This window comes from Globicephala melas, chromosome 8, assembly GCF_963455315.2.
Source record: "Globicephala melas chromosome 8, mGloMel1.2, whole genome shotgun sequence".
NCBI lineage: Eukaryota > Metazoa > Chordata > Mammalia > Artiodactyla > Delphinidae > Globicephala > Globicephala melas.
In genome coordinates this window covers 13,482,011-13,966,659 of record NC_083321.1, presented here as the reverse complement: position 1 = coordinate 13,966,659, position 484,649 = coordinate 13,482,011, and the positions used below count along the sequence as shown (strand labels likewise).

The 484,649-nt window shown below is 46.8% G+C and overlaps 9 protein-coding genes, 2 long non-coding RNA genes and 2 other non-coding genes across 45 annotated transcripts; 7 read left to right on the top strand and 6 right to left on the bottom strand.

The window, feature by feature from the left end:
- Window positions 1-26,978: 26,978 nt before the first annotated feature.
- LOC132597667 (uncharacterized) lies at window positions 26,979-127,232 on the bottom strand. Its single transcript, XR_009564857.1, has 4 exons — window positions 127,120-127,232; window positions 125,679-125,736; window positions 62,364-62,479; window positions 26,979-28,001 (listed from the first exon to the last, which is right to left on the bottom strand). It is a non-coding gene; the product is annotated as an uncharacterized lncRNA (long non-coding RNA).
- LOC132597666 (uncharacterized) lies at window positions 82,290-88,654 on the top strand. 2 transcript variants are annotated; one of them, XR_009564856.1, is made up of 3 exons: window positions 82,290-83,293; window positions 84,443-84,563; window positions 86,588-88,654. It is a non-coding gene; the product is annotated as an uncharacterized lncRNA (long non-coding RNA). The 2 variants fall into 2 exon arrangements; XR_009564855.1 differs by lacking the exon at window positions 86,588-88,654 and having other exon boundaries at window positions 84,443-85,676.
- CREB3L1 (cAMP responsive element binding protein 3 like 1) lies at window positions 114,662-149,685 on the top strand. Its single transcript, XM_030864582.3, has 12 exons — window positions 114,662-115,204; window positions 133,948-134,176; window positions 137,246-137,430; window positions 139,713-139,791; window positions 141,593-141,750; window positions 142,383-142,532; window positions 142,687-142,745; window positions 142,936-143,004; window positions 144,996-145,095; window positions 146,023-146,149; window positions 148,499-148,766; window positions 148,951-149,685. Exons 1-12 carry the CDS (start codon window positions 115,103-115,105, stop codon window positions 148,985-148,987), a joined length of 1,563 nt encoding a protein of 520 aa, XP_030720442.1. The 5' UTR covers window positions 114,662-115,102; the 3' UTR covers window positions 148,988-149,685.
- A 6,852-nt stretch (window positions 149,686-156,537) lies between these two features.
- DGKZ (diacylglycerol kinase zeta) lies at window positions 156,538-198,932 on the top strand. 7 transcript variants are annotated; one of them, XM_060303271.1, is made up of 31 exons: window positions 156,538-157,198; window positions 186,995-187,103; window positions 187,398-187,493; window positions 187,816-187,890; window positions 189,099-189,155; window positions 189,555-189,623; window positions 190,489-190,560; window positions 190,668-190,784; window positions 190,884-190,955; window positions 191,229-191,324; window positions 191,617-191,699; window positions 191,803-191,863; window positions 191,970-192,083; window positions 192,173-192,313; window positions 192,764-192,842; window positions 193,036-193,091; window positions 193,255-193,317; window positions 193,418-193,491; window positions 193,580-193,691; window positions 193,990-194,189; window positions 194,341-194,441; window positions 194,547-194,626; window positions 194,717-194,786; window positions 194,923-194,963; window positions 195,507-195,646; window positions 196,502-196,533; window positions 196,799-196,842; window positions 197,314-197,434; window positions 197,511-197,544; window positions 197,783-197,882; window positions 198,130-198,932. In XM_060303271.1, exons 1-31 carry the CDS (start codon window positions 156,981-156,983, stop codon window positions 198,244-198,246), a joined length of 2,844 nt encoding a protein of 947 aa, XP_060159254.1. In that variant the 5' UTR covers window positions 156,538-156,980; the 3' UTR covers window positions 198,247-198,932. The 7 variants fall into 7 exon arrangements, with proteins under 7 accessions (XP_060159254.1, XP_060159253.1, XP_030720431.1 ...); XM_060303270.2 differs by having other exon boundaries at window positions 187,813-187,890; XM_030864571.2 differs by lacking the exon at window positions 156,538-157,198 and adding an exon at window positions 166,371-166,561 and having other exon boundaries at window positions 187,813-187,890.
- A 144-nt stretch (window positions 198,933-199,076) lies between these two features.
- On the top strand, window positions 199,077-202,326 carry MDK (midkine). 3 transcript variants are annotated; one of them, XM_060303272.2, is made up of 6 exons: window positions 199,077-200,019; window positions 200,574-200,650; window positions 200,799-200,966; window positions 201,082-201,243; window positions 201,598-201,663; window positions 201,935-202,326. In XM_060303272.2, exons 2-6 carry the CDS (start codon window positions 200,575-200,577, stop codon window positions 201,958-201,960), a joined length of 498 nt encoding a protein of 165 aa, XP_060159255.1. In that variant the 5' UTR covers window positions 199,077-200,019; window position 200,574; the 3' UTR covers window positions 201,961-202,326. The 3 variants fall into 3 exon arrangements, with proteins under 3 accessions (XP_060159255.1, XP_030720439.1, XP_030720441.1); XM_030864579.3 differs by lacking the exon at window positions 199,077-200,019 and adding an exon at window positions 200,195-200,285; XM_030864581.3 differs by lacking the exons at window positions 199,077-200,019; window positions 201,598-201,663 and adding an exon at window positions 200,195-200,285 and having other exon boundaries at window positions 201,935-202,322.
- CHRM4 (cholinergic receptor muscarinic 4) lies at window positions 202,283-210,113 on the bottom strand. The gene is made up of 2 exons (XM_030864578.2): window positions 210,002-210,113; window positions 202,283-205,050 (listed from the first exon to the last, which is right to left on the bottom strand). The coding sequence occupies exon 2, from the start codon at window positions 205,019-205,021 to the stop codon at window positions 203,585-203,587; it is 1,437 nt and encodes a 478-aa protein (XP_030720438.1). The 5' UTR covers window positions 205,022-205,050; window positions 210,002-210,113; the 3' UTR covers window positions 202,283-203,584.
- A 3,593-nt stretch (window positions 210,114-213,706) lies between these two features.
- Window positions 213,707-389,250, bottom strand: AMBRA1 (autophagy and beclin 1 regulator 1). 10 transcript variants are annotated; one of them, XM_030864561.2, is made up of 19 exons: window positions 389,048-389,250; window positions 359,578-359,831; window positions 359,141-359,199; window positions 358,087-358,270; window positions 357,279-357,451; window positions 356,232-356,298; window positions 355,534-355,680; window positions 354,227-355,263; window positions 329,148-329,234; window positions 324,681-324,860; window positions 313,064-313,144; window positions 312,333-312,433; window positions 258,438-258,548; window positions 245,718-245,906; window positions 244,710-244,864; window positions 231,146-231,285; window positions 224,167-224,259; window positions 222,693-222,886; window positions 213,707-215,277 (listed from the first exon to the last, which is right to left on the bottom strand). In XM_030864561.2, the coding sequence occupies exons 2-19, from the start codon at window positions 359,710-359,712 to the stop codon at window positions 214,793-214,795; spliced, it is 3,618 nt and encodes a 1,205-aa protein (XP_030720421.1). In that variant the 5' UTR covers window positions 359,713-359,831; window positions 389,048-389,250; the 3' UTR covers window positions 213,707-214,792. The 10 variants fall into 10 exon arrangements, with proteins under 10 accessions (XP_030720421.1, XP_060159246.1, XP_060159244.1 ...); XM_060303263.1 differs by adding an exon at window positions 388,839-389,047 and having other exon boundaries at window positions 354,227-355,680; window positions 389,148-389,237; XM_060303261.1 differs by adding an exon at window positions 388,852-389,047 and having other exon boundaries at window positions 354,227-355,680; window positions 389,148-389,237.
- LOC115857705 (U6 spliceosomal RNA) lies at window positions 277,676-277,782 on the top strand. The gene has a single exon (XR_004041352.1). It is a non-coding gene; the product is annotated as a U6 spliceosomal RNA (small nuclear RNA).
- A 7,400-nt stretch (window positions 389,251-396,650) lies between the features above and the next one.
- HARBI1 (harbinger transposase derived 1) lies at window positions 396,651-405,336 on the bottom strand. Its single transcript, XM_030864546.3, has 3 exons — window positions 405,215-405,336; window positions 403,288-404,106; window positions 396,651-398,111 (listed from the first exon to the last, which is right to left on the bottom strand). Exons 2-3 carry the CDS (start codon window positions 403,955-403,957, stop codon window positions 397,732-397,734), a joined length of 1,050 nt encoding a protein of 349 aa, XP_030720406.1. The 5' UTR covers window positions 403,958-404,106; window positions 405,215-405,336; the 3' UTR covers window positions 396,651-397,731.
- A 49-nt stretch (window positions 405,337-405,385) lies between these two features.
- Window positions 405,386-452,054, top strand: ATG13 (autophagy related 13). Of its 12 annotated transcripts, none has more exons than XM_060303253.2 (19): window positions 405,583-405,966; window positions 406,327-406,439; window positions 426,586-426,667; window positions 427,635-427,715; window positions 428,106-428,225; window positions 432,578-432,624; window positions 434,128-434,268; window positions 437,533-437,573; window positions 438,516-438,612; window positions 438,916-439,014; window positions 439,821-439,914; window positions 442,627-442,725; window positions 443,479-443,589; window positions 443,993-444,132; window positions 445,916-446,030; window positions 446,580-446,657; window positions 446,867-446,941; window positions 447,699-447,827; window positions 449,649-452,054. In XM_060303253.2, exons 3-19 carry the CDS (start codon window positions 426,599-426,601, stop codon window positions 449,724-449,726), a joined length of 1,614 nt encoding a protein of 537 aa, XP_060159236.1. In that variant the 5' UTR covers window positions 405,583-405,966; window positions 406,327-406,439; window positions 426,586-426,598; the 3' UTR covers window positions 449,727-452,054. The 12 variants fall into 12 exon arrangements, with proteins under 12 accessions (XP_060159234.1, XP_030720399.1, XP_030720396.1 ...); XM_060303252.2 differs by having other exon boundaries at window positions 405,585-405,966; window positions 443,506-443,589; window positions 446,825-446,941; XM_060303248.2 differs by having other exon boundaries at window positions 405,586-405,755; window positions 446,825-446,941.
- Window positions 429,174-429,246, bottom strand: TRNAG-CCC (transfer RNA glycine (anticodon CCC)). Its single transcript has one exon. It is a non-coding gene; the product is annotated as a tRNA-Gly (tRNA).
- A 4,208-nt stretch (window positions 452,055-456,262) lies between the features above and the next one.
- Window positions 456,263-474,641, bottom strand: ARHGAP1 (Rho GTPase activating protein 1). 4 transcript variants are annotated; one of them, XM_060303256.2, is made up of 14 exons: window positions 474,568-474,597; window positions 473,532-473,608; window positions 470,477-470,658; window positions 470,159-470,254; window positions 463,373-463,460; window positions 459,186-459,317; window positions 458,723-458,809; window positions 458,424-458,522; window positions 457,948-458,055; window positions 457,792-457,868; window positions 457,541-457,618; window positions 457,030-457,158; window positions 456,743-456,846; window positions 456,263-456,597 (listed from the first exon to the last, which is right to left on the bottom strand). In XM_060303256.2, exons 3-14 carry the CDS (start codon window positions 470,607-470,609, stop codon window positions 456,427-456,429), a joined length of 1,302 nt encoding a protein of 433 aa, XP_060159239.1. In that variant the 5' UTR covers window positions 470,610-470,658; window positions 473,532-473,608; window positions 474,568-474,597; the 3' UTR covers window positions 456,263-456,426. The 4 variants fall into 4 exon arrangements, with proteins under 4 accessions (XP_060159239.1, XP_060159238.1, XP_060159240.1 ...); XM_060303255.2 differs by lacking the exon at window positions 474,568-474,597 and adding an exon at window positions 474,211-474,333; XM_060303257.1 differs by lacking the exon at window positions 473,532-473,608 and having other exon boundaries at window positions 474,568-474,641.
- ZNF408 (zinc finger protein 408) lies at window positions 474,251-479,736 on the top strand. The gene is made up of 5 exons (XM_030864527.3): window positions 474,251-474,766; window positions 475,071-475,348; window positions 476,558-476,619; window positions 476,842-477,101; window positions 478,166-479,736. Exons 1-5 carry the CDS (start codon window positions 474,718-474,720, stop codon window positions 479,683-479,685), a joined length of 2,169 nt encoding a protein of 722 aa, XP_030720387.1. The 5' UTR covers window positions 474,251-474,717; the 3' UTR covers window positions 479,686-479,736.
- Window positions 479,737-484,649: the final 4,913 nt, after the last annotated feature.

Genomic DNA, 484,649 nt, shown 5'->3' with positions numbered 1-484,649 from the left:
TAATGACCCGGCCCCCCAAACAACTACTGGAACAGCTTTCTCATCCAGTCCCCCCCACCCGCCACCTGTCCTTCACACTGTCCTTTTTTCTACTCCAGGCTGAAAACTAACCCCATTGTCTCTTAAAAGGTCACTCTAAAGAAGATTTGAACACTGCCTGAAAACCTGAGGGTCCTGCCTCTTCACTGAGGCAGGGAGGTAACTATTGGAGTTTTTTTTCCAATTCTTACTGGGCTGGAATAAATGAAAACCTGGCTTGTACCAACAAAATACTTAAATAAGGAGAGGAGACATATCAGTGTGATTTTTAAAGAATTATGACAGAAAATCCCCAGTGACTAGCAGAAGTTGAATGTATGTTCTTTCTCCCCTCTGTCTCAATGGTTTCTGATCTTTTAAAAATCTCTTTAACTGTCTTGTGTGTGCTTTTGTGGTGAGCTGAAATCATCATTGGAAATGGGTCAGATATAACTGGTAACTAAATAAATACTGGTGGATAAGCAGTCAACCCTCTCGAGAGTATTCTTTTTTATTTATTTATTTTATTTTGGGCTGCGTTGGGTCTTATTTGTGGCACTCAGGCTTCTCGTTTCAGCGCGAGGGCTTCTCTCTCATTGTGGTGCATGGGCCCAGCAGTGGCTGCACACCAGCTCCAGAGTGTGTGGGCTCTGTAGTTGCGGCACGCAGGCTCCCTAATTGCGGCTCACAGGCTTAGCTGCCCCGCGGCATGTGGGACCTTAGTTCACCAACCAGGGATCAAACCCACGTCCCCTGCATTGGAAGGCAGATTCTTAACCACCGGACCACCAGGGAAGTCCCTCGAGAGTACTTTTCAATTTCCCTACTTTGTCATAATCACCAAGGTCAATTTAATCCTAAGCAACTTCAGGTGTATGTGTTTAGTAGCACTGACTAGACCAGGGCTCTTCAACGTCGCGCTATTGACATTTGGGGCCAGATAAGGTTTTGTCGTGGGGGCTTTGTAGGATATTTAGCAGTGTCCCTGGTCTCTACCCACTAGATGCCAATAGCACCCTCCCCTCACGGTTGTGACAACCAAAAATATCTTCAGACATTGCCACAAGTCCCTTAGGTGTGTATGGGGCAGGGAGGAGGGTAAAATTGCACCAGGTGGGGGATGGGAAGGTAGGGGATGGGGGATTTCAGGTGGTCAGGGTTGATCACCACTAAACAGATAGACGGATAAACGGATAGATGTAGGTGTGTATTTGCATATGTGTGACTCTGCCCTCCACATGTGTGACGCTGCAGATCCCAATTCCTTTTCCAAAAAGTAACGGAGGTGGATCAGGGGGCCTAGGCTGGATCTGTTGGTAAAAACTAAAATGGTTTCAATTAGAGCTGTAGAAATGTCTGCGCTAAAGCTGCTGAGCTGCTAAAAGTATCACAGGGAGATCCTCCAAGACTGGGGATGTGGAAAGAACTTTATCATCTTGTTATTTGTGCCTTTAGTTTATCTATTATCAACATAAATAAATTGTATTGTGGGCCTTGAGCAAGGATGTTATCTAGTGGAAGGCATTCCCAGATTTGGAGTGTGAAAACCTGAGCTTGGGTCTGGGCTCTGCAAATGTCTAGCTAATCACTTTATCTCTCTGGGCCTATTTCCTTGTCCAAAATGGGTAAAACAATAATACTTAATCCACTGGGTTGTTGTGAAGGTCCAAGCTGTTCATGAGAAGTAGCAGGGCTTATTCTTGAGGAATTAGGAACATTGAAATCATACAGTCCTGGGTTGACCTTGGGTAGATGATACACTATTGTAAGCCACAGTTTCCTTGTGTGCAAGATATAGAAATAATCATATGACTTCATAGAGTTGTCACAGAGGTTAAATAAGTTACAGGTGCTGGATAAATATTATTATTGGTCTTTGGTGAACTGCATCACATTGCACAAATACATATCATTTTATTGTTATTTCTTTTCTGTGAACACTGAAACCTGAAAATCTGAAGAACTAATTAATACATCTATACAAGTGAAACCCTATTATAAATATGTTACAACCCAAATTCCAAACAAGTGAAAGCAGCATTAAATTGTAGTGTGCAACCTTTCATTTTCCAAGTTAAATCAGTTAGGGCACAAGTTTGTTGCAATGATGTAAGGGTCTCCTCCCCTTATTGAAATAATGTTCTAATAAGTTTTCTACAGCCTCTGTATCACATAAAACACATGGGGTCAAGCACAGCATACCCAGCTAGCACAATGTACGTTCATCCTGAATATTGAAATCTGACTACGTGCTGCTGCAAAATTCACCTTCCCCAAAAGCATTGGCAAATTGCGTTGCAGTCCTAAAATGGGGATGCAGGGAGGTATCTGAGGGTATCTTTTATATAAACTGTTTAATTAAAGTATAACATTCATACAGAGAAGCGTACAAATCGCATCAGGAATTTTCACAAAACGAACACACCTATGTAATCACTGAGTGTTTTTAAAGGTCTGAGAATTCTGTCATAAACATGTGTTTTATCATTAGGGGTGTAAAGAAAAAGGTTATCATGAATTTGGAAGAAAGCAGTGGAGATTTCCCAGAGGAGATAGCAACTGCCTTTGCTGTCCAAATGTGATTTTGAATTATCACGTGGCAGTTTTGCAAAATGATCAGTTGGATCAGATGGCCAAAGCCATATCACCATTTACCACTTGCTATATGATTCTGGACAATTAACTTCAAGTTCCTCAGTCTTCTCATCTGTTAAATGGGGATAAGAATAGAATTGTTATTAGGATTAAATGAAATAACGCTGGTAAAGGTTTGGATGAGTTCTGGCATATAAACTCTCAATAAATGTAAATTATTATCTATTTAGGATGATGCCCCTTGGGACAATAGGAAAGAAGTTACAGAGATCTCAAGAATTCTTTTAGAAAAAAAGGGAAATTTTGCACAGAAGGGGAGTTGGATCAAAATAGCTAAGGGGTGCTATCACTGAGCCCCAGGACCAGCAGGGAGGGTTGGTCTGTGGGAAAGCCTGCAGAATTAAGCCTGAGACAAAGCAGAGTACCTGGAGTTGGCAGGCAGGGTGCTGAACCAAGGAGCTGTAAAGATAGTGCGGTTCTGAACAGAAAGCCACAGGGGTGTGCCTGGCATCCAAACAGGACATGACCTGATTTTTCAGAAACCAGAGTAAGGTCTAGGAGTGATTGTTTGTTTGATGTGGGCCTATAGAGAGGAACGAGAGAAGAAGCAGCCACAGGAATCATAATCCCAGGGGTCAGATCCTTGAAAGCCCTGTCCACTGAAGGAAGGGGACTCATTTAGGGCTTTATCCACGGCTAGGAGACTGGAGCAACTTAGAGTTTAGGAATGACCTCAAATGTATCTGGCCTGGCATTCCTTCACACTGAAATACGATGGAAGGATGCACTTGAATCGACCTGGATCCTGAATAGAGAAAGATATACTACTAAAGAAGAAAAGAAAGGAGGCAGTCTGAGTCTCAGAACCCAGACATGGCAGAGAAATCTGCCCCTCTGAATGACGGCAACAAGGAGTTACCCCAAATCCAGCCAGCAGCCTGATTTGTCACAGCTGGACCTTAGAGTGTCCTTATTTCTTCTTCATTATCTCAATCTTGCAAATGGCTTATCATCTCTCTAAGGGTCTTTGAAAGGAGGCAATTTGGTTTCTTTTTCCTTGATTGGTTGTAGGAGATGCATCAGAGTATAAGATTCAGCAGGACAATTTTGGTGAATAAATGTGACCCACTGTGCTCATTTTGAGGAAACATCTGTCACTGATGGATAAAGAGTATGAAATACCCAAGTCAGGGATGGCAAATCTGTGGCCTGTGGGTTACCAGAGGTCTGAACTTGGCCTCAGAATCCTTCTCAACACAGTGCATCAGCCATTACCAACTATTTGGAGCTTGCTCAAGATAGAAATCCATTTTGTCATAGCAGGACTTACCCCTCATCCCTTGTTATAATTAATGCACCCATCCTAACCACTTCTCCCAAAGCCCAACACATAGGGTATCAGATATGTAATTTGCTTGGCTTCAACCTTGCATATTTAAATTAAGCCCTTGATAGGTAACAATTGCCTATTTAGGGATCTGTTCTCATATTTCTGAGTTTATAACTGATTTATGACCTATAAATAGTCACATCAACCTAATTGCTGAATAATTTATATACTGAGGTCATGATCTCTGGATGAACCTGATACCCATTAGTGTTAAACTCAACATCTGTGTGCATCCGAGCTAGACACACAGAGAACCATACCCCAAAGTGGTGGCAGTGGAAAAGCAGAAGACCTAGACCTTATTCTCTCCTTTTACGTCCAGCCAATGTACTTTCCTTTTAGTTTCATCCCTAAAATGGGATAGTATTTCCCCACGGGTGGCAATGCTAAGAAAACTATTCAAATAATAAATGTTTTTAAGGCTCGCAGAACTCAAAAACTTTGGACTCAAAGCATTATGTCTATAGATGTCTATTGATGAAAGCTTTATTACTCCCCCAGGGCTAAACAGAGGTGGAACATTTGTGTTTTACACTTTGTTGCATGAATAAGCCAAATCTCTTCCACACTATGATGTTGATGAGATGGGAGAGAGGTTGTTCCCAGCTTTGAGGTACAGTCCTCTGTTGTTCCCATCTGTAAAATGGACACGCCATACTGCTCATGTTCCTCTCTTTGCCTGCAGAGAACTGATGAGATAGAAATTGCAAAAGACTGAGTTTACTGAAAACTAGTGCTGTAAATGAAAGACAGAGGAATTCATTAAATTTTAATTTTAATTTAAAATAACACTACTTCTACCATCCCAGCATCTGGGTGGGTGAATGAAACTAGAGGTAGTAGTGGGTTAGCAACTTTGGGCTAAGAATTTCACTGGTGGATAGGGAGATAACACAGAGAAGTAGGGACCAGAAACAGCAATATATGCTCCTAACTCATTGAGAGTGAGAATTAAAAAACAAGAAGCATTTTCCAATAGCCACTTGGGGACTTTTGACTCCACGAAGGTACAGGGGTTATGAGTCTCAGAGCCACAAACACTTTAATACTACTTCCTCAATTAGCATAAGCACAAACTTGTTTTTCCAAGTACATTGTGTTGTTGCTGTTCATCTAACAGAAAAGAAAAACTCATTCCAATTCCAATCTGGATGAAGACTACATTTCCTATGATAAACATCAGTGGGCTGATGGGAACAGACTCATTCCATGCTGAAATGCTCGAACCTAAGCTTTGTGACTAACTTTGCCTAAAGACAGCTCATTTCATCCTGGAGCATCCTCGCCTCAGCAGCCTAGGCAAAACCAAAAAGATCACAGAGCAAAACCAACTGAGAGTATGACAACATTAATGTGGAGATTTTATGTTCATCTGTTATGGGGACCTAAGTCAATTTACAAAAATGTTGTTTTAAGGGAAAATGATTTGGCCTGAGTAATTGTGAATAACAAGAAAAAGTAAACAAACAAACAAGATATGGTAGTGGATAATACACGTGGGCCCTGCTTCCAATCTAATTTTAGATCTAAATTTTTTTTTTCTTTTTTTTTGCGGTATGTGGGCCTCTCACTGTTGTGGCCTCTCCCGTTGCGGAGCACAGGCTCCGGACGCACAGGCTCAGAGGCCATGGCTCACGGGCCCAGCCGCTCCGTGGCATGTGGGATCTTCCCGGACCGGGGCACGAACCCATGTCGCTCGCATCGGCAGGCGGACTCTCAACCACTGCGCCACCAGGGAAGCCCAGATCTAATCTTTAAAATTAAAGTTTCTCATTTTTCATTTTACCAAACTTAAATTTCAGAGATATTTTATCCTCATTGCTGATTGGATTTCAATTGGAAATAGCTCCCAAAATTTTAAATCTGAATTTCTCTGCCTTCTCAGGTACATTTAGCTGTTTGACACATCGAAGTGTCTTAAATTTCTGTGAACTTGGAATCTAAGTCCTAGTTCTGCTATTTGCTAGCTGTACATTGAAAAAGCCGCTGGCTTAACAGATTTCTGTTTTTTCATCTTCAACACAAAAATATCTGTATCTTATCACACCAGGATAGTTTGGGGATTTAAAACAGGGATCCCTAAAATTTTCTCTTTTTTTTTAATTTTTGTTTATTTATTTACTTATTTATTTTTGACTGCATTGGGTCTTCATTGCTGAGCGCCCAGCTTTCTCTAGTTGCGGTGAGCGGGGGCTACTCTTCATTGCGGTGCGCGGGCTTCTCATTGCAGTGGCTTCTCTTGTTACGGAGCATGGGCTCTAGGCGCGTGGGCTTCAGTAGTTGTGGCTCGCGGGCTCTAGAGCACAAGCTCAGTAGTTGTGGTACACAGGCTTAGTTGCTCCGCAGCATGTGGGATCTTCCCGGACCAGGGCTCGAACCTGTGTCCCCTGCATTGGCAGGTGGATTCTTATCCACTGCGCCACCAGGGAAGCCCCCCTAAATTTTTCTTGATGAGTTTTTTTTTTTCCCTCTGTGAAGACTTACTGTTAATCATTAACAGTAAAAATAACAGCTGCCATTTACTAAGCATTCTGGGCCAGATGTTTTGTACATACTTAAAATTTTATAGGTAAGAAAATTGAGGTAGAGAGGGGTTAAGTAAATTGCCTAAAATTACATAAATAGTAAATGGCAAAACTGGGATTCCTGCCCATGGCTACTTAGATTCAGGTTCTGCTTTCTAATGGGAATTCCCACGAGCCAGGAGGAAGGAGATACAGGGTACTGCTAGACTAAGAAATAAATCAGGCAAGGCTTTAAAAAGAATGAATGAATTCTGAGACAAGGATCTCTGAAGAAGAGCAACTCACCTACTCTTTGGCAAAAAGAGATGTAAGTAAGTCTCTATCCCAAGTAGGAAGACATATGGTATAATAGGAAATGTGGAGTTTGGAGTCAGAACGGCCTAAGTGAGAATCTTGGTTATTATTTAGCTGAACGGCCTTGGGAAGGTTATTTATCCACTCTCAGCCTCATTTTTCTCATCTGTGAAATAGGCATAATACTACTTGCAGAGTTGTTTTGGTGGTTAGAAATAATCCATGTAAAGTGTCTTGCACATGGTAGGCATACAATATACAACAGGCAAAATGTCATATCCTTTCATAAGTACCTTGGCAGCGTTTCCCAAATTGTGTTGTTGTTCATAGGCATTAGGTAATAAAACGAGAAAAGATCAAAGAAATTTTAAGTGAAAGGACAGTTTGGCAATCAAGTAAACCCAGGAAATGCTGTTAAGCAAAGTTACACTGTTTCCTTAGTGCAGGACTTCTCAGAGCCTTTAAATTGCAAAGACCCAATAAGAATCTCCAAGAGGAAGTATTTTCCCAATTTATTTGATTATATAGCCCAGTTGTTTATTAAGCATCTTACAGGACTGATGTTCCTGTGAACACGTTAGGAAGCGCTGGTCTGGCGAGTTTTGGAAGAAAAAGCTGAGTTGCTCAGGTCCGGTCATTATGACGCATTCACTATTCTGCAGTACCTCCAGAGCCATATCTCTTCTCCATTTATTTCTCCCTGAAATAGGACTTCTCCTTTTTACAAATGTCACAGAATGACGCTCTAAAGAGTGATTTCCAGCATCCATTCAAGTGAAAAGTTCAGCTCCCAACAGGACCAGGCAACGTCCACAAAGCAAACCAAGGCAGGCCATGGGGCCAAGGTGTTATTGGGCCTTTCAGGATGGAGGGACATGGCTTCTTCTTTCTGCCTGCCAGAAAAACTTTAAAAGTGCAGGTTAAAAAAAAAAAAAAAAAAGTACAGGTTACTCCAAAGACCACCAGAAGGCACTGGCATGGGGAAAAAGAGAACCCATGCCACCTACCCAGAGAGTAAAAGGCCAGCCTATCCAGAGTGGCCCTGTTTAGGCATCTGTCCATGCACTAGTCAAAGGCCAACCAGCCCAAGGAGGGGGAAAGACTTAAATAGAGGATCAGTTTTTTATTTTCACGTAAAAAGCACTTGCCCTCGGGTTATAAATGTTATTGCATTTGTGTAGCACTTTACTGCTGCCCTCAGCTGGCAAGCATCACAGGATACCAGTGGCAGTACTTTTATAACCTTTGATCAATAGCTTATTTCTATCGCCTTCAGTCCCAGCTGCCAATCCATTCTGTATAATGTGGGAGGCAGACTTCGCCACTCTCCAGCTGGACATGTTATGAATGTAAACTGTGAGAGTAACATATGTATGTGCATTGAGTGGGGGACATGGGATTTTTGAACAAGAACTGACAAAAATGGGCCCCTTGTTCTAGGGGACTACCACAAAACTAGGAGTTTTCTCTCTAGTGAGTGCTTCTCTCTCTCCCTCTCTCTCTCTCTCTCTGAAATCGCAAGTTTGGTAGTCTTTGGTGGGTCTAGAGAAATGAGACATGATTCTTTTTGTGAGTGTTTTCATCTCATGTATATTTGAGGGTGGTGGTGAAAAGTCATATGGAAAGATGTAAACGTTCCAAGAGAGGGCCACGACTGTCTGGTTCATCACCCCTGTATTCCCAGCCCCTAGTCAGAGCCTAGCACAGAGTAGGTGCTCAGGAAATATTTGTTGACTAAATGAATGAATTCCAGTTTGCAATGGGAGGGCAGGAGGTGAGTCCTGGAACGTTCTCCTGGGGCTGCCTGAGCAAAGAGCAAAGGACAAAGGCTTTCTGTGGCCAGCAGCACCGGGGACCACAAACAGCTACTGCGGGTCTGTTTTATTTAAGGCTCACTGCTAGGCACCATGGGAACCACAGAGAAATAAGGGTAACCAGTTTCTACTGCTCTATTTTCCCACAGAACCAAGTCAACCCCTTAGAGGACATATACCCTGCCTCACCTTCTTCACCCCACTTCGGAAACCAGTTTTAGGACCAAGCCACTCTAGGAGAGGTCTTCAAGCAGGGCCCCAAGGCTCCCCAACATTTTTCACCACTAGGAAAATGACTCCAGCTCACAGTAAGGCAGCCAAGCCTGCCCTTGTCTGAACCTGTGCCCTTGAGACTCAGCCAAACCTCTCCCAGCTTGGTGGAGGGATGTTGAGGTGACATTCTTCTCCCTGCCACTCAGTATCTTTTAAACAATCCTCCTCCACCTTGGGAGAATATGCATGAACTCACTGCCGACTAGGGCCACGGAAGCTGAAAATTCCCTTTCTCCCTGGGAGGCGAATTCATCGCAAGTGAAAAATAAGAATCTGGGATGTGGGCAAGTTGTTCTGAAGTTCTTTTGATTGCCCGTGATAGAAAGATATCCACCGTCAGGCGGAGTTAGTGAATGAGGGACCTCGTTGGAAGGATGAGTGTCTCAGGGGGCTAGATCAGTGGGCTTCAGAAGGACCTGGACTCGAGCCCTGGCAAGGGTTGGGAAGCTGGAGCAGCGGCTCCCCACGTCTGCCTGCTGCCAGCTGCACTTGGGTTTCCTCCTGTGCATGGAGTTCACAGCCTCGGGGGCATGTGGCGGGAGGGGAGCGGGAGGTTGACGCAGGCGTTTTTGGCTCCGGACCACACTGCCTGTAGTGCACCATGAATTAATATTTTTAATAAATCCTGTAACTATCTTGTGAACAGATCATTTTTGTGGCACTATATTTTTTGGTGTTAAAAGGATTAATTTGTTTCATATAGACATTAGAAATATACCATCATTTTTGTAACCTTGTTTCTTTATTTCTTAATGTACCAGGAGCCTCAGGAAATAGAATTGAGCTCTAAGGCCTCAACTAAGAGTTGTGTTCTGCTCTGTGTAGCCATCCCAAGTGGCCAGCCAGGCCCAGGCCAGCTCTCAGGCCCAGTTCTGAATGTCTAGGAGAGGCTGCTCTGCTCCACTTGGGCCAGAGGGTCACCCTGGCACAGTCCACTGTGATACTGCCAGGGCCCCTTAAGGAGGCAGAAGAAAAGGGATCCTTATGGGCTGGACGGAGACACTCCACAATGTGTCAGTGTCCACTATCCTCTTCCTGGGCTCACCCTGTGCAGATCCCAGGATGTTGGACGTCTCCAGCTGGGAGACAAAAAACCAAAAAATTTAAATAAATGTCAGGGGTTGTATTTAAAGCCATCAAATCAACTCATCTTGAAGGCGTCTCAGGATCCTAGCTGTCCTCCAAGAGGGCTTGGTCCAAGTTAGTCTTGGTTTGTCCATCCCGCCTCCCCCTCCCACCTTCCTCCTTTCTTTCTTTTGTTTTTTAAGAGTAACAACTATCTTTTAAAAATATTTTTAAACAGGGAAGTATCACCAATAAAATAAAAATCATTCAATCCCACCTCCCCCCCGCACCGGCCCCCGACACCCCTCCCAAGAGATAACTACTGTTAACATTTTGGTGTACAACTTTCCAGGTAATTTTCAATAAAATTAGCTCCACTCTTAAAATAACCCTACTTGGGCTTCCCTGGTGGCGCAGTGGTTGAGAATCTGCCTGCCAATGCAGGGGACACGGGTTCGAGCCCTGGTCTGGGAGGATCCCACATGCCGCAGAGCAACTGGGCCCGTGAGCCACAACTACTGAGCCCACGCGTCTGGAGCCTGTGCTCTGCAACGGGAGGGGCCACGACAGTGAGAGGCCCGCGCACCACGATGAAGAGTGGCCCCTGCTCGCCGCAACTGGAGAAAGCCCTCGCACAGAAACAAGACCCAACACAGCCAAAAATAAATAAATAAATTTTAAAAATAAAAATAAATAAAATAAAATAACCGTACTATAACATTGACTTGTATTCCATTTTTAAACTTAGCAATATATCATATGTTTCTTTTCATATCATTGCAAATTATTCTGGAAACATTTTATTTCCTAAACTGGAATCAATTTTGTTTCTTCTGATGTATAAAATATTCAACCAATACAGAGAAATAAATTCCCTCAGATTCCCACTTCCTAAAGATAATCACTATTCTTAAAAAAGAAATCCTTCAAGTTTTTATTTATATGTATGTATATACATATGTATAAACATACATTTACATAAACAGAATCATAACACATAGTGTTTTGTAACCTGCTTTTTCCTACTTATCACTAGATCATGAATATCTTTCCATGTTAACACATATAATGCATCATCCTTCTTAATGGCTACATAGAATTCCATTCCATTCAATGAATGCTCATAATTTATTTAACTAATCACCTATTGTTGGAAACATTTGAATTATTTCCATTTTTTTCTATTCTAAGGCATACTGCACTAAATATCACTGTATATATATCTTTGTCACAAGTCTGATTATTCCCTTAAAAAAATTCCTAAAAGGAAAATTGCTGAGAAAAGTAGGATACATCTTTTAAAATTTGATTCATATTAATAAATGGCTCTGTAGAAAATTGTACCAATTTACATTTCTCCAACAAGTAAGAGATAAGATGATTCTCCACACCATCTCCAGCATTAACCATTATCACTCTTTTTTTTTTTTTTTTTTTTTGCGGTACGCGGGCCTCTCACCGCCGTGGCCTCTCCCGTTGCGGAGCACAGGCTCTGGATGCGCAGGCTCAGCGGCCATGGCTCACGGGCCCAGCCGCTCCACGGCATGTGGGATCTTCCCAGACCGGGGCACGAACCCGCGTCCCCTGCATCAGTAGGCGGACTCTCAACCACTGTGCCACCAGGGAAGCCCCCGTTATCACTCTTTTTATCTTTGCCAGTATGATGGCCAAAAATGATATTTTATTGTGATTTCAATCTGTAAGGCTTTGATTATTGGTGAGGTTGAGTGTATTTTTATATCTTTGTCAGTTGAATTTAATTTACAAATTATCTGTTTATGCTTTTTGCCCATTTTATTTTCTTAAAGTATTCTCTTTTTTTCTTTCTGGTGAGTAGAGGTTCTTTTATTAAGTAGTCACCTTTATTAAGGCTATTAACCTTGACATCAATGTTGAAATTGTTTTCTCAGTTCATTGTGTCTTGTGCCATAGGATGTTTTTATCTTTATATGTTTATATCCGTCCTAGGGAACAGAAAAGTCAAGTAACAGCAGTTTAAACCATTTAAAATATTAACTATTTAATTAACCTGAAATCCAGAGGTAGGTTGTCCCAGAATTGGTTTGATGGTTCAGAGATGTCATCAGTCCCTGTACATCTTTCAAATTTGCCATCTATAATGTGTGGACAGTGTCTCCCCTTGTAAAGTGAGATGGCTACTACACTCCAAATACTACATCCTCACGTGCCAATTAGGAAGGAAGAGGATAAGGACCATTTTTTTTTCATCTCTCAGGTCTGTCTTCTCATCGGGAAGGAAAATCTTTCCCAGTGGTCCCCAGCAGATTTTTATTTACATCTCATTGGTAACCAGTGGTGTCTGCCAAAATAGTCAAACCTGTCAATCATTTCCTCCATGACTCGTGGTTTAGCGCCATATTACCAAAGGCTCTGCTCACCCCACAGATTCTTTTAAAATGTGCTCCAGTATTATCTTCTTGAACTTTCAAGGTTTTTGTTTGTTTAATTTTCTTAATATCCACATCTTTAAATTCTCTGGAGTTTATTTTGGGGTGTGGTTTGACATAACTTTTATTTTTTCCCCTAAGGATATTCAGTGATACCAATAACTTTTATTAAATAGTAAATACTTTCCCCACCACATTGAAATACCATCTTTGTTATATATGAAATTCCCCTATATTCATGGGCCTATCTCCATTATCTGTCTTTTCCTGCACTGGTACCACCATGTTTTTAATCACTATAGTTTTATAGGTCATTTTTATATCAGTTAGAACAAATTATCCTTTTTTCATTATTTCCTTGGCTATTCTCCACATGTTTATTCTTCTAAACAAACTTTAGAATTAGTTTAACTAGTCCCCTCCCCCTTCCAACAAATGTTCTCTCTTGGCACTTTGGGATTACATTAAAACTACAGATTAATTTTAGAAGACTTCACACCTTTGCTAATGTTTAGTCTTTCCTTTCAGGATCATGGAGTGTGCCTCTCCATTTTTCAAGCCTTCTTTCATGTCCTTTAGCAAGGTTTTATAGTTTCTTTATAAACACCCATTTTCATTAAGTTTATTTGCATTTTATTTTTTATGCCAATTTTGAACAGGATCTTTTATGCCAACAGGAAAGCTAAGGAAGGACCATTCTTGCATTCCTTAAATAAACCCTATTTAGTTATGATTATTTTTAAATATTGCTTGATTCCATTTGCTAATATTTTATTTAGCATTTACTCCCAAGAGAGGTTGGGCTATAATATTTTTACCCCTTGAAGGATTTTTATAATAACGTTTGCAACGTTTAAAAATGAATTAGGGAACTTGTAGTTCTTACTTGACTTTAGAACTGCTTTATCCAATACAGTGGCTACTAGCCATGTGGGCAACCGAGTACTTGCAATGTGCTTACTCCAAATGAGGACCTAAATTTCTAATTGAATTTAAATTAACGTACATTTAAAGTTAAAACTGATCCTCAATTCAGTTACTGGAAATTGTTTAAGTATGTTTGGAATAATGTGGGTATGTGACTCTACTTTTCAACTGTAAGTTTCATGAAACCTAAATCTTCAGAGATCAGTATTTCTGATGAAAATTTAGCATCTGAATTGAGATGTGCTGTAAGTATAAAATACACACTAGAGTTCAAAGACGGTGTGAAAAAATAATTTAAAATATCCCATTAATAATTTTTATATGTTGAAATGATAATATCTTTGATATATTGGATTAAATAAAATATATTATTAAAATTAATTTTACCTGTTTCTTTTTACTTTTTTATGTGGTTACTAGAAAATTTTTGAGTATATATGAGGCTCATGTTATATTTCTATCAGTCACCACTGCTCTAAATTTTTAAATAATAGCAATTATCTGATCCTTTATAGTTGATAGAACTACACTTTTTGTTTTAATTGAACTGCAGTTGATTTATTAGGACTACACTTTTTTTTATATCTACATGTCCTATCAGATGGATGAACTAAATGTGTTTAACCCATCTGTTATTGTTGAATATTTAAGTTATTGCTTCCTTTCTCTCTTTTTTCTTCCTTTCTTTCAACAATTATAAACAACTTTGTGTTTAACAAGTTGGTGGCTGTATTTTTATGTAGGGGAATGACATGATCGGATTTGCTTTCTGAAAATCACTTTGGTTATATTGTAGAGAATAGGCTGGCCAAGACCAAGCATGGATTCAGCCAGTTAGGAAGCCACTGCACAAGTTCTGGGGAGGTGGGGCATGTGGAGAAGGAAAGAAATGGACACTCTCCAGAGATATTCAGGACAAAGAGCCAATAGGACTTGGGATGAACTGAATACTGGGATCATGGCAAGGAAACCATCAAGAATGAGTCCTTCGGTTCTTGTTAGGCAACCAGAAGTTGGTGAGATAGTCACTGAGTTGGGAATCCTAAAGAAGGTCTCGTTTGGGTGAATAAGCTCTTGAGTTCATGTTAGGAATGGTGAGTTTAACATGTACTTGAGGCATCCAAGTAGAGATGTGGAATACTGTAGATAGATCTAGAGCAACGGGAGAGGAGAGGATGGACATCAAATCTGAGAGTCATTGGTGTATAGATGAAGTTCGAAGGCAGAAATGGCCTGAATGAGATTGTCTGGGGAGAGAATGTCAATTAAGAGATCTGCGTGTTTGGGGGAACAGGAGAGAGGTGACTAAGACCAAACCTTGAGGAACATCAATATTTAAAGCCAGGTGGAGAAGGAGAAGTCAGAGATGGAGACTGAAAGAGTATGACCAGAGGTATAGAGGCAAAGCCAGGGCAGTGTGGTGTGGCTTGTCACAGAAGCCAGGGAAAGGGAGTATTTTAAGGAGAGAGTATCAACAATTGCTGAGAGATTAAGTTAAGATTTTAAAAGTACCTATTGCTCAATCTCACTACTAATCAGAAAATATAAATTAAAACAATAAGATATCACTGTTCAACCACCAGATGGTTAAGATTTTCAAGATTAATAATATTCAGTGTGGGCAAAGATGGGGAAGGGTTACTCTCACATCTTGTTGGTAGAAATGTAATGGTACCAACTTTGGGGGTTGTTTTGACAGCATCTATAAAAATATAAACTGCATACACTCTTTAACCCAGCAATTTCTCTTCTATGTATCTATACTCGGGAAATGCTCACTCATATACAAGAGGTTGTGATTACAATACTGTTCACTGCAGCATTGTTTGTAAAACTGAAAAACTGCTAATAACAGAAATGTCATTTGGTAGAAAGAAAACAATGGCATATATTATTGAATACTGGGCAGCAGGGTAAAAGAATAATGTAAATTTATAGACGCTTAAATAGAAAGCCCCCCAAGACAGGTTGAAGTGAAAAAGTAAGTTGTAGAACAATAGATAGAGTAAACTCTTATTGGTATACATTTATAAACCTGTATACTTGCGTATTTAGATTTATATGGGTATAAATACATAGACATATGTCTGGAAGAATATCTAGCAAACTGTTAACAACGATTAACCTAAAAAGTGGTTTAGCGTTAGTAAGGGTCAGTAAAGGAAGGATCAGTAAAGGAAGGCTCGCTTTTACGCTGTATACTTTGGAATGGTTTGCATTTTTCAAACAAAAATTTATTGGTGAATTGTTTAAGTTTTTATGTTTTAATGCCCACGAAATTCAGGAACATGGGGATTATTGGTGGTGAGTTTAGCCATGTTGTCTCAGGGATAAATGATGAGAGTGAAAGCCAGATTGGAAAGGTTTTCCTCTTTACTTCTGTGCTCTTATTCTATTACCCCCATTAGATCTATGACAGCAGAGCCAGGCTCTGGAGGGGTGGCAGAAAAAATATGAGCTCAGTGATAGAAGCCTCAGATGGAAATTCTGGCACCAATATGTACTAGCGGAGCCTTTTCTTATGTTTGTTGATTGGAGTATTCACTGGGTTTTATGAGGATTACATGAGATGATATTATATCACAAACAACATTCAGGTGGTCAATTATATTATTACTACACTAATCCTGGCGTCCCAAAACTCATTTACTGTCCTGCACCTTGACCTCTTCAAGTCTTATCCCAAACAGCCAAGGCTTGCCCAGGACCTGAGTTCATGTCAGCGAGGCCTCATCTCACCAGCCTGCCCCAGCCAACTGGTAGTGACACCTTGGGGAGCTGTGTTGAGAAGGATGCTTAAGGCCAGCAAGCAAGTGCATCACAATCCTCAGCAGTGTCTGAAATGGATGCAGGAAGGGGGAGTCACACACACACACACACACACACACACACACACACACACACACGCCTCTTGTTTACACAAGGCAGTGAAACAGGCAGAGGCTGCTCTCCACCACCTTTTCCAGGAATTTGGCCCCTTTCTCTTTCTTTCCACTTTTCAGCCATTCTTACTATCAATTGGTTCTATGTAATCTTTTCCGAGGTTTAGCTTCCCTTTAAAAAGGTCCCCCGGGGATATCTGTGTTCATGAAGGGCTTCTTGAAAACAGAAAACCCTTCAAAATCCCCCCAAGTGAATCTTTAACGGTGAACCACTAGCGCAGTGAAAGGTAGTCATTGAAATAATTTTGAGCCCAGAGTTTTATCCCTAACTTTGAAATCACACCTCAAAGGTAGCCTCCTTTTCTGCTCCTTCTAAAGTCAAAAGGACACTCGAGCAGTGTAATGACCCCTATGACAGCATCCTCCCAGCCAGCCTGGTCTGGACCCAGGGCCTGCCTGGGTCCCAGGGCAAGTGTGACCTGAACGTGGTGTGGGAAAGCCCCATGGATGTCAGCTCTCACCTCTGAGACCACCGGCTTCTCACTTTGTTTCTCGCAAACTCCCATCTCTTCCCTACAGGCACTTAACAAACAAGACGATGTATGGGACATAAAAGGGCTTGTGTGCGCGTTTAATGATGATGACAGTGATGACAGCTTTTATGGGGGCTGCCTGGGACCAGGGCACAGCACCTGTGCAGGAACTTGAGCCTTTTCCCTCTTTCACATAAAATAGTCCTTCTTCACACACCCTTCTTTCAAAGATTTCTTAATCTTAAAAATGACTTTCCTAGAAGGATGTCCTTTCATTTTGTCTCTATTGTTAGATTTTTAAAATAACGATTATATGTTATTTTAAAGAAGATTTTTTCCATGGGGGTGGGGGTGGGGTGGGAGGAACAGACACTCTAATAGCTGTCTCTGCCTTCATCCTTTACAGCTGAGTTATTTCCGACTCGCTTGAGTTTACTGGATGACAGCTACATATAGTTTAAAAGTATTTGTCCTCTTATCCGTAGCATTTGGTATGATTAATCTATTGGCATAAAATACAAACAACTTTACCTACATTGTTTGAAAGACGCTAGAGTGAGGAGGTATGAAGAGCCCAGAAAACAAGCCCAAAAGCTGGATAAGAATGGCATTTTGGGCTTCCCTGGTGGCGCAGTGGTTGAGAGTCCGCCTGCCGATGCAGGCGACACGGGTTCGTGCCCCGGTCCGGGAAGATCCCACATGCCGCGGAGCGGCTGGGCCCGTGAGCCATGGCCGCTGAGCCTGCGCATCCGGAGCCTGTGCTCCGCAACGGGAGAGGCCACAACAGTGAGAGGCCCGCGTACTGCCAAAAAAAACAAAAACAAAAAAGAATGGCATTTTGAGTTTGTTTGGAAATGAAGCTATCTCATTCTATTTGTCCTAAATTGCCTTTTCCTTTGTTTATTGTTGGGTTTTTTTTTTTTTTTTTTTTACCATCTCTTAGTTTTCTATTGCTACGTGACAAATTATCACAAATTTAGTGGCTTGGACAACATCAGTTTATGATCTCAAAGTTTCCGTGGCTGCGCATGGCTTAGCGGAGTCCTCTGCTCAGGGTCTCCGGGGCTATAGTGCAGGTGGTGGCCAGGGCTGGGGTCTCACCTGAAGCTCAGGGTCCTCCTCCAAGCTGTGTGCTTGTTGGTAGAATTCACTTCCTCGCAGCTTGCTTCTTCAAGACCAGCAGGACCTTCTCTGATCTCAGGGAAGGTCTATGTCCTCTTTTAAAGCGTTCACCTGCTTAGGTCAGTCCCACACAGGATACTCTCCCGTTTGATTAACTCAAAGTCAACTGATTAGGAATTTGAATTACATCTGCAAAAACCTCCTCACCTCTGCCATATATGTAACCTATCAAAGGAGTGGCAGCCGACATATTTACACACCCACCCACACTCCAGGGGAAGGGATTATACAAAGGTCATTGGAGGTCATTTTAGGATTCTGACTATGACATCCTATTTTTACACTGAGCTATCATAGACAAATGAGAAAAATACAAGTAAGCAAAAAGAAAGATAAGTTAAACAATTGGAAATGCTACCACCTAGAGATAACCTCTCTTAGCTTGTTGACTTAGCCCCCTACACGTTTCCCATGTGAATGTATTTGTAAAATGAGATCGTGGCATACGTACTGTTCCATTACTGACTTTTTCTCACCCTAACAATGTTTTGAAACTCTCTTTCTATAGCCACACACAAATATCTATTGCATCCACTCCAAAGGATGTAGTACACTCCATTTTATGAAGCTCCTATAATTTATTTAAGCAGTCCACAATTTGAGGGGGAGATTAAATAAACTTTTCATATTTAAACAGTTTTAGATTTACAGAAAAGTTGTGAACTTAGTACAGAGAGACATATACCTCACACCCAACGAAATAACAGTCTCCCCTATTATCAACATCTTACGTTAATATGGTACATTTGTTAAAATTAATGAATGTACATTGATACATCATTATTAACTAAAATCCATATTTTATTCAAATTTCCTTGCTTTATCTAATGTCCTTTTTCTGTTCCAGGATCCCACACAGGACCCCACACAGGACCCCACACAGGACCCCACACAGGACCCCACACAGGATCCCACACAGGACCCCACACAGGATCCCACACAGGACCCCACACAGGACCCCACACAGGATCCCACACAGGATCCCACACAGGACCCCACACAGGATCTCACACAGGACCCCACACAGGACCCCACACAGGATCCCACACAGGATCCCACACAGGACCCCACACAGGATCCCACACAGGACCCCACACAGGATCCCACATTACATTTCGTTGTCATGGCTATTTAGGCTCCTCTTGACTGTGACAGTTTCTCAGACTTTCTTTATTATTGATGACCTTGACAGTCTCGAGAAATACTAGCCAGGTCTTTTGTAGAATGCTTCTCAATTGGGATATTTGTCGATGTTTTCCTCATGATTAGACAGGGGCTATGTTTTGGGGAAGAAGGCCACAGAGGTAACTGCTATTTTCAGCACATCCCATCAAGGGTGCATACCATCAACATGACTTATCACCAGTGATGCTGACCTTGATCACCTGGGTGCTGTACTGTTTGTCATGTTTCTCCTCTGTCAAGTTACTCCCTTTCCCCCCCTTTTCCACACTGTACTTTTTGGAAAAAAGTCACTATGTGAAGCCCACACTCTGGAGTGAGGAGTTAATCCCCCTCTTTGTGGGCAGGGTATCTACATAAATTGTTTGAAATTCTTCTGCATGGGAGATATGTCTCTTCTCCTTCACTTTTCATTTTTTCAATCATCAATATCAGTATGGACTCATGGGTACTTATTTTATACTTTGGGTTATAATCCAATATTACTTTGTTTGTTCCTCAAATTGTTCCACTTTCAGCCATTGGGAGCTCTTTCATTTGGCTCCTGCATTTCTTTGACATTCATCATTGTGGGTTTAGTCTTTGTTTCTCTGAGCACTTCCTTACTTTCTGGCACTACAAGATGCTACAGGTTTATCTTGTATTAATATTTTTCTTGCCCCACTCCAAGAATCAGCAGTCTACTATTTTTTGACGCTTGGATCACTTCCAGTTTTTTGGTTTGGGGTTTTATTTTTTGTATTTCTAAACAAGACTGCAATGAACATCCTTGAGAATATATAAATAGGTATATTTATCTGATATTTCGTTTGAGTTATAAAAGGGCAGAAGCTGGAACTTAGACAAGACCGGTGAAAGGATTTAGACCAAACCTTCCTCTGCGTAGCCACTTTGAAAAATAGTTTTACAGTTTCTATAAAATTAAATATACACTTTCCATATCACTGACAATTCCAGTCCTAGATATTTACCCAAGAGAAATAAAAACATGTCCACCAAAACACTAATACTAAATAGTCGTAGCAGCTTTATTTGTAAAAGCCAAAAACAGGGACAGTCTAAATGTCCATCAACAGGTGAATGTATAAACAAATTGAGGTCTATCCAGACAATGGGATACAACTCAGCAATGAAAATAAATAAACCATTGCTCTGTATAACAACATTTTCCAGAAATATCATAAAAATATGTTGAGTGAAAGAAGACACAAAAGAGTACCTTCAATATGATTCCATCTGTATGGAATTCTAGAACAGGTAAAACTATAGGAACAGAAAACAAACCAGTGCCTGGGATGGGGGAGACTGACTGAAAAGGACTCAAGGGAACTTTTGGGGGTGATGGGAATGTTCTATGTACTAGTGGTTACACAAGTTTATACAGTTTTAAGGCACCTAAAATGGGTGCATTTTTTGGTATGTAAATCATACTTTGATAAAGTTGATTAAAAGAAAACAACAACAAAACTGAGCCCAGATTGCAGAAAAAGAACCCAGAGGAGAGGGCAGTAGGCAAGGAGGCCTTCTCAGGGAAGGGGGTAGGGCCTCTTCTGTCTCTCTCACCCACCCTTCGTCACCGAGAGATGCTCATCCTGATTCTTTTTTTAAAAAAATAAATTTATTTATTTTATTTGTTTATTTTTGGCTGTGTTGGGTCTTCGTTGCAACTAGCGGGTTTTCTCTAGTTGCGGTGAGCGGGTCCTACTCTTCATTGCGGTGCGCGGGCTCCTCATTGTGGTGACTTCTCTTGTTGTGGAGCACAGGCTGTAGGCGCACAGGCTTCAGCAGTTGTGGCTTGCGGGCTCTAGAGCGCAGACTCAGTAGTTGTGGCGCGCACGGGCTTAGCTGCTCCACAGCATGTAGGATCTTCCCAGATCAGGGCTTGAACCCGTGTCCCCTGCCTTGGCAGGTGGATTCTTAACCACTGTGCCACCAAGGAAGCCCTCATTCTGATTCTGAAATGTGCCTCTCTCCACTCCTCAAGGATCCCTCATGCTGAATCAGGGCCTGGGCTTGGAGAGGACGCAGGTTGTAGACACATAGAGTGGACCCACCGTACCCAGCAGCCCTGAGGCTGGAGGTGCTTTGTGACACGTCTGTTTGTTGGGGTGCAGGGAAAGGGCTAGAACACACTGGGGCTTAGGCAACTTTGCTGCAAGACACTCCCAAACAGAACTTGATGAAAGTGGGGCTGCCTCAGTGCCTGTGCAAATGGGCAGAGTTCTGCAGGCCTAAAATTGCCTCACCAATGGGTGAGCCCCGAGTCACCCAGCAGCAGTGTGATACCTCTAAGAGGAGGCAGCATTTGGGGCCAGGGAGGACAGCAGGCGCAGTGACACAACAGGAGACCACGGTTTGTGGACTCTGGTCTCAAGGGACATGCCTGGGTGTCCCCCTCCACTCACTGACAGAGGTGGTGAGTGATGACCAGGGCCAGGACTTATGGAAACTTCAAGGGGAACTTTAGCTGTGTGGAAGAGTGAGACATTTGTGAAAGACTAGATCTGCTGTCAGTCAAGCAGAGTTTGAGATCTGAGGGATTTATGTAACGTAAGCTCATTCATTCCTTCGTGAACCTTTGTTGAGGGCCTTCAATGAGTCAGATGCTGATTTAGTCACTGGGGATAAAGCAGGGGCAAAGCAGAAAAGTCCCTGCTATCATGGGACTCACCTTCTCTGACAGTTACATCCTGTCATTTCAGCTGGAGGGAGTGCTTTGAAGAAGACAAGGAAGGGTGAAGGCGGGGGGAGCCACCTCAGGTTGGATGGGCAGGGCCCCTCTGAGGAGGGAACACTTAAGCATAGTCCTTTGGACCAGTGGGCTGGAGAAGCCTGGAACATACTAGTTACCAGATAAATTCTTAGCAGGGCAATTTCTGGGTCAAAGAGCATAAACATTCTAAGGCTTAAGTTCTTCTCCAGAAAGTTTCCTAGGTTGCCTTTTTAAAGAAAGGGGGAAACACTATGTGTTTTAGGAGTGCTTCAGAGTTTTTTAAATGTGTGTGTGTGTGTTTGTGTGTATGTGTGTGCGATGTCTCCTTTTCCAAATGCCACCCCAGAAGGGATGGTTCAAGTCAGTTCAAGTCTGTCAGACCTAAGATCTTAGGAGCTAAACATCCTAGTAGTTGAAATGGCAGCCAGAAAGGCCTCCATGTGTATCTCAGCTCTAGCACTGACCAGCTCTGGTGTGACTTGGGACAACTTTTGCCGAAAGTTGTGTAAGCCTCAGTTTTCTCATCTGTAAAATGGGCCTTCTAATAATGCTTAGCTCCAAGGGTTATGTGAGGGTCAGACAAGACAACATAAATGAGGTGCTCTGCGGAGTACCCAGCACACAGTAGGTGTTCGTGATTCTTTCTCTGCAAGGGCTCCAGTGCAGTCTCCTAGCCCAGGGCGCTATGCTCCCACAGGACATAGACAGGGTGTAGGCCTGCTCTGTGCCTGCTTCCAGACACCAGATCAATTGTTGTCCACTAAGATTCCCTATCTGGCCAATGTTCCCCACCCAGGTATGAGTTAACCTGACTTTAAAAGATCCTAGATGATGAGCGTGTTTGTGTGTATCTGTGTATTGTGTGATTTTTTTTCTCCTAGGAAGGAACAAGGATTTTTCCACACTCCCCTAAGCGAAACCAGATGAGCAGAGTTAGCTCAAACTTCTCAAAAACAATTCACCTCTGCACTTAGACCAGATATGGAATGTTTCAACCCCAAAGTATACTTGTTGGTGTGTGTGTCTGGAAAACCACAAGTGATTTCAGAAGAGGGTCAGAGTGAAATCATCATGAGCCCAAACACCCTTCAGCTACAGACGGACGTGGCAAGTTTTGATTGTTTGCTTGTGTCTTAAAAAACAAACAAAAAAAACAAACAAAAAACTCAAATGCAAATACAGCCGTTATTTTACCTGTAACTCAGACATGAAACGTTCTGCCTCTGCTCTCTTCACATACTTTATATTGTGCACATCAGCTTCTCACATTTGCTCTCTAATCGTCCACCAGGTCCCCGGACTCAGCAATCACACCTCAGCAGTTCTTTAAACTTAACACGGAAAAACACGCTGCTGCTCCGTCATCCTCCGCCTACCCCCTCCCCACCTCAGGGCAAGGTGTCCACAGCAAGGATGGGCGCATCTGGAAAGCCCTTCTCAGTTGTCAGTGAGGGCAAGAGTTCCCAAATGCTGATCTGTGAACCAAGCTTCCACCCACCCCTAGTGAGATAAGATAAATAAGAACAATGCAGAGAGGTTTTCGTAAGCTAAATGTATTCCATTTTTAATTCTTAAACAATGTCCTCTTTATTTTTTGTTTTCAAATATTCTTTTATGAAATTTAGTGACAAGAGATGGAGATCAGTTGTGTTGTGTTTTTTTATACTGTTCTTTCTTGGCAAAAGAAAAAGTTGGCCAACTTCATGCTCATCAAAATGTATTTTGAGATTTTCCTAGTCTACAAACCCCTGAAGTCTGGGAATCACCTGGAGAAGGAACCAAGTGCGTGGACAGAAAGAAAATGCATATAAACTGAGTACCTGCCCCATGCTGTGCTCATGAGTCATTTCTTCTCATCCTTACAGTAACACTGGGGAGCGAGTGATAGTATTTCCATTTGATGGATCAGGAAAGCAAGGCTTCTAGCGGTTAAGGGACTTGCCCAAGGTCACTCAGCTAGGAAGGGGGAGAGGGAAGGCTGGGATTTGAGCCCAGGCTGCATGAAACTAGATCCGGAGTCCCCTCCTCCACCTCATGTCTATTCCAGAATTCCCAACACAATCGGAGATTCAGAAAAGCATCTAAAATTGAAGTAGGTGTAGGGCCTTATTCAGAAGCAACAGTGAGTAAATACATTCACAGATCAGGAACAACCCTTCCACCCACAAATGAGAGAGAGAGAAAGGGAGAGGGAGGTGAACTATGCTATTCCATGGTGGATGCACTTTCAATAAACACAGTGGGTGAAATTATGAAAGTGTTAAGTGCTGAACAATCAGCAACAAGCTGATTCATAACGCGAAGGGGCAGGGGCGGGTCCTGAGCACATTAACTGCCCTCTTCAGACGCTGAGAACAGGAACTGGACACGGAAGCAGCTGCCCCATTACCAGACAAATGTAGAGAAAGTGACAGTTCAGGGAAAAACAAGAGTGATTAAGGGATGGAAGAATCCATGAGTAAAGATGAAGAAATAATTATGCACAGCTTGGCTAACTCATAAATCAAGGACATTCATTCCATCTACAAACACCAGCAAGGTGAAAAGAATCAAAGAAAGATGGGCTATTTAATGTCCATTTAAAAGTGAAACAATGGCTAGAATTGAGAAAGAGCTAGAAGCTGAAAGTCAGGGACACGTGGACTCACTGTGAAAAATCACCTCGGTGGGGGGGTAGGAGAGGGAAGCAGCCAGAACCCCAGGGGGGTTGAGACACCAAGGAGATTGGACAAAGCATCAGATAAGGCACAGTAGGGAGTAGCGCCCCTCTGGGCTGAGACGTGACCTCAGTCTTTTCCCTGCCTTCCTCTTACGGCTTCCACACCTCTCTCCCCCTCCTCCCCTTCACCTCAGGAAGACAGGATGGCAATTTGAGGAGGGAACTGGTGTCAACAAATATCGCAAGGTGTCATAACAGCAGCCCACCACTCGGTTTGATTTGGGACCATGGCAGAGGAGCATTAATTATCCCCCAAGAAACCAGCCCCACAGCAGAACGACCCTGAGGGCAGAGAAGCCCCTCAAGGCCTCTCCCCTGGAGCCTGCAGGGATCGGGTGACCAGGTTTATTTACCCAGAACCAGCTGTCGCAGGATTTACTGCCAGCACACGAGGGGTTCCCCAACACTGCAGACAGAGGAAGGTGACATTTGGGCAGAGTTTGGGCTTCGTCAGCCGCTGGAATCACCTTCTGCCTGAAAGTGCCTTAGCCAGAGAAAGATGGAAGACCAGGGATTCGGTCTCCTTTCCACTGTGATAAAACCATTTGGCCCAACCTGTGAAGAATGAGTTTTTGTCCCGAAACGCCTCACTGAGGAAAAGGGGGCAGGCAGGACAGGAAGCCAAAGGGTCAAATGTGGGTTTGGGAAGAGGCTAGTACTTAAGAGATGTGGAGGGAGCAGGTGAAGGGTGGTGCCTTCTTGAGAACGCACTGAACACCAAGGAAAAAACAAAAAGCAGTGGAGAGATGGAAGAACAGAGAAACCTAGTCGAGGTTGTATTATAAGCCCTCTGGGACCTAATGCCCCCGTTTCTTACATTGTCATGCATATTATTGGCCCTCCACAAAGGTTTGTCATCAACAGTGCAATTAAATAAACATAAGAACAATGCAAAGAATGGAAAGACACAGTGGGCAATGGGACACGGGGGCAAGCTAGGAGCTAAATAAGGCCCATGGCATAAATTACAAGCTTACTGAGGGCAGGGGAATCTGTCTACAAATTCTGCAGTATTTTCTCCTCCACAGAGCTCCAAGCGTTTAAGGGATAAATGACACCAGTTACAAAGTCAAGCGTTTTAAAATAGTGACAACCCCCAAGAGGTGAATTTCAGTCCTTTTTCAATTTCTCTCCTCCGTCTCTTAGTGATTTTTTTTCCCTCATAAAACGAGCACTCCAAGTTTTTAGTCTGCTATGCTTCTCAGAACAGCCTGTTGGCTCTGAATAAGCTAAAGAGAAGTAATATAATAACCCTGGTTTGGAACATCAGGTCCAGCCATCGATTATGTGGCCAAGTGGCCCGGCTAGAGAGTGCTGGACCCTGGGCTCTCCATCTCGGGAGCCATCTTTTCGTGCTTACATCCATTCACCAAACCAGGAGCCAGCAAGCATCAGTGGTGGGCAAGCCACGGTGCTGGCCTTTGGGGAAGAAACCAAAATACACAGGACACTAGAAATGCAGGTCATCGAGGACAGGAAAGGTGTACTATTCATTTTATTTTTTTTGTCCCTCAGTATCTACCACTGGGAAGAAGGACACTGCAAGCCACCATGAGTCATTTACTACTTAGTATAGATGAAGGCTCAGAATGACGTTAGTGTAAGGGTTTTTGAGAGATAGAGACAGAGACAGAGAGAAAGAGAGAGAGAGAAAAATGGAGAGAGGAGGAGGGCATGGGTCCATAGAATGAGGGAGCACAAGCCAGAGTGAGGAGGGGAGGGCCAGACTGGGAAGACTAGAGGAAGCAAGACAAGTCATATAACTGCGTTAATTAATTAAACACACACAAGACAAAACTCCCTTACAAGTCACCTTACTGGAATCAAAGATAAAAGATACAAGCCCAGACCCTTGGGGTGTGATTGTGTGCGTGTGATCACACAGGATACAGAAAAATGTGAACAAACATCTATAAAACAATGTGACAATTGTTACAATAAAGTTAAAGAAAGGGATAATGGATGAAATTTTAAAATGAACTGTGGATTCGAAGATGTATTTGTATCCACGATAAATATCCTGATTGTGACGACTGTACTGTAACCCCTGTAAGAGAATATCCTGATCTTAGGAAATATACACTGAAGTATTTCAGGGTTTAAAAGAAAGTGGGTTTTGTTGTTGTCGTTGTTTTTTCCAATAGGCACGTGATACAACATCTGAAGAGCACACAGGATGAAAGAATGACTCCAGGGGGAGAGGAAGGGAAGGAGGAGAGTAGGGAGGGGCTTCACTGAGGATTTGACCTTTGAGTACAAGGGAAAAGACAGAGGAGTTCATTTGGAGAAGAGGGGTTGGAGAGAGGGCAGGCTAGGAAAAGGTCATGGGCAAAGGTGTGGCATGAAAGCACGGAGGACATGCCCTCCTGGAAACCTTAAAGAGCGAAGCCTACCTAGAGTTTCCAATCTGTGAGAAAGGATGTGGACAACACAGATAGACAAGACTCTTTGGGTCAGTGAAGGGCAGGCTCTGCAGTTGGAAAGTCAAAAGCAATTCCTCAGTAGACACAATTCTCATCTACAAAATAACCACTGTCTGTCTTGTGAGACAGAGCCTATGCCTGTAATGAGTGCAAAAAAGCTCGACTATTTTGAAAAAAAAAAAAAAATTAAATCAGGGTCACCTCAGCCAGGAAGCACTCAGAATTGGGTTGGGTAAACTCAGTTTCCCAAACATTTATGAGCAACTTCTGTGTGCACACACTGTGCTGGACCCTGGGGATACAAAGACGGAAAACACATGGTCCCCGCCTTCAAAGTAGATCACAGGCTGGTAATCAAGAAGAGCTTCTTAGACAAAGTGAGTTTTGAGTAGGAGAGCAGGGATGTGGATTGACAATCAGCCAGACCGCCAAGGGTTTGGCTTCTTCAGGCCTGCCACTGACCTCCAGCGGGGGTGTTTGGTCTCTACTGTGGCTGGTACCCAGGCATCAATGCATTGATGCTAGGAGAGAAAGCCAGAATGGAAAGGCTATTTAGGAGCCAGCAGTGGTAGGAAGGGCCTTCTAAATTGGAGATAATTGACCTGTGCTTAGCTACAGTGACAAATCTGTTGGAGGAATATAAAGAAATTAAATTAGTCAAGAAAATTAGAGGCCAATCTCATTTCTTCACCTAGATGCAAAAATCCTAGAAATTGAATTCAGCAGCGTATAAAAAAGATAATGTATTGTGGTCAAGTTAGGTTGATCCTAGGAATATACAAGAGTGATTTAACATTAGAAAAGCTATTAATATAATTCACCATATTAATGGATAAAGGAGAAAAACCATATGGTTATCAAAACAAGTGTAGCAAAAAATATTTGCTAAAATTTACCACCAATTCATAATGAAACGTCCTACCTGATAAAGAGCTTTTATCAAATAATTACAGCAAACATCATTCTTCAAGGTGAAAGATTTGAAGCATTGCTTTAAAATCAGGAACAAGACAAAAATGTCCACATCAACTCTTCTTTCCAGCATTGTACTTGAAGTCCTATCCAGTGCAATAATAAAAAAGAAATAAAATGTATAAGTTTTGGAAAGGAAGAAATAAGACTGATATCTTTATAGATAATATAATTGCTTATTTAGAAAACACAACAGACTAGAAATTGCTGGAATTAATTTTTAAAAATTTAACAAGGTGGGTGAATAAGATAAATTGATTGCATTTCTACCCTCCACCAATAAACAGAAAGCTTAATTTTAAAAGATGTCAGTTATTATAGCAACCAAAATTAAGGTACTTAGGAATAAACATGATGTAAGGTGTGGAAGACCTTTAAAAGAAAAAAATTTACTTTATTGAAAGACATTACATAAGACAAGTAAATGGAGAGATGAGCCACATTCATGGATAAAAAGTCATAATATGAAAATAACATCAACACTCTTCAAATTGATCTATAGAGTCAACTCAACTCAAGTCCTTATCTCAAGAGGGCTTTTTAAGTAATTTGACAAACTAATTCTAAAATTTATATGGAAGGGAAGAGTCCTAAAAGAAGCCAAGACATTCCTGGAAAAAAGAATAAGGTGGGCTTCCCTGGTGGTGCAGTGGTTGAGGGTCTGCCTGCCAATGCAGGGGACACGGGTTTGAGCCCTGGTCTGGGAGGATCCCACATGCCGCGGAGCAATTGGGCCCATGAGCCACAGCTGCTGAGCCTATGCGCCTGGAGCTTGTGCTTTGCAACAAGAGAGGCTGCAACAGTGGAGGGCCCACACACCGCGATGAAGAGTGGCCCCCGCTTGCCGCAACTAGAGAAAGTCCTCGTACAGAAACGAAGACCCAACACAGCCAAAAATAAATAAATAAATAAATAATAAAACAGTTCTTTAAAAAAAAAAGAATAAGATGTAAGGACTTTCTCTACTATATATAAAACATACTACAAAGCCCTAGTAAGTAATATAGTGTGATATACGTACAGGGACAGATAAATTGACCAATGGAATTGAATAGAATGCCCCAAAGCAGAACTACACGTATATGGAATCCAGATTTATGACAGAGATGGCACAGCAGACCACCAGAGAAAGGAGAGATTATCCAGTATATGGTACACAATTTGTAATTTACATGGGGGAAAAAAAGATGGATTCCTATCTCACACCATATCCAAAAGTAAATTCTGCGTGAATTAAAAGCAAAATGTAGGGACTTCCCTGGTGGTCCAAGACTCCACGCTCCCAGTGCGGGGGGCCTGGGTTTGATACCTGGTCAGGGAACTAGATCCCATAGGCATGCTGCAACTAAGAGTTCACATGCCGCAGCTAAGAAGTCCACAGGCTGCAACTAAAACAAAAGATCCTGCGTGCCGCAACTAAGACCCAGCACACAAAATAAATAAATAAATTTTTAAAAAGTCTTTAAAAAAGAGCAAAATGTACAAGGCAACACTTTAAAATTTTTAGAAGAAAATATAGAACAATTTATCATATCAGGAGAGAGAAGGATTTCTTATACAAGGTACAAAATGTACCAACCACAAAATAAAAGATTGATATATTAGACTATATTAAAAATAAGAATGTCTTTCATCAAACTGTATCTTATAGAAAGTGAGAAGGCAAGCCACAAAGTGGGAGAAGATATCTGTAATGCATATAACTGACAAATGAATAGATAAGAAAATTTTCCTATAGCTGTCTGCACGTTCATTTCCTGGTCTCCTTCAGAACCTTGCTCAAATGTCATGTTTTTCATAAAACCTTCCCTGTCCCCTGTTTAAAAAATTGCAAGCTCACCACCACTCCCTGCCTATTGCCCTTTCCTGCCTTATTTTTAGCTATAACATTTATCATTACCATACATACTATACATGTAACTAAATGATTTGATTGCCTTCCACCCCTCTCCTCAGTAGACTATAAACTCCTAAATGAGACAAGGAATTTTGATCTATTTCGTTCACTGCCTTATTCCCAGCATATAGAAGAGTGCCTGGCACATAGCAGGTACTCAATGAATATTTGTTGACTAAAACTCCTACCAATCAATAATAATAATACCAACAACTCAATAGAAAAAAAAATGAGCAAAAGACTTAAACAGGAATTTCAATAAGAAAAAACACAACTTGTCAATAAACATATAAAAAGATGCTCGAATTTCTTAATAATCAGGGAAATGCAAATTAAGACCAAAATGAGATAGTATTTTATACTTACCAGATTGGAAAACATTAAGAATTCTGACAATACTAAGCGCATTGGCAAGGATGAGGCACACAGGAAACTCTTAATACACCTGCTGGTGGGAGTGGAAATTATTTCCCTCTTTAGAAAACACTTTGAGATTATCTTGTACAGGTGAGCATGTGTGTAGCCTGTATGTCAATTTATCTGTTCTTAGGTTTATACTCTGAAACATTGCCACTCAAAGTACAGTCCACAGACTTGTGCCAGTATGTGAAGGAACGATCTGATACAAGCCAGCCACCTTGAGACAAGTACAGAAATTGACAGTAAGGATTAAGAAAATTTGATAGCAACTTGACACTGCCATTCTATATTTATTTTTTAGACTTTTTTATCATGGTAAAATATACATAACATAAAATTTGACCATTTTAATCATTTTTAAGGGTACAGTTCAGTGGCATTAAAAGTACATTCACACTGTTGTGCAACCATCACCACCATCCATATCTAGAACTTTTTTTTTCATCTTTCCAAACTGAAATTCCACACCCACTAAACAATAAATCTGTATTCCTCCTGCACCCCCAACTCCTGGCAACCATTTTTTCTGGCTCTATGAATTTGACTACTCTCGGTATCTCATACGAGTGGAATATCATACAGTATTTGTCCTTTTGTGACTGCCCTATTTCTCTTTAGCATAACGTCCTCAAGTTTCACCCACATTGTAGCATGTGTCAGAAATGCTTTCCTTTTTAAGGCTGAATAATATTCCATTGAATCTATGTACCACCTTCTGTTTATCATTCATCCATTGATGGACACCTGGGTTACTTCTGCCCTTTGTCTATTGTGAATAATTGCCCTACTATATTTATTGAAATATAATTTATGCCTGTTGAATATAACAATTAAAACTGGGCTTTCTGTTTGTATGTCTTTGAATTTTTAATAATCTCATTTTCCAAGTAATTCGTTTTTATGGTATTTTACAAAAATAATCTGTGACAGATTGGAAATTTTTCTAAATCTACCCACAGATAGTTCAAGGAGCACAACCCTGGAGCAAGGGTTTCCAAACTTTTCTAACACCCATGAAAAGAAAAACTCCACATGACAGCCCAGGACACATAAACATAACTGAAACAAAAGTTTCACAAAACAATACTTAACCATTTCCACAGGAAATGCACTACGGTAGTTATTGCTCTGTTTTATATTTTTTTTTTTGCGGTTCGCGGGCCTCTCACTGCCGCGGCCCCTCCCGTTGCGGAGCACAGGCTCGGGACGCGCAGGCTCAACGGCCATGGCTCACGGGCCCAGCCACTCCGCGGCATGTGGGATCTTCCCGGACCGGGGCACGAACCCGCGTCCCCTGCATCGGCAGGCGGACTCTCAACCACTGCGCCACCACGGAAGCCCCATATTTTTTTTAAAATCCTGGTTGAATCTATTAAATTGATTTCACAGGCCACTACAAATCATGAATCCCAGTAGGAAAGCCAGTGCTCTTGAGAAATTCTTGCACATGTGTGTCAGGAGCCATGTAAGAGAATATTCCCAGTAGCATTTATTCGTGTAAAAAAAATAAATAAATAAATAAGGAAAACAACCCAAACATCCATCAATAGGAAGCTAAATGAATAAATTGTGATATATTCACCTAATACAATATTACTGGGGCTCAATCAATGTTTATTGAATGAATTAATAAACAGCTGTGAAAATGAAGTACAGCCACATGGAGCAGTTTGGCTGAATCTTAGAAATACAATGTGGAGTGGACAAAGCAAGTCACAGTTGATTCTATACTGAACAAAACTATTTTTAAAAAGCTAAATAAGGGCTTCCCTGGTGGCGCAGTGGTTGAGAATCTGCCTGCCAATGCAGGGGACATGGGTTCGAGCCCTGGTCTGGGAAGATCCCACATGCCGCAGAGCAACTGGGCCCGTGAGGCACAATTACGGAGCCTGCGCGTCTGGAGCCTGTGCTCCGCAACAACAGAGGCCACGATAGTGAGAGGCCTGCGCACCGCGATGAAGAGTGGCCCCCGCTTGCCACAACTAGAGAAAGCCCATGCACAGAAACGAAGACCCAACACAGTCATAAATAAATAAATAAATACATTTAAAAAAAAAAAAAGGGAGCAAAAGTAAACACTATATTGTTTAGGGATCCATGCATGTGATAGGACTACCCTAAAAATCAAAGGAACAACAAACACAAAATTCAGGACAGAAGTTACCTCTGGGGAGTAGGGAGAGGGTTGGATCAGGGAGTTCACAGTAGCTTAACAGAATTGGAAATGTTATTAAGTCGGGTGGTTTACAAATGTTCATTATTATGCTTTGTACTTAGATATACATTGTATATATTCTTTTATCTATCAAATGTTTTTTAAAAGATAGAAATGAAGTTGATGAAATTGGAGGACAGAGAATTCTAGCCACATTGCGCAAGCCATTGATATTTAAAAATATCAGTAAAATAGGGCCCCCTGATCTTCTTCCAAGAGTGTGAAAAAAATAGCTGATAAGCTTTTTTTCAGACTGAAAAGAAGGGTATCCAGACAAGGTGTTGAATTGGCTATCATTTCCCATTATAGAATAACTGCTCCAGTTTCCTTACATCCATCCACCAAACTCCCACCCCCTAACTGTTTCCAACAACCATGGAATGTTCTTCTGCATCCCTGACTGTTGGTTGCTCTTAGAATTCTGGGTTAGGGGTCTTGGGGAGGCAATAGAAGAAGACTACAGCCCCTCAAGGGTAGGGGCCAAGCTTTATTCATCTTCATGTTTATAATTTTCAGCCCAGTGCCTGTGCAGAATAAGTACTGGATAGTTCTTTCCTGTACAACTGAATGAGGCACCGAATGAAAGAATAAATGACTATTGCAATTAAGCTAAGGATGCTATACCATTTCTGTCACTGCTGATAACATGAGATTATTTCAGCCTGCTCTGACTCATGATCTAACCTGAGACATGGTAATGGGCGTGGCTTCCCCAAAGGTATTTATGAATTAAAGATCTGAGGGAGAAGGTAAGATGAGGTCCCAGGATAAAAGTGGGGAAGCAGTCGCCTTTAAAATAAAAATGAGAAATCTTGGGAATTTTTAAAGCCCAGTTGGGCATATTGGTAAGCTAGTGATTATCTTTTTTATCCCCACTTTAATTTTTATCGTGGTTAATCCCAGAGTGTCATGAGCAGAGTACAGTGGTTAACATAACGGCATTGTCTGGGTTTGAATCCAGATTCCTCCACTTCCTGGGGAAGCTTGGGCAAATTACTTAACCTCCCTGTACCTCAGTTTTATCATCTGTAAATGGAGATAATAATAGCACCGACACAGAATTGTAATGACAAAAAATGATTCAGTGAGTATATAGTCATAAAGAGAACAGCGCCTAGCACACAGCAAGCACGCTATCAGTGTTGTTAAATAAAATCTTCACCTAGATCGACAAATACACTCGTGTGCCCACGTGCCTCCTGTACTCTTAGGGTTAGTTGCCGTGTGGGTACTCAGACTTTTACTGTGACAAAACAATTTCTGTGGCCTTTTCCGTGGAAAGCCCTTGAGAGGTTTCATCTTTATGGACCTTTGCTATAGGACCCTTTGCTTAATTAGCATCCTTGAAGTCCTGTTGTTGGTACCTTCTAAGATTGTCTTTAATATATACATAGATTCCTGACATGCTGCCTTCATAATGCCTGTCCCACCATTCTTTCTTTTCCCTTCTCTCTCTCTTTCTCTCTGCTTCCTCTGCCCTCTTGGACTGTTGGCAACAGCCTCGTAACAGATTTCCATTCCTCTAGTCTTTGTTTCTGCCAGTTCATCCTTGGCCCCAGGGACACATTAAATCTTCCTCAAACAACCGTTTGCACACATCATTCTCACCCACCCCCTCTGCTCAGAACCCTCCACTCCTTTGCCACCGTGTACAAATTCCTTAGCTTGACTATCAAGACCTCTAGTGCGAATTTAGCCTTGCTCTCCCACTTTATCTTTCTCTATCTGCCTTTACAAACTTTTTTTTTTAGGCAACCAAATTAGCCTATTAGTTGCTCTATACCGGTCATGCCTATACCCACCCAGGCAACACCATTTCTTCCACTCCCAAGCCTGGAATGCTCTTCTCGTGACTTCAGAGCCTGGGGAAGACACTCTAAGAGGTAAGAGAAGGGCATCAAAATGGAGATGGGGGAATATCAAAAGCAAATTTTATGTTTCTAACTTGTTCCCTGACTTGGCTGTGATCCCAGGAATGGGAGAAGGATTCTCTCCCTCTTCCTCCTTCAAAAAAGGCACAGAGCATGGAGGTTAAGGGCATGGGCTCTGGCTCTGTTGTTTCCTGGCTGTGCCTCAGTTTTGCTCATCTGTAAAAGGAAGCTAGAAACAGCACCCTCTGGAGTGGATGTGGTGATGAGCCACACAGGTCCCCCTTCAAGGCTGAGATCCGTATTCTCCCAGCTGTGAGAGTGTTGGCTGCCAACTGCTCGCACGGAGTCCCTTCCAGGAATTGCCCTTAATCAAAGGGAGCTGCACCACCCAAGATGATGCCCTCTCTGGGGCAGCCTGCAACCAGTGAGGGGTCAACAGTGGGTACAGAAGCCTGGCCTCTTTGCCTTAACTGGACACCTCTAAAGGGCCATTCCAGCTTCTAATCTCCCCATAAAGTTCACTGAGGCCTCTGTTGTGACTGCACCAGAGCCCAGCTTCTCTCTCTGCCCAATCCAGCTTCCTTTCCTTCCCCTCACAGGTGTTGTTCCCAAAACTACTCCTCAATAGACTACACGCATGCAAATATCTGCTTCAGAGTCTGTTTCCCAGGAAACCTGACCTACAATGGTTGGTCTAAGAAAACAGTCCCAAAAATGAGACTTTGGAAGAGGATCACTTGCTGCCTGACTGGCTCTGAGGACCTCATGACTAATGGTAGGTCAACAGTGAGAGCACCGGGCATGTGGTTAGGGTGCAACTGCTAAAATTTTCAGTGGTGATGACCTGGGATGGGACACAGTTGGACATTAATGCACTGGCGGTGCAGCTTATCAAGTGTTTGAGAGCTTCTGGTAAAAACTATTTGTAAAGACTGTAGAATGAGATGGCTGTTGCTGGGGGTTAGGGGAGGGGCAGTGGATTGATTCACTGAAGAAAGACAACGAAAGGCCCAGAATGATTAATCACCAATATAAGGCAAAGTGTAAAAGCTTGAGGGCAGCCTATATAAGGTAGCATAGAAAGAGACTCTTAGCTCCTGTACCAGAGGGCAGAGGATCAGGCCCAGAACTTAATTATAAGAAGATTGAATTCTCAACACTAGAAGAGCTGATTGGAAAGATCTGGGGATCTGATTGGAAAGAATGGGACCCTGAGACTCTCATGAGGCTGAAAACCAAGATATTGGTCAGGGTTGCAGTCATCTTGAGGTTCAACTAAGACTGGAGCACCTGCTTCCAAGATCACTCTCATGGCTTTGGCAGGCCCTAGAAGATCCTTTTCTAAGCTCATTCCTGCAGTTGCAGGTAGGCCTTGGGACCTTGCCATGTATCCTGAGTGTCCTTACAACACAGCAGCTGGTGATCGGAGACAGAGACAGAGAGAGAACCAGAGGGTCTCCCGAGACAGAACCTACAGCCTCTTTGGAGGCTAATCTTGGAAGGGCCATCCCATCATATCTGCCGTTTTCTATGCGTTAGAAGCAAGCCACAGGGTCTGCTCCATGCACCAGTAGAGAAGAGTACACAAGGGAGTGAGTGCTGGGGGCGGGGATCATTTGGGGACCATCTTTGAGTCTGCTTCCCACAACCTAGCAGGCCTTTTCAGGTGCTAGAGACGACATGTTCTACACTTGAGGACATTGCTCTGACCCATTTACTTAGTGACAAGGAAGACTGTCAGCTTTCAGTGGGGCCCAGAGCACGAAAGGGCTCTGCAGCAGGTGCAGGCTGTGGTGCAATTGCCTCCATGGTATTCAAGGCATCTATGGCGGGACGAGACACTGTGTGGAGTTTGTGGCAAAAGCCCCAAGAAGAATCCCAACTTAGCCCCCTGGGGCTCCGGAAGAAGCCCACGCCATCTGTCACAATGGTTTTTGCCCATTCAAAAACCAGCAACCACTGTTCTGTTGAGCCCTGGGAGACGCAGAGCATCTGATTAAGGGACATTAAGTGATCTTGCATCCAGAGCTGCCCATCACAAGATGGGTTCTGTCAGATCCACTTAGTCATACAGTCACATGGGCTCAGAGCTCTCCGTCATCAGATGCAAGTGGTATATCCAGACACTATGTCCACAGCAGAGGAGGTGTGTGGTGGGTATCAGAACCAGTGGAGAAGCAGCAAGTGGGGAGAGGGCACCTGGGAGAAAAGTCTCTGTTCTCTGTATGTTGAGGGTGGCAGCAATGAATCTCCCTTTCATCTACCAGCACCACTCCCCATTCCATCATAATTGTCTAATAACTTTGACATTCATCTAAAATATGAGAATTGGGGTCTGAGAGTGACACTGAAGCCCAGCTTTCACAAAACTTGCTTAGCAAAGCAAAAGGTGTTTCCCAAGTTGGATCTCATTCTTCCTGCTTGGACAACCCCTGCAGCTGTGTAAAGACACCCTGAGTCTCCTTGTTCTCTCCTTCTCCAGTCCTTGAGGGGTGTCCCAAAGCCCCATTCCACCCACATCCTCCTCAACCTGACCCTTCATTTTCTTAAGAGCCTTACCAGGTCCCACATCTATCCAGGTTGTGAGGTCCCAAGAAACAAGGCAGCAGGCCGGCACACACTGACCCACTGACCCAGAAGAGCACCACAGTCCACTCACTCACCCCAGCTCATCTTGACAGAAAAGGGCTCCAGTCTTGCTGAAGGAGGCTAGCTTTCCCATGATTCTTCCTTACTCCAGGCAGGAGTCTTTGGTTGCAAGCAACAGAAACAAACTTTGGCTAACTTAAGCAAGGGGATGTATTGGGAGGGTGGGGCCAGTTCACAGAATCAAGAGACAGCTGAGAATGAGGCTGAAAGAGTTGGGAACAATGACAGCCACGACATCCTGGAATAGGAGCTAATCAACCATCTTGTTGGGGCTGCTTCTTGCACAATGTTACGCTGTCCTTCTGTTATTTTGGTTAAGATCCCAAGTCCTTGAATCTGATTGGCTTGGCTTGAGTAAAATGCCCTCTCCTTTGCCACCTTGATTGACAACGCAACTGAGACTGGAGCAGAAGCAACTGCCCAAAACAGAAATTGGGGCTCTTATCAAAAGAAGGGCGCAGGGCTTCCCTGGTGGCGCAGTGGTTGAGAGTCCGCGTGCCAATGCGGGGGACACGGGTTCGTGCCCCGGTCCGGGAAGATCCCACGTGCTGTGGAGCGGCTAGGCCTGTGAGCCATGGCCGCTGAGCCTGCGCGTCCGGAGCCTGTGCTCCGCAGTGGGACAGGCCACAACAGTGAGAGGCCCGCGTACCGCAAAAAAAAGGAAAAGAAGGGAGCAGAATGTTGGGCAACCAAAAACTATGTGCATTCAAAACACCCCCAGTCTCTCCCCACTTGCACAATTTACTTGTCTACCAAGATTCCGAGTGCTGTGTATGAAAAGTTGGCAGAACCGTAAACTAAACCTCATGATAGGCAGGATTGAAATCAGTGGAAGGAAGCTCAGTTTCAGGAGAATTTGGGCTTTTTGGATCAGAAGACCATATTCTAGTCCCAGCACTGCTACTAATTGTGACCTCTGTTTCTTAATCTAAGCAATGGGGTAGGCAGTGATCTATCCAGCAGGTCATTATAAGCATCAAAATAGTGCGGCTTCCCTGGTGGCACGGCACAATGGTTAAGAATCCGCCTGCCAATCCAGGAGACATGGGTTTGAGCCCTGGTCCGGGAAGGTCCCACATGCCACAGAGCAACTAAGCCTGTGCGCCACAGCTACTGAATCCCGCATGCCCTACAGCCCATGCTCTGCAACAAGAGAAGCCAACACAATAAGATGCACATGCACCACAACAAAGAGTAGCCCCGACTCGCTGCAACTAGAGAAAGCTGGCACGCAGCAACGAAGACCCAACGCAGCCAAAAATAAATACATAAATAAATTTATTTTAAAAAAATGATAGCGTGCTTGAAGGCACTTCGAAGGCTGTTAAACATGCAAACTTGAGGGACTGTTATTGGTCGTTTGGGTTTTTCTAATTTACTTTGCAGATCACGTCATATTGACTACTTAACCTGAGATTGCATTTGGCCAGAAGCAGTGCAGTTCTGACCTTAGCTGGCAGACAGGCTGCAGTGAAGCGAGAGGAAGGAGAGAGCTCTGCAGGTAATGCAGTGGGCAGTCTTATTTCAGCCTATTTTGCAATGCAATGATCTTGAGGAAATATCAGGATGCAGTTCATAGAGAGTTCTTACTAACTCAGAAAAATCAACTCCAGCGAGAGTCAAGAAATAGAAAACTGCTAGAGTGTAGGAAATAGCCATTTGCAAGAACACATCAGATATTCAATATTCAACACAGTGGCAATGTAGCATATGCGTTCAGAACACGAGATTTGAGTCATGAAGACCTGAGTTTGAACTCTAGTCCCATCCCTTGCCTCATCTATGTGAGTACAGTAATAATCCATTAAACAAATATTTATTGAGGACTTATTATATGCCAGGCATTATTTTAGGCACTGATGATATAATGGTGAACAATATAGATGACAAACCCCTGCTGCCCTCGTGGCCTTTCCTTTCCAGTGGGAGAAGAAAGTAAATAAAGAACCAAAAAAGGTAAAATATATGGTATATCAGGTAGTAATAAATGCTATGGAAAAAATAAAGCAGAGAAGGAAGCCATTGGGGTGACTGGGGAAGAGTTACTATAATCTATAGCGTGATTAGGTGACAACCCAGTGGTGACACTTGATGTGATGGTGACATCTGAACCAAGAGTTGAGAGAAGCAAAGGACTGTGCTAGGCAGGTGTCTGGGGGAAGATTATTCCAAGCAGAGGGAACACCAAGTGCAAAGGTCTGGTGGTGAGAGCACACATGGAAAGTTCAAGGAACAACAGGCAGCCAGGATGGCTGGAGGAGACCTTATAGCTGCAGAGAAGATGGAGATTAGGGCAGAGTGTTGAAGACAGGGCAGATGCCTAGGACTGGTAGGTACAGTACTTTGGCTTTTACTCTGAAGGAGATGGGGAGCCACTGAAGGGTTTTGAACAGGAAAGTAACGTATTCTAATGTACATTTTAAAGTCTCATTTGAGCTGCTATGCTTAAGTGAGGGCAGAAGAGGGACACCAGTTAGGAGGCTATAGCAAAAATCCAGGTGAGACTTCTAGTTTCTGGTCCAGCTGTAAGGAGCTTGGGAGTTATCGCTTTGTCCTAACAACAAGTAAAAGGCTGAAAAACTGAAAAAACAGTTTAGATTCATCAGAGAAGTGAGGTCTCAAGGCAAACTGCTGCCCCCACAAATGTGGACAGCCTCCCCAGGCCAATACATAGAATCACCACTTAGAGCAGAGACCACGAGCAGAAACATCTGTGGGAAGCAGTGCCCGGGCAGGAAAACCTGAACTGCAATTGACAAACTTCCTGAGGCTCAGTGTGCACAAGTCTGAGAGTTAAAAACTCCAGAAGGGCTTCCCTGGTGGTGCAGTGGTTAAGAATCTGCCTGCCAATGCAGGGGACACGGGTTTGAGCCCTGGTCCGGGAAGATCCCACATGCCACGGAGCAAATAAGCCCGTGCACCACAACTACTGAAGCCGGCGCACCTAGAGCCTGTGCTCCGCAACAAGAGAAGCCACTGCGATGAGAGGTCTGTGCACCGCAACAAAGAGGAACCTCCGCTCGCCGCAACTGGAGAAAGCCCGCACGCAGCAACGAAGCCCCAACGCAGCCAAAAATAAAAATAAATAAAATAAATTTATGAAAAAAGAAAGGAAAAAAAAACAAACTCCAGAAGACCCAGTCTGGAGAGGTGCCCGCACTTCTGTGAGTTTTACCTCCAGGGACTCAACCGTGTTCTCATGGTGAATATTGGAGAAAAACCCCTCCAGCTTCTGGCTTGGGTAAAAGAAAAGGAACCATTCTGAAATACACCAGAGCATTCCGTTCTTCTTAACAAGGCTTGCCCTCAAGAGAAACTATTTTACAAGAGTCTAAACTATTGGGCAGTTTCCAGAGCATAATCCTCATGGAGAAAGGGAGATACCCAGCTCCAGCCCTCTCTCCTCATCCTCTCCCATCTAAGCTGGGGGTGGGGTGTGGGGGGAGAGGCTGAGAAGCACTTGTGAAATTCACAGTCCAGGGGCACAGACTCACTGTAAGACTGCAACCTCATCAAGGGACTACAGAATGCTTTCTTCCCCCAATACCTTACCCTACATTACTAAAGGCCTATTTACTGCAGTTCCTTTTACCCAGTATAGCATGTCCTCCTAATAAGAAAAAATTATAAGGCATATCAAAAGGCAAAACAACACTTGTCTTGAAGAGTCAGAACACACATCAAAACCAGACTCAGAGATGGCAGAGATGATGGAATTATCACACTGGGAATTCAAGACAACTATGATTAATATGCTATGGATTCTAATGGATGAAGTAGACAGTATGCAAGAACAGATGGGTAATGTAAACAGAGAGATGGGAGTTATAAGAATGAATCAAGGGACTTCCCCGGTGGTGCAGTGGTTTAGAATCTGCCTGCCAGTGCAGGGGACATGGATTCGATCCCTGGTCCAGGAAGATCTCACATGCCACAGAGCAACTAAGCCCATGTGCCACAGCTACTGAGCCCACATACCACAACTACTGAAGCCCACAAGCCTAGAGCCCATGCTCCCCAACAAGAGGAGCCACCTCAATGAGAAGCCCACGCACAGCAAAGAGTAGCCCCATCTCACCACAACTAGAGAAAGCCCACGCACAGCAATAAACACCTAATGCAGCCAAAAATAAATAAATAAATAAAAAGAATGACTCAAAAAGAAATGCCAGAGATCAAAAACACAGTAACAGAAATGAAGAATGCCATTGATGGGCTCATTAATAGACTGCACATGGCTGAGGAAAGAGTCACTGAGCCTGTGGCTATCTCAATAGAAACTTCCAAAATTGAAAAGTAAAGAGATAAAAGACTGAGAAAAAAAAAAAACAGAACAGAATACCCAAGAATACCAAGAACTGTGGGACAACTACAAACGGTATAACATACACTTAATGGGAATACCAGAAGGAGAAAAAAAGAGAGAAGAAACAGAAAAAATATCTGAAGCAAAAATGACCGAGAAATTCCCCGAATTAATGTCAGACACCAAACCACAGATCCAAGAAGTTCAGAGGACACCAAGCAGGATAAATGTGCCCCACCTCCAAAAAAAAACTATGCCTAGACATATATTCAAAATGCAGAAAATCAAAGATAAAGGAAAAAATCTTAAAAGAAGCCAGAAGAAAAAATTACCTTATCATAGAGGAGCAAAGATAAGAAATACATCTGACTTCTCTTAAGAAACCATACAAGTAAGTAGAGAGCAGGGTGAAATATTTAAAGGGCTGGGAGAAAAAAACCACCAACACCGAATTCTGTCCCCTGTGAAATTAGCCTTCAAAAGTAAAGAAGAAATAAAGACTTTCTCACACAAACAAAAAATGAGGGAGTTTGTTGCTAGCAGACTTGCCTTGAAAGAAATGCTAAAAGTTCTTTAGAAAGAAGGAAAATTATATAGGTCAAAAACTTTCATTTATATAAAGAAAGGAAGAGCAATGGAGAAGGAAGAAGTGAAGGTATAATAAAAACTTTTACTTTTATTATTCTTAATTGAGCTAACAGAGAACTGTTCAAAATAATAATAGTAACCATGTATTCAATATGTGTGTGTGTCTGTGTGTGTGTGCACATGCTTACTTATAAGTGAAAGGAATGACAGCAATGATACAAGGGACAGGAAGGAGGAAATAGGATTATTTTGTTATTATAAGGTACTTGCACTACCAATGAAGTAGTATAGTGTTATTTGAAAGTGGAATTGGATGAGCTGTAAATATATATTGCAAACTCTGGTGTAATGACTAAAAAGAATAAAAAAGGAATCATAACTGATATGTTAAGAAAGGAGAGAAAGTGGAATCACATAAAATGCTCAGTTAAAACCACAAAAAGAAGAAAAGGAGTAGAAGATAAAAACGGGAATAAAGAACAAGGGCAATGCATAGCAAACGGTAACAAATATGGTAGCTATTAATCCGACTATACCAATAATCACTTTAGAATTTAAACATCAGTGGTCTAAATAAACCAATTAAAGAACAGAGATTGTCAGAGTGGATCAAAAAAACAAGAGCCAACTCCAGGTTGTCTACAAGAAACCTACTTTAAATAGAAAGACAAACATAGAGTAAAGTAAATGGATGGAGCAAGATATACCATGTTAACACTAATCAAAAGAAAGCAGGAGTAGCTGTATTAATTCAGACAGAAAAGACTTCAGAGCAAGGAAAGTTATCAGAGATAAAGAGGAGTATTACATAATGATAAAGAGGTCAATTCTCCAGGAAGACATATCAATCCTTAATGTATAGGCTCCTAACAACAGAGTGTCAAAACATGAGAAGCAGAAAGTGACAGAACTGCAAGGAGAAAAAGATGAACCCACTATTGCAGTTGGAGACTCCAACACCCCTCTATCAGAAAGAAACAGATCCAGCAGGTAGAGAATCAGTAAGGACACAGTTGAATTCAATAGGACCACCAATCAACCAGATATAATTTATGTCTACAGACTGCTTCACCCAACAACAGCAGAATGCATATTCTTCTCAAGTCCACATGGAACATTCACCAAGATGGACCACATTCTGGGCCATAAAACACACATTAAATTTAAAAGAATAGAAATCATGCAATGTCTGCTCTTAGACCACAACAGAATTAAACTAGAAATCAATAACAGAAAGATAACTGGACAAGCCCCAAATACTTGGAGATTAAACAACACACTTCTAAATAACACAAAGTCAAAGGAGAAATTTCAAGAAAAAATTTTAAATATTTTACTAAATGAAAATGAAAACACAACTTATTAGAATGTGTGGGATACAGCAAAAGCAGTCATTAGAAGGAAACTGATAGCATTGAATGTGTATATTACAAAAAGAAAAATCTAAAAGTCAGTCATCTGAACATTCACCTTAGGAAACTAGAAAGAGAAGAGAAATTAAATCCAAAGTAAGCAGAAGAAAAAAAAAACTATAAAAATTAGAGCAGAAATCAATGCAATTGAAATAGGTAATCAATAGAAAAAAAACCCAACAAAACCAAAAGTTGGTTCTTTGAAAAGATACATAAAATTGATAAGCCTTTACTGGGCTAAGTAAAAAAGAAAGAGGACATAAATTACTAATGTCAGAAATGAAAGAGGGCTTCCCTGGTGGCACAGTGGTTAAGAATCTGCCTGCCAAGGCAGGGGACACAGGTTCGATCCCTGGTCCAGGAAGATCCCACATGCTACAGAGCAACTAAGCCCATGCTCCACAACTACTGAGCCTGTGCTCTAGAGCCCACGAGCCACAACTACTGAGCCTGCATGCCACAACTACTGAAGCCTGCGTGCCTAGAGCCCGTGCTCCACAACAAGAGAAGCTACTGCAATGAGAAGCCCATGCACCGCAACAAAGAGTAGCCCCCTCTCGCTGCAACTAGAGAAAGCCCGTGTGCAGTAACAAAGAGCCAACGCAGCGAAAGATAAAAAATAATTAATTAATTTTTTTAAAAAAGTAAAGAAAGAGACAACATTACTACAGATCCCATGGACATTAAGAGAATAATCAAGGAATAGCATGAATGACTCTATGCCCACAAATTTGATAACCTAGATGAAATGACCCAGTTATTTAAAAGACACAGTCTGCCAAAAGTCATACAAGGAGAAATAGACGATCTGAATAGGCCTATGTAAATTAGAGAAATTGAATCAATAATTAATAATCCTCCAAAACAGAAAGCACTAGGCCCAGATGGGTTCACTGGTGAATTCTACTAAAAATTTAAGGAAGAAATTATACTAATTCTGTACAGTCTCTTTCAGAGTATAGAAGCAGAGGGAGTACTTCCTAACTCATTCTTTGAGGCTAGCATTACCAGTACCCTAATATCAAAACCAGACAAAGACATTATAAGAAAACTACAGACCAGTATCTCTCACGAACATAGGTGCAAAAATCCTCAACAAAATATTAGCAAAGCTAATCCAACAATGTATAGAAAGAATTATACACCATGACCAAATGGGATTCACCCCAAGTTTGGGAGGCTGGTTCAACATTTGAAAATCAATTAATGTAATCCATCACATCAAGCCAAAGAAGAAAAATCACATAACCATACCAACAGATGAGGAAAAAGCATTTGACACAATGAAACACTCATTCATGATAAAACTCTCAGCAAACTAGAAATAGAGGGGAATTTCCCCAATTTGGTAAAGAACATCTGCAAAAAATTACAGTTAATATTATACATAAACGGTAAGAAACTGGAAGCTTTCCCACTAAGATCAGGAACAAGGCAAGGATACCCCTTCTCACCATTCCTTCTCAACATCATCTTGGAAGTCCTAACTAATGCAATAAGACAAGAAAAGGAAATAAAAGGTACACAGATTGGGAAGGAAGAAATAAAACTCTCTTTGTTCATATATGACATGATTGTCTATAAAGAGAATTGGAAAGATTCAACCAAAAAACTCCTGGAACTAATAAGGGATTATAGCAAGTTTGCAGGATACAAGGTTAATATACAAAAGTCAATCACTTTCCAATATACTAGCAATGAACAAGCAGAATTTCAAATTAAAAATACAATACCATTGGGACTTCCCTGGTGGCACAGTGGTTAAGAATCCACCTGCCAATGCAGGGGACATGGGTTCGAGCCCTGGTCCGGGAAGATCCCACATGCCACGGAGCAACTAAGCCCGTGCGCCACAACTACTGAGCCTGCGCTCTAGAGCCCATGAGCCACAACTACTGAGCCCACGTGTCACACCTACTGAAGCCAGCATGCCTAGAGCCATGCTCCACAACAAGAGAAGCCACCACAATGAGAAGCCCGCGCACTGCAACAAAAAGTAGCCCCTGCTCACCGCAACTAGAGAAAGCCCGTGTGCGGCAACGAAGACCCAACGCAGCCAAAAATAAATAAATAAGAAAAGAAATGCAAATTAAAACAATAATAAGATTCCACTGCACATCTATTAGAATGGCCAAAACCCAGAATACTGACAACAGCAAATGCTGCTGAGGATGTGGAGCAACTGGAACTCCCATTCATTGCTGGTGGGAATGCAAAATGGTTCAGCCACTCTGGAAGACAGTTTGACAGTTTCTTAAAAAGCTAAACATACTCTTAACATATGGTCCAACAGTCATGGTCCTTGGTATTTACCCAAAGGAGTTGAAAACATTCACACAAAAGCCTGCATACAGGTGTTTAGAGCAGCTTTATCCAAAATTGCCAAAACTTGGAAACAACCAAGATGCTCTTCAGTAGGTGAGTGGATGAACTGTGATACATTCAGACAATGGAATATTATTTAGCACTAAAAAGAAATGATCTATGAAGCCATGAAAAGACATGGAGGAACTTTAAGTGCATATTACTAAGTGAGAGAAGCCAATTTGAAAAGGCTACATACTGTATGAATCCAACTATATGACATTCTGGAAAAGGCAAAACTATGGAGAAAACAAAATGATCAGTGACTGCCAGGAGTTGGAGGAGGAAGGGATGAATAGGCAGAGCACAGAGGATTTTTTTTAGGGCAGTGAAATTATTCTGTATGATATTTTAATGGCATACATGTCATTATACATTTGTCAAAATCCACAGAACATACACCACCAAGAGTGAACTCTAATATAGACTATGGATTTGGGGTGATAATGATGTATCAGTGTAGGTTCACTGATTGTCACAAATGTACCTGTCTGGTGAGGGATGTTAATAATGTGGGAGGCTGGGGCAGGCAGAGGGTATAGGGGACACCTCTGAACCTTCCACTCAATTTTGCTGTGAATGTAAAAATGCTCTAAAAAATCAAGTCTATTTTTTTTTTTAATTCAGGTAAGAATCAAGGGTGGTTTGGCAAAAGTAGTAGCTGTGGAGGTACGGAGAAGCAGTTGGATTATGGATTTATCTTGAAAGAAGAGCCAACAGAATTGCCAGTGGATCGGTTGTGGAGTATGAGGGCAAGTGAAGATTCAGCCTATAGCCTAGACAAGACGACATATGACAATGACTTCACACAGTGCCAAGCACATATTAAATATTTAGCAAATACCAAAATCCCATAAAATTTCAGAAGAGATGATGGTCCTCAGCAAGGTAATATCTTAGTTAGATAATTTGTGGAGGTGGGGTTCGGGACACACAAGGAAATTGAAAGAAGAGGATGGCTAAGCTCTAGTCAACTCTAATAACTCCTCTTTTATATATAAGCAATATTTTTTTTGTCGTCAGTAGCTCAGTTCTGGAAATAGGAGATAATAGAGTAGGAACAGAGAAAAACAAGAATGATTCACCCCAGGACCAGTACATAGTAATAACTCCAAAATAAATAAGTAACAGGGACATAATGTACATTACAGCACAGAAAACATAGTCAATAATATTGTAATAACTTTGTATGGTGCGAATCTATAAAAATATCAAATCACTATGTTGTACACCTGAAACTAATATAATATTGTAAGACAACTACACTTCAGTTTAAAAAAAGAAAGAAAAATAATGCCAGCCTTTAAAAAATGATAATAACTCCAGAGGTAACACTTATTAGTAATCACAGTGGCAATATTAGCTAGACAGGTGGAATGTTAGTTTTTGAAGGCCTGTGCTAAGCCACCCTCTTCATTGCAGTGCTTTTAGCATGAGGTAAATGAGGAGTCATTTGTGTTAAGGTGTGGAAAAAAAAAGCAAAAGGATTAGTTCTTTAAACACTGATTGTCAATTCCCAAAGGATACACTCTACTTTAGTTGGAACATTCCTATCATTTGTTGAGCCCTTACTATACATTAGGCACATGTATTTCTCTAGTGTTGAAATCAGCCTAGCTGATTTCAAGGTAGATATTATTGTGTCCATTTTACAGATGGGAAAAGTAAGGCTCATATAAGGGGATCACTAGCTAAAGAGCCGTGAACCTGGGTTCAAACCCAAGCCTATGCATCTCCAAAGCTCATGCACATACCACACTGCCTCACTTTTGTTTTGTTAACAATAACCAACCTTTACTGAGCACTTACCTCAGGCCAGGCCCTGGTGTTTTACAATTATTAATATGAACTACTATTATCCCCATTTTACAGATGGAGAAACTGAGGCCTAGAGAAGTTAAGAAGCTTACTGTAGACATTTCAGCTGGTAAGTCAGGACCCAGGCACTGTAGTTCTAGATTGTAGGGTCCATACTCTTATGGTTTTTTTGTTTGTTTTTTGTTTTGTTTTGTTTTGTTTTGCAGTACGCGGGCCTCTCACTGTTGTGGCCTCTCCCGTTGCGGAGCACAGGCTCCGGACGCGCAGGCTCAGCGGCCATGGCTCACGGGCCCAGCCGCTCCGCGGCACGTGGGATCTTCCCGGACCGGGGCACGAACCCGTGTCCCCTGCATTGGCAGGCGGACTCTCAACCACTGCGCCACCAGGGAAGCCCCTACTCTTACGGTTTTTTTTTAAAGTGCTTTTAAGAAATATAATAGTAATGTATACTCATGGTAACAATTTTAGAAAATTCAACAAAAAAATGAAAAAATCACCTATAATCCTACCATTCTGAGATAACCATGGTTATCATTTGGGTGGATAACATTTTAATCTTTTTCCTACACACACACAAACATTTTTTTAAAAAAATAAGATCATATTATATTTCTTTTAATCTATCCTTCATTTATTCACTTAATAATATGTTGTCGACATCTTTCTGTTTTAAATGTTTTCTACAATGGGGCTTTTTTTACTCTCTCGGGTCATGCACCTATTTAAGAATCCATAAGAATTCTCCCTTTCACCCAAAATGTGCACACACACACACACACACACACACACACAATTTTGCATATAATTTCAGACTCCCTGAACCATGGATCCTGGAACCTCCAGTTCTACAATATTATTTCTTTTTTTTTATTGAAGTATAGTTGATTTATAATGTCGTGTTAATTTCTGCTGTACAGCAAAATGACTCAGTTATACATATATATATATGTATACATTCTTTTTAATATTCTTTTCCATTATGGTTTATCCCAGGATACCACATTATTTCTAATGCCTGAACAATATTCCATGATGGACGGATGCCTTATAAGTTACTAAACCAACCTAAGTCAGTCCCCCATGACTGGACATTTAGATTATTTCCAATTTTCCACTATTCTAAACAATATTGCAATGTCTGTTCCTATGGATAAATCTTTGAGTATAGCCCTAGTTATTGCCTTGGGATCAATTCCAAGAGTACGATCACTTTTAAGGCTTTTGATAGTACTTCCAAATTGCCCTCCAGAAAGGTTGTATCTATTTACACTCCCGCCAGCAGCTTCTAAGAGGACCCATTTTCCCCACATCATTGCTCACATCTGGTCTTATAAAACACTATATTCTGTACCTTTTTAACCCTGGCTCAGAACTTTTCTTTCTCCTCTTGCTGTCTTGAAAGCAGCAATTTCTGGCTCAAGGAACTGGAAACAGCAGTCTTTGGGGAAGACTCCAGGTTGGGAATTGCTGTCTTTCCCTGCTTCAACAAAACCACAAAGGCTGTGGTTTCCTAGATTTAGCAGAAGACCCTTCTTTTCTTTGATAGAAAAAGCGTCACTGGGTGAGAAGAAACAAACAGGCTAACCTTTTTTTTAAAAAAATCTTGGTTGATTTTTAAACATTTATATTATGAAATGTTTGTCCCCAAGGGAACCAGGAGGGCTCCTTTTAGTAGATCTTAAAATTCATAGACAAGTAATTCTCCTTCTCTCCCACTTTAGACAGCCAAATCTGGCTTCTGATGTATAAAATTTACTAGAAAAAAAAACAAAAAAAACTTAAGTTTGGCTCAAGAACTCCACAAGAATGGTTATAATGAGAAATCTCTTGCATATAGTAGGCACTCAATAAATATTTGTTGAATCGCACCAGAAGACTGAGACACGCACCCTGGAGTAATAGGGAATTTCGTGTACGTGTTTAACTACTAAAGCTTTCATTAACTGTGGCAGTGTTAAATACAGCCGGTACTAATGAGGGGGAGTGGTGACCTGAATACACCAAAACAGAGGGAAATCCCAGATCAACTCTATTTAGTCTTGAAATACAGTCCATCATTTTTTTTTTTCCTCTAACAAATGTACCTTTCCAATTCTGTTTGGCTCAGGCGAATATTACAATAAACTTATCCTCCATTAGCCCACAGAGAGACCATGCTGGGACAGGCAGTCGTCAGGCTAGATTTAAGTACTGCAAAAAAATTTTCACATATTAGATGATATAAAGGAATTATTGTTAATTGTTTTAACTATGATATCAATATTATTTTAGCTATGGAGGGATATGTTCCTTTTTTAAAAAAGATGCACCCTGGAATTGACAAATAAATAAGTTACCAAAGACCATCTGCAAAAGGGATAATAAAGATTTGACTATATTATAACAATAACTACTGTTTACTGGAAGTTTTTTGTGGAAGCCAGTTCACTTACATTAACTTGAATCCTTATAATAAACCTCTGCAAGGCAGGTATCATTATCCCCATTTTACAGGTGAATAAACTGAGGCTCAGAAGCAGTAGTGGCTATCCAAAGTTTCTGCCCTGATTCTGCTTCAGGGAACTCCCCTCCCTCACTGATGAAACTGACAGCCAATGTACCCTGCCCTCCTGCCCAGAGGTACGGGACACAGGGCTCTGCTGTAATTCTCGGTCTGCATGGAGTAATGCTCAGGCCAGCGCTGCTGGACACTCTGAAGAGGTCAGCCATTGGCCCTTTCTGAGGTCAGGGGCTGGGGCTTTTCTGTCCATTCTGTGACCCTTCCCTGCTCATGGCAGCCCGAGTTGGTTTCTATCGTACACAACTAAAGGATGATGACTATCAGAGAAATGTTATCTGACTCGCCCCAGACTGCCCAGCTAGGAAGTGGCAAAGCAAGGATTTGAGCCCAGGGCTGTCTGATGTCAAAGCCTCATGCCACTTCTCAAATGGCATGCATAAGGGGTCAAGTTCATGTGCCTTCCAAGTCCCAACTTTCACTTTCCCTGCCATCTTCTGCTCCCCTGTAAAATTCTTACACACTTACTTCCAGGTCTCTCTACCTACAGGGTGTGGGAATACATCACTGCACTAATGTAACTACACCTCCACATGGGGAACCCAGTGTTTAATTCAGTGATTAATCCATATTCCCCTAGACTAAAAAGCTGTTACTGGTACTCACAGCACTCTTTGTAACTAGAACAGCACTGAAGGGGAGGCATGAATGGGTTGTCTGGTCCAAGCTCCTGCCTCAAAGAAATGCTGCCTAAAATCAACAGCATTCAGTCACGTGACAGGAGTCACTTTTGCCATCACAATTATCACAAGTCAACCTTAAGTAGCACCATGTGCTATTCTAATACAGAATGTGCAAGCCCTGAAAAGACAGCCTAGAAGAGAGTGCCTCAGGGCCTGAGGGTAGTGGGAAGACTGCAGCCTCTGCAGTCAGAGATTCGCATCTTGTACCAGGTGTGTGACCTTGGACTTACCTTCCCTGAGCCTCAGTTTCCTCATCTATAAAATGGGGATAATAATAATAGTGCCAGCCTCACAGGTTCTTGAGATGCTGTATCAGATGACAAAGTTAAACTGCCTGATACACTGTAGGAGCCAACAATGTCAGTGCTTCCCTTCCTAAAGAATTTAGGACAGTTGATCTCTTATTCCTATTTTTAAAGATCTCCAAGGAAGGAGAAACCATAGCATCCCTTGGTAGCTAGTGTCTGTGTTTCACAACCCACTTAGATGATGTGTGAATATAGCACAGAGGCCCACATCCAAGGAGGCTGGCGGAGGCTGGGAGGCATGCCAAGCAGCCTGCTGGACCGTTACCATCCTATCCCTTCCCCCTACCATTGCCTCCTAAATATATATATTAGCTTAGCCATCCTTCATAGGCAGACCTCCTTTTGGAAACCTCTCTGATAATCCCCTGGTTTGAAATGTTTTTGGTCTTCTAACTGCTATAACACCTGATGGCTGTAAATTCTTCAGGCATTTACCAAAAACAGGCTGGTACTATAACTAACTAATTCCTTCATTGGTTAATTCAATAAATATATTGAATGCCTTCTACACTGCCAGACAGTGTCCTAGGCACTGGGCACACAGAAATAAACAAAACAAATGTGGTCCCTGCTTTCGTGAAGCTCACATTCTAGAAGAAGGCAGGGGGACAGAAAATAAATGTAGAGTGTATCAGTTGATCAAAAGTGCAATGGAGGGAATTCCCTGGCTGTCCAGTGGTTAGGACTCTGCGCTTCCACTGCAGGGGGTACATGGTTCGATCCCTGGCGGGGGAACTAAGATCCCGCATGCCACATGGTGTGCCAAAAAGAAAAAAAAAAAAGTGCAGTGGAGAAAATTAGAACAGAGTTGGGGTGTAGCTATTCTAAACAGGAGGAATGCCAACACCTGAGACCTGCCTGCCTCACACCAGCTCCCTCTCATTCCCTGTGCCCCATGCAGCCTTTCTCTCAGCTTGTCCAATTCACCACATTCCTTCCAGCCCCAGGACCTTTGCACGATCCTTTTGTCTGGAACACTTGTCTCTCCTTACCTCCTCCTAGTTAACTCCCTGTTCTTGATGAAGTGACTCACTGGAAGGAAGTGAGGGGACTACTTATATGTTCTTGGCTTCTCTGGGAAACTAGAAGCTCCTGGAGAGTAAGAGGAGGCAGTGGAGAGCAGTGGTTAGAGAGACACTTCTGGAGTCGGGCTAACCTGCTTCAAATCCGGGCCACCCACCACACCCTAGTTGTGTGACAAGTTCCTAACTTCCCCAAGTCTCAGTCTCTTCTGGAAAATTGCAAAAGAACAATATTTATCTCATAGGAATATTGTGGAGATTCAGTGACAGCATGAACATACAATGTTGGGCACCAAAGGCAGATTTACCCTGAAGCTAATGGAACTTCAGGAGCTCCCCTCAGCAATGCGTTTACGTGGTCACCTGCTTCTGTAAAATATGTTAACAACCATCAGTTAAGACTGCTGTCTCTTCCCACTTTGACTCCCTTCTGTCATACTTCTCTTCCTGTCAAATGGCCCCGGAGAGGACACAGTCCTTTTGTCTTCACAGTTTCGATGGAGAACTCAACCACTGCGCCCCAAGAGGACAGGAGATTGCCCTTCCCGGAAAGTGACTGGGTTCACCATCTGAGGATCCCTCCAGAGAGCTAAGGGCTCTGGGCAGGTGTCCCCCACACCTGGAGGAGGAGGAGGCTTTGGGGAGCAGGACAACACACCTCCCAAGGGATCTCCAGCTCCAAGGCTCTGTACTCAGAGCTCAGGGCACTCTGGGATCTTCCTGAGTCATCACTGAGAGCCAGCCCCAGGGTCAGGCAGTTCTTATATTTAAGCTGAAAAGCTCTTGAAATCTACAACCAGCTTGGGAATGAGTTGTTTCCTCCTCCTAAGGGTTGAAAACAGCTCATGACCATCTTCCAAAGGAAAACCTTCTCCCTACTTAAAAGCAGTTATAAAATCACGTCTCAGCCTTTTATTTACTAGTGAAATGATGCCAATTACTAATACCAAAGGGAATGAATGTGACTCATTGATGTTCTCAGTTCTGACAGCTGATTGCCATAAATTCCCGGGTCCCTAGAGTTCACTCCACCTTCTCCTTTCTGACTGGTCTCCACAGTCATCACCCAGAAAGTTACCCTTTCTTCTTGCTTTTCTCCAGGAGACTTCTGGAAGGACCCCTTAACGCCCACTGGTCTATTTACAAGATCTCACTAAGTCCCTTTGCCCATCTCCTGGCCAAACTGAGAAAAGGACTTGATTTCAGTGTCCTTGTATGCATTTGTGCATGTACAGGCACGTTTATGTCTAGTATCTATTAAACAGATAATCTTTGTTCATCCTCATCTGCCCCCGGTACTACACACTGTCCACTCCTGCCTTCCCCAGGGCTGTCTCCCAGTCATAAATTCGGTGGGTTCATCATCATTCAAAGTACACAACAGCGGGCTTCCCTGGTGGTGCAGTGGTTGGGAGTCCGCCTGCCGATGCAGGGCACGCGGGTTCGTGCCCCGGTCCGGGAGGATCCCACGCGCTACGAAGCGGCTGGGCCCGTGAGCCATGGCCGCTGAGCCTGCACGTCCGGAGTCTGTGCTCCGCGGCGGGAGGGGCCGCGGCGGTGAGAGACCCACGCACCGCAAAAAACAAACAAACAAACAAAGTACACAACAGCAACAGACAGGAGCATATTAGCCTGGGATACCTCACTGAAGGGACATTCTGCTCAGAAGGAAATGACCCCCTCGATCCCTTGACTCCCAAGAGGCTCAGGCCTCATCCTTCCCTCTGCTTTCCTGCCCATCCCTAAAATGAGAGGAAGACTTTAGACTCACGGGAACACTTGCTTTTTTTGAGGGGAGGAGGGAGAATAAATTTGGTTGACTTTGAAAATTGTCATAATGTACTGAACTCGTGGCCCAACAATGTTAGGACACATGTCACTCTAAAAGTGTGATCGTGCTTTGGTGAGGACGGGGCTGGCTGGGGGGAATTACCACTTACAGTAATAATTTATTACCACTTACAGTAATAATATTCTCCTAGCTTTCTGAAACAGTCTCAATGGCTGGGCATATCTTTTCTTAATTGAGGCAGTTTGTTAAATGTGGAATTCAATGTGATTGGAATGTATAGCTTTCTGGATACTCTAAAAAAAGAAGGTGAGGGGGGGAGTCCTTTGTCAGACCATGTGCCCTGATTTGGGATTCAGAAAACATGATCCCTGTAACAGGAGAACTCTGTATCCTCAAGTCCGGGAGCTTTTATTGATGGATTCAAGAAGCTGAGGCTAGGGTAGAGGACGTGAAAATACTTTGAAAAAGACCTTTTACGATACAGATGCAAGCGTTTATCATCATCATCATATCATCATTATTAGCAATAATAAGTGGATCGGGGGATCTTTTCAAATGCAAATCTAATCACATTGTGCCTTTCATCCAAGGCCTCCCACTGCTCTTAGGACAGAAGCCAGAGCAGTATCACAGCCCTCCAGGCCCTGCATGGCCTTGTCTCCTGCCCGCCGCACACCCGCTCCCTCTCATTCCCTGTGCCCCCAAGCAGGCCTTCTCTCAGCTTAAATTCACCACACTCCTTCCAGCTCCGGGACCTTTGCATACTCCTTCTATCTAGAACTTTTGTCCCTCCCTCCCTCACCTGATTAACCCTCTCTTGTTGTCCCAATATCAGTGTAAGCACACTTTCTCAAAGAAGCTTTGTCCACCTCTCCTGACTGGGTGAATCCTTCCCTCCTACAATCTCATAGAATCGTGTAAAGCCATCCATATGTTCATTAATTCATACTTATTGAGTGACTACTATGTGTCAGATGGTATTCTGTAGGCTGGAAATGTAGTGGCGAACAAAAGAAGGCCCTGGGTTGCTTCCATTCTAACAGAAGAAGAGACAATGATCAAATAAACACATACATGTGTAATAGAATGCTAGGCAGTGATCAGTGCTATGAGGAAAATTAAGCTGGGTTAGGATTGGTGTGGCATCAGGGGTAGGGGTAATGGTTTCCAAAAGGGTAGCAGAGAAAGCCTTTTTGAGCAGATGACATTTAAACAGAGACCCCAGTGAAATGAGGGAGCAAACCATGCAAAGGTGTGTGGAAAGACGACTCCAGACAGAAGGAACAGCAAGTGCAAAGGCCCTGGGGCAGGAATGAACTTGGTAAGCCCAAAGAACAGCAGAAGGCCAGGGTGGCTAGGGTTGAGACAGCAAATTGGGAAAGTACTAAATGAGGCTGGAGGGCATGCAGACAAGTCTTTTGAGGAATTTTGCTCAAAACGAGGAGCAGAGAAATAGGGAAGGAGCCAGGGGAGCACATGAGCTCTGTGGAGGGTGTTTCCGGTTTGTTTTTTATTTGTGTTAAGATGGGAAGTATTACAGCATATTTGTATGCTGAAAGGAAGGCTCCAGGAGCTAGGGCAACAATGGCGATTCATGAGAGAGGAGATAATTGCAGCCAGTCCTTGAGCAGGTGAGGAAGAATGTGGTCCAGGGCCCAGGTGGAGAGCTTGGCATTACACAGGCACAGGGATGATCTGTAATTTGCAACAGAAGAGAGGACAGAGCAAACATGTATGGATGCTGGAGGTTGGTAAGTTTGTGGTGGGGAATGAGCATTCTGATGGCCTGTTTTCCCCATGAATAGGAAGATGCCAGCAAGAGAAGGGCAGTGAAGCTGGAGAAAAGAGGAGAAGGGACAAAGAGGCATCTTGGAGAGTGGCAGAGTGACTGGGCACTGCAACAGGATCGCTGGGCAGTGCGGAGGCAGTCCACTGATTTGCAGACTTAAATGTAAAATGAAACCTGTCCTGGCTGTTGCGGGTGTTTTCTCCAGCCACGTTCCTGTGCTCTGTTGGGTTTAACCAGGGCGGGGGTTTTGGCAGGTGGAAACAGCAGAGCAAGGATGTTATGGAGCAACCATAATACTAGGCCATGGAGTCCAGGCTGGGTGAGGAGGAAAGGGAGGGCCTGGGTCAGGGCTGCTAAGGACAGTGAAAAAAGTGGTCGAGGCATTGAAGAGCTCAGCAGGATCAGAGAATCGTGGGAATGGGAGTCCCAGGATAACTGAGCTGGGGTGATGTGTGGTGATGATCTGACTACAGTTAGAACGGAAACTCCAGAAGGACTGTGGTTGTGGCCAGGTCTGTGTTTGACTCCGTGGCTGAGGTAGACGACGGGGATCGTGGCACTGAGGCATCAAGAAACAAGAGGCAGGGCTTCCCTGGTGGTGCAGGGGTTGAGAGTCCGCCTGCCGATGCAGGGGACACGGGTTCGTGTCCCGGTCCGGGAAGATCCCACATGCCGCGGAGCGGCTGGGCCCGTGAGCCATGGCCGCTGAGCCTGCACGTCCGGAGCCTGTGCTCCGCAATGGGAGAGGCCACAACAGTGAGAGGCCTGCATACCGCAAAAAAAAAAAGAAAAGAAACGAGAGGCAGGGGGATGCATGGTCGTCTATGTGGATCTTACAGTCACCGTGGACAATGGCAGGAGGAGAGGTGCAGAGGAAGTCAGGGAGCCAGGTGGCCAAACTGTCAATAACCACACGAGCAGGAGGTAGGTAGAGAGAACAAGACATGGTCTCATGACAGGGGCTCATATTTTTCACGTTTATATGATTATTCGATTGATGTCGATTTCACCCTCTACATTGTACTTTCCATTAAGGGGAGGGGTCATGTCTATTTGTGTCCACCATGTTATCTTCAGCTTCTAGCTCAATGCCTGGCACATAATAGGTACTCAGTAAAAACTTCTAGAATAAATGAACAAATACTGTTCTCTGGGATTGGAGAAAGAGAGGATGGGAGGCATTGATCCAATATAATTTGTTCTTTTCTCTTCCCATTGAAGTCTTCACTGCAGTCCTAATTTTCAGAAATTTCAGTCAATGGTCACTCAACATTTATGAAATCCCTGTTAGGTGCCAGGTGCTGTGCTACGTGCTTCAGAGAAAAAGAAGACGTGATTGCAGCTCTTGGATAGGTTAAAGTATATCCTTCTAGGCAGACTCATGAATAAATAACCTTGATACAATGTGGATAGAGTAATGACAGAGGTCTGAGCAAAATGCTCCAAGAGCCCTGAATCTGACTGCCAGGGGAAGAGGGGACGGCTGTGGGTTCAGATAACATCAAGAGAATGAAGATGGTCAGCAAACAAGACAAATGGAAGTCAGGTGAAGGACCAGTTTTTCCAAAGGTATCAGAGATGGGAAAGGAAAAGCTTGGCAAATTGAGAAGTCTGATGAAGCTAGAAATTAAGCTAAAAATGTCACCTGACCTTTATATTTATGGTCAATTGGTTTGCAGTGAGCGTGCTATAATAATTCAATGGGAAAAGAATAGTCTTTCTAACGAATGGTGCTGGGACAACTGAATATCCACATGGAAAAGGATGTAGTTGGACTCCCACCTCCCACCACATACAAAAAGTAATTCAAATTGGATCAAACACCTAAATGTAAGTGTTAAAACTATGAAACTCTCAGAAGAAAACCTAGGTGTAAATCTTCATGACCTTGGACCGGGCCAGGAAGTCTAAAATCCTAAATAAGAAATTAGCTATGTCACCAAAAGCACAAAACAAAAGAAAAAATAGATAAATTGGACTTCATCAAATTTAAACTTTTATGCTTCAAAGGAAACCATCAAGAAAGTAAACAAACAACCCACAAAATGGGAGAAAGTATTTGCAAATTATATGTCTGATAAGGAACTAGTGTCTAGAATATACAAAGAATATTTACTACTCAATGAGAAGACAAATGACCTAATTTTTAAATGGGCAAAAGATTTAAATAGATATTTCTCCAAAGAATATATACTAACAGGATAGAAAGCCCGGAGATAACAGGATAGAAAGCCCAGAGATAAACCCACACACATATGGTCACCTTATCTTTGATAAAGGAGGCAGGAATGTACAGTGGAGAAAGGACAGCCTCTTCAATAAGTGGTGCTGGGAAAACTGGACAGCTACATGTAAAAGTATGAGATTAGAACACTCCCTAACACCATACACAAAAATAAACTCAAAATGGATTAAAGACGTAAATGTAAGGCCAGAAACTATCAAACTCTTAGAGGAAAACATAGGCAGAACACTCTATGACATAAATCACAGCAAGATCCTTTTTGACCCACCTCCCAGAGAAATGGAAATAAAAACAAAAATAAACAAATGGGACCTAATGAAACTTCAAAGCTTTTGCACAGCAAAGGAAACCATAAACAAGACCAAAAGACAACCCTCAGAATGGGAGAAAATATTTGCAAATGAAGCAACTGACAAAGGATTAATCTCCAAAATTTACAAGCAGCTCATGCAGCTCAATAACAAAAAAACAAACAACCCAATCCAGAAATGGGCAGAAGACCTAAACAGACATTTTTCCAAAGAAGATATACAGACTGCCAACAAACACATGAAAGAATGCTCAACATCATTAATCATTAGAGAAATGCAAATCAAAACTACAATGAGATATCATCTCACACCGGTCGGAATGGCCATCATCAAAAAATCTAGAAACAATAAATGCTGGAGAGGGTATGGAGAAAAGGGAACACTCTTGCACTGCTGGTGGGAATGTGAATTGATACAGCCACTATGGAGAACAGTATGGAGGTTCCTTAAAAAACTACAAATAGAACTACCATATGACCCAGCAATCCCACTACTGGGCATATACCCTGAGAAAACCATAATTTAAAAAGAGTCATGTACCAAAATGTTCATTGCAGCTCTATTTACAATAGCCAGGAGATGGAAACAACCTAACTGTCCATCATCAGATGAATGGATAAAGAAGATGTGGCACATATATACAATGGAATATTAGTCAGCTATAAAAAGAAATGAAATTGAGTTATTTGTAGTGAGGTGGATGGACCTAGAGTCTGTCATACAGAGTGAAGTAAGTCAGAAGGAGAAAAACAAACACCATATGCTAACACATATATATGGAATTTAAGGAAAAAAAAAAAAGGTCATGAAGAACCTAGGGGTAAGACGGGAATAAAGACACAGACTTACTAGAGAATGGACTTGAGGATATGGGGAGGGGGAAGGGTAAGCTGTGACAAAGTGAGAGAGTGGCATGGACATGTATACACTACCAAACATAAAATAGATAGCTAGTGGGAAGCAGCCGCATAGCACAGGGAGATCAGCTCAGTGCTTTGTGACCACCTAGAGGGGTGGGATAGGGAGGGTGGGAGGGAGGGAGACACAAGAGGGAAGAGATATGGGAACATATATATATGTATAACTGATTCACTTTGTTATAAAGCAGAAACTAACACACCATTGTAAAGCAATTATACTCCAATAAAGATGTTAAAAAAAAAAAGAATATATACTAATGGCCAGTAAGCACATGAAAAGATGCCCAACATCATTAGTCATTAAACAAATAAATGCAAATCAAAACACAATGATGGGGGCTTCCCTGGTGGCGCAGTGGTTGAGAGTCCGCCTGCCGATGCAGGGGACACGGGTTCGTGCCCCAGTCCGGGAAGATCCCACATGCCGCGAAGCAGCGGGGCCTGTGAGCCATGGCCGATAAGCCTGCACGTCCGGAGCCTGTGGTCCACAACGGGAGAGACCACACCAGTGAGAGGCCCGCGTACCGCCAAAAAAAAAAAAAAAAAACCACGATGGGACTTCGCTGGTGGTGCAGTGGTTAAGACTCTGCACTCCCAGTGCAGGTGGCCTAGGTTCGATCCCTGGTCAGGGAACTAGATCCCACATGCATGCTGCAACTAAGAGTTCTCATGCCACAACTAAGGAGCCCGCCTGCTGCAACTAAGACCCAGTGCAACCAAATTAATTAATTTATTTATTAAAAAAACCCCACAATGAGTTGCCACCTTATACCCACTAGAATGGCTATAATAAAAAAGACAGACGTTAACAAGTGTTGGCGAGGATGTGGAGAAATTGAAACCCTCATACATTGCCGGTAGGAATGTAAAACGGTGTAGGTGTTTTGGAAAACAGTCCCTCAAAAAGTTAAACATTGAGTTACCATATGACCTGGCAATTCCATTCCTATATGAGAAAGAGAACTGAAAACCTATGTCCACACCAAAACTTGTACATGAGTGTTCAAAGCAGCATGAATCACAACAGCCAAAAAGTGAAAACAACTCAAACGCCCATCAATTGATAAATGTATAGACAAAATGTGGTACAGCCATACAACGGATACTCTTTGGCAGCAAGAAGGAACGAAGCACTTATATAAGCCACAACATGGATGAATCCCGAAACATTATGCTAAGTGAGAGAACCAGACACAGAAGGCCACATAGTGTATGATTCTATTTGTACGAAATGCCCAGAATAAATGGGGTGATGAAATACCCCAGAATTAGCTAGTAGTGATGGCTGCACAACTTTGTGAATGTAGGAAAAACCACTGAGTTGTAGGTACAGAGAGGGTAGATTTTATGGTGTGAATTACAGCTCAAGTTTTAAAAATGTCATGTGGTGTCCCTGTAGCATGAAGGCCACGCTAAGGGGTGTGAATTAAATCCTGTGGGCAATGAAGAGTTCCTTAATATTGTGTGTGTGTGTGTGTGTATGTACCTATGCACACAAATGTTCATTCTTTTTCCACTACAGTTGGAAAATCAGGAAGGTGAAATCAACAAAAAAATCCCACATGGTGCTGTCACCTAGAAGCAATTGGGATGAAAGTTTGTTGTATTTCATTATTGCTCTTATTCGTGTTTGTATCAAGATTATGTTTTATGTACCATTTGGTATGCTGCTTTTTTTGTCAGTTACCATAAACTTATTCTAAGCATTACTTAAAAATAAATTTCTTATCTAATTATAATAGTTGTTTATGGTAGAAAGTTTGGAAAATATAGAAAATTATAAAGAAGAAAATTAAAGTCATCCATAATCCCACCAGTTAGAAGTAATCATTACTAATATTTTAGTGTATCTTATTTTGTCTTATTTTTCTATGAGTAAATGTCTTTTTTTGTGTGTGTGGCCCTGCTGTGTGGCATGCAGGATCCCAGTTCCCTGACCAGGGATCAAGCCCACGCCCCCTGCAGTGGAAGCATGGCATCTTAAACACTGGACCACCAGGGAAGTCCTCTATGAGTAAATGTCATTTTTAATGGCTGTATAATAGGCCATCCAGTATCATAGATTACTTCCATTGTAATATAGTTAGGTTATTTCCCATTTTTCTTTATACAAATAATGATGTAACAAATATCTTTGTGCATGAAACTTTTTCATAGCTGGGGTTATTTCCTTAGCTTCTCAGAAATGGAATCACTGGGTCAAAGACAAGATATTTAAGCTCTTATATTGTATTCTTATACAGCATTCTAAAATGATTCGACAAATTGCATTTCTATTAGCAATAAATGAGAGTGCCTGTTTCACAGCATCCTCATCAGTACTGAGGATTACACTTTAAAAAATTCTCCTTGCTGTTTTTATTTGTATTCTAGTAGAGGTTTCATCAGAAAGAAAGTAGCGTACTCAGGTTTGTGTTTTAGATGATAAAGAGGCTGGGCTGAAGAGAGGTGAGAGAGTGCAGACCAATGAGGAAAATATTGCACTAGCGAAAAAAAGAAACAACACAGCCAGGCAGTGAAGGTGGGTGGGTTTAGAAGACTTTTAAGATTAGAAAGACATTTCTAAGAAAGGATGGGTTGGATTTGTGACTGGTGTGAAACTGGCAGGAAAGAAGCAAGAAGTGTCAAGTTTGACTCCAAAGTGGAGGCTGAATGGAGGGCGATAGTATTAGGCAAGACAGGGAAAAGGGAAGGAGCAGGTTTAGAAGGAAAAACAAAGCTTCCTGTTTGCAACACGTTACTTGCAGTGCCTTCCAGGGTTCCAGGTGGAGATGTCAACACACCCGTTAACAACATGAGTCTGGAGCTTGGAGGAGAGAACGACACTGGGATAAAAGCTGGGGAATGTATGTAAGTGGTAATGCGTGAGATCACTGGAGGATGAAGAATAAATTCTAAGGAAAACCAACATTTGCAAGGCAGAAGAGGAGTGAGTGAAGGAGAAAGGCCCGCTTAGGGGCCAGTTGGGGAACCAACAGACGCTGGTGCCAAATACCAGGGGGCTCAAGGGGGAGAATGGCCAACAATGTCAAATGCCTCCAGTGCTACAAGGGTCGGAGAATGAAGACTCCCGCAGAGGGTCTTAGAGAGGAGAGGCTGAGGAGGAGGTCCAAGGCAGAGACCCGATCAGGGGCTGCAGAGTTATCTTGCAGGCAGTTTGGGGGTGTCGGGAAGGTGTGAGAGAGGGCTCTAGCCTCAATGGGAAGTCATTCTCCTCAAGTTTTCCTCTCTCCTTCCACGGCGGCGAGAGCTAGTCCGTGATCCCACTCTTGACTGCTCACCTGAGGGTACACATGTGATGCAACCGAGGCTGAGGACAAAGCCCGGAGGCCGGCTCTCGGTCCAGCTCTGCTGTCATCTCCGCAGCTGACTTGTGCTCAACCCTTGATCTCCTCACCTGCAACATGAAGGAGTGGGTGAGTAAAAGGGTGCCTGAAGCAGGCCTCCACTCAGTGTTGGTCCCCACCCACGGATTCACAGGACTGCAGTGAAATGATTTATGAATTGCCAAAGTGCAGGAATAAGTGGCCTAGATATTTTGTAGGGCTCTCACCTCTAAAATCCTAAAATCCCAGCTCTCTGAAGATAGTCCTAAGAAGGACACTCTAAAGAAGGAAATATAATGGTGCAGCTCAGTCAGGGTTGGATGGAACAGGCATCACTGTTCCACCCCCTCCCCCTCCCCCAAGCACAAGTGCTTTGATTTGGGGTCTTTGCCCCATGATGCCGCGTTCCCGGCCTCTCTTTATCCCACAGTCTTCTGTGTGTTCTGCGGGTCACGGCCCCCAGCACTGCTGTGTCTGCCCGGCGGCCAGGCTCGATGCCAGGCTCATACACACAGTAGATGAATTCCCATCTTATCCGTGAGGAAACTAACCCATTCCCATCCTTAAACTCCTCGAGGACGGAGATGTGTATCCCCAATATCTAACAAAAGTCCTGGTGGGTGCTCAGGGAATGTGTGAGATTTGTTATTTTCCTAACACTGCTTGGCTAATATGCGGCAGAAACTAAATTTGAACCCATAATCCTTTCACTCAACCCATTACTCTCTCTCCCCACGGTCACTACAGAATTGTGGGACATCCATCACCAATAGGGATTTGCAAGCAGGACAACCTCCAGGCCTCACACTCAGGGAGCAGTGCAAGCATGAGCCAGGTCCTACCTCTGGCCATGATTTTCTTCTGTTCACACTGGCTGTTGATGAAGGGGTAAATCTGAACTGTCTATACATGGGATACAGTCTTTAAACTTCATCTTTATTTTTCTCAATATCATGATCGCTCCTAGTTTAAGAAGTCAAATTGTACTAAATACACTTTTAACAAAAAACAGCTCCTTTTAGTCCCAGAGGAAACCACCGTCACTCTTCTGCACATTGCTTTCTGGTATTAACCTTCATATGTCTAAAGAACAAGCATAGAGGCTATGTCTCGACTTGTGTGTTTCTCCGTCATCCCTTGGCCAGCACGATGAGTGAGGTCTTCTAAAGCATGACCTGTTCCCCTCTTCTGCTCAATGTAGTTACAACTCTTGCTTAAGTTAACACCTAATGTTTGCTTTATTATGATATTTATTCACTTGAACTAGCGTACCAAGATATGCTTCTATTCTTGGACAAATTTTTGTTTACCCTGAAGTTAGTAATTAGCTCTTTTTTTTTTCTTTCTCATTTGCTTAGTATTCTGGATATCTAACAATGACTTTTCTTACACCTTCTACCAGCCTTTTAACGTTTCCAGACACCAAGCAGTCAGGTCACCTCCCGCTTCTCTTTGTTCTCGCAGACCTCCCTCCTGGAACCTTCAGTTTTTCTCCTTCCCTTTGGACTGGTTGCTTCCATTTCCCATCATCCCGCAAGCTTCCTTTGCCACTGTCCTGATATGGACCCCCTGAACCCTATGTCACCCTCTTTCTTGGTTTATTCCAAGAAAGGTAAGCCTGCATGTCTAAAATGTCTTTACTTCCCCTTGACACTTAATTGATCATTGAACTCAATACAGAATTATAGGCTGGAATCACTTTTCCTCAGGATTTTGATACGTTGCTCTATTCTCTTCTAGCTTCTGATTTTGTTGTTTGTTTGTTTTTTACGCAGGCCTCTCACTATTGTGGCCTCTTCCGTTGCGGAGCACAGGCTCCGGACACGCGGCCTCAGCGGCCATGGCTCATGGGCCCAGCCGCTCCGCGGCATGTGGGAACTTCCCGGACCGGGGCACGAACCCGTGTCCCCTGCATCGGCAGGCAGACTCTCAACCACTGCGCCACCAGGGAAGCCCGTTTCTGATGTTTTTATTGAGCCGTTTGAGGCCATTCTGATTTGCTGATCCTTTGTAAAAGCCCACTTTTTTGGGTCTCTCGGGAAGCTTTTAGGATCTTTTCTTTACCTCTGAGGTTCTGAAATTTCACCGAGATGTGCTCTAGTGGAGTCTTCTGCCCATTGTGTTTGGCACCTAGCGGACCCTGCCAAACTGGAAATGTATGTCTTTCGGTTCTGGGGAGATTTTTTCATATTACTTATTTCTGTTCTTTCTTTCTGAAATTAGGCAGAATGAGGAGGTGGAGAGTAATGGGAGATACTGTTTTGGACAGAGTGGCCAGGGGAAGTCTCTCTGATGAACTGACATTTGAGCAGAAATTGGGATGAGTGTCTTCTCGTCTATCGGGGGAAAACTACTATACTTTATTTTGTTCCTTGCATTGTCTCTTTTTCTTTTCAGTTTCTTTTGTCCACCTTTTTTAGTCTCTCTCTCCTGTCGGGAGGCTTTCCTCACATGTCTGGTGATCTTTGGCCGAGCGGTCACATTGAGAAGGAGACACTAAAAGCTGATGGGCAGCTGCCAGTGTGACTTGGCTTGTCAATGGTGGCAGTCACTGTTAGGTGACCAGGAGGCACATTGACTTTTTCATTGGGGAGCTCCTTCCTCTGGGATTGCTTAGTCTTTCCAGAGAAGAGTCTTCCGGTCTCCTGCCTGGAGGTGGTGAAGGAGGGTGGAAGTGTCAGGGGAAGGCAAAGTCACCAATCAGTCATCCAGGCTTTCACTTAATTCCCCTCACTCCACCTTCAGTGATTCCGTGGAATTCCTGGGCCTTTCTGGGATTCTGCAGGGCAAGCTTTTTGTATTCTCGTGAGCATCTCCTGCTGCAGGCTCTGCAATATCTGCTCCTTCTCTCCCTCTCCTGTCCACTGCTGTCCCCCTTTGCCCTTGCCCTTCGTCCCTATCACTTCGATGGGATTTTAAAACAGCATGCATGTAAACACGCTTTCAACCTACTATGTTTAACCAGGACAGATGGATACTCTATGAAACAAATTCTAGCAAAGAGATCACACTAAGAATAATTTTTTAAAGAAAACCTTTGCAGGGGATCCCTCCCATAGCGAGACCACTGTACTTGACAGTCATGGACTTTTCTGGGTGAAGTGACTTCAGACATTATCTATTCTCACCACCTCATTTTACAGATATAGAAAACGAAACCCAGGCAAAGTCTTGCCCAAAATCACAGCAGAGAGATGTAAGGAGTCCCTGTATTTTCCACTTATAATCCAATGCCTTTCCCACTGCCATTCAGCCTTCCCAGAAAAGCCCCTCAGGCAGTGGAAAGATTTTCCTCCTGATGTGGTTTCCAAAGCAAATGCCTTTTTGCCTCCTGGGCCATTCTGACCCTGATCAGTCCCATCTGGAGAAGAACCGTGACAATGAACTAGACATTGTTTCTCAGCAAGACCAGGAGGCTTCCTGGCATTTAAACAGAGATCATTTCTTAAAGGACAGAGTCAAGATAACAAATCCACCTTAAAATAAACCTCAAGTCAGACCACCAATTAACACCTAAATGTATTTAAGTGGAAATAAGTTTAATTGTCCTAATTAATTTTTCACCAATTTTCACATGTCACATTTTACACTGGCTTGGCAAGGAAAGTAATTGGATCCCTTTATAACCATTTTCCACTTCCTGATTTGCTAAGTAGTTCAATGCTGTTGTCTACAGAAAATATGCATCACTCCAAACTGGTCACACTGCAACTTTATGACGTTCATAACGTATTGGGGGAGGGGTGGGGGGAGTAGCTGCAAAGATGAAAACGACAAGATACTGTATCCAGCGGAAAAGGTGCCCTTGGTAGGCAGCTTCTAACATGGTTCCCAATGATCCCTTCCTCGTGGCTTTCACACCCTTGTGAAGTCCCCTCCCCTAGAGTGTAGACTGACCTAGTGACTCACTTCTAAGGAGTAAAATATGCCAGAACTGATGCAATGTCACTTCTGAGATTAGGTTATAAAGAATTCCATCTTAGTTGCTTTTCCTCACTTTTCCTCTTCTTCTCCTTCTCCTCTCTCTCTCTCTCTCTCTCTCTCATCCCTCAATCTGGATAAAGCTATGTCATGAGCATCCCTATAGAGAAGACCTGAGGCCTCCTGCCAAAAGCCACATGAGTGAGCTTGGAAATGGAACCTCCAGCCCCCGTCAAGCTTTCAGACCTTGAGGTCCCAGCCAACAGCTTGAGAGCAACCTCATGAGAGACCCTGAGCCAGACCACCAGCTAAGCCACTCCCAGGTTCCAGACTGTCAGCAATTGTGTGAGATAAATATTTACTATTTTAAGCTGCTAAGTTTGGAGATAATTTATTTTACAGTAATAGTGGGGGAGCTACGTATGAGTTCTGACTTTTCTACTTCCTTGCAGAAGCTTCTTGTGTTTGTCCCTTAACTTCTCTTAATTATGCCTGTTTCCTCATCAGTAAAAGGGGGATAAAGACCTTACCTACTGCACAGAGTTGCGGTGGAGTTCAGGGACAAGGAAACTAATTTTAAATGATCGTGAGGCATTAGGCATTTTTATCTAGGCTATCTCATTTAATTTCTTCCAAATGGAAAAAAACACATGTGAAACATAACCAGTAAATTAGAACACCATGCTAGTATTATTAGAGCCAATTCATTTTATGAGTTATTAAAACATTGTTTTTAGCAAACATCAATCTTGGATCAACCTTAAGTAAACCATATGCCTTTTAGAACTGATGGGTTTTAATTAGTTTCTTAATTAACATGTGAGAAGTTTGTAAACCTGTTAGTTTTGCTATCAAAACCAGAAGAACAAGCTGTATATATTTCCCATGGGAGGTGCTCTTCAGGGCCAAGGCTAAAGCCCATGGGCCCCTCGAGTTAATATGGCCCAAGCACAGCGCTCTTCCACAACCCCCTTCTCCTGCTCGCCAACCTGGAAACCAAGTCATCCACCCAGAATCCTCCCCTTCCACTCCTCACCCCATGTCTTGTCACCAGATCCTGCAATTCTAATTCAGAAACATTCTTCCCTTCCACCCGCATGCCACTGTTTTAATTCAGGTAAATCTCATCCACATTTAATCATTAATATTATTATAATATTATATACAATTATAACATACATTAATATAGTGTTCTTTAATTATACTATTATAATAAATATTAATAAATCATATTTATTGACAGTGCATTATGTTTCAGAAATTGGGCTCTGCGCTGGTGATCAGACTTACAAAGGCCCACCCCCGCTCTCCCCTCCCCTGTCTTCCTGGAGCTAACAGGCGGCTTCATTCAGCTTTGCAAGGGCTAAACTAGATTAAAGGTTAAGAGTAGGCTGCCTCAGTTTAAATCTTAGCTTTTCCACTTACTGTGTGCCCTTAGACAAGTTACTTAACCTCTCTGCGCTTCAGTTTTCTCACCTGGAAAACAAGGATAACAATAGCAAGAATTAAGAGAATTAAAATATTTGAAATGCTTAGAACAGAGCCTGGCAATCAAAAAATGTTAACTATTGTTATTTTTGGTCCATGTCGTATTTTCTCCAACACCAGCTCCCTGAAGGCCAAACCGTCCTCTGTCGAGCAGTCTGGCTCTTCTTCCTAAGGAACCGTTTAACCATGCCATTCCCTAGCAAACATCGGGAATATGGGCCTTAGCATGGCCCACCTCTTCGGCTTACCCTCCACTTCTCCCCAACCCCAGCCCCAGCTCCCACACTCCTGCTCCGCTGAATGTCTCACCATCCCCAAAACACACACTCAGCCTAACTTTGCGTCTTTGTGCCAAGATATAAGGGAGAGACGACAGCTTAGTCAAGCAGCGGCAAAACACAGCACCCAAGATGGCGACTGGACGCTCCCACTTCTCTTTCAAGCTCTGTTAGGAAAAGACCAAAGCGGGTTGGAACTTAAGTACTTCTTTATGTCAGGGGGTAGCACAGGCCTTAAAATGGCCAGGGATTACCTTCTTTCGGAGCACAGGACTGCCTCTGCTATCATCAGAGAAAAGAAGAGAAAGGAAGAAAGGGGGCTTCCCTGGTGGCGCAGTGGTTGCGAGTCCGCCTGCCGATGCAGGGGACACGGGTTCGTGCCCCCTTCTGGGAGGATCCCACATGCCGCGGAGCGGCTGGGCCCGTGAGCAATGGCGGCTGAGCCTGCGCTCCGCAGCGGGAGAGGTCACAACAGTGAGAGGCCCGTGTACCGCAAAAAAAAAAAAAAAGCTTGGATTTTAGAGTAAGTGAGACCTGTGTCTAAATCCTGGCTCTACCTCTAGCTAAACAAGTCCAGTACCCTTAGTTTCTTTGTCTGGAAAGTAAGAATCATAACAGTACCTTTGCAGTGTTGATGTGAGGGTTAAATGAGAAAACGTGAAAGTAGCCAGCACATCCCAGGCTCTAGATTAAATGCTACTTGCCCTTTTTCTCCTGTCCTGTTCTCTGTGTCTGTGAAGGTCTCCCTGCTTCCCCTACCCTGTGTTCCTGGTGAACTCCCACTCAATCAAGTCTCAGCTCAGTGTGACCCTCCCAGAGAAGCCTTTCCTGGCTTCCTCAGGCAGAGCTCGTGGCTCCTGCCACTGTCTCCTGCCGAACTGGAAACTCCTTCACAGCAGGAATCACTACCTCTAAACACCTTTGGATCCTCAGAGCCTGGCATCATGCAAAAAATAAATGTCAGGGGCTTCCCTGGTGGCGCAGTGGTTGGGAGTCCGCCTGCCAATGAAGGGGACGCGGGTTCGTGCCCCGGTCCGGGAGGATCCCGCGTGCCGCGGAGCGGCTGGCCCGTGAGCCATGGCCGCTGAGCCTGCGCGTCTGGAGCCTGTGCTCCGCAACGGGAGAGGCCACGGCAGTGAGAGGCCCGCGTACCGCAAAAAAAAAAAAAAGTGTCAGGTAGTGTTTTATGATTTCCTTGTGAAAATGAAGAATTCTTAGGTGCTTTAAAATATTTTCATTACAGTACCATTTGTAATAGAGAAAACTGGGAAGTAGCATTCATGTCTAATAATTAGAGGTTAAGTAAATTATGGTTCCTCCTTAAAATGTGGTGGTATGCTGCCATTATAATCATCTTGTAGAAATGTGCTGTTGACATTGAAAAAAAAAATGTTCTCAATATATACTGTGAGGGAAAGAAGCAGTTTTCAAAACAGTACTATGTACAGAATGATCCCGTTTTGTGATAAAAATATAAATGTTTATGTATGCATAAAAAAGGTCTGGAAGGACCCAGTGGTTGTCTCTGGGTGGGTGGAATTTGCATGTTTCTTTTCCTTCCTTATGCTTGTATGTATTTTGTGATTTTTCTATAATGAGCATAAATTACTTTTGTAGTAAGAAAAAAAAAATTTTTAACTACCAAAAATTGTTTTTCTGATTGTAATGCATTTTCATTGTAGAAAATTTGGAAAGTCTGAAAACTATAAAAAAGAAAAGCTAATTATGCACGTTTTTCTACCGAGAGTCTGTTAACATTCTAGTATATTTCTTTCTAGTCTTTTTTTTTAATGCATGTATGAATTTTTTTAACTTGAGATCTAACTGATGTATAGTTTAATATCCTGCAATTTTTTATTACATTGTGAACATTTTCAAAAAATTATTACAAATTCTAAATATCAGATGTCTTACAAAAGGTTAGAATAATCAGCTATCCTAGGGAAAAAAATAGGAGAACTAAAGAGAGGGTTAATGGCCTCCCATGTACAGCATAACGCATTTTAAAGACTTTCCCAGGCCCTAGAGAGGCCTTGTATTGTATAAAATACCTAAAATATTACATATTAATAATTTTACCTGTAAAATTTTTGAAAGGGTTTTTAATACTTTTGCTACTGAATTTGGCTAAACATACTCATTTAATTTACAACTGGTGAACAACTCACTTAATTTACAATTGGCAATAATTTCTCAGTAACTATCATGCATATTGGGGAACTCTTACAAAGTGAGTAAAATCCAGCCTATAAATTGTTTTCAAATATAAAGAAACACTAAATTTTAACAATTAATGACGTGAACACAATGTTACATTTTGTAGATTTTTAATTAAACACTTCTTGATTTTACAGTTTCCTTTTCCTATTTTGGTGCCAATAACTTTTTTCAGATCTCAAACTTTTCCCCAGGCCCTTGAAAAGTCCCTACGCCTTGGGCTCTGTGTCCACCCTGACTCACAGAGGAAAACATCCTGCTTGAGACCCTTTGGCTGCTGGGCAGTCATGGCAGACAGATATCGGAAACTTCCAGCAAGGGTAGAAGTCACTGCAAAGGCCAGCAATGGGAGAGGCCAATCTATGCAGCAGAGTCGTTTTTTCTGTGCCGACCTTCAAATACAAAGTGGGAAGGTTTGGACAGGGGATTCCTGCATAGTAAGTTTTTGTTTCTCAGGAACAGCAGGGAAATTGGGGAGAAGGAGGGGGGCGAGGAGGAAGAGGTAGAAAAGGAAGAACAGGGAGGAGAGAGAAGGAAGGAAAGAGGGAGAGCAGGGAAGAAGGCAGGTTACCATTCATTAATTGCTTGGTTACTGGTCTGCACTGAGCTGAGCGCTCTACATACTGCATTTCATTCGATACTCATAACAACCCTGGGAGATAGCAACTCTTGTCACTCTCATTTTACAGTTAAGTCTCCTGAGGCTCAGAGAGGTTAAGTCATTGGCCCAAGGTCACACAGCTAGAAAGTGACAGAGCTGGTGTTCCAAGACTGTTCAACTCCATAGCCTGTACATTAACCCCTATACCACTTGGCCTCCCCAAACACACCTGCCCTATCTGGCCCTCCTCCTAGTTCCAGAAGGACAGAAATTAAAGCTAGAAGAGCCACATGAGATCAGCTCACCCTTCCCGTCTCTACCCTTACCAGAGCACTGCTCACAAGGAAAGTCTTGTTCCCTCACTCTGCTGAGCCAAGTCCTCCCCGAGGGGCACCGTGCCTGGCCCAGAAAATGTGCTCAGGACATGTTGGCTGAATTAATGAATTAAATAAATCTCTCATTTTGCTGAGAAGGAAGTCCAGAGAAGGAAATGTGGGGACCACACAACAGGGGTAATTTGCCTGCAGTCATCCAACAAGATAGTGATAACAGATTTGGGATTAGAATCGCTGCCAGTGCTCCTTGCACTGCTTTACCTGAATTTGTGTGGGGTTTTCCACTTTATATGATCTCATTTCATTCTCACAGCAACTATGTGATTACTATCATATGTCATCAGATCTAAGATCATCAATAGGACACACCACTATTTTATGTAACAATAAGAAAATTAAAAAAAAAAAACAGCACTGCTAAGTATCCTTGAGAGATACCATCAACTGTAAGGTGCATCCCTAGAATGTGAAAAATGTGTGATGTTATCCACATTTTATAGATGTGGAAACGGAGGCTCAGCGGCATAAAGTGGCATGTCATGGTCACACAGCTATTAAGGGTCAGACGTGTATGATTCAAACTAGTCCTGGGCTCTCTCTACAATTGTACCTCAAGGCACAATGATTTGATGGTTGGTGTTTTGTTTTGTTTTGGTTTGGTTTGGTTTGTTTCTGCCATTTAAATGAGAATCTTACTTAGCTGGTGACACAGATACCTCCCCACCAGATTATAAGAGCCGTTTTTCCAGCGCCTAGCACCGTGGCTGGGCCAGAGCCAGCCCTCAAAACTTATCTAAGAGGTGGAGCGGGGGTCACACTATAAGGCACCTCAGAAGTCCGGAAAACACAGGCCTGAGTTAGAAGTCCACAAACTGCTGCCATTCCTGTGCTGCCGACACCAGGTGAGGTAAAAGCCAGGTGCAGAGTGGGAGTAGGGGCTGCGGAAGAAGGCCCTTTACTTAGAATGAGTCCTGAGGTGGACAGACCTGGTCAGAGTCCCAGCTTTACCAGCCACCAGCTATGGGACCTTGGGCAAGTTATTTAATCTCTCTGAGTCTCTGTTTCCTTGTCGATAAAATGGGAATAATGCCATATTACCTATGTTGTGGGATGGTGTGAAAATTAAATGAGAAAATACACATAAAGAGTTTAGCACAGGGTCTGGCACGTGCCAAACACTCAACTGATCACAGCAAAAGCCATGTACACGAAGGAATGTCTGTCTTACATCATCTCAAACAAAACCGAGTTGGCTGGTCATTGGGAGATTTCATTGGGAACCCTCAGCCTCAGACTGGCCATATAAACAGGCAGCCTTGCAGTGGAAGATCTCCCACCAGTTTTTTAAAGATCAAATACCCAAAATAAGAAATGAGAGTTGGGAAACCACTACAGATACCAAACTAATTAATAAAATCATAAGCATTTACCTTGGTCAACCTAAGCCAAAATGTTGAAAGCCCTGAGTTGAATAGATAATTTTCTAGGAAATAGAAAATATTACAACTAATTTAGAAGAGTTTTAAAATGTATACTACAAAAAACCTGAAACGTACTAAATACCACAGAATAAATTGAGGATGTCTTCAAAGAACGATACCCCAAAAAAGTGTCAAGTCCAGACGGTTTCATGGGTGAATTCTACCTGCTATTTAAATTGTTCCAGAGCAAAGAGAAAGCAAGAAAACTTCCAAATTCTTCTTATGAAAGCTAGCATAACACTGTGAAACCTGACAGGGAGAACACAGTAAAAGAAAGACTCAGAAAGAGACACTGACAGCTGCCTCTCTGCAAAGTCTGTACCTAGAAGCATTTCCTGTAGGGTCAGGAGCAAAGTAAAGATTTCCACTAACACCATCATTATTAACACTGTTCTAGAAGTGCTGGCCCATACAGTTAGAAAACAGAGAGAAGTAAGAAATATAAAAACAGGAAAGGAGAAAGCAAAATTATCATTATTTTTAGATGATATGACTGTATATCTAGAAAACATAACTCGGGCATTATCAATAAAATCATTCAATGACAATAAAATAAGATGACTGGTTATATGACTGATATACAAAAGTGAGTAGCTTTCTTACATGCAATCAGCAACCAGTTAGAAAATATAAGAAAAGATTCCATTCATATGAGCAACAGCAAAAAACACAACTATTTAAAATGTGCTAAATCTATAAGAAGAATGCTTTAGAATGCTACTGTAGGACTTAATAGTCTGAATAAATGTAAAGACATATCCTGTTTTTGAATAGGAAGATGCACTGTTGTAAAGATGTCAGTTCTCACAAATCATTCATATTTACAATGATTCCAATTTTTAAAACATACTGAAAGAGTTGCTTTTGGAACAACATGAGCTGATTCTAAAGTTCACATGAAAAAAAATAAGCATGCAAGAATAGGCCAGGGGGGCAGGAGGGGTGGGAAGTGAGGATAGACTCTTTGCCAAACATTAAAACATAATGTAGTTTTTTAGATATGACACTAAAACGACAAACAACAAAAGGGAAAGATAGATACATTGGACCTCATCAAAATTAAAAACTTTTGTGCTTCAAAGGACACCATTAAGAAAATAAAAATACAACTCACAGAATGGGAGAAAATATTTGCAAATCATATGTCTGATAAGAGACAGAATATATAAAGAGCTCTTACAACTCAATAAAAAAGATAAATAACCAAATTTTTTAATGGGCAAAGAATTTAAATAGAAATGTATCTAAACAAGATATACAATGTTTAATAGGCACAGGAAAAGTTGTCCTACACTATTAGTCATTAGGGAAATGCAGATCAAAACCACAATCAGATACCACTTCACACTCACAAGGATAGCTAAGATCAAAAAGACAAACATTAACAAGTGTTGGTGAGGATGTGGAGAAATTGGAACCCACATACAGTGCTGTTAAGAATGTAAAATAATGTAGCCACTCTGGAAAACATTCTGGCAGTTCTTCACAATGTTAAACATAGAGTTACCATGTGACCCAGCAATTCCACTCCTCTATATATGCCCAAGAGAATTGAAAACATATATCTACACAAAAACTTGTACACAAATGTTCATAGCAGCCTTATTTATAAGAGCCAAAAGTGGAAACAATCCAAATGTACATCAATTGATGAATGGATAAATAGAATGTGGTAGAGCCATACAATGGAATATTATATGCCAATAAAAAAGAAATGAAGGAGACTTCCCTGGCGGTCCAGTGGTTGGGACTTTGCCTTCCAATACAGGGGGTGAGGGTTTGATCCCTCATCAGGGAGCTAGGACCCCGCATGCCTCTTGGCCAAAAAATCAAAAACATAAAGCAGGTTTCCCTGGTGGCGCAGTGGTTGAGAGTCCACCTGCCAATGCAGGGGACACGGGTTCGTGCCCCGGTCTGGGAGGATCCCACATGCCGCGGAACAGCTGGGCCTGTGCGCCATGGCCGCTGAGCCTGCGCATCCGGAACCTGTGCTCCGCAATGGGAGAGGCCACAAGAGTGAGAGGCCCGCCTATTGCAAAAAAAAAAAAAAAACAGAAGCAATATCGTAGCAAGTTCAATAAAGACTTTGAAAATGGTCCACATCAAAAAAAAAAAAAAAAGGAATGAAGTACTGATACATGCCTCAACATGAATGAACCTTGAAAACATTATGCTAAGTGCAAGAAGTCAATCATAAAATGCCACATACCAGATAATTCTATTTATATGAAATGTCCAGAATAGACAAATCCATAGAAACCAAAAGAAGATTAGTGATTGCCAGGAGCTAGGGGCAGGAAGGAGTAGAGAGTGACTGCTAATGAGTACAAGGTTTCATTGTGGGGGGATGAAAATGTTGTGAGATTAGAGAGCAGTGTTGGCTACACAACTCGGTGAATATACTAAAAACACTGAATGGTATAACTAAAGGGGTGAATTATATCCCAGTAAATCTGTAATTAAAAAAATAGTGGAAGGGGCTTCCCTGGTGGCGCAGGGGTTAAGAATCCGCCTGCCAATGCAGGGGACACAGGTTCAAGCCCTAGTCTGGGAAGACCCCACATGCCGCGGAGCAATTAAGCCCGTGTGCCACAACTACTGAGCCTGCGCCCTAGAGCCTTTGACCCACAACTACTGAAGCCCGCGTGCCACAACTACTGAAGCCCGTGTGCCTAGAGCCCGTGCTCTGCAACAAGAGAAGCCACCGCAGTGAGAAACCCTCTCACCGCAACAAAGCGGCCCCCACTCGCCGCAACTAGAGAAAGCCTGCACACAGCAACAAAGACCCAACGCAGCCAAAAATAAATTTTAAAAATAAAATTAATTAATTTTAAAAATAGTGGAAAACTTTGATAAGCAAAACAGCTCAAAAGACTAGAAAAGATACAATTACCCACTAGAATTTAGTATATAATCAAGGTGGCATTTCCAATAAGAGGAAAGATGGATTCTTCTGAAAATGATACTGGAACAACATTCCTTGATGGGTTAACAATGCGGGGAGGAGGCCTGCGGGGAGGACAGCACTTGGAACCTTACCTTGCTCCTTTCAACTAAGTATACCCAGATGTATCCAAGACTTAAATGTAAAAATTAAAACCATAAAAACATGAGAATTAATCAGGAGAATTTTTTAAAATTTCAAAGTGGGAAAGTCAAGACACAAACCGCAAAGGCCTCAAAAGAAAACAAAAGGTATAAATTTGCTTTATAGGGCTTCCCTGGTGGCGCAGTGGTTGAGAGTCCGCCTGACGATGCAGGGGACGCGGGTTTGTGCCCCGGTCCGGGAAGATACCACATGCCGCGGAGCGGCTGGGCCCGTGAGCCATGGCCGCTGAGCCTGCGCGTCCGGAGCCTGTGCTCTGCAACGGGAGAGGCCACAACAGTGAGAGGCCCGCGTACCGCAAAAAAAAAACAAAAAACAAAATTTGCTTTATAAATATTTTAAATTTCAACATGGAAAAAATCAAAAGACATAATAAACTGGACAAAATATTTATAAAAATATAAAACAAATTTCCAATTTCCTTGTTATATAAAAATATTGTATGTATCACTCACTTAAAAAAAAAAGCAAGCCACTAGAAGAATAAACATGAGCAGACCACTGCCAAAAATTAAAATATAAATATAAAAAGATGTCAAATTTCACTCTTCATTAAAGAAATGTACATTAAAACAATGACTAGATACCACTGTCATCTATCAGGTTAGCCAAGATGAAGAAGTTTGCTAAAATACTGCCTATTCAAAGGTGTGAAAAAATTGGCACAGTTGAAAAACTTATGTCCACACAAAAACCTGCACATGGATGTTTATAGCAGCTTTATTCAAACCTGCCAGATGTTGGAAGCAACCAAGATGTCCTTCACTAGGTGATGGCTATACAAAATGTGGTACCTGCATACAGTGGACAGTTATTTAGCGATTAAAAAAAAAAAAGAGCTATCAATCCACAAAAAGACATGAAGGGATCTTAAATGTACATGGCTAGGTGAGAGAAGCCACTCTGAAAAGGTTACATATTATATGATTCAAACTATATGACATTCTGGAAAAGGCAAAACTATGGAGACAATAAAAATATCAGTCTTTGCTAGGAGTTTGGGGTGGGAAAGAGTGAGGGATGAATAAGCGGAACAGAGAGGATTTTTAGGGCTGTGAAACTATCGTGTATGACACTATAATTGTGGGTACATGTCATTATACATTTGTCAAAACCCATAGAACGTAGCATGCCAAGAGTGAATCCTAGTGTAAACTAGGAATTTCAGGTAATAATAATGTATCAACTTCGGTTCATCTAATTGTAACAAAGTACCACAGTAATATAGCATGTATATAAGAGGGGGAACTATGGGAAGGAGGTATATGAGAACTGTACTTTCTGATCAATTTTTCTGTAAACCTAAAACTGCTCTAAAATAAAAAAGGCCACTAATTTTTTTAATCGCACTGGTACATTAGTGGTAGGTGTGCAAATTGGTACAATCCCTTTAGAGTAGAATTTGACAATACCTTCCAAAAATTTTTAAATGCATGCCCTTTCACACAGACACTGCTTCTCAGACTTGATCTCACAGGTAGGAAGTGACATTTATACAAGGACATTCATTAGTTCTGTTTGTAATAGTAAAAGACAGGCAATAACTTTGTGGTAAGCAGAATAATGCCCCCCAAATGTCCACATCATAATCCCCAGAACCTGTGAATATGCATGGCAAAGGGGAATTAAAGTTGCAGATGGAATTAAGATTGCTAAACAGCTGACCTCAAAATAGGGAGATTATCCTGGATTATCCGGGTGGGCTCAATGCAATCATAAGAGTCCTTGAAAGTGAAAGAGGGAAGCATAAAAGGACAGTCAGAATAATGGGACTTGAGAAAAACTCTACCAGTGGTTGATGGCTTTGAAGATGAAGGAAGGGGACACAGCCAAGGAATGCAGGTCTAGAAGTGTCTAGACACGTCTGGAAGCTAGAATGGACAAGGAAACAGATTCTCACCTAGAGTCTCCAAAGGGAAGGAAATCCTGCCAACACTTTGATATTAGCCCAGCAAGACTCATTTCAGACTTCTGACGTACAAAACTGTAAGATAATAGATTCGTGCTGTTGTTAAGCCACTAAATTGGTGGTAATAAATAAATAAAACTAACACAGGCTAAATGTCTATCTGTAGAGGACTGGCTGAATAAATGAAGTGTAATACTATGTAGCCTTAAAAAGAATGAGGTAGCCCTATATATACTGATAGTGAATTAGTTTCGAGATACATTGTTTAGGACTTCTCTGGTGGTCCAGTGGTTAAGACTCCTCATTTCCAATGCAGGGGACACGGGTTCAATCCCCGGTCAGGGAAGTTCCACGTAGTAGTGCGGGCAAAAAAAATACATTGCTTAGTTAAAAAAAACAAAAGGCAAAGTTCAAAATCCAGGTAGATCCTTATATGCACATAGACTATCTCTGGAAAGATACACCAGAACCTGATAATATTTATTGCCACCAGGGGAGGAGAAATGGGCAGTAAGAGGTTGAAATAAGGGAATTCCCTGGCGGTCCAGTGGCTAGGACTCTGTGCTTCCACTGCAGGGGGCATGGGTTTCATCCCTCGTCAGGGAACTAAGATCCTGCAAGCTGAGCAGCCAAAAAAAAAAAAAAAAAGGAAAAGAAAAGAAAAGAAAAAAAAAGAGGTTTCAATGAGACACTCACTTTTCACCGAATCCTCTTTTGTGATGTTGTAGTTTTTGTTCTCTGGTTGTTTGTTTGTTTAAATCATGTGAAAGTATTAGCTTAAGAATAAAGTGGGGAAAACTTTTTTAAGAAAAGTGGGAGAACTCTGCTCAGTCATAAATGAGTTTGTAGTGTTTTCATCTTTCTCATGAGCAGTGATTGAATCCCTTCCACAAGTGGCGCACTGTCACCTGCCTTTTCTTGTTTAATCTCCCTAACAACCCTGACAAGTTGGTGTATTATTATCCCTACCCCTAGTTGGGGTGCTGAGGCTCAGAGACCAAATTGCACGGCTGGTAAGTTTGCAGCTGGATTTTAAAGCCTGCTCTTCTGGCTCCAGGGCTGTCTCCTCAAACCACCGCACAGTTGTCGCTGGTTCTAACAGCCGCGGTAGGGGCCAGCTCAGCCCTCGGGTGCTACCACGCAGAGCTGTCAGACAAGGATCTCAGCCGTCTCCGTTGTTTTCTTTCAGGTCCCTTTCCCAGATCTCTGAGTTGAGGAGAAGGTCAGCCTCCAGAGGGGCCCTGCCTACGCTGCTTTCTGGGTTCAGTCCACCTTCTCCTGTTACATCTCTCAGCAAAGTTCCTCTGAGCCTTCTGGGGAGAGGCCGCTGCCCACGGTCACCGTGGCTCTAATTGTTCTCGCTGGTGGGCTCACGTTGCAGTGGGCCCAGTGCAGTCACCTGCTTTCCTCATGTGGCGATGAAACCCTAGAGATGACGCGCCTCCGAGTAGCACTACATCTTGATCAAATAAGGCTGCCCTGAGATTTCTCATTCCTGCGAGCCTGGGGCAGGAGATGAAGGGGGTTTCCCCGTGTCTGTCCACAACTTACAACTCTGGACCAGCAATCTGCCTTCCCGGGCCTCACTTTCTGGTAAAATGGAGATCAGATTCCCGAGCTGCTTGGACAGATGTTGCTGGGCCATTTACCTCTTGGGAGCACTGTTTAAATACAGCCAAACTGCCTTTCATGTTGAGGATCTCAAAGCATTTTAAAATGAGTAATTAATGAAGTTCAACCTCCAGAAAAAGCAAGAATTATTATCTTCATTTTATAAATAGATCAAAGGTCACACAATCAATGGCAGATGTAGGAAACAGATGTAAGAATTCTGCTTTTGTCCCTGGCTGCAACCACTAAATCCCACTTCTGGTATCACTGACAGACCTTTTTTCTGCTCTCTGACTTCTGTCCAAAGATGTGGAATTGGCCTTTATATGTTTCCACTTAAAGGTTTGAATTCTATGTATGGTTCATATGCCTTTGATATGTCTGGAATTTATAAAAGAAAGGGAGAAGAATGATATTTGATGCTTTTCAGAGATCGTGTTGGGACTGAGCCTTATATAGTGGGTCAAATGCCAATAAAGGGAGGGGAAAAAAAACGCTCACCAGATCTTCAGGAAGTTCAGTTTTATTCTCTCTCTGAAAGAACTCTGCTGTTAAAATTAAATAGAGTGTATCTTTAGTCACCAAAATGATTGTTCTGGGGATAATGAAAAGTCACCACTTATTGAGCGCTAACTGTGTGCTAAGCACTGCTCTACTTCCTCGAATACATTGTATTGTGTGATTCTCACAAACAGCTGAGGTTTTCATATTCCTTCATTTTATAGATAATATAACTGGGCTTAGGGATAGAAGATGGGTTAAGGAGAAAGGAAAGAAGAGAAAGAGAAAACTCAAAGGAAATTAAGCAAAACTGACTGGATATGTATTCTGTGCCAGAGGTGTTATGTTGTGATAGATACAAAGATGGAGACACAAAAAATGAATAAAATAGCTCCAGATTCCTGCTCTCAAGGAGTTTACAGCCTTGTGGGTCACTGAGGATGAGGGATGAAGTGATAAGCATGTAAAAAGACAAATAATGTCAATACACCTCAGTACAGAAATATTTACTATTAAGTCCCGGTATGTGTTCGATACTACATGCCTTGTGGAGGTTGGTCCCTCTTCTCATAGAGCTTATAGTCTAGTGGGAAAGTCAGCCATTAATCAATCACACAGATTTAAAACTGCGCTTGAGTGGAGTAGGAGATACCAGATGGGCTACAGCCTGACAAAGAATTAGTACCCAGAATATATAAAGGCCTCCTACACATAATAAGAGATAATCCAATAGAAGCACTGTCAAATAAACCAAGAGGCAATTTTAAAAAGATGAAAGGCAAATAACCAGTAAACACATGAAAGTATGCTCAGTCTCTCTTGTAAACAGGGAATTGCAAATTAAAACACTGGAATACCATTTCACACCCACCAGCTTGGCAAAAGTTTTAAAGCCTGACATTACCAAGTGTTGTTGAGGAAGCCAAGCACGGGAACTCATATATTGCTATCGAAGTGTAAACTGGTACAACCGCTTTGAAAAACTGTTCAGCCGTGCCCAGTAAAGCTGCCAATTTACACGACCTGAGGCCAGCGATTCCACACCCAAGAATCTTCCTGGGTGGCTAACTTTCACACAAAGGGATGGGTATAAAAAATATTCATTGTAGCATTGTTTCTAATGAAAAAAAAATTGAAAATAAGCTGAATGTTCTCCAGAAGGAGATGGGTAAAGTGTGTTGAACTCATCCAATGGGACCCGAATCAGCAGTGAAAATGTATGATCTAGAACTACATGTGTGGCTACATTTCATAGTCATAATGCTGAGTGAAAAAAACTAGTTACACAATGATATATCCAGTAAATGCCATTTCTTCAAAGTTTACAAACATGCCAAACAATTCTATGAAGTGTTTATAGGCACAAACATATGTAGTAAAAAAATACAAAAGCATAAATGAGAACGATAAACCCCAAATGCAAGAGATCAGGTACCTTAGGGGAGGGACTAAGAAATGAGTTCAGAGGACTCTACCTAGATCTGTGAAGTTTTATGTCCTTAAAAAAAGATTTGAAGAAACTACGGCAAATGTTAAGCTTTGGCAAGGAGGGGGGGTGCCAGGGAAGGGGTACAGAATAAACAGGTGTTAAGAATATTATTCTCTGTAGGTGTTTTTGTATGCTTTGATCCATCAAAGGAGAATTCAACTGAATTGGGGGTGGGTGGGGGAGGGTCAGGGGAGGAAGTCTGAGGAAATGATGCTTACTTAGGATGAGAGCCAAAAGTTGAGTAGCTGAGAAAGGGCAGAAAGGTACAGACAGAGAGAACAGGCTGTACCAAGCCACTGGCATGGGAAGGTGAACACAGAGGCTGAGAACTGAGACCCCCACTGTGGCCAGAGCCAGGGAGGAAGAGGCTGGAGTTGTGGGTGAAGGTGGGGGGCAGTGTACAGACCAGGCAGGGCCTCAGAGGCCATCCTGAAAGATCAGGCCTTTATGCCAAATACAACTAAAGCAGCAGGGATAGAAAGTTTGGGGGTCCAGAGACACTTCACTCAGCCAGATAGCAGAACAGGGAAGGCAGTCTTGAAGACGTGACTCACATCTTGAGCTTTGGGGAATGAGTAAGAGGAAGCCAGCTGGGGCAGGAGGGGGAGTGGGGAGTAAATTCCCTCGATAGGGCCCAACAGCAGTAAAGGTACGGAAGACCTTGAATAGTGTGGTCCCAGCATGATGCAACACCCAGGGCTAGCTCTGAAAGGTATCAGATAGAAAATGGCAGAGGAGGGTGTCCATGAAGACAGAGAGGGCTTGGGGTCCCAGGCTGGGCAGCCTTAAGCAGGGAAAGGCATGGCCAGGCATGACTGCAGGTAATCGCTCTGGCGGTGTGTGGAGGATGGATTTGAAGGAGGCGGGAGCGCAGCAGGGAGATCCTTGAGGGGAATATGTTAATAGCCAATGGGAGACGGCCCCCTAAACCAGGCTGGCTGGAATCAGAATGAAGAAATGGAGAGTGCCTGGAGAGGTGTTTAGAGGGGCGAGGCGTCTAGGATGATGGTCCTGCCATCACTGAGATGGACCAGACGCGGCGAGTTGGAGATGCGTGCACGGCAAGCCAAGTGGAACTGTCCGGCCAGGCCAGCGAAGAGATGGGCGCGCCGAGGGCTGCAGATGGAGCCTGGAGTGGGAGGCGCCTCCTGTGGGTGGTTAATAACCACTCACAGCAAATGAGTTGGTCCAGAAGGAAGGTGGAGGAAGAAACTGAGCGTGTCGCTGGGGACGAGAAGGAATAAGATTGGGGCGGGTGTGGGGAAGAGAGGACAGGAGGGGAAAGACCACGCAGACACTAAGCGGCTGCCAGGAGGTCAGCCCCGCGCGGGGCTGGGTGGGCTCGGGGCGCGGGGGCTGCAGGCGGAGCCCCGGCGCGCCCAGTGCCCGCAGGCGCGGGAGAGCCAACCCTGGCCAGGGCCTTCCCGCAGCTCCTCGGGCTGCCTCGGCCGCAGCCGCCGGGGGCAGCAGGGCACTCGCGCGGCCGGGCCACCACGGCCATCCCAGTCACCCCAGGCTCCCGCCTGTCCAGGCCGCGCCTCCCCCCCGCCCGCGGACCTGGCGACGTCACTGCGGCTCTGACGCGCGCTAATGGAGGCACGGGCGGAGGCGGCGTGGCGCAGGCACCCTCCCGGGAGGTCCCGGTCCTTGCAGCCCGTGGCCGCGTTCTTGGCCCTCCTCCAGGGAAACCTCGATTTTCCAAACTCGGGAAGGCCGGCTGTCCTTCGGCTACTGATTAGGACGCGAGCGCCTGGTAAAAGATTTTAACAATGCCCGGAAAGAAATAGCCGGACCCAGGAAAGACTAATAGCCGCCAGCTAGAGTTCTGCTCGTGTGCTCAGCGGTCTTAAGAACAATAATAACGACAACCACAATAGCCACCATTTATTGAGCGCTTACTCTGTGCCAGGCACTGTGTTCAGCGCTTTGCAGGCAACAACCCTCGGAGGTAAGTACCTTTATTATCCCTATTTTGAAGGGAACCGGGGCACAGAGAGGTTAAGTAACTTGCCCCAGGCACACAGCTAGCTGAAGTCAGTGCCAGAATTCCAACCCAGGCTGTCTGATCCCACGTAATCGTCATGTCAACCCACTAAAGTCGGGATCATTTTCTCCATCTTAAAGATGAGGAAATTAAGGCTCATGGAAATTTAAGTACCTTGCCCAAGGTCACCTAGCTGGAAAATGGATGAGGCAGAAAGCGAACCCAGGGCTCCTCTCTGTCCGCAGAACCCGTGGTCTTGGCCAAAGGCGATCCGACAGCCCAGCAGGCTTTGGCCCCGGGTCCCAGAGGCGCAGCCTCTGCGGGTTTTGGGTGGGTTCCCGCGGCCTCCGATCCCGGATGAATTGGATGTTTCCGAGCATCGTCTCTGCTCAGCCCACAGGCGTCAGATAGGGACGCTTCTCCCGAAATCCGGTCGGGGACCGGGCCACGAGGTCCTCTGAAGGGATGGAGCGGGGGCGGAGGCAGCGAGAGGGATCCCGGGTCCCACCTGCAGAACTGCCGGGCGGGCGGCTTGCCCCGCGCAGCCGGCAGAGGGCGCTGCCGCACGCGCCTCGGGTCCCACGGTTACCAGACCCCGGGGTGGGCGGGCCTCGGCCTGCAGGAGCTAGACTCAGAACCCCAAAGCGGGTAGCTGGCACCCCATATGGCCCCTCGCCTTAGCCCTGGGCCTGCTTTTCCTGACCACTCTTCCCCATCTTCTGTGCTCCTACCACCCAACCATCGGCCTTCAATGTTTCCCCTGTCCCTGCACTGCTGGTTTGGTCACCTCTTGAGAGGCAAGAACACTGATCCCATCCCATTAAAAGGCCCAGGTGTTTACAAGTCAACTCAGCCTTGTCTCCCCTTCTGATAGACCCTTTGGTGATGCAAAAATTGATAAAAATCATCCATGGAAACAGATGACTAACTTTCTTTCCTTCTCCAAAATAGGAGAGGATTGGTTAAGGAAGGAGTGAAGAGATAAAAGGATCTCTTTTTAATAATAGCTACAGTGTATTAAGCGCTTGTTTTGTGCTGAGTCTTCTCTGTGTCTTGACTCCTTAATCCTCATTACAGCCCTGAGAGGTGTGCATCGTTATTCTCATTTGACAGGTGAGGTCACAAGACTGGTAAGTAGCGATGCTGGGAATCTACCAGGAGTATCTGACTTTAAAGTGATGTTCCCATCACCCATCACGCAGAATGTACAAGGTGATACAGCTGAACAAAAGAGGTAAGATACAAACCATGCAAAAACAAACCAAAATCTATTCTAAGACGGCTCAAAAATACATGTGTAGCAAAGGCTTCAATAGCTTTCTGAGACCCAGTCTGAGACTCAATTGTCTAAAATAGGAAAACAAATCCTCAAGGTGCAATCAGAGGAGAATAGGAATGAGGCGTTCGCTTTCCCTTGGAAGAGCATCTGGAGAGGCCCACTCACTTTCTATGTCTGGGCTCTGAGGAAATAAAGGTGGTTCTAGGAAAATCTGAAAAGTATGAGAGGGAAAAAAAAAATCCCTTCTGTGGTTTTTACTTTAACCAAGACTCATTTTGCTATTTGTGTTTTATTTTTAAACTAATGTGGCTCTCTCCACCCTTTAAATTGGCACATAAATAGCAAAAACAGAAGGAAGGCCAGCTACAAACTTCAAATGTGGTGGGTTTCTCAGGGAGGAGGTACCTGACTTGAAGTGAAAATGAGGATTAAATGAGGTGCCTTAAACATTTCAAAGACAGACTTTCCACAAGGAATTTAGATCATAAGCCTTTAGAACAGAAGGTTTGTCTGGGTTTAGGCTGGGTATAGTGTTGAGAATTTATGAGTGCCCCCAGAATGTGGAAAACGAATCACATTTTTAGTGTCTGTCTCCATCATCTAGTCCTCTGGGCCACCACTTTGCTTATGGCTTTAAAGGATGGCTTCTGGGGGATTTTCCTGTCCTCTGGATCTCAGTCACACACCCTCCCTCAGACCCCTTACTTTTCCAGAAGTTTGCTCCGGGAATTCTGTCGAGGTGAAGCAATGATTGATGATGTCACTAGGCTTGGTTGAAGAGATTGACTGGCCAGCTCTGGAATCACTAACTGGAGGTTTTCCAAACTGGGAAACCAAAGCAGAAGGAACTTCTTGAGACTTGTCACTTAACAGTTGTGACTCTCTCCCCCTACGTCTTTGAACTACAAGGATTCCCCTCTTACCCAACACCAGAGAGTCCTGAACATCCCAGGCTGCTTCTTGCAAAATTCTTAGACCTCTTTGACCTTTCCTCTCTCTGCTGCTTCCCTCATTCTTTCAGTGCATTCATTCTACAAACATGTATTGAGGGCCCACGATGTGTAGATCCTAGCAGTACAGCAGAGAACCTAACATGAGCTCAGAAGGTTACTTTCTCCCATTCCCACCTAGCTTCTGACCTCCTGGCTCCAACTTCTATGCCTGGAGAGGCCCCATAATAGTAAATGACTTGCTTCTCCAGGTGAGGACTGTTGCTTAGACATATCTGACATTCTGTCAACTTCTGGCAGCTCCCTGAGACCACACTCTGTGACCACAGACGCCACTATGGTGACACCTATTTGGTTGAAGGTTTGGGTCCTGATATAACTTCAGAAGCAGGGCTCAGAAATGCTCCAGCTCCAGCACTAGCCCATGCTCCTTCCTTTTCTAGTAGTCACTCCTTCTGTTTATAAGATCACTATTGACCAAAATAGCTCAGGCCATATTTATGAAGCATCTACTCTGGTGAAAAATCCCATAGTGCCATAATACCCCACTGTCCAAGGGAAAATGTTGGCTTAAACAAACAACAGTGACTATCTGGCAAAAGGATGTGTGGGATAATGCTTATGAGTCTTTTCGGTCATTTTTCTATTGAATCTTGGGACTGAGTGATTCATAATAATGAGGGCAAGGAAGAACACTAGGCCTGTTTTAGCTTTCAGGATTATTCAAATGGAATAGATTTCCACCATCAACACCCTAGCAAAGACAGAATGCATAAGGTAAATTGCCGGGTTTTGTCTTTTTGGAAAATCCATTAATACTGAATGTTCTTGGTTTTAAACCATTCCCCCACTCCCCCCCCCCAAAAAAAAAATGAGAGAGAGGACTGAACTGTAGGATTCAGATTACATCCTTGGAAATCCCTTTAGAAAGTAGATTCTAAATCAGTACTCATTCTTCTTGAACATCCCACCCCCAAGACTGGCCCACCCCTTCTAGATACAGTATTATTTTCTCTCCCCTTGAGGAAGGAGTGGCTCAGAGACCAGAAGACTGAGGGAGAGTAAGGAAGACTTTTCCATTACCTGAGTTGCAGAGCTGTTTGGGTCTAGAGAACCTGTATATGTGTGCTGTGTCTGCACGGAGTTCATGACTGTGCATCCTCTGGCTAATGTCCAAAGTCTTCATAACATGGGGACTGAGATGTACCAAAAGAAGGCCTATCTGTGAAGGAGGACATGTGTCCACCCACCAAGAAGTTTTTGATGGTCAGTGTCTGCGTGTTCAGCTGCTGGATGAAGAGATTTGGAAACCACTAAACATTCCTACTGGGATCTTTCCAAGTCCTTTTGGGAATCGGCAACAGCGCTTATCCGTGGAAATTAGTTTTGCACTTTCACAGAGTGAGAAATTCCTCGGGGGCATTCTTGTTCTTGGGAAGAGGAATCAAACCCTGCTCACTCCTTCAGGGCCCTGGCTCTTAGTAAAGCACAGCGAATCCCAGTTCGGTTGGTCCAGCCTGAGGCCTTGGGGTGGGAGCAGATGCAGCAGCTGAAGTACAGCGAATTTCACCTGTGGCTAAGTCCCTACCCCCCCCCCCCCGACTGGCGCAAGCGTGAGACTTCAGTGGATCGTGTTACCAGCGTGTAAACACCTTGAGTGGCCGCCAACGCTCCCAAGCGACCACAGAAGATCTCAAACCTTTCCTATCTTCCTAGAAACCCTGGCGGCCCGGCCGGCTGCTTGCTGTCTGATGCAACAGTTTGCAACGCTGTTCTGGGAGCCGAGCCGGCCGCGGGGCGCTGGGCGTCCTGCCGATGCGCCTGCGCGGGCTGCGGCCCGTCCTGCCGGGAGGGGGAGAAGCTTTTCACCAGATGTGCTGGGGGCGGGGCGGGCAGGGAGACCTTTGGCAGCTCGCGCCGGCGATCTGAGCTTAATTAAACTTCTCCCGAGGCATTGGCTGACTGATTGACCCAGTGATCCAAAAAAATCAGAGAGGCCCGAATCGCCCTAAACGCGACAGGAGAGCGAAGTTGGGGAGTTGGCTTTCGGTTTCCAGAGCTCGGCCTCTCTTCCCCGAGCCCCCCAAGTCCGCAATGCTTTCGGGGTTCCAAAGCTCACTAGGGCGTCAGGTCTCGCTTGCTTGGGCCCTTCTACTGAATTCTCAAAGAGGGAAGAAGAGTGGTTACAGAGGAGAAAAGAGGCAAAGTTTTGATAGCATCTAGATCAGTATCTTTCCTCCTTCATTTCTCCACCCATGTGCCTTAGAAGGTTTTATAAGCAAAAAGGAACATGGCATCACGGATTTTTTTCCAAATTTTTGAGCCATTTAGGTATTGCCTGCATGATTTTCTTCCATACTCACATTCCTCCTATATTATATATTTTAAGTTGACTTTTATTTTATTAACTTTCCTTATTTTTAAAATTAACTTTAAATCGATTCCCTTTTTCTACATAGCCTTGCCTGAAGCAACATTAGTGAAACCACAGCTCTGATGTGCTAGTCATATATTTTAATACACTTGAAAATAAACTCATAACTAGTCAAATTAAAAAAGTATGTGTTAGCTAAAATGTGTCTTGTCTACTACATTTGAAGAAAAACTCCAGAGGTAATAACAATAGCTAACATATGCTGAGTGGTTGCCAATGTCCCAGGCACTGTTCTAAGATTCTAAGTCCTTAGGACACCTTAGAAGGTGGGTGTTGTTTACATTTTACAGAGGAGAAAAGTGAGCCACAGAGAGGTTAGGGAACTTGCTTAAGGTCACAGAGCCAGGATGCAAACTCTACTAGCCTCGCTCTAGACCTATACTGCTGGCCTAAAAAGAGGCTAAGTTACTGCCGAGATCCCCCAGGTGGTTAGCACACTCCAGATTTGAACCCAAGTCTGACTGACTGCAGAACTGAGCTTTTAACTAACGTGTGGGACTCTTTTGCCTATATTCCCAAATCTCACCTCACACAGCCTTCTCTCTGTCCGCTTCCTTTGGAATCCAAAATGCGCTTCCAGGTCTTTCTCTCCTTATTCCCCCGCCCCCTGGGTGGGACAAAGTTTCTCTTTTCTAGTGTTTTCTTCTCTTCTCTGAATTAAAGTAACCCATAAATCTCTAATTTCCCTGGGAATCCCTACTTTGAAGGTCCTGTCTTCTCTCCTCCACTGACCATGGAACTGCTTATAAATTCCACCTATCGGCGTTGAAACTACATTTCCCAGACTGCCTTGCTCGCCTGGAAAGAGAACAAAAATCCTGTGTCAAACCATGTGGCTCCTGTTTGGGGGTCGGAAAATCTGGTCACTAGCTAGGACAAAGATTGGTATGCCCGTAGACTAATCCATCTGGCCCCAGGCAGACATGAATTTCCCAGGCCTCAACGACTGGGGGTAGGGGTGAGTTATTTCAGCAAACAAAACCCTCAATTAGGGGTTTAAATGAAGACTTGGCATAAGACTTCTAAAAGATGGCTGACCCCTGCCCCGTAAATATATTTTTTTTTCTGCAGCAGCCCTTGCCGCCACTCCTTCCCTCTCTTCCCTTCCTTTTCCTTCCCCTTCTTCCAGACTCTTCTCTTAATTGTACCATCCTGCCACTCCCTTGTCCCCATCCCACCCCCAAGCCCACACCCACTCTTTAACTGTTTAGTATAAAATCCAGCCCACCAGACTGAGGTTTTCTTCGACCCAAATGTTATTTTCAGAAGGAGCCATTGAGGTCGGGGTGTAATTGCAGCGTTGGGCCTCTGCAAGCCAAGCTGAAAATAATCAGCGAGGCAGATGGGGTGGGAAGAGTGTGCGGTGGCCACTTCCACCAAAGAGCAAGAGAAACCCAGTGGGGTGAGTCAGAGAGAGGCGAGTGCCAGGCTGGGCCTCCTGGGCTTACAGCCGGGAGTTGAGTTAAGGAGAAACTGCCCAAGGTGTTGGGCCTTTGACTGAGACCCATCCAAGGTGGTTCCTGGCTGCACATCACAAGTCCATATTTCTTGTGACAGCTACTAAGCTTCTCTTGCTCTTCCTCAGTTGGGCCATAGAAGCCAGTACTCCAAATGGGCGCTTGGCCATCCAGTTGGCTCACCCATCTCTAGAGCAGGGTTTCTCAACTTGGGCACTACTGGCATGTCGGCTTGGATACTCCTTTTGTTGTGGGGAGCTATCTTGTGCGTTGTGTAGGATGTTTAGCAACATCCCTGGCCTCTACCCACTGGACGCAGTAGCACACACATACACACTTATACAAGTCAGGACTACCCGAAATGCCTCCAGACACGCCAAATGTCTTTGTCTGAGAGAATCACCCCTGGTTGAAAACCACTGGTCTAGAGTGATCCAGGCCTATTAAAGGGTCATGTCACCTGTCCCCACGGTGGCCTCATTGCTTTGCATTACATCTGAATGAGCCCTGATAGAAACTACTGGCCAATTCCTAGTTCCATTGACAACTGTTGAATACCTCAAACCCAGCACAAGTGCCCAGGCACTGGACAAGGTGTTGAGGATGAAGCCACAAGCAAGACAGATGTGGTCCCTCATGGAAGTGACGGAGTGATTAAACAAGCCTGAGTTAGAGGCTTGTAGAGAAAAGCCCTGGGGTACTACAGGAAAATCGAAGAGGGCTTCTCACCTAAGTTGGAGGAGGTTGTCAAGAAAGGCTCTTAGAGGAAATGAGGAATTAGCCAGCTGGAGATTTGAGGGTGACGCAGTGTTCCATGGAGTAGGCACAGAGTGTTCAGAAGCGCTGAGCTAAGAGAGAACGTCATACATTCAAGGGACCCAGAGAAGTCTGTCATGGACCAGGCTGAGGACAGTGGGTAGTTGTTTTCTCCTCTCACCCCCAAAACTTGCTTTCCTTGTACTCCTTCTCCAGATTTCTAGCACAAGCAAATAAACTTAGGATCATATTTAACTCCCCCCTCTTCCTTGGCATTGCTCAACCCCCCTCAGTCACCCGGTTACCAAGTTCTGTCAGTTCTGCCACCAAAATCTCTCTGCAGACTATCTCCTTGTCTCCTTTCCCACCACCACAGCCCTGATGCAGGCTCTCTTCATTACTCAGCCGAATTTGTGAAATAGCTTCCTAACGAGTCATCCTCCAGTCTCTACCTCAGAGAAAGACACAGATCTGCCCATGTCTCTGCTGGCTTAGAAACCCTGCATGGCTTCCAGAGGCTTGTCAGACGGGCTTCTGCCTCCCCCACCCCCACCCCCACCCCCGGCTCTCAGGTGCCCTTTGTTAACTGCTTCCAAGATCACTCCCGCCCTCCCACTCCCTAGCCACACCAGACCACTAGCCACACCCTGTAGGCCTTCACGCCTCTGTGATTTTGCTGTTCTCTTTATCTGAAAGGCTCTTTCCCAACCAAAATCATTTGGGGGAATTCCCACATATCCTTTAAGACCCAGACAAAATGAACTCATGATATCCTTTATCCCTTCTTAGAAGCCTTCTCTAAATTCTTCCCTCTGTTTTCACTGGGATTTATATATTGCTGCTAGTTTACCATTTGTTATGTTGACCCATAGTGACGTATTTAAATCTGTCCCTCTCCTAGAGTCAGAGGGCCTCAAAGGCAGGCAATGCAGTGGACCCTGCTGGTTGATTACCCAAGACCCATTCACCCCACTTCCAGCTTCCTAAGGAGTATACAAGGCACAGTGTATTATTTAGCAGACAAGCTAAGTTGCCGTAACAAACAGACCCAGAGTACAGAGGCTGAAGCAAGCCCATATGCCTCAAGGGAAGCTGACCCCTTGCCCAGCTCCAGGGGTGGGCCCACCACCCTTCTCAAGAATTGGTTCGGGAACCTGGGCCTGAACTAATCAGTGTGTGGTAGAGACTTCTCTGGTTCCCTAATATCCGCTCTCCCCTTCTTTAGTAACATTACTCCCAGTTTGGGGCCAAGCGGATAGCTGCCTGGTAAGGACTGCATTTCCCAGCCTCCCTGCAGCTTGATGTAGCCACAAGTCTAAGTTCTCACCAAAGGACTGTGAGCAGACACGATTGTACCACTTCTAAGCTATTGTACCACTTCGCAAAGAATGTGCATGTGCTCCCTTGTCCTTCCCCTGCCCTTCCTCCCCTTTCTGAGAGGTAATAGAAATTGGAACAGTCTCCCTGGACCTAGAGAGGGAAGGCACATTTGGAGGATGGTGGAGCCCACCTATCAGTCTTGGATGGCTTTTTTTCCTAACTCTTCTATGATATGAAAGAGACATAAACTTCTGTTTTGCTTACACTTCTGTTTGGAGTCTTTTAGGCCTGTGACCTAAGGGCCAGTGAGATACAAGGAAAGGTTTAATAGGGGTTTCAGGGAAAGATCTCTCTTGTTTTTATGAGGGAACATCGTGGAGCAACCTTCTCTCTTTCTCTTCCTCTGCACATTGCTGGGCCTGGAACTATCGCAGTGCTCTTGCTACCAGCCTAATACATGGGCTACAAACAAGGAGGGCAGAGCTGAGAGAACTGCAGGGAAATGGAGTCAGAGTTTCTGGACTAAACAACTCTGAGGTCCACTGTCTTGTCTGCTTGGGTCGTCATAACAAAACACTACAGACTGGTGGGCTTAAACAATAGAAATTTACTTTCTCATCGTTCTAGAGGGCTAAAAGTCCAGGGTTGGTTTCTGGTGAGGCCTCTGTTCATGGCTTGCAGACAGCCACCTTGTCATTGTGTCCTCACATGGCCTCCTTCCTGTGTGCTTGCAGAGAGAGAGAGCAGTCTGTTATCTCTTCCTCTTCTTATAAAGACACCAGTCCCATCGGATTAGGGTTCCATCCTATGACCTCTTTTAACCTTAATTATCCCTGTCCCCAGATATAGTCCCATTGAGGTTAAGGCTTCGACATATGAGTTTGGGAGGAGGTCACAATTCAGTCCATGACACCCATTCTACCTCTGGGCTTCCAGTTTTGTGAGCCAATAAATGTCCTTTTGTTGAAACCAGCTCACATTACTTTTCTGCCACTTCTAACCTTACGTTGTTTCACTCCTCTTGGGCCTAGCACAGAAGAGGTCTATAAATATTGGTGGAATAAATGCCCAGTCACTATTTTTCTTCTCTTAACCTGAAATGACAACATCACAGATAAACTATAAACATTTGTCTTTCTCTCTGCCGCAGCCTAAACACGTAAAGCAGTAGCATGGACCTCATCTCTAGAAAATTCTTCACAGACCCAGCTATAAAATCAGAAAGTTGAATTAAACACACTCTAGCCTACCTTCCAGCAGAAACATCCCAAGTCCCCTCCAGCTGTAATGTCCCATGGCTCTGCCCGAGGCTCTCTGTGTCATTCTGTGTCCACACTGAGGACCTTTCTAGCACTAACAATGTACAGTCTACCAAGAGGGCCCTCTGGGCTCCTGCCCCCACCCTCTTACGGTCTAGGGTTCTGTTTGATGCCTTCTCGAGCTCTGGAGTCCCAAGATTCTGTAACACTACGCTGAACACAAGGAAGTTTTTGAGTGGCTACTAGACCTCTTGCCCCACAGCACAGAAGAGAAAGCCCAGAGGAGGGCCTGGACTGTCACAGCCTTGTCCTTCCAGAAAAAATCAGAGGCTGACTCTGCTGAGAAGCAGGCAGGTAGGGGCCTCACAGTGCTCAGACATACGTACAGTAGATCCTGCAGCAAGGACACTCGAGTTCCTTGTGCCCATCGCTCAGCCATCCAGACTGCCATCAGTGGTGCCCAAAACAGGGCACGTGCCAGTTCCAGGCAACACACTTTCTTCTTTCAGCCATGAGAACTCCACTCGTACAGACCGGGGAAAGGGCAGCCTCATTACTCAGCCAACTGGAATGTGGGAAAATTAGACCTCCGGGAAAATGACCAGTGAATGGACCCTGGTCAGCCAGGACCTTGAAGGTCCAGAGGTGCTTCAGCAGCAACTCCAATCCTTTCTTCCCACGCCTTTTGAAGTTACCATCTATAGGACACTCACCATGTGCTGAGCACATATATTAGCTCATTTTCTCTTCACAAGGGCTCTGTAGGATGCATCATTGCTAGCCCCATTTTATAGATAAGTGAATTAAGGCTTAGAGAGGTGAAATGGCTTGCTTGGAGTGACAGAGCGGGATTTGACCTCAGGTTCTTAACCAGATGCTTGCTGGGAGACCTTTGTAATTTGACGGCATCTTCTCTGGTTTTATAACTTAGGCGGGCCTGGGGGAAAGGCATGGTGAGACCCCAGACCTGTGAGGTCAGTGCCAATGGGGAAGAAGTTAAGACCAGAGAGAAACACAGTCACTGGAGTGAAGGAGAAGACTGGCAAAGACCAGCAGGCAGTCAGAGTCAAGTACAAAGAGTGTGGCCAGCTCCGTCAGTTAGGGTCTACTGGACCCAACCAGGGTGGTCAGGATCTCCCTGGGCAGAGCGGTGATGTCTTAGTCTGTTCGAGCCGCTATCACAAAATACCGTAAACTGGGTGGCTAATAAAAAACAGGAGTTTATTTCTTTCCGTTCTGGAAGCCGGACATCCCAGATCAGGGTGCCAGCATGGTCGGATTCAGGTGAGAGCCCTCTTCCAGAAGGGGCCAGGGAGCTCTGTGGGGTCTCTCCTAAGAACGCTAATCCCTTTCATGAGGCTCCGTCCTCATGAGCAACTCCCAAAAGCCCCACTCCTAAAACCATCACAGCGGGCATAGGATTTCGACATATGAACTTGGAGGAGACACAAACATTCAGACCATAGCAGACAGGAAACTCCCAAGCATGAGGGTGGGCAGAAGCTCCATCCTACAGCCAGGCCTCTAGGGCCCCTTGGGTGCCAGTTAAGGTGACCATGAACAGAATGGAGCGGCCTCCAGCAGGACCTCACGGACCCCAGACCAAGAGCCCTGGCAACTGGCAGGTCTGATTCTACAGGATGTCTTCCTGCCCAGCAAGATCCATTCTGCCCCTCATGTTCTCCCAGCCTCAATACGATCTCAGCTGGGCCACTTCCTCCCCGTGTGGCCAAGTCACCTAATCCCTCTGGACCTCAGTGCCCTCCTCCATATTTTGCGGGAAATAGAGTACCCCCTCTTGGGTTGTCATGACAACGAAATAACGCCTAGTGCCATGCCTGGCACAGAGCCAGTGGTCAGTGACTGGGAGTAGCAGTCATAACTCTTGTTAATAATAATAATAACCTGGGCAGCAATAGAGGAATTGGTGACCTGTCTGTGAGGGTCTTCAGAGAGCAGGGGCAGAAGAGATAAGGTGGGGCCCTGTTTGGAGCAGTCAAGCCGGAAAGCAGCAGCATCTGGGGTTCTGCATCCAGGGGCCACCTGCTGGTCTCCCCCCTTGGAGGACTGGCACCCATTTCCCTGACACCTCAGACTCAGTCACAATTCTTCCTCCAGCTGGTCCTCGGACACTCCAGCTGCCACGGTCCTAGCAGGGGAATATTCAATGCCTGAGAAGGGGATGGAGGTTTTGTCCCTCCCCTGCCGCTTCCAGGTAAAGGCCGGATGCCAACAAAGGGCTGGGGGGTGGGAGAGGCGGAGGACGATGCAAGCATCAGGTGCCTCCACTGGGTGTTTGCTATATGCCAGGCTCTGTGTGAAACACATAGACACTTCCTGTGTCCTCTCGGGTTTAATCCTCCAGCCACTAGAAGAGGAGGTATGTGTCTGTTGTCATCATCATCATCAACAGAAACATCCCCATTTGATAAAGGCATTGAGCCTCAGAGAGGTTAAGGAACTGCCAAGATCCCATAGCCAGAATTCAGCAGAGCCAACATTTCGACCAACTCCACCTGATAGAAGACTTCAGCCTCCCAAGGAGGAGTTAATGTGTCTCTCTCGGCCCATGGCTCTGGCATCAAGAGGGCACTGGTCCTGGCATTTGAGTCAAGGAAGTAGGCGGCCCACTGGGAAATGGATCGCTCACAGAGCTCATCCATGACTCAGCCTGGGCCTCCAGGCCTGTTGCACCTTCGTGATGTTTGCCAGATGTTGCAGGCTTGAAAATGGTGGTCCACCAGGAGGTGGCTACTGCTGCCTGGCGGGGGGTGACCCCATACACACAGACGCGTGTGGACACACCGGCCTGACCCCCACCTTGGCCCAGGAGAGGACAGTGAAGGGATGTTCGTTTGGCAGGTGAGTGGGCAGGGCTGGGTGGCTCCACTCTCATCCCCCTCCCAGTTCTGGGGAGATGCTCTGATGTTTTCCTGCAGAGCTGGCTATGGGCCTGGAGGCTTTTACTCTCCGTAAAGTCAAGAAGAAAGGACACTGGGAAACTCCTTCTCCAAAATCCGTTCAGACTCGACCAGCCTCTCTGAGCCTCCGAGCCAGACGGTGGCTGATGCCCTTGTGGACTCACACTGAGTAAGGACAGGCTGCCTCAGAAACCTCATCTCCAGATCCCACCACCTCCTGGAAATCAACCTCCCAATGACCCCAAGCCTTGCTCCAGGCTCTGAGTCATGCAGAATGGCTCCCTCCTAACAGCCCCATGCCTGGTGTGGCTGCAGGAGCATGAGCCTTGGGGTCATCTGAGTCTCAGTCCAGACTGATAGGAGCTGTGAGAGCTGGGGCAAGTGACCCAACACTTCTGAGCCTCAGTTTCCTCTTCTATAACATGGAGGTAATAACTATACCCACAGAAGGTCTAGTAAATGGGAGCGCCCCTGCCTCTTCCCTTTATTCCTCCTCCTCCTGGACCTCCTTACCTCCACTGACCACATAAGCACCTAGCTGCAGGCCCTCATTTCCCAGCATCCTCCCAGCCTCTGAGCTTCTCAGGAGACAGCGGTTTTGCCACCCTTTGCTTGTGGCCTGCTGTGGGCCAGCTCCCCCTGAGAGCAAAGGCCTCAGAGCTGGGCGACTGGGGCCGCACCCTCTTTGTAAACACTAGCTGGGCACCAACTGACCTCAGGAGGGAAGTGCTCGGCTGGGACCCTCCTCCTTCGGCCCTGCCTGCCACTGTATGTTCCAGGGGAAGCGCCAGGCCAATCTGGCACCCTTGTACCCAGGCCGCCTCTGTCCTGGAAATAGGCATTTGGAGCCAAACCCTTGGTTGAAGGTGGAAGGAAGTTAACAGGCCTGAGTGCTTCCCTCCTGCCCTCCCTCAGCCCCACCCTGGCAGTCCCAAACAGAGCAAGTTGTCTCTAATTTAAGTGTTTTTAATGATCATGACAGACATACATAAAGAGGACTTTACTGTTCCTTTTTGTTTCTTAAAAATAAAGACAGGAATGAAGTATAACAAAATATTAATCATTTTAACTCTGGGCAGTGAGGATGTGCGTGTGTTATTGCTCTTTGTAACATTCTTTTCTGGATTGTTTAAATTTCTCTAAATAAATAAGATTCATACAGGTTTATTGGAAAAAAATTCAAAAATGCCAAACAGTGTAAAGAGAAAAATAAGAATCACCAAAATCTCTACTTTGGAATCAGACCATTATATATTGGCTTATCTTCTCCTGGTCTTTTTTCTAGCATGTATTTGTATCTTTTTTTTTTAACTGAGATATAATTGGCACATAACATTGTATTCATTTAGGTTCACTTTATTCTTTTTACAAAAAAAAAAACTCTAGAATTATACTGTTTAATAACGTTTTTCCCTCAACACTATATTTTGAACAGTTTCCCATGCCCTTGAATATTAATATTTACTTAATATTAGTACACTTCTTTTCAGTCTTTTTTCCATGTAATCATGAATAAGGTATATTTTTTAGGATTTGGACCCATATGGATCATACATTGGGTCATTTATACCTTTTATTATTTTTCCTTATCCTAAAAGTACTACTTCTGTTGTAGATCGGTACAAAATACAGATAAGCAAACAAAAGTACATGTGAAATGCTTGTAGCTTCACCATCCTGAAATAACCTCTGCTGACATTTTAGTTTTTAACCTTCCTGTCCACTTTTCTACGTACATATGTAAATATATGTAAACACACATTTGAAAATAAAATTGGAATCATACAATTCATATTATTTTGAACCTGCATATTTTGTTTACTTAACAACATACCTTATATTGATTGTAATTGTTTCAGCTACAAATGACAGAAAACCCAAATTTACAGTGGCTTAAACATGTTCATTTCTCTCTCTAGTAAATGACATCCAAAGGGAAGGAGCCCAGGCTGGTACAGAAGCTCTGTGACCATTAGGGACCTAGGTAGGCTTCTTCTAACTGGGGGTCCCCATCCTCAACAGGTGTCCCCCCACTCGGGACCCAAGACGGCTGCACCGGGAGGAAGAAGCAAAGAAGGAGTTGCCTCTCCTCAGAGGACACTCCCTGGAATTCACATGCATCACTTCTGCTTATACCCCACCCACCAGAACTCAGCCCCACGGCCCCTGGGAAATAGGATCTTTTCTAAGTAGGGGTTCTATGACTACAGCAGAAGGGGAGAGTGGGTGCTGGGGGAGCACTGGCCTCTCTGCCACATTTCACAAACATCTTTCCAGTGCATATAGCTTTGTATTCTGTATTTTTCTCTTATGTTTTTGGTGAACACTTTACCACATCATTAAATATTCTTCAAAATTCTTCATTTTTAATGGCTGCTTAATAGTCCCTAATATGCGTATAGCATTGCTTATAGATCCAGTGCCTTGTTACTTGATACTTGGGTGTTTGGCTCTGATAAATAAGCCTCTTCTACGGTTAAAACTTGTCGGAGGAAGAGCTCCCAAGCTTTCCTCTGTACCCTGTGGGTACCCACCCAAGACATTTGGCTGGGGCGTTAGGGTAGTATCTGCCTTAAAAGCTGACTTATGGGCCTGAGTTTGTTTCTACCCCCAAAAATGGAGCTTTTTGGCAACAGCTGTATCCCGCTGTTCCCACTGCAAGGGAAGTCACCGGAGTGGGCAGAGCCAAGTGGGCAGCTCTGCTCAGGGTGGGGGTGCGGGCATGGGGGATGGGTGGGAGTAGGGAGTGAGTAGGACGAAACCAGTGGACTCTCAGAGCCAAGGGAGGACCTGGCCCTGACGAGGCTTGGGGGGTCTCAATGGGGCCTGTTTCATTTTTCATTCAAGTCCAACAAATGCTTTCCGAGCTTCTACTCAGGGCCGTGCCCTGCGCAGGCCCTGGGGATGTCTCAGAGAACACGAGGTCCCTGCTCTCCAGGAACTTAGTCTACTTTAAATTCTCCAGTGTTAGAGTTCAACATGGAGAGTTGCCTAAAACACAGAATCCTAGGGCCCACACCCCAAAATCTGATGCAATAGATGTTGGTGGGCCTAGAATCTGCATTTCTTTCAGTCTCCCCAGTTGACCCTGATGAGGGTGACCAGGAACCATTTTGGGGGAAAAATGTCAATCAAGGCTCTTGGAGAAAAGCTCTTATACCAGGCGAACCTGGAGCCTCTCTCTGCTCAGTATGTAGTTTGTGCCTTGACTAAGCCTCAGGAGATAATAAAATAATGAGGGTGACTGCCAGACACAACTGAACCCAAACCCTAGTTCTATCCTTTGGTAGCTGAGTGACCTCAGACAAATTCTTTAACCTCTCTAAGCTTCAGTTTTCCCATCTGTAAAATGGGGATAATCATAGCACTTCCCATGGGAAAATAAACATTAGTGCTTAGCAGTGTCTGACACTCAACCAATTCTGGATATTATTATTTAACTAATTTAAATTAATTTATTAATTAAAATTGCCTCTAGAGAAGTAATTACAGCAAGGGAGACAAGGTATATAAAGCTTCTTATACGCTGCCTGACTCATGGTGGAGGTGCTCAATAAACGGTTATTATTATTATTAACATCCTCACATTCATTTTAATTCTAGGTTTTATCATCTCTGCAGCTGTACCCACCACACAATTTTGTCCTCCCAACAGAAATCATGGACAAAGCCATGGATTCATGGCTTTAAAATGTGGACTTCATGTCTGCCCCTAGTGCCCCAGCATGAAAGAGACTTTTTCAGGTCCTTCTGGAAGGATGTCCAAGAGGCAGATAGGTAAGCACGAGTGGGAACCTCAGGTCCCTACTTTCAACTGCCTGCTTTTGGGGAAGCCCAGGCCTAGAGCTGGGCCATTCACCCAGCCCCAAGGGTCAGGACTGTGGAAGCCCAGGGCTGCTGTGAGGTAAGAAGGAAGAGGCAGGTTGCTATTGATGACTTCCTTTTCAAGTGCTCATGGATGACGTGGTTACCATGGTGATGCTGGTGACTGAGCACCAGAGCCTCCCTTGAGTTGTGAGTCAGGTTCAGCTTTATTTATTAAAAAGGAAAAGCAGCACCCTGACCTGTGAAGGACAAAGCAAAGCTCTACACGGAGGCCAAAGGGTTCCCCACTGGGGGTGAATCGGCAGCCCTGCTCAGGGTCCACCAGCCTCCTGACATCAGCTGACCCAGCCGGCTGCAAGGCCTGGAAAAGGCCACAGAGGTAAATGAGGAGGCCAGCATCTCAAACTGTGGCCCAGGAGGGGAAGCACAAACAGAACCCACACTGCCACTAGGGAGCAGATGCCATCTTCCCAGCTCTGAACAAAAAGCCAGACTCTTTCAGGGGACTCTGCCCCACTCTGGTATGGAGTCCACAGGGCCCAAGGAAATGGGTCTCCAAGTGAAGACCAGGACCTGGTCCAGAGACGACCAGTGTTGGCTCACCCACCCACCAGTGTGCACACACTAGTAGTGCTCTCTGTGAGGGGCAGGGTCCTGGAAGGACAGGGGAGGCCGCAAAAATTTCCTCCCACGGCCTGAACTGGGAGGTGGGGCTCCTTTTCCCAGAACTCCTGCAGGAAAAGAGGTAAAGGCAGTGATGACTCCAGCTGCAACAGAGACGCCTGGTGGAGCGCCCGGCCTCGTGTCAGCATGCCATGGGGAGGTCCATGGTAAGAGCACCAGAGACACACTGGAATTTTCCTGAGCTTGGACACTGTCCCAGAATCCCAGACCTATAGCGGCAGGGTTCTTCAAACCTGCTCGTTTGTTTGGGTTCACTGCTGATCCCATTGACCGATGTCCTGGTGGTCCCACCTGCTACCCAGCTCTGGACTCCAAGCCCTTGTCTCCACCCACTGCCCTCATCAGTGAGCAGAATGTTGGGGGCTGAAGTCAGGGTGGATGGATTTAAGTCTTCTTCTGCCCCTTATTAGCCTTGTGACTGAGCCTCTGTGCCAACAGCTATAATACACAGGTGATAATCATAATAACATGTAATCCCAGGGTAGCTATGAGGATGAAATGCAATAATATTTGCAAACGTTTATCACAGCGCATGGCTGGCACACTGTAAACACTGGAGAACCGTTAGCCATTGTTGACTTTGTGCGAGACCTTATCACATCCGCCTGGATAACAGCAGCAGCCTCATAATTCCACTTGCTGATCCTACCTAGTCTTGCTGGCCTCCAACCTGTTGTCCACACCACAGCAGAGTGGTTTATGGAAAATGCAATCCTGGTCATGCCATTTTCCTCTGTAAAATCTGCCGGTGGCTCCCATTTGCCTTCAGAACGGCTCTTAGCATCCTTTAGGGGGCCTACAAGGCCCTGCAGGAAATAGCACTGGGCTACCCTCTCCAATCCTACCCCCTCACCATGCCTTCACTGCCTTGAAAAGTTTTAGCCATTCCCAACTGTTAGCAGTGCCCCAAAGGTGCCAGGCTCTGCCATACCTTCAGGATTTTGGCATGCTATTCCCTTTGCCCAGAATGCCCTTTTCTCTTTTTGTTTATCTAACAAACACCTACTCATCCTTCAAGACCCACATTAAGAACCCTCTATAGTGTGAAATGTTCCTGTCCTTCCCTCAATGCAGAGCGGACCACTCCCTCCTCTGAGCCACTCTGGTTCTCTCCATAAAGACATTTATCACTTTACATTGCAATCGTTGCAGTTTCTGCCTGTGACACCTTTCAGCTTCTTGAGGGCAGCACTGATTCTAATTAGTGTCTGTTTCCCTAGAACGTACCATGGTACCGTAACAGTCACAAGAGATGACGGACTGAATGAAGACAAAAACCCCGTTTGTAGAAGAGGAAACTGAGGCCCACCTAGGAGCAGTGACATTGCTAAAGTAGAGTCCAGAAGCCCTGTAACTCCAGGCCCTTCTGATGGCAGGGACTATGGACCATTCATTCCTCCATCCATCACTTATGAAGCACCCATCATACACCAGACACTGTGTTGCTTCCTCGGGTACAAAGAACAAGGTGCAGTCCTGGCCATCAGGAGCCCACAGGCAGGTGGGATAGAATGACAGGTGTACAGACAATCCTTCCACTGTGAGTTGGGACAGAGGCTATAGAAGGAGCTATGGGAATTCCAGGGGCCCCAATATGGATGAGGGGGAGAGAAGCCCCTGTTTCTACGTCTTCCACTCCCTCTCCCCAAAGTCTGGAGGTCAAGTTCCCATAGACCACCAGGCCAAGGCAGCAACCCTCTAGGTGCTGTCACCACAGGTAAACAGACATACACACAGGCTCACACGTACCGAAGGCAGGTGACACGGGCATGCCTTGCCCCATGGGGCAGGACAGCCACGAGGACACATTTGTGCCCCTAAGCAGTGATGTCAAGAGCTGTCCTGGGGGTGAGGAGAGATGAAATCAGACAGCAGAGCGTTTCCTGACACTTCCCACCGCACAAAGTCCTTCCGGATATCAGGTCTCACTGGCCCCCCACCAGGTGGGGTCCTACAGGCAAGGCAGATGTTGTTTTCTCCCCCATTTCCAGATGGATAAACTGAGACTCAGAGAGATCTCAATGACTTGCCCGACCTCACTGCCTGGCCAGTGGAAGTGCCAGAACCGATCCCCAAGCCTTTGCTGGACCTTCAGTCTGTGCCAGGCCCTCTGCTGGGCAAGGGGACACAGAGGCCAGTGGGACACAGTCCCTGTCCCTTGTGGAAGACAGCAGCATAGCTGCCATCCTCAAGTCAGACCGCACCTGTGTTTAAATCTCCATTTCCAGCCATGTGAGCGGAGCCGGTTGTCAGCCTCCGCCACTTACGTTCTGAGTCCGTCTCATGCTCAACCCCTCCAATCGCTCCCATCACACACAGAATAAGCTCCAAACTCCTCAGCAGACCCCGCAAGGCCAGCTCCTGCCCTCTTACCCAGCTCGCTTCCTCTCACTGTCCACCCCTCATCCTACGGGCCTCCTGGCTGTGCCTGGAGCAAAACAAGATCCCTCCAACCTCTGACCTTTGCCCCTTCTCTTCCTTAGTCACGTGACTAACTCCTTCCCTCCCCTCAGGTCTCTGTTTCCTCACAGAAGAGGACGCCACTGAGTCCAAAACGATGGCCCTGACTCGAGACGATACTTTTATTCGAGGCCGTATCTTTACACTATAGAACGTGATACTACGTGTATTTGACCATTTGTTGATGGCCTGTCTCCCCTTCAGTACAGATGGGTAGGAAAGTGCCCACTTTGTTCACTGCTACTTTCTCAGCACCTAGAGCAGTGCCTGGCACATAGTAGGAGCTCAGTAAATCTTTATGAACATGAATGAATCAATAACCCTCAGTTTCCTCCCCTTTGAAATGATACCCATGGCACACAGTTATAAGGACTGAATGGTGTTATAAATGGAAGACGCTCAGCCTCGTGTCTGGTGCTAGGTTGGCACGCAAGAACGCTGCTGCTGCTGTCGTTATTGTGCTCACAGCCTTGTGGGGGAGACAGGTACAAAAATAAATTACACAATGTGCTAACAAAACTCTTACTTCGGAGCCCTCTCCTCCACTTTGGGGCAGCAGCCCCTCCATCTGCCTGAAGGTCAAGGCCCAGAGCTCTCGCCCTGGCTGCTGAGGTCACCCTGGGGGGTCTGTCTGGCCCTGATGGCTGGGAGACCTCTGGGCCCCGCCTGGGCTGGGGGCAGTGGGCAGAGTCCAGACTGGCCCTCAGAAACCCTTGATTTCTCCCCTGGGAGCAGGCCCCACATCAAAGCCGATCTCACAGGGGCGAGGCCTCGAGATAAATGGAAGATTAAAGAAGGCGAGGTCTCCACAGGCCACAGGGAGAGGCGGCCGGCTACTGACCACAGAGAGGAGGCCCTGACACAGCCCTGGTGGCAGCCATCGTGGGGGGCAAAGGCAAGAAGGGAGCCCAGGCCTGGGCAAGTAGAGTTGGGGAGGGGTACCTTAGCCCGAGCCTGGCCCCCCACTATTTCCCTTTGGCCTGTCCCTCCAATGCATGCCTACTTCTTAACCCTTTCCCAGCCAGACAGCAGCAGCGATATACAGAGGAACCCCTGGGTCTCTCTTCAAGAGAGTTTGTTTGGTCATTGAGTTCAGTCATTGGGGTTTGCTCCCTCCAGCGAGCGAGCCTGTAATGAGGACCTCCGGGCCCTGGTCTCCCTCCCTAGGGAAGGTCTGTAATTAGTGCAGGAGGCGAGGCTGGGGAAGCTCAGACAATGTCATTTGAACCAGGATGAGACAGGGCTCAATTGCTAGTCTGTATTTTTTTCCCCCCGGTGCCATTTCATATACAAAACTCTGGCAAGCTTAACCCTTTCTTGACTGGCCTCTGATGCTGGGGCTGGCTTACCATCTTTTCCCGTGCTTAATGGGCCATCCCTACCTCCCCGACATACACAGCCCAATTCAGGTGAGCCATGGTTTCCAACTTCCCTAACATCCAAGCCACCTGACGATCAATCATCCAACAAGCCTTCACTGAGCGTCACCGGATACTAAGCACCAAGGGGAGGGGACCCAGAGGAAAGTCTCCCATTATACCATCAAAGAGATTACAATCCTTTGAGCAGTGGAGGCACGGACACCCCCAAACAGGTGGCAAGAAATGCACGACAGAGACATCCCTGGTGGTCCAGTGGCTAAGACTCTGCACTCCCAATGCAGGGGGCCTGGGTTTGATCCCTGGTCAGGGAACTAGATCCCACATGCCGCAACTAAGAGTTCACATGCCATAACTAAAGATCCCACATGCCGCAACTAAGATCCCACGTGCCACAACTAAGACCCAGGGAGTGCAAATAAATAAATACTTTTAAAAAAGAAGAAAAAGTAAAAAGAAATGCATGACAGGTTAGAATCAGGCGGTGAGGATCAGCGCAGGCCAGGGAAGGAGGCCACGTGGAGGCAGAGCCGACAGGATGAGCTCAGGGAAGACTGGTGTGTGGTAAGCACTCTGTAAATATGTACTGAGGGAGCCATCTTCCTGGAGCAGAGCATTTCTGCAATCAGAGTCTGAGGGCTGAACCCACAGGGAGAGGGGAGGCAGGCAGAGCCTCGGCAGCCCCAGGTGGACACAGGTGACAGGTGTCAGAGTCTACTGGGATAGGCAGAGGCTATTGCTTCTTCCCACAGGCTCCTGAAGCACTCATTCTGAACCCCTGAACTACAGTTCATCTCACACTGGACCACCACCTGTCTGATTACCCCACCGAACTTCCAGCAACCTGAGAACTTTGTCTATTCACCTCTGGTTTCAGGTGCCTAAGCACTGAGCCTGGCACTCAAGAGATACTCAATGAATGCTCCTTGAATCAATGGCTGGGCTTGGATGAGAGGGTGGAGATGTGGGCAAGAATCCACCTCCACAGCCTTTCCCAGAGGGGAGGCCAATTTTGGCCCCACTGCTGCTGCAAATCACATCACAATCTCCCTAACATATAAAGAGCTTCTAGAAATCAATAAGATAAGACCAACCACCAATTTTTTAAAAGTCAGAGAATGAAAAGCGTCTACAGAAAAGGAAACATAAATTGTTCGAGGACATCTAAAGAGACTCTCAACCTCACTAATGATAAGAGAAATGCAAACGAAGCCACTCAGAAGTTTGATAATATCCACTGTTTGAGAGACTGTAGAGAAACCAACAGCTTCATATACTGCTGGTGAGGGGGTAAGTCGATATGAAATATTTGACAATATCTGTCAACATTACATATGCACATTCTCTTTGACCCAGCAATACCACTTCCGAGATTTTATCCTACATATATACAGTGCCTGAACAAGGCTATCATTATAGCATTATTTGTTAACAGTAAAAAACTGGAAACAACCTAAATGTTCATCAGTTGGGGACAGGTAAATAAATTATGGTACAGTCACACAATTGGTAGCTACGCACCTACTTAAAAAAAAAAAAGAATGAGGAAGTTCTCTATGTACTAATGTGGAAGATTTCCAAAACAGATAAAATGGTGTGGGGGGGAGATGTAGAACAGTGTATTTAATGTAAATTTATTTATTTTATTTTTGGCTGCGTTGGGTCTTCGTTGCTGTGCACAGGTTTTCTCTAGTTGTGGTGAGCAGGGCTACTTTTCATTGTGGTGTGTGGGTTTCTCATTGCGGTGGCTTCTCTTGTTGCGGAGCACGGGCTCTAGGCGCGTGGGCTTCCGTAGTTGTGGCTCGCGGGCTCTAGAGCGCAGGCTCAGTAGTTGTGGTGCACGGGCTTAGTTGCTCCTCGGCATGTGGGATCTTCCGGGACCAGGGCTCAAACCCGTGTCTCCTGCACTGGCAGGTGGATTCTTAACCACTGCACCATCGGGGAAATCCCTAGAACAGTGTATTTAATATGCTCCTTTTTGGTTAAATAAAAAAGAGAGAAAAGATGTATATACATATGAATACACATACACACACACACACACACACACACACATACCCCACTGAAGGATGCCCAAGAAAGTAATAAAATTAATCATATGCTGGTTGAAGTGTGGGAACTTAGTGGTTAGGACATAGGATGTAGGGATGAGAGGATTAATTTTCATTATTTTATATATATATATATATATTTTTGCAGTACGCGGGCCTCTCACTGTTGTGGCCTCTCCCGTTGCGGAGCACAGGCTCCGGACGCGCAGGCTCAGCGGCCATGGCTCACGGGCCCAGCCGCTCCGCGGCATGTGGGATCCTCCCGGACCGGGGCACGAACCCATGTCCCCTGCATCGGCATGCAGACTCCCAACCACTGCGCCACCAGGGAAGCCCCATTATATATATATATTTTTTGAGTCATGTGATGCATTATCTATTCAGCAAATTTAAAAAGACAAAACAAAACCCAAAACCCTCTCCCTAGGTATTGGGGGTTCCAGGTTTCTTCCCAAGTTGCTGAGTAGACAGGATTTCACTTCAGCTGGCTGACCCTCCATCACTGTCCCTCCCCAGTGCCTGCCAGGTTTTCCTGAGGCCTTGGGTCCCCATAAATGGTGACTCTCATCCCAACTCGTACCTTAAGAACACAGACTATGAAGTCAGACCAAGTCACTGTGTGACGTTGGGCAAGTGTCTTCACCTCTCTGAGCCTCAGGAAAACAGAGTAATCATGTTATCTATCTCCAAGCCTTGTGGTAAGGCTTAAATGAGAAAATGCAGAGGAAGGGCTTAGATAGATCCTGGGACATGATAAATAGTACTGTATAAATGTACCAGACTCACTGTTCATATTCTTTGTCCATATTTTTATTGGATTGTTGGCCTTTGTCTCATTGATTTATAGGAGCTCTTTATAGATTCAGAAGATTGAGATGTGCACTGCAAACTGGCGGAGCACTGAAGGGCAACGGGTCCACAACAAATGGCAGTTTGTGAAAACCATTATTTCTATGATTATTTCTCCTCCAGGCCATGCAGGCTGTGTCTGAAGGCATCCCACACAGGAGACCTCAGGGCTTATCTGGAAATGAGTCTTTACTCATTGGCTCTGTGTCACTGTCAGTGTGACGGTGTCCCCTGGGTTGACCGACATTGTCATTCTCCGCTACGGCTTTCAGAATAACCACACCCCTTTCCCCTAGATTAGGCTCATCCTTTGTGCCTTCCCCAGGGGTCCCCAGGTTTGTGCAGCACATGCGTGATCCCCTGTAAGGAATGAATTCACTAACAGGTAAGTATAAGGCCTCCCTGGGGAATCCCAAAGTCATCATCCAGGGGCTCCCCACGGGAGACAGACTCTAGGTGGGCAGGTCTGAAGGGATATAGCGAGGAACAGAGGTGCGGAATATGCAGCACTGGAGCTCCTTGCCCTGATCCTTGGACCCTTGGTGCTTGCTTGCCATAGAGCTGAGAAAAAATGTGGCTCCCCTGGGCCCAAATCCATTCCTTTCCTCCGGGGAATTGGTCCGCCCTTCAGTTCTGGAGGCTCCAGAAACGTTCCTCAGAGCATCTGGAATATATATTCACTTTAACTGGTGATTGCCAAGACCAGCTCTCCTGGTTTTCTGTTTGTTCTGCTTAGCTATGGGGCCTAGGACTGGTCCTTGAAGACTGGGGATGCCCAGGACCCCCAGTGCCCCCTCTTTGTGCATGACCTGGGATGGGAATCCCCACCTGGACCTGCTCTTCAAGAAGCGGAGACTGGGGCTTCCTTGGTGGCGCAGTGGTTAAGAATCCACCTGCCAATGCAGGGGACGCAGGTTCGAGCCCTGGTCCGGGAAGATCCCACATGCCATGGAGCAACTAAGCCCGTGCACCACAGCTGCTGAGCCTGTGCTCTAGAGCCCGCAAGCCACAACTACTGAGCGCACGTGCCACATCTACTGAAGCCCACGCACCTAGAGCCCGTGCTCTGCAACAAGAGAAGCCACGACAATGAGAAGCCCGCGCACAGCAATGACGAGTAGTCCCCCTCACCACAACTAGAGAAAGCCCGCATGCGGCAACGAAGACTCAATGCAGCCAAAAATAAAAATAAATAAATTTATTAAAAAAAAGAAGCAGAGACTGGATGAGGGCCAGTGAGAGTTAAAGGCTCCTCGCAACTCCTGAAAGCCTCCTGCTTGCTGTGCATCTTGTCCACTCCTAGAGTCTGGCACAGTGAAAATACTGTCAAACTGATCCAAGCTCAAATTCCCAACTCTCTTGCTTAATACCTGTGTGACCTTGGACAAATAACATAACCTCTCTGAGCCTCACCTTCTTTCTTTTTATGGTTAATTGTTTTTTTTTTTTTTTAATGTTTATTTATTTATTTGGCTGTGCCGGGTCTTAGCTGCAGCATGAGGGATCTAGTTCCCTGACCGAGGATGGAACCTGGGCCCCCTGCCTTGGGAGCGTGGAGTCTGAGGCACTGGACCACCAGGGAAGTCCCCTCACCTTCTTCACCTATAAAAGTAAAAATATTTTTGTATTTATACCTGTCTCACTTCAGGGTGTATTAAAGTTTCTTGAGAAACCCTACAGACAATGGAATTAAATGGCTATTAATAGAGGGAAAAGAATATGGAGAAGGGGGATTAAAAAGCTAAGATGAAGCCAGGGATGCAGTTAGTTTGTGAAATGCACCCCCATGAGACCCTGTTGCAAGAGGTGGGCCCCAGCAAACTCATCTCTGAGCTTCCTGACAGCCCAAGTAAAGAAGGAAAGGCAGTGAGCTATAAAATCCAGAGTGTCCATTAGATAGAAAATAGATAGAAAATAGATAGAAATTCCACCTCTGGGAATTCCCTGGCGGTCCAGTGGTTAAGGCTCCATGCTTCCACTGCAGGGGGCACAGGTTCGATCCCTGGTGGGGGAACTAAGATCCTGCATGCTGCCCGGCACAGGCAAAAAAAAAATAGACCCACCTCTCGGAAGCAGCCAGCGTTTCTGGGCCCTGAAGTCAAAGAAAAAGTTCTCACCTGGGCCTTCCAAAAAAGGGCAAGTGGGGAGGGGAGGGTGTGTGCAGCAAGGGTGATACTATCTCCTAGGCCTTTCTGTGTTTGAAATAAAATAAAATGCCTGACGGTGACCCTCAGAGTGGGCTGCTATGGTAGGTGCTTCAAATGCGCCCACTTCCTTTTTCCTACTCAGTCCTCCATCTTCTCCCAGGTAAGAGTATCTGTGAGATCTCTCATGCACTCGAGCAGTCAGCTATTTAATCATTCAGCAAACACTTACTGAACACCTACTATGTGCCGGGCTCCGGATCAGGCAAACATCCGAATCACCCTAAACCTAGCTAGTATCTTCCCCGCTGTCCCCAGATTCTTAGTCTCAGAAGCCCTCTCCCTCCCCCTGCCACCCACCCTTTTGGGTCTCAGGGCTCTGCCTCCTCCCAAGTGTGCCCGTAAACCCCAGGGCACCCCGCTCCTGTGGCTTCCCCCTCATTCCCTACATAGCTTCAGGCTGTTCCCTCCGACCACCACATTCATGGAGCTCAGCCACGTGCAAAAGCACAATTAATATTCCACTCAGTCTCCCCCAGCCCAGCTGCCTATTGGAAGAAGATGGAAACCAGATTTGCAGCCGCACGCTCTGGCATGGATGTGCACAGGGGGGTGGGCCTGCTCTTCGGTGTGAACCGGCACTCTCTCCTCCAGAGGATTGCACATGTGCACGGATGGCAGGAGCCCCACATGTAGGTCCACACCTCCAGACACGGGATCATCCACCCAGCGGCATGTGTGCGCACAGTCACACCACCACAGGCTGCACACTCAGTTCCTGGCCAAATCGATGCCCAGAGAACACATGGGCTCCTCACACACAAGGCCTATATTTGCTTTCTGGGCAGAGGGAGACAGAATCATAGCGGTTCAGAGCTGGTAGGATGGAATTTCAGAGACTATGCTATCCAAAACCCTCCTTTGACTGGGAAGAATCTGAGGCCCTGGCTTAACCTGGGTGGCGATCAGTCCCCGCTGAAGTGAACCGTGCCTGGTTGCATTTTAGCAAAGCCTTTGATTTAAACGCCTGATGCTGCCTCTCCGCTTCCTGGTGACGGGCCGTTCAGCCTCACCAGCCTTGGAGGTTGGGGAAACTGAGGCTACGGGGTAGGGTGGGGGTAGATCTACAGTGCAGTAGATCACAGGCAGAGTCAAGCCTCTGACTTTCCATGCCCCTGCCCTTCCCACAGTTCCAGCTCTGCAGCCCTAAGTGAAGCAGGATTGGCAGGGGAGTGTCCCCGACAACATGGGGGCTCACTGAGGCAAGAGGAAAGACTAGCCTTATTGACTTTCCTCCCTTGACTGTAGACTCAGAGAGCAAGGGAGATGGAGGACATAGTATGCCTGAGTGTATGTCTTAGGGGTTGGAGCCAGCAGCCTGGGTTATAGAGGCATCTAGAAGCAGAGTTGGTGCAGGTGATTCGAGGTGGAAGAAAGAAGGGTGAGATCAGAGCAGGGCCGAGAGCAAAGCAGGAAGCGGGTGGAGCTGTTCCCCAGGCAGCAGGCAGACCGAGGGCCAAGGGGTGGGCCTGCCTCCAGTCCAAAGATGGGACAGTAGAGCAGAAATTCAGGGAAAGAGAAGCTAAAATAATTACCAGGAAAAGGAGCTGGAAGGGAAACAAGTGTTTTTTTAGTCCTTAAGGAACTTCAGTCTTCAGAGAATTTGGAGAGGGAAAAAAATCTATCTTTAAGGCCCTTCTCCAAGGCAGAGTGGCTGGTGATTCACTCGCTGCTGAGGAAGGCCCTGGAAGGCCCTCCCCTCAGCGCCTGCCTCTCCCTAGTGAGCAAACCCAGTTCATCTGGGGTGAGTGGAAAGGGCCCTGGGTGAGGAGCCTGGAGGCCCGGATTTCAGTCCTATCTCTGTCTCATTGAAGCTGGCTGACCTGAGGAAAGCCTCTCATGGCTCGAGGCCTCGGTTTCCTGCAAAATAAAGGAGTGGTAAGTCATATAAACGCTCTGAGGCTCGGTTTTCTCCTCTGCAGACCGGGGATGATAATAATATCATGTTTCATCGAATCTAAGATGTCATCGATTGTCCGATACACCATTTTTTTTGTACTGTACGCTAAGAAGGAAGAAACACTGTCCATTCAAGTATAACATACTACCGATTAGAAGACACATTCTGATTTCAGAGGTGTAAGTGTGCATCTCAGAATCAGTGAGTATGATATTTATCTCACAAGCTTGTTCCAAGCGTTAAACGAGGTAATATAAGTCAAGTATTTAGTGCCTGGCACAAAGCAAGTTCTCAATAAATGTCAGGTATTTTTATGGTTCCGGGGGGAGCGAGGAAGGAACCACAGGCCAAGGGGATGGAGAAGAGTGAGAGCTTGGGGCCTGAGGCCCACTCCCGCCCTCTTGGCAGGGTGCAACCCCAGGGACTCCACTTCTAGCCCTGTGGGGGGTACAGGGAGAGCAGCCATGAGGCCCATTTTAGGGAGCCACAAGAGAACAAAGGGCCCCCTTCTGTGCCCCGGAAGTCAGCCTAATCTCCAGGATGAATATGTTTTCATTTCTCAGAAGTTCCTGTTAGAGTGTGCCAAAGCATTTTTTCCTTTACAATCCAGGCAAACAAGGCAGGTTTACTTTGGGCGACCTTCTCACCACCACCCAGAGCCTGCCTGCCAAGTGTAAACACCCAGCCTTGCACCCTCCTGGAGGCTCCAGGATGGAAGCCTGGAAAATCGGAGCTCCAGGCTTCCTAAAGAGGCAGGTCCTTCACCTTACCTCCCCCTATTCCCTGCGCCTCTCTCTCCACCTGACCTCCAGTGTCTGGGACAGGCAGGAAGCTTACCTCTGTCCCTTCCCTCCTGTGCGTTGCTGTGTGGGTTGGAGCATCTTTATGCGTTATGCTTCACAGCTGGAGCCACTGCTGAGAGCACCAACCAGACTTTCCTGAGGCCACAACCAGAGGGGCTACGGTCTGTGAGCTTTTCTTGACCTGGAGTATTTCGGGGTGTTTGCAGCACCAATCTGGGCCTCCTTCCCCCGCCCCTTCAGATGTAGAGAAGGGGCCTGAGGCATCTGGGCCTCAAGCTCAGGACTGGCCTGGGGGAAGTAGACCCTCCCTGTTGGGTCAGAACCCAGACTGCAGACCCGGTGAGCTGTCTACTTTCCTCTGCTGGAAAATCTTTAAGAGATATAGATACCGAAGGGATGACTGCTACAGAAGGCTTCAGGTGGGCCCTCTAATCTGAACAGGCACAATTCTTTTCACTACTTGAATAGAATCAGTGAGACCATAGCGACTGTGTATAGGGCATTGGGGTTTCACATTCATCCTCTCTCTCCCATGTCACTGCCTGCCCCTCCCAGTCTTTCTCTTGCTTTCTCCTCTACTTGCTGTTCCCTCTATCTGGAATGCTTTTCCCTCCATTTTTGCCCCATAAACGACTCCAGTTCTCAGATCACACATCACTTCTTTAGAGAGGGCTTCCTTACCTACTCAATCATATCACACTATTTTATTTCCTTCATAGTCCTATTACTATTTGAAATTATCTTCGTAACATTTTTTTTTTTTTTTTTTTTTTTGCCCATTCTTTCCTCATTCACTCTAGAACTTAAGTACTTAATCACGACTGTATCCCCAGGGCCTGGTCTAGGGACTGTTCACAGGTGCTCAATAATACTTGTAGAATGTGTGAACAAACCCCCTGCCATCCTTCTCTACTGTACGTGCCAGGCTCCACACTGCCCATTCCTCTTCTCTCCTCTCCCTGTCCCTTCCCCCCCAGGATTTCTCTTGGGACCTCCTGCCTCTCAGACTCCACAGGAGGTGCTGGAACCAGAGTGTCTCCCCAGGATTATTTTCAATGGTTTCCTGGGGTGTTCACCTGGGTAAGAATCAGGAAAGAGAGGACACGCTAATCTTATTTATCTAAAACTGTATAATCTTCCCCAGTCACTTAAGTGGTGCTTATGTCTCTAATTACAGAGCAGGCTGGGAGGAACACAGGCACAATTTCCAGCCAACCTCAGGCAGAGGGGCACTTTTGTTCCTTCTGGGGACCTGCAGGGACTCCAGCTCGGGAGCCAGGACTCCAGACACCTGCAGTCGCAAGCTCACCCACCATGGACTGACTTGTCTGCCCAGCCAGAGATGGCAACCCCCCACGCCCACAAAGGATCAGCTACATTCTCAGTATCTGACTGCTCCCCAGTTGGCCAGAGGTGACACACTTGGGGAAAACTCCCATGGTCTCAGCACCCTAATTCTACCTGGCACTGTTTAGAGAGTGAACTGATTTCTTTTTGGCCCTGCCTAACTTCTCAGAGTTACATTGCTGGTGAACTGGTCCCCAGAGCATGGGCTGTATTCCCAGCTTCTCAAGAGCAAACTCTCCGGGAGGCCCAGGAGCTAATAGTCATATGACAATGTGGAGGGTCAGAACGTCATTCTCCAGAACTATGTCAACTGGATCAGGAGATGGGGGAAAGCCACATGCCTGCCCGCCCGCCCCAGGCAAACAGCTGCTATCTCAGCCTAGCTGTGTGCCCTTTCCCCACCTTGGCACTGAGAGAGCAATTTGGGTGACATCCCTGGCTTAACTGCGATGACATCTCTGCTTCTTAAAGGCTTTTGGTTCCTGAGCTAATTAAAAGCTCCAGACAGGGAGGACACACTTAATCCTATTAATGACTTCTGGGCAGGAACAATGTGCCCAGCCCGCGGAGGGAGTGACTTTCTGACCACTTGCATTTGTTCAGGTGCCTGGTGATTGTTTATCAGCCCTTTCAAGAGATTAAGCTGTACTCTGGAGCGGGCCACTTAGGTAATGGATCCAGGGGGCCTGGGAGTGTCCTGTGACCAGGGAGCATGCAGCCAGCCTACATCTTGGCTCACGCAGAGCCCATGACTACTGTTCTCCAACTTCTTGCTCTTCAGAAACACTAGGGGTACTCGATGATTGATGAGAAGAGGGGTCCTTACCTCATCTCTCCTGTCCCCCCCAGCACTTTCACACACAGGAAAGCTGGATACAGTCCTCGCCCTGAGGGATCTCAGAGTCCAGTGGGTTTATAGACACATGAGCAAACAATAACAATACTGTATTAGACTCAGCACATGGAGGTAAGCACACCATGCCCTGTGGGTGTATAGTGATGGTAACTGCTTCAGCCTGGGGGTCAGGGAAGGCTTCCTGGAGGAGGAGACCTGAAAATCTTCCCATTGAAAGGAGATTTGTTGAGGGGCCCAAGAGATGGAATTCCCTGACTTTGGATTTGGTTCAGGCCCTAGCATAAGCCTGGAAGAATAGAAATAACTCAGCTCCCTCGTGAGCTTATGGGAGTGTGGTTGGCAAAGCCTTAAGATGCTGAGGTTCAAGGAACACAGTTATTGGCTCTAGGACAATTTTGCTTCAAGCCCCTATCTTTTCAGAGAAAAAAGATTGGCAAGACTAGCTCGCAGCTGTCTCTTTAAAAGAGGAGGGACGATTCCTCAGGCCGCTCCTTCTCCTCATTAATATGAAATTATCGTGAATATTGATATGGAGGAGTGGCGCCTCAGCCAGCTGGGCTAACCAGCCAAGGGGTTCCCGGTTTCACAGAGAGGAAAAGTGACAGAAGCCGTGCAGAGGGAGACGCAGAGAGAGCGGAGCGCCCGGCAGTCACCCAATCTCGGGGGAGCGCTCAGCTCCCCCGCCCCCGGCTCCCACCCAGTCCGGGGGGCTCCTCAAGCCCTCAGCCCCACTCCCGGGCTCCCCATGGAAGCCAGCTGTGCCCCCGGAGGAGCGGGAGGAGGAGGAGTCGGCTAAATGCCCGCGGTGCGCCCGGGGCCCCTGAGCCCAGCCAGCTCTGCGCCGCTGCCCTAAGGCCTCCGCGCCCCCCGCGCCCCCTACCCGGGGCCGCGCAGCCTCTGCCCGCCCCTCCCCCGGGGCTCTGCCCGGGACCTGCCCCCCGCCCGCTTGCCAGCGCTCGGGCCGGAGCTCTGGGCCGGGCGCGCCGCCGCCCTGGAGTGAGGGAAGCCCAGCCGAAGGGGGTCTCCGGAGCCTGCCGCGATGGACGCCGTCTTGGAGCCCTTCCCGGCCGACAGGCTGTTCCCCGGATCCAGCTTCCTGGACTTGGGGGATCTGAACGAGTCTGATTTCCTCAACAATGCGGTAAGATGAAGAGTCTGTGTTTTCCTTCCACCACTCCTTACTCCTTTTCGCGGTGCACCTGGGGCCCCCTGAAGGACTGGACTACACAGCACTGGGCAGAAGTGGGGGAGGGGGCTCGGTGCAGGGTCCCCTTGAGAGACACGTGCTTAGAGCTCTGAGATTTGGTGACTAGATCCCTCGACACCTCCCTAGACCCCGAACCTGGAGCCTCTGAGCTTGCGCCCGTGCACGGTCCTCCTGGAGGCTCCGTCCATGGATACATTGGCCTCGGCCTTCTAGGGGAGGGGAAAGTCGAGGCGTCGGGCCATCGGATCCACTGATACGACCTCAAGAAACAGCAATTCTGCCCCCCCCCAAGTCTTCTAATCGTCCTCCACCCACCCTGGGGTTCCGGGACCAGACTGGGCGCAAATTGGCGGCGCCCTTTCCTGCGCCCCCTTTAAGACCTCGGTGGCTCTGCGTCTGGTTCTCCGCTGGGGGGCGCACAGGGGAGTGTTCGAGGGCCAGAGACCAGACGCCCCTTGGGGGGCCAGAGGCCGACCCGGGTTTTGAGCCAGACCCGGAAATATGGGGTGCTGCCCTGGCCTCCCCAGGAAGTCAGGCCAGAGATCCCCCAGGGAGGGACCTCAACTGGTCAGGGCAGCACGGGGTGATCGCTCAGAAGGAGGGAGGTCTTTCTCTAGGTCTGTTTCTCTGTCCCTTATGTCTCCCTGACTGTCTCTCTCTCCCTGTGGCTTCGTGACTGTCTCTGTCTCCGGGCTTGTCCTTCTCTTTCTCTTCCCCTCCCTCCCTAAGGAAACGTGGCTTCTTTCTTCTTCCCTCCCTCCCTCAGGCTCAGCCCTAAGGCCCTGGGGGGTGGGGGGATGGGCTCGGTAATGGGAGAAAATCTTTGGGTTCAGAAGGGCCTGCCGGGTTGAAATGTGGGCTGCTTGGGGGATCTGGGGGGATTCCCCCACCCCATGCAGTGACCTGCCAGTCTCTCCCTCTTCCCCTCCTCCCCCCCCCAGCACACACACACACACACACACACACACACACACACACCCAGTGATCATCTCAAGGGTCTCTATTTGCTGGCCTCTAACTCCTGGGACTAAGATAAACCTGGCAGACAAGAGCCAAGTGCACTGAGACTTAAAGGACTGGGCATCTTGGACTTCCACCTAAACTGTTCCAGGCTGCTGGTGGGGAACAAGTTCAGGGACAGGAACCTGAGTCAGGGAGGCATGGGGTGAGAGGTCTCCCGGTCCTCCATTAGGCGGTAGATCCAGGTCACCCTGCTCTCTAGGAAGGCCCCTGGTTCCAGTCAGAGAGAGCACACTTCTGCAGACAAGCCGAGGGGAAGGGGGGAGAGGGCTTGAACCAGCAGTGGGGAGACCTGGGTTCTAGTCCTGCCTCTGCTTCTGCCTCTCCCTGTGAGCCTGGGCCATGCAACCAGCTTTCCTCCCTGGTCCTGTTTCCGTGTCTGTAAAATGGGAAGAGGTTGGATCATTCTTTCTAAGGATGGTCTGGCACAGATCCTAGGAATGAAGTAGCAGGGATCTGGGGTTCCATATGCCCCTCCTGGAGTTGGTAACAGGTACTGGTCAGAGGGAGGGAGTTTGCTGCAGCGCGTACCTTTATGGGCAGAGCCCCCCTGTGAGGTTCCCTCAGCCCTCAGCAGCTCTGAGTTGGACTTTCTTCTGAATGAACTCTGCCGCCTACAGCCTCTTCCTGCTGCTCCATTCAGCCTTGCATCCCCAGCTGCTCATCTGGGCCTTGGTCCAGCACAGGAAAGGAGGCATGATCATGATCAGACAGTGGTATCCAGTACTGGGCCTGGGGAGGGAAAGCCCTGCTGGGAAAGCTCCTTATCTCAGGCCTAAGCAAGGCCAGGTGAGGCAGGGGGAGAGGAAAGAATTTCTAAGAGGAAAGAAAACTCCTGGGCTGGGAATCAGGAAATTTGGTTCTAGCTGTGCTTCTGCCACCAGCCAGCTGGGCAGTTCAAACAAGTGACTTTTATTCCTGTGGGCCTTGGATTCCTCATCTGAAAAATGGAGATACAGAAGTTTCCCCATAGTGTTATTATAGAGATTTAGTGAGAAAATTAATTAAAGATTAATGCAGGACGATGCCTGCCAGGTAAGTTTCCATAGTTAACATGCTCTGGAGACTAGATGGGGTAGTAGTAAAGAATACTCTGGTAGGAGTTGCTTTGTGACCCTGAGCAGGTCACCTTCCTTCTCTGGCGCCTCCATCGTTTAGATGTCTAAGGTCCCTCCCAGCTGGGACCCCATACCAACCCCATCCCCAACTCCCTCTTCATCCTGCATGAGGACAGGAAAGTGTTTCCAGGGTTAAAGATGGAAAGGGGTGAAGTTTGTGTGCTTCTCAGTCTGGAAAATGGAGGGTAGGTTATTCACTATCCTTCTTAAAAATCCAGATAAAAGCCATAAAGTCACGGTGGAAACCGTGTGTGCTCTATTACTCTGTACAAAAGGCAAAAATCAAAAAGGATGCTTACCCTGAACACAACTGTGTAAGAAATATGCAGTCGCTTGGACAGAGACAGGAGAATGAGTTGCATACTTTGCATAAGCCATGTGTGCTTAGAGGTGGCCAGGGGTGCTGTATTTTTCCTTCTGTGAGAATACCTTCATCCTATTGCAATCTTGTCTATGTGATTCTCAGAGACATCCCTCGGAAGGAGCTGCCCTTCCTGCCAGATGAGGGTGCTTCTCCTCCCATCCCCTCCCCACTCTCCCACAGTTCCTGACGTGGCCTCCCTAGAGCCGTCTTCCCTTGGACCCTGTGACCCCTCAGCCCCTGGGCAGGTATGAGAGAGGGCCTGGCGCTCAGAGAACTGGGATAGAGGACCAGAGGGAGAACAGGTCATGTCTCCAGAGAGAGACACTAGGTCCGTCCTCCGGCTCAGGGGAAAGGATGACTCTGGTTTCTTTAGAGGGAAATGGCTTTGGATCCCAGAGAAGCCCCATCTGGGAGGGTGTGGGGAGGAGGAGAAGGAGGAAGAGGAGTTCTGTTGTCTCAGAGGGGCACAGCAGGAAGCTGCAAGGATGTTTGCCCAGCACACTCATTCACCTCCCAGCAGCTGGTGAGGCCAGGTGTGGGAATGACAAGGACCGGGGGCCAGCCCAGGGGAAGGGGGGTGGTGAGGGCTAAACCTGATCACTGCTCCCCAGGCCCCCAGCCTGGCTTCTCCTGAGCTGAGTAGGGAAGCAGAGAACCACTACCATTACTATTTCCACCACCCCAGCCTTTGGGGGATTTAGGGAGATTAGAGAAGTATGTGCATTTGGGTGTTCCTATGTCTGTGTGTGGGCCTTTAACAGCCCTTAAAAGGGGAGGGGTGCGAGCGCATGTGCCTGTGTTTCTCTTTAAATTCTCACCAACAGGAAAGAGGACCCAAGGGCCAAGGCACTCTGGTCTCCAGGTAGAATCCACTACAAAAGAACTAATAGAGAAAAACTAATGGAGGAGCCCAAATCTCAGCGCTCCCCTTCAGGAAAGGAGATCGCCCCGGACACCTCCTTCTCCTCTAAAACACTGTTTATTTTGGGCAGCCTTTTATTTTGGTTTTGCTCCCCCCACTAGGATGTGAGCTCCTTGAGGGCAGGCGTTTAACTGTCTTGTTCACTGCTGAGTGCCCAGTACAGTGCTTGGCACAGAGGAGGCTTCAACCAACCATTGCTGAATGAATCCTTTTTCCCTAACCCTCAGGCCAGCCCCACATTTTTTAAGGAAGAGGAAAAAGGATGCTCTCTACTCCCAGCCATCAGGGTACTGCGGCCCACACTGTCTCTGAAATTCAGGAAGGTTTCCAATGAGTTATCATTGCCTTGAGTCATCCCTACCCTTGGCACAGACCCCCACAACCCCTGGTGTAGGATAGTCTACAGCTGACAGATGCACAGCAGATTTTGAGCTTGTGGCTTAGGCTTCACCCTGAGCACCAGTTGGCTCTAGGGCTTCCATCTTCCCCAGTTTCCCCTTGTCCAGTTTGCAGGGACTCCTGGATCCACACTCACCCAGCTTAAAACTAAGTCTTTTCTAGTCCTGCCGCGGGGCCTTTGCACATGCTATCCCTGACATCTAGAATGCTTTCCAGTTCTCTCCATCTCATCTTACTCAGTTCAAAGGAAGCCTCGTTAGAGAAGCCTCCCCAACCACCTCAAGTGGGACCCCTTATTGTTTTGTTTCAGTCCGTTGTTGTTGTAGTTGTTGTTGTTTTGGCCGTGCCGCACAGCATGTGGGATCTCAGTTCCCTGACCAGGGATTAAATCCTATGCCCTCTGCAGTGGAAGCACGGAGCCTTAACCACTGGACCGCCAGGGAAGTCCCTGTTTCAGTCCTTTGATTTCTTCGTAGCTCGTATCTCAATTTGCTGTTATTTTATCAGCTTATTATCCACTTCCTCTGTGAGAAAGCAAGTTCCCTAAGAACAGAGGCCATGTCAGTTGTGTTCATTGCCATAAACCTAGCACAGTACTGTGGCACAAAATAGGCGTTTAGTATAGTAAAACTCAACCATAAAACAATAAGCTGAGTCCAAAATTTTCAATCATACAAAATGTGGAGTTATGTTATTGTAGAATCAATGAAAAGTGGTATTTTTCAGTTGGTCTGTACTATCACAAAAAGCACAAAAGTAAAGATTGTGAAACCTTAGTGCATATGCAGCAAACCAAGCTGAGAAAGTTCCAGAGGAGCACGAGGCAGTCACTTCTTTACCAGCCCCACAAAGATAAGAGCTTTTCCCACCTTTATTTGAGATGGGTCCCAGACATAGGACAGAAGCCAAGTTTTGGTCACATTGTAGTGTACTTTGCTCTATTTCAAGGGTCTACTGTATTTGTAGAGAAAATGATTTCAGACTCCCTTATAGGCAGTCCCTGTAAGGGAAGGGGAGACTGTTTTTAAGAAGACAGGCCTGAGTGTTCAAGAAGTGTACTGATAATTCCAGAAGGGGCCCTGGATTCTCAGGTTCTGGCCTAGCCAGCCCTGAGGGTGATGCGGACTGGGTCCCACAAAAATGCTGCCTGTGTCCCCATCTGCTGTGAAGTCCCTCCGGCTTACCTGGACCAGCTGGGAATTCACTTGGTTATTTTTCAATACATACATCCATCCTTTAACAACTGGGAACTAAAGGAGCGCCAGTGTTGGTCACTGTTAAGAATGACCTCCAGCCACTCACAGCCAAATGAGAGAGACAGAGAGGGAAGCAGACAGAGCAGCACCGCGGGGTGCCATGATGCAGCAGAGCATGATGGGAGCCCAAAGAGGAGCCTCCAGCCGGGCTGGAGATCATGGAAGGTTCTCAGAGGAGGTGACCTCCCCACCCTCCCTCTCCAATATCACCATCCCTATAGGCAAAGGAGTTATTGGAAGGTATTTCGGCAGGGAGGACTGGGGCCGTGTCCCTTTTACTGAGCCTGTTATATAAGCATCACTGGCCCCTGTGCAGATGAGAAAACTGACACTTACAGAGGAGGGGACATCTAAATGCTGTTCTCGGGACAGGGTCCCATGGAGTCAAGGAAGAGAAATCACCATCTTCTCTCCCGCTCTTGTTCTGGTTTGGACTTTGCCCTCCAGGGCAGGAACGTTTGGGATCTCAGATATGAGAGGGGCTCCGCCGTCACGCTCACTCACTCCCATCCTTAGGGCACCATGGATGCCTAGAGCTTTAAGGGCAGAGCCAGCACGTTGCCTGGCCTGTCAGAGGAGAGACCACACATCCCATCCCCTGCCCTCTCCTCATCCTCACTCTAGGATGCCACTCCCCGGCCCACCTGGGAACTTGGACCTTTGCTCTCTGCAGTTTCCAGGACTCCCCAGGAGGGTCTGTTTCTGTCTGGCCTGGCCACTGTGCCAGGACAGGGGAGGACGAAGGCCAGCCCCGCTTTGTGTCTTCCCTTCCCCATACAATGTGCCTCCTGCAAGTCCTGGTACCAAAGCCCTCTCAGAGCATCCCTCTGTGGGACCTGGCTTGCTCTTGAACCTCCCTCAAGAAACCAGCTCCAGATGCTGGAGAACAGGCTGTTCTTCTGGAAGTCTCAGCGCTCCAGGGGGCAGGATGGAGGAAGAAGATTTGGGTGGAGTTAAGTCAAGACCATGAGCATTGCTCTGGCTGGAACACGAAGTAACCCGCTTCAGCAGGCAGAGCAAATGGTAGAACTGGGGAGCAGGACTGGGCAGAAGGTAGGCATGAGGATGTCTGGTTCTGGGGAAGCTGGGAGGGGCAAGAAACAGCCCAGAACTCTGACCATCAGAGAAAATAGATCAAGGGTGATTTCCTTGGAATGTCAAAATCCTGATCCTTATGAACTGGACATACCACTGGACATGGACATATGTCCATGGACATATCATGAGCGAGGCCAACTTGACAGCTGGAGGAATATTGGGCTTCTCTGCTGCCAGGCTGAAGGTGCCTCTTCTCCCAACTCTCCCGGGACAGAGCCCTCACTGCAGCTTCCTTGGCCCTTGGCCCAGGAGCCATTTCACCCATCACAGAGAGGCTGACACATCTGGGCTGGGCTGTGTGGTCTGACAGAACAGCTGGACAGCAGCAGCTGTCCCCCTCTTCTTCTTCCAAAAGAATAACAAAAATGAAAGCAGCAGTGGAGTAAGGCAGGCTCTTCAGGCCCTCATGGAGAGCCAGGAGGCAGTTTGAAAGCAGCAACTGAGGGGACTTGCTGGGGAGGCAGACAGGCCCAAGCCTTTTCCCATGTGTTCCCTGCTGCCTAGAATGTTCTCACCTCTCCTCACCTCAGCTCCCTAACTCTCTGTGTGACCTTGGGCAAATCACTTCCCCTTGGTTTCCTCATTGCTGAACTAGACTGAGAGTTCTTTGAGGGCAGGGAGTGTCAGGCAATTGTTTTTATCTATTCACTAGTTATAGCTATAGTGACTGGGTGCTCAGGAAATGTTTATTTATTGAATAGATGGAAGGAAGGAATGAGAAGCGGTGATGGATGGATGAACGAGTGGGTGGATGGGTAATGGGAGAAAGGACACTCCCACACTTCAGCTTTGATGGTACTTTTCTTTTTTTAGGTGGATTTTATTTATCAAGTAGCGACTCTTAACCTAAATCCTACATCTACCTTTCACTCTATCATGATGGCCTTTTCTTTTTTCTTTTTTTTTAATTTTTATTGTAGTTGATTTACAATGTTGTGCTAGTTTCAGGTGTACAACAAAGTGAATCAGTCATATATATATATATATCTCCATTCTTTTTCAGATTCTTTTCCCATATAGGTTATTACAGAATATTGAGTAGAGTTCCCGGTGCTATACAGTATGTCCTTGTTAGTTATCTGTTTTATATATAGTAGTGTGTATATGTTAATCCCAATCTCCTAATTATGGTGGCCTTTTCTATTATGAAATATATCATGCACATAAGAGAATATATATAATGCATGTATATGAATTACAAAGTGTAATAAAATGGATACCTGGGTACTCACTACCCAGCTAAAGAAATCGACCCAGCTCTCAATATCCTGGGCTCTCAAAGTTGCATGAGCTTGGGGAAAAGTTGAGCTGTAGACTCTAAATCCATTCCACTCTGGGCAGATTCTGAACAGAAATTCTCCTGAGACCTGGTGTCTATTCCCAGACCCCACCTTACCAGACAGCAAGTCCACAGGTCAGAAGGCAGATACCCCAACAAGCGCTGGGGAGCCAAGCCATACCTGAGGTGGTGTGGGGTGACCATTAGTGGTTGGTTTTAGCCCTGCCCAGACCTGGGAGCAAATCCTGGCTCTCATCATTTGTCATCTGTGTGAGCTTGGACAGGTGCCTTAACCTCTCTGAGCTTATTTTCCTCATCCATTAAGTAAGGATGACTGTAGCACACAGGGTTCTTACAAGGACTCAGACAACTCTTGCAAAGAGCCTAGCACAGTGCATGGCACACAGCAAGCCCTCTATAACAGTTGTTGCTGCTGTTTTCATTCTGATTGTTGCTGTCGCTGCCCAAAAGGACAGTCCTCAGCATTGGACTGCCCTTGGAGGAATGTCCCATCTTCATCCCTTTGTTGACCCCTAACCATAGGGATTTTATTTGCCTACCTGTTGGACCTCTCTGGAGCTGAAAGGCTGTTTTCTTTGGGTAAAGGCAAAAGACCCCAGGCCTCTTCTCAGGGCTATGTCTTTCTGGGCATCAGGAGAGGGATGGCCAGGGATGAGCAAATCTGGGGCCCCATGTGAGGACCCAGTGCCTGGAATGGGGGACCATATTTTGTATCTGGCCCTAGGTGCTGGGATGGGACAGCAGGAAATCGATCATTATTCCTTCAACATCCAGTGTTGTCATGTGTGCTTAAGAGCACAAGCTCTGCAATCAGAGCTTGGGTTCAAATCCTGGCTCAGCCACTTGCTAACTGAATAAACTGGGTAAGCTACTTAACTTCTCTGTGCCTCAGTTTCCTTAACCATTCAATGGCAGTACTAATAGTACCTACCTGATCTTCTGAAACTTAAGTCAGGTACTGCATGGAAGGAACTAGAACAGTGCCTGGCATATAAATATTAGCTATTATTGTTATTAGGTATACTGTATGCCAGTCCCTGTGTGAAGCCCTGCAGAGGGTTCAAGGATGAAATCCATCCTATATCCTACCCTCAAGGTGGTTAAAGTTTAGAAGGAGAGATGGGTCCCATTGTGGATAATTAGAGTTCAAGGCATCATATTAACCAGTGGCTGATGAATGCTACAGTGGTATAAGATGGAGAGGACTCCTCCAGCTGGGTGATCAAGGAAGGCTTCCTGGCGGAAACAGCACTGAGTTGGGCCTTAAAGGCTGATAGGAGTTAGAATGAGGAGATAAAAGGCAAAGGCCTTCCAGGCACAGGGAATGGTACCAGGAAAGGCCCTGCAGCCATGGAGCTTACAGCAGGTTTAAGGAACTGGGAGCAGTCATCCAATGAGGCTGGAGGGAAAGGAAAGATGAGGGGTTCCAGCTATAGTGGAAAGTTGAGATCAATTTGTGACAAACCTTGAATGCTGTGCTTAGGAGCTGAGAGTTTTTTCAGCAGGCAGAAGGGAGCCAGTGATAGTTCTCAATGATAGTTCTGAGCTGGACAGGGCAGTGGTCCCAGCTCCCCTGAACCGTGTCAGTGCTAGGAGGTCTAGAGTCCATTAGGGCATCCCAGCTGTCAGCCTGTCTGGATGATCACGGCCTCTCCCCCAAGACAGCATTGTGGGCTCCTCTCTGTGCCCGGAGCAGGCCGAGGCAGCAACTGACCCCAGGTCCCTTCTCTCCTCTGATTTCTACCCCCTGCCCTGATGTCACTCTCACACTGGCCAGGAGCACCAGTTCCCTTCTGGCTCTCTCATCCCCAGCACTTGGGGCCAGGCTGGCCTGGGGAGGCCCAAGGCAACTCCACCCTTGCGGAGACACAAGCTGTCCCTCTTTGGGGCTGAGAGCTCCAGTCTGAACCATGTCGTGCCTCCTGGCCCAACCCCAAGACCCTAATGGGGTTCCCTCACACTCTCAGGACCCTCCAGTATCAGGCAAAGCACGTCCCCATTGATCCCAGGGGCCTAGAAGGATCTGAGCCCTCCTTCTGAGCCCAACCCAGCTTGGCACCTCCTCTCCTTGGCCCTCCCACCCATCAACTGGGACAAGATACCCAAAGCCCCTTTCATCATCCTCCCGGAGAAGAGGCCCAACCCTGCCCTCTACCACCCCAAAGCCTTCACCCCTTTCTCTCCCAGGGCTGCAAACCAGTTCCACATTTGCGATCTGGCAGGCACTATCTGCTCAGAACTTTCCCCTCCCAGTTAGCTCAGGCTTCCATCTCCCCGCCCCCGCACCCTTCATAGTCAGACCAGGGGGTCTGCAGAAGGGGAAGGGCTCTTGCCTCTGGTGACCCCTTCAGAGGTCTGAGAGGCAGCTGGACTGTGGCAAGGAACCAGAGGGACAGTGGACACGAGGCTCTCCCAGGGAGAGATGAAAGAGGAAGGGTAGGAGGCGGGGCAGAGGCAGAACTTGAGCAAGCATATGAGGGGATGAGGGCTTGGGGGTGGTGAGGGAAGGAGTGAGGTGGTTCCCAGCTCAGCACATTCCTGAGACATCTGGACGTGCTGGAAGGGCCCCAGCTGGCCTGCATGGCTGTGGCTCCAGCTTCTCTGCTCTGTGATGTCAGGACCCAGCATTTCCCCCTCCTCTCATAGTCCCGCTGGCCTGGGGTCCACCTTGGGGCTGAGGTGGACCCTCAGCCTGGGGTCTCCTCCCTGGACCTCTCACCTCCAGTAAGCAAGAAGCCCCTAGGGCAGTGGAGGAAATGCCTGAGTCAGAGGAGGGCCCGGGCCTGATGCAGGAGGCAGCCATGGAAGACCCAGGGGTTTGCCCATGCGACTGACTCAAGGAGATTCCTCCTTTGGGCTGGTGCCTGCCCCCTCCCTTCTCCTTGGAAGGGAGATGGAGACAGAGGAAAGACTCTGGGAATGGCTGCTTACCTTGAGCTGTGTGATCCTGGGCAAGTCCATTCCTTCCCTTGGCTCTCAGTTTTCCTCTCTGTAATAATAATGATAATAATAATAATAATAATAGCTACATTTGAAAAGAGGCTTCTATGTGTCTTGCATTGCACAAAGCACTTTACAAATGTTGTCTCATTTAACCCTCACAGCAACCTCACAGGTGGCGTAGATATAAGTTCCCCTATTTCATAGCTGAGACAGAGGCTCAGAAAGGTTAAGTAACTTGCCCAAGCCTACACAGTAGGCAGCAGAGCCAGGATTAGAACTGGATCTGTCTGCCTCGCTTGCTTATAACCATTGAACTACATTGCTTCTACAAGTAAACGGGGATGGACCTAATGATGCCAGAATTCCTTTCAGCTCTAAAATTGTAATGATTTCTTTTGGCTATCGTGGGGCTCTTCAAGAAGGGCAGGGGCAGGCATTAGTCACACACTGGGTGGGGGAAGGAGGGCAGAGTCAGATGGCTTTGAAGCATCAGATCGGTCAGGAATCTTTGGAGGTCCCCTCCTTGGAGCCCCAGGGAAGTCCAAACCCCAGGGGCTGGAGTCACAGCCTGATCCCCAGCCGAGCCCAGGGGTCCCACACCTTCCCTGAAGGAAGGGAGTAAATAAGGAGAGAGAATGCAACTTCTTCCAAAAATAAAACCTGAGGACAACTCAGACAGGCCCGGGACCGCTGAGGAAGCCAGAGGCCGAATGCTGAGTGCACAGAGGAGAGGGAAGAGGCCAAGGGAATTCCAGCCAGAGCCTGGTGGCAGGCTCCAGCCCAAGAGGGCCTTCCAGCTGGCCAGGGGCCGGAAGAGCAGCTCGGCCGGTTGGCCACTGGGCTTCGTTTATCCTCTGGGACCTGGCCTAACCCTGGGGACAGTTCCTCCAGAGCTGAGTTGGGGGCTGTGGTCCCCAGGTACCTGGTCCGGCTGGGGCTTAAGAGCAAAAAGGCCTTGGGAAAGAACAACCCAGAGAATGGGTGCAACGGGCCCCACCAGGGAGGAGCCGAGGGAAGGCGTCCAGGCGTATGGAAACTGCCTGGGGCAGAAGCAGGCTGGCAGCAGAGCGGAACTCAGGGCAGTCACTCCTGGAGGCTCAGCTGCAGAAGGAAAGGCCTCAGTCCATTTGCTCACTGGCACATTCCTTCATTCGCCCACTCAGTCACTCAGCAAAGAGCTGAGCACCTACCATGTGCTGGGACCAGTGCTAGGCTTTGGAGACACAGATGAGAATTGGACACAGCGAGACACAGAGGTGACATGGCTGGATCATTTCAAGCTATACTAAGGAAGTTGGAAACTAGCCTAAGGACAGAGGAAGTCATTAGTGGATAGTGAGCAGGGGAGTCACATGGTCATATTTATGTTAGAAGATCCCAAGGTGGAGAATGTTCTGGAGACAGATCAGAGTTCAAGCCTTGCACCTACCTTCATAAATGGGTGGTCACACCACTAGTCAGGAAGCCCTTTGGGAGCAGGAACTGGGCTTTGTTCATCTCTGTATCCACAGGGTTGGGCACACAGTAGGTCCTCAGTAAACACTGAACAAATGCACGAGTGATGAATAAGTGGATGGGACTAGATGCCCTTATTCTCCAGAGGCCCCCAGCGCCAGCCCTGGCACTTAGTCTCCAGTGTCCTGATCTGTCCCACAGGGATCCTCCGGCTACTGCCTATGGACCAACATCTCCAGCAGCCAGACCCTGGGCTGCGGTGCCCTCAGTGGTGCCAGTCACAGCTAATCCCAGCCCTGGGTGGCGGCACTAGCGGCCATCGCTTCCTTCTGCCCAGACAGTACCTGGCACCCACCCCAAGGCTGCGCCACAGCACATGGGCCGCCCGGTCAGAAGATGCCAGGGGCTGGCTGGGAACTTGTAGGCCAGCTCTTCACTTTCCTGAGGGACCTGTGGTCTGGCCAGGGAAGGGCTACCACAGTGTCAGGAGGGGGAACTGGAGAGCCAGACTAACAGGGCTGGGGGCTGCAGAGACCGTGGACCCTGCTCTGCACAGCGGCAGCCTGTGGCGGGCACCAGCCTGCCCTTTCCTCTCCCACTTCTTTTCTCCAGCACACAGGCACGGAAGAGCTCAGTTCCCATGGTACCTCTTCCTCCAGTCCCAGCCCTCACCGTCCCAGCCCCAGGCAAGCCCGGGACTCCCAACGCTCCCTCGCTGGGGGTCACATGACTCAGGCATGTGGCTTGGCACAGTCAGCATTCAGCGCTGTGGTGTTGTGAGATGTTGTGTGTGTTTGTGTGAGAGTGTGCATGCCCACGTCTGTGACCGTGACTGTCTCGGGTAACTGCACGTATGTGTGTGTATGTGCGCACATGGGAGTCTGTGTCTGTCTGATCACATCTGAGGAGTGTTTCCTTGTTGGGTCTGTGTCAGTGCCTGCCAGTGTCAGCCTATGTGAGCCCAGAGAGTGTGTATGTGCATTAGTATCTGTGCCAGGCTGTATAGGGAACAGTCTGAATGTGTCTAAATGTGGGGATCTTATGTTGTGTGGTGTCAGGAAGATGGTGTTTCCCTGTGTAAGAACGAACCTCACAGCCCACGTCTGTGTAGCATGTGCGCACATGCACGCGCGCGCACACACACACACAGGGAAGCGTTTCTGCTTATTTGGACTCGGGCTCTGTGGTGAAGAGTTTGGTAGGGGGAAAATATGAAACCTCAGCAGCCGCCTTCCCCGGGCCTGTGGGGAATGGGGGATGAGAGTGAGGTTGGAGGCTGGAACAATGTGCTTCCCTTCACCCCTGTGCCCTGCCAGGAAGGCTCAGGGAGGGGCTGGCTCCAGGGATGAGGAAAACTGGCTCTGTCCCTTCACAGTCCCCAGAGATGCCAGAGCAGAGGAAAAGAGGCCACTTTCTGACGACTAGTCCACTCCACCCTATGCCTGCCACCCCTGCCTCAGTAGGAACACAGACTCTGTTGGGGAACGGATGGGGCAACAGGCCTAGAGAGGAGACACCACCTGCCCCTGCCCAGGTCTCACAGCACAGATGGATCTTGAACAGGGGCCTCCTGAGTCTGAGTCTAGGGCCTTTTTTCCTTCCTAGGACAGCCTTCCAGTCTAGCTCTGGGAAGATGCCTGGATCTCCCCTTATCCCCAAATGACTGGATGGTGATGCTTCAGGACTAGGAGGACCACTGGGTACCCAGGGGCCCACCTCCCTTCCCCAAGCCCCTCCCTGCTCTCTCTTGACCCTACCCCCCACCCCTCACCGCCACACACAGGGCACAACAGTGACTCAGACTGGTTGCCCTTCAGCTAGAAATGGGGGCAATTTTCTAGTGACCACGAGGCAAGTAACCGTCCCGGAATGTATGGGTCAGTGGAGGGGGGGGGCTAACCGGCGGGGGAGGGGAAGGGGAAATGTGAGAGGACTCTCCTCCCATCGCTCCCCAGAGCTCACTCTCTCGGAAGGAATGTCCGGGCTCGGCATTCCCCCCACTCCTTATCCCACAGCTCAGCCTGGACCCACTCCGGCCTCCTCCCTCCTTCCCCCAAACACAGACTGAATCAGCCTGGATTGGGGGAGGGGGAGAAGCCCGGGATGCGGGTGCAGGCGCCGAGGGGTAGGGACCAGAGAGAAAGGGGCGCTCTCAGGCTGCGGCAGGTGGGGAAACCTCTTTCCCACACACACCCTCAGGTGACAGCCGCGTCCCCAGAGCTTTTCCTTCTCTCTGCATCGACCCCCAGGGAGGAATTAGAGGAGGGGAACTGAGAGGAGCCTCAGACGGCGCTATTACCGCCCTGGAGTGTCCCACCTCCCCCTACCTGGGACAGAGACTCCCGTTGCCCCATCAATGCGCCCAAGGTAGGATTATTCGAGGAGGGAAGGAAGTCGCTGAGCTGGAAGAGCCGCGAAGGAATTTAAGAATTGGGGCCTGGCCTCCCCTCTGTCTTCACTTCCTCGGGCTCCCGGTGCAGGGTCGAGGCCACGCAGCTGATAAGGGTCTTAGGGCACCACAGAACTGCCAGGCGCACCTGAAAGCTTAAAGGGGCCATTTCTGCCTCTGCCTCAGGTGCAGAAAGGGACACAAGACAAACACACTCTAACCTTAACGCAGCTCGCGCTTTCGGCGGAGGCCGCGAGCCCTCCCCCGCGCGAGCAGTGCCCTCGTCCCGCCCCCTCCCCGCGGCTCCAGCGGCGGGTGTCTCGCAGCCTCCTCCCATTGGCCACGACCTCCGCAGATCCGACCAACCCAGCATGCTGGGTTGCGGCGCGGGGCGGCCCCCCGCGCGCCGGCGTTAGCCTCTCTTGGGCCACGCGGGGCCGACTGGAGACTCTCCTTTAAACTTAAAGGGTCGGCGACTGAGACCCGGCTCCGGGAGGAGATGCTGCGGAGGGGGAGGGGTGCGCGGGGCTGAGAGCCCGAGAGCTCGGGACCTGTCCTCCAAGAGAGGGGAGCCGGCGCCGGCTGCGCGTGGCAGCCGGGAAGGAGCTTACATTGGCAAGACTGTTGGAAAAAGTCTTCAACAAGGAGGGAAACAAATCATAATATTTCCTTCTCTGGCTTCCCACCCCAGTTGCTTGGAAAGGCAACCCCGGTAGAACGCTCACCCCCAGTAGAACCCTATCCCCCTCAGAACGTTGACTCGCTGCCCCAATCGTTTTCCATCAGGTAGTCTGAAACCTGAACTTTTTGTGTGTGAACTGGAGAAAGAGCTGGGTGTGGTTTTGGGGGGGTAGGAGAAGGGACAAGGGGCCTTGCTCAAGCTGAGGAGGCCTGAGATCTCCAGAGGGGGCTTTCCAGGGCTGGGGGGAGGGTGGGTACAGAGGAAGAAGAGAGGACAGGAAGGAGAAGTTGCTCCACATTCCTGTGCAGCCCCAGAGCTGCGGATAACCTCTCCCTCAGCATCACCAATTCACTGTGTGACCCTGGTAGGTCCCTCTCTGGACTTCAGTTTCCTCATTAGCAAGTGGGGAGAGGGGGCGTGGACCATGGGCTTTCTCAGGTCCCTTCTGCCTCTAAATTGATGGTATAAACCAGCCATAACTGGGCTGCTCTGAGGGGCCAGACACCAGATAGAAATAGGGCTCAAAGCTCTCTAAAGGGAGGCCCTCTGGCACGCTCGCATGAGCAGGAGGTGGGCCTGGGGATGATGGGACATCCCACCGTTGCCCCCAGAGGTCCACCCAGCACACAGGGAAGCCCTGAGCAAGGAGGACTGGGTTCTCTGAGTGTCCCCCACCCCCAATCCGCCTGCCCCTTGGCCGCCCTCCCCTTCCACTTGGCTCCCACCCTCTGGAAGCTCTGTCCTGCTGGGCCTTTGCTGCTGTCTCCAGCAGGTGGGGTGGGACTGCTCACAAAGCAGGGACCAACTGATCTCCCTCAGCAGGTGCCTGCAGGCACCCCAAAAGGGGTCTCCGAGACGGACCTGGCTCATCTGCCTGGAATCTTTTAGGGACCCTGGCCCAGACTGGAGGAAGCTTCTCTCCTCTCCCAGGCCCGGGGAAAGGGCTTGGCAAACCCTTATCGCCTGAGAAGCAGCTGCCGCAGAAATACCTTAGCAGCTGACTCACTAGGCTCTTCACAACCCCCTCCCACTGGGCCTCACACCAGGCCTTTCAGAGACCCTGAGAGAGAGAGAGAGAGAGACAGAGACAGAGACAGAGACAGAGGGAGAGAGAGGGCGCCCCCAGGTGGACTGACCCAGACTCTGCTGAGGGTGTAGCTAGGACAGTCCAGACTGTGGCCGGCTAGGTGGCTGGGGGACATTGCACACTGTAAATGGCCTTTGGCTGAGATCACAGTCTTGGAGACTTGTTCAGCCTCTGACTTCCTGGTACTGCCTCACCCCAGGCACTGATGGGACGAATGACATACTGATGGCGTTGCCCTCTGGGGTACAAGGCGCTGTCCCTCCACCAATAGCTGTTGAGTGTCTATCCTGGGCCAGGGGATGGGACCCAGCAGGTAAACAAGTCCAGACCCTACTACCTCAGGGAGTTCACAGTCTGACAGGCAGGCAATTCCCGATGAGGGGAACGTCTGCTGCCATTGGGGGAGGACTGGGGTGTGACTGTGGTTGTGGATGCTTCCCTGCTTTCCTTGGCTCCCTGAGCCTCGGTTTCCCTACCTGTCAAATATAGATACGCAACTTCCTTGTCTCCTTGGGTAATTGTAAGGATTAGATAAGACAATGTGTATGAAAGCACTTCAGAAAGTTAAAACCACAAGAAAAGTGTAGGATAGGGATGGTAAGTTCTGACAAGCCGGGGAGAGAATACTTAAGACGATGGGTTTCTGAACTCATTTTATCATGGATTCTCTGATCCATGCTTTGTTTGGGGGGAGGACCAAGCCACCTCCCTGCATTGGCTCCAGGCTCCATTCACCTCAGGCCCAGAGTTAGGCTTTTGATAATAACAATGGCTAACAGTTATTGAGCACTCACCGCATTCTAGGCCCTGTTCTCAGTGTTACATGTGTTTGCTGTACAGATACATACGTATGTTATTTGTATACATGTGTTATATGTATTTCCTCATTTTATCCTCATAATCCTATGAGGGTAGCATTAAGCACCTAACAAATATTTGATCCTCATCACAACACTGTGAGGTAGGAACTATTATTTCCCCCTTACAGATGAGGAAACTGAGACCCAGAGAAGTGAAGTAAACTTAGCAAGCAGTGAACTAGGAGTCAAAAGCAAGCTTATCTGCAGAGCTTGGGCTCATCCCCTGCCCCCCACACACAGATGCTCATGTGGCTCTGAATCTTATTCTCAGACAGAGGGCTTTTCTGCTCATCCCTTCCAGACTAGGACAGGCTCCAAGTATTCCAGGCCAGAAAGCCAACAACTCCGGACTCCAGAAGTCAGTCCTTACCCACTCTCCAGGTGGGACCCCAGGGCCAGAAGCAAAGCCCCAGCAAATTCATTCAGTCAGTAAAAAATGAATGAACAGGGAGCTCCCCTGGCAGTTCAGTGGTTAAGACTCTGTACTTCCATTGCAGGGGGCGCAGGTTCAATCCCTGGTCAGGGAACTAAGATCCTACATACTGTGTGGCGCAGCCAGCAAAAAAAAAAAGAATGAACAACATTTCCTTACATATTTATAATTCTTTAGAGAGAAAAAACAAGCACCTCCTATGTGCCAGCCACTGGATGCTTTACTAATAAGAGGTTTGTTGAGTAGCTACTATGTACCAGGGACTATTCTAAGTGCTTGACATGCATTAACTTGTTTAATCTTCACAATAACCCTAGCAGATAGGAACTATTATCATCCCCACCGTACAAAGGAGGAAATGAAACATAGAGACATTAATCAACTTTCCCAGGATCGTGGAGACCAATATTTTTCAGACTATTTTGTTTCTGAGAAATATATTTGACATCCTTCCCAAGAACACACACACACACACACACACACACACACACACACACACACAAAAAACTGAGATTAAAAAAATCTACCAAGTATTTAACTTCCCTATGTGCACTCTGATATTTTTCTACTCTATTTTGTTCTGTTTTCTTTTTTCTTAAATTCTGGTCATGACCTACTAAATTGATTTCACAACCCATTAATGAGTCACCACCCACAGTTTGAACGGCACTGAGTCATAGCTAGAAGCATCAGGGCCAGGATTCAAATCCAAATGATATGGCTCTGGAGCCTAATCTCTTGGTATAAAGAATGGCTGGGAAAAGGGAGACACTGGAGGCATGTGGACAAATGGGGACTGTACTAATGAGGGGGGCAGAGTCCTCAATAATCTCACCACCTTGCATTCCAGCAAAAGAGAATACAAAAGTCACTGATATTGCCTTTGGAATGCAAACTTGCTGGCATAGATACACTTAATCTTTAGTACTTAGTCCTCCCGTGAAGGAAGTAGGGTGGACTGAGAAACAGACTTGGGCAATCTAAGTGATTTGACCAAGGTCACAGAGCCAGCACTAAAGCCCTGTGTCCTATCACCTGGATTCTTTCACACCATCCAGGACTCACCCTTGAGGATACTGACAGAGAGGCTAGAGACGGTGGTGGAGGTGGTGGTGGCAGTAATGTGATGATGGGGTGACAGTAGTGATAGAAATGATAATAGTTGGTATGATGATGTGGGCTGGGGAGAAGTTGGTGTTGGTGGTGGTGGTATTAATGATGGAGGGAAGAGTAATGGGGAGGTTGTGGGGACAGTGGTGGTGGTGGCAGGGCTGGTGGCACCACCAGAGCAGCATCTGCGCCCCCTTTCCAGTGTGAGCTGACTCCCTCCTCTCCCCTCCCCCTTTGCTAGCACTTCCCTGAGCACCTGGACCACTTTGCAGAGAACATGGAGGACTTCTCCAACGACCTGTTCAGCAGTTTCTTTGATGACCCCGTGCTGGACGAGAAGAGCCCTCTACTGGACATGGAACTGGACTCCCCCACGCCGGGCATCCAGGCCGAGCACAGCTACTCCCTGAGCGGTGACTCGGCACCTCAGAGCCCCATTGTGCCCATCAAGATGGAGGATACCACCCAAGGTAAGAAGGGGTGGCGGGGCCCAGGGTACCAGACCCGAGAGGGACACCAGACCCAGAGGAGGGACACCAGACCCAGAGGAAGGACACCAGACCCGAGGAGCCCCCCGCCTTTTTGTTCTTCCGCAAGTCAGACCCAGAAGGGCATTTCTCAAGAGGGTCTTTGGCTGACTTAGGTCAGTGATGTGCAAAGGGTGGGTCCCAGACCAGGGGCAGCACCTGGGAACTTGTTAGAAATGCAGATTTTCAGGTCCCACCCAGACCTGCTGGATCAGAAACCCTGTGGGGAGGATCCAGCCTTCCAGGTGATTCTGATGCATGCTTAGGTCTGGGAACCAGCCTTAGAGGGAACAGCTGGGGGGGAGGGGAAGATTAAACAATAAATGTGGACAAGTCACCCAGACTCTAGAAACTTACCACCTCCTCACACTGTGATGTCCTCTGAGATGTTACCTGGGCGAAACACCTGCACCCTATTTTTTTTTTTTTTTTTTTTTTTTTTGCCACATCACACGGATCTCAGGATCTCAGTTCCCCGACCAGGGATCGAACCCGGGCCCCGGCAGTGAAAGCCCGGAATCCTAACCACTAGGCCACCAGGGAACTCCCCTGCACCCTACTTTTATTGCCAAAGGTAGGGTTCTCTAAAGCTCTCCTCTCCCCCACCTCCCTCCCTTTTAAGCAAAGTGCCCTTTGAGTTTTTCCTATCAGGTGATCAACATTTGAGAACTCCAGACTGTGCCCCACCTAGAAATGGTCTCTTTGGGCTCCATCATATTTGGACATATGTCTTAGCCTTGATAAGCCTCAGTTTCTTCATCTACAAATGGGAATAACAATAAACATTTCTATAGCACTCTCCAGTTCACAAAGTACCTTCGTGTTATTATCTCATTTGTCTCTCACAACTCACAGGTGAGGTCAGAATCACTTTTATCATACTCCCCATTTGTCTGATAAGGAAAATGAGACTTTGGGAAAGCTGAGTTATTTAGGTTACGCACACAGAAAATGCAGAGCAGGGACTTGGGAGCAAGCAGGCCCCCTGATTCTAAACATCACACCCATGCCACCCACCACACTTGCCGGCATTAAGGGGCGCTAAAGGATACTGGCTTTGGTGTGCATCCCGGCGCCTCAACCGGCTGCTGTGTGATCTTTAACAAGTTGCTTAACCTCTCTGGACCTCGGTTTCCTCAATTACAAAATGACGACACTAGGTATCTTGAGAATTCTGGCCAGGATTAAAAATATATATATGAAAAGTACCCAGCTCAGTCAGTGCCCAGCACATTTCATATGTGTGTGTGTGTGTGTGTGTGTATGTGTGTATATGTATATATATATATATATATATATATAATTAGCGACTATTTCCTTATGTATATAAAAGTCCTATTAAAACTATCGTGTCTAGAACCATGAACAGGGCTCTTATTCCTCTTTCCCTTTGGAGGACAATGGTCTTGAGTGAGTACTTTAATCTTCTCAACTATTAAATGGGCAGAAGAGCAGTGCCCGCTGCCAGGGTTGGTGGGAGAAATACACAAATTCATATGCAGCAGGAGCTTAGAATTAGACTCAGTGCAAGAAGTGTGAGCTGCCTCTGAGGATCTTTGCGATTCCCCAGGGGCAGAGACGGGACTTTGTACCCGGCCCCCATCCAGCCGCTTGAGGGCAGGGACACCTTCTGGGGCTTTAAGTGGCTCCAGGGCTCGTGGCTGTGGAGGTCTCAACTTCCCTGTGTGCCCTGGCCTCAGCCCAGCCTCTGGAGGTCACCTCGATGGGGTGTCAGGCCCCAGCCTGGGGAAGGGTAGCATGTGGGGTGGACAGCCTCCCAGCCCGGCAATTCTTCACCACCCCAAGTCTATTTTTAGAGCAGTTTGTCTGTGGGTCCTTTGCAGGGGGCAGCTTCCCGGAGGCCAGCGGGCTGGCCCTGTAATTTGGGAAGATTGTGGGTGTTCTTGGAGCCCAGGGGCAGCCTGCAGCCCAGAACTGAGGCCCTCAGCCTCCCAGCAGGGTGGGGCCTAGCCTCTGAGGTGGGATCAGGCAGCTGCTGACCCCTCTCCCCACCCACAGTGGGTTCCAAAGGCTAGAGTCCCCTCTAGCCCACCCATGCTGGCTCCTCAGACCTCTGCCTCACCAGAGCCAGGTGCTGGGGCCAACAGGGGCAGGGCTGCACCCATCAGGAAAAGACGGGATGCCCAGCAGCCCTGTGACCCAGGTGAGGCCAGGAGGCCCACGAGGTGGAAACTGCCCTGGGAAACCTGAGCATCAGCCCTCACTCCCCACATGCCCCCCCAGGCACCAGGTCCTGTGGATTCTTCCTTCTAAATGTATCTCCAGTATGTTCCTTCCTCTCCATCCCCACTGCCACTGCCTTAGCATGTGCATCACCTTCTCTCGCTGGACAATTTCAACAGCCTCCTGCGGGTCTCCCTGCCTCCCTCTGCCGGGCCAGTCTGCACACACAGGCAGAATGATCTTTTTTAACATTACAAATCTGAGCATGCTTAAAACTCTTCAGTGCCTCCCCGTTACCTTTAGGACAAAGTCGCAGCTCCAAGGCCATGCCATCCCCGCTGGCCTCTCTGACCCCATCTTCTCCTTCCTTTTGCGTTCTAACTGCACTAAACTGCTCGTGACTCTCACCAGATGCCCAGCACCTAGCACGGTGCTCAGCAGATGTTTACTGAATAACAATAATTGTATTCACAATAGCTGCCATTTATTGAACATTTACTTCTTGTCCGGTACTTTTATAGATGAGGAAGCTAAGGCTCAGAGACGTTAAGCAACTTACCTAAAGTCACACAGCCAGTCAGGAGGGGTCTGTTGTCCAAGCCCACTCTGTAAACTGCTGAATGAAGAAGATGCCCCCACCTCTTCTGACCCCAGCCCACTCCGCCCTCCTACCTCACAAGCGCCGCCCCCTGCCCTTTTCCGCCTGCCTCCCGGTATACCCTAGCATCTCTCCACAGTCCTGTCCAGAGCAGCTCCAAGAGGCCAGGAGAGGGGCTGAGCCCTCTGCTCTAGGAGTCCCCTGAGCCTGGGTCCTGCCCCCTTCCCTAGATATGGAACACGGAGCGTGGGTGCTGGGACACAAACTGTGCTCGGTCATGGTGAAGCAGGAGCAGAGCCCGGAGCTGCCCATGGACCCTCTGGCTGCCTCCTCAGCCATGGCTGCCGCTGCCGCCATGGCCACCACCCCGCTGCTGGGCCTCAGCCCCCTGACCAGGCTGCCCATCCCCCACCAGGTGAGCCTGGGGACTGTTAGTAGGGGCTGAGGGAGGGAGGAGGGATGATGGGTCTCTGTGGGAAGAGCAATCCGAAGCCCTGTGCACACAGGGTCTCTGTGAACAGGGAGCAATGTGACCCTCAGGGCTGAGAGTCGGAACTCCCAGACCAGACCCCTGCCCATCCCTTGAGCCATCCCTTCACCATCCTAGAACAGGCTCAAACCACAGCACCCTCGGAATAAGCTGTGGCCCTCACTGTGTGCCGAAGAAAAATGACAGGGACCCAGGCAGGGCTGGGCATCAGGGGCCCAGTCCAGGGTCTCAGGGAAGGAGACAGCCCAGGCCACTTAATTTTCTCAAAGTGTCTGGATTTTTAAAAAGGAAGAAACACCTAAATGGAAATATAAAAATTATGCCATATTTCAATTGTTTATATTCACGAAATGAGTATTTTTAACCCACACCCTCATGCCAGCCCTCACCGCCGTGAACGTATAGATAAGAGCAGTTGGCTGTAAATCCAAAGTTGACATCCCAGACCCCTGGCTCCTGGGAGATGCCCTGCCTGGGTCCCAGCTCTGCTCTCACTTGTGCTCTGGGCATGTTGCCTTCCCTGTTTTTTCCTCAGCTTCCTTCTCTGTAAAATGGGAGCATGAACTACTGCTAAGGGGGTCCTACCCCTGAGTCTACAGCATGAGGGTTACCTTGAAATCCCTAGAGTCAAGGTTTGGCTGGCACTGCCCCCTGCTGGCCACGCAGCTCACCTGATCAAAATGTACGGGACCAAAAGTGAGAAAGGTCAGCCCCTCCTACTCCACCAGGGACCTGAGGATTCAGGGCTGGCTGCAAACGGGGAGGATCTTTGCGGACCACCTCTAGGACTGGCTCTGCGACTCCTCAGCCCTCGCCATAGCAGGAAGGGAAGGCATGACGGCAGCGGCAGCCAGGGTCTTGGAAGCTGTGCGCATGCCTCAGAGAAGGAAACTGAGGTGGAAGGGGTTAAGCAGCTTGCCCCACATTGCACAGTCAGAAGCAATGGAGCTGCATTCCAAACTCAGCCGCCAGACCCCAGAGCCCACACTTCCCACTCTAGTGAGGCCGAGACCCCCTAGTGGAAGGCACAGGAACCAGGAGTTGGTATGACAATGATGAGCGTGGGACCCACATGAGAGCTGTCACCCTACTGCATCGCAGTCCCTTCATCTGTCACTGGAGGCCTGAGCTGGGATATAGACCAGGGAATCTCCAAGGTCCCTGCCAGCCTTAACCTCCTGGGATTCTTACTCACCTGCCTAAATTCGGGATTCTGGGTCCCACCCACGATATCATGACCTCTCTGCTGGCTGCAGACCTGGAGGGGAGAGATGGCCCTGAAATCCAACACCCAACACAGCGCCTTCTCAAAGAGAACACCCCTTGTATGTGTGTTGGTCCTCGTGTGTAGGAAGCCATGCCTGTTGATGTCCTTTCTGGAACAGCAAGTTGGGATGGCATAAAGAAATAGGAATGCATGTTTATTTAAAGCATTAATCTAATTCTATCAGTCCCGTGCTTAAAAACCCATTAGGGGCTCCTCATTGTTTCAAACTTCTTTGTCTGGATTCTACTCACCCCCTCCCCACACCCTCCCCCTAGATCTTCTGGTCTTGTTTCTCACCACTCCACCTCTGACACACACCCCTGCACTCTGGACACCCTTAATACTTGCAGTTTCCAGATCTAAGCTGTGCTCTGTCTGGCCTCCGTGCCTTTGCAGATGCTTTTCCCTCTTCTTGGAATGCCTCTCCCCTCATCTACACACTGCCCCATCCTTTATCTGGAACACTCCTATTTATACATCAGGACTCAAACTTCAGCTGCTCAGGGAGCTTTCCCTGGGCCCCCAGCCAGTTAATGCCTCCTTCGTCTGTGCTGTTGTTACCGCTCATTGAACAACTACAACCTGCCAGACATTACCTCCCGTCCTCATGGCAACCCACATGGGCTCACAGTCAGTGTAGGGTCAGCCTCCACCAGAAAGATGGCCCTGGCCTCAGAGGCCACAGGAGGCCCTCCTTTCTCTGAGCTTAGAGGCTGAACGATGCTACTTGGCCACCATTCTCTTTTCTTAGGTCTACTTGACTTCTCTAAGCACGAGAACTTGCCTCTGCTCCTCTGGAATGTGCCTGGAACCCTGGGCCCAGATACTTCCTTAATGCTGCAGGGCAGACCCCCAGGCCCAGGGAGAGAGGGAGGTTGGATGGCATGGTGGGGATGGGCCCCCGGGGCAGCTGACGGAGCTGGACCTGTCTCTTCCTCAGGCCCCGGGAGAGATGACTCAGCTGCCAGTGATCAAAGCAGAGCCTCAGGAGGTAAACCAGTTCCTCAAAGTGACACCAGGTAAGTGTGTCCAGAGAGGGACTCTTCCTCTCCAGTCTTGGGCAGACCGCATTCTTTACTCCCTTGGTCTGGCCCACCCATCTCCCTCGACACCTCCCACCTCTCCCCAGAATATTCTCTCCTCCCCACCCTGCCCATTCTCCATCCCTCCAGTCCCCTTCTTACACAATCTACAGCTGTCATCACTACTATCAACACCTTCTCACCCCCCCATCGTTCATTCATTGAAGTCCACTCTATAGCCATCAGTCCATCCATCCATCTACTTATTTATCCATCTATCTGTCCATCCATCCATCTATCCGTTTATCCATCCATCCAACTAGAGTTCACTGGACATCTCCTAGTCCCAGGAGCTGGGGAAGCAGAGAGAGAAGGCAGTCCCTGTACCCAAGTAGATCACACAGTAGTGTGAGCCACAGACAAACCACCAATTATACAGCAGTGTATGGATTAAAGATGGCGGATCCCCAGGAGCCTTGAAAGCACATCCCCAGACCTGACAGGGGAGAAGAGAACAGAGGAAGCTTCTTGGGTTGACCAGAAAGAGAAAGGGCTAACTGAATCTTTCCAACCCCACCTCATTAATTCATCAAACATTGATTAAGCATCTACTGTGCTTATTCAGGCCCTGGACTAAGTACCACAAGGTTTAGAAAGATGAATAAGGCCCAAGTTTCACCCTCAATTTGGTCCCAGCCTCCGAGAGAAGATACGGAATTAACAGGAGGTAGAAAGGGACCAGTGTGAAAACACCTTACATTGCAGAGTGCCCTTCAATTCATAAAGCGTGTTCCCATACATTAGCCCATTGCATCCTCCTGGCTCCGTGCAAGGAGTCCTTTCAGCCCCATTCAGCAGGGAAGCGAGGCTGGGAGAGGTTAAGTAAACATAACTATAGGTCACACAGTTGTGGCCACAGTCAAGACTCGAACTCAGGTCTCTCTGAGTCCAAGTTCAGTGGTCTTTACAGTCTGGCATCCATAAGAGACAAATGAGAGCCAAAGAAGGGAGAGGCGACTCCTGCAGGAGGCAGTCATGGGTCGAGCCCGGAAGGATGCCGTGCTTCCTCCTGCCAGCCTCAGCCCGGCTCTGCGGTGCAGTCAGCTCCAGGTTCCCGCACCTGGACTTAAACCTGGGCATTCTGTGCTGGCCTGGGAGCTCTCCCTGCAGCAAGGCTCTTGGTCCTCTTGGCTCCGCCCAGGCCTCTTCCTGACCACCTGCAGGGCGTCAATCTTCCTGATGCTGTGGCCTCAGAGAGGCAGCACAGAAGGCATGCTGGGGAGAGCAGTGCTCCTGGTGGGTCTGCTGAAAGCCCAGTGCCTGCTGTCCTGTTACCCTGAGGTTGAAAATGGACACCCTGGGGTTTTGCAGTGGAAAGAAAGGGACAGAGGCTGCGGCTTGCCCAGCCTAATCCCCATGGGTCTTGCTATGGGCAGATTCCAGTCACCTCCTGGGGTTGCCAAGTTGGAGGCTCAAAGATCCTGAGCCCTGTGAAGTCAGGGGTAGGGGAGGGACCCCAAGAATCCAGCCTCTGTGATATCCCCACCAAGAACCAGGCTTAAAGGAGCCAGGCTTCTGCGGAGTCAGAGATGGGGTGGCACCCAGGTATTGTCTTCTGGGACATCAGCTCGTCTTTCTGACATGGCAGAGGGGCTTCCGATGTTATAGCGGTCAAGGCCCCAGCAGCCAGTCCCACAGTTATTCCGGGCTGGCTTAGGCCCGTGCTATGCTGAACTCTGATTGTGCGACCAGAGCTGGGGTGCCACCCTGCTAACCTGGCTTCTCCTGCTCTCCCCAGAGGACCTGGTGCAGATGCCTCCGACGCCCCCCAGCAGCCATGGCAGCGACAGTGACGGCTCCCAGAGTCCCCGCTCTCTGCCCCCCTCCAGCCCCATCCGGCCCATGGCCCGCTCCTCCACAGCCATCTCCACCTCCCCGCTCCTCACTGCCCCTCACGTAAGCAGCTGGGGGGTGGATTGACCCTAGAGTCAAGGAATTGAGTGCCTGATCCCCACCCCCATCAGAATTCAGAGAGGTGCCTGCCCGGCAGATGGGAGTGACAGTCTTTTAATCGTGCCTTGGGGTAAATAGGAAACAGGTAGAGAGTCCAAGAGGCCTGCCGAACCCACGCTATTGCAGAGCCAGGACTAGAACTTGACATTCCTCACCTTCAGGGGGATGGCCCAGGCTGCCCCCAAAGGGCACTGTTTGGAGAACAATGTTCAGGAGGCCCAGAATCCACTGGGATGGGTGTGGAACCTCCCAAGAGGTGGTGGGTGTCTGAGGTGGGTGCTGTTTAGGGGGCCCTGGACAAGTAAGCTTTGAAGCTGTGGGTTCCAGGGTGGGATCTCGGGACCACCCCACCCCCAGCAATATACGGAGGGCCAAACATGCCAGGCTCCCAGCAACGTCCTGAGCACTTGATACATGTTATTGGATTTAATTCAGATCTGCCCCTTTTTCAGATGAGGAGACCAAGGCTCAGTGAGTTGAGTGCCTTGCCCAGGTCACGCGAAGAGTGAATGGCAGAGCTGGAATTTGAATGCAGGGCTGTCTGGTTCCTAACTATCGTGTCCCCCTTCCCACAGAAATTACAGGGGACGTCAGGGCCACTGCTCCTGACGGAGGAGGAAAAGCGCACCCTGATTGCTGAGGGCTACCCCATCCCCACGAAACTCCCCCTCACCAAAGCTGAGGAGAAGGCCTTAAAGAGGGTCCGGAGGAAAATCAAGAACAAGGTAAAGCGTGAGCCAGGCCCTGCCCCTGCCCTGGGGCTTCCCTGGTTCGGGGGGGAGGGCTCTGCTCCCCTGGTGATGCCAGCCCTGAAGTTGGGGAGCCCCAGGAAGCGGATATGTGCTGTGGTAACTCCCACTTGGGGGCTTCCCCCTCTAGATCTCGGCCCAGGAGAGCCGCCGTAAGAAGAAGGAGTACGTGGAGTGTCTAGAAAAGAAGTAAGAGGTCTTGGGCAGGTGGGTGGCTTGGGTGGCCTGGGCCCCACTCCCCAGCCTGGGCTGCTCGCCCCAGCCCTCTCTCACAGGGGCGGGGGTGGGCACGGGGACTAGGATGCTGGTGGGCAGGGCTAAGGGGGCAGCAGTGAGTCTGGGGGCTGCCCCCGAGCCTGTGCCTGCTTGGCCCCCGCAGGGTGGAGACCTTTACATCCGAGAACAACGAACTGTGGAAGAAGGTGGAGACCCTGGAGAATGCCAACAGGTGGGTGGTTCCACCTGCGTCCCCCGGCCCCTGCCCTCCTGCAGCCAGTGCCTGGCTATGGCATAGCTCTGGGAGGAGGAGAGAGGAGAGGTCACTGAGTGCAGAACCCCAGAAACAGGGACTCTGCAGCCTGGGACCCTCAGTTTCCCATCTAGATACCAGACAGGGCTGGTAAGGTGCTTAAAAGTGATGATACAGACCAGCACAGCAGCAGCCCCCGGGAACTTGTTAGAAATGCTTATTCTCAGGCCTCATGCCAGGCCTATTGAATAGGAACTCCAGGGGGAGGGTTCAATGGTCTGTGTTTTAATAAACCCTCCAGGTAATTCTGATGCACCCTAAAGTTAGAACCTACCAGTGTACATGCTTGCCACCCAAAGCGAGTTTCTCAGACCAGCAGCATTAACATCACGTGGGGGCTTGTTAGAAATGCAGAATTTCAGGGGACATCCCTGGCGGTCCAGTGGTTAAGATTTCGCCTCCCAATGTAGGGAGTGTGGGTTCGATCTCCGTTCGAGGAGCTAAGATCCCACATGCCTCGCGGCCAAAAAACCAAAACATAAAACAGAAGCAATATTGTAACAAATTCAATAAAGACTTTAAAAATGGTCCACGTCAAAAAAACCTTTAAAAAAAAAAAAAGAAAGAAATGCAGAATCTCGGGACTCTCCCCAGACTTACTGAATCAGAATCTGCATTTCAACAATATCCTTGGGTGGTTCACGTGCACAATTAAGCTTGAGAAACATTAGTGTGGAACCCGCACAGGGCCTGGCATGCAGTAGCCACGGAAAGTCACAACTCTGGGTGCCATTTTTGTGACCCTGGAAAAACTGTTACATACACCTCTCTGGGCCCCAGTTTCTCTGTCTAAATGGAGATGATAGAAGCAGTATCTCCCAGGATTCATGTGACGATGCGATGAGACCTAGCAAGTAAAGGGCCGGCACTGTCCTTGGCATTTGAGAATGTTCCATTCATGTTAGCTTTTCTTCTTCGTTTTTTCTTGTTATTATTCTGAATTCTTGATAGTGACCAGCCATGAGCCCACAGTAGGTTTGTGAGAGTAATAAGTGTTTGCTGGGAGTAATTAAAATAACAGGCAACAGCTAGTATGTAGCAGGTGCTCAACAGAAGGCTTTTTCCTTCTTTCCTTCCTTCTCCCCCAGCTTCTCCAGCGGGATCCAGCCACTCCCCTGAATGACCTGGAGAATGCCCCCCTGACTCAGGGATGGGGGGCGGGAGCCCTCACCCCTCACCCCCTTCCTCTGGCCCAGATTCCTCCCTAGTCCCAAATAGGCCGAGGCCCTTGGAGCTGTTTCGCCACCTGCTGTACATTCTGGGAACTGCAACCCCACCGACGGGCTGGGTGGAGGAAAGAGAGAATTAAACATTTGTTCACCAAGGGTGGGCTGGGCACCCTCTGTGGGTACCCAGAGGATTCGTCGCCGGGAGGGACCCAGTCCTTGCCCTCAGGGAGCCCATAGTTAGTGAAGGAGGCTGACATAGACATTCATAAATAAACGAAGTGTTACAGGTGCCGTGATAAAAGCAAAAACAGCAACAAAATTAACAAAACTGATAGCTACCATTTCCTGGACACTTGCTCCTCACCATATACCAGGCAGCTGCCAGATGTGTCCTTCGTATCAGCTCAAGGTGCCGTGGATACAAAGGAGGGAGGGTCAATTTAGCTGTGGCTGGTGCAGGGTAAGAAAAAGAAAGGGGCCTCAGCTGAGGTGGTCCAGGCTCGCCTCCAACCCCCCCTTTGGCCAGGAGCGTGTCGTGGGGCACCCCTGAGCCTCCATAGGGTGACCCAGCCACACCACAGAGGAGCCACGTGGGAGGTGACCTTTTCTGTCTTGACTGAAACGGGCACCTGGCGTGGAAGCCATGTCTGGAGGCTGCCCAGCTCCTCCCCAGGAGAGCTCCCTGAGGTAGAGATGCCTGCTGGGTCAGAACCTGCCGGGTGACCGCTGTGCCCTCCTCAGGACCCTGCTCCAGCAGCTGCAGAAACTCCAGACTCTGGTCACCAACAAGATCTCCAGGCCTTACAAGATGGCTGCCACCCAGACTGGGACCTGCCTCATGGTAGGTGCTGTTCCCTCACCACAGGGCCACAGGAGGACAGGTCTTCCCCAGGCTGGCTTTCTACGGGTGGGGGGCGGGCAGAGCTTCAAGGGCCTGGCCATATTGTGGGCGGTGTCACCAGAGTAAACCATCCTAGTACCTGGTGCACTGGCTCCAGCAGACCCCAGCCTCTTTCCCCAAGTCCATGGAACCTTCCAGTACATGACCTTCCCTGACCAGTTCTAACACGGTGCGGATATGTAGTGACTCACGTGAACTCAGCTAGAGGATGGCAGGGCGAGTCCCGTGAGGAGGCAGCTTCTGCAGGCCCAGTGGAGTGGAGTGATGGGCCTGGGGGGATGAGGGGAAGTATGGACCTGGTTCTTTCTGGAATGGAGGGTGGGTGCCTAGGCTGTGGCTCAGGCCTCTGTTAGCCCCTCTTCCACATTTCCTGGAGCTGTACAGCCTGTTGCCTCCTGGCTAATCACTCCCCAGGCCCTCCGAGATCCTCAAGCTCTCAGGTGGCAAAGCCCCAGTAGAGGCAGGGGTTAGTTTGGGCTCCGTGACTCTTAACCTCCTCCTGCTGGCCCACCTTCCTGGGAATCCTGCTGGGAATCTGGTGTGAAGATACGTTCCCCTCCCTTGCCCCAATCTCAGCCTCCTCCCACACCTACCCCTTCCTTCCCTTCCTGATTCCTCCACCCCATAGGTGATAACCACATTGGCCAATTCCCCCTCTTTTCTAGCCCTGCCTGGGGTGGCCCCCCTACAATGGGCTGATATGTCCCGACAGCCTCTACCTTCTCCTCCACCATGTGCAGGAGGTTGTTGGCTCTGGCAGCAGCTTTCCTGGAAAAATATTGAGCCTTTTGCCCCCACTGGCTCGGGGGCAGGGGGAGGATTGGGGTGGCCAGGGTTGCAGCCCCTCCGCTCTCTCTCCACTACCAGGTGGCAGCCTTGTGCTTTGTCCTGGTGCTGGGCTCCCTCGTGCCCTGCCTCCCTGAGTTCTCCTCCGGCTCCCAGACTGTGAAGGAAGACCCCATGGCCACTGACAGCGTCTACACTGCCAGTCAGAGTGAGTGCTCTGAGCCAGGCTGCCTTCCCCCCACCCCAGCCCCAACTTCAGAGCAGAAGCCAGACACAAGAGAGGAGCCAGGTTTGGGGCTGGTGCCGTCTCATTCTACCTCCTCATTTTGCAGATGGGGAAACTGAGGCCCCCAAAGGGTCTATGATGTGTTCAATGTTAGTTATAGAATTAGGACTACAGTGAAGAGCCCCTGATTCCCAGCCCACCCAGGAGTGGCTTGCGGGGGTAGGTTTAGGGACTAACAGGAATGTTTCCACCCTAGCCCCCATGTATTATGGTGCCAGTTGGTAGGGACATCTGCTAAGCACCATCAGTATTTTACAACTGGGATAGGAAATCAGTTTCAGCTCCAGGGACATTTTCCGTAAGATGGTGGTGGCTGCCTGAAGCACTGTGTTAAGAAGGACTCTGAGGCGCCACTCAGGATCAACAGGAAGGAGTGCCAGGATCCACTGGTAATGTCTGTCATGGGCAGAGGCGGGGTAGTGGTAGTGTGAGCTCAGATAGCTACCATCCCACAGGGGACTGTGAGGATTGTTAAGAGCATAGAGCTTCAGAGTCAGTCATATCTGCCACTCACTAACTGCGTGACCTCAGGCATGTGTGAAAATGGGAGTTACAAGTTCCACACTTCCTGAGCACATTTGCTGTGAAGACTAAATGACATGGTGCACAAAGGCCGTTAGCACAGTGCCTGGTACACAGCAGGCACTTACTAAATGAACACAATCGCTTCCTTTCTGATGAGCTCACAAGAGGAGAGAAAAGATACAACACACAGTGGCAAGGGGAGAACTGGTATAGGGTGCAGCAAAGAATAGTATGGGTTTCCAGAAGCAGAGGATACTTCAGACAGACCTGTGGAAGAACTTCCAGACAGTCCCTCATCATTTACCAGGAGCGAATTATCCAGCAGGGCAGGAGGAGGAAGAGGAAACAGATGGGAGGTCAGAGAGAGAGGAGCTGGGGAGGGGTGAGTTTCAAGAAGGAGGGATACTTCAGGGAGAATGAGCTAAGCCTGCAGGGCCTTGAGGGGAGGAAGCTGCGTGGGGAGGGTTAGGGGAAGAGGAAGCAGAGGCGGGGAGTGAAAACCACTCCCTGGACCAGAGCAGCCTGAGAAGGAGAGAACAGGACAGTTAGTTACTAAGGGAGGTGGGTGGCAGGGAAGTAAGGTCTTGAGAGCCACGTGTCCATTTTCCCAAGGCCTGAGGGGCCTACGTGTGTTGGGCGGTACAGGGAACCTTGGAGAGGAAGGAATGGAAATGGGGCGGCGGGGGGTGGGGGGCCTGGGGTTAGGGGGAGAGGGAGGGAGTGTTGATGGTCAGGGCTTCCCTGGTGGTGCAGTGGTTGAGAGTCCGCCTGCCGATGCAGGGGACACAGGTTCGTGCCCCGTTCCAGGAAGATCCCACATGCTGCAGAGCGGCTGGGCCCGTGAGCCATGGCCTGTGAGCCTGCGCCTCCGGAGCCTGTGCTCCGCAACGGGAGAGGCCACAACAGTGAAAGTCCCGCGTACCTCAAAAAAACCCTCCGAGTGAGCGCAGTGCGTTTCAGGCCCAGTGTCCGCAGGGCGAAGAGGAGATGACCTCTGGAGCAGGCTGGCTTACAGAGCTGGTGCACCGCACAGCTCCAGGGGCTCCGCTCACATAGACTGTGAGATCCGGGCCCTGAGAGTGAGAAGGGCGGTGGTGGGTCCTGGAGTCAGGCACACCTGGGTTTGCATCTCACCTTCAGTGCAGACTAGCCTGGGACAGCGTGCCTGCCAACCTGGAGCCTCAATTACCTGTTCTGTGAAATGGAGCTAAAAATATCTCATTCCAAGAGTTTCTGTTAATGATTTGATATAGGTTAAAGGATGCCTGCCATGCCTGGCACACGATAGATATCCAAAAATTGTGTTTTCTTTTTTTTTCATTTCCCTGAAGGGCAGACTAGGGCCTAGAACGGGAAAAAGATTAATTCAAGGTCTCACAGAAAGTGAGTGGTACAGTAGGATCAGAACCCAGGTCTCAGATGCCCCAGCCCAGTACCCTCTGCTTAGGAAGATCTAACTTTCTCTGAGTGCAGTTTCAATCACTCTATTATCTCATTTAAACCTCACATCAACAGGAGGTTAGCCCCCGTATTCCTATTTTACAGATGAGCAAACTGAGGCTCAGAAAGGTGAAAGCAAAGGCATGACTTGCCTGCAGTCACACAGCTCAGAATTGCTAGAGCTGGGATTCAGATCCAGGCCCGTAAGATTCCAGGGCCCAGGTCCTTAAACACCAGGCCCTGAATGTGGCCTGGATGGGCAGGGAGCCCCTTGGCACCGTGGCTCACCATGAGCTCCTTCTCCAGTGCCCTCCCGAAGCCTCCTGTTCTATGATGAGGGGCCAGGCTCGTGGGAGGATGGCCGCAGCGCCCTGCTGCCCGTGGAGCCCCCGGATGGCTGGGAGATCAAGCCCGGGGGGCCGGCAGAGCAGCGACCCCAGGACCACCTGCAGCATGACCACCTGGACAGCACCCACGAGACCAGCAAGTACCTGAGTGAGGCCTGGCCCAAGGACGTCGGTGGAAACAGCACCAGTCCTGACTTCTCCCACCCTAAGGAGTGGTTCCACGAGAGGTGGGTGGGTGACCCCTTCCCTTCCTGGGGTCCCAGGCTCCCCCTGCCCTCTGCCTGCCTCTGGTCCCCATGTCCTCAGCCACACCCTCCCAAGGCCCCGTCCCTCCCGTGTCCAGACAGCTTGCAGAGGGGCGAGAGGGTCGTCCCTGGACAAAGTCACCCTTGACTTCTCTTCTCTCTCTAGGGATCTGGGCCCCAACACCACCATCAAACTCTCCTAGGCCGTGCCAAGACCAAGGACACAGGACGTACCCTCTGGCACTCAGAAGAGGGGTTGTCTTACTCACTAACCCGGATGCGGCTAGTACCCCTGCCCCCTGGGGTCCGTCTTCCCCCCAGCCCACCTTTGCCCCAGATGTTGACTGGGGCCTCTCCTCTCCCCGCACATTTGGACTGTCCTCTTAGGCCAACCACTCTGTTCTCACCACCACTCCACAGCCATCCGTCCTTCTCAGATAAACCACTCACTGGGTTACCTTTCTCATAACGACCAACAGGACCACTGCCTCCCTGCCCCAGCCCCGCCCCACACACACACACACACACACACACACACACACACACACACATGTCAACAGACCGACACACACCCCACCCCTCCCCCCACTGTACAGAGACCAAGAACAGAAATTGTTTGTAAATAATGAACCTTATTTTTTATTATTGCCAATCCCTAAGATATTGTATTTTACAAGTCTCCCTCCGACCTGCACCCCTCCCTTGTTTTATATTTTATGAAGTTAGTGCGGGCTTTGCTGCTCCCTGGCCCAGGAAAGAGGGTCCCCCCCACCCCTCACCTGGCCTCCCCCTGCCACTGCCCAAGCGCTGGGCCTTTTTAATTGCCAAACTGCTTCACCCAACAGCTCAGCACATGCTTTAAGAAGGCATAAGTAAAAAAAAAAAAAAGATGCAGCATCAATTCCTGACTTTGTGCCTTTCTTCATCGTTGGGCTGGGGGCGGGGGGGTGGGACTGAAGGATGAAGGAGTAAGAAGGGTAAGTTTATTTTATATTCTGACCGGAGGTGATTGGGGGTGAGGGGTTTGAGAAAGCGTTTGCGTTGAGTTCCCTCTTCCAGCCAGGCAAGAGTTCAGACTAGATGGTCAAAGAATTCTGCAGCAATTCCCCCACCCCAAGGCTCCTCCAAGTACCTACGATTGCGGAGTATGGAAGCAGAAAGGCATATAAGCCACCAAGATGGCCTTTAGGGGGTGGTGACTGCGATAACGAACACCTAGGGTGGCCAGGCACTGCACCAGGCACTGTACACGCCATACTCAGGTTGGTCCTCCTAAGACCTGCCAATTTCTTGGTTCTTGTATCCTTTGCTTCGGCTGGATTAAAAGCACAGACTTCAGAGTAAGAACAGCTGTGTTTGGCTACTGGAGCTGCCACTTGCTAGCTATGTGCGGTGGGCAGAATTCCAGTATGACTCCAAGGTTCCTGCCCCCTGGCACACACACCCTGTTTCATCCCTTCCCCTAAGGTCTGGAGGGGACCTGTGAATGTGAGGGGATGTCACTCCCGTAATTAGGTGACCTTTCATGGAAAAAGTAAAGGGATTTTGCAGGTGTAAGTAAGGTCCCAAATCAGTTGATTCTGAGTTAATTAAAAAGGAGGTTATCCTGGGTGGGCCTGACCTAATCAGGCGAGAGCCATTAAAAGAGGGACTGAGCCCTTCCTGAAAAGACAGTCTCCTGCTGGCCTTGAAGAAGCAAACAGCCATATTGCTGTGAACCACATGGAGAGGGTGGCCTCTAGGCGCTGAAGGCCTCACGCTATGGTGGCAGGTCATCGGATTCTGCCAACAACCTGAGCAGCTTGGAAGAGGGCCTCAGCTCCAGATGAGACCCCAGCCCAGCCAACACCTGGACTGCCACCTGGTGAGAGCCTGAGCACAGGACCCAGCTGAGCTGTACCCAGATCTGAGCCATGGACACTGAAATCATACATGTGTTGTTTTAAGCCACGTTTGTAGTAATTCCTTATGCCGTGTAGGAAGCTAAGACACTACATAACCTGAACCTCTCTGAGCCTCCACTTCTCCGTTTATAAAAAGAGGATATAACTAAGATTCAGTACATGAGGCTGTTGTAGGGATTCAATGAGGTAAATCATATAAGGTGTTGAGAACAGGGCCCAACGTACACTGGCTCTGAGAAAGATCAGCTGTGCATTCAGAGGCAGTGTCAATACAGTGAGCTAAGAGCCAAGCTAAGGGTGCTATTACAAGCACAGAGGAGGGTGCCTCACCCAGACAAGCAGTAAGGGCTTCCTGGAAGAGGTGACATGAAGGACTGTTGAAAGTAGGCAGGAGAGAGAAAGGGGCATTCCAGAAAGAAACAGCCTGGGCTAAGGCCTCAAAGGTGGGAGAGAGAGCAGGAAAACTTCAAGAAAACCTCAAATAGTTCAGAACAGCCAGAAAGTAAAGGGCAAGGATGCTGAGAACTGAGGCTGGATAGTGATCAGGGCCCAGATCCAGAAGGGCCTTGAATGCCTTGCTCTGGCATTTGGACTTTATCATGCAGGCATGATACTTTCATACTCGGAAGAAGGGGCCTGGTGGTGGGATGGCGCCTGGGCCAGCCGCCCACCAGAGGAAAAGATGGACAAGACCAGACAGAACTATGGAGCCGCAGAATTGGCCTTCAAGGGACTTCCCTGGCAGTCCAGTGGTTAAGACTTTGCCTTCCAATGCAGGGGGTGCGGGTTCGATCCCTGGTTGGGGAGCTAGGATCCCACATGCCTTGCGGCCAAAAAAACAAAACATAAAACAGAGACATTATTGTAACAAATTCAATAAACACTTTAAAAATGGTCCACATCAAAAAATAATCTTTAAAAAATAAAAAGAATTGGCCTTCAAGCCCCATCCTCTATCCTCCTCCCACAGCCTCATCTTGACCACTTGATGGGGACCTCATTGCCTGCTGCGGGGCATCAGTTTTAACTGCTAGAACACACAGGCCTTTGCAGCAAGGCCATTAAAGTCTGGGCTCTGGGCCAAATCTATGATTATTATTAAAAATAACTTTTAGCACACCCCCTTTCCTGACTGATTCATCCATTCTCTCTATTAGTCATTCAACAAACTGCCTTCAAAGGTCCCCCAGGCTTGTGGAGGAGGCTGGGGAGTAAACCAGTCATCAGAGTCAGTGTGATGGAGGGGTGTACAGGATGCTAAGGAGATGCAGAAGAATGTCATGTAATTCAGATTCTGTGGGTCAGGGAGGGCAACTTGGACTGAGTCTTAAAGGATGGGTAGGAGTTGGCGAGGTACAGAAGGGGTCAGGGTGTTTGGGGTGGAGAGAATGTCAGGTGCAGACACAGAGCCATGAAAAGCAGGGCCAGGACCCGGTTGAGGCAAGGGGGGTGATTAGCCTGCAAAATTTAAGGAGGCGCTTGTATAGCCCTGAGAGTGAGTACCTCCTTAAATTTGGCACCCTAGGAGCCCCAACTTGCTTCACCCTCATCCCGGCCCTGATAGAAAGTAGGGCCCTTGCAGGGATCTAAAGAAAGAACATTTTATCCTGAAGGTGATAGAGAGCCGCTGAATATTGTTAAGCCAGAGATAATCAGATTTGCCTGTCCTGGGGCTCTGCAGCGGGTATAGTGAAGATGAGACAGATTCTGGAGATAATTAGAAGGAATGATCAACAGGCTTTGACATCAAATTGGCTGTGGAGTGCAAGAGGGAGGGTGGAGCCCGGCATGACATTTAGATGTCTGACTTGGAGGCCACGGTGGTGGTGGATGAGACCTTTCGCTGAGACAGGGAATGCAGGAGGAAGAGCAGGTTTGGAGAGAAGAAGAATTCGTTTTATCGTATCTTGCATTTGAGCTGCCTGTAGAATGTTCACATTAGCATGCAAGTCTAGGGCTTGCCAGAAAAGGATCCCAGGCAGATGAGAAAATTATCAGCATCCAAGTGGTATGTTAAAGTCTTGGGTCTGGAGGCTTCCCTGGTGGTGCAGTGGTTGAGAGTCCACCTGCCGATGCAGGGGACACGGGTTCGTGCCCCGGTCCGGGAGGATCCCACATGCCGCAGAGCAGCTAAGCCCATGTGCCACAACTACTGAGCCTGCTCTCTAGAGCCTATGAGCCACAACTACTGAAGCCCGGGTGCCACAAATACTAAGCCCATGTGCCGCAACTACTGAAGCCCGCATGCCTAGAGCTCGTGCAACAAGAAAAGCCACCGCAATGATAAGCCCATGCACCACAACGAAGCGTAGCCCCTACTCGCCACAACTAGAGAAAGCCGGCACGCAGCAACGAAAATCCAACACAGCCCAAAATTAAAAATTTTAAAAAACCAAATATTTACGGAGTATCCCTTATGTACATGGCACCATGCTGACCTTGGAGCACAAACAAGACCCAGCTCCTGATAGCAAAGGGCTTGAAATCTAGCATCTTCCCATTATTGAGTTGTGACCATCCGCCAAGCATTGGACTGAGAACTTTACATGTCCAATTAGGAATCAAAATAATCCTAAAGGGTGAGTATTTTTATAGATGAACAACGTGGGGTTCAGAGAGGTGAAATGACTTGACCAAGGTCATACATCTAGTAAGTGGCAAAGTGGGTACTTGAAGACAGGTCTGTTTGGCTTCAGAGCTTATGTTGCCCCTCCAGCTCTCCAGCTCTCATCCCAGCACAGCTTCCTCCCTCCTTCCCCACAGCCGAGCTTCTTATCCTTGCACAAAATCCAAGCACAGTGGGGCGTCCTGGAGCCCAGGGTTTGGCAAGTTGGTCAAAGCATGGTCATCTGCGGTCACCACCCTATGCCTGTCCATCCCAGGCAGTCTTCCCCACCTATGTTAGGAGGCAGGGTTAATCCCCTCGCACAAGCCACCTGTTGACATCCCGCCTCCTCAGCGCTAAGGGGGCACATCCCCAGTACGGCCCCAGTGATGGAGCTGCAGCTCCGCCCTCTGCTGTCAGCCCTGGCAGCTGGCCTTGCTGCAAACACGTGTGATGGCTTTCACGGGGCTAGTCATCCTGCTCAGGTTGCCACAACAAACCCTTTGTTACACCTGGAAACCAAAGCTCTAGCAGCAGGGAGAGCAGCTGTGGGCGATGCCTGGAGCTGGGATGGGCCAGGGCCAGGCTCCAATTCCAGAGGGTGGACCACCCCAGAAGCCATCTGGCCAAATGGGGCACATCCGCCATTTTGATGTGGGTAACAGGTGCCCCTTGGGGCATTGGGATGGAGGAGACAGGCTGGGAATTCACCTCCAAAGGAGCTCGAGTCTCTCTGTCATCAGAGTGACAGTTAAGAGCATGGGTCTGACGTCCATGCTGCACTTTTGTATGCGACCTTTGCAAATTACCGGACCTCTCGAAGCCTCAGCATCCTCAACTGAAGAATAGTACCCACCCTCCTAAAGCTGCTGTGAGGGGTAAATGAAAGCTTGTACATGAAGGCCTTAGCACAAGTTATGCAGTAAACACTCAAAAGGCATTAGCTATTGTTTTCTGAGCGCAGAGACGATGGCTGCAGTCGTTCCATGGAGAGAGTTGCAGCTGGGAGAGGCTGCAGAAGGTGGTCAAGCGGGTCGGGGTGGGAGCGAGGGGGGCTTTCATTTTTCCCTTGGATTCTTGGGAAGAGGGCAGAGCCACAGCTAAAAAATAATGCAGTCAGCAACTGGTCCTAAGTGGGGAAGGTGTGAGGACAGAGTGGGAAGCTTCACTTTAAAAAGGACTGAGCGGGGAGAGCTTCGAAGGAAAGAGCTGAACAAGAAACCAACCGGCAACCCAGCAGCTAAGCAGCTGTGAGGGAATGTCAAATCCAGCTAGAACTACCATAATTCTTGGTATAGGAGGCCTGGGTGTTTGGAAAATTAGCAATCCTAAAGGCAATCTCAGGGGGGAAGATGTGGGGAAGGAGGAACTCCCAAGTGCCCCAGCCCACCCTCTTCAGCAACAGGGCTTCTTTAGAACTTGGCTTTAGGGAGGAAGCTCCCCTGTGGCCAAGCTGTTTAATGCAATTCCATTTATACCATTCATCCAAGATGGGATTGCTGGACCAGGAGAGAGGGGGGAGGCAGAGCTGGGGCATCTGCCTTTTGGGAGTTTACAGATGAGGGAAACGGGCAAATGTGAGGCTGTTACTGTGTGGCAGGCAGCACGAGGGAGTGGAAAAAGGCATGAGTTCTGGGGCCAAAAGACCTAGATTTAAATCCTGGCTCACCACTCACTCACCTCACCTGAGCTATCTTGAGCAAATAAAGCACTTGAATGACATCTCAGGGTCCTCATCTGTAACATGGAGGAAGTGATAATACCTACCACCCAGGCTTGTGGTAAGAATCAAATGAGATGTTAATTATTGTTAGAGGGTGAGGGGGAATGCCCAGAGAGGGGCCCAGGAAATAGTTATGGGGCTGAAGGAGGGAGACAGCATCTGTAGTGGAGTGCCAGGAAGGGTTCATGGGAGATGTGGCACCTGAGAATGGCCTTGATGGATAGACAGGATTTCAGAGAAGGGGACATATTCCAGGCAATGGGAACAACGTGAGCAAAAGCACAGAGCAGGACAGCCACTGTAGGGCTGGCGAGAGTTGGAGGAGCCTTGAGCAGTACAGCTCTCCCCGCTCTGTAATCCATTCTCTACCTCTGAGAATCTGGTCCTTCCCACCTTCCTGGGCTCACAGTCAGTGGGAAAAGATAAGACAGACTAGACTAGACACTGGGTGCAGAGGGCAATGGGATCTGGGAGGAAGAAGAGTGCCTTTCAGCTGGAGCCATCCAGGGAGACTTCCTGGAAGAGGAGGCATTTTAGTGGATCCTCAGAATTTGAAGTACAGCAACAGAAGGAGATTTCAGATGAACAATGCTGTACAGCCCTGATGCCAATTCCCAGAATAAGGAACATAGATGAGTGGAAGGAAATGGATGGAATTGGAGGATAGGATGTGGGAAGATCAAGACAGGCCTCGAATGCCAGGCTGAAGTATAGGCAAGGGGGAACCACTAAATACTACAGAGGAAGAGTAAATGCTGCGGTCAAAGGTTGACTTCAGAAAGATGAGTCTGGGGTAGTAGATAGGAGGCATTAGACCTGAGAAGCTAACCACGGTCCCACCATCATCCAGATGTAAGGCTCAGGTGAAGAACACCCCAATGACAAGAGGATATGATGCAAGGAGGAACCATGGGATTTCCAGGGAGAAGAAGACCCCAAGGAGACCTCTAGTCTTTCTTTCCGGAGTTGGGTCCCCCCCTCTCCCGACCCAGGAGGCTGATTCAAACTTCTGGGAGACTCTGGCCCAGGAGCCTCAGGGGGGCAGGTCACAAGAGGCAGCTGGGCCTTGAGGAGGCTGCCAGGCTCCAGGGTCCGGAAGCTCTCCATCCCACACCCACCCCGAGCTGGGTCCCTTTCCCGGATGGGTTGAGAAGAGCTCTAGGCCTAGAGGCAGTGTTACCGGCAATCGGGTCCATCCCCACATTCCAGGCGTCCGAGAGTATGTTCTCCTTCCTGTGCCCCTTCCCCAAATCGAATTGGGTCTGTAAAGTCCCGTGGCGCCGACGGGGTTAAAGCCAGCTCGTGTCACCGCCCCCGCCACCCCACCTGCCCGCCGCAGCGGCGAATGCCGAAGCCGGAAAGCGCGGGACAAGGTGGGTATATCACAGCCGCTGAGTGACGGGCGGGGCGGTGATTGGCCGCTGCCAAGCTGCAGGGTACAGGGGAGGGGGCGCAGGGGTGGGCTTTGGCGGGCGCCCAGGGCTGGGTTCGTGCCCGCCGCCGGCTGGGCCGGGCTCGCTCCTCCAGTGCCCGAGCCGGGCTGGCTGGGCCGGGCGGCGCCCTCCGCACCGGACCCCGCGGGCTGGCGGGTGTCTCTCAGGTGACACTCCGGTGCGCGTCAGCGGCGGTGGCTGCAGGCGCGCGCTCATCGCCCGGGCTCTGGCTCCGCTCAGGCTCCGGCTCCAGCCGTCCGGGGGCCGCCCCAGCGCTCACCACGCAGCACCCCGACACCCACCAAGACCCCCTCCCGAGGGGCCCGGGAAGATCCCCGCCGGCCTTTCCGAGGCGCAGCGTCCAGCAGCTGCCGCTCCCGTCGTCTGAGCCCCGGCGTCGGGAGGGGCGTGCGGGACCCGGCGCTTCCCTCCCTCTCCGCCTCGCGTTCCCGGGCCCAGGAGGAAGGGAGACTGAACTTGAGCAGGGAACCCCGAAGGCCGCAGGAGCCGCGGGAAGAGGGCGTCCTGAGGATGGCCGAGGGGCCGGGCGGCGGAGGGCCCCGCGGGGACGGGGCTGGCGGAGGCTGCCGCGCAGCCGAGGAGGAGGTGGTGCGGCGACGCTGCCGGCGGGGGGCGGAGGCCGAGGTCTCGCAGCAGCAGTGGCTCGAGGCGCCCCGGGGCATGGCCGCTGGACCCCCGGTGGAGGAGCGGTTCCGCCAGATGCACCTACGAAAGCAGGTGTCTTACAGGTAAGAATGCGGGCAGAGGGGAGCCCAGCGCTTGGGACCACTCCCCTTTTCAGTCAGCAGTCATTGAGCGCCTGCGGCTTGCCTGACACTGCTCTAGGCCCTGGGGATTCAGAAATGACTACCAAGGGGTCTCTGCCTTCTGTGTCCAAGGGGGAGCTTCTGGGACCCTTTCTCTAATGAACAGTGAAAGCCCTGTTCATTCAACGTGAAATTACTGATGCCCGCTGTGTGCCAGGTACGGTACTGGGCGCTGAGGGGAAAAATAACCAAGACATGATCCTACGAACCTCTATCTGCAGGGGAGAGCCAGGAGATGCTCCTGGCTCTTCTTCTAGGGGAAAGAGGGACCCCCTACTCATTCAATAGGCCTTACTTGAGCTTTCCTGTAGGCTGACCCTGTGCTAGGCACTGGCCTGTGGAAGTGACCGAAATGATGCTCGCTGCCACCATGGCTGAGACCCTGCTGCCTAGAGAAGGGGAAGGAATCCCCTCCTGGACCCCTCTGCCCAAGCAGACCTTCACCGGCATCCCAGTGGCAGACTGAAACTTGCACTCCCACCCGAATCTTCTTAAACGTCTTCTGCCTGTGAAAGATTCCCAGCCTCCCAGGTCCCACCACCTATGCCCAGAGGAATCAGCTGGAGCGGGCCCCAGAGACCACTTTTATGATTTGGGATGGGGTGGGGGAGGACTGCCCCTCAGTAAGGGTGCCTACGTTACACAGAGGAGGGATCTGAGGAGGGCGGTGGAGGCAGGACAGGGGCGGCCCTCGCCATCCTCTTCCTCTCCCAGACCACAGCCTCAACCAGGACCTGCTGCCCCTCTAAAGCCCCTGGCCCAGAGGGACCTTTGAAGGGTCCAGCAGGGACAACGACGTGTCTGCAGTCCTTGAAACCATCGGCCTGTTTAGAGAGGACAAATTTCCTGTTTACAACCCGAGGACTTGGGATGTGTCTGAGGCTGCCCTGCTACGTGGGGCTTCTGGGAGGGTGTTTCATAAAACTGACCCAGTCCTGGGAGCTTGAAGGACCCCACTATTTTTAATGGCTATGAGACCATCGGGCCTCCATCACTTGGGGGAAGATGAGAGAGAACAGGAGGGGACTTTTCCACCATCATGAAGTGAGTTGCTCGGAATAAACGGGCAGGAAGTTACGTCCCCATGGGCCCTACCTTCACTGTCTGGGGCCTATTAGGAATCGGGAGTACACTGAGCTACGTTACTGAGTTCTTCTAGAACACCGTGCTGAGAGAAGGGCGTCGTCCGTCCCCTAGCTGCAGAGGGAAGGGCCCCTGAAAGTCCCCTGGGGGAGGAGAGAGTACAAAGAGACTGATGGGTGATGGGGCATAGAATAAAAGAAATATTAGTCTGGGAGTCGGGAGGCCTGGCTTGTATTCTCACTCTGCCAGTGACTTGTGTGTCCTTGAGCTAGACAATCTCTCTTTCTCTCTGGGCCTCAGGTCTTCACCTATGACATAAGAGTGTGACCCAAGGTCAGGAACAAAGAGCATCTGGAGCTGAAAAGGAAGTCAGAGTGCCAGAGTGGGGTAGAGGCTTAGAGGGATGGGGGCAGAGAATAAGCAAAAGGCTGAGATAGAAGATGCTGTGTGCACACACTCACACACACGCACACTCAGAGGTAGCCACGAGGGCTGGAGTTCCCCCAGGGTGGTTCCTGAATGGAGGCCCCTCCACAGCCCAAACTTGAGGCCTCTAGTCACTAAGGATGCAGGGTCACCAAGCTGTGGCTCCTCTCTGACTGTGAAAAGATCAGGAGGCCTCCGGGTCACCTGTGTGAGGGCTGCAGAAGAAGCACCAGGGCGGGTGCCAGCTGTCACCCCTGGACAGATCAAGTGAGGCACCTTGCGGTTAGGCCAGAAGCTCCATCTTAGGACCAGAGCAGGACAGAGCGTCAGGTCAAGAAGAGCACCCTGGGTAGAGGGGAGAGGAAGCCCTGGGAAAGAGACAGAGCCCTGGGCTGCCCAGGGGACCCCAGTGGAATGACTCAGCCCTCCCCTGTGGCTGCCATCCTAAACAGCCTTGTGACCAATGCTGCTCTTCCTCATACAGGCCGCTGGGGGCTGGCAAGAGCCAGGCCCACGGTGGCCCTTCCCACATCCTCTGCCTGCCACAGTTCCACGCAGCTCTGGCTTGCAACTAGACCTCCCACCCCGCTGTGAGGAGTTGCTAAGAAAAGCAGTTGAAAGCCATTCACAGACAGAAAAGGCTTTTAGACAGAAATGCGGGGGCCAAAAATCCGAGGGCGAGGGGTGGCAGCAGAAGCAGGATTGAGGCCTGGCTGCCTCTGACATAAGTGAGGATGGGGATTTTCAGCAGCACAGTAGGAGCTTTTAGGGACGTGGAGGTTTCTGGGAAATAGGTTCCCTTTACCCCCACAGCTCTGGTGTGGGCTGGAAGCAGCCCTGGCAGCTGTTTTAGGGGGATGGAGAGATGGCAGTTCTCTGCCAGTGGAAACTCTCGGGGAGAGGGAAGTGGGAGGACATCTTGTGTCTGCATCTGGGCCTGAGGAAAACTCCCAGACACTCAAGGAAGTCCTAAATGCTCAGGGTTGGGCTCAAGGGACCATTGGAGGGTGGCCTCCAGCCTGGGAGAAGCCAGGGGTACAAGGGACACTGGATTTGGTCTGAAAGGAGCAGTCAGAAGATGCAGAACTTGAACCTCTGGAGATAAGCCCAGTGGTTCCCAAATCAGATCAGCTGAGCATCTCTTTTAAAATCATTTCTAAAGCCCTTCCTGGAGATCCTGTTACAGAGAGTCTGGGATTGGGCCTGGGCATGCCAACTTTTAAAAACCTCCCCAGGTAATTTTGACAGTCAAGTAGGTTCAGAAACCACTGACTTCACCTGCGGAGAAGCTGGAGGAGAGAGAGCAAGGGTAAAGTGTGAGCTGGATCACTGGGGTGTGGCTGGTAGGGGGCTTCCCAGTCCTGGGTGCTTTTGTGGCCCTAGAAAGACCTTGAAGGAGGGTCAGCACCTCTGTCTGCAGCTCTGACCCTGGGCCAGACACTGTATGAGATGGAAGCATGAGATAACATTCTTCTCTCAACAAAAGTATGATTCCATCCAGGGCCAGACAGTAAATATTTCCAGCTTCGCAGGTCACATGGTCTCTGTCACTTTGCTCTGCCGTCACAGTGTGCAAAAGCCTCCACAGACAATATGGAAACCAATGAGCGTGACTGGACTCCAGTAAAACTTTATTTATAGACACTGAACTTTAAATTTCATATCATTTCTACTGTCACAAATATTCTTTTGCTCTTTTCCAACCATTTAAAATTGTAAAGACCATTCTTAGCTCACAGCCATGCAAAATCAGGCAGCAGACCAGATGTAGCCCTTGGCCATAGTTTGCCAACCCCCGATCCAGCAGATGGGACGGGACAAACACATGGGAAAGACAGCTGATGGTGGGCATTAGGAATTAACACGGGCATTGGGCAAAGTGGCACATGCATTGCACTGAGAGAGGCAGTGCAATGCACATGCATGCAGTCTTCAGGGTCAGAGAAACCTGGGTTCGAATTCCAGCTCTGCCCCTTGCTAGCTGGGTAAATCACTTTCACCTCTGACCCCATTTCCTCTATGGAAAATGGGAACAATAATACCTGTACAAGAGGGTGGCTGGCAAGATGAAAGAAGATAAGAGATGTAAAGTTCCTGACTTGTAGCGTGGGTGAGACACAAGTTAGATCTTCTGCCCTCTATAGCTGGACCTTCTTGTGGGTTGGGGCCGGGGAGAGGTTCAGGAAGGCCCCTGAACGAGGTTCACCCTGAGTGATGGATGGCTGATGAGACCTGGGAGTGGCAGAGTTTAACAAAGGGTAAGAGCAAGGGCTGAGCCTCTGTGCACGTCCCAGGCTGCAATCCTCCCCCTGCCCCCTCCACCCCCACGGAGGGGCTGCGGGGAAGCGACTGGGGGTGCCAGCTGGCAGGGGAGGGTGCCCCCTGCTGTGGGCATGGGACTGTGGGTACCAAGCTCCTCGAGGGAGGGGCACCTGATCCAACTCTCCCTGCTGCTATTTACCAGAAGCTAAAAATAACCAAAGAGTGACAGGGAGATGGGGCCGATTTGTAATTTAAATAGCAACGGGATAAAGCAAAGAGCTGCAAGAGATCACATTCTGTCCTGAATTTAAAATGCAAAAACCGGGGGCAGAGAGAGGAGCTGGAGCTGGAGGAGGGGGCCCGCTGCCAGAGGAAGCAGGAAGCCGGGGGTCTATCGTTCTCCTTCCTTTGGGAAGGGCGCAGGCCCAGGCCCGGCCCGGAACTCCTTCCTCCCCTCAGGGACCCAAGATTCTTTCTGACTCGTGAGTCAAAGGCCAGGAAGGCTGTGCCTAGAGGTGGGGCCAGGCTTACGTGAAGGCGGGCGTTGTAGGGTTGGGATTCCAGAAGGAGGGTCTTATCTGAGCCTATTTTAGCCCAGGACGCTTGAGACAGGCCCCCTCAGCATCTCATGCCCCGCACCTCCCGCACCAGGGGACATAAGTCCCTTGGGCCTTTTGGAGGGGAGCTGGGAGGACCAGTTCCAGCAGAGGCACTTGAACAGGTTCTTCTCTGCTGTGCTGCTAAAAAGACATCAGGAAGCCTGGGCTGGAGTCTCATCTTTGCTTCAGTTGGTGCCATTTCAGAGCAGGGCATACAGAGAAGCCCCCAAGGATCCAGGTCCCAAGGACAAGGGTTAGCACAGGCTAAGGAAGACCTGTCTTTTTTTTTTTTTTTTTTTGCGGTACGCGGGCCTCTCACTGTCGTGGCCTCTCCTGTCGCGGAGCACAGGCTCCGGACGCGCAGGCTCAGCGGCCACGGCTCACGGGCCCAGCCGCTCCGCGGCACGTGGGATCCTCCCGGACCGGGGCACGAACCCGCACCCCCCGCACCGGCAGGCGGACTCTCAACCACTGCGCCACCAGGGAAGCCCAAGACCTGTCTTTAAGGATGCACAAAGTGGGTAGGGAAGGCACCGAGAACACAGCTGGTTTCTGCTGGGCCCCACGGTGCTTAACCAGTGTTCTTGGCCTACAGGTGTTTGGGGAAGGAAGACTCATCTGGACTCACAGAATAGGGGGGGATTTGAGGATCACTCGGCAGCATCTTACAGATGAGGAACTGAGCCTCAGAGAAGTTAAGCAATTTGCTAAGACCGCAGTCAGTAACTGGTAGAGCCAGGATCCAGACTCAGTTCAGCTTCACTCCAAACCCGTTGTCAGGCTTTCAAGGGCCTGGACATTCATCCTTAAGGCTCTCTTCTTTTGGCTCTGTACTAAGTGCACATATCCCTGGGAGGGGTAATAGCAAAGGGGTGTGAGGGCTGGAAGGTGGTTCTGCAATCAGGGCTTGTGAGCCAACAGATGGGACGGGAGGCTTGAAGGACAGGAGACCTGCGGATCTTGCCCTGGGAGCTTGGTGCTGCAGTCCAGGCCCGAAGCAGCAGGAAGCTCCTCAGGGCAGATCTAGCTGATCTCGAGCAAGGGGACAGACACCCAAGTTCCTCTGCCCTCCAGCCTGGGGACCTGGAAGGTGCCACAGGCAGTTTCCAAGAGCGATCATGGTTTGAGGGACCACGCTTCACTGCAGAGCTGCCTGTGCTCTACCCACAGCTCTCTTGCCCCAGTGGGAAAGGGTCCCCAGCCCCTCCTCCAGATTTCCTCCCACACGTGACTTTAATGAGGCTACCCAGAAGGAGCCTAATCAAATTTCCATCTGTCACTAGCCAGCAGCACCTGCAACCCAGCTCAGGTACATCTGTCTCCTCTGTGGGGGTAGAGGCCCAGAACCTGGGCAGGGGCCAAGGTCAGCAGGTGCTTTTCGGCTCTAGGTTGCTCCCAAGGGCCCCCAGCAGGTACCTGGATCACAGGCTTAGTTGCTGGGAAGGAACATGGGCTCCCAAAGTCCCTCATGTCTCACCACAGCCACTCATGCGAACGGGAAGCCAGCCCCCCTCCCTCTGCTCTGCTTGCTGGACAGCTATATTCAGCTCATTTCGACTTTCATATGAAGTTACTAAGCACGTACTGTGCACCCGCACAGAGCTAGGAGCTACACTGGGTTCAAGACTCTTGTAAGGAGACAAGACTCATACGCATAAAAGGTCACATAATAGAGGAATATTTGGGGGGAACAAAGGGGAGTGTCAGAGACACATCAGTGGGATGGGAGTGCTGGCTCTGGAGCAGCATTCGACACTTAGTAGGTATTGATATTTATAAAATATTTGTCATATGAATGAATGAGTGAGTGAAAACCTGGAGATCAGGGAAGGAGATTCAAATGAAACTGTCAGAGCTAGACAAGATCTTAGAAATCATCTGATCCAACTCAGAGATGTTAAGTGATTTGCCCAGCATCACACAGCAAGGGCTGGGGTTTGAACCAACTCTTTCCACCTTCCCACTTTTGCTCTTTGGGCTGGGGTTTTGAAAGATGGAGATTTTGATTGGCCAATCTTTATGGGCAGACAGGGCAAGGAGAGCAGCATAAGCAGAATGAAATGGCAGGGGTGAGGGCAGCATGTTAAAAGAAGTGTGAAGAAAGAGGGAAGAAATGTTTATTGAGTACTTACTGTGAGGCAGGCACCAGCATGGTGTGAGCTGAGAGAAAATCTCTGCAGGGAAAGCTTGGACGAAGAGGCAAAAAAGAAAGGAACCAGAACACGAGGAGTCTTGAAGGTCAGGCCAAGGAGGTTGGCTTGGCTGGCTGTGAGAGCAGTGGCTGTCCAGATCGTGGGTTAAGTGTTTGGTGCCCTGGTACATTTCTTTTCCCCAGCTCCCACTTGCTCATCCAGGCCACAGAAAGTAGAACACCTCACCCTCTGGGGCCTCAAAAAAGCCCAGAATAATTTTCTTACCCAGATTCCTCTTCCTGTGTGTATCTGGGTGGATTCTGAGGGGTCCCCAGCTCCCCAGTGCTGGCACACGTTGTCCTAGGAACTGCCGAGGGCATCCTCCCCAGCCCTGTGCACCTGTCCCTTCCAGCCTTGTCCTCCCCACCCCACCTGCAAAGTACTGACAGCTTCAGTGAGTACAAGCCCAGGGGGACTGTGGTCCCACAGCTAGGACTGCTCTGCCTCTCAGAGCCTCCAGCCTGCCCAGCTTCCCCTCCAGGCGTCACATTTCCTGCTCCCTGCTACTCCAGGGCTGCCAGAAGCCTCAGACTGAAAACAAGCCCAGCCCCATTTCCTCTGTTTAACTGTTCAAGCTACTTGCAAAATCCCTAGGAGAGGAGGACAGGGCCCTGCAACAGCCTCCTTCTAGAATAGACCTTGGCCTGGCTGGCAGAGTCTCTGCTGGGCCACAGCACACAGGACCTGCCTTGAGGCAGGGTGATGGGCTGGAGGGAGAGCCACTGGGAAAGGGGCTGCCAAGCTTCAGCGGCATCACCTGGCTATGTCCCCAATCCTAGAGGGGCAATAGGATGTCTCGTTTACGGGCACAGACTCTGGGGTGAAATTCTTATTTCTACCATTTACAGGCTGGGTAACCTTGGACAAATGAGCTTAGCCACTCTGTGCCTCAGTTTCTCCATCTGTAAAAGGAGGAAAATAACAAGATCTATGTCATAGGATTGTCACAAGAATTCAAAGGTTTCTGGCACAGAAATGTCCAAGGAATATTAGCTATTTTTATTATTACCAAGTATTAATTAGTCATGACATAGCATGATTTATTAAGCAAATAGTTATTGAGAAATATTATGTTCCAGTCATAAGGGACACAAAGGTGATTACAGCACCAGATGGAGGTTTCTAAGGGCTGGGATGGCATCGTGTACATTCCTGTGTCTGCAGGTTCTGTAGCGTAAACGTTTATTGAACTGAACTGAATTGAACTGACACCCTTTCTGTCCTCGAGAAATTTACAATCTTTCTGGAGTAACAAACACATACAGAACTAAAGAACTAATTATAGAGCAGCATGACTAAAGAGTGCTTAAGGAAGGTATGATTTCCATCCCAGAACCAACCCTGATAATAAAGAGCGAGCGTACGCCTTACTATTTATTTACCAAATCCTCACGATGGCCTCAAAGTCCACCCAGTGTGGCCTTTTTGCTATTCTTTCGACACATCAAGTACATTCCTACTCAAAGGGCCTTTGCTCTTACTGTTCCTTCCACCTGGACTGCTGTTCTCCCAGACTGTCACATAATTTGCTCTCTCAATTCATTCGGGTCTGTTGTCACATGTCACCTCAGGAGGCCTTCCCCAGTCCCCCTAACCTAAGTAACATCGCTGTCATCATCCTCCTCCCCCTTCGCCTTGGCTTTATTTTTCTCTATAGCTCATCTCATCTCATTACCGGACATTATTTCATATATTATTTGTTTAGAATAGAATCTAAGCAACATAATGTTAGAGCGCTGGTTCCTTGCACACTGCTATCTAGTCTGATACAGTGCCTGATGCACAGATAGAAGGCACTCAATAAATATTTATTGAATGAATTCATTTGTAGACCCTTTCGCCTCTCATTTAATCCTCCTAAAACTCCACAAGCTCAGTTATTACTGTTGCCCCCTTCCATGTTACAGATGAGAAAACTGAGGCTCAGAAAGGCTCCCTGACACGCATATTCACCCGTTTATCTGTTTGTAGCCTACCTTACTCCGAAAAGGATTTCAGGTGACCTGGAGAGGTAAACCTCTCTGACCTGATCCAGGGTGCACAGCTGGTAAGTGGCAGAAACAGGACGTGCGCCCACATCTTCTAGCTCCATTCTGGTTACTCTCTCCACTCCGCCACTGTCCGTGTGTTAGACGGTGTGGTGCTCACAGAGCTGAGAGGAGAGAGAGCTGTGTGTGGGCTGGGCACGGTCCCAGTGCACCCAGAGGTTGTGAGGGAGCAGGAGACCTCAGCAGGACCAAGAGGTGAAGATCGGAGCAGTTAGGTGGAGAGGAAGGTCAGACTGGGGCCCAGGTTCAGATTCCAGCCTGGGCAGGCCTGCTGGCTGCCTGACAGCCTCTGACTTGGTGCTGTCTCCTGGCTGCTGGGCTGGGCTTGTCCTCACCTGCTTCTTGCCCTCCGGGGCAGCTCCTCTTCCCAGCCAGCCTCCTGCCCTGGCCAGCGGAAGGCGCCTACGAGGCCTATGGTCCTCGACGGGGCAGCCGGCCGGCCTCTCGCAGGGCCCCCTGGTCAGGAAGTGCCGAAAGAGGAAGAGAGTCGCCGGGCAGGATGAGCACACTGGGGGCCGGCCACAGTACCGGGGGAGGCTGCGATGAGGCTGCGGCTCTGGGCCCCGCGGAGGCTCTGGAGACAGAAGAAGGAGAGCGGCCCGGCGCACTGAGGCAGATGTGGCGCTACCGCTCCTGGGACGTGCCACAGATCCCAGCTGAGGCCCCCCAGTCACAGTAGGTACTTGGGTGGCCGGAGAATGAGCACAGGGACCTCTGGCCCTCAGTCCCTCCATGAGTCTTTTATCTGGGGTTGGGGGAGTGACAGAAGTGGGGTTACGCCCCTCCCTGTGTCCAGTGGCTCTGCAGAGGTGCAGAAAAGGGCAAAGGGGTTCTTGGCAGGGTGAGAAGGGCTCTGTTGTTTGAATTGCTGGGGCAATGTGGTGGGGCCTGAGCTTGCAGAAGGCTAGGAGTCGAGGGAGCTAACCGCGGGGGGGTCTGGGCAGAAAAGTCCCCACAGGAGTGTGGCATTGGGTGCCTTGTGCAGACTCAGTGGGGTCTTCAGTAGCCTCTGGTCTCCTCCCTCAGAGCTTGGTGTCAGAAGCATTGGGAAACTTTCCCAAAGGGACCCACGCACCCCAGGAGGACCGTGTCCGGCCCACTTGCAGATTTCACTACCACCCTGGCACCTGCAGCTGCTGGGAGGGCTGGTGCCCCATTCCCCTGGTCTCCAGGCCTAGAGGAAACTTGAAGGAAGCTGGGAGAAGGTTCTGAGCTTCTAGATGCTGGCTATTTTTTTAAAACGGCAGGCTTGCCCACATGTCACAGCTCCCAGCACTGGCTATGTGTGGCAGGCTGAGGCTGGAAAAGGGGCTGCCAGAACCCCAGAGAGGGTGAAAGTGAAGTGACACAGGATGTGGCTTTGCAGAGAGGAGTGCTAACAGAAACAGCAGGCAGCTGATATGGGCATCAGGGTGGCCAGGTTTGGAGGGAGAAGACCCATACTCTCCAGCTTCCTGGCCTCCTTTTGTCAGCCCTGCAGGGGCTATCAGAGGCTGCCCCCAAGCTGCTGATTCTCAAGCACGTGTACTGGCTGTGCCGCCACAGGCGACTGCTCTGGTTCCACTTGCCGTCCTCATCTCTTGAGGGGGACAACCTTTGCTTCCCATGGGGGTGTGTTTGTGTGTGGCTGCAAGGTATATTTCTGGGTGGGTGAGGTATATGTAAGAGGGATGTGGCAACATGTAACCGTTGTCCTGGGTTATATTTGGGTATAGGAGAAAGACGTATATGTTCACTGAGGGCATGGATGTTGGGGAATGAGAGTGTGGTCCTTGCTTTTGTGTATGTATTTATGAGTATGTAAGAGGTGTGCAGGTGATTCCTGTAGTGTAAGAGATTTACAGGTTCCGTTGGATATTGTGTTGGGAAAGTGCTACGTGTTAGGAGTGTGAAAGGATTAGAAACAGCTTTGGATTTAGAAAGATGAATTTGAATGAGAAACGTGTTGTTAGTGTGTGTGAGGGTCACTAAGTGACTTTGGTCCTGGTATACATTTCTGAGTGTGAGAGGCTGGTGTGGGAAGTGTTAGTTTGTGTAATGAGTGAGCATAATTGTGTGAGAAGCGTGTCTGTTCTGTGCGTATGGGGAGCACTGTGTGACTTTTGTTCCCGAGGGCGTGATTTGGGAGAGCAAAGAGGGTAGGAGTGGAGATTGTATGAGTGGCTGTGACGGGCACAGGGTGTGCGAGAGAGGTGTCTATTCCTTGTAGATGTGGGAGGGGAGGTGGTGATAGCCACCCTCGCGAGTGTTCACTTGTGAGTATGTAGGTTGTTTGGTGCGGGGAGACGGGGCTAAGAGGGAGAAAAAAAGGTTGCGTGTGCCTGGGTGCGCGCGGGTCGGCTGTGTCCGGCTGGAGATTCTATTCTGATCCCGGAGGCGGACCAGCTGGGGTTGTGGGCGGCGCTCGGTTGCCCCGCCCCCTCTCGACCCCCCGCCCCCTCTGGCGGCCCAGGCGGGTTGCAGCTCGGTCGGCGGCCGGCAGAGGGCGCGGCGGGCCGGTGCCACCGCGTAGCCGAGGGGGCGTGCTCGGCGGCGGGCAGGCAGCGGCCCGGCCAGCTATGCGGGGTCCTGCGGCCGCAGCTGGCGGCATTTCCTGGAGCGGCGACTGCGGCTGCTTCCCCAGCACCTGGGCGTGGAGCGCGGGGGCGCGCGGCGCGGGCCGGGCGGAGCGAGCGCGCGCCGTGGCCGCGGCGGGCGGCGAGGAGCCGGCTTGCTAAGCCCCGGCCGCCGGCCCGGCATGGGCGTCTTCCGCGGGCCCGCCGCCGGCCGGGGCTAGGGCCGGATGGAGCCGCGGGACGGCAGCCCCGAGGCCCGGAGCAGCGACTCCGAGTCGGCCTCCGCCTCGTCCAGCGGCTGCGAGCGCGACGCCGGTCCCGAGCCGGACAAGGCGCCCCGGCGTCTCAGCAAGCGGCGTTTCCCAGGACTGCGTCTCTTCGGGCACAGGTGAGCGCGGCGGCGGCGGCGGGAGGCATCCCTCGGCCACCTGGTACTGACACCGAGCGGGGTGTTCCCGGGCACCTGCGATCCGGGTTGTCTTGGCGTTGGCTCTGCGTGGGGGTCATCCCCCAGCATCCGGGCACTGGCACCGAGTGGGGGTCATTCCCTGGCACCGGCAGCTTAGCGCGCCTTCTCTGTGGTACCGAGGCAGGGGCGGCTTCCAACTCTCCAGCAGGGAGACAGAATTACCTAAACCCCTAGCACCAGCAAGTAGGTCCCCCATGACTGGTCACGATCCCCTTCTTGGCACTGATGGAACAGGGCCCCCTCTGAGCCTCCTGGCCCCAGGGAGGTGGGCGGTCACGTCGCCACTCTGGTCCTCGGTGTGGCCGGGTTGCCTACCACCACTGCGTGACATCCGCAGAACATGGCCTCGTTGATACTACTGTTAACGACCCATGCCTGTCCCGGAGCACTGGTCACAGACCTAATCGCTCAGCATTTTCAGCTTCTCCTTGGAGTTGGGGGTTCCTGGCCACCTGTTTTACAATGCTCTTAATTAGCAGGGAGACCTCAACCTCTGCTCTGCTAGGCAGTAGGCATATCTCCCCCTACCCGCGTCTAGCCCTGCTGGGAAAGGGATCGGGTGCTGACTCTTCAAGCTCTATCTTGGCCTCTCCCCCAGCACGCCAAATGTCACCATATTGTGCCTGTGACGGGGCTTTGACCAGGACTCTGGTGAGGAACTGTGGGGAGGGTGTGGAAAGATTGAGTGTAGGCAACCCGTGGCATGTGTGCTGGTGTTGGCTGGGAGCCGCTTCCTGCCAGTGCAGCTCTGGTGGAAGGTGAGGGGAGATGGAGCCCCATGAGGACTCCACCTGGCTCCCTGGACTTCTCCCTGACTTACCCTGTCCTTCTACAGTGGCCACGGAGCTTGCAGCCTGTCAGCTCAGGACCCCAGAGCCAACTCAGACTGGACTCTGACCGCTTGGAGTCTGCCCAGGGCCTCCCTCTCACTTTTCTTCAGTTGTCCAGGCTTCATGGCAATTGGCCCCCCGAGCTTTGCCCTGTCCTTTCCCAGGGTTGACCTCACCCACCAATAACAGGGGTCGTTTTTTTCTGTACAAGTTGGCATCCCTGTAATGCTGACCTGTGCCCCCTGCCTGCCCTACCCTAAGCAGGGCCCTGCTCTTTGTGCCTGCACTGTGTTGCCACGCACAAAGATCTGGATCCTCACACTGGCAGATGGAGCTCTGTAGGCCCTTGTGAAACTAGGCAGGCTTCAATGCCACATAAAACGGGGCAGGGAACAAAGCTTCTCGTACCTCTGTTTTGTCACCCACAGCCCTGCCTGCCGGAGCAGTTTACACCCAGCTCTGCAGGATGTAGCCTCCAGTGTTCACAGGCTTGTGAGGGGGAGGGAGGGGCTCCGCCAGAGGCTTCCTGTCCCTGCCCACAGGGTACCAAGTGTCGGGCTCTTCTGACCTCTGGCTGTTGCCCCTTGTGAAGGGCACAGGTTTGTGTGTGTAGCAGTGAACCTCAGACACATTCAGGAGGAAGGATAAGAAGTAAGAGAACAGCAAGTACCTTTACATAATTCTCTAAAATAATCAGGACAGATGTTATTTCTCCATTTTTATAGACGAGAAGAACACAGGCTCAAAGAGATGAGTAGTTTGCCCAGAGTCACGTAGCAGGTAAGAGGCAGAGATAGAGTTTGAACTCTAGTCTGATTCCAAAACCCACATCCTTTTCTCTATACCAGGTTCCCAAACAGAACATCACAGTGACCTCGGGTGCTTTAGGAACTACAGATTCCTAGATCTTACCCTTGGCATGTCTGACTCATCAGGTCTGGAGATGGGGCTGGGCTTTTTTTTTTTTTTTTAATTTATTTTTGGCTGCGTTGGGTCTTCGTTGCTGCACACAGGCTTTCTCTAGTTGCAGCGAGCCGGAGCTCTTCTTTGCAGTGCGCGGGCTTCTCATTGCGGTGGCTTCTCTTGTTGAGGAGCACGGGCTCTAGGCACGCGGGCTTCAGTAGTTGTGGCTCGCCGGCTCTAGAGCTCAGGCTCAGTAGTTGTGGCGCACGGGCTTAGTTGCTCCACAGCATGTGGGATCTTCCCTGACCAGGGCTCCAACCCATGTCCCCTGCATTGGCAGGCAGATTCTTAACCGCTGCGCCACCTAGGAAGCCCCTTTTATTTTTTTAAATTATTTTATTTGTTTATTTTATTTTTGGCTGCGTTGGGTCTTCGTTGCTGTGCATGGGCTTTCTCTAGTTACGCCGAGCGGGGGCTCCTCTTCGTTGCAGTGCACAGGCTTCTCATTGCGGTGGCTTTTCTTGTGGCAGAGCATAGGCTCTAGGTGCGCAGGCCTCAGTAGCTTTGGCTCTCAGGCTCAGTAGTTGTGGCCCGCGGGCTCTAGAGCACAGGCTCAGTAGTTGTGGCGCACGGGCTTAGTTGCTCCGCGGCATGTGGGATCTTCCCGGACCAGGGCTCAAACCCATGTTCCCTGCACTGGCAAGCAGATTCTTAACCACTGCGCCACCAGGGAAGTCCCAGGGCTGGGCATTTTATAAAGCTTCCCAAGTGTTTCTAAGGTGCTACCAAGTTTGAGAACCACAGTATTACATTCACTCTGGGGATGGTAAGTGATCTGACAGGATGCCTTAATGAGAAGAAAATCAAACAGCACCTCCGGGAGTGTGTAAGGAGTCTCCCCTGCATAGTTGCATTGTGCTGGGGCATTGGGGCACACAGAAATGAATGTATTTGGAAAACCCAGTAGAGTCAGGGAGAGGGCAGTGGACTAAAGACTTCCCCCTGACAAGCCTGGGCGTTTGGAGAATCAGATGTCCACGGGGCTGATCTGCCTCCCCTTGCTTTGACTGGAGGCTGGGGGGACAGATATTTGGAATAGTGCACCGCCTTGGCACCATCCCTTTAATGCTGTTTACTTGGTCCTGCCACCTTTGCGAGTTGCCAGTCTCAAAACTCCCCAGTGCCCCAGCTGAACCTAGCCCTCCGTCTTTCCCCAGGCTCCAAGCTCATTCTCAGTCCGGCTCTTGCTGCTCACTGGGCATCCACCCTCTGAATTTACCCCTTCCTGCTCCCCTCCCCCACCCAGCCATACACACTTCAGGCCTTGGGGCTGAGGGACCTGCAAGGCAAACAGACAGTAGCTGGAAGGGAGGATAACAAATAGATTGGTCATGGCTGCGGAAGCTGTATTGAGACTTCTGCATTCAGATCTTGGCTCAGTGGTAGAGTTCTAGAATCGACTAGCACTCTCTGCTGTGGGCTTGGGAGGTGTAGTGATGGTACATGGGCCGCATGTTTGCCATTCCTGGTCTGGTCTGGTAGAACGGTCTGTGAATGGCAGCCTCTTTGGCATCTTCCTTAAAGAGGCTTTTTCTTAAAGCCCACTGCAGCCTCCCACATCTGGTTCACCCTCTGGACTCTGGGGAGCAGTTTGCCGTCTCCCCTTTTTTATTTAGCCCAGTAAGGCACACGGCTGAGCCATGCTCCTCCCCAGCTCCATTCCACCTCGCCTGTCCTTGCTGGGGAAACGTCAGCCGCTCCCACATGAGGAGGTGTAGGTTCTGCCCTCCCCAGGGCATCTGGGTTTCCTCTGTCCTTACCGTTCAGATTCTATTGGCCTTGAGGGGTGGTCAGTCAGAAGTGGGAGGGAAGTTGACTCTGCCTCCTCCTGCTCTTCCAGGGCCCACCTGGAGAGGACCCCCTCACCCTCTGGCCCTGTCCATCACGCAGCTTGTGGATTAACTGGCTTTGCACCCCAGCGGCATCAGAAATTACCAGCACTTCACACATCTAGACAGAAGGCACCTCAGCCTGCAGAGCCCCTGGGAGCCTAAGCGTTGGCTCTGCCACCCCTGCCCTTCATTAGTGCTTAAAGTCATTCATTCCTAGAGGGCAGAAAACGCACCTGTGGGACAAGTTTGAGACAGTAGGTCCCATTTAGAGGTGATGCCACGCGGGGCCAGGTGTCCTGAAGTCCAGGATGGCAGAGCGTCCCCGCCGGGCAGCCTGAGCAGAAGCAGTGCCGGTTTGGGTTGATTTTGCAATGATCCGGAAGGGACGTGTTGAGGGATGCCCCACGTTCGGAGGCAAGAATCTGGGCTGTGGTGCCGGGATGTCTGGGGGCAAAAGGTGCCTCTTTGAGTGGTTTGTCTTGCTCAGGCTAATTCTGGGAGCTGCCCAGGTGGCCAAGGGAGGCAGGTGTAAGCCAGAGTCCCTGGGTTCCCGCAGGTTTGGGAAGAAAAAGGGGCCTCGGTGACTGAGACGTGCATCGGCTCACCTCGCTCTGCCTGTTCCCCACGCGACATGGTGTGCCAGCGTGGAGCCGGCCAGGCCGGGACCTGGGTTGGGAGCCCGCGGTCTTCCCTCTGCTGCCACACACCCGCCAGCGGCTCTGGCTTACAGGCCAGGGGAGGGGGCGGGCAGCTCGTCATTTTTTCTCCGTGCTGTCCTCCGAAAAGGTCAAGTCTCAGGATGTGGAGCCGCCCGGGACTCTCACTTGGCAAAAGAGAGCACGAGAGTGGGTGTCCTCCCAGGCAAGGATGGAGGAAGGACTGAGTGACCCTGGGAGAGGGAGAAACAGGCCTGCCTCTGCCGCTTCCTAGAGCCCTCTCCAGAATTCACCAGTCGCCCCCCGAGCAGAGGGGGAGCCGAGTGGGCATGCTGGCCCCGAGGCTTGGCCTGTGCTGGTCCCTAGGAGAAGCAGAGGTTGGATCCCTGTCCCCAGACAAAGGCGAGAGAGTTTCCAGGTCCAGGAGCTGACTGGAAACTTGACCTGCAGTGTCGCTAGAGCGACACAAGGGGGCGACAGCTGCCACAGTGGGGCCGTGAGAGGGGAGAGTCCCTTTGCTGCCGTCCGTCCACTTGTACCACAGGCCTGCTGTGAGTGGACCCGCACAGACCCCCGCTGCTGAGCTACCTGATACTCTGGGTGCGGCAGAAGGCAGGCTGGGCGTGAGCTTCCGCATCACCTGGCCCGACCCCTCCCCCTCTCTGAAGATTGAGGTCCAGTGCATTGACCTGGACTGGGCTGAGGTCTCACAGCTAACTAGGGGTTATCTGGGACTTCAGTGCCAGTCCCCTAACTTCAGCAGCGTGTCAGTTTGTACCACATCACAGGATCCCAAAGGCTTCCCTGCTTTCGGAGAAATCCTCATCCGGCACCTTCCGACCTGCCCTCCGCCTCCCCTCCCCGCTGCCACCACCTGAGTAATTCTCTAGGTCGGCATGGGGGGCGGGGCAGCGTGGGCGGGAGGGGGCAAGCCCTGCCCCTGCATCCAGGCTCACCGTCTCCCCTCACTCCTGGGCGAGATTAGCAGGGTGCACCTCTGGGTGATGCTAGGCACTCGTTTCTTGCCCCCCTGAACTGCTTCCCCTGTGCTTCACGTGTGGGAGCCCCTGATGCCCTTAGGATATCATCCTCACATGGGGCTGCTGTGTGGCTTCTCAGCACCGGGCCTGCCGGGCACTCCAGTCACAGGTGGGAGTCTTGGAAGGCAGTTTCAGGTGGAAGAGGGCAGGCCAGAGCAGTGACCAGGTGCCCTTGAGGAGCTATCATTCTGCCGTCTCTCCTCATCTGCCCCCTTCCTCAGCTGAGACGCCAGAGGCATGGTTAGGTGGTGCAGAGCAGGTTTGATGAGACCGAGGGCTCTGTGGCCCAGGTAGAGGAGGGAGAGGCCGAGGAGGTGAGCACTCCCACCTGCCGCCCCTCTTACACTCATCTGGATGCAGGGGATGTGCCAGCTCATCTCTCTCTGGCCATTAACGGTGGCCAGAAGCTTGTCAATCCATCAATTTCATGTAATCCTCTGAACAATCTTGTAGTTGATTTTATTCCCATTTTACAGATGAGACACCAAGGCTCAGCGAGGTCAGGGGCCTGGCCCAGGATCATGCAGCTTACGCTGGAGCCCAAACCCAAGTATCTTTTCATAACGCCAGGCTGCCCTACTTACTATCACTCCTTTCTTCTATTCTTCTATTTTCCCATCACCAAACTGGTAGAGCCTAAGAAGGGGTTTAAGTGCTTGAACCCCTTGAAATTGAGAGATCTTTATCTTGTGTGGGAGTAGAGTGAGGCCCTTGAAATGATCTGTGCCCCAACCCCAAGGGAGAACTGCCACCAGGATCCTAGCCCCAGGGGGAGCAAGGCTGAGCGGGGTGGGGTGGGGAGACCCTTGGGTAGGGAGACTCGGGTTGTAAGGAGGATGTCATGTGGCTCCCTGGCTGGATCTGGAGTGGAGGAGCAAGTCTGGGACCTTTCATCTTGCTTTCAAAGTGCAGGGAGCAGACGACTCAAGGGACGTGTTCACAGGAGCTCCAGATATCACCGTGGAGTCAGTGGGGGGCCTGTGGCCTGGGGGGAGGTGTTAAGGAGGAGAACACAGTGCACGGGGCGCACGGGGCCTCACGGTGAGAGGTCTGAAGAGAGAGGGAGGGCCCCCGAGCTCTCTCCCTCCACTGTAGAGACCTCCTCGCCGCTTGCACCTGGCCTAGCGCCAGTTCAGAGCTCCCACATAGAGGCCTCTCCCCTGCCAGGGCTGAACCAAAATAGCTGTCTAGGAGCCTGGGCCGCGCCGCCCACGCCGCAGCATCTCGCGGGTTAACAGCTTGCCTGTCTCTCCGCCCCCCTTCCCCAGCTAGCTGACATTTTACTGGGGCGGGGGTGGTTGTGAAAGGGGGCCCCAGCCCACGCAGACACCCCACTGACGCAACCTGTCAGCCACTCGCCCTCCTCTGAAAGGCATCCTTTCGGGTGAGACCTTCCTTCCGGCTCCACAGATATGGGGTTCCTACCAGGAGACAGTGTAAGGAATACTTGGGGCTCCAAGGGGTAAGGGGGAATGCTGCTCCTGGCAGATGCCACTGCTGAAATCCACCCATGGAAGACCCAGGGCCACCCCCCGGAAGCTGTTCTCCCTCTGGGGGCCTTTTTTTTTTTAATACTTAAAAATCTTTTGAAAAGCATTAAGTATTTGCCCTGAGGCAAGTATACAGAATAACGTTAACACCTACCACTTAGCTTGGTCAGATCTTACCATTATGTCATATTTGCCTTAGACAGAGATGGAAGCCTCCTTGTCTCCCTCCCCAGGAGAAACGACAGTCCTGATTTGGGTGTTTACATTCTCGTGCCTGTTTTAAGATTTTTTTTTCCTGTGTATGTATGCATCCACAGTAACACATAGTACTGTTTTGTATGGCTTTGCCCTTGAGTTAAATGGTGTATTGTACGTATTCTGAATTTAGGTTTTTCCCTCCATGTTGTTTCAGAGATTTAACTGTCTTGAAACACGAGCAGTAGTGTGAAGCCATTTTAACTGCCATACACCATTCCTTTTTGTAACTGTTGACGGACATTTAGGTTGTTGGTAGTTTTTTTGCCATTGCAAGTAATCCTTCAGAGACTGCGCTGGGACACGGCTCCTCGTGGGTTCTGTCCACCAGTGCTTGGTTACAGAGCAGTGTATCTTCAGCTTAGATAGTTGTAGCCAAGTTGTGCACTAAAGTGGTTGTCCTAATTTTTAGGCCTCTGGAGTTATTTTTCTGTCTTTAAAGTTTTGGTAAACTGAGGAATGGGTTACCATGAACACTTTCTCTTTCAAGCCCGCAATACCCCATGAGGAAGACAAGGTGGTATTATCCCCATTAATCCGATGAGGAAATTGAGGCCCAGCCAGGGTAAGAGACTCAGCTTGAGGTTGCGTATCCGGTCAGAGGCAGGACACCTCTGGACCTTTGAGTCCAAATCCTCGGAAAGCACCTTTGACCCCTGTGACCTCTCAGGAAGATTGGAGGCACATTTTCTGTCTTCGAGGCAGGAAAAAAAAAAAAAAAAAAACCCTGTGTGGAGTGCATGAAGCCTGGGAGGCCGAGTGGGGCCCTGGGGGCTGACAGCTGATTCTAAGAAGATCTTCTAGTAGATGGAGGAGGGAGCAACTTGGTCAGAAGAGTCAGAGGGGGAGTTAAATTTTGAATGAGGGATAAGGGGGAATGCTGCTCCTGGCAGATGGGGAATGGGAGCCTGCTGCAGACACAGGAGAAGGCAGCAAGAGGGACCAGTCACAAGAGAAGAGGGACGTGGGGGCCAGCAGGGGCTTCGTAACGCTCCCAGCAAGGTGTTGCGAGACTCAGAGGGAGACATATCGGCATTCCCATCAGGGATGGATTTCACTATGTGCCTCTGAGACACAGGAGCTCAGCCCACACGAGCAACTTGTCCACCCAAGGCTGGCAGGAAGGCCTCCAGAACTGGCCAGCCACTGGGTCACTGCGCTGGCCCACAGCCCTTTGCTCTCAGCGTGATCCTTGAGGCTGAGCCTGGACCATTCACCTTTCCCTCCATTCACTCTTCAAACCACATCCAGCACTTCTAGACCCTGGGGATGCAATTATGAGTAACACATGATCCCAGGGGCGCACGGTCTGGTGGGGGATACCAAGCTGCAAACCAGCACTGATGGCCCAGAACAACCAAGAGAGGGCCTGAGCGTGGGAGCAGCTAGTGCCCGGGAGAGGAGGCTGGGGAGAACTTTCCGGCAGAGCCGATATCTGAGCCAGCTCTGAAAATATGAGAGGAAAAAGATGAAGGAGCAGAAGAAGAGAATGGTGTTCCAGGCAGAGAGACGGTCAGGTGCCACGCACACAGGCAGGAAGAGACCCCTGTGCGTTGCTTGACAGACGCATCTAGAGGTAGAGTGAGGGATTGAGAGCACAGACCCGGAGCAGACTCCTAGGTTGGAATCCCAGCTCTGCCACTTACTAGCTGCGTGATCACAGGCAAGTTGTTTAATCTCTCTGTGCCTCGGTTTTCTGATGTATAAATTGGGGATAATACTACTATTACATTTTATGAATAAAAAAAGTTAGTATTTGTAAAACACTTAGGACGGTGTCTGGCACAGAGTGAGTTATGTATTTGTCAAGTAAAATGTAAAAAGTATGAAAGCGAGATGGGAGAGGAGGCCGAGAAGCCTGTTGACTGCCAGGCCCAGGTCTCTGCATTCTGTTCCCTGACAGTAGAGAGCCATTGAAGGATACGTGGACACTTTAGGATGAATTCTGGTGGCAGTAGGAGGATGGTTCGGAGGGGAGGCTCTAAAGGCATGAGCCATCATTAATTCCACAGACATTTCTCCAAGGCCTACCAGGAGCCAGACCCTGAGACAGGGACTCAGGATACAAGGAGAGAGAGACTGGGGATGTTTCAGCAAGGAGCTCAGAGCTGGGGTCCTGGCCTGCCCCCCACCCCACGGCATCTGAGGCAACCGCTCCTCTCCCCTCCTTGCCCACATCTTCACCTGTGACTTCATGTCACCAAACCCTGTTGCCGGGTTTCATAAGGAAAGCCTTGGAGAACGTGGAGTGGGCAGTGGCACCAGCCCGGAAAGGAGCCTCAGCTGTCACTCTCTGGGTCCTCTGGAGAGGAGGCTGCTGCCATCCCCCTGTGCCCAGCAAAGAGAAGTAGCCTGGGCCTTGTGGTCAGCCCTTGGGTGGGGTACCCGAGGTGGAGGAAGCCCTTCTTCTCCCCTTACGGCTCTGGTCCCTCCCCGACGGAATTCCCTGTTCCTTCCTCCTCAGCCCATCAGCAGTAAACACTGGACTCACTGCCAGGCAACGTGCTGAGCTGCCCAGATGCACTAGATCTGGCCCCTGGCCCCCCAGGAACTTGTCTGGTGGGTGGGAGGAACGAGGCATATGGATTGGAGAGAATCAGGACTTCCAGGGGTCCCATGGCAGAGGAGCCAGATGGGTGGTGTGGAGTCATCAGTGGGAGTGAGGTACTCTTGGCTGGGGCAGCTGTGAGCAGGTGGGATTTTGATACGAGGTGAGGAAGGAGGCCGGTATTCCAGGCAGAAGGTATGCCATGTGCAAGGACACAGCAGTGAGCTTGGGCTCAGCCAGATTAGGGGGCAGAGAATAAGTTGCCTTGGTTAGCACCAAGGGTTGTATCAAGGCATAGGAAGTTGAGTTAGTGCCACATTGCAGAAGCCACGTTTGCTAGGCTAGAGGATTTAGAATTTATTCTGAATCAGTGGTTCCCAAAGTATGGTCCTGGGGTTGCCCTTGACCCTTTCAGGGGATGGTTGAGGTCAAAACTGTTTTCGTAATAATACTTTCAGAGCTGCCCTAGTTTGTGTCCTTCTAACTGTGTTGATATTTGTACTCATTGTATAAAAGCAACTGTGGGTAAAACTACTGGAGCCTCGGCACCGACAAAGGCAGTGGCCCCAACATAGACTTGTAGCCATTGTATTCTTCACACTCACAACAAGAAAAATGCAGTAAATATATTAATCTTCTAAAGCCTAAATCCTTGAGTACACTTTTTTAAAAGTTCTGTGTGAAGAAATGTGAAATATACATACAGTACTTTTGCTGCAAACCGAACTATGATGGCTGTCTTGAAAAAGCACTTTTGTGACTGAGTTGCGAGCCCTACTCGTCACTTTTTTCTTTTTTTTAAGGAACACCATTTAAACTTGAAAGAACACCTGACGACAGACAGAACTCCTCAGATTTGGATATTTAGCAGACGTTTTCTCAAAAATGAATGAAGTGAGCTTGTCACTTCAAAAACAGTATCAGTATTTGTTGCTATTGATAAAATGTGTTGCTATTGATAAAATTTGAGTGAAAATTACAATTTTGGAAACTTTGTTCCAGTGTGTGGAGATCTGCCTAACTCAGTAAACCAGTATTTTCCAATGACCTATGCTTGATGTTTCAAAATTCAGAATGCAAGACAGACCAGTGAAAAGTTCAGATTCCACGTGGCCACTAACCTTTAAGAAACTACCACTTGTCATATTTGGGTGTAGTAGCAGAGAAGAACACCCAGAATTGCGTGAAAAGGCTATTAAAATGCTCCTTCCTTCTCTAACTGCCAGTGGGACGCAGAATTTTCTTCATGTACTTCAACCGAAACAACATATCACAACAGATTGACTGCAGAGGCAGATGTTAAAATCTAGCTGTCTTCTATTAAGCGAGACATGAGAAATTTGCAAAAATTAAAACATGCCACCCTTCTCACTACTTTTCTGTTTTAGAAGATACAGTTTATTTTTCATAAAAGTATGTTATTTATATTAACAGTTACTGGGTTTATTGTTTTTCAACAAATGAATAAATAGTATTTTAAATATTTCTCAGCTTTAGTTTCTAATATGGTCAGTCTTAATAGCTATAACCCCCATAAACAAAACCGTTTGGGGAGCTTCAATAATTTTTAAGAGTGTAAGGGGGTCCTGGGACCAGGATGTTTGAGAGCTGCCACTCTAGATCCTAGGGGCTAGGAGTGTTAACGGAGGGGTGGCGTTCTAGGCAGGATGGGTGTGACATGGGCTGGCTGGCTTCTGGATCTGACAGGCCCCCTTGGCAGGGCTGGGAAACCCAGGATCAGGAGGCTCCGCTCAGCCACTTGTGAGCTGTGGGCAGTCACGGGCCTCCGTGAGCCTCAGCTGCCCTGGGGGTTCAGCTGGGAGCAAAATGCCCCTTGCACAGGGGAGTTACAAGCCTCCTGTCCGGCAGTGCTTGTGGAAAAGTGCTCAGTAAGTCGTGAAACACGCCACAGATGCTTATTTTTGCGGTTATTTTGTCTGAAGCCGGTGCTTAGCTGTCTCAGCTGCTTTCCTCAGATCCCGGAATACCTGTCCAGTGGGTGCGAGAGGGTGTAGGGTGACCTGCCTCTTCTCCCCCCAACCCTCCCGGAGCTGAGGCAGGGGCTGAGCTGTACCGGGGGCCGCGTGGAGGGGAGGCTACTGAGCTGTTGCTCAGCCGGCCTCTGGGGACTTTGGGAAGAGAAGCCAGGAGGCGAGGCTCGTGCGCGAGTGTGTGCCCGCCCACTGCCTCCTGCTTGCACTGCTGGGAGAGGAAGTGCAGTCACTTACCGATCGGGTTATTTTCATAACGGCCGTCTCAGGCGTGGGGGAGGAGGGTGGCGAGGGGGAGGGGCAGGGGAGCAGCCACAGCAGCTCACTCCCCAAACTAGGACTTGCTCAGCCGGAGGCCGGCCCGGAGCTGGAGCGGGAGCCGGGGCTCGCCTGCCCCCCCCCCCCAGGACCCCAGCCCGCTGGCCCACCTCCTGCCTGCCGCCCTGCCTTCCAGATCAGGTCAAAGGGGCTTGCCTCAACCCTTCCTTGCCTTCTGCTTCCTCCCTCCTGGATCTGTCTGGGTGGGCCTGGGGAGGGGTGGATCAGGGCGGGCCCGGGCACCACCATCCCCAGTCGAGGCTCCTGAAGCTGATGGAAAGGGACCGGCAAAGCGTAGGCCAACCGAGCTCCTGTCTGAGCTCCTGTCCCCGAGCCAGGGCAGGACCCTGTTGAGGTAAACATGACTGGCCTGGTCGCCTCCTTTGCCATGCAGCCCTGGCCCACCTCTCCCCGCCGTGCATTCTGGTTTGGTTTGGTTTGGTTTGGGCAGGATCCTTTTAGTGAACAGAGACCTAGGAACCCTGCCTCACCAGCCCCAGGCAGGCCCCCTTTCCAACCGTCCCCGTCTCCTCCCCTCCGACCTCAGCCTCAGGGCCGTGGGAGCAAAGCAGCCAGAGGTGGCTTCTGAGCAGCAAGACCCTGGGGAAGCAGCTCCAGGCCCCGACGCTGGGGCTGCTGGAAATGGGGCCACACGGCACCCTTCCCAGCCTGCACCGGGAAGAGGGGCGTGAGGGGCCCGTCCGCAGCGTGGAACGGGCACTCTGACTGAATCCCACAGGGCGGCCTGTGTGAGCACCTCTGGAAGCAGAGGGGTCCCCGGGGGCCAGGCCTGGTGCCAGGGGCAGAGGGCGTTCATCACAGCAGGAGCAGACACCCAGGCGGCTCTGGCTGCCAGGCTCTGTTCCTCAGGGGGTGGGGGTGGCCATCCTGGGAGCTCCAGCTTCCCCTTCCGGGTTCCCACCCCCACCGTGGGCAGAGACAGACCCCAGGAGGTGACACTATCCACACGCCCTGGTGTCTGCTATAGGCGTAGGCCCTGCCCTGCCCCTCCTCTCTGCCAGCCGCAGTCAGGTACTTTCTACTGTTATCTCATCCGAACCTCCCTTATGTCAAACCTCCTAAACTAGGTCGTTTCATCCCCATTTTTCAGATAAGAAAATTGAGACTCAGAAAGGTTAGTTGGTCAGCCCAGGAAAGCAATGGCAGATATAGGATGCCAAGGCTCATGGGCTTTTCCACTTGAAGCTAACATAGAGTGTGGGACAGTCTGGCTGGGAGGCCAAGAGTCCTGTGCTTCCTAGCCAGTCGCCGATGAAGCTGAGGCACTCGTGTCCGCTCACCCCCGGCAGCTGCCTTAGCTTGGCCACCTGCAGCCCCACTCGGTGCTGTTCACCGGGGTGCATGGCCAGCCACCACTGTGCGTGTCTCCCTGTAGCATCCTTTGTCCTCCCCAGGCTCCCAGCAGCCAGTTGACGGGGCCCGTGAGTCCTTTCCCACTCTGTTCCCTTCGGGTGTGACAGGATTACCCCAGGTCCCCCACTGGGAGGCTGAGGGGCAGCCATTCGTGCTCTGCTGTTGGTGTTAGAGCCCTGTGGGGCGTCCTCCGGTGACCTTTACACGTACCATGTGGTATGTGGAAGGTGACAGAGCGTGAGGTGACAAGAAGCTGCCACTCGGAGCTGTGCTGTGGGGAGAAGCTCCACGCCCAAGCAGGGGAAAGGCTGGGACAGGCCTGAGACCAGGCTGGGCTTCTGAGCAGACCCAGGAAAAAGCCTCAGCAGAGATAGGAAGTCAGGAGTCAGGCCACTGCTGACCAGAGGACAGAGGTTTCTATGGAGACGGGAGGAACAGGAAGCATGGGGCCTGGGGGGAGCGCAGAGGAGTGGGTGCCTTAGAGGAGAGCTTGTCATAAGGCGTCAGGTCAGCCAGCTGACTGCCTCCTTGGACCAACAAGGAGACTGAGGCCCGTGAGGGAGGGGCTTTGCACGTGGCCACACAAGGCCAGGCTGGCCTAGCCTGCCCCACCCCGCTCGCAATGACTGCACCGTCAGGCCCCTGAGGAGACCCCGGGGCAGTGTGTGGGCTCGAACGCGGTAGGGGAGCACCTGTAAGTCGCCCCCGTGTCATGAGGCGGATGTGCGGGCAACCTCGTCCTGCCGGCGCCTCTTGTCGTGGGTCTGGGGCAGTAGGCAGGGTCCAGCCCTCACTGCCACCCAGAGAGCAGCTGCCGCACCGCACCCCACCCCCAGTGACTGTGGCCTTTTGTTTTCTGGGTGACACTCGCATCAGGCGGTGTGCTCGGCTGACTAATCTCCTCCGGGCTGGGCAGCTGTCACAGGGCGGCCTGACCAGGCGGGCAGGGAAAGCTGACACCCTGGGGCAGTGCTGGCAAGCCAGTGCCCTGGGGCAGTGGGCAGCTGGGCCTTTAGGCTCCTCTTCCTGGGTGCAGAGCAGACCCTGCGTCAGGCAGCCCTGGGTTCAGGTCCCAGTCCTGCCGCTGACCAGCCGAGGGATCTTGGAGCACGTTACTGCACCCCTTCAAGCCTGTTTCCTCATCTCTGTAATGGAGCCATCGATCCTGCCTCAGGAGGTGGTGGTAGTGAGGACCAAACGAGGTGATAAACGAACGCACTTCGCCCAGGGCCCATCGCATAGTAGGTGATGGGTAAATGGGACCGCTACTGTCCTTGTTATGGCTCCCTTCCCTCCCCCGCATCCCACCTTAGTCCCAGCTCGTGGCCCAGCAGGGAAGTCCCTGCTCTCTGCCACGTCTCTGGGGCGCGGGCTTTGGGGTTCAGGTAGAGGCAGGTTCCAGCAGCGGCTCCACACAGACTAGTTGTGCACTTTGGGCAAGTTACCTCCGCAGTCTCCCATGAGGAACGGGGCATGATACAGTATCTATTCTTTAGGGTGATGTGTTTGTTTATTTAAATTTTATTTATTTATTTATTTTTGGCTGCGTCGGGTCTTCGTTGCCCGGCTTTCTCTAGTTGCAGCGAGCAGGGGCTGCTCTTCACTGCGGTGCGCGGGCTTCTCATTGCGGTGGCTTCTCTTGTTGCGGAGCACGGGCTCTAGGCGCGCAGGTTTCAGTAGTTGTGGCTTGCGGGCTACAGAGCTCAGGCTCAGTAGCTGTGGCGCATGGGCTTAGTTGCTCCGTGGCATGTGGGATCTTCCCGGACCGGGGCTCGACCCCGTGTCCCCTGCATTGGCAGGCGGTTTTTTGTTTTTTGCTTCCTCTAGTTCCGGCAAGCAGGGGCCACTCTTCATCGCGGTGTGCGAGCCTCTCACTGTCGCGGCCTCTCTTGTTGCAGAGCACAGGCTCCAGATGCGCAGGCTCAGTACTTGTGGTTCATGGGCCTAGTTGCTCCGCGGCATGTGGGATCCTCCCAGACCAGGGCTCAAACCCGTGTCCCCTGCATAGGCAGGTGGATTCTTAACCACTACGCCACCAGGGATGTCCCTAGGGTGCTGTGGTTTATAAAATGGTACACATGTTTGCAGAGGGCTTAGAACCGTGCCTGTTACAGGTGGGTGCTCAGTAAACGTAAGCCATGATGGCATTGACTTTAGGAGGAAGCCAAGAGCTCTCCTGCCTTTCTCCCTGTCACCTGCAGAGGCTGGCAGACTGTAAGAGGCAGAGACCCGGAGCTGGGCAGACCCGAGCACTGCTTCCCCAGGCATGGGTGCCTCCGTGTCAGTACCTCCACAGCCATCCAGGGCCCTGCCTGACACTGCCTGCCCGGACCCACAGGGCAGTAGCAAATCAAGGGTGGGGGTGTTGGATGGGAGGAGTAGGCGCTGGACATGCAGCCCAGCCCCGATTCCTCAGACGCATCATCTTCCACCTTTTGTCCAGGGCTCCCACTCTCTCTCAGAGGCCCTCAGCTAGCAGAAGTATCTCTCCTGTCAGCCCCAGGCAGGTGTCCCATGGCCGTGACTCAGACCTCCCTGTGGCTGCCAGGGCCCAGGAGAGTACTTGATGGCAGGACACAGGTGTCCCTGGGAATTCTGGAGGCGTTGCCCCCCTGAAGCATACCAGGCTTCCTGTCCCTCCCGCACTGTTAGGGGGAGGTGAGGGCGCAGGTCCTCCCAGCCGCCTGTGCGGAAGGGGCGGCAGGGGGTAGGTGAGCTGGCAGAGGAAGCGGAGCCTGTGTTCAGACCAGGTCAAGGGAGGATGGGTGAGCAAGGGTGGTCGCCAAGGCTCCTGCAGGAGGAGCTCTGGGTAGCTTAGTGTCTGGAATTCTCAGCATTTGGGCTTCGAGCATTGGCCCCCAGGTCAAGGTGCAGTTCATGGGCTTCCTCAGCAGCAGAGCTGGAAGGGTTTTCTGACATCATCCAGCATTTTCACACATGGAATGTCCTTACTGTGCCTCTTCAGAAAGGTAAGACCAGAAAAGTTCTTACTGTCGGCCCCTCAGAGCAAGAGCACACACACACCCAGAGGCAGAGGCACTGTCTCGGCTCTCGTGGCTTCCCACACAAAGTCCCCCTGGTGGCTTCTCTCCCTGTGCAGCTGCCTCTCCAGTTTTCGGGGGGCCTTCAATCCCCAAGGCAGACGTCAGATCCTCTCCATTTCTAGTGCCACTGTCAGCCTGACTGCAAGTCAGGGGGTCGTATCAGGACTGAATTTCTCTTCAGGGAGCCTCGTTTTCTTACCATGGCTTGGTTGGTGCCATGTTCCGGGAGGGGACACCTAAGCCTAACGTGCCCTGTGTTGGTGGCAGAACAAAGGCCTAAGGAGAGGAAAAGCCTTGCCCTCAGCCCCTCAGCCTGTCTAGGTCAGCTCCAGGCTTCCACCTTCCTTTTTCTTTTCTTTTCCATCAGCTTCAGGCAAGGGACTTGAAGCCCTTTGGGCTAGAGCTTGGTGGATCATGGTGCCTGGACAGGGGATCCCAGATGGGGAGCTGGCAGCCCCTCCTACCCAGCACTCCTGGGGCCGCACAGGGAACAGTGATGAGTGCAGGCTCCCTGCTGGATCCTCTGGCACCCCCAGGCACCCCGTTTATGGAGCTCAGAGGCCACAGACGCCCCCCCAATGCCTCCCAAGTGTCCCTTCTCTGCTCAAAGGGCAGCGGCTGTGACGGGGCTCCCGGGCACAGGGTACGCCGTGGCCTGGCCCAGCTCCTCATGCCCCCGGTCTCCACCCGACAGCCACCCGCCTGCCCCTGCCATGGAGACCTTCTTTAGGAGACACTTCCAGCGGAAGGCGCCAGGCCCTGGAGAGGGGCAGAGGCGGCCCGGCGGCGTGGGGCTGCCCACAGGCAAGGCCCGGCGCCGCTCGCCTGCAGGGCAGGCCTCCTCCTCGCTGGTCCAGCGGCGCCGCTCCAGCGCACAGCTCCAGGGCTGCCTCCTGGGCTGTGGGGTGGGGGCCCCGCGCTCCAGCCGCCGGCGCTCCAGCACCGCGCCCCCCGCCTGCAACCCCCGCTTCACCGTGGATGAGGTGCCTGCCCTGCAGCCTGCCACTGTTGGGGCCCTGCGTCTGGGCGCACCCCTGCTCTTGGCCGGGCTCTTGGGCATGGATGAGGAGGAGGGGGTCCAGGAGGAGGATGTGACAGTTGCGTCGTTGGCGGCCACCCAGCCAGGCACCAAGAGACCGGGGCCATCCCCGCATCGGGGAGCCCTGCCCGTGCTGCCCATTCCCCGCTGGCGCCGGCGCCGGGCCTCCTCCCACCTGCTGCCCGCTGACGTGGTGAAAGACCGCGCCCTCTGGGGCCTGCACGGTTACTACCGGCCCCTCAGCCCGCAGCGGCCCTCAGGCCAGCACCTCAGCCTGGGGGGCCGAAGAGCCTCGGGCACTGCAGCTGGCCCCAGGATGCCTGCCTGCGTGCGCCCGCTGTCCCGCAGACGCCAGGTAGCCCTGCGGCGCAAGTCAGCCGGACCCCAGACCTGGAGTGCCCTGCTTGCGTAGGTATAGCTGCAGCCAGCAGGGCAAGTGGCCTCCGGGGGCTGGCTTGAGGGCCCCCGGCTCGGGAAGAGCTCTGAGCCATGCTCGGAAGCCAAGCAGGACTCTCAGGAGGGCCTAGTCTCCTCGGGGATCCTCTCAGAGTCTTGGGCTGCCTTAGGGCATCCTCTGCCCTCCCTACCGCCATCCCTGTCTTGACCCGGTGTTGAGGTCACGGTGAGGGCAGAGATCCTAGGTGAGGGGAAGGAAGCAGAGTCGCCGAGTGCTCAGCTAGCCTCAGCTATCTCCTTTTCTGTAGGAAAGCCATCACCAAGTCAGGCCTCCAGCACCTGGCACCCCCTCCTCCAGCTCCCGGGGCCCCGCGCAGTGAGCCTGAGCGGCAGATCCGGAGCACTGTGGACTGGAGCGTGAGTGGCCGGGAGCTGCAAGGGGCAAATGAGGACCAGTCCCCGCCGGGCTCAGGGCCACGGAGCAGTCGGGTTGAGGGTACTGTGGGCAGCTGCGAGAAGAGCCCGTGGGCCTGTGGGGTCAGGGCAGACCTGGCATGGCCACGTTTGAGCCAAGCCTTAAAGCCAAGGGACAGTGGGGAAAACAGGATGGAGCAAAGTAGATTGTGGCAGCTGGAGCAGGTTTGTATTGGGAGAGGGAGGGTTGGTCGGGCAGGGCAGGGGTGCACTAAGCGTGCTCATCCTGTGGTCTAGGAGTCAGCGACGTATGGGGAGCACATCTGGTTTGATACCAACGTGTCCGGGGACTTCTGCTATGTTGGAGAGCAGTACTGTGTAGCCAAGATGCTGGTGAGTGAGCTCTGTGCAGCACACTGCCCCCTGGTGGTGGAGCCAGGTCTAGAAGCCTGTAGGCCGATTCCTGTGGGCCTGACAGGCTGCTGCCCTTCCAGGGGAAGGTGGAAACAAGGCTCTCACCTAAGCACCCCTGCGGTGGGCTGCCCGAGGATGGTGAGAGGAATGGGGCTGTGTCCTGATGCCAGGGCTGGGGCTTCCCGGTGCACACAGTGGGCAGCTGTGCTGGGGCAGGTGCGAGGAGTTCTCTGCCTGCCCTGGGGCAGCATCCCGGGTGGAGTTACCTGGTGCCTCAGGGGCCCTCTCTTTCCTGCAGCAGAAATCAGTGTCCCGGAGGAAGTGTGCAGCGTGCAAGATTGTGGTGCACACCCCCTGCATTGAACAGCTAGAGAAGGTGAGTGTGGTTGCTCAGGCTCTCCGGCCCCTCCCCTTTGGGTGCTAAAGCCCTCCCAGTGCACACACGTGTGTATCTGTACACGCATTTTCATGTTACACAAACATCACCTGCCGGGGGTACCCCAGTGTGCGTAGTGGTGAAGAGCCAAGGACCCTGGAGCTGAGGTGCCTGCATTTGCATCCTGGCTCCTCCTCTATTTGTTACTGTGACTCCACTGCCCAGAACAAGCCTGGCACAGAGTGGGGCTTGTAGACTATTACTCAACCAGATGAAGTAATGAATGATGACCAAGACACCATTTTATCAGTTCCCAAACTAACACTTAGAAGGGGCCATGCCTTGCTGAAGCTGTGCAACTCAGCTGTGTCAGGGCCAGTCCTGTGCGGCCCTGAAGCCTGGCTCAGTCCCCTCCACGCTGCCACTGTAAAGACCTTTCCCCAAGGACCACTGTCCACAGTGTGTCTGCAGCTGGGGGCACGTCTGGGCCGTGTGCTTCCAGGGAGGGAGGTGGAAGGAATGCTGGGCGGGTGGGTCCAGGCAGAGGGTGGGAGGGCTGCCATGGCCCATCAGTGCTCCCCAGGCAGCAGAAACCCAGACCAGCATAAGAGAAATCCCGTAGGACTAGCAATGGCATGAACAAGGCTAACATGGACTGCTTCCCCGACCCCCCAACTCGTAGTGTGAGGTTTCCCTACAATTCTGCTAAGGCTGAAGCAGGGACAGTTAGGAGAAGAGAAACCAGTGTAGCCCCAGGCACTATAGACCCATCACACCACCCCCTAAGGTGAAAATCAAACCAGGATTTCACAAATGAGCTAACCATCTCCAGGGACCAGTCAGCAAGCGAGGACTGGGCTGCCGGCATGTGCCTGAGTCGGGAGTGCTGGAGGGTGAGGAAAGGTGGAGGAGGGGTAAGCCTTGGTGCTGTTCTAGTGGGGGAGACGGATACAGAGCTTGCTGTCTCCCGCATCCCAGAACACTGGGCAGAGGAAGGAAAGATTCCTTCTGGCTAGTGGAGAGGAGCGGGGATGTAGGAGGGCTTCTGAGAAGAGGTGTCTCACGTTCTCAGGGCTCCCAGGATAATTGGGGGCTATCCCTACCTTGCAAGGATGCCTCTGAGTGACGCCTTCCTGAAGGGGGTGGCCATATGCCTGACCCCACGAAGGGAGGTTCTGATGTTTTGGTGATCATTTCATGTTTCACAGATAAATTTCCGCTGCAAGCCATCCTTCCGTGAATCAGGCTCCAGGAACGTCCGTGAGGTAAGTGCCCAGGGTAGTTAGGGCCCCAGGTTTCCTGAGTGGACCTCTCTGCAGTGTCTTCAGAGTGTCACCAGGGGCTCAGCTCCTTCTAGGCGGCTCTGGGGCCCAGGGAGGTACAGGGCTGAGGCTCTGAGGGTCTCAAAGGGGAAGGCCCGGTTGGCCCTGCCTGCAGATGGGGTAGGGCACTGCCTACCTCTTGTGCCTCCCAGTTCTCTCTGTACTTCCTCTGAGCCCTGACCTCTGGGCCACGGGGAGAAGTCTTCAGCCCCTTCTCACACACAGGACTGCAGAGAGCGTCCTGCAGCCCCTGCCCCTCACTGTTGATATATTGAGGGGCACAGGCCACGTTCAAAGCTTCCACCCCTCACTTACTCCGGTGACGCTTCTCTCCTCTGCCAGCCAACCTTTGTGCGGCACCACTGGGTACACAGGCGACGCCAGGATGGCAAGTGTCGGCACTGTGGGAAGGTGAGGCCCTGCCCAAGGAAGTTGGCCAGCCTGCTGCCCACTGGCCCCAGGCCCTACGGCCCCTGAGCCTCGTGTGGCCCGTCCATTACTGACCGTGGTCAGGGCTCACTCTCAGCCTGGCTGCAGTGCCCAGCCAGTTCCAGAGCAGCCAGGTCCCTGGGCAGAGCAGGAGGGCAGAGAGGAAAGCCTTCTAGAGCAGCGTCTCTGGGCTGCTCTGAAGTCGCGGGTGAGCCCTTTGAGAAGCATATAGACTTTTTCCCTCATTAACTCAGCCGATGCATGTTTAGGGCCTGCTGGGTGGCAAGCACCGAGCTGGGTAGCGGGTCCCTGTCCTCCTAGAGGAGGATGTGGCTCCCAGACAGGCTGCAGGGGGCTTCCTGAGCACAGTCCACAGTGGTTGTGGTTTCGTTGACTTATTTATTGTCTGCTTCTTGTCTGCTCCCTCAGTAAGTTCAGGCTCTGAGAGGTCCCTCTTTCCTCCGTCCACTCAGTATCCAGCAGTGTGGGGCACACAGCAGGCCCGCGAGGAACGTGTGTGGAATGAGCAGGAATGAATGTGATCGGTACCATAAAGAACTTTCAGAGTGCACTGGCGGGCCTGGCGGGCCTGGGTCAGGAAGGAGGGATTGGAATCAGGCAGGAGTTAGCTGTGGACCCCTTTGCAGCAGATCACGCAATTAACTAAAGAGAGTTGTGGGCACCTGGCTCAGCCTCCCTCCCTACCCTAGGGACTCATTTTACAGTTCTTTTATTTTTAAAAAACGTGCTCCATTGCCCTGGGTGGAGAAAGGGTGGCACCGGAAGGGGGCTGGGTCTGCTGCTCCAGGCTGGGTCCCGGCTGCCCTCATCACCCTGTGCGCCCTAGGGCTTCCAGCAGAAGTTCACCTTCCACAGCAAGGAGATCGTGGCCATCAGCTGCTCCTGGTGCAAGCAAGCCGTGAGTGCTGCTCGCCCTACCTGCGGGCTGGCCCCCGGGCTGCGCTGGGTTGGGGGTCCCGGGTCTCAGCTGGGTCTGGCTCAGCCACGCCAACCAACCCCCTCTAGTACCACAGCAAGGTGTCCTGCTTCATGCTGCAGCAGATCGAGGAGCCGTGCTCCCTGGGGGTCCACGCCGCCGTGGTCATCCCACCCACCTGGATCCTCCGTGCCCGCAGGCCCCAGGTGAGTCCTGCCCGCACCCTTGACCCCCGCAGACACCTAGGGTCTGCCAGCCACCTGGGCCCACCCACCTTGTCACCAATATCCTTGCTTCCCTTGCAGAATACCCTCAAGGCAAGCAAGAAGAAAAAGAGGGCATCCTTCAAGAGGAAATCTAGCAAGAAAGGGCCTGAGGTTAGACCTGGGACCAGGTGGGCAGCTGGAGGGGGGGAACAGGAGAGAGGGGCCTGTTTGGGGGGATGCTGAGCCCCCTGGGCTGATGCTGCCAGCTCGGCCACCAGTGGGTCAGTTTGGGCTCTGCGGCCCTGAGGAAGGTGAGAGGTCAGATCCGAGGTGCCTCTCTATGGCCAGGCCCACTGTGAGGTGTGACCCGGTGTGATCACAAGGGAACGGGGGCGGGGTCTGCCAAGACAGGAAAGAGCCTTATGGGCTCTCTGTGTCTCCAAGGAGGGCCGCTGGAGACCCTTCATCATCAGGCCCACCCCGTCCCCCCTCATGAAGCCCCTGCTGGTGTTCGTGAACCCCAAGAGTGGGGGCAACCAGGTACCCACAGCCTGCCCTCTCCACCGAGCGCCTTGGGGGAGGGATGGGGTCAAGCTCACGGCCCTCCCCGCAGCAACTGTTCCCAGGTTCTGTTGCAGCTTCTGCCCCATTCCTCTTTCCCAGGGACGCTGAGAAAATCCAATTCTGTCTCCACCCTTCGCCCCTGCCTAGGCCTTGTTCCCACAGTTCCCACCCTTCTCCCCACGCATCTCCTCACCTCAGCCCGCCACCCCTGACTGCCTCCCCCCCGCCCCCCGCCGCCCCGTCCCTGTCGGCTCCTGGTCTCCCACAGGGCGCCAAGATCATCCAGTCCTTCCTCTGGTATCTCAATCCCCGGCAAGTCTTTGACCTGAGCCAGGGAGGGCCCAAGGAGGCGTAAGTACTTGCCAGGGCTCTCGTGGGGATGGTGGCAGGGGCTCGCCTGGCGCTCGGGGTACAGCACGCGGACCCTGACCCCATTCCTGTCTTCTGACCCCAGGCTGGAGATGTACCGCCGGGTGCACAACCTGCGGATCCTGGCCTGTGGGGGCGATGGCACGGTGAGCGCTCCTGCCCCTCCCGGCCCGGCCCGGCCCGGCCCGGCCCGGCCCGGCCCGGCCCTGGCCTCGCACTCTGACCTGGCCTCTCGTGCTCTGCCCGCTGCAGGTCGGCTGGATCCTCTCCACCCTGGACCAGCTGCGCTTAAAACCACCGCCACCCGTCGCCATCCTGCCCCTGGGCACCGGCAACGACTTGGCCCGCACCCTCAACTGGGGTGGGGTGAGTGCCCACAGGGCAGGGAGCTGGGGAAGGCGGGGCAGCAGGGAAGGCCCAGACCCTGGAGGGGCTCAGTTCCTGCCTCCCCCCAGGGCTACACCGATGAGCCCGTGTCCAAGATCCTCTCCCACGTAGAGGAGGGCAACGTGGTGCAGCTGGACCGCTGGGACCTCCGTGCTGAGCCCAACCCCGAGGCGGGGCCTGAGGAGCGAGATGAGGGGGCCACCGACCGGGTGGGTCGGCCGGGGCAGGGCCGGGGGTGTCTGGGATCCTGGGACCCAGGGTGACTCTTGGTGTCTCCAGACCTCGACCTCTTCACAGGAGGAGGGAGTAACGGTACTCGCCTCACGAGGTAGCTGTCACTCAGCCACTCAGCACATGTTTACTGAGAAGTTGCTACTGCCGGGCACCGTCTGTTCTCAGCAGCGAGCAAAACCAAGTCCCAGCTCTCGTGGGGCTCCTGCAGAACACGGCCCGTCGGGGGGAGGGCTATGGGAAGAGGGGGCCAGCAGGGCACGGGGTGCCCTTGTGCGCGGGGCACTTAGCCCGGGAGCTCAGACGGCAGGGCCGAGGCCGGTGGGCTGGGGGCAGAGCTGTCTGGTGGACGTGACTGTGTGGGAAAGGGCTGAAAACGCGGGGGCTGAGCCGGCCAGCCCTCATGCCCGTCCCTGGCCTTTCTCCAGCTGCCGCTGGATGTCTTCAACAACTACTTCAGCCTGGGCTTTGATGCCCACGTCACCCTGGAGTTTCACGAGTCCCGAGGTTGGCAGACTTTTGCTGAGGAGGCCTGGGGAGGCTGGGGAGGGAGGGATACAGGAGGGGGTCCCCGAGAGGACCAGATCTTGCCCTTCCCAGTAAAAGGCATTCATTCTCAACCCTCCCTCTTGACCCCAGCCTGGGAAGCCCCAGCAGGCTCAGAACAACTGACTGTCCCCTATTTCTTGTCACCACCCAGAGGCCAACCCAGAGAAATTCAACAGCCGCTTTCGGAATAAGATGTTCTACGCCGGGGTGAGTCTGGGGTCTGCCAGCTATGCCCCACCATTCCCATGCCCACCTGTTCTACCGCCTGTGCCCCCTGCCCACCTGTGTCTCCCAGGCCGCAGGACCCCTGCGTGGCAGCGGTGAAGGCAATTACCTGTCACCAGATGGTGACGCCCTCTGTCTCCCACAGACAGCCTTCTCCGACTTCCTGATGGGCAGCTCCAAGGACTTGGCCAAGCACATCCGCGTGGTGGTGAGTGGGCCATGCTGGCAGGCAGGGTGGGCGGGCCCAGTGGAAGGGAGACCACCTGGGTACATATACCCTCTACACCCTCCACCGTTCCCGCCTCCAGTGTGACGGGACTGACCTGACCCCCAAGATTCAGGACCTGAAACCCCAGTGCATTGTTTTCCTGAACATCCCCAGGTGAGGAGGGAAGGGCTCTGTGTGGGCCCTGCTGCCTCTGTCCTGCACGCCTGTCCTCTGAAGCCCATTGTGGTGCCCTCCCCTCCAGGTACTGTGCGGGCACCATGCCCTGGGGCCACCCTGGGGAGCACCATGACTTTGAGCCCCAGCGGCATGATGATGGCTACCTCGAGGTTATTGGCTTTACCATGACATCCCTGGTGAGTGAGCCAGCACGGGGACCATCTAGAGCCCCGGCCCTGCTTTGCCCCGGCCCTGTCCCCACAGTGCCCCGGAGCCTGGCCCCGAGATGGAAGTGGGGGGCAGTCACCAAACTTCCTTCATTGGCCAGGACAGGAGAGCTGACCCTCACCTCCTTCTCTGGCTGGGGTCTCACCCTCCGTCTGCTCTCCATGGGGCGGGGGGTCACTCTCACTTTGGCCAGAGCATCCCTGGGAAAAGCAGAGCTTGAGGTCCTGCCACCCCCTGGCCCCTGGCCTGAGCCTCTCGCGCCCACAGGCAGCACTGCAGGTGGGCGGGCACGGCGAGCGGCTGACACAGTGCCGAGAGGTGCTGCTCACCACGTCTAAGGCCATCCCAGTGCAGGTGGATGGTGAGCCCTGCAAGCTCGCAGCCTCATGCATCCGCATCTCCCTGCGCAACCAGGCCACCATGGTGCAGAAGGCCAAGCGGCGGAGCGCCGCCCCCCTGCACAGCGAGTATGCCCCTCCCCAGCCTCGGTTTTCCCATCTGGAAAGGAGGCTCACAGTCCCCCGAGGCAGCTGGGTGGGGCACGTGGCTCGGTGCCTGGCGGGGACGGGAAGCCCAGGAGAGCCCTGGCCGAGTGCTGTGTGGTCGCCCCGCCCGCAGCCAGCAGCCAGTGCCGGAGCAGCTGCGGATCCAGGTGAGCAGGGTCAGCATGCACGACTACGAGGCCTTGCACTATGACAAGGAGCAGCTCAAAGAGGCCTGTGAGTGGCGAACGGGGCTGGGGGCGCCGAGGAGCGCCGGGTCCCCTGAGGGCAGGGCGGTGGGGGGCAGCGCAGCCAGCTGCTGACAGCCGCTCTGTCCTCCAGCTGTGCCGTTGGGCACCGTGGTGGTCCCGGGAGACAGCGACCTGGAGCTGTGCCGCGCCCACATCGAGAGGCTCAGGCAGGTGAGGAGCAGGTCTGGGGCCTGCCTGGGCTGCCCCCTCCTGCCCCGGGTTCTGGTCACCCCCAGCCCCGGCCTCTGCTTCTCTCGACAGGAGCCCGAAGGTGCTGGAGCCAAGTCTCCGACGTGCCAGAAACTCTCCCCCAAGTGGTGCTTCCTGGATGGTGAGTGGCCCCGAAGGGCCAGCTCAGGGTGGTCCCGGGCCGTGTCCTGCCCCCTCCCTTGGGGGTCCTAGGTGGGGCGGCAGAAGACCTAGGCCTGGACAAGGGCCCCCTTCCTCAGCCACGTCTCTCCCCACAGCCACCACTGCTAGCCGCTTCTACAGAATCGACAGGGCCCAGGTGAGCACTCGCCGTCCTGCTCCGTCCGCCGCCGGCTCCGGGGCCCCAGTGTCCCCTGTCCTGCTAGGCCACCCTCCACAGCTGGGCACAGCCGTCCTTGCATCCCATAGTGTCCGCGGTTGGGCCGTGCACAGGGATGGTGCTTACGGGAGAAGGGAGCCCGTGTGCCCGGACAGGGCTCGCTGGGTTGGGGTGGGGTGGGGGCGGCCCTCACGGCACAGCTGTCATCCATCCAGACACGGAAGGAAAGGCACTTCTGGCCAGAGGCCTGGTCACCTGGGTAAACGCTTAGCAATAGAAAGGGGCTGGCCAGCTGGGGGGCCCGCTGTGTGGAGGTCAGGGTATGGGCTTGGGTGGCAGGAGAGGAGAGGAGAATGGGGGAGGGGACAGGGGACTGGCAGGGCCACTGGCCCGCCTGCCTCCTGTCAGCATTCCTGCTCACAGCAGAGGCTTCTCCAGGTCTCCTGGCCTGGAAGCCCCTTCACCACCACCCCGGCCACCCTGCAGGGCCCTGACTCTCGGCCCTGACCTCCCCACCCGCAGGAACACCTCAACTACGTGACCGAGATCGCACAGGATGAGATTTATATCCTGGACCCTGAGCTGCTGGGGGCGTCTGCCCGACCCGACCTCCCAACCCCCTCTTCCCCTCTCCCCACCTCGCCCTGCTCACCCAGGCCCCGGTGAGTCCCAGGCCTCAGCCAGTGCCCTGGCTGTAAATCCCACCCGTAAGGCAGCGGCTCCTCAAGCCCTGTCTTCGCCCCAGCCACTTCCCTGAGTGTCAGACGCACGTCCAGCTGCCTGCGGTCCCCACTGGCCCCTCCCCACTGACCCACAGGCAGCAAACTGAACCCAGCCTGCCAGCCCTCCACCCCACCATCTGCCCGCCGCGTCTGAGCACACCACGGAGCCCCTGGCCTCCTGCTCTCTCCCCCAAGCCTGGAACCTTCTTCCCCAGCACCCACCCTGCAGTAAATGTGCCCTCCCCCTGTACCTGGTCACTTCATCCCACGCAGCCTGAGCCTGGTGGTCTCTGACCCCACCAGCGCCCTCCCTGCTCCATCACCACAGTCCAGCCGCACTCGCCTCTGGGTTCTTTAAGGCACAAGTTTGCCCACCTCTGGACTTCTCCTTGCCTCCCCGATCTTCACAGAGCTGCCCCTCCATTCATCTCTCAGCTTGGGTGTTTCCTCCTCAGGGTCTCCCAGGAGCCCCACCTGAAGTTGCTGTTCAATCACACTACCCTGTCTCCTATTCTTTGTAGCACTTCCTGCTGTTTCAAAATACCTTATTTATTTGTTTACTTGTTTGTCTCTCTGACTAGAATGTAAGCTCCCTGAGAGCAAGTTCTCCACCCGCCATGTTCACTGCTGTGTTGCCAGTGCCCAGAACATCACTTGACACATAGGAGGCACTCAATAAACTGTTGAAAGGACAGAGGGCGCCCCGGGTTGGGGCTGGGGAGGGCAACAGGCTGGGCCCGTGCTGTAGCCATGTCACCTGTAGCCCTGCCACATCTCATCCTGCTCTGTTTGCAGGTCACTGCCGGGGGATGCTGCACCCCCTACAGGTGAGGCCTCTCCCTGCAGGGCCCCTGTTTCCTCCCTGGTCCTAAGACCGAGGTTCGGTGGGGTGGTGGGGTCGGGTGGGGTGGAGCCCATACGCAGCCTCACAAGAACACAGCTACGTCACAGTCACCGTGAGCCCACAGCCCTTGGCATACGTGCCCCAACAGGCCCCCTTCTCTGCACAATAGTACCTCAGACGTATGTTCACACACCGACACATGCCTAGGCGTCCAGCGCCAGAGAGTAACAGGCAGGTGTTCTGTGCAGGTGAAGAGCTGATCGAGGCTGCCAAGAGGAACGATTTCTGTAAGGTACTAGTGCCAGGCTCGGGCTTCTTCCCCTTGGCAGCCCCCTCAGGTCCTGGGGAGTGAAGCCTCTGGGCTGGGCCAAGAGCTGATCTGTTGAGGTGCGGTCATCTGTCGTTGCCTGGGCCTCTGTGGGGCCTCCGTGTGGTGGTTCCAGTCAGCCATGCCCCCCATCCCTGTCCAGCCCACAATCGGTGTCCCCGCATAGGGGCTTCCTAGCTCATTCTGCCTGTCCCTGGTGCTCAGACAGGATCGAGCCTTAGAGGAACCGCAGGCTCCAAGGCTCGGTCGTCAGTGCTCCCAGGGTGTCCAGGGGCACCTGGGGTGAGAGAAGCCCATCGTGTCTCCCCTGCGCTCCAGAAAGACCCCCAGAGGCCCCTAGGGAGCCTGGGGCCTGTGTGAGTTGGGGGGCGTTTCTGTGGCTGGAAGCAGGGTGGCCCTGAGGAGCCCCAGCCCTGCTCTGCCTCCTGCCCCCAGCTCCAGGAGCTGCACCGAGCCGGGGGTGACCTCATGCACCGGGACGAGCGGGGCCGCACGCTCCTGCACCACGCTGTCAGCACTGGCAGCAAGGAGGTGGTCCGCTACCTGCTGGACCATGGTGAGCTGTGCCACTGGGGCCCCTGGGAGGAGGGAGAGGCTGCCAGGCCTCTCTGACTTCCCCCCCCCTTCTCCAGCCCCCACAGAGATCCTTGATGCTGTGGAGGAAAAGTGAGTATGTGGGCAGTGCAGGACCCCAGTTACCCTGGAAACTGTCCCGTCTTTATCTAGCCCCTCCCATTTGGTCCTGTCAGAGCCCATAAACCCTTCCTGGTCACATCTGTCATCCTCTGGGCCACCCCCCCCCTTGCCCCAGGACCCTGAACTTCCTGCCCTTTCTGATGGCCTTTGGGAGACAGGAGGGCTCAGAGGACTGGATGGGGTCCACAGCCAGCCCCTGTTCCCCCAGCGGGGAGACCTGTCTGCACCAGGCCGCAGCCCTGGGCCAGCGTACCATCTGCCACTACATCGTGGAGGCCGGGGCCTCTCTCATGAAGACAGACCAGCAGGTGAGCAGACTAGCAGGGCAGGCAGGGGATCCACGCAAGCAAACCTCTCCCAAACTCCAGCCCGGGGAGAGGGGGGTCTGGGGGAGGGCCGCCTCCGGGGATCCAAAGCTGTCCTTCAGCCAGCACAGTCCAGACCCCGAGAACCTGAGCCAGCAGGAGTTGGCTGCTCCCGAGGGAAGAGCCCCCGTCTTCTAAGCCTGCTGGGGCCGACAGATCCCTGAGGTGATGGCAGCCCCCCCTCATCCAGGGCGACACTCCCCGGCAGCGGGCTGAGAGGGCTCAGGACACGGAACTGGCCGCGTACCTAGAGAACCGGCAGCACTACCAGATGATCCAGCGGGAGGACCAGGAGACGGCTGTGTGAGGCCGCTGCACAGCAGGGCGACGGGCCACCAGAGGACCAGCCCCTCCTCGCCCACCTCACTGCCACATTCCAGGCGGAGGGCCACAGAGGGACCCGGGACCCAGGACCCAGGGAAGGAGCCCTGTGCTGCTCCCTGTGGAGCTGCCCAGACCTAGGGCTGGACTCTGAGGAGCTGGGGGCCAGGGGCTGGGGTGGGGTCTCACCCGGCCCCCTGAGGCCACAGCCTAACCCAGAGGCTCACAGGGGACCAGGAGACTGGACTGGGCTGGGCAGACCATTGGGGGGGCTGGGGGGGCCCTCACCTTCCCTGCAGTGGGTGCCCTGGAGTTGAGGGCCCACAGCCCGGAGGGCAGAGGGCCTTGAGGCCCTGTGAGGGAGCCCCCAGGAAGACGCTTCCTAAGCCTCCGGGTCCTTGAGGACCCTCACTCTGAGGCTCCTGGGAGCTTGGGCCCCTCTCCCGCCCTGACACCACCCCCCCACCCCTGCCCCCAGGGCTTCTTCCCGAATACACGGAGCCTGCTGCATCTGCCTGCCCGCTGCCCTGCTTAGCACCTACCCGGTGACCCTCCTCCCAAACCCAGTCATTTCACCTCCGACTGTGTGGCCTGGGGGGTGGGGGTGGGGGCTTTCACGGTGACATGTTTACAGCTGGGTGTGACTCAGTAAAGTGGATTTTTTTTCCTTTCCGCTTTTCTTTTTTTGTGGGGGAGGTCTTCCAGAAGCGGTGGGATCTGCTGGGCTATCCTCCGGGTGGGGGACTGGACACCGTCGACCCAGACCCAGACTCATTTCGAGGGATCCTGGCTCCTGTTTCGGGGTGGGGTCCGAGGGGCTGCCCGGGACCTGACCTCTGCCTGGCTGCCGCGCTGGTCGTGGCCGGGGGAGGAGCTGATTTCCTCCTGCTTCCCGCTTCCCGCGGGGAAGATAACAATGAAAGTGAAAGAGGTGGAACGGGGGCGAGGCCTGGTTTCTTGGGCCGGGTCGCCCTATGGCCTGGGGCAAACCCCCTCCTCCTGGCCTCAACTGCTTTCGCTGTTTAGGGTATCGGATGAGGTGATCCCCGAGCCTCCAGGCTCAGGAGGGGTGGGCGTTTGCAGCCGCTGCCGGGCCGCGTCTGGAACTTCTCAGACGGCTGCTGTCGGCTCTAAATCTTAACCAAATCCAGGCCTGCGGGCTCCTCCTTCCCCAGCTCCCCCGCCCCCCGCGCGCCCGCCAACCTGCGCGTGGAGAAAGGCGCAGTGGCCTCCGCGCCCTTCCGACCCGTGCGCTTTTCTGGGGTCCCCCGTCCGAGCCCCATCCCGCCACTGAGCAGAGCATCTCACTGCAGATCTGGTGAAGCGACCCGAGGCGGGGGCTGGCGCTCCTTCCCCAGCATCTAAGGGGCGCTGAGAGTCGAGCGGGCCCTGGAAAGCGGAGCGGGGCCTCGACGGGGTTAATCACTGCACCCGGGGCTCGACGGACAGAGCCGCACACAGGCTCGAAGGCGGGCCCCGCGCCGGGACCTGTGACACACCCGGGGCTCCGTGCTCCCTCCTGGTCTCCACCTAAAGCTCCGTGGCCATGAAGGGAAGCTGGCGTCCAGAGGGGAAAGGGGACGGCCCCGAGGAGGGGGCAGAGGGCGGGGACGGCAAACAGGGGCCTGGGCCGAGGGAGCGCGAGATTGGGGACTGGGGACAGGGGGTGCCGGGACAGGACGGAGACCCGGAGCTGGGGATGGGGACGCCAGGAGAGCCCGGCGTCTGAAAGCGGAGGGCACCGGCCGGGCGAGACGAGGCAAGGCGAGGGTGTGGGGCCGAGCGGCGGGAAGAGGGGGTAGAGGCGCGGGGGGCTCGGGGAGGGAGCGGAGGCGGGGACGCCGGGGTCGGGGGGCGGCGCGGGTTTGAGGGGAGGGGGCGGGGCAGGTCCTTCGTCGGTGGGGGGGAGGGGGCGGGGGCCCATGTGACCGGCTCAGACCGGTTCTGGAGACAAAAGGGGCCGCGGCGGCCGGAGCGGGACGGGCCCGGCGCGGGAGGGAGCGAAGCAGCGCGGGCAGCGAGCGAGTGAGCGTGCGGGGCCCCGGAGGGCGCGCGGCGGCTTCGGCTCCTCGGCCGCTGCCGATCTGGGGGCTGGAGGCGGGGTGGGGGTCTGAGCTGAGTCCTGGGCTCCAGGCGGCCCCTGGGGAGACTCCTCCCGCTGTGCGCCCCGGCTGGCGGGGAGGGGCCAGCCCCCCAAGTCCGCCGCCACCGCAGTAGCAGCCCGACCCTTTGGGCCTGGAAACTGGGGAAAGGGGGTGGGAGGTTCACGCCTGCGGCCCCCAGTGAGGACTCTGACCCGTGCTCTACCCCCAGGATGCAGCGCCGAGGCTTCCTTCTCCTCGCCCTCCTCGCCCTGCTGGCGCTCACCTCCGCGGTGGCCAAAAAGAAAGGTGATATGGAGGGTGGGGGGTTTAAGGAGGGCTGGAGCCGGGCAGGTGAGGCCGGCAGCCTCGGTTCCGAGGCCGGGACTCCAGGAAGGGGTCTCCGAGTGAGTCTCTCCTGGCCCGGGTCCTGAGCTGTGTTCCCCATGCGTTGTAGACAAAGTGAAGAAGGGAGGCCCGGGGAGCGAGTGCGCGGAGTGGATCTGGGGGCCCTGCACCCCCAGCAGCAAGGACTGCGGCGTGGGTTTCCGCGAGGGCACCTGCGGGGCCCAGACGCAACGCATCCGGTGCCGGGTCCCCTGTAACTGGAAGAAGGAGTTTGGAGGTGAGGTGGGGCGCAGGCGGAGGGTAGGCAGGGGGCCCAGCCTCACGGGGACCTGAGCAGACCCGTGGAGGGGGCCACAGGCCACCCAGCTCTGACCCGGGCACTCTCCCGCCAGCCGACTGCAAGTACAAGTTTGAGAGCTGGGGGGCATGTGATGGGGGCACAGGCACCAAAGCCCGCCAAGGCACCCTGAAGAAGGCGCGGTACAATGCCCAGTGCCAGGAGACCATCCGTGTGACCAAGCCCTGCACCCCCAAGACCAAAGCCAAGGCCAAAGGTTAGCAGAGGGGCCAGGGATGGGGTCATCACAGGTGGCTGCCCCTACCTGTGAAGGGAGTGGGTAAAGCCTGAAGTTTTGGATCCTGGCCAGTGAATTTTTGACGTGTCTGTACCGGGTTTTCCTGTAGGTAGAGACACCTTAGGTGGGCGGTACTGAGGGCCCCCGCAGAGGGTGCTCGGGAGGTTGAAATCCTGGCTCAAGTAAGGACAAAGTCAGCTGTTCTGTTGGAGCCTTTGGCTTGGGATTCAGGGAAATCGTACTGGGACAGCTTGGCTTTGTCATCTCTCCAGCAGGTGGGGGCAGTTTCTATATGGGAAGGACTTCACAGTCCTTACTTCCTCTTTCCCTTAGCTTCATTCCTGACTCACAGCAGCCCTGGAGGCCAACAGGGCAGAGTGGAATCTGCCCACTTCTCAGGTGAGGGGACTGAGGCTGTTGTCCAGGGCTGCTGGGACCAGGATTGAGACCGGGAACTTGAAGGTTTTCTGATCCCCAAAGTCTAAGCTGGGGGGAGTGAGGAATGTCCAGCATCATAATGGCTGTCCTGTCCCACGGGCTTCCAGGCTAGCTGATAGAGAACCACCAGGGGGCAGAATTTTCTCTTCTCTAATGTCTGTGTTGGGGGGAAGGGGGTCTCCAGTGGGTCACCCAAACCCTGCTAATGCAGTCTTTCTTTCTTGTTTTACAGCCAAGAAAGGGAAGGGAAAGGACTAGCGGCCAGGCCTGGATGCCAAGGAGCCCCTGGCTTCACTCGGAGGCCTGGCCCACGCCCTCCCTCTCCCGGCCCAGGATATAACCCACCAGTGCCTTTTGCCTACTCATTAGCTTTATCAATCATGCCCTGCTTCTTCCCTTCCACTTGCCCACACCCACCCCAAGTGCCCAAAGTGGGGAGGGACAAGGGATGCTAGGCAGCTTGAGCCTCGCCCAAAGGGATTTGATTCCCCTGTACCCACTTTTCTTCTTCCCCCAATGATGCCATTACTAAGAAATAAATAAATGTCCTTTTTTTTTTTTCCCCAATAAAAGCTTTTTTTTAATATATAAAAGCCCCTTCCCAGGAAGTTTGCTGTGGTGATTTGTTGGAGGTGGGAGAATGGAGGAAAGAGAGGGCTGGAGGGAACGGTGGCTTTCAGGGGGTTGAAGACTTGGCGGTGAGTGCCCCCCAGAGCTCATGGAGAAAAAACGGTTATGAAAATTTCTTCCAGGGCCCCCTACTGACCCCTGGAAGGGTGCCCCCCATCAAGTCCCCTGAGCCTCTCAGTCCCGTTTCTCCAGGGGCCAGGGCTGGGGGAGGGAACCCAGGATACACTAGAACGGATTCCCCCCATCTCAGTTTCCCCCAGGTAAAGGTTTTTTGGTCCAGCCCACTGCCAATCCAGAAGGTTCTATCAGTTGGGAGAGGAGAGATGGGGGTCGCTTGCCTGCCTCACCAGCCCTGCCCCAACTGTCACTGAAGCCTGTGTGTGGGTCAAGTCCACCCCCGTTTTCTCCCTGGTGACCCACCAGGGCGTCCCTCGTGCTGCAGAGGCCAGCCGTGAATACCACTCACCACAGTCCCACCTTCACTGTGTGTGACCCGAGCCAAGCCCTCTCCTTGGGGAGGGAGGGCAACTCTCCAGAATGACAGGGGCCACTCAGCTCAGCCTGGGGAGGTAGGTGGCCAGGCCCCAGTTTCTGAGTGAACCCCTGATCTCCCTGCTAGCCCATCCTGAACGTGGCCAGGGTAGTGCCGTAGGGGGTGCTCTGAGCCCCCTCTGCCTGGCCTCCAGCCAGCTCACCCACTGACCCGCCCACCCAACCAGAGCCCTGCTGAGTAGCTGCAGCAAGGGGAGACTTCTGCCCCTGGAGAGAGATATAGGAAGAGGAGGCTGAGCCTACATGCGGGGTACAGGGGGGCAGAAAGCACCGATTACAGCAGGATGGGGGACCCTTCCCTCCCTGAGCCTCCTTTCCCAAGCATTGGCCCCTTTGCTCCTCCCAGAGGGGTGCTGGGCTCTGCTCCCCTCCAGATGTCCGTTCTTTCAGCCACGCTGGCTGGTCACAGTGGGGCAGGTGCCCACATAGGCCAGTGCTCCCCAGCTCCCTGAGGCAGGACAGGAGCGATGGGTCAGACTGTCCAGTTTGGTCACTTCCTGGGGCTGATCCTCTTCGGCCTGAGCAGAGACCAGGTCTCTGAATCCAGCCGGAGCCTCTTCCTGAGGCTCACGGGGTCTCGGGAACGTCAGTTCTCTTCGGCAAACGTGAACACTGAGAAGCGCCTCCGCATCTCTCCCTGGCAGCAGCTGACACGTGGTCCCCAGCGCACACCAGCACCTCCAGTGGCACCCCTACCTGCCTACCTGGCAGTGCCGATGTTCCGATACTGGCATAGCAGCAGGTGTCTGAAAGTCTTTTTAAAGGTGGCATTGCAGAGGGCATAGCAGGCCGGGTTGATGGTGCTGTTGACGTAGCAGAGCCAGTAGCCAATGGACCACACCGTGTCAGGGATGCAGCTCTGGCAGAAGGTGTTCACCAGGACCATGACATTGTAGGGCGTCCAGGTGAGGATGAAGGCTAGCAGAATGGCAAAGATGGTCCGAGTCACCTTGCGCTCCCGGGCTGCCATCTGCCGCTTCTTGCGCACCTGGTTGCGGGCGATGCTGGCAAACTTGCGGGCCACGTTGGCTGCCGGACGCATGCCAGCCGGCGTGGCAGGCACAATCTCGATGGCTGTCACACACTCGTTGCCTGTCTGCTTCGTCACAATCTGGATCTTGGACCATTTGGAGGCCGGATTGAGGGTCCGTGGCTGCAGGGGATGTGCAGGTGTGGCGGGCGTGGTGGCCTCTGTGGTTGACAGCTCTGTGGGTGGTCGTTCCTTGGTGTTCTGGGTGGCGCTGCCCGAGCTGGACTCATTGGAGGTGTCCTTGTCAGCCACTGGGCGTGGCGGCGGGGGGAGGACTGGTGGAGGGGCCTCCTCTAGCTTCCCGTTGCGCAGCTCCCCCCGAGAAGCTTCTCCTGGGGGCGGTTTCTTGACACTCTGCTTCATCAGGGGGCTCTTGAGGAAGGCCAGGGTCTTGGCCTTCTTCTCCTTAGGGCCTTCGGGTCGGTGCTTGTGAACTCGGCTGCGACTGGCCAGGGAGATGTGGATGTAGAGCACCGTCATGATGACCACAGGCAGGTAGAAGGCAGCGATGGCCGTGCCGAAGGTCACCGCCGGGTTGGACAAAAACTGGATGAAGCACTGGTTGTCTGGCACCGTCCGCTTGCCCACCACAAACTGCCAGAACAAGATGGCAGGTGCCCAGAGCACAAAGGACAGGACCCAGGCAGCGGCGATCATGAGGCCTGCCATCTTGGTGGTTCGCCGCGCGGGGTAGGTGAGGGGCTTGGTGACGCAGAAGTACCGGTCAAAGCTGATGATGAGCAGGTTCATGACCGAGGCATTGCTCACCACATAGTCCAGGGCCAGCCACAGGTCACACACCACGGCACCCAGAGGCCAGTAGCCCTTGATGATGTACACGGTGTAGAGGTTCATGGAGAAAGCGCCTATGATGAGATCAGCACATGCCAGGCTGAAGAGGAAGTAGTTGTTGACCGTCTGCAGTTGCCTGTTGACCTTGATGGACAGCATCACCAGGATGTTGCCCACGACAGTCACGAGGCTCAGTGAGCCTGTCACCGTGGCAATGAACACCATCTCCACTGTCTCATAGCGGTTATGGGTTGACGTGACCAGGCGCACAGACTGGTTGCCCAAGCTGCCATTGACCGGTGTGAAGTTCGCCATTTTGGTTAGCAGCAGTGGGCGGGCAGTGTCTGGAGGAGGAAGGAGAGAGGAGAGGGGTGAATGGTTGAAGTGGACTAGAGGGGTGAGGTGGGGTACACTGGAGTCAAGGCGACAGAGGAGCATCACCATCCTGCAGAACTCCATCCTTAGAGAACTCTGTCCCATCACTTCCTCCTGTATTCGGTCATTCGTCCTTTATTGAGTGCCTACTCTTGTACAAGCACTGCTGTACGCGCTGGGGTTATGCTGGGGTTACAGAGTGAAGGAGACACACGCAGGCCCCACTCTCACGGAGCTTACAACCCTAGCAGGGGAGACATACAAGCATGTGAGCCACAAAAAAGTGCTGGAAAGAAAACAAGGGCAGGTGATGGTGAGTGAGTCAGATGATCAGCGAAGGCCTCTCCGAGGAGGTGAGCGGGATGAGGAGGAGGAGGCAGCCACAAGAAGAGCTGCAGAGAGTGGCCTAGTCAAGGGCGATGGCGAGAGCAAAGGCCCTGAGGCATGTGTGAGGCATGGACAGAAGGCCAGTGTGGGTGGAGGGGTGGGGGGAAGAGAGGTCCCAGATATCAGTATGTGGCTCTGGTCAGAGGTATTCATTCATTTACCCATTTGGTCATTTCTTAACCAAACATTACCAGGGACCTGCCCTCCAATCCCTACAGAAGGCACTAGGGACAAAGGCAAGAATATATACTACCAGCTAACATTTATTGTCTACTCAGTGCCGGGCACTTTCTACACTTTTTATAAGTATTCATTCATTTCATCCTCATAACAAACCTATGAAGTAGATACCGTGTTGTTTTGGTGGGGTTTTTTTTTTTGGTTTTTTTTTTTTTGGTGGGGGGTGGTGGCATGTGGCTCGGCACGCAGGATCTTAGTTCCCCAACCAGGGAATGAACCCAAGCCCCCTGCAGTGGAAGCACAGAGTCTTAACCACTGGACCGCCAGGGAAGTCCCAGATACTGTTATTTTTTACTAACAGATGAGGAAAGTAAGGCACGGAGATGTTAAATAAACTGCCCGAGGTTCCACAGCTCCTTGATCTCATGTTGCTGTCCCAGAGCTAAGGGTTCTGGTAGAGGGAGGCCCAAAGAGCCACAAGAGCCAGTGATCCCACCTTGGGGAAGTCTTCCCAGAGGACCAGAAGAGGTGACATGGAACTAGGAATCCAAGAAGGAGGAGGAGGAAGTGCCACTGTGGCATCCCCTCCCGGAGCCCTCCCCCGTCCCCAGGGCGTGGGGATGCAGTGCAAGGGTAGCTGGGGTCTGTCAGCAGCTAGGGGCTAAGACCTGTGAAGAATCAGAAGCCTAAAGGGCCCATCACCTGAGGAAAGACACACACGGCTTCCCAGGGGCCAGTGCCCTCCCCAAGGCCTGACAGGGAACCCAAAGGGTGAGCGAGTGTACCAGAGGGAAGAGAGGGGCTGCAGCAGGGGAGCCTGTGGCCAGCCCCTGAGGGTACCCCTCGGCCCACCGGTACACACCATGGCGCCCCAGCTGGGGTCCTCCAAGCACGAGGCCCCTCCCCAGAGCCTCGTCACATCTCCTCCCCCTCTTCCTCTCCCCTGCGTGTGAGGGAGGCCCACGCCCAGGGCACTGTGCCAGGGCAGCCGCTCAGCCCAGCCTCCTTCACACCCGCCAACACACGCACCATTACACACGCACACGGGCCCATCACAGCCATGCCAGCCCCACAGCTCCCTGTCGTATATGCAGTTCTGTGCGTCTGTGTGAGAGAAGCAGAGGAGAGACAGTGGGGTGTGGAGGAAGGAGCATGCGCCCCACAGCCCAGGCTCCACGGCCAGCGGGCTCTTAGCCATGTGGCCTTGCACAAGCCACCTCACCTTCCTGCTCCTCTCTTTCTCATCTGCAAAACAGAGAGGATGCCTGTCCCGGGGCGGCCTCCCTCCCCGGCAGCAGTGGGGGTCAGCAACTCAACTCCATCTCCAGCATTAACGTGCACTGGACGCTGGAGCCAGGTGCCAGGGTGATGCCCCCTCTCCAAGCCTGGCTTCAGTCCCCTTAAGCCACCATCACAGATGCAGATGCAGACCCAGCCTCCTGGCCTGGTAGTTTCAGTTCTCATGCCCAAATCCTTGGTTCACAGGAGAGGCTCACAGAGGGGTGGTACCACCCCCAAGGTCGCAGAGGAATCAAGGGCAAAGACCAGATACTGCCCTCTCCTGGGGGGCGGGGGGTCTCTGACAGCCCTTTTCAGTGCTGAGAGACTCCAGAATGGAACCTCAGGCACCACCCTTTGAGGAGGGGCGGGAGGGCAGAGGCACCCAGCGTGGAGAGGCTGTCCTTCCTAGGCACCTGCCTGTAGGCACAGGGTGGGCAGGAGTGACCTGTCAGCCAGCCCCAAGGAAACCCTCGTTCTAGCCTCCCAGGTTCAGGACACAGGCCAGTGAGATCAGAATGGCTCGAGGTACCAAATAGGAAAAACATAATCGCTCTTGTTTATTGAGTGTTAATTATGAGTCAGGAATCCCTCTGAGCTTTTTATACAGATTATCGGGTGTAATTCCTACAGCAGCCTGAAAAGGCAGGTGCTATAGGTATGCTCATCTTACTGAAGTAAGTATCTTCTTACAGATGAGGATAATGTTAATTAACTTGCCTAAAGTCACCCAGTGTGTAAGCAGGGGCGGGGGCAGGATTAGAACCCAGGAGCCACCTTCTTAACTGCAAGGTGCTACTGCCTCTAGAGTTGATTTCCCGCCTCTGCTCTCCCCTCCTCAAAACCACACCACTAGGGGTGGGTCAGGGGAGGCCTGGGTAGGGCCCCTTCTCATTCCCTGCCAGCTCCCACACTTAGCTTTCCCAGAAGAAAAGAGACCTCTTGTCTCCATCTGTACAGCTAGTCTCCAATCAGGTGGTCAAGGGTTTAGTCCCTCTCTGGGCCCTCTTGGGGAAGCTGCCAGCTGCAGACACAGCAAGGCACTCTCCCTGTTCCCCACCCAAACTATCTTTCTGGACCCCTGGGGGTCACCCGCAGACGTTCTGACTGCACCCTTCTCTGGAGCGTTTCTCTGGGATGCAGGTCCGCCTGAAACCTGGGGAGGCGAGCAACCGCCGCCCAGGCATGTGCGCACCGCTAGATGGCAATGTCGGTCCCTGGGTGCCAGCTCCGGACCTGGAGAGGATGGCCGCTATTCGCCACCGCCCCCAACTCCAAGGCGACTGGGAGAGCAGTGGAGGTCCCAGGCCGGGCCTCCCAGGGGAGGGACTTGGGGCCCCCTCTACAGGCCTCACCCCGTAGCTGCCTTTAGGCCTCACCCCGTAGCTGCCTTTGGCTCCGCACGGGGTTCAATGGTTGGAAAGTTAAGGGCGCCTGGTTCCACCCCTCACGCGGCGAGGAAAGTGTGGGCGGGAAGGCGACTGCGAGTTCTGTTTGTGTGTGATTACTGGGAAGCTCGAGTAGAAGCTAGTAGCTGTCTGCATGTGCGTGTGTGCGCGCGCTGGGCCACGCCTGGATACCAGTGCGCCCGTGTGCATGTGAGCATGCTCGCGCGGTGTGGACACGTGCATGTGCATGCGTGTGTGCGCCTGGAGTGCTGCGGCCTGGGGGATGCACACGGTTCGGGTGTGCCTGTACCTGTGAGCTTGTGTACACGAGCAAATGCAGGTCCCACAGTGGGTGACCCGCCACATTCTAAACGCCCCTGTAGGGAGGCTCAGCCCAGACTTCGGCTGTCTGAGTAGGAAGAAGGTCGGGCGAAGAACCGGTGTCTAGATGGCGCCCCGCCTGTGCATGGGGAAGAGTCGCCGGCAGGACAAGACCGGACTACAATCTGGGCTGCGACAGACCCCCTGACCTTGGGGGCATCTTCTTAGCAGAGAGTCCTCTGGTGTCTGCGTCCCCAATGCTGCGGTGCAGAGTCCCAGGCTGGGACTGACTTCTGTCGAGGGGCTGCTGCTAGAGTCTCTCAACCGGGCTTGCGGGACGCTAGGTTCAGCTCAATGTGCCCACTGTGCAGTTATCGCCAAAGGGCGCCCAGTCTGCCTGGCAGGAGGGTGCTTGGTCGGGCCTCGTTGGGAATTATTACTGGGCCCATCTGGAGGCTCCTCCATGTCTCCGTGGTTGTCGAAGGGGACCCGGCTCTCCCGTGCCCCACCCTCCCCCAACTCCCTAGAGCGCAGTTCCTGCAGCCTCTGGGCGTGGGCACCGTGCTTTCCCGGGTCCTGGAGCCCCCCCTTCCCGGACGCGATGGGAGCGTGTTCCCTGGACGCCGGGGGTGGGGGTGGGTCCTCGATTCCTAGTCGTTCACTCTAGGGCTCCGGGAAGGCTGTGGTCTCTGGATCTGTCCCTGGGGCGGGAGAGGAGACTCAGGAGTTGCGGGGAGAGAGAAAGCGCGCAGGGGATTTGGCACCAGAGCCTGAAGCTTCCGCCCTGGGGCTCGGGCCTTGGCGCTGGACCTCCCAGTCTCTGAGCCTGGGCAAAAGAGGTGGGGAGTCTTGGAGGGGGGAGGGGCACCAGGAGAGGGCAGTGGTGTTTTCCGTCGGAGCTCAAGGTCGCTGATGGAGGACTCCACAGACTGGAGTGGGCTGGCAGCGCTGGGGGGTGGGGGCGGGGAGACGGGCGGGAAAAAGGCTCTTTGGGGCTCCAGCGCCCGGCGCCCTGCAGAGCTGCCAGAGGAGGGCAGAAGTGCGGGGTCCCGCCCCCGACGGCTGCCCCTGGCTCCTGGCGGGCTGTGGGCGGGCACACACACCACCACCACCACCCGACCCACTGAGAGTCCATTCCTTCCCAGAGGCGCACCCGGAGATGCCTCCGGGCGACTCCGGGCCTTGCTTCCAGCGGGCCCCTCGCCCCCGGGCCCTCTGGAGCTCCCAGCGCCGCGCTCGCCCCTGAAGGAGCCTGAGGCCCTGGCCCAGTCGGGCCCGCCTCGGGGCGCCTCAGAGGGTCCAGAAGCCACGCGTCCTTCTCTCCCAACCGAGTCCCCCGCCCCCGCGCTGCCGCGGAGTCACTTACCAGACACCTCCGCCCAGTTCCCCTCGCACCTGACAGACGGCTGGACGGGCAGGTGGCCCCGCGGGCCAGCGGGTGGGGCGGGCGGCCGGGCCGCGGGCCGGGGGCGGGGACGGGGTGCAGAGGGGCGGCCCCTGCTCCGCCCGCAGCTCCCAGCGCTGTGGCTCCGACTCGCGCTCACGCTCGCACTTTTCCCCGAGCCGCGTGATGTCACGGGGAAGCAGCCAATCCTGGTGGGCCCGCGCCGCCCGCCCCGGGCCGGCCACCCAACGGGGACGCGCGGGGGCCACCACCCCGGGCGTCGGGGACCCCAGCTACGCGCGCCCCTCCCTGGAGCCGGCCGGCAGCTCTCCACTCGGGCACTATGGGGGCACCGCCCACGGTCACCAGTGCTGTTTAGCGGGGGGCGCTGCCCTCCCGGGAGGCTGGGGGGTGGGGTGGGGTGTCCGCGTTGTCATGGGGACGCGGCGCCCCCTCGTGGGCTGGGAAGGGAGCTGGCAGCCCCGTCTGGCTGCGTTCCCATCTCCGCTCTGACCAAGCCCCCGGGACCGGTAGGTGGTCTCGCGCCCCGCCCGGACCTCACTCTTTATACTGCCCGGCTCGCAGCTGGACCACGGAGGCGCGAGTGTTTGACCCCAACAGGAGGTTATGGGTGGCTGGGGTAGGCTCTGCCGCCCCGGTTCCGTCGGGGCAGAGAGCCGAGGGCCGGCAGTTTCGAGCCTCGAGGCTGCGTACTAGCTACCGGGCAGCCACAGAAGAGGGGCGCCGTCGGGGCCTGGGAAGGAGCTGGAGAGAGAAGCCAGGCAACGGTCCCCAGGGAGAGAGGAGCCGGCTCATCGCACACAACCCCGCCCGCCCCCCATTCCTGCCGCCCTGTTCCCTGCTCCCGCGCTCCAAGCCGGGGAGTGGGTGCGCACCCTTTCTCCAGCCCCGGGAAAGAACGCGCCGCTCATCCAGCCGCGGCCTGGAGGGCAGGTTCACCGATGCTTGTGCGGGAAAGCCGAGTGCCCAAGGTCACCTGGAGCGGAGCCCGGAACGAGACCCCAGAGGGCGAGCTGCTGGTCTCTTGAAGTGTCCGGGAACCACGCGGGCCGGAGCCTTGGGACTTGGGGCCTTGCCTGCACCGAGGAGGAGGGTCCGCTGGGGCGCTCGCCGGACTGAGAGCAGGGAGGCTTCAGCACCTCGGAGAGCTCCACCTCTGCCCTGACCTTGGGGGTTCTGCTCCGCCTGCCCAGGCTCCAGCGTTTCTGCCTCCCTCTGAGACGGCCCTTCCTCGGGCCGGTCAAGGTCCGACTCGCTCCCACAACGCCCGGGCCTGTCACCCCAAACTGTCTGAGCGCAAACACCCAATTAACCTTAAGACGGATGGGTTCTTCTCTTGGAAAATCAACTCAAGTCCCGCCCCTCCTCCACCCTCCCCCAAGGGTTGGGCGGGGGGCTGTGTGTGCGGGGGAGGTGGAGGCCGCACCAGTGCAGGAGGCAGCAGGAGCTGCCAGAGAAGGGGCGGGAACTCAGGCAAGAGGCAGCCCTTTGGGGCTCTTGGTGTGGAGCCTTCTGTGCTGAACAATGAGGCAGAGGTCGGGTCCTAACGCTCCCCAAGGCGACGGCTGGAGTTGGCAGTCGGCTGCAGTGAGAAGCCATGGTCCTTTACATGAACGATCTGGGCTCCCATGATTCTCATAACCAAAGGATGAAAAAGCCCTATTGTTTTTGCTCGCACTTCACAGATGAGGAAACGGGCTTGGTTGGTTCATATGACAATTAGATGACAGACTGTACTCACTGGTTTCCCTTTTTCATATCCCTCCTAGGGTCCAGGAGAGGGGTGGTCCTCCTAGGAGGGTGAAAGTGTGTGTGCGCACACGCACACAGGCTGGGAGAAGGCCAGACACTTATAACTGTAAGATGGGGAAACAAGCAAGGCCACTGGAGGCCACAGAAACTTATCACTAGAAATGTCTCCAACCACTGCCTTGAATTCTTCCAGAAGCTGTCAGGCAAACCTGTTCCAGTTTCTCCAAAATCCCTACTATGGTGTAGGGCATTTGGCCTCCCCCAATCCCAGAACGTGGAGAGCTGAGACAGGAACCAGGGGACCTGGTTTAGTCTGTACTCTCTTTGATCCAACTGGGTCCATAGACATCTTGGGTCCACAGAACTGCTCTGAACCTATTTCCTCATCTCCAAGGGGATTGCTGAGCTCTGCCCCGCTGGCCCCATAACCTCATCATGATATGCAAGGGGGCCCATGAAGGCCCTACTGGGGAGGCTCTACCCACACAGCAAGGGCTTTCTAAGGAAAGAGGTTGGTATGGGGACGGAATGTGTTGACAGGGGCCTCCAACAGGCAGGGGCTGGGTTCATCCTTGGCCAGTAAGGACAGAGGCGAGGCCAGGCAGGACTGAATTTGGGTCACTTCATCCACAAAGCCTCCTCATACCCCCTTTTTCAAAGTAACAGAATACGTCAGGGTCCCATCTGGGTTCAAACCCTGGCTCCACCATTTAGTTGTGTGATCTGGGTGTACCAGTACCCACCTCAGAGGCGTTTTGTGCTAAGGACTGAGAGATAATAAACACTGAATCCTTGGCACACGCTTTACATTCAACATAGTCCCCAATCATGGACCATGTAATTCTTCCTCCCACTGGGGGCAGTATGTGGGTGGAGGTCACGCATTGCAGTGGGCGCCCTTCTCTTTTCATCCTTTAATGCGTAGCTCAAACCTCACCTCTTCAAGGAGGCCTTGTCTTACAGAGCTGGAATTAACTTTAAGAGGTTGCAGAGTAAAAGCCCTGCCTCCTAGAGGGAGAAAATGAAGCAAGAGAAAAGGCAAGTGGCCTGCCCAAGGTCTCACAGCTGATGTGTCTTAGTCCAGAGTGTGCTGTAATATAATAGTTTTCCAAAAAATTCTAGTGTTCCTCACCATATAACTCTTAACAGTGTTTTGTATTATTTGCTTGCCCATTTATCTTTTGGTTTTGCCTCTGCTGGGGCAGAACCTATACTTCTGTATGCCCCATAGTGTCTGGGACAGAGTTGAGCACACAAAAGTTACTCAAGAAGTACTTGTTGCTGGCAAAAAGTCCTGCGGTGGCTCTGATTTCCCTGTATGCCTCTGTGAGAGCAGGGTCAAACATCCTTCTTCCGCTTTCTAACTGACTTAAAACTAAGTGTCCAAGGCCCATGACCACAGCACACCCCTCAGCGCTGTACTGACACAAAGTAAAGGGAAACCTGAGCAGCCAGCAAATGGCATCTTTGGGGGATGCCTGTAGATAAGGCCAAGCTCCCTGCTGGCTCACCCAGACACCCATTATGGGTGCTTTCCCAGGACTGCAGGGGAGCTAGCTTTCTGGCCAGTTACATCTTCACTCCAGGCCCATCATCCTGGGTAGGAAGCAATCACGACGAGCAACCTTAGATCATTCCTACCTACCCACCTGTCACTGTGAAGGTTGCTCCAGTCCTTAGCAGGCCCCTGGGAAGCAGGAGGTGAAGGCACACAGACGCAGCATGAAGCAGAGGTGGCAGCCCTTACCTGAGTGGCTTCTGCTGGGGCATCACGGGGCTCCCCACCTAGGAGGACAGCAGTACCAGAAACAGTGCCTGGGAGAACCAGGGCGGCTCAGTTCAATGTCCTCTCCCAGCCCCCCAACACTACCCCACCCCCGCAACCCCCATGGAAACAAACAGAGAGGAGACTGGTGAGGGGCATGTCATCATTTTAATGATGTAGATCTTTGGTGTTTCCCTCATTAGCAGTCAGACTATCCCCTCTCCTCCCACCACAATGTTTCTATGATGAGTTACGAACAGAAATCACATTTTCATACTAAAAACAAAATAATCAGAGCCTCGATTTCTCCACTAGAAACTACATGTACAGTTCAAGATTCCACATGCAACACCTTAAATCACAGACCAAGACCTCATATTCTGACCTGGAGTCTCATCCCCTCCCCCAGCCTTGGGCTGGCTTTGGCCTAGGCTCAGCTAATACTGACACCCACAGGTGCTGCTCTGAGGGCCTTAGGGGGTGGTGGGGAAGGAGGAGCTTGGTGGACAAGCGCTGGGGGCTGGCCAGCCTACACCCCCCACTCCTGAGCGAGGACCTGCCCACCATCCCTTGACCCCATCCTGTCTCAGGCAAGCAGGCTGCCCCATTCACTCCATGGTTGTTCCCCAACAGTAAGTGCAGGAAGTCCCTGTCCTCAGGAATCTGGAGGCCTGGCCTGACCCCTGACTGTGGTCTCTGTGGGGTAAGATGATCAAGAGAAGCTTGAAGCTCTGGAAGGCTCAGAAATGGAGCTGATTTCTGGGAGCCAGGCCGCTCCTCCTGCACTAGGGCTCCTAGTGGCTCTGCCTGCACAACAGGTGAACAGGGAGAAGCTGGCCCACTGGCCACCGTCCAGGATGGTTTGGCCCAGATCTGGAAGACTATTCACCCTTCTGAGGGCTCTCTGCCCAGGGCTGAGTCCCTTGAGCCTTGTTTCCAGGAGAAAGGGGGGTTCATGGCAGGGATACCCATTTCCACCTCCATTCACACTGAGCGCAGCAGCCTGTGGCTCCCCTGGGCTCCAGATCCTAGAAGGTTCTAGTCCCCGGAGGCAAGCCTTGCCCCTTTGACTGCCTCACGCTGGCTGACTCGGACTCCCTCTCAACCCCCCACCCTCTTGCTCCTGTTTCCTGTTTCCGCAGCCCGCGGCTCTTCTGCGCATACAGTTCCCAGTCAGCTGTGAGGTCCGGTTTCTGCTCAGCGGTTCGAGGGGAGGCACCAGTGCACACACGTCTCTACCTGTTCCGTGGCTCCCCACTGGGGCCCGCAGCCTCCCCCAGGCTGCTGCCCCCACCATCGGGAAGGTGGTTGTTATTGGTGAGGTCGCAGTGCAGGGCTGGTCCCTCAGTGCTGGGAAGGGGGACGGGGGAGGAGGTGGGCAGGGCTGCCTGGGGTGGGTCCCGTGCAGGGGTACCAGGCCGGTCCCAGGAGGCTGTCCGGGGGCTCAGGCCTCGCTCTGCCAGCTGCCCAGCTTCTGGGAGCAGTCCCCGAGAGGTGGAGGGCTGGGGCGAGGGGGCGCGCGCGACCCCAGGCTCGGTGCCCGTCTGGGAGCTGCGGTGAATACGGTGGCTGACGATGATGTTGTTGCCAAAACCACCCATGGAGGCCATGGTGGTGCTCTGCTCCCGCTGCACCACGGCTGTCATGCCCCCTTCCGCCATCAGCCGCTGGATCCTGCTGAGAGCGTCTTCCCCGCTGGCACCGTACTCCGAGCCCTCACCTGGAAGGCACAAAGCAGAAGGGAGGGAATTAACTGCTGGCCTGGGCCTCTGAGTCAGGCAGGCCACCGCTAGTAGTAACTGGGGGATTCTAGCTAAAAGCAGAAACAAGAAGAGGGCCAATCCCTCACTTCAAGAATCAGTCAGGCGACAGACGAATGGATAAAGAACATGTGGCACATGTATACAATGGAATATTACTCAGCCATAAAAAGGAACGAAACTGAGTTCTTTGTAATGAGGTGGATGGACCTAGAGTCTGTCATACAGAGTGAAGCCAGAAAGAGAAAAACAAATACTGTATGCTAAAGCACGTATATGGACTCTAAAAAAATGGTACTGATGAACCTAGTGGCAGGGCAGGAATAAAGATGCAGATGTAGAGACCAGACTTGAGGACATGGGCGGGGGAAGGGTAAGCTGGGACGAAGTGAGAGAGTGGCATGGACATATATACACTACCAAATGTAAAATAGCTAGTGGGAAGCTGCTACATAGCACAGGGAGATCAGCTCGATGCTTTGTGATGACCTAGAGGGGTGGGATAGGGAGGGTGGGAGGGAGGCTCAAGAGGGAGGGGATATGGGGATGTATGTATACATATAGCTGATTCACTTTGTTGAACAGCAGAAACTAACACAGCATTGTAAAGCAATTATACTGCAATAAAGATATTAAAAAAAAAAAAAAAGAATAAGTCAGGGACTTGAAAACTAGATAAGACTCCCCAAACAATCGTAATTCGTACTTCTGTTTTACAGGTGGTGAAACTGAGGCCTAGGTGGCCGAGGCTGCTCAGCTGGTTAAGAGGCAGGGCTGGACCAGAAGCTGGGAGTCTGGTTTTAACCCTCTGGATACCACAGGCAGACTGGTCATGCAGCTAATGCAGGCAACCCAGACAGCTGGCTGTGTCTGCTCCTCCCTGTCTTGGGTAACCTGGCAGACCTGGCCCTGGAACAGGGGGCACTGCCTGGTCTTTGGAAAGCGAGGGCACTGTACGGGGTGTGGCTAGAAGGCAAATGGTCTGCTCTGCTCCGTTTCAAAGCTGTGCTCTCTCTTCATTGTTCTGTTTATGTCACTTCCTAAAAGCACACGAGGAAGACGATTTTTAACTGTTCTCTAGAAGGCATTCTGTCTTCTCCTCTTGTCCCACTTTACTCACCAACTTTCCCAAGTTATTTCCCACATACTGTTCTCCCGGGGCTGGATGCCTGATACCCTCATTTTTCGCTAGAGGCAGCCAACTGCCCCAGCCTGAGGCTTCAGTCTGCACCTCTAGGGAGGAAGAGAGAAGGTTCTGCTCTTTCCCCCAAAGCCTGAGTATTCCCTTGTCTGTGAGCAGACAAGGCTTTGGCTCAGACCTTAGTTCTGCCACTCACTAGCTGTGTGACCTAGGATAAGTCCCTTGACACCCACATTCCTGTTTTCTTTTCTTTATCTTTTTTTTGGCTGCGTCAGGTCTTAGCTGAAGCACGCAGGATCTTCGTTGAGGCACGCGGGATCTTTCATTGCGGTGTGCAGGCTCCTCTAGCTGTGGTGCATGGGCTTCTCTGCAGTTGTGGCATGCGGGTTTTCTCTCTCTAGCTGTGGCGTGCAGGCTCCAGGTCATGTGGGCTCTGTAGTTGTGGCGCGCGGGCTTTCTTGTTGAGGCACGCGGGCTCTCTTGTTGAGGCACGCGAGCTCAGTAGTTGTGACATCAGGGCTTAGTTGCCCCATGGCATGTGGGATCTCAGTTCTCCGACCAGGGATTGAACCCGTGTCTCCCTGCAATGGAAGGCGGATTCTTCACCACTGGACCACCAGGGAAGTACCCCTCAATTTTCTGACTTGCAAAAGAGGGATGAAACATCCAACCTGCAAGGTGCCGGGTAGAGGGAATGAGATAATGCCTGTTACACACCTGACACACAGCGGGTGCTCAGTCAATGGTGGCTGTTGTGAATAACCTGGACTCTGCAGGAAGAGCCCCACCCTGAGGGACCTTCCTCCAGCCTGTGTTCAGCCCCCACTGGGCAGACATGCAGTCCAAGCCTGTGGGCAACTATGATCAAGGCTCCCAGGCTGCCAGGGCTGCTCTACCAAACTATGTACGGATTTGTTTCCTTTGGCTACCTGTTGGCCACTTTGGGATTCTGCAGTCTGGGCAGCTTTGATGGTGAGGTTTGAATTTTTGGGGGGGTACTTGTTGTCAACAGCTATCTTTGCAAGACTTTCTTTGCTCCCACACTGTCCAGTGCCTTCTCTCTACTCACCTTGTCAGAGCTGGATTTCCAGGCAGCCAGTTCTGCAGCTTAGCTGCATCGAAGTCCCGTTAGATCTCTTCCCTCCTTGCAAGTGCTTGGCAGGTATGTGCTGGTAGTTCGTCCTCTGGGTCTCAGTGAGACAGTTCCCCCCCAGCACTGAGTAGGGACTCCGCCTGGGCTCTCACTTATGTCCAGCTTGCTTTTCTCCAGATTTTCTAGTAAATTCTACCCTCCCACCTCCAACCCCTCAAGGCAAGCTGCCCTTACGTGCTTCCCCCTCAGACAGCTCAGTGCCAACTCCCAGGGCAGAAGGAAAGAGAACCTGAAGGGCTCTCAGAGTACTTCTCTCAAGGGAAAAGCTGTTCAGCAGTGGGTAGGGGTAAGAGGAAAGGTCAACCTAGGGCTTTGGTGCCAGCAGAGCTTCTACCCTGTTAGCCAAAAGGGCTACCTGGAGAGGGCCCATGGGGACCTCCCTGTGCTGCCACTGCCACAGTTTTCCAAGAACGCTATGCACTGAGGGCCTCCCCAGCCCGGCCTGGGGTATGCAGTAGGCTGGCCCACGGCCTGCTGGCATTGGAGCTCAGTGGGCTGGGCTCTGTGCCCGGTGAACTATCAGCTCTTTTCCTGTAGATCACTTTGAGGGGCGGGGCAGGTCTGCCTTGGGGCCCTAGGGGAGCTGTCACAGCTAGGCCCTGCCCTGCTGCTGGCACTCGGGTCTGGGACCTCCTGTCCTTTCTCACTGTGCCAGTGGCTCCAGGCCTGGCCACCTCTCACCGCAACTGTGGCTGTCTTTCCTAAATGGTCTTCTTGCTTCTCTCTCCCCTTTCCACCCAGCCTCCATGCTGCTGCTATTACCATTCTAATTCAGCTCTGATCCACTGAGTTCTGGTTAAGTCCATACTCGGTTCAAAACCCAGCAGCTCCAAGAGTCCTCAAGTAGTTAAGGTTCTCACCGTGACATTTAAAGGCCCTCTCTGGTCAGGTCCTAGCTGTTTCCCTGACCATCCCCCTTCCTGAACCCAGAGACTCAGCGCTGCTGTGTGCCCAGCGCCCCTGCCTGCACACACTGTGGGTGTTCTACCTGCCACGCACCTGCCCATTTCCCCACATCCGAAGTCCACTTGTTTACAAGGGCCAGCACAAGTACCACCTCCCTCACCCTGCCTTCCAAGGTCCCCACCTGGGAGTGGCTGCTCCTGTTCTGGGCCCCACAGTGACCCACACTTCTCTGCGTCAGAGTCCTCTCCCTCTGGGCTCTAAGTTCCTGATGGTCTTGGACTAAGTTTTATTCATCTTTGGGCTTGCACTTGGCATCTACCTGTCGAATGTGTGGGTGAATAAAGGGCTCCCAGGCTGCCTACAGGCGTTCCAGACTTAAGGTGGCTTCTGAAAACCGGTCACATGTTACCCTTTTGCTATGGGGACACAGTTATATGTCTGTTTCCTTTCTGGACTTATTTTTGAGGGTAGAGACATGGCTTCATCTCTGAATCAGATTCCCTTTGCAATACCTGTGGATTCATGGTGCCTAATACAATACTAGACATAAAGTAAGTACTCACAAAAGATGGGATAGAAGAGTTTAAAATGTATACACAAACGATTTCCTCAGGGCTGGGTGTAGTTAGCTTCAGCCTAGAGAGCTGTGAGCTGTGCTTGTCTCTTGGGAGCTCTAAGTCAAGGCTGCGAGCCAAGGTAGGCAGCCAGCACATTCTTCAAGAGGAAAACACACTGGGGCCTGAGAGAAGTGGCAGCCATGGCTAGGGATCCAAGCTATTAGCTCCAGGAGCAGTGGCGGCCACAGGGGTTAATTCTGCTGTCTCCTTCCCTGTAGCAAAAGCATTTCTTTTTGTCTCTGAAAAATGGTAAACTGATTTAGTGTTGACATGAGATCATTTCCTTGGCAAGTTCTAAGGTACGTTCTGGATACAGAGGCCAGAATGGGATCAGTAACTTCCCATAATGCCCAGTTCTGGGGGTTTCACTGCCCAGAAGAGGGAAGCCAGATTGCATCAGAGGAGGAGCTGCCCTTCCTGACCTCAGGGGGCACCCTTTCCTTCCCTTTTCACATTTGCTCTTCCCTGGCCCAGCTGGTCTGTCATCTTCACCAGACAACAAAAAGGTCCAAGCAACCGTTCTCAGTGGTCAGAGGCAGAGCCATGGGCTCCCCAAATAGTGCAGCACAGCCAAGCTCGGAGGCAGGGCCTTGCCTCTGCTCAATTCATTCATTCCACACACTTCTTGAGCACCCACTGTGTGCCAGGCAGGCACTGTATCAGAGCTGGGAGCAAACAGTGAGCCCAGGGAATGCCTCCCCTCCCTTTCTGAGTGACAGGGTAGGGAGGCTTTAAAGCTGGACAAGTAAAAAAGCCAACACCTGCAAACTCCCCCTGTGGAGGGCTCTTCCGGGAAGTCCTAGACAGAACTGAATAGATTTTAATAAAATTCTCATAGAACATGAAAATGAGTAGCCTGGGACCCTTCAGTGCTAACCAGTGGGAAAGGGCCAGGGGAGGGGCAGGCCACAGAATGGTAAATACCACAAGTGGAGCTCGCTGCCCAGACTAATAGACTGGGCCCTGGTGTGTGGAGGGGTGCAGAGGGGGTACCCCCCAACCAGCCCCACCTTCTAGCTAAGCCCAGAAGAGTTAACCAACTTGATGAGCGGTTTCGTTTAGTAGTTTTGTCAACTGGGAGACAGAAGGCAGGTAGTGTGTGTGTGTGTGTGTGTGTGTGTGTGTGTGTGTGTGTGTGTGTGTGTGTGTGTGTGTGTGTGTGTGTGTGTGTGTGTGTGTGTGTGTGTGTGTGTGTGTGTCTGTGTCTGTGTGTGTGTGTGTGTGTGTGTCTATGTGTGTGTGTCTATGTGTGTGTGTGTCTGTGTGTGTGTGTGTGTCTGTGTGTGTGTGTGTGTGTAGCTGCTGTGTCTGCCTGCTAGATGGGGAAAGCGGACCAGGAAGGAAGTCTGAGCCCAAGAAGACTCTTGATTCCTGGTCCCCCTACCAGAGCGGCAGTAGTGGACAGTGGTCAGTGGGGTAAGCACCTCAGAACAACGCTCCTGGCCCCAGGAGGGACAAGCCTGGCCAGTCACACCCACTGGTCAATGCCCCACACATCTTCTCCCCATACTTCTTTCTAGGTGTGGGGTTTTCTGAAAGGGACTATGATGCTGTCCCTTTCAGAGCTGGAGGTCCAGAGCTCCAGGCAAAGTTCACCAGGCCAGACAGATGCAGCGAGCCATCCTGAACCACCCTGCCCAGGCTCCCGTTCTAGAGAACAGCCTATTCAACTGCTGCCTCTGCTGAAGAGTGCCTCTGGCCTCTGAAGGGCTCACCCTCCACCACCCGTTCTACTTTGCAGGGAGAGACTGGGAGAGAATCAGGTTCTGGTCTCAAACTGGAAAACAGAACCTCCTTCCTCCTGCCAGCCCATCATCCGCATCCTGAAACAGGAAGAAAGGAACTTATAATTGACTGGAGGCCAGAAATAAGCTGATGCTAATCAAGAAATATCAGAGGCTTCTTTGGGAGGTGAAAACACCGGTGGATGCTCTTCTCCTCCAGTGGGGAGCCCCTGCTGCACTTCACTTTCAGGCTGAAGGCCTCACTTCTGACCCAGATCCCTGTAATCTGCCCTTCCTGCTCATCCAGCCTCAGTCTCAACATGCGATGACAGGCCAGGAACAAGAGCCCACTAGTGAGTGGTCCTCGGTGCAGATGGTAATGTTTTTGAACTTGGTGCCCTTGCAGCTGCTGTCCCCTCCGCCAGGAATGCCTGCCCCCTGCCCCCATCCCACTTGGCCTGACATTTTCCTACTTATCCTTGAAGACTCAGCTCAGGGTCACCTCCTCCAGAAGCCTTCCCCGAGCCCCACAGTTGGGAGCTGGGCCCCCCTCCTCCGTGGCCCCGAGGTCCTTATCGTGTGAAGCAATTACCTGCTGGGTGCCTGCCTCCCTGTCTAGACGTCCAGTTCCTTGGGGAAGGACCAAGGCCTATCTGTCTTTGCAACCCCAGCGGCTGATGCACGGGAGACAGTCAGTAAACGGCCACGAGATCGCGGCAGGGGTGCCGCCTCAGACAAGGACTTCCGCCTGGGGTTGGCTGGAGGAGCTCCAGCTCTCTCCTCTTCAGTGAGGCTCGGAGCTGTGTTGGGCTGCTGCAGCCGCTACCTCTACACCAAGGGGTTTCCACCCAACAGATGTAGGAGGTGGCCTGGGCCACAGACCAAGAAGGGACTTAACTGTAAAAAGTGTCAGTTCATGGCAGCGACAGGGACAGTGCCCTGCTGGGGGGGCTGCAGTTTGGAAAGCTGTTCCCTGGAGGTGACACAGGCAGATTAGTTACTCCTTGCCCGATGCACACCTGTCCTCTCTTCTCATGGTCTCTCTTGAGCAAATGGCTTAACACGGACCTAGGAAATGTGGGTCTGTTTGGAGGCTGCCTTGTCTGGAGCCTGGAGCAGCCAGGGGCTGGGGTAGGGGGTAAGGACAGTGACTGAGCGAGAACAGCCTATTTAACACAGCTGCCAACACACTCCAAAGGGGTTCGAGCGCTACCGCTGGGAAGTGCTAATTGGTTCTTAGCAGTGTGAGGCCAGCGCAGAGCCAGGGCGGAGCTGGCTGAGCCACACCTGCAATAGGTGAGAGGAAGGGGCTGACTGCGTGCCAGGCTGCAGTCAAAATGGCCATGAAGCACAGGTGTGTGAGGGCCTCACCTGTGGCAGTCCCGACTCCGCCAGGCTGGCAGCAGGGGGAGACAAGCTACCCTGTGGCGTGGTCCTGGAAGCCCGAGGCCTGGGGTGCATGTCTCTGGAACGAGAGCTCACAGCAGGGAGCCTTCTCTATCTAGATGACTCTCTGTGCTCTCTCTCTGGAAGAACACCCTGGGTCCTCCAAGTTTTAGAGGATAAGGAGATGAGGGTCCTTGGTGGGACTGAGCAAAGCTGTGAGAGCAGCTCGGCTTACCGGAGCAGTGACCCAGATCAGGGGAATGACCTTCCTGCCCGAGGAGGCACCACCATGTGAGGGGCACTCACCCTGACAGCAGTGGTGCTCGCCCTGCACCAGCTGTCCGTGTGGAGGGGCCGGGAGCCTCAGGGAGGGGTGAGAATGGTCCCAGCCCCCACCCCACGCCACTCTCCCGGCCTCATTTCCCCTCTAGTGTTACATGGCTCCTACCTTCACCAGGACCTGAAGCTGCTGTCCCCGGCTCCTGGATCTCCCTCTCTGTCTGTGTTTCAGCATTCTGCAGCTGAAGGGCCAGAGTCTGGGTGCCCTGAGATGTCACTGAGGTGGTGGGGTTCCGGGGCTGCAGCCCAATTGCATTCATCAGGCCCATGTCTCTGTCTGTCCTCCATGTGGCTCTGCTGGTGCTACGGAGAGAAAGGCAGAGCGGAGTCGGGCAGGGCTGGGGACAGCACACCACACACAGCTCCGCGTGCTCCATGCCAATCCCCAGGGCACAGCCTGGACCAGGGCCTGCAGGCTGAGAGGCCCGCTCCCGCGGCTGCCTCCCGATGGCGGTGAACTCGCCTGTGTCCTTTCTCCTCCAGATCAGTCCACACCCCGGGACAATGAAAGGAGGCGCAGAACCGTCCAGTTTTGCAAACCCAGCTGGTCCAGTCACTCAAACAACGAGGGCCTTTCTGGGGAGGTAGAGATGGCTGATCTTAAAAGACGCTTCCTTAGATTCGGGAAGCCACTAGCTGAGCTCCATGGGAAAAAGGGTGAGCAGCCCAAGAGGGCCCTTTCTCTCTTTAGCTTTTCCTTCCTTCTAACTATATGCTGACAAGATTCCAGTTTAAATTCTTGGAACTGCCACTGAATCTCCACTTTGGAGGAAAAGCACCAGGACTCCTGTGAGGCTGCTCTGGGATCCTCCTTCGGGGCCTTCTGAAAATAGACCCTTAAAAGCAGGGAGCGCCAGCTGCCAATGAGTAAGGCCCAGGCCCCAAGCTATACGCCCCCTTCCTTGGGCATTTCCTAGGCACTGACCCTCAGGACAGCTCAAGCCGGCAGCAGAGGGAGCCCAGGACTTTCAAGACAGTCACCAGCCACTCCTATTTGTAGCTGCTTCTGGGGATTACTCCTCCGGCTGTGCCCTGTACTCCCTCTAGGAAGCAGTGACTGCTTTGGCTTTATCATTGACCCAGGACTTTTTCTCAAAATGTTCCAGTCTTCGTTAATGAATTAAGTGATGAGAGGATCAGTACCAGGTTCCTACTCTCTCACTGGCTCCTGGGGAGGGTCTGTCCCAGGGCTGCAGCTCTGGGCAGCTTGGACCCTGAGGCCTGGGTCACGTGGGAGACTGCCCACAAGCAATTTCCTAGGGAGGGCATCCCTCTCCAGTGTCCACTCCTCTCTCCTCACCGCAGCTCGCCCAGATACCATGCCAGAATGAGAGGGCTAGACGGTGTCCTAGCCTGTCTTAAATCAAGGCTCTGAGGGCAGAGGTTCTGTTCTCTTTCTTAGCCATGAAACACTCTTCTCGAACAAAATCACATGCAAAAGCTCAACGCATGAAGCAGATCAAAGAGGAGCTGCTCTGGTTGAGGACGGGCAGCTACAGAGCCCTGGAGCACAGTCTGAGGGCACTGCTCCAGAGCCCACTGGTTGCAGAAGGGAGGGCGGGCCTCCTCTTTCACAAACTCACCCAGGCCTCTCACTGCTTCGGCTGCTGGAGTGAACAGTGAAGACAGTCTCATTCAGCTGGTCCCAGTAGTACTCAACACCAGAGTTTAAGGCCCTGAAAATCAGTTGGGAAGGAGAAAAGGTGGAAGGCATTAGATACGGAACGGCCAGAACTCCTTGCAATTCCCTCCTTCCTCTCCTGGGGCTGGGCTGAGGCCAGGACCAAAGATATTCCTGCATCAGGATGCTCAGTGTAGAGCAGACCAGACAAATCTCCAACAGCCCCAAAGCCTGGAGTGGTGGCTTTAGCCTCTTCCATCCCCCAGAGCCTAACTGGCTCCTCTTTGGGGCTAAGGAAGAGCTAAAAAATAGCCATGCCAGTCAGGCAGTGAGTTCTGCATGTACTTCAGACATATGAGAAAGGAGCTAAGATGGCCCTGGAGATACCAGGTGCCACGGACAGCCCTGTCTAAAGGGAGTGCTTAGTGCTCAGAAACAGAGAGTGCAGGCTCTCACCATTGGGTCTTCCCTACAGCCACGGGGTCAGGAGAAAGGAAAATGAGGGCACCTTTACATTTTTACTTTGCCTGGAGCTCAGAAGTCTAAGCAGGAAAAAGCTCCTGCTGAGCCAGAGAGGCCCACATCTCTTTCTATTTTGGCCCTAGAGGCTCCTCTGCCACGTAGAGGCTGGACAAGCAACTGGGAGAGCTGAAGATGACCCGGGAGGGCTCACAAACTTCTCCTGGGGGAGGGAGGAGAAAAACTGCAGCAGCAATGGGCTGGACTGCTGACAGCAGAGAGAAGAGCTTCTAGCCATCAAGTTCTCTGGGCTGCCAACCTTCTCCTGGTTCCTTCTTTCCCTGCAATGGAGTATCAAGCAGTTTCTTCCAACCTCACGCAGGCAAAACTGCCAGAAGGGAAGCAGTGGCCTCTTATCTTTCTATACTGATGTGCCACCTCAGGCAGCAAGCCTGGCTGCCAGTGGTGGGTCCCAAAATGCAAGACAGCTACCTAGCACCAAGCACATGGTTGACGGTGGGGTGCTGCTGACGGTGGTGAAGGAAGAGGGATAAGAGTTGGGAAACAGCTGTCTTTGAGCCCTTTGATGAGAACTCCAGTGTCTATGTAGAGATTGTAGGAGATACTCAAAAAAGCTAGCTCTGCTCCTAAGAGGGACAGGGCATGCACATGTGCTTGAAGAGCTCTGCTATAGACTGAATCCCCCACAAATTCACATGTTGAAACCCTACCCCCAAAGTGACTGTATCTGTATCTGATAGGGTCTTTAGAAGGTAATTAAGGTTAAATGAAGTCATAAGACTGGGACCCTAACCCAAAAGGACTCTGGCCTTATAAGGAGAGAGAGAGATCTTATTCTCTTTCTCCATCATGTGAGGACACAGTGAGAAGGTGGCTGTCTGCAAGCCAGGAAAGGAGTCCTCACCAGAACTCAACCATGCCAGCACCTGATCTCAGCCTTCTAGCTTCCAGATGGTAGGAAATAAATTTCTGGTGATTAAGCCACCCCGTCTTGAGCTGACTAAGAAAAGTTCCAACGGAAGCCAGCTTTTTAACCTAGAGGCTGAGGTCACCTTCCTTTAACGACAGAACTTCTTCAATAAACAGCAAACAAATGAAAGTCAGTGGGTTGTGAGGATTAGCCAGGAAAAGATGAGTTGTGGGGGGGTGACGTAAGGTGATTCCTTCCTAAATGTGAGGATTGGATAGGGCAGGGGCCTGATGGGGCCTGCACGGTGAGCGACTGCATGTCAGGAGGCTGTGCTACCTCAGGTGAAAGGAAACGGGCCTAGGCACTGGGACCCCAAATCCATCACTAGAGGGGCACTAAGATTCTAGGGATTAGGCTTTACCTGTGGGAAAGAGCCACAGCCAAACAAAAGTACTCTTCCTCTCCCTGTTCTGGACTAAACCCCTCCCAACTCCTCTTAGAGGGCAGATTTGGTGTGATCTTCAGACGAGCCCTCTGAAAGAACATCAATAAAGAATTAAAGTTCAGGGTAACAACACCTGCGGTCAGCCCGGGGGCCAGGACTGAGGTCAGCACCCTGAGCCGGGACACCTCAACCCGAATCTCCGCCACTCCCACAGCCGCACAGGAGGTGGCGGGCCATGTTTCCTGGATCTCAGCGAGCTGCTGTTTCTCCTCGAGACCACAGGGAGCTGAGTCACCAGATACTCAGCTATTTTTGTGAGGGTTGTCTGAGAACAACAGGGCATTGGAGAGCAGAGGTGAGAGAAGACCTTACGTGAGGGAAGAGGCAAATGACCAGAAACAAAAGCAGAGGCCCCCAGAAAACAAAGCCACCACTGCAATTTTTGATGAGCAAATCTTGGCTGCATGAGGCACCACATGAAGCCAGCTGCCAGGGAGTCTCTGATTTACAAACTTGTCAAGATTTATTGACAGGTGGCAATACCACGTGGGTCCCCGCCAAATCCTTTGTCTGTAATTCCTGCTACCCAGGGCTGGTTAGTGACAACAAACTGCTCACACCAAACCTATACCAAACCATGTATTGCGTGACCAGGCACCTTCCTTCCCATCTCAGAGAAAAGGCCACCTGAAGGCACACTCTCTGAGCTGCGACTGCCAGCATGACGCTGATGGTCAAAGAGTCCCTCCAACACTTTCCATCTGGCAGCATGCGCCATCAGCTCCAGGCTATGAACTCTGGCCATTTACTGAGGATATCAACTGCCAAACAGAACAGGAGTGACGGAGGCTATCAACATCCTATTCCATTCTCCCCGCCCCCGACCCCAATCCTCTCTACTCCCCACCAAGAGGTCCAATTCCAGCCATGATTTGTTCTACCTTCTATGGTCAGACCAGCTTGACTACGAGAAGCTCATGGATTTGGTTGAAATTCCAGGCACTGTACCAAGGAACAGAGTTGAAGATACCCTCCTCTGGCTAATGAAACTCTAAGTGTTCAATATTCAGTGTTGCTTATTTCCATCTGTAAGCTAAAGAACAGTCCCAACCCTCTCCTTCCTCCTTGGACCTTAGGGAGGATGAATGAGTCACCACTGTTTGCTCTAGGTTCTTCCTGGAAGCTAGACAAACACACAGAGGGGTGAAGAAGAATGAGAAGGCCAGTCAGGGTCAGCCTTCCTGGCTTCCTTCAACAGCCTCTGTGAGCTGTGCTTCTGGGCTTGGTTCAGTGACTCCTCACAGCTGGGACCCTTGGGGCTCCCTGAACACAGCTAAGAGCCAGTCTGGCTTCCTCGGTGGTGAAAACGCTCTCACACAGAACTGCCCTCCTCGGCAGTGAAAGCACCGAGTCCTAACTTCTGGACCGCCAGGGAATTCCCCCCAGCCTACTTTTCTTCTGACATGAGTCTCTGAATTCTGTCTTCTGAGCTGACTCTCAGAGGTCTTCCCAGCACCTCCCCACCCCGCCGTTTGTAGGGCTGATCTATGAGACGGAAGTGAGCAAGCAGCCCCTCATATCAATCTGGCACTTCATACCCACCCTGGTTACTGGTTGGGGGGCTGGCTGGGCTGGCGGACAGCCAGAGGCACAGGAGCAGCTTGGGAGGGGTGGCGGGTCAGAGAGCAGAGCAAAGGAGAAAGGAGCATCTCACTGCTGGGAGCGGGGGGGACACCAGGCTATCAGCCACTGAAATGGCTCTGTATATGGGTGGAAGGGCCAGTGGTCCGTCTCCTCACCTGTCCTAAGAATTTCTGTGCCTGGAGAGATGGAGTGTTTCCTTAGACTTTTTTCTACTGTCAAGTGGGGTTTTAATACCTTCAAGAGATGCCCAAGGAGCTTGTTACCTCTGTCTTTGTGCTTGGAGAGAGTGCCAAGGCTAAGACAATGGAGGAAAAATCAAGAACAGGATTGAAAGCACAAAATGTGGTAAAGCTGCCTGTGCCTGAGACAAAGGCAGACAACCACCTGTTTTGGAGGGAGGGCTGTAATCTTGGCCCAGCTGGCTGGCTGGCTGGCCCATGTGCCCTTGGGAATGGGTGTGCCAGGGAGCTGCATCACGCAGGGCCAGGCAGCAGGCAACAACGCTGAGCTTCTACTTCCCTATTTATTTGTTCTCCTCGTTCGAAGCCGGAGATCACTCAGAGACTGTTAAAAAAGATGTACATGTTCTCACTTATCCTCTCTCATTTCCCACTGCATCAATCACCTGACCCACTTAAATGCCTCAACATGATCTAGAGCTATATTCTTCACCTGAGGTCTTAAAAGAGTTACAAAATTGTGTGTTCTTGCGGTATATTCTTCTGTGGAAGAGACTATGTTGCTTTCGTCGGAATTCTAAAGGGGTTTTTGATTGAAAAAACGTTAAGAATCAGCTACAGAAAAGAGCTCTGGATCGGAAAACTGGGAAGGCTCATTTTGTCACTGATCTGCTGGGAGACCTCGGGTGAGTCTAAACTTACTTACCTGAATATTTTTCATAGTATTTCCTGCCTAAAGTACAGAAATGAAGGTGACTGAGAACTGGAGAAGCTTTGGACAACTTGGGACAAAGTCATGTCCATCTTAATTTTATATGGTACCCTTAAATACTGGCCCTAAGGCATGGGGCATTTACCCACACGACCCAAGAAATCAGAAGAAACAGCAACACCAAAAAGGCAGGCTCAACTAGCTCTGAGTCCAACACAACTTGGTCTGTGATGCGGTGCTGTTCGCTGTGTCAAACATTAGTGTTATCTTTTTTCTTTTTTTTCTTGTGGTATGCGGGCCTCTCACTGTTGTGGCCTCTCTCATTGCAGAGCACAGGCTCCGGATGCGCAGGCTCAGTGGCCATGGCTCACGGGCCCAGCCGCTCCGCGGCATGTAGGATCTTCCCGGAGCGGGGCACGAACCCGTGTCCCCTGCATTGGCAGGCAGACTCTCAACCACTGCGCCACCAGGGAAGCCCATTAGTGCTATCTTGTCATGGAAGAGATTTGAGTTGCTGGTGGGTAAGAGAATTCCCCAGGCAGCTCAAGACGGCTCCAGCTTGCTGAGACGGTGGATGCTGAAGATGACATATGGGGAGAAAAGAGAGGCCAAAGCCAGCTTCATGTCTGGCTGAGATGTCTGTGACTCACACCAAGTATGTAGGCTGGGGTTGTAGACATAAAAGCCTTGTGGGGCCACGACAAATTGGGAGTAGAGACACTGCCTCTGTAAGAGCAGATCGCTTTTGCAAGAGAAGGGGCTGGGAGTCTGGTTGGGACAAAGGTTAGTAGCTGGAGCCAGGGACAAGACAACAATGCTAAGGAAGGCTGTCTTGGAGAAACAGGGGAAGAAAGGCCTGTAACTACAGTGTTGGTAAGAGTGAAATTATAATCCAGAATTCTTTTCCAGTTTTGGGAAAGATGCCTATTAGAGTCCTCTTATGAATTTCTAAGAAAAGAGGAAGAGGTAAGATAATGTGCTTTGGGGAAAAAGAAATCGTTCAGGGAAGACCGATCCTGAGACTACGGACAGGCTGCGGGGAGGGCAGAAATGGACAGATAAAGCACCTGGGTTAACAGTGGCACAGTCATGAAAGAGGCAGGCTGTGTTCTGGAGAGGCACCAGGAGCTAGTGAAAGGGGCTCTGTGGACACTGAGTCTGAAGAGAGTGTAGCTGGCAGAATCAAGCAGTCTCCCAGCTCTAAGAGCAGCTTGACTAGGTCAGGCTGAGACAGCAGCTTCTCTTTGGAAGGGGCTCCGAAAATTCTAGGTGGAATAAAAGAGCTGTCATCAGAACCAGGTTTTCTTTCTCCTGGGCCACCGACCTAGCTCAGCTGACAAGGGCTCAATCACCCGTCACCTACCAGGCCACAAGAACTGACCCAAATACACACTTTAGGAAAAATCACCAAGGGCCCTATCAAAAGGCAACATGGACACTCCCAGCAGCCAGAGACCCTACCAGACCAGCCACACCATGCGTGTTCTGTGATCTGCAGGCTACCCTTGGAGAAGACTCTGCACCAAGTGAAGGACAACATTAGGATGGCCTGGAGGCAGAAGTGGCATTTAGTCAGCTGGAACCCCGCAGTAGCCCACGCAGCAATCAGCCTGATCTGCATTGAAGTACAGAGTTTCACTCTCCCCACCTGGCTGGGTCTGGAAATTGATGATAGACCTGGCTGATTCCCAGGGTCTTGAGTGAAAGGATGCCTGAACAGACCTCTCTCCTCCAAAAAGCCAGAGGAAGGGGAGAAGCGGGTGTCATCAGGACTTAAGACAGAGATGCTTTGGTTCTCTGTTGCCTCCTACCCCCTACTTCAATCAAGACCAGTTAATTATCATTTTTATTCTAAACTAAGCTTTTCAATCTGCCTTCACTATTATGAGCCAGAACCCCAAGCAGAAAGGAAAACAGGCAGGACACAGACAGAGCCAGGCTGTCAGAGATCCGTAGCTTGACAAATTAGGGCTTTAACAATATTCTATTTCCAATTTTGTTTCTTAAGTTAATGTCTATGGCATTTACACAAACCTGAGACCACCTGTTGAATTTTTCAAAAAGGGTTTAGAAAAGAATCTTTGATATCTATGCTTTTGCCTGCAGGGAAACTTTACTATCACTAGGAAACCAGAGAACGAGGGAAAACAAAGAAAAAAAAATACTGCCTTAGATTTAAAAACACCTAATAACTATACCAGTCTTTTGAAGATTTTTGGAATGGAGAGCTAACCTTACCATCCCCTAGGTGAAAAGGACACTTTGAGGAGTGACGCCGAGAACGAGTCAGGCTCTAGCAGAATTCGAATTTCCCATCTAGAAGACCCCACCTCAGCGGGGGTGGTGGTGGTGGTGGTGTGATGAATTGGGACATTGGGACTGACATATATACACTAATACATATAAAATGGATAACTAATAAGAACCTGCTGTATAAAAAAATAAATAAAATTCAAAAAAAAAAAAGACCCCACCTCACTGGCCAGATCCACAGGTGAATGCTGATGACTCCAGTCCTCAGCCTGGATGACCCCCTGAGTCCCCACCCCGCCAGCCCCTTGAGCCACTCACTCTGGTCGGCAGATCACCAGGTCTCCTTTGTTGGTACCATAGGCCAGGCCGAGCCCTGGCTCGGGCAGCCACCGGGCAGAATTGATGCTGACATGTCTCCGCTGGTCAGCAGGCATGGGATAAAGGACGTTGAAAACTCTCTGGGTGAGGAAAAAATAGGGAAGAAAAGAGAATGGGAGGAGAAACAGTCTGTTACCAAGAATAACAAAATCCAAGGGGAACAAAGTCCCTCCTATAGCCTAAAGCAAGTTAACCACAGGGAAGAAACGAGATGGTTGGACTGGGAATGGGATGACTCTTAACATATATCTGAGAACTTGGGGAAGCACAGGGGAGGGTGGGACCCTCTTACTTCAGGTGAGGGCTAAGGACTGTCAGGAAATACCAGGGGCATACTTGGACCCTTCTGCATGAAGCGTCACTATGCTCTCCTCACAGCCTTTAACATTTCTCACTTCATTACTTTTAAGGTAACCCCCTGGAAAGCCCCATGCAGAGCCTAGCACACCAGGAAGGACTGCCCCAAACTTTCCTCTGACCAGACCAACCAGTGAGAGCCAACCTCCACTGGTAGTCCTGTTACCATGGAAATCACAGCACTCTTCACTGCAATGGGGAACTGAAGGTGATAGGGGGGCGGGAGGGGGTGATAACATCAAAGAACATTCTTAATTCATCTAATTAAAAGCAATGTTAAAACTGCTATTGTTAAGGAAACCTAAAAGGTGCAATAAGATGTAGGAAGCAGGGCAGATGGGAATCTTGAACACACATGTATATGATTTCTTTCTAGCTTATATAAATCACCATTAAACAGATCAGTTCCATTTATCAAAGGGAGTCTCCTTTCATTAGTCTACATCTTTCCAAAGCTACTATTTTCTCAGGGGGCAGCTTAGCTTGTCTCAGGTTGGGCTGAAGGTGATATCTGGCTACTGAACTACACAATGTTCCAGAATCGACTTTAGTCAGAGACAGGGGCAGGGCAGTGGAAGAATGAAGGGCATAATTTAAGAGTTAGAAAGATCTGGGTTTGAGTCCTGGCGTCACTGCGTAACAACTTCTCTGGATCTCAGTTTAAAAAGAGACAGCACCGAGCTTCCCTGATGGCGCAGTGGTTGGGAGTCCGCCGGCCGATGCAGGGGACATAGGTTCGTGCCCCGGTCCGGGAAGATCCCACATGCCACGGAGCAGCTGGGCCCGTGAGCCATGGCCGCTGAGCCTGCGTGTCCAGAGCCTGTGCTCCGCAGCGGGAGAGGCCACAACAGTGAGAGGCCCGCGTACCACCAAGAAAAAAAAAAAAAAAAGAGACAGCACCAACACTCAAATAATAGGGGAGATTAAAAGAAATGATGTATATAAATGCCTGATGTGGTGCAAGCTCATAAATGGTAACTCTTGTTATTATTACCATGAACCTGCAAGAAAAACACGTCATCAGGCCCTATGAAAAGGACGTGAGGCTGAGAATCTATAAACTGGAGTTTTAGTCAATACAATGTTTTCTCTTTTAGCCTCTTCAGGTTTTTATAAAATAAGGATGAACTTCATCTGTCTTTACCTTTAACCCTTTACCTAAGGGTTGATGGAAGGGAAAAAAATGAGAGAACAAATGAGAACGTGATTTAGAAAGTAATATTAAAAAATGAATTTAGGTCAGTATAATAATAATTATTTTTCTGATTATCCTGATGAGAGACCCTGCTCCCCCAAAAAGGTAAATACTGAGCTAAGAGTCCACGCTATCTACAGAAATCAAGTGATAAGAAGTCTTGCATTTGGGAACTTGTTCATGTGCCTTGGGTAGCTATCTGAAAGGCCTTTACCAGGACAGCCTCTGGACTAGAGAAGACAGCGGCACGTGTGCTCGATGTAATGACACACACACAGAGAATCCTGTTATAAAAATTCCCCAGCTTTGTGGTGCTGAGAAATGTGCCTGGGCAGCTTATAGCACACTGCTGGAACAGCCCTGTTATGGTCCTGAGGTCGAATGGGTCTGTTACAAATATGGAACTGGCTCTGGTTTGAGGCATAAGACAGACTGCCCCATGGCTGCTGCTGCCTTAAGAACCTCCTACCTCCTATGTCCTCCCCATCTTACTCAACTCCAAATTTAAGAATTAACCAGGGCTCCTTAAATCTTTGGTCTGAGGAGACTACTGAAAAAGAGCCCAATGAAGTTTATGAATTTCTAAACTAGTCATCCAGAACATGCTTGCCTGACCTTTGGATAATCCCTTCCTTACACGTACATACCTGGCAGGAGCCTGGAATGAATTCATGGATACTCCTCTCCATCGGCCTCACTACTGGCTGACTGTCCACAGAGATGGCAATGCCAGTCTTTTCCCCTTTGTACCTAATCAACACTTTTCCTTCAGGTCAGGGGATGGGTGTGGGGCCTTCATCCTTTCTCATAGAGGTTTTCACTTTTCCAGAAGATAATCCATGGTTTCTGTCCAACCTATCGGCTATATGGTTAAATATGACTTGATATACAAATCAAAAGGACAAAGTGGCTGTGATCAGACAACTGTGGCTGGGATCACTTAATCTGTTAAATTTTTCTTCTCCCAAAGGTCAGATAATGTAAGTTGGGGATACACCCAGAGTTCAGAAGGGATGTGTGTTAATTTCAGTGGGTTGGATGAGGGGAGCCTGTGGCAGTTCTAATGGGATTCACAAGAGTCTCCCCTAAAATCATAATGATTCATTATTGCAGGCAATGGGCCAGGAGGGCCAGAGAAAGTGGTCTTGCAAGAAGGGAGACAATGCAGTTAGTAAATCAAATGCTTTGAGGTTGCGCTGAGTGTTTTGACCGTGGTCTCACAAGAATAAGGACTCTTTTCTAGAAATGTTCCAGACCAGGAAAGAAGCAAACAAAGCCTCTCACATGTCACAAATTTACCTTTTATAGTCTGTTGCTGCAGAGGGATTAACAAGCAAACACTATCAATCTGCTTCTAAGTACAGGAATTTGCTCTGGGGACAAAACCATCAAGAAGCCAGTATGATGGGTGACCCAGCTTAGGTGAGACAAGGTCAGAGCAACTGGAGAGAAGTAACTAAAGGCTGAGACCCCTAGACCTTGCTGCACAGATATTCACAACCTCCATGGCTATAGGAGTCATGGGGTATCGATTTGTCCTCCGACTCTGGCAGCTCCCCACCCTGCCCAAGTCCTTAAACAGTGTTGAAAGGGCAGCTTCCAAGAGCCCATCTCCTCCAGTGTTTGGGTATTAGGCTAAATCCTGCTTTGTGGCAGGAAGCCAGAAAATGCCACGTGAAGATCAGTAGCCTCCAGAACTCCTGATAAGCACTTGCTTACTTATCACACTCTAATGTGGGGGTGAGAAGGAAGGAGGTGACACAGAGGATGCAGGATGGGTAGGATCACTGATTTACAGGTTCTGAGAGGTCATCTGATCCAATGTTCCTATTTCACACATGCCTGGAATGAAAGGACCCTAGAGGAATGAGAATCTGGCCCATTTGGAAAACCACCCAGAGGTGTAGTTTCCATTCCTTTCTCTGGCCGCAGTTTAACAGCTCTGAAAGTACCTCACGGACAGGAACTACTCCTCACAATTAGCCCTAGAGACAAGACAATACTGGGCAACAAGTTCCCCAATGCTGACAGATGGCTATAGCTCTGGCTACTCCCAAACCATTTATGGTTTCAGCCATCAGTCTTTCCAACCCAGTGACTGGGTGATCTGTGAGCCTCCTCCCAGATTTCAATGGGGGCTGGCTCCATAAACCCAAAGTTCATCAGCACTGACAAGAACGAAGATCCGAGACGGTAAAGGAAGCTCTGGTCTTTATTTTAAGGCACTCCAAATATATCTCCAGTAAAACCTTCCTTAACGCTAGTCAGGTGCCCAGAAGCTCCCTGTCAGATGTTAAGGACAAAGCCGGGGACCTGCCAAAAATGCCTCCCCCTCTCTGACAAAAGTGACACCTTATGAAGCTACACCACCAAACTCCATTATACTGGAGGAGGATTATCAGGTTCTGGGGTCCCTTTGTGGGGTTGGATACAAAACCTGGCTGCTGATTCATGTTTGCAGAGGCCTGGTTTCAATCTGTCTCCAGGGCAGCTATTCCCTGGTAGATGACAAATGCTGACAGAAACCCCCCTCCCCAGGCAGGCTGCTCTCATTTCTGTCTAACATCTGTGAAGGGAATTGGGATCAATGAGCTAGAAGGAACAAATTTTTTAGAGTCAGTGCAGTCTCAGCATGTCAATAGGGAATGAGTCAGGTCACCAAGATCTTTACAGTTCTAAGGAGTGGGAGAAGGTAATTCCTCTACTTCAGGGGTCCAAGACAATCTCTTGTACCACTTGCCTCTATCCCTCAAAGTCTCTAATAGGAAGTAGGAACAAAAGAAAACAGTTCCCAGGTCAAAACTAAAAGCGTCTTGTTTCTTGTTCAAAGATAGACAGGAAAAGAACGAGAGGTAGCCAGGGGAACTCAGTGGGAAACCTTCCTCTCCATCCTTCTAAAATTTAGAGGAAAAATGTATTGCTGCCCTCAACAAGATGCTTTCTTTTCTACCACATGTCAATAAAGCTCACACCATTAGTCCAAGTAGCAAACTGCATTGCTCAGATCAGCCCAAATAAGAAGCTAAAAGAAAAAAAACTTTGCGGTTTTCTTGTTTACATTTGGGAATCTCATTATCCTTAAAAGCTGGAACCTTGCCACTGTGGCAAGAGGTCAAGTGTGGTCGGCAGATCTCCCTTGTTTTAACCAAGACAATGAAAGCTGGCTGAAGGAAGAGGACAACTGGAAACTGAGGCCAGCCAGAAGGACCATGAGAGAAGTCGCAAGCCAAACGGGCTTTGAGGAAGAAAGGACTTGTGAGGAGGAGAAATGCCTTCTGGGTCGTGATGAGAATCAAGGGAGGCTTTAAGCTTTTAGAGAGGGTTACTAGAGGAGAATTAACTCTCTGGAAAGAGGAAAAAAAATCAGTGGAAAGCAGATGCTAAGAGACAGCTGACCTTTTCATTGGAAATGGATGGCTACACTTCTTGTCACAGGCTGAGAAATGCACACATCCCAAAACAGGCAGGGGGAAGGATACTACGGTCATCTTTTTTTTCTTTTGGGTTGATTTGCTTAGATTCATCAATTACTGGAGTTTCTTCATCCCTAGGAAAATGTGATTGTTTCTCAGAACCTTTAATTTCTTTTACTGTCTCTAAGCCTTCTTTATATTCTACTTTGGAGTTTAGAACTCATAGAATGTTGATTTTAAAGTGGTTATTTAAAAACAAAAATCGGAATACCAAGTCACTTTACTTTCCAGACTCTTTGTTCAGTTGAAGCAGGAACAAATCTGCCTAGAACACTCTTGTTTAAACCAAAGCTCCCCCAGCAGAAAAGAAGCGCAAACAGCTCCTTTTCTTATCTCTTGGGAACTTGTTGCCCTCCTCTGTTCCTGATAACCTGATGCCTTGTAGTCATTTCCAGCCAATCTCCTGTGATTTGTTGAGACCTACAGACTTTGTCTTATTCACCTGTTCCCCTCAAAGAGATCCCAAGGACAGTCAGAGAACAAGAATTTTATTTTTCAATCGGCCTGATGCTTTCCAAAGTCCATCTCTGGCTATTAGGATTGAAGCACAGAGATTACTTCAGCTGAGGGATCTACTTCTGTGCTGAATCGAATACCAAGGCACTCACGCTCCTGGAACTCCCAGAAGTTAAAATAATTGCTTCCTCCTGTGCCCACACCTCTGTGCACAGTACAAGTTCTTGAACTTCCTCAGTTTTCTAAATCTCAAAGGAAATGGCCAAATAAGTAGTTGTTCTAGATACTCAGCTCAGATAAGGGAGCCTTTCAATATATTCATACACTTTACTTGATCCATATTTTTTTGAAAGAAGAAAGCTCAGGACGGGGGTTACAATAAAATACTTTCAGCTTCTACAAATGCAGAATTTGGTTCTCCTACCAATTCTTTTTTTTTAAAATAAATTTATTTATTTTATTTATTTATTTTTGGCTGTGTTGGGTCTTCGTTGCTGTGCGCGGGCTTTCTCTAGTTGCAGCGAGCGAGGGCTACTCTCCGTTGCAGTGCGCAGGCTTCTCATTGTGGAGCATGGGCTCTAGGTGCGCAGGCTTCAGTAGTTGTGGCACGTGGGCTCAGCAGTTGTGGCTCACGGGCTCTAGAGCACAGGCTCAGCAGTTGTGGCACAAGGGCTTAGTTGCTCTGCGGCATGTGGGATCTTCCCGGACCAGGGATGGAACCCGTGTCACCTGCATTGGCAGGTGGATTCTCAACCACTGCGCCACCAGGGAAGCCTCTCCCACCAATTCTTAAAAAACAAAATGTTTTGTCTTTCACTTCTGAAACAGCCACTGGGAATCTCTTCACCATTTCTCAGTGCTGTGACTGGAACCCTGAGAAACTCACTGATACTGGGCAGAACTGTGGTCATTAGCAAGACACTCTATATTTTCATAAGAATTATATCTAATACTTATGTTTAATTACCATTTCCTGAGGCACGTGCTAGGCACACTGATGGTGCTGGTGAGTAGGGGTGTGTGTTCATGTACGTGCAGGGAATACACAGCACACAAGATTTCAAAGTGACATATTCCCAGAATGAATGCTGAGCGCCTCCTGTGTGCCAAGCACAGTGAAGGCTGGGGATATAGCAGTGAAAAGACCCGTTAAGAAGCCAGGTGTCCAGCACGTATGCATCAGGAGAGCAAGGTCCAGATCCATTCTGTTCATTGTATTCCCAGACCTAGCAAAGTACCTGGCCCAGGGTAGGGGTGCAATAAAATTTTGCTGAGTGAAAATAATAAAATGCAGCATAGATTGTGCTCTACTAAAAAGCCATGGAGGAAAGAAAGCATCAAAGTCAGATGAATCTGTCATGGAAAAATTCGCCTAAATTAATGGCTTTGATTGTAGCTCTAACGTTATTTTTAATTTTTTATTTTGCCCCCTCCCTTCTCTGACAAACTGCATCAGAGACACCCCTGACTTCTCTCATACCTCCTCCCCCTTTCCTACAACATGCTGAAGAAAGGAACTTTTTGAGGATAGATGCTTTGTACCACATCTCAGAACTCAACTTTAAGATAATTGCAGCGGGAGCAGCTTTTAATCAACTGACAAGCAGCTTTAAGAAAATTAATGAGGACAAAATCTTAGGAAGGAGTAAATCATTTCTGACAACAAAGCTGTCTCTCTTTTATCCCAATCTCCCCTTGAAGAAATAGTACCCTTCAAGGATACAAAAATAAAATATCTTTATTTTTGGTTTTTGCCACTCCCAAGCCCAGACAAGATTAAGAAGCAGCTCAGTTCCCTTAGATTGCTGGAGAATACTCTGGATTGAACTAGAGTTCTAGGTCACTTTTTTTTTTTTTTGGCTGCATTGGGTCTTTGTTGTTGTGCGCAGGCTTTTCTCTAGCTGCGGTGAGCAGGGGCTACTCCTCATTACGGTGCATGGCCTTCTCATTGCGGTGGCTTTTCTTGCTGCGGAGCATGGGCTCTAGGCACGCGGGCTTCAGTAGCTGTAGCACGCAGGCTCAGTAGTTGTGGCTCGCGGGCTCTAGAGTGCAGGCTCAGAAGTTGTAGCACATGGGCTCAGTAGTTGTGGCTCGCGGGCTCTAGAGTGCAGGCTCAGAAGTTGTAGCACGTGGGCTCAGTAGTTGTGGCTCACGGGCTCTAGAGAACAGCCTCAGTAGTTGTGGCACACGGGCTTAGCTGCTCTGCAGGATGTGGGATCTTCCCGGACCAGGGCTCGAACCCGTGTCCCCTGCATTGGCAGATGGATTCTTAACCACTGCGCCACCAGGGAAGCCCTCTAGGTCACTTTTGAAAACCAAACTTTTAGAATCTAGGAAGTACTGATGACTGGATTTGACCACAGGCTAAATTCAGGGCAAGGAGTAAGCCACAGTAAAGATTATATGTTGAAGAATGGAGATAGGACAAGCCAAAAGAGCCTATGCATGTTAGTTACATAATGCTGGTCAGTGCTGGCAGAGCTGGCTACCCATCCCGACCCAGGGTCTAAGCTACAATTTAGTTATGACTAATTTGAGTATTCTGGACACCAAGCCTTTTCTGTGGTTCATTTTAATGAACTTATAATAATAATAATCAGTCATCACTAGGCTGTTCTGTGAAGATGGCTATGAAATGGTATGAAATAAAGAAAGCCAACTAATGTTTCTTTATAACTAGGGTGACACTAAGATATCCATTAATGGGTACCACAGCGACATCTTCCATCCAAGGATAACAGTGAGTTGAATGTTGGAAAAAGGAACTCAAGAACTACACCTTCAGATGGGAAAGGTCCTGGAGAGAAAGATATTTCTTCTCACTTTTTAAGCCTAAGAATCTCTGTATTCTATAGCACGAAGGCAAACAGGAATGGGATCACGGTTAAGAGCCTCAACAAAGTCAACTGTGGGCAGGCAAGAATTTTAATTAGAATTGGGAAAAAGTCTCCACAGCATTAGTCTTTAAAGTACCATCACTAGGATGCTAGCATATCCAGAAATGCTAAGGGCAGGAGGTACTCATCAATTTCTCAACTTCCTGAAAGTATATGAAAGATCTGGTTAAAGGAGCCATAGAAATAAACCAGATGAGATTCCAGAGACAAGGTGAGAGCAAAAAAGAAAACGACAATGCTATACTGACAGGTGAGGTCTAATTGGGATCCCCATGCAGTTGATGATTGGTTCTCAATCTGGACTCAGCATGCAGACTCAACTGGAGGGCTTGGTAAAACAAGGATGGCTGGGCCCTACCCTCAGAGCTTCTGATTCAGCAGCTCTGGGACAGGGCTGAGAAGCTGCATTTCTATTAAGTTCCCTGATGATGCTGACTTAGTCCCGGGGAATACACATTGAGAACTACTGGCCAGTTAGATATGAGTAGGTTGTAGGTCTACAAAAAATCTGCTTCCTTTTCCAGCTGCCTAGGACCTACTGAGAATGAAGGGGATGCATATCTTTAGAGCTGGAGCTCTAGAGGGAGAAGGTATACAAGGGGACTGTCCACTACTGAAGAGCAGAACTCTCAGGGTCAAGAAGGGGTTGGGGGAGGCGGGAGAGAAGAGAGGAAGAGGGGGGAGAAGAGGGGGGAGAGAGAGGGGTGGAGGGAGGGAGGGGCAGGCTTTCTTTCCAACACCCCCTCCAAACTAACAATCTGTCTGGGTAATAGTTGCTCAACCCTTGAATACAGTTTCACCGCATAGCCACAGAGAAAAAGGTTTCAATAAAATTGACCCTTAAGTATTGATGTTTGAGGCTTGGCCTTAAAGAGCACAATGCTGTCTCATGAAGAAAGGAGAGCTAAACTGCTTTCTGTCCTAGGGCTTCTTCTCCCACCCAAGTCCCTTGTCCATCACTTCTGCCCAAACTGCCCCAGCACTGCCTCCCCACCTACACCCACACCTCGACCGCTGACGTTTGCCCCCATTCCTAGGTAAAACAGCACTTATTACAAACTGGAGGCATAGTTTGCTATATGACTATTTCTGGTTTCATTAGTAATTTTATATTTATGTTATTATGCTTTCACTTGGTTACAACCAAAGTTATTACATTGTGTAAGTTACCATAATTTTAGAAAATTAATTGCAGTTTTCTGCTACAATATTGTGCCTTGTTCCAATTAGAAAATGAAAGCAGAGAGAAAACTCAGGCAGTTTAGTGTTTTGAGAATTCAGCAAAACTTCAGCTCAGCAATCTTTAAATGTCTAACTTAAAGACCAAACAGAAATTAACAAAAAGTCCTACTGGCTCAAGTGTGAGGGAGTCAGATGGCACATAAGACCCTGAGGCAGAGATAGTAGCATATTCAGCCTGGAAGAGCCTCGAATCGACAGACGGAAGGGGGAGATAAAATATGTGCCTAGTCTTATTTTTCCTGATTTGCCAATGATACTAAAATTGGGAAGACTAAGCCTAGCCTTAGTAAGCAGAGAAGGGAAATATCTGAGGACCCTAGATCCTAGAAACAAGGATAATAATTAAACTCAACGTGGGGAAGAAAATAATTCAGCACATTGAGATATTCAAGGGAGAACCCTGTAAAGCAACAACAGCTGAGAAAAATGGGAGGTGAAGCACGGACAGCCAAAAAGCTAAGAGTTTTATAGGAGATAGAACACAAACACCACTGTGCCTGCAACAAAATTAGCAAAGGATCAAAGCATCACACATAAAACCACGATAAGAAGTAAACCTGAGACTGTATCTCTGCCTCTGCTGAAGAGGCTGAGGGCAGAAACCTAAAATGAAGAAAGCAGTCATTAAGAACAGCAGTTCTCAAACTCAAGTGCGTATCAGAATCATCTGGAAAGCTTGTTTTTTTTTTTTTTTTTTTGCGGTACGTGGGCCTCTCACTATTGTGGCCTCTCCCGTTGTGGAGCACAGGCTCCGGACGCGCAGGCTCACGGGCCCAGCCACTCCGCAGCACGTGGGATCTTCCCGGACTGGGGCACGAACCCGTGTCCCCTGCATCGGCAGGCAGACTCTCAACCACTGCGCCACCAGGGAAGCCCTGGAAAGCTTGTTTTACAAATACAAATACCCGGTCCCCTTCCTGCCCAATTCTTATTCTGATTTTGGTCTGAAGTGGAGTCTGTATTTTAACAAGGACCCCATGCATTCTAATGCAGGTTGTCCAAGGAGCACAGTTTGAGAAGCACTGATCCAAAGGTCTGAAGAACTGCTTAGAATAAGCATGCCAAGGCGAAGAGCAATTAGCAATTCATTTTTACAGGAGTTTTCACATGGGATTGTGTAAGAGATCATCTCTTGGGGAGAGATGGTCACTTAGTGGGAATTAAAATAAGTCGATGCTCTGGAGGATGCTCTCCTGGGAATGTCTGCTGGCCCAACAATTTCACCTCTCTGAACGTTACCACAGTGAATTCCAAGAGGTAACATCACAGAGAAGGGGGATTCTGGGTAGAAAAGCTCTAGGACAGGCCCAGTACCCACAAATTCCTTCAAGGACAGAGCTTGACATTACAGATGGAGACAGCCACCTATACTTACCTGTGCAAAGAGGGAGATGCTCTACTGTCCCATTAAACCCTCGCTCCCTGTTCTCAGACAAAAATGCACTTCTCGCCTTAAACGGTGGTACAGCACAGCTATCCAAAAAAGCTGGTGTCTTCCCTTCCACCAGTGACTGAATTCAGGGACATGTGCTGAGTGCTTTGGTGCCTTTGGACGTAAGGGGCAACCAAGACCTGGAAAACCAGAAACCTTTCTGTAGCATGGGGGTTTAAAGTCAGACTGGGTGGACACAGGGTGAGCAAAACCTTGTTGAGAAGCCCGGATCCTGCCTCTTGTGTGAGAAAAATGCTTCCCAAATGAGAGCTTTCTAGTTACTTCAGCTCCCTCTCCTAAGTGGCAGATGGGGTCTAATGAGAATCAAAAAAGCCCTGCTGGGAATGCTGAGAAGTAGCTCTTGTCCTGAGGCATGCAGCAGCTTGGCTAGGTGCCTTGAGCCCCTACACAGCAGACTTCTCCAACTGCATTCCCTGAGCTGCCGGCCCCATATGTGACAGCATCTTGGCTCCCACCCTGGAGCTGTTTGCCTTTAGCCAGATGTTTCTGGCTACTTATAGAAAAGAGGAACCTTGCTAGGATGGAGGACTGGCAGGCTGTGCCCAAAAGTTGGGCAGGAGCCCTCGCTTCCAGAAGAGGCTGGAGATGTCCATTAGTGTTGCTGAAATCAGATCCTCTCTTAATGATTAGAAACAATTATTCCACAATTAGGTAGGAAGGGTTAGAAGAACAGCAAGGATCAAGATTCTAGGTGGTAAAAAGCAGACACCAGGTACTTTTACCATCCAAATCTGCTTAAGATAAGAATATTTAAACTAAAATTCACCTTCCATCCTCATTTATCTAGGTAAGAAAATAGGATTGATGAACTTCCCGCAAAGTCCTCTCCCAATCACTCAATGTCAAATATTTCTAGTCACATGGATTCAAGAATCAGAACTTTCCTGTCACTGTGATGTCAAGAGCAGAGAATGCCTTGTTTCTACCCTTTCAGAGGCATGGCAGGACACGATGTCACCCGTCAATGGTTCTGCTAGTTACCACCTAGAAACAATAAGGATGCTTTTCTTGAGATTCTCTTTCATTTATTCAGCTTCTCCTAAATGAGAGGTTTCTTATTAGGTATTTGGAGTTCATAAAGATGAAACAGACACGATCCTACTCTCAAGGAGCTCATGGGCCAAGAGAGGAGAATGATGTGGAAATAAATAACTGCAGTTTGGTGTGATGAGTGTTAACACAGAGAGTGTGCTAGGTACAGGGGTGGCACAGGAGGGAGTGATCAATTCTGTTTAGGAAGGTTCCATAGAAGGGGAAGAGCTTGCAGGCAGTTGGGTTTCAGGGAGAAAAGGGCACTCCAGGTAAAGGTACCCTGGCAAGAGAGAGCCTTACTAATTCAGGGGGCTTGGAAAGTGGCTCAGTAGAGTTGGATAGAAGGTCCTTGTAGGAGACAGGAGGGACAAGAGGCTGGAGACACCACACCTGGCCACCCACTTTCTATTGCTTTGTATATAATGGGTCCTATCTTTAGGGTTTTTTCTTTAAAACAAATGCTTCATATTCCAGGCTGAATTCAACAAGCATCTACATGTGTGGCACTAAATGAGGGACCCCGGGGGATATGCCCGTAAGAAGCTTACACTGAACCTAATTGGGTGGATTAAACATACACACCACACTGCTAAAGAAAACACAAAACAACACATAAACAAGTACATAAAACTATAAATGGCACAGCATAAGTGCTAAGGGAATTCACAGGTTCTTAGATTGAGACCGAGCTTAAACACCATCTAATTAGACAAGTGTTCAAATGCTCAACTCCCCTTGACAAAACCCTGGCCAAATGAGCAACCATGGGATGTGGGAATAATCTCAGTCAGAAACTAGACAGGTTGAGTGCAGGAGGCCACTAACCCCAGGATGCTCAGAAGGCTTTTATGGCAATACAAGCAAGGACGGCTTCAGACAAGAAAGGGTCCTAAATAGAACATTTCTCTGCTACTGAAATGGATGGGACAGTTAAGAGCATAGCAGCTGCCCAAAGTCCTTATCCTCCATCGTGATTACAACCTCAGGAAAAGAACATTTCATAGTATACTATCTATCTCTTTTTATAGCTTGCGTCCTGAAAAATTTATTTTAAAAAGAAGCATAAATATTTCATTGGGTTCTCTGTGTATCTCCAGACTAAAGGTTTCATGTTGAGGTAAGGAAGTATTCAGTTTGGTCTTTATGCAAAGATCCTTTCAGGCCTCTGGGGACCCAGCTCATGATTTAGGGTATGAGAAAGCCCCTGCCTTTTAACAGTCCAGAGCTTCCAAAAGTGCGGCCTGCTGGTCATTACTAGGCTGGACTGGAGTCCTTCCTGGCTCCTTACGGGCATGACATCTCTGGTCCTGGCTGGGAGACCACAACCTTGTCCTGCATTACCCTGCCAGCCAGGCCTAGGAGAGCCGCCATACAGTGAAGCCACGAGCAATGCACTCACCCTCATGGAGGTCTCGCCACCATGGGCCTGTTGCAGCCTGAAGACCTGGGCCACCATGTGCTCCGTGGAGGGGTGCAGCAGGATCCTTCGTGAGGCCAAGCCCACCATTACATATCGACCCATCGGGGACAGGCTCACTGAAATGGCATTGGGACCTGAGGGCCAGAAAAACAGAGAGACATCTCCCAGAGTTCTTGTTATTACAAGGGAATAATTTTCCCTCTTAGTCTTTTCTCTTTCTCTGTAATCTTCATCTTTGTTTGGTCATCCTGGGGTTAATCTCATAGGATTGTAGTGAAGAGTACAATGAGAAGGCATGTAAAGTATTGAGTACAGTGTTTGACACATAAAAGTACTTAATAAATGCTAATCAGTATTATCATAGAATCACATTAAAAAAATTATTATACTGTAAATACTATTTTGAAATCTACTTTTTTCACTTCATCCATTGCGAACATTTTTCACCATTAAATAGTCTTCTGTAAGAGCATTTTAAAGGCCAAATGGTATTCTGCCTTATTAATGCACCATTATTTCTTTAAGCAACTCTTCACAATTTGACATTTTTCTCTATGATAAATAACACTGCTGTGAACATCCTTCTGAATAAATCTTGCATAGTTTTCTGATTATTTCCTTAGAAGTGAAATTACTGGATCAAAGAGAACATACATTTTGGGGGCTTTTAATACACAATGCCAAACGGCCTTGCAGTGTGTGTGTGCCCACTTCCCCAAGCCATGGCCAAGAACGAAGCTCTCCCTTATTCCTGCCCATAACAACAGGAGTATGCTGGTGATGCCACTGTGGTAGGGAGGACTCTTATTCTGAGATTCTTCTGCAATGCTACCAGCCAGCACAAAGCAATCTTCCTCTGACACGTGCCCCAGTGAAGCAGGGGCAGTATGTGACCATTACTCCCACCTAAGCTATACCTCACCTAGGAATGCCCAGGCCAAGGTACCAGCATCCCTTTGTCACTAGGTTGGGCTTCCTATCCCTTACCAAATCGCTTGGTGTAGAGCATTTCGCCCAGGTTATGGGGGGCCAGAGAGTACACTGCCAGGATGCCTTCATCAGGAAAGCCCCTTTGGCTGCTAGGGATGAAAGCCGCCAGAAGCTGGCCATCTGCAGAAATGTCACAGCTGGCATCATTGTAGATCTTGCAGTTCTGCACCAGCACATTCATGGAGGCTGCATCAGACAAAGAAAGAAAAGAGGGTAAGAAAGTTTGGAGTTGATGGTATAAAAAATTCTGGGTCAAGAAATCTGGGGGCCTCTCTAAGGGCCTGAACCTGAACCCTCTCTAGAAATACTAAAGGCTGCCTTATCAAACTAAAATGTCATGGAACAAGCAACACAAGACACACAAAAGATATGTCTCTTCTACCACTTTAATAGGAAACTACAGAGAGTCAACACAACCATAACCACATGCTGAGTCTTAGCTCACACTTAGGAAACATCATTTGAGAGTTGAGCTAGGGAAAAAGTTATTAAAAATTGTTCCTGGAGAGCCACTCAACAGCTGTTATTGTCCAAAACTGAGATGAATGAAAATGTAAACCCACTGATTCCAAGAAATAGGTGATCCAGGTAAAACTTCCTTGGGGGTGAGAATCCTACTCCCCAACTCTATGTGACCTTGGAGAAGGAAATCATTTCACCAGTTTTCGTCTTATTTTCTCATTTAAGAAAACTGGAGCATTTAGGGACTTCAGTCTTCTGGACGGCTCCTTGCTAATGCTAATCCCTAATTCCACAAGAGAGGATGAAGAGAAACAAAGCCTAGCCCTGGCTGGATGGCTGGAACTATTTTCATTTCTCACTACGCTCTATCCCTCACCCATACCATAAGCCAATGACCATGGGCAGCCCCAGTCTGCACATAGCAGTTACGGAGAATTAAGCACAGTCAGCCAGGCAGCAGGCACGCTCAGCACCAGCGACGGAACGGGTGGGGTTGGAGGTGGGGTGGAGGAATGCCTGTCGGTGGGGAGAATCGTGCCACATGACAGGACTAATGAGATGTTAGCTAGCTCTGGGGCTGCGCCCGCATGATTTGTTCCGGTTTTCATTTGAATCCCTCTCTGAGGCCCATTGTGCAAATCCCTGCCGGGAGGAAGTGGCCTACCCTTGATGTGAGCCTGGAATCAGATGGCCCACACCATGGGCATGAGCAGAACAGCACAACACATCCAAAGGGATCAAGCTCCTCTGGGCTCTGTCTCATTTAGATCTACTTACATGCAAAGAGACTAATTCACTTTCTCTTATTTGAAGGAGATCACTTCAGATGTCCACTGTCAGAGGCATTATGGTTAAAACAAACAAAAAGGCAAGCTCAACTGCCCTCACCAGATTCCAGGTGATCTACTCCAGGAAGCCAAATGGCCTGACCAGGAAGGTCAAGGGCAAGTTTCCCCAGGAAATTACCTTAAGGAAAACAAAACAAAGAGCTGCTTTCCAGGGGGAACTTGAGACTTATGGGATCAGGGATTCAGAGTGATTTCTAAAACTCTATATCCATCCCCCTTTCCCTGTGTGTGTTGTTAATGAAGCCATAGAGATGACAGAGGAGATCAAAAAAGACATCAGAACACATTGATTAGGCTATTGTGCCAACTCCTGGGGGCTGACACCTACAGCACCATTACACATAAAGCTGAGGAGGGACCACAAGGATGGTTCTGTTTGCTAACTAATAAGATAATGACATCCAAATACTCATTGCTATCACCATTAGGGCTCTGTACTGCTCAACTTCCAACCCACCATCTGCTCGAGCCTGTATGGCTAGATTTATCTAGTTAGCATTGAGACTGTCTGCTCCTTACTCAGGGTCCCAAGCCTGTTGCCAAAAAGATAATCTCCTCCCCCGTCCCAGGACTGACACATGATTACAGTTGGGGATACAGAACCAAAGCAACTGCGGGAGCTTCAAGAGTGAGTCCAGGGACTTCCCTAGTGGCGCAGTGGTTAAGAATCTGCCTGCCAATGCAGGGGACACGGGTTCGAGCCCTGGTCTAGGAAGATCCCACATGCCGCGGAGCAACTAAGCCCCTGCGCCACAACTACTGAGCCTGCACTCTAGAGCCCGCGAGCCATGACTACTGAGCCTGCGTGTGCCATAACTACTGAAGCCCGCGTGCCTAGAGCCCATGCTCTGCAACAAGAGAAGCTAATGCAATGAGAAGCCTGCCTACCGCAACGAAGAGTAGCCCCGGCTCGCTGCAACTAGAGAAAGCCCGCGTGCAGCAACAAAGACCCAACACAGCCAAAAATAAAATAAATTAAAAAAAAAAAAAAGTGAGTCCATCTTGGTTTTCTAACCTTTACGTTGGCACAATCCTCAGAAAGGTAAAAACAAACTGACAATTTAGACTGCAACCATCAAAGGCAGAAAGAGAAAGAAAGCAATGACAAGTATTAAGTAGGACATGAAAATAAACAGAAAAGGAAATGGGACTCTGTGGGCTTTAAGACAGCTTTGTATGGTTTCCATTTTATCTACATTTAATGTCCCAAAAATGCATGGTGAGTATTTTATGAAAGTCAGCTTTTCTATCTTGCTGTTACAGATATCTAGCTTGTATGTGTTAACCTGCAATTCAGTCAAACATATAGAAGCCTACAATGACCCTCAAAACTCACCACCAACATTAAAAAAGCACTGAACTAGATACTGCCAGATTAATTACTAAGAGGGGTCTGCGGGTGAGGGGGCAAGTACAAGTAAGGTTTTCCTTCTTTTGGGAGGCTCGGCTCTAAGCCCACGAAAAACTGGGCATATAGACAAAAAGCATTTTGTCAGCCTCAAATTCAAGCCATGGTGTTTGTGTTTGTACTGTAGTATGATGATTCCAAGTCAATGGCCATCTCCCAAATTTTGTCCCCTCCCCTCAACTCCACCCAATTTCACAACTGCTCCCAGTTCCTGCAGTGAGCTCAGAGAGAGATATGCAAATAACAAGTGAAAAGAGAATGCTAAAAATTAAAATAGAGCTTCTCCAGCAGCATGTTTCCCTTTCAGAACTTGTACAGCTAGGGATCTAGGGTTTTACTTCTACCATAATGAAGGGGATGTAGTAGGCACAGAGTGATCTGGTAGCTTCACTGAGTAGTGGGTGGTGTGTTTACAGTTTCATTAATATTTCAAAGCTCCAATTAGCAATTTACATTTATTGCTTGTTGTATATTAATTTCATGGAAATTAATATACAACAAGCAATGGAAATGGAAATGTTCAGATGGAACATGGAATGGAAATGGAAATGTTCAGTTACAGTGGTGAGTGGTCACTGCTTCAATTCGCTCATGCAGCTTCTTCTCGTAAGGCTGAAATTTTGATGAGTTAATTTACAAAGGGAGAGATTTCCTGGGTCTCTGTTACTTCTTTTCTCAGGCCATAGCAAAGTAATGCACTAATGACAAGGAGAGCTCATCCTTTTTGGACTCAATAATGATGTAAGCAGGTAGAGAAAAAGGTGAAGTTAAATACAGTTTAAGACAGTGGCAACCCACACACCACTAGAAATCTTTGTTCTGCTCCCTGCCTTGCCTTACCACAGCGGTTCTCAAGTTTCAGCATGCATCATAATCACCTGGAGGGCTTATTAAAACACAGAATGCTGGGGTGAGGCCTGAGAATTTGTATTTTTAGCAAGTTCCCAGGCGTCTGATGTTGCTGGTCTGGGACCACACTTGAAAACTGCTGTCTCACCAAACAGTCCTTGACCCCTGAGCTGGAGCTCCAGGAAACTGCCCTGCACTTAAAGGCAAAACAATTGTGGGGAATGATGATGGAGCAGTTAGCTGGGCAGCTGAGAATGGAAATAAAGTCTAGGAAAAAAAGGATTTTTCAAATCAAAACTGCTTAAGAGCTTCAGGGGGCAGCTCCAGGAGGAGCAAAAACGATGCAGAAGACAGCAGGAAGCCATGTTCCAGACTGTGCAATGTAATCTCCTCCTAATTATAAATGATTTCCAAGTTAAAATGCCCTAGCAGGGAATGGGAGGGGTAAGAAGTACTGATGCCTGGAGGAGCAGAGGGCTCTGCCTTTCTATCAGCTCCATAAATTATAAACAAACACCTTGTACAAAGATCGGTTTGTAGCCTGTTGCTGGCTGGCCAGATGAGGCCACAGGAGCGATGAGCAGTTGCAGTACTTTTACAAATTCATTAGATATGGATTTGGAAAACCCAAAGGGGTTTAAATCAGCAGGAAAATTTCCTTTTCACTATCTCTGAGCCCTCAGAGTTCAGAATAGGACCTCCTGCACAGAGCTCCAATGACACTATATAAGCATTCCCAACGGCACCAATCACTACATCCTCTCTGGATGTGTGTGTGCCCCACACACTGCTCAGCCCCTGGGTTTCTTAAGGTCCGTTCCGTCAGGGCACCCTGGTGACTAATGCTATTCTCCCGTAAGAGTTCACTCTTAAAAACCACAGTGAATCTAATGAGCTGTTTTTTTTCCCATGAGAGTGGTTTCAAAATTATCTATGTTATATGAGGCCTTATTCACAAATTTCTAAACGCTTTACAGATAGTAATTCATTAATCCTGTATCTCAACTAAGAGAAACAGGTGGTAACACTCTTTAGCCTAATTCTAGAAAAGAGTTAAATTCAATTCAGATAAGTCAGATGACCTCTTAACAACACAGTGGCTGCTGAACACGTGAGTAAAACTGAGGGCCAGTGGCTCCCAGGCATGAGCTGTGCCAAAGCCAAACACTTCCCTCCTCTGGGAAGTATGCAAGGTTCAGAAACAAATCCTACAGATTCCCAACTGAACTCTGCTGACAGCTGAATCTACCAGATTCAGAACTGTAACTAGACTTTATTCAGACCAACCAGGAAAAGCAGTTAGAGTTAATTACAGGAGCCTCAGGTGAAAATGACTGTCATTCTAGAGGGTAATACCATGGCAAGGAACACTGGCCACCATCAGACATATACACCCTAAACTCCTAGAATGCCAAGTATTTCCCAAGGCCAAAACTCTGAGAAAAATAGGGCACTTTTAAAAAGCAGAATTCTAACACCGCACAGGACTTAAATGAGGAAGAAAGGTGAGCCAAACTAAATGAGTCAATCTGGTTGCACATGATGCTTTTTGATCAGCTCAGGTTTTACAACAGCCATGATCAAAGGAAGTAAGAAGGAACACAGAAGGTGAATGACAGGAAGTTGTAGTCAGAACAAGTGGAGGCTTGTACAAAGAATGTTAAGGACAACCAAAAAGACCGTCTCAGCTCTGCTAGCAGCATATCCAAAGCCTGTATTCTTCTGAATATTTGTTTTTTCTATCAAAGAAAATTGTCTCCAACTGGGGAGAAACAACGTGCTTCAGAAGGATCAGAAGCCAATTACAGAAGAGGCAACAGGTTAAAAGAGAACTATCTTTTTTACATGAACATCACTTTACAGAGATGGAAAATACACCTCTCAGAGTACTGAAAACAGGGGCAGGGGTGACTTTAGAATTATAGCCATACTCTCAAAGAATCACGGTATAATTTCCAAGAAAAAGACATGATAAAAAGAGCTAACATTTACTGACCATTTACTACAGAAAGTGCCAGATGCCGTTCAGAGTGCCTGACATGTATCAATGTTAACTAATTTAATTCTCCTAACAATCCTATGAGGTTGGCACTATTATAACCCTCATTTTATAGACAAGGAAACTAAGGTGTAGAGAGATTAAGTAACCAAGGTCACACTGCTAGAAGGTGGCTGAGCAAAACTTGAACCTGGACATTGTAGCTGAAGAGTTCATTTGCTTAACCATCACAGGACAGTTCACAAAGAAAACGTTATCAAAGAACTACCTCTCCCTATGCTTGTGAAAAAAAGGGAAGAAAAAAGCATCAGGCTCAGACCTTTAAAGTATAAAAAGTACCAAGTAATTCCAATACTATTTAAGCTGTTCCAGACAAAAAGAAAAACTTTCAAATTATATTTGTAACACAAGCATAACACTGATACCAAAACTCATAGATTTTATGAAAAAGAATAGGATAGATCCATCTCACAAATTTCAAGGAAAAAACTCTTAAGTAAATTATTAGCAAGCTACATGGAAAGAATGTAATGTTAAAGCATATACCATGAACCAGGTGGGGTTTATTCAAGGGATGTAAGGTTGGGTTCAATATTACAGAATCTATCAACATAATGATTTCGGGGCTTCCCTGATGGTGGTGGTGGTTAAGAACCCACCTGCCAAAAAAAAAAAAAAAAGAACCCGCCTGCCAATGCAGGGGACACGGGTTTAAGCCCTGGTCTGGGAAGATCCCACAAGTCATGGAGCAACTAAGCCCATGCACTGCTACTACTGAGCCTGCGCTCTAGAGCCCGCGAGCCACAACTACTGGAGCCTGCATGCCTAGAGCCCATGCTCCGCAACAAGGGAAGCCTCCACGATGAGAAGCCTGCGCACCACAACGAAGAGTAGACCCTGCTCATCACAACTAGAGAAAGCCCGCGCAGCAATGAAGACCCAACGCAGCCAAAAATAGATAAATTAAAAACAATAATAATCAAGGGATGTTTATTGGTACTATTGGGATTTAAAAATTAATTTAAGGTCAATTAAGTCTCCAGATACTTGTTTAAAAAAAACCATAATGATCTCATTATTACGTCAAAGGAGAGAAAAAAACATGATCATCTTCAGAGATGCTGATAAGGCAGGACTAAATTTAACATCTATTCTTTTTTTTTGCGGGGGCGGTTAGGGGGGGAGTCCTAACCACTGAACCGCCAGGGAATTCCGAGTATATTCTTGATTAAAAACTCACAATAAAATAAGAATAATGACTTCCTTAAAACAATAAACTAGTTCTGGTTCAACCCAAAAGTCAGCAATATGCTTACTGGGAAAAAGCTAGAAGTTTTTCTACTGAAATGATATGAGGATGCCTGCTATTATTTAACATTGTTCTGATGGTAGCAGCCAATGCACTTAGACAAGAGGAAGAAATCACAGGTGTACAACTTGGAACAGAGGAGGTAAAATTAATACTATTTACAGATAACATACTTAGAAAACCCATGAGATTTAATTGAATAACAACTATAATTAGTAAACAAATTCAGTAAAATAGAAATTTTTTTTAAAGCTTGTAACAATAAACTTTAAAAATGTATAAAATTACACAAAGAAAACTTTAAAACATTCCTAAGACCACAAGAGAGACCTGGAGAAACTGAAAAATCATACCATGTTCTTACATAAGAAGATACCATAACAATATTGAGTCTCCGTAAGTTACTTTATATGTTCAATACGATCGCATTAATTACACTAACAGAATTTTTTCAGGGGGGTGAAGGGAAGAAGCGAGGTAGTTTTAAAGTCCATACAGAAAACCAAAATGTTCAAGCAAGCAAGAAATTTTGGATTAAAAAAATAACAAGAGGAGACTAGTCCTACCAGATTCTAAAACAGAGCCTCAAACTTAAACCAATATGGTACTGTTACATGAATAATCAAGACAGATCCCTGGGACAGAAGAGACAGAATAAATACATCCAAATACTCAACAGGAAATTAACAGGATGAAAGTGACATCCCAAATCAATGGGGACAAATAGATCATTTTATAAACTGGTTGCGACAAATGAGTAGCACGTGGGAGAAAAGTTGGATCATACTCTGCTTATTTAGCACTAGGTTAAACTTCTGATGAATCAAAGATTTAAAGGAAAAAACTAAAATATAAAAGTACTAACTGATCTTCTTGATGCTGCCACAAAATCTAGGAACCATAAAAGGAAAGTTGGATAATTCTGACTACTTAAAATAAGTTCTATGACAAAAATAACCTTCAGCAGAGTCAAAAGACAAATGACAACCAGGAAACTCCTATTATGAGTTAATTTTCTGATTTATAAAGAGCTCCTGTAGAACTGGTAAGGAAAAGATCAATAACACAATAAAAAAAAAAATAGGTAAAGCACAGAGACAAGCCAAGAAAAGGCAACACATGTGGCTAAATGTATGCAGAGCCACACAACCTGGTTTATAATATGAGAAATACAAATTTAAAATACCTACATACTATTTTTTGGCTACACCACGCGGCTTGCAGGATCCTAGTTTCCTGACCAGGGACTGAACCCTCGCCCCCAACAGTGGAAGTGCAGAGCCCTAACCACTGGACCGCCAGGGAAGTCCCACCTACATAGTTTTTTTTACCATCAGATTTGTAAATACCCCAAAATATGATAGCACATTCTACAAGCAAGAGTTTAGGGACACATGCACCCTCATGAACCACAAGCGAGTGTATAAATTGGTATCATCTCTACAGAGGGTGATTTAGCAGTATCTACCGAAATCACGAATCTACATATTCTTCCTCCCTACAATTCCATTTCTAGGAATTTATCCTACGTTATACTTGCACATGTGCAAAATGACAAACTGTGGCATGGTTTGTATAGCAAAAGACTGGAAACAACTTAAAAGTTCCTCAGCAGAGGGGCTCCCCTGGTGTTCCAGGGGTCAAGACTCTACACTCCCAACGCAGGTGGCCTGGGTTCAATCCCTGGTTAGGGAACTAGATCCCGCATGCTGCAACTAAAGATTCTGCATGCCACAACGAACATCCCACGTGCCACAACTAAGACCCGGAGCAGACAAAAAAAAAAAAAAAAAAAAAAATTCCTCAGCAGAACACTGGTTAAAAAATAACTGGTTAAAAAATGGACAGTGGGGGGACTTTCTTGGTGGCAAAGTGGTTAAGAATCTGCCTGCCTGGTCCAGGAAGGTCTCACATGCCGCGGAGCAACTAAGCCCGTGTGCCACAACTACTGAGCCTCCGCTCTAGAGCCCGCGAGTTACAACTACTGAGCCTGTGTGCCACAACTACTGAAGCCCGCATGCCTAGAGCCTGTGCTCTGCAACAAGAGAAGCCACTGCAATGAGAAGCCCGCGCACCACAACAAAGAGTAGTCCCCGCTTGCCACAACTAGAGAAAGCCCACGTGCAGCAACAAAGACCCAACACAGCCATAAATAAATAAATAAATGTGTGTGTGTGTGTGTGTGTGTGTGTGTGTATATATATATATATATATATAAAGGACAGTGGGATACTAGGCAGCCATTAAAAAAGAATTGAGTAAATGCTTTATGTACTGATACGGAAAGATCACCAAGACATAAAGTAAAGAAAGCAAGGTACAGAAAGAAAAGTATGTATAACATGCTACCATTTAGGTTAAGTAGAGGTGGAAAAACAAACATTTGCATGTACTTGTATATACATACGATATCGTTGAAGAGGTATGCAAGACACTGCTCATTGTGGTTGCCTATGGGGTGGAGTGGTGGGTAGCTGGGAGCAGGGTTGGGAAACTTTTCACTGTATATCCTTTTATATTTTAAAAATCTTTGGTAAATGTATTTCAGATTATAATAAAAGAAACGAAGCAAATAAAATAACGAAACAGAGTACCTAGGGAAAATTATGGCAAACACCTGGGCCAGAAATCTATAAACAAGCAAACAGTATTTAATAAGGGAAAAGGTAGATTGCATTTGATTTCTAGTAAACAGTATATTATTGAACATGCGGCTTAAAAGCACTTAGAAAAAAATGATTGCTACTGAGGTTTCACTAAGATCAGGACATGAAAAAATTGACCTCATTTTCATGGTCTGATAAGGATACCAAGATTGGCATACTGGGAAATGCTATAGAAGGGGCTATCTTGATTACTTTAAGGTACCTGACCAACTCTTACAATACCCTATAGACAAGATAGAAAAATATGGGCTTCACATGCGAACAACCAAGCCTAGGTGCAAATTCGTGAACCAAAACTGACACAGAGCAAGCCCACAGGAACATACCACAATGCTTGGTGCAAAGTCCTGACTGATGCACTAGTTTTGCTAGCAATCCAAAGTTAAGACAGAGGGGGGACTTCCCTGGTGGCACAACTGGTTAAGAGTCTGCGCTCCCGGGACTCCCTGGTGGCGCAGTGGTTAAGAATCCACCTGCCAATGCTGGGGACACGGGTTCGAGCCCTGGTCCAGGAAGATCCCACATGCCACGGAGCAGCTAAGCCCGTGTGCCACAATTACTGAGCCTGTGCTCTAGAGCCTGCGAACCACAACTACTGAGCCTGCGCACCTAGAGCCCGTGCCTGGCAACAAGAGAAGCCACCACAATGAGAAGCCCACGCACCGCAACGAAGATTAACCCCTGTTCACCGCAACTCGAGAAAGCCCTCGCACAGCAACGAAGACCCAATGCAGCCAAAAATAAATAAATAAATGTATTTATTTTTTAAAAAAAGAACAGTCTGCACTCCCAATGCAGGGGGCCTGGGTTCAATCCCTGGTCAGGGAACTAGATCCCACATGCGTGCCACAACTAAGAATTCTCATGCCTCAACTAAGGAGCCCGCCTGCCATAACTAAGACCTGGCACAACCAAGTAAGTAAATAAATAAATATTTTTTTAAAAACCAGAAAAACAAAGTAAGACAGAGGGACTTCCCTGGTGGTCCAGTGATTAAGAACCCACCTTCCAATGCAGGGGACTCAGGTTTGATCCCTGGTCGGGGAACTAAGATCTTACATGCCTCGGGGCAACTAAGCACTCCCGCCACAACAAAAGAGCCCTCATGCTGCAACTAAGACCCTATGCAGCCAAAAAAAAAAAAAGAATTAAAGTACTTAGTGTTAAAAAAAAAAGAGAGAGAAAGTATGTTTATCAAATTAGAAGATGATGTAAGGTTGGGAAAAAAAGGGCTGAATCAAAGTTCAAAAAAATGTTGAGGCAGGAACTAAGAAGAGCAATTGACACTATTAAGATAAAACTTAACAGAAACAAATACAAACCTTTGGTTTTTAAAACATTCGAACTGCACAAGTAGTACAGAACAGTAAAGTCTTGGTTTATTAATAGTTATCAAGTATTTTTTTAATAAATAAATACATTTATTTATTATTTATTTATGTTTGGCTTCATTGGGTCCTCGTTGCTGTGCACGGGCTTTCTCTAGTTGTGGTGAGCAGGAGCTACTTTTCATTCCGGTGAGCAGGCTTCTCATTGCGGTGGCTTCCCTTGTTGCAGCACACGGGCCCAGTAGTTGTGGCTCGTAGGCTCAAGAGTGCAGGCTCAGTAGTTGTAGCGCATGGGCTTAGTTGCTTCACGGCATGTGGGATCTTCCTGGACCAGAGATCGAACCCGTGTCTCCTGCATTGGCAGGCAGATTCTTAACCACTGTGCAACCAGGGAAGTCCCATCAAGGAATTTTAAGTAACTGCAAACTCAATAGTGGCTTCAGAAAAAGCTGTTGAAATCTTAAGCTGAACTAACACTGTCCAAACCATCATTGTACTCTGTTTTGGACAGCTCTCATCTGGAGTGTTCTACGTTGTTCTGCCACCTCAAAGCTTAAAGGGGAAATGAGCAGAACTGTCAAGGATTTGAAAACCAGATCCTAAAAGGAATCTCAGGAATTCTGGCCCAAAAAGAATGATTTAAAGGGAAATGGCAGTTTATCTTCAAATAGCTTGAGAACTGTCACTTAGAAGAGACGTCATTAAACTTACTCTATGGAGATTCAGAGGTAGAACTAGGACCAATGGGAGGAAGTGACAGCAAGGGAAATGGTGGCTGGGTATAAGAAAAAACATTTGAACAGGAATTTAGCAGTGATGGACTAGGGCCAACTCATCAGACAGTGTGACCTATCTGAAGTGTTCAAGCAGAGGCTGAATCACTACTTCCCAAGGATGTGTGAGAGTCCGTCATCAGATAGAAAGTGAAATAAGATGTCTAAAATGCTGTGATTGGGCTTCCTTGGTGGCGCAGTGGTTGAGAATCCGCCTGCTAATGCAGGGGACATGGGTTCAGGCCCTGGTCCGGGAAGATCCCACATGCCGTGGAGCAACCAAGCCCGTGCACCACAACTGCTGAGCCTGCGCTCTGGAGCAGACGAGCCACAACTACTGAAGCCCGTGTGCCAAGACTGCTGAAGCCTGAGCGCCTGGAGCCTGTGCTCTGTGGCAGGGGAGGCCACCGCAGTGAGAAGCCCTCGCACTATGGCGAGGAGTGGCCCCCACTCGCTTCAACTGGAGAGGGCCCGCACACAGCAACGGAAGACCCAACACAGCCAATAAATAAATAAATTAATTAATTTTTTAAAAAATGATGTGGTTTCAATCGAACAACTGGGACATGGGATTGAGGACTCGTAGAAGCTGGGAAAATGGACTGATAGACAGACATGTTTGTAAATCACACATCAATCAGGCCACTCCCTTTGTTCTATTCAGATCTAGATTAATAAATGAGTTTATCATCACTGTAGTCTTTCCTCAAGGGTCTGGCTCTCAGTTCCTACACTCCCTTCTCCTTCTCTTCCTCTCAGTTCCACCCAAACTTCTAGGCTTGCGACAATGAACTACTAGTCGGTAAACTCCTGGGGCAGATATCTTCATTTTGGTGTCCACCTTAGCATTGTTCTGATCACTGTACCAAAGCATTGTTCACTGCTCAGGGTGGGTGCTCAATACACGTTTGTTGAATTGCTTAACGAGAGTCAGAGAAGAACTGCGGAAATGGCACATGGCAGTCAGCTGCTCAACGAGGCGATGAAAAATCCAGTGCTATGTGGGTTTCTGAGCTCTGGCTCACCAGTAAGAGTCAGACCTTCCACCAGTATCCCCAGTTCTACCTTGGCTTACCATTACTGATTTCTGGGAGGTCAAACTTAGTGAAGTCCCACCACTGGAGCCGGTAGGTAGTATTGGCAATGTTACTGGCCACGGCAGACTGTCCATCACCAATCACTGCCCCTGGTTGGGGAGAAGACAAAGAGAGCACATTATAGTGTTTATCTATATGTTTCCATTGCAAACATGAGACAAAACTAGGATTAGTAGAAAAGGGAGAAAAGAATCACAACTAAGGCTGAAGAAAGCTGACAAGCCCTATCTGTCAAGTCTCTATCTCAGAGAAACCAGACATGTTTCTCAAGAACAATTCTACATGTAAATATAGTATAATACAATATAGTATAGTATAGTATAGTATAGTATAGTATAGTATAGTATAGTATAATATAAATCAGCCCCCCTTCCCATTATTACATAACATTTACTGAGTGCCAACAATGTGGCACGTACTGTATATATCCTATCTGGTAGGCTCACAATCTAAAAAGACAAATGGGTGTTCATAAAAATTCTGGGAAAGACACATGAAAAATGGTAGGACACCATTAACACAGAAAAGCATTCAGTCCCTGGATGTCTTTGTGGTAAGCAGCACCCTCTGGGAGAAAGCATCTCCTTTGTATATGACCTTCCTCCTAATAAAACATCTCAAAAGGAGGCTTCCCCCGGGGAAGAGGCAGCCAGCATTCAGCTGATAGGATAGAGAGAGACAGCAAAGAACAAATGAGGTAATATTTGTTAATCTCTTCTGGACCTCTGGCATGTAACACAATAGAAATTTATGAGCCTAGCTTTTCCCCCTCAGAATATTTTTATTAAGGCAGTATTTTATAACTCCTGCCCTGCCCCACCCCAGGAGAACTTCCTTGAATCCAGATTCACTTGTAACATCTCACAGTTTAACTTTCCCTGAGACATACACTTCTGTATGACATTTTTTTCCTTGGTAACCAATTAAATAAAAAAGGGATTTTTTTAAAACAGGGTGACACTTTAATTTGCAGTTGTATTTCATTTTACTTGAACATGTCATCTCTTCCTCCTCCTCCTTCCGAGGTGCATTTCATACACACCCACCCTTCTGATCAGACAGAGCCAAACCCTCTTGGGAGAATAGAACATTCTTATGTGCTACACAACCTAAATGGTACTCTCTGCTGCAAGTCAACTCTGACTTTGAGAAACTGAACTTGTTAGAGCTGACTAGCCTTGGAACAATGGACAGTTCTATACCCAGATTCTTCAGTATCACCATTTTCCTCCTCTGCATTTCACTGCAAGAGGGTCTTGTCTTTTTTTTTTTTTCCCTCCTTTTAGAACGCTGCATTTATTGCTCTGCTACTCCTGGTGTTTCCCTGTTCTTTCCTCAGATGGTCAAGAGGTTGTTCAGAGAGAAAATGTCCTCCATATAAGCTATGAAATATGAGAAAAGTAGTCTTCTCACTCTTCCTCAGTTGCTTCAGGCCATTGCATGAGAAGACTCTTTTTTAACATTAGTTTACTGATAGAGTCTTTGTCCCTGTTTCAATTTGTTAAGAAAGGTACAAACAATTCATTCCCAAGATGATGATACTTCTAGATTAAAATATCGTCAACATGGGCAGGACTGCCCCCATGGGGGTGAAAACTATTCATGGTGGGGGAAAAATCTTAGAGAGTACAATCCCCAGTCCCTGCCAAAGTACTGCAGTATATGAACAGATACACAGCATTATCTGTGATATTAAAATTTCATGGGAGGGGGGTGATTAGGGAAAAAGATGTCTAAAAAGGCTCCTTAGGAAGGTAATGATAAAATAAAGGTTGAGAAATACTGTTTTAGATAAACCAATACCATCCAAACAATACATTCTTTATAATCTTGCAGGTTCAAAGACATTGTTCAAAATGGTCATGATCTCTCTGAAGGCCTAAGAAAGACAGCATTTGAGGGTTCTGTCAATGACCCACTGACCTCAAATCCCTATTGAGGGGGCTTCCCTGGTGGCGCAGTCGTTAAGAATCCGCCTGCCATTGCAGGGAACACGGGTTCAAGCCCTGGCCTGGGAAGATCCCACATGTCGTGGAGCAACTAAGCCCGTGCACCACAACTGCTGAACCTGTGCTCTAGAGCCCGTGAGCCACAACTACTGAGCCCACGTGCCACAACTACTGAAGCCCACGCACCTAGAGCCCGTGCTCCACAACAAGAGAAGCCACCACAATGACAAGCCCACACACCGCAACAAAGAGTAGCCGCCGCTTGCCGCGACTAGAGAAAACCTGTGCACAGCAACGAAGACCCAACGCAGAAAAAAAAAAAAAAAAATCCCTATTGAGGGCCCTGTGGCATATCGCTTAAATGAGGTAAATATATGCCTTTGCTTAAACTTTACAGAAAATTCTGTAATAATGATATCTGACTTGGGAAATTTTGCTGAACCTCTGGGTCATGAGGAGGGTAAGCTACCTATAGGACTTTCTTTTTGTAAATAAATAAATAAATTTATTTATTTATCCATCTATCCATCTATCTATCTATTTATTGCTGTGTTGGGTCTTGGTTGCTGCGCGAGGGCTTTCTATAGTTGCAGCGAGCAGGGGCTACTCTTCGCTGCGGTGTGCGGGCTTCTCATTGTGGTGGCTTCTCTTGTTGCAGAGGATGGGCTCTAGGTGCATGGACTTCAGTAGTTGCAGCACGCGGGCTCAGCAGTCGTGGCTCGCGGGCTGAAGAGCACAGGCTCAAGCAGTTGTGGCACACAGGCTTAGTTGCTCCGCAGCATGTGGGATCTTCCTGGACCAGGGATCGAACCCATGTCCCCTGTATTGGCAAGTGGATTCTTAACCACTGCGCCACCAGGGAAGTTCCCCTATAGGGCTTCCTTAATAGGAACTTTCTTGAGTTTTCTAGGCCTCCTTGATAATGAAAATAACTTTTTAAATTCCAAGGTCCACTACTCAGGAAAGAATTATTCAGTTTTATTTGGACCCAGGCTCAATTCCATTGAGTTTATGAATTGTTCCTCTGGCTTGCTTATCTTTATCTAGATGGTTGATATCAGCCTCTGACCACCAGTCTCTCTCAAATGATTTTAGTTCCTTATAATTTCCTCCAACTTTTAACAGAAAAGCATATAACCCCAAATGGAAGAAGGCAAGTTGATTTTCTTAGTATATGATGAAAGAAATGCTAGTTCCTAAGACAGGATACGAAAAAAATTGAAAAAACAAACCCCATATCGTAGGAGCTTAAAATCTGGGGGAGAGGACGAGAGCTACAAACAGGAAAACAGTTAAGGAAAATACCAGATGCTTTAAGAGTGCTGTGGATATATCTGCAACTGGAACAGAAATGACTGAGGCTCCAACTCACAGCTCCAGAAGCACCCTGTATATCCATGCCTCAGGAAACGTCTTCTGGAAAACAGCTGTGCAATAAAATAATCATGTATGGTTGAACTGTGTGGAAGAGACTAGGGAGGTATTCTCTGCCAGTGGTGCCAGAGTGTTAAGGAGGAATGGGGCCTGGCAGCAGGGAGAGTTGATTTTCAGCGCCGCGTAAACATAGATTAGGGAGCTAAAGATGCCAGCAACAGATTATTGTCACCAGGTTCTCTTCTGTAAGAGCTGCAGGCCAACTGAGCCTGTCTCTCAAGAAACATCAGGAAGAAAAAGTAGCACCCTATTAAAAAAAAAGCCCAACCATTTAACAGGCCTCTGGCTACTAAGCTCAAGGTACAGGAAATGTGCCAGAATGAATTAATGGACTGACCCACAAAGTATTTACATAGGAGGCACTTAGCCTTGGAAACCAAATCCTGACAGAATGCTGAGGGATTTCTGAGGGATCAAGGTTTTCTCAGTAATAACAGAATGGAACAAGCTAGACTCAGGGTTTCTCAACCTCCACTGTTGATATTTTGGGTCAGATAATTCTTTGTTTAGGGGGTAGGGTGGGTCTTGTGCACTGCAGGATGTTTAGCAGTACCCCTGGCCTCTTCCCACTAGATGCCAGTAGTCACCCAGTTGTGACCACCAAAAATGTATCCAGACAGTGTCAAATGTTCCCTGGGGATCAAAATCATTCCTGGTTGGGAAACTCCAAGTTAGATAAATACAGCCTACATTTTACTCCAAGATAGGTGCTCTTAGGAAGCACTACTACTGGAATGCTTGCTGCTAAAGGCACCAAAACTGTTGGAGATACTGATTTTGGAGAGAAACCAATAAAAGGCACAGCATTATACAAATATTCCTTTAGCAAACTTCCAGTTTTCCATTTCTGCCATGGATTAGAGTTTGGCTTGAACTGGGATCTCATGTGTCTGTTTTTAACATTGTTTCTGAGAATACGGGCTTCAGAATCAGATGGACCCGATTTTGACTCTTCCTGCTAGTACCTATATTAGTATCACTTTGTGTAAATCAATCTCTCTGAACCTCAGTTTCCTTATCTGTAAAAAGATAATAAAAATCCTTTCAACTTATAGGGCTATTTGGAAAACTTACTGAAATAATAATTGTAAAGTGATGGCAAATAGTAAGTGTCTAATAAATGACCACCATGAAAATTATTTAATCATTTACTCCAATCTCTGTATGCTTCTCCTCTATAGGTGTAGCTCTGGAGTCAACAGCTCATAGACAGAGGTTCTTTTGTAAGAGACTGGCCCAAATAATGTGCCAGGACCAAGGAAGAGAAGCACTTCATTTCAGAATTAAGAGCAAATGCATAGGACCCAGACTCCTTAGTAATGTTCTCCTTGAAAAAAAGCTTAGGCCAAGATAGACCACATTCTGGTCCACAAAACACACTGTAACAAATTTAAAAGAACTGAAATCATACAAAGTATGCTGTCAGAACACAAGGAAATTAAACTAGAAATCAGAAACAGAAAGATAACTTGAAAAATCTCTAAATACTTGGAGATTAAGCAACACACTTTAAGTAACACATGGCTCAAAGAAGACATCGCAAGAGAAATTTTAAAATATTTTTTCTTTCTTTCTTTTATTTTTTTGCGGTACGCGGGCCCCTCACTGTTGTGGCCTCTCCCGTTGTGGAGCACAGGCTCCGGACGCGCAGGCTCAGCGGCCATGGCTCACGGGCCCAGCCGCTCCGCGGCATGTGGGATCCTCCCAGACCAGGGCACGAACCCGTGTTCCCTGAATCAGCAGGCGGACTCCCAACAACTGCGCCACTAGGGAAGCCCTAAAATATTTTTAACTAAATGAAAATACAACTAATTAAAATTTGTGGGATGTAGTGAAAGCAGCGTTTAGAGGGAATGTTACTGCTTTGAATGCACATACTAGAAAAGAAGAAAGATCTAAAATCAATAATTTAAACTTCCACTTTAGGAAACAAAAAGAAGAGCAAATTAAATCCAAAGTAAGCAGAAGAAAAGAAATAATCAAAATTAGAGCAGAAATCAGTGAGACTGAAAACAGGAAATCAACAGAGAAAAAAAAAAATCAATGAAATCAAAAGCTGGTTCTTTGAAAGGACCAATAAAATCAATAAACCTTTAGCCAGGCTAACAAAGAAAAAAAGAGGGAAGATACAAATTATTAATACCAGAAATGAAAGACAAGCTATCACTACTGATCCCATGGACACTAAAAGGATAGTAAAGGACTATTATGAACAACTCAAGGCCCACAAGTTTGATAAGCTAGGTGAAATGGACCAATTCCTTGAAAGACACAGACTACCAAAATTGACACAAGAAGAAACAGATGATCTGAATAGGCCTATATCTATTACACTGAATCAATCATTAAAAACCTCTTAAGACAGAAAGTGCCAGGCCCAGATGGGTTCATTGGTAAATTCTACCAAACACCTAAGGAAGAAATTACATCAAATCTCCATAATCTCTTCAAGAAAACAGAAGTGGGACTGCTTCTGAGGCCAGCACTACCCTGATACCAAAACTGGACAAAAACATTGAAGAAAGGAGAACTACAGTCTAATATCTTTTATGAACACAGAAGTAAAAATGCTCAACAAAATGTTGGCAAATTGAATATAATAATGTATAAAAAAAAAAGTTACACACTATGACCAAATGGGGATTTATTCCAGTAGGCAAGGCTGGTTAAACATTTCAAAATCAGTTAATAATATGATACATCACATCAACAGGATAAAGAAGAAAACTCATATGATCATATCAATAGATACAGAAAAGGCACCTGACAAACTCTAAAACCTATTTTTGATAAAAACTATCATCAAACTGGGAAGAGTGGGGAACTTCTCAAGTTGATAAACAATGTCTACAAAAAACCCATAGCTACATTTAAAGGTGAGAAACGACAGTTGACCCTAGAAAAACATATGCGTTTGAACGATGTGGGTCCATTAACATGCAGATTTTTTCAATAAATACGTATACAGTACTACATGATCTGCAGTTGGCTGAATCCAGGGTGTGGAACAGTAGATATGGAGGGCTGACTGTAAAGTTATACATGGATTTTCAACTGTGCGGGGGTCAGAGTCCCTTTCTCCCCACATTGTTCAAGGGTTAACTGTATATGCTTTCCCCCTAAGACTGGGAACAAGCAAGGATGTCTCCTCTCACCACTCCTCTTCAACACTGTACTGGAAGCCTACTTAATGCAATAAGACAAGAAAAGTAAGTAAGAGGTATACAGATTGGAGAAGAAGAGATAAAACTTTCTTTGTTCACAGATAACATAATTGTTTATGTAGAAAATCCCAAAGAATAAAACAACAAACAAGCAAAAAACAAAACCTCCTGGAACTATTAAGTGATTATATTAAGTTGCAAGATAGAAGTCAACTGCTTTCCTATATGCCAGCAATGAATAAATGAATAAATGGAATTGGAATTTGAAGTTAAAAATACAATATCATTTATATTAGCACCAAAAAAAATGAAAACCTTAAGTATAAATCTAACAAAACATGTACAAGATCTATCTGATGAAACAAATCACAAAAGATCTGAAAAAATATTGGAGAGATACTCCATGTTCATGGATAGGAATATTTAGCACTGTTAAGATGTCAATTCTTCCTAACTGGATCTATAGATTCAATGCAATCCCAGTCAAAATCCTAGAACATTACTTTGTGAATATCAAAAAAACTGATTCTAAAGTTTATCTGGAAAGGCAAAAGATCCAGAACAGCCAACGCAATATGCAAAGAAAGAACAAATTTGAAGGACACTATCTGACGTCAAGACTTACTATAAAGCTACAGTCATCAAGATAGTGTGGCATTGGTGAAAGAATATGTCTATTCTAGATCTATGTCTAGACCTATTCTTGATCTATGTCTAGACCAATGGAACAGAAAAAAGAGATCAGAAATAAACCCACACAAATATAGTAAACTGATCTTTGACAAAGGAGCAAAGGCAATTCAATAGAGAACTGAATCTCTTCAAAAACAGTACTGAAACAACTGGATATCCATATACAAAACTATAAAATAAACCTAGACACAAACCTTACACTTTTCAAAAAATTAACTCAAATTGGATAGACCTAGACGTAAAACACAAAACTCTAACTCCTAGGAGATAATATAAGAGATAATCTAGGTGACCTTGGGCTTGGCAAAGACTTTTAAGATACAACACCAGAAGTACAATCCATGAAAAGAAAAAACTGACAAATTTTACTTCATTAAAATTAAAAACTTTTGCTCTGTGAAAGACACTGTTAAAGAGAATGAAGAGACAACAGTCTGGCAGAAAATCTTTGCAAAACACTTAACTGATAAAGGACTGGTATCCAAAATATACAAAGAACTCTTAAAACTCAACAATAACAAAAAACCCAATTAAAAAATGGGCAAAGGATCTAAACAGACACCTCACCAAAGAAGATATACAGATGGCACATAAGCATATGAAAAGATGCTCAACATCATTCCTCATCAGGGAACTGCAAATTAAAACAACAAAGAGAAACCACTACACGATTGTCAGAATCGCTGAAATCCAAAACACTGATAACACCAAATGTGGAACAGGATGTGAAACAACAGGAACTCCCATTCCTTGCTGGTGGGAATGCAAAATGGTACAGCCACTTTGGAAGACAGTTTGGCAGTTTCTTGCAAAACTAAACATACTCTTACCATATGATCCAGCAATCATGCTCCTTGGTATTTACACAAATGAGTTGAAAGCGTTATGTCCACACAAAACCTACACAGAGATGTTTATAGCAACTTTATTTGTAACTGCCAAACCTTAAAAGCAACCAAGATGTCCTTTAATAGGAGAATGGATAAATAAACTGTGGTACATCCATACAATGGAATATTATTCAGTTCTAAAAAGAAATGAGCTATCAAGCCATGAAAAAACATGGAAGAAATTTAAGTATATATTATTAAGTGAAAGAAGCAAAAAGCTATATATTGTATGATTCTAAACTATATGTCATTCTGGAAAAGCCAAAACTGTGGACACAGTAAAGATCAGTGGTTGCCAGGAGTTTGGGGGGGAGAGAGGAATGTACAGGTGGAGCACAAGGAGACTTTTTTTGTCGCAGTGAAACTATTCTGTACGGTACTATAATGGTGGATCATGTCACCATATTTTTGGCAAAACCCACAGAATTTACAACACTAACAGTGAACCCTAATGTAAACTATGGACTTTGGGTGATAATGATGTTTCAAGGTTGGTTCATGGATTATAACAAATGTATCACTCTGGGGCAGGATGCTGATGGTGGGGGAGGCTATGGGTGTGTGGGGAGGGAGGAAGGTATATGGGAGCTGTCTGTACTTTCAACTTAATTTTTCTGTAAACCTAAGACTGCTCTAAAAAAAAGTCTATTAATTTAAAAAGAGAGAGAGAGAGCCCAAGACTCTCATTCATGTTCTAGGAAACGGTGGAAAGAGCGGCTGTCCATAAGCATACTGTTAGTCATAGCAGTTCACTTTCTACCTCACAACCACAGAGCTCTTCTTCTGGAGCCTCAGAGCAAAAGAGTAAATGAAGATTATTCTGACAAAAGACAAAATGAAAGGGAAAAGAAACTTGAATCCAGTGATCCTGGCCAACCATCAGAAAACAACCATGGAGGGCTTCCCTGGTGGCACAGCAGCTAAGAATCCGCCTACCAATACAGGACACGGGTTCGAGCCCTGGGCCAGGAAGATCCCACATGCCGCAGAGCAACTAAACCCGTGCACAACTACTGAGCCTGTGTTCTAGAGCCCGCGAGCCACAACTACTGAGCGCGTGGGCCACAACTACTGAAGCCTGCGTGCCTAGAGCCCGTGCTCCGCAACAAAGAGAAGCCAGCGCGATGAGAACCCCACGCACCACAACAAAGAGTAGCCTCCACTCATTGCAACTAGAGAAAGTCCGCGCATAGCAATGAAGACCCAATGCAGCCAAAAATAAATAAATTTATATTAAAAACAAAAAACAAAAAACCTTCTCTTCTTTAAAAAAAAAAAAAGAAAAGAAAACAACCATGGCAAAAACCAAACTGCTAAGTCTCATTCTCTGAGTCCTGTGTTCAACTTGCAGGCTGGAAGCGTTGGGAATATGTCTAAGGATAAAATTTTAATAGTCATGACAGTCACATGGTAGGTGAGCTCTACCAAGTCTGCATACATCTTTCTACCTCTGCTTCTCTCAGACTCTTCTCTCCTGTTCCTTGGAAAGGAGAATCAGGGACCCTTTTTTCCAAAACAGCTTTTTAGGCTCTCTCCAAGATCTGTTCTAGGAGCAGGGATATGAAGAGTATGATTCAACAGTACAGCGAAAATATGCAACAATAGGAATCATTAGCAAATCTATCAGAAAAGCTAATTCGGGAGGTTAAAGAAGGGCAAGTTACAAAGAAGGAAGCGATTAAATTATATCTCAGTCCTATAAAATTGCTGCATTTGAGGCGGCCTAATTCAGAACAGCCGTCTGACTGTGCTGCTGCTGGGAAGGCAGAATAAGAATGGGGCTGGGGGCGAAAACACGCATCAGCCGAGAAACACAGTTACTCTTCTGCTTGGTTGTGATATGAAGCCAAGAACCAGCTTGCTAATTGGTCAGCAGAACTGAAACTAGAAACCCCAGGGCAGATCCAACTGAAGAACTAAGCAACTTTTCAAAATTCTTCTTAGAGAGCCAGCCACAAAAGACCACATATTGTATGATTCCATTTACATGAAATGTCTAGAATAGGCAAAGCAACAGTCAAAAAGTAGATCAGAAATTGCCTAGGGCTGGAGTGGGCAGGGGAAGTGGAGGGGGGAGGGGGAAGTGACTGCTAATGGGCATGGGGTTTTTTACAAGGTGATAAAAATGTTCTGAAATACATAGATAGTGGCAATGATTGCACAACTCTGTGAATATACTAAACACCACTGAATTGTACACTTAAAATAGGTGAACTATACAGTATGTGAACTACATCTCAATAATGCTATTATTAAAAAAACAGTATTCAATATAACTTTTGTTCAATTTATGAAGTAAAATATGGCAATTCCACTTTTGGTAGCCCTTCATACTTCTTTAATAATTTAAGAGTATTGGTGAGCATCTTTTTGTTCCATATTTGTTTACTGGCTCATTTTATTTCTTTTACTGTGCACTGCTTACCCGCACCTTTTGTGTATTTTTAAGTTTTTTTGGTTTTTTTATAGATTGTCTGAGTTCTTTGTAAATAATAAAATGGTTTCTGTCCATGAAAAATAATTCTTAGAGCAATACAACACAGGATTATTTGGACATAAAAAGCATTCTTCATAAGTATATATTGAATGGCATCCTAGGAAGAATACTTATTCCTCTTTCCAGAAAGCTTTATTTAAATGCAGTCTTTAGGAACTTCCCTGGTGGATCAGTGGTTAAGAATCTGCCTGCCAATGCAGAGGACACGGGTTTGAGCCCTGGTCCAGGAAGATCCCACATGCCGCGGAGCAACTAAGCCTGTGCACCACAACTATTGAGCCCACGCACCTAGAGCCTCTGCTCTGCAACAAGAGAAGCCACCACAATGAGAAGCCTGTGCACCGCAACGAAGAGTAGCCCCCGCTCGCCACAACCAGAGAAAGCCCACACAGCAATGAAGACCCAATGCAGCCAAAAATAAATAAATAAATATTTTTTTAAAAAAAGGCAGTCTTTAAATCTGTTCCATGAAGGAGTATATAACTAAGCATGTTGTAACTCTCACTTTATCACCTTATCACCAATTTAAAAAGTCTCATCCAAGATCACAGTCAACTATTCTATAGCCTGGGGACCTGGAAAGAGCTCCTGGTGGCAAATAACAAGACTTCCTCCAAGGGTAGATGTTTCTCTTAGTTCTCATTTATGGTTTTGACATTGAGGAAAATGACCAAACTATATGTAGTTTGTTTAAAAATAACAGCTTTATTATGATATAATTCACATATCATATAATTTACCTAATTAAAGCATATAATTTAAGGGGTTTTAGTATATTTCACAATTGTGCAACCATTATCAAAATCAAATTTACAACAACCGTCACTACTACCTAATTTCAGGATATTTTCATCATTCCCTAGCTTCCAAAATACCTTACCCATTAGCAGCTACTCCCCTCCCCTCTGCCCCACTCCCTCCCTTGCCCTAAGCAAGGGAAGAGATTAGTGAATCTATTTTCTGTCTGTATAATTTTGCCTCTCTTGGACATTTCATGTGAATGGAATCATACAATAAGTGGCTGTTTGTGTCTGGCTTCTTTCATTTAGCATAATTTTTTCAAAGTTCATCCATGTTTTAGCATTTATCAGTACTTCATTCCTTTTTATGGTCGAATAATGTTCCACTGTATGTTTTTATAACTGAACCACAGGTTCACATGAGATTAAGATAATAGTTTTTATTTATAGAAAACACACTGCATGGAACCTAGTAATCATAAAAGTGTTGAGGGAAACAGATTTATGTCCTTCCAAAGGAAGGAAAAAGTAGGCTTTCAAAGATCAATTCTGGGGTCTTCCCTGGTGGCGCAGCGGTTAAGAATCCGCCAATGCAGGAGACACGGGTTTGAGCCCTGGTCCTGGAAGATTCCACATGCCGCGGAGCAACTAAGCCCGTGTGCCACAACTACTGAGCCTGTGCTCTAGAGCCCGTGAGCCACAACTACTGAGCCCACATGCCACAACTACTGAAGCCCACACGAAGCCACCGCAATGAGAAGCCTGCCTGCTGCAACAAAGAGCAGCCCCTGCTCACCGCAACTAGAAGAAAGCCCACGCGAAGCAATGAAAACTCAACGCAGCCAAAAATAAATTAAAACAAAACAAAACAATTCTGAATATATCACCTATAGCTGAAGCGAGTCTTTGTTTTTTTCTGAGGCTAAAATAAAAGATAAGAAGAGTATTAGGGGACATCATTTTCTGTAAAAACACCAAAATAAAACCCCACTACTCTGTTCTCTGTATCTACATGTTTGGTTTGGTTTGGTTTGGTTTGTTCACTTATTTTTATTTTTTATATTCCACACATGAGACTTATATAATGTTATAAACCAATGTTACCTCAATAAAAAATAAATTAAAACAAAAAAAGACCCCCCAAAATATCATATGGGTGACTATAATTATGACATAGGAAATATTCTCAGTAAGGTATGTGGTCTATCAGACTTAGGCTGTTTAATAACTGCTCTAACTGGTCAATGAAACTGATGTTGAGATCAACCATTATATGGTAAAGATCCGAAATATATATATATATACATATACATACACACACACACACACACACACACACATAAAATTTTCCCCTCCCTCAGCTTCACTGTGCAGCTTGCAGGAACCTGCGCCCTCGGCAGTGAAAGTGTGGAGCCCTAACCATTGGACCACCAGAGAATTCCCAGGTCCGAAACATATTTAACATAAATTAAAGGGTAAGTATTTTGTAGATACAGATGTCATTGACTATATGTGTCCCTTTTTTTGGGGGGGGCCGCACCCTGCAGCTTGTGGGGTTTTTAGCTCCCCAACCAGGGATCGAATCTGGGCCCTAGGCAGTGAGAGCACGGAGTCCTAACCACTGAACCGCCAGAGAATTCCCGACTATACGTGCTCTTAGCAGGAATTGGGTCCCTAAACCAACATAATTTTATTGTCCAGTAAACTCCTAAAGGCTCTAAAGCTCCTGCTCATAAAAACAAGGGTAGCATTAGTCCACATACAAATCATGAACTTTAGGAGCAGACCCAAGAAAGAATTGTTGAGGTCAAAGGCATTAGATGAGGCCAACAAAATAATAAATTATATAGCCTGTGAACTCAACAAGGATATTAGTAAGGCCTGGAATACAGATACTGTGCAAGGAAGGGGAAAGAAACAGCTATGAAAGATTTCTACGCATTACAGTGTCGTCGAAATTTTTCTCAAAACAATTCAAACCAGGATTATGTGGCCATAGCAGAGTAAGCTTTGTAACAGGCCAAGAGGAGGAAGAGAAATTAACCTGATGGTCATTAGGGCCAGAGCAGTGGATAGAGCCTTCCTATCTGGAGTAAGTAGTACACAGAATCTGATATTAGCTTTTCTAAAAATTGTGGCAAAAAGCACATAACATAAAATTTACCATCTAAGCCATTTTTAAGTGTACCGTTAGTTACAGTTACAGTTCAGTAGTGTTAAGTATATTCACATTGTTGTGAAACAGAACTTTTTCATCTTACACTTACAAACCTGAAACTCTATACCCGTTAAACAACTTCCCTTTTCACTCTCCCCTCAGACCACAATTCTTTCTGTTTCTATGAATCTGACTACTTTAGATACCTCATATAAGTGGAAACACGTATGTAGTATTGGCATTCGTTTTTAATGTGTCTTAAAAGAGAGAATGCACAGTGCTTCCCTGGTGGTGCAGTGGTTAAGAATCTGCCTGCCAATGCAGGGGAGATGGGTTCGAGCCCTGGTCCGGGAAGATCCCACATGCCGCAGAGCAACTAAGCTCGTGTGCCACACTACTGAGCCTGAGCTCTAGAGCCCGCGTGTCACAATTACTGAAGCTCATATGCCACAACTACTGAAGCCCGTGCGCCTAGAGCCCGTGCTCCGCAACGAGAAACCACCGCAATGAGAAGCCCGCGCACCGCAACGAAGAGTAGCCCCCACTCGCTGCAACTAGAGAAAGTCCACACGCAGCAACGAAGACCCAACGCAGCCAAAAAAAAAAAAAAAAGTAAAATAAAATAAATAAATTTATATAAAAAAAAGAATGCACAACTAGATAGCGCACACATAAAGTCATTCACAGACATGGTGTGAAATCAGTCATATTCAAACCTACAGGTGGTCCTTAGGTCTGATGGGAGAATGTAACTTCTAGGCCTGGCATGGCCATTTCCCCTTAAAAAGCCATTCCAAAAAAAAAAAAAAAGTCATTCAAAGAGGTCAAACAGAGCACAGGGCTCATGCCAATAGTCCTAGAAAGCTCCAGAAAGTCCAAAGGTGGTGGGGCTGCCACAAGACTACTTTGCTTCCCAATTCAGAGATCGTCAATGATTAAATCACGGTGCCTTGTTGGTACCAGTATCAGCAGGAGTTCAGCAAAGCATCACCAGCCTAAAGCAAAGGAGTAAGCTGCTCTTCACTGGGTCCTCACTCCTTCCTCCTATCACATTAAAACCCAGGATTAATCTTGACTGTTGGCAGGGTGACTGGTACCTGCTAGCTCTCTGAAGTCAAGCTAAGATGCTCCTGCGTGGGTAGATGAAGACGTTGAGGCCTGTTTTCATCACCCATTCTGTAGACCTCCCCTTCTTCGATATGTATGTCCTAATGAAGCAATTATCTACACTTACACTAATGATGTAATTGGGAAAAGTAATTATGAAAGCAGAACATCCATTTTCAAAGAAATGAATATCATTACATTTCTTCCACCCACAAACATTATTTAAGACAAACACAAATAAGCTCACAAGAACACATGCTACCGAAAGATATTTAGGAACAGCATTCCAAACCCCAATGTGTTCAGGAGAAACGGAGGAAAAAAAAGCCCAACAACCCCAAAACAAAAACAAAAAACCTTGCGTTGACTCCCACCAGGCAGGGATTTCCTCAAAGCCTCTACTTCTGACTGAAGACATGCAGGTGGATGAGAGTATTAAGAATTACTCTACCTCCACTTCCACATCCCCCACAACCTGGCATTTCCTATATTTAGGTCCTAGCAACCTCTGCTGCTGGAAGGACACTGGCTTAGGCAGGTCCCCGAGTGAAGCCAGGAAAGGAGTCCGGAAAGCTGTCATCATCTCACCGTTGCACAACGGGGCTGCTTACAGTGGGTGCCTGAGCAGCAGACGGATGGGCAGAGATGGGGTGGGGGGAGGCGGGGAAAAGTACTGAGGGAGATAAGAGGTGAGAGAGAAAGATAAAGAGAGCGACTGACCGACTCAAACACTGAACAGCTCTCACCAATCACCTGTCTTAGATTGCTGAGGCTCCTGCGGCTTTTATTGTTTGGTGGAAGCACAAGTGAGAAGAATTGGACCAGAGGGTCTTGGGCTTGTCAGCAGCAGGAGGGAAACGACCTTTACTGCTGCAAAGAGGATGCAAATTTCAAAAGCCTAAAATCTGCAATGAAGGGAAATGGAAATGTGCTGAACGTGGGTTTGACTGGCAGCTTTCCTCATCTGCCGATCACAGGGTAATAAACACTGGGAGATGGCAGAAATGAAGACAAATGCTTTCAGCAGCACCATTCCCCACCCGCCCCTCCTCTTACGCCCCCACTCAGCACATGACAAGAGAGTTAAAGCAAGAAAATAAATCAGCTTCTCAACCAACTCTTTTGTTAAAACTTTCCTTACAGGCCACCTACACGTGAATTATTGCTCTATGAGCCTACATTCTCATTAGGAGGCCCAGTTTGTAAAGGGTGAAAAGCTCCTGTCAAATCACACCTGTACATTTCGGGGTACAGCATTACTGGGCTGAGTCAGTTGGGGCCAGCATATAAGAAAGAGGCCACAGGCTGCTCCCAGAGGGGAAGGCACAGAGGCCCCAAGCCTCTGAGACTCTAACTCAAGCCTGGCTCACTCAGTTTAGAGGAGACTCGAGCTCCAAGGACAGCATGGTGTCACTTCACTGCAATCACTGCCACATTACTATTTACCCAGGGACAGAAAGGCTGAGTAAGCTCTGAGGGCCAACAAAGAAGCCCCTTGGGCTTGGAGGGCAAAGGTGAAGTTAGATCAAAAAGTGGATACAGAATACAATACTCAGTCTTGACTGCCAACTGCACATTCACTTTGGAGTGAAGGAAACATCTATAAGGTCGAGGATCATATGGGTTTCCTGCAAGTTAGTGCAAGGGAAATATTGCATATTTTAGGACTTGCGACATTGAGATAAAGCATCCAGCTGACTTAGTTTTTGTAAAGGGACTAGGGTTTTTTGAGTAAGGTCAAAAGGTTAGTAATTCCTAATCCATGTGGCGGCAGCTGCTTAAAGGAAGATGGTTGAGCATTTTGTAAAAACTACATCCTGATTATGCTAAAAGTGAGCCTGACAAAAATCTTAGTAACTAGATCCTTTAAGATACTCAAAAAGACATTCTGTCCTACTGGCCCAGCCTGGCTGTTTTTTTCCAGATCAGAGGTGGAAAAAAGATTCTAGACCTTTGTTCTAAAGTGCAGGCACCAACTGGTGGAAAGTCTGGAGCAAAAATAAGTGGGAGAGACCTTGGTAAATGGGCCTGTTTCAAACCACAAACTGCTCGGAAACGTGAGTAGTCCCCAGAGCCAGGCATGTGCTCTGGGATCCTGGGAGAACAACACTTGTCACATAAAGATAGCTAATTTGAAATAGTTTCTAATTAAAATCCACTGTTCAGACATTAATATCAGGCACAAAGTGGAAAAGCATTATTAACAAGCCCCATATTGAGATACTGCTTAGAAGGATGCACCTAGAAGCTAGACAACAATCTGGATAAAATCTAAATAAAATCTCACCTCCTTCTGGAAGCTTTTCAGAATTAGGGAGAAATCCCTCCCCACACAGCATTAGCCATTTTCATAACACAAAACATTTGTCATCTTGTAGGTTACCTGTATATAAAGTCTGCAATGAGTTCAAGTGTTTATATCTCTGTGTACACTTAGCCATCAATTTTCAGTTGATACTGCCTGGTCTCTTTCTTCTTTAAGATAGTGAACTCCTTGAGAGAAGGGGGTCAACTTTTCACTTAAATTTTAAATATTGTACAGTCGCAGAACTTAGAATTTTGCCATTCATACAGTTACAAAGCGTGAGGAGCACCAATGGGAGCTGCAAGGAAGGTCACTGCTAGCCTTATGAACTGTCCTTCCACAAGTGAGAAGACATGCCCTAGACAGTCCTTACTATCTATATCTATTATAGGGACAGGCTGAATTATAAAGAACCAAATCATATGTTAATTTTCAGTCCAGTATATACATCCAGGAATGGGACTAAGCAATTACAGTTTGCAAAAAGAGCATGTCTTTAATTATAAATAAACTGAAACATCCATCGAGAAAAAAACAGCTTAACAAACTATGGTCAATTATACTATGGAACACCATTCAGCCATCCAAGAGAATAAAGTAGATCTATATGTACTGACACAGAAAGATGTCCTTGATATATTGTTCTGTATGATCCCATCTCTATAAAAAAACAAAATGAAGAAAAAAATAGGTATATAAATATATATGTGTGTGATGAGGCATAGAGAAAAATTTGGAAAGATATACTCCAAAGATGGTGAACTCCTTGAGAGAAAGGGGTCAACTTTATACTTAAATTTTAAATACTGTACAGTCGCAGGACTTAGAATTCCCTTTGGGGAATGGGACTGAGGATAAGAGTGGTGAGGAGAGACTTAAGCATTTTACAGTACATATTTTGATATTAGCTGAATTACAATGGACCTGTTTGGTTTTGGGGTTTGTTTTTTTTTTGCGGTATGCGGGCCTCTCACTGTCGTGGCCTCTCCCATCGCGGAGCACAGGCTCCAGACGCACAGGCTCAGCGGCCATGGCTCACGGGTCCAGCTGCTCCGCGGCATGTGGGATCCTCCGGGACAGGGGCATGAACCCGCGTCCCCTACATCAGCAGGCGGACTCCCAACCACTGCGCCACCAGGGAAGCCCAGTTTTGGGGTTTTTTTAAACAAGATTTAAAAGGGAAAACAGGAAGAGTGAGAAGTTACCTTTATAATGATCTATGGAAAACTTGTACGTTTTACCATTTAATATCCCCTATATTCAACATATACATTTATTTGTTCTATAAAGCTAATTGGTTGAAGGACTTGAGAAAAACTCCTTGATCCTGGGTTTGCAATAAAATTCAAAAACCTCAAGTTTTCCATTTTTACCAAGTGACAGTCAGAATGATACTCTGAGATGCCCTTCATACATCTAAGAAGAGGGTTATGTCTTTGGTAACCAATAAATCTGTGCTATTTGACTAAAAAGGAGTCAGAACAATTCCACCTATGGGTGAATATCTTACAAAAAATGCTACAGATGTACACAAGGACATATGTCAAGGAAGTTCAAGGCATGTTGTTATAGTAAATATCTAGAAAGTTTCATGTTCTTCAATAGGGAATAATGTATATAAATGAATACTGGGCAACAATTAAAAGGAACAAACCAAATCAATCAAACTGTGTCATTGTGGATTGATGAAAAACATAATATTGAATTATAAAAGTTGTAAAAATGATACATATGGTATGATACCATTTATAAAAATACAACTCTTAAAACACAAAGCAGGGCTTCCCTGGTGGCGCAGTAGTTAAGAATACACCTGCTAATGCAGGAGACACAGGTTCGAGCCCTGGTCCGGGAAGATCCCACATGCCGCGGAGCAACTAAGCCCGTGCGCCACAGCTACTGAGCCTGTGCTCTAGAGACCGCGAGCCACAAGTATTGCAGCCCGTGTGCCTAGAGCCCATGCTCCAAAACAAAGAGAAGTCTCCGCAATGAGAAGCCTGCACACTGCAACAAAGTGTAGCCCCTGCTCGCCGCAACTAGAGAAAGCCTGCGCCCAGCAATGAAGACCCAACGCAGCCAAAAATATAAATAAATTAAAAAAAACAAACACAAAGCAATGATATTTTACTAACATATTAAGTTATAAAAGAGGGACTGCAATTATATAAACCAAATTCATGATAGAGGCTGCCTCTAGGTAGAACGGGAAATATAATTATGGAAGTCAAAGGGAACTTCGACTTTATCTAAAAAGATTTTATTTTTAAGAATTGAGGGGGGTGCTCGCTTCGGCGGCACATATACTAAAATTGGAACAATGCAGAGAAGATTAGCATGGCCCCTGCGCAAGGATGACACGCAAATTCGTGAAGTGTTCCACATTAAAAAAAAAAAAAAAAAAGAACTGAGGGGGGAAATTCCCTGGAGGCCCAGTGGTTAGGGCTCCCCGCTTGCACTGCAGGGGGCATGGGTTCGATCCCTGGTCGGGGGAACTAAGATCCTGCATGCTGCGTGGCAGCCAGAAAAAAAAAAAAAGAATTGAGGCAAGCAGGGCAAACTGTTAACAACTATTAAATCTTGGTGTGGCGGCACAGATGCTTGTTATATATTTGTGTGCCTGTATGTATGTATTTATACTTCTTTATATTAAAAAAATTTCTCACTATTGAAGGGAGGGAGAAAGGGGATAGGAGGGAAGTAAACAAGCAAGAAGCTGGGGACACAAGGTAAAGACCTTTATTTTAAATGCTTCCCCACAATCTCAAGCCTTGTCCAACAAAGAACGGGTGAGGCAGCAATTGGCTAAAGTGAAATACTCTGGGATGTGGAGTCCCACTAAATTCCAAAGGTGGGCAGAGATGGCCATATTCCGTTTACTTGGAATTCTTGACATGAAAGATTTCTCCCACAGAAACATATCCTGTGTCTCACTGAATCAAGTTTATACCATGTAAAGCCTGAGCTACTGCACTGGTGAAACCATCCAGCAGGCAGCTATGAATGGCATATGGTCACACAAACTTTGTACCCAACAAAAGCGGAGGCTCTAAGGCCATAGGCTTCCTGGGTTCACACTAGGAACAGTCTGTCTGCACAGATGAAATGTACAAACAGATGCCCAGCCCTAAGCTTTTCTCTTAGATGCCACCTTAAAACATCTTACCAGGGCTTCCCTGGTGGCGCAGTGGTTGAGAGTCCGCCTGCCAATGCAGGGGACACGGGTTCATGCCCCGGTCCGGGAAGATCCCACATGCTGCGGAGTGGCTGGGCCCATGAGCCATGGCTGCTGAGCCTGCACGTCCAGAGCCTGTGCTCCGCAATGGGAGAGGCCACAGCAGTGAGAGGCCTGCGTACCACAAAAAAAAAAAAAAAAAAAAAATCTTACCTTGAAGAAACCTAAGATTTATTTTTAATGTCAGGTTAGATAAATTTCTGAGACAGGCCTGTGGCAAAATTCTAGTTTTTGAAAGGGATATTTCACAAGGGAAAGCAAAGGAGTTTAAGATATGTTTTAGTCTCTTCCTTTCTGCCAGAGCTGCTGAGATAAACTCCTAAGGAAACACTGGGCCTGCTATCACTCTTCAGGGATGCCTGAAAGCCAGTGAGCATGATGGTACCCTTACCTTTTAAAGACGAACTCTGTCCGTAGTCATCATAAAGAATGCATGACAACATGCAAACTTCTCTATAGGCCACTTAGGGTGTGAGTAAGTAACATCATGAAAGAATCTTGCAGTTACCACTAAGTTATGGGCCCTTGTCCTTTACAAAATCATCTATCTATCTTCCTCTCCACTCTCCTCACTCCAATCCATCTTTTTTTTTTTTTTTTTTTGGCGGTACGCGGGCCTCTCACTGCTGCGGCCCCTCCCGCTGCGGAGCACAGGCTCCGGACTCGCAGGCTCCGCGGCATGTGGGATCTTCCCGGACCGGGGCACGAACCCGTGTCCCCTGCATCGGCAGGCGGACTCTCAACCACTGTGCCACCAGGGAAGCCCTAAAAGCAGAGTTTTAATTGTGTCACTCATCTGCTCAAAAATCTCTAATGGCTCCTCGTTGCCTAAACTGAGCTTGGTTCCTTGGTTTGTTATTCAAGGCCCTCAACAATCTGTCCGCCATCTACATTTCTGTGCTTATCTCTTACTGCTCATTAGTCATGTGTTTCTGGAAATATGTTTTAAATATATCTCCACTTTTATACTTTGCTTCATACTGTTCCTACTATCTAGACTCTTTCCTCTCTCTCCTAACAAATGTTTCCTAAAATTCCCCCAACCCCCGTCCCTGATCAAGGACTCTCCCAATCCCTTTTTCCAAGAAGTCTACTGATCTCATTAACCTGACATGATCCTCTCTTTGGAAGCCCCATAGCATTTTGATTCTCTCTCTTATTCTGTCATATTCCTTCTGCTCTATCTCCTACCCTCCTGTCCAGGCAGGACTCTGCCATTATTCAGTCCACTTAAGACAAGTACAAAATTCAGTCCACCAGAGGTCCAACTCAAAATCTGTAAGCCAAGTATACTTGCTCTGTTCCTGCTCAACACTTTCCCTGGACCTGAATCCCCACACTCCATTATAAATAGGTTCCCTGTTTGGTTTTTGGCCACATCATGCGGCTTGCAGGATCTTAGTTCCCTGACCAGGGGATTGAACCCGGGCCCCCAGCAGTGAAAGAGTCGAGACCTAACCACTGGACTACCAGGGAATTCCCATAAATAGGTTCTTTTGACAGGAAGACAACACATGATTTTCTCATCTTTGTATGAAATATCTTGATGCTCTGCCACAGAAGGTGTGCGATAACTCTGTATTAAGCACAGAAACAAAGGTTTCTTTGACTATGTGTAGACTCTTACTACTATATTGTTAGCGGAGTACGGACTATCTTAAATCCCTGTGAGAGACTTAAGTACCTCTCAGTCCTTGTGCCCTAAAAATAGCACTTTGCACAAACCACACAGTTGCAACTCAGTTTGTTGCCCTGGAGCCAGAGTACCTTTGGCTTTGAGAAATATCCATTCAACCAGCAGAAGGACACCTCCAGAATTCCTAAAACCACTTTTGTTTGATTTCTGAACTCTAGGAAAGTACCCAACCTCTGGAAATCTACAAAATACAGTACTCAGGGCACTAAGAAATTGATGGTTACATGCAGGAGAAACACTCTAGGAATTTACTTCCTTCTTAACTGCAGCCAAAACAAAGCAGGGGTGGCCAGGTTTTCCACTGCAAGCTGGTTTAAGGTTAAAAAGTTTCTGCCTTTGGCCTCTGGAGGATCTGAGCTGGGAGCACGGTGTCCCCTTTGTCTGCCTCTGCAAGGCTCTTGCCTTGAGGCCAACAGGATTACCACAGCCATTTCATGCTCTGAAAAGTCAGAAAAGGCGAGATGGGGAGCTTTTCACTCAAGGAAATGCCTAGTAGCCAGAGACAGTTCTGTTTCTGTTGAAAAGATAAGCGGGGATGCTGAGGTTAAAAAGCAAAATTTCCAACAATGCTTAATGAAAGGTTTGGAGACAATGTACAGAATTAGGCAATGGGATAAACTCCAAGTAGAGAGGAGCAGGTGCCAGAGCAGAAATGCAGCAAAGAATCAGCACCAGACAGTTCATGCATTCAAATTTCCATGTATTTAAAATGTCATCAGGAGGCCCTAGGAGTACAGACTTGATGTAGCAATTAGGGGATACAGGCTTATCCCTCTTCGCACAAAATACCCACAAATAAGCTCTTAGGGTAAAAGTCAAAAGAAAGTAGAAAGGAAAGCTTTACCATAAAAAATTGAGCAGCTGCTACACTCTGTTAACTACAGACCTTCTTATGAAGAGGTAGCCTAAACTCAACTACTGTATTCAAAGGCATAGAGCTCCCAGGGCCCAGACTGGGTTTTAAACACTGGGTCTATAGACAGTCTTCAGGAGCTCCAAGAAACCACTGAAATAGCAAATTAAATTTTGTGTGTGTGTGCGCGTCACTGTATTAAGTGGGTTTTGTTTTCTATATTTTATGGTGCTTTGATATCTTGGGGGCCACACAGACTGATAGACTGCCCCTCCCTGTATTAGTTAATTCCTAGAGATAGCAAACAATTGCCTACAAGCATGCAAACCAGCCAATCCAGATTCCACACCCTCAACCAATATATCCTCTGCCCTAAATCACCATCCATGTTGTTTTATAAAAACAAGCACACTGTGCCAACCAATGACAGTATCACCAGCAAAGAGATAAAACCTTGGCTTTCAACCTCACTAAGACTGACAGAGATAGAGTTTTAGACCAAAGTACGGAGTCCTGAGACATGCCCAGAATAGAGTAGTGATCTCAAACCAGAGGCTTTTTGATGGCTGAATGAGAACTGAATATTAAACATATATCTATCAAACATACATAGTGGAAGATGTACATAAAATGGTAATATGATGTCCTTCTTGCTTGGTTGAAGCCAATAATCCAGTTGGGGAGATAAGAGTTATGTCAAAAACATTACAGGGGCTTCCCTGGTGGCGCTGTGGTTGAGAGTCTGCCTGCCGATGCAGGGGACACGGGTTCGAGCCCTGGTCTGGGAAGATCCCACACGCCGCAGAGCAACTAAGCCCGTGAGCCAAAACTACTGAGCCTGCGCTTCTGGAGCCTGTGCTCCTGCTCCGCAACAAGAGAGGCTGCAATAGTGAGAGGTCCGTGCACTGCGATGAAGAGTGGCCCCCGCTTGCCACAACTAGAGAAAGACCTCGCACAGAAACGAAGACCCAACACAGCCATAAATAAATAAATTAAAAAAAAATAATCCATCTCAGAAATTATCTTAAAAAAAAAACATTACAAACAAGAAAAGGCCACTTAAGTGTCTAATGAATGGTACAGATGACTAGAGCCACAGCTGTTTAGGAAAGGTCACTGGGCTTGGGGAGGGGAAACCAGGAAAGCTTAGGGAAGAAATAGGAGCTAGGGCTTAAAGGAAGGAGGAAAGGATTTGGAAAGGAGGAGAGGGGGAGAATGATTCAAGGAAGAAAGAGGCTACTGCTCAAGGTGAATCAGGGTTCAAGGGCTAATATCAGTTCAGTGGGAAGCAAAGGCTCATATAAAGCAGAATATAATATGAGGCTTAAAAAATGACAAGGAATTTATCATCTGTACAGCAGGAAATAGAAACTCTTTGAAATTTTTTGAGTAAGGGAATTACAAGGTGGATAGCTTTTAAATTTCAATTTTTATCAAAATACTACATACACATAATTTTAAAAGTTAAAGAGTATTACAAGGCTAATAAAGTTAAAGAGCAGCCTCCTGCTCCATCCTCTCCCTTGATTTCTGCTCTCCAGAAGCAATTACTTTCCAAATCTTTTAGCTGTTTTTCTTCTGATAATTAACTGTCATATTTCTGCTGTTACTAATTTTTCAATTTCAGCAATTATCTACTGGCTTCCTAAGATGGGAAATGATTTCTCCTGCTCTCTTTCCTCCCTCATCCTACCAAAATAGTTATACCCCATTTTTAGGTTAAATAATGTTAATTATTTACAGTATTATGACTATATAAATATTCATAGCATACAGGAATAGTATAATAAATTTATATTGCCTTTCACATACAATTTTGTTTCTTCTGGAGGAGAAATGTTGTCGTAAGTTGCTAGTCGTAACCCTTCTTTTCCCATTCTCTTTATACAATGAGCATATTTATTTATTTTTGGCTGCGTTGGGTCTTTGTTGCTGTGCGTGGGCTTTCTCTAGTTGTGGTGAGTGGAGGCAACTCTTTCGTTGCGGTGCGCAGGCTTCTCATTGCGGTGGCTTCTCTTGTTGCAGAGCACAGGCTCTGGGCGCACGGCTTTCAGTAATTGTGGCACGTGGGCTCAGTAGTTATGGTTTGCGGGCTCTAGAGTGCAGGCTCAGTAGTTGTGGCACACGGGCTTAGTTGCTCCGTGGCATGTGGGTTCTTCCCGGACCAGGGCTCGAACCCGTGTCTCCTGCATTGACAGGTGGATTCTTAACCACTGTGCGACCAGGGAAGCCCCTGGCAAATATTTTAAAGGTGGGAAGACTAGAAACAGGGAGCCACCAGAAAGAAAACTGCAGTGGTATGACAATGGCCAGAATCAGGGTTAGAATAGTGAGAAGAGAAAGAAGAAACAATGAGACACTCCAGTAGGGATGAATCACCTATACATGGTAGTAAACGGAATATAGGTAGCTGGGGTGAAGTAATAACCCACAAAAATTTACAGGCCTAGCACCTGGGCATCAAGAAGAATGTTGGTAAAATTACTAAAAATAGGGAGTGGGAGAAAGTTTGGCTTTCAACGTATTAAACATAAGAAGGTTGTGGGCCATTCAAAGTGTAAAGAATTTAGAAAAATGTCTGAGGGGCTTCCCTGGTGGTGCAGTGGTTAAGAATCCGCCTGCCAATGCAGGGGACATGGGTTCAAGCCCTGGTCCAGGAAGATCCCACATGCTGCGGAGCAACTAAGCCCGTGTACCACAACTACTGAGCCTGCACTCTAGAGCCCGCGAGCCACAACTACTGAGTCCACGTGCCACAACTACTGAAGCCCATGTGCCTACAGCCCATGCTTCACAATAAGAGAAGCCACCACGATGAGAAGCCCGTACACAATGAAGAGTAGCCCCCCGCTCGCCGCAACTAGAGAAAGCCTGTGCGTGGCAATGAAGACCCAACGCAGCCAAAAATACATAAATTAATTATGAAAAAAGAAAAATCTCTGAGTTATTTTCATAAAAGTGATAACTCAGAAAACTGAAGAAGACCAAAGTAAACAGGAGAGCTAGAGTAGACCTGGTACAGGAGAAAAGGGAAGCCAGGAAAGGAAAGCTTTCAAAAAGGAAAGTGATCAAAGGAAGTTATTGTTGAAGAGAGGTCAGTTTCTCAAAAAGTTAAACACAGAGTTATCATATGAAGCAGCAATTCCATTCCTAGGTATATACCAAAGATAACTGAAAACATATGTCCGCACAAAAACTTGTATATGAATGTTCATAGCAGCATTATTCAAAGAGTGGGAACGGTTCAAATGTCCATCAGCCGACAAATGGATAAATAAAATGTGGTATATCCATATACAATGGAATATTATTTGGCCACAAACAGAAGTGAAGTACTGACACATGCTATAACATGGAGTAACACTGAAAATATTACGCCAAGTGAAAGAAGCCACACACAAAAAGCCATGTATTGTATGATTCCATTTATATGAAATGTCCAGGGGAGGCAAATCCACAGAGACAGAAAGTAGTTGCCAGGGCCTGTGTGGGAAGAGAGGAATAGGAAGTGACTGCTAATGGGTATGGAGTCTCTTTTTTGGGTGATGAAAATGTTCTGGAATTACATAGTGGCAATTGTTGCACAATTCTGTGAATATGCTAAAAACCACTCAATTGTACACATTGAAAGGGTGAATTTTATATGTGAATTATATCTCAATTAATAAAGAGAGAAGTCCTGGAAAAAGTCATTAGTTTGGGGGACAAGTCACTGTGAAGGAATAAAAAAATATAAGAGATCATCCACTTTCTTATAAATGAAGTTGAGAGCAGGTCAATACAGCCAAAGAAAAGAGGATATCTAAAAAATTGCTTAAAACACTCAGCCTAAACTATATATTCTTCAACTGTCTGTCCCAAGGATTTGAATAAGCTCTAAAATCACATTAGTAAGGAATGGAGAAAAGATTTTGTCAGCTGTTAATTAATTCAATAAATATGCATTAAGTGGTAACAATGTATAAGCATAGGAACTTATCCAAAATGTAAATATTTATAATGTAAGGTGGATCAGGAAAAGAAATTTGATCCTAAACCTGGAACATTCAGTTTACTTAAAAAAACATGACTGCTGTATCCCCAGGGCATAGGATGCTGAAAGGTAAACAGAAAGCCCTCAGACATTTGTTGAATGAAGCAACAATGTTGGTTGAACAATGTTGCCTTCTTAAAGTGGTTCTGTGCACTCTAAGAACAATGGGTGATAAAACTGATAGGAATGTGCAGAGACTTAAGAAAACAATAGAAAAGATAATGAAACTAAAAGGTGGTTCTTTGAAAAGATGAACGAAATTGATAAACCTTTAGCCAGACTCATCAAGAGAAAAAGGGAGAGGGTCCAAATCAATAAAATCAGAAATGAAAAAGGAGAAGTTACAACTGACACCACAGAAATATAAAGAATCATAAAAGACTACTATGAGCAACTATATGCCAATAAAATGGACAGCCTAGGAAAAAATGGACAAATTCCTAGAAAGGTAAAATCTCCCAAGACTGAAACAGGAAGAAACAGAAAATATGAACAGACCAATTACCAGTACTAAAATTGAATCAATAATTTTAAAATTCCTGACAAACAAAAGTCCAGGACCAGATGGCTTCACAGGTGAATTCTACCAAACATTTAGAGAAGAGTTAACACCTATCCTTCTGAAACTATTCCAAAAAAATGCAGAGGAAGGAACACTTCAGAACTCATTCTATGAGGCCAGTATTATTATCCTGATACCAAAACCAGACAAAGATATCACAAAAAAAGAAAATTACAGGCCAATACCACTGACCAACACAGAGGCAAAAATCCTCAACAAAATACTAGCGAACTGGCTCTCACAATATCTTAAAAGATCATACATCATGATAAGTCAGATTTATTCCAGGGATGCAAGGATTTTTCAATATCTGCAAATTGATCAACTTGATGCACCACATTAACAAACTGAAGAATAAAAACCATATGGTCATCGCAATAGATGCAGAAAAAGCTTTTGATAAATTCAGTATCCATTTATGATAAAAACTCTTCAGAAACTGGGCACAGAGGGAACATAACTCAACATAATAAAGGTCATATATGACAAACCCACAGCTAACATCATACTCAATGGTGAAAAGCTGAAAGCATTTCCTCTAAGATCAGGAACAAGACAAGGATGTCCACTCTAGCCACTTTTATTCAACACAGTTTTAGAAGTCCTAGCCACAGCAATCAGAGAAGAAAAAGAAATACAAGGAATCCAAATTTGAAAAGAAATAAAACTGTCACTGTTTGCAGATGACATGATGCAATACATAGAAAATTCTAGAGATGCAACCAGAAAATTACTAGAGCTCATCAATGAATTCTGTAAAGTTGCTGGATACAAAATTAATAAATCTATTGCATTTCTATATACTAACAATGAAACATCAGAAAGAGAAATTAAGGAAACAATCCCATTTACCATCAAAAAGAATAGAATACCTAGGGATAAACCTACTGAAGGAGGTGACAGACCCCTGCACTCCGAAATCTGTAAGACGCTGATGAAAGAAATTGAAGATGACACAAACAGATGGAAGATGTACTGTCTTCTTGGATTGGAAGAATCAATATTGTTAAAATGACAATACTACTGAAGGCAATCTACAGATTCAATGCAACCCTATCAAATCACCAATGGCACTTTTCATAGAACTAGAACAATTTTTTTTAAATTTGTATGGAAAAAACAGAAGACCCCAAATAGCCAAAACAATCTTGAGAAAGAAGAACAGAGCTGGAGGAATCATGCTCCCTGACTTCAGACTATATTACAAAAGTACAGTAATCAAAACAGTATAGTACTGGCACAAAAACAGACATATAGATCAATGGAACAGGATAGAAAGCCCAGAAGTAAACCCACACACTTATGGTCAATTAATCTATGATAAAGGAGGCAAGAATATACAATGGACAAAAGACAGTCTCTTCAATAAGTGGTATTAGGAACACTGGACAGTTACATGTAAAAGAATGAAATTAGAACACTTTCTACGCTATATACAAAAATAAACCCAAAATGGATTAAAGACCTAAATGTAAGACCAGATACTATAAAACTCCTAGAGGAAAAACATAGGAAGAACACTCTTTGACCTAAATCGCAGTAATATTTTTTTGGATCCGTCTCCTAAAGTAATGGAAATAAAAACAAAAATAAACAAATGGGACCTAATTAAACTTAAAAGCTTTTACACAGCAAAGGAAACCTTAAACAAAGTGAAAAGATAACCTATGAACTGGGAGAAAATATTTGCAAACCAGGCTACTTAGAAGGGATTAATTTCCAAAATATACAAACAGCTCATACAGCTTAATATTAAAAAAAAAAAAAGTCAAAAAATGGGCAGAAGACCTAAACAGACATTTCTCTGAAGAAGACATATGGATGGCTAACAGGCACATGAGAAGATGTTCAATATCACTAATTATTAGAGAAATACAAATCATAGCTACAATGAGGTATCACCTCACACCAAGCAGAATGGCCATCATTAAAGAGTCTACAAATAATAAATGCTGGAGAGGGTGTGGAGAAAAAGGAAGCCTCTTACACTGTTGGTGGGAATGTAAATTGGTGCAGTCACTATGGAGAACAGTATGGAGGTTCCTTAAAAAACTAAAAATAGAATTACCATGTGGTCCTGCAATCACATGGGCATATATCTGGAGAAAACTCTAATCAAAAAGATACATGCACCCCAATGTCCACAGCAGCACTATTTACAACAGCCAAGACATGGAAGCAAGGTAAATGTCCATCGACAAATAAATAAAGAAGATGTGGTGTGTGTATATGTATGTATGTGTGTATACACACACACACACACACACACACACACACACACACACACAATGGAATATTACTCAGCCATAGAAAGAATGAAATAATGCCATCTGCAGCAACATGGACTCAGAGATTGTCGTATTGAGTGAAGTAAGTCAGACAAAGACAAATATCATATATCACTTATATGTGGAATCTAAAAAAATGATAGAAATGAACTTATTTACAAAACAGAGATAGACTCACAGACATAGAGGGCAAACTTGTGGCTACCAAGGGGGACAGCGGAGGCAGGGAGGGGGAGATGGATAAATTGGGAGTTTGCGATTGGCATATGCACACTACTGTATATAAAGTGGATGGGTGGCGGGGATCTACTGTATGGCATAGGGAACTATATTCAATATCTTATAATAGTCCATAATAGAAAAGAATCTGAAGAAGAATCTATATATTTAAATTTATTTATAACTGAATCGCTTTTCTGTGTAACTGAGGCTAACACAACATTGTGAATTAACTACACTTCAATGTTTTAAAATGGTAAAAAAAAAGAAAAAAAAAGTGATAAGAATGTAAGCTCTATGCGCTGATAGTTATTTAAAAAAAAAAAAAAGCCCAGCCATCACTCTTAAGGAAAAGGAAGATGTAATCAAATGTTAGGTTTGGTTGGTATAGGCTTTATGCTTATATATATATATATAGCTGTAATATATTTTAATTGAAATTGCCTCAGGTAAAATGTGTTATTGTATGTTGAACTCTCTAGCTCTTATAACCCTCCTGCCTCCAAATGAAAGTACTGTTTTGTTTTTTGTTTCTTTTGGCCGTGCTGCATGGCTTGTGGGATTTAGTTCCCTAATCTGGGATTGAACTCACGCCCTCAGCATTGAAAGCTCTGAGTCCTAACCACTGCACTGTAAGGGAATTCCCTGAAACTACTGTTTTTAAAACAGAATTTATTTTATTATACTGAATGTCTCAGGAATATAACTCTTGCATTACAGCAAAATAGGCTATAACAGAAGCACTGGGCACTAGAAATATGAAAAAAGACAAGGTTCTTGACTTGAGGGAACGAATAATTTAGTGAGAGACAGAAAATATGTATACAAATATGAGAATACAAGGATAAACACTGTAAAATTATAAATACATTAAACACCCTAGGTACAATTTGAATATGTTACCTTGAGAGTAAAATAAATCTAAGAATAAGACATAGCAGAAATATATATTTCACTTTTTTAAAGTTATAATCATCGAATATCCATATCTTGCATTCAGATGTAACTGAGCACTGTGGTTTATGTTCATTTTTCAAAAAAATGTAGAAAGATACTTCATGAACTATAATGCTACCATTTTCTAAATATTTATCTTGTGCCAAGGGACACAATAAATTCTTGTTCAATAAATGTTCCCATTCAATCTTCACAAGTATCCTACAGGAAATCTGTTTATTCATTAGACAAATACTTAGTGAGTTCCTACTACATGCCAGACAGTGAACAAAACAGACAAAAATTCCTGCCTTCATGGGAATTACATTCTGTGGGGAGGAAGAGACATATAACAAAGACATGAGTCCACACAGCACGTTAAATTATGTTAACTGTCATGGAGAAATATAAAACAGAGAAGAGGAATGGAAAGTACAAAGGGTGAAGAGTTGGCAATTTTAAATAGCGTAGTCACTGAAAGGCTTTACAGAACCCCTCTTTACAGATGAAGAAATTGAGGCTCAGATAAGTTAAACAACTTTCCCATGGTCACCCAGTTAGTAAGAGGTGAGATGAAATTTGAATTCAGCTGTCCTTAGTATTAAGCTATATGGCCTCTCCCCAAGGCAATAATAAATTCATTTACACAGGTTTGCTTTATCAGATTATTTCTTTAAGATTATGTTGGCATTTTTAACCTCCCAAAGTGGTTAAGAAATAACTTTCTACTTTCAGGATTTGATGTCTTATTTCATATCCACATAACTTTTACAAAGGAGTAGGGAATGGCCTAAGACCTTTGGTTGACATTATATTCTTGGAAAAGCAGAGAAGAGATCAAAATAATTAGTCAAGGAGAGTCAAAGGACACTTCACAAACTACATTCAGCCTATGAGAAGATTATGCACAAACCCTAGACAAGTCCTGCTTCCTGTTACTGCTGTTGTAACCACCTCTATTTAGTTCATCAAGAAGTATTTATTTTATGTCCCAAGGGTGCCTAGCACAACTCAGATGTGCTTCAGCAACTCATTTTATTAAGCTGAGGTGGATCCTTTTCAGTCTCCTAAGACTGTCTCTTAGCATCAAGGTGTTCCTGTCACCAGAACATCTAAAGTTGGCAGTCTTGGCTTGTCCCAAGTAGTTCATGTACTGCAAATAACCTGGGCGCTAAGGCAAACATCTACTTTTATTCCTTTTAACTTCAGATAATATATTTTTCAAAGAAGTTAGAGTGCTTTACCATTTTTTTCCACTTAATCTCTGGAAGGAACATGGAGGTAAGCACCACATCCTCACCTGTCAAGTGGACAAAGAGACAAAATGACTCACTCAAATTACACTGTGAATTATTGAAAGAGCCAGAATGACAAAAATCCGGCCATCAATGTCTAGTTCAGCTTCTAACACACAAGATCAGTAGTTCTCAGTCTTTTTGTGTTCACAATGTACAATTTGGGTACTAGATTTTTTGGCAGTATTTTTGAAGGGATTAAAAGACTCAACGCAACAGTAAAGTCGACACTAATAAAAACGCCAGCACTATTTTAATAAGACAGTGTCTCACAGCACACGTCTGATGGCCTTTGGTACTGCATCAATGAGCAGAACAGTACTCCCTGCCCTGACTGTTCGCACTCCAACCTAACTTCTCACATGCTCTAGGAAACACAAGCTCTGTCTTTGGCACCAGCATCTTACCTCTTACTCCTACCAACTTATATCCTACTCTAGAACACATGTGTGACATCCTCAGGCCCAAAGTCAACCTCACACTGAAATAATTTTATTTAGCAAAACTGCATTTCACACACCAGACAAAACTTGGTGGCATACCAGCATGCTAGGTTGTATAAGAAAAGCCAGCCTCCCTTCAGGAAAGCAAAGCTGCCTCCTTGACTAAGAGGTCAACTTGAATTTAGTGGTTAATTAATACTTTAATGAAACATCACCAGGAAATAAGCAATTGACAATCAGCGCCAAAGGCACTCATTAAAGACTATATCTTCCCGTATCACATCAGATGACAGCGTCTCTGACAGCTAGAGAAACAATTGACCTCACCTAAGGAAGCTAAGCTGGAAAGACACTGTACCTCCCAAAAAAGCTTGTTGAAGAAAAGGCTGTTGAAGCCTGGTTTGAGTGGTAGGAACTTTAGGTGTGGTTAAGAGACACAAGGAAAACTAGAGAAGTGATAACTTGCATTTTTGTAACAATTCTCTGATAGGCTAAGTATTCTATTGATATCTTTGGGTAAAGCCTTGTTACAGATCAAAGTTAATTATTTTCCTGTTACCTGTGGGGGAAATTGTGACAGAGTGACGTAATGATCAAGAGTAAGGAAACAGATAAAACCTAGGACTTCTGGATACAGTAAGTCAAAGCACTTTTGAAAAGATATGAAAATAATAACTGAACCTGAAAGTTAACTTATTTTTTTCTGTTAAAAATTCCCAGCACTTAGTGTAGGGTCTAGCAAGTTGTAGCACTCAAGAAGTATATTCCACTCGGGACTTCCCTGGCGGTCCACTGGTTAAGTCTCCACGCTTCCACTGCAGGGCTCAAAGGTTCGATCCCTGGTGAGGGAACTAAGATCCCACATGCCATGTGGCACGGCCAAAAAAAAAAAAAAAAAACCAAAAACAAGTATATTCCACTGAATTTATTACACACAAACTTAAAAACAAGACTATAAGACTATATTATCAGGACTTCTCTGGTGGTGCAGTGGTTAAGAATCCACCTGCCAATGTAGGGGACACGGGTTCGATCTGTGGTCTGGGAAGATCCCACATGCCATGCAGCAACTAAGCCCGTGTGCCACAACTACTGAGCCTGCGCTCTAGAGTCCGTGAGCTACAACTACTGAAGCCCATGCGCTCTAGGGCTTGCGTGCCGCAACTACTGAGCCCACATGCTGCAACTACTGAAGCCCGTGCGCCTAAAGCCTGAGCTCCGCAACAAGAGAAGCCACTGCAATGAGAAGCCCACGCACTGCAACAAAGAGTAGCCCCCACTCACCACAACTAGAGAAAGCCCACACGCAGCAACGAAGACCCAATGTGGCTACAAAAAAAACCCCCCAAACTATATTATCTGTCTGAAAAACAATGAGAGCAATAGTAAAATCATTCAGTTTTGGTATTTTTCCTGGTTGATTATTTTCATAACGAAATTAATAAGTATTAGAACCACAAGGGGAAAATAGTTTCCAATGAATAAGGGAATAAATGAACAAATCATTGTTCTGAGGTATAAGATCGACATGAACAGAACAGATCCATTCACATACTTCTCAAATACAAAGAGAGACCCTAATTTCTACCCTAAATTCTACTCTTTCTAATGCAGCTATACTGTCTATTGGACAGAGGGGGGAAAAAACCTATTGGGTTGGCCAAAAGGTTCATTCGTTTTCTTCCGTAAGATGGCTCTAGTTGCACTTAGTTGCCTTTAACTTCATTCAAAACAATTTTGTTAGATTGCATGTGAGAGCTGCCATATCAGTGTGCGTTTAAAAAAAGACATCAAAATTGGTGAATTTTTGTGTAGCCATTTTAAAATCGAAGATGGAAGAAAAAAGCAACATTTTTAGCACATTATGCTTTATTATTTTAAGAAAGGTAAAAACACAACTGAAACGCAAAAAAAGATTTGTGCAGTGTATGGAGAAGGTGATGTGACTGACTGAACGTGTCAAAAGTGATTTGCGAACTTTTGTGCTGGAGATTTCTTGTTGGACAATGCTCCACAGTCAGGTAACCAGTTGAAGTTGATAAGGATCAAATCGAGACATTAACTGAGAATAATCAATGTTATACCACGCGGGAGATAGCCGACATACTCAAAATATCCAAATCAAGTGTTGAAAATCATTTGCACCAGCTTGGTTATGTGAATCGCTTTGATGTTTGCGTTCCACATAAGTTAAGCGAAAAAACCTTCTTGACCGTATTTCCACGTGTGATCCTTTACTGAAACGTAACGAAAACGTTCCATTTTTAAAACAAATTGTGACAGGCGATGAAAAGTGGATACTGTACAATAATGTGGAACAAAGAGATCATGGGGCAAGTGAAATAAACCACCATCAACCACACCAAAGGCCAGTCAGTCTTCATCCAGAGAAGGTGATGTTGTGTATACGGTGGGATTGGAAGAGAGTCCTCTTTTATGAGCTACTTTAAACCAAATGATTAATTCCTATAAGTACTGCTCCCAAATAGACCAAGTGAAAGCAGCACTTGACAACTTGACAAAAAGGGTCCAGAATTAGTCGACAGAAAGTGCATAATCTTCCATCAGGATAACGCAAGATGGCATGTTTCTTTGATGACCAGGCACAAACTGTTACAGCTTGGCTGGGAGGTTCTGATTCATCCACCGTATTCACTAGACATTGCACCTTTGGATTTCCATTTATTTCGGTCTTTACAAAATTCTCTTAATGGAAAACGTTTCAATTCCCTGGAAGACTGGAAAAGGCACCTGGAACAGTTCTTTGCTCAAAAAGATAAAAAGTTTTGGGAAGATGGAATTATGAAGTTGCCTAAAAAAATGGCAGAAGGTAGTTGAAGAAAACAGTGAATACGTTGTTCAATGAAGTTCTTGGTGAAAATGAAAAATATATCTTTTGTTTTTTCTTAAAAACTGAAAGAACTTTTTGGCCAACCCAATACAAAGGGCTAGTACTCATTCTAGATTTTCCCCTATGCCTAGCAGATAAAAATTAGGCTCAAGGAGAGAAATACAGTACTGGTTCACCGAGGACATCTAATCCCTATCTATCTTCTTCTAAGGAGATGCTGGACTTGATCTTTAGAGCAAGAAAGGTGGGGAGAAAAAGCTGAAGTTGGACTTCCCTAGTGGTACAGTGGTTACGAATCTGCCTGCCAATGCAGGGGACACGGGTTTGAGCCCTAGTCCGGGAAGATCCCACATGCCACGGGGCAACTAAGCCCGTGTGCCACAACTATTGAAGTCCGCATGCCTAGAGCCCATGCTCCACAGTAAGAGAAGCCACCGCAGTGAGAAGCCCGGGTGCCACAACGAAGAGCAGCCCCCCGCTTGCCGCAACTAGAGAAAGCCCGTGCGCGGCAACGAAGACCCAACACAGCCAATAAATAAATTAATTAATTAATTTAAAAAAAAAGCTGAAGTCAAGAAAGTCATAAGAGAAGCAACACAGAGAAGAGCTGAGAAATGGAAATTTTAAGGCTCAGCTTAAGAAGGTCCACAGATATCTACAGAATGAAGATGACAACATTATGTTCCCACAGGATCAACCTAAGCACCTGGAGGGGAGGTGAGGAGAGGAGAAAACGAGTGAGATGGACTGAATAGATTTTTAAATGGAAAAGAAGTCTTATCAACAGCAAAAATTTAAAATAAATAAATAAATAAATAAAGTATTTTAGGTCCTTCTGAAAGTGGAATAGCCAACCAACTAACTTAAAATCCTAGTCAAGTAACTGGCACGCAGCCTCCAAGGCCCAATGCTAGGTATAATCTGGAATACAAAGGATTTGTTATGATTAAAAGAAGAATTCAAACCTTTGGCTTCTCACAAGAAAGCAGTTATGGGTGTGACCCCTTGGTAGCTCCTAATGTTCAACATTTACGAACATCAAAGCCAAAGGAGAACATAAGTGAAATATTCAAGTTTAACGTCCAGGTCCTAGGTTGAAAAAGGAATGGGGAGGCATGTGTTTCTCTGGGAAGTAGACTGGGCCTTAATCTTGCCTGTATTAATCTGCAATATTGTTTGATTGAGTCTATTTATGCACACACACAAAAATCCCCTCCCATCGCAGACTGCCCAATAAAGAAACAAAAAAGAAAGATATAAGAGGAGTTCTGAGGATAATTCAATTTGTCAAAATGAGGTCTAAGAACTCAAAATTCCAGTATTTTCCTTAAAAGACAGGGTCCTGAGGCCACTTCAAGTATGATAGTTTGTTTCAGTTATGCTCCCCACACAGAAGTTATGAGTCATGTAAAATTATAAAATGTGAAATAGTCAAATTGTAACCAACATTGCTTAGCTCTTGCTATAAGAATCCCATAATTTCTTGCCATATCCTTTTCACTCTCATTTTAAGGTCTCAGATCAGGAGAGACGTAGAAGGGGGAAGTCTAGCATACAAAATGAAGAGGGCAAAGGAAGCAGGCATCTTTATTTTTTATTGTATTGTATTGTATTGTATTGTTTGCTTGTTTATTTATTTGCCATGCCACAAGGCTTGTGGGATCCCAGTTCCCTGACCAGGGATTGAACCCGGGCCCTTGGCAGTTAAAGGGTGGAGTCCTAACCACTGAACCACCAGGGAATTCCCAGCAGGCATATTTATTTATTTATTTAAAGGGTATTTACCATGTTTTATCCAGAATTCCTTTTTTTTCAATTAATTTTTGGGGGGGGCTGCGTTGGGTCTTCATTGCTGCGCACGGGCTTTCTCTAATTGCAGCGAGCGGGGGCTACTCTTCATTGCAGTGCACGGGCTTCTCATTGCAGTGACCTCTCTTGCTGCAGAGCAAGGGCTATAGGTGAGCGGGCTTCAGTAGTTGTGGCTCTCAGGCTCAGCAGTTGTGGCTCGCGGGCTCTAGAGCGCAGGCTCAGTAGTTGTGACGCACGGGTTTAGTTGCTCTGTGGCATGTGGAATCTTCCCAGACCAGGGCTTGAACCCGTGTCCCCTGCATTGGCAGGCGGATTCTTAACGACTGTGCCACCAGGGAAGCCCCCCCCAGCAGGCATCTTTAAATAAAGGAGATCCCCAGATACCAAGACTATGATTATTTTTTTTCAAAATTTCTAAACTCTAACAATTTTTCTTCAGGTGCCAGAAAAGAACACTGTCTCTCTCTGTAGTGCATTAGCACATAGCACGTAGTGTCCCACATAGGAGAGACACTAATAACACAAAGGAAAAGGTAAGCAACTCCACTTCATGCCTGAGAACAAAGACTAACAATAAGTCCACACTAACCAAAACTAAAACACAGTGTACCTGGAAATAATGGTAGAATGGGACAAAAAGTAAACATGAAGCTGAAGGACATAAACCACCAGTCAGCCTTTCCTTCACCACTATAACCTCCAAATTCTATGTCCAATTCCTCTGGTACTTCCACCCAGTGGCAGCTCGAGAAATTCTATAAATGAGTCTTAGGGCTGGCAGTTCAATAGGTGGGGTGGGGACAGGTTAGGTCCTGAAGCTGCCAGCAGAGCAAGCTCACTGTTTTCACTTAGATGGTATTATTATTTTTTTCTTTTTTTTAATATCTTTATTGGAGTATAATTGCTTTACAATGGTGTGTTAGTTTGGTGTGTTAGTTTCTGCTGTATAACAAAAGTGAATCAGCTATACATATACATATATCCCCATAACCCCTCCCTCTTGCTTCTCCCTCCCACCCTCCCTATCCCACCCCTCTAGGTGGACACAAAGCACCGAGCTGATCTCCCTGTGCTATGAGGCTGCTTCCTACTAGCTATCTATTTTACATTTGGTAGTATATACATGTCCATGACACTCTCTCACTTTGTCCCAGCTTACCCTTCCCCCTCCCCGTGTCCCCATGTCCATTCTCTACATCTGCATCGTTATTCCTGTCCTGCCCCTAGTTTCTTCAGAACCTTTTTTTTTTTTAGATTCCATATATATGTGTTAGCATACGCTATTTGTTTTTCTCTTTCTGACTTACTTCACTCTGTATGACAGTCTCTAGGTCCAACCACCTCACTACAAATAACTCAATTTCGTTTCTTTTTATGGCTGAGTAATAATATTCCATTGTATATATGTGCCACATCACTTAGATGGTGTTATTTTTAAGGGTAGCTTGGGTTGCATCATGGTGCCAGAGAGGTATCTAAGAATTCCCAAGCTCACCCTTGGTGCTGGCTGCTTTTATCCCATAGGACCTTAAAATTCTTCCTTGGTAAGACAAAGATTAGAATAGCTGGAAACTTCTTTAGAGCAGGTGTTCTTAAGCTGTCCCTGTAGTCTCTCTACCTGGAACATGGCGGGTGGAGAAACTGGGCATTTGAAAAAACTTATCTCAAGCTTTGTATTGATATGTTTAGGTTTAATTAGTTTACCTAATAAGCAATATAACATTTTATCCCTTTCTCCCAGTCACCTCATTTCAGCAGAATCAATGAAAATATTCAGACCAAGAAACACTTTGTGACTTTTATAAGCTCTCAATTAGGTCTTATGTTAGCTGTATTCATTTTGCCTAAAAGAACATCGAGTTCAAATTCAATGACCCATGATAAATAAAGGTAAAGGTAGGAGGGGAAGGGGACCCAAAGAGCAAAGGCAGAGGAATGGAAGGATACCGGCTGAATGCCATCACTACACACTGTAACCTCTTATCAAGGGAATAAGAGACAATCTGTAGTTTTATTTGGGGAGAGTCTCTGCCTCTTTAAACAGTCTCTACACTTCCATTCTCAGCACTCTTCTTCCTTCCCAAGGCATACCACTGCTCCACCTCCTCTGGGGAGTGGAATCTACAGTTCCCCATGCCAGGTTAAGCTTCTCTTCACTTTCTAGTAGCAAATATGGCACCCCCCCACACACACACACACACACTCCAAGCTGTGGCAGCTCCCTTTATGTCTCACAGTCATTTCATGAATCTTGGCTAAGCTTTGAGACAGAGCAAAGAGATGTTCAGTACACACACTAAACCACTGGGTGCCCTGCTGAGCTGGATGAAGTTCTTGTGAAAGCCAGCTTAAATCTCCTATAAGTATACATCTTTCTTGTACACAGGCCATCCTATTTTGAACCCAACTGCCCAGTGCAAAATTCAGAGCTCACCAACAGCAGAGCTTGCATCCCACCAATCATGGAGATGGCTCTGAACGTCAAGGATGTCCTAAAAGAATGACTAGTGGATATGAAATTTGTCTCTATATGCCCTGAGGCCCAATCCATGCATTCACATTTGGAGCCCATAAAGTTGCTCTTAACCAATCTCATCAATAAGGCCAAGCAAAAGCTAACTCCTATGCTTGAGGAGAACTGAATTCTAGCTTCTCCCAACTACTGCTATAAAAACGCATAATGTGCCACAGTGACTGGGCACACAAAGATCCCTTGCCTTAGGAACTTTTCTTCCAATTTGCTTCTGTTAAAGGAGCTGGGGATTATAAATAATGCCACGGGTACAGGTTCACTTACAGCCAATTTAGTAAGTGCTCGCACAGTTAATTCTGTCAGTCTTACTCCTACACAGAAATACATGTGGCCCCAAGGGGCCCAACCACCCACAGAGCTCTTTTGCACATCTTTTTACCCTCCAGCACACAGAAATAGAGGGCTACATCCCAGAAAACAGAGAAAGAGAAAAGGCAGTTTCTCTGAAATGCTATGTCTAGAAAACCAGGATCTAGCTTCCCATTTGGATGTAATTTCTAAATTCATGTCTCTCTGAATAAACCAAATAATGATTTAGACCAAGATGCTTCTCTGGAATTCAAAATCTGTACATCTGTATCCCTTGGTATGCTGAAACTTTCCTTTCATGTATATGTAAGGACACTTTAAAAAGCAGTTGGTTTAGAATGAGTTACCAGGTTACCTCATATCTCAAAAATCTACTTCGTTGTGGAGGAATGTTACAGTAATGGCCTTTAATGATTTAAGCCCCCCTGTATCCACGCCCTTAAAGAGAGTACCCTCTCTGACTCTGGGCTTAACCATGTGGCTTACGTTAGCTGACAGGACAATAACAAAAGTGACAGCAGAGACTTGCAAAGTTCTTGTGTATTGGGGCCTGACAGCTCGTTTCTCTCTGTAAGCCTGAGACACTGTGTGAAGAAACTGGTGAAGAGAAAAGAGACAAGTCATCCAGCTGAGGCCAACCAGCCTGTCAACTGCCAGATATGTGTGAAGCCATCTTTATTAGTTTTCTGCGGCTATAATTATGAATTACCACAAACTTAGTGGCTTAACATAAATTTACTAGCTTTCATTCCTGCAGGTCAGAAGACCAACATGGCTCTCATGGGGCTAACATCAAGGTAGTGGCAGGACTATGTTATTTTCTGGAGGCTCTAGGGAAGGATCCATTTCCTTGCTCATATGTTTTTGGCAGAATTCAGTTCCTTGCAGTTTCAGGACTGAGGTTCTTTTTCCCTTGCTGACTGTTAGCTGAGGGCCAAACAATTCCCATCTTCTATCACTGCATCTCTTGGACTGACCTGTCTGCCTTTCTCTTCTATTTTTAAGGGCTCATGTGATTAGACTGGGTCCACCCAGATAATTCAGTATCTTCTCCCCATCTCAAAATCTGTAACCTTAATCACATGTGCAAAGTTTCTTTTGCCAAATAAAGTAACATATTCACAGGTTCCAGCGATTAGTATGTGGAGATCTTCAGCAGTCCACTGTCCTGCTTATTACACCAACTAAGACCATCAATACCCAGCCAAGTCATCAACTGACACAGAGCAGCCAAGTTGGCTCAGATGAACTGTACACAGGAACCACGGAATTTTAAGGAACAGTAAACACTTTTTTAAAGCCAGTAAATTTAGGGGTGGTTTGTGAGGCAGCAAAAGCTAACTGATAAAACGGCCAAGGCTACACCACTTCCGAAGGGTCTGTGTAACCCTCAACCTGATAACATAGATATTTCCCCTTTCTCTTCTCCAGTTCAACAAGCATGCCTAAGAGGTCACTGGCAGTTTTCTGTCCTCTGAATCATAAAACAAAATAATTAATTAGCTTTATTTCTTCTTCCAGTCCAGATCTAGAGATTATTGCTGAAATTTAACAAAAGTTAGCCTTATAATCTCAACAGGACCAGAGAGGGGCTTTTTGATGGACAACTAGAAGCTATACACACAAAATACATATAAATATAAATATATATGTACACACACGCACACACACACACCAGAAGTTTTAGGGAAAGATTTTAAGGAAGGGCCAACTTTTGATAGAGCAAAAACTCCTGATGAGAGGGAAATTTCATTGCCACCTAACCATTTCCTCTTCATGTATAAACACCAATGAGGGCTTTGGGGCACAGCGTCTAAGCGGGGGTCTCTAACCCTTCATTAGCCAAATATATTTTCTCAAATGGTCTCTCCCTCAAATTTACCGATACTTAAAGGTCTGGAAAACTTCAGTGGAAGGAAAATGCCAACAGCAAGTTAATGTCTGTCATCTTGGCTCTTTTGGCTGACTTCCCTATGCCTAGGCCTTGCCTATTAATTAAATGCTATTTGGATTCCATCTCAAAAATAAATGTGGATAGAGACCAGAGGCCTGCCTTCCCCAGACTGATAAGAACAGCACAGTGCAATTATACCCAAACAGCTTTGTTTTGGAATGTAATCACCGACCCAGCCCTCTTCCCAATGGGATGGCAACAGTGTAATTACCTCTTCAGGAGTCATTTGTTTGGGAATGTAGTTCTTCTACAGGGCTCTTTCTAGTGGAAAGCAGCTGCAACAAGAGTATATGAGAATTTGTAGCACCCTCCCCAGTCGCAGTTTTGTAGCTGAACAAATTATTTTTGTTTTCTTAAAGTAAAGCCAGAGTTTACATTTCAGCCTCTTTTTCTACCAACATGGAATCACCCATACCCATGACGGTTCTATTTGAAAAGTCCCAATCTAAAGCTAGATTGCTTGAGTTCTGATTCCTACTCTGTCAAGCACTAGCTGTGGTCTTGGGCAAATTACTTCATCTGTTTATGCCTCAGTTTCCTCATTTATAAAAATGAGTAATAACAGGACATCACTGGAATATTATGAAGATTAAGTGAAGAAATATGTGAGAAGTGCTTAGAGCACCACTTGGCATATAGTAAGGGCTCCTGGGTCTTTGTTTTGTTTTTAGCACATTTGAAGCACTGTATTCCACTACAGTCTCCACGTTTTGCAAATGTGATCTAACATCAGCTCATGGTCAAATCTAAGCTTGAGTTACTGCATTCTTTCTGTCCACAACCCTTTTGCCAATTCAGCACAGGGGGCAGTGTTTTGGAAAATTTTAAACGCTGCTATAAAACTGTCACAGTCTCCGAGCTATTTGCCTAAGTAAACTCTCCGATAAGCAGGAGGGACTAGATATTTCCATGTCATTCTTTTCATTTGTGTTACTAGTCTAGGGATATTACAATAAAGAGCCTCTGTCGTGAAATCTTGCTGTTGGAAAAACGAGCAAATACCACCAAAAGCAGCCACTGGCAATATGGCAGATTCTGGAGAAAATTCATCTTTTTAGACAGATTTATTCATGAAAATGAATGATATATTTTCCTCACATGCCTACAGTATATCCAACCCCCCTGAAGACTCTTGTTCCCACTGGGAACTTCCACCTTTTACCTCCTGTCCAGTTTTCCCTCTGTTCCTTTGTAGCCTGGACGAAATTCTCTAAGAAGAATACTTTTTGGCTTGTGCTTCACCAGCCATGAGCCATAGAGTAAAAATCATGAGTTTGCTTGCCAAGCAGTCCCAAAGTATACAACTCCACAGCTCAAGGCAGTAGGAATGAAGCTGGGCCCCTTCTGCATGGCACACAGCTGCAGTGGGCTGGGCTTATGATAAACCCAGGGATTCATCATGGTACCCCTGTAATAGGAGAGAGTGTTTTTACAGGCTGACGTATGTAGTTACAGGATAACTTTCTGGCTCTGGGATGACACTAAACACCTGGCCAAAAGAAACACCACCACCCCCCCACAAAGAGTTTCAACACTTCAAAAGGTCCCTGGTCACCCACCTGCAGGTGCCTCTTTCCACCTCGTGGCTTATATACCAAGATATCTGTGCTTACTCTTGGCTTCTAGCTGAGTGCCACAAGGACCCTGGGGAAGAGCTGGCCTTGTGGATCAGCAGGTGTTAAAGAAAAGAAATTAACACCCATGGGTTGGATCTACTTTGGCAGAGAGGGTGAGAGGTGCTGCCTGTCAGCTCCCATGGCATTTCCAGTCAGTTTGGAATAAATGAGACTGTCCAAGGACATGGTCTGAGAAAGAGGAAGAAAAGCTAATATGAGATCAGAGTTTTAAAAAAGAAGGAGGTGGGGGGCTTCCCTGGTGGCGCAGTGGTTGAGAGTCCGCCTGCCGATGCAGGGGACACGGGGTCGTGCCCTGGTCTGGAAAGATCCCACATGCCGTGGAGCGGCTGGGCCCGTGAGCCATGGATGCTGAGCCTGCGCATCCAGAGCTTGTGCTCCGCAACGGGAGAGGCCACAACAGTGAGAGGCCCGTGTACAGCAAAAAAAAAAAAGAAAAAAAAAGAAGGAGGTGGAGGGTTAACATTCATATCAAGCACTTAGGTAAAAAATGATGGAGTAGATGGGACAGCAAAGAAGACTGTTTCAAGTCTTTCCAGAGTATGTATAAGACCTGTAATCTTAAGTAAAGTGGAGATTGGCTATTGCCTCCACTGGAAAAAATGGGCTTTGACCTATAATTTGCTCTTTCTTTCCTCACATCTCCTCTGTAGATTTCTATATTGTTGTTTTGAGGGGTTGCAAAACATGTCAAAGCACATACCAATCAGAACCTAAGAAAAGTAAAAGGGTCCTGGCATTACAGTGGGTACTTATAGCCCTAGAGGGCATCTTCAGCTGGCACCTTCAAAATGAGTAGTATTTCTAAGAAGTACACAACCCACAGGACTCAACAAACTTTGAGATCACTCTAGGTCTAGGGAAGCCCCAGAGTACAGAGAACTTACAGTACAAGTAAACAGTGGGGTCTCAATACAGATATGTTGATGCTAACCTTTCTTTTTCAGGAGGAAGAAGGGGAAGAGATAGGAAATTGGTTAAGAAGTTACAAGAAAAGTTATAGGTCAATTTCTCCTAGGAATAAAACTCCTAGCAGAGCTGACAAGAACCTGTTGTCCCAGCATAAAAGCTTAACAGACTCATATTTTCTGCTGTAGAAATGCTGGCAGGTTCTGTGCTCTCATAGCCAGTTTTCTGTGTATACGTCTACCTTAGCATTTAGCACAATACACACTGTCCTACAGCTATTTCTGAGCACGATGGGCTTACGCAGTAGACGGTAAGCTTATGGAGAGCAGAGATCATGTCTTTTTCATCTGGGTACTATCATATACCTAACAGTGTACCATATAAACAACAAAAGCTCAATAAAAGCTTATCGAGAAAAAATGGCTTATATACCAGCTGAGCACTCTGTAGGTAATAACAAATTCATTCATTTTTTCCCCCATTACTCTTAGCTCCAGATCAAGAAGAGTTATACGCCAGGAGTTCACTAGGACCAACAAATCTTAGATTCCTGCAGGCACACTCCTTAATGTGTGGCAAGTCGTCTCTCCCCATTTCTTCCCTCTGCCTCTGTTCCTAGCTTTAATGAGTTAATCTAGAGCAGTGTTTCTCAATTTTTCAAGTGCACCAGGATCACCTAGAAGACTCTTTAAAAACAAATTCCTAGGCCCACAACCAGAATTTCTGCTTCAGTGGGTCTGAGGTAGGGATCAAGAATTTGCATTTGTAACAAGTTCCCAAATGATGCTGATGTTATTGGTCCACTTTGAGAGTCCCATGTTGCCAAGGTTACATAGGAGCAAGCACTTAGTCTGGAGAGTAGATGCTTATTTCATGAGCGCAGGTTCTGATGGGAGACAGAAAACGGTTTCTCAAATGCAAACTCTGACTCCTCTAATCTAACCCCCTTGGTTGACATGACTACAGGCAACAATGGACACATTAGCATGTCAAACTATCAACACAGGGACCTTCAGGTTACCATCTGTTGGTGCCTTAGAGCACAAGCTCCCAGTTTTTTCAACTCTCTGACCATAGCAAAGGGGAGAAAGCCCTGCTTGGTACCCAGGAAGTGCACCATTGTTGAGGAAAACAAAAGAAGAGTGAGAGATCAGCAAGGTTATAATCATTGAGGAGACTAGCACAGCTCTAACTCATGCTGGCCCCCAAGATTTACAATAAAAATCATAATGATAATAGCTAAAATCTATTGAACACTTACTTTGTGCAAAAAAAAAAAAATCCTATTCTAAGTGTTTCATATATATTAGCTCATTTAATCCTCAAAACAATTCTACGAGCTAAATACTATTCTTACGCCCATTTTACAGATGAAGAAACTGAGTCCCAAGAAAAGGTAAAATAAATTAACCAAGATTACACTGCTAGGAAGTAGCAGCATGAATATCTGAACTTAGATAGTCTAGCTCTGGAGCCCAAACTCTTGAACATTTTGTTCTACTGCCTCTCAAACCAACTCTACACTGCAAGTGGCAGCTGTCCTTCCCAAGCTCCACTCAGGCTCACAGACCCATGCAAAACACAAATGGGGGCACATTCAGAGTCACTTCAAACTGCACCAAAACCCATAAATTCTTGGTCCAAGCCCAGGTTTGAGTTACACACACACACACACACACACACACACACATATGCTAATCTATTAGGATTGGCAGTTAAATTCTCAGGGGAATTATTAAACTTTTAGTGGCAGGGCCAAAACAAAAACAAAAAAAACATAGAAACTCAGGCTACAACCTGGCTAGACAGTAAACTCCATTAAGGGCAGAACCATTAAATTCTTTTAACAGACCTAAAGAGGACTTCCCTGGTGGTGCAGCGGTTAACAATCCACCTGCCAATACAGGGGACACAGGTTTGAGCCCTGGCCTGGGAAGACCCCACATGCCACGGAGCAACTAAGCCCGTGTGCCACAACTACTGAGCCTGCTCTCTAGAGCCCGTGAGCCACAACTACTGAGCCCACGCACCACGACTACTGAAGCGCACACACCTAGAGCCCGTGCTCCGCAACAAGAGAAGCCACAGCACCACAACAAAGACCCAACACAGCCAAAAAAAATAATAAAAAAAAAAAAGACCCAAAGAGCTCTGGAAAATGCTAAGCATTTAGAAAGTTCTATGTACATTTCAAAGTGACGGTCCAGAAAGAGCACAGGAGTTAAGCATCAGTGGGGAGAGATCAAGAGAAAATTTCCTAGGGTAGACAGAGATGGAGGCACAGAAAAACTTAGTCACACATTATAAAAGGAACAGAAAAGTTCGCTGACAAGGCCCAATATTCTCCTCTAGAAAAGCCAGAAGAAGCACAGATAATTCAGCTTAGAAACCAGGACCTAGGTTCTCGACAAGCATACTTCTCACTAGTGGAATAAGGAGATGCAGCAAAGGGCTGGGGTAGAGAGAGCATGGATGCTCCAGTGATTGGTGGAAACCAAATCAGTAAAAGGCCCTGGATGCTGTGTAAGGCATCTGTGAAAGCTGGGTTCTCTGGAAGGAGCTGCTTCCCAGGCAACCAAGCCAGCCCCTTATCGCCTTTACTTTCATCACTGGAGCAGAATGAAAGGTAATTGGGTTAATTATTAAAGAGGTCCTAGCTAGTACCACCACCACTAATTGTCCATTAATCTGGGGTTTATAAACAGCTATCTTAATTGATGTTGAGTTGGAATGTGCCACTTACTTTATTAGCCTGGCAACTGGGTACCGGAGAGGTAAAGAACATGGAGAAGGGTCCAGCCAAGGAGATAAAGGGTCCAACACCAGAATTATCATTCATTTCTGTTCATACTCATGTAAGTATACCATGATGGCCTTCAACTGTATTCACTACTTTTCATCTTTCCTAGATTTGCCAACTCAAATGAAGATCTGATATACAGTAATTAAACCATCTGTTGTATTAAACAACTATGATAGTAAATTGAGAAATTAGACTAATTCTTAAATGTCAGCAAGCCCGAGGACCCAGATGTCCACCTAGTTGGCCAAACTAGATTAGACAGGCCTCCTGAGAGTAATTCCCTAAAATACCAGAAAAGTGGGGAATATCTAAGAAAGAGGACCACTGTTTTTAAAAAAGAGGAGAGGAGCAAAAGACAACCAAAAATAAAGTTAACAAGAAAAAGAAAAGTAAATTCTTGCAAAAGGGGTAGCTCTATTTTACTCACAACAGGCAAACAGAAGGATGCCTGGGATATGAGATTACATAAAGCAATAAATTGTAACACTGTATCACTGGGTTTGTAATATATAGACATAATATACATAGCAATAATAACACAAAGAAGGGGTATGACAATGTAGCTATAATGGAACAAAGTTTCTGTATCTTACCAGAATCAAGTCTCTATAAGTCTGAAGTAGATCCTGATAAAGTACAGTTTAAAATCAAGAAAGGAATTAAAATAGCACATTAGAAGCTATCCACTTAATACAAAAGAAGTCAGTAGGGGCTTCCCTGGTGGCACAGTGGTTAAGAATTTGCCTGCCAATGCAAGGGACACAGGTTCAAGCCCTGGCCTGGGAAGATCCCACATGCCACACGAGCAACTAAGCCCGTGTGCCACAACTACTGAGCCTGCGCTCAAGAGCCCGCAAAACACAACTACTGAGCCCACGTCCCACAACTACTGAAGCCTGTGCGCCTAGAGCCCGTGCTCCTCAACAAGAGAAGCCACTGCAATGAAAAGCCCGTGCACCGCAACAAAGAGTAGCCCCCACTTGCCGCAACTAGAGAATGCTCACGCACAGCAACAAAGACCCAGCACAGCCAAAAATAAAAACAAACAAATTAATTAACTTTAAAAAAAAGTTAGTAAAGGAGAAACAGTAATAAAAAAAGACATTAGAAATACAGAAAACAAACAGCAAAATGGCAGGCAAAAATCTAACTATATTAATAACATTAAATGTGAATGGACTAAACAATCTAATCAAACAGCAGAGATTTTCAGACTAGATAAAAAACAACTATATGTTTTCTATAGGAGACACACTTTATATTCTGATATATAAAACAGGCTGAAAGTAAAAGGATGGGTAAAGATATATTACACAACCTACATCCATAAAAGAGCTGGAGTAGCTATACTGATGTAAGAAAAATTAGACTTAAAGACAATATTACTAGAGAATATAACCTTTAAAAATTGTGAATCACTATGTTGTACACCTGAAACTTATATAATATTGTACCATCATCTATACCTGAAAAAAAAAAAGACAATATTACACGAGATAGAGGAACATTTTATAACGAAAAAGTTGATTCATCAGGGAGGCAAAACAATTACAAATATATAGGTACCTAACAACAAAGTCCCAAAATATATGAGGCAAAAACTGACAAAACTGAAGGGAGAAATATACAGTTCAGGAATAATATTAGAAATTTCAATACTCCATTCTTAATAATGGGTAGAACAACCTGACAGAAAATCAGCAAGGGTATACAAAACTTGAATAACACTATCAACCAAGTAGATCTCCCTGGCATCTACAGAACCCTCCACATGGCGACAAAAGAATATACAACCTTGCCATGCACACAGGTAACATTCTCCAGAACAGACCATATGTTAAGCCATAAAGCAAGTTTCAATAAATTTACAGTAACTGAAATCATACAAAGTATGTTCTTAGACCACAGTAAAATTAAATAAGAAAGCAACAACAGAAGGAAATTTGTAAAAATTGAAAAACACACTCCTAAACTAATGGCTCAAAGAAGACATCCTAAGAGAAATTAGGATGACTGGGCACAAAGCCCATGACACTCAACCAGGCCCCAATGACCTGTAGCTAGAAGCAAAAAAATCCTGACACTTCCCATTGATTTTAATCAAAATACTAAATTAAATCCATCAGGACCACATCTGCTGGGAGCAGATGCTCATTAGGATGAAAGTCAAAAAGATTAGACAGAACAGATAACTAATACCCTACATTACCCAGGTCCCTATCCCTCAGCGTTTCTCTTCCAGTAATTACCAGGAAGACGTCAAATGCCAGGGCTTCTCATTTCACTTATATCAGGTCTCAAGCATGCAGAAAAATATTATAGGCTTAAGAACCTTTCGGCAGATACTCCCTACTTGAACTCAGGCAAAACATGGCACAGAAGGCAGAACAGAGTTATTATGAGTCAGGCAGACCTGGTTTAAAGTTCCAGGTCTGCCTCTCACTGCATTATATTGGACAAGTAATGTAACTTCTCTGAACGTCAGCTTTCTTCCCTACAGAATGGAAACACACTATCTACTTCATAGGGCGGTCATAATGTATGGGAAAGCACTTTGGACTGTACCTGGCCCATAGTAGGCCGTCATTAACTTCATTTCCTTCTCTGTTATAGACTGCTATTACTATACAGAGCTAGAGCTGTCTGCTAAAAAGTCAGCAGGGGGAGCGCCCCAGACTTTTGCGTGTTTCCCCAAAAATATACCGGTAAAGTTGCAGTAGCTTTAAATGTAGTTATACCTCTTTAAGTACAGGTTCAGAATTTGTGTTGCTGAAGAAGGGGCCTGGTGTGGGTTGATGGGTGACTGGAGGCCACCAGGAACCTACAGAATTGTGGAGAAGACAACAAGATAAGGCGGAAGAGATGAAGATTAACAGACTATCAAAACACTTCTCTGTAGCAGCTTCTGTTTTATATTACTGCTTTCAGGCTCTTGTGGGAGGAAGTGGGCAGAATGGATCTTAATTTTCTGCAAATCCATTTTTGTTGATGATTCTGAATGGCTTTGGCTAGGGTCCATTGAAAACTCATTTGCCACTGGCAATGCCTCCTAAAACTGCAGGTGTGTATATACTTTGTCCCTCCAGGTCTGCCAAATTTCCATGCTTCACCCCTACAAAAAGCCACTCACCATACAAAGGTTTCTGCCTTATATTTGGAGCTAAGAACCAAACAGCAAGACTGAGGTACAGCCAACCACCTAAACTCTGAGCTACAGAAGAGCAGGGATCTTGTCTGTCTTATTCACTCTGGTAGCCTACAACAGTGCCTGGCACACAGCTGCGGAACAAACGTCTACTGAATCTAATTGTTCTGAGACCATCACAACCTCATTCCAATCATATAAGAGAAAGTGCCTTTCCAGGAAAATTGGGAGTGCTTACTGCTAAAACACTAATTTGTCTTCACTTCAAAAGCCATTATTACAGCAGCTCTATCTATTACATGATCACAAAATAAGTTTAATAAAAAGCAAAACATCTGTGTCCAGGAGGGCATGAAGGCTCGGGGAAAGGCCTATTATATAATAAGATTTTCCTTAGCAAGCACTACTGGGTCACAAAAAGCTATGTCTAGAAACCACTTAAAATAGAGGAATTAGAACAAATAAGAAAACCCCTGAAGATCAGCCAAGTTCCCTGGGACCTCTTTCCCTTTTCTAGATTAAGGACCTAGAAGAAGAATGCTATTTTGATGCTCTGTCCTTAAAAATAGCTGTGGGGAGGCAGGCAGACTAGGAAACAGAAGTCCCACTGCCTGGTTCACTTCTGGCTCCTCTACTTCTAGCTGCATCACTCTGGGCAAGTTAGCCTTCTGGGCTTCAGTTCCCACCACTGTTAGATAATAGCACCCATCTCATAGGATTACTGTGAGAATGAAATGAAATATGACTAGGAAGGGCACTTAAAACACTCCCTAGCATACAGCCAATGCTCAATGAATGTTAAGCTTTTTTTTGTTGCTGTTATTATTATCATTGGTATTTTCTCAAGAGAAGAATAAAAGTAACACAAAATTGTCAACAGAATCTGGAGGGACATCCAAATGTCTACAAATGATGAGGGCATTTAAGGAAAGACCAGTGGGGTAGATGCAAACTATTACATACAGAATGGATAAACAACAAGGTCCTACTGTATAGCACGGGGAACTATATTCAATATCCTGGGATAAACCATAATGAAAAATAATATAAAAAAGAAAATATATATGTGTATAACTGAGTCACTTTGCTGTACAGCAGAAATTAACACAACATTGTAAAACAAGTATACTTCAATAAAAAAAAGAAGAAAAAAGAAGAAAAGACCAGTGGATACTCTGCAACATGCATCTTGAGAAAATGGGAGAAATGAGTTTAAATGTGAATGGAAACCATCCACTAATCTAATTCAAGAATGAGCTTCTTGAGAGCCTAGATTTCCTTCCTCTCAAGGCACTCTACATCTTTTGTTAGAGAACTTTTCTCAGTAGATTTCATGTTTGTAAACTGCCTGCTGGAACATAACCCCTATATTCAAAGGTATCCACAAGTGAAACTGGGCTATTTGGGGTCAGACCTCTGGGCATAAAGCAGGGAAGAAGAAATGGAGGTAAAGAGTTATTAGATCAAAGGAGAGAAAAACAACATACAGCTGTTCCAAAAAAACTAAATGCAAAGGAAACAGAGACTTCCCAGCAGTAGAGGAGCAGGGAGCTGCTGTGTTGGGTGGTAGAGGCAGATGTCTGGAACAAAGAAGGGTGGAGAAGAACTCTGTAGTACTGTCTGGCAGCAAGTGATTATCTGCCAGTGAGGAGCTTCCACGTGCCATTAGCCAAGCCACACAGAAGCGCCAAGCAAGGAGAGCCATGGGGTCTGTTTACCGACTAGGGCCCTCCTCAGTCAAAGTTGTCAGGACACCATGGTGCAGTCTACTCCCCCACCAAGCCTGGGCCTATGAAGCCCTGGTGTCCAGTAGAGAGAAACCATTGAGGTTTCTGGGGTTTCTAGGCCTTGACACTGGCTCAAGGATACTGCTACTTAAAGGAAGCCAGATCCCATGGCTTACCAGCTGCCACAACAGCTTGGTCAGAAATCATATTCCCCCAGCCTGACAGTGCTACTGCCTCACACCGATCCCTCTCTACCTTTAACCATCACGTGGCCCAGATTTTCCAAAATGTAATGTCATTTGAATTTTTTAAATAAAGATGCTTATTAAAGATACACCAAGAGACTTCCCTGGTGGCACAGTGGTTAAGAATCTGCCTGCCAATGCAGGGGACACAGGATCAATCCCTGAAGATCCCACATGCTGTGGAGCAACTAAGCCCATGCGCCACAACTACTGAGCCTGCGCTCTAGAGCCCACGAGCCACAACTACTGAGCCCACGTGCCACAACTACTGAAGCCCGTGCACTGCAACGAAGAGTAACCCCTGCTCGCTGCAACTAGAGAAAGCCTGCGCACAGCAATGAAGACCCAGCGCAGCCAAAAATTTAATTTATTTTTAAAAAAATACACCAAAATGTGGCTTGATTTTTACAGTTTTTAATGCCTTCACATACATAAATTTACAAGTTGGCAGTGGAGGTGGGGGGGAAGGGGGAAAAGAGAAAAACCTTTGTTAGAAAAAAAATAGATTCTGCTTTGTTTCCTTCTCTAGACTGCCCAGAAGCAGCAGCACACACTGGGTCTCAGCCCAGTCACATCACGCATATTAGCCCCAAAACGTTGGTCACTAAGTTATTCAGCCACCATAAAACTGCATCGGCTGGGTTTGTCCAGTCCATTTTCTATTCTGTGGAAATTTCTAAGCCAGCTCCATGGGTCCCTCTCCTCCTTCTTCCTCTGAAGATTATTCCACAGGGCCTGGAAACTCCATGTGCTGGCAGCAGCAATGGGTTGGAGAGGTGTGCTTTCAGTCCTAATTAAATCACAGGATCTGGCTCATGCGTACCTCAACAATAAAACATGAGCAAGGCATCTTTATCATTCAATTTAAAAAGTCTATTTGCTGGATTAAGAAACAAATGGTTTAAATAAATTTTAAAAAAGATGTCTGGGGACCTCTCTGGTGGTAAAGTAGATAAGAATCCGCCTGCCAATGCAGGGGACATGGGTTCGACCCCTGGCCCGGGAAGATCCCACATGCTGTGCAGCAACTAAGCCCGCACACCACAACTACTGAGCCCACATGCCACAACTACTGAAGCCCGCGTGCCCGGAGCCCGTGCTCCGCAACAAAAAGAAGCCACCGCAATGAGAAGCCCACACACTGCAACAAAGAGTAGCTCCCGCTCGCTGCAACGGGAGAAAAGCCCGTGTGCAGCAACGAAGACCCAACGCAGCCAAAAATAGATAAATAAATTAATTAAAAAAGAGATGTCTGAAGGAAGTGGGAATGGGCAAAAGAAGCAGCTTTCCTCAATCTGTAGTTTCCTGCCCTGAAGTAAGGAACCAAGTACAAGACCTTAAAAAAGAGTTTTCAGCCAGATGCCAAGATGCCATCACATCAGCATAGGTAAAGGAGGGGAAAGCTTTACACGGCTCCCTCCCCCTTTAAATTTTCAAAATCCAAAGAAACAACTCCTTACCTGCCAGGACCCTGTTAACAGAAGAGTGAGTAGCCAAGCCAGGCTGTCCACGTTCATGAAAAATCCCAGCATAAGGCAAGTACTCAGGCAGCAAGAAACGCCTATAAGATGGGAAGGAAATCCAAAAAAGAGGGGATATATGTATATGCATAGCTGATTCATTTTGCTGTACAGCAGAAACTAATACAACATTGTAAAGCAACTACACACCAATAAAAATTAATTTAAAAAAACGGCTATATGAAGGAATCACGCGTTAAAAGCCTGCTACAGACTGCCTTAAAACAAAGGAGATATACTATCTACTAACCCTCAACAATCAAAGATAAGGGATCCACTAAGCCTAGGAATCCAAAGAAACCTAGAGCAGAGTACAATTCCTCTCACACGTTTGCATCTTCTTCCAATCTTTCTTCTAAAGTTTCCCGGGGCTTCTATTCTTGAACAGGATGCTCCCAATGCCATTTTTCTATGTCTTTTCATTGTGGTTAATCATTTCCTGTCAAGTCTTTAGGTGGCAGGGCTGGACTGTAGGCTCACTAGGAAATAATTCCAGATATGGACAATCCACCAGATTGTCCATATCTGGAATTATCTGTCCAGGACAAATAATTTTGTCCAAATAGGTCTGTCCAGGACAAACCTACCAGAAAGTAGGTTTAAAAATCCCAGCCTCTCATAAAGCCTCCCTCAGAAAAGTCTCTCATAAAAGTTGACTATCCAGTTCTTACCTTGGGACAAAGCGTCCAAGTGAAGGTGCAGACATCCGGGCATTTCGTGGAGCTCGGTGCCTGGATCTGTCACCATTGTCCCTGGAGAAAACAAAAAGACTACACCTAAGAGAGTCACTAAAGCAGAAACAGACACCAGCCCAAAACACAGACATCCCGCAAACTAAATTCCTACACTTAGGTGAAGGTCCCAGAGAAATTAGTCATCTGGTTGCTTACTAATTTGGGTGGCACATTAATATACTACGTTTCTGGAGTACCACAATTAAAATAATTATGAGCATTTACTAACAGTTCAGTAAGAAGGAAGGTTTTTCTTGAAATAATGTGGTCTCTGAACTCTGCAGCATCTGAAATTGAAGCCAAGTTTAGATCTTCTAAAGGGATTTAGAATGGATATGTATATAAACATATCTCTTTCTAGACTGAAAGACAGAAAAACTTTGGCTTCGGGGGATCTTGAAGGAAGAAGAATTCTCCCATCAAGTTCATTCAACAAATGGTTATCTTTAAATCTGTTTAGGTCCTTGGTGTGGAAAAATCATGGATATGTGAAAGAAAAACAACACAAGAAAAAGACTAGGCAGTCCTTTCTTTTAGAGATTGAAAAATTAACAATGATGAAGATTATTAGACAATGCAATCCTAAGCTTGGTCATTTGATTAAAAAGAAAAAAGTCTAGTGTTTTCTTTATGGTCTGTTAAAGTAATGGTAATAAACACCATTTACGAAATACCTACTAAGTCCTAATACAAAGGTTATTAATATGTTACCCCATTTAATCTTTTGAGTTTCCCATTAAGTCTCATTAGATCTGTTTCACAGATAAGGAAACTAAGGACCAGAGAGGCAAATACCCAAGGTCACACAACTAGTAAGTGGTTGAGACAAGATTCAAGGAAGATCCATCTGACTCTGAAGCCCTTGCTCTTTCCACTACACTTCACTGCTTCCTACAAGAGAAGACAACAGAAACTTCACGTGGCTTAGTTCCCAATGCATCAAAGGAACAATAAGCCAAAGGGCACTCTGGCTGGATAGAGCAGTTAATTAGCTGTTTAACCAACTCCACAAAATAAATGAACCTCTTGAGAGCTTGATTTGGGGTATGTTCTGAATTCTTCCTTTGGATTATCTTCAACTTAATGAGATAATCTTCAAACTGGCACTGTAACCAAAGTTAAGACAACACTTTGGCTTTCAAGTGTACTACTGGGACCCTTACAAACCAGAAATGAAAGCCTAGGAAGGTTTTTATATCTTGGTGGAACTGGATGCTGAGCATTTAGAGACAAATCAATATCAGGGATACTGGAAGCTGATCCATTAAAAGTCAGTACTTGGTTTTTATTTTTGCAGAAGAGAAAGCATATTACTGTTTTCTTTAACATATCATAGTCCTGTGACTTGAAACTCTACAGATGAAGGGAGAGGCAAGGAAAGAGAGATAAGACCATATGGAAAGTGAAAAGGGGATTATAAAGAACAACGAGATCAGAAGTTCCTGACCAGCAGACTGCAGCTCTGGGGAGCCCACAAATTATTATAAGGAGTAGCTGAATATCAAACAAATAAGACAGCTCCCAAATTAAGTATATTATTATTTTTCAAGTATATGTAGATTCAAGTTGTGATCAAAGTACCAACTCGGTTAAAAGTACAAGTGGGGGCTTCCCTGGTGGCGCAGTGGTTGAGAGTCCGCCCGCCAATGCAAGGGACACGGGTTCATGCCCCAGTCTGGGAAGATCCCACATGCCGCACGGAGCGGCTGGGCCCGTGAGCCATGGCCGCTGAGCCTGCGCGTCCGGAGCCTGTGCTCCGCAACAGGAGAGGCCACAACAGTGAGAGGCCCACGTACCGCAAAAAAAAAAAAAAAAAAAAAAAAAAAGTACAAGTGAACTCATGACAGCTTTTCATAACAGTATATTTTACTTACAGATGGGCACTAAAAGTGCAACTAATTATCATGAGAGAAGTTAGAACACATATTAAAGTTAAGAAGGGTCCTAAGGGGGGGGGGAAGGGTCCTAAGCCTCAAAAAGGTTGAAAATTAAGTTACAGAAAGAAGCATCATGGGACAAATCCAATTACTTTATTCTAGAGCTAAGAAAGAGCTGGCCTTCCCAGAACCATGCTGTGGAGCTGACAATTTACTTCTGAACAAGGACCAAAGAGCCCTCTCTCTCTGGACAATAAACAGTGCTCTATCTGGCATTAGCAGAGTTGAAGAGCAGGGAAGGAGAGGGATGTACAGGAGACAGTACTGATCAGCAGTTGCCAGAATCAAACATGACACAGAGCTGGGTGAAAGGACATATGAAGATAACTTAGAAAGATGGACAAATGCCAGGGCTGGGAGAAAATTTGGCTCCTATGACATATTTCACAAGCCTCTTTTAATTGTTATTAAAACCTAAAAACAATTAACTTCTTTCTGATTCAATTTCTCCTTCCGTCTTAAAAAAAAAAGGGAGGAGGAAGGGCAAAACATGGTCAGAGATAATGGCTTTATGTTATTTAGAGATTACCGGAAGAGATATATATATATGAAAATCAGCTGGCTCAGATACAAGCAGTCTCAGAATGATGGTTACATTAGGCACCGCAAAAGAGGCAATAATATTAAGTGAGTGGAGATGTATCTCTTGGTCCTCAGTTTAACGTCTTGACTAATGATGGGGAAGTAGGAGTTAAACAGCATCTCAATAAAATGTAGAGAAGACTTCAAATTGAAAGTGTTGAGCACACTAGCAAAGAAGGAGAAATGACAGAATTGTACACAGAACAATTAGTAAAATGTGAAATGTGGTGAACACGCAAATGAGATGCTGCCTATGGGAGAAAAAAACACAGGCATCTAGGAGAAAATAGCCTAGAACAGCTCAAACATTTCCTTACCAGGAAAAACTTAAAACATGAATGGGTAAGGTGGCAAAGGCCAGAATGTCCAACCACAGGACAAGTTAAGCAAGTAGAGGGCAAAAGCCCCACGTTTTAATGCTGGCACACAAAAATCCCTGACTAAAAGCATGGCCCTAAATAAATTAGAGGTGAAAAGAGCAACTAATGACTCTAGCTTCTATAGTCTAAAAAGAAGGGAAAATTCAAAATAAGGAGCTGAGATGGGGAAACAAACTTCAATGCAAAGGATATCTGCAAGGGCGGGGTCAGGATAGAAGTGAGGGGAGAGGAAGAGTGGTTAAGAGTTTCAAAAAAAGGAAAAAAAAAAGAGTTTCAAGAAAAGGGCAAAGAAATTAAAAGTACTTAAAATAATGTTCAATTTAGAAAACTACACAGACTCTGACACTCACTTCAGTGCTGATACAAGACCAACTTGGAGCAAGCCTCCACGAGATGAAGAAGGCAAATTTAGGCAGAGACTAAAGATTAGAAGATGTTTGCCAGATGAACAGTGGGAGAAAGGCAGACCCAGAAAGACAGTTTACCTTAGGAATAATGGAGGGTGATAAATACTGGGCCTAACATAACATAGCCCATGCCCTTTTCAAGGGTAGTACTTAAAAAAAAAAAAAAAACAAAAACAGTGAAGACCAGAGTATGCAAGCACGCTGGTACCACTCCTCTATCACTGGAGGACTCTTTCTCACCAGAATACTTTTCAGGGAAACACCAGAGAAATCCTCATCAATTTCATCAGCCAGAAGCTGCCTTTAAGCCAGCAGGATAGAAGCTGGCTGAGTTATTAATGGCCTTCCCAGTTGTTGAACTCTGTGCATCTCTGATTAACTCTCAGAAGGCTATTTGGGAAGGAGAGAGGGAAAAAAATAAGACTTTCTCATAAAAGATTTTGTAAGGAAAAATCACCCTTCAAACAAGCATCCAAGACAACTGACAAATACAAGAAAATGCATCTATGGAACAACGGAGAAACACAGCAGCTACTCTTGCTAAATGCCTGGGATTAATTGCCTCAGAGAGAAGCTGTAACTTAAAGGAATGTAAAATACACCTACAGACTGCTGTCTGAGTCCTAACCAGAGAGTCAGGCTGCCATTACTACTCAGTGACAAATGGCTCTGACTTGGGCCTTTGTAAATAAAGCTCTGGCAGCACAAAGCTCAAAAGGCCATTATCTTCTTGACAATACACAGTTGACTGTGCTGAAAATTAGACCATTAAAAAAATACTTGTTTCCCTGTGCTCTTCAGTTTCTACTCAATCTCCAGACAGTAGAAGGCCTAGCTGGTGTTCCTGTCCTTGGATGGCACAGTGATCTTGGTCAAGTCCTTTCTTTACTCGGGTGCTATTAGTAAGGCTCTAGACTCTACTTCGAAGGACTGTGCACGCATGTCAGGGCTAGATTTCTGGGAGGAAGGCACAGGCCCAGCTGATATCATTCATAGGGGATACCTAATAGCATAGGTCTCTTGGAACTTCAGAGCCTTAATTTTTCTCCAAGGAATAGTAATATAACAGATAATTACCACTTACAAATTCCTCTCCTTTCTTTTTCTTTCCTTTTTTGTTTTTTAATTTGTTTGTTTGGCTGCATTGGGTCTTCGTTGCTGCGTACGGGCTTTCTCTAGCTGCGGCGAGCCGGGGCTACTCTTTGTTGCGGTGCGCGGGCTGCTCACTGCTGTGGCTTCTCTTGTTGTGGAGCACAGGCTCTAGGCACGCGGGTTTCCGTAGCTGTGGTACGCGGGCTCAGTAGTTGTGGCTCACAGGCTCTAGAGTGCAGGCTCAGTAGTTGTGGTGCACGGGCTTAGTTGCTCCGTGGCATGTGGGATCTTCCCGGACCAGGGCTTGAACCCATTTCCCCTGCACTGGCAGGCGGATTCTTAACCACTGCGCCACCAGGGAAGTCCTCTCCTTTCTTGTTCTACCTTTAATTTCATCTGCATGTATTATGCAAATCCATATTCCTATTGTGCATTTTATGTTAAAAAATAAATACATATCTCTAAGTGATAGCTATCCTCCTTTCCCCCTCTTCCTTCACAGCTGTTTAATTCTTTAAATCCAGATATATTACATTTTCTTTCTCTTCTCCTAGCATTCCTCATAATAAATATTCATATGTATTTTAGATGCCCAGAAAGAATACTAATTTTAAAGCTGCCAAGCAATATTATATATTTCTAAGCAATAGGCTCAAAACCCTCAGGAAAGAGCTGGAATTCAGGTAGGCATATATTTTATAAATCTATTGGGGCTCCACAGGTACCAGATATCCTATTCCTAATCCTCAGGAAGTCTCTCCACTTTTCTGAAACTTTTCATTATTCTACCTCTGCTGAGTACAAGGGAAATCCTTCTAAGATAGGTAGTTAGCTCCAACAAAGATCCAAGAGCTTTAGGGCTAAAATAAACTTCAGAGATTATCTAATCTAATTTTACAAGGTCAGACATTGAGGCCTAGGGTAGGAGAGGGACTTGCCAAAGATCAAATGGCATATCAGAGGCTCAGCCGAAACTGGAACGCAGGGCTATTCCCTAGACAATAGTTGTCAGGCTCTGGGGACCAGTGGGCACTAACAGGAGATCCCAGTTCCAATCATAGCTGTTCTGGGAGTCACTTGCTACTTTATAAACTTAGCTCAAAATCAGTTCCAGTAAGAGTAAAAAAGGACTCCGGCAACATTTTATTTGGAGAAGTAGGAAGTGAGGCAGCTGAGCTCTCACACAGCTCAACTCCCCAGGAACATTCACAAACAGGCCCCACTCTTATAAAACACCAAGGCCTCTTATGTCTAATACTTAACATTCAGTCCTCATATGTCCTCATATGTATTTTGCCCACTGTTTTCTAACTGGTTTTCCTGCATCCATATACTTGCCACCTGCCTAACAACCGCTGTCAGAATTCGCTGCCTAAAACACATGTTGAATAATGGCTGTCCCTAGACAAAAACAAGGTCAAAATTTCTCAGCCAGGCACTCCAGGCCCTCCACAGTCCATGTCTTTCCGATCTTATCGCTCAAAGTACAAATACTCCGTTGCTCTAACCACAGATGTATGCAGGGTCTCTGAACAAACCCTGTAAATCTTCTGTGTCTGGGCTTTTGCTTAAGCTACTCCTTTGTCTAGAATCTCCTTCCCTACTTCCATCCTCCACGTCAATTCGTTGAAGTCCTATGGGGTCTTCACACCTAGCTGAAACCCATGAAGCCTTCTCACATCTCCCCAAGTACTCTCTCCCTTCATACAATGCTGTCCTGTACTTTAGGGGTACCTTATTACAGTCTATCTTATAAGATATTGTGTAAAAATCTGATGTTATTCCATAGCTTAAAACTCTTCAGTGACTCCCTCTCACCTGCAGGGTACAGTTCTCCTCCTTTGCAAGGCACACAAGACTCCCCAGGATCTGGTACCACTCTAACTCTCGGGGCTCATCTCCTGCTGTATCTTGGACTTTACAACCTGACCATACTTGTCAACAAGGGAATTCTTGACATGCTCCATGCTGTTTCATGTTTCTATGACTATGCATTTATTTGCCTTTCTTCTAAGTATATCTGGAAAAAAGTCCTATTTTAAGACTTTCTCTTTTATAAACCCACGCTGTAAAAAACAATCAACCACCACAAACATCAATTAAATGAAATTATTTAAAACTCTGGTAAAAAGGAAGTGAATGGTTTCTTATCTCATCTCACTTTAAGAACTACTTCTATACAATACCACCACTCAATAACTGTAGCTGGTTGCCTGATCCTTGACTGCTTTGGCAGGTTCCAGTCTGTAAAGAGAACAGTCACTTTACAGCGTGTTCCCTTATAGTTTCTCTTGCACTTCTAATATCAAAGAGATTATGGTCTGTAAGTCAAAGGAAGAAACAAAGGCAACCCCATTTCAGAATGAAGTACACGACTTCTTGCTCTGAAGATCTGCCCCTTCCCTTTCTCGGCTATAAGTAACATATCTGTTATTAGTAGTCACTGACTCCCATAGGAGTCCTGGAAATTTGGGGCATAGAAGAGAGAGCAGGGGCAAGCAAACACTACCAAGGACATGTGACTTCACTCTCCTGGAATTTCTAGCCATGAGAACTTGACACAAGTATATGAGTCTCACAAAGCTGTCAGGATTTCACCTATAGACAGATAAGAGTAACATCATCGGGTTTCTAACATATTTTCTTTGTGCGACTCAATTAAATTTCCGTAGTGGCAAAAGGGCAGATGAAGAATATTAAATTCTGAACTATAAAGGCGAGTAACTTCTATGCCACACCCAGTCAGATGGCAGAACGGAGTGACAGCCTTCAGAACTGTCCTCAGCTACATTATATACCAAGAAGACCTTTTAATGACTTCCTTGCTAGAAGGTGTCTAGCAAGGGGCCCATGAAAGCCTTCTGGTTGAGGCTCCTCCGCACATGTGTATGTGGTACTGCTAGAACATATCATGCCAAACTAAGGAACCAGAACCCATCTTGGGCAACCAGAAATGACTGTCATTCATTTCACAATGAAACGGTTTTGCATATTTGGTCACAATATGGATTTGTGGGTAAAAGGAACCCAAATACAACGAGATAAATTAGAAGAGTTAATAAAACAAATGTAACTGACTTCAAGACACTTCATCTGAAAGACCAGGCTGAAAGACTAGAATTCTCACTGAGACGTTTTCCCCAAGTACAGACCGGTGTCACAACTATGAATGAAGGACTTGTTCTCTCTGTGCTGGCAACAATTTTTAAGAAGTTGAGGGACTTCCCTGGTGGTCCAGTGGTTGAGAATCTGCTTTCCAATGCAGGGGACACGGGTTCGATCTCTGGTCGGGGAACTAAGATCTGCAACTAGGCCCGCACTCTCTGGAGCCCACACACCACGAGAGCGCCTGCACGCTGCAACTGCTAAGCCCACGCGCTCTAAGAGCCCACACACCACAACTAGAGAAAAGCCTGTGTGCTGCAACAAAGAGCCTGCGCACTGCAAAGAAAGATCCCGTGTGCCGCAACTAAGACCTGATGCAGCCAAATTAATAATTTAAAAAAAAAAAAAAGAAGTTGAATATAATTACGCAGTGTTGGAGATATTTGTGACTAATCTAATCTGAAGCTTCTCCAGTTCTGTCATTAGCTCAGGGTATCCTTGCCTTGGAAGGCAAAGCAGGTAAAAAATGAGGCAAGAAGATGAACTGGAGATGATTCTAGGATTATAATTACATTTAGAATAACAGATAAAATGAGGAGGGGGGGTGAGGGTAGCTTGAACAACAGTCATAAAGTCACAGGTACCACCTCTTTTGCTGGCCTTAGAAACTACGGGAACACAGCACTCAACCTGGGCTTCATAAAAGCCTCCCTCCCTCTTTCCAAAGGGATGGTGAAAATAAAAATTTGAGTTTTCATTATGCTTATTTGCCGTCAACATTCTAGCAGGTGGTCTGAGCTCAGAAGGAGGCAGACAGCAGGGTCAGGGCAGCCACACCTTTACCCTGCTTGTGAACATCTTTATGCAAAGACAGATGCTGAGGGCTTCAGGACAGACCACCTGACGGCAGGTTTCTGGATGTCCTGTTTGTGCATTTTGATAAACACAGGGACCCTGAAGTCTCAATCCTTGCTGCAGACAGAGACAAATGACAGGAGAAGATGCCTGCCTGGGAAGATGGTCATTAATCCAGACCACAAAAGAATAGAAAGTTTAACCTGATGTTGACCAACCTTCAAACCTATCTTCCCTAGCGATAAATCTAGATAGTCTTGCTGCACAGCAAGCTCATGGAGCAAGGGCTCAAATATGGTTGTACATCATTTTTAAAGGTTTTTAAATCTGCAGGACACTAAAGTCAGACACTAAACATGTTTGCTCCTGATCTCTAATCTTAGACATGTCTGACTTTGGTCAAGCTTCTGTATCCTTATTTTAAAAAACACAATGAAATGAACAACTATCTCACTGGGTTATTATAAGGAGTAAACAAGATTTTAAAAGACATATGTATATTAGTATATTTATATATACTACAAATGTTGTGTATGTTATAAATTAGTATACATGAAAAATGTGATAGCTGATACCTTTCATTCAATGGATGATGAAAGAGAACCAAAAAAGATGGGATCTGCGTAATGTCTCCCTTTTGTTTTCTGAGGCCACTATACACCTGGATGGGACAAGCTAGAGAATGACAAAATGATCTGTGACTTAGCAAATGGAAGGAGAGTGAAGAGGTTGGAGTGGGGTGGCAAAGGCAAGACCATGCTGTGCTGTGAAGGTGAGGAAACCCAGAAGAAGAACAGTCTCTCTTAATGGTACCCTAAGTGTTAGGATTCCAGGCCATATCTAACTTAATCTGCTTCTCTGTACTTGAAAGAACTATAAATTATGACTGTATAAGCCTGTAACTTGCTTTCTAGTTATCAAAGCTGAGGAAAAGGATTCGGGCAGAGAAATTAAAATGGGCTGGTACATTCCCTAATTTCTCACTTTCTCTCTCCTCAGAGTACCTAGAAATTAAGAGAAGAGGCACAACCACAAGCAGCCCTCGGTTTACAGTAGGGGGAGGAGGGCGGGGAAAGAGACAGAGAAAGAATGAACAGACGGTAACTCAGCATCAACCAGCCGGCAACATCCTTCACTAGAAGACCTGGACTGCTAATATTGAGGTGACTAATCCACAGTTGCTATTAAAAACAAGTTTATAGTCTGCTTCAGCCCCACAAGAAAGGCAAACACCAAGGGGAGGGACTTTCGGAGGGGCTTTAGAGAAACCAGCCCATTGTTACTAACCAGGGAGCAATACAATGGTAAGTCAGTGCATGAAAGGTGAAGAGGGTGATGTAAATTCAGGCTGCACTGAAGCCAGGGGGAGGCGAGAGCACAGGTGGGCTGTGGGGAGCACAGGGAGGAGGCAGTCTGACACAGGAAAATCAAGGGGGAAGGAAGGGGAAAGGGAGGAGGTGGTAACAGAAGAAAGAGAAGGTAAGATGAGAACAGAACATTTTAAACTAACCCAGAACTCCACTGTGAAGGACAAGTCACGAGGCAAGATACAGCTCAAAGGCATGAGCCCCACGTTTCACCACTGCGAAGAGATAACAGCCTTCCAAACATGCGTGGAGAGAGGGCTATGCAATCTGCACTGACTCCCAGAGCTCCACGGGATTACCGAGGCTTTTCAGCAGCACTAAGTCCCAGCAGCCTTGGCATTGTGCGTTGAAACTGCTTCCCTGAATAGACCCCGGTGCTGGAAAAATAATCATTTCTACAGGGGAACATATTTCCCTACAGGTGTCTGCCTGGCTAAAGGAGTGGAGACTCTCCCTTCACTGCTGTGCCCACATCCATCTTCCCCCAGCGGGGACTTAAGGCAGAAGGACACATCTGAGAGTCACAGAGCAGCTGGGCCCTTCTCCCACCACCCCTGCTCCGTTTGCCACAGCACAGCTGTTTGAGGGCAACCTTGCATTTCTTTCACATTTACATCTTCCTCAGACGAATGAGCCTCCCACTGAGTGTTCCTTCTGCTTCCCAGTACACAACTGGCCAGTGTGTTTAAGGATTGTATCGGGAAGGTCAATTGGTACGAAGGGTATTCCCACCTTCTTGGTCCTCTCTGACAAAGATATTTCTCAAACACTTCATAAAGCTCCACTGCAAGATGGCTCCTGGGGAACTATTCATTCAGCTCACGAAAGAGGAAGGTGGAAGGGAGGCAGGAGCTCTTAAGATCCCAGACCTGACCAGGCTATGTCAAGATGAAGGGGGAAAAAAAAGGAAGATGACTGACAGGCTGTCCTATTCCAGTACTGCCAGCAAAAAAGATGGGGAAAGAAAAATGTTTAACCACCCTTCCCTCTTATTCTGCATGTTTTGAGAATATCAAAATATAGGAATCAAAGCAAGAGCCAAATGTCCAATTTGGTACAAGCCAGGAAAGCTCAGTTTCAAGATGGAAAGAAACACAATGCATGGCTAGAAAGGTCAGGAGCAGCAGGTCAGAGAATGTAAAACCCAGCAGGAAGATTGGGGAGCTTGACCTTGGAGCCTGGGGCTGACGCTGCTCCTTTAGCTCACCCCCGTACCCCAGGCGACCGCTAAAAGAGACTAGCAGAGCAAGGAATCACCTCTCAACCCCCACATTAATCTGACAGGCAACTTCCAAAGGATCCTTACTGGGGGTACAGGGAGACTGAGAACGTTTAGGGACAAGGGAGTAGGACCTCAGAGAAGCAGTGTGATTAAGGGTACTGAGAGAATCTGTCTCCTAGGGAAATCCGAGTATTGTCTTTGTTGTTAATCTCTGTATCTACTCTGCTTAAGAGAAAAAACACCAACCCTCCTGCCTCCCTGATGTTATGAAGACAGTCCACATGAAGCACTTCCACAGTCACTGTTTATGCAAATGGGAAATTAAAAAGTTGCCTAAAGAGCAGCGGCCATTTTCTCCCAGCCTGGCCTGGGGCCCAATGGGCTGTCTCTTCTCAGAGGCTTCAGGGAATCAGCAATGCAACCACCAGAGGTGGGAGCGCCCTGGGCATTTTAACCCTCTGTCCCTCACCCCATCCTATTTCTCATAAATAATAACTTAGGGGTTTGAAGCAAGAATGTCAAACCACTATTGCTCAGACAGTGGCCAACTTGGAAGCACTCACAGCTCGGGAGGAGGGGTAAGAAAGCAAGTTGAATATATACTTACTCAAAGTCCTCAAATTCCAAGTCGGTTCCCTCTACTGATGGACCCTGGTTGTCTGAGGAAGAGGAGGTGGTGGAAGAACGGAGGCGGTTCTGTTGGTAGCGCATAGAACGCTGGCGGATACTGTCTCTCCGTGAGAGATACTGGATCATCCTCTGGGCATAGTATGCAGCAGGAGATAATCTGAGAGAAACAGAGATGAACAAACACAAACTAGCACTAATGTGGGGAATACTGTGAAAGATAGTAAATCCAGCTCTCCCATCACATCTCCCTGCTGAGGCGAACTCTGGAGACATGAAAAATAAACGGCATTTAACTCACCAGGAGATTTGTACTGCACAATATGCTTATCAGACTACCACCAGTGTTTCTGTTCTGAGATAAGGCAAACAGCTGTTTAATCAGTCATCATCTGATCAACAGCTGCCCCTTCCAAGAGTTTAACACTGGACCTTTCTTTTAGTTTCTTAAGGGACCTCTTTTAACTTCTCAGGGTGTGCCCTTTATATAGATTCGCAGATTTTCCTTAATCATCCATATTCAAAATATAAGAAATGAAAGGGACCACAGCTTCTTTCATTTTATAGATGAGAAAACAGGCCAAGAGATGGTGAACCCGAGATGACTAAAGAAGGCATCTTCAGGCATCACCTTCACCAGGACTCCTTTCTTCTCCAACAAATACTTGTAGCTCCAGATTTGTCCTAGCTCCTTAAGTGTACTTCTTTGAACTTCTTATCTCTCCTTTACAGATTATCCAGATATTTTAACACAGAGAAAATATTCAGGATAGAGACTGAGAGTAAAATATACTCAAGAGAACAGAAAATCTAAAAGAAAACAACAGCTTTTTTCTATTTCTTATGACAGAGCATCATAGGCTACGTGGGCACTGAGCAACACAGAAGACAACAGTCACTCTTCTTCTCCCTTACAATGGCTGTTCTCAGTAATTAGTCTTAAAAGACTTAATTTACTTTAAATTAGTAAAAGGTCTATATTCTTCCAGCTATGGTTCACTGTCTTCATACTCCATGAAAATGTCTACTGTCCTATACAATGTGCACATTCCCTTCTTTCTCAAGTTTTTCCTCCATCTTTCACAACGCATATAATTTGAGGCTGTGAACTGAGAAAGTGAGAGAAGAACAGTAACAGAAAAATGTTTTATATATAATATTAAGTGGATTACTAAGAAACCAAGACTTAAAACCTGCCCAAGACCTAAAACCTGCCAACTTTGATTCAACAATTCCACTATTAATTTTATCCTACAGAAATACACCAGGATACGAAGAGATATATATATATGCTGGCACTAGTGAAAAACTGGGAAACACCCCAAATGTCCACCAACAGATTAAATAAATTACATCTATACAAAGAAACATTATATAACAATTGAAAAGAATATCCCTATATATGCACAATGAAAGCCCTCTAAAATAAGATTTTAAGTGGGGGAAAAATTAAAGAATGGTATGTATATACTAATATGTATATAAAAATATTTATTTCTGTAATTAGAACAAAAAAATGAAACATAACAATCCTGATAAGGATTCCTAGGGACCTTAACTTCTATAATGTTTGAATATAGAAGGAAAAAAAGCATGCAACTTTTTTTTTTAATGGAAATCTGGAAAAACTGATTGAGAATGGAAATGGAAATACTTACATCCAAATGGTAGGAAAAGTACAAACATCTTGCTGCCTGACCTTTCATTACCCCTGGACAAAGTAAGCCTCTAGGTAAATCCTCGGTAAATCTACTCACTCAGACCAAAGGAGATCCTGCAGTCAACTGCCTCACGAAACAGGGCTGCCTCTGAAATGCCTGTCATCAGAGGTGGTGTCCTTCTGGCCAACCATCAAGCAGAATTTCCAAGCAGGCCAGGTGACAATCTTTGGAACTCAAAAGTCTGTGTTATGGAACAATATGCTGCATTTGGCACCTCTGAATCCAAATTATCTTTAGACAGTAGGTGGGCATGGGACGTAGAGAGGCCTTGGCCAAGATCATCAGAGAATAAGATTTGAAGTTTCAACTTGTGGAACTTTCACTGTCTCTTTGGGCACCTGTTCCCATGCATTTGGCAAGGACGAATCAAGAACCCTAAATTTTCAACAGACAGAAGCCAATACTCTTGAGTTGTTCCTATAGCTACCAAATATACAGAAATCTTCCAGTAGAAATCAATTGTTGTTGGTTAAATTCTCAAGTCAGTCAGAGTAGAAAAGAATGTTAAAAAAAAGTTTTAAGAGGAGAATGAAGATTCTTTTTTTAGAAAAGATTTTGAAAAGTGACCATAAATACACTCATTACTGTGTTGATAGCCTACCTTAACTAATGGAAAAATTATATTACGGTGATAGAGGTAGAAATAATGTTGATGCTGACAATAATAAATAAAGATTGTCCTTTTATGTAGGGGTAAAAATTCAGCACTAGGGGGCTTCCCTGGTGGCGCAGTGGTTGAGAGTCCGCCTGCCGATGCAGGGGATGCGGGTTCGTGCCCCGGTCTGGGAAGATCCCACATGCCGCGGAGCGGCTGGGCCCGTGAGCCATGGCCGCTGAGCCTGCGCGTCCGGAGCCTGTGCTCCGCAATGGGAGAGGCCACAGCAGTGAGAGGCCCACATACCGCAAAAAAAAAAAAAAAATTCAGCACTAGGTAACCTCAATTGTTTAATTTCACCGTTGGACAGGAATTCCCTAAACTACATAACTGTGCATCAATGGTAAAGAAAAATGGATTCACAATTATTAAGTACAAGTACATCATAGCCTCATCTTTTTAGATATCCAGAGGGAAGCTAAGGATCTGAATGCTGACATGTCTCATAAAGGCTTTGACCTATACAGATTATGCAGGGTGAAATCTAAGAGGAAAAAGAAATTAAACAACCAGTAATGAGGTAACAATCATCCTCCTACTGAAGAATGGATAATTATCAAACTCTAAAAGTGTTCCAAGTGAATATTTTAAATAACTCCTCAAGTTTTCTTCAAGGAAGAATACTTCCCCCTCCAAAAAACCCTTTTTTGTGTTTAAAGGGAAAATGTAAAAATAACACCACCACAAAGTTTGGCCTTTCTGTGATAAAGAGATCTGAGTAGGAATAAATAACAAATTTATTACATGAAAGGAGGACAAATAATGGTCTTTAAGAGTCACCGTTAAACTTTGTCAGGTTAAAAATTCTGGGGATGAGATTCCCATTACTGTCCTAAAAGAAACTGTTTCACAGCAAGAAGTTCTCTCAGGGTTTCAAAGAATTTGATTCATGCAAAATATTTCCTTCTCTTATTTAGGGCTTGTTACTTTCAAATATGACTAGAGACTAACATAAACTTCCTTGTTTCAGTCATCATCTAAGTTGCCTACCTGTTTTAAAGTCATCAATCCCCATGTTCTCTGATCTGCCATTTCTGGGGTACGGAAAAGGAAGTAAGAGGATAACAGGGAATCTTTTCACTAGTATCTCAGAAAGAATGCTCAGTATCATGACATAACTGTAGTAACAACAAAATCACTCAATAACCTTGGAAACAAAAACCTTGGACTTGAAATTCTTAATCTACAGCAAAGCTCATTTAGTCTTTTCTGACCTACAGTGTTAACTTCAACCCCACCGTTATAAATTACCCTCTTCTTTTGGCAAAGCCTCACAATGTGCGGTCTGCTGTTGCTACAGAATGTGCAGGTTATCCCCCTTTCGGATCATTAACAGAATTATTAAGTCCTGCTGTGACAACCCCAAAGGGCTGCTCACTATAAATAAATGTTATATATCAATTCAACACCCCATCCTCAGTCCTGAGTTACCAGTATAAGGTAAAGGTGGGCCTTAAACTCATCTGAATTCTTTTTTTCTTTTTATCTCTTCAAGAACTTTTCAAATGTCTTCTAATGGGGGTAAGGCAAGCACTTTAATAATATGTCAACTTGTTTTATTCAGTTACCCTTTTGTCAGTCATCTCTTCCGTCATATAGTCTCCAAAACTTCAACATCTGAATGAACTTGATTTCCGCCTTTTGATGTTCTAAATTTTCTCTCAAATGAGAGAGAATTGTTTGCTTTTAATTTGTAAGTGATTTCCCTATTAATAAAAAAACTTTTGTTTCCCTTTTGGCTGTCCATCTGAATGGCAACAGCCTCTCTGATGAGCAGAAAAGAAATATCCTGTGACTCTGCCAATGACCTCCTCAGGTCCCTCCTCTAGTGTCCCACTTACAAAAATGAGCCCCAAAGGACAAGGGCTCAGTCATAACCCTCTGTCACCAGAGGCTCTGTTCACTTACCTGTAATACTTCCCAATCACCTGAACCACCTGTCTCAAAACTGTAACTGAAGAGTAAAAGAGCACCAGGACCAGAGAGGCACAGAATGGGGCTTCCAACAGCTTGGCAACCCCAAGGGCAGTCCCTCCCCCCCACCTAGTGCCATTTCTCACTTCGGCCTTACCTCGCTGGGTCTGGGTAAATTGGGTGCTCTCTGGATCCTGCTCCATCATAACGGGATAATGAAATGAGGGAAGACTCCAGCAGCCTCCTAGCAGAGATTAAAAAAATGGCAATAATCCCTGTCAATTACCAACTCAGAGGTCATTCATAAGGAAAAATGGGGGGAGAGATAAATAACATCCCCCTTTGCAGCTAGCTAACACCTCTTATCTGGGATCACACCCTTCCTATAAGCACTTAGAGGTATAAGTAAATGAAGAGCTCCAGAGCTCCCACACTGGATATGGCCATTGTATCATGGTGAATACTGCTCTTCTGTCAGTGCAGTAGAGACATGATCTTATTTCTATTTCCAGTACCTCCGGTAGACAAACAGGAGGTTGGGATCAACATGGGAGAGGAAAATGAGGCATACCAAGAGACTATCACGTAGTGCCAACATTTACCTTGGTGTTCAGTTCCTGCATGTCATCCTAATCCACAGCCCCTTATCTTCTACACATTCTGCTCTGCCCACACCCTTTCTGTGAGTACTCCTACGGCTCTCTTAACAACTGATAAAAATCTCTAATTATATAATCTAGCCCAACTGTCAATTCAATGATCATATGTGTTACACACATATTTTATTGAGCACTTTTTTAGCGCCAGGCAAATACTAAGCACTTCACATGTAGTTCTTTATTTAAACCTCACCACAGCCTGGAAAGGTGAGCATTACTATACATACATGAGATCAATGGGCCTAGAAGTTAAGTGTTTTGCACTGCAGCACACAGCTACCAAGTGATAGCACCAGGACTCCAGTGAAGGCCTGTCAACTCCAAAATGCTTCAAACCACTATGTACATGTATCCAGTGTGAGTCCCAACTAGAATGCAGGTCCAGTAACACTGGATCTTCCCATTTATTTAAGGGAAGCCAAAAAGCTGGACTTTTGCATGAAATCTCCTGTTACATTTTAGCTAAAACATTTTTTTCCTTTTCGTACAGGAAGGGCCAGTTTGACAAACATCTGACAAACATGGCTCGGGGCCCCCCAGTTTGCCATGTCTGCCACACTGCTTCCCAACTCATCTGACAAACATGGCTCGGGGCCCCCCAGTTTGCCATGTCTGCCACACTGCTTCCCAACTCAAATGTGCCTTGGCAGCCAATCAAGCTCCTGCCATAGAAGACGTTTCAAAGGAAGTGGACTCAGAAAGAAATGCATGTTGTTCCTCTCCAGCAGCATTTTGCCTGGCTCTACCAGGAGCAGGTCTCCAGCTCCCTGCTGGACTCTTCTTTAAAGCAGATCTGCAGGATAAGGACAGCAGCTACCAATCTTTTCCAATTGAGTTAATTCAATTCACTCTTATTAAAACCAGCTGGCTTTAGGTATAGTCATGTGCAGTCACTTTATCCCAGCAACTGGCTCACCGAAGCATTTTCCCTAACAGCCTGGGAAAGAGATACAACAGAGGCCCTGTCAACCTGGCTTGCTACCTTTCCCACCCAGGAAAATAACTGTTACGTGATGTTTTGGATCTAGACAAGGCTTATAATCCCCACACTTAGGACAAGTTAAATAGTCCTACCACTGAAGGGAGTGAATACAATGAAACCAATGAGGAAGAGAAGAAAGCAATAAAACAACTTCTCTCTGGTTGAAAACCTGAATCTTCAATGATACCAGTTTACAGCAGCAGAAATGCTGTGTTTCATCAATTCTAAGACACGCTTTCCCCCCCAACGTTTTAATGTGTCTGAAATTAGGATACATTTTATAATTGTGTGACGCAGTTTAACTGGCAGGATTTTTTTCTTTCATAGGAGCACATAAAATAATGGCATGTCTTTGAATCTTGAAATACAGACTATTTGTGAGAGGAAGGGATAGTGAGAGGTACACAGACTGGAGAAAGAAGAGAAGCGAAATTTTGAGAAGAGTATCAATTTAGGCCATCATATATCCACTACTAATAAATTTGTCCTATAGGAATTAGGCGGGAACTGAAGAACAGAAGCAAGATCTGAGAGCAGCTGACTGCCCTGGAACACCCAGAAGCTTCTTCTATCCCAGCGGGTTCTGGAATGAGTCTTGAATTTCATTGAGCCCTGTCGTGTTACCCTCCAAATGTCTGCTTAATAAGCAGAGGCCCTTTGACAAGAGGCACCCTCCAGAGTGACCAACATATATCCTTCTTAAGTACTTCTGCCTGAAAAATGACCCTGCCAAATTAGGAGGCCAATATTACCCACTACTCTGCCAAGGCAGTGACAGTACTCAAAGAAATGAGATGACTTTTTAGAGATGCTGTGAAGGAGATTCTTGAACCAGAAGAGCTTGGTTTAGACAATTTCAATTTTAATGATTCCATTTTATAATCCCGCAAACTCTACTTCCCACCCTAAATTCTTACCTTAGGAAGGCGTCTTAAAACAGTTATACCAAAATGTTTAGTTTTGTCTCTGGGGAGTCCCTGATGAGGTTCTTTTGGAACATATATATATCCCCTGTGCCTACTTACTAGAATCTGTTGGCACCATTTGCTCCTCAGGCAATACAGTGGACTAGCAAGTCATACACATATGGCATGTTAACTGCTAATACACAAAATCAGGAGAGCCAATTACTGTGAATAGCACCCCCATACACGTATCACTGATGAAACATCAAGTTCTCTACAGTTACAACACAAACACTATCTGAGGGATTAAAAAACACTTCTCCAGGGACTTCCCTGGTGGCGCAGTGGTTGAGAGTCCGCCTGCCGATGCAGGGGACACGGGTTCGTGCCCCGGTCCGGGAAGATCCCACATGCCGCGGAGCGGCTGGGCCCGTGAGCCATGGCCGCTGAGCCTGCGCGTCTGGAGCCTGTGCTCCGCAGCGGGAGAGGCCACAACAGTGCGAGGCCCGCGTACAGCAAAAAAAAACACTTCGCCAATTGGTGTTGAATAAAGAAATAACGAGTAAATATCACCACCACTCCTAGGAAACTCAAAGAAAGATCTTTCTCTCTCACAGTTAGCCTCCTACAAAAAGCCATAGATGGGGAAATGACACAAGAAAAAGGAATGGAATGGCAGCTGAGCGCTTTCTGCTCTGGCCACCACAAATTTCACTTGACAATGATCAATCAACTGGTTGAGTAATATGAAGTCAGGTAGGACTTAGGATGGGCTCAGACAAGCTTGTTCAAGCTTGAAGCTACCATTTCATTCTGACCTGTTATTTAGAAATGTTTTAAAGAGTCATTGAAGCTCTGACAGAGAAAAAAAAACCTTTCTTTACAAGTTTGCCGGGTTTATTCTCTAAACTAGTGGTGTTCAAGTGAGGTACATCAGGGGTTCTGCTCTTTTGATCCACTGGAGAACAGGAAGAAAATATTAGAACTTTTGATTTAAAATGTATAACCATAATGCCACACACACACACACGCACACACACACAGGTTGCTCAAAAACCTTTTACTAACAGAGGTTGTTTTTTTTTTAAGTCTAAAGGCCACTGTTCTATCAAACTATACACTACTTTGAGAAAATTCAATATTTAATAGAATATAATAATCACAAATATATAAAATACAAAAACTATAAATAAAGGCATAACTATATTCACATACAGGTAGAGCAAAAGAGAGAAAATGATACAGCAAATGTGGTAAAATGTTAATATTTACGGAATGTGGGTGAAGAGTATATGGGAATTCTTTGCACTATTTTTGCCACTTTTCTGCAAGTCTGAAATTATTTCAAAATTTAAAACATCCAATATACAAAATCTAAAAGTAAACCACTGAAAACTAAAGAGAAAACTACTCATTTTCAAAAGAATTACTCACTTCTTAAAAAGAGTTTCTTCAAATAGCAAGTTGCCTCTAAAAAGCAGGTTTGACAAACTACAGGCACTGGGCCAGCTGCCTGTTTTTATAAATAAAGTTTTATCCAAACACAGCCACAACCACCCATTTAAATATTGTCTGTGAGGACTTCCCTGGTGGCGAAGTGGTTAAGAACCTGCCTGCCAAAGCAGGGGACACAGGTTCGATCCCTGGTCCGGGAAGATCCCACATGCCATGGAGCAACTAAGCCCGTACACCACAAGTACTGACCCCACGTGCCTTAGAGCCCGCGCACCGCAACTACTGAGCCCACGTGCTGCAACTACTAAAGTCGGCATGCTCTAGGGCTCACGTGCTGCAACTACTGAGCCTGCCTGCTCCAACTACTGAAGCCGCGTGCCTAGAGCCTGTGCTCTGCAACAGAGAAGCCACCACAATGAGAAGTCCACGCACCGTAACGAAGAGTAGCCCCCCGCTCACCACAACTAGAGAAAGCCCGTGTGTGGCAACAAAGACCCAACGCGGCCAAAAATAAATTTAAAAAAAATTTTTTTAATTAAAAAGAATATCGTTTGTGGCTGCTTTGGAGCTAGGAAGGCAGAGTTGAGTAGACCTAATAGGGAAAGGACTGAAATATTTACTACCTGGCCCATTACAGAAAAAAATCTGCCCACCCGTGCTCTAAAGCATTTGCTTACATAAAATCCCTTGAAAGATAAGGTGGAGTCACTAAGGAATGTAACAGAAAAGCTTGAAATCAAAGTATTACACACTAGAATAAGTTATCAAAAATTAATATTAAGCCCTACTAAAATATAAGTCAATATACAATCCAAGCTGTAAAATTCCTAATATTTTAAATGAATACAACTATTTCTTCCTTCCCTAATTAATACTCTGAATATGTACAACAGTTCCCTATATCAGCTGTACCCTTTGATGACTAGGAAAACAATAAAAAATAGTAGTAGAAGAAAGCTCTGGAAAAGAATAAAGTTGTCAGGGCAGATGAGATGGGTTACCCAAAAGAAAAGAACCTTTGGGGAATTCCCTGGTGGTCCCGTGGTTAGGACTCTGCGCTTCCACTGCAGGGGGCATGAGTTCCATCCCTGGTCGGGAACTAAGACCCCCACAAGCCACACAGTGCGGCTGGAAAAAAAAAAAGAATCTTTGTTTCAAATTCAATGGGTATCGGGGTGGAGAAGGAGAAAGTTTGGGTACCAGTCTAGACAAATAAATAAGCCAGTAACAACTCTTCCTTAATAAACAACTATATCCTAAAGATATTCTTTTAACTAATTGTCAAATCACAGAGAAAATCAACAAACTAAAGCCAACAAACAAGTACAGACCTTCTCCAATCACTGGAAACAATCAATTGCTAAAACTGTGACCTATATATACTGATAAGGAAAGTTGCTCTTAGAAGCTAAGATGCTGGTGCCCCATGCCTGAAGAGTAATTTCCCAGTCTGGCTCTGATGTCTGGGTGACATCTGCTAGTTCAGTTCAGGGAAGCCAAACCCAAAGGAATAACTCCCTTCCACCTAGGAAATAATATCCAAATTCCTCACCTTGACACCCAAAGCCTTGCAGCCAAATTTCTCATTCCTTCTGTTTTGTTTTTGTTTTTTTGTTTTTTCAGTATGCGGGCCTCTCACGGTTGTGGCCTCTCCCGCTGCGGAGCACAGGCTCCAGACACGCAGGCTCAGCGGCCATGGCTCACAGGCCCAGCCACTCCGCAGCATGTGGGACCTTCCCGGACCGGGGCGTGAACCTGTGTCCCCTGCATCGCCAGGCGGACTCTCAACCACTGCACCACCAGGGAAGCCCTCTCATTCCTTCTGAACATACTATATGCTCTGGTGCAATCGTTTTCAAACTTTTTGGTCTCAGAGTTCCTTTAACAATCTTAAAAAGTATTGATGGTGGGCTTCCCTAGTGGTGCAGTGGTTGAGAGTCTGCCTGCCGATGCAGGGGACACGGGTTCGTGCCCCAGTCCGGGAAGATCCCACGTGCCGCGGAGCGGCTGGGCCCGTGAGCCATGGCCGCTGGGCCTGCGCGTCCGGAGCCTGTGCTCTGCAATGGGAGAGGCCACAACAGTGAGAGGCCCGGGTACCGCAAAAAAAAAAGTATTGATGGGGCTTCCCTGGTGGCGCAGTGGTTAAGAATCCACCTGCCAATGCAGGGGACAGGGGTTCGAGCCCTGGCCCAGGAATACCCCACATGCTGCACAGCAACTAGGCCCGTGCGCCACAACTACTGAACCTGCGCTCTAGAGCCCAAGAGCCACAACTACTGAGCCCGCGCACCTAGCGCCTGTGCTACACAACCACAAGAGAAGCCACGACAATGAGAAACCCACGCACCACAACGAAGAGTAGCCCCCGCTCGCTGCAACTACAGAAAGCCTGTGTGCAGCAATGAAGACCCAAGGCAGCCAAAAATAAATAAATAAAATTTTTTAAAAAATTATTAATGACCCCAAAGAGTTTTGGTTTATATGAGTTTTATCTATTAATATGTACTATATTTGAAATTAAAACTGAGAAAAATTTAATACACAAGTACACATTCCATTGGCCATCAGAGTGATAACCTCATTACACATCATGTAGTGTCTAGAAAACTCCACTGAACCCTCATGCAAGAGAGTGAAAAAGACAAAGAACATCTCAGTATTATAAACATAGTTTTGACTTCAGGGATCCCAGGCCACACTTTGAGAACTATTGCTCTAGCTAAACTAAACACACCCTCACTGTTTCACCTCTGTCTTTAGCTTGGCCATTTCTTCTTTCTGGAAAGTTCTTCCCTATCTCTGTCTGTAAAAGTCCTTCAAAGCTCAAATACCTGATTCCTCTAGCCAGACGTTCACCCTTTCTTCCCCCACACCCCGTAGCATCTGAATCCTCTCTTAAAAGGCCTTCTCCCAAGTCACCTGTACTGCAGTTCCTTGTAAGTATGTCGTCTTCTCTCTGCTACTGGACTACAAGCTATATGAAAGCAAGTACTGGGTCCAAGTCATCTTTTTATCCCCATTAAAACTCACATCCTAATTAACACATAATAGGAGACCAATAAATATCTAAGTGAATAAATCAGCAGGCCTAAGTAGACTTGGAAAAATAAGCAAGAAGACATTGCCCCTCACTGACCCTGTGACTTTCAGACAAGGTTTCTAGATGTCCAAAAACTCACACTGAAATTCCTGAAGGAACTAGTTTTTCAGAAACTGCTTACATCACTCTTCATCCCTTCGGTCACTTAAGCCCTTCAGGTTAAAGTGCTGACATAGCTGTCCTGATAAATGCAGTGCAGCCTGGTCCCTAGGAGGCTTGTTAAGTCATAAAGTCAGAGGCTGGCTACTTGCCTGGGAAACTACCACTGATGCTCCTGGACAGCTTATTGCCGAAAGAGACCTCACAGGGGAAAGAGGGCAATGTTTTCAGGGGAATCAAGAGGTGGGAGGCCAAAGAAACTTGGATACAATATTGCCTTCATTTCTGCATCTTGCTCGGCAAGCCCCAGATCTCTGCCTTGGCGCATGCCAGGGCTGGGAGATGACAAGCCCTTATTCTTTGTAAAAAATAATTGTGTGTTCTGAAACGACACTTCTATTATGATTCTCAAATTGACATCTCTGCTTTAAAGCAGAGGCATCCAAGCCTCCCCATTTCACACACTGGCAATTATCGCTTAAGTTATCCAACGATAGGCACTCATCTGATCCCTGCAGGGCCCCCTAGTTCTAGGGGTGCACTTACAGCACATGATGCAGTTGCCAGAAGAGACTGGCAGGCAATTCCTGCTCCTGCTGTGGGGCAGACCAAGGCAAGGTGGCACTGCTAAAAGGCTAACCTCAGGAAAAAAAACAGACATGCTACAGAAAGAGCTCACAGTGCCTGTTGTGTGGATCAGCCTTATTTTATCATCATCCAGCATAAACAATTCACAGGGCTCAAAGTAAAGCCTTTTACCAGACAAACATCTTACAAAACATTAACATATCCCTCAATGTCTCTGTGCAACGAGCAACTGATGGCAAAATATCAGAGCACAACATAATCAGAGACACCAAGAGGGAAGAAGGTGGAAACAATTCATACGGGGTGTGCAACTGTGTATCTGGCTATACGAAAGTCTTGCCTGAAAAGTCAGTCAGACTCCTCTTAGAACAGCGGACCCTCTGCTGACCGTTAGGTACTTGGTTATTTTTATTTATTTTTTTTAAATTTTTATTTTATATCGGAGCATAGTTGATAGGTTTTTTTTTTTTTTTTTTTTTAACGTGGTATGCGGGCCTCTCACAGTTGTGGCCTCTCCCGTTGCGGAGCACAGGCTCAGCGGCCATGGCTCATGGGCCCAGCAGCTCCGCGGCATGTGGGATCTTCCTGGACCGGGGCATGAACCCGTGTCCCGTGCATCGGCAGGCGGACTCTCAACCACTGCGCCACCAGGGAAGCCCGATAGGTTATTTTTAATACAATTGTAAAATGGTTGGCGCTATGCCTAGCTCCTGTATATCCTCAACATATCGCATTATAGTTATGAAACGTCCATTTATAATAAACACTCACTTTTGTCAGCATCTGAACTCAAAGGTCCAAGGTGATCTACATGGACATGTTTACTCTGTCTCCAATTCTTTCTCTCTGGGAGACTTGGGAGGTCTGCCCACAGACCACAGACATTTTTAAACTAGGAATTTAGATCAGAGGCTTTTCACCAAAGGATGAGTAGGATCATACCAATAACAAGTTCCAGAGCTAGTTCTGATATTCACATGCACACATACCAACAAGCAGCAGCCATGACATGCAAGTTTGAACTTTAATCAAGAGGCAGTTACTAGAGTCTGTCATACAGGGTGAAGTAAGTCAGAAAGAGAGAAACAAATACTGTATGCTAACACATATATATGGAATCTAAAAAAAAAAATGGTTCTGAAGAACCTAGGGGCAGAACAAGAATAAAGACACAGATGTAGAGAATGGACTTGAGGACATGGGGAGGGGGAAGGGTAAACCAGGACAAAGTGAGAGAGTGACACTGACATATATACCCTACCAAATGTAAAATAGATAGCTAGTGGGAAGCAGCCACACAGCACAGGGAGATCAGCTCGGTGCTTTGTGACCACCTAGAGGGGTGGGATAGGGAGGGTGGGAGGGAGACCCACGAGGGAGGGGATATGGGGATATATGTATATGTATAGCTGATTCACTTTGTTATACAGCAGCAACTAACACAACAATGGAAAGCAATTATACTCCATTAAAGATGTTAAAAATAAAAAAAACTTTTTTTAAAGAGGCAGTGAATCCTAATTGACTGGTTTCCCCCCAAATCAAGAAGAGATTTACAGAATTCAATAATCCTGAATTCTCAGCTAATTTTTAAAAAATTTATCTTATTTATTTTTGGCTGCATTGGTTCTTAGCTGTGGCATGCAGGATCTTCATTGAGGCGTGCGGGATCTTTTGTTGCGACGCAAGGGCTCTACTTACGGCGCGTGGCTTCTCTCTAGTGCCATGTGGGTTCTCTCTTCTCTAGTTGTGGTGTGCAGGCTCCAGGGTTCATGGGCTCTGTAGTTGTGGTGCAGGGGTTCCAGAGCACGTGGGCTCTGTAGTTTGCCGCACGCAGGTTCTCTAGTTGAGGTGTGCGAGCCCAGTAGTTGCAGCACCCAGACTTATTTGCCCCGTGGCTTGTGGGATCTTAGCTCCCTGACCAGGGATCAAACCCGCGTCCTCTGCATTGTAAGGCGGATTCTTTACCACTGGACCACCAGAGAAGTCCCCCTCAGCTAGTTTTATTCAGAATAATAGACAATTCCAAAAAAGTCTATCTCTAGACCTACTAATACTACAAAGGATATATGATATAATCATTTACTGTTTCAATAACAGCAAACCTTGCACATTTCTTCTCAGATGATTCTTCACATTCACATTCCTGACCTGAAATTTTAAAAACCCTCAACGAGGGCCATTCGTTCTACCGACCCTGGTATACTGCAAACAGCATACTCTATAATATGAAATAAAACCTTAGGGCCAACATCAGAAAAGCTAAGAGAAGTTAGTAAAATGAAGCCTAACAAGAGAATGAGGAAAAAGGAATGCACAGTGGGCTGGGGCATTTATTAACCAGAGGCAAAGAGGCAGCCTTCCTGGCTGTCTGTTCAAGCAATTAGGTTTCTGGAGTCTATAGAAATAGAAAGGAGGGCAGAGACTCCCAGCTGGGCCCCCAAACAATCCACTGTCAGCCCTTGCACTAACCCAAAGCTCAGAGTACAATCACTTTTCTTATATCCTGGGCTCACTCTGAACTGCTTCTCTTAGTGACATTTGATTTTCACTGATTCACCTCTGGGGGTATACTACTTGCCCTTCCACCCTGATTCCGACCTCAGGAACCTTCTTGATTCCCTTTGGACTCAGCATTTGACTCCACTGGAATAATTTCTCTACCATTTCCCTCTGTCTAGACAACACGAAATTGTCATAAATGACACCTAAAGTACAATTAGGAGAAAACCTGCAATTTCCACTCTCCTCCCCCGTTTCCCAAAAGAATTGCACATGCATGTCAATCAGTACTACCATGAAGATTAACTCTGTGAAGCCTGGAAGCCATTTAATTTCCAGCTTGCTAAATATTATGCATCCCCCCCCCACTCCACTATAATTAGAAGATCTAAATTGCTTTCTTTTCTCTAGCACTAATGGTTATAATCTCAGAGATCTGAATGCCTGCTGAATCGATACCTGGGTAGAAAGTCCTTACACTTTATCCAGCTGCATTTTATTTAGCAGAATCAGACAAAAGCAAAAAGACAAGGCAAAAGAGAAGAGAGGCAATGAGAGAAAGGCATGACTCAAGAGCATCAGAACCAGGCAGTACGATTATAACTATTATAAAAATAAGATAGTTTGAAGCCACTGCCAGTTCCTTGTGAAATGTAATATCAAAAAACAGCAAGGTCAGGGGACAGAAAATCATGAAATAACTTATCAATGGTTTTCAATGGGAGGGGGTTCCCCCCAGGAAACCTATGTCTGGATACATTTTGGTAGTTGCAACTGGGTGGGGGGAGTACACTGGCATCTAGTGGGTAAAGGCCAGGGATGCTGCTAAACATCCTATGATGCATAGGACAGCTCCCCCCTCCTCCACCTCAATAAAGAATTATCCAGCCTGAAACTTAATAGTGCTGCTTTTAAGAAATCCTCTGACACATCTTAACAGTCTGAGATTAACGAAGGGAAACTGAATAACTAATATATGAGGTAAGTCCGTGCTTTAGCTTCAGAAACAAATTGCAGTTTAACTCATCATCTTGTGTCACTTATTAGCTGTGTGACCTTGCGCAAGTTCATTAACCTCAGCGTCCAAATTTAATGGGAAATGCCTATTTCACAAGGTTGTTACGATTAACTAAGAACATAACTATAGTAGCCAGTACAGTCTAATAAAAAATGATTATTTTTTTCTTCCCTCGATTACAGTTCCCAAAGTACCTGCAGGGAACACCTAGCCACCCAAGTCACTATGCCTACAAAGGTGGTTTCCTAGAAAGACATGTGTTGAAGAAGGACTGGTACTATAAAGGCAGAGACATGGGTATCTCAGCCCTCAGAATCACATAAGCCTCACCCAAATAGACCAACAAGAGCAGTTAGTCAACCATCCACCAATCTGGCTATTGGCCCATCCAACCACTGATTCAAACCACAAATAATTATTGAGTGCCTATTATTGGGTATATATTAGTACATAAAATAGATATGGTCCCCGCAGTAGCTAGTATCTGAAGATGGACTCCAAAGAATCATACTTCTTGGTATTCTTGCCCTTGTGTGGTCTCCTCCCACACTGAATCTAGACCAGCCTGTTAACTGCTTTAATCAAGAAAACATGGTGAAAATTAAAAAAAAAAAAAAAAAAAAAAACTGGTAAGTTCTGGGATTAAGCCTTTTTGAGAACTGACAGCTTCCAGTTCCTCCGTCTTGGAACTGTCACTTTTGGAAGTGCTAAGCCACTACATAAAAAGTTTGGTTACTCTACTGGAGAGGCCACATGGAGAGAGGAGCCCTTAATAGGCCTAGATGCTCCAAATGAGCCTCCAGATGACTCCAGAGAGACCCCAAGCAAGACCGGCAGAATTCCTCAACTGAGCCCAGTCTACCCAAAGAACAATGAAAGATAATAAAATTGTTATTTTAAGTCACTAATTTTGTTTTTTGGTTGGTTATGCATCAGTAGATGAATGAATTAGTTCCTGATCTTCTAGAACTTTCAAGCTAGTTACAACAGCAGCATTAAAAGTTAGTTTACAAGGGAAACTCGGCTACCAAAACAAAACACCAAACAATACATTTGGAAAGGGACCTTAAACAATAAAACTCAGTGCAAACTTGCTCACTGTCCAAAGCATGAGGTCTTGGTACTGGTCAAAAGGGTGAATGTCAATTTAGAAAGACTTTCTACTCTTTTCTACTTGTCTCAATCAGGCTCTCCTTCTTTTTGAAACACACTTCTGCCCTGGACGGCTCCCTCTCAATATTGAAGGTGACCCTAGAATTGGGGAAACTAAGGCTATTTGTACTCCCTCTCTTATCAAGAGGCAAATAGTTTCTTTTGCACAGATCAGTATAATAGAGTGCAGGAAAAATGAAGATAATATCCCATTCCCTTGCTATGGGCCAAACTACTTTCTGTATCACTACACTTTCTAAAATAGAATCTCATTGCGTCTGCTGCAAGTGACTAATGGGAGTAACTGGCACTAGCCCTATCACAATAGCTGTTCCTTACCCTTTCCTTTATACAGCACCTCACTTTTTTATGTACTTGGTTTACCCCAATTTTACATGGTAAGATTTCATAGATCATGAAGACTTAAGTCCAAAAAAAAAAAAAAAACATGGTACTAACAGATACAAAAGAAAATGACCTGTAGGGAATGTGTCATGGCAAAAGGAGTTTTTGTTTGCTTTTTGGGTTTTTTCTGTTTGTTTGATTTTTGAGCAGAGTAATAATGGAGAAAGAGAGAAAAGAGCTGGCATTTCTTGAGCATCTAAACATGTAAAAGCAACTGATGCTTAACTCATTTAACCTGCATAACAACGATTTTATAACTGAAGTTCAGAGAGGATATTTAATCTGCCCAGGGTCACACAATAGGGCCAGAATTTGAATCCGAAGTTGCTCAAATCCAAATCCTTCTATTAGAATACATTACAAGAAAAGAGGGGGAACCTAAGGAGACTATGAGAGTTAAAGTAACACTGCATCACACATGGGACAGGAGCAAAAGGAAAAATAAAGGTGATGGATGATGCAAAGGAATTTTAGTACACTTCAGAGATTTAGGGAGGAGGTGGTGGTTGCGATGTTAAAAGAGTTCCTGGGTGGTCTAAAACAGTATTCTCTAACTTAGTGCATATCAAAATCATCTGGAGAGCTTGTTAAAAACGCAGACTGCACACCTCCCACCCCAAGTTTCTGATTCAGTAGGTCTGGAATGAGCCCAGAAACTCGCCTTTCTCACATCAGCAGGAGATGCTGATGTTCCTGGTCTGAAGACCACACTTTGAGAACCACTGGCCAAAGATCGCACGACAAACACATTCTGATGTATCTACACCTCTCTCTCTCCTTCTGTCTCTCTCTCTCTCTCACATATAACTTACCCCGTCCAAAATAGTACCATCTAACACAGCTGCCAAATTTAGTTGCTCTAGGAGGGACTATAAATTCATCAACTCTTTGTAAATGAACTATACTTCAATTAAAAAAAAAAAAATTGGGGGCTTCCCTGGTGGTGCAGTGGTTAAGAATCCACCTGCCAATGCAGGGGTCATGGGTTCAAGCCCTGGTCCAGGAAGATCCCCCATGCCGCAGAGCAACTAAGCCCGTGTGCCACAACTACTGAGCCTGAGCTCTAGAGCCTGTGAGCCACAACTACTGAGCCCACGTGCCACAACTACTGAAGCCCGCGTGCCTAGAGCCCGTGCTCGGCAGCAAGAGAAGCCACTGCAATGAGAAGTCCACGCACCGCAACAAAGAGTAGCTCCCACTCGCCACAACTAGAGAAAGCCCGCGTGCAGCAACAAAGACCCAACACAGCCAAAAATAAATAAAATAAATAAATTTTTAAAATTAAATTAAATTTAAATTTTTTTTAAAAAATTCAGTAACTCTGTTAGGATGACCATTACAGCAATGGTCCTTTGCCTTCAAGGAGCTAACAGAAAATGACCAGCCCAGCTTCTGCCTCAATTTTGAGAACTCAAAAGAGACAAGCATAAAAAGGAATCAGAAAAGCATGCAGAAAAGAAAGAGTGCTAGACTTCTGGGAAAACACTAAAGTTTAAAAAAAAAAAAAAAGTTCTTTCTTGTCTTAGTTTTAAAAGGGTTACATCTGCTAAAAAGAAAATTAAGAAAACAATCCTACTTACAACAGTGTCAAAAAGAATAAAATACTTAGGAATAAATTTAACCAAAGAGGTGGAAGGTTTGTACACTGAAAACTATAAAACACTGCTGAAAAAAATTAACGACACAAATAAAAAGAAAGACATCCCATGTTCATGGACTGGAAGACTTAACATTGTTAAAATGTCCATAATACCCAAAGCAATCTACAGATTCAATGTAATCCCCATCAAAATCCCAATGGTATTTTTTTCCTTTATTTCCTTTTTTTTTTTTTTTTTGCAGAAAGAGGAAAAAAATATCCCAAAATTCATACAGAATCTCAAAAAGAGTTCTGGATAGCCAAACAATCTTGTGAAAGAGGAACCAAGCTGGAGGCCTAACCTGCCCTGGTTTCAAAACATATTACAAAGCTATAGCAATTAAAACAGTATGGTACTGGCATAAGGACAAACAATAGACCAATGGAACAGAATAGAGAGCCCAGATATAAACCCTTGTGTGTATGGGCAAATGATATTTGACAAGGGTGCCAAGACTACACAATGAGGGCAGGACAGTCTTCCCAACAAATAGTACTGGGAAAACTGGCTATTCACATGCAAAATAATGAAGATTGTCCATTATCTTATGCCACAGATAAAAATTAACTCAAAATGGATTAAAAATCTAAACATATGACCTGAAACTATAAAACTCACAGAAGAAAATATGGGGGAAAAGTTTTATAACATTGGAATAGGTAATGATTTCTTAGATACTACACACAAAAAAATCCCACGGGTAACAAAAGCAAAAATAGACAACTGGGACTGCATCAAACTTTTAAAACTTAAGCAAAGGAAACAACAGAATAAAAAGGCAATCTACAGAATAGGACAAAATGTTTGTAAGCTATTTATCAGATAAGGGGTTAATAGCCAGAATATATAAAGAACTCCTACAATTTAATAATAACAACAACCAAAAACCCAATTAAAACATGGGCAAAGGACTTGAATAGACAGTTATCCAAAGAATATATGCAAATGGCCAACAAACATATGAAAAGATGCTCAACATCACTTATCATCAGGGAAATGCAAATAAACCACAATGACATATTCTCATGCATGCTAAGATGCCAATCTCCAAAAACAAAAAAAAACCCAAACAGAAAATAACAATGTTGGCAAGGATGTGGAGAAATTGGAACCCTTGTGCACTGTTGGTAGAACTGTAAAATGGTGCAGCTGCTATGACAAGCAGCATAAATGTTCCTCAAAAAATTAAAAATATAACTACTGTATGACCCAGCCATACTACTTCTTAGTATATATCCAAGGGAATTGAAAACAGAATCTTAAAGAGATATTTGAACACCCATGTTCATTACAGAATTATTCACGTAGCCAGGATGTGGAAGCAACTTAAAGGTCCATCCACAGATGAATGGATTAAAAAAATGTGGTACATACACACAACTGAATATTATTCAGCATTTAAAAAGGAGAAAATCCTGTCATATGCTACAACATGGATGAACCTTGAGGACATTACGCTAAGTGAAATAAGCCAATCACCAAAAGACAAATACTGCATGATTCCACTTATATGAGGATCTAAAGCAATCAAATTCACAGAAAAAGAAAACTGAATCATGGTTGCCAGGGGATGGCGGGACGGGGAAATGAGAATTGTTCAATGAGCATTTCACTCTTGCAGGGAGAAAAAGTTCTAGAGATCTGCTATACAACTATGTGCATAGACTTAACAACACTGTACATTTAAAATTTAAGAGGGTAAATTTATGTTTTTTTAATCACAGTAAGAAAAAAGACCCCCAAAATAGGTTACATTTGCCACCAGAACAAAGAAAGCAAAAGATCAACGCCACCTCGCTGAGGTGAAGTGATCCAAGGAGACAGCAGGGAGATAGAGGAAAATTGAGAAACGTATATGAACATGTGTAGGGGAGGAAAAAGGAAAAGAGGCAAAAAGATTCAAACTCATACTCTCTGATGCAGCAAAGGAAAAGAGCACAATGTTAACAAGCTGCAATTCTCCTTCTATGACAAGGTCATACTTTCAGCCTTTGATTCCTTTATTATTACAAGTTTCTACTCTTGCTCTAACTTGATTTTAATTTTCTGGCAGGTGACATCCAAATCAATCTGCTTTCTCATGGAAACCCATCCCTCTGTCCAAGGCACTCTGCTCACAGGGAGAGGTGCAGACATTCTTGTCCAAGATTTCACATAGTTCATCATGAAAGGAAGGTTACTTTCATACTGCATAACCTGACATGACAGAGGTCTGCTCACTAAATGGTGCCCCAGCCAGCAAATAATCTTGGCACCCCCACCTTCCCTCTTTGGAAACAAAGGAGGAGTTTATTAAATGTTGCTATTAAAAAGTCAGGCAGCTTTTCAGGTGAGGGGGCTGTGAGCATGTCAGCCTACTGCCAGCAGGGGAGCCCTTTATGTGTGAATTAGGCAGGATGGGTGGGGTAGAGGAGAGAGTACTGCCATGTCCAGTGCCTCCCCCTGGTGGAGACAAGGGGTAGGGAACTTAAGAAGACCTTCTTGAGCTAATGAAAGCAGTGGTAACCAACACAAAATTGGAATTAAGCAGGAAACGTAAATGGATGAAGTCAGCCCAGTGCAGACTAAGGCACAAAGAAGGTCCACACCTTGACTAAAGGGGCAACAACTACTCAACTCCTGCTGATTGTTATTATGTGGGAATGTAAGCCAGATCTAATTTTTTTTTCAAGAGAATCCAGAAATCTGGATTTATGTAGAAAAAACTGAAATTTTTAGTGACATCGTGAGGGCCAAACAAATGTACCTGAAGGTTATTTTGCAATCTCTGGGCTAATATAACAGGCCCACCTGCTAAAGCCAAATTTGCTCATGTGAACACATTGTCAGGAGTGCTTCCAAGAAGGAGCAGATGATGTACTGGATCCTCCTCCTCCCCATAAATGTATAAGAAATCCTAGAGGAGGAGGAGAAGCTACCTGCACAGCTCTAATGGGCTGGGACCGATTACAAAAAGCAAAATATATTATGCAAACAGAACCCCGTACACCTGGTGTTAATGTCTTAGCAAAACCTCCAACACATCCTTTAGAGCACTACTCTGAACAGATTACAGTAGAGAAGGGGATCTGAAGGGGGGAAAATGAGTACATGGGAAATTGCTCCAAATATATTTGCAGTACACATAGATCCCACTGAAGTCCCTGTGGCACTCCAACACTCTGAGCTGACAGAAGCGATTACATATTTTCAAGTTCTCAGTGTGTATACAAAGCACACAGCCTGCTCTACACCATTCAGCCCCAGACAGAGGGATGATGGGGGATAATTTAGATCTGCCCAACAGGTGTTAATTTGACCTGCAGTGGGGGAAGGGCTGCCTATCAAGCATACAGCCTGGAGGACCTGGAGGCTCACACCCTCCCTAACACCAGGGCAAGCCTCCTCACTTGCAAACAATTCCCAAGACAGATATATAGCAAGGTTAGAAAACCTTGCTTCAGGGCAGAAAGCAGAGGAAACAAGAAACTCTTCATGCACTTAAGCCTGCTCTTAACCGTCAAAGAATCTTACAAGAGCCAATACTCAGGACATCTAGTCCAAAGTACAGAGAGAGACAAGTGCAGGGGTCCCCTCCCTACCTCTTCCAGGGCCCTCCTTATCATAATGCCTTTTATTACTATAGCACCCAACTCTCTTCCATTCCAAGTCATATTCACATAAAGCAGGGATTGGCAAACCATGGTCTGTAGGCCAAATCTGGCCTACTGCCTGTTTTTGTATAGCCCATGTGCTAAGAATGGTTTTTATATTTTTAAATAGCTGAAAAACATCAAAAGAAGAATATTTCACGACACGTGAAAATTATATAAAAATCACATTTGTGTCCGTAAGTAAAGTTTATTGGCACACAGCCATACTTATTCACTTACCTATTGTCTATGGCTACTTTCGTGCTACAATGGCAACGTTCAGTATTTGCAACAGAGACCATATGGCCTACACAAAGCCTAAAATGTTTACAAACTTGCCCTTCACAGAAAAAGTCCTAGTCACTGAAACAGAGGATACAACCAGGGATCACACTCAGAATTCAGAGGCTCAAATACAGAGTGACTTAGCTGGGCAGATGAGCAGAGAAGGGGAAAAAGATTACCAGGTACCCTCTCTTCTACTCTACCCTCACCCTCATATTGCCAAAGAGAGAAGTGGGTTTTCTAACTATCCCCGAAAACAAATAACTTAAATATCTAAATGTTACTGCCTTATGATGGGGCAAGAAATATCTGGACTCTCTCAATCATTTAACAAGGCCAGGAAGACTAGGTGGCCCAAAGTCAGTAAGTGAGTGTCAAAGATGGAACCAAGTCTCCCTCATACAAGGCTACTGGAGAAGAAAAGTACATGAACACCTCCAGGTGGCATATGTTAGAAGTCCTTCTCAACCTTGAGGATCAGATTCCTGAAAAACCCGGTGGTAGGATTTACAACTAAGAAACGTAAGACCTTATGGGAGGGGAAAAAACACAGGATTAGGAGTCCTAATCTATGAAATTATGAATATCTATAAAATTATGCTCACTAAAATAGAAAATATCATTTTATACGTTTTAAATTAGTAATAATGAATACAATTAATTTTTACCATTAACAATGTTCACACTCTTCAGCCCCAGCAATTGTAGTTCTGAAAATTCATCCTCCTCTAGAGACACCTGCACAAGTACACAAAGATGCTACAGCATTGTTTCTGCATGCAAAAACCAGAAACAATACAGATTCTGTCAACAGAGAACTTGTTTAATTATGGTGCATCCAACTGTGGAATACAATGCCATTGTTAAAATGAATGTAGCAGATCTATACACATCAACATGGAAAAATGTCCATGACATATTAAGTGAAATATGTAAACGGTGGAAGAGTAGATTTAGTATGATCCCATTTTTATAAATAAAAAAAAGTGCTTTCATTTGCAGAGAAAAAATTCTTAACACACAAATTGCTGAACAGTGGTTAGCACTGCAGAGGACATTCACTATAGATAGATAAATCACACATTTCTATGTTTGAATTTTTACAAATGACTTTGTATTTGTTTTGTAAGCAGACAAAACAGGCATCTCAATATTCCATTTATGATACCTTGGTGACTACAAATTTTTCATGCTCTCCCTTCCTCACAGTTTCAATAACATGCTGTCATGCTTGGGGGATGGGGGTGGCTTTGTTGCAGATAATACGCCTGCCAAGAGGCTTTATTTCTTTATTTATTTGGCAACTCTTCATCCAAACATTTAAGGCCCTTCTAATTCTGACACAATCATTGACTCCCGCCGTCTGGTTTTCACCATAGAATCAAGACACAAATTAATCTAAAAGTGTGTGATGCTGGCCTAACTTTAATTTACCCTATTTAGCAGAGCCTCTTCAGTCTATTGTCAATCAGCAGCCACATGATCCTTTTAAAATATAAGATCATGCTACTCCACTTCCCAAGGCTTCCCAAATCACTCAGAGTAAGATGTAAAATCCCTTAAATATCTTAGAAGGCCTGCATAATCTGGTCCCCATTACCTCTCTAACTTCATCTTCTATCACTCCATCCTTCACTGTGCTCCAGCCAAGTGTTTCAGGGATTTTGCATTTGCCCTTCTCTGCCTAGAATGCCCTTGCCCCCAATGTATACAGAGATTACTCCCTTACTTGCTTGAAGGAAGGAAGAGGTGTCTGCTCCAATGTCACCTTACCAGACTTCCTCTGATGACCCTATTTAACACTACAAACTTCCACCCCAGAAACACCTACATTTTCAAATATTTTTCTTCATAGAATTTAACATCATCTGGCATACTAGATATTTTATTTATGTGTTTATTTTCTTTCTCTCATTAGAATAAGAGACTTCTTGCTGGTACTTAAATAGTATATGGTACACAGTAGGTACTTAGTAAATATTTGTCAACCTTATGAATGAATGAATCGATCAATCAGAGTAATTATTTCACCAGCCCAATTCCCAGGGTTATAACAAGAGCCACGCTCCTTTAAGGCCTGGGTTTATCTTCCCCCACGCTTCCCTTACTCTTTTTTTTTTTTCTTTTTTTTGTGGTATGCGGGCCTCTCACTGTTGTGGCCTCTCCCGTTGCGGAGCACAGGCTCCGGACGCGCAGGCTCAGTGGCCATGGTTCACAGGCCCAGCTGCTCCGCGGCATGTCAGATCTTCCCGGACCAGAGCACGAACCCGTGTCCCCTGCATCAGCAGGCGGACTCTCAACCACGGCGCCACCAGGGAAGCCCCTAGAAGTTTTGACAGAGAAAACTGATGTGTGAAAGCACTAATTTCAAATGAAGAGGACGAAAGAGCACCCTCTTTAGGACCCAGAAGTTTGACTCTCATCTTTGCTACAAGCACCTCTTTAAAGTCACTTCCGGGCTTCCCTGGGGTCACTTCCCCTCTCTGCATCTAAGTTTTCTCATCAATTAACAAGAGACAGAGACAGACAGACAGACAGACACTGGACTAAATAAACTCTAGGTTTTCTCCAGTTTCAAGACGACATTTAAATAATTTTCTTTTTTTCCCTAATACCAGCCTTTCAAGGCCACAGGGACCCTGTTGCAAGAAGCCCCAACACCCTCATCTTCTCCTGCTAAGTCCTGGGCTATCAGACCCCAAAAGAAGCTTCTCATGGTGAAGCAAAGGGTCCGCCGTCCAAGTTATAAACTGTAACCTGGAGTCAGACTATATAGAGACAGTCACCTTCCACTGCCCAGAGGCAAAAGGAGATAAACCGTGCATCACTGTTCAGCAACATACAGCTACACTGAAATACACACTTTTGCTTCATATTCTCACTATCTGAAAACACTATAGATTATATCAGCAACACCAAGGATCAAAACATGCCTCCTTAGTCCATCTCCTACTACATGGCTGAAGAATAAACGCCCTCCCTTCAAGTAGACGCGCACACACACAGTAAGGACACCTCTTCCCTGCCAGCCTAGCCCAACAGTGACATCTGCTGGGGAAATCCAAGCAAGGCCGCTCATCAGCCAGAGAACACTGGACCTTCAGAAGGTGGTAGAAGATGCCGATTAACACAAGTATATATTAGTGATTTATACCAGAATGCAGCCCCTCAGTTTATGAGGAAGTGGTGGCCCTTCTTTAATGGGTGTGCACTTAGAATGTTTTACAAGATACCTCATTTTTGATAGGCTGTAAACCCTCGTGGTACACCTCATTCAAGCTCATTTGAAAAGCAACTCCATAAATAATGTAACCACTGGATTAATATACTATTTTACAATGAGAACTGTGCATTTGTATATTTTAAAATTTAAAAAGCGTGTGTGTGTGTGTGTATATATATATATATAAAATTGTTTACAGCAAGATGACAAGGGACTTCATTTTCTACAACATAACATTTCTAAATGCTTGAACTTTTTTATTTAAACCACAAACACATACTACTTTTCGCCTAAAAAAAATTCTGATACATCCTTAACAGTTTCTGGGTTTTAAATGGCCCACTTTATTAAGAAGTGACTATTAATATATTAGTCACACGTGGCTATCTACATTTAAATTAGTTAAAATTTAAATGTAGTTTCTCAGATCATACTAGCCACATTTCAAATGCTCAATAGCCACATGCGGCTGGTAGCTACTATACTATATGGCACAGATACAGAACATTTTATTAGACAGAATTGCTCTAGAGAAACATACTGGAGTATTTTCAGACAAAATTATATGATGTCTGGGTGGCTGGGAGTGGGTAAGGGATACAGACGAGTGTTGAAAATTTCTGAAGCCAGGTGATGGGTATATGGGAGTTCATTTATACTACTTTTCTTTTCATTTTTATGTTTGAAGATTTCCATAACAAAAAGTTAAAAGAAAAGAAAAACATAAAAATGGTTCACCTAAAAATGAGATTATCACTTTAAGAAATACACCATGGGGACTTCCCTGGTGGCGCAGTGGTTAAGAATCCACCTGCCAGGGGCTTCCCTGGTGGCCCAGTGGTTGAGAGTCCGCCTGCCAATGCAGGGGACACGGGTTTGTGCCCTGGTCCGGGAAGATCCCACATGCCGCGGAGCAGCTGGGCCCATGAGCCATGGCCACTGAGCCTGCGCGTCCGGTGCTCCGCAACGGGAGAGGCCACAACAGTGAGAGGCCCGTGTACTGCAAAAAAAAAAAGAATCCACCTGCCAATGCAGGGGACACAGGTTCAAGCCCTGTCCAGGAAGATCCCACATGCCACAGAGCAACTAAGCCCGTGCACCACAACTACTGAGCCCGCATGCCACAATTACTGAAGCCCACGCACCTAGAGTCCGTGCTCTGCAACAAGAGAAGCCACCATAATGAGAAGCCCGCGCACCGCAACGAAGAGTAGCCCCTGCTTGCCTCAACTAGAGAAAGCCCACATGCAGCAACAAAGACCCAACGCAGCCATAAATTAATTAATTAATTTAAAAAAAAACACACACACCATGGAGGGCAGCCTAAAAAAATCTTTAGTCATGCACACTGGAGTTCAAATCCCCACTCAGCAACCTACTGTGTGACCTTTAACAAGAAACTTGACTTCTCTGAGCCACTCTTTCCTCAACTGGAAGATGGGAAATTTCATACCTGCCTTGCACAGAGTTACTGTGAAAATTAGAAATAATTAATGCAAAGCTAGAACAGAGTAGTAGGCTCTCAGTAATTGGTATCTCTAATTATTATCAAACAACAGAGTTTGTTTTAAACAACTCAGGTAGGGCTTCCCTGGTGGCGCAGTGGTTGAGAGTCCGCCTGCCGATGCAGGGAATACGGGTTCGTGCCCCGGTCCGGGAAGATCCCACATGCCGTGGAGCTGCTGGACCCGTGAGCCATGGCCGCTGAGCCTACGCGTCCGGAGCCTGTGCTCCGCAACAGGAGAGGCCACAACAGTGAGAGGCCCGCGTACCGCAAAAATAAAAAATAAAAAAAAATAAACAACTCAGGTATTTCTCAGAACAGCAACACATGAAGAGGTCCTGCTAGAACAGAACGGACAGAGGCTGACCACAAACCCACTGATGCTAGTGAAACAGGCACTGGTAGGCTTTTAGAGCAATAACTGTAGACAGTCCTTTATGGCTACCTTTAATAAACTTTTTGAATGCCTACTATATGTCAGGCACTATGCTTGCTACTGTCTCACCTCTCTTGACAAAAAGGAAGAACAGAGTCTCAGGCTCCTGATATGGGTCATTATGCAAGGCAAAGTATTCCAAAGCTGGCAATTTAGATGTTAATCCAGAACTGGCCTCAATCAAACGGGCAGAGTAACAATCTCAGCTACCTCATCTATCTTTCATATCTGACCAAGTCTCCCTGTGTTCACGTTACTAACTGCCCTTAAGTAACTTCTTCTTATCCTGAATTCATCATGCCCTTTCCTCCCTTAGCATGTGCTATATCCTCAAAATAAAAAGGTCTTTCCCTTTCCAAATCCTACCCATCTTTCAAGACTTATTCTTGTAAAGCCTTCTTTGATGATCCTTCCCTTTCTCTGAAATTAGACTACATTTAATCTCAGTACCATACAATGAAGCATTCGGCTCATTTACATTTTTTATGTAATTACATGTAAATAAGTCTTGCCTCTACAACAACACTGTATACTGCCAGTGGGCAAAGACCAGGTATTATACTGCTTTTGTACTCCTGACAGTGCCTAGCACAGTGCTAGAAAAAATATATAATTCAACAAATACTTATTAACTGGGTAACTCTCTAAAGCATTCTCCCAAAATAACAAGTACATTATGTGCACAATCCATATTCCCACCCTTGCTAGAAGCTTATGTCAGAGAAACTTCAGATGCTTCAACAGAGGATGTAATGCACAGCAATATGCTGTTTGGATCCAACAAGCATATTCTGGGAGTTGGTGATTATGCTAGATTTGACCTTTACAGAATTACAGAAAGAAGTCCCTAATAAATCAAGATAGATGCGCACACAGCCATACACGGAACATGTGGTGGGCGATCAACTACACCCACTCTGTTTCTTCCATGAAAGAGTTGCCTGGGATGCCAATCCAAGTATGGAGAGGCCTTCCTTCTATGAATTTCTTCTTCTCCACCTCGAGGTGAATGTCCATCTGGAAGATCTACTCAAAGAATCTTAACTAAGCAACTAACTTGCTGTCCAAAAAATATATATCGCTAAAAAACAAAAAAACTTTTTCTTGACATATATACGTACTATTTTCTTTTCCTTTTGTCAAATTGCAGTGTTCCAAAAGATATGGTTTCAGAATTTGTCCAAAGCAACACAATCAAAGACCCAATACACTAATCTGTCCTAAGCAGGGTTCTCTTTTACTACTTTTTCCTAGTCTCTCTGGGACATTTTGTTGTTTCACAATAACCAGTCCTGCACATACAATCCTTGGAGAAGGCCAAAAAAGCAGAGCAGAGGAAGTCAACGGTTTTACCTCCTCATGCCTCTCTAACCTCATCTACAACTCTCCTCCAAGGCTAACGTCACATGAGCTTAGCCAGAAAAGGAGCAAGCCGAGTCACCTGACTCATACTGCCAGGCCTTATCCTCTTTCCGCCACCACAGCAAGATTTTCCAAGAAGATGCAATGGAAGCTAGGGAAATCAGAACCAGATGCATGATGCATGGATCCCAGACACTCCAGATCCAGCCACAACACCCACAGGACTGAAGGAAGAGATATCAGGAGGAAAGTAAGGGATACAGGAGAAGACAGGAAAGCATCTGCTCACCTCCTGAGTGAATCTTCCTCGGAGCTTTCCTCAGCCATATCCTGATGTAAGGCCTCCTGCGACACAGTTCCAGATCTGCTGGACTGGGTGTAAATTCGTTCCCAGTGGCCTGTCTCCTGGTTGAAGGCCACCCCCACAGTCCTCTCCTCCTGTGGGCTAGCAGAGCTGCTCAACTCCAGCCTGCTGGAGCTCGGCGTTTGGCCCTCAGTCCGCTCGAGAGGTGGCAACTGGCTGCCACTCGAGGGCATGCCCTCAAAGGTACTGGGGACCTGCCAGGAGGAGCTGGCTTCACCAGAGGAGTAGTTAGGTGCACTTCTTTCCCAGCGCAGGGTATCGTTGTTGAAGGTCAGGAGATTGTGGCAAGCGCGGCAGCGATTCAGGTGGCCGCGGGACAGGTTGGAGTTGTTCTCGCTGCTGTGTGGGGTGGGCTGGTGGGAGGGGCCTGGCCTCTCAGATTCAATGTTATTGTTGAGCATTTCCTGGGCCTGTTGGGCCTGGGGCGCTTCCCCACTCAGGCTCTGGTCCAGCTCCTGAAGCCGGTCATACTCCAAAAAGAAGCGTCTCAGGTCACATTGAAGCTCATGGCGAATGCTGCCCGAGTTGTTTTGGCTGGAGCCATTCCCTCCATCTGACTCAGCTGCCAACCCTGAAGCTGGAAAACCCCTCCCTTCTGTGGCTGAAGTGTACACAGATGCTTGAGAGCCACCTTCCTGCTGTCTCAGCACAGACAGCAAACTCACCGAAGAGGCACTGGTCCTGGGCGGGGGCATGGATTCCGCCTCAGAGCGGGAGTTCAGACTGAGCACTGTCCGGGTCCACTCAGATCCTGTCAGCCCGGGAGCGATTTCTCGGTGATACCTAGAAGGGTGGCTAGACAGAGGGCCTCCCAAAGAGCGACGGGTGGGACCCAGACTGAGGTTGCGGAGCGTGTTGCCGGCAGTGCTGCTCTGGACTGTACTGAAGGCAGACGGCCGGTTCAGGAGGCCCTGGTCCTGCTGCGCTGATGAGGCCTGCTCCGGGGGATGGAAGGGCTCGGTCTGTACAAAAGAAAAGGAAGGGGTAGTAGCCCTGGCAGGAGCAGGGGGTACACTGTCCTGGTGTGGCAAGAGGGAAGGAACTCGAGTGCCAGAGCAGCGGCTGCAAAGGCACAGGATCCCAAGGTGCTGGCAGCACTCGGCTGTGGGGTAACTGACCCGCTGTCGGAGCCGGATGTAAGCGGAAGTCCTGGGACGCTCCGTGGAGGGCTGAGGGGGAGGCGGTGGGGGTGAGGGGGTGGCAGAATCTTGCACTGTGCTTTGCTCTCCCACCTGGATGCCAGAGGAGCGGGAGGACAGCATGTGCAGGAAATTGTGGAGGAGAGGCGTCCGGCGCACTGGCTGTGACTGCAGGAGGGCACGCTGACGGTAATGCGATAATTCTGTTCCGTCTATGGGGATCTCTGGTTCGTCATCACCCTGCAACGTGGACCAAGGTGGGGCGGGGGCAGAGCCAGGTAGTTAGGTAGAACTTGCCGGTAAATCAAGAAAAACTACTGATAATCATCCAAGGAAAACCTTTCTAGAGAGGCAACAACTCCATCCTTGAAGTACTGAGAACTAACTGGTTCCAGATTCAGAATCATCATATGGTATTAAATTATTCACTTCCAATTAGCAACACTTCTGAACGAGTACAGCTGGCAAACCAACTCTGTTACAAAAGGCATTTCCATGACATGGAGGCAGTAAGGGGAAGCAAAATGTCAACCAGCCAGAGGCACATGAATGACAAGTTATCCAACACGGCCTGGTTACTTCTACTGGGACCATCACTCAGGGGTTTCAGAATGGACTCCCCTGTCACGATATGGCTATAACTTTGAGTACAGTCTGAAGCTAGTTTTGAATCTTGACTGGAAAGAAACACCTGGACATTGAAAACTGAAGTCCAATATAATCAGAATTAGAGCACTAGTTGAGAAAATAACCCACAGTTTAGACAGAGTTGAAACTGCTGACTAACTTACCTGCTGATTAGAGGGGTTAACAATTGCTGTGAGTAAGTAGTGTCCAAGAGGATCAAATCTCACCAGACTGAAAGCACAGAAGAAAGGGACAGAGACACAGAGAGAGAAATTATGTTAACCAAGAAGAGGAAACCTGTGAGAAAACGTCTGGAAATCATTACTGACAATTGTGGGATCACCGAGGTATCCACTTAATGCTACAGACTTCCAAAACTTTCAAACAGATTAAAGTAATAAAGCTCAATACTTCTTCTTACGTCCTCACACTTGCCAGAATAAGGTAATACGTATCGCAAAAATAATTTCAAAAAACACCCGGGCTTCCATCCCAGGAAGCAGCTAGCTACGTTAAGCACATAGCTGCTCATGTCTAAGAGCCCATCATAATAGTAAAGCAGAGAATGCTCCCATACTCTGCCACAGGTTCAGATCTCCCCTCACACAGCAGCTACACTGGCAAGAAGCATGAGTGCTGGTGACAAGGAACAGTCTCAGCATCAAGTGACATAGCTGAGGCTAGAAAATTAGCTAGTATCCAACTGCGATACCAAGAGGACCAAAGGAAAACAATGCATCAACTATAATTCAGGCACTATGTGCGCTGATTTTGAAAGCTAAATATGTAAATATCTACTAGCAGATTGGATACATATCTACACCTCCACTTTCCATTTCCAGAAAACCAGGGATGAGCAACTTAGCCACCAAGCTACACACCACCTGAATACCTTTCAGGATTATTAAAAAAAAAAAAAAAAAGCTTTATACCAAACCAGATAGCTTTGAACCTAAAAAAGATTCTAACAGCCATAGTCTACAGAGACCAGAAGATGAGGCCAATATGGAACAGCTGAAATGAACAATATGAACTGCTTCCTAGCTGATTAGCCAGATGCTTAAAAAGCAGGAAGAGCCATAGGGATAACACCCTGCCCTGAGCAGGGATAATACGGAGATAATAATCTGTCTCCTGAGGTGAAAGCACGGGTGAATGCTCTCTGCCATGTTAATCCTACGCCAGACATTGCTGGTGGGCAGAGCACTCACCGGACCCGTTCCATCTCACTAGCTGTCTTCACCACAGCAAAGGGCTCCCGTCGACTCCAATCCCAGAAGTGGATCTCATTGGCAGTAGCAATCAGCAGGAGCTGAGCCGTAGGGTGGAAAGCCAGGGAGGCAATGGCATTGTTGCTATCTGTGAACCAGCTTTCACTGCCACCCTATGAATGAACAAATCCCAGACATTCTTAGGTTACAAGCTGCCAGCAGACTGAGATGTCAATTTCAAAAAAAAAAAAAAAGGGTCCATTTAACACAAAACGACTACTTGTAGGGCCTACTTTAAGTATGTCCTCTGAAAACGACGTACAAAACCAGTGATCTGGCAGTGTCACAACTTTATCAGAAAAACATTACTGTCAGCTCAGTTTTGTCATTTACAATCCATAAGCAATGAGCACCCGCACAGCTCCTGTTTCTGTAGCCTGTGAAAACTCAAGCTTGGTGCATGACATGGTGCACAACAACCCATTAGCCAGTCACCAGGACAAGGAGCACGTTGCTTTGATGATCATCATCAGAATACAGTACAATCCTTGATCTAAAACAAGAGAAATCCATCCTGAAGACGTCTTAGAGTGTCCTGTACTATGTCACAATGGGCAGACAGTTAAATAGGGTGTCATCTTAGAACGGAGGGCTGTCGGCTAGACTCCCTATCAGTAAGTAGGCAATGATTACTGAGTAAGTACTCAGATATAGTCCGAAGAACCTGGCTAGTCTCTCCTCCAGAGTTAAGAACCCAAGGGTAAACAAGTCTCTGCATTTAGAATACCAAAGAAAAGGAAACACTTACGTGTAAATCCCAAATCCTAACCTCCCCATCTAGGCAGCCAGAAGCAATAAGGCCTGAGATGGTGGGATGAAAAGTGACACACCATGGAGTGCGGCGGTGTCCAATCAGAGAGTGAACACACTTGCCTGTCTTCACCTCCGTGATATAGATATTATGGTTTACATGGGTGGAGGCCAAGAGAGTCCTAGGGAATCAAAGAGGAGGAAGTAAATGTGAAGCATGTGGGAGGGTAACAAACTTTATCAGCTTTGGACAAAAATGAAAATTGATACTTATTCCCCATCCCAACATGATAAATACTACAACTTGGGCATTACAAACAACAGAAACATTCTCATCTTTAAAAGCTTTCGGCTTCTCCATTCTGTCCCCAGAAGACACATAACCCCTTCAGAGAATATTCTTTCCAGCAGGGAAAACTATCACACTATTGGTGGCCTATACCACACAGGCAAAGGATTCTTACTGAGAAACTTTCCAAGTTCTGATCCTCGACGTTCATAGATTCCTTTGCTTATTCCCATTATTTTTATGGTTAGCACTGCTCATCTACTTTCTTTCCCTTTCTGATAACACTGGCAAAGCTCTGTTCATTCAGTGCTTCAAAGAGCCTTTAGGGGGCTTCCCTGGTGGCGCAGTGGTTAAGAATTCGCCTGCCAATGCAGGGGACACGGGTTCAAGCCCTGGTCCAGGAAGATCCCACATGCCACGGAGCAACTAAGCCCATGTGCCACAACTACTGAGTCTGCGCTCTAGAGCCCACGAGCCATAACTACTGAAGCCCGCGCGCCTAGAGCCCGTGTTCTGCAACGAGAGAAGCCACCTCAATGAGAAGCCTGCGCACCGTAACCAAGAGTAGCCCCCGCTCGCCACAACTAGAGAAAGTCCGCGCGCAGCAAAGAAGACCCAACACAGACAAAAATAAATAAATAAATTTTAAAAAAAAAAAAAGAGCCTTTAGGGATTTGTCTTGGAAGATCAAGCTAGGCCAAATACACAGAAAGCAATGCTGTCACAAGTCTCAGGTAAAGTTTAGGTAAGGACTTGGTGGTACCTGTCTGGGCTGAAGGCCAATAAAAAGGTAGAGCGTGGACTATCCGGCAGTTCTACTCTCTGAGAAATAAACAAACAAAAGTTAAAATACATTATTTATAAACTATGGCTCACTCTATCTCAAAAGCACCAAACCATTCTAGACTAGTATTTACAGTGTAAGCTTAAAAACTGGAGACAATGATCAAGCTACAAATTGAGAGAGATAAATCTAAATTACCTTCAGGAAAAATATCTAGCTCTAAAGAAAAATGATATTTCTAGCCCATTATGCTTCCAAATTTATTAAAACCTCCCCCCACAAAAAACCAAGTTAGATATATCAATTCTCCTACACAAAATAAATTATACCCCAACTCTATGTCATTAACCCATTCTAAGGCCCCATTCTACTGTCACCCCTACAACTCCTATGTGAAAAACACCCATTTTTCTCACCTTGCCCTCCCATTTCATCCACCGGGTTTTATCTTCCACCAGCTCCTGCAGAAGTCGCTGAGCTCCAAAGGTCCGAGTGCCCCGTTCTCGCCCCCAGAGTATCCGGACAGCATTCTTCTCTGGAACAACCTTCATGGTCCTCAGTAGCCACTGTCACACCAGGCCCGGGAAGAGAAGGAGCGAGCAATAGCTCTACACGCTGAAGCAGCTAAAATGAGGCCATTCAGGTCCTTGTAAGTTGCCTTCATGGAAATCTAAGGTATAGACATTAATGTCAAAGAACATCTATTCTGCAGTCAGAGAAGGTTCCCACTGCAAATATGATTCTAGCTCAAAGAGGAAAGTACTGTTCTTTTCATATTTAACGACATCTTCTCAGAAAACACCCTTCTCCCAGAACTTTTCTTCCAAGAATATTTCATCCTTAAATTCCTCCCATATCCTCCATAGCTCAGCCTTATATCTAAAGAAGAGATCATTGTCTAAAGGAGTTATTCTTTTTATCAGGCAGTAAAAACTCTTTTACTAACCAAAAGGTCTAAAACCCTGTCAAAAACAAAACAAATCACAACACAATATCTGCACTCTGGGGACTTCCCTGGCAGTCCAGTGGTTAGGACTCCGTGCTTCCAATGCAGGGGTCACAGGGTCAATCCCTGGTCCGGGAATTAAAATCCTGCATGGCACACAGCACAGCCAAAAAAAAAAAAATCTGCACTCCCCGCTCTGTGCCAAGCTGCTTCCCTAGTTGCTAGTAGTCCTCCTTATCACTTGGGCAGCCTCCAAACTAAAGGACACGTAACCGATTTTAAAAGGCTATTACTTAAGGTATGGTTCTTATGCAGCAGCTTCAATTCTATCTCCTACCTAAAAGCAAGTGCACAGAATCACTTAGAGGTACCTTTCTCATTCTCTTTTTCTCTTCCCCACTCAAGTTCCAGAATAGAGGACAGAGGAAAGAGAAGAAAAAATTTCAATTCCTTTTTCTCATCCACTGCAAGCCTTAACTGTATAAAACTGTCACAAAATAAACACAAATTCTACTAAAATGTCAAATAGCAGCAAAATATACACATGTGCAACAATTAAAGAATTGTGGTCCCTCCAAACAATGGAATATGCAGCCCAATGAAATGACATTTGAAAAGAATACGTATATAAACCTCATTCATTGCAACACTGTTTCTTCAACTATATTTTGAAAAAATTCAAATATACAGAAAAGTTGAAAACAGTAGAATAAATACCAACTACTCACCACTTAGACTCAAGAATTGCTAATATATTGTCAAATTTGCCTCATTTATCTCTATGGATAGAGATATATAAGGGTTGTTTTAATTTTCCTGCGAACCATTTCAGCAGGCATTGAGATACTCTAATCCTATATACCTCACTGTGCATCTAAGAATGAAGACATGTAACTTCATAACCACAATACCATTATCACACGCATTATCATTTGTGCCTTTAATACACCAAATACACCAAAAAGTGTCTTAAAAAAAAATCCAGGGCTTCCCTGGTGGCGCAGTGGTTGAGAGTCCGCCTGCCGATGCAAGGGACACGGGTTCGTGCCGCGGTCCGGGAAGATCCCACATGCCGCGGAGCGGCTGGGCCCGTGAGCCATGGCCGCCGAGCCTGCGCGTCCAGAGCCTGTGCTCCACAACGGGAGAGGCCACAACGGTGAGAGGCCCGTGTACCGCAAAAAAAAAAAAAAAAAAAAAATCCAGAACCCAATCAAGGTTCAAGCAACGAATTTGGATGTTATGTCTCTTTAGTCTCTTTTACTCTAGAATGGCCTCCAAGTTTTATTTTGGTTGGTTCTGTTTATGCTTGTTTGGTTGTTTACAACACAAGCTTTTTAAAAAGACCGGGAGAGTTGACTTGTTGACTTGCAGTTGACAGTTACATCCTAGTTTTGTCTGATTATTTCCTCACAGTGCCATTTAACTTGCATCTCTATCCCTAATACTTCCTGTAAACACTGACTAGATTTAGGTTAAGAGGCTTGGGCAAAAATGCTTCTCAGGTGATGCTGCCTATGTACCTCATCTCATAATGCAGCACATCATATTCTCAGACTGTTCCATTTAGTGAGACCTGGTAAATTACATGATCATCTGGCAAAACATGATCACTTGGTTGAGTCTGTAACAGCCAGAGCTCTCTTTATAAAGGTATATTTCCCCCTTTACAACTACTGATCTGTGGCTAACGTTCGGCACCATGTGAATATGCTGTTCCTCTTCAACCTTTTGCTTAATCATTTAGCAGTCACTGATGATTCCTTTTTAAATTATTTCATTTGGGGGCTGGAATACGTTGATTTTCCAATTCCATCATTATTTCTACATTTATTAGCTGGCGTTCTTCTGGAAAGAACTTTCCCTTAATAACTGAAGCAGAGTAAATGCTTAATTTTTTTCCCTTTAATTACTACTTCTTATTGTTTGTAATAGCAAAAATTGGGCATAACCCAAGTCTCTAAAGGGGACTAAATGACTAATCTACCGTAAGGAAAATTCTATGGGTACTAACAGCAAGAGATCTCCAAGATACATTGTTCAGAGGAGGAAAAAGCAAGGAGCAAAACAACATATATAGTAAGGCTAACTTTTGAAAAAGAGGAGAAATTAATGGTCACTTATTAGGAACTGAAGGGACAAGGTAAATGGAGACAAAGACAGAAGCTAGACTTCTCAGTGTTTTTGTTTTATGTCATTTTTATTTTTGAAATTACCTATTCAAAATTTATTTTTAAAATATTTAATAATGTGAAAAAATACATGTTACGTGAAAAAAGCAGAATAGAAAATTATATATACAGTATGATCCAAATTTTATTTTTTTTTAATCTTTACGAATAACGATAGAGGCACTTCCCTGGTGGCACAGTGATTAATAATCCACCTGCCAATGCAGGGGACACGGGTTCAAGCCCTGGTTTGGGAAGATCCAACATGCTGCGGAGCAACCAAGCCCATGTGTCACAACTACTGAGTCTGCGCTCTAGAGCCCGTGAGCCACAACTACTGAGCCCACATGCCACAACTACTGAAGCCCGTGCGCCTAGAGCCCATGCTCCACAACAAGAGAAGCCACCGCAATGAGAAGCCCGCATACTGCAACGAAGAGTAGCCCCCACTCACCGCAACTAGAGAAAGCCCACGCGCAGCAACGAAGACCCAATGCAGCCAAAAATAAATAAATAAAATTTTTAAAATCATAAAAAAAAACAATGACAGAAGAGAAATATAAAAAGTTTTAACCATGGTTCTCTTTGGGTGGCAGAATTATAGGTGACAATCAACAGAAAAGGCAGTGTTCTTTTCATTTTTTTAATTTAAAAATAAATGCTTATTGTAAAAAGTCAAACAATAATCAGCTCTTTACACTTCACGAAAGGCTGCAATCTAAAAAGTACACAACTAGATGCATCCAAATACAGAAGGAAAAATACTTATCGCCTATGCTGAAATGAGTTTTCTCCCTGAATATTAAAATTTAAAAAGCGAGAAAGATTCTACAGAAAAACATAATTCCAAGTTCCTAGTCGCATACAGCACAAAGTTCCCTAAGGATTGATTGAGGCACACTCTAGCCTGTATCCTTGTAGTACAGCTCTCATCCCCCAGTAGCTACAATATAAATACTATGTACACAATGAATATGTCAACACAGTGCAGGCCAACCTCCTGCATAAACTAAGGATGAACTAACTGGAAAGAAATAATCTCCTTGGTGACCCTGATAACTCATGGTTTAAAGACCAAAAGTCTGGAAGTGAAACTGCCACAAATCTGAAATACAGTTCCCATCCATTCACCTTAAACCTTAACTGAGCTTATAATTTTTTTTAGAGCCAATCATTCTTTTACCTAATATAGAGAATTTCAGCAGAAATGAGTTTTGAGGGTTCCTTGCCCTATAGTGCAACATTAAAAGTACTTTTAAACCATTTATAATCTTATAACATGCGGTGAACACAGCAGCAGTCCAATTCCTAAAAAAAGTCTGACCTTCTGACATCGTGTAACTCAAGAGGAAGAAAATATAGGTCACAAACATTGGATGATTCAGAAAACTGTGATGCAGTCTGAAGTTCCTACAGGAATCAGAAAGACGAGGGAAGAGCTGCTACAAATACCAGTTATCAAGAAAATTCAAAAACTAAAGCTCAGGATTACTGAAGAGCTTGTCTACCAATTCCCAGAGACCTAAACACACCAACAGTTCAAACAAGAGAAAGTCTGACTGATGGCAAGAAGTCAAAGGAACTAAAACAACTGCACAGTCTCTCTTTTGTCTGAAGAAAAAATATTTGCTCTGTTTCTTTAAAAGGATAAGGGGCCTTCTCCTGATACACTCCTTACAGCCACCTGAGAAGAAATTTCACTTTGTTCTCCATAAAGAACAAAAGGAGCTAAATCAAACTGCAGTCAGGCAGGCCTGTTGCTGAGGAGGAAGTGCCAGTCAAGTGTGTTTTTCATTTCTCTTTTTAAAAAGGAGGAAGAAACAAGTTTCCCAATCTGTCCCTTAAACCAGATTGGGACAAAGGGTGCCAAGAAGAGTCTTTGTGATACCATTTCACAGGCCCCCGGAATCAATCCTCAATCACCAAAAGCCTCGTGCACGTACAACCAAAAGGGCACGACTGGGATATGTACATAACACAAATATTATTTGTTATTCCACCCCATTTCTAACCACCACCCCCCATAATATGATGATCACTCTAAAAAGATGGGAAGATAACCACCTTGGAAGGTTTTCTCTGCTTAATTCTAGGACAAAATTATATTTAACGAGCACTAATAAAAGTCACCTAGAGATTATGCACAGCCCAGTGGAAACTAAAGTCAGACTTACAGGTTCTCCTTGCAACTTGATCACCTTATGCTAGCAATTTCACTCCAGCTTCAAGCAATATGACTTTGGACAAGTTATTTAACCTCTTTGAGACTTTTCTGCCCCCTTTGTAAATAGGAATTGCAATATCTGCCTCATCAAGTTGTTGTGAGGCTCCAATAAGAAAAGTGTGGTGGAGCATTAAGACCACTGCTGTTATTGTTGTCATTATTATTGAATCCTCTTTGGGGTTCACCACGGTTTCCCTCACCAAACAATATGGCCAATTAAAACCTCTGAGACCTGAGATGCCACAATTTCCAAGGTAGCAGATTCCTAAGAAACATTTCAAAGGCTGTTACCAGACAACAAAATAAAAAGTACTCAGGGAAAGTACCGCACTCATTTGTGTAGCAAAAATAATTAAATGAGATTTGGGCTACCTCTACATAAAAAGTGAATTAAAAAACAGAACCACCAACTTAGAGCTATATCTGGAAAACCTGGCTAATAATTCACACCCCAAATCCTCCCTACCAATAGCATTCCAGGGGTATGAATCAGAAAGTTATTAGGCCTGGAAGCACTGTTAAAATGCAGTCCAATGATCTCATTTATTTGAGTAACTGCATCTCTCTTCACTTCACTATGCCCATGTAGGCAAAGTCTAAGAGTCAAATCAGCCATATAATACCAACATATATCCCAAAATAACATACAGGATTCAACCCAAGGTTAACTCTTTTTTTGTTGTTTTTGCTTTTTCTTTGTTTGGCCGCACTACGTGGCATGCGGGATCTTAGTTCCCCAACCAGGGATCAAACCCGCTCCCCCTGTACTAGAAGCACGGAGTCTTAACTGATAGACCGCCAGGGAAGTCCTGAGGGTTAACTCTTTAAAAGAAAAAAAAAAAAAAAACCTTTAAATACTAAACCTAGGATCACCTGCATAAGTAGAGTTCTCCCAACAACTGGAAAATTAACTACAAAATGTCAGGCCTTTAATTAGAGGCCTAAAAGTGGCCCAGTACTCTTTAGAAACTCCATGTGGGTGGAAATACACAGGGTTTTCTACAACTGGCAGCTCGGTTTTCATTAATAGGACTTTCTACAGGGCATTTCAGGACACTTCAAATGACACCATATATGATCCGAGTCCAAAAATGTAAGCACCACAGCAGCAACCATCCCTGCCTCTATATAGCTCTTGCCTGACTCCTAGAGTAGACTGAACTTGGAGGGGAGCAGGGAATTTGGGGCAAAGCATCACAAATCTAGAACTGTTATCAGGTAACAAACTCTGAAAGCAAACACACCTGGAAGCATAAGAACTTCAACTATTACCTGAGTGGTGTATCTACTGTATGCAGAGTACTAAAGGATATCCTAGGATATACCAAACTGCTAATTGTGGTTTAAGTCCAGATAGAGAAACTTTAAGTAATGTTTGTTTAATTTTTTCATCCATAATTTCTAAATAAGAGATAGTATAGTATAGTGATATATGGGTCCTGAAAATCAGACTGGCAATTGAATCCCAGCTCTGTCATTTTCTTGGTACATGAAGGTTTCTTGGTACATGAAGGTTTCTTGGAACAGTTACTTAACCTCCCTGTACTCCAGTTTCATCATCGTAAAAGACAGTATGTATATGATAGGATTACCACAGGGATTAAAAGACTTACCAAATGAAAAGTGCTTGCTACTATATAATTCCAGTGCTTGTACCAAAATAATACCTTCATTCTATAATGAAGAATTACAGAATCTAATGAGAAAAAAATATTTAAGGCCACAAAGTCCTATAAACAATCAGACTAATTAAAGACAAATTCTTCTAGGCAAAATGAGACTGTCCACTGCAAAGGTCTCCAAACCATTTCATATAAAAAAAAAAAAATCTTACCACTGTAACCTTTAAAAAAAATAATAAAATCTCGAGATAATGGTTAAAATAATAATAACTAACACTTTCATAGTCCTTTTCATTCCCATTGTTCTTAGCACTTTACATAAAGTAACTCATTTACAATCCTCAGGTACATAAGGCCCTAAGAGAACAAGTCACACTGTCGGTGCTGGATTCAGAATCCAAACCCAGGCAGTCTGGCTCCAGAGTCTACATACTTCATTACAACAGAAAACTCCCTAATGCCTGAGATAAATTCTCCTATGTGGTCTCTCCCCTATTTCATGTACTAGTCTCACATGTATTAGGCCTCAATCAATGTTTCACTGTCTTACCATATCAACTGGATATCAGCTTGCTTTCTATTTTTAATGTTCATTTCCTCAAAGGTCAAGAAATTAAAGAATGATGCTGAGGGGAATTCCCTGGCAGTCCAGTGGTTAGGTCCCTGCGCTTTCACTGCCAAGGGCATGGGTTCAATCCCTGGTGGGGGATCTAAGATCCCACAAGCCCCACGGTGCGGCCAGAAAAAAAAAATGCTGAGGAAAAATGAAAAAAATTCTCATTCCTTCCTTTACAGCAACTTATTTACATAGTTTTTGCGAGAAAAGGGGACTTCAAAACCTTTGACCATAAATACTCTGAATTTGATAAAGTGCCAAATAAGACTATATCATGAAATTCAGCTACTATGTGTTTACCCTACAAACCTACCAACTCCATCCAAATAAAAAAATTACCTATTAGGAAACAGAGATAGATGCCACAGGAATTTACTTTTGTATGGCAACCAGGATAGAACATAAATCTCAAAAAACACGGTCAACAAAGAATGTAACTGAACATACTCTGTCATGTCTGTGCATACCCCTTTGTCAAACATGAAATATGACATCAACACACCTGAGGAAAGAAAAAGGGGAGTCTTCAATGTAGAGCCTCATACCAGCCCTTTCTCATCCACATGGCAGACACATATGCTAGTGACCTCCGTGCATTACTAGAGTTAGGATTCTCCACAACTAACTTAGTCTACCTGTCTGTGATAGGTTCTCTCCAAGGACAGTCTCCATCAATTCCTTCTACCCTACTCCCATGCTGCTCTGCCCATCAAGAGATAAGAACATATTTTTCTCTCCCTGAATCTGGGCTGACCCTGTGACTTGCTCTGACCACAGAATATGGCAGGAGCGATAATGTGCCAGTTCCACGACTGACAGCATCCACTTTCACTCTTGGAAGCCAACCACCAGGCTGCAAGGAAATTCAGGATGTCCCACTGGAGACAGAGACCATATAGAGAGACCTGGATGATAAGACACTACTAGGAGAGGCCACATTGAAGGTGCCAGACCAATGAGTTGAAACCCTGATGCCCTGTCTAACCCAGCCCAGCCACCAGCTGAAAGCAGACAAATGAGTGACCCCAACTGATGCGACACAGGGCAGAAGAACGAACCAGACAAACCCTGCCCAAATTCCTAACCCACAGGATCGTGAGAAACACATCATTGTCTCAAGCCACAAATATGGAGGTGGTGTGATACTGTGATTTATAATAAGAAATACATATTTGGTCTTAGTCCCCATTTTTGGCACAGAGCTCCTAAAACCCTTGAAATTTCTTGAGTGATAGAAGTCTTTTGTCATTCATAAGGAGTCTCTTTTAAACTTATGCTAACAGGTGACTTAGGGAGGTACCCCTAGAAAGCCTCAGGATGGGGCTGGTCACCAGAAAGACCAAGTGATTAGAAGATTGGAACTTTCAGTCTCACCCACTGACCTCTGGGACAGGAAAGGGGATAGATGGGCCTGCAGATTAAGCGCTATAAAAACTATTGAAGGGACTTCCCTGGTAGCGCAGTGGTTGGGACTCCTCGCTCCCAGTGCAGGGGACCCGGGTTCAATCCCTGCTCGGGGAACTAGATACCACATGCATGCCACAACTAAGAGTTTGCATGCCACGACTAAGGAGCCCGCATGCCGCAACTAAGGAGCTGGCGAGCCACAACTAAGGAGCCCACCTCCCGCAACTGAGACCCAGTGCAACCAAATGAGTAAACAAATGGATATAAAAAATACATACACACACACATACATACATACATACATACATACTACTGTACAAGATCTGATGAGTTTCCAGGCTGGTGAACACATTCACAGCCCAGGAGGGTGATGCACCCCAGTTCCACAGGGACAGAGGCTCCTGTGCTTGGGACTCTTCCAGATCTTGCCCTATGTACTTCTTCATCTGGCTGTTCATCTGAATCCTTTATAATAAACTGGTAAATATAAGTAAATATTTGAGTTCTGTGAGCCACTCTATCAAATTAGTCCAACCCAAAAAGGGGGTTGTGGGAACCTACCACCTATAGCCCATCAATCAGAAGCACAGGTTACAACCTGGACTTGCAATCAGCGTCTAAAGTTGAGGGGGTGCAGTTTTTTGGGACTGAGCCCTTAAACCTGTGGGATCAGATGCTATATCCAGGTAGAGAGCGTCAGAACTGAGTTAAATTTGTCGGACACCTGGTCAGTGTCTGCTGAGAATTGGAGAAATGCTTGCCAGTTTTGGAAAAAAAAAAACACACATCAGAGGTGGTTTCTGTACAGCAACAGATAACTAAAACACTACTACCTAATACCCAGTGTACGTAATGCCTTGTTAGGACTCTATCTTCCTCACTAGACTATAAGCTCTGTGAGGGCAAAAATCATGTCTGTCCTAGTCCAGTACCTACTTTCGTGCCTAACATAGAAGAGAATGAATATGTGTGTGTATTTATATCCAACTGTGAGGAAAGCCCAAAACAAACACCAAACTCTCATAAATAGCAACACCTAGGTGAAAAAAAAGTGGTTAGTTATAGGTAGTGCTGTTGGTTCGAGGTCATAAATTCAATTTCTACGAGTCAAATATCTCCAAAAAGAGAAAACTTTGTACCATTAACTAATCTCAACAAGTCATTTCATTATGTACATGTCATTAATCAAGACAAGGCCAGGCAACAGAATATGAACAGGGCAAATCCATCCCTACCACTACTAAGGGGGAGGGGGGCTAAACCTAAAAAAATACATATACAGAGATGACAGGAGTCTTTTGTACTTTTTATACTCATATAACAATGCTTCTTTATACTCATATTTGAAACACAGCATATTTAGAACAAAATACAGAAGCAGTGGATTTTCTGAGAGCAAGGTTGGGAATATGGGATATTGTATCTTCTGAGCTTGAGAGTGCTGGATATAAAAGTGATGTGATTTAATGGGGAAAGATAAGACTAATAGGTAAGAAGCTTCAATGATTGATTCCTACCACTGAGGTGTTATATAATCTTGAACAAATCACACTCTACATATAAAAACTGAAAGTAATAACACCCTCTCTTTCTACCTTAAAGGAATAATATCCTTGGAGTATCTTACGAGTCGCAAAAAGTTCAAGGCAGGATTACAACTTTTCTAAGTAAAAGCCAAGTTAGGAACCAACAGTAATCAGAATAAACAATAAATGGGACTTCACACAAAGAAGTCCGGCACATGCAGCTCTAAGAGAAAGTGCAAAGGAAACTACAGTGGCTATGAAGCAGAATCAGAGAGTACCTCTAATTAATCACCCGACGAACTAAAAGCAAATAATTTGATGGAATCAAGACCTATACAATCAAAATTATACACAGCCCCTTTATAAGCAGCCAAAGACCAGAAATAAAATGTTAATAGAACCTGCACCTGTACTGTAGACATGCACAGCATTTATGTTCAGAATTATAAATACTCTAAAATACAACTGGCCTGCCTCTAGAAAGTTAGGCTAAGAGACAATAGTGAATCAAGTACCTGTAAAAGGTTGTCAGCCCAAATTTACCAAGAGATAAACAAGCAATGTAACCTCTTTTTCTCGTATCTATCTTTTTCTCATACACTCCCCAGGGCGTTTTTTATATATAAACTCTGTGTAAGGAAGACCACTACAGGGTATATCACAAATAAGCTAACAACTTTCCAAAATGCTTTGAACATATAAAACTAAAAAATTCTAGTGACTGTTATTATAATGAAGGGGAGAAAAAAACACCAGCTTTTCTGCTATAGATTTTGCTGACTACGGCTTCCTAAAGTAACTCACAATGATATAACCTAATGTCTGCAACATAGTAAAGTTTACGCTCCTATGATCAAAGCTAGAAACAGAAAGCCGTAAGACCCAAATTTGAGACTGACAATCTTCCTTACTCTCACTTACCTCAGAAGAATGAAGAGAAAAGAAACGAAGCTTCACCTGCAAACTCTTCTGGGGAAAACAGTGAGCTGAGAACCCCTGAAAACTCAAGGAAGAACACAGAGGAAACCACTGAACCAAAAAGAAATTGAAGCTCAATTTTTGAGTCCCAAGCTGTCAACAGAATCAGGACCAGGAAGGCTACTGCTAAGTGCACAAAAATGGCAAGAGATTTCCTACTAGCAAGCAAAAAAGAAAGAAAGAAAGAAAAAAGAGTAGCTTTTGATGGAAGAAATTTCACAGAAACAAAAACAGCTTAACCCCAGAAATGGGAACTGACCCCAGCTGCCTCAGGCAAACAGGCCTAATGGCTTTGGCAACAACATACCTTTCATCCACCAACAACATTAGGAGGCTGAAGTAGAGCCGATTTCAAATCACGAAGGATCACATCTTTCTGTTTTCTGCGTAGTCTTTGGGAAAAAGAGTCCAGCTCTCCTCCCTGGAGTACCACACTGCCCCCAGTAGTTCCTGGAAACTCCTGGAGCCACAGCAACAGTACTGTAAAAAGCTTTGAGAACATTAAGCCAGGTATCCTCACAAGCCCAGACAGGTAAGATTACTCACCAGACAAATAAGAACATTTAAACCTGGAAGAGGTTAAGAAATTCATCTAGGTTTGCAAGATGAGTCAGTAGGCAAAGCAGGATTTGAATTCAGGCTTTTCCTTCAGATAGTATCAGAGCTTGACTCTCAGTCCTTGGCTCAGCAGATACTGTGTTCAGTGTTCTCCAATGTTAGAGTCAGCCCAGGTCAGGTTCTTGGCTGACTAGAATAGGGAAAGGAAAAATTTCCCTCAAGGCTTCAGGAAAAGGAGAAGTCAAATTATTAAATGCAGAGCTCTTATGCTAAAAGGTCCAGATGCCCTTCTACCTTGCCAATCACATTTCTCAGCCAATCAAAATAAGGCACTGGATTTTAAGAACCTACTCATTTTAAGCTCTGACTAGAAGTTGGATGGTATTTTCCCTACTTCCCAAATAAAAAACACTTAAGGGGGACTGGAAAGATGCAAAAGCAATAACAGACAGCCAGCAAGTGTTTACTGAGTATCTATGTACTCGGCACTATTCTAGGCACTGAGGATACTACAGCAAATGAGAAATACCTGCCCTCAAGGAGCTTATGTGATTATTTATGTAATTTAAAAAATGATGACACTTTCAAGTACTGATAAATGTTAGGAAGAAAATATGAAAAGTAATGTTTTTGGGGGGGACAGATTAAAGGAAGGAAATCAACAGTTCAGAATCACTTTCTAGTTTTCTATTACTATGAGCCTGAGAAAATATGAATAACTCAGGAGAAACTTTAAAATATTTTCATACAAACTAATACTATAATAAATATAATCCAACATCACTTCTTATTTTTTTTTTTTTTTTGCGGTACGCGGGCCTCTCACCGCTGCGGCCTCTCCCGCCGTGGAGCACAGGCTCCGGACGCGCAGGCCCAGCGGCCATGGCTCATGGGCCCAGCCGCTCCGCAGCACACGGGATCCTCCCAGACCGGGGCACGAACCCGCGTCCCCTGCATCGGCAGGCGGACCCCCAACCACTGCGCCACCAGGGAAGCCCTATCACTTCCTATTTTTAAATAAGTATATATAAGACTAAATTTGAAATAGCATTAAAAGAAAGTATTCTTATCTCAAAAGTTACAGCAACCTTAAAGCCTTACAAGTACATGGCAGTAAGATCCCAATATTTATCCAATCATCCACCAACTGATAAAGACAAGCCCAGTGGCAGAGTATAACACATATATTTAGAGCAATACTTTTATCGAACATTCACTGAATATGTGCTACACACCTGACAGTGCTAAGCACTTTTCCACACATCTTATTTACTTCTCACAGCAACACTATGAAGATAAGTACTATCATTATCCCCATTTACAAATCACAAAACTGAGGCTTAGAGAGGTTAAATGATTTGTCCATGTGGAGGAGAGATTCAAAATCAAATCAGATGGGACTTCCCTGGCAGTCTAGTGGTTAAGACTTGACCTCCAATGCAGGGGGAGTGGGTTCGATCCCTGGTCAGGGAGTTAAGATCCCACATGCCTCAGGGCCAAAAAACCAAAACATAAAACAGAAGCAATATTGTAACAAATTCAATAAAGACTTAAGAAAAAAGAAAAAATCAGATGCCAAAGTGCATACTCTAACCACTACTCTATATTGTTTCTACAGAACAAGCACTAAACCTCAGATACAGAAAAAAATCCTTTTCGTGTCCTCACACCTAGGTCAAAATTACAAAGAGTTAATTCAGGAGACAGAAAGAGAAGGAATAAATCTGAATGAATCTGAGTCAGAACACAGTGCTGTAACCTTAGGCAAATTCCACAATACCCATGCCTCAACCTCCCTATCTATAAAGGAGTTAACCACACCAGCACTAACCATTACTTGCCTCCAGGTAGGCTGTGAGTGTAATAAATACACAGATCATCAGTTGAAAGAAACAAGGAAAACTACAGCGTTATTATTATTGCCTTGTTGCTAGAGCAAAACACCAGAAATCAACATAAATAAGTTATGTACACCAAGAATGTAGGGTTTGAATATGTACTTTGAAAGGCAATCATATAAGTTGTTTTACCTCTAATTTTTTTCCTTTTTTTTTTTTTTTAATTTAAAAAAGCAATACAGGGACTTCCCTGGTGGTTCAGCGGTAAAGAATTCGTCCTGCAATGCAGGGGATGCGGGTTCGATCTCCAGTCAGTTGGGGAACTAAGATCCCACAGGCCGCAGGGCAACTAAGCCCTCGCGCCAAACTACTGAGCTCGCACACCTCAACGAGATAGCCCACGTGCTGCAAACTACAGAGCCCACGCGCTCTGGTGCCTGCACGCCACAACTACAGAGCCCATGTGCTACAACTAGAGAGAGAAAACCCGCACTCCACAACTAGAGAGAAGCTCTCATGCTGCAACGAAGAGCCCGTGCGCCACAATGACCAAAAAGATCCCACATGTCTTAACGAAGGTCCCGCGTGCCGCAACTAAGACCCAATACAGCCAATCAATCAATCAATCAATCAATAAAGTGGGGTGGGGGGAGCAGTACAGGAATTTCCCTGGCGGTCCAGTGGTTAAGACTCCAAGCTCCGAATGCAGGGGGCACGGGCTCAATCCCTGATTGGGGAACCAAGATCCCACATGTGGCACAGCATAGCCAAAAGAAAAAAGCAACATATACCATACATCATTTATCCCAGAGAACGCATGTTTGCACAAAAAAAGGTACACAAATGTCCACAGCATCTCTATCAGTAATAGTCAAGAACTGGGAAAAAACTCAGATGTTCTTCAATGGGCAAGTGATTAAACAAACTGAAGTATATCCAAACCATGGAATACTACTCAGCAATTAAAAAGAAAGGGGCACGGGGACCTCTCTGGTGTTCCAGCGGTTAAGACTCTGCACTCTCAATGCAGGGGGCCCAGGTTCCATCCCTGGTCAGGGAACTAGATCCTGCATGCTGCAACTAAAGACCGACACAGCCAAATAAATAAATAAGTACATAAATATTAAGAAAGAAAAGAAAGGAGCACTATTCATTCATGCAATTTAGATGACTCTACAGGGAATTACACTGATTGAAAAAGGCCAATCCAAAAGGTTACATGCTGGGAATTCCCTGGCGGTCCAGTGTTTAGCACTCAGCACTTTCACTGCCTGGGCTGGGTTCAATCCTTGGTCGGGGAACTAAGATCGCATAACCAGCAGCGCAGGCAAAAAAAAATTTTCTTTAATTAAGAGGAAAAAAAAAAGTTACACACTATATGATTTTATTCACATAACATTCTTTTTTAAAAAAATTAATTTTATTTTTGGCTGCGTTGGGTCTTCGTTGCTGCATGTGGGCTTTCTCTTGTTGCAGCGAGCGGGGACTACTCTATTGCAGTGCGTGGGCTTCTCACTGTGGTGGCTTCTCTTGTTGCAGAGCACGGGCTCTAGGCACGTGGGCTTCAGTAGTTGTGGCACGTGGCTCAGTAGTTGTGGCTCCCGGGCTCTAGAGCGCAGGCTCAGTCATTGTGGCGCATGGGCTTAGCTGCTCCGCAGCATGTGGGATCTTCCCGGACAAGGGATCGAACCCATGTCCCCTGCAATGGCCGGCAGATTCTTAACTGCTGCACCACCAGGGAAGTCCCACATAACATTCTTGAAATAACAGGTTGCCAGGGACAGATAGGGCCGGGGGAGTGGGAGATGGGCCATCTTCCCCAGGGGGTATCTTCCCTTGATCATCTGCACAAAAACTTTATTGCAACTTTATCCACTGCACTATCAGATCATTATGATTTGGTGCGGGGGGGAGCAGCAGTGGCTATAAAATGGCATCAGGAGAGATCCTGTGGGATGGAAATGTTCTGTATCTTGACTGTGTCAATGGCAATACCCAGGTTGTGACAGTATTCTATGGTTCTGTAAGATGTTACCATTGGGGGAAACTGGGTAAAGGACACACAGGATCTATCTCACTATTATTTCTTACAACTGCACGTAAACCTACAATAACCTGTAAACAAAAAGTTTAATCAGAAATGAAGGCAACACATGCCTCTTGTAACAAGTAAAACAGTAGTCTGTGGTCAATCTCTTTCCCTACCCATTCCATTCCCTCCCTCTTGAGATAACCATGCAAACTCACTGCTCATACAAACAGGCATGCATTTAATACTTTTTGTTTATTGTATCAAAATGGGATCATACATACTACACATTACCCTGCAGCCTATCTTCTTCACCTATCATCACTATATCATAGAGAGCTAAAAAAAAAAAAAAAATTTAAGTGCCAAGTAGGATGGCAGGTATAGAAAATTTTCTGACTGAGGCAAATCTGACAAATGTTTACCGTGCTAATGTGCCATAGCTGAGCCAGGTGCATTCAGTGAGAGCACAATATACAAATAGCATTCTAAAGAGATCTGCAAAAATGCAAGTTCTTCAGCAGCTCTTCGAGGATCCCATCCCCCTCTCTGCCTCCTCCATGGAACCATCCCAGGGGCCCATGGAAGAAGAAATGCTAAATGATTTCTTTTCAGCAGAAAACTGCAAGGGGGGATAATTCTCCCACATACTGAAGCCACAGCAAACAAACTTCCCTGAAAATGTATTCCTCCTTCAAGCAGAAGTGCAAAATATATTGTTGATAACATTTAAGACATCCATTTGTAAAAAAGCAACTACCACAATTAAGCACTTAATGTTTTATGTACTGTATCTCTAGAGCGCCCTCCTACCCCACTACCATTTTACAGACCAAAACCTGGCTTGATGTGAAATTACTTGCCCATGATCAAACAGCCAGCAAGTGGTAAAGCTGGCATTCAAAGGTACAAGTGCTTTTTCCACTTTATCAGGTTTTCCTATAATATCACATGTCAACAGAAGAGATTCAATAAGTGTAATAAGTGTATTTAGGCAGAATCCATTTTCTAAATGTCTGCTGACTTTGATTCAACCTTTTTTTCCATTTAGCATGTCTGGGGGGACTATATTATGTGCCAGGACCTATCATAGGTGACAGTGAAAGAGAGGTAAAAACAACCAAACACAACGCAGAAAAGGCCTCCAACCTCAAAGAGCTTTCAAACTGCAACTGCAATATACTGTAACTATAACTGCCATGTTGATATGTGGCGAGTGTTACCCTCAAGGAAGTACAAAGTGCTGTGGGTTTGAAGAATCCAGCTCTCCTCCCGAAATCAAGTGACATTAGCTTCTTTACAATTGTTCTTAGTTTCAATTCCACTCATATTCTACAAGTCACATATTTCTCTTCGTGATCTCTGGCAAAAGGTCTGCAATGTCCTTCTATACAAAACACTGCCCCAGACATGCTCAATTAGTATGAACAGAAGCTGCCAGCTCAAATCAGCAGAAAGCTCCTTAATGCTGTAATTTTTTGAAATTTTGGCAATGAAAAGAAATTAACCTTTTTGGTGAAATCATGGATGTGCAGAGTTAAAAGTGACTTAGACATCATTTTGAACATAGAGACTTAAAAAGGTAAAAATTCACTTGTCCATTGTTACAAGACTCACTAAGGGCAGCTCTCAGACAAAAGCCCAGGTCTCTCAACTCATTGTATGGAGTTCCTTTCCACTCCTGCTTCTTTCTTTTAAGTCCAATGAAAAACTTAGTGATGTTCAAGTTTTCTCATTTCATAAATGATAGATGCATTCATGAATCATGTGTAGTTTAAAGATGAACTTTATCAAAAACAGACATGCTAAGCATGATGAGATACATATATACAGAGGTAAAGGACTGCCTATCCTTGATAAGGCAGCTTCAGGCATTTGGGAAGGCAATGTTAATACACTAAAAAATTGCCATCATCAACATCATCATCATCTTAGCAATAGCTAGCATTGGGGGGATACGACTATGAGCCAGGCACTCACAGTATTTACATGGTATTTCTTATCCTTACAACAACTCTTGAAAGATAGGTGTTGTATTGTACACTGGTGCACACCAGGTTTGAAGAAGAATCCCCAAATTCCACAGCTACCCAGGGGCTGGGCTAGAATTTAAACTCTAGAGTCCACACTCTTTTCCCACTATCCTATGCTCCCTAGGAACAGAATAACTGCACTGCACATGTGGCTGTGACATCAAGTCACTTCAAACTCTGACATGATTTCCTGATTGGTAGTTATGTAATTAGCCATCTTTTCAATCTTCAGGTTGTCTTAACTAATTTCTTTCATGATTCCACAGTGGTCTTCCATGTTTTCTTCCTTTCCTTTTTTTGTTTTTATAGAAGCAAAACCCTTTTTCCAAATGAAATCTTATGTGAAAACACTAAACTATAAAAGAGATCAAAGATGAGCTGCTCTGGTTTAAGCAGAATGGGAGAACCAAAGCTCTTCCTTACTCTCATGGCCATCCCTTAGGCACCTCGAAAGAACACACTAGCTTAATACAGAAGGCTGCCTTCTCCATCTCAGCTTTGCCACTCACCATCTGTATGAGGACCAGTAGACCTCAAAGCACAATTCTGGTAACAGACCTGAGACCCCTCATGCGGGAACACTTTTTCTTGTTCTTTGCAACAGAGATACCACCATCCACTTCATAGGTTTTGTTATTAACATTACGTGGACAAACAAATATAAACTTCCCAGCAGATGGTTAAGTATTGGAAAGTTGGCTCCCCCCTCTTTTATCCTGCAGAGGTAGCAGTTGTTGCCAATTCAAGAAAGCTCAATAAAATATACTTGATGGTTATCTTCAGTAGCAAAGAAGTAAACAAGCAAATGCTCCCACAGCTCAACTAAAATAAACAAACCTAACAAACCCTTCATTAAAGGTACCAATGGTAATACCCTCTCCCAGCTTAGTTTCCCATAGTTTCCCCGTCAGTCAATGACCCATGGATCTCAAAGCACAATGTTTATAATGGACCTGAGATCCCTTATGAGTTACCATAATGCAGACCGCAAGTGTCAGATGAATGAGTTAATGTTGTTCTGAGCACCTTAAATTTGGCACTTCCTGAGCTGAGCATTTAAATTGGCTACTTAATATTGCATTTAATGAGTATTTTTATGTTCAAGTTCTACAACAGAATCTAATGTTCATTTGCCCATCTTCTGGCTTCTATTTCTCCAGGCATTACAAACCAAAAATATGCTGATGTCATGTGCACCTTCACCCAAGCAACTTTAACCTGGCCCTTCCTAAACTAGTCATTAAGAATCTATTAACCAAAAAAAAAAAAAAATCTATTACCTTAGTCTGTTACTGATAATGTGTTCCCTTTTCTACATGTGTAACAGGAGACTAAATCCATTTTCATAGGAAAGAGGTTCTCAGTCCCAATCTAAGCCCAACCAACAACTATCAAATTATCAACTTTATGGAAACTGCAGGTATTGGCTTTGACCCCCTACAGTTTAGGAAGAATTATAACAATAATACATCATACAGCCATGAAAAGACTCATTTACAATAAAGAACACATCCCTAAGCATTCAACTTGGGAGCCAAGAAGATTCAGAATGCTAATCTATTTTACCAGGAGACCTTGAGCAATTCACCTACTCTCTAATGATTATTTTTTCATAAGGAAAATGAAAATATACTCATTAAAATGCCAGAGATACTGTTTGATTAACCATCAAACAACTATTTCCTGCGGTTACCAGGGACCTCAGGAAGTCGTCTTTGTCATCTCCCTCATTTCTTAACAAGTGCACACCTAAATCATCCTAGAAAGACAGTTACAAAGTCTTTGGGAAAGATATTTCACAACCTTCCTTGGTAACATTCCAGTATCTTGTAGTCAGGAAGTTGTTTCTAATTTGTAATCTATATCTTTTCCGTTGCAAGTAAAACACATTCCGGGCTTCCCTGGTGGTGCAGTGGTTGAGAGTCCGCCTGCCGATGCAGGAGACACAGGATCGTGCCCCAGTCCAGGAAGATCCCACATGCCGCGGAGCGGCTAGGCCCGGCTAGGCCCGTTAGCCATGGCCGCTGAGCCTGCGCGTCCCGAGCCTGTGCTCCGCAACGGGAGAGGCCACAACAGTGAGAGGCCCGCGTACCGCAAAAAAAAAAAAAAAAAAACCACATTCCCTCTTGTCTTCTCCACTATGGAAAGAAACCATCTGCTTAACACCACCTGAACAATATCCCTTCAAGAGACTATAAAATATAGGAAACCTATTTCAAACAGCTTCATGTAAATGCCACATGGCTTTCAGTGGGTCACCTAGATAAAGAACGTGATTAAGAGTCTTAAATTCCCAGTTCCATCACTGACTTGCTCTGAAGAAGATATGAAGTTAAAACCATGCAGATGCTGTACCTCAATTATCCCATCAGTAAAATGCAAATAACAAAATGAGTAAAGGAGAACTCAATTCCTCAAAAAATTAACCACACGAAAAGAGATTCTCAATCCCAATCTAAGCCAACAACTCTCACATCACACACTCTATAGAAACTGCAGATGTTGGCTTTGATGCCTATGGTTTAGGAAAAATCATAACAAATACATTACCATAGGGCTCTGTAATTCCACTCCTAGGTACGTACCCAAAACAACTGAAGCAAGTACATGCACGTGCATGTTTACAGTAGCACTATTCATAATATCCAAAAGGTGGAAACAGTCTAAACAGTTCATTAATGGATGAATGGATAAACAAATTATGGTCTATACATACACAAAAGGTTATATACTAGATGATTCCACTTATATGAAATAGCCAAAATGTATCAATCCATAGAGACAGAATGCAGATTGCTCATTTCCAGAGGCTAGTGGAAGGGGGGAATGAAGAGAAACTGCTCAATTGGAAAGAGAATTTACTTTGGAATGATGGAAATGTTTTGGAACTAGATAGAGGTAGTAGTTGCACAACACTGTGCAAATGCCACTGAACTGCTGTTCACTTTAAAATGGTTAATTTTGTGTTATGTGAATTTTACCTCAATAAATTATTTTAAAAGAAAAAAAAGAATGCTAGGAGAACTAATGGGCACAATAACCATAAAATGCTTACCCTTTCCAGTAAAGTCTAGGCAGAATGGTAGCCAAAATGTTTAATATTACTTCAATATAGTCAATTAGACTTTGAGCAAAGAATATGTAAATGGGAAACAAAATAGAAACCAAAATAAAGTCTAGAGTTATACAGTATCCCATATGGAAACAAGAGCCAATAAATAAGTGAATGAATAAAGGGAAATAAAGTAAATAACCAAGCGTATCAGCTAATTAGCTATAGCAATAATGACCATAGGAAAGCAGTAAGAAAAAGATAAAGGTAACGTATGAACTTTAAAAACCAAAACTGGCGCTTCCCTAGTGGCACAGTGGTTAAGAATCCGCCTGCTAATGCAGGGGACGTGGGTTCGAGCCCTGGTTCAGGAAGTTCCCACATGCCGCGGAGCAACTAAGCCCATGCACCACAACTACTGAGCCCGTGCTCTAGAGCCCGCGAGCCACAACTACTGAAGCCCATGAGCCCAGAGCCTGTGCTCCACAACAAGAGAAGCCACCGCAATGAGAAGCCTGCGCACCGCAACAAAGAGTAGACCCCGCTCGCCGCAACGAGAAAGCCCGTGCAGCAACGAAGACCCAACGCAGCCAAAAGTAAATTAATTAATTAATTTAAAAAAAGAAAGTGCTTGCTCAAAGCAGGTGGTTAATAAATATAATAATAATTTAAAAAATCCAAAACCAGTAATACTAAAATACAAAAGATCCATTAGGTAGGGAGGTGAAAATAGAAAGGCTAATGATAGCAAAGCTAAAAAGCAAAGCTAAAAAGTATACATAAAGCCTTAAACTCCAAGGCCACATATAAAGACCATGAGAATCATTATCTCACCATCTTGAGAATATCCTCGTTCCCTTGCCCCTTTCTGCTTTAATACAACTTTTTCGCAAGACACCAAGGCTAAGCAGGCAAGGACAACAAAATGAAAAGGTACTGTTCCTATGTTCATGGACCTTATCATATTACTTCTTTTTAAAGTCTTACTTCTTATGGGAAGACACACATGGTAATAATCTAAATATACAGACCATCTCCACTTCCTCCCTTTCCACTTCTTAAACGCACTTTAATCTGGCTCTGGCCCTACATTCCTCCAATGCTGTTCTTGCTATGATCATCAGTGATCTCTGTGTTGCTAAATCAAACAAAATACAGGTGATCACTTCCTCCCTGAAACACGCTCTTCTCCCAGTTTCTGAGATTTTCTCTTAAATTCCTTGCAGCTTGGTCCTAAGCGCTCTTCTAACTCCTCGTCTATACATGCCTTTCGTCTGGGTAAACTCATCCATTTTCCTTGACTGTTAACACCTATATACTGGGGCATCCAGATTTATTTCCAGCGCCATTTTTGAGCATTAGCTCAATGACTGCTTACTTGATGGGTCCACGTGTATTATTTCACAGATATCTCACACTTAGCATGACTAAAATTGAGGCTTTCATTCCACTCCCCAACTCAAGTTAAAACCTACCCCTCCTCCAATGTTTCCACCTCAGAAATGGCAACTTCTGAGATGCTGATACTCATGCCAGAAATCTGGGAATCATACCTGATACCTCTCTCTTCCCACATATCCAATCCATCATTAAGTCGTTCTGTCCTAATTCTAAAATACCTACTGAATCTTTCTACTTTCCTCCATCTCCTCTGCCTACAGCCTAATCCAAACCATTGTCATCTTTTGCCTGGACCACTATAAGGCAGCCTAATTATTAGACTTTCCCCACTTCCTCTCTTTCCAAATTTTCCACAATTTCCAATTTTTTCCACCACAGATTTTCAAAAATTTTCACAACGTAGCCAGAATAATTTTTTAAAAATCATATATTAGGTTACAACACTCATTCTTAAAACCTTCAAAGGCTTCTGATTATACCTAGGAAAAAAATCCAAAATCCTTGACACAGTCCTGCCTAAATCTCTATCTTCATCCTATGCCCCCCATTCTTACCCACTGCTCATTGCATTCAAAGCACACCCGTCTTTTTTCAGCTTCTCAAATGTGCCAAGTTCTTTCCCACCCCAAGGTTTTCACACATGCTATTCCTTTTCCTTCCCCGTTCTTCCTTCTAGTCTCTGCTTAAATATCACTTCTTCAGAGAAACCTCCCCCAAAGCTCCAATATAATTCATGTCCCCCTGCTATAATCTTTTTTACTTTTCCATCATAAGAGTTTACATACTTTATAATTATACATTTATCGGTGTATTTTTTTTGTAAATATTTATTTATTTGACTGCATCGGGTCTTAGTTGCAGCACGGGCTCTTCGTTGCGTTGCAGCAGTGGGCTTCTCTCTAGTTGTGGCATGCGGGCTTAGCTGCCCCGTGGCATGTGGGATCTTAGTTCCCCCACCAGGGATGAACCAGCGTCCCCTGCATTGGAAGGCAGATTCTTAACCACTGGACCACCAGGGAAGTCCCTATTGGTGTATTTTTTGTTTCCTGCCTCTCTCTCCTCTGGATCATAATCTCCATAAGGGTATGGACGATGTCTATTTTTTTCACCGTACTCTTGGTATAATGGCAGTAGTTTAGAGAGTTTAGAATTGTTTAAAGTATTGATACTTTAGAATCAGTATAATTTAGGGATTAGGAGCAGGGGAGCCAGGCTGCTTGGATTCAAATCCTGGTTCTGCCACGTACGAGCTCTATGACCTTGGGGAAACTGCTTAACCTCTCTGTACCACCATTTCCACATCTAGAAAATGGGGAGAACAAAAGTACCTACACCATAAGGTTGTTATAAGAATGAAAAGAATCAACAACACAAAGCACTTAGTACAGTACCTGGTGCAAAGCACTTCAATAAGCACTGGCTCTGATCAGCTCTTATTAGGGTATCCTCACCATCTCCCACAGAGGTAAACATTCAATAGACATTTACTGGATGAATGACTGAAAAAACAGACTCTACTATAGTCATTAAATAGGCTTTTTTAAATGACAGGCAGGAGTATTATAGAGATTTGGAGATGAAAACATAAACAGTTAAGGCAAAGACTGAAGAAACCCACAATTTATAATGCATAAAGGGATAACAGTAATAAAAAACTAACTCTGGGACTTCCCTGGTGGCGCAGTGGTTAAGAATCCTCCTGCCAAGGCAGGGGACACGGGATTGAGCCCTGCTCAGGGAAGATCCCACATGCTGTGGAGCAACTAAGCCCATGCACCACAACTACTGACCCTGCGCTGTAGAGCCTGCGAGCCACAACTACTAAGCCCACGCACCTAGAGCCGGTGCTCCACAACAAGAGAAGCCACCGCAATGAGAAGCCCGCGCACCACAACGAAGAGTAGCCCCCGCTCGCCGCAACTAGAGAAAGCCCGCACACAGCAACGAAGACCCAACGCAGCCAAAAATAAAATTAACTAAAAAACAAACAGAAAAACTAACTCTACTGGATGCTCAGTCTTTACCACTAAGCAAAAAATATGTTCACTCTTCCAGATGTTTACCCAAGGTGATTTGGTTGCTTTGACTTTTCCCTAAATATCACCCTTATCCAAAACTTTAATCACTTTCTTCAAAATCCTTCCAGCACCAAGCACAGTTCAGATAGATGGTAAAATTCAGATACTATCATTTTCTATCTGTTTTGCAAAGAAATGTTCTTCTGTTCCTAAAATAGCTCTAGACTGTTTTGCTACATATATTACAAAATCCTCAAAGTTTTGCCCTCAATCTAATATCTGGAACTCTTTCAGACACTGTTGCTTTGGAGGTTTTCTCTTTCCCAGTAAAGACTCATCCTCTCACTATAAGTTGAAGGACATTGAGGGGAAGGAGGGACAAATATGCTGCTTTAACTTCCTATTCCTTATTCAAGCTTTCTCAAAAGACCCTAAACTTCAATCTAAGCATCACTATTATCCGTTCTGCTTTTGAAGAACATATAATCTTTAGCTTATTATAACAATATTGAAAATGATAACAGCTGGCATATATAGTGCTATGTGCTATTCTAAACACTTTACATATGTCAACTCATTTAATTCTCACAACAAACCATATGATATTCTACAGATGAGGAGAGGCACAGAGAGGTTAATTAACTTGCCCAAGTCACAGAGCTAGTTAAGTACTGGCACGGTGATTTGGACCCAGACTGCCTGGCTCCAGAGTCAGGACCACTATGCTATTATTTCAAGAGTTTGGCAGGACATATTTTTTTGCCTTGTTTTCACAGGTCAGCTAGACAGAAATACTCCAATTCTCGCCCCAAATCAAACATGCATATTAATCCTCTCCAATTCAGCAAAATTTCAGATGTTTCATTATATCATAGGCATATATACCTGAAATAAAGTAATTGTGGTTCATGGGAGATCTATGTTCTATCCTGGGAAGCAGAAATAAACAAATGATGAAATCATGAAATGTGAAATTTGCCTCAGTGAATCCTACAGATAGATATATAATTCCAGTAAGTAGTAGGAAAAAATGTTTGCAAAACACTTTTAATTTCTTGCAGGAAAAGTACCAAACAAGATTGTAGGTGTTATTATATACACACCCAACAGCAACCTACATTTTCCCTCTCTCAATTTCATGACAATTCTCCTAAGTCTCTCCTTTTATATGAAGCAAAATACCTCAGCTTATTCCCTGCTACAAACACCTGAAGGCATGTATCCAGTTTTCAAATTCATTCAACTCAACTTCCAAAGAACAGTGTTTTTTGGAAAAAATTAATAAATGAAAACTAACACATAAGAAGTAAAAAATTAAACTCATTAGTCAAGCATGCTGGATATTCATTAAGTCATAGTTATCCTTTACTATGCCAAATCCAGTGTCATCATACATTAAGTAACAGACAAATATTTTATGTAGCAATCTTAAATGAAGACTTCCATTGCAATGGCAACAGGGGAACATTAATTTACTGAATCATGGTATGTTTCCAACTTTTTAGGGGGCTTAAGGATGCCATGGCTGAAGACCCCAATCCCCGTGAACACCCAGTGCCTTCCTCACTCCTTCATCTCTCTCATCTCTCTCTGTGTCTGCCCTTGTTTGTTTCCTTAATAGCACAGCCTAAATTTCAATCTTTATCAGATACCTGGTCAACTCTGCTCCCCACTGGAATTATCTCCATAAGGGCAGGAACACTCATGTCTACTTTTGTATCCCAGCATCTAATGAGACTTCCATAAATATTTGGTAGATGAACAAAAGTCTGAAAAGGTAAGGGTTGAAACATACAGTCACAATCAAGGAATAGATCCAAAAGGTCTGACTGGAATATTTTATACCTCAGGAAAAAACGCAGTGCAACAATACTCAATAAATAAAGGAAAAAATTTAGATGAAGTGAAGATTATCAACTCTAAGAGCGAAGGAAGAGACAGAGAACAAGTTAGAAAAGACTACACTAATCTATAAACAAGCCAGGACTAACTGGAATAGAGGGAGTAACATGCAGCACCTAAAACTTCTTTCACTAGCACTTCCAAGGACTTACTCCTTTCCACAAACATGTAGTAAGCTTCTCCAATGCATTTAATGTTTGTCACCTCTATCCTCCATGACTGTCAGGCATAATGCTGCCTTCAAAGAAGCAAGCTGTCCAAGAACCCAGATGACATCTGTTCATTGTTGCTGTAAGACAGCATATAAGTCAACATTTGAAGAGCACTTTATCTTTTCAAAGCAGCTTCATGTATTTTTTTTCTCAACAGAAGTATTACGATAGAAGTACTATCTTTCCCATTCTTTAAATACAGACACATAAAAGCACTCAAAGCCTTGAATTTGAATCCCAGCTCTGCTACATACTTGCTGTGTGATCTTGGACAAATTATTTACTTTCTGTGAGTTCAGTATCCACGGGAAAATTAATATCTACCTTAAGGGACTGTTATGAGCATTCAGTGAGATTAACACCTGCAAAGAACACCACACAGTAAATGCTCAATAAAGGACAGTAACCTTCCCTATGGCCTCCTTAAATAGTTTGTACAAGATTTCTCAGCTAGTAAGTTGGTAAACCTAGGACTTAAACCCAGGCCTGATTCCTTAATCTGTTTTCTTCTAGCCACATCACTTTGGCAGACTGCCACATATTACTGAGCTTATAAATATATTCTGACAATAAGCGATCACAACATTTTTATCTATCAGCAACTAATTTTAGCTTTGAGAAAAAGGGACCAAAAAAAACGATCTAATTAACTTGGGGGCAGAAGGGGTTCGAAAATATAAAATATAAATTACCCCCAAACCGTAGTACAGTTGTACCATAGCACTTCCGTACAAACAAAAATTATGACAAGAAACAGAAAGTTCTCTCTGGGTTTATGAGGAACAACTGGAGAAAGAAACGACCATGACTATGATTAAAGGAACTTAAGGGTATTTTTTTTTGGTAAACCAAACCACTGGGCAAAAAAAGATTTGCATCCCATTCCAAAGTAACTCTATCAGGGATGAGAAGTATCTTTAAAAAAGAGACCTCAGTGTGCTAACAACAAACTTTTTCTCCAATTCCTTTAAGAGTGAGATAAATTGTCAACATAAACTGTCAACATAAACGTTCATGAAGATCCTTGAAGACCATAAATGTTTGTTCTGGATTCAGTGTTAATAAGCAGCATAAAGGAGCATGATCAAAAGAATAAAAGTTTCATAAGTATCCTAACACAAGCCGAAAATATTTTGAAAATTATACAGTATAAAAATAAGTTATTACTCTGTTAATAAAAATAACCGATTCTTTTCAAAGTGATATACATAACTAATCTTTTTCAAGTGCTATACATAACTCCTTCTAGGACAAGTTCTAGAAGACATTCGAAGTTCACATCTTTAACAATCCCCAAGAGAAGAGAAGACAGAATAATTCAGTCACATCCTGAATTTGTAAATTCTGAAAAGAAATGCCAGGAGAGAGCTTGATCTGACTTTGAAAGAACACAAGATTTAACCAAGAAGGGTAAGAGTTGAGTGAATTTCTATCACAAAGCAGGGGAGAAGCTGATAAGAAGCTCTACCCCTCCCCACCAGCACAACCAGATTTCTTGTCCTCCTCAATTCAACTTAAACCTCTGCTAATTATTTTCTACGGAAGCATAACAAAATGTTCCTAACATTTCTTCCTGACACTCAAAGCAAATTCTATTTATTATTTAGCATTCATTAGTAGCCACTGAGATACTACACTAACTCTAAATTCTACGCAGAACCTATCAATCTCCAGAGGGTAATGTCCTTTCCTTCTCTAAATTTTTTCCTCTGATATAAATTCTCTTCTACCATAAAAACTTTTCCAGAGAACACACATTCTTAGCCTAACTTCCCGATCTAGATTCTCCATAAAGATAGTCTCAGGACTCTTCATGAATCCCTTTCTGGGGGCACTAAGGTCCTGGTAACTAGGAAATCACTCATGATCAAGGGCCCTTCATTTAAATCCTGCTGACCTCACCAAAATAATAATATAACAATAATAATAATAAGGAACAATAATCCTTCCAAAACTCATATGAGAAGTCTAAATCTGTTAAAGAACATAAACTTGTATAGTTTCCATCCAAGGACTACAAATTTAGTCTCTTCTCCCTTAAGAAAGCCTATCTCCTACTGATTCTACAGATGTATTGTGGAAATACTTATTCAACTTAGAATGACCTCTAGGTTATTTTCTTCAACAAAGATATTACACAAATTAGAATCATGACACTGAATCCAATGAAAATAAAACGAGTAAGAACATGTAGTCTCCAAAATTTCCAAGCTGGGAGAGAAAAGGAAAACATAATGGAGTACCCAGAATGCTAACTTTCCATTTAAATATCTCAATATTTGAATGATTCCTACACACAGGCTTTTTAACTCTAGTATATGCAGTAATTAAGCCACTAAGCAAATACAAAACTGGTCCGAACGAGACTCCTTGGGTTTTATTCGGATTCTTCCTAGAAAGCACTCTCTGAGGATAAATGTCTGACTTCAAAATCTTGACCATCCTCTGCAGGACGTTAACCACTTAACACCACAGTTGAAAGACTTCCAAAGAGAAGCAGGCTGAGGGGAAGAAGGAGAAATAAGTATCAACCAGAAAGCAAAACAGACAGCAAACAAAATTTTCTACCAAGAAACAAAGAAATTGTTTCTTTCTACTCTCGCTAAAATGATACAGACTTTCAAAAGCAAACCAGCCAAAGATCGCGTGGTGCCTTTACTTCTGCAATCCCCAGTGACGGACTCTATATTCCTAGGAAGGAGGGATCACAGACAATCAAACGGCAAATCACTATGTGGATAAAATGACTGGTAAAGTGGGGGGGGGGAATTGAACTGGTAAACAACAAAAAATGACTTACGGTGCATTTAAAGATCTGTCAGGGCTACGGGGAAAAGTCACGTACTAGATCAGCCTCAGTTTCCCTACCCAAAAAAGGCGAGAACATGACACTTCGCTCAGAGGAGCCAGAGGGCCCTGTTCCATAAGCCTCCACCTATTCAAAGGCCCCTTCAAAGGCCGGAATCAGAAAGTGTCCCCAGTGCAACTGAGTCATGACACTCGGAGGCTTTGGGGGGTGGAGAGGGAGGAAGAGAGGAGAGCCAAAGCGCGCAAAGCTCTATCCGTTCCTGGAAAGCGACTTTCCCCACACACTGGGGGTACCGACACCCGCCCCAGAGCCAACATCCCCTCCCTACCGAACCGCACCGGGCAGCCCCACCATCTCTGCGTCCTTCCGGCTTCTCCCTCAGTTTCCCGCCGCCTCACCGACCGCGCCCCCGAATTCAGCCGGGTAGTTCCTCCTCTGGCCGTGTCTCCGCTGCCGACCCGCCGCCCACCCGCCGGCGCCAAGGTCTTCTCAACCCGGCGGCGGAAGGATGCCGGGCCGGGCCTCCCAGGCTCCTCCCGTGGCCTACCTGAAAGGCGGGAGGGGGCTCAGTTTGCAGCCCAGCGAGTGGACTGAGCCACAGACTAGAAGAAGAGACAAGGAGGAAGCAAGGGGTCCGCTCTACCGACCAGCGGGAGAAAGCAGCCTGAGCGCGGGGCCTCACGGATAAGTCAGCCTTCCACCCGGCGCCGCCACCGCTCGGAAGACATCAAGCAAGAAGACGGCGCAAAAGATCACCGAATACACGAACGCCCAGACATCAAAGGAGGAGCGCCCAGGCAATCGTTCAAGGAACTAGAGTCGAGCGTCGAAAAACAGCTTCGCTCCAACTCAAGGTCCGGCTCCTGTCCAAGGCATAAATAAACAAACCCAGATCATAAGCCACGGAGTAAAGCAGACTGGGCTTCTGCCATTTTCTGTGTCAGCTGCCTGCTGTCTAAATTGTTTAGAGAACCGAATTTTTCTTGAGAGTGTTGAAGATCAAGTCATAGTGTAATAACACGTTATCTAACTATAGTTCAGCGACTACCTTATGGACTCTCAACACTATCCCAACTGAGCAAATTTGACCTTAGTTTCCTCATGAAACAGGTGAATGAAAAAGATGATAGATTGATTGATTGTTAGATAGAGGTATGACAGAGAGAATGAGAGAATCCAGACTGAGGAACAGAGTGAATAATCTCTATTAAAGCTCCAATTTAGCTCCCATAAGCATAGCAGAGAGAAACTGGAAAATTCAGGGTTCTGTAGTCTGATCTTAAGACAGGAAAAAAATAATAATAATAATACACGTACTGCTTTTCTCTTTTATTTTATTCCAAAGACCTGGAACCACAGGTGTGCTTCTTACATAATAACAAAGTCTCTTTGGGTTCTGAACTTAACGAAGTGTGTTTACATTTTTATCATCACAATAGCCTTTTTCTGAAGTCTCTTAGTAGACAGACTAATATGGTCAGCACAAACATGGATTAATATGTTCATCCCAGGCACAATTTAGTAAATCATATAGATCACTACAATATGGGTTACCAACTGTGAGCAATAATAGTTTACCTTACCTCCTTCGAAGGAGGGAGGAGACTTGGAGAGTAAAGGTGTAAAAAGAAAAGATAGTCCCAGCCCTTAAAGAGCATATAATCTAATCAAAGTGAAAGCCCACATTCTTAAAACATTAGCTTTATTTACAATTTATTGTATTTTTTTTTTTTTTTTTTTCAGTACGCCGGCCTCTCACTGTTGTGGCCTCTCCCGTTGCGGAGCACAGGCTCCGGACTCGCAGGCCCAGCGGCCATGGCTCACGGGCCCAGCTGCTCCGCGGCATGTGGCATCCTCCCGGACCGGGCACAAACCCGTGCCCCCTGCATCGGCAGGCGGACTCTCAACCACTGCACCACCAGGGAAGCCCCTGTAATTTTTTTTTAATCCTTTAAATTCATGAAAATATTTAAGGAACAACTCATATGCATAAAATGCAGGATAAGACCAGCATCCATAATATGAGGACAAAACGCTTTATTATCGCTTTTTTAAAATAATTAATTAATTTATTTATTTTTGGCTGCTTTGGGTCTTCATTGCTGTGCACGGGCTTTCTCTAGCTGCAGAGAGTGGGGCTACTCTTCGTCCTGGTGCACGGGCTTCTCATTGTGGTGGCTTCTCTTGTTGCAGAGCACAGGCTCTAGGTGTGCAGTCTTCCATAGTTGCAGCACATGGGCTCAGTAGTTGTGGCTCACAGGCTCTAGAGCACAGGCTCAGTAGTTGTGGCGCATGGGCTTAGTTACTCTGCGGTATGTGGCATCTTCCCGGACCAGGGCTTGAACCCATGTCCCCTGCATTGGCAGGCCCATTCTTAACCACTGCACCACCAGGGAAGTCCCTTGTCTATCACTGTTTTAGAGGACTTTTCAAATGAGTAAACATTATAGCAACATTTATAAAAGCTTAAAAAGAAAGAATTTAACAATCTGCATCCAAAACACAAACTTTTAATTTGTTCATGTTCTCATGAAGTCCTTGGAAATATTCTACATAATTTTTCATTTTATTTTATTTTTTTATTTAATTTTTTGGCCGTGCCGTGTGGCTTGTGGGATCTTAGTTCCCCAACCAGGGATTGAACCCGGGTCACAACAGTGAAAGCACCACGTCCTAACCACTGCACTGCCAGGGAATTCCTCTACATAATTTTTAAAGTTTAATTTAAGCAGAGATACAATAGTGTTATTTTTTTGCATTATATAATTTCCCTATTAAAGTCTTTAATAGTTGTTATTTTAAACAATTGCACAATATTCCATTGAGAGGATTTACTGAACATGCTTCCCATTTTGAATATGTATCTTGCTTCCAAACATTTTCTGTGTAACAGGTATTGCAGCTCCCGGAAAGAGGCAGTTATAACCTTATTATTAATGATTAGGATCTACTGCACAGGACTTCCCTGGTGGCACAGTGGTTAAGAATCCACCTGTCAACGCAAGGGACATGGGTTCAAGCCCTGGTCTGGGAAGATCCCACATGCCACAGAGCAACTAAGCCCGTGCACCACGACTACTGAGCCCACACTCTAGAGCCCGCAAGCCACAACTACTGAAGCCCGCGTGCCTAGAGCCCATGCTCCGCAACAAGGGAAGCCACCGCAATGAGAAGCCCACGCACCACAAAGAAGAGTCGGCCCCACTCGCCGCAACTAGAGACAACCCACAGGCAGCAACGAAGACCCAATGCAGCCAAAAATAAATGAAATTATTTATTTATTAAAAAAAAGAGAAGCTACTGCACATAAACAAAAAGAGTAAGGAAACAAGGGGCTTCCCTGGTGGCGCAATGGTTAAGAATCTGCCTGCCAATGCAGGGGACATGGGTTTGAGACCTGGTCCGGGATAGATCCCACATGCCGCGGAGCAACTAAGCCCGTGTGCCGCAACTACTGAGCCTGCGCTCTAGAGCCTGTGAGCCACAACGATTGAGCCCACGTGCCACAACTACGGACGCCCCCGCACACCTAGAGCCTGCGCTCTGCAACAAGAGAAGCCACCACAATGAGAAGCCCACACACCACAACAAAGAGTAGCCCCCACTCGCTGCAACTAGAGAAAGCCTGCATGCAGCAACAAAGACCCAACGCAGCCAAAAATTAAGTAATTAATTTTTTTAAAAAAGAGTAAGGAATCAAGGCAGAGGTTTATTTCTCTGTCATATAAAAGAAATCTAGGGTAAGGTGTGGCCATTCAGCATCAGGGACCAGGCTTCTATCTTGTTGCTGTGACATGTTCAATAAGTGTTTTTTTGTCTTAGATCCAAGACAGCTGCTCAAGCTCTAGCCATCATGTCTACATTCCAACCAGCAGGAAGCTGAAAGAGGAAAGGCATGTCTCCTAGCCATAAGGACACATCTTGAAAATAGCACAGGACATTTCCACTTACATTCCACTGGCCAGAATTTAGTCACATAGCCACACCTAACTAGGAATTTGTCTTTATCCTGGGAAGCCATGTACCCATGAAAAGTCAGGGGCAAGTGGATTCTAGGAGATGACTAAATAAGCAGTCTGCCAAATTCCTAGAGCCAGCTGAGTAGCAGGCAAATAGACTTTGCTTTACTGTTTCCCAGGGCTGAGTTTCTACTTCTAGAATACACGCTTTAGGGAAGCTTCCTTCTTGGGGAGGCTTGTGGGGCTTAATTTCTAAAGCTACAGCCCTCACTCAAACTTGACCCATACAATGACTTTATTTTGAAACCTTGATTTCAGTGAGGAAAACTAAACAAACTACTTTCGAGGCTATAAGAAGTTTTCAGTTTTTCAAATCTGGAGACATTTATGTTTGGAAAAACACCTGAAGGTTATGCAAATATAAACCTAAAATCAACATCTGAAAATGGAGATGTTTGAGAAACTGAGGCTAGACTGCTCTGTGAAACCATGCAAAAGATGGTTTATTCTGCAGACAGAGTTGCATCTTTACAGATAAGTTTCATTAGAGAAACTGTTTCAAGTGTGACAGTAAACTCCTATTTGTTCTTATCAAGTCTATTTGGACAGAAGAGTAGATCACAAAAGATCAGGGGTTGAAACCCTCAAACACACACAAATCTTTTTACACTGGAGGAAGACCTGAGAAAAAGAAACCAGGTGGGCAGAAGGAAAGATCATCTTGGGATGTAACACAGAAGCCTACACCTTGGTGTTAAAAACTCAATAACTCATTATTATGCTGATTGCTGATTATTGTATTCTGATAGGATTCTTCTAGAGGAGTCACCCCCCTTTAAGGTAAGAGGATGCTTCCCCTGAAGTAGGGTGACCAACTGTCCCAGATTGCTAAGGACTAAAGGGTTTCCCAGGACACAGCACTTTCCGTGCTAAAACTGCGACAATTGAGGGCAAACCGGGAGAGTTAGTCACCCTAAGAATAAATATAGCCACTGTCAATCACGTAGAAAGAATATGGAAAGACTAAACCAGGGGACTTCCCTGGTGGTACAACGGTTAAGAATCCGCCTGCCAATGCAGGGGACACGGGTTTGAGCCCTGGTCTGGGAAGATTCCACATGCCGTAGAGCAACTAAGCCCGTGTGCCACAACTACTGAGCCTGCGCTCTAGAGCCTGTGAGCCACAGCTACTGAGCCCGTGTGCCACAACTACTGAAGCCTGCGCGCCTAGAGCCCATGCTCCATAAGAGAAGCCACCACAGTGAGAAGCCCGCGCACCACGACGAAGAGTAGCCCCCGCTCACCACAACTAGGGAAAGTCTGAACACAGCAACGAAGACCCAAAGCAGCCAAAAATAAAAATATATTAATTAATTAATTAATTTTTTAAAAATGACTAAACCAGTAATGAGGATTGGGACTTACTGACCTGGGGGAATTGCCTGTGATAAAGGGTGAAGGGAGGGGAAAGGAGAGAATGGGAGGAGACTGTTCCTTATCTTGCTCTGGGCTCTGAGAAACCTACGACATTGGGTGGTAGGAATCAGGCCTGAACCTAAGATGAGATTCTGTAGCAGTACCATGAGTCATCTTATTACGAAGTCCAGGAAGAGGAGTTAGGCCTTGAGCAGCCAAAATGATGAGCCGCTTGTAGGTTTTGCGTTGCAATTCTATTGCTCTTTGGTAGTCTGCTCTCATGGCACTGTGGGATAATGTACACACTTTGGGTTTGACGGTAAAGGTAGAAGCTGTGTAGTGATGTAGGAGCAGCCCAGGGAAGAGGAGAGATCCCAGAACAGCAGGTAACCATTCACAGAACCATAACAGGCTTTTCCTTCTCTGGAATTATTTATATAGGATAAATTTCTAGTGGTGGAATTTATCAATGGATTGAAATGTATGAACATTTTAAGACTCTAGAATGGCATGGAAATCAGCCCTTCTATAAAGACAGCTGTATATGTAAGGGTTAGAAAAAGTCTCAACAGACTGAAACTGAATGTTTTGCTGGGCAAACATGGAGACTCCTTTCCAAAAGACTTTTTGAAGTTTACCAGCCTGTGATTTCAAGGTCTACTTTTCTTGTTCTTGTTTAATATCAAGAGATCTCATACCTCCTATTTGATTATCACGAAGTAGGGTCTTAGATGGTAGTCACATTAAAAAAAGAAAAGCCTGTGAATTTTATGTGGTTAGGTTCCTGGGGTGTCTCCAGCCTTCAACTAGTATTTTTTCTTCCTTCCTGCATTGCCATTTTAACTTAATTCTGAGTCCATTATCTCTTATACCCACAATTTTGTAAAATCTGGGTGGGATCTAGGGAGCAAAAGGGACCTGAGGATATATGCATGCACAGTGGTTAAAACTCCAATTTCTTATTTTCTTGATCTCTTCTTAACTTCCCCTACACTGTCAGGGAAATCAACTGTTAAGCTCAGTTCTTGAGTTACCAGTTTATTATTTCAGGTAGGGATACAATTGTAGTATGTCTATTATCTATATAGCCTCTATTTTATTCCTCCCTATCTCTTATACTTTTTCATATATGATCCCATTAAAATTGTGTCGTGTTTCTTTGTCCCTAAATTAGATTAACTTGCTATAGATCCTTTACAGTCCAAGAAAGGAGCTCCATCTCTGTTTAGTTCATTTTAAACTAAGAATATGTTTATGGTCCCTCTTTTGTATAATTTGGAATTAGTAAACCACTGATAACCCAATATTGTAGTTTTCCCTTAATATATCCTGGGACTTTTGCTGTCTTGGAACAGCTAAGGGCAAATCTGGAGAACTTCTATGCTGGCCAGATGGAATCATCTACGGGAAGATGAGGCTTATATAAGACAGGTGAAATCCTTGACTTTGTCCCAAAGCTATACCAGGAAGATACTATAAATCCACAATAAGGACCTCAAGAGAAGACTTCTCAGGCACCTATAAAAAGCCCCTATAAGCAAACCCTTGGCAATTTGGAAATACAGATCGTGATCCCTCCCCTAGGTCATTCTGAGGAAAGTAACTGGACTGAAAAAAAATCCTGGCCTATAAAAATCCAGGTCGAAAGGAGATTAAAGGAATAGATTTTAACAGTTACTCTGTGGAATTATTAGGAAATAAAATGCTCCCAGGGAAAAACACTTCCAGCCAATGTTCAGTCTGTTCAGCACTTAGAAATTATCTTTGGTGTGCAAGTAATAGGCTTGAAATTGCTAATGAATTCTCCCCCAGACTGCCCCTCCCACTGAGGCTTCATGTCACCATCTAATGAGTTAAGTTGTGAAAACCCCAATTTTCCTTTAATGTGGTTTTCTAAAGCTAAAATGCTAGGCACTTTCCAAGATTACACTCCACCTTGCCTCTTAAGATGCACGGGTGGCAGTATGCCTTTCCTCATGCAATACTCATAATAGAACCAAAACTTTAGAGGGAAAAATACCCATCAGGAAACTTGGAAAGACTGTGAGAGTTAAAATATTGCCTTATCAGGGAGACAAAGCAAGCTTGGGTCACAGGTTAAACTTTACAAAGAAAAAAACATAACAGGGCACCTCTATTGCATAACAAATAGAACAAAAGTTTCCAGTCACCCCTTCATTGTCCACTCCCATCTCAGCAATATCACTGTACTTGTTAAGCTCAACCTCCTGCCAAATGGACCCACTCCTTACAGAGTAGGATGATGATGGAAAATAGCATTTGGAGTAGAAATAAACAGCAGATAATAATCCATAATTGTTTTTAATCTTGTGGATGAGTCACCTTCAATTTATTTCCACATTTCTTTGGTCATCAGCTGTTCATTTCTTTACTTTGAAAATCACCAGATTAACACTGCCAAAGACAGGTAGGAAATGATCCATGAGGACAATTCAGAGGGATCACACGGGTGAGTGGCTGAGAAACTGGGAACAAAACAATCCTCAGGAAAGTCTCTATTTTGTCCCAGCAAAGGCACCAATGTGTGAACCTAATTCACACTTTCATTATTCCAATCAGGTTATTTTTATATCAGTATAATTTTAGAATAAGACTTGGTGGAGGATTATTTATTTCCTGAGAAATTCTGTCCATCACTTTGCACAGAAGATATTCAAGTAGGTCTAACTCCAAAATTCATTTCATACCAATAAATTATATTCCTTTTACTTCTCCTTTTTTTTTTTTTTTTTTTTTGCAGTACGCGGGCCTCTCACTGCTGTGGCCTCTCCCATTGCGGAGCACAGGTTCTGGAGGTGCAGGCTCAGCGGCCATGGATCACGGGCCTAGCAGCTCTGCGGCATGTGGGATCTTCCCGGACTAGGGCTCGAACCCGTGTCCCCTGCATCGGCAGGCAGACTCTCAACCACTGCGCCACCAGGGAAGCCCTTACCTCTCCTTTTTAATACATGTCTTCTGTATCCCCTAAACTTTCTTTCTGAACAAGGAATTTCAAAGCAGAATGGCCCAAAAGACATCCTAACATCATGATCATAAGAAATGTGATCTATTTAGATGTGGACTGTCTAAACCTGGGTGAATTTCCTTTGCCCATCAATCTATCAGGGTCTTTAGATCCCCTGTAAAGTGTAAGCTTGCTATTTTGTCTCTATTTGACTTGTCTTCTTTAAGCTGATTGAATTCTTAAACCCATTTAGCCTTTAGCTCCTACTCAGGGTTGGAAGTAAGAGATTGGAGTCCAGATGTTCTCCCTGGGAACTAGGTCCAAGTCACAGCTCAGTTATTACAGACAGAATTAAGATAGAGGTTTTGGACTGTCGTTAACCTCCTCTTAAAAACACAAAGCTGAAAAATCACATTAGTAGCCGTTTATTGATGTCAGAAGACCATTTTCCAACTGAAATTTACTCTTCACACTTGCCTCAGATTATGCCTATATAGGTAGTAAAGTAGAAAAGCTAAAATGCCATCCAAATATTTCAGGACAAATATTGTTTTCTTTTGAAATCTCTAGATAACTGCTTTGATTTTGTAAGCACGATATAAACGTCTGCAACCAAGGAACTTTCAAATGAGTGAGTGGTGCTAACCTGGTGTTCAATGGATAGTAGAGAACTGTTGTCTCGGAGGTTTTGGTTTAGTTAATAAACTTGCAAATGAATCGAGATATTCTGGCCTAGCCTCAACCTTTCTAAAACACGCAGATTAAATGTCAGTTTGTGACAAGTGTCCACACGCTCAGTTATGCTAGATGATGGAACTGTGTAGGGGGTGGTGAGAGGGAAAGTTTGTCACAGCTCCTTCTGGAAAGCCTCCCCGCTCCCCACCTTCCACATTAGCTGAAGTGAGTGAGCATCAACTCCTGACGGATACGGTCAGCCTCTAGGTCCAAGGACTCCATGTGCTCATACTCTTCCTCAGGAGGCTGTTCCACGGGTCCTGTCCCTGGAGAGGACCAGACATCCAACCCATGCTCCAGGGAGATGTTGTGGAGGACGCAGCAGGCCAAGATGATGTGGCTGGACTTCTCCGGTGAGTACTGCAGTGCCCCCTTGGATCCATCCAGGCAGCGGAATCGGGAGCAGAGGGTTCGGAAAGTCTTCTCAATCACACTGTGAGTTGCAGAATGGGCCATATTATAGCGATATTCGGCTGGAGTTTCGGGAATGTGAAGTGGGGTCATAAGCCAGGTGCGGAGAAAGAAGGAACTGTCACCTGTGGGGAAGGCCCAAAGACATCACAGATGTTTATAACTGGAATACAAACAAAAAGGAAAATCCAGGAGCATGTACAGAGAATGGACAAGAAAATGCAACAGCTTCCGGAGCCAAAGCACACCAGGGAAGTGAAGAGGGAAATGCTGTGATAAAGAGCCCATAGCTAGTCACGAGCAGGAAGACCAGAGTGAGTCTTGGCTGGGAATACCCTTGGTTAAAACCAACAGAGAAAAGCTGACCCAGCTAAAGAAAGCTAAGTCTGAAAGAATGTAGGACAGAGGTGAAGGCACTGGAGGAAATGAAATTCCTGGATTTTCTTTTTTTGGCCGCAATGCACTGCTTGTGGGATCCTAGTTCCCTGACCAGGGATCGAACCCGGGCTCCCGGCAGTGGAAGCGCGGAGTCCCAACCACTGGACCTCCAGGGAATTCCAGGATTTTCTGAATTCAGAGATATTGTTCTTTAAGAAAAAGTTAATATGGCTTCCTTGGTGGCACAGGTGGTTAAGAATCCGCCTGCCAATGCAGGCGACAAGGGTTCAAGCCCTGGTCCGGGAAGTTCCCACACACCACGGAGCAACGAAGCCCGTGTGCCACAACTACTGAGCCTGCACTCTAGAGCCCGTGAGCCACAACTATGGACGCCCGCGTGCCTAGAGCCTGTGCTCCGAAACAAGAGAAGCCACCGCAATGAGAAGCCCACGCACCGCAATGAAGAGTAGCCCCCGCTCGCCGCAACTAGAGAAAGCCCGCATGCAGCAAGGAAGACCCAATGCAGCCAAAACTAAATAAAATAAATTTAAAATAAAAAAGGTTAATAGAAACTATCACATAGCAAGCCAATCTTCAAAATCTCTAAAGAGCAAGAGTGCAAGAGAGAAAAAGAGAATTCTGCCAGGAGACCTCAAAACACTTGTGAGGAAAAATCTCTGACTTTACCATTAAAATGTCAGGTTTGAAAGCACTACCTAGGGATTTCAGAGTATTTCATAGACAATAATCATTCAATCTCCCAGTGCTAAGAAGAATAAGAGAAAACTCCCAGCAGAGATGAGAACTCAGGTGTTCTGCCTTCCTAGATATTACATTCATTAGAACCACGCCTTTGTAATAGAGGAACAGGTAGAATTTCACATTAACAAGGAGACCATAAATATAATGATGCAAGTAGTAATAGGGATAAAGAAATAAAATCAGAAGTCAATTAAAATAATATACACAAGGCATTTCCCTTAAGTGACTTCTTTATGGAATAATCCTGGGAAGTGCTAAAACCAAAACAAAACTGGGGTGCAATGTCCCATTACAATAGTGCAATGTTTCTATAATGTTTAATTGTCCTGATTCACGAAATCTGGAAGATGAAATGTCTCAGAGGAACAACCCCTTAGAAATTTGAGACAAATAGACCTGAAGAATACCAACTTGTATAGTTGCTGTGTTCCTCACCCACCATCAATTTCAGTAAACAGTTATGGATTGTTCAGAGAGTGCTAGGCACTGTTCCAAACATATAGCACTCCTTTCTTTTAGGAGCTTACATTTCTTTTTTTTCTTTTTGGCCACACCATGCGGCTTCTGGGGTCTTGGTTCCCTGACCAGGGATTGAATCCCGGCCTGTGGCAGTGAAAGAGCCAAGTATTAACTACTGGGTTGCCAGGGAATTCCCCATGGGTTAACTTTATTTTATTTTATTTTTAAAATAAATTTATTTATTTATTTATTTTTGGCTGCTACTCTTCGTTACGGTGCATGGGCTTCTCACTGCAGTGGCTTCTCTTGTTGTGGAGCACATGCTCTAGGCATGCAGGCTTCAGTAGTTGTGGCAAGTGGGCTCAGTAGTTGTGGTACATGGGCTTAGTTGCTCCGCAGCATGTGGGATCTTCCCAGACCAGGGCTCGAACCTGTGTCCCCTGTGTCGGCAGGCGGATCCTTAACCACTGTGCCACCAAGGAAGTCCCAACTTTATTTTGAATGATATTGACATATAACATTGTATTAGTTTTAGGTATACTGGATTAACTTTAAATATCTGAGATGGCTCACAAAATTTTCAAATTGTATATTTAGCTGACTTTTTTCCTCCTAAGTACAACCTATTTTAATTGAACTCGTCCCTACTAAATACTGAATTTTAGAAACTGATGTTGTAAATAATAATGAAAATAATATCTATGACTTGTCCAATCCCAACTCCACTAGGCAGATACTACTGACCTTATTTTACAAGTGAGAAAATAAAAATAAACGTCACCCATCCTTTGATATGTTAGGCACAGGAAGAGGAAGGAGCTAGTCACTAAATGCTAATAATGTCAGACTCAAAGTCACTAAAACAATGGTATAATGCTGTAAAAGAGAGTAAGAAAAACATTTAAGATGACTAGCAAAACAAAGAGATACTAGATATTTGTTAAACGTCTCTTAAGAAACAGTATGAGCCTTAATTGGGAAGACATACAAGACAAGCTAGTTAATGTAGACCTCTTATAAAATGCTGCATCATCATTAACTGGTTATAATCCAAGCACCACTGGCAGACAGACACTCAGGAGGGGATTAGGAACAGAATTCCTAAACAGACTACAATTGCTTACATGATCAGTCATCCAAGAGACATTCTGGCAGATCTTACCCAAAGCTGCTTAACAAGACTAGCCCAAGAGCTGAAGAAATAACTCAGGCTGAATTGTTTGTAGGAGCAGGTACATTTAGAGAAGAGGAATTAGGTGATGCCCTCTGAAGGGGCATACGAGAATGAGGACATGAAGGGATGACACCCAAGATGAAAATATGCTAAACAAACAAACCAAAAAAAACAAGGGGGAATCACAGCTAGTTCTAGGTTTGGCAAATCTAGTACCATTCTACAAATCTGATGGTGTTCTTAAGATAAAATCAACCATCTTTTTTTTTTTCTTTTTTTGTTTTGGCTGCGTTGGATTTTCGTTGCTGCGCGCAAGCTTTCTCTATTTGCCGCAAGCGGGAGCTACTCTTCATTGCAGTACGGGGGCTTCTCATTGCAGTGGCTTCTCTTTGCAGAGCATGGGCTCTAGGCGTGTAGGCTTCAGTAGTTGCAGCATGCAGGCTTGGTAGTTGTGGCTCGCGGGCTTTAGAGTGCAGGCTCAGTAGTTGTGGCATACGGGTTTAGTTGCTCCGTGGCATGTGGGATCTTCCCGGACCCGGTCTAGAACCTGTGTCTCCTGCATTGGTAAGCGGATTTTTAACCACTGCGCCACCAGGGAAGTCCCCTTAGCTGGCTTTAGAGTTAGGGTACCAAAGTGATTTCATAAGAAATCAGCTTGGAACCCAAGTACTTCCCCAGCTGTGGAAGAAGTAGTTGGATGAGACACTTGCAGTCTTCCCTTCACTTCTTGGTGTGAGTTATATGAAAATGGAATTTGAAAATTCAGAGTAGGCAAAAGGTGGGATTAAGACAAAGTTCCACTAGGGTAACGAGAAGGTGGGGCACTGACAACAGTGTGTAGAAGCAACAACTGGGGGCTTCCCTGGTGGTGCAATGGTTGAGAGTCCGCCTGCCGATGCAGGGGACATGGGTTTGTGCCCCGGTCCGGGAAGATCCCACATGCCGTGGAGCGGCTGGGCCCGTGAGCCATGGCCGCTGAGTCTGTGCGTCCAGAGCCTGTGCTCCGCAACGGGAGAGGCCACAACAGTCAGAGGCCGGCGTACCGCAAAAAAAAAAAAAAAAAAAAAAGAAGCAACAACTGAAGAAAATCAGTTAAGTTCCAAGATGTTACTCATGGTACCCTGGCAGCTCTAAACCAATCAGTGTGACAGCAGTCTCTTCTCCTCACCTGGAACAGTGGGCAGGGGTGGGAGGGTTCTTTTTTTTTGGCTGCCCCGTGTGGCGTGTGGGATCTTAGTTCCCCGACTAGGGATCAAACCTGTGGCCCCTGCAGTGGAAGCGTGCAGTTTTAACCACTGGACCGCCAAGGAAGTCCCAAGGGGAGGTTTTTCTTTAACTGACAATCAACACATTAAAGAGAAAAATTCCTGAGTGTTTATTACAAGTAAAACACTGTGTTATGAACATGTGCAGTGCAGACATGATTAGTGGCGTTAAAGAGAGGTCTTCCAATCCTTAATGTGCCTTCATCTCCCACAAAACATGTTGTGTACAAGATAACCCTTGTCCTATTACTTACATAGAATGGTTCTTTTTTTAAAAAAAAAAAAGACAACAAAAAAGCTGCCAGGCTCGAGGGTTTTATCACTGTTAACTAACTGTATTCCTCCCAGCTCTACAGTCACATCAGTTTGCACTGCTCAGTACTGAATAGGTTTTTGTCCTACTCAGATCATTAAGCCAGGCTTTCCGAGGGCACTCAGGCAAACAGATCTATGAAGTGAGTTTCCATAAGAACTGAATAAATGCACTGTCTACTATCATTTTCATACAGATATCATGGTGTCAATCACCAATGGCAAAAATAATACATTTTCACAATACTTTAGAGTGAACTTTCATATATATTCCCTAATCCTAACAATAGGTATTACTGCCCTTAGCATTATTTTCACCATTTTACAGATGATAAAAATTAAGGCTCAATTGTATGGATGTACTATATTTAACCAGATCTGCATTGATAAGTATCTTGGCTATATTTAAGGGGAATGCTTTTGTAGGGTTGTCGTTGCTATTGTTGTTTGTGAGTACAAAACATTGCTGCGATGCAAATGCCTGTAATTTTGTTTTACATATTTCTGAACATGTACCTCCAAGAAGAGCTGGGTCAAATTGTATGTTTTTAAATGTTAACAAGTGTCCTTTAAATGTTGATTTAAAAAAATTAAGGCTGGGGTGGTCCAGTGGTTAAGATTCTACCTTCTAATGCAGAGGGTGCAGGTTATATCCCTGGTCAGGGAGCTAAGATCTCACATGCCTAGAGGCCAAAAACCCAAAACATGAAACAGAGGCAATACTGTAACAAATTCAATAAAGACTTAAAAAAAAAAAAAAAGACATTACTTCTGTTTCAGTCCTGCTTAAAAAAAAAAAAAAATTAAGGCTCAGAGAGTTCTCATCTGAGGTCGTGCTTAAAACAGAACAGGACTGAGTCTCAGGTCTATAGACCCCTATATTTCATTCTACTCTGCCCAAACTTTTTTTTTATAGTTTCAAAAATGAAGCATTTACACCTGCAGACTTACCAAGCAGCCAGCTCTCTTTGTGCATCCCAGCTTCAAACTGACTGCTGAGAGAAGACTGCTGCAGCACAGCACAGTCCTGGAGGCTCCCCGGCCAGTTTGTTTCCACAGTCATCAGTGCCCCTCTGATGTCACACACCATGAGGCAGTTTAAAGAATGAAGACCTTTGCGGTTCACATAGGAAAGGTCTTCAGCATTTGGTGCCTTGATTGCCACATGGATACAGTCAACCACCCCTATGACCCCTGGCATCCCTGCCAACCCATAGAATTCATCCTTCAGAGCCTGCACGGAGGCTTCATCAGCTGGAAAGCGGATGAACTGCGAAGCTCTTTCCACAAGCGCTTCGGTGACATTGGCAACACATCGACTCATAGATGCCTGACTGATTCCAATAGCATCCCCCATCCGAGTCTGGAAGGAACCTGAGGTATAGAAGCCCAGTGCTGCAAGGATCTGTGTCTCTGGGCTAATAGCCCTGGATCTCTGAGTAGGTCTAGAAAGACTGGCCCCCAAGAGCTCCACCAAGTAATAAATGAACTGTCGAGGAAACCCATACATGGACATCAAGTATTCATCTGTCACATCATCCAGCTTAAAGCGGTCCAATGTGCGGTGACCTCGGCCATATAGCAAGAGATCACAGTCAAGTACTGTTATTGGTATAGCCATGGTACATGTAACTGTTGTCTCTCCTTCCCTCTGCTACTTTTCCTGAACTCTTCCCACTGAAGATGTTGGTGCAAGAAGGTATTTAAGGAAGTGTCAGAATTCAACAGCTAACCATCATTTAAATGGCTCTGGCATTTATAATCTTCTCTCTGTAAAGGTTAAAGAAAAAAACGAAAAACATTAGAAACCTACCAAAGACTTTAAAGTGATTCAGGGGCTTCCCTGGCGGTCCAGTGGTTAAGACTTCGCCTTCCAAGGCAGGGGGTGCGGGTTTGATCCCTGGTGGAGGAGCTAAGAGCCGACATGCCTTGCGGCCAAAAAACCAAAAACATAAAAAAACAAAAACAAAAAATACCAGAAGCAGTATTGTAACAAATTCAATAAAGACCTTAAAAATCATCCACATCAGGGCTTCCCTGGTGGCGCAGTGGTTGAGGGTCCACCTGCAGATGCAGGGGACGCGGGTTCGTGCCCCGGTCCGGGAAGATCTCTCATGTGGCGGAGCGGCTGGGCCCGTGAGCCATGGCCGCTGAGCCTGCGCGTCCGGAGCCTGTGCTCCGCAGCGGGAGAGGCCACAACAGTGAGAGGCCCGCGTACAAAAAAAAAAAAAAAAAAAAAAGGTGCTATAACTGTAACTCGGTTTTTCTCCACTAACTCATGGCAATACAACAGGCTTGCTTTGGTATGAAGGAGAATGGGAGCTGAATTTTGGTGGCTCATTTAATGCCTGGCATTTGCATTGGGAAGAACAAAAGATTAATGGAGGTGATGGCATAATTATCCACAAAGTAAAAGAGGTCTGCTCCTAACTATACAGGCCACGAAGCAACTGACGTAAGTCATAGCTACCCAGGACAGGGATTAGTCACGGCAGGATTCATTACCCAAAGCCCTCTGGCTCCACCTGATAAGTAAGGGGTAAGAGATGGGGGTGGGGAGGGGGGAGTGTCGTTGTTCAAACTAGTCTAACAAGGGAAGAAGGGGCAAAAAACCGCCCACGACCCAGGCTGGTAGACGGGAGATTCTGTGTTGTAACAAAAGCCTTTCCCCTCACCCCAAGAAATCCAAATCGTGAGGCTGAGGTAAAGGAAGTAGGGAAGACCAGATAGGTTGGAAGGAAGGCGCAAAAGAAGAGGCTGGGAGAGCTAGGGCTGAGAGGACACTCCACCTCTAAGGCTTTTAAAAAGATGTCTTAGAAATGAATACGGAAGTGTGATTGCCCCGGCCACTCAAAGTCAGCCGAGGCCGCTCACCCACCTCTCGGCGGCTGCCAGATTACCAGCCGCACTTCCCACCCACCCAGCCGGGTCCGGCCCTCCTCCAGAACCGGCGGCCGAGCACAAGCCGCCACGGCGCTCTCTGTAGGCACCGCCCTCTCGCGCCACCGCCCGCCCCAAGCCGTGTCCTCACTGCCGCTGCCGCCGCAACCTGCGATTCGCCGGCGCACATTCCACACACGGCCCAAAGGTTCACGCTCTTTCAAAGACCGCCTCTTTACGCCTTTGTTTTCTGAGACGCTTGAAGAGATTGGTGAATCAGACTTACATGGTAAGGAAACCAGTTTTTATGGGAACGTCAAACAGGAAAGAGATTAAGTAGGTCATCCATACTGTGCCGAAAGGGCGGCTGAGGTTAGATAGCTGTATTTCCCCCATAGCCCTCTTCCTCCCACCGCCGTCACCGAAGCGGATGAAAACAAACAGTAACGATGGCGGCGCCGGGAAGCGACCGGCTGCTGGGCTGAAGGCAGGAGTGATCACTTGAGCTGTGAGGGAAGCCCTGAAGAGCGCCTGTAGACGTGAGTGCGACAACTCGCGCAGTCTTGGGAACGAAACTCCCGGGGCCTGCGAGCCACGAGGCTCCTGAGGCGTGAGGTATTATCTGCGACCCGTGCTGTCAGTGCAGCTCCGGAGCGCGGAGCTCTCAGCCAGGAGGCGCAGCTGGCCGGCCCCAGGCCCCGGCCTCCGTAATGAGAGCCCCGAGCCACTCTCTGTGTCGCAGCTTCACAGGTACTAACTTTAGGGGGGATACCCCCGGATCTCTCAGCGCCCCCGGGTGGGAGGCTGTGGACCTGCGGCCTGCGGCCTGTCGGGTACGTCCTGGCGAAGCCGAAGCCTATTAGCTGTAGGTCAGTCCCCTAAGCTTTCTTTGGGAAGTCGGGTTACTGTAGGCTTCATTGGCCCTTGATCATTCCCAGTCCTTACAGAGATGCCCAGAGCTTTCGACTCTGCTTTCTCAGCTCTTTGGGTTAAAGGCATTTTGGAAGGAATTTGTGGGCCCATAACTCTGTGGTTGGGTACCAGTATGAATGAGATAGGTTTTCATTCAATCAAGATTTGTTGAGTGCCAAATATGTACTCCGCGTGTAGGTGAGGGTGACTGTTGACTAGTGCAAAAAGGGACCCAAGGTTCACGACTCTCTTACTGGCAGTGGAATGACCTGTGGAAACCTGCGATCCATTCTCATTAAGTAAATCTCTGGGTAAGTGGCTAAGCACCTTCTTGGATTCATCACTAACTCATCTCAGTTTTCACTTTCTCACTCAGTTATTTACCAAGTTTTTCTGGTCAATTCAGTGGAGCGTTTCACTTTTAGTATTCCTTCCTCTCTGGCCATCCCACAGCCAGAGAGAGAGGGGTGGAGGGCGGGGGAATGGATGTGAATGAACGAATATTTAAAGAACAAAAGTGCCTATTTTTTTATTACACTTACTTTAAAAGTCATCTCCTAAGGTGGTATAATTTATTGAACACCTTCAATGGGAGATGTGCAATAATAAGAAACAACAGGTCCTTTCTTTACACTAAATTAACTCCAGGTTATTGTGTGTTGTTTTATGTGTTAGTCCTTTCATGTGTGGCTATCATGGCTCCAATTAAATTATATGTTTTTGTTTGTTTCTTTCAACTCCATTTTTCAGCCGAGCAGAAGTCTTGTAAGTGCTTGTGGAAGGGAATCCTGAGTTAATATTTTTCATACCCAGGGGATGATGAATAAGTGATGAAGCAAAGGTCGTATGTATTGACCTGTGTAGTAAAATGCATGTAGTGCATTTTCAAATTGTACCCCTTTGGGTCAGAAGTTAAGACGGCTATGGCAACTTTTGAGATTTACATTTCATACAAATTGCTATTTCTTTACTTACACCTAACAGTTCTTATTATTTGTATTTTTTTTCCCTCAAGTGGAAACTGCAGATCAAAAACTGCAGATCTTCAGCTACTAAATACTCCAAATTATATTGTTTTATTTAAGGACTAAAAATCAGCTGGACACAATTCAGTCCGGCCATATACGCGTACTGGAATTGTACCGTATGGAGGTGGGGGCAAGAAATCTCCTTTTTTCCATTGTCTTTCCTGCTTGCATCCACCCAGCTGCATCAGCTTATGACCTCCATGACTCAGAGCAGGGTGTCCATAGCCTAAATGCAAAAAGAAGCCTAAGACATTAACATTGAGCTTCCAAAGACATGAGTCCTACTACATGAGTGATTTTTCAAAGATAACTTTGACTAACCAGAAAGTGCAACCACTATAGAACTTATTGCTGTCACTTGATAAGGTTCATTACCAAAGCTCTGCAATTACAATTTGTTCCATTGGGAGTGGAAGTTATTTATTTTGGAATTTTTATCTGGAGGGAACTTATTTAATCTTAGTAATGCTTGGAAATCCCTAAAACTTTTACTTTTAAACACTTTTTACATTATTATAGAAGAGATGAAAATAACACTGTGGTTGGAGCACTGCATTCCTCACTCTATGACCCTTTATTATTCAAATTAAGTTTTTTGGGTTTTGGTTTTTTAAAATTATTTTTTTGGTACGTGGGCCCCTCACTGTTGTGGCCTCTCCCGTTGCGGAGCACAGGCTCCGGACACGCAGGCTCAGCGGCCATGGCTCACGAGCCCAGCTGCTGTGTGGCATGTGGGATCTTCCTGGACCAGGGCACGAACCCGTGTCCCCTGCATCGGCAGGCGGACTCTCAACCACTGCGCCACCAGGGAAGCCCTGTTTTTATTTATTTAAAAAAATATTTATTTATGGGACTTCCCTGGTGACGCAGTGGTTAAGAATTCGCCTGCCAATGCAGGGGACATGGGTTTGATCCCTGGTCCGGGAAGATCCCACATGCCGTGGAGCAACTAAGCCCATGTGTCACAACTAGTGAGCCTGTGCTCTAGAGCCCATGAGCCACAACTACTGAGCCTGCATGCTGCAACTACTGAAGCCCGCGTGCCTAGAGCACGTGCTCCACAACAAGAGAAGCCACTGCAGTGAGAAGCCCGCGCACCGCAATGAAGAGTAGCTCCCGCTCACCACAACAATAGATAGACCACGCGCAGCAACAAAGACCCAACACAGCCAAAAATGAATATTAAAAATTAAAAAAAATTGTATTTATTTGGCTGCACTGGGTATTAGCTGCAGCACGCAGGATCTTCATTGCCGCCTGCAGGATCTTTAGTTGCAGCATGCACGATCTAGTTCCCTGACCAGGGATCGAACCTAGGCCCCCTGCATTGGGAGCGAGGAATCTTAACCACTGGACCACCAGGGAAGTCCCTGGTTTTATTTTTTAATGGAAGAAAAGTATAGAAACTCACTGAGTAAGAAATGCAGGCTATTCAGCTAATATTTGAACTACTGTATTGCTTAAGATTTTTTTGGCTTGTATGTTGACTTTAGAGTCTTAAAATATGTATACTTTACTAAAAGTTTATTCTTGGAAAAAGCTTGCCTAAACTTTATATGTGGATAATTTAGAAGTAATTTCCAACTTGGGGTGTTGAGTAAAATAAATTTCCATAGGGCCTCATTTTTTCATGCATGGATTTAATACAAGAGAGGGTGCACGGGGTTACTGGTCCTTGCCTCCTCTTTGTCAAATTGTGGAGAGCAGTAAAAACTGCAGGTAGGTCTTCCCTGGTGGCGCAGTGGTTGGGAGTCCGCCTGCCGGTGCAGGGGGCGGGGGTTCGTGCCCCGGTCCGGGAGGATCCCACGTGCCGCGGAGCGGCTGGGCCCGCGGGCCGTGGCCGCTGGGCCTGTGCGTCTGGAGCCTGTACTCCGCAACGGGAGGGGCCGCAGCAGCGAGAGGCCCGCGCGTACAGCAAAAAAAAAAAAAAAAACCAAAAAACTGCAGGTAGTCCCTGACAGGATAAAGGCAGTGTATGCAAAGGGAGAATGCAGAGGAGGCTAACTAGACCTCTATGACCAAGGGGAAAAAGAAACTTTTCTTGGGAATTCCTCAAAGTCCAGTGGTTAAGACTCCACGCTTCCACCCACCGCAGAGGGTCACGGGTTTGATCCCTGGTCAGGGAACTATGATCCTGCATGCCAAGTGGTGCACGCCCCACCCCTCACCAAAAAAAAAAAAACAACAACTTGAAGTTTGGGTTTTAAATCTTAAAACGATTTAAAATCCTTAAAGGGATGTAAAATTAGTTTTGAATCTTTAAAAAGATTTTAAATCCCTCAAGAGGATGTAAAATTAATTTTAAATAATTGTTTTTAACTGTAGAGTAAATGTGAGCCAGTTTGTTAGAGAAAGCCTCTAAATACCAGTATAGGTGGCACAAGAAATTTGCTTTTGCCCTGGTGGTGTCCCCCATATGCCCTTGGTTACAAGAGAAGGGAGAAGATTGTGAGTCACCACTACATAGAAAAACAACTCAACATGCACAGTCTGTCAACAGTATCTTAGTAAAAATAAAGGTAAATAAAGAATGTATAGAAGTGATAACCCAGTATTCTTATTTTGGAAAATACAGTTTTCACTCTTGACTTTTGATTCATACAAATATGAAAGAAATAGAGTTAAAAATCATATTATTCTTTCCAGGGTGGTTTGTCACCACCCTCACCTTCCTCCTGTATTGCCCAGAGCTATTATGTCATTAGGAGAGATTATGTAGAGAAATACTTGTGGAGGTTTAAATGCCCTGTTTTAAATATAAGCTTAAGGGTGTTTTTATGCTTTAATCTACTTCTGTTGGAATTTTCAAGAAATCGGATATTGGCCTTATGTATTCTTTAGACTGGTTTTTAAATTGTTCCTTAGTTAATCAAACACAGCTTTTGTCTTTTATCTTTATTCCCACTTCCCATTTTCTTTTGATTTACTTTACTTCCTGGTTTCTTAAATTGCATACTTATTTGAGATTTTTTTTAATTATAAAGACTATAAGTTTTCCTCTGAATTTTTCTTTTGCTGTGTCTCATTTGTTGTCAAATATTCTTCATTTTGTTAATTTCTAGATCATTTGTAACTGGTTTTTATTTCAATGTTTATTATAAAAAGCTTCCTAGTGTGTACACGGTTAACTTTTTATTATGTTTCTAGTTTATTGAATTATGGGCAATAACATCTTGGAAAAAAAGTTTTTTAATGGTCAAGAACATGATCAGTTTGTGGTGTCCCTTGAACCTAAGAGAATAATGTGAAAGGTAGAGTTAGATAACTAAGAGCTTTATTGAGGATCTCATATGTGGCAAGTACTCTTTACAGGATCTATCTCATTTAATCCTCACCACAACCCTATGAGAAAGGAATCTGAAGTACAGAAAGATTGAGTGACTCGCACTATATGCCACCATATATATGTGTATATATATATGAATGACTTGTTTTTATTATTCAGATCCTCAAAAATTTTTTATATCTACTTGATATATCAAAGAGGTATGTTGAATCTTCAGGTATAGTTTTGGTTTTATCAAGCTCTCCTAGTATCTCTAGGAATTTTTGCTTTATGTATTTTATTGTTATATTGCTAACATGTAAAGGTTTATGGCTATCATATTTTCAGAGATTATCGTTACTGAATGTCCCTTTTAATCTCATTTCATCGCTTCTGGTCTGGAAGTGTCATAAATATCGACACTTCTGCTTTCTTTTTCTTTTTTTTAAATGTATTTATTTTATTTTTGGCTGCGTCGGGTCTTCATTGCGCGCGGGCTTTCTCTAGTTGCTGCGAGTGGGGGCTACTCTTCGTTGCAGTGAGCGGGCTTCTCATTGTGGTGGCTTCTCTTGTTGCGTAGCACAGGCGCTATGCGCGCAGGCTTCAGCAGTTGTGGCACGTGGGCTTCAGTATTTGTGGCTCGCGGGCTCGAGAGCGCAGGCTCAGAAGTTGTGGTGCATGGGCTTAGCTGCTCCATGGCATGCGGGATCTTCCCAGACCAGGGCTCGACCCTGTGTCCCCTGTATTGGCAGGCGGATTCTTAACCACTGCGCCACCAGGGAAGGCCCTGCTTTATTTTTCTTTTCTGTCTTTCTTTCTTTTTTTTTTTTCTTTTTTTTTTTTTTGCGGAGCACAGGCTCCGGATGCACAGGCCCAGCCGCTCCACAGCATGTGGGATCTTCCTGGACAGGGGCACGAACCCGTGTCCCCTGCATCGGCAGGCAGACTCAACCACTGTGCCACCAGGGAAGCCCTCTTTCTTTTTTCTTCCTCTTTCCCCCCTCCCTCCCAAGTGAGTGTATCTCTGCTTTCTTCTTTATTTTCAGACTTTCTTTGTAACTGTTTTGGTAGAAGACTATTTCAGTTGTTTAAACTTTTCCATTCTGTTTCTCATTTGTCTACAAAGAACTTTCTAAATGGAAAAAAAGATCTTTATGATTTACTAATTCTGACGCCTAGAAAGTGGGGAAATTACAGTTTTGTTCTCTTTACCTTTGAACTTGTACCTAACTGGTTTTTTTTGGGGGGTGGGGTTGTTTTATGGCTGCACCACCCAACTTTCGGGATCTCAGTTCCTGATCAGGGATTGAACCCGTGCCCCCTGCAGTGGAATCGCAGAGTCCTAACCATTGGACCGCTGGGAACTCCCTTAACTGTTTTTTCTTATTAACTGTTCCTGATTTGCCATACTGAGCTTTTAAGCCTGAATCCAGAACATTTAAAAACTGTTAAAAATTGGAAAGCATAATTATTTTTTCAGTAATTGATGTTAATTAACTTTTCCCAGTTTTAGGGGCTGGAGGTATTATCTGGGGTCATTTTTGTATAATCTCTTGCCAAATTATTCAGTTGTTTCTTTGAAATTATTTGCTCTTTCCTTCCTTTATTGACTGCCTCACCTTAATCCAGTGCTATCACCAACTCTCATCTGGATTACTGAAATGGCTTCCTAGCTGGTCTTCCTGCCTCTAATCCCTTTATTTCATCTCCCCCTCTCTATATTCAGATTAATGTCCCTAAATTTTTACCTATAGAAGAATCTGCATTGACTCCCTACTATAATCTACTGTTATTCTCTTTTGCTCACTTTTATGTTTCCCTACTAATCTGGCTGGATCATACTTACCTACTTTTTGTACATTTTTGTTCTCTGTCCAAATTCTCAATTTTGTGCTTCATTTAATTGAACATATTAAGCATAGTAATTTTAAGGTCTGTGTCTGATAACTGTTAATGTGTTTCTAATATCTTTTGGATTTTGATCATTTGTGTTTGTCTCCTTGAGTGCCTGGTTTACTTTAACATGTGCCAGAAATTGTATATGAAAAATTATAGAGATAATTTATGGGTTAGGACAACATTATTTTCTTCCAGGGAGAAATTACCTGTGTTTCTGGCAGAGGCTAAGGGCAGACCTTATTCTACACTGTTGAAGCGGAGTGATGTGTAAAATTTTTCATAATAAAAACTTTTTAAAATTAGCTTGAAGTCATACAAATTACAACTACATTTGTCTTCTGAGAGAAGAACTATCCATTGTTTTTGTAAATTAAAAAAAAACCTTAAAGAATACAGCAATAGCCTATTTATCTGGGTTGTATATTATGGATTAAAAGGGAAAGGAGTAACAAGGAAATACTTGGAGAAAAAAGAAAAAAAAAAAGACCCATTCATAATGTCTGTCATCTCCGTACTCATTATATACCCTAATCTTAAAATTAAGCCATTACCAAATGTAAAATGGCATGGCTGCCTTGGAAAACAGTTTGGCAGTTCCTCAAAAAAATTAAATGTTGAATCACCATATGATCCAGCAATTTCATTTGTAGGTATATACCCAAGAGAATCATATGTTAACACCAAAACTTACCCATGAGTGTTCTCAGGAATATTATTCACAGTAGCCAAAAAGTGGAGACAACTTAGACGTCCATCACTTGATGAGTCAATTAACAGAATGTAGTCTGCCAATTCAGTGGAATATTATTCAGCCATAAAAAGGAATGAAGTACTGACACATGCTAAAATACAGAGTGAACCTTGAAAACATGCTAAGTGAAGGAAGCAAGTCACAAAAAGGTGACATAGGATTTCCTTCATGTGAAACTTCCAGAATAAGCAAGTCCATAGCAATAAAGCCTACTAGTAGTTGCCAAGGACAGGGAGAAGGGGAAGGGGAGTGATGGATAACAGATGTGGGATTTCTTTTCAATGTGATAAAAATGTGGTGATGGTTGCACATCCTTGTGAATATACTAAAAAGCACTGAATTGTACACTTTAAAATGGTAAATTTTATGGTATGTGAATTATAACTCTGTTAAGAAAAACTATATAAAGTGATTCTTTAAAAAATTTTAACCTACTGCCTTAACATTCTAAGTCAACGTGTTTAACAAGTTCATAAATAAGCGTATTTCTTCTTAGCTTGCCCAGTCTCCTATCTCAGATGTGTAGTCTCTCACATTGTCTTGTTCTTTTGAGTTCTTGGTGTTTTATTTCCATGTGCAATCTGCAGATTTTTAAATTCTGAGTTCATCTAGCTAAAAGTTGGAAGGAAGGGTTATGAATGGCCTGGCAGTAGGCTGTTGATGATCCAAGTCTGTGAAAGCTTCTCTCAGGCCTCCTTCGGGCTTCCTTCTGCCTGTTTCTAGGAGTTTCAGTGGTTTTGGACAAGTTTTTAGGTTAATTTCTTGGCTTTTTGTTTCCTTACCATCCATGTAGGTAGTGTAATTTTGGATCTTATATCTGTGTACCTTACTGATGTATTCTTTTGAAGGTTTGAGAGTAACTTCCCCACCTCCCAACCTTGCCATGATAGATGGCAAAGCTCTTCATTGCTTCTCTAGGATTCTTCTGGCCTCTGATCAAGGAGCACTTGGCTCTGGGGTTTTCTGCAGGGGAGGTTTCTACCTGCCCGTAAGCTTGAGGTATGATTCCCTCACACCCCACTCTTGTTCTCATGTGTTCATTATAAGAATCTGACCTTGCTCTCCATAAACCTCAGCTCCCTGGCATCAATTTTCCCTTATATCTATGGCTTTAACTTACCTTTTTTTCTGGAACCTGGGATTTTTCAATCTTTCTGGTTTAGCTGCGTATCAAAACCTTTTTATTGTCATATCTTATTTGCATTTTTATGTATCTGTAGTGGGCAGGGGTGGGGTGTGACTGATAACATTAGTTTAGTCCACATTGTTGTTGGATGTCCTCCGAGTTTTGAAACTCATATCTGACATGGCGCAGTGCATTGAACTCCTTGTCTCCTTCACTCTCAAGGCAAGGATATCCTGTGATGGGAACTTGGAAGTATAGCTAGAGCAGTCATTCAGATGTTTGAAAAACTGTATTTGAAATAGGTCTACAAAGAGATAGAAAACTTTTATGCTGGGTGAAAGTTAGTTAAGAACTTTACCCTGCTATAGACCATTTGATGAGGATGGATTTTGTTTGTTAGATTTTTTTTGAAAAATGTAAGATATACAGAAAAATTGTAAGAATATTAAAGTGAACTTTCATATACTCCTTTTTTTTTTTTTTTTTTTTTTTGTGGTACGCGGGCCTCTCACTGTTGTGGCCTCTCCCGTTGCGGAGCACAGGCTCCGGACGCGCAGGCTCAACGGCCATGGCTCACAGGCCCAGCTGCTCCATGGTATGTGGGATCTTCCCGGACCGGGGCACGAACCCGTGTCCCCTGCATCGACAGGCGGACTCTCAACCACTGCGCCACCAGGGAAGCCCCAACTTTCATATACTCTTCACCTACATTCATACATTGTTCTCTGTTGGCCACATTGCTTTTACTTCTTTCTGTATGTATCACATACTGTATAATAGAACAACGCAGGATTTCTTACTTTTTTCTTTTCCCCTGGACTCTTGAGAAAAGTTACTTGTATCTCTTAAGACAAGAACATTGAACAGGGGCTTCCCTTGGCACACACACACACACACCATGCTAGTGGTAGAGGGAGGATTCCAAAATGGTGATTGCACCAGTGTCCATGTGGTAGAACAGACTCCCAAAAATGGCTGCCACAGGTATCTATGTCCCCAGGGTGAACTCCAGTTGCCTTCTGCCTCTCCAGGAGACTCTTCAAGATTAGCAGGTAGTTCTGACCCAGGCTCCTTTGAAATTACTACTTCTGCCTTAAAGGTCCCGGCACATGTGAGAGTTTGTGTGCCCTTTAAGAGATTCCATTCTATTTCCCACAGCCCTCTGGTGCTCCTAGATGTAAGCTCCACAGGCCTTCAAAGCCAAACATTCTGGGGGCTTGTCTTCCTGGCATAGGACCCCCAGGCTGGTTAGTCCAGTGTGGGACTCAGACCCCTTGCTCCTTGGGGAGAATCTCTGCAATGGTAATTATTCTTATGTTTGTGGGTTCCTCAACCGGGGGCATGGGTTGTGACTATACTGGGACTCCCCACTCTTACCCATCTTGTTGTGGTTCCTTTATATCTTTAGTTGTAGAAGATCTTTTCTGGTAGGTTAGGGTCAGTTAGGGTCAGGGTCTTTTTCCTCAATAGTTGTTCTGTACATAATTGTAAGTTTTGTGAGAGGAGGTGAGATCAGGGTCTTCCTACTCCACCATTTGGGGACCTCCCAATGTGCAGCCTTCTAACGTTAGGAAGGAACGGCAGTTCTGGTCTGAGTGGGGTCATGGAGTGGGTGTAGGGCTTAGAGTGGGGTCTAACTGCTTCTTCCGTGGACTTTCAAATAATCCTCCTGTTTTCAGCCCCATCTGCCACCCTACTTTAGTTGCTACCTGGTGACTAATTCCTTAGACTTTCTTAGGTTCTTTGGTTCAGAAGAGCTTTCTTTGTTTAGGGTTTCTCCCGCTGCTGGCTTGGATATCAGCTGTGCTCTGCTTAGTCAGTTATCTATTCCTTCTACTTTCTACCTTCCCGAACTTTGATGTTGTTATCTCTTGTCTGTGTGTATGCTTTTTAAGTCCTCCACCCTTTTTTTAGGAGTGAGCAGAAATAAACATTGAACCTTTATCCTTTACCAGTCTGTTTACTTTTTCCCCCCAATATTTTGTTGACATCTTTCATTGTTATTTCTTCTTCTGGGTTTATTTATAGCTTTTATATTTCTGTGCTTTTAATTGAGGATTGGGAAAGTAGTTGAGATAAATGGGTTTTGTCTGCCTAAGAAGAACTCGTATTTTTAAAATTTAAAATTAGCATTTCAGTATGAAAGTAAGTAAAAGATCTAAAAAACCTGTCTATCCAGATAACTGTACTTTTCCTTTACCTGATTGTATCATTTGCACTTGAACAGTGTTGTAGAATCTTCTGTCTAGTATTTGGGAGTTGGTGATTATCTACAACCATTACATAATAATGGGAAACTTTATTTATTTAGTAATGGCATCTTTTTTTCTTTTTCTGTGTGTGTTAAAATACAAGCAACAGAATTTTACCATCTTAACCATTTTTGAGTGTGCAGTTCAGCAGCATTAAATACATTCACATTGCTGTGCAGCCTTCACTATCATCTGTCCCCATAACTTTTCATCTTGTAAAACTGAAACTCTACCTATTAAACAGCAACTCCCCATTCTCTCTTCCCCCCAGCTCCTGGCAACCACCATTATACTTTCTGTCTCTACGATTTTGACTACTCTAAGTACCTCATATAAGTGGAATCATACAGTATTTGTCTTTTTGTGACTAGTTCTTTTCACTTTAGCATAATGTCCTCAAAGTTCATCCATGTTGTAGCATGTGTCAGAATTTCCTTCCTTTTTAAGGTGGAATAATATTTCATTGCATGTATATACCACATTTTGCTTATCCATTCTATTTTCAGATAATTGTTTAAAACATTTTAGTTTGGCACAAGTCTGCGCATGTTCTAAACACTGTGGGAACCTGACAGAATTATTTGTTATGAACTTCTGTTAATGAAAATGATGTGTAGAGAATGTTGCTAAATTGAAATTGCTAATCAAGGTCCAGTAAATAGTTTTTGTTATTTGTTAAATATCTTAAGCCTTGAAGAAAGGCCTTAATTAAGTGAGGTATTTCTCAGACAAGAAAAGCTACAAGTGGTAAGTCTGGGGAAATAGATTCTGATGAAGCTTGAAGGGACAGCAATATTAGGAGCATTATGATTCATAAATATACTTTTGGCCTAATTAAGCCATTTTAGAGGTGACCTCTGGTAAATTGAATCAAATATATGTGGGTGGGAACCACATAGAACTTTTTGTAAATATCCAAAAATCATACATAGTAATTGGTTTATGTCCCTAAGGCAAAAAACTTTAATAAGGTAATAAGTAGCGCTGATGAGCTTGCTTATTCAACATATTAACAGGAAAGGGACATGAGATTTGAATGCTTGTGAAACCTTGCGCCTCAGATTGGCACTTGAACCCATGTGCTGGAACTCGAACCCAGACAAAACCCATGGTCTTCCAACTGAGGTCACACACATGGTTTCAGGACTTAATGAAGCTCAGGTTCTTGATGTCTCATAGCAGAAAGAATTCAGTGAGAGACAAAGTGATACGTAAGAAGTGGATTTATTTAGAGAGAAACACACTCGACAGACAGAGTGTGGGCCATCTCAGAAGGTGAGAGCGGCCTTGGGGGAAACACACTCCACAGACAAAGCGTGGGCCATCTCAGAAGGTGAGAGAGGCACCAGGGTATGGGATTGTCAGTTTTTATAGGAGTGGGTAATTTCATAGGCTAATGAGTGGGAGGAGTATTCCAGCTATTTTAGGAAGGGGTGGGGATTTCCAGGAATTGGGCCACTGCCTACTTTTTGATCCTTATAGTCCGTCTTGAAACTGTCCTGGCGCCTGTGGGTGTGTTATTTAGCTTGCTGATGTGAGCGTGTACTGAGGCTCAAGGTCTAGTGGAAGTCGACTTGTCTGCCATCTTGGACCCATTTGGTTCTAATCAGTTTACGTCATGTCCTCAGGCTATGTCATTCTTTCAAAGGTTGTGCCCTGCCTCCTTCCCTCCTATTTCACTTGCAGAAGAGTTTGCTATGTAATTGAGAGACTAGAATGCTGAGAGGTAAAGTGGCCTTGACTTAAACGAAGTGGTACCCTAAAAGCCCTACTTTGGCTTAGTCTTCTAGCAGCTGATATATTTTCTTAAAACCTGTTCCATCAAGGGTCTTTGGCAGTTATAACATGTTGGTGACAATGACTGATATGGGCAGTGGTCTGTAAAGTCTAAAGGAAAGAAAGTCACATACATTCATTGTCAACTAAGAAGGCCCTCTCTAGCCTCTTGGTGGCAGAATTCCAATGTGCTTGTTCCTGAGGTAGAGAAGGATATATGAAGCTAATAGTGGGTTGATATGATTTTATTTTCCCAAAATGGTCTCCTTGTAGGAAAGGCAACATGTTGATCACTTGATGCTTCTTTTATCGACTTGGCAGTTTTATTTCTCAATTAATAAATGGGATTTATGGTATGTAAACTGTCTCTTGTAAGTGAAGTCCCCCAAACCTTGACTGAACTAATAAAATTAGTTTCCTGAGCATGTACATCCAAGGACTAGATCCTTGTCCAGGATCACCATTTATTTGCTAGTTTCAGTGACCAAGATCTTTCCTGAAAGTACCAGCAAGCCTCTGATCACCTTTGCAAAATCATTTTACCTATTTTCCCCGCTGACTTTGTATGTGGACTCTTGAAGGTCAGACTGAGGAGTCTGCCCAAAGTTCTGGCACGTAGGAGCAATATGATGACATAATGCTTTATTAGACTAGCCTTTCAGTGGTTTACCTGAGGTTTACAGTATAATCTAGAAGGAGGTGTTGGGAAAGAAACTTTTCCTATAACCTCTTGGATTCAGCAGATGGGGGCGTGCAAATTAAACCAATGAAAGATAGATTAGCAAGAGAAAAGACAGTTTATTAATGCCTGCAAAGTGTATACCACAGGAGTGCTCAGTGATGAATAGCTCAAGGAGGTGGTAAAAATTTGGGACTTAAATGTCTAACTCAGTAGGAGAAAGAGAGGGGAGAAAGGTTTTATAGGAAGAAAAATTAGTTTCTTTAGGAAAGAAGAATGGGTGTTTAGGAGAACAAATGGGAAATAAGAAAGTTTGTCATAACAGACTTTATCTTGTGTGGGTGCAAATGGTCTTTCCATCTTCTTCATGACTATGAAACTCCCCCAGATAGGGGATTTATATTAGGTTTATGTTAGGTCTCTCTCCTGGGGTAGAAGCCAACCTGAAATGGGAATTTATGGCAGTCCTCATTTCTTAGAAGTTTCCGCTTTTAGTCAGATAAGGGAAGCTCTGAGAAGATTTCTTTTCTACATCTGTTGAATCTCAAATGTCTTCAGCTAAAAATAATCTTTATGCCAAAGTGGCATATTTTAGGATGGCATAGCCTATCCTCTTCAAAGGTAAAGTAACTAACCGAGAGAGTCTCTTCCAGATAAGGAATGAGACTTGGATTAAGGTGGTTATCTATGGAAATGAAAATGCTGCTAATATAAAGGATTTTGTATAAGCATAAGTTTGAAGGATTCAGTAATTGGCTAGTGTAGTAAAGGGCAGAAAAAAAGAAAGAATTCAGTGTTTTTAATGTTTGTACCAAATTTCCGTTTATATTCCTTGGAGCACTCAAAGAAGGAATTTTGCAAAGTGCAAAGCAAAAGTAAACTTTCTATTACATTTCTATTGTAAAGGATGAACTAATATCCTTGATAGATAGCCTAGGCCTAAGGGGACAATAAGCTCTGATACCTTTGAGAGAACTTTTTCTCTGTGGAGACCACCCTTTTTGGCTCAATAACTAACTCTAGTTACATAATCCTTTGAGTGCTTCCAGTGGTTACAAAAAGTCACAAGAGTCATTGTGCCATTATAATGTTTGTGCTTTGGTAGATGCTCTGGTAGTGGGAGCACTTCCCCACTTCAGTGTAAGATAGGGGCAGCCCAATCCTCCAGCACTGTTCTTATCTCAGATCTGTTGCTGTGTTGCTTCAGGGCCTTGAGCTGTTTAACCCTTTAAAAGGTCTTTTTATTTTGACTTTAATATTTGTTAGTGTTCTTTTCAACCAAAATTAGGAAGGCCTGAAGGTGGGTGTACATGTCAAGCATATTATTTGATAGGCCCCCAAAGATGAGTCCTTTGTAATTTGATCAGTAGATTCTCCTGTGGATCTCATCAGTTATTTCTTCTCAAAGGTTTTATTTCTCCTTCATTGGTTTCTTCCCACCCCCCACCTATAAATTTGCTCAGATATTCCTATCCTACAGGGAAAATCCTTTTAACAGAAAAGCTTGAGCTCTTTTCCTGTCTAACATCTCAGAAGTAGCTGAATCCATTCCTCACTACCACCCTAAGAAACTCTCCTCTCAAAGGTCATTAACAACATAATGCCAAGTCCAGTGGCCTTTTCCTCTTGAGAATGAAGGAATCCAGAATATGTCATCCCAAAATATGCCTCTTTGACATAATTATTTTGAGCTGAAGGCAGTTAAGAAGCAGCAAATGCAGGAGAACCTTTCACTGCCCTCCCGTTTTCTGCCTAAAGGCAGGATATAAATTCCCCTTTTTTTTTTTTTTAATTTTTTTTTTTTTTTTTTGGCGGTACGCGGGCCTCTCACTGCTGTGGCCTCTCCCGTTGCGGAGCACAGGCTCCGGACATGCAGGCCCAGCAGCCATGGCTCACGGCCCAGCCGCTCCGCGGCACGTGGGATCCTCCCGGACCGGGGCACGAACCCGCGTCCCCTGCATCGGCAGGCGGACTCTCAACCACTGCGCCACCAGGGAAGCCCTATAAATTCCCCTTTTTTACTGGAGACAGATTCTTATCAGACCTGAGAAGACACCAGAGAAATCTGCAAACAAACCTTGCTCCCTTAGTTTCCTCCCACAGCCTGCACCCTTGAATGCCTAAAACTGCTTTCCTTTGTCCTGTCATTTCTCTATGAAGTTATTATTCTTTGTTGAAGACCCCATATGAGCCATAGTTCTAAGCCACTGCTTTGAGTTGTTTTTTGTTGAGGTTTCTCCTCTGTGGTAGGTGCTGCATTAGTCAGTAAACTGTTTTGCTCTTGTTAATCTGTCTTTTTGTTGAAGGAGTCCCAGCTCAAAGTTTAATATGCGTAGAGGTAAAGTTTTGCCTCCTCCACAAGAACTTACACTGTTTGACCATCCCTTCAATCTTGAAACTTTAATTTCCCCTCAGTTTCAATGAAAACTTCTCAGAAATCATTTTATCTCCTATTTCTCTGATTAGTTCTTGCATTTCTTTTTGTGGTTCTTTTATGCAAATGCTTGCCAAGGTCGTTTTTTTTTTTTCTGTTATCTCCCTTGGTGATTTCATCTGTTGCTATAGTTTTAATAATTCCTTCTTTTTTGAGATTTATCTCCAACTTTAATCTCAGTCTTAACCTTTTCCATTAGCTTCAGATTTAGCATTTTCAGACAGATCTTCAGGTGTTTCTAACTCAACCTATTAAATAAACTGAACTGATAGGCAAAAAATAGTGAACCTTGATCCCTAACGTACACCACATATACAAATTAATTTTCGATGGATCACGAATCTAACTGTGAAAGGTAAAGAGTAATGTTTCTAGAAGAAAATGTAGGAGAATATTTTCATGACTTTGAGATCAGCAAAAAAATTTTTAACAGGACACAGAAAAGTGCTAACCATCAAAGAAAATGTTAATAAATTGGACTTACTAAAATAAAGAACCTCTGATCATCAGGAAACTCCATAAGAGGATGATGCTCAGCAATAAAAAGGAATGAACCATCGGGACTTCCCTGGCAGTCCAGTGGTTGAGACTTCACCTTCCAATGCAGGGGATGCAGGTTCGATCCCTGTGGGGAGCTAGAATCCCACATGGCCTTGTGACCAAAACATGGAACAGAAGCAATATTGTAACAAATTCAATAAAGACTTTAAAAAATAGTCCACATCAAAAAAAAATTAAAGAAAAAAGAAATGAACTATTGACATAGAATATAACGTGGGTGAAAAAATATATAACATGGGTGAATCTCAAAATGATTGTGTTTAGTGAAAGAAGCCAAAGAGTACATACTGTATGATTTAATTTATGTAAAACTCTGGAAAATGCAGGTAGGGATCTTTAGTGATAGAAAGCATATCAGAGGTTGTTTAGGTATGGGGGATTATGGGGGCGCGGCTGGAGGGAGGGAGTATGAAGGAACATGAGGAAACTTTGGGGGAGTAATTGTTATGTTCACTATTTTGTGGTGATGATTTTACAGTTATAAACCTGTCAAAACTTATCTTATACTTCTGATATTGTCAATTATACCTCAATAAATCTGTATTTAATGTGGACATAAAAACCACCCAGATGAGAACAGGTGAAGGCCATTTATTCAGAGCTTTCGGGTAGCAGAGGAGTCAGTTCCAGCGCTTGCCTTTGGCAGAGATGCAAAGGTAGGTAGACCACTGGGGAAGCTTTATAATGGAAAAAAGGCAGGGAAGCCTTCAGGAATGTCCTGATTTGGGGCTGTTGGCACAAGGAAGCTGTAGGCAGCCTGACTACAAGTGGGGGTACTCTATATGATTGGTTGGGGTACATATTTGGCTTTCTCTGGTTGGTCCTAAGTTGGAAGCAGGGATAAAAATTAGGGAAGCTGTCAGTTAATCAAGTCCTGGCTGTTTGGGGCCAGTTTTTACAGGGGTTATCATTTGACTTCCTGGACTGGTTGCTAGAGATAGTCTGACTTCCTTGACTGGTAAGTGTAGATAGTAGGTTGGCTTTCTGGGCTGGATTTTTGCAGATTGTGGGTCAGAGCTCTATCTTTATATATATAGTCTGGCCATTGTCCGTTAGTATGTCGTGACTCTCACGATAAGAAACAAATTCCACAAGAAAGGCAAGCCACGAACTGGGAGAAGGTATTTGCAGTACATATCCAACAATGTACTGAATCCACTATATATTTTTTAAAACTCCCACAATTCAGTAAGAAAAAGACAACCTAATTTTTTAAGTGGGCAAAAGGCTTGAACTAGCACTTTATGAAAGAGGATATCCAAATGTCTAATAAACATATGAAAAAGTATCATTGGAGGAAAGGCAGTCATCATTTCATCTCTAATTTAATCATCAGTCATTCAATGCAGATTAAATGAAATACCACCACACTCCTACCAAGATGGCTAAGGAATCAGCAATGCGAAGTGGTAGTATAGATGTGGAACACTGGGAGCTCTAAGGTACTGTTGGTGGTGATGTAAATTGGTACAGATCCTAGAAAACTGTTTGGCAGTATCTATCAAAGCTAAACACAGGCATACCTTGGATATATTGTGGGTCGGTTCCAGATCACTGTGATAAAGTGAATCACATGAATTTTTTTGTTTCCCTGTGCATATAGAAGTGTGTTTAAACTAAACTATAGACTATTAAGAGTGCAATAGCATTATGTCTTAAACAAAAATGTACATACCTTAATTTAAAAATACTTTATTACTAAAAAATGCTAGCCATCATCTGAGCCTTCAGTGAGTTGTAATCTTTTTGCTGGTGGAGGGTTTGAAATATTTTGAGAATTACCAAAATATGACACTGTGACACGAAGTGAGCAAATGCCATGGGAAAAATGGCGCTGATAGACTTGCTCAACACAGGGTTGACCCAAACCTTCAATTTTTTTATTTAATAAATTTATTTATTTTATTTATTTATTTTTGGCTGCATTGGGTCTTTGTTGCTGTGCGCGGGCTTTCTCTAGTTGCGGCGAGCGGGGGTTATTCTCTTCTTTGCAGTGCGTGGGCTTCTCATTGCGGTGGCTTCTCTTGTTGCGGAGCATGGGCTCTAGGTGCATGGACTTCAGTAGTTGTAGCACGTGGGCTCAGTAGTTACGGCTCGCAGGCTCTAGAGGGTAGGCTCAGTAGTTGTGGCGCATGGGCTTAGTTGCTCCACAGCACGTGGGATCATCCTGGACCAGGGCTGGAATCCGTGTCCCTTGCATTGGCAGGCGGATTCTTAACCACTGCGCCACCAGGGAAGCCCCTTCAATTTGTTTTTTAAGAAGAGGAGGTGGCAATATCTGTGAAGCAAGGTGCAATAAAACAAGGTATGCCTGCATATGCATACTCTGTGACCCAACAACAACACTCCTGGCTCTACATCTGATAGCAGTGAGTATTTATATTCACGAAAACTCTCATGTAAGAATATAATAACCGACTTCCCTGGTGGCGCAGTGGTTAAGAATCCACTTGCCAATGCAGGGGAAACGGGTTTGAGCCCTGGCCCGGGAAGATCCCACACGCCGTTGGGCAACTAAGCCCGTGCACAGCAACTACTGAGCCTGCGCTCTATAGCCCATGAGCCACAACTACTGAAGCCTGCGTGCCCTAGAGCCCGTACTCCGCAACGAGAAGCCAATGCAATGAGAAGCACACGCACCACAAGGAAGAGTAGCCCCCGCTCGCCGCAACTAGAGAAAGCCCGTGCGCAGCATCGTAGACCCAATGCAGCCAAAAAAAAAAAAAAAAAAAAGAATATAACAGCTAAAAGCAGGAAACAACCCAAATATTTATCAACAGTTTAATTTATAAATTGTGGCATATTCATAAAATGGAGTGCTACATAACAATGAAAAAGAATAAACTGCTACATGCAGCATTATAAATGAATCTTACAGACATAATGTTGAATAAAGGAAGGTACACAACAGAAGAGTTAATACTATTTGATTCCATTTATAAGAAATTCAAAACAAACAAAACTAGGGGCTTCCCTGGTGGCGCAGTGGTTGAGAATCTGTCTGCTAATGCAGGAGACGTGGGTTCGAGCCCTGGTCTGGGAGGATCCCACCTGCCGTGGAGCGTCTAGTCCCGTGAGCCACAAGTACTGAGCCTGCGCGTCTGGAGCCTGTGCTCCGCAAAGACAGAGGCCGCCACAGTGAGAGGCCCGTGCACCACAATGAAGAGTGGCCCCCGCTTGCCACAACTAGAGAAAGCCCTTGCACAGAAACGAAGACCCAACACAGCAAAAATAAATAAATTAATAAACTCCTACCCCCCAACATTTTCTTAAAAAAGCAAATAAACAAACAAACAAACAAAACTAATCTATGGTGATAGAGGTCAGAATCATGGTTGCTTTTTGGTGGTTTTATTGACCAAGGGAACACAAAGCCACCTTCTGGATTATTGGAAATGTACTATAACTTGATCTGGGTTGTCATTATATGAGTGTTTACATACAAAATGTTTATTGAAATGCACCTAAGATTTGTGCATTTCACTACATGTAAGTTATACCTCAATAGAGAACAATGTTTTTTTTTAACTTGTATTATTTCCTGTTTCAACTCTATCCTTTTGTTTATACCTTTCCTTAAAACTAGCTGTCCCTCTGGCTTTCTTGTTTTTCTGAAAGCCCATTAAACTTTTTGCACTCAGTCCTTAAATCCTGTTAGCTCTTCCTTTAAAATACTTCCCATCCATACTATTTCCAAATCATGTCTGTATCTGTATTAGAGTTTTAGCCTTGACCACAAGCCTGAATTATTGCCAAGGACCTAATTGGTTTCCCTGCTTTCCATACTCAAAACTATTCTACAATATGCCAGCAAAGCTACCATCTAAAGCACCATTTGGATTGTGTTGCTTCCTCTCCTCAAAAGCCTTGAGGGTGCTCCCATTTCTGGCATATTAGATGCAGGTCAGTCTCTAGCACTGTATTTAAGTCTCTCATGATCTGGCCCCAGCCAGCCATACACAACCGCTGGAAAATTGGCATACTTAATAGTTGCAAACCCAGTTTGCTCTCTGTGGCTTATACGCCTTTGTTCATGCTCTTCTCTCTGTAAATGCTTTCTTCCTCATACCAGCCCCTTCTCAAAACATTTTAACCTGGGGGTTTATGATGTACTTCGTGAAACTCATGAACTCCCTGAATATACCCAAAGTTTCTATATTTGTGCATTTTTTTGGAGAAAGGGCTTGTCATGTCATTGGATTCTCAGAAGGGGTCCAAAACCCACCCCCACCCCTACCCCACTCCCGCCCAAAGTTAAATTGATTTACTGGCCCTTTGAAGGAATGTTAACTCACTTTATGTTTTAATAAACTTTTTGTCTCATTAGCACTTAGTCTTCAATATGCTGGGTAATAAAACTTTTTTAATAGGTAAGTAATATAACTTTTTTAATATATAAGTTATATTTAAAAGCTCAAAGTTTCAGATTCAGGTAAAATGGCTTGTCTCATCTATTTTTAAGGTCTATAGATTTAGCTCTTTGTGTGGAATTTATTTTGCTCAAAAGATAGTATGTATTTTTCACTTTGGTGTCTTTTAGTCAGGGGGGAAATTTTTTTTTACCTCCTACGTGACTATTCATACAGCTAGTAGACAATACCATCTCTGTATGCTTTGTTGTAGCAATCCCTTTTAAAAGATATTAGTCACATTTTTCAACACTTTTTTTTTTTCTTCCTGTTTTAGATTCCTATAGGCAATGGAAACTGATCTCAATTCCCAGGACAGAAAGGACCTGGACAAGTTCATTAAGTTTTTTGCCCTCAAGGTACTATATCCATTCTCTTGAGCCTAGAACTGTTAGAAATAACTTCCGTGCTTCTCCCTTTTTGGAAATATAGCATAACAGCTTGCAGCTTGCCCATTTTAAGGGATACTTCTGTCTGTTGTAAACCAAACTGTGAAATTTGGGGGCGGTACTGGGGGTGTAACTAAAAAGTAGCTTCCAATTTTCCTCAGCTACTTGTTCAAAAAAAATTTTTTTTTGCAAGCCTGTTTGCAGAAATGTCAAACTTATTATGCCAGGTTATTGGCACAGTATGTTCCCTTGGGGTGGGAACAAAGACTGCGGACTGGAATGGACAGCAGTTTGGGCATCTTTCCGTAAGCATCAACTACCTCTGAAATGTCTCACTTTCACTTATTGTTCCCTTCTGGGTAAATGAAGAATTAAAACTGAATTTTGAATGCTTTAGAAGGCATATTTTCCTAAATCTAAAAATCATTTCCACCACTCTCACTCCTTCCTCTCAACCAATGCTATGTAAGAATAATCCATGCAGTAGATTCTGGTTGTAAAATTAGTTGGAAGACTTTTGCCATATGGGCCAAGTCATATGAATAATTGTGGAATCCTTGGTTTAAATCAACTATGATTACATAAGTTTATGGCAGTGAATATTTAAACCTATGGTTGGACTTGTTTTTCTATGAAAGTCAGAGCCATCATGTGCAACTTTCTTTCTGCCATGTGAGAATATTATAGATTACAAGCCTCAAATTGTAATTTCTCTAATTGGTTGACACTGTGCCCTCAGGAATATTTACAGTGTTATTTTTGTGCCGTGTTTTTTTCCTACGTGTTCTTGAAGGTTTTAAATCCTACCCTTTCCTGAAGTATAGTTATGATCATTGGCATCTTTTAAATCCTGCATTGGGAGGGTTTTAACCCTGATTAGGAGCCAGATCAATTTGTTTTAACTTTTCATCTTTGATTTTTTGTTTGCTTTTTTTAGACTGTCCAAGTGATTGTCCAGGCTCGACTGGGCGAGAAGATTTGTACTCGTTCATCTTCTTCCCCAACGGGTTCAGACTGGGTAAAATTCCAATTGTTTGTTAAGGGATATACTATGGTGTTTGTCACAAGGAATCACAGTGTAGTAATAAATAATTCTATTTCTAGTATTACTAAATCATAACATTAAAATACCTTATTCCATTTGATCCATTCACTTGGAAAGTATGTTCTTCATCAGTGTTAGTCTGATGTATTTGTTTTTTGGCTTTCTGCTGTGATAGGTGAAAAGCTTTTTCAACCTGAGTTTTGGGACTTTGATGCAAGATATCTTATGGGGAAGGGAGAAGTAAATGAATGTCCTTAATCAGTCAAGAGCAATGCCTGCTTTACTCAGCATCCAATCTTACTACTTTATGTTTCCATAATGTTCCTTGTGAGTGTTTAACACAAAGTTCCTTTTGTTTTCTAGTTCAATTTAGCAATCAAAGACATCCCAGAGGTTACGCATGAAGCAAAGAAGGCGCTGGCAGGGCAGCTGCCTGCCGTCGGGAGGTCTATGTGTGTGGAGATCTCACTCAAGACTTCTGAGGTAAGGTTATGGCCAGAAGGATGTCTTTTTTTTTTTTTTAACTTTTTATTTTATATTGGAGTATAGCTGATTAACAGTGTTGTGATAGTTTCAGGTGCACAGCAAAGGGACTCAGCCATACATATACATGTATCCATTCTCCCACAGACTCCCCTCCTATCCAGGCTGCCACATAACATTGAGCAGAGTTCCCTGTGCTATACAGTAGGTCCTTGTTGGTTGTCCATTTTAAATATAGCAGTGTGTACATGTCGATCCCAAACTCCCTAACTATCCCTTCCCCCCATCCTTCCACCCCCGGTAACCATAAGTTCATTCTCTAAGTCTGTGAGTCTGTTTCTGTTTTGTAAATAAATTCATTTGTATATTTCTTTTTAGATTCTGCATATAAAGGATATCACAGGATATTTCTCTTTCTCTTTCTGACTTACTTCACTCAGTATGACAGTCTCTAGGTCCATCCATGTTGCTGCAAATGGCATTATTTCATTCTTTTTAATTGCTGGGTAATATTCCATTGTATATATGTACCACATCTTCTTTATCCACTCCTCTGTCATTGGACATTTAGGTTGCTTCCATGTCTTGGCTACTGTAAACAGTGCTGCAAAGAACATTCGGGTGCATGTATCCTTTCGGACCATGTTTTTCTCTGGATATATGCCCAGGAGTGGGATTGCAGGGTCATATGGTAGCTCTATTTTTAGTTTTTTAAGGAAAATCCATACTGTTCTCCATAGTGGCTGTACCAATTTACATTCCCACCAACAGTGTAGGAGGGTTCCCTTCCCTCCACCAGGACGGTGTCTTAACTAGGCACTCAAAGCTCTTCACACTCTGGTTCCAACTCAGCCTTTTTTTTAAAAAAAAAAACTTATTTATTTGGTTGTGTTGGGTCTTAGTTGTGGCATGCGGGATCATTTTTTAGTCGTGGCATGTGGGATCTAGTTCCCTGACCAGGGATCGAACCTGGGCCCACTGCATTGGGAGTGCAGAGTCTTAGCCACTGGACCATCAGGAAAGTCCCCCAACTCAGCCTTATTCCTGCTCCTTCCCTCTCTGATCACCTCATTATTCTCTGAGGAGGTTGTGGTTTTTGTACTTATTTTTCCAACAACTTGGAATAGACTCTTCACCCTCATCTTCATATATATCATCTATATGTGATATGTTTCTACTTATCCTTCAAGACTTATATGCCCTAGAGCAGGGGTCCCCAGCCCCTGGGCCGCACAGCAGGAGGTGAGCAGTGGGCGAGCAAGTGAAGCTTCATCTGCCGCTCCCCATCACTGTCATTAACGTGTGAACCATTGCTCGTATACACTGCCTTGAACTGTCCCCCCCATCACACGCATTACCTCCTGAACCATCATCATCCACACCACCCTCCCCCCATGGAAAAATTGTCTTCCATGAAACCGGTCCCTGGTGTCAAAAAGGTTGGGGACCGCTGCTCTAGAGGATCTCCCTTTCTAAACCCTCTTTAGATTTCCTGTGTGTTTTCTTTACATTTGTTTCCAGAGTATAAATTGCTGTATTGTGGGGGTTTTTTAATGTGTTTTGATTCACCTTATTCCATGCTAGGACTGAGGCAGATATTCTTGCTTTCATGTTTATTAATTGATATCCACTACAGGATTGTGAGGGTGCATGGTATAATAAAAGGCAAATGAGTTTGGAGCTATACAGACCCAAATTGAGATCCTAGCTGAGCAACTTTGGCCAAATTACTTAACCCCACCTCCCCTAACACCACCAAAGTAACACGACCCTTCACAGTCTTGCAGAGCTATAATATTTCCTCATTTCATTCTTACTTGTAAATTACCTAACATAACACATATGGTGGGTGATCATTACATGTTCCTGTTCATACTATCCTTTTTTTTTTTTTTTTTTTTGGCTGTGTCGGGTCTTAGTTGCAGCACTTGGGATCTTCGTCGTGGCATGTGGGATCTTTTGTTGCAATGCGCAGGCTTCTTTCTAGTTGAGGGACATGGGCCTCGTTATTCTGCAGCTTGTGGGATCTTACTTCCCTAACCAGAGATCGAACCCGCGTCCGCTGCATTAGAAGGCAGATTCTTAACCAAAAGTCCCTGCATTTTTATTCTTGAGGTCAGCAGCTTTGCCACATCTTATTTATCTGTGTAGTTCTTCAGTTCTTTTTGAGGGACTTCCCTGGTGGCGCAGCGGTTAAGAATCCACCTGCCAATGCAGGGGACATGGGTTCGAGCCCTGGTCCAGGAAGATCCCACATGCCACGGAGCAACTGGGCCCGTGCGCCACAACTACTGAGCCTGCACTCTAGAGCCCGTGAGCCACAACTACTGAAGCCCGTGCACCCTAGAGCCCGTGTGCTGCAACCACTGAGCCCACGCGCTGCAACTACCGGGCCCGCATGCTGCAACTACTGAAGCCTGCGTGACTAGAGCCTGTGCTCTGCAACAAGAGAAGCCACCGCAATGAGAAGCCTGCGCGCTGCAACGAAGGGTAGTCCCTGCCCGCCACAACTCGAGAAAGTCCGCGCACAGCAACGAAGACCCAACGCAGCCAAAAATAAATAAATTAAAAAAAAATTCTTTTTGAAATGAGGCAGGATATAAATAAATAATCATCTCTCTGCGTGGCACAGTGCCTGGGATGGCACACAGTAGGCTCTCAATTTTGTTGAACGAATGATGTCAGTACTTGTTCCATGGCAACCTTAAGCACCAAATAAAACAAAACTTCGTATTTTTCTTTATTGAATTACCAATTTATACTGTGGATTATTTTTCTTAGCGATCCATAGGGAGTCCAAAAGGAATCCCTGGAAGAACTCTTTCCTCTCTCAGGCATCTATGTAATCCTATTCTAAACTTTTGTGATTATCCTAGAGAAACCACACCAATTTATCTTGGATACTTCCTACTGTCCAGTCATCCCTTGATTTTTTTTGGGGGGGGCGTGGATTCAAAATTCATCATGTCATTTAGAGATGACACTGTGATGAAAAGGATATATATTAAGAATACATATTTAAATTTGATCTAGAACAAGTAAAAAATCTCTACTCCGCAAACTAACCCGAGTTTATTCCCAAACCTAAAAGAATGGCCCTCTTACAGCTGATTCGTAAAAAGATTACTTGTGTTCAAAAGTATGTGACTATCCATCTCACTAAATGACACACAGGAGTGTTACAGGGTTAAGGGATTCTGGCTTTGGTCTTTTCTTTTTCTTTCCCACCCACTAGACTAAGTCTGTTCAGAGTAACACATAGAGAGACTGAACAGTTTGGCTAAAGACATCAAATAGCTAAAAAGACTTTTAAGTAAGGAGCTTGTTAGGGTATTTAACTGTGAGTGTCACCTAAAAATATCCTCTATAGAATTGGAGGGAAAGGCTCTCTCCATGATTTGAAGTGTTGGCCTTTCTGAAGAGCAATTTGGACATACATAGCAAAAGTCTTAGAAGCATGAATATTCTTTGATCCAACAATTCTAATTCTGGAAATTTACCTTAAGAAACTAATTCAGGATGCATACAGAATTTTAGTCTCAAGTCTGTTTATCACAGTGTTGTTTGTAGTAGTGAAAATTTAGAAACAAGCTGTATGTCCAAGTATGGGGGTACTGATTGGATAAAATAATTGTCATATGTTGGAATACTACACAGCCATTAAAAATAATGTCGAATTTTAAAATTTATTTATTTAATTTTTGGCTGTGTTGGGTCTTCATTGCTGTGTGTGGGCTTGCTCTAGTTGTGGTAAGCGGGTGCTATTCTTCGTTGCGGCGTGTGGGCTTCTCACTGTGGTGGCTTCTCTTGTTGCGGAGCCTGGGCTCTAGGTGCCTGGGCTTCAGTAGTTGTGGCTCGCAGACTCTAGAGCGCAGGCACAGTAGTTGTGGCTCACGGGCTTAGTTGCTCCGCGGCATGTGGGAGCTTCCCGGACCAGGGCTTGAATCTGTGTCCCCTGCATTGGCAGCTGGATTCTTAACCACTGTGCCACTGGGAAGTCAACTAGAATTTTTAATTATAAGGAAAATTCCATGTTGTATTTATTGATAAAAAGTGATAGGGGCTTAGACCGTGTGCAGCAACAAAAACCCAATGCAGCCAAAAAATAAATAAATAAATATTTTTAAAAAAGTGATAAAAATAGTATATATAGTATGATCTCACTTTTATTTAGAAAAATCACTGATTAAAAAAAAAGAAAGAAAAATCACTGATTGGATTATAAGTTGATGTCTCTTCTTTTTGCTTATTTATACTTTCTAATATTTTTATAGTGACTGTATAGTGCTTTATAATAAGGAAAAAGAAGATTAAAAAAACCCTGAAATATCTTTGAATTGTTCCATCTACAGGGAGATTCCATGGAGCTAGAAATCTGGTGTCTGGAAATGAATGAAAAGTAAGTGGTCTGTCTTAGGGTCCTTCGTTGTGGTAGCTGAGGATAAAGTGCACGACATCATGTGAAAAGCAGGGCTTTGTACCAGTCATGGAGAGGGTTCTGACCACTTAACAGAGCCAATAGGTCTTTGCTACAGTTTGCTTCATGCTTGGCTTCCAGCCCAGGCACAGAGATGACCTTCAGAGGGAGTGTCAGTCCAGAGAGACTCAGACACCACTGGGAGAGGAGCAGAGAGAAAGCTGAAAAAGGATTTGTTGTTTTCCCAGAGTACAGATAGTTCTCTGATTAAATCCCTTGAGCTCTTGTAACATGACTACTCTGTTTTGTCTGTTTTCTATGTGGCAGACATCCAATAAGATTTCCCCTCACTACTCCTTTAGACATGCTGTGTTGGTCACGGATTGGAAATGCATGTTATTTTCCCCCTCCATTTTCTTCTTTCAGGGCAGATTAGCTTACTTCCTGCCCAAAGCTTTAGTTTTCAAAAAGAATATATAGGAAAATTGAGGAAATAGCAACACATCAGAAGAAAAATCTTATTAATAAGTATGAGTGGTATGGGCATTATTTTTCTTTCTTAAATAGAAAGCAACTGCCAGGTTATAGTCCAAAATTTTAGTACCAAACACTTCTCCAGAGTTCCTGTTAGATGTATAGAGGTAAACTGCTCGTAAGATAGTACATTGAAATTGTTTGCACCTTTAGTAATACAATTGCAATATTGAATTACTGTTTTTAAGGGTGTTGCTTTATTTCTTAGAAAGATAACTGCTTCAAAGCTAGAAAAATATATTGGATACCTTTTGGTGCCCACCTGCCTTTGTCTAGTGCATGAGAAAGTGAAACTTTGGCTAGCTTCAACAATCTGTTGATAAACTGACAAAGAATTCTAACTACAACGTTAGTTCAGAATACGTTTTTGTTTTGTTTTGTTTTGTTTTTTGCGGTATGTGGGCCTCTCACTGTTGTGGCCTCTCCTGTTGCGGAGCACAGGCTCCAGACACGCAGGCTCAACGGCCATGGCTCACGGGCCCAGCCGCTCCACGGCATGTGGGATCTTCCCGGACCGGGGCACGAACCTGTGTCCCCTGCATCGGCAGGCGGACTCTCAACCACTGCGCCACCAGGGAAGCCCCAGAACATGTTTTAATAATAAATTTAATCTTATACAGTTCCAGCACTTAATTTGTGACTATCTCTGTTGACTGTAATACTCTGTGAAAGGTTATTTAGACTGCAAATCAGATTATATTCTATCAGAATTTATGAATAATGCTAACAGATTTTTTTTAGATTTTTTAAATTGAAGTATAGTTGATATTCAATGTTGTATTAGTTTCTAGTGTACAGCAAAGTGATTCAATTTTATATATATATTCTAATGCTAACAAATTAATTTCAGTAGCTAGATGGAACATAACTAACATCTCTATTCATTGCATTTCTGTTCTTTGTTTTTCATTAGTGGAGTAGGAGAATGCTGATAGTGTCTTTGCTCCTCAGGTGTGATAAAGAAATCAAAGTTTCCTATGCCGTGTACAACAGACTGTCGTTGCTACTGAAGTCTCTCCTTGCTATAACTAGGGTGACACCAGCTTACAGACTGTCCAGGAAACAAGGGCATGAATATGTCATATTGTATAGGTAAGCAGTCACCTTCATGATTCACTCATCGGCCTCATCGTTTTGCACATTGTCTGACCAGCATTCACGTATTCCATGATTAGTTTTTAGACAGACGTTTGGATAGTTGATGCTGTAGCTTTACTATGATTGTCTATCTATTCTCCCTTCTGAACCTCAGCTTTTTGCAAAGCAACCAAGTTCGTTATTCTTTTGTTTGTACACAGTCATGACTCCTGTAGAATGGATTTTGAAGTCCTACTGATATATATCTCATTTCTGGAAAAGGAAGTTAAGACTTTGAAAAACAGGCTATCCTGGGAAGACTCCACAATGTTCTATATTCCAGAGTTAGATTAAAACTTTTTGTGTAACAAACTGCTAATTCAGTGTGTTTTTAATTAGTTGTCTGTGGATATAAAGAACTGGTTAACAGTTCTTTAAGTATTTTCCTTGTAGTATTTCACATCAACATATATTTGAGTGCTTTTTTGAGGCAAGCATTGTGGTAGGCCCAAGGAAGAACTATACAGAGGCCCAGCCGTACTGGTGTTTCTAATCTAATGGGGGAAATGGTTTGGTACATGCATAGTCACAGTAAAAAGCAGGATTTGCATAGCAGTGTCAGGAAAAAAAAGTGCTGTGAAAACACAGGAAGAAAGAGTTTGTTCTGGGTGGGAGAATCAAGACAGGCTTCATGGAGGAAGTAGCATTCCAGCTAGACCTTGAGGCAGTGAAAATTTCATCTGTTGGAAGTGAGGGAGCATGATCATTCCAGGTGGGGTGTACCGCAGATGGCAAGGAACAGAAATGGGGGGCGGAAACGAGCTGTACTCAGATTGTCAAATGGACCAGAGCAGTGGTGAGGAGGATGTGTAGCAAAGTGTGAGAGCAGAGCATGGAAAGTCAAGGGTTCCTAAATCATCCAAGACTCTGTTTCATATTAGTGATGAGCCATGGGTTTTAGCCTTTGGCTTACATTTATTTATAGAGCTGATCTTTATTTTATTTATTTTAATTAAGTTATTTATTTATTTATTTATTTATTTTCCCCTGCCTTGGGTCTTTGTTGCTGCGCACGGGCTTTCTCTAGTTGCAGCGAGCAGGGGCTACCCTTTGTTGCGGTGCACGGGCTTCTCATTGTGGTGGCTTCTCTTGTTGCGGAGCATGGACTCTAGGCGCGTGGGCTTCAGTAGTTGTGGCACACAGGCTCAGGAGTTGTGGCTCACGGGCTCTAGAGTACAGGCTCAGTAGTTGTGGCATATGGGCTTAGTTGCTCTGTGGCATGTGGCATCTTCCCGGACTAGGGCTTGAACCTGTGTCCCCTGCATTGGCAGGTGGATTCTTAACTACTGTGCCACCAGGGAAGTCTCTAGAGCTGATCTTTAGAAGAATTAGTATAGCAGGATGGAAGGACCAAGGATTAGAGACTTAACTAGTTCTGTTGAAATAATCCAGCAACCCTACCTATATTTGTTTTTCCAAGTCTTTAATACATTTTTGTTGTCTTCCCAGGTTTCAGGGTGAGTATTCCATTTGAAAATTATTAGACTTTTATTTAGATATAATAGATTCCTTTCTAACTCTTATTTCCCATTTACCTATGCTAAGTTTCCTTCACTTTGGTTCTTCTGTAAGTAGCCATGTTACACTACTGGTCATCAGCTTAGTTAACTAGGACTCCTGGTCCTTTTCATACCTGTGTTTCAAGTCTTCATTGTATCTCTGGAGTAATACAGTATTTATTGCTCACTGATTGCTTATCTTTTAGGATTGCTTTTTGGATACAAATAGCTGTAGCTTAAACCATAGAGAAGTACGTTATGTCAGAGGTAGATTTAGCTCTTTTTTTCCTTTTTGTACTATTGGTAACAGGTTAACAGTGTAGCCTTAGACCGTTAAACAATAGTCTTGTCTTGGTTTTTTGTTTGTTTGTTTGTTTGTTTTGCTGTACTATCATTTTTCCCCTGATCCTGTAGATCTGACAATTTCACTGTAAAACTACATTGTTATAAAAAATCATTCTGAATTTGTTGTTCATCAAGACTGCATTAAAGTTTTATTGTGTACTATCTGTGAAGAAAACTTTTGCTTAGCACCTGAGTGGCATAAAGAATATAACCAAGAAAAAGTGGAACGTAATCAGATTATTTAAAGCACTGTACCGATATTCAGATGAGTAGTGAGCTGATGGTCAGCTTTTTGTCAGAGGGTACCTAGCAAAATCTCCTTTGGCGACAGTTTATTAACATCATTCGTGTATTACTTTATGGCAGGAGTCAGCAAACTATGGTCAGCAGACCACTTGCTTGTTTTTATTTTTTAATATATATTTTTTAATTTATGTATTTATTTTTCTTTTTTGGCTGTATCGGGTCTTAGTTGTGGCACATGGGATCTTCGTTGAGGCATGCGAGATCTTTCATTGTGACGCACGGGCTCTTCGTTGCGGCGTGTGGACTTCTCTCTAGTTGTGGCATGCAGGTTTCCTCTCTCTAGTTGTGGCGCACAGGCTCCAGAGCGCGTGGGCTCTGTAGTTTGGGGCACACAGGCTGTCTAGTTGAGGCACGTGAGCTTAGAAGTTGTGGCGCACGGGCTTAGTTGCCCCGCGGCATGTGGGATCTTAGTTCCCCAACCAGGTATTGAACCTGCATCCCCTGCATTGGAAGGCAGATTCTTTACCACTGGACCACCAGGGAAGTCCCTTGTTTTTATAAATAAGATTGTCTTACAACATAGCCACTCCATTCGTTTACCTATTATCAATGGTTACTTTTGCAGTATAACAGCAAAGCTGAGTAGTTGCTACAGACTATGTGGCCCACAAGCATAAAATATTTACTAACTGATCCTTTTTTTTTCTTTTAATTAACTAATTAATTTATTTTTGGCTGCGTTGGGTCTTCGTTGCTGTGCGCCAGCTTTCTCTCGTTGTGGTGAGCAGCGTGCTATTCTTCGTTGCAGTGCGCGGGCTTAGTTGCTCCACGGCATGTGGGATCTTCCCAACCAGGGCTCAGAGCCGTGTCCTCTGCATTGGCATGTGGATTCTTAACCACTGTGCCACTAGGGCAGTCCCTATTCTCCTAATTTCTTAACCAGTCCTCTCCATCTACATGCCCATGTCTACAGCTTAATCAAGTGGTAGCAATATTGCACCATTAGGAGAGATGTTCATGCAGATAAGAAAAGAAGGGTTGGTTTTGTTTATTTTGTTTCTCGGTGTTTGGTATGTAGGCCCTTAGAATAAAGAATCAGGTAACATTTTTTTTTCTTGCTTCCCTACAGAATATATTTTGGGGAAGTTCAGCTGAATGGCTTAGGAGAAGGTATGTATCAAGGTTGAAAAACATTCGTAGTATTGTTAAGAACTCTCCTGACTTCAGAGATATGCTTGGATGCTGCCTGTAATAATACATAGCTTGTGATTTTAGTATGAGTGATACAAGTAAGGAAAAGACAGGTAGGTGGTCCAAAGAGCCACCAGGGAATGAGTGAATAATTTTCCCAAAAGTTCCAGTAACTCAGTATTCTTTCTTACTCTTTATACCAGCGGTCCCCAACCTTTTGGCACCAGGGACCGGTTTTGTGGAAGACAATTTTTCCACGGAAATGGGTGTGATACTAGTGATGGGGAGTGGCAGATGAAGCTTCAGTCGCTTGCCCGCCACTCACCTCCTGCTCTGTGGCCCGGTCTCCTAGGGGTTGGGGACCCCTGCTTTATACGACTGTCTGTTTTCCTAATTTTCTACAATGAGCATGTTAAATGTCCCTGATGAGCATCAACAATTTTGAAAATTGGAAATGAAACCAAGAACACCAGGAAAACTTTGTTGTAACACTCTGACTCTTTTCTATATTTAGTTCTGGGGTGGCAACTTGGGTGGGAGTGCATTTACTTCATAAATTGAGGTGTTTATGTGAGAAACTCCCTGTGCCCCTTTGCTGTCTTAGTAGCACATCTGGACAGGGTTGGTTAGGACTTGTTCAAGCTTTAGGACTAATCATCATTTTACCTCTTTGAAGGTAGTTTTATCTGGAAATAGAATGCTGTTTCCCCTGGCAATATTAGGTCAATATAGAATAAATTGGAAAATATATATATATATATACACACATACACGTATGTATGAAATTGAGGCTGCTGCACTCAGGGTGCTAAGTGGGTAATGCCAGAGATTGTACAGCAGGCTAAGTGGTTCAGGGAAAGACAGACTGTGGGTACTGTAAGTATTCTCTGGAAAAACCTACTTATTTATCTCTTTTCCTAGGTTTCCAGACAGTTCGTGTTGGGACAGTGGGTACCCCTGTGGGCACCATCACTCTTTCTTGTGCTTACAGAATTAACTTGGCATTCATGTCCACCAGGTGAGGAAAGAGCTTTGGAATCCAATAGAACTCTTCTAAAGATATTAAAGTTGTTTTCCTCCAAACCTTGTGGCTGAGCCTACAATTCAGCTTCTCCATTGCTGAATTGAGAACTCTTCTTCCAGATTGGAGAATCTGAGTGTCCCAGAGCCAATGTAAAATTTGTGGTTTATATTTAGGGATGTAGTAGTTCAGGCTCTGTGGTTCCTGCCAATAGATAAGAGGCGAGGGGCTCTCTGAGGACTTCAGGGGGACTTGACAAGGCATTCTAACAAATACGGCAATCTGTTTACTGCATTACAGGCACTTTGAGAGGACCCCACCTATCATGGGGATTATTATTGATCACTTTGTGGACCGTCCCTATCCCAGCTCCTCGCCCATGCATCCCTGCAATTACAGGTGAGGAATGTGAAAAACACTTTCCCAAACTGCAGCTAGGCAGAAGCATCCATCTTGCACAGGTCCATAGAGCACCTTTATCAGCACTCACTGATAGGCAGGGGGCACTGATGGAGACGCCATGTGGAGAGAAGCGGAGTGGCCAGCTTTCATTCTTGCTGCTGCCTATAAGGTATACCAAGACTCAGGGTGGACCAGGTCTCAGGAAATTCTTGCATAGTTTGGATCTGGATAGTAGTGATTTGACTTTTGATTTGATTTTACTTCGAGACTGTGAGAGTGGCAGTAATTTGTAGAATGTCCTTTGCAAATTAAATGGTTTTCAGGTCACCATTGGCTGGCACAATGCAGTTTTATACATCAGAATCAAATATCTCCAGACCTAGATCCCAGATAACAGAATTTTCTAGAGATTGGAATAGATTTGTATCAGGAGAGATACTGCCTTTCTGTAAAGGACTCATGAAGTTGGATCGGTTTTGTCTTTGGAGTCTAGACTTTTGTTTCACTGCATTCTCTATTGCTGATAATTCTTGGTCACAACACTGGCCAGGCTTAAGAAAATCCTCTCAAATGATATTTCAGGTAAAATGTTTGGATTAAAAAAAAAGCCATTGTCAACCTCTAGATGCTGCTTTCTGGAAATGTTTGAAATTATCAAGGATTCAACATACCTCTCTTGCCATTAGGAACTCTGCCTGAAACAGTTCATGTCACAACTTGCATCCGTATCTAACCTCTCTTTGTATCCTTTCTGAAATTGACTGCCGTCAGTCAGTTCATGATTTCTTTTCCACTCACCATAGAACCGCTGGTGAGGACACTGGAGTAACATATCCTTCTGTGGAAGATTCTCAAGAAGTGTGTACCACCTCTTTTTCCACCTCCCCTCCATCCCAGGTAGGGGGAAACAGGATCTGGGGTGGCAGTAGTTATTTGGTACATATATGGGCCTTTTGAAATGGTGTCAAAATTTAGATACAATCTCTTGGTGGTGATGGTGATTATTTCAAGGAGGTTATTTTGAGGGGTGAAGGAGAGCCTTCTTATCCAGCTGGTAATATTGCAGTGTTTCTAGTCTGTAATCATTCTTAACCTGCAAGATTACATGTAACCTTTACCTTCCTGGGACATCTGAAAATTCCCTAGAAAATCAGTCACAGAAAATCAGAAATGTGTTCTGGTACCAGAGAGGTACTCTAACCTACACTTGTTAATTTGGTAGCTACTTCTTTGAAGTGGTAAATATGGTTCCTCATAATGGAAGGAGCACAAAAGGAGCCAATGATAATTTAGCATAAAATGCCAGTAAGACACCAGCTGTGCAGTTTTTCTTAATAGTTACACAGATATCTGCCTATCTGCATTCCCTCTCTGAACATTTTTAACCATTAACTTTTCCACTCGAGTCCATCTTCAGTGTCAAATCCAGTTTCAATAAACACAGTGTCCAAACAATGTGAGAACTTCTCACAAAGAAGTGTTGTATGATGTATGTGGTACTGAGACTGCTTCAGATAAGGAATCATTTTTGCCAGCTGGCTGAATTTCAGAATTTCAGGGGCACATTTCTTCCCTTCCACCCCAAGTCTTCATCTTCTATCCATTGCCTGCCCATCATCTCTATTATTTCCCTCTCTTTGCTTTCATATTAGATGGTTCTAGACATCAGTCTGTTCTACTTTCCTTGAAATTAGCCCAGATTATCCCTTTTCACCATCTGACTTGGGGGACCCAACAAATTAAGTAGCTATCCATACATTTTTATTTTCTATGTTTTCTTAATTAAGAAAAAATTTTAATTTATTATATCCTGGGTTGTTAGGTATTGGATTAAAATTATAGTTCTAATTTGTTTTAAAAGCAGAAGTTAAAAAAAAAAAAAGCAGAAGTTAAGCACAAAAGCTAACTGGTGTGTGAAGCACTTTACAAAATCCATGGATCACTATTATTTCTGTTGTCCCAGTTTAGAGTTAAAGAGATTCTTGTTGTAAAGTTACCTAGACAGTTTGGTTTGGGGGTGTGGAAATGGTTTTTTCCCTCCACCTATTAGTATATGTAGGCATGGATGTCACCATTGCTCTGGGAGGGGGTAGCTTCTGGTATGCTTGCTGACATGGAACAATCCTGACCAAAAAAGGGGGGGAGAGCCGACTTTCTTACTAGTGCACATTAGTGAGTAGATTGTTTTTTAAGATCATCAGAATGTGAATATGTCATTTAATGTTCATTAAACAGTTTTGTTTTACACGTCATAAATTCATAAACAGTATATAAACTTGGGAGATATGAGGCATGGTGAGTCTGGGCCTTAACAAATCAGTTTGTCTTTTTCTCTGATACAGTGGAAATTCGAGCTGACCCCAAAAGTAAAGGGAAGTTAAGTAGTTTCTGTACCTGATGTTTGCAAAAAAGTTTGTTAACCTGCGTAAGGAGAGTCTGTATTTTTCATGGTATCAGTTGTGTCTTCTTACAGTTTAAAAGTAGATCACGTCAAGATCTCATCAATACTGAGCACCCCATGGGTGAGCCTTGTCACTTCTCCCTGAGTACCTGTAATCAAGACTGGTACAGTTTGGTGCAGAAATACTCATTTAGAACCTTGATGGTAGAACAGAGAGAGAAAAATCATATGCCATCTGGTCTCCTTGTTCCTGTAAATATTGAAATAGTTTCTTCCTTGGTTTAACCTAGGGAATTGCATAATTGTTCAACAACTTCTATTTGAGCTTTTGCTAGAATCCAGTGAATACATGTTAATGAGCTGGGTTCCCCCCCGCCCAACAAAATAAGGATCATTGTGTCATTTGGGCACAGAGTTGAGTCAAGAAATAGTTGTGACCCTGAACCTGCTACTGTGACTTAAGGTCCTACCTCCATTTCTAGGCATTAATTAGCTAATTGGTGAGACTTAAAGATGGAACAGCAAGACCCAAAACAATCATCATACCCATAATTAGCTTTGAAATCATGAGTTTTGAAAATGCCCTAGCTTTTACTCCATGAAGTTCTCCTACACCGTCAGGGACTGTAAGAGCGTGCACACACACACCCTGATGCCTACACCTGCACACCCCAACTCATCTTCCCTGAGGTTATGTAGGAAAGTTTGCAGCTGGGTATCTGAGCATTTTAAAGTTCCAGCCAACAAACGTCAACTGTTTAAACCTGAGCCCGCAGATCCTGAGTCCCCAGAAAAAGGCTTTCAGTCTAACATCTTAACCTCAGTGTCCTCATTCCTGCTTAGCACAACTTGTGTCTGTTCTCAGGACCTTCCTATTGGAAGCTGTTCTCTAACTTCCACCCTCTTTTGACTAAAGACAGACTAATGCTTGGTTCAGATTTCGCCAAGTCATAGCAGCTCAACTCAGCTTTGTTTTCCACCTGCTCATCAGGGAGAGCACCAGGGATAAACATCTCTTCTTCACATCCTTCCAAGCGGTCCTTTTCCAAAGGCAGTCATGCAGCTCTCTCCCTGCTTCCCTCCTGACTTCATTGTACATTTCAGCCTCTATTGCAACTGCCCTTTCCAGAGTTTTTTCACTTCTTTCTCAAGTCCCTTTTCTTTTTTCTTCTCTTGTTTCTCCTGTCTCTGTGTGTATCTGTGCACAGTGTGTGTTTACTGTCACAAAGGCACATTTTCAGACCCCTACTCCTGTGGTGACGGACACTCTGAGGGTCCCCATGGCAGGACTGGCCTTTTCCCATCAAGTGAGTCCATACTGGGAAGAAGGGGGTATATATAATCAGACGGTATCTTTTTATTTAAAAACTGTAAAGTACAAGGTATAGCTATTTAAATATCCCCAAGTTTTCTATGGGTTATTTTGAGGCATGGTAATTGATTTTTAACAGTATACAGCCATAGCACAGCAGCCCAAAATAGGATTTGTCATTTGCCCCTCCTCCTACCATTGATGTGAAAAATACATGGAGTTGCTTATATCTTTTTTTCCAAATAAACCATCCAAGAATGGTTTTCTTTCTTTTTCAGTATAAATAGGAACCCTCCCAAACCCAGTGGTGATGGAGGGTGTGATTAGAGAAGACTGCTTCTGTTTCAAAGGGACCTCAAGGTCAAAGGAGAAAATAGAATGACTTGGGAAAAACCGATGACTTTGGCTCCGAGTTCTGCCCAGGCTTGTGCTCTACAGATCTACTGGGGTGGAAACTGAAACAGTTAGCTGAGCCCCTGGGAAAAGGGGACGCAGGGAACTCATTTGAGGCTTTTGGAAGGCACAGAGCTGGGAATCTCAATCCCACTGCAAACAAGTCTGCTTTCTTATTTACAGAGTAATGGCCTGGTCTGTCTTTAACCCTTACATCAGGCCCCCCGCACCATGAGGATGTGGGCTGGGATCCATTCCTTACCTCTCTGCCGATCTCGATCATTAGTCATACTCTAGGATTGCCTATTTTTTCCTCCTCCTTTCCTCTGCCCTTCTTTGTTTTTCTCTTGCTTAGCTCTCAAGCTCTCGCCTTTCCTGTCAGCCTGCTGCCCTGGGCGTTGGATCAGCTGACCTGGGTTGTCCAGCAGTGTTTGCTGCCGGCTTAAACACCACACACCCTTACCAGGTATCTTTAAAGATGGGGAGGACACTAGGGGTTCCTATGCTGCCTCCCCTGTCCTGACACATTTGAAGGGCCTCTTGAGACACCAGTGTTCAAAGCTCTTCTGTAGCTTTGGAGGACTAAGATGATTCTGAGCGGGGACCTTTTAGACTTCAAAGAAGGAAAGAAGAGTTTCCCAAGTGTTTTCTCCCTGTCTTTCCCTCTGTAGTCATTTCCATGCATGTCTTCCATTAACTGAGCCCCAGAGAGGATAAAGATTTCCAAGTTTTCCTGCCCACTTGGTGGCAGCATTGGTGATGGAAAAGCTGGAAAGCAGATGCTAGGCCTACCATCATGCTAGGCCGTGAGTTTCCCCTTCTACCTGACACGGCCATGATTCGCTGTATTTTTCCATTTTTCCCCAAAGCTAATGGTTCCCGGGAAGGAAGGTGGGGTACCCCTTGCTCCCAACCAGCCTGCCCACGGTGCCCAGGCTGGTGACCAGGAGAGACTGACAACCTACACCCCTTCTGATGGGGCCCACTGTGCTGCCACACCTTCCAGCAGGTGAGTTCACATCTTGGCTCTGCTGCTCTTCGGACCAGCCAGGGACCTGTCCTCCCTGATACATGTGCTTATTTGGTATCAGTAAAGAGTAGCTTTCAGCATTGGCTCAGGCTTGGCCTTTGAGGGGAAAATGTGGAATCCTTAAAATTCTCAATAAGAATCGTACTTTGCAGCTGATATGTGAGGAAGCTCTCCCTGGGCACTGCTGCTAACAGCAAGCATCGGGCTTGGTGCTTCTCACCCTCATCCAGTGAAGGTGTTTTTCAGATGTTTCTCTCTTACCCCAGGATTGATTCCCTTGGCATCCTCAGTGTTTTCTGAGACCAGAACAGGGCGTCGTTAACCATAACCCTGACATCGGGAGTCACAGTGTGTCTGTGGTGGTAGTTAGGATTGATCTTCTTTTTCTACTATGTTAATGCCTCATGGAGATCCTTTAGAAACAACTATTTTCCCTCACTAAAATTAAAAAAGAAAAAAAATCTTTTCTGATTGCAGAAGTGATACAGTCTGTAAAATTCAAAATTTGAAGACATTGATTAGGTGGAGATAAAAGTCCTCATAATCCCACCCTGCAAAAATCACCACGGTTACCTCCTTTTAAAAGACGAGAGGATCTCAGAAGGGTTAAGCAATTTGCCTAAGAGAGCACTTAGCTCACAAAATGGCCAGACACAAGCCTAGCTCCTTGGATTGGGAAGCTGGGCCTGTCTTTACCTGCCCTTCCCTCCCTTAACTGGAAGGCCTCAGAGATAATGACGTTGATTGCCCCACCACATCTTAAACGAACTTTCAGATAATAGAAATTCCTGGGTTTTTTTTTTCCATTCCCACAGTGGAGATGGAGGAGGAGGAGATTGTTTGGGAAGGAAAAGTAATTACTTTCATTCCTGGCTCCCCAAACATCCATCCTCTTATCCCTCCTCCTGTCAGAGAATCAAAGGAGAATCCTCTTGGTCATTTTACACTCTCGTTTTCTGAGCCTTGATTCCTGGGGTATGACTGGGAGTAACTTAAGACAGAGGACCCTGTGTAGGGGGTTCTTAAATGCTGATCCTCCCTGCTGGCTGGAGTCTAGAGGCCACGTGGACTGCATAGTGTTCCCCATCTTGAGCCCCTGCTTTGAGGCTTTCCCATCCCCTGCTGCTTGAAGGGCTATGACTACTAGTCTGGCAGCGACAGTATGGGCCCCTGTTTCTGCTGCCCAGAGTCCCCCATCTTCCAGGACTCAGCCTCGGTCTAGAGGGAGGGAGTGGGAGCAGCCAAATTGAACGTGTCACTGGAACATCTGCTGAACAGAGGGATGCCTGGGGGCAGAGAGAAGGGAGGAAACATGGTGTGGAGCTTTAGATAGCAAAACAAAACAGGACAGGAAAAATCTGAAATCTTGAGGCTGGCTTTGTAATTAGATTAATATTAAAATTAGCTGCTATGAGAGCCGCTTGCCTATATGTATGATTGCTAGATGCACGGTGATTGATGCTTAGCATTGGTATTACAGATTAAATTTTATGTAAGCTCTACACAGTTGTAACACCAAGTTTCAATTAACATATGCATAATTTTTAGCTTTTCCAGGAAATGCAGTCCTCTGCTCTTAATTCAAAAGGGAGGGTGACAGTGGCAGCTGCCAGACCTCATATTGCCATTTCCCACATGTGTGAGCTGGTGGGGGGCAACTCCTGCCCTAGGCTGCAGCCTCACAAGTTGGTGGATTTATGGGGAACCAAGTAGGCTCTGCTATGGTTTGAGAATGAGAACCAACATTACCTTTCTCCTCCAGTGAGGATACTGAAACTGTGTCAAACAGCAGTGAGGGACGGGCCTCCCCCCATGATGTCTTGGAGACCATCTTTGTCCGGAAAGTGGGGGCTTTTGTCAACAAACCCATCAACCAGGTGATTTTTCTGTCCCTGCAACTCTGAGAATGTGTGAGCCCTTAGAGTGAGGTCTTACCTGGGATCTGTGGAACCACTGAAATCGCATGCGAAATTGTGTGTGTGTGTGAATTTTTTGTGAAGAGAGTTAATAACCTGTGACATCCCTCCAGAAAAGTTAACTATTGTTCTGTGATCACATAGGAGAGGAGACCACGCCATTAGGTACAGACACGTTACACTGAAGTGTCATTGCCTCAGCCTAACTTGAAATAGGAAGTTCCTCTTCAGCTCTGCCAGTGAAAAGCAGTTGTCACTGAATTACTGTGGGTCCAGCTTCCAAAGCTGAACTCCCAGGGTCCTGGGGAGCCCTCACCCCTGTTGATGCTGTGGGCACGCAGTGGGAGGCACGGGAGGTTGGAGAGGTCTCCGACAAGACAGGAACCTGAGGGATGGCATCGTCAACTGAGGTGTGCAAACGTGCTGGACCCCCAGGCTTCTGGTGGGCTCTGAGGAAGCAGGCAAACTGGGGGAAGGGGGACACTAATACTTTCTCCCATGTCTCTTCAGGTGACCCTGACCAGTTTGGACATACCCTTTGCCATGTTTGCTGCCAAGAATTTGGAACTGGAAGATGTGGATCCCATGGTGAGTCCACCATTGACTGAAGTTTGCAGTGAGATGGTGCCGTAGTCGTCGTCCTTCCTGGGCGAGTCATTCACTATTCCTCCACAGACCATTAGCCGTGCTCCTTGGCTTTTGGTTTACAGCCAGTGCCCAGAACCAGCCCCTACCTCTGCCTTATTCTGAAACAGGTGAATCCTCCAGATTCCCCAGAGACTACATCTCCTCTTCAGGGCAGCCTGCACTCTGATGGCTCCAGTGGGGGCAGCAGTGGCAATACCCAGGACGACTTTGTCATGATCGACTTCGTAAGTTGCCGTCATCTTCCTTGACCTTTGCTGCTTCGGGGGCAATAAACCTGGAAGCATCCGTTGCACTTGAATAGGACTTCAGGGATCAGATGGGTCGGTATAGGCAGAGGGAATGGGTGCTGGCTGTGCATCTTATGTGGGGAACCTGCCCTTACACCCTGCTTGGGGAGGCATTTGAAGGCCCATCGCAGTAAGGCATTTTGTGCCATGTCTTTGATTGAAATTCAACTTGAAATGGGATTTTCCAGTGGTAACTGCATAGGTCCTATTCATGAATGGATAGCCCCCAGCCCTTTTTTTAAATGTTTTAATTTTTGGCCGCATCGGGTCTTAGTTGTGGCACGCGGGATGTTTCGTTGCAGCACGCGGGCTTCTCTCTAGTTGTGGCGTGGGCTTAGCTGCCCCGTGGCATGTGGGATCTTAGTTCCCCGACCGGAGATCAAACCCGCATCCCCTGCATTGGAAGGCAGATTCTTAACCACTGGACTACCAGGGAAGTCCCTGGATAGCCCTTTTCCAAGGAGAGGAGTGTGAAGGAAGGGGACAAAAACCTAACCAGGGGAGAGGGATGTCATCACCAGGCTTAATTCAGCTGCCCAGAAGAGAAAGGTGTAAAGATTTCTCTAAGATAAGCCTGGAGGAGCCTTTTCTTTGCTAATTACTGGAAGGAAAGAGGGTTGTTGATAGCTTACCCCCTCTGATTTTCCTCTGTGGTCCAAGGCAAGCTAAACTTGAGTCTGTCTTGTTTTTTAAGAAACCAGCTTTTTCTAAAGACGACATTCTTCCGATGGACTTGGGGACCTTCTATCGTGAATTTCAGAACCCGCCTCAGCTGAGCAGCCTCTCCATAGATATCGGGGCACAGTCCATGGCTGAGGACTTGGTATGGAAACCCCTTCCCCCACCCCACCTCATCCTCTGGCCTCCTTTCCTCCTTCGATGGTCATTCCTGCTCCACAGGCCTGGAAATTTCTTCCTGTTACTCCTCCACGCCCACACCTCCCATCTTCCCTGTAACAGGACGGAGACTTTTAGACCATTACCTTCCTGGAATCACACTTGAGATTTGCATTGTGCCTGGCGGTCATTATCTCAGATTTGCTTGCGCTCATTTCCTCCTTTTCTCGGCACTCTTGTCACGGCATTTCTCACACACGCCCGTTGTTGGTGCCTGATGTCTTCTGCTTGCTGACGCCACTAAGCCAGGCTGCTCCAACAGCTCTTGCCTTCTGCTGTTAAGGTTGCCAGGCAGATGACAATGGTACAGGGCAGAAGAAACAGAAGGTCCCCAGCATTGGTGTTCTTGCCCTTTCCTCGGAGAGCTCATTCCCTGGTTCTCGTGTTCAGCCAGATGTCCTGATACTGACTGTAATGACCACATCTCCGCTTAGGGTGTTTCCTATTTCCTGTCTCTGAAGGGCAGAGGAGTGCCCTGCACAGCCGCAAACTCAGGGTGCCCCATGCCACAAGATGTCAGGGTCCCTCTGCTTGAGGTGGGTATATCACCTCATGTGTCGAAATCAGAGGAATGGCTCTAGGAATAGGAATCTAGGTTTAGCTGCCCTTGATTTGCTTTAATCAGGAAAGCATGCTCAGTAATAATAATACAGCAATAATGTCATTATTATTAACATTTATTGAAGCTTTCTAGGTGCCAAGCATTTTTTAAGTGCTTTACATGAATCTTCAATGACCCTAAGAGGTAGGTTTTCTTATCATCCCAGTATACAGATGAGAAAAACGACACTGGGAGCAGATAACTTGCTGGTGGTTACACTGAGCTGGCAAAACAAGCTTTGACCCCTAAGAGTCTGGCTTCTGATTTTAGGCTTTTAACCATTGGCTCCCTGGCCTCTCATTTGAAGTTTGCCTGGAAGGAACCGGAGTCCAAAGGCTCAACGTGAGGCTGCAGCCAGTGCTGGCTGGTTGCCCCAGCCTCCCAAACCCGCCCGGGCACCTGGCCTGTCTGGGCTGCCTTGTAAGTCCTGTGGCACCAAGTATCTCGTGCCTGTCAGGAAGTCTTCTGTGATGGCTGAACTCTTCAAATGCAAATTCAGCAGTGGAGACAGACCACCTGATCAGGACCAAATTTTAATTAATGGTTGATACCTGAGGGCAGTTAAACTTAACTCCTCATGGTTCTGTTTTTTTGTTTTCATTGTTCTCTCTCAACCCCATCTAACCCATCCCCTTCTCAGCTGATGTAAAGATGCAGATTCCTAGGCCTCACTGTAGACCTGCCGGGTCAGAATCTCTTGGGAGTATGGCTGGGACTGCCTTGTTCATGTGCCCCCAGGGGATTCTGATGCCTGCCCAGCGCAGGCCGTGAAAAATCATTTGTACACGTTCTGAATTTGTAGGGCTCTAAACCTACTGTGTTATTCTAATGTCAGTCTCATCTGTGCCAAAGATACTTCACGTTGAATTTCTCTGTGTCATCCCGTTGTTGGCATGGTCCTTTTCCATCTCATTATGTGTGTGGCCGGCTTAGATTCCCTAGGCTGTTCTGTCCACCTCCCCAGCCCCCACTAACCCCTGCTGGGCAAAGGCCCACTGGCCAGTGCCTGCTCAGTTGCTCCGCACTTTGCTCTCCAACCCAGCACTGCTGAGCCGGACTCTTTGCCGTGCTCCCTTCAGCCCAGGGTGACAGCTGGCTTCAAGGCCCTACCTGAATAAGCAGCTTTTCTCTCCCCTCCCGGTACAGGACTCACTACCAGAGAAGCTGGCTGTGCACGAGAAGAATGTCCGAGAATTTGATGCCTTTGTAGAAACCCTGCAGTAAAAGTTGGTGTCCTCGAGTACCAGCAGCATCCCCTTTTTGTGGTCCCAGGAGACAGAGAGCCTCCCACTCGTCAGCTGCTCCCATCCCTTGTCCCGCTTCAAGCCAGGTGGAGGGGAGGCTGGTTCCCCCATGGGGACCCGGAAGTCCCTGCTCTTGCACTCCTGGAGACTCACGGCAGCAGTGAAGGCCAGTGATAGCATTTGAGAGGACTCACCCTCTGACCTCCCTCTGCAGGGCCCTCTGCTTATACCGCCCTCAGCAGCTGCTTCACAAAGGCTGTCATCCCGCTCCTCCTACCGGCCCCCTGCCCTGGGTTTGCCCAGCAGCTGGCCCCTCGTGTGCCTGCCGTTGCCATCCACCATTCGACATTCCAGCTGGTGGCCCAGAGACTGGTGTGGAGGCAGGAAGAGGAAGGAGACAGTGCTAGGAGGAGGAAGGAAGGAAGCTCTCCTTCAGGGTCTTTCTCTGTTAGTTCTGGTATCTTCTTCCCCTCTCTCTCTCCCTCTCTCTGCCCCGTGCCTGTATTTTTGGCAGTATGGCAGGCTTCCTGCCCAAGGTGATGAGAACCCTAAAGTCAGCCATTCCCACCCTTGAAGGCTGTGCCAGCCCATCCGAGCAGCCCTGGCGGCTGCCTGTGCTCAGCTACATGGAAACAGAAGCCTCCCTCTCTAGGATTCTGTCATTGGAGTCACAGCAAAGGTTCTTCTCTTTCCTCTCCCTTCCCCTGTCATTGCTCCTTGGTTATAGAACCCAGTAAATATTTATTACTTTCAGAGAAATCAGATATTTTGTAGAGGAAACATGTTTGAGGTTAGACGTTTTCACTTGGGGAAGGTTGGAGGGCCTCTTCCTGGGGCAGCGCCTCCTCCTGTAGAGGTTCCTTGGATTTAGGTTGCTGCCCTGAGGATTTCCCTTCCCATGTGTATATGGTGGGATCCAAGAATAGGGCTGGCTGAGGGCAGCAGAACCTCCCAGAACTGCTGCATTTGAACTGACATCACACTCTGCCTTGGACATGTACATATTGCTGGTGAGAACTTTGAATCTCCCAGCTTCCCCAGAGAGACTGACTCTGTTCTGGCAGCCCAGGAAGTCTTGGGTGCGAAATGTGATGACTCCCCAGAGTTGTGGCACGTGTAGTGCCCGAGGGGCGCTGTGGCCCCGGGGAAGGCCAGAGAGGCCCCTCCTCCTGGGGCATTTGTTCCTGATTCTCAGGGCTGGGTAATGGGCCTTTTCCTGCTAGGCCTAGCCACCACGTTTCTTTAACCCCAGGGTCTGTACACTGCCCTGAGGTTTATTAGTTGGATCGGTTCCTTGTTGAGAAACCAAAGCTGGGCATTCAGGTGTTGTTACTTGAGTTAACTCAAGGGCCCAGCCTCACCCACTGACCATCTGTTCCTCCCCGCCTAACTGATAGGCCCAGCCCCGCTTCTCTGGCCCACCTCGGGTATTCATTGGCAGCAGCTGTTCTGCAGCAGAGCAGGTGACCCTCAATTGCTTGTTAGCAAGTGCACGTGGCATTGTTTTCACCTACAAGGCTGATCTCAGGGCTGGGGTCAGCTCTGATGCTGCCTCAGTTGGGCTGAGCCCTGCCCCTGTGCACACATTCTCCAGTGTTTCCAGGGCTTCCCTGGTGGCGCAGTGGTTAAGAATCCGCCTGCCAATGCAGGGGACACGGGTTCGAGCCCTGGTCCGGGAAGATCCCACATGCTGCAGAGCAGCTAAGCCTGTGCGCCACAACTACTGAGTCTGTGCTCAAGGGCCCGCGAGCCACAACTACTGAAGCCCGTGCACCTAGGGTCCGTGCTCTGCAACAAGAGAAGCCACCACAATGAGAAGCCCGTGCACCACAATGAAGAGTAGCCCCCGCTCGCTGCAACTAGAGAAGGCCCGCGCACAACAACGAAGACCCAACACAGCCAAAAATAAATAAATAAATAAATAAATAAATAAATAAAAAAGTGTTTCCAGTAGTGGCATCCAGCTGGCCATCCTGTCTCTGGGCCAGAGCACACCTGTGGCCTGCTAAACCAATCCAGGCTTACCCCCCAGGCCCCAGCACTGAGGCGGGCGAAGGCCCTGGTAAGTTACTGATTGCCCCCCACTCCCCCACCTCATCCCAATATGTCAGCCGCTGCCCTCTTCCAAGGCCAAGCATGGAAAGGCCTGTTAGCCATTTGCCTCTTTGACTCCTAATTGTTGGCCTCTGCAGGCAGCAGCCTCTCTTCAGGACCCCATCAGTGAGAGGCCAGGGAGGCTGAGCCCTGACTTTGAGCTGAGCCTGGGAGGAGCAGAGCAACTGTCAAGGCCGGCCCTTGTCCCTCAGCCCTGTACAATGAAAGGTATGAGCCCTCGACGGACCCACACAGCACCCCCGGGACAGGGCTGGGACCAGTCGTGTCTCCAGGTGGGAGAGCCCCTCCCGCTCCTCCAGCCTACTTTATTTGGAAATATTGAGCTATACTTTAAAATGTATTCAAGGGATTTCCAATAAACTTTTTCTGTACTTCATAGCCTCCTGTCCTGCAAGCTGTCGAAAAACCTAGCCCACTTCCTCCCACCACTGGGCAGCCCCGGGTCACCGACAGGCTCCGTGGAGGGAAGGGCGGTGCCGTGTGAGGCACAGCAAGGTTTCAGAGCCATTCAGGCTGTTTGGAGTCCTGGGGCCTTGGGCTGGTCGGGAATTTTTTTTTTTTTTCCTGGCGGCACTGTGCAGCACATGGGATCTTAGTTCACTGACCAGGGATCAAACCCAGGCCCCTTGCATTGGGAGCACGGAGTCTTAACCACTGGACCACCAGGGAAGTCCCAGGAAACCTCTTAGAGCCTCATTTTCCTTGGCTGTAATGTTTCCATTTCAAGGGTTGTGTGAGAGTATTCAGTGAGATAACATGTATGAAGTAGACGTGCATGTGAGGTACGCCCATAGTAAAATCCTCAGAACTGGTAGGCCGTTATCTTCAGCTCTCTATCCTTCCTACCCAGCACAGCTCACCACTCACCCTGGGCAACAGCCTTTGGCTCAGAGGGAAAGACAAGTGACAGGTCCCTGCCATGTTTCCAGCAGAGGCCAAGCAGGGGGCGGGGGACTCCCCAGACTGCTGGGATATTTGCTGATCTGGTGAGAGGGGTTGTGGCTGAGCAAACCAGACAGAAGGGAAGGGACTGAGTGAAGTAAGCAGAAGTCCAGGTCCCATGCATGTTTGTTTAGCTGCCGTGATCTGACAAACAGCTCCTTCCTCCTATTTCGCCTGCAGTGGCGGGAGGGAGTGGAAGGTAGAGCTGGTGTCCCAGAGGAAGAGGTGGTTCTAGAGACCGGAGACTGACAAACCCAGGCAAGTGCTGTCTTGGTTGCCTCCCACACCCTTCAGGCCAGAAGCCACGCCCCAGGGCAGAAGAGGACTAGTTAGAAATTCTAGATTCAACCCAAACCTGGGGCTGAAAAGAATGGGCCCGCCCACTGCTGCCGCTTTGGGCCCTGGGAGCCCTTGCTTGTTAGTGAACTGCATGTGACGCTGACCATGATACCTGACCACGCATCCAACTCCTGGGTCAGAAATGGTGGAAAGACTGTCGGAGTCCTCACCTTCAGGTGGGGGTCCCCCAAAAGCAAAGTGTTCAATTGCCCCTCATCTGATGGTATCCTACCCCTTTAAGCCATGTCACTACACTCTGCCCCCAGAGACCCACTGTTGCCAAGGCAGGGGTAAACTGGCTTTTGAGTCACTCGGCAGAGGCCCTGCCAGGAGCCCAACCCAAGTAAACAGCTCTCTGTCTCCTGCTCCCCTGTCTTGTCATTTCTTTGGGTCACTGCCCTTCTGTTCTAAATAGTCACCCAGCTTAGAGCTGAGCAGAGCCAGGGAGACAGGCTGCCAGTGCCTTCTGTTTGAGCTACCTGGACGAAGGTCACAGTTGTGCAGGCGGACTGGCTTCCTGGAGCTCAGTGCCCGTGTTTATAACCATTGTCATGATCCTGCAGCTCTGGCCTGGCTTCCCCAGCCCCAACAAGCAATGAGGAGAAAAAAAGAACAGGCCTGCCTGAGGCCATCATAGCCTCCTAATTGCAGTCAGCAGGCAAGCAGCAGACAGCTGGAACTTGACCAGTGTGCCAAGTGGAATTCTGGCCTGCCCTCCCTGTGACAAACCATTTTAGTTTTTCAATTGTAGTGAAATACATGTAACGTAAATTTTACCACATTAACCTTTAAAGCAAAGCAAAACTGCTCGAAAGAGGAAAGCTGGATCTTTCATAGCCTCCACGTGACTAGGTGGCAGGTGGAAACAGCCAAGGCTCTCAGGCTGAGGGGCGGGGTGGGGAGGGCCGGAATGGCTGGGAGATGAGGGTTCCAACCCTGGCGGCTGTACAAGGTTGGGACTATCACTTCATTCCTCTGTGAAATGACCATCATTCTGGTTCCCACTGGGCACTCATTCTGTTATGTAGTGTATACGTTACGGTCGGCCCTCGCATCTGTGGGTTCCACACCCGAGAGTTCCCCCAACCTTGGATAGAAAAATATTTGGAAAAAAAAATTCCAGGAAGTTCCAAAAAGCAAAACTTGAATTTGCTGCATGCTGGCAACTATTTACATGGCATTTACATTGTATTAGGTATTATAAGTAATCTAGAAATGATGTAAAGAGAGGATGTGTGTAGGTTATATTGCAGATACTACACCACTTGATAGAAGGGACTTGAGCATCCTTGGATTTTGGTGTCACGGGGTCGGGTGGCTGGAACCAGTCCCCCACACATAGGGATGACTGTGTGTCTGATCTTCAGAGAAATGAAGCAACAGTCTCGGACGTGGGACCAGTTACATGACAATTACCAGTTAGAGCTGGCTGTGAGTGATGGAACTAGGATTCAAGCCCTGGTCTCACTCTAAAGCTTGTGCTGTGGTCCACCACAGTCTGCTCTGTTTGGGGGAGAGAGGTCCTGGTTTTAGGATATAGCACTTGGTGGCCAGTTGGAATGTATAGGTGCAAAAAGGAAGGGGACTGTTCACACTTCTAAGCCTGGAATATGGTCAGAAAGCTGGCTTCATACCGGCTCACAAGTAAGCAGGATGAGGAAGGGGTCAGATTGACTGGGGAGGGGACTTCCTGAAGCCCCTATCTGCTCTTCTTCCGCAGCCATACCACACCTCCCACCCAGTTATGAGCCTCCACGCCCACTTCCTTATCAGCCAGATGGGCAGTTTTCCATCTCCATTTTTATTGAAGTATAAAAAGTGCAAAGGTGAAATACATGATTGGTGCCAAGGAAGTCATTGTGAATGTGAATACTTGATTCACTGTACAAGTCCCCCCACCCCCAGGTAAAGACCAGTTGGGGGTGGATAGGGGAGAGACCAAATAGACCCACGAGGCTCCCCAGTAAATGGGGCTCTGAGCAACACCTGATACAAAGGAAGGCAGGCAGAAATCAGAAGCCTGGGCCTGGCCTGGAGACACAGGGACTGATAGCAGCCACACCAGGCCTTGGGACTCCTGACATGCTAGTGTCCTGGGAAAAGAGCCCAGTGAGGTCAGGCCCAGGCCACACCCGGCTCGCAGATGAGGCAGGACTGGTCAGTGAGGACCGCCACAGTACAGGCTCTGGCCATGGCTGCAGGAAGGTGGTTCACCAGGAAGGGACAGCTGGAAAGAGGGATATCCATCATCATCAGAGTCCAAGGGGAGGTTGCTAGAACTTACCTGGCAGGGGCCAATCTAATTAGCAAAATCTCCACCCAGCCCCTCCAGGAGTCCAAAACTGGAGGAAGGAGCCACCCCAGATCCTGAGGCACTGAGTCACCCCTGGCCAGAGCAGGGACCGGTGTGACTCCACAACAGACGTGCCTAAGGATCTGTCCAAGTAGGAAGGGAGGGGAGGCAAGGCATGGGGGGTGGAGTGGGCGGGGACTGGTTGTCAGTGGTCTGACCAGACACTAGGAGGCTCTCAGGGGTGAGAGTGGGGTGTCTATTTTGAATGGATGCTGGGACTCAGCCCTGTCATCCAAGCTGCCAGTCCTGGCAGAACCAGGGGGCTAAGACACCCTGGGGGCAGTACCACTTGGGAAAGGCTGACCCAGGATGTGTGGAAGAGAAGGCAGACATAGGACTCCAGGCTGTCATTCGTTAACTGTGTAAATGCCAGAGGCTGAGCCACCAGAGGGGAGGACAGGAACAGGGTGCTTGCAACCAGGCCTTCACCCAGACAGGGAGGAGTCACAGCAGGGCCAGCCCAGGCCAGCTCAGCCTTTCATTCCCCAGCAGTCGGGAAGGGGAGGACCAGCCCCAGCTACCAGCCCAGCCGGCAGTGATTTTGGCATCTCCAGTTGCCAGGGGAAGAGGCAGGAGAAAGCAGATAAGCAAGCAGTTGCTGGGGCCAGTCCTCCTGCCTGAAGAGCCAAGGCCAGCTCTGCAGAGCCCGGCAGGAGCCAGGGATCCAAAGAGGCAGTGAGAAGTATAAGGCGAAGAAAAACGTCTTGTGGTTACAGCGAGGCCCCTGGGGCCGGTGAGGTGGGCTGGACAGGAGGGGAGGAGGAGCTGTCCAGTTGGCTGGCTCCAGCTTCTGTCTCCAGGGGGCTCACAGCCCCTTTCTGGGCAGGAGCCCTGGGCTCCCGTAAGGCTGAAGCCAAGAGGAAGAGTCCAAACCGGGGCTATCAGAGAAGGGGGCGGGTGGGGCAGGGGCTGGGCTCAGAGCCCCTTGGAGTCAGGGCTGAAACAGCTCCCCTTGATGATCCAGGAGGAACTTGGTGAAGGTATTGATGGGATTAATGGCCTTGAGGGTGATGGCAGCATCCTTGGCCCACAGCAGGTTAGGGCCGAAGACAACAGCCAGGTTAGTGTTGGTCATCTTGTTCTGGTCACAGAGGGCAGAAATCTGTGGAAGGAATCAGGGGGCTGCAGCAGGAAGCCAGAGACGCCGCCTCCCACGCCTGGCAACCACACCCAGGAGCAGCAGCCACGGCAACTCCTCCTCCCTCTCTCCTCCAGGTAAGTGGTAGAGGCCCAGGCTGAGGTCTCACCTGCACCAGGAAGGCAGTGAGGAAACGCAGCACCAGGTAGTTCTCCTCGGGCAGCATCTGGAAGGCCTGCAGCGTGGCCTCCACTCTCTGGCTCTCATCAATGTCTATGAGGAAGGGGGGCCCAGGTCACAGGGGCCCATGGCTGGACTGGTTCGGGAAGCCCTGTCATGAGGCTAGGGGGAAGACCCAACCAGACTTTCCTTGAAGGACAGGCCAAACCCACCTGCTCTGAGTTCAGCTGCAACCCCACCCTGAAGAAGCTGGAGAAGGGGGAGAGGGGCACTCACTGAGGAAACCCACAACGTGGGAGTAGAGGTCAAAGGTGAGCAGGGGCTCAGGAAGCTCCCGGAGGAAGGTCTTGAGAATGACCGCTGGCAGGTGCAACTCATTGTACTGGTCGAAGTCCACAGGCAGCCCTGGGGGGTGGGGAGGGGAGGAGCTGGGCCGAGCCTGGAGACCAGCAGCCAATCCGGAGGCCAAGCAGGCCCCACAGCCTGACTTCACCCTTGGCCACAAGCCTCCTCCTCCCACTGGGACAGGGGGCACAGGGTCAGGCCATCTGGGGAGTGGGGCCCCCGAGCACACACCACAGTTATTCCTCGCCTCTGAATGACCCTGAACCCAGGCTCCAGAAGACTGACCTATGAGAAAGTAGGCCTGGGACAACCAGGCAGGAGTGAGACCCATGTAATTATACCAAATGCCACAGAAAACTCACACACACACACACACACACATGTGCACGCGCATGATCTGTACTGGCCCTCTGGGCTTCGACACATCCCTGGGGCCACTCACCCATGTTGTACTTCTGTTGCACTTCCCGTACAACTTGGGTGTTGGCCGACCTCCGGAAAATCCCCTCAGTGGTGAGAGCTGGGAAACAGTGGGGCCTGGTGAGTCTCAGAGCTCTGGGGCAACGTGCGGACTCCCCACCCATTCTGTGTCTTGGGGTCCCGGTCAGGGTCAGTGTGGGTGCTGGCGCACGTGGGACCTTGCCCAGCCCTGCCCAGCAGCTTCCCGATGGGAGAGGGCTCCCTGGCACTCACCGTGGGCCTGTAGGTAGGCAACGGTCTCCCGCAGCACGAGCGGAATGGGCTCCTGCTCTGGGTTCTTCTCCCGGAGGCTGTGGGCACAACGCAGTGACGGGTCTGCAGTCCTCCTGGTCCCCAGGTGCCAGCCCCGCCCACCTTTCGCATACTCACTGCTGCAAGGAGACCCCGAACTGCTGGTTGGGCAGAGGGGGCCGCGGCGGCATGGGCTTGGGGGCTGTCGCGGGGCTCTTCTGGGTGGATTTGAGGAAGTCATCATACCTGGGGAAGCAGCGGGGAGGGTCAGGGCCCCCACCTGGCTCTGCAGTCACTGTGGCACCTCTTGTGTGTCAGGCACTTACTGTGCTATCTTACGTGGATAACCTCATTCAGTCCTCCCACCCACCCAGCTTTACACAGAAGTGAAGACTTTAAAGAGATTCAGTTACAGAGCTTTTCAGTGACAGATACGGGATCTGGACTTGCTCTGACCCCATGTGCTGCCCCTTACTCATCACATCTGCTTCCCCTGTGTATCCTGGCGCTGTCAAGGCTGCTTCTCCCCTTGGCCGGCACATCCTACCCCCACAAACATGATATATGTGGACAGTGTGCCCGGTGGGCACACACAGCCCCCACCGCGGTCTCACTTGAGCACTTGGCGAGGGATCCCCAGTTGCTCCAGCTTCACATGCTCGCTCAGCTCACTCAGGTAATTCACATAGAAGATCTTCTGCCCAAACTTGAAGCTGCCGATGGAAGAAAGGGTATGGGTCCAGGGTAGGCCCGCTTCAGCAAGCCTCCACTTTCTCCTCAGCAGCCCACCCAGATCAGACTGAGGCCTAGCCCCAAAGTGGTCGGTCCCCAGGATGCTTGGCTTCCTCAGGTATCTGCTTCACAGTTCAAGGGGAAGCACAAGAGACGAGTGCCCCGCCCTGGGCCCACTCACCTAATGATGGGCTTGAAGAGGATGAGCAGGGTCTTGATGAACATGGTGGGGTGCACGATGTACAGAGCCTTGATATTCTTCTTGTACCTGCAGAGGCAGAACGGGGAACTCAGGAGTGGGCATGGTAGGAGAGGCACAGAGCTAAGCTCTTAATGTACAGTTACTGATTTGATGACTCACAGTAAGCCTTCGAGGTAAGTGCCATTGTTGCCCTATTTTACAGATTAGGAAACGGGCTCAGAGAGGTTAAGTAAGATGAAAGGTCACAGAGCGAGTAAGTAGAGAAACTGGGATTGAAGCCCAGGCCATTCCAACTTGAGACTCTTTGTGTTTAGTTTACCCAGGTAGGGGGGACCCGCCTCCCCCGGCATGGAATACGTTCCTGCCCAAGCAGAGGGCAGCCCAGAACCCGGCAGAGCTGCTGGACCCCGGGCCCTGGAGCTCCTCCGAGGCCCTAACCCACTTGCGGTCAAACTCCCGGTAGGCGTCCCGGAGCCAGCTGAGGGAGGGCTTGTTGTCGCTGGTCAGGCCATGGTGCAGGTAGAGCAGCGTGTAGTCGCTCTCCACATACTGGTCCAGGGTGTGCTTCAGGTATCTGTAAGAGATGAGCCCCACTCAGGCCTGCCCTGTATGCAAGTGGGGCCCCATTAAGACAGAACCAGTGCCCCAGGAATCCCCTCCTCCTGCCTCCGCCAGCCCCTCTCCTGCCCTGTCTGTTCTGGCTGCATAATCAGTCACCATGTTGGGGTGGAGGAGGAACGAGGTAGTGGCTGGGCTGCGTGGAGGAATAATAAGAACAACAGCAGCTCTCAGGTTTGAGCACTGACTAGGAGTCAGGAGACCAGGACTCTAACTGGAGCCATCTCACATACCTGCAGTAAAAATGGGAATAACATTTCACTCACAGGATTGCCCTGAGTCAACAGTAATGATGACAGTCACCATTTACCAGTATTAAGCTCTTAGTGTCTACCAAGCACTTTGTATGCAATATCTCGTGCCTTCCTCATTATAATGGAGGCCAATACTATCCCCTTCTTACGAGCGAGGGCAGTGAGGCTGAGAGAGGTCAAGTGCTTCTCTGAGGTCACACAGCTTGTGGTGGAGACTGGAGGTGAACTAACTCCAAGTTTCGCCTTGTTGATCATGGGACAGCTCTGCCTTTTACACTCCCAGCGCTGTCTGTAGAACACTGTGCCCACGAAAGGGGATCAGGGTGGTCAGAGGGTCCCCTCCCCTGCTCCAGTCACTGGACGTTCTGTGGACCAAAGACCCACACCTCAAGTTCCCTATGCTCACAACACAATACCTACCACCCAACACAAACACACATACGGGTGTTGGGCCCACCTGAGGTGGAGAAGTATGAATTGAGTGAACATGAATTCCAGAAAGGGAGAGGAGCCCAGTGGAAAACCCTCTTTCTGGTTGGCCAACAGCTCCCAGGCCCCAGCAGGAACACCACTCCAGGCTGGGAGGCTGGGCATGCAGGAATGCTAAGGGCTTCCAAGGGGAGGAGGGAAAGGAGGGGAGGAGGGAAAGGAGGGAAGGAGCGTTTTTATTTTTTTTAATGATTTGGAAAGCTTACAGTTATTAATTAGAAATCTGACGGCTTTTGTTTAAATTTATTTAATTAGTTAATTTATTTTTGGCTGTGTTGGGTCTTCATTTTTGTGCGCTGGCTTTCTCTAGTTGCAGTGAGTGGGGGCTACTCTTCACTGCGGTGTGTGGGCTTCTCATTGCGGTGGCTTTTCTTGTTGCAGAGCATGGGCTCTAGGCGCGCAGGCTTCAGTAGTTGTGGCTCACGGGCTCAGTAGTTGTGGCTCGTGGGCTTCAGCAGTTGTGGCACATGGGCTCAGTAGTTGTGGCTCGCGGGCTCTACAGTACAGGCTCAGTAGTTGTGGCGCACAGGCTTAGTTGCTCCGCGGCATGTGGGATCTTCCTGGACCAGGGCTCCAACCCGTGCCCCCTGCACTGGCAGGTGGATTCTTAACCACTGAGCCACCAGGGAAGCCCGGGAAGGAGCCTTGGGAAGTGCCCAAGGATGTGACTAAGTGCCCAGACACAACCTGACCTATCCCAGAGAGGCTAACCTAAACATTGGTCCATGGGTGCCAGCACTGGGGGACATGTGAGGTGTCTTATGCTGGATTTATTATCTTGATTCCCATCATTATCACTATACAGTAATTTACCCCTTACACACATTGAGCACTTTGCAGTTTGAAAAGAGCTGTCACATAAAAGGATGGCATTTTGCAACTATAAAATAGCAAAACTTAGGGACTTCCCTGGTGGTCCAGCAGTTAAGACTCTGCGCTTCCACTGCAGGGGGCATGAGTTCGATCCCTGGTTGGGGAACTAAGATCCCGCATGCCACGCAAAAAATAAATAAAAATAAATAAATAAAATAGCAAAAGTTGTAGTGAAAATACACTCATCCTTTGATGAATGTTATGACCTTTTGGAGGTCAATAAACTGATGTTTATCAGAAGCTATAAAATGTTCATACTCTGACCTGATAAAAATATGTCCAGGAATTTATCCCAAGGAACTAATCAAAGATGAACAGAAATGTTTTTGTAAAAGGCTGTTCATTATAGCCTGTTTTATAATGGGGGGAAAAATGAGCAGCAAAGTAAGTGTCCAAGAACAGAATGTTGGTTAAATAAATTACAGGAGATCTATAAATAGAATACCTCACAGGATGTTTCTGCAGACAGAACCAACCTGTGAAGTTGGATGTGAGAACAGTGGTTACCCTTTGGGGTACTGCCTGGAAGAGCAAAGGGAAGTTTGTAGGTGTGGATGACATGGGTGTATTTCGTTTTTGAAAATTCATCAAGTAGTATACATAATGTGTTCACTTTTCTGGATACACATATGTCAAAATTTTTTGAAAGGATATCCTTGAAGAATGTTTAATGCTCAGAATATAAAAACATTATGTAAGATACAAAACTGACTATAGAGTTCTGTATATGTTATAGAAAAAATGGGAAGTGAATACACTAAACTGTTAACAGTGGTTTTCTCTCTGGGTGGTGGGTTATGGGAGACGTTATTTATTGCTGTCTGTGCTCTTCTTAATAGCCATCTACATTGTTCTACACTCTTGAAATCCGTGATACTTTACAAATGAATACAATGGCATTTCACAGGGCTCAGGGGAGACCTGACCCCAAGCACACAGCTGGTAAGAGGCAGAGTTGAAGTTTAACTGGTCTTCTGCATCCAAGCTTCAGGTACTTTCTATTTCAACCCCCCAGATCTGGCAGGACAGCTGGGAAAAGCCAAGTCTGAGATAATCTGACTGAAAACAAGATGACAGGACTGATGCATGATGAAAGCACCTCCCTGCCCGGCCAGGTGGTGGCGGGGAGATCCCGCTGGGAAGGAGTGGAGGATGGACAGGATGGGTGACAGAGGGCTTCCCGAAGGCAGACGAAGCCCCAGAGTGGAGGCTGCCTTGCTCAGCACGCTCTCTCCTGAAAGCTGGGTGCTTTCCCATCCACCTCCTCTGACCTCCTCCCACTCAGCCCATAATCTGGCCAGGAGTCTGTCACCTGCCTTGTCAAATACTGTGACAATAAACCCAGAAAGGGGGACAGGTGACTCAGCCACCCTCAGGCTGGGCTTCTTGGTCTGTTCCTGGCTGGGCCACGTGACGGGCCTGGAGCAGGCTCTGCCTGCCTGCACGGTGGAGGAGCAGTGGGAGGAGGGCTCAGGAGACCAGAGAGAAAGCATTCACACAAAGCTGGAGAGACTCGGGCCTGGCCCTGGCTCACAGGACTGCACGGGCTCTGCAGTCAGGCCCTCCCCTTCTGTTGCTGTAGCCCCGGACTGTCCCCAACCCCACAACAGCCCCTCCACACACACAACCATTCAGGATCCCAAAGAGCTGGTAAGGGCGGGGCAGACATTTGCAATTGCAGGAAGTGCTTTAAAGTGTCAGGAAAGGAGTGCAAGATGGAAACTGTACACACACTGAGGAGCCTCAGGAGGAAGTCAGTTATGGCTCTGCCTCCAGGGATCCCGCACCTGCTGTGGACCCAGCACTGGCCTAGTGGTGGCTCAACGATGAACACTTATCAGAACACAGTCTGTCAAACTCCTGCTTTCAATCAGCCTTTGGACTTGCATCAGATTTCTAGACCAAACAGAGCTATTACCTGTATTTAGCTACTAGAACCTGGATAGGTACAGAAGTTGCTGGCACCAGATTTGGCACAAAATAACACTAATTATTCATGTAAATGATGAACAACTGCAACTGCCTCAGAAGTGCACCATATCGTTATCATAATCAGTCCTCACATTTGGATGGTATTTTACTTTTCAAAGCATTTTCAAATGCAGTATCTCACTCCTATGAGGAACAAGGGCTGTATTATTATTCCCCAAGAAGAGTGAAGAAAAAGAGGCTTAAAGAGCTGAACACACTTTCCAAGGTCACACAGATGGTTTCCAGGACTAGAAACCAGATCTGACACCTAGCCCAGCGCTCCCAATATCCCTCAGGAGAAGAGGGGAGGCCTTGAGGGAGGTGGCTTGGTACCCCCGGGGCAGGAAGGGACAGTAAGGAAAATGGCTCCAGGCCGTAGTGGGGATCTGAGCACGGGTTCCATCACTTCCCCATGGGTACTCACCCCAGGAGCTTGCTATGGTCCAGCTGGTGGCTCGGGGGCATTCGGCAGGCACTAAACACAATGATCTTCCGCCCATACTTGTCATCTCCTAGGTGTGGAGAAAGGTGGAGCACAGTGGGTGAACAATAAGCCAAGAGAAGTCAGGTGAGGATCTGAAAGGGGCCAGGCCTGGAGACTGTACCATTTAGCGTTGGGGCCAGAGTGGCCCATGCGGACAGACCTCTGGGCAGGTGCCTGCACTCAAGGGTGTGTCACTGAAGAAAGAGGGACAGGTGGTCTCAGGGCTACAGAGCTGGGGCACAAAAAAATAACATGACTTCTTAAAAAGTCATGCCTGGTGGAAACAACCCAAATGTCCATCAATGGATGGGTAGATGAAGAAACTGTGGTGTATCCATGCAATGGACTATTGGCTATAAAAAGGAATGGAGTACTGATACACGCTACATTGTGAATGAACCTTGAAAACATGATGCTAAGTGAAAGAAGCTGGACATAAAAGGCTACATATTGTTTGGTTCCATTTATATGAGCTATATAGGTAAATCTGTAACAACAGAAAGCAAATTAGTGGTTATAGGTGCTGGGAGGGAGGGAGAATAGGGATTGATGCTTATGGTTATGGGGGTTGGTATGGGTGAAACTATGGATGAAATGGATGAAATGATGGAACTAGATAGAGATGGTGGTTGTTCAACATTGTGAATGTACTAAATACCACCAAAGTATACACTTTAAAATGGTTAATTTTTTTTTTTTTTTTTGTGGCTGTGTTGGGTCTTTGTTGCTGTGCACGGGCTTTCTTTTGCTGCGGTGAGCAGGGGCTACTCTTCGTTGCGGTGTGCAGGCTTCTTATTGTGGTGGCTTCTCTTGTTGCGGAGCATGGGCTCTAGGCGCGTGGGCTTCAGTAGTTGCGGCACGCAGGCTCAGCAGTTGTGGCTCGCAGGCTCTAGAGCACAGGCTCAGTAGTTGTGGCACACGGGCTTAGTTGCTCCGTGGCATGTGGGATCTTCCCAGGCCAGGGCTTGAACCCGTGTCCCCTGCATTGGCAGGCGGATTCTTAACCACTGCGCCACCAGGGAAGCCCCTAAAATGGTTAATTTTATGTTATATAAATTTCACCATAACTAAGAAAACAAAAAAAGTCACACCCACCAAAGCAACTGTTACTTTGCCGTACATCATCTTAAAACTCCACACCTATTCCAGAAGCATCTCCTCTAAGCAGCCTGTATTTGAAAAACTTCTTGAAGCTACCTTCTCAGAAAGCCTGAGGCCAGTGAGGAAATCAGTCTGATTACTTAACAGTCATGTCTTGTTTTTGACTACTAACAACACTTTCTGATTTTACTGCCAGAATTATTTGCCACAGTTGATTGACCTCTGGACATTTCTAAAAATCATTCCTTTCTCATTAAGGATACTCTAAAAAACATGGAGTAGAGAGGAGTTTGTAACACTTTGGGAAGGTGCTCATTTGAGTGTAACCACTGAGGGATGTCTGTCCAAAACTAGTCACTATTTCATGGTCTGACCATCTGGCTTTGTCATGAAGCTGGGGAGCTCCTGAGACATATGCCACAGCCTCCCAAGGTGAGATGCTCTTCCAGGGTCAGTGTGAACCAGGGACTCTAAGCACAGCTCGATGGGGACAAGGCCTGGTCCCCACTCCCCCATGTCCCAGGGCCCTTCCCTTTATCTTTACCCTCACACCTCTCCAGAGTCATTCTTGCCTAATCCCCACTGCTTCACAGGCAAATAAAAAGACCACTTACACAGCCCACACAGTCTGTCCTCCTTCTACCTCTGAGGATTCAGGGATTCCCCAACAACTTGCTGAGTGTCTTCTCCATGTTAAATAAACCATGATCTTGATGATCCTTCTTGGTCAGTGAGTGACTTAACCCAGGACTCAGTGCTTTTCCAAAGTGGTTGCCAAGGCTCTGACCCTTTTCTCAAGGGCTGGGGCAAGACTCATTGGAGGGGCTGAGGAAGGCTTCTGGAATGTGGGCAGCATGGCCCCAGTCCCTGCTGGTGGCGCAGCCTGGTGCTCTGGCCTGAGCTATTGCCTCACTCCCAGCAGTCTCCCACTGTGTCCAGCCTCTGGATCAACCCCTCCAGTGATTCCATCTCCACCCAGAACACTGCCTAGTCTCTGCTGGCCCTAGCCAAAGGTCCTAGTCAGGACCCTCCAAGAATTTCCTGGGTCAGGGTCTGAGGCCTGGCCCACCAAGCCCAGAGAGAGGCTCCGTTCTCCTTTCTAAACTGCCCCAGCTTCTAGCCTTGGAGAATTAGAAACATCTACCTGCCCTTGACTCTCCTGCCTTGACTTCTTTCTTCCTGAACCCCACCCCAAGCTGTATAAAAGCCCCTTAGAAAGTCTCACAGGACTTTGAGGCTTGGCCCCGCCAACCCCCTCTGCAGGCTCACACCATGCACACCTTCGGCCCAGTCCGCAGCAGGTGGCTTTAGCCTCTGTCTCTCATGCCAGACAGACTTCCTCTAGGCAATTCTGCTCCCCTCCTCTAGGCTAACTCCTTTGAATCCTTAAGACTCATCCCAGGCATAATCTCCCAGAAGCCTGTGTCCCCTCCTCCTCCCCGCAGGCAGGTTAGCTGTCCCGTTTCATAGCTCCCAGCATGAACCATCACCCGTCTCTGTCACAACACTGACTCTCCTGTATAACTATTTATGTGTCTGTCTCCTCTAGTGGCTGTGAGCAGCTCAAAGACAGGGACTGTCTTGTCCATCTTTAAATGTCCAGATGGTCCAGAGCCCAGCAACGTGACAGGTATTCAATAAACGCTGGTAGCCTGTCACAGGTCGGCATTACACGGTATGCACGGTTCTATTTCTGAGTTTGCTCACCATGTTATCTGGGATATGAGACTGCTTTGGACAGTTTCCCAAAGCCTGGGGCAGAATTTCTCCAGACTTAACAAGCAGAGAACCCTCTGCAGGTATGTCTGAGGAGGAGATGGTGCAGCTCCATCCAGCAGCAGGTCTATTTTGAAAGACCAGGTGTCACCTGTTCCCCTCCACACCCTGGACCAGATCCTGAGGCGCTGGGTTCCTTCCAGGCCAGTTGGGGGTGGCTCTGCGGCCTGCTCTGATTCACTTCCCATAGGCTTTGACAGGAGAAAGAGCAGACTGGCAGTGGGCAGGGATGAAGGGTTAGACTGCCCAGCCCACCCTCGTGGACAATCTGGAGCTTCAGAAACCCCTGGGCCTTCTATTATGAGCCTGTGGGGCGGAGGGACATCATCTGTCTACTCCCCTCTAAGCAGAGGAAACGCCCAGGGTATAGCGGAAAACACTGGGAGGAGCATGGAGGATTCTAAAAGATTCTCTTCATCACTGCCCTCCAACAGTAAGGCAGCCCTCATTGGCCAGCAGATTTGAGGACTTAGGCAGAGCAGAAAGTCTGAGCTCACAAGGCTCTGGTATTTAAAGAGCTGGTAACTGGTTAAGCAAGCAACTGAGGTGAGAGGCCAGAGGCCTGTAGTTCCACCGCTCAGCTGCCTCAGCAACTTGTAAACAGGAAATTGGGTTCTCAACCAGGTTTCCATCAATGGGCATCCACCAATGTCATGATGTTATATAAAAAATATTACAAGCACGTGCACGTGTTTTCTGGGGAAGAGGTCCACACCTTTCATATTTTCAAGGAGGACTCCTGACCAGTTTCAAGAACTGCTTCCCTGGACTGTATGCTCCTTGAAGGAGGGAATGTGCATTGTTCCTCAATGAATCCTCAATGCTGGGGACTTCCCTGGTGGTCCAGTGGTTAAGAATCCACCTTCCAATGCAGGGGATGCGGGTTCGATCCCTGGTCGGGGAACTAAGATCCCACATGCCACTGGGCAACTAAGCCCACGCGCCACAACTACTGAGCTCGCGCACTTCAACTAGAGAGCCTGCATGCCACAAACTACACAGCCCACATGCTCTGCAGCCCATGCGCCACAACTAGAGAGAAGCCCACGTGCCTCAATGAAAGATCCCGCATGCTTCAACTAAGACCTGACACAGGCATAAATAAATATTAAAAAAAAAAATCCTCAGTGCTGAGTACTGGACTTGTTCCCAGAGTAGGTGTTTTATAAATGCATGCCAAGTAAAGTCAGGATGGGGATGGGGGACAAAGGAGGGGGCTCAGAGAGGGACTGGATGGCAAGACTCCCAGACTAGCAAAGAACGAGACATGGGCAACCCCAGGGCTTAGCCTGTCCTCTCCTCCCTGGAGTGGAGTCCCATTGCCCAAGTCCTTGAGTGGCTCGGGCATTTGCCAGCAGGCAGGGTAACGGCTCCTACAAGAAGCATGTGTATAAAGGCCTGGGAGTCCCCTCCTCATCTCAGAAGATTCAAACAGATTTACCCTGGAAAAAGAAGGGAAAGAAGGAGCTGGCAGCATTGGTGGCTCCAGAGCACTGAGGGAGAGGGCTCAAAAAGGAGGCACAGTGTTTGTTGAAAGCACCAGGAAAAGACCAGCCGCCAGAGAATGAAACCTCTGCATTCCCAAGATACGGATCAGGAACTTCCCAGGGGAACCTGGGTATTAATCAGCAACAGAGCAGCTCCTCCAGCAGGCGTTCTGGGACCCGCCAGACCAGCACACTCCCGTGACCTGAGAGCAGGCCAACCAAGGAGATGGGAGGTGGGGGGCTGGGGCACATTGGTTAAAATGTGAAATTGTCAGGAATAGTGCAAGCCAGCTGACATCATCGTTGGTAGCTAGAAATCTGCTATTTGTAGTTAGAAATTGCACGTGTTACAAATAATACAAATAATAGCCTTTTCTTTTTTTTCTTTCTGGAGGGCAGACTATTAAACCTTTACCAGTACACCACTGGAAAGAACCCATGTGGACCAGTCAGGTTTGACCGTGGAGCATGACAGCTACTGCCAGCAAGGGAGAACAGAGGCTACAGAGGAGTTGGGGACATAACACATCCTCCCTTCTAACGTGGGCTCTTTCTCTGGTTTCCAAGGCCAGGAAACTGGCCTCCCAGGAAGTCACCATAGCCTCATCAAACAACTCTTGCTCTGGCAGTGCCAATCCAAACTCTTCTCAGCAGTCAGAGAGGCACACACATGGGGGACACCCCACCAGAGGGGCCCTGAGCCAGCACTCGAGCCCGGCCATTGCTTACAGCCAGCCCCACGACCCCCATGGACAAGACCCCCCCCTCCCCTGGAGCTCCTTCCCCTTTGGGCTCTGGATGTGTGGGCTCCCCACCCAGTCCCCACCCTGTCAAACCTCCCATAAAACCCCTGCTATTTCCAGCTCCCAAGTGCCACCAGCTCCCAGCTCCCAGCTCCCTGGAGTGGGGCTGCAATTAAGCTGGATCCACCTGGCCTCCACCAAGAGCCCTTCTTGATCCACAGCCCAGAGAGGCCAAGCACAGAGAGCCAGGAACACACCTACACACCTACCTGGCTGGGCCCCCTCAGGCTCATCGCACCCTGGAGAGACAGAAACATATTGCAGCTCTGCTTGCAGGGGTCACCTGGTGGGGATGGGGGCAGTCTTCCCTGCTCTGCCTTGTGACTTGGCCACATAGCCAGGAGGATGTCAGCAGAGAGACTCCTTCACATCAGACATCCCTATGCCCCAGTCAGGTCCATCTCTAGGAGTGAGGAAAGTTCTGAGCCTTCAGGTGACTCTCCTGTACTCAGGGCAGGACCAGGCCAAAAAAGAACTCTCAGCCTTGCTTCTGTAGGGGTGACAGAGGCCATAGCCAAGTCCTCCAATCCAGACCAGGGCAGGCATCAGGAACACAGATGCCAAGGAAACACCTTGACATTAGGAACAACCCTCTCAACTGCCCCATCCCTCCCTGAGCCCAGCATTCAGGAGAGACGGAGCTCCCTGCTGTTTCCCTATGGCCGAATGCCTCCAGGGCCCCTTCAGCCAGCACCACTCAGGGTTCCAGGGGCCACAAGCTACGTGGCTCCCCTTGCCCACCCCAATGCCTCAGGGCCGTGCTGCCATCCTTACTTACAGCTGAAGAAGAGACAAAGGATCCTACAATTCCAATTTCTTCGTCTAGCACTAGGACCCTATAGGCAGAAACCAGGTCATCAACATCTCTGCTACCTCCCTTGCTCCTGGAGGCTTCTGGGTCCTGCATTATGAACAGGAGGGCGGGAGCTCACTGAGGCCAAGACCCAAGGGGGGGCTCTGCGCTCATTCGTAGCAGGGTAGCACATCTGTGGGGAACCTGATGCTCCAGGAGTCATGTGCCTCCTAACTTCTGGAAGGAGGCTCTGCCATTCCAGACTTCCTTGGAGGTACGGTTTCCCCGGAGGGACTGGCACCTCCCTGCTCCCCAATAACTGATGGGGAAGAAAAGCTGACCTGAGGGCAAAGGGAAGGGAGATGAATGAACACTTATTGAGGGCCAACTACGTTCTGGCTGTGGGCTAGGTCCTGATATACGTTCACCATTGTCATCCTCTCAGCAACCCTGTGAGGAAGGAATGAGCTCAGACTGCAGAGCTGGAAATCAAACCCAGGGCTTTCACAGTGCCTCCCACATGCCATCTGCCAGTGGAGATGCTGAGGTCACAGGTCAGGTTGTGGTTGCAGGTGAACAGACCAAGTGGCCGTCACAATCAAGTCTGTATTTTTAATGAATGACACATGGAGCCTCAATAGCCCCAGAGTCAGGGGTCAGAGCGGCCCCTCCCCTGCAGCCCCTTCCCCTAAGGCAGGAGGGCCTGGCTTCCTTAAGCCAGGGATGCAGACTATGAGGGAAAAGGTGCAAGGCTAGGTGTGCTCACCTGCCACCTCCACAATCTGGTGCCGGGCAATGTCGTAGTAAGGGTCATCCCACTTCAGGTGTGTGACAGGTTCCGGGGAGCTGCTTTTGGAGTCATCTGAGGAACACAGCAAAGTCAGGGGATCATCTGGGGGTCTGGCACAAATTTCTCCCTGAGATTCGTGCTCTTTGGCCCTCCCCCCAGTAAGGCTTGTGCTCCCAGCCCCACCCTGGGGCTGGTCTGTTTGCCCACATCCTGTCCTCCTGGGGTCTTCCTTCCACAGGAAGGGGGTCTTCCCTTCTCAGGCGCTTATGGCTGCTGAGATCCAGCCGTACCCACCTGACTTGGGAAAGTCGGGCATTTCGTCTGAGGGCCAGTTCTTCTCATCAATGGAGGCTAGCTTCAGCTGGTTCAGAGCCTGGCTGGCGTCATCCAAAGTCAGGTCGTCCTGCAGCTCTGAGAGTGGGTCCATGGCCGAGCCTCTGCCCCACAGCTTCACGCTGCAGAACCTGAAGAGAACCCTGGGGGACAGGAGGGAGTTGGCAGGTCAGTGACACACTCTTTTCACCCATAACTTCTACAGCAAGCCCTCCTGCTCCCACTCTTTCCTCCTCCAAGCTCCCTTGTCCCTGTTCCTCAACATTCCTCATCCCTGTCAAGAGCTCCATGTAGCTCCTCCTGGCTTTCCTGGCTCCACACTTTTCTGGCATGTTGCCAGAAAAGGCAGCTGGGGCACAGGATGGCACAACTCAGCGCCTGCCTTCAGGCCCTCCAGCTGCATAAGGAAGAGCGGTGCCAGGCCCTGCACTGCCCACCACCCAGCTGGTTCAGTCGAGCAGTCCCAACTGCAGAGGTTCAAGGGCCATGCCCCTCTCCTCCAGGGTCATAGAGCACAGAAGCTTCCCAGGCCCCAGCAGTGATGGGGAAGAGATATTGCAAGAATCTAAGGAGCACAGGGCTGCTCCAAACCCCTGCCTGAAAAAGGTCAGCTGTGGCCCCGGCTACTCCATCCGTCACTCCTGGCCCAGGGAAGAGGAGGTAGCCAGAGACCATAAGACCTAAAAAAAAAAAGGCCATGGCCAAGGGGCCCAGCTGGGTTTGCCCCAGGACAGGAATGAGGAGCAGGAAATGGAATCTTCCTGCCAGTCACTGTGACAATCTGCAGGCTCCTGGAGGCTCCCAAGCCCAATCTACTCTGGGGGGAGCTCCTGACACTAGTTTCAAGGTGGGAAAGATCAACAGACCACCTTAAGGACTGGGGGGTACAGGTGGGCAAGGAGGAAGCCCACGACACCCAGAGTCCAGAGATCCAGGAGGTGGAAAACAGAACAACAGCTGTTGCATGCGGGGAGGGAGAGGAGCCAACTCTGCAACTGGGTTTGCCCAGCTCTGGGGTGTGGCCTCATGGATGTGGCTGAGTGCAGCCTGGAGGAGGCACCTTCTGCCCTCAGCCCTAACCGGAAGCCAATCCCTCTCCCTTCACAAGCTCACCATATGTGTGAGGGCGGGAGTTTCAATTCAACCCACTCGTCCAACCCCAAAGAGGCTGCTCTAAGTCCAGTGCATTCCTGCGGCCTCAAAAAATGACATATATGGTCACAGAATCAGCAGGGCAGATAAGGAGCACAGACAAGACCCAGGCGTGGGTAGGGAGAAGAGAGGAGAACTGTGGGCCCAGCTCCAGATCCTGAACACCTCTGAGCGATGTGACAACCGCCTGCGCACATCACAGCAAAGACTCCATCCGGATGGCAAACCGGCAGCTCCCTACTTACTTACTTAGCAACAACCTAGCAACAACTACCCTGTTACCAGGGCAACCACACTGATTCAGCAGCAAAAGCTGTTTGAAGCTCCTGAGCCAAAACTGAGCTGCCAAACAGCCAGAAAAAAACCCCAAAAAAACCCACTTATTTTTCTTCCTCTTCCTCTCCTCTGGCCTTATCTGCTACCCTTATTCACTGCTCACTACCAAAATACAAGTCCCTTACCACAAACACAGAGAAAGACGTTCTCTATTGTTTGGGAATGCATATCTCCTAGCGAGTGCTGCTGTACCCCTCACCCCAGCTCCCCATTCCAAGCAGCCCTCAGTCTTGAGAAATCCACACCTGATTCAGCTATAAGCTCCTCCCCATATTCAACCAGGAAGCTGTGAGGGCTCCCCCAAAGGGGCCCCTGGCCAGGTAACAGGGACAGAATTTAGCTCACAGTAACCCTCCCCAGGCCTGAGCCTTCTCTCCATCCCTTCTTTTTGGTTACTGCCCAGGCACCAAGAGCTCCTTCTGCCCTGCCCACAGCAGTTCCAGAGAAGTCTTTCTGCACAGAGTGGGTGCTTGATGCAGTGAAAAAAACATGGGATGAGATACATGGAGGACTGGATTATAGTCCTGACTGAGTTGCAAAGATGCTGAGCAAGTCCTTTTCCTATCTAGGCCTAAATTTCCTCATCTACAGAAGTGAAGGCTCCTCCCAGAAATATAATTCTCCAGCATTCTAAATTACTTGTGCTGAAGTGAACAACGGGATTAGAAGGAACAGCTGGGAGTTGAAGTATGTGTGAGGGAGGGAGAGGGACACTCTCTAAAAGGGAGATGAGCTTGAACTCCACCTCTTCCAGTAACTCTTCTATTTTGTCAGTTCTTCCAGAACTGACCCCTCCCCCACCCCATAAACTCCTTTTCCAGCCCAACTAATCACAGTTGTTTCCACCTCCCAGCCAGCCTAGCCTCCCTCACTACCCTCCAACACACAGCTGTTGCCCTCTGTGAGCCCAGAAGCTCAGCTCCCACTCAGTGGGAGGGGGAGGGAAGCTAGTGCAGGGCAATTGTAACATAAAGTAGTAGAAATGAAGCATCCTAGCTGCCTAAGACTCCTGTCACTTACAAGTCCTGCTCCACTCTGCAAAATAATCCTTATTGTCAGATTAGTTTTTCCCTTCTCAGTTGGTAAAATCTCTACCTTTACAATAATCTTCAAGAATCACTTTAGGCAGGCGTGTTAACCTTTGGGAAGTCCTAGAGCTCTCTGAAATTCTGGAGAAATTTATGGACTTTTTCCCTAAGAAAAATCAGCACATGCATGAAATCTTGCATGAAATTTTAAGGGGTTCACAGGCCCTCTTTCCCGTTTAAGAAACCCTGCCTACTCAAAATTACATCTGGCACAGAGCTGATGCTCAGTCATTTGCTGAATGACTGAACAAATCAATTTGTATCCTAAGAGGAAAAGGGAACCAACCACCATGAACTGGATACAAATTATCTTTTCACAACAGCACCAGTGAGGTATGTATTACTAAACCCATTTTACAGTTTGAGAAACCGAGGACCAGAAAAAGTAAGCAAGTTGCTTAGGGTCATACAGCAAGGTCAAGATTTTAATCCATGTCTACCTTAAGGTGGTCGCTTTGTGCAGGTCAATCCCTCAATACTTCTCTAATGGACTGTCATTCAAGAGATTCTCAAAGTTCTGCAAAAGGGCAAAGTAAAGCTTCTCTTTTAATCTCCTCCATGGACAACTGAAATAACAACTTAAAATCGTATTCTCTGGCCTGGGGATCGCCCTCCTAGTTGGGGCTCCAGAATTGTGAAAATGCAAATCCCACAATACAACAGCAAAACTTTTAACTACAATCACATTTGCATAGAGCTTCATGGTTTACAAAACCCGGATTGGGTGTAATTATCCCATTTCACAGATTAAGAAATAGATATGAAAGTGTGGCCTAATAAGTGGCAAAGGTGGAATACTTCCCCCAAATATCTTGGTCTTAGTTCTTCCCCAGATCGGACCAGGGAGACTTCCCCTTCCCACGAGCTTGCTCAATGACAGCGAGCGAGGAGGCCAGGAAGAAGGCAGCAAGGAAGCAAAGTCCTCTCACTTCAGACCCTCGAGGCGGGCCGAATCCCCGCAGCAGGAAGGCCAGGTTCCCAGGGCCCATTCCACCCTTGCTCCCTTCCTCGGTTCCGGTCGGATCCTCCCCATCCGGATCCCCATCCCTTCAGAAGACCAGGCCAGTCCCTTTCCTTCCCCCACCACCTCCCAGGGAGACCCCGCGCCCCGCAGCTCACCGTGGTGGGGCACCGCTCCCTCTGCCACGCCTGTCAAGGACAGGCAAACATCCGGCTACGCGGTCGAATGGGAACCACCCCCTCCCTGTCGCTTCACTCCCCAGCCACTTCCGCCACACCTCCGACCCACTTCCGACCCACTGCCCGGCCCAAACATGGCCTTCGCAGGAGCCCCGCCCACTTCCTTACGAGCCCGCTTACGTGCCCGCCTGGAGGAGAGACTGTATAACCGTCCGACTCGTCCCTCCCAAAAGGAAGCCCTTGAAACAATTAGTTCCTCTCTACCGGATACTCAAATCCCTAGTGGACCTCCGGAATTCTAAACTCGTATTGTTCTCGGACAGAGATTTGCCTCACCACTACTGCCGAACTCCCAGTCCTGCGCACCAATGAGGTCTCACTCTTACGATTCTTTCCCGAAAGGAAATTTGGTAGTCAATGACTGTTTCCGGGGGGAGCTGAGAAGGTGAGTCTCACTTCCGGCGGAGGGAGGCTTTCTGACCCGGGATGGAGGAGGCGGAGGAGCTGCCCTTGGAGTGGGAGAGACTGCAGTTCGGTGAGTGACCTGCGATGTCTCCGACCCTCGGCCCTGGCCTAGATACTCCTGACGTTCTCTGGTCAACTCTTTCCCCCCACGACCCTTTTCCTCCCGAGCCTGGCATCCTCCTTCGGTGCCCTCAGAACCTCTGGGAGCTTCTTAAGAGCCCTCGAACCGCCTCAAACTTTTCCGGGGCCCCCTTGGAGCCTTTACATATCTCTCAGACTCCTGAGGCCTAGCTGGACCTCGGTTTTCTCCCTCACTTTTCCCCGCCCCACGACCTCTTGGGCCGCTTCCTCACTGTCTTTCTCTGTCCCTGCAGCCCCCGATCCACGCCTGGGACCGGACTCAGGATGGAGCCCTTCCAGAGAAGGCTGTGCACAGGGACTCAAAGACCTCTCGCCCGGACCCACCCGAGCCATCCTCGCTCTAAAGAGCCTCCCGCGGGGCTTGGCCCTTGGCCCCTCACTCATCAAGGAGCAGCGCTTGGGGGTCTGGTGTGTTGGGGAACCCTTGCAGCCAGGACTGCTCTGGGGGCCACTGGAAGAGGAGTCTGTCTCCGAGCAGAAGGGCCATGGAGTGAAACCAAAGCAGAAGGAGGTATTGAGGGATAGGGCTTTACGTCTCCGTGACTGAAAATTTTGATCAGACGTTTCTCGGTAACTCTCCAGTTCGTTAGAAGATGCACGGTGTTTCAAGAGATAGGAGATGGTTTATGCCCTCTCTCTCAGGGACTGTCTCATCCCCTCACTTGCGGTAGCCGAGGAGGTGCAAAAAGTTATTAAAAGGTGGATTAGTAGATGGGACTTCCCTAGGTCCAGTGGTTAAGACTCCAGCGCTTCCACCGCGGGGGGCGCGGGTTCGATCCCTGGTCCGGAACTAAGATCCCACAGGCCGCACAGCGCAGCCAAAATGTAAAAAAAAAAAGTTGGATTAGTAGAGTGTCAGCAATGACGACGAAAGTCAAGAGCAAAGGTTTTTGGAATTAAAAAGCCACGGGGGGGCTTCCCTCGTGGCACAGTGGTTAAGAATCCACCTGCCAATGCAGGGGACACGGGTTTGATCCCTGGCCTGGGAAGATCACACTTGCCATGGAGCAACTAAGCCCATGCGCCACAACTACTGAGCCTGTGCTCTGGAGCTGGCGAGCCACAACTACTGAGCCCACACGCCTAGAGCCCGTGCTCCACAGCTAGAGAAGACGCCACAATGAGAAGCCCACGCACTGCAACGAAGAGTAGCCCCTGCTCGCAGCAACTAAAGCCAGTGTGCAGCAAGGAAGACCCAATGCAGCCAAACATAAATAAATAAATTTATTAAAAAAAAAAAAAGCCATGGGATCAAATCCTAGCTTTGTCACATAGCTAGTTAGATGGCATGCCTCGTTTAACTCATATGTAAAATAAAGGAATGGCCGTTTCCTTTATTTTAATTCTCCAGGATTATTTGGAGCAAAAGTTGAAAAAGCACAGATAAAGGATTTCATTGCATAAGTCCTGAAAAACAAATTTAAAGTTGATGTACCTCTTACTACTTCTTCTGTTTGGTATTCACTGAAAGGCAATAATATGTGCAATTCAGTCATTCACCACACTTTGGGAGGGAGGTGAGGGGACAGTTTTTTTGGCCTTTATTGAATGAAAACTCGAACGGCATAGTCCTATAGAGGCAGACCAGAGACCATTAACCTTCTAGGGGCTTCATCTTAGACCTGTCTCAGGAGAGGTTACATCAGGGGTTTTTTTGTTGTTTGTTTCACCCTGGTCCCCTCAAACACATGGGAGAAAGACTTTTATTGGTTTATTTCAGGACGTGTCACTAGGCCCATGGGGAGATGTGTGTGCTTGTGAGCAGAGTTCAGGCTGGACTAGGTAAGTTACAGGAGAGTATGTAGTGAAGATGCTCCTTTGAGGCTTTCTGTTGTGGCATGGGATGGAACCGGAAGCTGGCTTCTGGTTCCCACCCAGGGATCTTTGCAGTGAGTGTTCCAAAGGCATGGGATCCTTTAGGACTCAGACTGCCCAGGATCTGGGGCTTTCAGGGAGGGCCACTTGAAGGGGATCTCCTGAGCTAACTCCTGCTCTGCTTTGCAGTTTGGTGCAGCGGGGAAGGCTGGAGGGTGAGGGAAACGTGGCCCCAGTGCGGATCAGCGAGAGGCTCCACCTGCAGGTGTACCGGGTCGTGCTGCCAGGTTTTGAGCTGCTGATGTGGCCCCAGCCTCCCTCGGAGGGCCTGAGCCCCACCCAGCCCAGGCTAGAGGAAGAGGCATCCTTGGCTGTGGTGACAGAAGTGGAGTCTGCTGTACAACAGGAAGTGGCCTCCCCCAGGGAGGATGCAGCAGAACCTTGCACGGGTATGTGTCAAATAAATGCTGGCTTCCCCAATTATCACCAAAAAAACCTGTTGATAAGACAAAGCAAAGCTTATGGCATAAGACAGTAGGGGAGAACAGTAGCATTTCTGAGAGGGAAGGGCAAAGCCTGGATATTTATCGAAATTTTGAAGTCTGGTATAAGGTGGATTTTTCAGTGTGGGATGGGGTCGGGGCTCGATCAGTATTGGGTAAGGATCATGACATAGTAGTTTAGGATTTGTGGAGACAGCAAGGCTAGAATTTTCAGGTAAGAGGTTCAGAGAATTTGGGGATGTAAACTGTCATTTGATGCTTTTTATTAAAGAGTGACAGGTCTTTTCCTTGGAATAAACAATATAGTTGACTCTTGAACAGCACGGGGGTTAGGGGCACTGATCCTCTGGGCAGTTGAAAATCTGAATATAACTTACGGTTGACCCTCCGTATCCAAGGTTTCACATCTGTGGTTTTGCATCTGTGGATTCAACCATGTAGTGCTGTGGTATTTACTGTTGAAAAAAAATTCTCGTATAAGTGGATCCGTGCAGTTCAAACCTGTGTTTTTCAAGGGTCAACTGTATAGATATTTGCAAGTTTTATCTTCCTGAGTTAAGTTTTCTGGAATAGTAAGGTCACACTGACAAAGACAGCAAGTTGTGTATAAGGTTTCCAGTTTTCTTATGTTTTTTCTGTCTGGGCTGGGGATGGGGATTCCTTTATTTTCACGTGACCTAAAGTGAGGAGGTGGTGGTCTCAACTCATCCTAAGTGCATGTCTCCAGAGGGAGAACAAGGGCACTCTGGAATGGCCTTTCTCTAGAAATTATCCAGATGTCTAGACACTATGGTTCCCAGGAGAGCCTCCCCAGAAGGCACCTGAAACTGGACAGAAAGATAAACAGAGTGTGTGGCTCATGTTCCAGGGAAGAGACTGGTGTCATTGCTCCCATTGCAGTTCAGGGGCTGAGGAGGAGAAGACACATATTCCTATAATCTCCTGGTGAGACCACCGTGACCCCCTGCTACAGTCTCTACTAAGCCCAGCACCCCATTCTTGCCTTGCAGATCCTGGTCACCAGTCACAGCCCCGCATCCAGGCGGTGAGCCCTGGACTTAAGCCCCGAATCCAGGACCAAGTTTCCAAGGAGAGCGAGCCACTCGGCCCATTGCCTCAGGATGGCCGTGTAGATGAGGAGGACCCACCCCAGACCCAGATGCCACCTGAACCTCAGAGCAGCTCCACTCCCCAGCAGGGCCCTGAGAGCAGTGAGGCAAGTTCTTCATCTTCTGCCAGGGGCCCCCAGCTGCATGCTTACCTAGTCAGGAAGTTGCGTAGCCCCAGTGATCAGCGGCCACCCAGAGCGAAGACCTCAGAGCCTGGGGCCCAGCAGAGTGGAGAGCAGCAGCACCCTGGCTTCCCCGCATGCTTGCGGAGCGCCCCTGGCCCGGTGGGAGGCTCTCCGAAGCGGGGGCGACGGTACCGCTGTGCCGAGTGTGGCAAGGCCTTCCTGCAGCTGTGCCACTTGAAGAAGCATGCATTCGTGCACACGGGCCACAAGCCCTTCCTTTGCACCGAGTGTGGCAAGAGCTACAGCTCAGAGGAGAGCTTCAAAGCCCACATGCTGGGCCACCGTGGGGTGCGGCCATTCCCCTGCCCTCAGTGCACCAAGGCCTACGGCACCCGGCGAGACCTCAGAGAGCACCAGGTTGTACACTCGGGTGCCCGGCCCTTTGCTTGCGACCAGTGTGGCAAAGCCTTCGCCCGCCGGCCCTCCCTGCGGCTGCATCGCAAGACACACCAGGTGCCAGCGACCCCTGCCCCGTGCCCGTGCCCTGTGTGCGGGCGGCCCCTGGCCAACCAGGGCTCCCTGCGGAACCACATGCGGCTCCACACGGGGGAGAAGCCCTTCCTGTGTCCACACTGCGGCCGGGCGTTCCGCCAGCGGGGCAGCCTGCGCGGGCATCTGCGGCTGCACACAGGGGAGCGCCCTTACCGCTGCCCACACTGCGCTGAAGCCTTCCCCCAGCTGCCTGAACTGCGGCGCCACCTCATCTCCCACACTGGGGAGGCCCACCTGTGCCCCGTGTGTGGGAAGGCCCTCCGGGACCCCCACACGCTGCGCGCGCACGAGCGCTTGCACTCAGGCGAGAGGCCCTTCCCGTGCCCCCAGTGCGGCCGTGCTTACACGCTGGCGACCAAGCTGAGGCGCCACCTCAAATCCCACCTGGCCGACAAGCCCTACCGCTGCCCCACCTGTGGCATGGGCTACACTCTCCTCCAAAGCCTCAAGCGGCACCAGCTCAGTCATCAGCCCGAGGCACCCTCCAGCCCACCCTGTGTGCCACCTGCCTCTTCTGAGCCCACCGTGGTGCTCCTGCAGACCGAGCCAGAACTATTGGACACGTGCAGTGAACGGGGCGGGTCCCCAGCCCCGGACGTCTTCGAGGTCACCCTTTCCGAGAGCCAGGATAAGTGCTTTGTGGTGCCCGAGGAGCCAGGTCCTGCTCCCAGCCTGGTGCTCATCCATAAGGACGTGGGCTTTAGCACCTGGGCAGAAGTGGTAGAGGTGGAGACGGGCACCTGACCACCCTCAGCTTCCCTCAGCAGAGCTCTGTATAAAGACTGGTGTTTCTGAGCTTGGGTGTCTGGATCTTTCTCTTTGGGTTCCCTGATAGAGACTAGTGTATGAGAAGCAGGTCGAGGACTCCCCTTCCTGCTTATGGACGACCACTTTGTTTCCCAAGACTCTTAATAAGGTAAACCACTTCTAGATGTGAGATCTTTTTATCAGCTTCCAGGAGAGCTTGTCCTGCCACCCTCCTTGGGAACTCCTCAAGGTGCTTGTTCTTTAAACGTTGTGGAAGTGACCCTGCCCAGTGAGGTAGCCAGGTCGCAGGCAGCACTGTTACCCTGCTGGCGTGCTTAGTGCTGGAATAGTCACTCCCATCCAGCTCCCTGAAGGACAAGCATTTCTATTTGGAACCAAACGGAATGACTTGTGAAGGTTAAAAGGCCAGAGACACTCCGCTGACAAGTCTCTGAGTCAGGCGTTAGATTATTTGGGCAGCTTTTCTCACCACCGAAGGCCTGTGAGGTTGGTTTTTGTTCTGTGCTGAAGGACACCAGACTCATTGGAGGTGGTTAGGGCGGGTCTGCACCCTTGTTTGTATCTGGCCGAAGGCAGCCCTGTTGAGGGAAAGAGCGAGGAATGAACATGTGTTTCATGCTTCATCAGCTGCGGGCCTGGCCTGCCCGAGGTGCTGGGGACGCAGCTGTGGACAAGACAGGCAGCGCCCTTTACAGAGCTCAGGTCCACAAGGGGCAAAGAACGACAGTAAGAGTTTAAAGAGGAGCACTCCCCGGTGCTGTGGGTGTGTTTAGTGGGATGGGTTCACTTGTGGGCCTCAGGGAAGGTGTCCCCAAGAAATTATAATGATAATAAACAGCATTTGTTGTGGGCCAGTCCTTTATGTGAGTTTATTTCTGTAATCCTATAGCAATCCTGTGAGATAGTTATGAGGACAGTCAGGAACAAAGAGCTGTAAGTGTCCTGCCCAAGGTGACAGAGCTACTAGGTGGCAGAGCTGAGACTCAAATCCACGTAGTTTAGCACTGGAGTAAGGCTCTTAATCTCCACACTCTAGTGTCCCGCATTTCAGCTGTGACTTGTTGGTTGAGGAGGTGTGGGGGAAGGTGGGGATGTGAGGGGCTGCATGTGAAAAAGCCCCATGGTGTGAGACCCTGGGTGTGAGCCCTGAGACCAGCATGGCTGGAGCAGAGAATGAGGGGAGGGGGGCAGGGTCAGGTCACACAGGCCTTGCTTCAAGAGTTTGGACTTTATTCTCAGGACATTGCGGGGCTCTTTGAAGGGTTTTGAGCAGGGGAATGATACCATCAGATCCATGATTGAAGAGACCACTGGAGAGGATTAGTGGGTAAGGTGCAGTTGTGGGGAAATCAATTAGGTGGCTGGGAATGGGTGGTAGTGGAAATGCAATCATTCACCCAACAAATACTGAGCACTTCCCGCGTGCTGGTTGTTAGGGGTATGGCAGTAATAACAGTCTCTGCTCTCGTGTAGTTACGTTCTGGTGTGGCAAGAGCCAATAAACAAATACATGTCAGATGATGGAAAATGCAGTGAAGAACAGTAATGCAGTGGAGAGGTCGAATGGGGAGTGTGATTTTACAGAGGGCGGTCAGGGAAGGCCTGCAGTAACGCGACAGAGACCTGAACTACGGAGAGGAGTGAGCCAGGCTGATGTCTGCAGAAGGAGCTGGATTCTAGTCAGAGGAAACAGTACCAGCAGAGCCCAGCGAGTTCAAGCAAGAGCAAGGAGCAGAGCGGCCAGGGCGGAGCGTGGAAGGAGGTGAGGGCAGGGGCTGTAGGCTGTGGGGAGGGCTTTGGGTGGACAAGTTCTCTGAGAGGTAGAAGTGACCAAAGTCAAAGACTGAGGGAGAGAGGAAGATCTGACTCCTGCTTTCTGACTTAGCAAGTTAGGTAGCTGGGCGGGGGGGGGGGGCAGGACAGCTATGATTTTGGCTGGGGATGGTTTGAGTCGAGGTGCCCTTGGGAGAGATCTCAAGAAGGCAGTGGGAAATGGGCACAACCTGTGGGGAGAGGGGAGGCTCCTCAGGAGAGACTTAAGTCAGCATCCGATGAAACAGGAGAACCTGCAACGTGTAAGTCGCAGAAGCTGATGGAAGAGCATCTCAACAAGGAAGAAGAGGGTAACGATGTCCTTTGCTGTTGAGAAGGTTGAAATTTGCCAGTCGCTGGTGAGCTGAGTGAGGGCAGTTGGGAGCCAGACTGCATTGCTTTGAGGAGGGGGAGGCAAGAGAGACAGGGGAACTTACATTCTTGTTCCATCCTCCTGTCCTGCAAATGGTGTTGTGCTGCGTGTTTCACAGATGGGGAAACAGGTTCAGAGCGGATTGGTAACTGCCGAGACCGCACATTCAGTAAACAGCAGAGCCAGGATCGTGACGTGTCGTGTCCTCTGGCTTCCCAGCACTCAATCTCCGTGTCATAAGCAGTCCCGTGTCTCCTGCTTTGCACTGACTTTAACCCATCCACCCACCCGGTGTGAATAACTTCGTGGCAAAGCGTCATTCTGAAACTGTACAAGGGGAGGGAGGACAGCAAGGGATGGTGACGACGATCTGTGGAGAGAAAGGCCACACCATCCAAAGCCTGAAAAACAGCTGCTAATACTAGTTTTGAGTCAGCCAACCCCCTGACTCAGCCTGGTGGGTCCTACTCTTTTCCAGCTCCAGCTTCAGGCGGGTCATTCCAAGTCAGGTAACCTCTCAGCTGTGTCTGCCCAGCGTTGTTAGCTAACTTGGGGACATACCCATTGCTTGATACTGAACAGTGCAGGGAAGTGGGGATGCTTTGGGTTGCTGGGGAGGACTGCCGACACCCCACAACTGTCCTCAGACCAAAACCTGGGATGTTTACTCCGCTTTGTCACATCCCCACACAGATGAGGGACTTTCCTCTCCACTGAGACTGTCCCTGGTGATGCAGAGCAGTGTCAGATCAAAGCCAACAAATTCATAGCCACCTGGTTTGAGCATGTCTGCTCAGCCAGCGCTCATGGCTGAAGTGGGAATGGGCATCGGAGAGCATCGTCCAACTTCCTCACGTTACAGATGGGAAAATGGAGGCCGAGAGAGAAGTCACCTTCTAAGGCATGAGACCAGTGAGTAGCAGAACCGGGACAGGGCCCAGGTCTTCTGAAACCCACTTTAGTGCCCTTCCAAAGAAAATAAAGTGCAATGACAGTTCTTGGAAAGACTGATAACTGGAATATTTTTTTTCATTGAGAAAATATCTCCCCCCAATCAAAATAATTCTTGTGTCATTATAATGTTGAAAGTCCCTTTATTCCCTACTTCTCCTTTTCTCCATCCCCTGATAAAGTCACTTTGAACTGTTTGGTGTATATAGCACTGAATTTGAATGCTGCTTCTTGCTATAGAGCAAAGTTGCAGTGAAAATGTTGCTGGACACCTTTTCACAGATGCAAATTTTTTTTTAATTGGAGTATAATTGCTTTACAATGTTGTGTTAGTTTCTGATGCACAGAGAAGTGAATCAGCCATACGCATACACACATCCCCTCCCTCTTGGACCTCCCTCCCCCACCCCATCCCACCCAACCAGGCCATCACAGAGCACCGAGCTGAGCTCCCTGTGCTGTACAGCAGGTTCCCACTAGCTATCTATTTTACACATGGTAGTGTAATTATGTCAAACCTACTCTCCCAATTCATCCCACCCTCCCTTTCCCCCACTGTGTCCACACGTCCGTTCTCTACGTCTGCCTTTCTATTCCTGCCCTGCAAATAGGTTCATCTGTACCATTTTTCTAGATTCCACATATATGCATTAGTATACGATATTTGTTTTTCTCTTTCTGACTTACTTCACACAGATGCAAATTTAAATTCACAGGGTGAGGGGACTTCCCTGGCGGTCCAGTGGTTAAGACTCCATGCTTCTATTGCAGGGGCCACAGATTCAATCCCTGTTCGGGGAACTAAGATCCTGCATGCTGCATGGCGAGGCCAAAAACAAACAAACAAAACCATGCAGTGTGTGTGTAGCTGCTGAGCCAAACGTCAGAAAGTGCAGGAGGTAAAGAATCTTTTATCCTGATTTGCAGCTTTAATAGTGTGAAAAAAAATCTTACAATAGAATAAAATTTGATTCATGTTTAGGGACCTTTGAACAATGCAGAGCATCATGGACTAGACAATTTCAGGTGTGGATCATGGCTCTGCCCTTAACTAGCTGCATAAACTCAGGCAAGTTACTTCTCCATGCCTCAGTTTCCTCATCCATAAAATGGGGATAGCTGTAGTACGTACCTCATCAGTGCTACATACCTGGCACATGGTGAGCAATTAATAAATTGTAGCTGGTTATTGATAGTGTTGGAATCAGCCCTCTTAACTTGGAAGACAAGCAAGATTGAGGTAAATGTTGCCTACAGGTAGTGCCTGTTTGGGCAGGTCAGCATCACTCACAATAGTTTTGTACTTCGGGTGCGTGTCCTCTGGGTATACGGTAGTCCCCCTTGCAGCGATGGCCTGGGAGGCAGGAGTCGAGTCCTGGTCCTCGCCCAACTCTGTATGACTTTGACCAATTAGCTTCCCAGCTCAGAGGCTCCATTTCCTCACAGTGACATGGGGAAATTGGACCAGATCAGTGGGTCCCAATCTCGGCTCCACCGTGAAGCCCTTTTGGTAACTTATTTTTCTTCTGTGGGTCCTGTATTTAAAAAAAATTTTTTTATTAAATAGAAACTCATATTTTTGAGTCAAAATAGAAAACTGTTGATCAGATTGAGGAAGAAATAAGGTAATTAACCATCTAAAAAGACATAATTTCAGCCAAAAGGGAAAAAATTATTTTTGTCTTAAGATAAATTTACAATTTTTGAGTTCTTTTTTTTTTAATATGCAAAAGGACAAGGCCACCCTGTAGTACGTGCACAGAGCCCTAGGCTTTAGAGCATCTGGATTGGGACTTCCCTGGCA

Coding starts and splice junctions, on each gene's coding strand:
- CHRM4 (XM_030864578.2), bottom strand. CDS start 205,021: ATGGCGAACTTCACACCGGTCAATGGCAGCTTGGGCAACCAGTCTGTG.
- HARBI1 (XM_030864546.3), bottom strand. CDS start 403,957: ATGGCTATACCAATAACAGTACTTGACTGTGATCTCTTGCTATATGGC. Junction 398,112..403,287: donor CAAAGAGAGCTGGCTGCTTG/GTAAGTCTGCAG, acceptor CCTTCCCCACAG/GTGACAGTTCCTTCTTTCTC.
- AMBRA1 (XM_060303259.1), bottom strand. CDS start 359,712: ATGAAGGTTGTTCCAGAGAAGAATGCTGTCCGGATACTCTGGGGGCGA. Junction 355,681..356,231: donor TTAACCCCTCTAATCAGCAG/GTAAGTTAGTCA, acceptor TCCACGTTGCAG/GGTGATGACGAACCAGAGAT. Junction 324,861..329,147: donor ATTTACCCAGACCCAGCGAG/GTAAGGCCGAAG, acceptor TGTTTCTCTCAG/ATTATCTCCTGCTGCATACT.
- ATG13 (XM_060303251.2), top strand. CDS start 426,599: ATGGAAACTGATCTCAATTCCCAGGACAGAAAGGACCTGGACAAGTTC. Junction 443,590..443,992: donor ACACCACACACCCTTACCAG/GTATCTTTAAAG, acceptor TTTTCCCCAAAG/CTAATGGTTCCCGGGAAGGA. Junction 446,031..446,579: donor TCAACAAACCCATCAACCAG/GTGATTTTTCTG, acceptor ATGTCTCTTCAG/GTGACCCTGACCAGTTTGGA.
- ZNF408 (XM_030864527.3), top strand. CDS start 474,718: ATGGAGGAGGCGGAGGAGCTGCCCTTGGAGTGGGAGAGACTGCAGTTC. Junction 474,767..475,070: donor GTGGGAGAGACTGCAGTTCG/GTGAGTGACCTG, acceptor CTGTCCCTGCAG/CCCCCGATCCACGCCTGGGA. Junction 475,349..476,557: donor TGAAACCAAAGCAGAAGGAG/GTATTGAGGGAT, acceptor GGTTTATTTCAG/GACGTGTCACTAGGCCCATG.
- MDK (XM_060303272.2), top strand. CDS start 200,575: ATGCAGCGCCGAGGCTTCCTTCTCCTCGCCCTCCTCGCCCTGCTGGCG. Junction 200,651..200,798: donor CGCGGTGGCCAAAAAGAAAG/GTGATATGGAGG, acceptor CATGCGTTGTAG/ACAAAGTGAAGAAGGGAGGC. Junction 201,664..201,934: donor GGAATCTGCCCACTTCTCAG/GTGAGGGGACTG, acceptor CTTGTTTTACAG/CCAAGAAAGGGAAGGGAAAG.
- DGKZ (XM_030864567.2), top strand. CDS start 185,830: ATGCCTCCCAAGTGTCCCTTCTCTGCTCAAAGGGCAGCGGCTGTGACG. Junction 187,494..187,812: donor ACTGTGTAGCCAAGATGCTG/GTGAGTGAGCTC, acceptor TCTTTCCTGCAG/CAGAAATCAGTGTCCCGGAG. Junction 187,891..189,098: donor GCATTGAACAGCTAGAGAAG/GTGAGTGTGGTT, acceptor CATGTTTCACAG/ATAAATTTCCGCTGCAAGCC.
- ARHGAP1 (XM_060303257.1), bottom strand. CDS start 470,609: ATGGACCCACTCTCAGAGCTGCAGGACGACCTGACTTTGGATGACGCC. Junction 459,318..463,372: donor GACCATAGCAAGCTCCTGGG/GTGAGTACCCAT, acceptor CATCTCTTACAG/ATACCTGAAGCACACCCTGG. Junction 458,810..459,185: donor TACCGGGAGTTTGACCGCAA/GTGGGTTAGGGC, acceptor CTGCCTCTGCAG/GTACAAGAAGAATATCAAGG.
- CREB3L1 (XM_030864582.3), top strand. CDS start 115,103: ATGGACGCCGTCTTGGAGCCCTTCCCGGCCGACAGGCTGTTCCCCGGA. Junction 145,096..146,022: donor AGACTGGGACCTGCCTCATG/GTAGGTGCTGTT, acceptor CTCCACTACCAG/GTGGCAGCCTTGTGCTTTGT. Junction 148,767..148,950: donor AAGGAGTGGTTCCACGAGAG/GTGGGTGGGTGA, acceptor TTCTCTCTCTAG/GGATCTGGGCCCCAACACCA.